At 36.2% G+C, this 452,695-nt stretch overlaps 1 protein-coding gene, 1 long non-coding RNA gene, 1 other non-coding gene and 1 pseudogene across 7 annotated transcripts; 2 read left to right on the top strand and 2 right to left on the bottom strand.

The window, feature by feature from the left end:
- Nucleotides 1-364: 364 nt before the first annotated feature.
- Nucleotides 365-132,152, bottom strand: LOC139362723 (uncharacterized). Its single transcript, XR_011621938.1, has 3 exons — nucleotides 131,915-132,152; nucleotides 15,474-15,664; nucleotides 365-564 (listed from the first exon to the last, which is right to left on the bottom strand). It is a non-coding gene; the product is annotated as an uncharacterized lncRNA (long non-coding RNA).
- Nucleotides 65,005-65,108, bottom strand: LOC112424883 (small nucleolar RNA U13). Its single transcript, XR_003015821.2, has one exon. It is a non-coding gene; the product is annotated as a small nucleolar RNA U13 (small nucleolar RNA).
- On the top strand, nucleotides 91,882-246,825 carry LOC105471325 (cholinergic receptor muscarinic 2). Of its 5 annotated transcripts, none has more exons than XR_011621937.1 (4): nucleotides 91,882-92,627; nucleotides 92,896-93,053; nucleotides 215,959-216,036; nucleotides 233,513-233,994. XR_011621937.1 is itself a non-coding variant. In XM_011723763.3 (4 exons), the coding sequence occupies exon 4, from the start codon at nucleotides 244,852-244,854 to the stop codon at nucleotides 246,250-246,252; it is 1,401 nt and encodes a 466-aa protein (XP_011722065.1). In that variant the 5' UTR covers nucleotides 91,903-92,627; nucleotides 92,896-93,053; nucleotides 215,959-216,036; nucleotides 244,806-244,851; the 3' UTR covers nucleotides 246,253-246,825. The 5 variants fall into 5 exon arrangements, 4 of the variants coding, with proteins under 4 accessions (XP_011722065.1, XP_011722062.1, XP_011722066.1 ...); XM_011723763.3 differs by lacking the exon at nucleotides 233,513-233,994 and adding an exon at nucleotides 244,806-246,825 and having other exon boundaries at nucleotides 91,903-92,627; XM_011723764.3 differs by lacking the exons at nucleotides 91,882-92,627; nucleotides 233,513-233,994 and adding exons at nucleotides 92,712-92,808; nucleotides 244,806-246,825.
- Nucleotides 246,826-402,806: 155,981 nt separating this feature from the next.
- Nucleotides 402,807-403,697, top strand: LOC105471322 (large ribosomal subunit protein eL18 pseudogene; annotated as a pseudogene).
- Nucleotides 403,698-452,695: the final 48,998 nt, after the last annotated feature.

Here is a 452,695-nt window from a genome sequence, read left to right as displayed (position 1 = left end):
GTTTGGGTTGTGGGGATGGATCCTTCATGAATGGGATGGTGTGATTCTAGAAGGAGTGAGTCTTACTCTTAGTTCCTGTGAGAGCTGGTTGTTTAAAAGAGCCTCTTCTTTTTCTCTTGCTCTCTCTCTCACCACATGATCTCTGCACTCACCCACTCCCCTTCACCTTCTACTATGGTTGGAAGCTTAGTTAGGCCCTTATCAGAGACAGGCGCTGGTGCCATGCTTCTTGTACAACTGCAGAACCATGAGCCCCACAAATCTCGTTACTTTTTAAATTATCCAGGCTGAGCATGGTGGCTCATGCCTGTAATCCCAGCACTTTGGGAGACCAAGGCGTGTGGATCACTTGAGGCCAGGAGTTCAAGACCAACCTAGCCAACATGGCAAAACCCTGTCTCTACTAAAAATGGAAGAATTAGCTGGGCATGGTGGCGTGCACCTGTAATCCCAGTTATTCAGAAGGCTGAAGCAGGAGAATCGCTTGAACCCAGGAAGCCAAGGTTGCAGGAAGTTGAGATCGTGTCACGGCACTCCAGCCTGGTAGACAGAGTAGAACTCCATCTGAAAGAAATAATAAATAAATAAATAATCCAGCCTCAGATATTCCTTTATATCCACACAAACGGACAAAGACACATAGTTTGTTCATTTAAAAAAATTAGTCTTGGTAAAAAAAAAAAAAAAAACTTATTGCTAGACAGAGCTCATACACTTGCAAAAAAGATCTAATCACACCAAATTGTAAATAATAGCAAATCCTCTCAGTAATGGGAGCAAAGGCACTATGAAGAGAGGATAGTAAAGAAAAGCAAGGTAATCTTAGTTGCATGAAAGGGCACAAAAGTCAGGTTTAAATAAGACATAAGGAAGATTAAATAAAACTTGAACAACTTCACTATTTTGCCTAAAGCCAACTCTTTTTATTTTCAATTGTGAAGACAAGCTGGCACCCTGAGTAGGAGTATTTTAAGTTATGCATGGCTGTGCACAGTAGCACTTAAGAGGCAACATTGCCAGTCAGGCACTAAGTCATAAAATGTTAGGGCTAGAAGGGAATTCAGAAATCATCTCTTCCAACTTCCTAATTTTACAGATGAGGAAAGTGGGACCAAAAGAGGTTAAGCAACTTGTCCATATCAGCCGTAATGATTCCGTGCATAGAAGCAATCAGTCACATCATTAACCCAATGACTTGAGGGCTAGCTGCTCCATAGCTACAGCTTGGAGAGTTAAAACCATTTTCATTGGATTTCAGAAGCTGAAATACAAGTTTTGTTTGTTTGTTTGTTTTCTGAATATTTCTCTCTTGCCTTGAAAGCGTTTGCTGTCTTTGGACTTCTTGTTCATTCTCTCTGCCTTTTCTCTGCTTAAACACTCAGAATAACTCTTTCAATTTTTGTAGTAATGGAAGCTGATTTAATTGGCTAGAGCTACAAAATATCTTCTAATCAACATTACCAGAGAATAAATGTTTAGCACATATTTTCTGGAAATATGTTTTCTTCCTTTTATTTTATGACTTCATTGTCATTTAACCAATACCTTTAAGTTCATGTTAGCATAAAAAAGAAATATTTATTTCCAAAGCCTATGATGATTTTGCAAAGATGAGGCAGGTCTTAGGGACTTCTGTTCATATTTTTCCCCCACTTCATGATAACTCTTAATCTATAACACGTATTTGTACTTCCCAGGGTTTTTTTTAAGGCTAGCAATATCCACTTCTATGATAGAAACTGCACGAATTGCCCATCCCACTAGTTATCAGGCTGGAGAAGTGGGGTTGAGGATAATAGAGGAATGAAGTACAATTCCCTAAAGAACGTTGCAAAATTACATATTCCCACTCAGATCTCACTTCCACTCCCTGGAAGATTCTGGTAAGTCCTTTTTTTGCTCTCTATCTCTATCAGAAGCTCTGGGAGTGGGTCCAGCAATCTGTGTTTTAACAAGCCCTCCCAATGATTGTGATGCTCACTAAACTTTCAGGAGCACAGCTACAGAGTGTAGTTTCCAAACTAATAATGCTAATTTTCATGTGGAACATCTCGGTTAAAACAACTTTTACTTTCATCAGGTATATCTTCTGGGTCTTTTCACTGGCACGTCTGAAACTTGCTTATTTAAATCCCTAAGCAACTCTATAGGACTGAAGATTACGGCGTTTGTTCCAAAGAGGATCTTTTCTCCTCAGCACCTTCCATGGGCACTAGGCAGTCTCCATTGTAAGTTTCCTGAGGCCAGCCCAAAATGCTCCTGCAATGAGGCCAGAAACTTATTACTCTAGGCTATCCTAAAGCACTTATAAAATCATTGCATATAGCATTAGGAGGGAAGTGCAAAACTAACTTCATTCTGTATAATGTTTATTTTTAACTTTAAAATCCTAAGATATTCTAGTGGTAACTTGGGATCTCTTATACAGCCAGATTTTACAAGTACAAAGAAAAAAACATTCTACTTACAAAGGTCTAAAATATTGTTGTGAGAAAAACAGCTCACTCTCTCTCTCTTTTTTTTTCTAAAACTGAAGAACTAGTTTCAGCTTATATAGATACTGCCTCTGAGTGTGGGTGTCAATGTTTATATCCCTATGTATTTGGATGAATACAAATAAGAGTTTGAATGTGCCTATTTGATTGAACAGATCTCTATGTTTACTCAACACAAACCTATGTTCAGCTGTAAATAGGTATAGAGATGTACTTCTTGTTGAAAGCATTCCTACAAATATATGCAAGACTAAAGAGGTGTTTGCTAAAGGATCTGTATATGGATGCCTTAGGTCTGATTTTAAGCAAGGGTGAAAAAATTAACTTAGCCTCTGCTGTTTTCCCTTCAAGAGCTACTTTGAATTTTGTAAGTACTATTTTCATGCAATGATACACTCTTCTTTGTATAAGTTATGTAGTTTTTTCATAATAAAAATACAATTTTTATAAAAGGCAGAAACCACAAAAATATAAATAATTTGAATTTCAGGTGTTCATTTTTATGCTAGCATTTTCCCTTTTTTCTCTTATAACTTCTAGAGGTATGTTCTTTACATAATTCACGGTCCCCTTCTCTCTCTTCACTGCATTTCCTCCATGCTCTTTCCACACTGCCAGAATAGGCTTCATTTCAAAAATGCTCAGAGAAGGCACAGTAGTCAGGTATTTGGAACAACTCATTGCCTCAGAGATTGACCTCTAGCTTAAAAACTATTTCTAGCTATCGTAAACTAGAAATAAACACATAGCACATTAGGGCAAGATAACGTTATAATGTATCAGGTATCAGGTGGAAACTGCATTTAAGAGGATTGTGCAGGTGGGGTGTAAGATGGCAAAACAGAAGCCTATACTTTTTGTGCCACCTACCGAAGCCCCAAATTTGAATAAGGATCTGCACACAGAAAAGCACCATCACAAGAACCAAAAATAAGGTGAGCAACTAGAGTACCTGATTTTAACTTCGTATTATAGAAAGACGCACTGAGAAGGGCAGGAGAGACAGTCTCAAATCGCAGATGCTACTCCTCCCCTCTCCCCTGGCAGGGGCTGTGCAGCACAGAGAGAGAAACCGCGCCTTTGGGGAGAGAGAGCACAGCAACTGGGGGACTTACATTGAACTCAGTGCTGCCCTGCCATAGCAGAGAATAAAGGTATGTTGAGCTCAGCCAGTCCCTGCTTGTGAGCAGAGCATTTAGACCAGCCCTAGCCAGAGGGGCCTTGTCCATCTGAGTGGTCAGAATTTGAGTTTCTTGGCAAGCTTCACCACCACAGGCTGAAGTGTTCTGTGTTAATAGGTAAACTTGAAAGTCCGTCTAGGACACAGAGATTGCAATTTCTAGGCAACTCTTTAGTGCCAGATTGGGCTTAGAGCCAGTAAACTAGGGTGGCATGTGACCTAGGAAATGGCTAAGGGAGGATTTACACCATCTCTCCCCCAACTCCAGGCAGTGCAGCTCATAGCAAAGAAAGTGACTCCTACTTTCTGCTTTGGGAGGGGAGAGTGAAGAGTAAAGAGGCCTTTATCTTGCATCTTGGATACCAGCTCAGCCACAGTAGGATAGGAAACTGGGCAGAGTTCTGGGGCCCCCATTCCAGGCCCCAGCTCTCAGACAATATTTCCAGACACACCCTGGGCCAAAGGGAAATCTGCTGCCTTGAAGGGAAAGACCAAGTCTGGGCAGGATTCATCACCTGCTGACTAAAGAGCCCTTGGGCCCTGAATAACCACTAGCAATAACCAGGAAGTATTCAATGGGCATTGGGCTCTGAGATGTGCTGGCTTTAAGGGGACCCAGCACATTCCTATTTGTGGTGACTACAGTGAAAGACTCCTGAATAACCACTAGCAATAACCAGGAAGTATTCAATGGGCATTGGGCTCTGAGATGTGCTGGCTTTAAGGGGACCCAGCACATTCCTATTTGTGGTGACTACAGTGAAAGACTCCTTCTGTTTGAGAAATGCAGAGGGAAAAGTAAAAGGGACTTTGTTTTGCACCTTATGTACCAGCTGGGCCAGAGTGGGATAGAGCAACAAGCAGGTTCTTGGGGTCCTCAAGTCCAGGTCTAAGCATTTGGATAGTATTTCTGAACTTGCCCTGGGCCCACTGCACTGAAGATTAAGTATCAAGCCTGACAGCATTCACCATAAGCTGATGAAAGAGCCCTTGGGCTTTAAGCAAACATCAACAGTGGCCTGGCAGAAGCTCTCATGGATTGGCGTCAGTGGTAGCCACAAGGAGAAGTTCCTCTGCCTGTGGTAAGGGGAGGGAAGAGTGGGAATAACTTTGTATTACAGTTTGAGTGCCAGCTTAGCTGCCATAGAATAGCGTGTCAAGTAAATTGCTAATGTTTTAGACTATAATCCCTGGCTTCCAGATAGCATCTCTGGACATGCATGGGACCTGGGGGAACTTGCCACCTTGAAGGGAAGGGCCTTGGTCAAGGCTCAGTGCTCTGCTGACTTCAGGTCTGACTCAGCACAGTTCCAGTGTTGGTGGCCACAGGAGTTCTTGCATCCCCACACCTCCAGTTTCAGGTGGTTCAGCAGAAAGAGGGAATGAGAGAGAGAAAAAGAGAGAGAGGGAGAGAGAGAGAGAGACTGACTGACTTAGTATGTTTGGGAGGAAATAAGGAAACAAGAGTCTCTGCCTGGTAATGCAGAGAATTCCTCTCACTTTTATATAAGACCACCAAGGCAGTACCTCTACAAGTCTGCAAAAACCACAGCATTATTGGACTTGAGACCTAAGTCCCTTTGAATACCTGGAAAGCCTTCCCAAAAACAACAGTCACAAAAAAGCCACAACTCTGAAGACTATAATAAATACCCAACTCTTCAATGTACAGACACCAAAACACGTCTATGAGCATCAACCCCATCCAGAAAAACATGACGTCACCAAATGAACTAAATGAGGCATCAGGGACCAAACCTGGAGAAACAAAGATGTATGACATTTCAGACAGAGACTTCTAAATAGCTGTTTTGAGGAAATGCAAAGAAATTCAAGATAAAACAGAGAAGAAATTTAGAATCCTATCAAATAAATTTAACAAGGAGATTGAAATAATTAAAAAGAAGTGAGCAGAAATTCTGGAGTTAAATAATGCAAGCGACATACTAAAGAATGCGTCACAGTCTCCTAATAGCAGAATAGATGATGCAGAAGAAATAATTAGTCAGCTTGAAGATAGGCTATTTGAAAATACACAGTCAGAGGAGACAGAAAAAAGTATGGAAAAAAATGAAGCATGTCTACAACATTAGAGAACAGACTCAAAAGGGAAAATCCAAGAGCTATTGGATTTCAAGAAGAGATAGAAAAAGAGATAGGAGAAGAAAGTTTATCCAAAGGAATAATATCAGAGAACTTCCCAAACCCAAAGAAAGACATCAACATTCAAGTACAAGAAGGTTATAGAATACCAAGCAGATTTAATCTAAACAAGACCACCTCAAGGCATTTAATAATCGCACTCCCAAAGGTCAAGGATAAAGAAAGGATTCTAAAAGCAACAAAAGAAAAGAAACAAATAACATACAAAGAAGCTCCAATACATCTGTCAGCAGACTTTTCAGTGGAAAATTTATAGGCCAGGAGAGAGTGGCATGTTATATTTAAAGAGCAGAAGGAAAAAAAAACTTTTAACCTAGAACAGTATATCTGGTGAAAATATCCTTTAAGTGTGAGGAATAAAAGACCTTGCCAGACAAAGAAAAGCTGAGTGATTTCATTAACACCAGACCTGTCCTACAAGAAATGCTAAAGGGAGATCTTTAGTCTGAAAGAAAGAGATATTAATGAGCAAGAGAATTCACCTGAAGGTACAAAAGGTGATAATGGTAAGCACAGAGAAAAATGCAATTAGTATAACACTGTAGTTGTGATGTGTAAACTTCTCTTGACTTTAGTAGGAAGACTAAAGGAGGAACCAATCAAAAATAATAACTACAACAACTTTTCAAAGCATAGATAATAGTACAATAAGACATAAATAGAAACAACAAAAAGTTAAAATGTAAGGAGATAAAGTGTAGAGTTTTTATTAGTTTCCTTTATTCATGTTTGTTTAAGCAATCAGTGTCAAGTTGTCATTAGTTTAAAATAATGGGTTATAAAATAGCATCTTCGAGTCTTAACAGTAACCTCAAATTGAAAAATACACAATGGATACACATACACAAAAAGCAACAAATTAAAGCATACTATCAGAGAAAATTACCTTTACCAAAAGGAAGACAAGAAGGAAGGAAGGGAGGAGAAGACGGCAAAGCAATCAGAAAACAAATAACAAAATGGCAAGAGTAAGTTCCAACTGATCAATATTAACATTGAATGTAAATCAACAAAACTGTCCAATCAAAAGACTTAGGTGGCTGAATAGATTTTTAAAAATACCCAGTGATCTGTTGCCTACAAGAAACACACTTCACCTCCACATATACATATAGAGTAAAAATAAAGGGATGGAAAGAGATATACCATGCTAATGTTAACCAAAAAAGAGCAAAAGTAGCTATACTTATATCAGACACAATGGATTTTAAAACAAAAAATATGGAGAGACAAAAAAGGTCATTATATAATGATAAAGTGGTCAGTTCAGCAAGAAGATACAACCATTTTAAATGAACATGTACCCAACACTGGAGCACTGAGATATATAAAGCAAATACTATTAGAGCTAGAAAGAGAGATAGGCCTTAACACCGTAATAGTGGGAGACTTCAACACCACAATTTCAGCAGTGGATTGATTTTCCAGACAGAAAATCAACAAAGAAACACCTGACTTAATCTGCACTATAGAACAAATAGATATAACAGATGTTTATAGAACTTTTTTTCATTTTTGGGGGGATGGGGGGGACAGAGTTTTGTTCTTGTTGCCCAGGCTGGAGTGCAATGATGCAATCTCAGCTCACTGCAACCTCCACCTCTCGGGTTCAAGTGATTCTCCTGCCTCAGCCTCCCAAGTATCTGAGATTACAGGCACACGCCACCACACCCAGCTAATTTTTTGTATTTTTAGTAGAGACGGGGTTTCTCCATGTTGGTCAGGCTGGTCTCAAACTCCTGACATTAGGTGATCCACCGCCTCGGCTTCCCAAAGTGCTGGGATTACAGGCATGAGATATCATGCCCAGCCTAGAAAAAAAAAAATAGGGAGAAGACCAAATAAATAAACAGAAATGGAAAAGGAGACATTACAACTGATACGAGTGAAATTTAAAGGGTTGTTAATGGCTACTCTGAATAACTTTATGCCAATAAATTAGAAAATGTAGATGCAATGGACAAATTCCTAGATGCATACAACCTACCAAGATTGAACCATGAAAAAACCCAACACCTGAATGGATCAATAACAAGTAAGGAGATCAAAGCCATGATAAAGTATATCCCAGTAAAGAAAAGCCTAATGGCCTCACTGTTGAATTCTACCAAACGTTTAAAGAACAACTAATCTACTCAAACTGTTCTGAAACATAGAGGAGGTAGAAATACTTCCATACTCATTCTGTGAGATCAATATTACCCTAATACCACATCTATACAAAGACAAATAAAAAAAAAAGAAGAAGAAGAAGAAAAAGAAGAAGAAGAAGAAGAAGAAGAAGAAGAAGAAGAAGAAGAAGAAGAAGAAGAAGAAGAAGAAGAAGAAGAAGAAGAAGAAGAAAACTAAATGCCAATATCTCTGATGAATATACATGGGAAAATCCTTAACAAAGTATTAGCAGACTGAATTCAACAATACTTTTTTTTTTTTTTTTTTGAGACCATGTCTTGCTCTGTCATGCAGGCTGGAGTGCAGTGGCATGATCTCAGCTCACTGCAGGTGAGCCTCCCAAGTTCAAGTGATTCTCCTGCTTCAGTCTCTCGAGTAGCTGGGATTACAGGTGCATGCCACCATGCCCGGCTAATTTTTGTATTTTTAGTATATACAGGGTTTCACCATTTTGGCCATGCTGGTCTCAAACTCCTGTCCTCTAATGATCCACCTGCCTCAGCCTCCCAAAGTGCTGGGATTACACTCATGAGCCAGCACACCTGGCCTCAGCAACACATTTGAAAGACCATTCTTCATAACCAAGTGGGATTTTTTTCCCAAGGATGCAAGAATGGTTCAACAGACACAAATCATTCAGTGATGCAGCATATCTACAGAATGACTCACAAAAAACATATGATTATTTCAACTGATGATGAAAAAACATTTGAAAAAATTCAACATCCCTTCATGATAAAAAAAAAAACCTCTTAAAAAACGGGTTATGGAAGGAATATACCTCAACACAATAAAAACCATATATGACAGACCCATAGATGATATCATATGGAATGAAAAAAACTGGAAGTCTTTCCACTGAGATCTGGAGCACAACAAGGATGTCCACTTTCACCAGTTATTAGACATGTTACTAGAAGTCTTATTTAGAATAATCAGACTAGAGAAAGAGATGAAATGCATCCAAACTGAAATGGAAGAAGTCAAATTATTCTAGTTTGCAAATAATATAATCTTTTATTTGAAAAAGCATAAAGACTGTACCAAAAAATTTTAGAAATGATAAATTCAGTAAAGTTTCAGGATACAAAAGTCAACATACAAAAACCAGTAGCATTTCTATATGTGAACAGTGACCAATCTGAAAGAGAAATCGAAAAAGTAATCCCATTTACAATAGCCACACATCAAATAAATTACCTAGGAAATATTTTAACCAAAGAAGTGAAAGATCTCTACAATGAAAAGTATAAAATACTGATGAAAGAAATTGAAGAGGACACACACACACAAATGGAAAGATGGTCCATATCAATGGATGGAAGAATCAATATTGTTAAAATATCCATACTACCCAAGGCAATCTTTAGATTCAATGGAATCCATATCAAAATACCAATGACATTCTTCAAATAAATAGAAAAACCCTAAAATAAATGTGAAACCACAAAAGACCCAGAATACCCAAAGCTCTCCTAAGTAGAAAGAACAAAACTGGAAGAATCACATTACCTGACTTCAAATTATACTACAGAACTATAGTAACAAAAACAGCATGATACTGGCATAAAAACAGACACGTAGACCAATGGAATAGAATAGAGAACCCAGGAACAAACTATGGTGAACTCATTTTTGACAAAAGTGCCAAGAACATACACCAGGGTAAAAGCACTCTATTCAATAAAATGATGTTGGAAAAACTAGGTATCTATATATAGAAGGATGACATTTGACCCCTATCTTTTACAATATATGAAAGTCAAGTCAAAATGAATTAAAGACTGAAATCTAAGACTACACACTATGAAACTACTATAAGAGAACATTGGGGAAAATCTCCAGGACATTGGATTGGCAAAGATTTCTAGAGTAATATCCCACGAGCACAGACAACTAAAGCAAAAATGGACAAATAGGGTTACATGAAGTTTAAAAGCTTCTGCACAGCAAAGGAAACAATCAACAAAATGATACAACCTGCAGAATGGGAGAAAATATTGCAAACTACCCATCAGACAAGGGGTAAATAAGGAGAATACATAAGGAGTTCAAACAACTCAATAGAAACAAAAATCTAATAATCTGATTTTAAAATGGGCAAAATATTTGAGTAGATATTTCTCAAAAGAAATCATAAAAATGGCAAACAAGTATATGACAAAGTGCTCAACATCAATGATCATCAGAGAAATGCAAATTAAAACTACAGTGAGATATCATCACACCTCAGTTAAAATGGCTTTTATAAAAAAAAACACAGTCAATAACGAATGCTGGTCAGGATGCTGGCGAGGATGTGGAGAAAAGGGAGCCCTTGTACGCCATTGGTAGGAATGTAAACTAGTACAACTACTGTGAAGAATAGTTTGGACGTTCCTCAAAAACCTAAAAATAGAACTACCATATTACACAGCAATCCCACTGCTGGGTACATACCCAAAAGAAAGGAAATCAGTATACTGAAGAGATATTTGCACTCTCATGTTTACTGTAGCACTATTCACAATAGCCAAGATTTGGAAGCAACCTAAGTGTCCATCAACAGAGGAATGGATAAAGAAAATGAAACACTTATACCCAATGGAGTACTATTCAGCCATAAAAAAATAATGAGATTCTGTAACTTGCAACAACATGGATGGAACTGGAGGTCATTATGTTAAGTGAAATAAGGCAGGCACAGAAAGACAAGCTTTGCATGTTCTTATTTATAGGAGATAGAAAATAAAACAATAGAACTCATGGAGATAGAGAATAGAAAATGGTTACCAGAGGCTGTGAACAGTAGTGGGTCGGGGTAAGGGGGAATTTGGGGATGGTTAATGGGCACAAAAAATAAAAAGAATGAATAAGACAGTATTTGATAGCACAACAGGGGAACTATAGTTAGTAACAATTTAATTGTACATTTTAAAATAACTAAAAGAGTATAATTGGATTGTCTGTAACACAAGAGATTTATAAATGCTTGAGGATATGGACATCTAATTTTCCACGATGTGATTATTATGTATTGCATGCCTGTACCAAAATATCTCATGTACCCCATAAATATATGCATCTAGTATGTCCCACAAAGATTAAAAACAAGAAAAATATTTAAAAAGAGAATTTTAATACCAACTATGTTGAGTAACTTGCTTTATATGAGTGCATTTACTGCAGATCAACAATAATCAATAATCATGTCTATTTATTGAACACATTGTGTGGTTCTGGTGTTTTTTTAAAATATAAAATGTTATTTTATCCTCAAAACAACATCAAGAGGCCATTCTATTTCCTTCTTTTATAGATGAGTTAAATGAGGCTTATAGAGAATTTTCCCAGGTCCCAAATACCTTTCTGATGAATAATAGGATGTGCATTCGCTCTCAGCTATATCAGATTCCAAACCCTATACTCTTCAACCCCATTCTATACTCTATATAAGAAGAATAGTTATTAGGTTCATTGTAGGATAATGAAAAAAGTAACAATTTGGCCAGGTGCGGTGGCTCATGCCTGTAATCCCAACACTTTGGGAGGCCGAGGTGGGTGGATCATGAAGTCGGGAGCTCAAGACCAGACTGGCCAAGATGGTGAAACCCCGTCTCTACTGAAAAATACAAAAATTAGCTGGGTGCAGTGGCGGGTGCCTGTAATTCCAGCTGCTTGGGAGGCTGAGGCAGGAGAATCCCTTGAACCCAGGAGGTGGAGTCTGCAGTTAGCTGAGACCACACCACTGCACTCTAGCCTGGGCGACAGAGCAAGACTCCATCAAAAAAAAAGTAACAATTTTAGAGCAAAGAGGAACTGAAAAACCTTCTAGTTGAATGCCTTTGGTCAGCAAAGTACTGAGGGGTTAGTTTACCCTACATCACACAACTAGTTAATGTATGTCCTTCTCCTAATGGCACCTGACACAGAGTGGGTACTCACTAAATATCTGTAGGATGAAAAAACGAGTTTAAGGTCAAAATGGATCTCTGTAACAGGAGTCACTGTAATTTATTTGTTAACATGTCAGTCTCACCTGACACCTCCTTAGGGGCAACATCATGCTTTATTTATTTTCACAAATTTATTGAGATGTAATTCACATACAATTCACTCATTCAGTGTAAAATTCAGTATGCTTTAATATGCTCACAGAATTGCAAGTGCATTGTCACATTCAATTTTAAACATTTTATTACCCTGAGAAAGAAACTCCACACCCCTTAGCTTTCACCACCACCCCACCCCCAGTCTCCCACCCCTTCTAATATGCCTTTCAACTCCTACTCTAAGTAATATTACATTCTGTTTCTGTAGATTTCCGTATTCTGGACATTTCATATAAATGGAAACATACAATATGTGGTCCTTTGTAACACACTTCTTTCAACTAGCATAAAGTCCTCAAAATTTGTTCATGTTGCAGCATATATCAGTAATTCTTTTTTTGCAACATAATATTCTATGTATGTATGAATTATTTTATTTATCAATTTATCAGTGGATGGGCATTTGATTGTTTCTACTATTGGGCTTTTATAAATCATGTGCTTATTCATGCATAAGATTTTGTGTGGACATAGGTATTTATTTCTTTTGGGTAAATACTTAGGACTCAAATTGCTGAATCACATGATATCTCTATGTTTAATCATTTGGGAAATTGCTAGTCTCTTCCAAAGTGGCTGAATCATTTTACCTTCCCAACAGCAGTTTCTGAGTGGGAAGGTAATTTTCAGTGGTGTTTTATTAAATTTACTTCATTAGTACCTAGTACAGCGCAAAACATCAGGATGCTTGGTAAACACATTGAATTTTATAGTTATTTCATGCTCAGATTTTCTAAGCATTTTCCTCAGTTTCTTGAAAATGAAATTCAAGAAGCTTCAACTAAATAACAAAATAATTAAAATCACTTCAATGGAAGCATTTACTTTCATGTTTTATTTACTAATCCCTATTGACCTACTCTTTGGATAATCTATTAGGGACAGGAGACATGCATGTGAACAAAAGACTGTCTCTGGTATTTTGAAACCTAAATTCATCCGTCCATCACGGAAACCGCCTACACTTCCTTTAGGAGATTATTTCTTGTGTAACATTACTTACTCAAGGGACAGAGGGTAACTTACTTGTTTCATTACCTACCATGTGGTAAGTATTGTTAGACAATAAAAATTCTGTATTCTAGGAGTGATGAAACTGAATTTTAGAGAGGAAACCTAACTTGTTCCTGATCATATGAGAACAAAGAGTTGAAAATGGGATTTGAATCCAGGGCTTCTCATTACAAGTCTGTGAGTGTGGGTGTGGAAGTGTGGGTGTGTGTGTTTTCCTATAGGATATTTTTGCTACATTCTACCTTAAATAATTGGCCTTCAAATAATACTTCCAGCATTTTCTGTTCAAGCATTCTCTACCTAATTTGTATTTTCAGAACGGATGGTAATCTGCTCACAAAGAAGCACAAATATGCATGACAAAACATAGTGTTTGTAAGACTCTAAGAAGGAAAATGACTTTTGGCAAAATATCTCAGATCCTGTCCCAATGTACTTCAGGAGTGGGTTTAGATTGGAAATGAATGTATTGAATATTTGTTCATCTCTTTAGTTCTATTTGGCATTTGCTATATTTAATATGTTAGAGGTCTAAAATACCTCTGTAGAATCAAAGTTCATTATGGAATCATCTATTTGTAGAGCCTATGTAAGCAGAAAAATACCTCCTGGGCCGTGTTTCAGAATGTCTAAATAATTACATTGTTTTCATTGTTTTCCACAAGCTATTATCACATAAATACCACCCACTTTTTTTTTTCAAAGTTGCAATAGGAAATGGAAACACATATGCACACATAAGCAAGTAAAATCTATTTTTGATCCAGCTTTTATTGTTCTGACATGAAGGGATACAAGAGCTGGTAAGCATAATCTTACTCATTAAGGCTGACTGGATGGAGATGCACATAATCGTCACATTTACATTTTAGGATAAAATCTCACAGATGTTGGATAAATAGAACTGAAACTAACACATATTGAACATCAATTCTGTGCCAGTCCCATATAATGAAATTTATACTCATTAGCTCAATTAAACCTCTCAAAGTTCTACAAATTAGATAGCCACTGTTATCTCCACTTAAAAAATATGTTAAAAATTACACCCAGAGAAGTTAATTTTGCCTAAGTTCATATAATTAAAAAATAATAGAGGTAGGTTTCAGATCACAGATTTGCCTAGCACTAAAATGTGTTCTCTTTCCACTACATTGCTACTTTTTGAGGTTAGCTACTCAGTCTGCTAAGAATGGTTGAAATATCTTTAAAATATGACATTAGTGTTTAAAAGGCTCTAAGATACTTGGGGTTATTCTAAAGGACGTATAGTTTCTCCAAATGGTGAATAATTAACATAGCTTCTTCCAATAATTAAATAAGCACCATTTGAAATTAGCACATTATATGCAAATATCTGCTGCAAAATTAGTTTCTAAAAGAGCTTGAAATTACCTTGTCATCCTTTAAAAGCATATTATATTTTATATTCTTATTTATTCTATTATTGCAATTAGCTAAGATCTTTTGTGAAATGTGATATTTAGTAAAATGAAGGTCAATATATATTGTACAAAAATGAAAGGTATTTTTTAAGTATTAAAATTCAATACGACTTTTTAAGACCAGTAGTGCTGCTAGCACCACTTTGCCTACATACACACTTGCATGCCTAATGGTAAGGGTCTGCTTGCAAAGACACATCAAAAAGCTCAGTACTATGATGTGTGTGTGTGCACGTGTATGTGTGTATTTAAATGTGTATATAATGACAATTGACATATTTCAAAATAGTAGAATGAGTTAATAAGGAAATTGCTTTATTCTATATTTGTAATTTATTGCAATAATAGATATGTTTTTTAAAAAACTGTTATAAAATATATGGCCATGCTCAAGGTGAGCATCTCCATGGACCAGAAAGAGAATGGAAACTGTCTGAAGTCATGTACTTACAGGACCTGGAACTCAACAAAGTCAATCACAGCCTGGTGTTCTACTACTACTTAAATTAAAACATCCTTATATAACGTGACCCAAATCCAGGCTTAAGGCTCCCCACACACACACACACAAAATTAGAGCCTTGGCTCATTACCTACCCACAGAAGTTGAAAAACCTGTGACCAAAAATTTAAATACTCTAAAATAAGTATCTGCTTAAATAAACATTATACACTTGACCCTTGGACAACATCATGAAGGTTAGGGACTCTAACCCCATGCACATGCAAATATCTGTGTGTAACTTTCGACTCCCCCAAAATGTAACTACTAATAGGCTACTGTTGACCAGAAGCTGTACTGATAACATAAACAGTTGATTAACATGTATTTTGTATATGTATTATATACTGTATCTTCACAATGAAGTAAGCTAAAGTGTTATAAAGAAAATAATAAGAAATATATCTTTACTATTCCTTAAGTGGAAGTGGATCATTATAAAGGCCTTCATCCTGGTGGTCTTCACATTGAGTACAATGAGGACGAAGTCAAAGAGGAGCTATTGGTCTTCTTGTCTCCGGGGTGGCAGTCAGAAAAAAATGCACGTATGCATATAAGTGGATCCACACAGTTCCAACCTGTGTTGTTTAACGGTCAACTGTCTGTAAAATATTAAACATGATATAAAAGTAAGTATATTAATGTTATATATATATTTTTTAAATTACCAACTATACCTCAGTTCTACAACCTGATTTATTTTGTTGTTGTCGTGGGAGAGTAACAGCAGAAGAGGACACAGATAAAGAGTAACTGAGAACATTAAAAAGGTTGAAGTTTGACATGGAGAATGAGTTCACAGCATTACATTCCCATGGAAAATAGCCGCAAGCCACCATGATAAGCTGTGGTTCAGACTGGGGTCTCCAGGGTGGATATATTTTATGAGGAAAGATGAGCAAGAATAAAACAGAATAGCACAGGATAAGATACAATGGCTAAATCAAGCTCATTAATATATCCATTACCTCATATATTTATCATTGTTTTGTGCTGAGAAACACAAAATGTATTCTCTTAGCAAATTTCAAGTATAATACATTGTTATTAACTATAGTCATTTATCATACAATAAATATCTTGAACTTATTCCTCCTCTCTAATTAAAATTTTGTATCCTTGAACTAGCAGCTCCCTAATACATTTCCCTCACACTCCTCCTCCTACCAGCCTCTAAATACTGGTAACCTCCCCTCTATACTCTGCTCCTGTGGTTTTAACTTTTTTAGATTCCACCTATGAGTGTCATCATGCTATGAATATTTGTCTTTCTGTGCCTGGCTTATTTCATTTAACATAATGTCTTCCAGGTTTATCCATGTTGTTGCAAATGACAGGATTTCCTTCTTTTTACATGGCTGAATGGTATTCCACTTTGTATACATATGGCACTTTTTTTTCATTTATGTTCACGAATAGATTTATTCCATATCTTAAGCGATTGTGAATAATGTTGCACTGATTATGAGAGTACAGATATCTCTTCAATGTGCTAATTTCATTCTTTGTGTGTGTGTATATATATACACACGTGTATACTGCATACTATATATACACATATATACACACATATATACATATATACACATATATTATATGTATATATACACATGTATACACACATATATGTGCATATTATTTTCTTTACATATATGTGCAACAATGGAATTGCAGGATCATATGGTAATCCTAGCTTTAATTTTCTAAGGAACCACCATAGTGTTTCCCATAATGGCTGTACAAATTTATGTTCTCATCAGCAGTTTTCATGTATGGAAATAGTACAAGGGTTTCTGTTTCACCACATCTTCACCAACACTTCTTATCTTTTGACTTTTTGATGATAGCCATGCTAACAGGTGTGAGTTGATATCTCATTGTGGTAATAATTTGCATTTCCTAATGATTAGTGATGTTTAGCCTTTTATCATATACCTCATGGCAATTTATATTGTCATTTTTTGATAAATATCTATTTAGGTCCTTTGCCATAATTATTGCTTTTGAGTTGTTTGAGTTCCTTGTATATTTGAATACTAACCGCTATCACATGCATGGCTTGCACATATTTTCTCTCATTATGTAGGTCGTTTCTTGAGCCTATTGATTTTTTTTTTAGTTTGATTCAACATCACTTGTCTATTTTTGCTTTTCTGGCCTGTGTTTTGAGGACATGTCCAAAAAAATCATTGCCCAGACCAACGACATGAGCATTTTCCATATGTTTTCTTCTAGTAATTTTATAGTTTTATGTTTAATTCTTTAATCCATTTTGAGTTGATTTTTGTAAAAAACATGACTCCATAAGGGTCCAATTTTATTTTTCTGCACAAGGATATCCAGATCCCCCAACATTATATATAGAAGAGACTGTTCTTTCCCCATTATGTATTCTTGGCAGCTTTGTCAAACATCAGTTACCCATAAATGCATGGATTTATTTCTGAGCTCTATATTCTATTCCATTGGTCTATATATCTGTTCTCTTTTTATGCCAATACCACGCTGTTTAAATAACTATGGTTTTGTAGCATACTTTGAAGTCAGGTAATGTGATACCTCCAGCTTTGTTCTTTTTGTTCAGGATTGCTTTAGCTATTCAAGGTCTCTTTTTGTTCTATATGAATTTTATGATTGTTTTTTCTGTTTCTGTGAAGAGTCTCATTGGTATTTTGATAAGGATTGCATTGAATCTGTAGATTGTCTTGGGTAGTATGGGCATTTTAACATTAATCCTTTCAATCCATGAACATGGGGTATTTTTTCTTTTACAGTCATGTGCTACCTACCATTTTGGTCAAGGAGGAATGAACCACATATACTACAGTGGTCCCATAAGATTATAACGGAGGTGAAAATTTTCTATCACCTAGTGGTATCATAGCTTTCATTACGTGGTAGCGCAATGTATTACTCACATATTTGTCATGATTCTGGTGTAAAAAAAATCACTGCACTTGCTAACAATCATATACAGGTATAGCATATACAATTATGCACAGTATATAATATTTGCTAATGATAAATGACTATGTTACTAGTATATATATTTACTATACTATAGTTTTTATTCTTATTTAGCATATACTCCTACTTATAAAGAAGTATTACCTGTAAAACAACCCCAGGCAGGTCCTTCAAGAGGCCTTTCAGAAGAAGTCTTTGCTATCATAGGAAATTACATCTCCATATATGTTATTGTCCCTGAAGATCTTTTAGCGGGACAAGATGTGAAAGTGGAAGACAGTGATAATGATGATGCTTACCCTGTGTAGGCCTACACTAATGTGTGTGTTTGTGTCTTAGTTTATAATTAAAAAGTATAAAAGTAAAGAAAAATAAAAATGTATAGGCTGGGCACAGTAACTCATGCCTGTAATCCCAGCACTTTGGGAGACTTAGGTGGGTAGATCACTTGAGCCCAGGAGTTCAAGACCAGCCTGGGCAACATAGTGAGACCCCATTTCTACAAAAAATAAGTAGCAGCTGGGCATCATGGTACCTACCTGTAGTCCTAGCTGCTTGGGAAGCTGAAGTGGGAAAATCACTTGAGCCTGGAGGTTGAGGCTCCAGTGAGCCAAGATTGTGCCACTGTACTCCAGCCTGGGTGACAGAGCAAGACTCAGATACTTTCTCTCTCCCTCTCTGTGTGTGTGTACATACATATATATACTTTTTAAATTTTAAAGTATATACTTTATATACGTATACACATATATATATACTTCTTAAATTTTTTCCTTTTTCCTTTTTTGAAAAATATTTCTAGAGATGGGGTCTCGCTATGCTGGTTAAGTGACTGAACTTCTGGCCTCAAGTGATCCTACCACGTTGGCTTTCCAAAGTGCTGGGATTACAGGCATGAGCCACCATGCCTGGCCCTTATATATCTATATATATTTTCTAAAAAATTAGGAAAAAGCTTATGTAATGAGAATATGAAGAAAAAATATTTTTTGTACAGCTGTACAATATGTGCTTTAGGCTGTGAGGCTGTGTTATTTTAACTGTCAAAAAGATTTAAAAAATTAAAAGAGTTTATAAAATAAAGTTACAGTAAGCTAAGGTCAATTTATCATTGAAGAAATAGTTTATATAAGTTTATATAAATTTAGCATGCCGTAAGTGTATGGTGTCTACAGTAGTGTACAGTAATGTTCTAGGATTTCACATTCACTGACCACTCACTCACGAACTCACTCAGGGTGACTTCTAGTCCCACAGGCTCCATTCATGTTAAGTGTCCTATTCGGGTATAGCACTTTTATCTTTTATACCATAATTTTACTGTATCTTTTTATGTTTAGATATGTTCACGTAAGAATATACTTACCATTGTGTTACAATTGCTTACAGCATTCAGTACCATAACATGCTGTACATGTTTGTAGCCTAAGAGCAATAGGCTATACGAAATAGCTAGGTGTAGAGTAGGCTGCCCCATCTAGGTTTGTGCAAGTTCACTCTATGATGTTCACAAAATGACAAAATCACTGAATGATGTATTTCTCAGAGTTTATCCCCATTGTTTATGACATATAATTGTATTTGTGTCTTCAGTTTCTTTTATTGATATTCTATAGTTTTCAGATATTGGTCAAAGTATACAAAATTTTAGTTAAAGGAATAAGTTCAAGATATCTATTTTATAACATGGGGAATTAGTTAATAATTATGTATTGTACACTTTATAATTGCCAAAGGAGTGGGTTTTAAATGTTCTTACCACAAATAAATGGTAAATACGTGAGATAAACAAGAGACAGAGAGAGAGTAGAATAGAAGAGAATAGATGACCCTATTCATTTTGTGAATAAAATCTGAAAGCATCTAGAATAAAGAAATATGAAATAACGTCAGTCCAGTCAGTAAATTAGATAATTCACTTCTATGAAAATAAAAAATGATAAACTTACAGGCTCCATTCACGTTAAGTGTCCTATTCAAGTATAGCACTGAATTCTAAAATACCTGATTAATGCTCATCAGGAAAAAAAAAATGCTTGGAATAGCAGAAATAATGAAAACTGAGATCTTATTGAGAGGTACCTATAAAAATTAGTAATTTGGGAAATGAAGAATATAGTACTATGTACTATATCAAATTATGATCCAAATTTTCTTCTCTGTAGAACTATATAATATTCAGAATGTTCCATGACTTTATGATGTAGAGAGTGTACTACCCTGTTCCTTGATTTGGGCTTGGCCAAGTGACTTATTTTGGCCAGTGGGACATTAACTGGCATGAAATAGGTAGAGATTTTAAATGTGCTTGTTCAGGTTGAGTTGTCCTCTTGGTGACTATGTTATTTCCATGAGAAGAATATACCTTAGCTATCTATTAGTCCTGCAGCCTGAACCCTAGAATAAAATATGTGGAACAGAGGGTTCCCAGCCTTCTGCAGATCTGCAACCTCAAACAGAATCATCACAATCAACTTGCAGAAGCATAATCAAGAAATAACTGGTTGGAGGTACAAAGAAACATGGCCAAATAGAGGGCTCCACTGATTATCCCCCAGCAGGAACACAAAGTTTGACTAACATCTACACAAAGGAATGTAAATAGAAACAACAAAAAGTTAAAAAGCAAGGGGACAAAGTTAAAGTGCAGAGTCTTTATCAGTTTTACTTTTCTTGATAGTCTGTTTATGCAATAAATGTTAAATTGTTATCAGAATACTATAGTAATTTGCAAGCCTCATGGTAACCTCCAATCAAAAGCCATACAATGGATATACAACAAACGAAAAGCAAGAAAGTAAAGCATACCACCAGAGAAAATCACCTTCACTAAAAAGAAGACAGAAATGAAGAAAAGAAAGGAGGAAGAGAAGACCACACAACTTCCAGAAAACACATAACAAAATGGCAGAAGTAAGTCGTTACTTATCAATAATAACATTGAATATAAATGGACTAAACTTTCCAATCCAAATATATAAAGTAGCTGAATGGATAGAAAAACAAGACCCAGTGATCTTTTGCCTACTAGAAACAAAATTCACCTATAAAGACACACACACATAGACTGAAAATAAAGGGATGGAAAAATAAATTTCATGTCAATGAAAACCAAAATAGAAGAGTAGCTTTACTAATGTCAGAAAAAATTAGTTTTAAGACAAAAACTATAAAAAGAGACAAAGAATGGCATTATATAATGATAAAGGGGTGAATTTGCAAGAGGACATAACAATTATAAACATATAGACATGCAACACTGACGCAGTCAGATATATAAAACAAATATTATTAGAGCAAAAAAGAGAGATATACCCCAAGGCAATAATAGCCAGAGACTTTATCAGACAGTGTCAACACTGAACGGATCTTCCAGACAGGAAATCAATAAAGAAACATCGGACTTAGTCCAACATAGATCAAATGGATCTAATAGATATTTATGAAACATTTTATTAAATGACTCAGAATACATATTTTCTCCTCAGCACATGGATCATTCCCAAGGACAGACCATATGTCAAGTCATAAACAAGTCTTAAAATATTCAAAATAATTAAAATAATATCTAGCATGTTCTCTGACCACAATAGAATAAAACTGCAAATCAATAACAAGAGGAATGTTGGAAATTATACAAACACAGATAAATTAAACTCTATGCTTCTGAATGACCAGTGAGTCAGTGAAGAAATTAAGGAGAAAATTGAAAAATTTCTGGAAACAAATGATAATGGAAACATAACGTACCAAAATCTATGGGAATCACTGAAAGCAATACTGAGGGAAATTTATAGCCATAACTGCCTACATAAAAAAAGAAAAATTTCAAATAAATAATATAAATATGTATCTTAAAGAACCAGAAAAGCAAGAGTGAATCAAACTCAAAATTAGTAGAAGAAAAGAAATAATAAAGATCAGAGCAGAAATAAAATACTTTGAAATGAAGGAAACAATACAAAAGATCAATGAAACAAAAAGTTGTTTTTTTGAAAAGATAAGTAAAATTGACAAACTTTTAGCTGGACTAAACAGGATAAAAGAGAGGAGGCCTAAATAAATAATATCAGGGATGAAAAGAGTGACATTACAACTGATAAAATTTAGAGGATCATTAGTGGCTGCTATGAGAAACTACATGTCAACAAATTGGCAAATCCAGAGGAAATGGATGAATTCCTAGAAACACACAACCTATCAAGATTGAATCATGAAAAAATGTAAAACGTGAACAGACCAATAATAAGCAACGATGTTTAACCCATAATAAAAAGTATCCCAATAAGAAAGGCCCAGGATGCCAAAGCTTCACTGATGAATTCCACCAAACATTTAAAGAATGACTAATACCAATCTTACTCAAACTATTCTGAAAAATAGAGAAGGGAATATTTCTAAACACATTCTATGAGGCTACTATTACCTTAGTACCAAAACCAGAAAAAGACACATCAAAAACATTGAAAATCACAAGCCAATAACTGATGAATTGATGCAAAAATCCTCAACAAAATACCAAGAAACCAAATTCAACAATACATTAAAAGATCATTCATATGCAAATCATTCAGGGTGATACATCATATCAACAGAATTAATCACCACAAACCATATAATTATTTTGATTGGTGCTGAAAACATTTGATAGAATTCAACATCCATTCATGATAAAAACCCTCAGAAACCTGTGGATAGAAGGAACATACGTCAACATAATAAAAGCCATATACAACAAATCCACAGCAAGGATCATACTGCATAGTGAAAAGCTGAAAGCCTTTCCTCTAAGATCTGGAACAGGATGAGGATGCCCACTGTCACCACTGCTATTCAGCATAGTTCTGGAAGTCTTAGCTAGAGCAATCAGACAAGAGAAAGAAATAAGAGACATTCAAATTGGAAAGGCAGAAGTCAAATTATTCTTGTTTAGAGATGATATAAGCTTGTATTTGGAAAAATCTAGACACCACCAAGAACCTTTTGGAACTAATATAAAAATTCAGTAAAGTTTCAGGATACAAAATCATCATACAAAATTTAGTAGCATTTTTATATGTCAAGAGTGAACAATTTGACAAAGAAGTAAAAAAGTAATCCCATATACAATAGCTGCACATCAAATAAAATACCTAGGAATTAAGTTAACCAAAGAAGTGAAAGACATCTACAATGAAAACTATAAAATGCCAATTATTATTTTTTATCTAGTATTATTATACTTTAAGTTCTAGGGTTCTTAAAGTATAATAAAAAGACAAAGAAAGAAAGAAAGGAAAGAAAGAAAGAAAGAAAGAAAGAAAGAAAGAAAGAAAGAAAGAAAGAAAGAAAGAGAGAGAGAGAGAGAGAGAGAGAGAGAGAGAGAGAAAGAAAGAAAGAAAGAAAGAAAGAAAGAAAGAAAGAAAGAAAGAAAGAAAGAAAGAATCACATTACATGACTTCAAATTATACTGTAGAGCCAGAGTAACCCAAACGGCATGATACTCGCTTAAAAACAGACACATAATGGCCGGGCGCGGTGGCTCACGCCTGTAATCCCAGCACTTTGGGAGGCCGAGGCGGGCGGATCACAAGGTCAGGAGATCGAGACCACGGTGAAACCCCGTCTCTACTAAAAATACAAAAAAAATTAGCCGGGCGCGGTGGCGGGCGCCTGTAGTCCCAGCTACTCAGGAGGCTGAGGCAGGAGAATGGCGTGAACCCGGGAGGCGGAGCTTGCAGTGAGCCGAGATCGCCTGGGCGACAGAGCGAGACTCTGTCTCAAAAAAAAAAAAAAAAAAAAAAAAAAACAACAAAAAAAAACCAGACACATAGACCAATGGGACAGAAAAGAGAACCTTGAAGCAAATCCGTACACCTATAGTGAATGTATGTTTGACAATATTGCCAAGAACATGCACTGGAGACTAGAGAGTCCCTTCAAAAAACAGTTGTGGGAAAACTGGATATCCATATGCAGAAGAATGAAGCTAGACTCCTATCTCTCACCATATACAGAAATGAAATCGAAATGAATTAAAGACTTAGACTTCAAACAAGAAACTACCAAAAGAAAACATTGGAGAAACTTTTCAGAACATTGCTCGTGGCAAAGATTTCTTGAGTAGTACCCCACAAGCACAGAAAACCAAAGCAAAAAATGGACAAATAGAATCATATCAAGTTAAAAAGCCTCTACAAGGCCATGGAAACAACAAAATGAGGAGACAACTTACAGAATGGGAGAAAATATTTGCAAACTTCTAATCAAATGAGGGATTAATAACCAGAATATAAAAGGAGCTAAAACAACTCTATAGGAAAAAAATCTAATAATCTGATTTAAGAATGGGTAAAATATTTGAATAGGCATTGCAAAAAGAAGAGATATAAATGGCAAATAGGTATATGAAAACCTGTTCAAAATCATTGATCACCAGAGAAATGCAAATCAAAACTGCAATGAGATATTATCTCATCTCAATTAAAATGGCTTTTATACAAAATCAGGCAATCACAAATGCTGTGAGGATGTGGAGAAAAGAGAACCCTCGTACACTGTTGGTAGAAATGTAAATTAGTACAACCACGATACAGAGTAGCTTAAAGGTTCCTCAAAGAACTAGAAATAGAGCTACCATACGATTCAGCACTTGTAGGTATCTACCCAAAAGAAAGAAAATCAGGATACCAAGTAGATATCTGCACTCCCATGTTTGTTGCAGCACTGTTCACAATACCCAGGATATGGAAACAATCTAAGTGTCTATCAACAGATGAATGGGTACAGAAAATGTGGTACAAATACACAATGGAGTACTATTCAGCCATTAAAAAGAGTGAGATTATTTTATTTGCATAACACAGTTGGCTTGAAGTCATTATGTTAAGTGAAATAAGCCAGGTACAGGAAGACAAACTTTACATCTTCTCACTTATTCATGGGAGCTAAAGATTAAAACAATTGAGCTCATAGAGATACAGAGTAGAAGAATGGTTACCAGAGGCTGGGAAGGGTAGCTGGTGGGGGATTGGGAATGCATAATGGGTACAAAAAATTTAGAAAACATGAATAAGAACTAGTATTTGCTAGCACAATAGGGTGACTATAGTAAAAAATAATTTAATTGTACATTTTAAAATAACGCTTGAGGGGATGGATACCTCATTTACTCTGATGTGATGAGTTTGCATTGCACACATATATCAAAACATTTCATGTACTCCTTAAATATATATGCCTATTATGTACCCAGAAAAATTTAAATTAAAAAATTTAAAAATAAATAGCTATTTATTGTTATATGCCACTTAGTTTTGTGGATGTTTGTTACAATAAACTAGCTGACTGATACAAATTTGGTACTGTAAGTGGGGTAAATTAAAAACCCTAAAATATGTGGCATCATTTCTGGGCACAGGTGGTAGGCTATAAGGAACTATTTTAGGAGGCTCAAAAATGGTGACCTGTGTTATGTAATAGCAAATATTTGGCAGAAATACTAAGCACAAGCTGTTTTCATCTAGTGAATTTAAATAAGTTACTACAAGAAAGAAATGAGCAAAGAAAAAGAACTGGCTCACTTTAAAGTAGAATTCAGCATGTAAAGACTTCAGAAAACATGAAACTGTTTCTTAACCAAATTATGAAGACTTGGCATTGGAAGAAGTACCAAATTAATCATGTGGCTGTAATAACTACTTTAAATGTTTTTGAAATGGCCTCTAAATGTATTTTCAATGGGAAAAAAATGCCCTTAAAAAGTTTAAGAGCCTGATCCCATAGAAGCCTGATAAATCCAAATTGCCCATAATTAAGTGTAAAGAAAGAATCACATCTAGACACTTGTAGGCATAGTTGTGGCCATACATCTGACTGAAACCAATTGCTACATAGAAAATGTACAGAATTTCTGAGCAAGCTTTATTAGCAAAAGTGATGTTAGCCTAACGGCTCTTTGATGTGTAAAAACACATTTAGGTTTTCAAGATTTTACTGACAGAAAAGAAGCTAAGGAAGCCTCAGTTCAGCAGAAGGGCATATTCTTCAGTGTCCTCTTGAGAAAGGGATAAAAGGGAAGATGGAAAGATATGACCCCTTACCCGCAGGCAGTGGAGATGAGTCATGAAGGACAATTGAGTAGGAAGCTGCTTAGAAGAGAAAAATCTGCCAATATTTGCTCAGCAGGGTTTCAGAATTGCTATGAGCCAGTCACCCTATGTGACTCCCATTTTTATGATTTTTAAATGAAATAGTTTATTACAGTTATTGTGTCCATAACTGGAGAACAGTATTAAGGAACTTACACAGAATACTGTTCAGAAAGGTGAAAGGTTTGAATATATTTAAAAATATTTAAAATATGGATAGCCTGATAAATCACAAACAAATCTAACAAGAATTCTAGGATGAGTTAATAGAGGAAATTGAATACAGGCACTATCCGAAGAAATAATGATCAAATAATTTTTCTAATTTTTAATCCATGTAGAGTGGGAGCATAGATAGATAAAACAATTTTTTAAAATGTTTGTGGTATCTGCTAAAACTAGCCATAGGCCTACTCTGTGAGCCAGTGTGACTAGAAAAAACACACAGTGAGTTTTTTCCTCTGCTCTCGCACCACACAGCAATTAACACAGAAGACTTCTGTGACCAAAGTTGGGGGTGAAAGTTCTCCCCACCACAGAGCAAGCAATGGGTTTTGTAGCAGAGACTAAGTGTCCTAGCAGCAAGTTCAGGCCTCTGGAAATTCTGATTGTTTGACTTCAACTTGGGCTTCCCATGACCCCTTCTTTGGATTCAATTGATTTGCCAAAGCAGCTCACAGAATTCAGGGAAACTTACATCTACTGGTGCCCTATACAGAACATTACAAAGGACACAGATGAAGAGATGCATAGGGTGAGGCATGGGGAACGGGGAATGGAGCTTCCAGGCCCTCTCTGGGTGTACTGCCTTCCAGGAACCTCCACATGTTCAGCTATCTGGAAGCTCTCCAGACTCTGTCTTTTGGGTTTTTATGGAGGCTTCATTACATAGGCATGATTGATTAAACTATTGGCTATATGTGATCAATTTAACTTTTATCCCTTTTCTCCTCTCTGCATGTTGGAGGTGGGGCTGAAAGTACCAACCTTCACATCCTGTCTGGGTCTTTGTGGTGACCAGCTTGCATTCTAAAGCTATCTAGGGGCTGCCAGCCATCAGTCAACTCATTTGTATACAAAAAGATATCATTTTGGAGTTTCTAAGGATTTTAGGATTTGTATGCCAGGAAACAAGTAGAAGACCAAATATATATTTCACAATACCACAGCCAGCAATTTCTCTTCCAGATAAATACTTATAAGAGATGTGTACATTTGCTCACAAAAAGACATGTGCAATAATTTTCATAGTAGTTACATTAATAATAGCTAAAAATTGGATACAATCCATGTAAATATCCATCGGCAGTATGTGAAATTAAAGGGAGCTACGTTCATAATGGAACATTACACAGCAATATAAAAGATGTAATTACTGCTCCATGCAACAAGGTAGAAGACTCCTATAGATATAAAAGAGTAAAAGAAGCCATGCATAGACGTTCATAGATCTCATTCATAAATGCAAATATAATTCTATGATAGCAGAAATCAGATTAGTGGTTAATACAGGAGGTAGCTATTGATTGGGCATAAAAGGTCTTTTGAAGGGTGTTGGAAACATTATGTAAGTTAGATCTGGATGGTGTAATGTAGATTTTTTATAGAAAATATATAAACATATAATTTAAAATTGGTGTACTTATGTATGTTATATCCCATTAAGTAGAAGGACACGATTTCTCAGATCAAATATTCACATTCCTGTGTCTCTACTATGTCCCTTGGTCCTCTGGCTTTCTGAATGCATTATTCCAGAGGCTAAACTTCCTGTTTTCCTAAAGATTGTCTAGCAGTATTGGAAGGTGGCAGAGGAGGAGACCTGAGCAGAGGGTACAAACTTTTACTCTAAAGTTTTTCCAAAATCCCTTTGCTTTTAGCCCTGTTTCTTTCTTGTAACTTTTTTTGGCACCAATGCTTCCAACTTCTTTTTTTTTTTTTTTGAGACGGAGTCTCGCTCTGTCGCCCAGGCTGGAGTGCAGTGGCCAGATCTCAGCTCACTGCAAGCTCCGCCTCCCGGGTTCACGCCATTCTCCTGCCTCAGCCTCCCCAGTAGCTGGGACCACAGGCGCCGCCACCTCGCCCGGCTAATTTTTTGTGTTTTTAGTAGAGACGGGGTTTCGCCGTGTTAGCCAGGATGGTCTCGATATCCTGACCTTGTGATCCGCCCGTCTCGGCCTCCCAAAGTGCTGGGATTACAGGCTTGAGCCACCGCGCCCGGCCTCCAACTTCTAAACCTTCTACAGATGAGCAGGGAGAACTAGCTACTCTCTTCTTACAAGGTCACTCATATTCAGGCAAGTTAGTAACCACTCCTTCATCTGCTTTTTGTCCCCCTAAAATGTAAGGAAGCCTTTCATCTGCAGAAGCTATCCTCTTGCTCTTTCACTCTATCCCTACCTGTGTTTATATGTACATACATATGTATACATACACATATGGGTGTGCATATGTATAAATATACACTTTATTTTGTAATTCTGTAATAGTGAAATTTGGCAAGGAAAGAAAATTAATATTTGAGTTCTTAATTCATTGGAATACTTAAAAACCAGGGGCCATGAGAGACGTATGAGTGATTTACATATGGAAGAAACCCCCATCTTTTCACATAGAAGCCAAGGCTGTGCTACTAAGGGTCCCAAACTCAACCAGGACCTGGAAAACCTCTTCTAAGACTGAAACTGCCCAGAAGAATGAATTAAATTAAAGGATTTAATAATTTTTACTTAAAACTTTAAATTGCAAGAGCAAGATTAAATTTTTGACCTCTAATTCTTCCTTGATAATTTAAAAATGGAAAAGGATTCACACTGTGTAATATGGGAATATTTTTATGTTTATGAACGAATTTCTAGTAATTATATGGAGTCATTTGTGTTTGTTGGATAACCTCTAGTGGGCTATGATCAGCAGAATGATAGGGAGATATTTGAAGTGGGAATTAGAATAGTGAGGAAACATCAGCTTTGGAATATAGGACAATTTTTGAGGTAATTAATGTAGCATCCAGACCCATTTCAGAATCCTGGGTGTGAGATGGAGAGGGTCAAAAGATGAACTTCTCACAGAAATATAGACAAAGAAGTAACGTTGAATATTGAAGTAATGGCTCCCAAAGGTGGAAACTGGTCTTCTTCTTTGAGAGACACTGCTGCAACCTCAACTTCCATGTATTAAACTCAACAAATTATGGAGAGAAATACACTAAAGACTGTAGAAGTGTTACAGATTTTGGTCATAGTCTGGGTTGAAATCTCAGCTCAGCCATTTACTAGCAGCAGGACCTTGGATCAGTTACATGCTCCTAGTACGCCTCCATTCACGCACCTGGGAAATAGAGATATCAAGTAGAGTTTTTGTAAAGATTAAATATTTTAACAAAGGTAAATGTTCTTAGAATAGTGCTTGGCACATGGTAAACATAGGTAAATATTACCCACATTACAGTTTTCCTCTCCACATTTTTACCATGGTGTTGTAGGTGATTTTGGCCCTGCAGCCTTGCTCTGAAGCGACCTCTCTGACAGACATCCTAAGAGAAGGCTCTATGAATAGATAACCCCGGCTAGCATTTCCCCTCTCCTTTAGAGCAACCTGGCTTTAAGATGCAAGAATTCCATATCACTTCCTGTGGCAGACAGTAACCTGGATTTGGGGGGAAAATGCAGTCTTGGGAGAGTAAGTTTAATTCCCTGGGAAATAATAGCTGACCACAGAACAAGCCATATTTTCCAATTCTGTTTTACTAATAATAAGTTACACACTTTGATCGTTCCTCTATTTGATATCTGTATGTCTCAACTGATTCTGTTCTTGTTGGTAGAGTGAAATAGAAAATGAACATGATTAGTCAGCACACTTCAGTCTTCAAAAAACATGTTCATTTATTATTCTATTTGTAATCTTTCTATTCCATGAAAGACAGCCTACAGGGAAAAACATATTTAATAGAATCATTAATATATACATAGATTTACATTTAATAGTAAAAGATAATTAAAAGCAATGAAAATCTAGATCAATTCAGTATTAAAATATAACTCTGAGCATTATGACAGCCAAAGCCAAACACTGACTGTGTTAGTTCATTTTCACACTGCTATAAAGAACTGCCTGACAGGTGGGTAGCTTGAGGCCTGGAGTTCGAGACCAGCTTGGCCAACATGACGAAACCCTGTCTCTACTAAAAAACACAAAAGTTATCCAGGCATGGTGGCGTGTGCCTATAATCCAAGCTACTTGGGAGGCTGAGGCACAAGAATCGCTTGCACCCAGGAGGTGGAGGTTTCAGTGAACCAAGGCCTCAGCCTGGGCAACACAGTGAGACTCCAGCTCAAAAAAAAAAAAGAAGAAGAAGAAGTAGAAGAAGGAGAAGAAGAGGAAGAAGAGAAAGAAGAGGAAGAGGAAGGAGAAGGAGAAGGAGAAGGAGAAGAAGAAGAAGAAGAAGAAGAACTGCCTGAGACTGGGAAATTTATAAAGAAAAGAGGTATAATTGATTCCCAGTTCTGTGATGCTGTGAAGGTCTCAGGAAATTTACAATCCTGGTGGAAGGCAAAGGGAAAGCAAGGCGCATCTTACATGGCAGCAGGAGAGACGGTGAGCAAAGGGGGAACTGCCAAACACTTATAAACCATCAGATCTCATGAGAACTCACTATGATGAGAACAGCATGGGGAACTGCCCCCATGATCCAATCACCTCCCATCAGATCACTCCCCTGACACGTGGGATTACAATTTGAGATGAGGTTTGGGTAGGGACACAGAGTCGAACCATATCACTAACTTCTGAGATCAACTTTCTATTGTCACTTTGTAAAGGCAGAGCCAGAAAAAAAGAAAAAAGGATAGTTCATTGATATGATACAATAGAAAGCAGTAGTGAAGATACACACCACTCTTTTATGTAAAATTAGAGAAATACATAACAAACTCTGAGGAACATAGTGGTTAATATGCCTGAATGTATTATATAAAACTGGTAAGTATGGTGGACTTAACCATATGCATTTAATTGTGGATGCAGTAGAAAATTCTGTGTATGAATTTTAAACTAAATATATTAAAAAATAAAATATATCATCCATTAAATTACAATGGTTGCATGGACAAAACAGTGACGCTTCCAGTGCAAATATCAACCAAAAGTTACATAAGACAATGTTCTTAGCAAGTTCATTTATATTGGCAAAATCAGGAAACTGCCCAACTATCCATCAATAGTAGAATGGATCAACAAAGTATTTTCTATACCATCAATAAAATGCTACACAGCAATACAAAAAGAAAGTATTCTTGCATACAATAATAGAGATGAATCTCACATATAATTGATCAAAAGAATCCAGACAATCAATTATTTTATTTAAATAAATTTCAAGTGGTAGAGATCAAAATAGAAGTTATCTAGTGGAGAGGGAAGAGGGGTCCTAGGGCAGGGAAACTTGGGAGGGTTGTGGTTATTGACCAGGAATGGGGAACATGAGGCTTTGCTGGTGGAAGTCGTTTTCATCTTAACCTGGGTGATGGTCATAAGTGTTTTTACACACACACACGTGTTGTACACTTAAAATATACTTAAAGTCTAATGCACTTTAAGATTTGCCTCAAAATATAAAACAGACAATGAAAGAGGAAACAAAATAATGAGAAAATAGAATGAGAAAGAGGTACATGAAGGAGGGCTGTGGAAATGAAGTCTTTAAAATACAAAACCATAATCCAATTGATTACCTCATTGGTTTGAAATTTTGGAAAATTTTTCACAGGCTTTGGAGAAATCCATTGGAACAATGGAAAAAAACTATTATGATGGGATTATCAAAAAGTAAGCAAATTAAAAAGAATGAAGCGATTTTTAACCCAGAACACACAAAAAATTGAAAGAGCACATATATTCAAAAATACACTATTTGACTAAGCAGTAAGCAAAATTCCTGGAGCCATAATACAAACACCAGCTACTGACTGAAACAAAAATTGAATTATAAATATTTTTGAGAGGGTGGTGCAAGGGCAAACAAGGGATAAGATTCGCGATAAAGAAAGCTAAATCCTATCACCGTAAGGAGTCAGTGGATCATTCCTAAAATTAAAATTTGAGAATAGGTAGTCAAAATAAGAAAAGTTACTTCATTAGTCAAGAAAAGGCAATTATTGTGTGTTAATTGCATTAATTAGAAATAGGAAGATTAATACCACAGATACAGAAGAGATAAATATAGATGTCAAAGAAACCAGTACCAAAGGATAAGTAGGGATGGGGAAGCGAATTACAATTTTAAATACAGGCAATTCTCACTTTGCACAGTAGCACGGGACCATAAAAATGACTATGCAAGCCAAAATTGTACAAAATATCTTAATAACTGATGTGAACAATCACAATTGTCATTTATCCTTAAAAAATTATTGTTGAAACATGAAAAACTCTGTCAGTTATAAATGCATAGTAAAATGAGAAATATTAAAACAATAGATTAAATATTTACTTATTAATGCTTTATAAACTTACACAATTTTTCATTTTTATTAAAATGTTAAAACATAATTTACATTCTCAATGATTATTATATTATAGTTAATAATTGTCTTACTATAGAAATATAATTTTAAATATAAAATTATAAAATCTCATAAAATTAATTGATAAATAATAAATTTAAAATAATCATTATTTACTTAAATATTATGATAAAATGTATTTAGGAAATACACCGTGACTTAAAATAGTAGAAACCTTGAAAATTAAAGTGTTTTATTTCTTTGTGAAAACCTTATCAAAAGTAATTTGAAGAGTGCTTGCCTTTTTCCTTCTCATGCTATAGCTTATGATATAGAGTGAGCATCTTTTCGATGCCATGGAAAATTGCCAATCTTCTAAGTTTGGATCAACTTCCAACATTTTATCCTTTATGTTTTCAATGTTAAAAATATGTTTAAGAATTCCTTTAATGTTAAGGTTTTTGCTGATGTCACTTTCCCTGGGATGACTTCATGCTTTTTGTCACAACACTTTCCTCATTGATGTAGCTCAGTTCACCTTCACTAAGTTACTCTACTGCCTATCTTGTGTCTCCTGAATGGTGGGAGCATCCACATTCCCAACATCAGCAATTTCTTCTGTAGCTCCACTTATGTTGGATTTGAGTTTCACTTCTAGCGCAGTCCTTTTTCATTTGTGTGCTGAACTTTCATCTTTGTTGGCAAGTTCTCTCTTTTTGTTACTCATTTTTGTATAATTTTATATGGATTTATCACTGGGAGACAAGGAGACAACACAACTACATGCTTTGCTGTCTGTGCACACACCGACTAACAGATCTGTAGTGACCACACCAACAGACTTTGGGAAGAATGATGTGGCTAGTCAGTGATCATGAGATGCACCTGTTATTTACATTGTGATTTCTAGACTAAGGAGTTAACAGGAAGGTTTGTTCATTATGAAATTACTCACAGTAAATATATTGTAGTAACTGAAATTTGAATCACACTATTAGGAGGCTGGTGTTTAACTTAACCATGAAAACTTAGCTATGTAAATGTCCTGGTTGTCTATCTTCTATACCTCTGTTTAATGTAAATATTAAATAAAATCAATTTGTTTCTGAAATTGTCTTTACTAAGCATTCTATCTGTGGCTTTAAGGAGACATCTCTAAATCAATGACTTTTCTGGGTTCTTTAGGGGATCAATAAATTGGCTTCATCAGTTATTTTCTCTCTTCTGTTAAACATCCATGACCCACAGATACCTTTCCTGAAGTGATAACAAAAAAAAAATCTTCCTTACTTTTATTGTAATTATGGACCTTAGTATGCACATTTTTTGAGTTATATGCTCTTTTTTTCTTCTCATATGGTTTCAGTTTTATCTCCAAGATATCAAATTGCCTCTTCGTTCATTTCACAGGTTTCTCTCTGCTAAGGTAAAATTATTTCCTAAATTACACTCTCTATTAATCTAGGGCATCATGAAAATTCTCTATCTGCAAACCCAGATCTTTGCATTGTTTTTATACCAAGCTGATTTTCAAAACTTGGATGTTCCAGTAGAAGTTTCTTTAGTAATATTTTAGACTTAGTTTTGTAATAATTTAAATTAATAATTTATTATTCTCAATACAATGGGAGGCTATGGTTCCCCTTTCATTTATTTATATACACTTGTTAGTAAATAAAATTAACCCTAAAATTAACAAATTCAATCACACATTTGGATAGAGTTGCAATAGGGGTCCCAAAATTTACATTTATAGTTACACGTGCTACAGGATGACATCTCAGGAATGAAGGTCAGAGGAATGTAAGAGGAACACCATTTCCAACGGATAATTTGATGCCATCCAATGCTTTGTACTTATAATCCAATAGATCAAAAACCTCATGGATTATAGTCCTAACTGTGGAAATTAATTGTCTTTCAACTGATGACTTAATAGTCTATACCCTGAAACTCTAGCATTTTTTCAATTGTCTATAATTGTCTATAATTGAGACCACATCCCCTCTGAGGCCAAGCTAGTCCTATGGTGTACAGAACAATGGCATTGTCAGAGACCTCTGTGGCTATATCACTAATACCCCATTTGTTAGAAAGGCAGCTGGACAAAAATACATGCCAGACATATTAGAATGTCCTGCAAAATACCAGTATTCAGATACTTCAGCTCAATTCTCACCAGAAGGTTTAATTACCCATGTGTGTTAATTATTAATGTTTAACAAACCACCAAAAAACTCAGTGGCATACAAGAAAAGGACCTTTGTTCTCAGGTCATAAATCTATGGACTTACGGATCTTTTGGGTGGGGCTAATATAATTTAGTCTTCACTTAATTTGGTGCCAACCTGTGTAGGTTGAATATAGGTCTTCTCCATGTGTGTCACATTATCTTTGGGCTAGTGGGATAACAAAAACATGTAGATGGTAGAAGCGCCAAACTTTTGTTTGTTTAATCTCCAACTATTTGTGTTTGTGTTATATAATGAAAATGGACTGAATAAAATGAAATTAATATGGCAACTATGGTGCTATTTCCTAATCTAAGTTTGGGAGAATGTAAGAACAGAACAGGTAGACAGCACTATCAACTTCAGCACCTTTTTAATCTCCATATCCAACTTATTGTGTCGTTCAGAATAAGCATATTCAAAGATGGCACAGTCAGAAATGATTGTAGGTGAAAATAAGTGTCATTGTCTCCTTGCTCAATCCTTTCATTTTACTGATACGGAAATTAGACTCTGAAATTTTGATATTTGCTTGAAGGTGGTATATTAGGCAAGACTATAACCTCATTTATTTGATTCCTAAGTCTTTGATCTTTCTGCCACATCATGTTTCTGTAGGTTGGCCACAATAGGAATAGTTCCAAAGACTGTTTTAAAACAGTCTGTAGGTCACAGTGAGTAGAGTATTGAAGAAATTATCCCCAGATAGATTTCCTCTAATGAGGAATAATTCGTGGCAAATAAGACTTGTAATTTTCAATATCTCAAGATAATTGCCTTGTACACCTCCCAGATCTCTCAAACTGTCTATTGAGCTAAAATCCATCAAATTGAAATCCAGTATAACTGGTCTCTGAGATAACTTCAAGGACAGCACGCGTTCAGTCTGCCTTATCAGTTGAGTGAAGATGAATTACCAAAGAGAGCCAGATAATTTGTCTGGAAAATGAGTTCACTTGTAGAGTTGGTCATGACAAAAAGACAAAAGCTTTTAAAATTTTGTTCTACATTCCCAGAAACTTGCTGAAATCAAGACCCACTATTTATTTAGAAGTATCTTGCACATTTCCTCACCCAGTATTCCCCTGTGAACAATTTGAGTTTGGGCGTGGTAAGAGCATCAGGCCAACCTGATGACAGATAATTCTGTATGCTTTTATTTTTGTTTTACAACTAAAATAAAATGGAATCTTAGCAGGTTAGAAATTCCCAACTAAATGCTCTTTCTACTAGATTTTTCAAATTGTTTGTTCTCTTTTATAAATATTCTCATTGATCAGAAAAGAAAGAAATGATGTCTTTAATCTACTGACCTGTCTCAACTTGACATTCGATTTAAAAGAAATGACAGTCTAATATTCAAAAATGATTGAACAGCTATTTAAATTTTAATTGGAGTTTAAATGAAAATCCTCTTCAGAGTTTCATTCATCCTCTCCAGAGTTTCATTTCATTCATACACAGGGCAATACTTCCTAACTTCTCTTTTTACTCATCTATCTCCCCAAAGTTTACCTCATTAGAACTCAATTATTACCTGCCCTAGAAAGCACTTCATCTCTCTCTCAAATGATCCCTCACCCTCAAATCCACCACACAGACTTCGGTTTCCCTCATCACTCCCTTCTCCCTTTAAGGTCATTTTTTCTATAGTTACTGTGCCCTTCCCAATGTAAATCAGTCCAGCCAGTCTACGACTTATTCCAACTGGCACAAGTTCAGAAATGAGTGCATAATAATAGGGCTGTTTTTGCATTGTTTGTATTTCATAAATGAAAAAGACAATGCTCTTCTATTACCTAAAATTCACATCTTATTGATAATTCAAGTTATTTTCTTGTAATGAGAAAGAGTACATATCCATATATAGGTTATATGATTCTACATTTTATTTGATATTTTTGTGTTTCTGTCTCTTCCCTTCTCTTTTTATTGCTCAGTATCCATACTTATACTTAGTAAACACTCGGTGAAGAAAGGCCTGAATGAGTTCTATAAAACAAGGTAAAATATAAATTACTACATAAATAAATACAATTATATATTTGAGTTTCTGTGTCTCACTGTCAATTCTGTTTAACCCTGTGTAGCTATATCTGTCCCCGGAAAATCTGATTGAAGAAAATAACATTGTAGATAAGGACTCTAAAAGTAATCACTTTGTTTATATTTATACAAGTGACAGTACTAGAGCTACTTTGTGATTCTTACAATCTGGCAAACACAAATATAATTAATTCAAATACAAGAATGTTGACAGTCATGGAAAGAGGATTAATAATGTGCCAGAAACTATTGGTTATATTATTCAACCACCACGCATTTACTATTGTACACATCAAAAATTCTACCATTATATAAACTCTTTGGATTTATAATTCACAATGATATCACTATTTCCACATTATGTCAAAGTACATTTATATAAATAACCACCAAAATATTCCATTTTTTGGTGGTTATTTATATCATCTTAAGTAGGACAATGACAATCTTCCCACTAAGAGGTGGAGACTCTGCTCCCTTCCCTTGGATTTGGTTGGAGCCTGTTACTGTTTGACCAATAGAGTGAAGAAATGATGCAATATGACCTCTGAAGCTAGAATATCAAAAGGGTATAGTTTCCTCATAGGTACCTCTCATTATATATAGTTTCCTCGTAGCTATCTCTTATTATTTGCTTTTGGAGCCCTGAGGCTCCAAATAAGTCTGGCTAACCTGAAGCTGCCATGCAGGAGAGATTATTTGGAGAGATTACAAACAGATAAAGATCCCTAGCTACTGTTCTGGCTTTTGCATTTTTTTCAGCTCATGCATCAGGCATATGAGAGAATAATGCTTCAAATAACCTCAGCCCCAGTAACTGTGTGTCAAAATTAAAATGAACAAACAACCAACTAAAAGAAAACCCACTTAAACAAACCAATGGGCTAAGGAAGAAATCATAAGGGAAATAGAAAATACTTTGAGAAAAGGGAAACAACAATTTAAAATACAAAGATTTATGGGATGCAGTGAAGGCAGTTCTCAGAGGGAAATTTATAGCTATAAATGTCTACACTTAAATATATATACACATAGATTTAATAATCTAACTTGAGAAACTAGAAAAAGAAAAGAAAACTATATCTGATATTAGCAAAAGAAAAGAAATAAAGATTAGAGTAGAGGTAAATAAATAGAGAAAATGGAAACAGTAGATAAAATCAACAAAACCGAAAATTTGTTCTTTGAAAATATTAACAAAATTGACATTTAGCTAAACTGACAAAAAAGGAAGAAGATGCAAATCAATTAAATAAAAAATGAAAGTAGCAACATTACTGCTGACCTAAAGAAATTGAAAAAAAAATAATATGAAAAGAATTACATGCCAGAAATTTAGATATCACTGATGAAATGAAAAAAATCATAGAAACACAAAATTCCCTAAAGTGAGTCAATTCAGTAGAGAGAGAAAAAAAAAGTCTTTTCAAGAAACGATACTGATACAATTGGATTTCCACATGTAAAGAAGGAAGTTGGACCCCTGATTCATATGAACAATAAACAAAAACTAACTCAAAATGAAAGAGTATACATGTAAGAACTAAAAGCCATAAAACTCCTAGAAGAGAGGATACGTGTGTCTTCAAAATCCTGGATTTCACAATGAATTCCTAGCATGAGTAATAGCAAAATGCATAAGCAATAACAATCCTTTTTTCTTTCTTTTTTTGACACAGAGTTTCATTCTTTTTTTTTTTTTTTTTTTTTTTTTTTTTTTTTTTGAGATGGAGTCTCACTCTGTCACCCACAGTGCAATGGCGTGGTCTCGGCTCACTGCAACCTCCGCCTCCCGGGTTTAAGCGATTCTCCTGCCTCAGTCTCCCAAGTAGCTGGAATTACAGGCGCATGCCACCATACCCGACTAATTTTTGTATTTTTAGTAGAGACTGAGTTTAACTATGTTGGCCAGGCTGGTCTCAAACTCCTGACCTCGTGATCCACCCACCTCAGCCTCCCAAAGTGCTGGGATTACAAGTGTGAGCCAACTCGCCTGTCCTACCACTTTACATCTTTGAGGATAGTTAGAATTTAAAACACAGAAAATAACTAATGCTAGAAAGGATATGGAAAAATTGGAACCCTGTTCATTGCTGGTGGGAATGTAAAATGGTAGAGCTACTATGAACAACAGTTTGGCAGTTCCTCAGAAAGCTAAACTTACAATTACAATATGACACAGTAAGATTGTGCTCCTCAATATATACCCAAAAGAATTGAAAAGGGAAGCCCAAGCAAGATAAATACTTTCTAAAGATTTGTTGTACAACATTGTGCCTGTAGTTAACAATACTGTATTGTGCACTTAAAATTCCATTGAGGATAGAGTTCGTGTTAAGTGTTCTTGCCATAATAAATAAATAGATAAATAAATAAATAGAGGATTTGAACACATATTTGTACAACAATGTATATGGAAGCATTATTCACAATAGACAAAACATGCAAATGGTCTAAGTGAACAGATGAATGGATAAACAAAATGATGGTCGGCAAGTGCGATCAAAGAGTATTCAGCTATAAAAGGGAATAAAGTTGTTGTTTTTTTTGTTTTTGAAATGGAGTCTCACTGTGTTGCCCAGGCTGGAGTGCAGTGGTGCGATCTCGGCTCACTGCAACCTCTGCCTCCCGGGTTTAAGCGATAAAGCAAATGAAGTTCTAATATATGTTACAATATGGATGAACCTTGAAAATATTATGCTAAGTGTAAAAAGCACAAAAAAGCAAATACTGTATGGTTCCACTTACATGAATGACCTAGAATAGGCAGATACTTTTATATTATAAATGTATATTTTTTATAATACAATAAAATGTTAAAAATTTGTGTGGAATACAGTTACTGTAACCCCCTTTTTCAAAAAGGTAGCAACAATGAATTCCTCTTATCAATTGATCAAGACAGATGTGAGCACATTTTATAATAAATAAATAAGCATATTTAGATAAAAATCAAGGTGCTTTGAAAAATAACAGAAATATATTAATTTAATAATATATAATTATAATATAATAGAAATATAGTATTTGAAAATAATACAATCATTACCAAAGTAAGAAAAGAAAAGTTGACTGGAATTCCATCATATACTAAGAAAAGTACAAACCAAAGTCTTCTAAGAACGAAGGTGTGAGTTGGTGATTGAACTGTGTGGAAATGTTTGAAACAATAGGAAGTTAACAAATGATATACAGAATGAAAAGAAGCATCAAGAGTTCAGTTAAAGTTAAATAATATGACTTTTGCTCCAAATCTAATTGATAAATTAATTTTTAAAAATGCTTTGATGCAGCTGGAAACCATCATTCTTAGCAAACTATCACAAGAACAGAAAACCAAACACCGCATGTTCTCACTCATAGGTGGGAACTGAACAATGAGATCACTTGGACTCAGGAAGGGGAACATGACACACAGGGGCCTATCATGGGGAGGGGGGATGGGGGAGGGATTGCATTGGGAGTTATACCTGATGTAAATGACGAGTTGATGGGTGCAGCACACCAACATGGCACAAGTATACATATGTAACAAACCTGCACGTTATGCACATGTACCCTACAACTTAAAGTATAATAATAATAAATAAATTAAAAAAAAATGCTCTGAAACCTGCTGTTTACCAAGAAGTTAGGTGCTTGATATTCAATGTTGTATAATATAGTCTTCACTTTCCAGATGAAGGGAGGTGAGTGAATATCCTCAGGGATTTCTCTACACCAATGATTATCACAATGTAATGAGTACTAGGAAATTACTTCACAGCGTTGTTAAAGCACAGATAGCTGGGCCTCACCCTGAGTTTCTGATTCAGTTGGTCTAGGGTAGAGCCCCAAGAATTTGCATTTCTAACATGTTCTCCAGGGCTGGTGCTGCTGCTGTTTGTAGGAATCAAATTTTGAAAGCCACTGCTCTACTAAAACTGCAAGAAGTTGCTCCTGCTGTGATACTCCTTCTTTTCTTTTCTCCACATTATCTGCCATGTTCTTGTGCTATTTCTTACTTTCACTCTACCACACCTTACCTTATTTGCTTGAAATGCAACACCAAACACTCTTCACCAGTGATGGCTATGGGCACTACATCACACTCATTTGAAGCAGAAACAGTAAATGTTTTTCTCATTTAAGAAATAAGAAAAAAAGTTGGTAGCTGTAAAGTTGAAGTGTTTTGTCCAAGATTACATACCCTAATTATTGATATGGCTGTAATTTATGTGTTTTTACTCCCAGCTTCAAGATCTTTCAAGTACAATACAAATACATTTTGCACAAGACACATGTCTTATTCAGCTAAAGTTGTGAGAATGAGCAGACATCACAGAAAAGCAATGACTCAAGGGTAGAAATAAGACTTTTGAGATTTTCCTCTGACTTTTCTTCTTTTTGGCAAATAATGAATAAATTATGACATATGGGTGCAGATGTTGTGTATCATATAAAATCTGGAGGCCAACTTGTAGAATAGGATGGTATCTGATTAGCATTCCATGACTTGGTCTCCCTGAGCTTTCAATAAAATACCTATGAGAACTGAAAATAAAAAGGAAACATATATCATAAAAAACTGAAATAAAAAATATGTCACTGATAGAGTCTGATATGTATTTCCACTAACTTAAGACCTACAAATACCAATGAGAAAATGTTAGTCCACAGTTGACATTTAAGAGCAATGCTGCTCATGAGAAAACCTTCTGACTATCATGAAGGACTGCATGGAGATGCCTTTTCCCATCTTTGAGGCCTTCCATGTACATTTGAAGTTTCAGAAACTATATGAACCAGAAATCCAAGCGGACCGAAACCTGCTGCCTCAGTAGCTTACAGGTTTCTTTTGTCCACCACCTTACATCCTCCCATCATCCTCTCTCTCTGTCTTTCTCAATATATATTACGCTTTAACAGAAAGCAGCTCTTATTTCAAGGACAACTAATAGATAACTATAAGAATATCTGCAGCATAAGAGGAAAATAGTATCAGAATTAACATACTTTTGAGAAAATATTGCAAAAAACAGACATAAAATTCACAGTGCATTCGGTTTTGTGTTATCAAAACAATTTAAGAAAACATGTTCTGTAAGAAATGAGAAATGAACAATGAATTGATAAAGCCACAGTTTGAGACGAGAAAGAGCAATATGACAGGCAGAAATAAAAAGTTGATGAAAATGATACAGCCAAGTTGTAATCAATCTGAAAATAAAAGGGAAGAAGTAAAATATGTACGAGAATAAATAAGGACAAAAGAGGCACTACAGAAAATTAAAGTGTTGAGCAAGATTAATTTGAGATACTTCTCAAGGAAAGTCAGAGGAAATGGAGAAGTTTAAACACACAGGAAATTTGCAAGACTTCCATGTTTGCTAGTATGACCAAATAGGTGCTCTGAGAACCTTCCCTCACTCCCCACTCAACCCACACACAATATATAATGTGTGTGTACATATATATATGATATATTTTAAAATTTTATTAATTTGTATCTGGGTTCACAATTCTATTCGACCCTTCCAAGAGTAGGGGGATTTTGTCAGAAATGGTGAGAAAATATCAAGCAGGAATTCTGGAGCTGAAAAATGCATTTAACAAACTGAAGAATGCATCAGAGTGTCTTAGTAACAGAATTGATCAAGCAAAAGAAAGAATTAACTTGAAGAGAGGCTTTTAAAAATACTGTCAGACAAGACAAAGAAAAAAGAATAAAGCACGCCTACAAGATCTAGAAAATAGCCTCAAGAGGCAAATCTAAGATGTTTACCCTTAAAGAGAAGGTAGAGAGAGAGATAGGGGTAGAAAGTTTATTCAAAGAGATAATACCAGGGAACTTCCCAAACCTAGAGAAAGATGTCATTACTTGAGTACAAGAAGGCTATAAAACACAGAGCAGATTTAACCCAAATAAGACTGCCTCAAGACATTTAATAATAGAACTTACAGTGGTCAAGGATAAAGAGAGGATCCTGAGAGCAGCAAGGGAGAAAAAAACAAATGACATAAATGGAGCTCCAGTACATCTGGCAGCAGACTTTTCAGTGGTTGCCTTACAGGCCAGGAGACTGTGGTATGACATATTTAAAATGCTAAAAGAAAAAATAATTCTCCTCAAATAGCATATCCAGGAAAAATATCCTTCAAACCTGAAGGAGAAAGAAAGTTTCCCAGAAAAAAGAAAAGTTGTCCTGCAAAGCAATGCTAAAATGAAGTCTTCAATATGAAAGAAAAGGATGCTAATGAGCAATAGGAAATAATGTGAAGGCACAAAACTCACTGGTAATAGTAAATATAAAGAAAAACACATTACATTATAACATTGTAATTGTGGTATGCAAACTACTCGTATATTGAATAGAAAGACTAAAAGATAAATTCATCAAAAATAATAACTACAACAAGTTTTCAAAACACAAACAGCACATATACTATATGCCAATAAATAGAAAACTCTAGAAGAAATGGATAAATTCCTAAACACATGCAACCTACCAAGATTGAAACATGAAAAAAACCCCAAAGCTGAACAGATCAATAACAAGTAACGTGATTGAAGCTGTAATAAAAAAATCTCCCAGCAAAGAAAAGTGAGGGACCTGATGGCATCACTGCTGAATTTTACCAAATATTTAAGAACTAATACCAATTCTACTCAAACTGTTCTGAAAAATAGATGAAGAGGAAATACTTCCAAATTCACCATATGAAGCAAGTATTACCCTGATACTAACACCAGAAAAAGGCACATAAAAAAAAAAAAAGAAAACTACAGGCCAATATCTCTGGTGAATATTGATGCAAAAATCCTTAATGAGATACTAGTAAGCTGAATTCAACAACACATTGAAAAAGTCATTCATTGTGACCAACTAGGATTTAGCCCAGGAATACAAGTCTAGTTCAACATATGCAAATCAATCACAATGATACATTATATCAACAGAATGAAAGACAAAAACCATATGATCACTTTTTTCTTTTCATTCAGCACTTTATTTTTTTATTATACTTTAAGTTCTGGGGTACGTTGCAGAATGGGCAGGTTTGTCAGATAGGTATGTACCTGCCATGGTGGTTTGCTGCATACATCAACCCGTCATCTACATTAGGTATTTCTCCTAATGCTATCCCTCCCCACAACCTCCACCCCCTGACAGGCCCAGGTGTGTGATGTTCCCTTCGCTGTGTCCATGTGTTCTCATTATTCAGCTCCCACTTATGAGTGATAATATGCGGTGTTTGGTTTTCTGTTCTTGTGTTAGTTTGCTGAGAATGATGGTTTCCAGCTTCATCCATGTGCCTGCCAAGGACATGAACTCATTGTTTTTTATGGCTGCGTAGTATTCCATGGTGTATATGTGCCACATTTTCTTTATCCAGTCTATTATTGATGGGCATTTGGGTTGGTTCCAACTCTTTGCTATTGTGAATAGTGCCTATGTTGCTATTGTGAATAATGTCTGTTTTGACTTTTGTTGCCACTGCTTTCGGTGTTTTAGTCATAAAGTCTTTGCCATGCCTATGTCCTGAATGATATTGCCTAGGTTTTCTTCTAGAGTTTTCATGGTTGTAGGTCTTACATTTAAGTCTTTAATCCATCTTGAGTTAATTTTTATATAAAGTGTACGGAAGGGGTCCAGTTTCAGCTTTCTGCATATGGCTAGCCAGTTTTCCCAACACCGTTTATTAAATAGGGAACCCTTTCCTCATTGCTTGTTTTTGTCAGGTTTATCAAAGATCAGATGGCTGTAGTTGTGTGGTGTTATTTCTGAGGCCTCTGTTCTGTTCCATTGGTCTATATATCTGTTTTTGGTACCAGTACCATGCTGTTTGGTTACTGTGTCCTTGTAGTATAGTTTGAAGTCAGGTAGTGTGATGCCTCCAGCTTTGTTCTTTTTGCTAAGGATTGTCTTGGCAACACAGGATCTTTTTTGGTTCCATATGAAATTTAAAGTAGTTTTTTTCCAATTTGCTAAAGAAATTTGATCGTAGCTTGATTGGGATAGCATTGAATCTATAAATTACTTTGGGCAGTATGGCTATTTTGATGATATTGATTCTTCCTATCCATGAGCACGGAATGTTTTTCCATTTGTTTGTGTTCTCTCTTATTTCCCTGAGCAGTGGTTTGTAGTTCTCCTTGAAGAGGTCCTTCACTTCCCTTGTAAGTTGTATTCCCAGGTATTTTATTTACTTTCTAGCAATTTTGAATGGAAGCTCACTCATGATTTGGCTTTCTGTTTGTCTATTATTGGTGTATAGGAATGCTTGTGATTTTTACACATTGATTTTGTATCCTGAAACTTTGCTGAAGTTGCTTATCAGTTTAAGGAGATTTTGGGCTGAGACAGTGGGGTTTCTAAATATACAATCACGTCATCTGGAAACAGAGACAATTTGACTTCCTCTTTTCCTACTGGAATACCCTTTATTTCTTTCTCTTGCCTGATTTCCCTGGCCAGAACTTCCAATACAATGTTGAATAGGAGTGGTGAAAGAGGGCATCATTGTCTTGTGCTGGTTTTCAGAGGGAATGCTTCCAGTTTTTGCCCATTCAGTATGATATTGGCTGTGGGTTTGTCATAAATAGTTCTTACTATACTGAGATACGTTCCATCAATGCCTAGTTTATTGAGAGTTTTTAGCATGAAGGGCTGTTGAATTTTGTCAAAGACCTTTTCTGCATCTATTGAGATAATCATGTGGTTTTTGTCATTGCTTCTGCTTATGTGACGGATTACATTTACCAATTTGCATATGTTGAAGCAGCCTTGCATTCCAGGGATGATGCCAACTTGATCGTGGTGGATGAGCTTTTTGATGTGCTGCTGGATTCGGTTTGCCAGTATTTTATTGAGGATTTTCATATCGATGTTCATCAGGGATATTGGCCTGAAATTTTCTCCTTTTGTTGTGTCTCTGCCAGGTTTTGGTATCAAGATGATGCTGGCCTCAAAAAATGAGTTAGGGAGGATCCCCTCTTTTTCTATTGTTTGGAATCGTTTCAGAAGGAATGGTAACAGCTCCTCTTTGTAACTCTGGTAGAATTCAGCTGTGAGTCCATCTGGTTCCGGACTTTTTTTGATTGGTAGGCTATTAATTACTGCCTCAAATTCAGAACTTGTTATTGATCTATTCAGGGACTCGACTTCTTCCCGGTTTAGTCTTGGGAGGGTGTATGTGTCCAGGAATTTATCTCTTTCTTCTATGTTTTTTAGTTTATTTGTGTAAAGGTGTTTATTGTATTCTCTGATGGTAGTTTATATCTCTGTGGGATTGATGTGATATCCTCTTTATCATTTTTATTGCATCTATTTGATTCTTCTCTTTTCTTCTTTATTAGTCTGGCTGGTGGTCTATCTATTTTGTTGATCTTTTCAAAAAACCAGCTCCTGGATTCATTGATTTTTGAAAGGTTTTTCATGTCTCTATCTCCATCAGTTCTGCTCTGATCTTAGTTATTTCTTGTCTTCTGCCAGCCTTTGAATTTGTTTTCTCTTGTTTCTCTAGTTCTTTTAATTTTGATATTAGGGTGTCAATTTTAGATTTTTCCTGCTTTCTCTTGTGGGCACTTAGTGCTTTAAATTTCCCTCTACACACTGCTTTAAATGTGTCCCAGAGATTCTGGTACATTGTGTTTTTGTTCTCATTGGTTTCAAAGAATATCTTTATTTCTACCTTCATTTCCTTATTTACCCAGTAGTCATTCAGGAGCAGGTTGTTCAGTTTCCATGTAGTTGTGTGGTTTTGAGTGAGTTTCTTAATCCTGAGTTCTAATTTGATTGCACTGTGGTCTGAGAGACTTTTTGTTATGATTTCCATTCTTTTGCATTTGCTGAGTAGTGTTTTGCTTCCAATTACATGGTCAATTTTAGAATAAGTGCGATATGGTGCTGAGAAGAATGTATATTCTGTTGTTTTGTGGTGGAGAGTTCTATAGATGTCTATTAGATCCACTTAGTCCAGAGCTGAGTTCAAGTCCTGGATATCCTTATTAATTTTCTGTCTCATTGATTTGATCAACTGGTACTGAAAAAGCATTTGAGACTATTCAACATCCTTTCATGATAAAAACCGTTAAGAATAAAAACAAACAAAAAAAACTGGGTCTAGAAGGAACCTACCAAAACACAATAAAAGTCATTTATCACAGACCCACAGCAAGTATCATAGTGAATGGGAAAAACTGAAAGTCTTTCCTACAACCCATGGAAAACAATAAGGATACCCACTTTCACCACTGTTATTCAGCATAGTCCTGGAGTCCTAGATAGATAAATCAGACAAGAGAAAGAAATAAAGGCATCAACACAAGAAAGGTAAAAGTCAAATTATACTTGTTTGCAGATGATATGATCTTATATTTGGGAAAATAAATTCTAAAATTTGACCAGGCACAGTGGCTCACGCCAGTAATCCCAGCACTTTGGGAGGCCAAGGCGGGGGGATCACCTGAGGTCAGGAGTTTGAGACCAGCCTGGCTAACATGGTGAAACCCCATTTCTACTGAAAATACAAAAAATTAGCCAGGCGTGGTGGCGCGTGCCTGTAACGCCTGTAATTCCATCTACTCTAGAGGCTGAGGCAGGAGAATGGCATGAACCCGGGAGGGAGAGGTTGCAGTGAGCAGAGATGGCTGCATTGCACTCTAGCTTGGGCAACAACAGTGAAAATCCATCTCCAAAAAATAAAATAAAATAAAATAAAATAATAAAATTTACATGGAACCACAAAAGACCCAGAATAGCCACAGCTGTCTTGAACAAGAAGAAAAAAAAACTGGAAAAATCACATTAACTTATATCAAATTATACTACAGGGCTATAGTAATGAAAGCAACATGTTAGTAGCATAAAAACAGACACATGGATAAATGGAAAAGAGCAAAGAACCCAGAAACAAATCTATACATTTACAGTGAACTGACTGTTGACAAAGATTCCAAGAACATATACTTAATAACAGACAGTCTCTCCAATAAATTCTGGGAAACTGGATATCCATATGCAGAATAATGAAGCCAGACTTCTCTCTCTCACCATACACAAAAATCAAATCAAAATCAATTAAAGACCTAAATCTGAGACCTCAAACTATGAAACTACTACAAGAAAACATTGGAGAAGCTCTCCAGGACATTGGACTTGTCACAGATTTCTTGAGTAATATCCCACGAGCACAGGAAACCAAAGCAAAAATGGACAAACAAAATCACCTCACCTTGAAAAGCTTCTGCACAACAAAGGAACCCATCAATGAAGTGAAGAGACAACCCACAGAATAGGAAAAAGTATTTGAAAACTACCCATCTGACAATAGATTAATAACCAGGGTATATAAGGAGCTCAAACAACTCTATTGCAAAAATATCTAAAATTCTGATTTAAAAAGGGGCAAAAGATCTGAATAGGCATTTCTTAAAAGAAGACACACAAATGGCAAGCAGGTATATATGAAAAAGTGCTCAACATCATTGATCATAAGAGAAATGCAAATGAAAACAGTTGAGAGAAATTAAGGGAAAGCATTCACAAAAAATAAGATATGTCTCACCCCAGTTAAAATGGCTTTTATTCAAATATTAGGCAATAAAAAAATGCTGGTGAGGATGTGGAGAAAGGGAACTCTCATATACTGTTTTTGGGAAAGTAAATTACCTCAACCACTCTGGAAAAGAGTTTGGAGGTTCTTCAAAAAACTAAAAATAGTGCTGTCATACAATTCAGCAATCCCACTCCTAGGTATATACCCAAGATAAAGGAAATCAGGGTATTAGAGATTTATCTACACTCCTATGTATATTGCAGCACTATTTACAATAACCAAGATGTGGAAGCAACCAAAGTGTCCATCAACAGAGGAAGGGATAAATAAAGTGTGGTATGTGAACATAATTGAGTGCTATTTAATATTCAACCATTAAAAAGGAATGAGATAATAAAACACTGTCATTTGTAACAACATGGATGGAACTGGAGGACATTATGTTAAGTGAAATAAGCCAGGCACAGAAAGACAAACTTTGCATGTTCTCATTTATTTATAGTAACTAAAAACTTTAAAACAATTGAACTCATGGAGACAGAGTGGAATGATTATCACCAGAGACTGGGAAAGATCATGGGGTCAGGGGAAAAGGAAAATGGTTAATGGGTACAAGAATATAATTAGAATGAAAAAGATCTTGCATTTGATAGCACAACAGGGTGACTAAAGTCAACAATAATTTGTTTTACATTTCAAAATCACTAGAAGAATATAATTGGATATTTTGTAACACAAAGAAATCATAAGTGTTTCAGGTGATGAATACCCCATTTACACTGATGTGATTATTATGCAGTGTATGTCTGTGTCAAAAGATCTCATATACCCCATAGATAGGAACACAGGAACACCTACTACGTGGCCACAAATCTTAAAAATTAAAAATTAAAAAATTAAAAAACAATAATTTCAGGAGTAAGCATAAAAATTTAAAGTTTTTGCAAGACTCATGGGAACCTCAAATTAAAAAACAAAATAAAACATGCCACAGGTATACAAAAAAGAAAAGGCAAGGAAGTAAAGCATACTACCAGAAAAAAATCACAAGTTTCAAAACATGGTGAAAAGATCAAATATAAAAAGAACAATTGACAAATTCGTTTCATATTGGATATAAATTATTGATAGTTTGACTCCCTGAAAAAATAGTTAGAGAAAATAACAAATGAAAGTGAAGCAGGAACCACATGGTGAAGAGGAGAAAAATCCTAAAGATGAAGAAAATGCAAGTAAGTTGAATTATTGAAAATATAGTATTTTTTCTTAAAATCTAAGTAAAAATCACAGTAAACAATTACAGAAATAACATGACAAAAAATGTAAATAGCTAGCTATTTACAAAGCAAGAAGAACTAGATTCTGGAAAGAACCTGATTTTTACTTATTGCTGTATTCATGTACAGTGAAGGAGAGGGAGTAAATATGTCTAGCCTCACACCCCAAGGCAGAATGATGAACAAGTGAGGAGTCCAACAGCTTAATTAGAAGTAAAGAAAGAGCAATCTGATTTCAGATTCATCCTCTGCAGTAATACACCTAGGAAGACAATGAAACAACTTTTTAAAAAATTGAATTTATTTTTAGTAGATAAAAAGTAGAAACGATCCGAATGGCCATAATAAGAGAATTGGTAAATTTGATATTCTATTAAATTCAAAACACGATTATTATTTAGCTCTTAAAAATAAGATTGCAACCTGAAAAATACTCCTCAAAACTGTTAAGGTCATCAAAACCAGGAAAATCTGAAAAATTATTACAGCCAAGAGGAAACTTAATCCCAAGCAATAATTTTTTTTAAAAAAAAGTCAAACACAATTCTTTTAATACTATTCATAATAGTGAGAATATGAATCAATCTAAATATTTAACAATAAGAAAATTATCTTTAAAATTCTATGGGAAAAGTGGTGATATCCCCTTTATCATTTTTTATTGTGTCTATCTGATTCTTCTCATTTCGTCTTTATTAGTCTGGCTACCAATCTATCTATTTTGTTAATCTTTTTAAAAATCCAACTCCCGGATTCATTGATTTTTTTGAAAGGTTTTTCATGTCTCTATCTCCTTCAGTTCTGCTCCTATGTTAGTTATTTCTTTTCTTCTGCTGACTTTTGAGTTTGTTTCCTCTTGCTTCTCTAGTTCCTTCAATTTTGATGTTTTAGGCTGTTGACTTTAGATCTTTCCCACTTTCTCCTGTGGGCATTTAGTGCTATAAGTTTCTCCCTAAATACTGCTTTTCCCGTGTTCCAGAAATTCTGGTATGTTGTGTCTTTGTTCTCATTGGTTTCAAATAACTTATTTATTTCTGCCTTAATTTCGTTGTTTACCCAGTAGTCATTCGGGAGCAGGTTGTTCAGTTTCCATGTAGTTGTGCAGTTTTGAATGAGTTTCTTAATCCAGAGTTCTAATTTGATTGCACTGTGGTCTGAAAGACTGCTGTTATTTCTGTTCCTTTGCATTTGCTGAGGAGTGTTTTGCTTCCAATTATGTGTTCAATTTTAGAATAAGTGTGATGTGGTGCTGAGAAGAATGTATATTCTGTTGATTTGGAGTGGAGAGTTCTGCAGATGTCTATTAGGTCCACTTAGTCCAGAGCTGAGTTCAAATTATGAATATCCTTGTTAATTTTCTGTCTTATTGATCTGTCTAATATTGACTGATCCCACAGATGAACTAAAATGACTATTACAAATCTTAACACACAGTATTCAAATACGTATTGAGCGCTTATTATTAATGTATATTTCACACAGTTCCAAGCACAGGAATATAGGAGTGTGAACCGGAAAAACAGCTGCTTTTCTCAAGCATGAATTAAGGTGGGATTCAAACAGTAATTTTTCTTGGAATGTTGGGGTGATGGAAGATTTTTATGGTTTCATAAAATTCCAAGTTTTCTATAATACATATGTATGTTTAACATAAATCAATGTTAGTTTAAAACATAAGAAATATGTCTTGCCTAAAATTTGTTTCTGATTTCTACCTCTCAAGGGAAATACACTAGAGGAAACAAAAGCCAGAGAACTAATGTTTTGCTTTTTCTTGGCTGGAATCAACAGAGTAGCATCCTGTGAATAAAAAGGTTTTATTCCTTGGATGCAAAATGGCAATGGACATAGTTTAAGAATAGCAGCAACGGCCACCGCACTCCAGCCTGGGCAACAGAGCGAGACTCCGTCTCAAAAAAAAAAAAAAAAAAAAAAAAGAATAGCAGCAAAGGCATGGGTGTCTCACCTGTACACTATATGCTGGGCCCTAATATGGTCAACAATAACACCATGCATTTGTAGAAAACTGCTGTTTTTCAAGGCATTTTCTTCTATCATCTTCCCCACAACTCTTGGAAGCAGGAAGGGCAAAAATCATTATTTCTAGTTTGCATAGCCATCATAGGTCAAGAGAGGTTAAGTTGCCTTCTTCCAGTTGTGCACTTAAAAAATGGCACTACCCAGACTAGTCTCCATTTCCTGACTTCCCATAATTCTCTTTCTACCACACCACGTGCACCTTGTAGTGTGACCGGCCTTTGTTATCATTCATCTTCATTATGCAACTTTGCAACACAAATTGCAGGGAAACGTATAGTTACAGTGCTAAGAATTATTTTCCAGTGAGTTTTCAGACCTCAGAAAGGCTCTCAGAATCACTGAGCTTTGGTAGAGTAAAACACTCAGTACATTGAAAGGGGAAGGTTTGGGTAGGGTGCAGCAAAAAATTAATATAACTTTATTCTTTTCTGTCATTGTTCCTCTAAATCCACTATTATTTTTTCAAATGTCACTGCTCTTGAGTGGATCTAATAACTTTTTTACTTTCCCCTGGATATTAAAAAAAAAAAATCCTCAGGTCCCATTAATCACATGCAAAGTTTTCATTTTTGTAATTAAAATGCCCAGTCCAGTTTAAATGTTAACTCTAAACTTGATTTAGGTTAAATATTTGTCCCTCCTGAGCTTTATAATGCTTCAAGCTAGGCAACCTTCAATGAAGACAGAAGATGCGTACCGCAAAATCTGATTGCCTTTTGCTTCTTACCGACCCTCTGTCCCCACATAGGGGACTCTTGATGGCTCCTGTCTGGAAGTATAAGTGGGGAAGTACAGAGTAAAATTGGGGGGAGAAAGGAGTTTATTAAACATCTCTCTGGGTTGAGAAAGTGTTCAAGGTTGACTTCCCTGCTTGGTGCTTTATTGTTACCCCTGAGATTCCTCACTGGAAATATCAGGTTCAACCTCAATGTGAGCAACAGCCCCTCCTCCAGCCAGCCACTGAGGACAATCCCCTCTTCTCTGTATCTGATGGTACCACCTTCAGCTTCCCTCTGCTGAGATAGCTTATCTCTGAAAAGAAGCTCTCTTGGAGGAAGTGTATTCTAAAATGATGGGCAGACCAACTCCTTCCTGCGTAGCACTCACCCTATCTAAAGCAGAGACACCCCATCATCTTGCTGCTGGTGGCAGCTTAGCTGACTTTCCATGCAGACTTCTCTTTTCCCCTCCCATCAAGCAATCTCCTCCAGCCTCAATTTTTGCATATAAACTACTGGGACCTAGGATGAAAATTTATTTCTTGTGCCCCCCAAATTTGCAAGGGACATATCTCAAGCTCTTTGACTGAACCTCAAACCTCTGTCCCTTGTTTGGAAGTGAGAATAAAATACTCTTTTTCCTTTCTTCATGGAGGGGGGTGGGGATGAGGGAAAATATCACAACCATTGTAAACTTTGACCCCTGAAAAACCCTTTCTGAGAAGAATCATAACTTCTTTTCTACAGCCTGGAGGAAGGCAATAGGTGTCACTAAACCGTTTTTTGTAGATCACCCTTTCGAATTTTGCATGGGTGGTCTAACGTTTCTTTGGAATGGTGTAATTAGTTGACCTTCATTGTTTTCTTTTTGACTTTTGGGTCGTTATAAAACTTAGTCCCTCCCAAAAAAGCCCTGTTTTGTTTTTCTTCTTATATTTAGGAATCCACATGAAAACTTGAAGGTATGAAATCTGTGGGTTAGAAATCAGAGTTTTTAGAAACTGTCCCAGGAAAAGCAGTGAATACAAATACAGCTCTAGACAAAAACGAAATATGATTAATCTATGTTATGATGAAAGAGGGTCACTGTCGTTCAAGAAAGACAGCACTAGAGAGGTATGAATGTTGTAGATGCCAGCATGAAATCACTTTTGTCAGACCCAGACAAAAAAGGGCCAGAAAGGAATGAAGAAGAAAGGGTACTCATGCTTGTATGTCTGAGATAAGAACTATTTCCAAGGACTTTCTAAAAACCCCACAAGACTCTTCACGTCCTTCACACATCACCTGCTTTGCATGGCTGGCACACTGCACAAGTGAGAAGGCTTATCACCAGACATTCTTTAGAATTGCAATAATTCAGATAAGATGCTCTCAAAGAAACACTTGCCCAGTAACAGCATCTCTACCAATGAACTGATGATAATTCTGGCTTTGAGCCTCTAGAATCAATAAACTCTGTTTCTGAGGAGCTTATGTGAACTTCTTGTTTTTGCTAATAAAAGCTTTCCTTTACTTTGTCCTCTCTAGGTGCACTTGTGGTGTGCCGCTCTGTGCATACTGAATTACAATCCCCCTTTCCCATTCCCAAATGAATACATATTTTAGAAACAAAAAATGACTTATTTTAACCTGGTTTCTTTTATATCAATTTGTCAAAATATCATCATTTAATATTATTAGGTGTTTCCATATAATAACATAAATATATTTTGAAAACATACATATACACCTTTAACCCTTTACTCTCAAATGCCTCTCCACACATTTGCTTCTGCTCATTGACATCTGTCTAGAAACATAACTATCATTACTTACAAACTGGATGCATTACCTAGGGAGCTGTTAAAGTATACTGATGCCCAGGCCCCACCCCAGCTCAGTGAAATCAGTATCTCTGGAGATTGAAAACGGTCTTGGATATTTTTTAAAGGTTTCCCACCTGATTTCAATATACATCTAAAGTTGAGAGTTGCTGTTATAAGAACTCAATGCTGGGATGCAACTTAAAGCTTATCTACATTCAATCTTTTCGTATGTACATGTTAGAAAGCATAAGCTACATTTTTCTTAAGTGATTCTGGTTCTTGACCTCCTCAACCCGGGTGGAATCATGATTCAGAAAAATTTGAAGCATACAGGGATAAAGAAGGAAGGTGACCAGCTACCTGGCCCCTGGTGCTTGTTCTGCCACTGCACTTGGAGGTTGGCTTTTGACTCATGCGATGGCAGAAGGGAGATGGAAAAATAGATTTATACTTCTGAATATTTGCTAATAGTTTATAAATACCTCTCATATATGAGCTGTAAAAAAGCAGGTGTATGCTGGAGAGAGGTCATAATAGCTCAGGAGGGACAACTGTTAAACTTTCAGGAATTTTGAAAGTCAATTGTTATTGTATCGGTAGCTTGAAATTGACCACATTGGGAGTATTTACACCATAGAAATTAGTAAATGCTACAAATCAGGGCTCCCTTCTCTCTCCCAAGAGAACTAACTGTGAAGCATTTACCAGCAAAGTATTGGATGTAAGTATTGAAAGATAATTATCAGACTGTCCTTAGTTTTAAAGCTTCAGGCAAGCTATAGGAAGCTTTGCAGCTGGCTAGTTCCCTTTCCTTAACAAATCTGATAGAAGTTACCTCCTGGATAAGATTTTTATAGGACTGGAAAAGAGGGAAACATAAACCAATGTCTATTCTAATAAACTATGTGCTCGCGCATGTATATTTGCTAACGTGTATTTATCATAATATAGAAAAGTATTATAGGTGTTTCTCAACTTATTAACATTAATCAGTGCCCTTGCAACAGTTTTGCTTCACTAATTAGTATCCATCTTCTACATTTTCCCAATCTGTGCATGAGAAAGCTGTGTTTTTGTTTGTTTGGTTTGGTGTGGTTTGGTTTGGTTTTGTAAATGCCATGTTTACTCCTTAAATTGCTGGTGTGGGAATATGCTTAGCTAATTTTTAAAATTGTTTTAGTAAATGATGGTTAAACAGCATTTATCCTTCTCTGTAAAGATTTATGTTAAGAGAATATATTATGCAGAATTGTAATACTTTGTAAGAATCTGTCTACTCTCACAAACAAGATGACACTTAATGGGGGCTGGGCGGAAGCATCCTGAGGTAGTTGATTGTTTATCTATCATTTCCTTCAGCATTTTCTCTTCCGTTGAATAAACTAACAACATGAAGCTACAATAGATAATACAAATACTCAACAAGACCAAAGAGCCAGGTAGTGTCAGCTGTTTAACATGCCAGTAATCATAACTGTTATCCATCCTGCTAGCAGATTAAAAATAAATAAATAAGTAAAAATTAAAAATATATTGGCCTTGAGTTTACTAAACTTGAATACTTTATAATTCCTACAGTTCTCCACTTTCAGCAAACATCACAGCTGCTATGCCCATATCCTCCTGCCTATGTGCCTATGCCTTCTCTTCACACTGTACCTGCTCCTCTGGCTCTACAAATCCCACATGTCACTCCTTAAAGGACAACCAAATGATCCCCACTTCACTGGCCCAGTCTTTTCTGTGAGTGTTCCATGATTCATAACTTGGTGGTTTAGTTTGGATATTTGTCCTCACCCAAATCTTATGTTTGATTGTAATCCTCAGTGCCGGAGGTAAGGCCTGGTGGGAGGTGTTTGGATCATGGGGGTGGATCTCTCATGGCTTGGTGCTGTCTTTATGATAGTGGGTGAGTACTCAAAAGATTTACTTGCTTAAAAGTGTGTGGCATCCCCGTCCCCTACTCGCTTTCTCTCTAGTTCCCACTCCCGCCATGTGAGATGCTTGCTCCTCCCCAACCTTTCACCATGATTGTAAACTTCCTGAAGTCCTTACTCAAAACTGAGCAGATGCTGATGCCATGCTTCCTGTACAGCCTGCAGAATCGTGATCCAATTAAACCTTTTTTCTTATAAATTACCTGGCCCCAAGTATTTTAGAACTCTTAAAATAGCAATGCAAGAACAGCCTAATACTTTTGGTTACGAATTGTGCCTCCATATCTTTTTTTTTTAAATTATTATTATTATACTTTAAGTTGTAGGGTACATGTGCATAACGTGCAGGTTTGTTACATATGTATACTTGTGCCATGTTGGTGTGCTGCACCCATCAACTCATCAGCACCCATCAACTCGTCATTTACATCAGGTATAACTCCCAATGCAATCCCTCCCCCCTCCCCCCTCCCCGTGATAGGCCCCAGTGTGTGATGTTCCCCTTCCTGAGTCCAAGTGATCTCATTGTTCAGTTCCCAACTATGAGTGAGAACATGCGGTGTTTGGTTTTCTGTTCTTGTGATAGTTTGCTAAGAATGATGGTTTCCAGCTGCATCCATGTCCCTACAAAGGACACAAACTCATCCTTTTTTATGGCTGAACAACAGGTGCTGGAGAGGATGTGGAGAAATAGGAACACTTTTACACTGTTGGTGGGATTATAAACTAGTTCAACCATTATGGAAAACAGTATGGGGATTCCTCAAGGATCTAGAACTAGATGTGCCATATGACCCAGCCATCCCATTACTGGGTATATACCCAAAGGATTATAAATCATGCTGCTATAAAGACACATGCACACGTATGTTTATTGCGGCACTATTCACAATAGCAAAGTCTTGGAATCAACCCAAATGTCCATCAGTGCCCCCATATCTTTTATCCTACCCTCTGGACTCAATTAAAATTTATCATTCCTGTGATTCCCATTCCTTCAAAGACTTACGTGACAATATGGTCATTAACCAAAACATAAGAAGTCCAATGTTTCATCTGTATACTGTGGTATTAATACTTGCATTTGTAACAGAGGACTTCCTGGAATAGGCAATGATGAATTCAATACACCTATGTAAAGGCTGAGAATTTCAAATAAAATCATACAGAAGAATGTTGGAGCAATCAGGCGGTAGTGATCATTCGGTAGCACTCATTAAAATCAGATCCAAAGTGGAGGAAGTTCCCTTTAAGGAAATCCTTGGTAAACATTCAGATAGAGAATAGGGTCTTTGGTAAGATGAATTCTTACCAGTTAATACATTTGCCGCTTTATTTAAACTGCATCTGTGACCATATATTCATATATTCAGCTTTTGAACCTGGCATATGATAGAATAGAGAAACTGAAGGGTCTTGTTAGGTCACCTTACCCGGTTCCCACCCAGCATTTACATTGGACTATAACTAGAAATCTCTTAGATATTCAAATCTTATTTCTTATATAGAACACCCAGTTGATGTATATTGTACACCCAATCCCATTTTTATTTAGGAAGAATCATTAATGACATGAAGAGATTTTTTAAATATAATAAATAAATAAAAAGAACCGGTGTTCATAATTGTTATTGTGGATCATAACTACTAAAAGAGGGAGGGGCAGGCATTACCTCTTGATGGTGTGATTATAGGTTAGTAATGTTTATTCTACCGTCTTTTTAAACATGAACATGGGATGTGTGCACAAATATCATTTTTATTTTAAGAGAAAAGTTTATTTAAGATAAATTCTCAATCATGGGCTCTTTATAATCCATTTAACTATCATGCCTTACATAAATTAGTCAACTTGACTCATGCATAATGAGCTGAGCTTTATGTATTCGTGGTGTGTTGTTTATGAACTTAGGGGAACACGTGTTGCCTAAAATTTTTCCTATAAACTCATTCATATCTGACATTCTTTTAATGAAGGACTAGTTAGTGTTTTCTGTATTTAGGGCAACTAATGTCCAGTCACAGTACCACAGAGAGGCAAATAATAAATACCATATCCATACTGAAGGTCTGTTCTGAGTGCAAGAAGGAATTGGATTTTCTCTCTTTCTTCCCCAGCTCACTAAAGACAATATTGGATGCTGCAAGAAATTAAATCAACATGGAGGATTCCCATTCTCAGTGAGTTAGGTTCATCATAAGTCATGCTTCATAACCCAGACTAACAAAGAGTTAACATCCTTCTTGCAGTCTCCCCTCTCTCGATTCCCTGGGTACAGGTTTTAGTTCCAAATAACAATTTTTCTAGGGTTTTTTTTTTTCTGCCTGTGAAACTGCAGCCTTGTTATCTCCCTGGAACCCATTTCACTGTCTCTTTTTAAAAATTTTAACTATGAGTTCCATCTGCCGTCACTGAACTGGAAGGTCCTCAAAATGTAAAGCAAGTCCCACTGGCAATTGCCTTAAAGAATCATTTGCCTGATAAACAGCAAATCACAAAATGGGTGTTACCTTCTTTAAATTAACAACCAAAAATAAGTAAGTAAATAAATAAATAAAAAATAAATAAAGAGAGACAAAGTCTTGCTTAGCTCGCACAATAGGCATGTCTGAATTCCCTCTTTCTTTATCCACTGAGTAAAAGTACCTGTTGAGGGAGCCACAAGACTTCACACTGCATGGCATGGTAGCTCGAAATGCTCCTGTGGTGGGGGTTACACAGAGGGGGCACCTAGGGGAACAGTCACATTGCTGCTGCTTATTGTGAGATCTCAGAGTTCCTCCTTTAAAGCGTTTTCCCATAAAGTGTTTATAATTATAATGTTTTGCCCACCAACACATTTGATGGAAAAGGAAGTGTTCCTTCCCCCTTCTGTGAGCAAGTGGTAGGACAATTCAGATGCTTCAGATACGTACGAGACTTATCGTTTCTTGAACAATTATTTATTGAGTGCCTACTCTGCATCAGAGCCTGTGCTGGGCACTGGTTAAGTTAAAGTGTAGTGCCTAACAACAGATCTTACTGTTTGGTAGAAGAGACAGATATTAACAAATAACCATACAAAGAAATACACAACTGCAACTGTGACTAGGGCTATGAAGGAGTGGTCTATGAGATACAAGAGCCTGTAAATGAAGGATTTGTTCTATCAAGAGGTGTGAAAGCAAAAAAGAGATCCTTAATCCAAGATCTGAAGGGTAAGTAGGAGATTATTATTCTAAAATAGAGAAGTAAGATTTAAGCCAGAAGAAAAACCTCTGTACCTTGTGCAAAAACCCTTCCATAGGAGAGAGCATCCCAAGTCCTGGAAATGAGAGGACAACAATGCTGGCCAGAGCACAAAGAGTGATAGTGATGGAGGTTAGTTTTGTCATGTAGACAAATGTTAAAGGGTTTTGTTTTTGTAATTTTTATTTAGAGATAATTTTAGGCTTATAGAAGAGTTTTAACGATACTACAAAGAGTTCCCATATTCCCTTTACTTGGGCTTCCCTAACGTTGACAAATCATATCACTATGGTAGCTTTACCAAAACTAAGAAATTACTATTTGCATAATATCAATAAATAAAGTAGAGAGTTTATTCAGATTTTAACAGTTGTCCTGATCCTGAAACAGGCAGGGGACACCAGTAGAAACAAATTGTTAAAAAAAATTGTTAATCTTGCCATACCCTAATTGAAGAGGACTGGCAAATAACAGTACAAACAAGAGCCAACACCACTGACATCTCAACTGGTTCAGTTTACACTAATTTGACTGAAAAGTTAAAGTTGAGCAAACTTTCCATTCAATGAGTGCCAAAACCATTGTGTCTGAATAAGCTGCAGCCAAAGGCAGTGCTTTTAATAAAAATTTTAAACAAATGGGATGAAGATCCCAAAGCATTTATTCGAATAATTGTAACAGAAGAAAACAAAAACAAAAACAAGAACATGGCTTTACCAATACAATCCTAAAGACAATGCACAATCAAAGTAATAGCAACCAAGAGGTAGAAGTGGTCCAATCACAGCAACAGCAGACTGTTCAAGAGCAAAAGTCACAGCAATAGTTTGGGAGATGCCCAAGGCATTCTGCTTGTTGACTTTCCAAAAGGCCAAAGAAGAATAGCATCTGCTGATTCTAAGAGTATTTTGAGAAAGTTAGCCAAAGCTTTAGCTGAAAAATGCCTGGGAACGCTTCACCAGAGTCTTTCTCTACAATGACAATGTTCCTGCTCATTATTTTCATAAAATAAGGCAATTTTGTGAGAGTTTTGAGGAAAAATCATTAGCTATCACCTTCCAGTCCTGATTTGACTCCTTATAACTGCTTCTTCTTTCCTAATCTTTAAAGAAAATCCATTTTTCTTCAGCTAATAATGTCAAAAAGGTCTGCTTCGACATGGTTAGAGCCCCAGAATCCTCAGCGCTTTAGAAATGAACTAAATTGCTGATATTACCCCTTGCAAAAGTGTCTTGAATTTAATGGAGCTTATGTTGAGAAATAAAGTGTATATTTTTTATTATATTTTATCTTTTATTTCCATGTTTCCAAAAACTGTTTGAAGTCCCCTCAAAACTCTCAAAACTCAACTCTTATAAAAAACATACCGTCCAGTTAGAAAATTATCAAAGTGCATACAGAGACATTTCACCAATGTGGTTGTACAGATAGCAAACAAACTCATGAACGTATGTTCGGCATCATTATACAGGAGGAGTATGCAATGAGAAATCGCTACATACCAATCAGAATGGCTAAAATTTTTTAAAAAGTGAGAACATACTTTTAAATGTTGATGAGGATGGAGAGAAATTAGATCATTAATACATTGTCGGTGGAAATATACAATGGTATAGTCTTTTGGAAACTGCCTGAAAAACACTTTGGCAATTTCTTTAAAAAATAAACATACAGCTCCCATATGACCTGGAAATTGCAATCCTGGGCATTTTATCCCAGCGAAATAGTTATCTTTACATATAAACCTATAAACAAATGTATATAGCAGCTTTATTTGTAATAACCAAAAACTGGAAACAACTCCTATGTCCTTTAATAGGTTAATGGTTAAATAAACCACGGTACATCATATTACGAAATACTATTCAGCAATAAAAGGGTGTGAATTATTCAAACAACCACCTGGATAACTCTCCAGAAAATCACAGAGAGGGGATAAAAGTCCAATTCCAAATGGTCACATGTGTGTTGTATAATTCCATTTATATTGTATAATTCCATTTGTACAACATTATTGAAATGTCAAAATTATAAAAATAGAGAATAGGATTAGTGATTGCCAGGGTTTGAAAAAAATGTCAAGTGTGAGAGGGAAGTGAAAATAGGGAAAAATGAGGTAATAGTAGTGATGAACTGCTCTGTATCTTTACTGTCCTGGTTGTGATATTGCAGTACAGTTTTCAATATATTGCAACTGGGGGGAACCGGGTTTATGTTACACAGAATCTCTCTGTAATGTTTCTTATAAATGTATGTAAATATACATTCATCTTAAAGTAAAAATATTTTTTAAAATATATGACAATTATACAATGTTGGAAGAACAAGAGAAATATTTTGTTGTAGGATCTCTGTATTATACCTGAGGTGGTATGCATTAGTGAGGTACACCGCAAACCTTAAAGGACCTATTAAGAAAATTAAACAATGGGGTATATATATAATAAGTTAGTACAGAATATGAAATGAAGTCACAAAAGATAACCAATGACAAAGCATAAAAGCAAAAGAACAGGAACAAGGAATAGATAGAAAAAATAAAAAATGATTATGTTGGTACAACTAACACTTACAGTAACAATGTATTAATGTAAATGGTCTAAACTCACCAAAGGCTGGATAAATAATCTAGACTTCACCACAATCTATTTATAAAGCTCAACTCAAATATAAATTGGTTAATATTTATGTGTATATATAAACTCACTTTAAACATAAACATAAACTTTATAAGTAAAATTATAAAATAAATTCTATGCTAATATACATTTAAAAAAAGGCAGTATAATTTTGTTAAAATCAGCGTATAACTCAGAACAAGGAATATTACCAGTGGCAAAGGAGGTCATTTCATAATAAAGGCATTAATTCATCAGGAGGAAATAATAATTCAATGTTTATGCACCTAACAATAAACCTTTAAAATTAATAAAATAGATGTAAAAGGAGCTATAGACATGCCAAACTACATTTGGAGATTTCAACAGCTCTCTTTTAACTGACACATCACAAAAACAGACAATTAGTAAAAATAAAAACATAGGGAACAATAGTATATTAAGAAAATTGACTTAATAGAGTTTAGAATATTAAACTCATATTCTTTTTGGAACACTAACTAAAATAGATCATGATGTTGGCCATAAAACAAGTCTCAATATATTTGAGGTGATTGAAATCATGTGAAATGTGTTATCTGACTGGAAAATAATAAATTATAAATCAATAGCAGTAGGATATATAGACTATCCCAGATATATAGAAACTAAACAACATAGTTTTATATAATTTATGGGTAAAAGAAGATATCAAAAGTTAAAAATATGTTGAATGGAATAAAAATGACAACATAACATCAAACAACATGTTGGATGCAGCTAAAGTAATGCTTCTTCTATCCAGTAAAACAGTAAGACAAGTTCACAAGCACACTAATCTTCACATTAAGCACAAAATAACACCAAAGAAATTGAAAGCAGTGGTGCACTGAAAGTATTCATAATGACAATGAAACCTGAAAACAGCTCAACACTTGCCTAGATTAACTTAACTTTCCACACTGAAAGTCTATCAGAAGAAGCAGCATGCACATCTCAGGCATAAATACTCATTATTTTAGTTCTCAGTTCTACTGTATGCTCAATATTCAATGAAAAGTTATGAGACACCCAAAAATGTAGACAGAAAACAATACATAGTCAAGGGGCAAAATAATCAGCACAACCAGACTCAGAGATAATTGAGATGTTGGAATTTCAGAGAGGTATTTAAAAATAACTACGAGTAATGTGTTCAAGTCTCTAGTAGAAGAAACTGACAACATGTAATATTATGTGGGAAATTACAACCAAAATGGAAACCATAAAAAAATTTAAAATGCTGTAAATGAAAAACATGCTAGCAGAGATGAAGACTCACTTTGACAGACTTGGTAGCTAACTCAAAGTAACTCAGGAAAGAATCTGTGAATATGCAGATTCGTTAACAGAAATTACTCAAACTTAAGCCAAGGGGAAAAAAAAGTACAAAACAAAAACAGAGCATCCCGTGTTGTTGGACAATATCAAAAATTTTAACATACATGTTATCCATCCAAAAATAAAATGAAAAAAGAGTGATGTAGAACAATATCTGAAGACATAGTGGTTGACAATTATTTTAAAAATTACAAAATACCTCAAACTACAGATATAAGAGATTTTGGGAACTTCAAGCAGGATAAATAATGAATGAAATAAAACACACATACACACTTAAACATATCATATTCCAGTAGCTCCAAACCAAAAGATAAAGAGAATATGTTGAAGGCACTCAGAGGGTAAAATGGTAGAAGATGTACACAGGAAGAAAAGGGAGAATTCCAGCAGACTTCTTGTCAAAAATTATACAAGTCCTAAGTAAAAGGATCACCATGACTAAAGCACTGAAAGTAAAATACTGCGAGCCCCAAATTTTATGCACAGTGAATATACCTTTAATAAATGCAAAAGAAATTGGGATAACTTTAGACAAACAAAAATTGATAATTCATCGTCAGCAGACCTGCACTACAAGAAACACTTTTAAAAATGGCCTCAGGAAGACCAGAATATATCAGAAAAAATTTAGATCTGTCCGCAAACTAACAGAGGAACAGAAAACCAAACACCACATGTTCTCATTCGTAAGTGGGAGTTGAGCAATGAGAACACATGGACACAGAGAGGGGAACAACACACACCAGGTCCTGGTAGGGGTTGACAGGGTGAGGGGAGGGAACTTAGAGGGGGGGTCAATAGATGCAGCAAACCACCATGGCACATGTATACCTATTTTAAAAACCTGGACGTTCTGTACATGTATCCTGCTTTTCTTTTTTTTAGAAGAAATAAAGAAAAAAAATCAGCATGATAAAAAAAATGTAGATCTGTACAAAGAAATAAAAATTTCTGGAAATGATTAGTTATAAATGTAAATATAAAAGATGTTCTAAAATGCATTAATTGCTGTAAAATATATTTTATCTAATTGTTTATTTTATATATAATATATATTTTAATTGTTTTTAGAGACAGTGTCTCACTCTGGTGCCCAGGCTGAAGTGCAGTGGCATGATCACAGCTCACTGCAGCTTTGAACTCCCAGTCTCAAGCAATCTTCCTGCCTCCCGAGTAGCTGAGTCTACAGGAATGCACCAGAATACCTGACTAATTTTGTTTTTAATTTTTTTCTCTTTTGTAGAGACAGAATCTTGCTTTGTTGCCCAGTCTGGTCTTGAACTCCTGGGCTCAAATGAGCCTCCTGCCTTGGCCTCCAAAAGTGCTGGCATTGCAGGTGTGAGCCCCCACACCTGGCCTATAAAAGAAATTTTACTGCCTAACATGTAAAAAAGTTACTTACATGTATTTTAAGTTTATAAGTATGTAAAAATAGCATAGATGACAAAAATAGCACAAAAATAGGAGAGAGAATTCTACCATGATTTGTAAAATTCTGGGTTTTTTCTTTTCTCTTTTTAAAAATTTTCTCATATCAAATGGGTAATGTACTAATGTCATAATAAGATGTAAGAAAGGCACATCTCACATATGAGTTAAAAAACTCAGTCATCACATGTATAAGCTGCAAAATGATCTGTAACAATCTTATACTACATGCAAAACCATATAATATTCAAATCAATATTAAAATTAATTAAAGATGCATATTGTAAACTTTAGGGTAAAAATTAAATTTTTAAAGAGGCATGAATAATAACCTAGAAACGGAGATTAAATAAACTCTTATGATACAAAATTACTCCAAATGCTATCAGGAAGAAAGAGAAATAAAGCAACAAGAAACAGAACATATAGTATGTTTATGGGAATCTAAAATTGGTTCAACATTTGAAAATTATTCAATGTAATTTACCAAATCAACATAAATAGAAAGAAAAGTTTGATCATCTCAGTAGATGGAAGGAAAACATTTAACAGCTTTCGACATTCATCAAAGTTAAAATGTCAGCAAAGCTGGAAGAGAACTTTCTCAACTTGTGAAATGTATATGCCAACAACAACAACAACAACAAAAGCAAGTAAAATTATATAAACAGTGAAAGACTGAATGCATTTCCCCCAAAATCAAGAACAAAGCATGCGTATGTACTCTCACCACTTTTACTCACTATCATACTAAAAACTCTAGCCAATGCAATTAGAGCAGAAAAATAAATTAAAAACTTGCATATTTAAAATGAAAAACTAAACTTTTACTTGAAGATCAATGATTGTGTAGAAAATCTCTGATATTCTACATTGAAACACTGTTAGAACTAATGAGTTCAAGGCCATGGGATATAAGATCGGTATGCAAGATAATCTGTTATTTTTACACATACTATTATTAGAAATTAAAATTGAAATAAAATTGTTTTAATAGTAAAAAAGAAGAAACAGTTATGAATCAACAAAATCTGTATGATCTGTATATGGAAAGCTAAATATTATTGATTAAAACACTCAAAAGAGACTTAAATAAATGGTGAAAGAAAAAAGTCAAACCAAGACTATTTGTCCATAATTCCACATTTTGTAAATTCTAGAGAGTGAAACTATTTTTCAGTGACAGAAAGCAGACCAATGATCGCCTAGGGATGGAGTTAAAGATTGGGATAGATTAAGGAGGGTGGAAGGAAACTTTAGAGAGTAATGAAAACGTTATTTGATTGTGATGGTGGTGTCACAAGTGTAAACAAATGTCAAAATTAAATAAATTGTATACTTTGATTATGTACAATGTAGTTCATTATACGTCACGTATCCTTCTATAATCTCATGAAAAAAGAAAAGCTGTGTTTCTATATAGGTCAATTTGTAAATAAAAACTATATTGGTTGTTTCTTAGCCAGAAACTCTTGTAAATGGTATGTTTGTTAGTGAACTTTGAAATTCAGCCCAAACATTCAAATTTATGAAAAAATTTTGATCCTACTGTATGTAAAATTCAAAGGTCAAATACCAATGAAAGAAAGATGTAATTAAATGAAAAAAAATGTGATTTGAGAAAAGGTCAGTCCATGGGACATTATTTTGCTGATGTAAAGATGCTATAAGAATAATAGGTCTTCTTCTAGTTTGTGCTTGTAAACTAAATTTGCCGAAAACCTAATACTCAGTTGTAGCTGATTTAGAAATATAGAAAGGCACTTCTCTTTGATTTTCTTTATCTTACAGTGTAGGTCCCTCTGCCTGGAGCAACAGTGTTTAGCCCTGGCTATACCTTAGCACAGACAATGATACCTTTAAAAATAAAAATTTCAAAGGTGCACCCACAGAGGTTCTGAATTAGTAGGACTGGCATCCAGCTCAGCTATCTGGAGGTTTAAAGTACTCTCTTGGAGGTGATAATGCCCCATCATGGTTGACAACCATTGTCCTTGAGAGAGCAAGGATCGAAAGTCAAGTTAGCATGTGATTGTCATCCAAAGACAGCCATCCATATTGGAGTCTTCAAGGCACCCTAGAAAAGTTTTGACTCTACCTGAAGAGATGCAAGCTACTCAAATATGGATGGAGAGCTTGGAATATAAAAATAACGACAAACATTTAAAGACTGGGAAAATCGTGAAGTATTTTACTTTGACATACTTAATGTATTTCAATTTTTATGTAATTATTTCATCGCAATGTTTATGCTTTGATATTTATTAGAGATATTAAAGAGATTTTTGAAATAACCAAGTAGAATGATCTCTATCTGTTTCTCTCTCGCTCTCTCTGACCTTCTCTCTCTCATCACTTCCTTACCCCATTCTCCACACTCCTGTTTCTCACTCAATGAACACATCAACAGGAAGTGTGGTCACACAATCCATGAGGTCAATACAAAAGCATCAGAGTTAACCTGTTGATATTGAATAACGATTTCAGCCAGGTGAATAAGAGGAGACAATGCTGTCTTTTTAAAAGTAGTTTTATCTTTCATTATTATAAATAAGAATATATATATTCACTGGAATAAATGCAGCAAATAATTATTGATTTCTTATAATTGCTGTATACTTTCATTATTATACTTTCCTGAAAGTAAGTATAATAAAAAAAGAAAGAATTCCCCACCATGCCACTACAAAATGATAGGCTCAGTCACCATTTTGGTAGATACATTTTTTCAGATAGTTTTCCATGTAATTTTGAAAACACATATGCAGTAGATTAAAAAAATACTGGCAAGTATACACATTATTTATTTTTCCCTTTTTTGTGCAGTAATATTTCTTTTTAAATATTTTACTGCCATTTTAAATTTGTTTATTTTACTGTGTGCCTTGGTTATCCTGGGTCAATTATTATTTTTCACTTACTTTATGATTATTACTGAGGATACTTTTATTGTGTAGAGCAAGAACATTAAAAATGGCCCACTCCTGATGTTAAATATGTCACTAATATACAATGTATTCTCATTGGGCTACTTCTGCTCAAAATTATATTCATAATATCTTATAATGCTGGTGTTGTATGTGCCATTTCATTCTGTTGTTAAGTAGGAGTTCATTGTTGAATCAACCACGTTTTTATTCTATACTTAACATTTTGATAACTATTTCTGAAGAGGAAGGTGGAAGAAGAGTCTTTACTACCTATTGTGCACTTGTTTGCCAAACATTGTGTTTAGCAGTTTATATGCATTATTCAGTTCTCCCCACAAGGAACCTACGAAAGAGACCCTATTGTTAGCCCATATTTTAAAATAAAGTAACTGAGGCACAGAACACATAAAAGATTCATTGCTAAAAGTGACTTATCCTGGATATAAACATATACTGCACTAGTTCAGTGTCCCAAAGCGTGACAACCATAAAATATTCCCTCTTTAGTAGTCTTCAAAAGTGTGTGAAATTGTTTGCCTCTACATTGACCACCACTGCAGTAATAAATGATTAAATTTCCAACCACCAGGTTTGTAAAATCAAACCTTACATTAATAGCAAAAGTCATAATTCCAATCTGTACAATGAAGCTCCATTTTGAGCATACAATTTCTGTAGTACTTTAGCCTTTTTCCTTTATTCTGTTTTTCTTTTCTGTAGGGTATTAAACAATTTCTACAAGTTTATTCTTCTTTAAAATTCCAGAGGCAGGGGACTCCACAGTTAGTTCAATACTGATATCTAAACTAGGGTTGCCAGATTTAGTAAATAAAAATAGAATGATGTCCAGTTAAATTTGACTTTTAGACAAACAACAAAGAATTTTTTAGGATGTGTATTCCTTATGAAACAGTTGGGAAAACAAATACTAGAAGTATTATTTGCTTTCCATCTTAAATTCAAATGTAATTGAGTGTCCTGTATTTTATCTGGCAAGCCTAATCTAAACTAAAGCAATATAGTTTTAGAGACTCTCCCACTGATGAAAGATAATCTTGTGTGTCCCAAGCAAATAAAAACATAAGACATTATCTCAAATATTGCTTACTGTGTTTGTTTGTATAAAAAGAACATCTAAAATGTACAATTAAAAATGTTTACTTCCATCCTCTAGAAATCGTTCTTATTAATCCCTCTTCCAAATACGCTGAGAAGAGAAAACAAACTAAAAACCAAAACAAAAAAATAAGGCACCAATCATAGAATGCATAAGGTACCCTAAAGTAAACAGGGTCCATATTTCCTCCAAGGAAGGGTGCCTTATGGAAGTAAGGACTCTATAAACATGGGCCAAACTTAAGAATAGTTAAGTAGAACCCCTCTTCTCCCACCTCTGTCCCATCTGCCTTTTTCCACCATATTGCAATCTTGAATTAATACTGGAGACAGTAGCTATGAAAAGCCAATAGAATTACTTGCAAGTGGCTATCATGAACTACCCAGAATAAAGAGTTCTTTTTGTAAGCATAAAACTAGTAAAGATATTAAGAGAAAGCAATTTCAGACTGTCTTCCTTTTCAGCTAAAAGTTAGACAAGGACACGAAGAGTGGTTAGCTCCCTTCTGACACTCACACTGAACCCCTGCCCTTCAGAATGATGAGAATGCTCTGCTGGATGGCAAGTTATTCAGCGTTGGCATGCCACTTGATGCAGTCTATTTAAAACGTTTTTAGGAGCTTGGGTTTTCCCTTCCCTATAATTTAGAAGGCAGAACAGAGAGGCAGTTTGCTCTTAAAACAATGCAATTGTGAACTCCTGAGCCATTGTCAGACTGACTTGTTTTCCATGGAAAGTAACTCCCTTGATGTATGCCGGAGATCTGTACCCCCAGATTAATGAGAGAAGGCTCACATAACTTGTGCTTAGTTCTGGAACTTTAAAAAGAGTGAAGTGATTGTAATGGAAAGAATAAAGGAAGGGACCTAAGTGGCAGCAGAAGACTTGGGTCTGGTTCCCTTTTTTCAATCTTGCTACACACTAGGGTGTGGCCTTTGGTAAATTACCACCTTGGAACTACAGTGTCTTCTTCCTTAAAATACTGAGGTTTGACTACATTATTGTAAAGATCCTTTTGAAACTAGAAGTCTATGGCATTTTACATTAGCTTTTGATTTCCCTCGGGATTCTTGTGTTTTGTTCAATTCTTCCAGCTCTGCCACTGCTTGAGCAATCATCATAAATCACAGGGCTCACTCGCTCTCTAACAACTCTTTTAGAAATCTTTATGAAACAAGTCAGCCTAAGAAATATCAAGGACTGCTGCCTTCAAGGGCTTCTGGGAAGTAAGGTATGGATGTATAATTCTTAAAAGACAAAAATAAAAACAACCATCAAAGTACTGAAGAATAAGGGAAAAAAGAAAGAAAGAGGAAACATATCAGAGGGAAATATTTAGATTTTTTAAAAGGATGAATATGAGAAAAATATAGAGGAGCATTATATCAGGACAGGGTTAGAACAAGACACTGTTTTCAAAGAGGGGTAAAGATGTTTCAGGAAAAGAGTGGAAGAGATTGCACCCACAGGAAGAAATAAGTTCAGGCATTCACTCTTCTAGTGAACAGAAGGGCTATATAGTTTCTCTAAATATTACTTAGCAATAAGTAAAGCAGATACAGTCACATATACAACTACCGATTTCCATCCTTGGGTTGTTGGTCTATATGACAGAAAAGGGTCAGGAAGGCAAGGTAATGAATGGGGAGGAGTGATTGGGCAGTGGTTCATATTATGGAATGGAAGAAATTAGTCATGTGGGAGTTGGGATGCAGAGGAAATGATGGGGAAGAAGAGCAGTGATGTGTGTCTGTATTCCCTGGGAAGACTGAGAAATGGCAACCTAATCAGGAACTCTTGACAGTGTTGGAGAGAGCTCAGGATGTTGAACACCTGAAACAAGGAAATCTTTCTGAGTTATTTTCATACTTTCCATTGAAAGAACAGAAAGAATATCCAATTTGAAAGACACTACTGTTAGATTTCATAGATTTATTTTTCTATTGGACAGCTAATAGGTAGCTGCTTCTTCAAGCTGTATAGAGAAATAGCTTTAGTCTGAGGTGCAGAGACAGCAAACACCATGATACAAAGTCCTTTCCTGAAAGAGATGCAAGCTTCGTCTGGTCATAAGAAGGATACAGATTATGTTTTCCCTCCTCCTCTTGCTACCCAGTAAGTCTATTTGTTTTATTTTTTATTCTCCTGAGAGCAAGAAAACATGTTGTGAATTTAAAATATGTATACACAAAATAGGAGCCCAAGGAAGTGGATGATTTAAGAGTGGAGAATAAAACAGGCAGTGGAATAAAATAATGAAGAAGGTCATTGTTTTCTAAGCAGTTCTGTCTCACAAATCAGTGTATAGGAGATGAATACTCCTAACTCCATGAACTTTTTACAGCTTACCTCCTTCCATAGCCCATCACGTGAACAGACATAGTGTCCACTCCTGCCTTGACAAACACCATGTCAGATTGGAGAAAGACTGTCCCAAGCTAAGCCAGTCCTCTCAACCCCGTAATTCACATGTATCTCCACTTATAATTATCCCTCACTTCTCTTTAACTTTTCAGAATTGACAGCTAGACAGTCTCACAGAAAGTCAAGCTGCATGCACTTATTAAATTCCTACTTTGTGCAAGATCTGTGTAAAAAAATTCTGAGGAAAGGAAGCTGGAAAACATTGGCACTAATCTCTCATTCTAGCTTTAAATAAAGGCAAACATCTACCAAACCTAATTCATAGCAAAATATATAAAGAAAACTCAGAAAGGGAATCAAAGAAGTGTTGAAAATGGAAAAAAGGAAAATGTACAACCTAGAAACAGCCAAGAGGTAAATAAATAAATTCAATTTATGTACATATACAGGAACACATTATAATAATTTAGCATTTGCATCTATCAGATAGGTAAAAATTCAAAACATGTAAACTGGGAGGATAAGGCAAAATAAATCCTTTTATGTACTGTTGGCTTTGAATGCCAGGCTTCATCTGATGGGCAATCACTGACAACTTCAGGATAGCAGACTTACATTGCCTAACTGATGCTTTAAAAATACAATATGGAAGTGATATGAAGGAAGAGGGGACTAAAAGAAGGGAGGGCTTATTTGGAGGTCTTGTCAATAGATAAATGTTAGATAAAAATAACTTTCATTGACTATTGGCCATGGATTTAGAGAAAAAGAGAAATCTAGGACCTGGTGTTAGAATAGAAAATGGAGTCCTGGAATTAAATGATGTAACTTTATTCCTAGTATTTCAGTTTGGGGAATAAAAAGTGTTAAACGGAAATCTGAAATGTTACTCTAGAACTCTGTTGTGGAAAGTTTTAAATTTAAGTTCTGGGTAATGTTTATTAGTGTCTTGGTCGCTGATTTTTAAACTACAGGAAACACATTTAAAACCCTATATTCTTGCTTATACATTGAAATAGAATGATCTGCCCAACATTAGCCAACATAAATACTCTTCATAAAGATGAGAACCATAAAGTATGCATGTACCATATGGGAAGAATTAAAGGAAGCTCTCTCTATTCTCCATGCTTACATTGTACAAGTTTGGTTCTAAAAGTAAAACAATACTAGAGGTTTAAATGTTGCCTATTTTATGATATAGACTTCCTTTGCTAAAAAAAAATGTTTTATTCTGGTATATGCTTTCTAATTTACAAAACCCTTCTAAATACATCGACCCCCTTGAATATAGCTAACAATGTGAGCTAGGAATGCTGAGTATCCAATATTGTTTCCGATAAGGGAACTTTAACTGAGAGAGCCTATGTTGTATTTACCCAAAACCATGAGGCTGGTCAGTGGTGGAGCTGGATTAAGTGCCCAGGTCTCTTTCAATGTCCTTACATGGATAGCAATAGGCCCTGAGATGCAATGATTACCAAAGAGTAGTCCCTCGTAGATCCTTTCATAAACATCAAGATAAATGTAAATGTTTTATGGAAACAAATTCTTTTATTATTGTATTATAAGGTCTATAACGTAACTAGCTATATATCAGTAGCATAGCTGTTACATGTGTCCATCTCTGCAGATTCGGATGATCACCCGGAAGATCTATTTCTCTCTCTAGTGTGCCCAGCAAGGACGGCGTCTAGTAGTTATGACTGCTCTCCTAGTCTGTAATAGCAGGCATAAGTCTCATCGTTCTCCCATGTCTTCTTTCATTTATCTATAGCTCAATATCATTTTTTTTCCTCCAAGGAAGAGTGTTACTTTTCTCTCTTCGGATGTATATCATGTAACAATATCTGGAACTCTCAACCATGGCTGTTTTTCCTATTGTAACTATCTGGAAAAATTAACAATGAAGGCTTGCCACATTAGGAGCATTCTCTTTGCACATCCTGAGGTTTGATGCAGCCTATGTGACAGTTCACATTCCACTGAAGGGTCTCTGGATGTTTCTTGAACACTTCAAGAGGAATTGTCACTTTGAAAATGATCCTGAATCTTGTGTTTGAGTATAGGGAGTGGTGAGGTGTAGGTGGAACATCCTGCAATACATATACTCTTTAGCATTTGCATTAGTTTGGATCTTCTGAGAAGCAAATGCTGATGTAGGTTTAAATGACCATGCTAGATTTACCAGGGGAAGGAGGAGAAGACAAGGAAATCTTTTAGACAGGCATGTGGATGTAACATTTTTGGAAGGTAAGAAGCAAGGGAATTGGGTAAAAAATATCTTGGCTGTATCACAATTCCAAGAAAGGTTTTGCCAGGTTAGTACAAAGCCTTTTAGCCAATGCCACTAGCTGGAGCAGTCCCACATTTCACTAGCATGGGCCTGTCTTGGTACCTCTGCTATTCATCAGGAGCGGTCTTACAGGAAAAAATAGACTTTATGGATGTAGGGGATAGTAGCCAGGGTCACCAATCAACTGTGTGCACCACAGAAAGGAACCTGAGAAGTGCATTTTTATGGCTACTGAAAATTGGTGTTATTCATTTCCCTGAAAAATATTGTTCTAAAAAATATTTGGTGTCTTAATATCATTAGTTATTCTCAGTCTGACTGGATGACATTGAAGTGAACCAAACACTCCCTTTACTGTGCTTTATTGTTAACAATTTAACTAGAATTATTGTGCGGGTCTTGGTTAAACTTACTTTTTGTTTTTTTGTGTGTTTGTACGTGGATACGTAAAGATAGATCTCTAAATAAATATAACACATACCCTTATATTTAAATATTTACTGCATATGCTCTATTAAAATTCAGACTTTGTATAAGAACATTCTACTAACAAGTCATATTGACATCTCTATAGAAGCAGGACTAATTGGTGGCTCATAGAGGGAAGACTTCCTGAGATCAATAGCGTAATGATTACTATTTCCTGTAGTGTTTGTTAAGAACTTTACCAATGAATTTAAAAGCAATCGATTCTTCTTATTTAATTTTCTACTTGTTTCAAAACTGCAAAGAAATTTCTGAGTCATACTCAAAAAGGGATGCCTGGTCACTTACACAAGCAAATCTAGCTTTAAGTAAAGCTTGAGCAAGTGGTATGTGTAAATATTTAAGTGTGTATCTGTAAATATTCATACTTATATTAAAATACAATTTAGTCATTAGTAGCTGGGTTTCTTCTTAATAAAAGAATGCAAATGAACGTGGCACATAAATGCAGAAGAAGACCTGATTTTGATAGTTCTGTCGTAACATATGCCCTTAGGTGTGCCACTTTAACCTTTCCAATCTTCAAATTCTTCGTTTAGAAAATAGAGACAATTGCTCACATATCTTCTTTATATATTTTTCAGAAGGGTCAAATGAGCTGTGAGATCAAATTGGAGTGACTCTGGATGTCTATGTGAAAACATTAAAAACTGAAAATTATGTATGCAAGATAAATTATCCACACAGATTATTCATGGTGTGGCAGTATTCCCTCTTCAGAGAAGTTCAACAAATCTCCTGAAAGCTGTTCTGTATTGTTTTCCAGTGAAAACATATAGAATTCATCCGTGTCCATACTTTCACCTCTGGGAGAAGAGATGCCTGACTTCTTATTCAATTATTTGTTCAACAAATTTTAACTAAGCATCTCTTAGACAATGGCATATGCAACAATGAATGAGACTGGATCAGTTAGATGAAGGACCTGTTCTCATGAAGTTTACATTCCATGTAAGTCTTAGCTCATGTCTTAGATTGTATTCCCAGGAAAACATACTCTGAGATGAAGATTTGTGTACAGGAAGATTTGTTAATCATCAATACATGGAAGGGAGGGAGGGACGGAGCAAGGGAAGCAAGTTTGGGCAGAGGAAAAGATTAAGCTGAGATTTAACTGAAATGAGGGCCTCAGCAAGCCCTAGGGGCAGCCAGGACAGGCCTCCACACTGACCTGATATTCAATGTAGGCTGCAGCTTCCATCAGCCAAGGGCTATTTCAAGTGGAGTGGGTTTATAAGATGTGATCTGTGAGTATGAATGCTCCCATGGCTCAGGGAATGAGTGTCTAGGTCATGAAGGGCTATCTGTGTGGGGCATAATAGTATGACAAATAAACATACGCTGTGCCAGATGGTGACTGGTGCCATGGAGAACCATACCGAGAGGCGACCTGAGATAATTGAAGGATTTGCACACGCAGAGGGAAATGAGAAGGATCCGTGAAGGCCCTGAGGCAGAATGTGGTTCCTTTGTGTGTTTGAAGAACAGCATGGGATCACCAAGACTTCAGTGGTATAAACAGAATGAAGATTTATAAGAGGTGAGGTCAGAGAACTGGTATGGAGGGAGAGGGGCATCAGGTAGAGGCATATACCCACCAAATATTGACCAGCTTCCTAGTATGGCCAGGCCCTGAAGAACAAACTGTTGGTAAGCCAGAGTGACCAGGCTCCTGATCCCTGGAGTTTAATTATAGTAGGGGTGGGGGCATGAGGTGGTTGATAGTAAATAAAAATGTGAAAGATTATTTTCAATGGTGGTCCACACTAAAAAGGGCATTTATTTTAAAATGTGTTAGAAATGAATGAGGTAGAGAGGTATCTTTAGGTTGAATGCTCCAGAAGGAATCTTTGGAAAGGCAATATTAGAACTGAGACCTGAACCCATAAGGGTGATATCAGAGTCTATATGTAAATTAGTGAACAATGTAGAAACAATATACAATTTACATAAATTTACCTTTTTTCTCCCATTTCAGTTAATAACATGTGATATTTTGGAAAATTAATATAGGATAATAAACTTTAATTGTGCCAGCCTCATTAGCAGGATACAAGATGCTATTGGACTGACTCTTGAAGAGAGCTGGACCACTTGGTCCATTTTTGACCAAAGTCCACACCTGTCTCAGCTCCTTAAAATTATGCCAGGAATACAAGGCCAGTGAATGTGCACAGAACAAGATAGATGGAATGAGTCTAATTGAGCCACCATTTGTCAATTTTTCATTAGTTTATTTAATTAGAACTTGGCGAATGAGATGAAAGCAATCTTCTATGTGAGTCAATTAACCTCACACAGCTCCATAGTCAGTGAGCAAATTTATAATCTCAACTAACATTTCAATTACATTCACCTCAAAAAAACGTATTCATGACTGATCATGTACAAAGCACAGTGCTATGCAACAGGTTTACTAAGATGATCAATATATGGTTTATGTCTCCAAGAACATTACAAGAGAATTAGAGGAGGTGATGTTTTAGAAAGAATAGAGCACGAGGCTGACTTTGATAAATATTATGGAAACACAGTGGCTAATCATTGATTATTGAATATTATGGAAGCACAGTGGCTAAGCACTGACTATTAAATAATTGATTATTATGCCTTTGATCATGAAGAAGATAAGGCAAGTGAATTTAAGGCAATCCATCAGCAATACGAAAGTAAATTTTAAAGAGCATACCTTAACCAACATTAGCAGCAGGTGGAAAACATAACATTCATTTAACTACTTTTTACTTTTTGCACAGGTATCAAGTGTTAAGGGTTAAATTTTGCCTCCCCACTAAAATGTATATGTTGAAGTCCTAACCCCTAGTGCCTCAGAATCTGACCTTTTCTAGACATAGGATTTTTACCAAGTTAAAATGAGGTCATTGAAATGGGACCTAAACCAATATGATTGGTGTCCTTACGTAAAGGGCAAATTTGGAGACAGACTCTCATACAGCAAGAACACCACATGAACATCAACATCGCTATCTACCAGCCAAAGAGAGAAGCCTGAACAGATCCTTCTCTCATAGCTCTCAGAAGGAACTAATCCTGGCAACACCTTGATTTTGGGCTTCTGGCCTTCAGAGCTGTGAGATCACATATTTCTGTTGTTTAAGCCACCCAGTTTGTGATTCTCTGTTTCTGTAGCTCTAGCAAACAAACACACTGTTTAAATATGCTCCCAGCTAATATCTAAAGGCAAGAAGGACTATTAACTAATGCAATGATTAATCCTGGCTTATACATCTATCTAGCTCACATGGAAATGAGAGATTCAAAAAGGTTAATTTAAAAGATGACTGAAGTTTATCTCTTCAAGTACTGTCCTTTTCTGAACTAAGGATATTAATATTAAATGTATATGAGCTTTTTTGCCCTGTTAAAGAGTGTACTTAGCATAATCAGCCTTGGGATTATCAGGATGACTCAAAGTATTTTGCCAACTTGCAGTATATACGAACGATTAAAAGGCCACCAGGGCAAGAATGACTGTGTGCTCTGGCTATGGCCCCAGAGAGCTCTGCTTCCTGGGTTGTTGGGATGACTTTTTGTTATTGATATTCTTGTTCTTTTATTTTTTTTTCACTCTTTTCAGGACTCTAATTGTCCATTCTCCTTATTGTCTGTATGTCTGCTTTCAACAGTTCCTTACTCCTTATAATTGGATGCAGTTAATTGTCTACTGGTTGGGAAATCAGATAATAGAGTCTGTAAGAGTTTTATATAAAATAAGAAAAAAAGGATGTGTGTAAGTGTCTGAGGAATTCCCTCACAAAACATATTTTATGGTTTTTTTTTTTTGTTTTTTTTTTTTTTGAGACGGAGTCTCGCTCTGTCGCCCAGGCAGGAGTGCAGTGGCCAGATCTCAGCTCACTGCAAGCTCCGCCTCCCGGGTTCCCGCCATTCTCCTGCCTCAGCCTCCCGAGTAGCTGGGACCACAGGTGACCGCCCCTGCGCCCGGCTAAGTTTTTCTATTTTTAGTAGAGACGGGGTTTCACCATGGTCTCGATCTCCTGACCTTGTGATCCCCCCGTCTCGGCCTCCCAAAGTGCTGGGATTACAGGCTTGAGCCACCGCGCCCGGCCTATGGTATTTTTTAACATCTATTTTTAAAGCTCAGGAGATGTCTGTTTGCTTGTTTGCTTTTCTGGGTTTATAGATACGTTCTGAGTGTTGCATTTGCTGGAAGTCTGTCTTCTGACTAAGCGGGATATTGCTTTATTTTAGTACTGAAACATACGATCAGCTCCTCTCCTGTTCCCACAAGTATGCTAATCATCAGACTGCATGTCTCAGTACACTGAAGGTTTGGGATAATCTTGTTCATAGAATAAAACTCTGACTTATAACCACTCAACTTTGGGACAATTTGTGAGGAAAAGAACAGTGCCAAATTTGAAGAGAGCCATCCTTTATTCTCTAATCAGATCATCTGAAATATTTATTGATTTGAATTCTCTCATGAAGAACTTGTGTCCTGTGGTACAAATTCTTTAAAATCTTATCCCGAGACAATGGTGGGCAGAACCCTGATTTTCTGATATTTGTCTTGATCCAGCTCGAGTACCACCCATGCACCTGCTGCCCCTTCCCTGTTTGCTCTGCTGATCTTCCTTTTGTCTCCCTAGCTTCCTGTCCCTTCTATGATCTCCCCCGAGGCAGTCAGCCTTGCCCACAACTTCAGTTACCACCTAGGAGCAAATGAATCACAAGGTTATGCATCTAGATTAGACCTCTATTTTGAGCTCCAGGTCTGTATTTGCAACTCTCTAGTTGACATCCCTTCTTAACGTTCCCAAAAGTCTTTCAAATTCAATGTGTCCAACATGAAACCTCCTCCTCTGAGAGCTTTGCTCTCTTCCAGTATTCTCAGTGAATGGTATGACCACCTCAGGTTACAGGGTGTTATCCTCAAAATCTCTTCCTCCAACCATAACAAATCTACACCATATTTCATAAAATTTAACTCATAAACTACTTTGGAAGTCACCCCTTTATTCCCACCATTATGCCAGCAAAGTTGCCCTTGTCTGTTAAGAGAACTTACACTGTGGCCATGTGGATCTATTCTTTCTTTAAGTTCCAGGATACAAGTGCAGAACATGCAGGTTTGTTACATAGGTATACGTGTGCCGTGGTGGTTTGCTGCAACTATCAACCAGTCATCTTGGTTTTAAGCCCCACATACATTAGCTATGCATCCTAATGCTCTCCCTCTTCTCACCCCGACCCCCAACAGGCCCTGTTATGTGTTGTTCCCCACCCTGTGTCCATGTATTCTCATTGTTCAACTCCCACTTATGAGAACATACAGTGTTTGGTTTTCTGTTCCTCTGTTAGTTTGCTGAGGATGATGGCTTCCAGCTTCATCCATGTCCATGCAAAGAACATGATCTCACTCCTTTTTATAACTGCATAGTATTCCATAGTGTATATGTACCACATTTTCTTTATCCAGTCTACATGTTGATCTATTTATATTTGTTCTTGCATTCCTCGAACCCATTTTCCCCACTTTAGTCAGAACATTTTATTGAAACTCATTTGATTATAGTTATTCTTTCCTATGCCCATGTAAACCCTCCTATAGGTTCCCACCAATTTCAATAAAAAGATAGTATTCCTAAACATGGCTAGAAATCTTTGCATGGCCTCCCTCTTCCATACTTGCCTGACCCATTCCTTTTCATGAAAAACATCCCACAAATCTTCTTCCTTCATCTTTCTGAGTCCTTCATAGTTTTTATCTACTTTCCATCCTCCTACTGCCACAGAACACTTGGCCTGCTGTTCCCTTTCTTTAGCAAACATTTCTTTCCAATCTTCACCTGATTAATTCCTTCTCATTTTTGAGATGTTAATTTAGGCTTCACTTCCCCAGGCAAGCCTTCTCTTACAGAGGAGACTCAAATCTCCCTACTGTGTACTCAAAACAATATGACTTCATTCCATTATATTTTTATAGTTGTAATTTTCCTTTGAATTTATGTGATTATTGGCTGACTATTTTGTCTCCTCCACTATACTGTAAGTTCTATTTTTGTTTACTATTTTATCCCAAGTGTTTTGTTCAGAATCAAGGATATTATAGTTGCTAAAGGAATAAACGAAAATGCTGAGATTGCAGTGATTCACAGACTACCTGGGCTCCTAAGAATTGTCCCCAGGGTTACAAAGAAAATTATGAGAATAATTTTGATTAGGGTGTAAAATGAGTGGCAAAAATATGAATAGAATAATTTTATGGGTAAGAAATAAGTTAGATCCTTAGCTGTAACTCTAGAGTTGGGTTTATAAAAGTTTTGATACTGGTTCCAATGTCTACCGTGTTTTTCAAAATCAATATTAATATATAAAGAAACAGAAATGATTAGACAAGAAATAGGACTAGGAAAGCACTGGCACTTTTTAGAGCTAGGATTGTTCAGGGTGGTGAATCGCCTTCTTGGGATCTGTATTATACCTATCTGTAATTTTTTACACTATCTCTTTTCTTCTGCCTGAAATATTTTCCCCTAGGAATTTAGCATAACTCACTTATTACCATCATTCAGGCCTCTGCTACAATCTCAGATCCTACCTCCCTTGACTGTCTTTATAAGTCAGAATAGAATACGTTATTCTGTGATGGGAGAAGCAAATACCTGTGACAGAAAACAACAAAGTTTTATTCACATTTCTACTATATTTCCATGGTGGTTGCAGGAATAATTCAGGGATTCAAGTTAGCATCTTAAATATTGCTGTTGCTGTACTGAAGAGAAAAGAGAGCTTGAGAAGCTCTCATACTGGTAATTAGATGCTCAACTTGGAGTCACATCAATGCCACTCACACCTCACATGGAAAACTATTCACATGTCTCTATCTCACCACAACTGCAATCTGCAATCTTACCTTGTACCTGCAAAGAGGGAGAACTATGAATATTTGGAAAAAAAGCATAATATAAAACTTAGAATAGTCTCTTTACTTACTTTTACATTTTATAGTAAATATTATTTTTGACATTATTACATCATATTACATTATATATTTTTGATGCTATTCACCTTCTGCCTCTGCCCACAAGAAGCCCATGAAAGCAAGACTTTGTCTTAGCCTTTATCTCTAGCATGTAGATCATACATGCTATCTGTTAGGCAGTAAATCAATATTGTTTACTAAATGAATGAGTGAATAAATCGTGATGGCCTATTTTGGCTCATACCTTCATGTATCCAACACTTCTAGTAGTGAGCTCAGTTTGCCTTATTCTAAGCCAAGATCCTTACTCAACTGTAAAGATAGATTATAAACAAAGGCAAGGACTGAGATCAGCATATGGGGAGACACAGAAAAGGCAACTCCAACTTGGAAATTTCACAGAAGCTGCATGTGAAGTGCAGCATTGGGTCAAAAATCATCTAACATTTTGGCTCCAACTGGCTTTGGCAAAGTTCAGATGAAGGGACTCGATTTTGAGGCAAGAACTACTTTAAAGTGGAGGCAACTTATATTTTTTTTTCCTCAGGTTACAATCAGCATAATCACTCCCCACATCTCAGTGATCTTGGCAGAAGTTTAGTCCACAGAATAAGTGACCATCTGTGCCTGTTCTGATAATCTATGGAAGAATGTGTCCTGTCCACTCTCCAAGGTACTGACTCAAAACTGGAAATAATGGCTGAACTGTCCCAAGTGCTGAATTTTTAGTATCAATAAACTGCTTCCTCAAAACTTTTGCATTCCTCCTGCCCCATCCTAGGATGGTTATTGTAACAACTATACTTGACTGAGACATTTGGGCAAAATACTTGGCACAATTATCACTAACATAAGGCACCCACGTGGAAATTTGGATAAAGAGCATACAGTACCTAAATTATTTTCTACAATCGCAGGAGAAACTTGGTATATTAGTTTCCTATGGCTGTGGCCACCATAATGCTGTTTGCTTAAAAATCCACATTTATTATCTTAAAGTTCAGAAGTTTCACACAGATCTCACTGGCCAAAATCTGTGTCAGTAGTCTTGTGTTCATTCTGGAGGCTCTAGGAGAAAATCAGTTTTCTGATATTTTCCAGTCTTTAGAAATGGCTCACATTCTTTAGCTCATGGCTCCTTTAATCTGCAAAGTCAGCAATGGCCGGCCAAATTATTTTCATATTCCCTCACTCTGATACAGAGTCTTCTGTCTTGGTCATCCACTTTTATGGTCACTTCTGATTACATTGGGCCTACCTGAATAAGACAAGATAATCTGTCTATCTTAAGTTCTGCTGATTTGCATCCTTACATCTATTTTTCATGTAAATTATTTTCTTGCCATATATAGTAACACATTCATAGTTTCTAAAGCTTTAAATGTGGACATCTTGGGGAAGGGTACATTATTTGCCTATCAAACTCAGTAAATATAAACATTTCAGATTGCAAAAGTTATAAAATTAATCAAAACCTGATGAACAAGTGGTTTACGTGTGTGTGTGTACATATATATACACGCATATATATAAAGATATATATATATATAATGACAATAAATCTTTGGATATTAAAATATTTTAAAATCATCTTGGAATCAGGATGGATGCATTATCTTTTTACAGATAAATAAAGTGAGGCATGGATGGGTTAAATTACTTAGTCAAGGTCATATAATATAGAATAATTGATATGAGGATAAAAGGCAGTTTCTACTTGACTTCACTGTTGCATTCCATTTAGGAAGACAGGCCATATTTTAATACAATTAGAAAAATCTATCACGTGGTTAACTGTTTTTAATTCATACAGCTTGAAGTGATAAATGTATATAACCAGAGTAATTTGAAAATATTAAATAAGTTTATTGCTTGATGTTGGCCAAATGAACATTCCTATAAGTATGTGATGCAAAGGGTATTTTGATGCTCCAGGTGACCTAATTTAAGAAATTGTTTTCAGATGTGACTAGGTGCATATTCACCCAGCTCATTCCCCTGTAATAGGGCAATACTGTGTAATGTGTACAAGTACATTCTTTTTGTGAGAAGCTAAAGTTCACCATTTGCTGGTCTCATTACACAGAACTGTGCACTTAAATGAACAAATATTTCAGGAGTTACTTTTAAATGAGTCAAGATGGTCAATACTTAGGAAAAATATAACCATTTGTGATGATGGTATAGACTTAGGAAAAGGTGAATACAGACTTAAGATTTGCCCCTAAACAACCATTCACCATCAAATCTCTGCAGTTTAAAATTGTATTTTGAAGTTTTATCTGTACTAGAAAGTAGCTTTTATTCTTCAGGGATAACTGAACGCTAAACAAACACTGTGCATGTTTATACACAGTCACATAGAAATGCTTTAAAAATGCTGTCCCCTTGGCACTTCTGTGCTTTGTAAAACAGGCACAGCCAGTGCTATTTATATTTGTAATAAAGCATTTAGATTAATTTGTCTGGTTCGCCACAGATTCATTTTGAGAGACACTGTGGCACGCCAGTTTTGGGTATTAGACTCTGACCCTTATCCTTAGCAACTAGACTGCTATACATTTCAATTCCTTCCACTCCATCACAACACCCCCAGACTATTTTGTGTAAATTCTTTTTGTCTGTGCCATCAGGTTTTTAAAGAGGCTTACAGACAGAACTGTCACCACACAAGGGAGAAAACAAGCAAAAAGAAATAGAAGGCTTTTCAGAACTATTTTTGTTTTCAATACTTAGTTTCCTTAAAAGCTAAACAGACAGGATTATAAGCTGCATATGAGGAGCTGAGAACTTTCAGCTTAGTATGAGAGCCATGCTGTAGTTTCTAGCAGTTTAGTGAAGGAGTTACAAAACAGCAGTGGCTCATTTCCTTTTCCTGACAGCTCTTATCTTGGTTTCCCATGCTTCCATGGATGTACTTTGGGGTGAGCATAGGAATCTCATTCTTAGCCTTTTTTTTAGATCGTGAGTATTGACTCCATTAGGACTTCTAATTTCACTAAGTAAGTGATGCAATCATTCTTTATAATTTACTTTTATTTTACTGTCTTTATTAGTCTTTTAATTCAATGCTTTATGCTTAGTTCCTAAGTTGCTTGCAGGAAAGACAGATCCAGATTAGAAACAAAAATAACAATCAGAAATTCTGTACAGAAGAGAGAATACAATAAGAAAATTTACCTTGGGAGGCTGAGGTGGGTGGATCACCTGAGGTCAGGAGTTCGAGACCAGTCTGGCCAATGTGGTGAAACTCCGTCTCTACTAAAAACACAAAAATTAGCCGGGTGTGGTGGCAGGCGCCTTCAATCCCAGCTACTCGGGAGGCTGAGGCAGGAGAATCACCTGAATCAAAGAGGTGGAGGTTGCAGTGAGCCGAGATCATGGCACTGCACTCCAGCCTGGGCAACAGAGCGAGAGATCATCTAAAAAAAAAAAAAAATTAGCAACTTTCACTTTCCAGAAAAAGTTATCATCACTAAGTAGTCATAGTACAAAATGCTTTTAATGTTGTGGGATTATTTTTAATTATGTATAAACATTGAATTTACATTAATATGTATATTAGTATTCTGGCCAAAAATAAGCCCAGTGACAAAGACAACTCATAATTTAAGTTTGAAAAATCTTCCATGAAAATCATCATTATATTTATATAGTGATATGCTAAGAAATGTTCCCTATAATTGTTATAACAAGTTGTGAGCAATTAACCACATCAAACTAGAGTTGAAATTGAATATATACTTAAAACTGACTCAGCCATCGGGGGAAAGGTCCACTATGCTTGCAGGCCTGCTACACTGGCCACACCCCAATTGATAAGAAGTATTATCAGGTTTAAAAACAATGGGATCACAGTGCAGATTAGAATTATTATTATTATTTTTTAATTTGGGAAGGAGGAGTCTGGGTCTAACCTTACACAGAAACACTAGTACATAGAGTTGAGGTCAAGATTATTTGGTAAATCTCCAGCTGGTAGTTTGGATACATAAGAACAGAGTAGTGATTGAGCCAAAAAGAATATTTAAAGACAAAAAGGCTTAGAAAGAGAAAATGGTTCTGAATTAAGTGGTCAAGAAGAAAAATCAGAGTTTCTTCTTTTTTTTTTTTTTTTTTGAGACGGAGTCTGGCTCTGTCGCCCAGGCTGGAGTGCAGTGGGCGGATCTCAGCTCACTGCAAACTTTGCCTCCCGGGTTTACGCCATTCTCCTGCCTCAGCCTCCCGAGTAGCTGGGACTACAGGCGCCCGCCACCTCGCCCGGCTACAGAGTTTCTTCTATAAATGTGTAGACTTATAGGGAGTCAGTCTATCTCATCTCGTTATCAGAACACGCTCATGGTCTTGAGCTAGAGAAGCTAGTTTTTATAGTTACAGATACCACTGCTCTTGGCTTTGGAAGCCGGAATTAAGCAACTACTGGAGCTCTGCATTTGACTTCAGGCAGAAAAGGAATCTGCTTTAGAGTAGAATTTTCATCTTTCTTCATTGAAAGTTGTATAAGGACAAGGGGTACCTGGATATAATATTTCATACCAGGAGCTGATGAGAGAATTTACTTAGAACAATATAAGGCAATATGTGTCTGGTGATAAGGAAAGTTTAAGGCAAGAGTTAATCTTTTTCCCTCAAATGACACCAGACAATAATATAGGCATATCCTTACCACACAGATGAAGGAATCACTGATGTTTTCTTTTCTTTACTTTGATAGAGGATCCCATCTATCCAAAGTTTTGGCCCTAAAAGCAATTCTATCATTTATACCTAACCATTTGTCCATCTTGTTTACCTCTCCTAGTATTGCATAGGTGACCCTATTTTAGAGATAATAGCATAGAGGCTTTCTATGCAGCACAGCTCTTCTTAGAAACTGGGTGGCTTATTTTTCCACTTTCACCTTGAAAGTTTGCATCCCTGCCCATTTCCCATTCTCTCACTTATCACTATGGACCAGCTCTGGGGCATGATGCAAAGAAACCCGAGAGAACATTCCCAGAGATAAGCCTAGTATTATTCTGCAAGCTGAAGGTATATACAACAGCTCAAAATGGGTTTTTATTCCTTTCAGTCAATTCTGTGAACAGCAACTGCATTCCAGTTCTTAGTTACATTATCCCTATCCCAATGCCATTATGTAATTAGAATAAGCGGTAACAGCCATAGCCAAGAGTTTTCTTCTCAAGAAATTACAGAAATGACCATGTGCCAGAGACACACATTGCTAAGTAAGTTCGCAGTCAGCTTAATTGCTTCCAAAACACAACAGCAAAAAGAATAAATAAATAAATAAATAAATAGCCACAGAGAAATTGGGAGATTGGAAGTATGTCCTAGAACATAGCACTCTGGACAAAGAGTGTGTGGGAGTGTTATTACCTTTCCTAGGTTTCTCCATCAATTAACTTCAGAAACTAGACATAATATTCAATAATTTTTGGATACTTTTTCCTACCCTGGATACTATAAAGCATGGGCCCAACATTTTGCTGGTTGGTCATTAATAGATGTCGTCAGCTTTAGCAGTAATTTCCTGGTGATTGTCTTAAATATTGTATGTATTGCTTCATCATCCAGAGTATTTTATCCACAGATTAAACTTGGCATAGCTTCCAAATTCCAGTGTAACTCAGCTATAATCCACCTCTGGAATTAGTTCCCTGATGAAGAGTCAAGGCTCTTTCCTGAATCTCCCATAGGTTTTGACAGCACAGATTTTATTGGAGATGGTTAATAATAATATATATTTTTTTATGTTTGTTCTCTCCAACTGCATCTTTAGCTTGTAGTGGACAGGAAAGCTTCCTTGTTTTTGTAGACTTAATCCTAATATCTAAGAGAATATTGAATGATATATAAATATTTGCTGAACAAATCCTGATGCTTCAAATCTGGTCTGTGGTAGGCTGCTGAGAAACAGAATTCTCAGAGATGCAATCTAGCATTCTCACAAGGACCCACTGAAACTTACAATACAGAAGAAGGAAGGCAAAGCATGGGCAGTTTGCTTATGTGAGACTTGCTCAAGAAAGAAATTTGTCCAGGATTTGCTATCAAGTGAGAGAAACTGTCTACTCCATATTCTGTCATAATAAAAGGGGAGAACCTTGTGTCACCTCTGGACCTCTCAAGGTAGATTCAGAGTGCTTGTTATTGAAGACATTCAGTGACTGCCAATAACACATGCTTATTGCACATCCTTTCAAAAACCAATTCAATTTCTAGAAAAACATTTGCCAATAAAAGCCTTGTAGGAATGGAACACACACAGTAACTTTGCCTAGGACCTTGCCTCATTCCTTTCTGCAGGGATTTATGAAATACTGCCCATGAGATTTTGTAAATGAGGTCCTTAAGCCTAACACCCCATCACTTTGCTGGTGAAATAATGTAGAAAAGACAGAATTTGTCTTAGGCACAGTAAATCACAGAATGGTTTAGAGTATGCTTCCTTGGACACACTGCTAGGGGAGTGTGTTTTTAAAGTGAAAAGATCTATATGAAGTATCAAACACACTCAGTTAAGTCTTACTTAGCAACATGCTGCTTTTGCATCACAATTATTCCAGTCACTCTGAAGAAACAGAGGTAGGTCAAATTTAATCAGGAAGTTGTCCAATGTTGTGATGGCATCCAGGATTTATTTCTTTAGAATGTGTTAGCATTTCCAGCTTTTCCCTTTAGTTAGCTTAAGAAATTGGTATGTTGTATGATCTGAGAAATTATGTGAATTCCCATGAGTAAGTGCAGGTTTCTCTACAGACTCAAAAGATTTTAAGTATTCCTAGATGACTCTTCCCTGCATGAAAAGTTACTGATTCAAATAATCTGAGACCTCATGCATATAGAAGAGTGTCATAAGACGTTCACTTTGAATTTGCTAGAATCTTATCTTCATCTGAGATTCCAGGATTTAACTTTGCCTGTAAAAAGGGGAAATTTAGGCTGTTTGTTAAAATATACACTGAGGTAGTTGTTGTTGAAACTTTCAAGTTCACCCTGTCTTAGAGGTTCACTTCTGAAGCAGCACTCAGCTTACCTCCTAATAGGAGGTAACACATACACTAAATGCTTCTCTAAGGAAACAAGCATCCCATGTGACCTTTTCCTTCCGTATTCTTAGCACTGATTTATCACAATTGCAGCTGTTTAGCATTTTGCAGGGTGGTTCAGTGCCCCTCCCATCTCTGCTTTTTCTCCCTTCTTCATAGTCCCTGTCTGCAAAAGAGCTCTGTATTTTAAATATTTTATACTCAGCAGCAGTAAATGTTTTCAGGCATTGGGTAACACTATCACTGCTATGAGAGAAAAGAGTTGAAAACATCTGTGATGCCAAACTTCATGAAAAAGAAAAAAAAATAACAAAGCATTGTTTGTCACACTGTCACTAAACATTATCCCTCAGAATCAGTCCTATTTGTATATGAAAATTTCAATTGCAGGGTCTGAAAAAGAAAAGCTCAGGATTTTCTAGAATGAAAAGAGATCATCTTTTTAAGCTAAAGAATAGAAGCTTTTAAATTACTCTCTGGGAAGGTCTATAGGAAAAAATAAATAATTCTAGGAAGAATAATGTGTATATTATGAAACTATTATTAAGATTTCAGAACAGTAAGAGACAACTGAAGAACCCATTGTAAGTAGTGATTGTCGTTTAGTGGAGATCTACTTTTAACCCAGGATTGTTATATTTCAAACTGAGGTCAAGGAAAAGAAAGGTTCCTTTGGCATCCATCAGAAATCAGCCCACCTTTTCCAAAGCTCCTGCTGATAAATACTGTGCTTCTCTTATTCAACTCTTAAACAGTCTGTGTGAGTAGAAGATGAAGGACAAGGCAAGATCTGCTCTTGGCTCATTTTCCCAATACAGGCAAAGCCCTCACCTTCATTTTCTTGGTCCCTTGAAAATAGAAAAAAAAATTTTTAAATGTTATGACTGCCATACCTGGTGGGAAATCACTGGAGTTGAACTTGTCACCCTCTTAATCCACTTATGATGAGAGAGTGCTGATTTATGCATCTAATTACTGAAGCCTAATTATTGCTGCAGTGAAATCAATGTGGCATGATAAATATGCACCACATTCCCAGGAATGAGACCTGTGGTTCCCCTTCTTCTCAGGTTAGTGGTGACCTTATTTATAATCTTATTCAAACACAAGCTTTGTCAAAGATTGAAAGTCACCCTTTACAGGCATTGAGAGCTCTTCAGTGTGTGCCTAAAACTAGCATCATGAAGTTGTAGGTAATGAAGTTTGGCTTAATAAGTAGAAATTATTAATTTACTAGAGTTCTTTGAGGTGGAAAATAGGAATGTAGATTTAAAAAAATCTCATAGATGCATTTTACAAAGTATTTAAAAAGCAGTTTTGAAAATGTTCCACACCAGCTGGTGCGGTGGCTCATGTCTGTAATCCCAGCACTTTAGGAGGCCAAGGAGGGCTGATCACTTGAGGTCAGGAGTTGGAGACCATCCTGGCCAACATGATGAAACCCTGTATCTACAAAAAATACAAAAACAGCCGGGCGCAGTGGCAGGTGCCTGTAATCCCAACTACTTGGGAGGCTGAGGCAGTAGAATTGCTTGAACCTGGGAGGCAGAGGTTGCAGTGAGCCCAAAATCATGCTACTGCACTCCGGCCTGGGCGACGGAGTGAGACTCTGTCTCACGAAAAACAAACAAATGAAAATGTTCCACACCAAGAGTTACTAATCATGTAAATGCTATTCCTTGGGTGGGGGAGTATTCTTTCTTTTTTTCCTCAGAAAATTAACTGGCATAAGAGATGAAAATAAAACACTCAGAATACACTTGATCATTTCTTGTATCAAAACAGAAACTAGAAGAAGAAAAGAATTGAGTTCCCTGGGGTCAGAGTGCTGACGGATTATGTTTACCATGTTAATTATATGATGTTGATGAGTATTATGGTTTGCATTGTCAAGAATCACTCCTTAATACTCTGTTTCAGTAGGTCACGGGTGTGACCCAAGAACCTGTATTTTTCAGTCTTGATCGACAGTGTTATATTTATAGCTAATTTGCTACGTGCCACGTGCTCTTTTAAGAATTTCACATGAATTACTTCTATTATCCCTCCTACCAATCCCCACATGTATATTATACCCATTTTATGGTTTAAGAAGCTGAGGCAAAGAAAAGTTAAGCAATTTCTCCCAAATCACAGTGAATGGCAGAGTTACAAGTCTATATAAAGATGTGTTCTAAGTGATGACCTAGAAAAAGAAAATGGACATAATTGATGACTGTTTGCTAAAAATGATTCTTCCCTGTGCAGCTCCTCTCCAAAAGACCTTAAGTATACTGACTTCTATTAAACATAGCACTTCAGTCACCCACGGATTCTGTTTTATTGAGGTTTAAGAAAAATATTCATTTGCTTTCATTGATTATTTATTTTGTTGCTTAATTTGGAATGTGTAGTTTTATTAGTAAAAGGGGGCTTAGTGTTCTTAATGATGTAAAGGAACAAAAGAGTAACAAATCACTGGGTTTTCCTGTCTGTTGCTCATCAGGGATCTATTTCTCCTCACTATTTTGCTTTCACGGGTGTGTGTCTGTGAGTGTTCCAAAAGACTCAAGCAGCTTCATGGGTTTATGGAGGCTCAGTAGACAGAAATAATGGAGTAAAAAAGGAAAATGTGAATTCATTCTGAAAAGAGTGTCTAAGAGAGGAGAAATGACAAAATCAGATATTTAATGTAGTGGAACAAATGCTGGGAGAGGCTGAGAACAAGACTTAGCAGGGCTGTTTTGATTTTCTCACAGGTATCTTATAATCACCCAGTGATGGTGGGATGTGAGTATGGAGGTTGAAGGCAGAGGTACAGTATTATAATGCTATATTTTAGGATGACTTCAATCAAGCAAAATCAACTTTGTGTCAGGTCCTGCTTGGTGATAGCTATGAGTTAACAAAAAGGGCAGAAACTTTCAGCTACAGCATTTCCATTTATCAATAAATTTACATTGCTATAAAATTAATCATTAGATTGTCAACTGTTACATAGATGTTTCATATGAAGTGTCTTTTCTTGTCAATAGGAATAGAAGCCTATAAAAACACAGGAGCGGTGGATTTTGCTATTCTGGATGCCCTTTAATACCTAGCAAAGCCCTGGACATCAAGAACTTAACAACTTCATTGACTATATTATATTATATCAATGTATCTTTAACTTGCTCTTTGGCTATCCCTGTGACCCAAAAAGTGATATGTCCAATTCTGGGCTATTTAATTTAAAGTTTCCATTTCTTGCTCTTTATTTGATTGAAGTTGGATGAGAGAAAATGTAATATATAATATATCGATGAAATATATAATATATCGATGTTATAGTCACATACACATATGCCTTTACAAAAGCAAGTTTTGGCCTCAGCTACACTTTAGAATCCTATCATTGTACTTTTGTCAAATGAGGTTAGTATCTAAAAACTAATGGATACAATTATTGGAAGAAATTTCTCATTAAAATAAAGGAATAAACATCAGAGGCAGGTCTGAACACAGAAAGTTTGCATCCTAATTTTTTTTCATGGAGATCACAAATTCCCTGAAGCATCAAACATATATATATATATATATATATATATATATATATATATATATATTCTGTGTGTATGTGTGTGTACATATATATATTCTGTATATATATATTTGTGTGTGTGTGTGTGTGTGTGTGTGTGTATTCTGTAGTCTACTGCCCATTAGGTGAAGAAAACATGGTCACTGTCTCATGTTTAAAATAAGAGAAAAAAAATTACTTCTCCTTCGAATACATTTGTCAACGCTCCAAAGAAATAAACAATATGTGAATAGTTCAGTACAATTATATATTTACAAAGCATAGGGGGTTTAGTCTAACATTTTCCCACCTGAATAAACTGAGCTTAAGTATCTCCGACAATCAAAAGGCAATACTGCGTTCTTCCCAATATGCCATGTCACCTTTGTAGCACTCACACACTTGCAGGGAAGGGACTCGGGGTTGGGGGTGGTTCTGATGTAGAAATTGCAGATGGAGAGCTGGGCTCTGGGGATGGAAATGGAGAGGAGCGAAAAAGAGCCTGGAGAAAAGGCTGTCATATTTGCTCAGAAGAACCGCCAAATCAGAGAGCACAGAAGATTTCATTGGGGGAGAGCCTTCAACAGCAACTAATCCTGTCATACTGAAAGAAAATTGTAAATGTTCTCTCCAGAAACTGTCCGTCCATTGCAGCTAATCGAACACACACGCACGAATACAGACACGCTCTCCTGCTGTACTAAAGGCGCCCGGGCGCAAAGACCTACGGAGCGCGCGCGGGCGCACACACACACACACACACACACACTCTCACACGCTCCAGGCTGCCGGTTGGCCAGAGCCTGGCAATCGCAGATTTCACCAGGAAATCGCCGAGATACCGGAATAGGTGTTGCCTCCCCAAAACTAATTCCTACTTCCCCAAGCACTTTGGTGAAGAAATGAATCCAACCCAGCTCGCCGAGGCATCCAGGTCTCCGTTCTATTTTGGTCTCCAGGCTCTTCGTGAAAGCCAGGTTTGAAAGTCTTGTTTGCTTCTCCTTTAGTGGTTTGGCGTGGAGGGCGGGGGCAGCGTCAATTTAACTCCAGTCTAAACCACGAACAGGTCACAGACTAGCCAAGTGGCTGAGACGAGTGTGGGGTGCGTGACTCTGCCTGCAAGCGCGCCAGCCCCGCAGCTCTCGCCAGAGCCTTTGGGTCGGTTCTCTCCCGCCTCTCCCGCCTCTCCCGCCCCACCCCTCCAGTGTCTCGGCATCAACTAATCTTTTCCTTTTCTTTTGCAAGATCAAGGGAGAAAGAGAACCGGCGGCTGGCCTCGGACTCTAAGCGGTGCGCAGCTCCAGCCCGGGCGGATCGGCCCTGAACCCACAAAGGGCTCCTCGCTCCTTCAAGCCTCCACCACCTCGCAGCCGGGGAGGCAACTGGAGCGAAACCAGCGACAGGTAAGGGCCCCGCGCTGTGCAGCTCTCCGCTTACCCACTCCGAGGACCCTGGCACCAGGGGGTCTCTCCCTTCATATCCCCCCAAACCGGACGCTCAGGGGTCGGGGCTTGGGGGAATTGGAGGGAGGTCCTCCCCACGTGCAGATTCTCAAACGGAAACTTTGGATCCTGGGGCTTGGAGGGTTGGGGGCAGTGATGGCGGGTATGGAAGGAAGGGGCAAATGAGGCACAGCGCGGGGCGGGGTACCCCTACGATTCCGAGGGTCACTGAGTCCAGCCGAATGTGGCGAAAACAGCCTCGGAGCCGCGCTGTCCCGGCATCGTTCCCAACAGCCCCCCATTCCCTCTACTGTTGCCGCCCCCCCTCCCGCCACCCACTCCAGATGCGGCCATGGACAAGACAAGGAGAGCTTCGTCCCTCCCGCCCCTCGGGTTCCTTCCTGCTGGGGTCTGACCGCGTCTTCTGTGCGTGTGGGATGGAGGCCCGGCTCGCCCGGGCTCCAGGCTGTCCCCCGGCTCCGCTTTCGAAGCAGCCCTCGGGGGCTGGAGAGGTTTCCCATTGCGGTCTCCGGGTCATGGCCAAGGAGGAGAAGCATTAAGAATGGGGGAAAGGGTCCCAAGACAAAGGAGAGGGAAGCATTCTGCAGTCCTATTCTATTTTAGCCCCTCGCAGGAGCTAGACTGTCCGCCGTGGCTAGGGGACAAGGTCTCAGCCCGAAGCTCATGAGGTACCAGACTGTGCCTGGGCTTTGCCACCTAACTCACAACGGGTCCTGAACCGCCCCGGTAGTCCCCGGGGTCGTAGATTGGGGACCGCTGTACGCCTCCCCCCTCCCCCCAAGAATGTCCCTTGCAGTCCGCACCTGAGGTCCCAGGCAATCGCCGCTAACTTGTAGCTCTCGGACCCGGACAGGTGAGGTCCATGCCTGGTACCGGTAGACGCGCAGAAATTCCACCTATGCGCGCTGCCGGGCGCCCCTGGGGCCCCTCACGGGGTAAGTAGAGACTCCTCCGGGAGAGGTGAAAATTCCCCAGAATTAAGCACACACACGGCGGCACACCCTTTGCCTCCGTCGGCCTCCAGCACCCGCATCCCTTTCTCTATCTTCCTGCTCATCGCCGACCTCGAGGTTGCCCCGAGACACAAAATTGTCCCAGGCAGAGTCCACCGACCCGCCAGTCCCTGGCGATGTTGTCAAGGCTCTTGCATATACGGAAATACCAGCAGGGAGGGTCGCCAGGGGCAGAGAGGCTGGAGGAGAACAGAGAATTGGAGGTAAACGCGTAATGCCAGCAGAACTGTCGGTGGACATTTCACCCAGACCGCCCTCCCGCATCCTTAGGTCAGTTCACCGCCACAGCACGTCTGTGACGGCGGCCACCCAGGGCTCCAAGTCTTCCAGCCCCGGCGCCGCGAGCCAAGAAGAATGCGGCGCCTCCCACTCCTCAAGCTCCGGAATCCCCCACATTGACTTTCTATTTCCCTTTCTTCTTTTCTTTTTTGTTTGTTTTGTTTTTCCTGCTCTTTTCTTAGCGCTGGGTGGCAGTGGGTATGTGGCAGCCGTGTGATTTGCCCTTCCCCTAGTACACGCAGCCAGAGACACAAGCACACAACGACCAGTCCCCACGCTCTGCCACACGCCCTCCAGAGCTCTGGCGCGCAGCCCCTGCTCCACAGCTCGGGGCGCCTGCAGCCACCGCCAGGGTCATGGCCATGGCCCAAGCAGGGCTCAGAGGGTGGAGAGCGGAGTCAACCTAGACTCCAGAGAGAAACCTTGGGACAACCCTAAAGGCCTTCTGAAAACTGGAACTGGGTTAGGCACGAGGGGTGAGAGACTCTGGGGAAAACCGGGCGGGCTTGCGGAGCCCTGAGGGCTCCTGCGGCTGCAGCGCTGCAGACCGCCCCTGTCTCGCCCCGCCCCGCCGCTGGGCGTCCCCGCCAGCAGCCCACCCGCGGGGGGCAGCTTTTCTCCATCCTGCCCAGGGAAGTTCGATGCCTGGTGCTGGGATGCGCCAGCGCTTCTCTTCGCTTCTGACAATCCTGCCGTTTCCGATTGAGGGGGCTCTCAAAATGAAGCTTTTAATAAACTCCAGAGTAATGAACTCGGGATTGCGCGGCAAAGGCCGCGCATTGCAATTTGTGAGCAATCGATAAAAATGTGGAACCATATGATAGGAAATATATGCATTTTCATTGATAAGAAAAAAATAGAGATGATGATATCTTTAAACACAAGCCACAAACAGGCATACCTGTGCCATTATTGGGGAGGTAATAATAAAGGCACTGATGATCACAGAAGTAAAAACAGTTGACTTCGCCAAGAGACAATTTTAAGCTGGGAACTGTAGTCGGCTGCAGTTCAGAAAGTGGACTTTTGAGACTTGTCAAACGAATGGAAGAATTTTGTGCCAACAATGTCCCAGCTTTGCAGGCTTGGCAGCTGAGGACTCAGAAGTAATAAATTAATGCCAGGTGAATTGTTATTGTTATTACTATTATCAATAATGTGTTCTAGGTTGCAGCAATACAATAGATAAGCAACTTCCTATTGACTCTATTTGTTTTCCTGGGCTAGACAATAATGCCAATTAAAACTTAAAAAATTTAAGCTGACCCTAAAAAGAGGTGAGAACTCCAGTCAAATTTGTTTACCATTTTAAAATAAAGTTCTGTGAATGAGGTGGGATGGGAATGGGGGAAAGTTTTGGGACTCCAAATTCCCAGAGCTAGACTGCCTGAAAGATGCTTCGTTTTCCTATAAAATAAAGAGGCATGTTTGTTTGCAGAAGGGTGCTTGAGGGTGCCTGGAGGCGAACTGGAGTGAGCAAATAGGCATATTTGAATACTGTCATAGTTCCAGTAAAAGGGAACCCAAAGGGCATGTTTTTAGCTCTCAACTAACTTCAGAGACAGATGTGGAAAGAACTAGCAGGTCAAATATCAGTAAAAGTCCCTTTGGAGTGAGTTCCCACAGTCCCTCAATTTTGGGAGGCTGAGACTGTTGTCTTCATGTTAAAAAACAAACAAAAAAACTATATTGCTCTAAATTGGCCCTATCCCCTTCATTGCCCAGAAAGTCCATGTAGTCAAGCATCCGGATGTGTCTTTACTGGACAATTTTCCAATTGCAATTCCAATTCCAGAGCGGCCATTCCCAGGGCCAATAGGAATGGGTGGTTTCAGAAGTCCAAAGAAATCAACAGTCCCAGTCTGCTGGCAGGTGGGGAAGGCACAAAAAGCATGAATGACCCGTCTTCAATGGAAGCTAGGCTGGCTAATTAGGAGTCATGTGTCTCTCTGACCTGCAACAATGAGTAAATTTAAAGCAAGGACAAAAGAGGGAGAAGAGGAGAAATTAGAATAAAAAGGAAATGAAGAGGGAATGGAACAGAGACAAATGAGGGCAAGAATCTGTGGGTATATCAATAATTGTGCTGGATTCAAACTCCATCACTGATGTCAGTCTTTGTTTAGACTATGCATATGTGAGCAAACCCCTTCTGTTATCTTCACATGACCACCCAGACACCATTCTCAATCCTGCCTTAAACTTTTCCCACTTTACTCAATAGGATAGAGGCTGACAGAAACATTTTGCCACACAGTTCTCTGGAAGAACTGTTTTCCTTATTTAAACTTATATTTGACTTGCTTGAGATTTTATGACATGGACTCCCTGTGGCATAGTTCTCAATAGACTCCTATGTATCGAATACCACCAATGTCTACCTTGTGACTACTAACAACTGGCTTTTGTTTCCTGTACCCACTATGCCCTGCTTTGGTTCATTGAGCAGGCGTCAGGACTTCTCTCATTTAAGATAAATGGCATAAGTGTACTGATTGCATGTCCCACAGCTCAGCTGGCCTATGTGGTGGAGGTGGTGTGTGGGGAAAGAGATGCAAGTCACCTTTCCTTAGACAGGTATTTTTGCTGAGTATGTTCTAAGTCCCTGGAATTATTCTAAGCATTTTCCCATATGATATTTTCTGTTTTGTCAGTTGCTTTAGACTCTGACTTAAAATACAGCCAGGCATACCTAAGAAACATATTAGATCTTTGTTGAATGAGTTAATACAGCAATCAATTTTCTCATTTTATCACTGCAACAATCCTATGTAGTAGATGTTATTTTCCACAGGAAGAAACCAGCATTCAGAGGGGTCTGATAATGACCCAAGACGATACAGCTAGTAAGTTGCAGCCCCTGGATTCAAACACAAGCTTGTTGGACTCCACAGTCTTAGTTCTTATAGTGTGTCGATTGGCTCTCTATAAATAGCTGTGGCACTTGTTTTCCCTGTGTTTGGGGAAAACAAAAGTGTGGCATTCAGAAGTTCAATGATGTTCTCCCCATCTGTTAATTCAACTTTGCATGTTTTTGTTAGATCCCCTAAACCTCAAGCAAAGAAGATGCAGAGCTGAGTAGGTTCTTAGTTGGCACGTGCTTGTTTTGTTTAGTCAGTGATTGCCTCTGTCAGAAGTAAACAAGGGCACTAAAATTTTGGCAGATGCCATTTTCACCTCTCAGCAATACTAAGACATTACTAAACAGAAGTTCTTTTGTCTGATGCAAAGTGATAAAACATAAGTTTGATACCATTCAGCTGAGCTCATGATAGGAAGCAGATCAAGAGACTTTTTCAAGGTGACACAGCTAACCAAGAACTGCATAAGAACACACACATCCCAGTCCCAATCTAGTTGTCTCTTCATTTTTTCATGCTAAATGAGTTCTCTTTTTCTATAAGATTGTTGGCACTTAGGATTCTGAATTTCAATGGCTCCATTTAATTTTAATTAGTATTTACTATCCACATGTGCTTTGAAAAGTATAATGTTACTTTGTAAACTGCTATTAGCAAAGAATGAGGTAGGTTCCAGTTGGTTTGCCTCTTTCCACTCTTTATATATCTTTGTCTTACTTTATTTATTTCTCTTTTTTTTCTTCACATGTTCTAGCTCCTTCTTTTATACTATGACCTAAATATACAATCATCTTAACTGGTGCTGTTACCATGGTAATGTTTCATGGTAGATAAGGGTACACACTAAAAACTCGGTTTTCTCAGTTTCTTTCATTAGTAATGGAATTCCTCCTGTCTCTCTCTCTCTTTTTTTCTCTCTCTGTCTTCCCCCATGCCCCCTGCCTCTCTCTCTGCCCCCTTCCCTCTCCCCTCTTCCCTCCCAAATCCAAGCTTTCACTGAATGATGCCCTCTGGTGTTCAATAACTGGAAGCACATTGGATTGGATAGGACAAGGACATCCTTTTTAAAGCTTAGGGAGAATTTCAATTTCAATCAAAAATTCAACTGGACCTAAGCAAGAAGGACTTTGAATTAATATGTTTTTAAGCAAAGAGATTAGTAGAATACATTTGTTGTCTGGGCATGTCAAATGCTGTTTACTATGTATACAGTTATGGCAAAGGGGTGGGAAGGATATTTATATCCTTACATGTTTAACATTGTTATGAAAATGTTCTTATGGAAGACAAAGAGATGCCACTGAGATATCCCTGGGAGGATAGTCAGAATATTTTGTACATTTAAGTCTTTAAGACTTCTAAATGGAAGTTTTCTATCTTTAGAATGGAAACATTTTTCTTGCTGGATATATATATATATATGTATACATATGCATATATACATATACATATATACACACATACACACATGCGTAATATATATAGGTATATATATACACACACACACATACACATGAGAAAGAAAAACAGAGTGGAGATATTTGTTACATGAGAAACGCAGAAGTTTTACTCTTACTTACATGATTGTGTGAATAATCATCTCAAGCTGCACATTTTTGTTAATCCCTAAATACATGGAAAACTAGAAGTGAGGTTGATATGATATAAACATATCTTCTTTCTTTCTCACTCCAAATTCCACTGCTGCCCTCTCATCAGTCCCCAGGTTAAATCTGTTCCCTGAGAGGCTTCCCTAGAATCCATCCCCCTCTTTCCATCCAGGCATCTCTTCAGACCTTTCGCACCTCTCACATGAACTATCACCAGAGCCACATGCTTCGAACCGGCCTCCCACTCTCCAGTCTTTCTCTAGTACAAGCTACTCCTCACACTGCCAAAGTGACCTTTCTAAAATGCAAATCTGAACATGTCATTCTCCTGTTAAAAATTCTTCAGTGTTTCTCAACTGTCTAGGATAAACCCTGAAATCAAATCCACATAAGAGCTTCCATAGCTGATCAGAGCTGTTTTGCCAACCATCTTTCTCCCAGGCATTTCTTCATCCTCCCACTGCACAAGGAGAGAATCCATATGCATAGCTGAGTGTACATATACATAGTGTAGTGTAATGACTGGTATGGTGTACATGCTAAATAACTACTGGCCAATGTATTTATTTCCCCTTTATTCTCCTCCTCCTCTGCCTCCTCTTCATGGAATTTATTATTATTACCAACAGGTAATGATAAGCTTCACACTTATAATCTAGCCCTTCCTTAAACTAATAATAATACTCATGAAAAGGTATGATATAATATGATGAATTTAATGAATATTTTACATCCTCTATCTCATTTAATCTTTCACAGCCAGGTGCCTCACCTGGCACCCACTAGGTGCTCAGTATATGCCTGTTATTTTTATATGCCTAATCAATATAATAATAATGACATTTTTGGCCCTTATTATTCATAGCAATGTGTTTTGGAAGGTGAAGTCATGGGTATTTGTATTTTAAAAAACAAATTATTTACAAAAGGAGTTAACTTATAAAAATGCTAGGCAACTTGGATGGTTTTATCTGGTGCTGGTAGTAGAGTAACAGCTAGAACTTGTTAGGGATACATTTGAGGTGAGAATAGAGGCCATATTTTATAAATGATGGCAATATACACTTAAATTTGTATCTTTAATCTTCTCTTTAAAAAGAAACCAAATGCCCTGATGTTTCCAAATAACACAATTAAGTGGAATTTTTAAAATCACTTTCTATTTTCAAAATAATTTTACTATTTTATTGCATAGTGTGCCACCCCATAGATATGAATAGTACCCCTCCATTTTATTGTATCAAAGAAGTTGTAGGCAACTTCATAGGCTAAGTGCTAGTTTAAGTTCAAATTTCCAGCACACGGACAATGAGTAACAGCAACAATAAAACTGAGGATCTACATTTTTAAGATCAGTGCAAACACACAACAAAAACTATGGTAGCAAGGCAGTCTTTTGAAGCTATCTGTATTTATTGAGCTCAGAAAAGCAGGACCTCTCTTTTCTGAGGCTGAGAATCCTAAATACCCTTGAATATTGACCTCGTGGCAGAACTGGGCCCACTTTTTCAAAAGTCAATATTCATAGTCACCACATATATAGTGCTTTAAATAAGATTATGAATTATGTAAATAACTATTATCTTCTAAGAAGTCATTTAAAAGAGATTAATTCACAGGTTGGATTATCTGAGATACTTTATTCCTCTTGTAAAGATGTTGAGTCAGGCTGGGAGTTAGGCCCAGGAATCTAGATTTTTAAGAAGCCCCTTCCATGATACTGAGGTGGGAAATCACAGGACTACATTTTAAATAACAGATTGATGAATTGGAATGTAAAAGGCATCAAAGAGGAAAGAAGATAGGATGTATAACTCAAATGTCACTGCCAATAGTACCATATGTGTTTTCCATTAGGGCTGGGATGGAGAGCTTTGTTGTAGCCAGAGACTTTTTGATTTGTTAGGCAAATTCTAGTGTGAACAATGAATAAGAATTCAGGACAGCTATAGATTAAGAAGCATATCTTTCAATGTAGAGGAAACCTAGATACCTGTGTGTTTACATGGGACACAGTCCCATCTGCATACAATATATCCTTGGAGTTAAATCAGTCTCAGCTATTTAAGAAATAAGTACTTGATTTCTTTTCTATTTCTTGTTTTATTTTTTTCTTCTTAAATTCCTTTCATTAGTTTAATATCTTCACAGATCATATATATCTTCATGATTCCAGAGCTCCTCTCTGCATTCTTCTATCTGGTGTTCTATGTGGATTATTATTATTAATGTAGCTGGATCAAGCACCTGGACTTCTTCCTCTTCTTTCTCAACTCTAGTGGAGGAGTCAGGGAAAGCCAGAGAATTGTCTTAAATGTTAATGCTGATACATTTCACTGTCATTGTTGCAAAATGTTGTTGCACTATGATGATCCCAAGTAACAGGTGGATACAATACCTCCTCTAGGAATAAGAAAGTTATAATGACCTTTCTTGATGTTATTGTTCACTCTTAGTCATGCTGATGATTCTTCTGTTTGAATAAAGCAAATAAGCCATTCCTCACTTCCTCATTCATGCCAAGCCAATGAACAAGACAGAATCACGTTGGAAAACAAGCCCGTTATTTCTTATTTAATTAACTATCAAGGATCTCTTTAGGAGGAATGTGATTGTGAGCTAAATAATTACCTGAAGCCTAAGGTTTCTTCCTTTCTATAAAAGATAAGCACGGAATAATTTGATTGGTAAAGAAAAAAATACATTTCGCACCCTGTTTTACATTGTTGAACAAGATGAAGACTTTCTAATACTCTGCCTTGCTTGGCACTGTTACAAAGGGAAGAGCTTCTACGGTAACCAGCATGAAAATAGAAAGTGATAAGAAAATTCTACTTAATTGTGTTCTTTGGAGAGCATCAGGGCATTTGGTTTCATTTTAGGGAGAAGATAAAGAGCAGCCCCAGGGCCAAAGCATGTTTCCCAGACATGCCTACCGTTTTCTTGCTTTATCCTCAAAATTACTTTTCTATCAGATTTTATCAGTGGAGGGGGCAGTTATGTCTTCACATGTAAGCCTAAATAATAAAGACTTTATTTTTCTTTGTGCTATGCTGGATGGAGGTAGTGAAGGCAGGAGGAGGGGTAGATGATACAGGTTTAATTTCTATTCTCTCTGGCAACTGGGTATCATTCAACAGTAAACAAGCAATCTCAGTTTTGCTTTACTTTAAAATAAGCCTGCCTGGATATTTTCCATGACTAGTTATATCCATATTAGGGGAAATTTCAGAATTTGGGGTGAGATACTCTTCTGTGACAATAATAATGGCAACAAAAACCATGAGATGACAGCTGCTGTTTTTTGAGTGTTTACCAAATTTTAGAACCTATGCCATTTCTTTACATGTATTGTTTCTATACCTCATGCCCAATCTATGTGATAAATTTATTCCTTTTTCTTTCTAAATCTTGAAACCGAGGCTTATTGACACTAAACAATTTATTCTAGGTCTAAGAGTGAGTATGTGGCTTTCGGCATTATTCCCACATCTAAGGTCAAAGATCAGCTTTTAATGTTTTTTTGTTTTGGTTTACTATACCACAAGAAATTCTTTCAGAGGGTATCCCAATATATTATTTGGCATCTAATTCTGATAAGGAAAAAGAGAGAGAGAAGAAAATGAAATAGAAGCAAATCTCACTTCTAGTCAGTGTTCAGAAAATGAAGTCATGAAAACAGACTTCATGGTAAAGGAATCAGTCTTAGGTGAAGTTTTAGAATCTGTCTCCTGGCAACTAACCTCCTGGCTTAGTATAATTTATAGGCTTTGAATTTAAAAGTCCTTGAGCCTTCATAACTATGAAGCTCTTTCTAGGCACAGAGGTGGAAAAAGTCTCAGCAAGGCTTTCAGGTATGAAATTTCCAAGGCATACAATATTTATTGATGCTTATATAACATACATATGTTGCAACATTTCTGTTGATTAGGAAAACATTAAGTATTGGTAAAATGTCATTATTTGATCTCCTTCTATTTCATACTGTAATATCTCTTTCCTTCCTCTGCAAAACAATTGCCATTACTTAACCTTAACTTCTGCATTGCAGATGCACAAACAAAAGGCCAAAGAGGTTAGATGTCCTAAGGGATAAACCTGCTTGGAATAATTCTGTTCCTGTTTACATGTCCATTGTTAACTAATCACTTATTTGTATGCCCCCATACCTTCTGGCAATCATGACTGTCTACTGGTAAACGATAACACCAGCTAATTTCTTTTCCACAATTAATTGAAATTTTACACTCTTACATTTCAATATCAGTCAATATTTTTACATACTGACACTTTTAATCAAGGATTATCTTTCACAAGGGAGCTGTAACAGGGCCCTAATTAATTAAAGTGATAATTACTCCTCTCCCACGCAGTTTGTTAGTTACATAACACATTCTCCAGGAAATTCACATCCGTAGCATTCCTCTTTAAATTTCTCTCATTTATAAGGAGATACCTTGGCTTCTATCTCTGTAAGAATTTACTGAAAACTCAAATAATTTTTATCTTCTAGCATTAAGAAAAAAAGGCGGCCATCTTTATTTTCTAGTAAGTTTTCATATTCGAACCAAATAAAATGAGATTTTCTTATCATTGAAATATTCAATTTGAATCGCAGGGGTCATTTTCATGGGAAAAAACCGAGGTTGTCAAATGACTCCCCTTTGCTATTCACCAGCTTATTCCAGCTTCTTCATCACAATGCAAGTTCCTGTGGTCCATTCCTCTTGGATCTTTTTTTTTTTTTTTTTTTTAATTTTTTTTTTTTTTGCACTTCCATTCCTCAGCTACAATTGCTCTTGCCTCTCTGTAATTTTTCTTAGTGCGTAAGGTTTGTTACATTTTCTGGTATGGTTTAATTCCGTTATTTTAGTAGACATGGAATCTAGAGTATTGGCAATTATTGGCAGCCTTGCTCTCTTCTCCTTTAATAGCTATTGCCCCTGTTTCTATATTTTGGCATCTCTTGGTGTCTGAGATGCACTTTCAGAAATAATTGATGGTGACTCTAAATTCATTCAGTTTATTCCCTAAGACTTGGGAATCCAGATCATTGAAATCCCTGCACCAAATATTGGTCAGATTTGCTAAAGATCATTCCTGTTTGGTTTGCATATTTTAATTAAATTACTGTGACTTACTCATTTCACTTGCAGTAAACATTTGACTACATTTTAAAATTATTATTTCTCCCAAACTCCTGAGTGTTCTTACTTTACTTTTCTAATACATGCGAAAATGAAATTTGATACCAAGATGTCAGTTATCTAAAATTCAATTAGCATTTTTTCTGTTACTATATATAATTATTATATATAGTAATATATAATATTACTATATTACTTATATATTACTTATATTATATATAAGACTCCTTTTTTTTCTTGCTGCAGTAGTTTTTTTAAATAGACTTTATTTATCAGACCAGTTTTAATTTCACAGCAAAATTGAGAAGAATAGTTTTCATATACCTTCTGGCCCCATACACACCTGCTCCTTTCCACTATCGACGTCCCCCACCAGAGTGACACATTTGTTTCTATTGATGAACTACATTGACATATCAGTATCACCAGAGCCCACAGTTTACATTAGGGTTCCTGCTTGTTGTTGGGCATTCCCTGATTTTGGACAAGTGTATAACAGTATGTAGACACCACTGCATGCATGTAGCATCATACAAAGTATTTCCACTGCCCTAAAAATCCTCTGTGCCCCTTCCATCTATTTCTCTCTTTGCCTTAACTCCTGACAACCACTGATTCTTTTATTGTCACTATAGTTTGCCTTTACAGACTGTCATGTAATTGGAATCATACAGTTTTTTTAGAATGAATTCTTTCACTTAGTAATAACTTTCTTTCACTTGGTATGTAAATTCAAGTCATTTAAGGTTCCTCCATGTCTTTTCATGGCTTGATAGTTCCTTTCTTTTTAGCACTGAATGATAGTCCATAGCATTCATTTTTCTTTGTGATTTTCATTAAATCAGTAAATGTTTTGCCATGTTTCTTGAAGATGATTAGAGAGTTTTTTTATTTTTGCCATTATATTATTTTATTCGTTTTGTATTTTCTCTAATCTTACATTTCCATATTCTTAAGCTCTCTAGAACTTTCTAAAAGTGATCACAGAACTCATGCTCTGAATATTTTAATTCTCTTTTTCATTTTCCTTTAACCCACCATATCCCTATTTCAGTACTTAGAAAAGAGTACTTAGCATCTTAAAAGATGCACTTTCTTAGCATCTTGCAGTTTTTATTTAACTGTCTTTATTTTCCCGTGAATATATCTTTTACAGGATTTTAAAAATTCAGACAAAAAAACCTTTAACTTCTCTCTCTTGAAAGATTTAAGTGGTTTGTTTTCCAAGTTTGGACAACTCTTCTATTTCTCTGAGCGTGTAAATTCAAGAAGAGGAGAGGAAAAAGTATTACAGGGCTGTTTACTTTCCACTTCTCTTTCTCACATCATCTACTAACCTTCAGCAGCCATGGCTATGTTGAAGCTAAGTTGAAAAACTGAAAACCTAGTTGAAAGACCATTTTATGCAAGACCATACTGACCCCTAAATAACCTTTAAATGAAACACCATAAATCTTTTTTGTTTTACCAATAGCAGACAGAGTATACTTGTTCCTATTTGAGAAGTAAGGGAAGTCCTAAGAGGTTCTTAGTATTCCTCTGAGGTGTTTTCTCTATCCTCTGCCTTTAGGAAAATCGATACTGTTTGAATATTGGTCTAGTCCCTCCAGCTATTTAGACACCGGCTTTACACATGGAAGCTAATGGAACCCACTTATTTAACTTGACAATCTAACCTCTTCACATACCTACTCTTTATCTTACACTCATACCTTATATTCAACTCCTTTATACAAGATTCTTTTGATGTTCTCCAGTTTCATTAAAAGAAACCTGCTCCATAAGGACGGGACTTGTATTCCCTCCTTTTTCCTCCTCCCCTTTCTTCTCCCCCTTCTGCTCCTCCCCCTCTTCACCCTCCTCCTCCTCTTCCTCTTGTTTCTCTTCTTTTCCCCTCCTCCTCGCCTTCCTTCTTCTCAGCATTGAATTTGATGCCTGCCTCTATTCTTGGCACATAGCAGAGCTCAATAAATATTTATTTAATGATATTTTATGCTAGTAGTCTGCTAAGAGTTCCAAGTTTCCTACTATCCCAATCTGCTTCTTCTGCTGGTTTCAAAATACCAAGTTATTCTTTTCTGAAATAGCTCAAAGAAACTCTTTCTAGGTAAAATTTTTCTTTGAAAATAAAACTTCCTTTCTGATAAATGTTTCCACTTTCGAAACCAATATTTTATCTAAGCCTGAGCAAAATTTACTCTAGGCCATGCTTATAGGTATATGGTAATATTATTTTGTTTAAGCTGAATCTAATTAATCTCAAACACATGCACTTTTAAAGAGACAAGACTTGTTTACGCATACCATACATGTTAAAAGAAATTGTATCCAGCTAAACATTGCATATGATTTAAACAGACTGTTTTTTCTCATATTAGGGATGGATTTAGTAGTTTTCTATTTTTACTTGACCCTATGTAAAAGATAAATGAAAAAAGATGAAGAATAATATACCTCATGAAACTAAGTAACATTCTGGATAATTTGCCAGGCAATATAGTCTTAGCCTTACTCAAAAGGGGAAGGAGAAGTACTACACGTAGGTGCCCACTTTCATCTATTCTCTTACTCTTTCATCTGTTAGGAGGGCTTAGAGTTCCCTCCTAACAGCACCACTTCTGCCTTAACAGTTACAGTGGACCTAAGCTCCTTAGCAGCAGGGATCTTCCACTTATCTTCTCCACCTTCTAGTGAGCTTAGAAGGAGAAGGTTTTGGCATCTTTCCCTGTCTTGAGCCTCTGGTGTCTCCCAAAGGGTACTACAGTTTTGGGCAGTACAAAGTAGTGGATAAGTATATTCAGTTTGGAGACAACTGTGTCATTGTTAGTTTACCTTTAATATCCTCACCTTCATGGATTTAAAGATTTAGTGGGGTGTCCAACATCATCTAGTCTGATGCCTTTATTTTAGAGTAAGGAGACTTACTAAGGGTAAACATAGTCATAGCTTATTATGTGGGTGACAGTGATCAGAAGTGATAGAAACAAGATTTTTAGTCTGAATGTCTTGACAACCCATTGTCAATTTCATCACCCTACAATGATTACTCCTATGGAAGGCTCCACATGATTATTTTCAATCTTAGACTTTTATTCCTTCTAAGAAAGATATGAGGCTATCAATATTCTTTGTTATTCTTTCTGGTTTGTGTGGGACTTTTGATTCTGTTTTTCACCTTTCCTCTCCTGTTTCCCTGATGTTTTTCAAAGGAATCTTACAATTTAGTGGTAAGATTTTGTTGAAAAGGCTGGATTCAAACATAAGTGATTGTCAAAACTTTAATGATAGGTATCAAATGACGCCAACCTATCAGAACATGTGTTGGCCACTGTGTTATTCTTTGGGTCCCTGCTGAGAATCAATCCGGGTTCAATAAGCTACTTTAATCTGAAAGCGTCTACTTTCTTGCTTTCCAGATGTTTTGGAAATATAATCTAGTCATTTTTTCCTGCTGAATTGCCTGTAAATGATTAGGGTTTTCATTAATCATTGCAGTAACTACTTGGAGTAATGTATTTTAAAAAGCATAATCTTGCAACTTTACATGATGGAGAATAATTGAAAACTAATTACACGACGAGTTTGTTCCCTGGAGATGTATGACAACTTCAAAAGCTGAAGAAAGAATGATGGATGAACTCTTTTATAAAAGGACATCAAAATCTGCTTCTATCTTTTGCTTTCCCAGTTCCTAAGGTCATTAGAAAACTCTGTTGTCATGTTGAATGCCAAATTTGCAAAAATTGTCTGTGCAGTGTCTTTAGAGTAAGAAAAAAAGACAAATTAGAAAGCCGTATTTTGATGTCATCTCTCCTAATTCTGTCAAAGTGTTTTTCTTCCAAATAGCAGATTACTTCATCCTAAAGTCTTGATAACCATAAATGTAATCAGCTTTGCCATAAATGTTTTCAAAATGAAATGCCTTTTTTTTTGGTTGTCTTTTTTGCTTTGTTTTTTATCAGGGGAAAGTGGAAGGAGAAGCAATTGGTGGTGGGTTGAGGAACTGGTGTTTTCTGAGACACTGAGCATTTCATAGTCCAGAGAAATTCACAATTAGGTGATAGAATGTGCTCCCAGACCACTGTCACTTACACTGGGAACGTGGTGTCCTCCTGGGAAATGTTGGGAAGGCACTTGCAAAGCTATTTTAAGAGGTGTTTGGAACTGTGAGATGACAGGGAAGTACAGGAGAACATGCCAGAAGCCTTGTTTGTAAATACTGTATTCTCTTTAGGGGCTACTCAGTGGCAAAATCAAAAAGATGTTTTGCCAGACGATAAAATGGCTCATCTTTACTTCCTAAGAGAATTCCACATCCAGTGAAGATCAAAACTTAAAATGAAAACATTTTAACGACTCACAGAAAATCAGTTTTTCTGTTTGTTTGGTTGTTGATTTTGTGTCTTTCCTAGTGTGAGCTCCCTAATCTTATAGATGAGCTGATGCTATTAGTTGCTACCAGTAATCCATCAGAACACAGATGGAACTTCGTCAGAGAAACTGTATTTGATAAGGCTGAAAGATAATTTGCTTCAATCTTTTTAGAAAATGTTTTGTTACTCTTCATAGAGACCCAAAGGAAAAAGAATTTGGATGGGGATGGCAATTCTGTCACAGTTTATCATCCCTCCTTAGCAATGCACCAAAAGAGAAACAAATAGGACCTCAAAAATTTCCCCCTTCCTGGTCTGTGACAACCCCAAAGATTCCAAAAAGAGTTGGAGAATGGCTTGCTTGCAAAAGTGAGCAGGTCTCACATACTCCCTTCAACTCCATCTCCTAAAAATAATTTAAATTTCAGGGGTATGATCTGTATAGCCACATAAAGAGGACATTGTCCATACTTAAAACTGAGAAAGATCCATCATTCATGTCAGTAACATTTTCATCTTATTATTCTGCATTTTAAACTTACATTTCTGTCCCCCTGCAGTATTCAGTCAGTTGGTTATTGTATATAAAGAGCATATAAGTGCTTTATAAGCAACAGACATTAATGCACTAGAAATGGTTATTTATTCTTCACCGTATATTTCTGCAGACTTAGTTACATACAGGTACTCTACTAGACATCTAGAATACAAAGGTGATTCATCATAATTCTAGCCTTTACAGTCTGTCCTGAGAGATCAGATGAGGAAAAAACAATGATACACAATATACAGGTGATAAACCAGAGACATTAGGACTCCTCGAATCACAGGGAAAAATTAGACTAACCCAGCTGAATCTTGGTTTAATAAAGCACTAGAGTCAGTGGGGGTCTTACTGAATTGAGGGGGGAAGAGAAAGGACTTAGCAGAAGAGGGTAGAGCATGTACCAACACATAGGAATGGAACATTCAGAGTCCTGGATGTTATTCTCAGTAGCTACAGCCTAGGGTGGTTTTGGGGAAATGGAAAGGAAGGCTGAAACATAGGTTAGGCCAAACTGTGAAAGAGTCAGTACACATCCAAAGGTCTATACCTATCCTGTTGGCTACCATAAGCAAAATCTGTCATCGAAGGGAAACATTTTATGTTTAAATCATATGCCCTACACCATCCTATTTCACTTGACATTTACCTAAAAAGGTAATTAAAAATCCGGGTAGAATCATGGATAGATTAGTTAGATTGGTCAAATGGCAACATCTAGCTTATGATATCTGCCAAAATTGTAGTACCTTGTGTTAAGGAAATGGGTCCGTGAAAACACCAAGTGACAGTTCTCTAGTTTTATGTGACTTCTCTCCATTCATAACTTCAAACGGTCTGGGCTTTGGGTAAACAGTAGCCTCATTCATATGTGTACAGTAAAGGAAGTGCCCAAAGCACTGAAAGAAGCCAAAAATTTACCCCATTGCTTTCTGACTCCTCTTTGAGAAGAAGACTCACAGATTCTTGCCACTAGTATACTTCAAAGTGTAATTTCTTGTAGATCTGAGGCAAGGTGTGTGAAACACAGTGCCCAGATATCATCTGGTATGGATTTAGGAAACTTGATTTTATGTAGTGGTTCTAATTGAAAAATTCTGAGCCAGGCACAGTGGCTCATGTCTGTAATCACAGCACTTTGGGAGGCCAAGGCAGGTGGATTATTTAAGCCCAAGAGTTTGAGACCAGTCTGGGCAACATAGGAAAACCCTTCTCTACAAAAAATACAAAAAAAAAAAAAAAAAAAAAAATCTAGCCAGGCATGGTGGTGCACACTTGTAGTCCTCGCTACCTGGGTGGCTGAGGGGGTGGATAACTTGAACCCCTGGCAGGTTGAGGCTGCAGTGAGCTATGATTGCACCACTGCACACTAGCCTGGGCAACAGAGTGAGACCCTGTCTCAAAAAGAAAAAAGAAAATAAAAATTCTATAGCCCATCATGCCTCAAACATACCTAGTAGATTGGGTGTCTCGGTTGGGGTTTCAGAACATATATCCACCACTTCATCTTTCTGTAAGATGTAGGCCAAATGATACAAAGTAGCAAATAAGTAGTCAAACAACTCAAAAGATCTAGTGTACAGCATGAGGACTACAGTTATTAACAGTGTATTGTATTCAGGGTTTTTGCTAAATGAGTAGATTATAGCTGCTCTTGGCATGGGGCAGTGAGACTGCTTAACTCTGTGAGATGATGGCTATGTTAATTTATTCTACTATACTAACCATTTTATTATATGCATGTATCTTGTAATATCATGTTGTATATCTTAAATATACACACTAAAATGCATTTTAGAAATGCTTTGCTTAAAAAACCTTTACAATTTGCAATGGATTAATGCATCCATCACCTCATTTGCTTTTCACAAAAAAAATCCCACAGGATAGTAACAATGCATTGAGGACATTTAGAATTATCAGTCTCTGGTGACTTGTCCAAGGTTACACAGCTTGAATGAGAATCCAGATTGCCCAACTCTTATACTCTTGGGTTTTTCATCCTTCCTTACAGTGATAAGGATGAAATCTCACCGTGCCATTGCCAGAAATACCCTGAGTGTGTGACGAAAGTTAACAGGCACCACCTCACCCATAATTAATTCTCCAGAGAAGTGAGTTAAGAGCGATGAGTCCAAACTTGTCTCTTGAATCAACTCACCCTCAAAGAACAGAGAATTCATTGTGAAACTCAAAACCTCACTGACCATGCCTCAGAAGAATTATTCCATTTCCTCCTGAGGAAACCAAGTGTTCTCTCAGAAAAGGAGACAAAGAAATACCTGCTGCTGGATCTCTGTGAAGCAGTTCCCCCTTTTGGGAAACTTAGGGTTTTATATACTTTTTTAAATTTTACTTGAAAATGTCTTGTGATCAAATGTGTCCCCATTTTACATTTGAAGAAACAGATGTGAAGAGAAAAAGTTCTCTCTCCTTTGAGGCACTTTGACGGCTACCTTTAATTACCGAGAAAACCTTAGGTCAGGAGTCTTTGGGAAGGCAGAGTCGGAGTAAAACTCTCTCTAGGATTTTCACATCCTCAGGATTGAACATTAGCTTTCTCCTGAGAGCCCTGAAGGCAGCTCTCTGAGACTTCCTGACAGACTCCACTTTCCTCAGGGCTGAATTAGCAATTCCCATTCTTTTTGCTTCCTTCCCCTGGCTCTGCCAGATGTGTTGCTTTGCCCTGCTATATTAAAACAGGAGAATTTTACCTGGGAGCTGCCATGCCCATCGAGTCATAACTTAGTCCACGGGCCCCTATCATGAAACCTAAGAAAGGCCTTATTGTCTTAAAATAGACAGGAGACAAATTCCCCTCTTCCCTGTGATGTCTGCTAAATGTACCTGTCCCCGCCCATTGCTGCACTGGGGAAAGGAAAGATACCATATATCTAAGCACCTGTCTGATTTAATCCTTGCTTCAGCCTATGGGAAGAAATTGACCTGTTGTTGGAAGCTGTGGGAATTCAGTGAGAAATATTTTAGCAGGTTTTCAGAAAGGAATTACATATGTGAATAGGAGTAACATTTTTCAAGTCACACCAATCATCAGCACTCAACCTGTTGGCCAAAAGGTCTCTGTGGTGGGGAATGAGTTTAAGAAATGAGGGATTAGCATTTTCAGCTCAGGCTGTGTGATGATGAGCCCCTTGCCTCACAATTTCCCTTAATTTAACATGGAGGATGATCTATTTTACGTCTTTCAGTGGGAAATCCTAGGAAGAGTTATTCTTGTTAGTAAAATGAGTCAGGAACTGCACAAAGAATATTGGTGAGCTTGTTCCAATTAAAAGTAATTACCGATTCAATCATGCCTGTAAATCCCATCACTTTGGGAGGCCAAGGCGGGTGGAACACGAGGTCAGGAGCTCGAGACCATCCTGGCTAACACGGTGAAACTCCTTCTCTACTAAAAAATACAAAAAAATTAGCCAGGCATGGTGGCGGGCGCCTGTAGTCCCAGCTACTCAGGAGGCTGAGGCTGGAGAATGGTGTGAACCTGGGAGGCGGAGCTTGCAAGATCACACCACTGCACTCCAGCCTGGGCAACACAGTGAGACTCCATCTCAAAAAAAAAAAAAAAAAAGTAATTACCGATTCAAAAAAGAACTTTTCTATCATACAGCTCAATTTGTACTGTCCCCATTTCTTCCAGAATTATTGTTCTTGAGTGTTGGTGCAGTATTCAGTATTGGTGGATAGGTGATTTCTGAGGGAAGGGCTGGCATTGTGAGGCTGCTTGCTCAGGTTTCACTGGATGGCTGGTGCTTGGTGCGTGGCTCTGCGAGCACTGGGGGAACCACTTCTTATGTAAAGGTCATTTGACTTTGAGCTCCTCTTGAGCCAAGAAAGAGAATAATCCCTTTGTACTGGTTAACATTTACTGCTTTCACATTTTTTTCATCTATTGATCCCTTTACAATCTGGGTGAGGTGGGCATTATTACTGATATCCAAATGAGGAACAAAAGTATTTAAGGGTTTCCCAATATTAACTGAAATGACAAGACAGAACCAGGACATAAATCAACTTTTCCAACTCAGATGTACCACACCTTTCCACAAAGGGTGATTCTCAGGACATAACCCAAGCTTGAGGTTTCTTCATTTCTAAAATGTGTAATACCAATGCCTGTACTTATTTTGAAAAATTACTCAGGAACAAGAAATAAATTTGGAAACATTTTGTAAACACATAAATGCTATACATACGAGGTGTACTAAAATGATAATCACTATTTGCAATGATTTAGATTCAGATAGAACCTCCAACTCTATTCATTTGGTTTGTTTAGCTATTGCGGACTGTTGCAGGAATGATGTTTTTTTCTCTATGTTGAGTATATTTTAAAAATATGTTTAAATTTGTTAGACTTAGTTATTCCTGTTGGACTCAGAGATATTTCACAAATATAAAGCACAGACAGGAGACCTCGGCTGCCTCCTCCGTTGACTAGGATTCTCCAGGGAGGAATAGTCTTCTCCCTGCTATAGCACACCTTACCACATTCAGTTGTTATTATTTTCTATCCATCTCCGGCATGAACTTTACAATTAATTATCCTATATATATATTTTTTTCTAACCTGGGATCCTATGTCAAGGTTATTGCCAAATTATCAAGGCAGCTCCTTCAAAACTGAGATAATACATTTCTAATCTTGGGAAGAGTTAAGAAATGTCTAAGTAGTTTGCACTTAAATATGCTATCTGACAGTTGTGACTTGTATCCTGCTGAGATGGATTGGGAAGGTAACTAAAATGTAATCTAAGGAAAGGCGTGGGCACATGGACTCCGAACTAAAACGTCACCATTAACACTTTTTCATGTCACTAACACAAAGCATTGCACCACTGTGTGTGTACTGCTAAGAATAACTGATGTATTGATCATATATTCTGAGGGAAAAGCCATCTGAACAGAGACGGTTCTGTGACCACTGGCTACCTTTCAAATTAAGTAGTTTTCCTTTGCCAAATTTCAAAAGAATATTTAGTACTCAAAAGAAAATTGCCATGTTCTGCAGTAGTGAACCTTGTGACTCAGAGGCAGAAATATGGGCAGAAACAGTCTATCAGGAGTGTTCTAGGGAGAAGCCCCAAAAGACTGCCTTTATCCTGACAGCCAGAAACCACCCGTTGAGCTCCAGTGAGTACTAAAACCCTATTGCGGAGGCTTCTAGCCTGAAGAGGATGCAGTGTGGTTTGCCCAAGTGAGGGAGGCTATGATTGATTGTTCTATTCAAAGACTGTTGCTAGTGATTAAAACTGACTTTATTAAATACATATTAAAGTCCAAGTGTGTGTATATGTGTATGTGTGAATTTGTGTGTGTGTATGTGTTTATGTGTGTGTGTGTATGTGTGTATATGTGTATGTGTATGTTTGTGTATATGTGTATGTGTGTGTATATGTGTGTGGCGGGAAGGGAATTCTTAAATTTGTTGCTTCCTTCTGCTACATTCATCCTCACTCTGTCTCCTTTCTTTCTCACCTTAGAAAATGGCACAATGATCCACTAATTGCTAAGTTCAGAAACTTAGCATTTATTTCTTTCAAAATACACTTTTAACCTTAACATAGTTTTAGAATTACAGAAATATTGCAAAGATATTTCAGACGATTCTCATATACCCATCACCTCATTTTCTCTGTTACTAAGATCTTACATTCATATGATATATTTGACAGAATAAACCAATGCTGAAACATTGTTATTAACTGAAGTTCACACTTTTATCAGATTTTCTTAGTACCCAGTGTCCTTTTTCTGATTGGTGTCCCATCCAAATGCCACAGTGAATTTAGTTGCCTTGTCTCTTTCATGAGGCTCCTGGATACTATGACAATTTCTCAGACTTTCCTTGTTTTTGGTGACTTTGACTGCTTTGAGGAGTTCTGGCAAGAGGTTTTGAAGAATGTTCTTAAATTTTGGTTTGTCTGATGTTTTACTCTGGTTAGAATGGGGTGATAGGGTTTGGGGGATGAGGACCACAGAAGATCAAGGGTACATGCTATCAACATGACTTATCACTGATGATGTTAAGCTTGATCATCAGCTTATCTGGTCAAGATAGCATTTGCTGTGACTCACATTTGATTTCTTTATCACACCCTTTTAAAGGCCTTCAATGCATAATCTGGAACTTCTCACCTCCCCAGTCTCATCTTGAACTGCTGTCTGCTTCAGTCAGGGTTTAGCTACACTTGTTTGCCTTTATGTTTCTTGGACATAACAGGCCCTTTTCTGCCTTAAGGCTTCTGCTTAGAGTATATACCCTATATTTTTCCTTTTATATTAGCATTTCATCCAGCCACTTCCCCATGCTTAGCATAACCAGCATCTTATTATTATTCAGTCTGATGATCTACCACTCCTCTGAAGTCCTTTCCCTGTGAATCCAGTCTGAAATACTGTCTTTGATTTAGGAGCCATCTCAGCACCTTGTCTGTTTCCTTCCTAGAATTTAATACAGTAATTTATCCAACTTTTACTTTATGTTTTTGATATCTCAGGAGAAGGCAGAAACAACAGCTGTCTAATTTACCCCTGGGGCCTAGAACAGTATCTGTTACATAATAGGTATTAACATTGGTTGAGTGGATGGACCAATCACAGTATCTCAGATAAAAAGCAAGCTCGAATTTGAAAAACAAGGAAAGAGGTGCTTACACTGGATATTTATGATGATAATTTCTATTTAGGGAAATCCTTTTTGCCAAAATTATTGAAGTTGGTGAATTGTGCTTCCTTTATTTAACATCAGTTATTTTTCTTGCTTTGGTTGATACATGAATTGAGAATAAACTTTAAGACGATAGAAAGAACAAAATTTATTTTCTGTGACACACAAAGGAAAGCCATTCTATAATTTTTCAATGAGTTTGCATTGGTCCCAGTTACCTTCTCTGGATTATCATACTTGGTGGTCTCTGGACATATAGATAGTGCAAACCAGTATACAAAGCTCAAAGACAAGAAAAAAATGATGATTCACGGGATGAACAGAATGATGTTGATTCTAAGTCTAAAAACAACCAAAGCAAACAAACAAGTGTTAATGAGTTCATTTGGGCCCAAGTATGACAAAGGCCTAAGTACTAAGAAAAAGAAAGGTTACACATATTGAAAGATGTCTAAAAATGATACCAAGGAAGAAAAAATGATAACGTGCTCTTATTAAAGTTTTTTTTCTTTTTTTTTTGATACAGAGTCTTGCTCTGTTGCCCAGGCTGGAGTGCAGTGGCACAATCTTGGCTCACTGCAGCCTCTGCCCTCTGGGTTCCATCGATTCTCCTGCCTCAGCCTCCTGGGTAGCTGGGATTACAGGCGCATGCCACGACACCCAGCTAATTTTTGTATTTTTAGTAGAGACGGGGTTTCACCATGTTGGCCAGGCTGGTCTCCAACTCCTGACCTCAGGTATCCCAAAGTGCTGGGACTACAGGCATGAGCCACCACATCCAGCCCTACTAAAATTCTTTACAGTGAGGTTAGATTAAGAGTGCAGGTCTCTTCTTTTCTGTATCCTCTCTTCTCTTGTTCTCTCTCTCTTGTTCTCTCTTCTTAAAGAGAAATGTTTCTCTCTCTTGTTCTTCTCACTTCTTAAAGCTGCCATTCCACTAAGGATATGAAGTTGCCAGCAGACTTCTGGGAATAGACTGCTCCTTTGCTCACTACCCGCTTCCTGTCTTAGCTCCATCCTTCCTTACTCTACCAGCCATGGTACCCAAATTTTCCCTAATCCGGTGGTCTTTGTGGGCCTGCTTCCTTTTAGTTTGGGGAGGGGAACAGCAAGATTTATCTGAGGGGGCAGGAAGTAAGTGTCACCCTTCCATGATGCCCCAGCACATCTGGAAAGACTCACTGGAATAGTCAATGGCCTAAATTAAAATAATCTTCGCAGAGGTTGATAATAATGACATAGTCGAGATAAATGGTACAAATTCTTTCTTTCCTTTTACCATTGGCACACCACTGAGGCCTCTGAATCACCCTCTGATGGTTATCTAAGATAACTTCCCCCCAATAGATTGCTCTCTGATAGGATTTTGACTTCATTAAGACGTTGTACCTCATAGCCAAAATCTCCGAGGCCACTGGAGATCATGGTTCCTGGCTTCAACCTTGAAGCCAGGTTGGTGGACCTCTGCCGTCCTTCAGTCTTCCATAGAAGGTGTAGGCATTTCAAGGAAGCCTTTTACCTGATTATGTAACCAGCTCAGCTTAATTTCTAAGTGTTATTATGCTGATATACCACCTTCTTACATGAGCAAAACAGGAGATGTGTAGAGGGGCTGTGAAGACATGGAAGCTCTACCCTCTCTGAATAAAAGATGACAGATAGGGAGCAAAGGAATACATAAAAAGATTATAAATGAATACCGGGCCTGAAACATTCATCTCCTCAAATAATCCTCATATTTTATTTTGCCCTTCGTTCTATGTCTTCAATTTCTTTTTCTAGCTTTATGCTTCCTCTTCTCTTGGCTTTTAGTCAAAACATTATGCATGTTTTCTCACCCTAAAATCCTAGTATTATTCACCAAAATCCTTTCTGATTCTTCTTAATCCTATCATCATCAAACTATCTTCAGCTTGGAGGTGATATCCCTGCATATTAATCAACATATAAAACCATGGGAGATTGTAAAGTACTTTAGGATGATAAAAACAAAAGCGTCTGATCTCGAAATGTCCTCTCAGACCACTCTATGCATAGATTGTTACAAATGATAAATCATCACTATCATAATGGATATATAAAGGGTGACATATGAACAAAACCAATCCAAAATTCCACATAGAAAATGTAATACTGGTTATCATTTTGAAGAAAATATGGCAAATTGTCACTTTATAATTTCTAGAATGCTAGATCTATTTTTCAGTTTTTTTTTTTTTTTGAGATGGGAGTCTTGCTTTGTCACCCAGGCTGGACTGCAGTGGTACGATCTGGGCTCACTGCAACCTCTGCCTCCCAGGTTCCAGCAATTAATTCACCTGCCTCAGCCTCCCGAGTAGGTGAGATTACAGGCACATGCCACCAGGCCTGACTAATTTTTGTATTTTTAGTGGACACGGGGTTTTACCATATTGGTCAGGTTGGTCTCGAACTCCTGACCTCAGTTGATCCACCTTCCTCGGCCTCCCAAAGTGCTGGGATTACAGGTGTGACCTACCATGCCCAGCCTCTATTTTTAAAATTTTTAAAAGCTATGTACATTTATTTTTCAATCAGTAAAAAGAAGTTCGTAATGGTTTTTAAAAATATAAACAATATGTATACTATTAAATTTTGTAAGTGTCCAACACTTAGCTATGGTCATCCATCCATCCTCAGGAATTCACAAAAAGTAGTATTTCTTCAACAGGTCCTGATTGCCATTGTTGTCAGGTAGGGACATAAAATTAACAAACAGAGGCTGTCATTGAATAGGCCTTAGTTTGCACTTCAGTTTGCTTAAGAGGTTTTTTATTTGTTTCTTGTTTCTTTCCCTCCGAGTCAGCATTCTACAACCCAAAGTATTTTGGAGCACCTATGCATAGCTTTGCATGCTGAAGTTAGAAAATTTTTCTAGGGTTAGCAAAGAAAATGTGGCAGAATATTTTATCTGCATGAATTCAAATATTCTTTAAAATAATAAAATATTTTTAATGTTTTATAGTCATACAAAATATTTTCATAATATTAGTCTTTCTTTAATCTGTGTAGAAATACAGAACTGTGTGCTTCAAATAAGTCTCATTTCCAATTTGATAACATTTATGTGTGTCCTATAATGCATAATTTGAGTATGTATAAGGAGAATCTAAATATCTAGAAATACAAAGCTCTGCTTCTAGGTATGTGAAATTTGATGCTTCAGACTATCAGCGAGATCAATGAATTTGATACATTGATCAACTCCTCTGCCAGGGAGCTTGGGATATATTTGGTGTGTGCTGGACTGGGGAGACCTTCTAAGCACATTTCTGTGTTCATGTTCTTGAACATACTATTTACATTAAATATTTTATGCTTCTTATAGTCAAGGACTTTGATAGTGTTATACAGACTTGTTTTTCAATTTTATTTGCATATAATGCAAAAAGGAAATGAAAGCATTTGAACAATGTGAAAAATTGACTTTACTTTTTTTTCTAAAAGATAATAATAATAATAGTAGACTTGTTCAGAGAGAGCATCACATTCATCTGGGCTTCAGTCTCCTCATCTGAAAATGAGGGGGTAGGAGTAGATAATCTTTGAAAAATCTATGAGATGAAATTCATCAGAGGCATTTGTAAAGTCAGTATCAGTTTCCTGTTACAAAGAAAAGCCCTGTCCCACAAAGTTCTAATTTCTCAATGGACTGTGAAAGGTTAGAGTAAATATTGTTTTCCTGAATTCCCAGGGGTCTAGAACAACATTAAATGAAATCTTCCAGTGTATCTAGGGGCAACATTGTTTTCCTTATGCTGAAGGAGTCTTTCCTAGTTGGAATGTAGTAATCTCTGGCTGGATGATCATTGACTAAATCGTAAGGCCATTCAACCCAGAGAGAAGTAAGCCTCCGGTGCTTTTGGATATAGTAATTCTACCTTGCTTTGTGTGTGTGTGTCTGTGTGTGTGTGTTTTTTTTCACATGTGCACTCATATTTGTGTATTCAGAGTGAGTCTAACTAAAAATGAAACATCTTTCATGACCCTAAATAACACCTTTAAGGCCATGCAATCTCAGCCGAGGCTAAAGAATCACAAGAGGGGAGAATATGATATGTTTGCCAAATTAAAATAGTTGATCATGACTCAAGTAAAGAAAGATAGGGGGAGGGTGGTGGAGATGTGGCTGCATACATTGGCAATGACAAATTCTTGAAAGCCTTGGATACTACTTTAATAAAGTTGAGGTTAGGAAAGTGAAACGTCATTAAAGAGCTCATCAAAACAGAGATATGATTTATTTGTTTTTCTCTAAAATGACACTGCTTGAGGCATTTAAAATTATCTGGAAAGAGGGAAGACTGACAAGAAGAAGTCACGATGAGTAACTGAGGTACGACAAGGTGATGGCTTCCAAAGTTAATGTCAGTGTGGTAGGCAAGGAGAGGATGGAGTAGATAAATATTAAAGAGCAGAATGGATTGGTCTGTTTGGTTGAGTATGTGTGGTGGTGGCAGTCCGTTGGCCAAAAAGAAAAAAAAAAAGGAGAAGACATGGAGAGAAGTTAGGTTTCTAGGGTAGGCAATTAGGAAGATGTAAATGGTACAGGTGTCATGAGAGGGATGATTAGTTTTATTGTGAACATTTGTGTTTGAGGAAGCCAATGCATATCGAAGAGGAGAATTAGGGTAAGTTATTGGAGATGCAAGTCTTAATAGAGATCTGCACTAAAAAAAATTCATTTAGAAGTTATCAGTATATTAATCACAAACTGCTATTGCATATGTACATTTAGAAATAAACAGTTTACTTTCTTTTTTAAATTTTTTTCTTTTTTATTTATTATTTTTTAATTATTATTATACTTTAAGTTCTAGGGTACATGTGCATAACGTGCAGGTTTGTTACATATGTATACTTATGCCATGTTGGTGTGCTGCACCCATCAACTCGTCAGCACCCATCAACTCGTCATTTGCATCAGGTATAACTCCCAAAGCAATCCCTCCCCCCTCCCCCCTCCCCCCCTCCCCATGATAGGCCCCGGTGTGTGATGTTCCCCTTCCCAAGTCCAAGTGATCTCATTTTCAGTTCCCACCTATGAGTGAGAACATGCGGTGTTTGGTTTTCTGTTCTTGTGATAGTTTGCTAAGAATGATGGATACTTGTTCCCATCACAATGGTTCTCATGCTTTATCCTTTTGGAAAATAAAAGTTCCTAGTGACAAAGGCAGATTTGCAATATATGAGCTCCTGAAATCAGCATTAATCATTTTTCTTAATTGAAAATAGTTTATCTTTTATTAATTTCCCCACTTCTTGTTTTCTGTCTTTGTTTTTTGAATACCATAGGTGTAACTCAAGAGTATTATTAAAGGGTGGTGGATTGCACCATTATTCAAGCCATTTTTAGCAAGCATTAACAACAGTCATGGGAAAAGAAGACAGATATTTTGTGGTATTTCATAGGGAGAGCTCATATTTGCATATCTGCATATCTTCATTTTCACTTTTGTGTAAGTCTAGCCGTTTCATTTTTGTTCATAATTTATGTCTCTCATTGTGATTTTTTTACATTTCTTTAAAAAAACAAAAATGCTGACAGAAAGAAAATAAAATTCTAAATGTCATCTCTATCCTAATCAACATCTAATCTCTATGCCCATTTCTGTAGTGTAATCACAAAGATCAGCTTACACTGAGATACACATTCCTCTCTTAAACACTTTGAGATTGCTCCTGATACCAGTAATGGCCACACAGTGATGGCAATATGTATATCCCAAGTAATCTTACTTCCGGTTATTAGAAACTTTAGCTGATGAGTGGAAAATGAATTTAACAGAAAAACAGAGGGTTCATTTACAATTAACATTGGAAATTATAAAATAGTTTTATGTATTTCTCATAGTCCATATAAATGGTTTTTGAAATGCTTATCTGATAAGTTCATGTTAGCTTATATACTTTGGGAATTAAAAATAAAAACTTAGTTGTTAAACAATCTTATTGTAGGGTTAAATCTAGAAAATACTCTTAATCTGATCATAGGCTATGCCCAGTGACAAGCCCTAAATACAAGTAGCAGAAGAAATTGTTTAGGCTGTAGCAATAACCCATTTTTTGGTACATGGAATTTATCATTCATACAGTTAATTATTGCACATTGTTAAGTCTCTAAGACTGCGAATTGACTATTCAATGGCATGCCTGTATGTATGTGTGTTTTCGTGTGTGTGTGTGTGTCTGTGTCTGTGTGTGTTTAATAGATTATGCAGAGACCTGACTTGACTCTGTGAGAGAGAATGACACTAATAGTTCTATGATGAATTCACTTTCAAGGTTAGAGAAAGAAGTTGCTGACCAGAAATGATAAGCCATATTCTGGTATATAGAAAGTAGGGTAAAAGATTTGCTCAATGTACACTAAGTGAAGTTGATCATGAAAGTAAACAAATGATGCTGTAATGGCCACACAAAGTAGTGTATCAAAAGAGTAAAACAAACACTGTTTTTTATTTGTTGAAGAAACCAAGCACTATCAAGATGGATGAAATAATGAGAGATTTCAAGGAGTCTTAAATATGGTTTCTAACATAATATCATACATACAACACTGACCGAAGAATAGACTATACTAAGTAATTAATCTGTTAATTTATATAGGAAGCAAATTTTAGGTGCTGTAAATTGAGTTGGTTGATTTATGGTTTATGATGACTTTGTAGTGGTAGACAAATTCAAAGTATTATAGTTGTTCTTATGAAGCTTATCCCAAATAAATATTGCATACTTGTAAATTTCAAAATATTGATTATGTTCCCAGTAATCTCCCATACTTTACAATCTGTGTAATTTTAATACTGAGCTAGTGGGAAAGTCCCTTGCTCTAAAATAAAATGAACACTTTTATTTTGGAAGTGTTCTTGTACATATGTTGCAGTAATTTATTATTCAAAAAGGGCTCTTTCTGTCTGGAAATTTCATCATTTAGCAAACTAAAAATGATCCCACATTGGGTACCCTGAGAGATCTTCCTGTTATAGCAATGACCACAAGTGAATGCTCATCCAAGTAAAAATGTGAATAATTGTTTTTTCTCCAAAGAAGAGTTTGAGTTTTTATATAGGAGCTATCAGGTAATTCTTACCAGTTTGCGTGATCTCCATCTATTAGCCAAATGAGATAAACTATATGAAAATTTGTCTAAGGTATGTCATATCTTTGCACATCTGTTGGTTAAGAAGTGTGATGCTTAAGTGTAATTCATGTCACGTTGAGTCAGAAAATATGTCATTCAATCAAAATTAAGAAAACAAGGAGGCATTAATAAAAGATACAGGAGGAATATTCCACCACTCTCTTTAGAAACAATGTAGCAGAAATATACAGAGAATATTAAATCCTGCATACTCCTTCCTAATGTGTTTATATGTATTATAAAATGTAGGATGTAGTAATCCATGTCTTATTTTACAGTGTTCCTTGAACTCAATGACTTGGTTTTGAGGAAATCAGGATCTTATTCAGAGCTAATATTTGGGAGGAAAGATACAAACAGGAGTTATGGGTTAGGTGACAAACCATAGATATGAGTATGCTTCATAGTTTAAAAAGTTTGTTTCATGCAAATACCTCTAGCAAATTCCTGGGGGAAAAATCAGTACTGAAAATTGTCTGATCTAGAAGAATAATCTTCTCTAAACAAGAGTTCTTAGTTTTTATCATTGCCATTATTTTTCTTTTTAATTTACCCGGAGGCATTGAAGAGTGTATAAATAAGTAAAAACAAACACAGACACCTAGTGAGCCATGATTTTGTTTGCATGAATTAAAAGGAGAAATGCAATTCCATCAGAACAAAAGACAGGCTTATTTCTTATACCATCATCACCACCAACAGTGAGTGATACGTTCCCCGTCCCTTGGCTCTGAGTCAGAGAGCAGGCTAATGAGGACATTGAAGATACTAGTGAAAGGAAACAAAGATCCTTAAACAGGTCCTAGGACTAACCTAAATGTTTTGCAGCCAAGTTAACTATTTCTTTTTTTTTTTTTTTTTTAGTATTCTACCACATTACTAGACTTAGCCATAGGGAGAAGTACAATCAGACTGATTTTGCCCTGTTTGTAATTTTGAGCAAGAGGCTGCGTTGAAAACTAACAGAATGGAGCCTTAGTTTGGAGCAGTGGCATCTGATGGATTTGATCACAGGCTTACTTCAGTTTGGGTTCTCCCAGAAACAAGGCTCACTTCTACTTGTGAAGTGTGGGGTGCCATCTAGAAAGGAGAGGATGTGAAAAGGGAAGAAGAGGCTGCTAGTAAAAAGGTTTCTATTAAGCTGGGCACCTCAGAGGAGACTGGAGCTTACACACATAAGGCATTCTAAGAAATGGTACAGAATTGCTATTCTCATAATTATCTTGCCAACTGCTAAATAATCACTTTTTAAAGAATTGTTATTTAAAGGCTGCTCCTAGGGGCTGTAAATACCTGAGGCATTTTTAGTTTTCCATATGTGCAGGGTGAGCAGAGTGGCCTTCCTAGGTTTCTGAAAAAGCCCCCAGACACAGAGAAGCAGACAATGGCATACAGATGTCAGCAGGGGAACACTGAAAGACCTGAATGATATGGGTGGGGTACCAAGAATGTGAGCTACGCACCTCTATTCATAACAGAATTTTGAGCCCCAATCAAGGCATGCAGATATACTTACTTATAAATTACATAAAGAGATCATTTTTTCCATGATTATGTATGTTATAGTACGTACATAAAAAATTCTTTTAGAGAATGATACAAAAGTAATTGAGAACAGAGTTTCTAATACTTTCCTCCTGCAAGACAGTAGTGTCCTGTACAGCCCCTGGAGCGTGGGCACCCCCAATATGGAAATCAGTGCCCTGGGAAAGCAAGAATTCCATTTCCAAGATCCAGGCATGTAAGAATTATGTGAAATTAAATATGTAGACTTGTGACTTTTGGTTCCTGGAAAAGCAGAAAGGTCCAGTGGGTTGGCTGCAGTTCCAGCTCCATTCCAGCTAGAAACGAATTGAGGCAGTTCAGATTCACAGGCACTTGCGGGGCAAGTTTTCAGTGTCACTGTGGCTTTACCATATAGGCAAATTTGAAAACAGACACACTAAATACTGACTACAAGAGAAGAAAAATGTGTATTTATTCATCCAACACACATTTATTTAGCATCTATAATGTGCTGTGCCCTGACCTATAGTGACCCAAACAGATTAGCAGATCTCACCCGATCTTGTAGTGCAGTGATTTGAATAGCAATGATCTTTGGATCCTAAGCAACTCAGTTTGGCCATTGCCTGCTGTCATTTTTTCCCCATTTACATTGTTATTTTTTGAGAACATGCAGATGATTTTTGACCCATTTGTTGTAAGAACCTAGCCTCATGATCAGTTGCATTTACAAAACAACAATATTGATAATTTCATAAATGTGTAAGATTTACAGCATACAAAGAACTGTACAGCATACTTTGTACAGCATACAAAGCACACACATCTTATGCATAACTCACAAAACCTCGTAATTATTTCCCAATAATACAGGAGAATCATGGACTCGAGGGTTAACCTCCAAGATGCTGTTGGTGGTAAATTGTTAGAGCCCTGAGATGTGACTTAAATTTAGGTTTTCTGACAGAGGTTTGTTGCTCGTCTCTACGCTAATCCATTACGCAGCCAGGCAGGAAGAACTGTCAGTAGATTCTGATCAATTTATCTTTCTATAATAAAATGATAAACTTAGTTAAGCTGGATTAGATAAGTGAAGGGTTGTTTCTAACACTTCAGCCTCCCCTTAGCTTCTTCTTTGGCTTTCATTAGGCTCCATCAAAGCCTACTCTCAAAACAAAATATAAAAATCATTGTTAACTACTAACATTGATTCCGTGATCTTCCTTTTAAACTCATCATCTATCTATCTGTCCATCCATCCATCCATTCATCCATCTATCCACCTAGCTAACCTTCTATTTTTTTGTAGTCAGTTGTCAGTTATTAAGATAATCAGAATTGCTTTCCGAATTAATAATTGGTATAAATTTCAGAAGAGTTTGAATTTAGGTGGCAAATTCATAATAAGTGAGAAGGTAAGCTATAGCATCCTCTGATAATGTGTGCAGTTTACTTTTTATCTGTCTCTCTCTAATTGAAAACTAACAAATATAGCTCCAATTAAATGCATCTAAAAATTGGAAGCAGGTGGGATAGGGTATTAAACACAATCCTCACCGGCTCTTATGAACTCATACCATAAGCAGCCACTTTCTTTCTCGAGCAAACTATAGTGAGAATGAATCATCTTAGATTGAGAAGGGATTAGGATGACCCTGAATGGAATGGGCAAATCATTAACAGCTAGGCCCTTAGAATTTGGTTGCAGTCCCAAACCCAGGTCAGTTTTTAAACATGGCTATTAGCCAAGTATCCTTTCTCCACCATACAATAATAGATAACAACCTTAATAAGATGTGTAGACATTAAACTTTGAAATTCCACAGTAAGATGTAAATATTTGCTCAATCAAGTACAATTTAATATGTTTGTTATACAGCAACTGTAGAGCACAGAAATTTGTACTCTTTGGACGTTAATGATAAGGTACATATTATTTGCAAGTTTTTGTTTGTTTCCGTGTTCAGTTTTTCTTTATCAAAGAAACAAAGTTTCTCAGCCTGGGATTAACCTGGAGTCTGGAAAGCATACATTTATGGCCAGCAACTTTAAACAGTAGGCCAGAAATGGGAAATGAATGAAAGAAATTCTGACAGAGAAGACAAAGAACAGAAACTCATTTGGGCTAGTGTAGGTGTAGGTTTTTTATTCTTCAACCAACGGTGGTGAAGAGGATCTCCCTTCACTTTATGGAGGCCTTGCTGGTTTGGAAAGTTCATTGTTCGACACCATGGATCTCCAGGTGGGTCAAGTTTAGAGATGCACCAACCTGGAGGACTCCATGCTGTTGAGCTGTTCACAAGCAGCGGACACTTCCAACTACATCTTCCCAAGAACAAAATGGGTGTCTTCTATAGTGTATGTGCAAATCTCCTTCAAAATGAAATGTTACTCTTCCTGCTTTCAAAAATGGGAACAAAATTCACACCTCTGCATCCAAATTTTTGTTATTTTTGTGGATATTGTTAGAGCCGGTGTCACAATGTAATCTATTAGGATGAAAATAAGTATTCAAAGACTTCTCTTTTAAAAAGCTGATTAGAAATGATAGAATTATAAGTAAAATATTTGTTTGTGAATTTTAATTATGTACAGAATGAATTTTAGTAATAGGTGAATCTAGCATATAAGACTGCATTTTTTTCTAAAATTTAAATTTATTAGATTTCTAAAGTTGGTATATCAGCATATTATTCTTAAATAATAAGCCTTTTGTTTTACAATATTTCTCATTTTTTATTTACATCTTTAATTGGCTAAATGTTTTATAATGTTAAATAATAATGCTGAAACGGTCATTCTTGTGATGTTTTAATAACTCTACTAGCATTTTAACAGTGACATGGCCTTGGGGTTTGGTTTAAAGTAGGTGTTGAACATGATATTAAGGAGTTGACCTTTATCAAAGTTTTATTTTTAATGTGTTGGAATTATCATATATATGCTTTCTTATTCAGACTGTGTGAAGCGCCATATTATTTGTTTTCCTGATACTAATACATTTCTAAATCCAATGGTTTTAATTGTCATGATATGTTACTCTTTTAATGTACTATTGAATTCCATTTGCTACCATTTTACTAAAGCATTTTGCAGCTATATTCGCAAGTGAAATTGAGTTAAAACTTTGTTTTTTTAATTTGTGAGTTATATTTGGCTGAAATTTGTTTCATAATCACTTGATTATATAAAACAAATTGGTAGCTTCCCCTTTATCCTTATCCTGTTGAAAATTTTACATAGAACAATGATCAAGTCTCTAAATGTTTGAATGACCCTTCCTGGAAAACTTCTGGCAAAAAGCTCAAATCATTTTTTACCAAAGTTTTAAAAATTATTTATAACATTTTTCTAAGTCATTTGCCTATTCACATTTTATACATCTCTACTGATTAATTTTATTAAATTATAGATGGCTATCATTATCTATTTAAGAAAAATGCTTGTAGTATTTATCAAATAATTGTGCATATGATTCTGTTAAAATAATTATTCTTCAAATTTATCTTTCTTTCCTTTTTCCCAATATTACATGTTTTTCTCACGCTTTTTTGCCAGAGTTTTGTGACTTTTAATTTTTTAACTCTATTTTTGATTTTTATAATTTATTACTTATCTTACTCTAGTAGTTACCTCTTTTTAATTCTGCAGAGATTTTTGTTTCCCTTTTGAAAATAATTTCTTGAGTTGAAAGCTTAGTTTCTTCTTCTACATTATAAAATGTTGATACTTCTTCTTTAATATTGGGAACATTTTATGGCTGTGAATTTGTTTCTGACAACTGCTTTAGTTTCATCTAAATGTTTAAAGTATAGCCTGGTTACACTAAGGGAGCACAGGCTTACTGCTTTTCAGTCTTTTGGCAAGACCAGGTGAAAAAGCATGGGTTTAGAATCAAGGAGCTTAGGTTTGAATTCTGACGGTGTCACACATGTTGTGAGAGGGACTTTAACTCACTACACTTCTGTATCTGTAATTTAGAGTGAGTATATTTACATTATAGTGCTTTGTAAGATTAAATGAGATAATGTTTGTAAGTGTATAGTACCATGATAGCAAAATCAAATGTTCAACATAAATAGTAATGTTGGTTGAAAATTATAGTTAGGCTTGTTCTTTTTTGTATAATAATTTTAATTTTTAAAATCTGAAGTGCTAGACATTTGCTGCTTTTGTTATTTCAAATTGTCTTACAAATTTCTAATTTTATTGTATTTTGCCCAAAGAGTATGGTCTCAGAATGTCTATATTTTTGGAATTTTCTCAGCTTTTCAGTTTTTGAGTTGTTTGGATAACTGAAGATCATTTTCTTTGTTGAAAAGGGGCAAGATATACACACACATGCACACAAAATGCACTCGTGTTTTATTTGTATTTATTTCCCATATTCATTATATTATTGATTTATTTTTGTTCTTATTTTTTAAAAGAAATCTACCTGATTTGTAGCTGTATTTGCATTTTTACACCTATTGTGTTTGAATCAAATTCTGTTGGTTTTTAAACATATTTTGAATTTTATACATAACTAAACTATTTTTCTCTGTTCTGTCCAATACACTTTGCTTGTAATTCTAGTTTATCTGAAACTAATATTGCTGCTTCCTATTTCCTCCATTTTAGTTTGCCTAAAAAACATTTGTCATCATTTTATTTTTAAGCTGTGCCATTTTATTCAGATCAATCCCCTTTAAGTATTTTGTAATTAGAATTTATTTTGATCTTCCAGTCTCTGCTTTTAAATTGGTAGTTTAATTCTCTCATATTTTCTCTTCTTTTTTTTCCTGATTTTACTACTTTTACTTCCCTTATGTTTCAATATTTTCTCCATCATATTTTTCAACTTTCTCAAAATATTGATTGGGAGAATATCTACCTACACATATTTTTAAATTTAATTGCTTCTTAGTTTTACTTTGGAAAACTATATTTTATCATTCTATATTTTTTCTGGAAATTATCAAAGCCAAGACCAAAATGTTATTTTTTTTTAAATTAGCATTTGTTTATTTCACACTCAGTTTCAGATCTTTGGTAATATTGTGTAGAGATTTAGTGTCAAATTACTACTATATAAAAATTTTTGTTATATATAAAGTTTTGTATATATGTAACAAAATTTACAATATGTATATATATGTGTATATATATACACAAGTTTTGTGTGTATATACGTGCGTATATACACAGATGTTTTGTGTGTATATACGTGCATATATACACACGTTTTGTGTATGTATATATGTGTGTGTATATATACACACACATATGGTTTGTGTGCATATATATACACACATATATATGGTTTGTATGTATGTACATATTATACATATATGTGTGTGATTAAATAATTAAAAATACTGGAATAAAAACAAATGTGTGTGTGTGCGCACACACATATATATGGTTTGTATATATATGTATATATTATACATATATACACACACACATACACATATACACACACACACATACACATATACACACACACATTTGGTTTTTATTCCAATATTTTAAATCATTTGCCTTATACTGTAGAACCATTTCTTTGCTACCATTTGTTTCAGTGGTTTATATGAGTCCTTATATAGCAGAATATATTTATAATTTTTTTTCTAATTCAGTTTCTTGAACAATTATTTAACACTTAGTTTCGTTTTAATAAACTGAATTTTTCTGAGCCAATGCATATCTATGTATATATTTCTATTGCTTTCACATATGAAGGTCAGTGGTCACTTTAAGGTCAGTGGTCCCCAACATTTTTGGCACCAGAGACCAGTTTCCCAGAAGACAATTTTTCCAGAAACCTGGGTTGGGGACAGAGGGTTTGGGGAAGATTCAAGGGCATTACATTTATTTTGCCCTTTTATTTTATATTACATTGTAATATATAATGAAATAATTATACAATTCACCATAATGTAGAATCAGTGGGAGTCCTGAGCTTGTTTTTCTGCAACTAGATGAACCCATCTGGGGGTGATGGGAGACAATGACAGATCATCAGGCATTAGATTCTCGTAAGGAGCACACAACCTAGATCTCTCACATGTGCAGCTCACAGTAGGGTTTGTGCTTCTATGATAATCTAATGCCATCGCTGATCTAACAGGAGGTGGAGCTCAGGCAGTAATGCAAGTGATGGGCAGTGGCTGTAAATACAGATGAAGCTTCGTTTGCTGTCACTCACCTACTGCTTTGTGGCCTGTTTCCTATCAGGCCATAAACTAGTATTGGTCTGTGGCCCAGGGTTGAAGACCCCTGCTTCAGATGACTATAAAAATCTTGAATTCAAAACTTTCTGTGCTTCAAGACTGTAAGTGAGTCTTGGCCAGTTCATTAAAGTGAAGGCAGGAACAACAGTTGCTTGACCTTCTCTCTGGCCATAAACTGGAATGGTTTGTCTTGATGGAACCTGAGAACTCATCACTCAACTGAATGGATGTTTGTGAGAAATAGTCTAAGCTCTTCACTTTGTTATTCAGATTATCAAGAAGCACCAAATCAGGAATGTTCTAGTTAGTTCAAGTGATGTTTTTTATTTCTAAATTTCACCTTGAATCTCCAAATTTTTCATATCTAGGAACCATGAAATTGAAAGTGCCCCATTATGCTTCTCTCTTGAGCCTAGGGGCAGCTTATGTAATATGCTTCTGTTTTGTACGCTGTCTCAGCCAAATGTACTTACAAAATAGGCATTACCAGGTCAAAGAATACAAAAGAAGTTTCAACAAAAAAAATCCTTATTCCTGTATTTTCTCAAGTTTTGCAAAACTTTCTTTGCAACCCGTAAGTTCTCTCTCCCCAGACTATGAAGCTGCCAACAGAGATTCAAGAAAGGGAGAGCAGAACTCACCACGTTCTCTGACCCAAAGCAGGGGATATTCCATCTCCTACCTCACTTTTCTTGTTTCTATGACCAGTACCATTCTGCCTTTCCAAAGTGATGCTTCTCCATTCCTCCCTAAGGAATAATGACTTGACTTCTTTTGAGATGTCATGAAAGATTGGCAAAGGAATAAATTGAGTTTATGCTTGAAGTATGACTATCAATTTATTGATGGGAAGTGGAGAAAAGGGCCTTCTACACATAGAGAATAATAAAAATCATACCCATTACATGTTTAAGGACTTAGTATGCCTGTAATTCTAAGCCCTTTCTAGTTGCTAGCTTATTTAAATCTCAAAAGAGCTATATGAGATTACAATTTAAGATCATCCTTCTATCTTGTACATCCTGCAGAACAGTTTTACGTCATCCTTCTTAAGCAAAATGAGTCTTAAGTAGTTTGCTCAAGGTTAAACACCTAAGAAATGAAAGGAATACTTACAAAGTTCTTATTCTTAATTACTGTGCGATACCACCTCAATACTTTAGCATTAGCATGTTTGGACTAAAGACTGAGTAAGGCAGGGCATAAATAATTGTGTTTATTCATAAACAAATTTATAGTTAGATTACATTATTGCAATACCTCTGTTAATTGAATTTTTAAATATAGACTGTGGTGAAGATTTTATAAGCCTGTAAAGTAGAAAACTGAAGCCACTGGATGATACAGGGGAGGCCACTTTTCTTTATACATTAGGTAGAATCAAGCATTCTCATACTCACTGAATAATTTTATCTCTTCTCTTCCCTCTGACCATATGTTCACAGCCAGTGACTAAGTTTTGAATGATCAGGTATTACTCCTCATTCAAAATGAACAAGCCCATTCAGATTTTCAAAGCCAAATTTCTGACAGAATTAATTTATCTGTAAATTTTAGTTATTCTGTTGATAAGCATCCTGCAAAAGCAAAAAAATCTATTTTCACAATCTGCAAGTTTCCCCTATGTTAGTGAAAGGAAGAGATGAAATAAATATTAGAGAACAGACTTGTAGACTCAAAGCTAAATCTACATCTCTAAAATACAGGTGATATTGCCTTACTATGCACAGAATTTGAAATGCCTAGTCAATCACTAATATTGGCATTGAACGACAGGGAGATTTTTACATTCCTTGGAATTATGAGTTTTTTGTTGTGTTTTCTCAATGTGTTGACGAGTCTTTGCTGTGATTTTATGCTTTCTTTTTTTGTGTGCTAATTATGTGATAATATGTTTCATATGCCGATCAGTCAGGGACATACATGAATCCCACTGGAATTTCATCTCATTGACGTGGGGATTATTCTGGGCTCAATAATTGCTTCCAACTCTTATTATTATTTTATTCTCATAATGGATATTTGTGATAAACAAAAAGGAGAAAATAATAAATGTACTCTGTACTCACAATCTTGTACTCACAGACAATAGTGTTCTCTGACACATACATGGCACATAGAGTTAAATTTATCAAAGCATGTGCCCTTGCATTTTTGGACAGATGGTAAAAGACGACAATATTTACTGATTACTATATGCCAGGTCTAAGCCTTTTAAAGGGTTACTTTATTTAACCTTCATTACAACTTCATGAGTTAGGTAATAATTTTATGTTCACTTTGTAGATGAGGACACTAAGGCAAAAAGAGTTCTGATAACTGTCTCAGGTTCTCACAGCATATGAATATTGGTCCTAGGATTTTAATGCAAAAATTCAGCTTCAGACATCAGGTTAATAATTATGCTAAACTATATCCCAAGAAGACATGCTGTATGTATATCTGTACATGCATACACATACACACATATATGCATACTCTCATGCGCTTCAAGTATGTTTATATAGAGTCTTATATGCAAACCTACCTAACCATATACCTTTAGGTGCACTTCCTTCTTCAATTTACATGCACATGTATACTTATTTCTTATATAACGAACACAAATTTATATAAATATTCATAAAAATACATTTGTAGCAGACCATTTCTTGTCAGAGAAGGACTGACTTTAAGATACTAAAATCATCTTGTACTAGGTCATTCGCAGAGTATCACCAACAATGGGTAAAAAAGTGGTATCGGTTGGATAAATTTTTCCTCCATGATAAAATTGTACATACACATACACCCACCCCACCCACCCCCACACACACCAAACGCTGTTCATATTTAGTAATTGAGTGAGTAGTAGCAAATGCGATTTTTAGCCAAAGTGAGGGGTTGGGCTGGAGCTAGGGCCAGGGAGGCAGGTAATTAGGGAAGAGAGTAAAGACAACATTGTACTCAGATAATTTAGGCAGTTCAAGCAGACAAAAAGATGACTGTTTAGTCACCTCATCTTTAATAGTTAATGCATTGCCAGGTTCCTGATATACAAAGTGTTATTACTTGATAAACTCTCAGCTGATGTTAATTACCTATTATTTGATTAGCATAGTAAACATACAGTACACATATTAATTCTTTTAGTAACATTCTATGTCTGCATGACCCTAGTGTTTCCTTATTTTCAGGGAGTTTGAATTGAAGCCAAGTCATTATTGTTGCAATAAGATGGGTCCTCTGACAGGATTTTGAATCATCTTTCAGAACTTTAAGGCCCTTATATGAAAGCACCAAATGTTTTATTGGCTCAGCTACTACACCTGTCACCTTTGTAAGACGTGAAGACTGCAGATCTCTTTTCATCACTGAGATTCACAGAATAAAGCCTTCCACATTTATTAAGGGAAGACATAAAAGGGAACATGATTGGAGGTGTGCACACACTTGTGCACAGCTAAACCTGCCATCATTCTTTCCCCTCCCACCTTTCAACAGCATGTTGTCTTTGAAAACAGAAATCTGGCTTTCTAAAATCACTGTAGATACTTTTCTGTTTTGTTAGTGATGAGAAGTTTCTAACTCCTGGCTGTATCATTCTTGGGGTTTGGTGTGGTTAATTAAAATTAAGTGTGTGTGTGTGTGTGTGTGAGAGAGAGAGAGAGACAGAGAGAGAGAGAGAGAGAGAGAGAGAGAGAGAGAGAGAGAAACTTGATGCCAAATGAAATCATTCAAATTATAGTCACTCAGTTGTCATTCCAAATGGTGTATTTTAAATTTCCTTGTTGCTTCATATTTTATATGTCCCAATATACAAATTCTTTTGCTAAGAAGTGGAGCTGACATTTCATGGTTTTTGTCACTTACAGAGCAAACTAGCTATTTCTGATCCCTTCCATTCAAATGGGCTTAGCTTAAGAGAAGAAACAGAATGAACAGCCTTACTGTATAATGATCCTAAGTTATTCATTTAGGGAGTAATTTTTTTTTATTCAGCAAACTAAGAGTTGGGTTTCAGCAATGATATGGATAAAAAATAATGTTTTATTACTTCATACAAATAATACCATAACTGAACATGTATTAATAATATCTAGTAATACATCCAGTAAAATATTATCTTAGATTGATAACATCTTAATCATAGCATCAAAAAGAACAAGAAAAATGCAAAGATAACATTTATATAGTGTTTTCTGTGTACTAAGTGCTTGAATAAGTATTTGACAAATCTAACCACTCTAAATTAAATGCCATTATGTTTTCCAATTTACATTTGAGGAAACTAAGGATCAGAATACATATTTAGTAATTTGCCCAATGTCATACAACTAGTTTCTGACAGGGCTGGGACTCAAAGCCATGCTTCTCACCAGCATGCTGTGCTGACTCTAATGTATTTGGAACCTTGGGCTGTATCTTCACGTACATACTGGGTTGGAAGAAGGAGCCACCAAGTGGCAATGACTGCACTTGGTGACAAGAGCACTTAGCAACTAGTCACAACCGAGGTCATTAAAATGTCCTTTAAATGTCTCCATTTAATCCATTTTTCCTTTTTCAAACCTGTTTACATATTGAATTTTCTTCTCTTTTATGTAGGATTTATAATTCAGGTAAATTTGAGTTTTTTATTTCTTTTCTCCTTCATACAGACTATGATATTTTTATAAATGTGGATTACAACAAGCCTTAAGGCAGCTTATTAGATATTGTGTGCAAAGGAGGATCTGCTTTTTCCATTGATTCCATTGAATTCTCAGGCTATCATCCATAAAATTCTTCCATTTTTTTTTTACATATTACAACCATATTTAAAAAGTTATTTCTATGGATAATGCTTTCAAAAAATAAATTAAGAATAATGGGCTAATGGTGATTTCTCATTTTCTTTATAACAATTTTTATTACAATTTTGTCTTTGCAATAAAAAGGTGATTAAAACACAGGTCTTAATTTTTATATCTTCACATGGTTGTCTTTTTATAGGAATTTTTTAATATGATAAAGATAATTAAAAGTTTCTAACCCCTTCTCTTTCAATAGCATTGCGGCTCTCTTTGAGCAAGACATACTTAAACATTTACTTCTAAATATTGCGTGCTGTCAAATAAAATATAATCATTAGAATTTGACTTTTTTCAGCCTTCTATAATTAGTCAATTTAACAAATACTCATTGAGTACCTATCATGAGTTATCTTAAATTATCTGCTGTGGTTCCAAGAGAATGCCCAAGAGAACGTCCTCTTGCTGACCCATGTATATCATAGCAAGAACAAAAATATTTCTCTGAGAGAGAGAAAGATAAATCCCACTTCCTGTCCTGAGAAAACTCAGACCCTGTGCCCTCTTCCTGTCCTTTCACTGCAGTCTCTTCATCACACTTAACAGTACTGTCACTCGATATGGTGGGAACAAATCGTCAGGACATGTAAAAGGCCTCCTCTTTCTTATCTTATCAATGGGTAGCAGAGCCACCGTTTGAACCCAGAACTTCCAGCTCTTGATATTGCTTCTTAGGTGGTAAAAACCTTACCACCTAAAGTACTATTATTTTTGATGAACAGTAAGACTAGGGCCTAAGACACCCTATAGATATCAATTATAAAAAGATAATTAAAATAGATAAATGTTTACCATTCCTAACATAAAGCTGCTATTTGATTTTAAATAAACAAATACCAACATACACAGCATTAATTTATCTAAGCCTTAGTTTCATCCTCTATGAAATGCGGTAATAATGATACACATCTCATAGGGTTGTTATACCAGCTAAGTGAGATAATCTGGTGAAGAGTTGACTGTGATACTTGACACATAAACCTCAGTAAGTGTTATTATGTTAGTATAATTATTGTTTAATTTAGCTCATCACTATTATGTAGAAAAGACAGAAAGAAAACCTAGAATACAAGTGGAAAACTGATTTTTACATGTTATTTCATAGTAAAGAAATTTATAACTACTGCATTTATAATACATTAAACTCCTGACAAACTAACAATTGAGTATTAAATACCTATCCAAATGCTTTCAAAATATAAAACAGATTATTCCATTAATTTACATAATAAATGCCTCTGAGCATCTTCTTTGTGGCTGGCATTATTCTGATTGAAAGATTTGGAATAAAAATAAAATAAATAATGGATTAGTCTATCTATTATTCAAGGTGGCAAAATACCAGCTTTCTATGTCCACAGGAAGGAGTTATTTAAAAGAATCCATTTTCAGAAACAAAAATTCCTTGGAAATCTAACAGAAGTACTCTGCCAGTTTCTAGAGGAGATCTCTATAGCACATTTCTCTAGGTTTGAGGACATATTTCTTCTCAGCTTACATCCACAGCAAATATGTCTGAACTGTTTCTACTCGCAAAGACTGTAGATGTGTAATAAGGTAACTTTGCCAATACCTTTGACCTAATAACCAATACCTAATAACCAAAATAACCAAAACCTAATAACCTTTTTTTGAGATGAAGTCTCGCTCTGTTGCCCTAATAACTTATGAACTACCATTTCTGAGTGCCTACTAACTGCTTATCACTTCAATGACATTTGCTTTCTGAAACAATGCTGTGAAGTGGGTATTATTTTTAAAAATTATAAAGCTGAAGCCCAGATAAATGATCAAAGGTACAGATGGACATATCTGGGATTCTGACTATAACCATCCTTCTTTTTCCATTAGAGTTTAGTACCCCCACTTCTGACTTATTTCTCAAAACTCATTTTCAAATGCAGCACTATATCTATTGGGATTGACAGTACATTGTGCCAAGGACAGTGCCTTACCCATTTGGTTATTTATTAAATGTCAGTTTAATGTATCAGATGAAAAATCTTGATCTTATTTTAAAAGATTCATAAACACTACATGTGAAACCCAACTGTAACTTCTTTTCTCTCCTGCCTAACTTAATCTCCTATCTTGCATCAGGATTCCAAAAATACACATGCAATTGCTTACCTCCGCTTCCTTTTATTTCATTTTATTATTGTTCCAATTGTTAGTCTCCTTTCCCAGTCTGTGCAATTTTTCTCAATTGATTATGCAATCACTGAAGTGGCAACCTCAAACTCACCTAGTCTCCAGCTGATTGCAAATGGTTCATAAAACAGCATCTAAAGAAAGGTTATCTTTGAAAGAAAAACAATTACAATTTTCATTCTTTATTGCATATGATAGTGGTTAGTAAAATAATAAGCACTGTCAGCCTGCCTATTTCAGAAAAGCAGAGCAGAGCTCTTTGGAAAGTACTATAAGGCATTCACATTTGGGTACCCACCTGGGAATGGCTTCACTTCTCTCATTTCTGAGTAGAATCATGCAGGAGCATCATGACCTGCACCTGGAGCAGCCCATGAATGGAGTTTGAACATGTCCCTTTAAAATAAGGCAGTATTGCATAGGAGAAAATAAGGCAGTATTATATAGGAGAAAAAAATATTTTCTGATTCAAGTGCCACCTTGATGATATGTTGGATAGTTCTAAAAAGCAATACAATTTTTGAGCCTCGGCTTTCTCATTTATGAAATAGGAATATTAATCAAACTTACCTTATCTCCCATATTGAACCATTCAAGGGGAACAGCTGAGATAATGCAAATGACAGTTTTGGGTAAATGGTAAATTACATACAAATGTTTGTTATTATAATGAAGTAGACTTTGCTGAGTGAATGGCAAATTAACTCCTGAATACTTTTAGTCTGATAAGAAGGGCACTGGTTCTTTTAGATTATTGCTGATTTCTAACAAAAAGAATTGTGATCCTACAGTGCTAGTGAAGTAGAGAGATGGGAAGATGCACTCACCAGAGTGTCAGCCGTATATGAAGAGTATGACGTGTAGACCTTTCAGGAGTTAGCATCATTAATGAATTAAAGCCTTCTACTGTAATGCGGACATCACTCTGGTTAAGAAATGTACTTCAGGATTAAAGGGATATATTTAGGAAGAGAAATGTGCAGCTATGATGAATCTCATTTTGACACTTAAGGAAAAGCCAACTATTAGGAGAAATGATTTAGTAAAGTTAAATAATTTTCTTAAAGTTACCAAGTACAGTCATATATTATCAATCTTGGGTTCAACTGAACTAATTAATTAAGGCTGTGCATGCACACCACCAAATTGTTACTGCACAATTTACTCACTGAGAAAAGTCCATTTAATTTTCAATTCCTGAGACTACAATGAATCATTGATGTGACTAATTTACCTTCCTTGAATTGACTGATAGTTTTTAAATTGAAGTGATCAGTAATGTGGGCATATTGATCCCATTTTATGTTTTATAAGTATTATTAAGAAACCAAGAATTTTGAAGTATTGCAACACATTCTAGTTTTTAGGGAGACTGAAAAATCTTACAACCTCTCAACTAGAATTTCTTCTCTAGACTTACATATATCAACTAGTTCCAATGCCTACTCACAATCACTAAATTGAAAGACAGGGTTATGTTGGTAGCAATATACAAAATTCCCAAGAACTGAGAAAGGAAGGCTGACAGAAAAATGTCTACTATTATTGTTTATGACAGAACTCTTGTCCACACTGCCAATGTGCCAACCTCAGTGAATTCAGTACATAATGACTCCAAACAATAAAAAATATGCCAAGCACAAGTTATGTTTTCCAAATCAGGAAGCATTTTGAAAAGAAACTTTTTTTTTTTTTTTTTGGCTACTCGAAATAGTGAAAATGTGAATTGGAGAATCTCACTATCTTACATAAATTAGGAGCTTATATTATCCTATCCATCTTTGTGTAAATTCTGTCAATTTCCAAGCCTGTCCCATTGTGGGTACTTATATATTGTTGTTGAATTCAGAGAGAAAATAATAATCTAACCCCATGGTGCAGGCCCCATTCACAGGAACCATTGCTACATAATTCCCAACATTTCAGCTGGACTATGCACTGCTTATAGGGAGAATATTATTCTAACTTTCCTATATACCATCATTACAATTGCCATTTTGGTTTTCATATGAGAACTCCTATTATTGGGAGTGATGTAAGTGTATCAATTAAATCTGGTCTGATTTCTTTTAGCATCTCAATTTGGGATACAGCAGCAGAAAACAGCAGCATAACTAAAATCAAATCTTGTCTTAGAAATAAGAAAAACTAAAGATAAGGATGAATACATTTAATCCTCATTTTAAAATACTATTCTCTACAGAAAAACATTTATTATAGAATAACAGGTCTGCTTGGACTTCACCGAAGAGGCTATTTTATTCTTCTTACATATTTAAAGAATTTCATTTTATCTATAAGATGCTCTCATAATAAGAATTATGAGGACCATATTACTTAATTTAATTGAAAATTATTTTATGCCTACTCTGTTTCTGTTCTCGCAAGATTTTTTCTGTATTCTAATTATTCCTCTATACCCACATTCCGCTTCAAAGTTTATCTTGTCCTCCTCACATGTTCCCTTTTATTTATCTCTTTTATCCTTGAGTTCATTTACTAACGTTTCCTCATTTTTAATATTACATATACTATATTAATATAAATATGTTAATATTAATATAATTAATATACCTGTGTTTTTATAAACAGCTACTGAAAATGCTATATACTATGTTATATTAGGTTCTTCATATAAAAATACAAAAGCTAAATTCTTATTACAATTTAGCATTGGAAACATTGGCAATTTATTGTATCATTCTGTCTTTCTCTGTCACTATGTGTGTGTGAATGAATATGTGTATACTTTCTTTAGTTATCAAGAAGCTCAGCCTCAGAGCTCAGTGCTATAATTCAGTTTCAGGAAAAATTTGTGTATATATTTTTTATTTATTACTTCTTCCCTATTTTTCATTGACTCCTGCTCTCCTGACCCTTATATTAATGATTCTAATATATGCCTTTAATTCATTTTAAAGCTTTACCAACTCCTTTTTGTAAATAAGCATGTTACAAATTTAAAATGAAAACATGATAGTTTTTACATACAACTCAGTGACATTCACTATTTTCAGCTTTCTCACTTTTCTTGTTTGCTTTCTTTTATTTTTAGGCTTGTCCACTTACTATTAATACCTGCTCGCCGTCCTCTTTCCTTACCTCCCCTTTCTCCTCTCTTCCTTCCTTAGATATTCAAATCTTTTCTCTATTCAGCATTAATTACCATATGGCTTAATTTTCTTATCCTTTCCTATCGTCTGATGTGGGGAAGTGATGTGTGGATCACAGGCTACCTGCTGCATCTCTTTGCCTCCTGTTGGTTCATAACAGTGTGAGAACATATTACTGCTTGATCCATTGAAAGGAGAGGATGGTTGCTGGCTTGTCCACAGGGCCAGAATCACAAAGGGATCCTAGGAAATCAGCGGGCTATGTCTCCCAGGGCTCCACTCTGCATTACTAAACCATTAGAACTATATTGCACACATTTACTACTTTTTGCAAGGACAGAGTGAGGTAAACAAGAATGGATGCCGGATTGCTGCCAGCTTTCACCAGAGCTAATGTACAATCTTAAGCATTTAAATCCAGCTGTAAATCAATATCACCATCTCCCCAGAAAATACAAGACCAGACTGGGAAAAGCTACGATACAGGATTTTAAAAAAATTTCCATCACATCGTCCCATTGAGAAAATTTCTCCCTTCATAACTGAGTTGGCCAATACGATGAGGCTTAATAGGGTAAATGAGTAGTTGGAATCTAGCCTAAAAAGGCAAGTACAGTCAGATAGGATATGAATATTTTGTTTTGTTTTCCTGAGGTCTTACTCATGTGCATAGTTTACCTAATGAACAAACCATCGTGGAGCAGACATGATCAACTCACTAAAAGTAGATACATGACACACAAGACCTTTGTTTTAGCGAATAACTTTGATTTCTCCTGGGAAAGAGAGAAAACTTTTAAGGAATGGGGAAAATGGACGAAGGAACAGAAAACAGAAAGAACCACTATGTCCGTGTAGAATAGAATGCCTTGTCTTCCCAACCAGATCATAAACCACTGAAACTCGGTGCTGTTCACTTTAAAGTTTCAGGTGCCTTGGAAGAGTTTCTCTAGCTAATGAGTTACATAATGAGTCCTTATATCTCATTATTTAAAAGAGATGGAAAGTTGAAATTCACTTCTTCAGTTCATACATAAGGTCCTCTATTTAACATATGGATATTTGATGAAATTTTGACTTAAAATTAGTAGTTAGTAACAACTAGTATTTTGTTTCATCTTTTCATAGTAAAGAGCAGTAAAAAGTTAGGTTATTGAATTTTACCTTAAGACTATGTTTATATTCTAAGATATATAGTATTTTATAATTCATACTCCTGTGTTCACCCATCTCACTGTTGTTACCCTCAGAATTTTATGCTCATAAAGTGGTTCATAACCATTTGCTGAAAATATTTCCCTGAAATAACAGTTAAATTTTTTTTTAATTTTTCTTATGTATTTTATTAGAGACAGTGTCCCTGTGTTTCTCAGGTTGATCTCAAATCCCTGGGCTCAAGTAATCCTCCCCCAATATCTTCCTGCATCGTGGGAGTACAGGCGCATGCCACCATGCCAGGCAGGAAGTGACAGATTTGATATTGTCAGTAAGACTGTTAATTCTCCAGGCTGGTGTTATAGAGAAATTTCCAGCAGCCACTAATATATTTTAGTAGAGACCAGGTTTCATCTGTTCTCTCCTTGGAGAGAAACACAAACTGAGGTCCTCTATGCCATTGCATAAGGAAGTATAAAGATGAGAAAATCTTGCTGAAAGGTTTCTTAACCAAGTGGAAATCTGAGTGTACTGGAGAAATAGCTATCAAAGTATCAATACTTTGTCCAGGCAATAATTATTTGTAACTTTCGTGTAGCTAACTATTTCTAAAGTGTAATGTGGCAGAAAAGATTTGGCCATTTTCTCTATATTATCTTGAATAGACAACCTTTTGAAGGCCCCAAGACATGTTATAATATTTTATCTTTCTTGTTCTTGGTTCAAGACACTGTATGAAGGCAATCATTTGTCTGGCATTACAGGGGAAGAAAAGACGTTGACAGTATATAAGTGAATTTCCAAAAAGTGGTGGTATGCTCTTTCAAATTTAACATTACTTAAATACGATCATACTAAGGTCAAGATGCTTTTATTAAACTTTTCAGTCAGAAGTATTTCTTTAGATGTTAGATATTCTCATACATTCTAAAGCTCTAGTGAATATGGCTTACCTTAATTTGATAATTAAAATAAATATTCACCTATTAATTAGTATTCAAATTACTTGAAATCTCACATTCATAGTTATAAGGAAGCTAATATGCTCTTTCTAACTTGCAAATCTAGTCAAGTTGTTCTCCTGTTTAGAATTCTTCAATAACCTCTATTACCTATAGGATAAGTCCATATTCTAGTAAGTCCTTCAAAATCATGTTTCTACTTACCACTCCAGTTTATTCTCTCTCTCCACCACCCTTAATTCTGTGACCCTATAAACCCATGTATAGTTCTCCCAATGTACTGTGGTGTTGTACAGGTCTATGCCTCGGTTGTTCTACTTTTCCAGAAAGCCCTTTCTCTCCATTTCTAGGGACAATTACCCACTCAACTTTCACGATTCTGTTTGTTTCACATCCTGCACTAAGCTTCTCCTGACTTGTTACCCACCTTAACTTTTATTATTTTGGCCCTTTCAGCTCTATTGTGTTCTTATGTATACTTCAGTCAAAGTGGCCATTGACCTTCAGATTGTTTATTTCCCTAGATATTTATCTCATGGTGACATGGTCTTTTTTTCTGTATTCTTCATTGTTTCTCAGCAACTAGAATTTCATACTGCTTCAAAAATGCTTATAGGACTAGAAAATGCAATGTAGTGAAGCTCCCAGGGGATACAGAAATATGGTGACATTTCAACCTTAATGAAATAACCCCTGCTATTCTGATGGCTGTGCATTTTTATGACTGATTTTTATGTTTTCTCATCTTTTCCTGTTTTTCAGGCTCCTGTCAGTTGTTGCTGTCAACATATGAACTCTGTGTGTCTTCTTAGTTATGATAGTGAAACATTTTGCACCTCATCCCCTTTATTTTATAGTTATTAGTAAAACAAATCAAGGGTGCATAATAAAGTGATTAAGTAGTTGACCACCCATGTTTGCAAGTGACTGAGATTTTGAACTTAAATGAGGTCTCACATCCATTCACATATTTTGAAAACATACTGTATTCATCATCAGTGATGAGCTGAGCTAATCAGCTCTGCATTGTGAATTCATACTGACCACATTTTTGGGGCTCTAGATAGCATTTTGAAACTGCAGCTTAGAACATGTCTGGGGAATCATGAAGGCACTGCCCCCGGGGGCTGTTGCACTTACAGACTGGGCCACACTTCTTTTGCTCTCTACACCCTAAGCATGTGTAAACCATATTTGCCTATTAATTATTTTGGGAAAAGCAATTATAGCCACCTTAAGTTCATCACACCTTAGATTCCTATCATTGTTTCTCAAAGCATAAGCTCAAAAAGCCTCTGGTGACTCAGTTTCCTCTGTGGTCTCAAACTCATGACACTCAGTGTTTCCTCTTCAAATTCTTCATCAACTCACTTCTGCCAAAACTTTCCACCATCGCCTTCACATTTCTCATTACTATCATGAAATATTCTCCTTCCCAAGGAGACGTGTGAGAGGGAGGATATTTAGCTGTTTTCCTAAATATCCCTACTAACTTCTGATCTCACTTTCCCTTAGGGGCACCACTTTCTCTGCAGCCATCTCAAATGGAAGATGCCCAAGAACCTCAGGAATGAGATGTGGATATTGGAGTCCTCCAAGCTTCCCAGAAAATGCTTCCAGACCCTTCTACACAGTGGTGGAAAACACCCTGCTCTCCTGTCGCTCAAACCTTCTCTTCTCACCCCTGTCATTTACTAACTTTCAGGTCATTCTGTCTCCTTCAACACCTGGCACAATCTCCTTAACTCTGTTTTGAGTCTTCCCATCATCCTGGGTGCCTGAAATGTCCACATCTATAGTAATTTAGTTTTTTCAATCCCTTCTCCTCATTGTCTCCAATGAGGTTTGCCTTTACTCCACTTCAATCACCCAAACCCAGAAGACCATCATCATCTGGAAGAGCTTACATGACCTCTTAAAATCCCCCCAAAAATCATTCCATTCTCTGAAGTTCAAGTTGACAACTTCTCATCCTTATAGCTCTCTTATTCCAATTGCACGTGTCCCTCATGCATGAGGACTTTCAGCATGTGGCCTCTTTAATTTACCCGTATTGCTAGTTCCCTTCTTTCTGCAATTCTCCCTCTCACTGGTTTAGATTCTAAGATACATCATGGCAATACTCTTGCATTACTTCACATTATTTCCCCACTGCCTTCTTGTCACCCCCACTCACAAAATCCCCTTTCCTGGATAAAAAGTCAGCCTTCTCTGATGCTACTTTTTGCCCCCAAATTGATGCTATAGAAATATACCATTCATGCAATTTTTTTTTGAGACAGATTCTCACTCTCACACCTGGGCTGAAGTGCAGTGGCATATCTGCTCACTGCAAACTTTGCCTCCCAGGTTCAAGTGCCTCAGTCTCCCGAGTAGCTGGGATTATAGGTGCGCATGCCTGGCTAATTTTTGTATTTCTAGTAGAGACAGGGTTTCGCCACATTGGCCAGACTCATCTCAAACTCCTGACCTCAAGTGATCTGCCTGCCTCATTTTCCCAAAGTACTGGGATTGCAGGCGTAAGCCACTGTGCCCACCCCATTCACGCAAATTAAAACAACTACAAAGTCATGCTCTCCAGCCTCAACTGACCCCTGGGAGATGCTCAGGAGTCAGCATTGATATCTATTCTCCCTCAAAGCTCATTTTCTCAAGCAGCAACTTTGGTGTCATCCTTGACTCTGCTTTCTTTCCTGCAACACATCTCATCTACCAAAAATCCTGTCAATTTTACTGTATGAGCATTTCCCAAATCCCTTTGCTTTTGCTCTGGCACTACCTTAGTTTGGTCCAACATCATATTTCCCCTAGATTCATGTAATAACTTTTTTTAGAGTAAGCTACCTCTCTGGCCCTGCTCTTTTCTACATAAGTAACTAGTGTTATTGCTTGGAAATGCAAATTTGTTCACTGGCTTAAAGCTTCTTGTACTTCTTAGTAAAAAAAAATCCAAAGCTCCTTTATATAACATTCAACATCCTCTGGGATCTTCTGCCATAGCTTACTATTCATTTATATCTTTCCATACTCTATGTCTACACACATTTATCTCTAGTTCCCTCATCTTCCTGCCCTTTCTGAGTTCTACCACACATCATATTCTGGCTTTCCTCTGCATCTTGGCGCCTATCTGTGACTCTCTGAAATTGGCCTAGATAATGGCAACTTATCTTTTAATTGATGAATTGGATGTTATTATTCTGGGAAGCATTGCTGGACTCTTTCCTGAGCAACTAGGAGCAATTAGGAAGTTTTACTGACACTCTGATCTTATTACCAAAGGCTCTGTATGTTGCATTGTTTTTTCTTCTTTCCTTGCATTTTTATGTTGACCTAGACTGAGAGAGATCACTTTGGGTTTTTTCAAAGGAAAGCACACTTTACAAAGGGATCGTAGAAGGTGATTCTCTCATATACTTGCTGAATCCTCTGAGTCTCAACGTACTTATCTATTGAATGGGGATTATAATAGGAATGGTGTAAAAGGGGTGCTGTTATGATTAAATAAACTATCACATGTTAAATGCTTAGCAAATTCAACCCTTAAATAAACCTTAATTACAATGCCATTTGGTAGATTTAATAGGGCAGAGCATTATTAGGTCATTATCATAAGTCTCATGCCAGATTTTACGGAAGATGTTTTCTTTAAGTCATTTAGCCACACATCTGGCAGCCGCAAGGAGAGTACTACTACATCTTATAAAAGCCAAGGTCATAAATGATTAAAAAAAAAATACAACTGATACTGAAACAAGTTAGCTTTTTTTTTTTTTTTTTTTTTTTTTTTTCCTTACTGTGGTCAGTAAAGATGTGAAATTCCCAAGCCACATTTTTGTGTACTGGTGACCACAATAGTCATGTCATGAACTGTGTACATGCCTCACACCCTCCCAGGAATGTGCTCCCTGTTCTGTCTGCACAAACTGATCAGAGGATTCAGGTATGAAATTTCCTGGTTAGCCAAGTGACTGATGAGCTATTTCAATCCAATCAATTTCTTTTTTTACCCTAATTCAACCAATGTTAAGCCCAGAGAGTTGAGTAGCTTCTTAGAAAGAATTGGTCACTTGACACAAAGAGACTTACACTGCATTAAGGAACCCCCAAGGCTACAGAATAGAATCCACACACTAAAATCTCAACTTGCATGTGCATATGCCATGTATTCTAATGATTATTTTCATTAGTGTTGCAAGTGGCTTTTTAATGTTTTTATTTTAAAAAGACTTTCATAATTTAAAAAACAAAGATGATGTTTCATGCTTGTAATCCAAGCAAATTGTGAGGCCTCGGTGGGAGGATTGTTTGAAGTCAGGAGTTCAAATCCAGCCTGGGCAACCAGGCAAGAGCCTTGTCTCTACAAATTTTTTTTTTTTTTTTTTTTAAATTAGCTAGATGTGGTGGTGTGTGCCTACAGTCCTATCTACTCAAGGAGGGTTAAGTGGCAGGATCATTTGAGATCAGGAGTTTGAGACTGCAATGACCTATGATCATGCCACTGTTTTCTAGCCTGGGTGACAGAGTGAAACTCTTTCTCTAAAAATAACAAAAAGTAAATAAAATAAAATTATTCTTAAATGAGATAAACTGCACTTTTAAATTCTCATCTCCTGCAAATAAGCATGTTAAAAATAACTTCCTGTCTGTTCACCCAAATACATATCTTTCCTAAGAAACAACATGTGTGTGCAAGTATGGTATGTACGCACATTATTTCTAATATTCCTATTAAATTCCACCCCGCTGATACTTTGCCCAAAGGTCGTAAGTTTATAGTCACTTTCACATGTTGGGATCAGTAAATGTAAAATCACAGATTTGTCAATGGAAGTGATTCAAACAATGACACAGGCAGACTCCCCATACAACATGGTGGTCCCTTCTGCTGCCAGTGGTCATTGACACACTGCTTAACACCTCCAGCGCAGTTTCACCCTTGCCGACACTCTGCTCCAGGCAGCCCCAATTGTTGCGAAGTTCCTTCTTATGGTGAGCCACATTTTGCTTTTCATAACTTCCATTCGTTTTTCATGGTGCTATCTTCTGGGTGTAACACAGACTATTTCATAAGGAGTATTAATATCTCACTTATTCTTCTTTGAACTCAGCTCTTATACTCACATCTACTCTGCCATAGTTTTATAATCATTTGTTGACTCATCCATTTAGAAAGCACTTATCAAATTTTTACTGAATACAAGGTATTGTGTGCTGCTATAGAAGATAAAATAATATAAGCTATGATCCCTCCCTTTAGGTAGCAAATATGCAGTAGTCTGTTAATGTCCCACTTAAAATGCAACATAATAAATAAATGCAACATAATAAAAACCCTCCAGATGTGCTCTGAGCAGTGCTGACTGTAAAATGACTGCTACTTCTCACAAACCAAACTCCCCATTTCTATTAATGAAGGCTATGTTTATGTTGGCCTTACCATAGCTGTACCAGATATCCAGTTGCTGACCAAGTAGAAACTTGTATCTTTCTTTATCTTATCTAATTAAACTAGGTACTGGTCAAATTTACGTCTAGACCTTTGGGTGTTATCAACCCCATATTTCTTAGAGAAATTTGGGGCTCAATAAAGTTGTATAACATATACTCAATACTACAGAACAATTAAGTGGTAAGTAAAAGGAGGTCTAATTTCTCAAAGGGTATGTTAATTGATTATTCTTTCATTTTGTCCAAAAACAAAGAACAATGTAAAACTATAAACAGCTTTAATTTTTTTTCTGAATGGGAAGTCCACAGTAGAAAACAGGAGTGTTCTGAGACAGCCATTCACGACCCTCCAACATCACGTAAGAAAGACAGGATCCCACCCCATTGACTGGGTAGTGGGAAACTAATCCTTGGCACCTCCTATCTCTGCAGAAATATTCAGGGCTTTTTAGCTAAAACAGCTCTTGACTCACTTTCAAGTCTCCTTATCTTTGGCTTACTGCATCTCCTTTTCCTCTGCTGATTTCATGCCTGACACTCAATATTTCCTGGCATTGACTTCAAGCTTTTACTAAGTGCTTGCCAGATGTGAATACACCTTCTATTTGCCTCCTGGGAGCAAAGTGCCTACAATTATTAGATTCCGGTTTCAGACTTTAATCTAGTGTCCCTAACCTCTACTTATAGTCTAGCTAGCCAGTCATAGTGGCTCATGCCTGTAATCCCAGCACTTTGGGAGGCTGAGGTGGGCAGATTGCTTGAGTCCAGGAGTTTGAGACCAGCCTGGCCAATATGGTGAAATGCCATATCTACTAAAAATACAAAAAATTATCCAGGGACGGTGGTGGACGCCTATAGTCCCAGCTATTTGCGGGCTGAGGCAAGAGATTGCTTGAACCTGGGAGGTCCATCATGTGAGCCCTGATTATACACTCCAGACTGAAAGTAAGAATAAGACCCTGTCTCAAAAATAAAATAAATAAAATTAAAAATAAAAATAAATAAAAATTTAAAATTAAAACATAAGATAAATCTAAGTCAGATTAATTTAGTTCACACGTATTTTTGAGCACCTATAATGTGTCAGACAGGAATAGACTGCTGCCCATAGACAGGTAGAATCATAAACATTTTGGCATCACTGTCTGGGTTGAAGAACTGACCAATCTCTGTCCCAGTGTGGAAATCCATGCATTCTATTCCATCATGTAAATCTGTGTGTATAACTCTCAGATCTAGGACTTTGCACATTTGACTATTTCTAACTAGGTACTCAGGTAAATAAGTTAAATAAGGAGCCCTGTTATTCCATGTCTTATGACTGAGGCAGTGGAGTTCAAATTGCTCATGAAAATGGTAGCATGAAACATTGCAAAGGAGGTGACAGGAATGAATTATATGGAAGAAATTAGCTACTTGTGGAAGAGAATTGAGACCCAGGAGTTTGTTGTATCTGCCTCAGTTCCTCTGCATACTATATACTCTGCTGTGAGCATCCAGAAAAACAGGCAGTCATTGTGCTTGCAATGCCTCCTGATGGTGCTCCTGCTGCAGCTGTCAGATGTATGGAGACATAATTGATGAAATTCTATTTATACCCAAAGATAAACTTAGAAAACCAAGCCATGCTGCCTAAACTAGCATATTCAGTGGATCCCCTTGTTGCAGTCTCTACCATCCAAGTGACAACATCTACAATACACATTTTCTATTTGTCTTAAAGTCACCAATTGCTTCCTACCTTAGAATATGCTAATAGTGTAACAGTTAGGACGTCAGCTCCTGATATCAGATAGCCTGGGTTTACATTTTTACTCTTTTCAGGAATATGATCTTGAGTAAATGTATCAAGTACTTCGTAAGCTATAATATGCAAAGCTCTTAGAAAAGCACCTATATACACAGTAAGCACTCAATATGTACTAGTTGTTACTTTTTGCTCATTATTATTAGTTTATCTGCAGTTTAGACAGAGGAATGGGTGGTCCACCAGAAGGCTCTTGGGCCCAGAAGCCTAAACTTCTGGATTACAGTCTCTGGTGCGCTAGGAGCAAACCAAATGACTACGTGATCTTAGATAAACTATTGAGCTTCTCTGAACCTCATTCCTTGCGTGTAAGTAAAATGGTGGTGGTGGTGGTGGTGGTGGTGGTGGTGGTGGTGGTGGTGTGTGTGTGTGTGAGACAAGGTTTTAAATGCTAACATTTGTTTTGACACCAAAAGTAATCATCATCGCTATTAGTTTGGCACCAAAAGTAATCATCATCCAATACTAGTTGACCGGGCCCTAGATAATGCAACTGAAAAAACAAAGGAAGAGAAATGTTATTAAGTAAATATATTCTTAAAGATCTCTCAAGGAAGCATTAAGGCCCACGGGACATATTCATGCCAGAATACACAAATTAGAAAATGAATAACCTTATAACATGCTACCAGTGGGCAACATTTCCAAAATAATGGTTTTACTCCAATGACAAGTTGTGTGAGGTCAGTTTGGAAACGGGATCAATAGAGTTCTATTTCCTAGAAAAATCAGGTATACCTTCATTGTTTTCATCACCAGGAAAAAAAAATTTAAATAGAGGTAATGAAGGGAATTTTAAAATTCTGTGCAGAAAATTTTACCATTTCATAAGGATATTTAAGTTAGTTACTCCTAGGAAGCAGACTCATGATAGGGACACTGAAAAGAGAATTATGAAATTTGGGGAATTTTTTGATATGCTATAGTGTGTGCAATAAACAAATTCTATTAATCTGAATCAAGATTTGTCTTTACTTTTCATATATCAGCTCTTTTCCCAGAAACAGAACTGTTTCTTGCTCTATGGCATTACTGGAGAGATTGCACAGAGTGGATTGGGAAAGGGAAATTAAATGTGTAAGAACATTAAAATATGGGCAAGAAAAAGCAGCAGCAGAAGGAGGGAGGGGCGTTGGTGGAGAATCACGAGTGAGAACAAGAAGAAAGAGAAAGCTGCTGTAAGTTACTCTAACGGTTAAACCTGGTATCAAATCCAAAAATTCTGGCTGTGTGACCTTGCACAATTTACTTAACTTCTCTGGGCCGAATGATTCCCCTAAGTGGGTTGAGATAATAATAATTTCTTTATTGGTTTCAAAGTAAATGCAATATGTAAACTATCTAGCATAGACACTGGAAAGTAGTAGATGTTCAATAATTTGTAGTGATTATTTTCTGAATGTCAAGGGTGGAGGCTTGCATGTTGTATACTATGTTGATCCTGGAACATGGTCACATGCTTCATGATTCTTCAAAACATCAGAGAAAACAATGTTTTTAATACCCATCCACTTTACTTGTATTCATTGTAAATAATGAAACTGATTGAGTTAGCAATGTGACTATTCCAGCTGCTATATCTTTCTAAATGAGATTATTTAGTAAATATTCTTCAGAGAATAAGTCACTCATGATTTCAAGACTGTAGTGCAAAAGAGCTACAGCTATACCATTCCTGGCAGTGCTGCATACTGGAAAGAGCCCATGATTTGGAATCAGATACCTCATTTGAATACCAATGGAACCACTTATTGACTTCCCTTTCAGGGGTACAGTGTTAGGTTGGTGCAAAAGCAATTGTGGTTTTGGCCACTATTTAACCTCTGAGAATAAGATTATGTAACTTGAGATGGAAATGGAAACAAAAATAGCAGCTATCTCACAGGGTTGCTGTGAGGATGAAATAAGAGGCTGTATATGATGCATTTGATGAGGGTGTAAAGCGCTGAAAACGATGTTGGCTATTGCTGTTCATTCAGGATCACAGGATAAAAGGCTTCCATTCCCCTCCTCTTAGGTTCTATTGTGTGCAGACAATATGGGGTCACATGAAGGATTTTCCAGGATCAATAGATAGATTTCTAGAACTTTTGGTCATTTTATTTTTTATCCTATTGACTTATCTTCTTGAAGCAGTTTCAAATTTACTAAATGAATTAGGCAAACATCTTAACTTCGGATCAAAGTCAAACTCTTGAAATCTTCTCCTTGCCTCTAAAAGCACAGTATTTTTTTTTATGAACAAAGCAAAGAAAGTGTGTGTCTTGCTCCCTTGATTTTTGTGGACCCAGCTATTTATCTGAGAAGTTTATATGTTCTTGACTCTTTGCCCACCCAAATTTTCACTGCCAATTCAGGGGAGCTGAAGGAGATAAAAATACGTACAGTTGCTGCCTCTTACCTCTACCAGGTTCCAGGGATACCTCCTTAGAGAGGTTTAGGGCCCAGGAAGCATAAGAGAGTCCTCCTTTTTACCTCTTTTTCTTTTGCTAGTCCTTTTATTTTCTCTCTCCTTCTTGCCACTCTGAGACTTATCTCTCCCATATAAAAGCTGTCAATCAGATGTCACCATAAAGTGGAAGGAGCTAGTGGATGGGTGACAATAACCTGTTGGTTAAATAAGCAAAAAAACCCTGAATCATACAGAAAAGAAAATAAAAAGAATGTGAACAACTGTGGAACTGAGGAGCACAGGAAAATAGTGGAGGAGTGGAGTATTTGGCATTTTGCTTTCAAATAGTAAAGAAAAATGTGTCTATTTATCCAAGAGGAATAAAGGTTACTAGTTAGAGAGAGGTAATGAAACTCCAAGTTAGCAAAGAGAAAAATATAAAATTAAATAATTCAATAAGTAAAAATAGGAAACAGTTAAAGAAGAAACCACATAGGAAAATAAATAATAACCAAATGAAATGAAATGATTAATATCAAGTCTGTTAGTCATCACACTAAGTATGAATGGATTGAATGTTTCATTAATTGGCAGAGATTGCCAGATTGCACTTAATGCAATCTCTGCCAATTAATGAAACATAAAGAAGAAAGAAGCAGCTCAATAAATGTATGTATGAGAAGCAATTAAAACAAAGAAAGAGGCCAGGTGTGGTGGCTCACACCTGTAATCCCAGCACTTTGGGAGGCCGAGGTGGGCAGATCACCTAAGGTGAGGAGTTCGAGACCAGCCTGGCCTACCAGGCAAAACCCCAACTCTACTTAAATACAAAACAAATTAGCCAGGCATCATGGCACACTTCTGTAATCCCAGCTACTCGGGAGACTGAGGCAGGAGAATCACTTGAACACAGGAGGCGGAGGTTGCAGTGACCCAAGATTGTGCCACTGCACTCCAGCCTGGGCTACAGAGCAAGACTCCATCTCAAATAAAACAAACAAACAACAACAACAAACTAAAAAAACAAAGAAAGCAAGCTTTGTAATGAAGAATGGGCACCCATAACAGTGATAATCCAGGTGAATTTAAACTTCTTAAAAATTAATTCTGTTCATATAACATAGATTGAAAGGATAACAACCATAGGCTATCTGGTCTATAGATTTCCTAAACTATATGTTTTCTATTTGTATTGATTCATTTATCATTTTATTGAACAAATATATAGTGACTCCCACCATCCAGTGGTAAAACTGCATATTGGCAGAGATACTTGTGAGTGACTTTGACTCTCAAATCACTGTGCCTTTCCTCTTTGTCTATTACACTTGCTGACAGATGGAGTCACAATCTATTAACTTGAGCTGATGTAATTTTTATACGGCATTCCTATTGTATGTTCTCTTTTTTAGTAGCCATGCATCAAAATCTTACGTTAAGTATATATTAGGAACCTGAAATACATTTTGAATAGGAAGGGGCATCATTAATTCAGTAAAATAAAATTCCATATTATTTGCTAGTTGTTTTCTTTTAATTATCTGTACCATTAGGGTTATAATTTCCTTTAGATATTTGAAAAGAAAAAAAAATGCTATTGTGTTTTGCTGAATTGCCATATGGGTGTGCCAACAATAAGGGTTTCAAAAAGGATCTTACATGTCTTAACTTCATCTGGGATCTAGGAGGAAATGCAGATGCTCAGGTCCAAGACCTTCTGAATCACAATCTTCAGTGCAATAATATCCTCAGCTGATTTGTTTGCACAATAATTAAATCAAAATTTAAGTTTAAAATTACATTAAAATTTAAGAATCCTTTCTCTGGGAGATATTTATTTTTGCTGAAACCATCACTGCTTACATGATGGGAAAAAAATGGATAGAAAGATCCTTACCTCATATTACCTCTTTGCTTTATCTGTAATAGTTTTGGGGTTTAAGAGGGTTTCAGTCACAGGAACAGGAATTATTCTATCCTAAGTTTTCTGGTACAGTTATCTCCTTATTACTAGGATTATTTTGATTCATTCTAGTTTTCAGTGGCTTAGATATGTGCACACTTATTGTTTATAAACATCTTCAGAATCTTTTTGGAAGTGAGTGTAAATAAGAAATAGAAACATGTTCAAAAATATGCCTTTTTTGATAAGATAATTTAGGTATGTTGGGGAAATAACATATCTCTAGTGTACTATTTGGTTAAACTACTTTGGGCACAAAGACAGATAGAGATTTTTGTTCCAGCAAATGCATAGCAGGAACAGCTGAAACCCAGGGAGAGATAATGCCCTAAGTATAGCAGTTAAGTGATAAAGATTTTGATTCCTAAAGTGGTGAGCCCCAAGCCTCAAAGTGGCAGAAGCAGCTTAAGGTAGCACATAGAAATAAGAAGAACCTCCTGGAGCTATGAAGATACCTTTGGGTACTGAGGAAGTCAAGTAATGCACATTCCAAAGGACAGATACTTACGATTGGTGACAGTTGACTGTAGATCACACAAAGCACAATAATGTACTGAAACAGTTACCAGCACCTCCCCCATCATGAAATCCAAAGATCCTTTCAAAATTGTTAGCATTATCTCTATGACGTTGTCTACTCCTGGACACTCCTGTATATTACTCTCCTTTGGCTTTGCTGACCTGCTATACACTGTCTAGACTTGCCTCCCTGATCTGTTCCTTTGAAGACTGCATTTCTCTTCTTAACTCCTTAATTTATTGCTTCAATTTTTACTTCCAGAGAGGTGACTTAAAAATACACCTTGAATCCAGATATCCAGTTTCCCAAACAAGAATATCCAGAATACACCTAAAATTCAGTAGATTGATCAGAGATAAACAAATGTATAATGCTTTGTGCAACACAAGGAACTTTCAGTTATGTTCTGTGTAGTCGTGGGTTTTAATTAAGGTTGCCTTAGAAACCAGCACAGAGGACAAGGGGGCCAAACCTCTGAGATTTTTGGAAAACTCTTTCTGTACCTATTTTATTTACTAGTGATCCGTGTAGGTTGTATTTGGTAGGATAATGATAAAATAATAAAAACAAAAATAATAATCTGACTCAAAATTTACATTATGAATATTACAGAAATAAAAAGGACTATAAGGGAATACAGTGCACAACTGTTTGTCAACCAGTTAGGTTACATAAGTAAAATGGACAAAATCTTAGAAACACACAAGCTAATGAACTCGACGAAGGAGGAAACAAAATGGAAATAGACATAGTAAAGAGAGTGAATTAGTAATTTAAAAACTTCCCTCAAAAAGCTTAAATGAGGACCAAAATGGTTTCACTGGTGAATTCTACTAAATGCTTAAAAGAAGACTTTATATCAATCCTATATCATATCTTTGAAAAAACAGAAGTGGAAAGTACCCTACCCAACATTTTTAGGCAGACAGAATAAAACCTTACATTTACGGTTAAGTGATTTTGACAAAGACATCATCATAATTCACTGGGGAAAGAATAATCTCAACAAATGTGCCACAAGAGTTGGATATTCACATGCAAAATAATAAATTCATACAACTACCTTACATTATACATTAAAACAAACTAAAATGGATCAGATCATAGATAAAAATATGAGAGTTAAAATTATATTAAAGAAGAGGAAAACAGGGTAGTACATTTTCTGGACCTTGAGTTAGTCTATGATTTATTGGATATGACATTTAAAAAGATTTTTAGGCTGGGCATAGTGACTCACACCCGTAATCCCAGCACTTTGGGAGGCAAAGATAGGTAGATCACTTGAGGTCAGGAGTTCGAGACCAGCCTGGTCAACATGGTGGAACCTGGATTATACTAAAAATACCAAAATTAGCTGGACATGGTGGTGTGTACCTGTAGTCCCAGCTACTCAGGAGGCTGAGGCAGGAGAATCACTTAAACCTGGGAGGCAGAGGTTGCAGTGAGCCCAGATTGTGCCACTGCACTCCAGCCTGGGTGACGGCAAGATTCTGTCTCAAAAACAAATAAATGGATAGATTTTTTTAAATAGATAAATTGGTCTCCTACAAAATTAAAAACAATTTTTACTGCAAAATAAGTTGAACAGTCACTGAATGAACAGAAATATTTGCAAATCATATATCTTTCAAGGAAGCTGTATCTTACAACTTCTAAAGAAACACATACAACTTACTAAAGAAAAGTAATCCAATTAAAAGATGGGCAAATGATCTGAACAGACATTTCTCCAAAGGAGATAAAGAAATGGTTATTAAGCATATTTGAGTAATTATAAGCAACAATGATTATCAGCATCATTTGCCATTAGGAAAATACAAATGAAAATCACATTGAGATATTATTTCATACACACCAGGAGAGCTATAATAAAAAAGATAATATCAAGTGTTGTCAAGGATGTGGAGAAAATTGAACCATTATATATTGTTGATAAGAGTGAATAAAGTTGCAGCCACTTTGGAAAACATTTTTATATTTCTTCAAAAATTTAAATATAGAGTCACCAACATGACTCAACAATTCCCCTTCTAGTAAAATGAAAATATACATCTATAAAATGTTTGTAAATGAATGTTCATAGCAATATTCTTTATAATAGTCAAAAAGTGGAAATAACCCAGATTTTTATTGACTGATGAATAAACAAAATGTGATACTTCCATAATATGGAATATTATTTACCAATAAAAAAGACTATAGCACTGATATATGAGATAATTCTTGACAACAGTATTCTAGGTGAAAGAAGTCCATCACAAAGGAAAACACACCATATAATTCTATTTATACTGAATTCCAGAATAGGCAAATCTACAACGATGGAAAGTAGAGTGGTGGTTGAGTAGGGTTTGTGAGTTTGGGAAAATTGCAAGTAACTGCTAATGAGTATGAGATTTTTGTTCCGTTTTTATTTGGTTTTGTTTTTTCAGAAGATGGTAAAAAATGTTCTGACATCGATCATGGAGACAATTTTATGGTTCTGTGACTAAACTACGAAATCAATGAGCTGTAGATATTTAAGCAAGTGACTAGGATGGTTTTTGATGGTTTGTGAATAGGATGGTCTTAATTTAAAAAAAATTGCAAATAAGTCAGGAAACCAAAGCCCCAGGCAATTTCTCCTATGGATTTTTATATTTCTCTGTCAATACCATTATTTTTCTAGTCACCAAACCTTAACTTTGAATCCTTTTAGATTCTTCCCTCTCTTGTTCTTCCTTCTCTTGAACACTGTGGTAAGTCAGTCTCTTCCTGGATAGTACCTAACATCTGTTTTCTATTTTTTATTCTCATGTCCACAGAGATACTTCATGTCATGCCACTATCACTTATTGCCTTGATGACTAAAATTATTTTCTAGCCAGCCTCTGGTCTTTCTCTCTTTAATTAGCCTTATACTCCAAATAACTCTTCCAGCATATAATCATCTTTCAAAATTCTTTAGTACTTCCTAATTGGAATAAAGTCCAAATTCACTTATTTGCCTTTTAGAACTCCCTCTTGGACGTTTTGCTAGCTATTTTAAACAATATTCCTTTCTGGCCAAATAAGTCCAAATATTTCCTATTCAAAAAAATCTAAATCTACCATTTTCCCAAAGCCCCCAAAAAACATACTGGAAGGATAGGATTTGGAAAAGAGTAAGTTAAACTGTCATTATTTATAAATAATGTAATTTTGTATAATGGAAAACCAAATACAATCTCCAGAAAAAAATTAAAAATAATAGAAGAGTTTTTGCAAGCTGGCTAAGCAAAAGATTAATATATGAACAGAAAATTGCCATTCTATGCCCTACAAATAATCAAAAAAAATTACAAAGAGGACATTATTTGTTATCTTATAAAAGATTATCAATAAACTATAAATAGTAAATATGCAAGACATTAATAGGAAAAATTATAAAAGTGTAAGACGCATTAATGAAGACCTAAATAAATGGAAATTAGGATGCATTCAAGGTTAAGGAAATGGTATTTTAAAGCTATGAATTGTCTTTTAGTTGTACTTTAGATTCAATGCAATTCTGATTGAAATAAAACAGTCTAAAATTTAAATATAAGAATAAAGGACCAGAGAAATTGCAGATTTTTGCTCTACCATATATTAAGACTCATCATGAAGTTATATTAATTAATGCACTGTACTCCTGTGAAGGGGTAAACACATTGGTGAAAAGAATAAAATAGAGGCCTCAGAAACACACCTGTACATATATGGAAAATTATTTTCTTATATAAAGCATGCAGCATCATTTATGAAAGAAGTCAGGTAAGGCAGGGGTCAGATAAGGTACCAGAATTTGGGTGAGTACATAGTACCTCAAGCAAAACAGCAGATTAGACAATCATTTGAAATCTAGCTGGATTTCATTAAAATGGTAGGTACGACTAGAAAACTGAAAATCTAATGATGAAGTTTAAACAAGAGTAAAGAGGAAACGTTCAACAGCAGGAACTGAGATTTACAAATTGTCTTCAACTTGAATTTGTCCTCTCTGGGAGCAGCTGTTTCCACTGGGAGCTGTTTTGGAACATACTGTTTGATTAAGTGGCCCCACTCTGCAATTCTCTTATTTTTATTGAGTTAAATTACATTGGAGGCAGGGAGACTTCTTTAAACTCATAACATCTATTGTTATTTTTATTTAAAAGGATCACTACTCCATTAGGATTGGTACAGGTATTCATAGAAGTGTTCCTATCCTCTGAGAATATGAGAGACTTGTCTAGATTAGAATAGGGAACAACTCATTTCCTTTTCACCTAAACCTTACTCCTCTAGAAACCTTTTCTTTCCTGAGAAAACAGAACAAACTTACACTAAAGTCAGAGCCTCTACCATTAACTCTCAGTGATACTTACATTAAAAATACACTACAGTTCCTCCCATTGTCACTGCCTTACCAATGATACAACCCTCCCTGTACCTTTGGGAAAGTGGTGTTTAATTTAAATGTATATTGCAGCTTCACACTGATTACCTCATTTGGAACTCTTGTCAAAATTTATTTTTAAGATTCAAGTTTATGTTTGGGTGGGGGCGGTATTTTTCATCATCACTCTAGCACAAGATGAAAAATAATTGTCTGAAACACCAACATACATGAAATAATGTAGTTTTCCAATGCCATGTTCTCTTCTAACATCAAGCAAGTGGTTAACTGCTAACGTTAGTGGTTTGGATAAAGCCTTTGCCTCTGATATACTTTAGATTAAAATATATAAATACTCAAATCAAGACACATGGAGCAAAAGGAATATTTTAAATTCCCCTTGATCTCTGAATTTCTCATATTCAGGAACAAAGGGTAAAAATTATAAATGTCACAACACATTGTACTGTAGCTAGATAGAATAGATGACTAATAGATACCTAATTGGTCCGTTAAATGACTACTGTAAAAATTATCTTAAAATGAATGACATAATTCAAACTATAAATCCATCACAGCAGATTACAGATCAGTCATAGATAAATTATTTAAGACCCAACTGCATGTTTGAGTCTGTGTGCATGTACATGTCTGTGTCTGAGTTTTATATATGCTTAGAAATAAAGAGCTAAAGTAATACAGACCTCAAGTGCAAGTATCATTTTCTTTGTTTTGCTTCTCCCAATTTTCTAAATTTTCTACAATTACCTTGTGCTACTTTGTAATCAAAAACAAAATCAATTATAATTTTCAAATATTTTCAACATTTTAATAGGTTCTAATAATATATTTAGAATTTTCTTCCCTACTACCCTTCTATGTTTCTCCTTGCTTTCTTCACAAGTTGAAAAGACTCTAAATTAAGGTGTCTCGATATAGCTGGAGACTTTGTGTTACTGTTTTCCTATAATCTGCTCCATTTCAGACAGACCAAGGTCATCGATGCCTTCAAATCTTAAGATCAAACCATTTTTATCAAACTAGTCGACATGAATAGAGTTTCTTATAAGCAAAGTGATTTAAACTAGGAGTACATTGTACTTCATTACATTCTGAATACTAATATATCTGAGTGTCTCTAGCCCCAAAGACAGAGACTTTGACTGGAACAAAAATAGGTAGTTTTCAATAATTTTTCTGATTTACTCAGGGATCTACAGAAAGAATGACACAGCTTTCAATAGCCACATAAATGAAATTATCCTCCCTGGTGACTTAAACACACAGGTTCAGGACAGTTAGAATAACATCCAAAGTTAGAATTTGGGCTCTGACAAAAATTCCTTTTTTCTCACTCTAATTCTTATATTTAAACAAGAAGTAAAACTAAACATAATAATTAATTTCAGAATTTAATGATCCTAATATAGAAATTATTTTTTCTTCAATTTTTTGAATATTAATTATTTTTCTCAGATCTATATTGCATGTAGATTCAGTATATTATAGCATATTCAATGCTTGATCGCCCTTTTTTAATAAACTAAAAATAAGATATGAAGCAATGACTGTGATCACATTAGAATCCAGCTCCCAGTGTAGAGTCAGAGCAGTTTGAATTGATATTTGTGTCACTGTAAAAAACCAACTACTTGTCACATCTAGTGGTGTTAAACACAACATCTGGTTTAGTATAATTAGGTTTTCAAGTATGTTGATGAGAAAATAAGCCTTGTGCACTTATCCAACTGGAGAAATATAAAGAATTTTCTTGTGATTGACATAAATATATGAGATAGATTTGAAAAAATAGAGAATCAAATCTTGAGATTTCCACACTTCTGACACCGGACGTGACCATTACATATCACTTAGAAAGGGGAAATAGAACTCAAATTTTCTTTCACTACCAAACACACAGTCCATGATGACATTTTTTTGCATGAGTTAGTGGAAGAGGGTCTCCTGTGGTTGGTCCTAATTGAGGGTTTGTATCAGAAAAAAAAGAGCAATGAAACCTGATGGCTTGCTGATAGCAAGCGCAAGCACACTGGCACAGACAGGACTCTGAAAGTAACTGAATTACTGAACTTAATGGTGTATGAGAGAGGGCAGACATTTCTGGAATTGGGAATTGGTCAGCTAGGGGAGATGAAGTTACATGACCTGGCACTTGTCTCCTCTTCTTGTCAGGATCTGAACACTATCTCTGCCCGCTATTCTAGAAGAGTCTGTCACATAGCAGGTTACTTCTCATTCAGGGTACCTGTGTTACTGAATCTTTAGCTAATGACTTTTAAAAGAAGAGTTATTGTGCAACCATTGAACACTTATATAATTCCAATTCTAAGAGGCAGGATAACTAGAGATTCCTTTAGTGTAGGAAACCTTTGCTAGTCTCCTTTCACAACTTCATTCAGAAGTTATCTGCTAATTTCTGTTCCACTGGGCCATGCAGACATCAACCTACTTGTCCCCATGAGGAAGCAGTAGCAAAAGGGAAACTGCCACAGATGCTTCTTCCAAGATAATATCAATCACCTCTTTTCCCTCTAAGAGAAGTAGTTTCGTTTTGTTTGAGAAATAATTACTATTGTATGTCTCTTTTCCTAGGCTTACATAGGTGTGGAGCTATTTAACTTGAAATTTCATTCAAGGCTTTACTGGTTTTAACAACAGTAATATGTACTTGAGATAAATAGACTTGAGCTCAAGTTCTAGTGCCCCTTTCACGATTTGGGAAATTGACCTCTTAAGCGCCAGTGTTTCTTTTTTTGCAAAGTAAGGATAATATTATTTACTCTGCCCAACTAATGGGTTGTTGCAAAGAGTAAATAATTTTTAAAAGATACACAAAAGGACTTTTTATATGTTAGCATTCTATGCAAATGTTACTACATTTTCCTCTTTAAAATAAGATTCTGGGTTGGGATGTCAAGTTAATAATTTTAGATGTTCTTTAATTTGGCTTTAACAAAAAATAAAGTAAGTATAGCAGGACTTACTCTGTTTTTCAAGTAAAGAGACAGAGCTTTATGAAAATTAAACAAATTAAGGAAAAGTCACATAACTAATAGAGTGGAAAGAATAAAGCACATACATCAGTATATAAAAATGGACATTTGATGAAGCTTCACAGGAGAAACTATGCTTGTAGTGAAAATTAAATATTGTGGAATGCAAGAGGATTTATCTATATAAATTCACTGCCAGTTAAACAATTATATCCAGTGAATATTGATTGTATAACAATTTTAGTTTAGGAACAGCTTACTAGTTATGATTTTATTCTGCACTGGGTTCTTTAGCTTTGTAATACATTTCCTAATGATTCTGATGAAATCCTAATAAAAAGTAATATATTTGTGGATGAGAAGACCTGAACAGGATAGTTTAAAAATTTAGAATCATAAATGTAAGCAACATCAGTAGGTTTAAATAATGAGCCAAAACTAAGTGGTATTTAAGTTAATAAGTACATTACCTACTAAGTTTCAAACAACAAATTAAACAAGAAAAGGATATAGCAGCTTGTGTGAAAGAATCACTTCAGGCAACAGTAAAATTGATATATCAGTGATGTGATTCAGATGCTATAAAGCCATGGATACAATCTTTGACAGCTGCCTGTATTCGAAGCAGTACAGTATACTCGCATTGATAGATCAGAGAGGAAGCCTTCTGTAGTGGTTAAAGACATAGACTCTGGAATTTGCTTGCCTGTTAAATACGGGCTTTGTGATTGTCTTACAGTTGTATGACTTTGGAAAGTTACTCAATCATCTCGTACCTTATGTCTTTGACTATAGAATGGAGTTAATAGTAGTACATAACTTACTGAGTTATTGAGACTTAAGAGCATAGCCAAATGCTCAAAATGAGACCTGGCTCAAAGTCAGTTGCCAGTACAATTGTCACTATTAATTCTGAATCACAAACTAAGAAAGAGCACTTTCAATCTGAAATAGTAACAGACAAGGTAAGTAGGATGCATAAAAATAATAACATATTGCTATTTATTGAACATTGATTAAGCTCCAAATCATGAACTAAAGCATTTGTATTTAATCCTTTCAAAACTTCCTGGTGTTAGGTACTATTATTTTCCTTTTGCATATGAAGAAACTGTAAATTAGATAGGTTATATAACACAAGCAATTAAGCATAGGTGTTTTCTTGGCTTTGAAATACCTTTACCCATTAAGTAATACTTATTTGAGGATCAGTTGTTAACAACTGGGACGTTTATCTTGGAAGAGCAGTGACCAAGTAAAAGCATACTGTCTCCTAACATTTGAAGGACTGTCAAGTACAACAGGGGTTTGACCTTGCCCAGCTAATAATATAGTCCTACATAAAGATTCTAGAACAGGGTCCTAGTTCATCCCCTTATCTGCTGAGGCCTGGGTTTACTGCATTAACCTCTTATCTGAACTTCATACCACTAAGCTTTTCTTAGTACAATTCATCCTGCATCCTGTTATGAGATTAATTTTCCAAAAATACTACCGCTGTTGTATCAGCCTCTAGCTTAAAACTCTTCAGTGCTTCTTCCATGGTATGCAGGATAAAGCCCAGATACCTTAACTTGGCATGCAAAATCTTTCATGATCTGGTTGCAACCAAAATCCAGAGTCATTACTTTTAGAACGAAAAGGTGCGTCGGACATAGTACAGTCCCATCCCATCAATACCAAATGAGAAAATAAAGTTCCAAAACGTCACATGATTTATCAAGAACCTACAGCCAGTTAAGAGAAGAACATGGGTGAATAGCTAGATCTCTCCATCATTATTATAAACAAGACATTCAAATCAACAGTAACTGAAGTGAAGCAAAGTGTGTTGTCCTGCACGGTTCGGTGTTCTCCCCACATGGGTTTCTTTCATGCAGCCGAGAGAGAGGCTTGTCTTTTCCCGAACTGTTATTAGTGTGTTGCTGATTTTTTCTTTGAACCTGTAAATATGTCTGGACTGATCTGCTGAAACATACATATGTAACTACAGGCAAAGTCTAGTAAAGTGCCCCTGAGAATATCACTGTCACTGAGCTTGTTTTGTTTTTTCCTTTCTTTTATTATTTGTCATTGTTAACTTTGATACCGTTGTAAGGGAGAAGAGGTATCCTTGTGGTAGTGGATGCTTCTGCTGAATTGTCAGGATATGGTTCATAGGTTAGAGGGACAATTGTAGGGTCTAGAGTTAGACAGTTCAGTTTCAACACCTTGGCTCTGTCCAATTCTAGTTATATGACCTGGGGCTAGTAAGTACACCTCTCTGAGTTTCTGTTTCCTAGGCCTCAACAGGAACTTTCTATCTTTTAGATGCTTCCGAGGTTTTATGAAAATAATGAACTGAAAACACCTGCTCAGCCGTTAGAGTTACAGTCACACCTCAAGAGGAAGTGGGGTACAAGGAGTCCTGCTCTTCTTTGTAGCAGTCTTACTGTCGAACATCCAGTGTAGGCCTTTGCACATTAACAGAATAGAATAAATACATGAAAAATGCAATATTTGAGGTCTGTTGTTTTTCTTTCACTGGGAACCACTGTCATTTCTCTGAAGGTCCCCAACCTTTGCAGCAGCTGTGAAGCTCCAAGAAAAGACCCCCAGTCAAGCAAACCACAGCAAGTGTTTTCTTAACTTCTTTATGTACTGGAGAAAGCAAGATTTTGTGTCCTGGCAGCTTCCAGAAGCTCACCTTCCTCCTTCCCTTAGGAAGTGCTTCTGGCCACCTGTTCCCAAGGACCAGTGTTCATTCTATTACTAAAACCCAATCACAAGCAGGGCACCCCTGTGGGACTCAATTTTTAGAGTGCCTATTTTGAAAGATAAAACACATTTTTGTTAGGAGGCCCAGAGTGCCGTTCTCTCATTCTTTTGAGTGCTCGCATCCTTTCTCTGTGATGTCTGGCATTTTTAGTTTTCCTCTTGTCCCTTTACCCTTTCATTTGACACATCACTCCTTGACAGAGGCTAACCTTCACTGTCAGGGAAGAATAACCCCAGGGCAGGCCGCTTTCTCATCATCTTCTGTGGCGAAGAGGAATGCAGAGAAATAATTTAGTTTTCCCAAATCTCTTTATCCTCTTTGCTTTTTCTCATGCTTTGCTGGTTTCTAGACACTCACTGGGGCGGCCACAGACAATGCACAAGAGAATTTTTTTTTTATTTAGTTCTTTTCTTCTCTCTTTTCTTTTCCCTTCAAAATTTTTCTTTATCCTTCATATTATTTTCTAACCATTTACTGTCAGCGTCTTCACTCTGCTAGGAATTGCGTATGGACTTACATTTCCATTTTAATCATAGCTTCCGAGGGTTGGAAGGGAACTTAGAGGTCAACTAGCCCAGCTCACACTGGGGCTCTGTCTTCAGCTCAAATAACAGTCAGCCATTTAGCCTTTCTTTGGATACCTCCAGTGTCAGGAAGCTCCCTGTTTTGCAGTACAGCCCATCTCATTATGGGAGCACAACCATCATCAGAATTCTTGCTCATTTTTAGCTGTCATCTGCCTCCTGGTGACATCCAATCATTAGAGAGGTTGTCTCAGTAATGTCTCTGGAGCTGAACTGAATAAATCTATCACCTCCTAGACATGTTATCTCTTCTCATGTGCTCTTTTTATTCTGTGCCTTCAACTATTTCTGATATTGTATGGCTTCCCGCTTTGCCTTTAAGCTCCGGTGGATACAACCTAGCTTACAACTGTTGTTTTCCCCAAAAACTTTGGAAACAAACAGGATAATAGGAACATAACTTTCTGCCACAGGAATAGCATTTTTGTTTCTTTTACTAATGCAGTCTAAGACCCTTTGCATTATAATATGAGTTACACAATTATGTTAAATTATGCATCTATGATACATGGTGTTCCTATTATGCTTGTAACAGTCGCCAAGCTAATATTTCATTGATCAAAAGTCTGTTCCAGAATCAGTGATTCTTTAATTTCGTATTATATTCTGAGAACAGTTTAGGAAAAGAGTAAAAGAACTTCTTCCAAAGACCAGAAAATGGGAACAGGAACTCACAAGTCTTTCAAGGCCGGATCATGTTTCAAATTGATATAGTATCAGTGATTATCTCAGAAATTCAACAGGAGAATGTTCTAATGGTCCATAGCTCACCTATGCAGAACACAAAGTATCTCAAAATCAACACCTCAAAAGAAGGGAATGTGCATATTTATAAATACAAGCAAAACACTGGCCAATCGACTTCTTTCAGAGAGTTTAATACATATAGATACCTCCTGCCCATGTATACAACAAGGCATATCTGGACCCATTAAGACACTAATGCAGACACAAATTGAAAGATTGTTCACAACTCTGTGGCAGATAGGACTCTCTGATATGTGAATGTGTACTTATTGACCACAGTTGCACTGATAGGACCAAAATGACCTTCGGAGTTGGCTTTCATTTTTTTATTTCAATAGGTTTTGGGAGAACAGGTCATTTGGGGAACATGTTTGGTTACATGAATAATTTCTTTAGTGGTGATTTCTGAGATTTTGGTGCACCCAACACCCAAGCAGTATACACTGTACCCAATGAGTAGTCTTTTATTCCTCACCCTCTCCCATCCTGTCCCCCAAATGCCCAAAATCCATTGTATTACTCTTATGCCTTTGCATCCTTATAGCTTAGCTCCCACTTATGAGTGAGAACATACAATGTTTGTTTTTTCATTCTTGAGTTATTTCACTTAGAATAATGGTCTCCAATTCTATCCAGGTTGCTGCAAATACCATTATTTTGTTCCAATTGATGGCTGAGTCATATTCCGTGTGTGTGTGTGTATGTGTGTGTATATATATATATATATATATATATATATATATATATATAATCACAGTTTCTTTATCCACTGGTTGATGAGCATTTGGGCTGGTTCCATATTTTTGCGATTGCAAATTGTGCTGCTATAAACATTTCGTGTGCAAGCATCTTTTTGATAAAATGATTTTTTTCCCTCTGGGTTGATACCCAGGTGTGGGATTACTGGATCAAATGGTAGTTCTACTTTTAGTTCTTTAAGGAATCTCCACATTGTTTTCCATAGTGGTTGTACTATTAGGTTGGTGCAAAAGCAACTGAAGTTTTTGCTATCACTTTTAATGGCAAAAACCACAATTGCTTTTGCATCAACCTAATAGTTTACATTCCCACCAGCAGTGTAAAAGTTTTATTTTCACCACATCCATACCAACATCTATTTTTTAAATTTTTTGATTATGGCCATTCTTGCAGGAGTAAGGTGGTATTGCATTATCATTTTGATTTGCATTTCCCTGATAATTAGTGATGTTGAGCATTTTCCCATATGTTTGTTGGTCATTTGTGTATCTTTTCCTTAGCCCACTTTTTGACGGGATTGTTTGTTTGTTTGTTAGTTTTCTTGTTGATTTGAGTTCTTTATGGATTCTGGATATTAGTCCTTTTTCAGATGCATAGATTGCAAAGATTTTCTCCCCCTCTGTGGGTTGTCTGTTTACTCAGCTGATTGTTTCTTTTGCTGTGCAAAAGCTTTTTAGTTTAATTAAGTCCCATCTATTTTTCTTTGTTTCTGTGGCATTTGCTTTTGGGTTCTTGGTCATGAAGTCTTTGCCTAAGCCAATGTCTAGAAGGGCTTTTCCAATGTTATCTTCTATAATTTTTATGATTTCAGATCTTAGATTTAAGTCTTTGATCCATCTTGAGTTGCTTTTAGTATAAGGTGAGAGATGAGGATCCAGTTTCATTCTTCCATGTATGGCTTGCCAGTTATCCCAGCACCATTTATTGAATAGGGTGTCCTTTCCCCACTTTATGTTTTTGTTTGCTTTCTTGAAGATCAGTTGACCGTAAGTATTTGGCTTTATTTCTGGGTTCTCTATTCTGTTCCATTAGCCTGTTTTTATACTAGTACCATGCTGTTTTAGTAACTATAGCCTTGTAGTATAATTTGAAGTTGGGTAATATAATGTGTCTAGATTTGTTCTTTTTGCTAACTCTTACTTTGGCTATGCGGGCTCTTCTTTGGTTCAGTCATATATAGCATGAAAAATCTTCCAGGAGGCATTCTCACCTCAATTTTTAAGACATGTTTCTTTATTTGTGCTAATATTAACATATTACATTTCAACAATCATTTACGGGGCACTTACTGTGTGCCTGGATAAACACTAAGCACTTCCTGTCTTACTTAATCTCAGTTAATCTGCACTACTCGATAAGGCAGACACTCTTATCCTTTGTGAGAGAAGAGGCAAATTCTATATAATATTTTTATGATATGTAGGTTGAAAAATAGCAGTATGTTGAAATGGAAAGAGAACCAGACTAGGAACTGCCAGGCAGAGACTCTTGTCCCAGCTTTGCTCCAAGCTAAATTCACATCATGCAAATCATTCAATTCTTCTTAGATTCAATTGCTGCAGCTGGCAAAAGGGAATAACAATCTATCTCAGGATTATCCTGTAAATTAAGTTATATAATGTATGTAAAAATGCTCTGAAAATTTAAAGTATTGCATGACCCTAAAGTATTTGAATATATTATCCGAAATTCTAACTTCAAGGTGTTTGATGTTGGAAACAGTATCCAAATAGGTTATATGAGCTGATAAAATTATATTAAATTATTTGTGTATCAATTTGCAAGGCATTTATTGAATGCCTACCAATTAGGCACTCTGCCGAGTAGCAGGAGATACAATGATACATAAAACATGCCAGAGCTTTTCCCTCAACATTTTTACAATCTAAAAAGACTTCACTGGTGCTATTGCTATATTTCAGAAAAGAGTAATTTTATTTCCATCATATTCATTTGTATCTCAATATACTGTACCCATTTTCATAGATTTCTTGTGACTGAAAGTCCAGTGGGAAAAATTCATATTTTTGTTTTTGTGGGGGTTTTTTGGTTCTATTTTTAATACACTCCCAATACAGAATATATACTTTAGCTTAATACCTGTATTTTCTGTGCTTCTTTCTATTTAAACTTCCTACAAGTAGAATAATGCTACTCATTTGTAAATACATTTGTAAATCACTTGAATCTACAGAGGCATCATAATTTAAAAATATTCACATAACGATCTGTCTCCAAATTAAAGGCAGGGAGGTATGGAAATACTTATGATGGAGGAATTTTTCTCCAAGAAGGAAGAAAAGGATCTCAAAGGCCACTTTCTGACTCTGTAGGGCCCTTTTGGGTCACTGTCAGCTTCTAGGTCTTCAGTTACAGACCTGGGGAATGGCAATCAGAAGAATTATTGCAGTTACTTTCCCAGGTAGATGGTATGCCCACGGGAGCAAAAGGTTTAGTCACTGGATTCATTCTATTGAAATATTTGTCCAAATAAAATCCTCCATTTTATGTTAGCCAAATAGTTTTCACTTCGCATCTTCAGTGATAACATCAACTAAACCTTCACCATCTCAACAGATTAAGGAAAGATTTGGCAGATGCTATGTCCAAAGCCAGCAAATAGTTTGGAACATTGTGAAAACTGTCATAGTTTGTTTGTTTGTTTTTCTTTTCTTTTTTTTTTTCATTTTATTTTACGTGGGAAAGTAGCAGAGAAAGGAAAAACGTTAAAAGACAGATATTTGATCTAGAAAAATATATATATGCTTTTTTTCATTAAGTTTTCTCATTTTCTTAATATCTAGGGATGGGGAATATTAGAAGGATAGAAAGAATGTTACAAATAAAATGTTAAATTGAAGGAAAACAATACAGTAATTGATAATTGAGGTATTTAGGTTTTTCGACTTTGATGACAAAGGTTAATGGAGACATGTAGTCAAGTAATTATTATGGATTTTTATCAATCTGACTAACAGTACAATCTTTCCTTGGAAAGCTTATTAGAGCTCTTTCAACATTGCTGGTTTGGCCATCTGCCCAGGAGGCTTCTTTATGTTGTGCATCCATTAACCTGCTAGAAATTCTTCCTGTCTTGGATATCTGCAAGAAGCCTGCTTCTTTAAAGACAGTGATTACTCCTAATATTATTATTAATGTTTATAATTTACAGATCAAAAAATAGAGATTAAAGACCTTGGGAAGGCTAGCATTGCTGGAACCTGGTAGTGACATTCAGTGAAGGTAAGTGAGGCTGACTTCCACAGAGTCAGGAGAAAATCTTGGGTACAACTGGAGATAAGTCAATAGTTGGCAAGGATGGGTAACTAGGCCTTTCTCTCTTAATAACCTCAATTCCTAATAATATATAAGACAAGAGACAATTGCGAGAATTGGAGAAATTTGAGAATGGCAGTGAAAGTTTGAAATGGCTATTGAGGAAATTTGGAGGGAGAGATTACTTCTGGTGGGGCTAGGATCTTCTCTTCATTGTGGTTCCAGTCCTCACGGTTGGCGGATTTTATGCAGCAGTAGGCAATAGTTAACTCTGCTGCTGGAGTATCTAGAATGGTTCTATCCACAGGACAGATTCTATACAACAGCAAAGAGCCAGTGGTCCAAATCCACCAATGCGTAAAGTAATGGACTATGGAGTAACTATCATCTAGATAGACATGAAAATGAGAAAATGCAGTTAAGAGAAACATTATTAACTGGAAGATAAATAGGGGGCCTATTATGGGGTCTTTCTACAGTGGTTGATATATTGGAAGAAAGAAAGTTGGTGAGCTGGAAAACTAAACTGAAGTCATAAAGTACAATATTAAAGTTTAAGATTTCAAGGATAGAATAATTCTGATTTATAATAAGTAGACCAAACTTGTGCCAATGGGAGCGGATCACTGAAAATGACTGGAAGCGAGGGCAAATAAAGTTGAAGAGGTTACGAAAATCTTAGTTTAGGGCATTTCATGGGTCAACTGTGTGGACATTTAAGTCAACCAAGCTCTTAGTGGAATCAGAAGTGTGGAAGAGTATCATGAGTCCAGAGCCAAAATGTTGTGAAAGTGATTGGGTGACCACGGATTTGGCTATGTGGCAGAGGAGGCAGGATTAAATAGTCATGAATGTCAAGTTGGTTTTATTTGGTTAAGAGGAAATAGCTTAAATAATAAAAAAGAAATGAGTCCTTTCTTCCACCATAGCTCCCCTGGTGAACAGGGAGTGAGGCAGTGAGCAGTATCCTGTTGATCATCTGAGAGAGAAGGATACTTGGGAATGGGAAGTAGCATCAAGTCAGTTCACAGGGGATCCACAGACATTTCAGAACAAGAAGGGAAGGGAGTGCAGCTATGGAAGGCAATCAAGGTGGAATGAAGGGGGCATGGTAGAAGGACATCAAGAACAAACAGCAAGATGTTATTACCTATCTAGAACAGCAGACCAAAGATGTATCTGTGCTAGTCACACAAAGACACTAGGCGGTGTCCTTGGATAGATGGCCTTTTTTTCTTAGTGGCTCATTGCAAAGAGGCCTGTAATATAGAAGGAAAAGGAATCAGAAACAAATATTTAATACACTACAGATAAATTACTTAATCTTCATTAATAACTCCAAAATATAGAGATAAGTAGCTTCATTTTTTAAAAGATGAAGCACAGAAACTCAGAGAGGTAAAATATTTATTCCGTAATTATTAATGCCAGCAAGTGCTTAATATAAAACTCCACCTGGGCACCATGGTTCACACCTTAATCCCAGTACTTTGGGAAGCTGGGGTGGGAGGATCACTTGAGGTCAGGAGTTCAAGACCAGATTGCACAACATAACAAGACCCTGTCTCTGCAAAACTAAAAAAAAAAAAAAGAAAATCAGCCAGGCATAGTAGTGTGCACTTGTAGTCCTAGCTACTTTGGAGGCTGAGGTGGGAGGATTGCTGGAACCTAGGAGTTCGAGGATGAAATAAGTTATGATTGTGCCACTGCATTCCAGCCTGGGTGACAGAATAAGATATTGTATTGAAAAAAAAAAATCCAAACCCAGGTCTGTCTGAATATCCCTTCTTTATACCAATTGAAAAGAATTCACATCTAGCTCTGGATGTATACTTGCTCTATATGAGTCAAATAATTTCTATTTCTTTATCTTGAAAAAGTAGCAATAACATCAACTTTTTAAAACACTATTTGACTTTTAATATGGTCAAGTGAGATGTTTTTAAACATATTCTGAAATGAAAATATGAAATCCCACATGAATACATTAACCCCGTCATTCATTGAGAGTATTGTTTTTGTACTGCTAAATCCATAAAAATACAGGTAAATACACTTATTAGATTCAAACATAATGTTTTTTCTATAGCATAAGCCTGTGCTCTAAGGAATTAGTGGTTACAAAATTAGAACTATTCACCTTCATGAGATAAGACCAAACTCTTTTCCACAGGGGAAAATTTCTCCAGCAATGTAGACAGGATCACATTTATTCACATTCTTTTCATCACCTGGTATTATAATATTTTGTCGTTATTGCCTCTCTAGTGGGAGTAAAATGATACCTCATGGTGGTCTTCACTTGCATTTTTCTGATTAATAATCTGATTACTAATTAGACTAAACATCTCTTTTTTATTTGTCATAAATGTTTTCTCTCCTGTTTGTGGGGATTTTTGCTCATTTTTCTATTGGGGTGATTGTTCTTTTTATTAAGATCATCTCCTTAAATGTAGAGTTTGCATCAAGAAGATGAAGTGCCCTAATTCCTCATCAGGACAAGTGTGGATTCTGGGAGGCAAAAGGTCCCTGTAGGACAATAGAGATGCAAATCATAATGCAGGTGGAGCCCCCTCCAGGATGCTCCTGTCCCTGCGGGGTGGGGAACAGGGTAGTTGAGGCAACGACAGGCTTCCATGGAAGCTTCCACAATACCCGTCTTCAGTTCAGAGGAGTGGGGGTTATTTGCCAGGAAATGGATGGTGCCTGAGGCTTTCCCACATCTGTGAAGGAATTTAGCATTCTGTGGAAAGTCCTCAATCTCAAAAACATCCACTGTAGGAAATGAAATTGCAATAAAAATTCCAGTGAATAATGTAAATGAATAAATAAAGTTGAATTTCAGTCCTCAAGCTAAAAACAACAACAAAAAAAGAAAAAGAAAATAAAAACAGATGAAGAAGTTGCAAAAAGTAACATAGTAAATTGGTGGAAGATTCTGAATCAGGGCTGAAAAAGTCCAGTGCTTTTACAAGAATAGCATGACCCCCGAACCTTTTTTTCTTTTTTGACAGAGAATCTTGCTCTGTACCTCAGGCTGCAATGTAGTGGCAAAAACATGGCTCACTGCAGCCTGGCCTCAAGTGATCCTCCTGCCTCAGCCTCTGAAGTACCTAGGACTACAGGCACATGCCACCATGTCCGGCTAAATTTTTTTATTTTTTGCATATTGCCTAAGTTGCCCAGGCTGATCTTATACTCCTGGACTCAAGCGATCCTCCTGCCTCTGCCTCAGCCTCCAAAAGCACTGGGAATACATATGTGAGCCAGCCCGACATGGCCTCCATTCCCTGAGACTCCTCATTCTCAAACAGAGGAGGCCCCCTGGGTAAAGCTATTTGAGTAAGACCATGTAGAATATCCAGCTAGAATGGTTCTTGTTACTTCAGCTTTCATTCTTCTAATAGAAATGAGGCAAAAGGTGCCAGGTACATGGATGACAAAAGAAAACCTGTCAATCTTGAAGATACATAGAATTTGTTGTAAAGCAACCACCAGCACAGCACCTCCCAGTCTGGAGAAAGGTGGGGGTGAATGTAGATTTGATGTGAAACCTTGTGTAAGATATATAATAGGCACTAGAGAAATGACACTTGGAGAAGAAAATAATAAAATATGACTTGCTAGACAGACTGGCTTTGCTGACCAGCTGCAGGTTCTATAACTGCAGCTTACTTCCCCTTTGTTTTGCAGTATTTATAACGCACTTGGCAGATCTGCATTCTTCCCTCTCTGATTGCAAATAAGAAAAGAGGGAGTGAGGGGTTGGCATATAAGAAGAGGACGAAAAGGGATGATTTGCTGTCCTATCCTAATGATATCCGGAAAGAATAACTTGGGCTCTGGGATAGAAGAAACTTATACAAATACAATATTTCAGTGAATTTATTCATTCTTTCATTGACTCCTTCCCACCCTCCACATTCATCATTGTAAGCATTGGATCACTTTCCTTGTATGGTATGGTTAATTGACTAGTGAGAAAAGACCTATTTTTCTACTGAAATGGCAACCTTTCATCTATATGCATTCTTTGCCTTTCCTCCTGCTATAGGTTTTCCAGGTCCTGGCACCCATCTTTTCTTCCTGCTCTTTTCTTTCTCTTCTTTCTTCAGTTGTTTTCAGATTGAGGAGAAAATAGTATCTTTGGAGCATCTCTTATTTACAAGCAGGTTTAGATTACTTCCCTGTTAAATGTACAGGATTTGTCGCCATAGACTCTCAAATGCTAAACTGAAATTCCAGATCTTTAAGGTGGGTGGGAGCAGAACAGAGCTTATTGGTCCCACTTGGACAAGGGCAGAAGTAGATTCGAGGGCGTGTGAGGATGTGGAGAGAGAAGAGAGTTGTCTTAACTCATGAGTGAAACTTTGAAGATATCCACAATACCTTTCCAACATTTGGAACAGGACAAATAATTATGCGTTTCTAATATGATGACATAAAATATATTTATAACTATGCCATGTTCTCTCACTACAGAGTGCAAAACTTTCTGTTAAAAGCAGTACTTTAATTTTCCTCTTATTTCCTCATTTTTTCTTCTTTCTTCTTCTGCTATTATTCTTCTAATTGCTTTACTGATTTATAGACTTAATTAAAGCATATCAACGATCTTATTATCTAGTCCTGTCATTTCACAAAAGAAAAATTGAGAATCAGTGGCATTGTTCAAATTGTTTATGTTCTTCAATAGTGAAGTTCTGGTCATCTGACTTCTACACTGCTGTTCTCTACCCATGATGACTGAGTTTCTACTTTAGGAAACTGCTTCTCAGACATCTTTTTTAAAACTTTTTTTTAAGTTCAGGGGTACATGTGCAGGTTTTTTGCACAGATAAACTTGTGTCACAGGGGTTCGTTGTACAGATTGTTTCATCACTCAGGTATTAAGCCTAATACCCATTAGCTATTTCCTGATCTTCTTCTTCCTCTGACCTCTATAGAACCCTCCAATAAGCCCCAGTATATGTTGCTCCCTCTATGTGTTACCATCATTTAGTTCCCACTTATAAGTGATAACATAAGGTATTTGGTTTTCTGTTTCTGTGTTAGTTTGCTAAGGATAATGACCTCCAGTTTCATGTTGGATTCATGTTCCTGCAAAGGACATGATCTCATTCTTTTTTATGGCTGCATAGTATTCTATGGCTTATATATACCACATTTTCTTTATTCATCTATCATTATGGGCATTTAGGTTGATTTCATGTCTTTATTATAGTGAAGAGTGCTGTAATGAGCATACATGTGCATGTATCTTTATAATAGAACTATTTGTATTCCTTTGGGTATATACCCAGCAATGGTATTGTTGGGTTGAATTGTATTTCTGTCTTTAGGTCTTTGAGGAGTCGCTACACTGTCAGACATCTTTTGACAGACTTGTAGACTGGTTCTGTTTTTTGTTTTGCTTTGTATTGTTTGACATCAGTAAAATTAAGATACAGTCTGACTGTTTAGAGACTGAGCATCTAAGTGCCCCACTACCCCTATGTTGCTTGTGAATATTAATACCACTGAATTTCTGGTAGTGACAAATGGACCCTTCAGAGATCTCAGTAGAGTCCTGATCCTTTATAAATTACCAAAACGCTATTAAGTGTATAGATAGATTTTTCTGGTCTGTGTTTTCTGTGACTTTCCAAAATCAAAAATATCTTAAGTTATATGAGTGCTTTCATTTGTTTTGTCTATCCTTAGAAGCCCATAGTTAGTAAAATTTCACAGCCATGGGACATTAAGTTATGCCACATGCCCAATTACTCATTCAGCAAACATTCACTGAATGCCTGTCACGTGCATTCTACTGACAGGCAGTGAAAATGAAAAGGATGGATATGACTTTTTCCTCAGAAAGCTCATAGACAGTGGCTGAAACAGACATGCAAACCAAAAATTGCTTATGCAGAGCAGGCATCCTATGCCTTAAAATTTAATGAAAATATATATATCTATATATATATTTCAGACAGACAAAGCAAAACCGGAGAAGGCAATACAGCATCAGAAAGGCATTATCTGTTGGCTCCTAGTTGTACCCCACTTATCCTCAGAGAAGGTCCATCAACACTGACCGTGAAGACAAGAAGACTAATCCAAGCAGCACAGCACTGCCCCTGACTGGCACATGCATTGGGACATTTTCCCATCCATCCTCTCACCATGGTGAGAGGAAAGCTTGGGCCAGAGCTGGACTTGGTGGACTATGAATCTAGGTAGAGAAATGGCCTGTTTATTATGAGAAGAGCTGACACCTTGACAAGCTACCAAAAGGGAAGAGTAAATAATCCAAGGCCATCTAGATTCTCCTCTCCTCATTCTTTATACACATACATATGCATCATATACATATGCATATACCTATACATATACATTTATATATGTACATATTTTTCCCCTCCACAATGCCATTATTTTAAAAAGCTGGTGGTGTGTTGTCTGAGCAAATAAACTAGGTACACACATGTGTTTAGCTTTGTGTGAAATCTCAAACTTACACCATTCTCTCTTTTACGTGTTATCCTCATCTCATTTTTAGGGTCAAAATAATGTAAGTTATTTTACGATTCTGTCGATTTCTTCCTCCATATTACCTGTCTTTCTCTAAGATCTTACTAAATTGTAGATTATCTTCTAAACTTAATAACACAGTTTATTTTATTTTTGTTGACAAACCTTGCATGTCTCTTCTTCATATTCAACAGATTCTCTACCTGAACTCCCTTTCTGTTTATTTCTCTCCCATGAACAGTGAGTTCATGGAACTACAAACAACATAGAAATATCAGAATACAGAAAAAATATGAAAGACTTTTGAAAAGGTAGGTGCACTGGATGTATTTTATTCTCCACTCTTTCACCGTGATTGGTGCCCAGGAAGCTGACTGATCTTGACTACATCCATGGATTCTTCCATCCTTTAGCTGCTAGTTGGATTCAACAAATGGGAAGCATCAAGAGACAAGAGGTTAGTTGGATTAAGATATTCATGACTTCACTGCCCCTTCTGGGAGATACTATAGATTGTTGCCTCCTTCTGCTAAAGACTACAGATCTTGGTAGACATCCCTCAACACAGACATATATTCCCAGTTCCAGGAATCCTCCCCTCTTCCCACTTCAGGCCTAATGGTATTAATACCCCTACTAGTACTATACCTTAAGTACTGAACTTTCATTTCTTGGTTTCTTAAGGGCATTCTCATAGAGTTGTGTTGTAGATGGTAGTATATATGAGCCTGAAGCTTAGAACAGAAGTTCTAGAATAGAAGTATAGATTTGGTAGTTGAAGTGTTCAGAACAAAAAAAAGAATATGACTGAAGAGAGAAGCCTAGGGAGTACTAATAGGATACTCCAAGGAATCTTTCTCTTGCTTTCTTTGCCATAATATCCTCTTCTCTTCCTTTAACTATGAGTATATCCTTCATTCAAGAATACATAATGATTAAATGATGTCCATGAAAAAAGAGATTAATAGACACAAAATAAACAAATTTCTTTTTGTAAGGTTTTGTATATAACAGAAAGTTATGGCATATTTGAATTTGTATAATAGCAGGATTTATTATAAATTCTTTAAATTGTGCTATGAATGTGCTCTGTAGAAAGGAATGAAGACAGAAACACTTCAGCTAGACTCCCTTTTCACTAATAACATTTTTCAATGGTGGCTTCAATTGTTTTTCTCCCCTTGATGCGTCATTAATTTAAATGGGGCTGATCTTGATCTCTATAATAATTTTCATTCAGTTGGAAGTTAATTATTTTCATAGATAGAGGAACTCCAGGATAAACCATTTTTCACAGTCTCCCTTATTGCTCTGGAAGGTCCAATTTCCATTTAGCCATAAAAGTGTATTAAAAGTTTGTGTTTTCTTTCACATACGGCAACTCCTTTTGAGTAAAACATTCACCTGTCCTCCTTATTTCTTATGACTCTGAAATGCATCCTGACTGCTTCCTTTACTAGCCAAAATATTTTATAGTCCATTCATTTTAGTGCATTAAGTAACTCAATTCTTATGAAGTACACTGCTGATCTGAATAATAATGTTATGAGTGAAAATGGCACCTTTAGTACTATTACTTTGGGGTTTCAACTTAGTATTTGTTTACTTCCTTGGAATACTCTTGTCCTTGGGTTTTCACATTTTACCTGGCCCTTAATTATTTCCCAATGGTGAAGTATCGATTCTAATAGTAGAATAAGATGGGATACATTCAACCTTATGCACTGTCACCATATGATTTGTCAAATTCCAACCATAAGTGGGATGAGCTCTGTATCCATGACCGTGACAGAACATGGTTTAGCTTGGCCTTTCATTTCAAAAGGAATGTCCTGGCCTTTGTCTCTCTGTGCTTAAGGAGGCACTCTTTGCCCTTCCAAGCAGTTGGAGTATGCTAGGAAGTATGGTCACCAGTCTGGGCAGTTGGTTTTGCAGAATTTTGGAATAACTATCTTCACACATTAAAATATGGAGAATTCTCTATGCCCTATTAATTTTTGAAAAATATTATTATAAAATGAAGTTGATAAAAAGTAATAAAGGTCTGTTCTCTTGATTGATACCTGAATTTCAACTTGGCACCTTAAACATACATTATTTATGCCAAGTGTTATAAATCACCATATGCTCATTAACTACTTGTTGTCTGCACATATAATAGTGTTTTTTAATTTCTTTTTTATATATTTTATTCTACTTGAATAAACGGAAGTAATGCTTCTACTGATATTTACTGAGTAACTGCCCTCATCCTTACACTACTCCCAGAGTTAGAAGTAACTCAGAAGGAAAAATATTAGATTCCAGTTCACCCTCATGTATATTTTTAATGGGGGAAAAGAGGGATACTATAATTGTATCACGTTACAACATAGAGAATAGAATTTAAAAATAATTTTGAACAAGACAAAGAAGGTGATCTCATGGAAGGATGTAGTTATTTCAAGACTCTGGAATGGCATGGAATATAAAATATGGACCTTATGAGACAGCAAGAAAGAACTGTTAGTCAGCGGTCTTTTTGTTTTGATTCCTGCTTGGTTTTTATACATTCTTTTTAAAGTACTGTTTATTTTCTGTTTGAACTGTTTTCTAGATGAACCTTAATATAAATGTACTGTTTAAGGGGAAATGTCAACTCTTAGTCATCTAGAAAAAATGCTTCACTCTGACCTAAGATTAATGGGTATAGATAGCAACAGGAAGCCTGGATTGAAAATAGACCTGGTTTTTGAATCCTCCATTACTGAACACCAATATGTAAAACAGATATAAATGGGGCATCAGTTGCAAAAGAAGACGGGAAGCCTCTACCCACATTTCCACTCTTCCTCTACCCACAGGATTCATAAATTACTGCTATACTTTTTTATTGTTAGAGCATTCAAATGTTAACCTTCATTATTAAGTGAATAAATGGTGACGGCTGACACATTAGCCTCAACTCAAATCCCTTTGTCTGTAGCTGTATAGTCAGTTGCCAAGAAGATATTTTAGTGACAACTAAAGCAACAAATCAATGCAGACAGGGAACAGGGAGGGGGAATGGGATTATATAAAGGTTTTTTTTCCTCTCTCTCTTATTATTACACCCATTTTACCAGAGGAAGTGTAAAGCAATAGGGTGAGGACCTCTCCTTCTGCTGACTCCTTAGCAAACACACTCGAAGGCTACATGTGAGGTAATGTGAGGTTAGCCGTGGGACTCGCTGTTCAAGAAAGCTGGCGAGACTCCCCTTACTCCAAGGCCTCTCAGAGATGCCTAATGGAAGAAGTAGGTGTTTTGGCCTGGATTGACAATCCTCTTGGATGACTCTACAGACCAAGTGCCAAAACTCCACTTCACTTTGTGCTGGAGAGGCAGCACAATAAGTCAGGAACTCACCTGGGGCAGGAGGCCAAGGATTTAAATGGCAATTTCTGTGCTTTGTTCAGGACATCTTCTGGGGGCAGCCCACTCCTATCAACACAACAGGTGTCACAGTGGTATATGTGTGTGTGTTTGTGCGTGCACGTGTATGTGTGTGTTTTCTAGAATAGCTCCATTAATGAAGGAACTAGGAACCAACTAAGGGACTATTTAACTATTGGCAAAATATTCAGTGCATTCTGATTTTCAAGTTGTTGACTTACTGGTTTGAAGCTTGTGCAAATAAACTGGAAATGTTAAATAAGCTGACAAACAGACAAACCCACAAAAGATAATGACAGTCTATTTATTTGCTCTGCAATGACATCCATACAATTATAAAAATATCGGCTTATTCTTTTTGACTATTACTCAGTGATATCCGAGAGATGAGTTGGGATCTCTGTCAAATAGAGTATTCATGGGATGACGTGTATCTGAAAAAGCCACAAGGTACATACCAGCACTGTGCGTCTCTATATTGTATAAATATATCTAATGTCTATTCACACCTCAGTAAGTTTAAAAGTTGTTATTTTCCTGAACATGTTAAATGTTTTGTAGAGTTCTGTAAACAAATTTTAAATATTATGACATCTCAGTAACTACTGCATAGAAAATCTTCATGTCTAGAATAAAAGATAAAAATTTTTTTGGAGCTACATCTCTAATTAGTCAAAACATTTTATCAACTGAAAAGTTTTTAAATCAATTCACTAAGAATATCAAACTGAAATGTGATACTTTATAAATTAAGCTAGAAGTTTAAAAACTAAATATTTACCATTTGATCATCTGATTTTGAAAAATAACAATGACTCATAGTGGCTGCTTGATATTATGTAATCTATTCCATTTGGAAACATAGTTTGAAACTGATTATACTGGTGCCATTTTTCAAACTTTTATTTTTCTAATGAGAATTTGGCGAATTATTACCAGCACATTTGTATGCTAATGGAAACAAGCCAGTTGAGAGCGAAGAGAACAGCTGGTAGAAGAGATAAGAAGGCAACATCTTAGAGTTGGTAAGAGAAGAAGGAATCCAGTGAACAAGAAGAGACATTGTCTTTATCTTAGACACAGTGACTTCAGCCATGTTAGCAGCAGGGAGGGCAGAGTGTTTGGGCTCTGGTGCTTGCAGCTCTTTGAATGCCACAATGGGAGCCTGTGGACTTTTTATTTTATTCACTTCTATTTTCTATTGTACTTCTTATATCTATTGTAAAATGAAGAAGCAGTGTCATCATTTTTTTTTTCTGAGATAGGATTTTATTCTGTTGCCCAGGCTGGAGTGCAGTGGGACAATTATGGCTCACTGCCACCTTTACCTCCTAGGGCTAAAGCTATCCTCTCACCTCAGACCCCCAAGAAACCAGGACTAGAGGAGTGTGCTACCATGCCCAGCTAATTTTTGTATTTTTTGTAGAGATGGAGTTTCACCATGTTGCCCAGGCTAGTCTCAAATTCCTGAGCTAAAGCCATCCACCTGCCTCAGCCTCCCACAGTGCTGGGATTACAGGTGTGAGCCGCCATGTCTGGCCAGCATCATCTGTTGAGAGTAAAAATGGGTAAGAAGTGCTGGAGATTGAATGAGACTTCAAATTATACAAAATAGTTTTTAAATGGAGGTAGGAATTAAATGGGTCACCAGCTCTGTCCACAACACAGTGGATTATCTCTTCAGTTGACAGTAATATTACTATTCCAAGTTTCAAAAATTTGAGCATATGCCCCTCAGCATGGTCACTCCAAGGCCCATCAGTTGGTCTCTTCTTTAGCTTTTAGAGATGTCTGAAAAGATGGCTGAGAGGCTATTTTTATGTTTCTGCCCTGGAGACTCTGAACCTCTTCTGGGATAGGCGCTAATATCATGTGAACAATGGTGAGCCAAGTCATCTTCACCTTTCTCTTATCTCCTTCCTCTCCTTAGCTTCTACCCTCTAATAGTGCCCTCTAGATACATCCTTTAGTTAAAAATAGTTCGAGAATTTACCCACCAATAAATCTATATACTTACAAATGAATGTATACCTTCTACGATAGTAATTTTTACATTAAAATGTAACTCAGAGTATGAATTTTAAAGGAGGTTATGCCCTTCTGACCAACATAAGCAAAGTGATTTGAGTGGAGGACTAACAAGAAATGTGTTTGTTGAGATAGGAGTGCCTGAGACACGTGGATACCAACACCTGGTTCTGGTATTGTAGATCCATTAGGCCTATGCTAGGCTCCATTAGAGTATAAATGTAGAGGTTGGTAAAAGAATTATTAGTAGAGTTTAAAAGTAGCCACAGAATGTGTAGGATGCGCTTGAATGTGAAGACAGAAACCAAACACTACATTTTTCCCTTCTGGTGATTTCTGAAGTGGGTGTCAGAAGACCAAAGCATACATTAAGAAGGAAGTGAAGGGGCTGGGCGCAGTGGCTCACGCCTGTAATCCCAACATTTTGGGAGGCCGAGGCGGCAGATCACCTGAGGTCGGGAATTTGAGACCAGCCTGACTAACATAGAGAAGCACCGTCTCTACGAAAAATACAAAATTAGCTGGGCCTGGTGGCACATGCCTGTAATCTCAGCTACTCGGGAGGCTGAGGCAGGAGAATCGCGTGAACCTGGGAGGCAGAGGTTGCAGTGAGCCAAGATCGCGCCATTGCACTCCAGCCTGGGCAACAAGAGTGAAACTCCATCAAAAAAAAAAAAAAAAAAAGAAGAAGAAGAAGAAGAAGAAGGAGGAAAAGTGAAGGGTAGGGGGTTACTCTATCCCTGATTCTAAATAGTACCGCCTCAAATAGTGCAAGTACTATCCCTGTGGTTCCTGGGGCTCTGGGTGAGGGAGAACGTAGAGCGAGGAAGGGAGTAGCTGTGTGGCTCTCCTAGAACTGGGCACCAAGCAAGCTGTGCCCCAACCTAAGAGGGGGCTAAAGGAATTAACTCTTACCAGTGGCCAGTGGTAGACAAATGTATTTCTCTGTACCTGGGTCTTAGGAGATAGGAAATTCTGGAATGCAGCTGCATGCTGCCCTAGAAAACCATCCACATCATCTACACAAAGACCTCCATGTTAACAGAGGCTGCTAGCAGCCAGTGGAATGGGCTTGGACCTAGCACTACCTTCACATAGTATAGACGTGAAAAACTGCAAGAGGATGTTTGGTTTCCCTCTTTCTTCTTCCCATTTCTAACACCAGAGGAGCTAGACAGTGGGGAAAGAGAGAAACAAATGTTGCTAAGCCAGAACATCCTATTCAATCATTCCCAGATTCTCCCGCCAATGGACAAAGAAGGAGTCAAATAGATCACCATCCCTCCCAACTCAGAGACCAGAGGTAAACTGGAGCAGACCAAGTTAACTTAACTATAAGTTTTAGAGTAACTGCTTAACTGTAAGTTGTAGAGTAACTGCTAAAGTGAACAACTTAACTATAAGTTGTAGAGTAACTACTAAAGTGAGATTTGACAAAACATGCTTGAAGGCAATGGTTGATAAAATATTCACACTTTTTTGTCTATTCTACAGTTCATTTTGTTGAGACTCAATAAACCAATCTCATAAATATAGAAATAAACTCTTTCACTTGCAATGGTTCAACTCAATGATGTGTGTGTGTGTGTGTGTGTGATGGATATGAAAGCCACATGCATTCAGCCAGGTGCAGTAGCTCACACCTGTAATCCTAGCACTTTGGGAGGCTGAGGTGGGCAGACTACTTGAGGTCAGGAGTTCTAAACCAGTCTGGCCAACAGGGTAAAAAACCCTGTCTTTACTAAAAATACAAAAAAGTTAGCTGGTGGTGGCAGGTGCCTGTAATCCCAGCTACTTGGTGGCTGAGGCAGAAGAACTGCATGAACCCAGAAGGCAAAGACTGCTGTGAGCCAAGATGGCACCACTGCACTCCAGCCTGGGCGACAGAGTTAGACTTCATAAAAAAATAATAATAATTAATTTTTTTATAAAAAAGCCATATGCATTCAGTAGAAACCATACTTCAAGGACCTATACAACCATTCTGTTTTTCACTATCAGTACAGTATTTAGTAAATTACAGGAGGTATTCAGCACTTTCTTATCAAATATTTATTGTTTTAGATGATTTTGCCACTGGAAGCTAATAATGTAAGTGTTCTGAGCAAGTTTAAGGTAGGCTAGGCTAAGCTATGATGTTCGGTATGTTGACTAAATGCATTCTTGACTTACAATATTTTCAACTTACAATAGGTTTATCTGGAAGTAACATAATCATAAGTTGAGGAGCCTCTGTACTATATTGCAAAATGAAATACTTTTTAAATGATGCATATTCAACTAATTTTCTCCCACTGAAAATGTTTAATTATTTTTAGTGAAAGCAAAAAGTTTCTGTTCAGTTAATAAATAAAATATTTCTATTTTTTTCATTCTTTAAAATGTAGACTTTGGGGTACATTTTAATCTAAAAATTAGGACAATTGTCGGTGTATACATTTATTTATATATGAGTTATATAGGTTTACTGGTAAGTAAATTCTCAAAACATTTTTTAAACTGGAAGATATATCTAGATACACTTTATTAGAGAAAAGAGGTAGGAAAAGGGGTCCAAAAAAGGAAGGTGAGAGATAGGCAAAAGGAAAAGAAAGAGAAGGAAGAAGACAAAAACTCAGAGGAGAAGAGCTGGTCATGGATATGTGGAGAAGAAAGTAGAGGAGAAGGAGACTTGGGGCAGAGAGGGGCGTGGATCCTAGGGAAGAGAGGATGGCTTGGATTGCTTGGTTCACATGACATCAGTGCAGGTTCCAGAAGAGTTCAGTGTTTTGAGGGCACAAACATAAAAATAGCTTCTCGGCAACCTTTCCTAGAATCTGTAAAGGGAAAGGGAATGACTGGAAGGCCTCAGGCAGACTATACTGAGGGGCATATGCCCACATTTTCATAACTCTGCAGTAATAACATTGCTGTCAACTGAATAGGTAACTGGTAATTTTTTTTTTTTTTTTTTGACAGAGTCTCGCTCTTTTGTCTAAATGAGTGCAGTGATGCGATCTTGGCTCATTGCAACCTCTGCCTCCCAGGTTCAAATGAGTCTCATGCCTCAGCCTCCCAAGTAGCTGGGATTACAGGCATGTGCCACCACACTGGGCTAATTTTTTGTATTTTTAGTAGAGACAGGGTTTCATCATGTTGGCCAGGCTGATCTGCCTGCCTCAGCCTCCCAGTGTGCTGGGATTACAGGTGTAAGCCACCATGCCTGGCCACAACTCGTGGTTTTTGAGGTCAGAGAGGATAGTAGACGGTGAGTGGTAGTGGTCGCAGGGGAGAATTAAGTAGACTCTAAATAAGAACATGTGGTCATGCCCTGTTCTCTGAGGGCATTTGTTAAGCTTTCCATATTGAAATATGAAACTGTCCACTTAATTGAAAGTTAGTGGAGAAATGTAATTTTTTGAAGGAGTAAGTTTCATTTACTTGGCATCAGTTTAAAAAACAAAAGCCCAGTACAAACTTGCAAGATAAGTTTCATCTGCCAGAGAATGACATTGTATTGGGAATAAACAACAGCATCCTTGTTAAAAGAGTCAGAAAAGGTCTAATATGCAAAGTACCCTCTGTACTACTGAAAAACCGCCTCAGTGTGACTCAGAGTTCACTCACAGAAAAATAATTAAGGCCCTGAAAGTCAACAAGTATTTATTAAGAGCTTAAAATATGTTCTACACTGTAGTAGGAATTATGGTGGATCCAGTCTTGCTTTCAAGGAACTTACCCACTTGTAGGTAAATTAATAATTGAAATTGCAATAAAGGGTTGATACAGTTAGGATTAAGTACCTACATGAGTTTTTACAAAGAAAGAATACAAATCAAATTTAATGAACTGGATTTGCGATGTTACATGGAAGAGTGAGAAGACAACTGAGAGAGAAAAAAAGAGAGAGAAAATTTGAAACAAAACATTGCCCCAGGGTTCAAGAGAAACAAAACAAAAAGGAAACAGAAGGTAAGACAGCAGGAAGCAGACACTAGAAAAGAAAAATAAATAAAAGATAAGACCAGGGTGCCTGCATACTTGTCCATTCCTTTTCTATTTTCCGTTAATTAATACATTTGTTTGAAAAAGCATTTATCTCATAAGCACGAGACATGGTGCTGAGCAATGGAGAAACAGAGTTAAAGAAGACATGATCTCTGCCCTTGAGGAACTTACAATTCAAGAAAATCAAAGCAGTAAAGCACTGATTGCACTGCAGTGGATCAAGGATGCTTTGCCAGAAAAGATGTTCATAGCAGTTCAGGAAGAAGGTAATTTACTGACAAGATCTAAGGGCTCTAGGGTTTCAGATGATTTGTTTTCAAGGATGAAAACTGAAGGAAGAATATGCTGAAATTAATGTTGGAAATTAATTCTTCTCTATTCAAGGCGTACTTCCCCACAATTTAGTCCAGTACGTTTCAGTTCATCTGCTCCCATCTAGAGACATGGGTTAGCCAGCCAGGGGTCTCTGCCCTGGGTTCACATTAGAATCACTTTTTAAAAAATGATGCCCAGGTCCCACTGTGGAGCAATTAAATTGAAATCACTTAAGTGAAACCTGGGCAATTGCATTAATTAAAAAAATTTCTCTAGGCAATTCTAATGTGCTTCCAGTGTTGAGATCCACTGAATACTGCTCTAGCAAAGCTTTCCGGGTTGGTTACAGATGTTATAACAGAGACACCTTTTCTTTTGGTGACAGTGATGTCCTCTCTTTATACTTCGCATTTGATACTACACTGTTCGGTTGAGTTCTTGTGATATTTAGTGACTGATGAAATCAATTGTATTTATTTGCAGAACATTCCTGTTTTGAAAGTTTGTCTATTTGCTGCTGGTCCATGTAAATTCACCAAAAAGGTTCCAGCCAAACAATTCTTTCCCAGGTGTATCTAGTGAGAGAAAAGTAAATTCTGACAATAGAAAATTTTCATTAGAATACAATTTTCAAAAAAAAAAAGTGGTATTAGTTATTTGCCCTGATAAATGGTTAAATATATCTATATGTTTTTAAAAGAAAATTAGTAACTTTTATATACAACACATCCATATATTATTGCTATTTAGGGGAATACTATTTCAACTTGTTGTCATGCAGATAACTTTTACCCTCCTACATATTTTGTAGGCAATAAAAAATACAGCTCAAATTTTAAAATTCTATGACTTCTGGAAGCCTTTTGAGTGCTGCCTGGAATTTTGTCTTTGGTCCTCAGTTGGCCTTGGCAGTATAAGGGCTGGGAGAAAAACATTTTTCAACTGCCTGCCTGCAAAATATCAAAAAATATTATGAGACCAGTCAGCGTTGCCAAATTCTTTCTTCTTCCTTTGTCCAGTCTCCCAAAGGAAATATTGGATTCCTTCCTTCTTTTTCCTTTGCAGACAGAAAAACTGAAGCTGCAAAGTTTAAGACAAAATTTCCCTGCCTATGTAGCCTGCCTATGTAGTCTGTTCATCAGAGTATTCAATCCATGAAAGTCTGTAAGAGAGGAAGCAAAGTACCCACTGTCTCTTCTGTGTGACATCTGTTCAGTTTTCTTGCATATTCTTTGTGACCAGTCCAACAATTACATCTAATAAAATAATTGCTAGCAGTTTATTTAAAGTGTTCAAAACTAACAACTCTCTACTTGCTTTAAAAGTTAAGCTTCCTTCCCTTCCTTTCTGAACCTTTTTAGTATAATTTGGACAAAGGACCTTCTAGGTATTATAAAGTCTTACAAATATTAGAAATCTTGTTGAGAACTCATGATTGACATAAAGGCATGGACATTATACTTCATTTAAATAAAACAGGTATAAATAGTGAAATTTCTACGTCAAGAATTATATAAAAGTATAGATATCTATGAATTAATGCAGACATGTATATTGTGGTGAGCTTTAAAATTATAATAAAATAACAGAGATTGTGGTGTTTCTGGTAACTTTTACAGCCTTCTTGTCAAAAGACTTTCATAATTCAGGTATACAAGCTGATGCAGAAACAACATATATTAATGGTGAGGGGATTAAAACATCTGCATATTGGTTAGGAGTCCATTTTTTTTCCTAAATAGAGACAATCTAAAATCTGAAAGAAATGTCTTGTTTTACTGTGGCTTCCATAGTTCAGTAGTTGAGGAAGTAGTGAATGGAATTGTTATGGATTTATTTCTCATTGACAAGAGCAAATTAATTGGTGAAATTAAAGCCAATAGAAATGATCAGAGAGAATGAGCAGCCTGTTTTATTTTGCATATTAATTATTACATTTTGCCAAAGGAATTTTGAAACAGAAAAGTCACGCATAAAATTTCAGGTCCAGATACTCTAAAACAGAAAATAACTCAGAATAAATGGAATGGTCTAGAAATAAATGACACTGTAATTAAAAACGATCTTGATGAAGAAAAAGAAGCTCCTACAGACACAAAAATTAATTTGAAAAGAGCTTCATCTGAGCTGATACCACAGTGTAGTCCTCTAAAATCAGCCTCCCAGTGGTTGGCTGCAAAAGCCATTATTATGATGCGTTCATGTATTAAAGAGATACACATAAAAATCAAGATGGGAAGAACACAGACAAAAATAATACAAAGGAATGGAATGTTGGAATAATTAGAATAATATTTGGAAGGGAATACATCTAAACGAGCCATGATGTGTTGACAGAAAATAAAACAAAGCCCCAAGAGTGTGGCAGAAATTACCTGAAGCCTTTATTTGAAGAACGAGTACAAGGAAAACCTAGGGCCCTTCCCTTTAGAATATGCGATAATATTAACCAAGTACCACAGGCAGACAGAACTCAGATAATATTGTTTTTCTTCTACATTTTTCTATGAAGAAGAATACTGTAAACTAGAAAAGGCAGAGTAATAATTGATGCCCAAAAAGAGAAAGTTAGCATAAAAGAATCTTGGTGATTTCAATCACTGGCTCCAAAATGTTTGCCTTCTGCAAAATTTTTTTTTTAATTAGTGCATTTACTTTATGAAACTCTTTTTAATTTAAAAGAATGCCTTTTGTTCTGATATTGTTTTATTCATTTGTTTGTATAGGTTTCACATATTCTTTGTCTTGTTCACTTCATTTTTAATAAAACTGTGGTGATGGCAGATGTAAATTAATTGTAACGTCTTTATATGGTGAACTTAAAAGTCAATGATGTCATGTTAGTTCCCATTTTTAAGTTTTATTGGTTCACAAAATCCAAATCCTGAGGGTCACTAAGGTTTTCTTTTTCAATTTTTAAGATTTCTTTGAATAAGGAGTAGGTGAACATGATACTAAATAGAAAAGTTACATGAAGTCACACAGTATTTTGCCTGTCCTTGTCTTCTAGCCTCTTCTCCTCTCAGTTTCTCTCCAGAAAGGCAACCATTGTAAATAATTCTGTGCAATATTCTACACAAATTCTGAAATTTACTTAAAAATATCTGTGTTTTTAATACAAATGGTAATACATAATTAGTCTATAACTTGCCTTTTTTTTTTTTACATAGTACTACATATATCCCAGGACATGGGGACCATTATTTTAACTTTCTTTGGAGTTGAAATTAAATATAGATATTAAAATAATGTATTGACATGCCTATGGAATCAGTGTCAAAAATTCTTGAGAAACTCTGTAGGATAAAAATGGTGTCATAACACAGGAAAGGTAAAAATGTTGACACTATGTTTATAAGGCAGGAAAAGAATGCTTTAAAACTTACATACTGGTAAGTTTGGTATCATTCCAAGCAAATTCTGTTTACAAGGCAGGAAAAGAATGCTTTAAAACTTACATACTGGTAAGTTTGGTATCATTCCAAGCAAACTCTGTTTACATTGATCCTTTAGGGACATATTGAAAAATAGGATGTGATGATCTAGAAATAATCATGATTCATAAGAAAAAAATCAATGCAAACCTCATCAAGCTCTCTGAACTAAAATAATAGAAGAACGTCATAGATCTTGTACACTTTGATTGTAACTAGCCACCTGATAATGTGCTTCAGGATCCCTGCATGGACAACGCTGTGGAAAGCAGGGAGGATAAAGGGCAGCTCAAACCTGATTGAGCAATTTTATCCAGAGAAGATTAGTTACTTCTCAGAGGAACTTCAAAGGTTGCCATATTCAATTAGAGTGCTGCAACAGCTTATCAATTAGCATTTTATCAATACATTGATGATAAAGTGGGTGTGATTTTCAAATGTGTGAATAATCTAAATAGGGGAGAGAAAATGAATGTTACTGTATTTGAGTCAGAATTCAAAAAGATCTTAATGTTATGGAAAAATAAACAAATTAAAGCAAAATTTAACTTTAAAGAAGTCCAAAATATTGACTAACCAAGTAGAGGAAAATAGATCTGACTTAATAATTCTTAATTCTTCTTATTAATAATTATTAATAATTAAAGAAAAGTTGAGTATTTTGTAAGTTGATTGCAAATACACTCTTCTTAACACATATTAGGCCCTTCCAACTTGAGGACTGTAACTTTATTTGGATCTAGAAATGCTTTCTTTTTTTTCTTTTATTATTTCCTTCCTTATATTATATTTGTTCTCTCTTTCTGTAATTATTGTTAGACTTTTTGCTCTAGCCCTCTACCTTTCTGTCACTTTGCACCTTTTCATTCCTGTGTCCATGATATGAGTTCACAGCGCCACTGAAACTACAATTAGGGTCTGAGTAAACTTCTGTGATATTCTTTATCTTATAATATGATTCCATATATTTCTATCTTTTTAGAATTTCTGTAAAATTATGGAAGTACTGTTAGCTTCTAGTTCTGGTGTTGATTTATTTTAGTCATTCACACTTCATACACAAAACCACACAATTAGGTCAAATCATGGGAATTTGAGAATAAGAAAGTGGACATTGTGTTCACTGCTTTATCTTTTAACATTTACATTTTAATTGAAAACAATGATTATATATATTTATGGCATATACAATGTGTTGTTTTGATGTATGCACACATGGTGAAATGCTTAGCATATTCACCACCTCACATACTTATTTTTTTCTGCAATAGATCTCCAAAACTAATTCCTCCTAACTGGAAATTTGTACCCTTGACCAACATCTCTCTGTTCCCCATCCCACTGTCACAGCCTCTCAAATGGCTAATAAGTATATGAAAAAATGCTCAACATTGTTAGTCAGCAGGGAAATGCAAATTAAAACCCCAATGAGATATCACCTGATACCTGCTGGAATGCCTGTTATAAAATAAAAAAGATAACAAGTATTGATGAGGGTGTAGAACAAAGGGAGCCCTTGTATGCTGTTGGTGGGAATGTAAATAAGTACAGTCACTCAACAAACTGGATGGAGGTTCCTCAAAAAACTAAAAATGCAATTACCATATGATCCAGCAATCCCACTTCTGGGTATATATTCAAAGGAACTAATATCAGTATGTTGAAGAGATATCTGCACTCCAATGTTCATTTTAGTATTATTCACAATAGCCAATATATGGTAACAACCCAAATGTCTATTGGCAAATGAATGGATAAATAAAATGTGATACATATTGTATATATCATATGTATATATTTTATTATATACATATATTTTATTATCATAAATATATATACACACACAATAAATCACTTGTCTTAAAAAAGAAATACATTTTGTCATGTGCTACAATATGGATGAACCTGGAGGACATTATGCGGAGTGAAATAAGTCAGGCACGAAAACACAAACACTGCACTGTCTTGTCCCAATATCCATTAACATAAATCAATTAGCACCAAATGTGTAATGTGATCATATGAGCATTAAAAGAAATAGTGTGCTCAGGGAACGAGCCCAGAGTCATCAGAGTCTTGTGTGAATACTATATTCAGTTCTATGCCTAATAATATAGAAACTAAATCACATGAGGAATCCTTTAAGGAAGTAGAGATATTTTGCTTGGAAAGAGGCAAGGATAGTCATCTTCAATTACTTGAGGGGCATTATAGAGAAGTTAAACATATCTTAAATAGCTGCAGGACACACACCTAGGATTAATGTTTTTAAAAAGACAACATGGTGAAATTCATATTGGAATAAAAAAACTTGTTAATAATTAGGCATATACAAAGATAGAATGCTAATGGTACCAATAAATTTCCAACCCCAAGTTTTCTGTTTCTTTGGGTTCCATATATTCTATCTGGCATTAAAGTTTGCTCTTTTTAAAATTTGAATTCACCCAATTCCTGGTTATCTTCCTGATTTGACCCACTACTTTGCCTTGATCTCTGATTTTTGTGTCTTCAAATTCTTGACTTCTTATTCAAGCTTCACCTGCACCTTGCTTACCTCTGGATCCTGAAAGCATCCCAGGATTTTCCACATTATTCCCAAACTTCACCTCCAAATCTCCTTCCAAGTTCTGTGTTGTTTTGGCTGGGCCTTGCACACATTCTTGTCTTCTGATCAATGTTAGGTTCCAACAAGTGTTTCACTATCACACTCCCTATTCTAAGGGCCTTCTAACTGGGTTCTGCCACCTTTCCAACGTCCTTCTGTTTTAGGCCTCATTTTTCATAGGTTAACATATACCCTCTCAGCATACTAGTCTGCCAAAAATGCTGCTTTCATTATTGCTTATCATTTTAACATCATTGTTTCAAAACCAATATTTCCCACTAGCTATGGGATGAAGTGCAGACTAGTCAGCTGGGACTGCCATAACAAAATACTATAGACTGGGTGGTTTCAATAACATATATTTACTTTCTCACAGTCTGGTAGCTGGGAAGTCCAAGCTCATGGTTTAGGTCAGTTCAGTTGCTGGTGAGGGCTCTTCCTGGCTTGTAGAAGACAGGCTTCTCACTGTATCCTTGCATGGAATAGTTCTTTGGTGTCTCTACTTATAAGGGCACTAATCCCATCATGAAGCTTCCCTCTCCGGATCTCATCTAACCCTAATTACCTTCCAAATGCACCATCTCAAATATCATCTCTTAGGTGTTAGGGCTTCAACATAAAAATTTGGGAGGTGGATGTAAACATTCTGTCCATAAGAAAATGTGCCTGGATGTCGGTCTAGTTCCACCTGTATTTCTAGCTTTATCTCTTGGTCTTTATCTTTTTATCTCTTTTTGTCTTTGTCTCTTTATCTTTTATCTCCCTTACATAATAATTCTTCTTCAACAAAATCTGTTTATTCATACTTTATTCATGATAGTCTTTTTGCTTTCATGACTCCCTTCCAAGATATACCCGTCCAATTTATTCAAATACTACCCATCTTTAGCTTACTACATTTCTTCTATTATTCTTTGAAACTGTTGTAATCCCATATTTCACTTGTTTTCACAAGAGTGCATGAAGCGGTGGTGGCTGTGTTATTTCTTTTACTATTTCATTGTAATTTTTCTTAATGTAGAGACCAACATCTTGGACTTCTTTATATTGAGCACGTAGGTCTATAAAAGATAATTGCGGCCGGGCGCGGTGGCTCAAGCCTGTAATCCCAGCACTTTGGGAGGCCGAGACGGGCGGATCACGAGGTCAGGAGATCGAGACCATCCTGGCTAACACGGTGAAACCCCGTCTCTATTAAGAAATACAAAAAACTAGCCGGGCGAGGTGGCGGGCGCCTGTAGTCCCAGCTACTCGGGAGGCTGAGGCCGGAGAATGGCGTAAACCCGGGAGGCGGAGCTTGCAGTGAGCTGAGATCCGGCCACTGCACTCCAGCCTGGGTGACAGAGCGAGACTCCGTCTCAAAAAAAAAAAAAAAAAAAAAAAAAAAAAAGATAATTGCTTGCTTGAGTCACCTTCAGTTCATTCATGCCACAACATTTAATGAGCAATTACATTGTGCTAGCAGGTTACATATAATACTTGCATAAAAAATTCCATAAATATACTTCGGTTTTTCAAAATTATTTACTCTTCCTAAAACTTCCATGTCAATACCTTAGAGAAAAAAAGGCCATTTCTCTTTTCACCTTTCTTTTTGTAACTTTACACAGTTAAACTCTGTCTCACTCACCTGGCTCACTACTGACTCAGATTTTGCTTGGGCCCCAAATCTAAGATCACCATTTTTCCCTCAGTTCCATTGAGAAACAGTGAGATGGGGCGAATCAATGTCCTTTTTAACTTTTCCAAATTTCAAAACATCTGAAGAAAATAACTGACATGATTGAACAAAATAAATTAATTACTCCTCTTCTCCATCCTCTTAGTCCACTGTCTGGCAATAATAAACACTAAATAAGTAGCTTGAATATTGAATGAAATAATTCTCAAGCCAATTGCTGAAATCTGGCAGCACAGAAACTTGGAAACATTAGAATTAGAACCAGAATTCAGATTTCAGAGATCATCTAGATCAATTTTTTCAATTTCTAGATAATGGAATGAAAGCATATAGAAGCTAAAATAGTTGTCCCCAGGTAACGCAGAAAGCAGTCAGCCTGGACTAGAACTCAGCTTCACTGTACCCCATTTCTGCAGTCTTTTAACTCCATCCTACAATTTAGACCACACTAGTTCAGTGAGTTTAAAGACTTGCTGGCCTGTAATCCCAGGACTTTGGAGGCTGAGGCAGGTGGATCACCTGAGGTCAGGAGTTCGAGACCAGCCTGACCAACATAGTGAAACCCTGTCTCTACTAAAAATACAAAAAAATTATCCAGGTGTGGTGGCTGGCACCTGTGATCGCACCTGTAATCCAAGCTACTTGGGAGACTGAGGCGGGAGAACAGCTTGAACCCGGGAGGCAGAGGTTGCAGTGAGCCGAGATCGCGCCACTGTACTCCAGCCTGGGTGAGAGACTAAGACTCTTGTCTCACAAAAAAAAAAAAAAAAAAAAAGAGAGAGAGAGAGAGAGACTTGCTGGAGGAGTTTAGTGAAGATGTAACAGAAAAATATAGTTATAATAAAAACAGGTGGGGAGAAAAATGTATTAAGGAAAAGATGATAGATTTACTTAAAAAATAATAAAAGCACATGGTGATTCTAATCTTTCTTTCAAGAGTTTGGTAAAAATCTGCATGAGAACTAAAAGACAAATTAAAAAGCATCTTGTGTTCCTTCCAGGTTACAGAATCTTTTGATTTTTATTCTTTCACCTTCAGTACTCTCATCTGTATTTTTGGTGCTAATCTCTAAAGGGAGTAGGCAACAGTAAAATCTCTGAGCTCTCTGTGGTTGAACTGAAATAACTATTTGAAAACTACTGCTTTGTTTACCTGATTCCAAAATGGGCAAAATGGTTTCACTGTCTGACTGTCTTGTTACTGATTGATCTGATTTTTGGACATTACATATACTGAGCCTTGGAGGAATAGAAAAGCAGCTGTTTTGGGGGATGTCAGCATGCCTTTTTTTTTTTCCCCCCTTGATTTTCTCCTAAAGCTCAGTAAAGTCCATCTTTCAGAATAACATAAATCTACCAACAGACAAAATGCTAAAGGATTTATTTTCTTTATGTGAGAGTAAAATCCTTATTTATTTCTTAAAAGTCTCTTTGACCTCCTACCTTGGGGGAAATTTTTGGTATCTCTGTTCATTTTAAGGCTGTTTCATCTGTCCTTCCTTGAATCTCTGTCTTGCTTTGTCCAACCTAGAGGATAGCAGCATATATTACTTTATATATCTTGTTTCCAGAAACAATCGCCTGTGGTGTTTCCATTATTTATTCTCTCCTTCTTTCAGTGACACTTGGTCTGCTGCTTGCCAAGAACTCTACTTTTCAGGCCAGTGATTCCATTCCCACTAGCGTTTTCTCAGATTTAATTTCTTATGAAAGAAAAAAATATGTTTAATAGTTCTGTCAAATGAGAACTCAGGTTCGAATGAATTAAGCTGGATTTTGGAATATGCTTGTGACCAATGTCTGCATTGTTGATGAAGGTGGTAGTGGTGGTCATGGCAGTGGTAAGTAATGATGGTGATGGTGGTAAGGATGGTGGCAGGTAATGTTGGTGATGGTGTTAGGGATGGTGGTAGGTAATGATGGTGATGGTGTTACGGATGGTGGCAGGTAATGATGGTGATGGTGTTACGGATGGTGGTAGGTAATGATGGTGATGGTGTTACGGATGGTGGCAGGTAATGATGGTGATGGTGTCAGGGATGGTGGCAGGTAATGATGGTGATGGTGTCAGGGATGGCGGCAGGTAATGATGGTGATGGTGTCAGGGATGGCGGTAGGTAATGATGGTGATGGTGTCAGGGATGGTGGGGGGTAATGATGGTGATGGTGTCAGGGATGGTGGCGGGTAATGATGGTGATGGTGTCAGGGATGGCGGTAGGTAATGATGGTGATGGTGTCAGGGATGGTGGGAGGTAATGATGGTGATGGTGTCAGGGATGGTGGCAGGTAATGATGGTGATGGTGTCAGGGATGGTGGTAGGTGATGATGATGATGGCAGGGATGATGGTAGCAATTGCTGTCGGTAATGATGGTGATGGTGGTGAAGACGATAACGGAGTTGATGGTGGTGGGGATGGTAGGGGTCCCTATTTGTTGGTCAGAATGCATTTTCTTTTAAAGAGCCAAATGGTTCTTATGGGATGATTTTATCCCACTGCAGAATAATAAAGAAAAATGTAATGATTATTTAATAGTCTAAAATAACAGCAAGTAATTTACAGCCAGAATTATACTATTTGATGTTTTTTAATATACTTTAAATTTTAGAGTACATGTGCACAACGTGCAGGTTTGTTACATATGTATACATGTGCCATGTTGGTGTGCTGCACCCATTAACTTGCCATTTACATTAGGTATATCTCCTAATATTATCCCTCCCCGCTCCCCGCTCCCCACAATAGACCCCAGTGTGTGATGTTCCCCTTCCCAAGTCCAAGTGATCTCATTGTTCAGTTCCCACCTATGAGTGAGAACATGCAGTATTTGGTTTTCTGTTCTTGCGATAGTTTGCTGAGAATGATGGTTTCCAGCTGCATCCACGTCCCTACAAAGGACACGAACTCATCCTTTTTTATGGCTGCATAGTATTCCATGGTGTATATGTGCCACATTTTCTTAATCCAGTCTATCATTGATGGACATTTGGGTTGACTCCAAGCCTTTGCTATTGTGAATAGTTCTGCAATAAACATACGTGTGCATGTGTCTTTAGAGCACCATGATTTATAACCCTTTGGGTATATACCCAGTAATGGGATGGCTGAGTCAAATGGTATTTCTAGTTCTAGATCCTTGAGGAATCGCCACACTGTTTCCCACAATGGTTGACCTAGTTTACAGTCCCACCAACAGTGTAAAAGTGTTCCTATTTCTCCACATCTTCTCCAGCACCTGTTGTTTCCTGACTTTTTAATGATCGCCATTCTAACTGGTGTGAGATGGTATCTCGTTGTGGTTTTGATGTGCATTTCTCTGATGGTGAGTGATGATGAGCATTTTTTCATGTGTCTGTTGGCTGTATAAATGTCTTCTTTTGAGAAGTGTCTGTTCATATCCTTTGCCCACTTTTTGATGGGGTTGTTTGTTTTTTTCTTGTAAATTTGATTGAGTTCTTTACAGGTTCTGGATATTAGCCCTTTGTCAGATGAGGAGACTGCAAAAATTTTCTCCCATTCTGTAGGTTGCCTGTTCACTCTGATGATAGTTTCCTTTGCTGTGCAGAAGCTCTTTAGTTTAATTAGATCCCATTTGTCAATTTTGGCTTTTGTTGCCGTTGCTTTTTGTGTTTTAGACATGAAGTCCTTGCCCATGCCTATGACCTGAATAGTACAATGGATAATAGTGAAATTGCCTTTCTTGAGAATAAAACACTTTGTAATATTGTCACTTATACTTTTTGCCTTGGCTGTGGTCTCATATTTTTTGTGTATTTCTTGTATGTGAGAAGCAATCATAAATAAAAGAAATAAAATTAGAGAGTGTCTTATGATTTATGTCACTTGAATTAATTTATTTATCAGAAAGTACTTATGAAGCTTCTCCCAAGTATTCAATACTGATTTGGGCACAGAGAGGGATACCATGGCCATTGTTTCCAGGTTGATACAATTTAAGTGAGAAGATCTGATATTCATTTATCCTATAAATATTTACTGAATGCCTTCTATGTGCTAGATGCTGTGCTAAGCAGAGGAGACACAGTGCTTGTCCCAAATGCTAATTGAGAACACACAACTGAAAACTCAATTGCACAGAAGAAATTTGTTACAATGGAAATACAAAAATGTATGAAAATTGGACGAAATAGCATCTAAGTTTCAGGGTGATCAGGGGACACTTTACTTGGGAAGAGGGCATTTTAGCAAAGACTTGGAGGGAAAATTTAAGTAGTGAGGCTTTCCAAGTAGAAGAAACAGAATACATAAAAACACAGAGGCTCAAGTGCATATACCTTATTACAATAGCTGCAGCTAATTCAGTGCTGCTGTATTATGTTATTAAAGGAATAGCGTAGTGTGGGAGAATACAGTACTGATCTGAGACAAGGCTTGGCAGCTGGGCAGATCCCATTGCATGAAAGTCCTTGTAGACCATTCTACATTGGGATTTTATTCTCTGTTGAGTAATTTTCAAGAGAAGAATTATATATTTAAATCTGTAAATTACAAACATCACTGAGAGGTCAGAGTACAAGACAAATGTGAGCAAATATGACTAAAGCCAGGAGACCTGTTGGGTGGCCTTTGAAGGTGAGAACTGATGAGACTCATAACTCATATAGTGATGGTAGTAATGCAATGGTGGTGACTAATATAGAGAATATAAAAGAAATAGTATGTTATGGGATAAAAAAGTTTAAAAATTTATAAGAAGATTTAAGAAGGATTTCCAGGCTACTGACTTACCACATGGAATTGAACAGTGCAAGACAGTATGTAATTAGTTGCTAAGTAATAAAATTTCAATAATAAGCAATTTAAAGCTCACAGGAGTGGGCAATAATTGAAGATAACTCTTTGCAGAAAGTATCAGGACGCAAGCTGGGATATCAGAGAAGCAGTATACATCGGTCTACAAGAGAAAGCAATTTTCCTAAGTGTCTTAGAATTCACTTTCTTGTTTCCTATTTGTGTTCTGGAGTCAATTGACACACAGGGAAGACATTTTCCTCCCCCTCATCAACTCTAAAAAAATGGGGTAAATGGGTTTAAACATGGTCCATAGCCTTTCCCAAATAAAGTTATATTTCTAGTTAGAAAAAATACATAAATTTTCTATCACAGGCCCCAGTAGAGAAGGAGAGGGGAAGGGAAAAATAAGAAAAAAAAGGAATTAATTGGTAATTATTTTCACAGAAAATGGGGAAGAATTCATAGAATAAGATGTTACTTTTTAGGTTGGAAATACTAATCTGCAATTTCCCCAATAAAACAAAACAAACCCCAATGATAAAATCATCACATTGCCACTCTTAAATATTCAAACATCATTTTTTTACTGCTTCCAAACAAGGTTTATAATATCAAGGGACAGATATTTGCCACTTTATTAAAGAGTGCTATAATATTTCCATTTATTTTATCTCTTCCTATTGCCTTCACTTTTGCAAGTGGGTGCAGTATTTGGAACAAAGCCAATAAGATTGTGCCCATTATAAAACAGCCAACTGACGTAAACCAAACAAGAAAATAGAGTAGGGCAATTTATCACCTTCTCCACCCATACTGTGGCTACCTCAGGATAATTTCAATACTCTCAAGGATAGTGGTGTTCTTGTTCATATTTTCAAGGAGAATGTATTCAGATATGTCTATGTGAAATATACATCAATGTCAGTGGGTGACACAATGCTACGCTCAGATAAGGGATCATGATTACAGAGACAGGAGAGGGATACTTCCAAAAAAGTTAAATTATAACTAGATCTTGAAGAATGGATAGAAATTGACTAGTTAGGAATAAGAAATGGTATATTATAAAAAATGAGCCATGTGTACAAAGCCTCAAGGTTGGGCTAAGGGCTAAGCATGGGGTATATTTAGGGGATCTCCAGGATGGATTTCAAATTGAATATTAAAGAATTGTGGCATATGAAGTATGGTATGAGCTAGAAGACTTCCAAATTAGAAATTTAGACATGAAAAGATCTTAGGAAATTTTGAGTAGGAGATGGAGTTAGTGCCATTACTGATTTATGGTGATAAAATATTAACATTGTTAATACTAATGAAATTAATATTAGCTAAAAGTTGGTACTTATTGTAAGTGCTGGACACTTCATAACTAATTCAGTCCTGACAATACTCTATGATGCATGTAATATTATTATTATCCCAGTTTTCCAGATTTGCAAACCGAGAAATAAAGTGGCTAAGGTACTTGTACAAGTAACAGAAGTAGAAGATGAAAGAGCAGGTTTCTGAACCAGGCACAGCCTAGGTTCTTAAGTTCTGCATTGAGTTTGTTATTTGTAGGACAAAATAAAGGGAAAAACTGCTGAGAAAACCACATAGGAGCCTATTCTCATGCATCAGGTCTGAGCTTTTGAGGGACTAGACATTAGTGACAACAGAAAAGGTCTATAGGTGACCCTTTGGTTTTACTTTTACTCAGAGCAAGATGTCTATTTGGGTCAAATTTAAACATTTAAAGAGAGAAACTCTTATTCCCTGCTGCAGGGATTAATCTCACCACTAGCCCTTAGTCAACTTGGTCCATGGAACCATGTCACCAGTGTTCTAACTAATTCACTGGTGATATTTGCTTTTCCTGAGGGACAGTCATTTTCTTAATTCTACTCACTGTGTTTTGTTTCTGGAAATGTTGCAGTCTATTGACTATGTAAACATTGTAGTTGCTTTTACATGAAAACATATAACATTCCTTTTGTACTGTGTGTACTACTATTGGCTTTTAGAAGAAAGAAAATATAAGTGGCTTGGCACCACTGTGAAAGAAAGAACATCTGTTTGCTTTGGAATCCAAGACAAGCTATCCACATGGCTTCCCTCTAAAGCAGATTAGTAAGCAACTTGTGGATATATGATCCCGAGTTTCCTTACCCACATGATTAAGATTTTAATGTCCTCTACAATTGATTCCGTCATTTTAAGGGTTTCATGATATCTATTCTCTGTGGGACAGATTTCCAATGGTACAGGAAGCTATGGTTTTCTCTGATTTCCCCTAACTTCTCTTCTTAGGATTTTATGTCCTTTGCTGATCAGCAAAACTTATCTTAGGATATACTTCCCTGAATCTTTTTTTTTCTTTTTTCTTTTCCCACTCATCCATTTACAAGGTCTTATAATAAACAATGGGTTTACAATAGGAACTGTAATTTCTTCAAGTAAAAAGAAATGAATAAGTTGCAAGTGCTGATAGAAAGCTAGTACGCAGTTTTAGAAAAGATCAGAGGAGGGACACTCAATGCAGTCTTGAGGTATCAGAAAAGGTTTCTCACAATGATTACTTTTAAACTGGAACTTGAATGGTCTTATTCAACATAAGGATAAGGCAAGGCCAAGGGTGGGTTGCTAACAGTAGGCTATCATTTCAGGGAGAAGAAATGGCATGCACAAATGCAAGGAGGTAAAATAATCATTGGTTTAATTTGTTCCACTTGGTCAATCTTTTTTCTTGTTGCAATTGCTTTTGGGGACGTAGCCATAAATTCTTTACCAAGGCCAATGTCCAGAATGGTATTTCCTAGGTTTTCTTCCAGAATTTGTATAGCTTGAGGTCTTACATTTAAATATTTAATCCATCTCGAGTTAATTTTCATATATGGTGAAAAGTAGGGGTCCGGTTTCATTCTTCTGCATATGGCTAATCAGTATGGTATTCCAGTACCATTTACTGCCTAGGGAGCCCTTTACCCATTACTTATTTTTGTTGAAACTTAATATAAGATAAACAGACACTGGGGACTACTAGAGAGAGGGCGGAGGAGGGGGAACATGGGCTGAAAAACTACCCATTGGGTACTATAGGGTCACTGCTTGGGTGATGGGATAATCTGTATCCCAAACCATAGAGCCATACAATATACCCACGTAATAAATCTCCCCTTGTAACCCCTGAATCTAAAATCAAACTTACAATTATTTTTAAAAATAATTATTGGAATGTTTAAGAAACTTTATTTCCATTCACATGCCTAATCAATTACTTGACTCATTTAGCATGGCATTCACAAACTGTGTTCCATAGTGTATTTTTTCTACAAGATTTTAATACATACACTTTGAGAGGAAATGTTCTCTGCTCAAATAATTTTGAGAAACATTGAAAAGGCTGAATTTTAAATAGGAGCTTTATTAGAGCATCTTTTTTTTTAAAAAAATTATACTTTAAGTTCTGGGATACACGGGCAGAACATGCAGGTTTGTTACATAGGTATACACGTGCCATGGTGGTTTGTTGCATCCATCAACCCATCATCTCCATGAAGTATTTCTCCTAATGCTATCCCTTCCCTTGACCCATACCCCCTGACCCACACCCCCTGACAGGCCCCAGTATGTGGTAGTCCCCTCCCTGTGTCCATGTGTTCTCATTGTTCAAATCCCACTTATGAGTGAGAACATGCGGTGTTTGGTTTTCTGTTTCTGTATTAGTTTGCTGAGAATGATGGTTACCAGCTTCATCCACATCCCTGCAAAGGACATGAACTTATTATCTTTTATGGCTGCATAGTATTCCATGGTGTGTATGTGTCACATTTTCTTTATCCAGTCTAGCATTGATGGGCATTTGGGTTGGTTTCAAGTCTTTGCTATTGTGAACAGTGCTGCAATAAACATACGTGTTCATGTGTCTTTATAGTAGAATAATGTATAATCCTTTGGGTATATGCCCAATAATGTGATTGCTGGGTCAAATGGTATTTCCAGTTCTAGATACTTGAGGAATTGCCACACTGTCCTCCACAATGGTTGAACTAATTTATACTCCCACAAATTTATACTCCCACAAACAGTGTAAAAGTGTTCCTATTTCTCCACATCCTCTCCAGCATCTGTTGTTTCCTGACTTTTTAATGATCACCATTCTAACTGGCGTGAGAGGATATCTCATTGTGGCTTTGATTTGCATTTCTCTAACGACTTGTGATGATGAGCTTTTTTTTTCATGTTTATTGGCTGCATAAATGTCTTCTTTTGAAAACTGTTCATATCCTTTGCCAACTTTCTGATAGAATTGTTTTTTTTCTTGTAAATTTGTTCAAGTTCCTTGTAGATTCTGGATATTAGTGCTTTGTCAGATGGATAGATTGCAAAATTTTTCTCCCATTCTGTAGGTTGCCTGCTCACTCTGATGATAGTTTCTTTTGCTGTGCAGAAGCTCTTTAGTTTAATTAGATCCCATTTGTCAATTTTGGCTTTTGTTGCCATTGCTTTCAGTGTTTCAGTTATGAAGCCTTTGCCCATGCCTATGTCCGTAATGGTATTGCCTAGGTTTTCTTCTAGGGTTTTCATGGTTTTCTGTCTTACATTTAAATCTTTAATCCATCTTGAGTTAATTTCTGTGTAAGGTGTAAAGAAGGGGTCCAGTTTCAGTTTTCTGCATATGGCTAGCTTATTCTCCCAACACCTTTTTGGTTCCATATAAAATTAAAGTAGTTTTGTTCTAATTCTGTGAAGAAAGTCAATGGTAGCTTGATGGGAATAGCATTGAATCTATAAATTTCTTTGGGCAGTATGGCCATTTTCACGATATTGATTCTTCCTATCCATGAGCACAAAATGCTTTTCCATTTGTTTGTGTCCTCTCTTACCTCCTTGAGCAGTGGTTTGTAGTTCTCCTTGAAGAGGTCCTTCACATCCCTTGGAAGTTGTATTCCTAGGTATTTTATTCTCTTTGTAGCAATTGTGAATGGGAGTTCACTCATGATTTGGCTCTCTGTTTGTCTATTATTTGTGTATAGGAATCCTTGTGATTTTTGCACATTGATTTTGTATCCTGAGACTTTGCTGAAGTTGCTTATCAGCTTAAGGAGATTTGGGTTGAGATGATGGGGTTTTCTAAATATACAATCACATCATCTGCAAAAAAATATAATTTGACTTCCTCTCTTCCTATTTGAATATCCTTTATTTCTCTTTCCTGATTGCCCTAGTCAGAACTTCCAATACTTTGTTAAATAGGAGTGATGACAGAGGGCATCCTTGTCCTGTGCCAGTTTTCAAAGGGAATGCTTCCAGCATTTTACCATTCAGTATGACATTAGCTGTGTGTTTGTCATAAATAGCTCTTATTATTATGAGATACGTTTCATCAATACCTAGTTTATTGAGTGTTTCTAGCAAGAAGGAGTGTTGAATTTTATGGAATGCCTTTTCTGCTTCTATTGAGATAATGATGTGGTTTTGTCTTTGGTTCTGTTTATGTGATGGATTAAGTTTATTGATTTGTGTATATTGAACCAGCCTTGCATCCCAGGGATGAGGCTGACTTGATCATAGTGGATAAGCTTTTTAATGTGCTGCTGGATTCAATTTGCCAGTATTTTATTGAGGATTTTTGCATTGATGTTCATCAGCGATGTTGGCTTGAAATTTTCTTTCTTTTGTTGTGTCTCTGCCAGGTTGTGGTATCAGGATGATGCTGGCCTCATAAAATGAGTTAGGGAGGAGTCCCTCTTTTTCTATTGTTTGGAATAGTTTCAGGAGGAATGGTATCAGGTCCTGTTTGTACCTCTGGTAGAATTCAGGTGTGAATCCCTCTGTTCCTAGGCTTTCTTTGGTTGGTAGGCTACTAATTACTGCCTCAATTTCAGGACTTGTTACTGGTCTATTCAGGAATTCAACTTCTTCCTGGTTTAGTCTTGGGAGGCTGTATGTGTCCAGGAATTTATCCATTTCTTCTAGATTTTCTAATTTATTTGTGCAGAGGTGTTTATAGTATTCTCTGACGGTAGTTTGTATTGCTGTCGGATCAGTGGTAATATACCATTCATCATTTTTCATTGTGTCTATTTGATTCTTCTTTCTTTTCTTCTTTATTAGTCTGGCTAGTGGTTTATCTATTTTGCTAATCTTTTCATAAAACCAGCTCCTGGATTCAATGAATTTTGAGGGACTTTTCATGTCTGTATCTCCTTCACTGAAGGAGACCTGCTCTGATCTTAGTTATTTCTTGTTTTCTGCTAGCTTTTGAATTTGTTTGCTCTTGTTTCTCTACTTCTTTTAATTGTGATATTAGGGTGTCAATTTCAGATCTTTCCTACTTTCTCCGGTGGGCATTTAGTGCTATAAATTTCCCTCTAAACATTGCTTTGGTGTGTCCCAGAGAGTCTGATAGATATGTTGTGTCTTTGTTCTCATTGGTTTCAACTTATTTATTTCTTCCTTAATTTCGCTATTTACCCAGTAGTTTTTCAGGAGCAGGTTGTTCAGTTTCCATGTAGTAGTGTGGTTTTGAGTGAGTTTCTTAATCCTGAGTTCTAATTTGATTGCACTGTGGTCTGAGAGAGTGTTGGTTATGATTTCCATTCTTTTGCATTTGCTGAGGAGTGTTTTACTTCCAGTTATGTGGTCAATTTTAGAATAGGTGTGATATGGTGCAGAGAAGAATGTATATTCTGTTGATTTGGGGTGGAGAGTTCTGTAGATGTCTACTAGGTCGATTTGGTCCAGAGCTGAGTTCAAGTCTTGAATATCCTTGTTAATTTTCTGTCTCATTGATCTGTCTAATATTGACAGTGGGGTGTTAAAGTCTCCCACTTTTATTGTTTGGGAGTCTGTCTCTGTAGGTCTCTAAGAAGTTGCTTTTTGAATCCCGGTGCTCCTGTATTGGGTGTATATGTATTTAGGATAGTTAGCTCTTCTTGTTGCATTGATCCCTTTACCATTATGTAATACACTTCTTTGTCTTTTTTGATCTTTGTTGGCTTAAAGCCTGTTTTATCAGAGACTAGATTGCAACCCCTGCTTATTTCGGTTTTCATTTGCTTGGTAAATCTTCCTCCATCCTTTTATTTTGAGCCTATGTGTGTCTTTGCCCGTGAGATGGGTCTCCTGAATATGGCACATCAATTGGTCTTGACTCTTTATCCAATTTGCCAGTCTGTGCCTTGTAAATGGGGTTTTTATCCCATTTACATTTAAGGTTGATATTGTTATGTGTAAATCTGATCCTGTCATTATGATGCTAGCTGATTATTTTGCCCATTAGTTGGTGCTGTTTCTTCATAGTGTCAATGGTCTTCACATTTTGGGTTGTTTTTGCAGTGGCTGGTACCGGTTTTTCCTTTCCATATTTAATGCTTCCTTCAAGAGCTCTTGTAAGGCAGGCTTGATGGTGACAAAATCCCTTTGCATTTGCTTGTATGTAAAGGATTTTATTTCTCCTTCACTTATGAAGCTTAATTTGGCTGGATATGAAATTCTGGGTTGAAAACTATTTTCTTTAAGGATGTTGAATATTGACCCCCACTCTCTTCTGGCAGAGGGTTTCTGCAGAAAGATCTGTTATTAGTCTGATGGGCTTCCCTTTGTGGGTAATGTGACCTTTCTCTCTGCTGCCCTTAACATTTTTTCCTTTATTTCAACCTTGGTGAATCTGACGATTATGTGTCTTGGGATTGCTCTTCTCAAGGAGTAACTTTGTGGTATTCTCAGTATTTTCTGAATTTGAATGTTGGCCTGTCTTGCTAGGTTGGGGAAGTTCTCTTGGTTAATATCCTGAAGAGTGTTTTCCAACTCTCCCCATCACTTTTAGATACACTAATCAAATGTAGGTTTGGTCTTCTCACATAGTCTCATATTTCTTAGATGATTTATTCATTCCTTTTCATTCTTTATACTCTAATCTTCTCTTCATGCTTTATTTTATTAAGTTGATCTTCAATCTCTGATATTCTTTCTTCCACTTGATCGATTCAGCTATTGATACTTGTGTATGCTTCACGAAATTCTCGTGCTGTGTTTTTCAGCTCCATCAGGTCATTTATGTTCTTCTCTAAACTGGTTATTCCAGTTAGCAATTTTATCAAGTTTCTTAGCTTCCTTGCATTGGGTTAGAACATGCTCCTTTAGCTCAGAGGACTTTGTTATTACCCACCTTCTGAAGCCTACTTCTGTCTATTCATCAAACTCATTCTCTGTCCAGTTTTGTTCCCTTGCTGGTGAGGAGTTGGGATCTTTTGGAGAAGAAGAAGTGCCCTGGTTTTTGGAATTTTCAGCCTTTTTGCACTGATTTTTCCTCATCTTCATGGATTTATCTACCTTTGGTTTTTGCTGTTGGTGACCTTCAGATGGAGGTTTTTGAGTGGACATACTTTTTGTTTATGTTGATGCTATTGCTTTCTGTTTGTTAGTTTTCCTTCTAACAGTCAGATCCCTTTTCTGCAGGTCTGCTGGAGTTTGCTGGGGGTCCACTCCAGACCCTGTTTGCCTGGGTATCACCAGCAGAGGCTGCAGAACAGCAAAGATTGCTGCCTGCTCCTTCCTCTGGAAGCTTCGTCCCAGAGGGGCACCTGCCAGATTCCAGCCAGAGCTCTCCTTTATGAGGCGTCTGTCAACCCCTGCTGGGAGGTGTCTCCCCATCAGGAGGCCTAGGGGTCAGGGACCCACTTGAGGAGGCAGTCTGTCCCTTGGCAGAGCTTGGGCACTGTGCTGGGAGATCCACTGCTCTCTTCAGAGCTGGCAGGCAGAAATGTTTAAGTTTGCTGAAACTGCACCCACAGCTGCCCCTTCCCCCAGGTGCTCTGTCCCAGGGAGATGGGAATTTTATCTATAAGCCCCTGACTGGGGCTGCTGCCTTTCAGGGATGCCCTTCCCAGAGAGGAGGAATCTAGAGAGGCAGTCTGGCTACAGTGGCTTTGCAGCACTGAGGTGGGGCTCTGCCCAGTCCAATCTTCCTGGTGGCTTTGTTTACACTGTGAGGGGAAAACTGCCTACTTAAGCCTCAGTAATGGTGGATGCCCCTCCCTGCACCAAGCTGGAGCATCATAGGTGGACTTCAGACTGCTGTGCTGGCAGTGACAATTTCAAGCCAGTGGATCTTAGCTTGCTGGGCTCCATGGGGGTGGGATTTGCTGAGCAACACCACTTGGCTCCCTGGCTTCAGTCCCCATTCCAGAGAAGTGAACAGTGCTGTCTCACTGGCATTCCAGGCACCACCAGGGTAAGAAAAAAAAAATTTCTGCAACTAGCCCAGTGTCTGCCCAAAGGGCTGCCCGGTTTTGTGCTTGAAACCCAGGGCCCTTGTGGCGTAGACACCCGAGGGAATCTCCCTGGTCTATGGGTTGTGAAGACCATATGAACCTGGTACCTCAGTTGGAAAGGCAGAAATCACCTGCCTTCTTGTGTTGGTCTCGCTGGGAGCTGCAGACCAGAGCCGTTCCTATTTGGCCATCTTGCTCGGGAATCCTAGAGCATCTTTAATACATCAGTGTGCATTATGGCACAACAAATGAAGAATTGAGGGTAAGCGTTCTCCCACACTTACTTGACAGTAGAATGGTTTATTCTACATAAAGATTGTTTAACAATTTGTGGAACTAGTTAAGAGTTCTATAGAATAAACTTTGTCACCGCTGTTCTAGTATCATGGTAAGGTTTTGGAAACCCTAATGCCAATGCTGCAACACAAAGCACTGAGGTAAAAGCTACAGATGTGAGCATATATGCATTCCAGCCATACTATTTTGGACCAGCTACTAGGATTTTAAAGATTGCTCAAGTTAATTTTAAAAACCATCTTGGCTCACGCCTGTAATCCCAGCACTTTGTGAGGCCGAGGCGGGTAGATCATGAGGCCAAGAGTTCGAGACCAGCCTGACCAATATGGTGAAACCCCATCTCTACTTAAAAAAAAAAAAAAAAAAATAGCTGGGTGTGGTGGCATGTGCCTGTAATCTTAGCTACTCAGGAGGCTGCGGTAGGAGAATCGCTTGAATCTGGCAGGCAAAGGTTGCAGTGAGCTGAGATCATGCCACTGCACTCCAGCCTGGGTGACAGAGTGAGACTCAAAAAAAAAAAAAAAACCCTCTAATATATGAAATATCCTGAGTCATGGCATTGAAGAAAGCAACGGAGTTTGTATCAATCTAAGACAGGATTACATTTCAATCCTCCAAGATTGTTGATAGGAAAGGACCTAGATTAGCATCTTACAATCAATTCCAGCATAGCCTAAATCTGTTTGTCTTTTACTTAGAACATAATGTTACGTGAGCATTTCCTTAAGTTCCCTAGGTAGTATTCCACTGCAGAGGACCAGTATTAAGGTATATGTTCTGGGTTATATGGAGTTCACTCACTGGCAAGACCTCTGAATAAACAGAATTTATAATAACATTGGTATTTTCCATATTCATTTGGCAAAGATCAGCTTCCACATTGAGATGATTTTTCAACCCGTGGATGAGGCAAACAAAATCTTCTAATAGCTTTCCATTACTTAAAAGGTTAAAAACAGAGGAGAGGGGGGATCTTACAGATAATGACAACTCTTCCTTGTTCTTTTTTATATAAATGAATGGATTCTCAATAATTACACCAAGTGACCCATCCTATCATCATCCCTCTATCATCCTAGAAATAGATGAGAACCCAATCAGCTGATTTATGACTCATTTGGACAGTGATGGAAATGGAGAGGATCATTCTTTTCAACAGGCCCCAAATCCACCCCATAACTATCTTTAAAGTTGAACCCATGACTGAGGAAGCACCAAAGCATTTCCTTATTTTGGCAGTTTATTTTTTTTTAAATAAGTATTAATCATCTTACTTCCTTTCCTTCTTTAGATACAGAATTTTTCCCTCAAAGAAAAAATTATCTATATTAGTACTTTCCTATACCCTAATTATTTAAAAAATCCAAGAATATGCTTATAGGCCCAGTCTCATTAACAATATATTCTAAGGTACAAGCTCTCATTTCAATATAAGAGCAAAGGAAAGCAGGGTGTATAAACTGAATCTGCAAGGTCCTGATCACAGGTAGTTAAATTTATTGTAGACCACTCAATAGCTTTCCAAACACTGGCCTTCTTATTTCTCATGTCTTGAGTTCATCCATTAAGATATATTTGGGCAATTAGCATCAACCATTTTTGTTCTTCCATAATTTGCCTGATCATAATTTTGACAATATTTATCTTGTTAAAAATTTGGTCTAAACGTCTCTTACAACGAGCTAAGAAACGTCAAATAATGGTTTGTTCAACCCTGGGGCAAGCCCCATTCCTAAGCAGATTCAATCAGGAGCACCTGCATGATATATAAGTTACCCAGGCTTCCTTGTCTATAGGGACCCTTTCTAGTTCCAGATAGAACAGAAGTTTCATGTTTGCTCAAATTCATTCTGATTGTGTATGAAATACACCCGTCTTATAATGGACTCAATTTAGTTATTAGTACATGCATTCATTCATTCACTTATTAACTTATTTTTCTACCTGCATCTGATGCAACACATCTCACCTTTTTGTACCAGGTAAAACAGAAACAAACAGGCAAAACCTGAACAAACCAAATAAAAATTGATTTTGTCTTCCACTTGAGAAAATGCAACTCTAATGTCCTTAACAGTTTCTTACTGCCTCCAGGTATCCTTTCTTTTTTATTTCTCTTTCTTTTTCTCTTCCTCCTTTCTCTATTTTTCCTTTCCTTGAAGTTCAGGTTCAGAGGTCCCCTTCCTCTGTGGCCCTGCTCCAGCACGTAGCAGAGGGACTGTGTTGAAACAGCAGAAGCCCACAGTCAAAACTTTTTTTTTTTTTTTTTTTGGCTGCAGACAGCCATTTAGAGACACCCTCTGTTGCTTCAGATATATCCCAGCCCTATGTCATTGGGCTTCCTTCTCCACATGTGGGGACTGCCCTTGGGGCTCATCCACTGTTTCCTACATTTGCACATTCTGAAACCATGAACATCCTCTCACCATTCAAATCAGAGGTCAAAAGACAGATCTAGAGAAAATTACTGTCAAAGCTATGCCCAGTCTCCCTACTAGTCACTTGATTAACTTAATATCACTTATTGTACACCCAATGTTTACTTAACATGGTCCTCACAGTTGCAGATACAAACCCTCAAAGCCGCTCAAGTGAGTTCATCTGCCACTGTGCTTCACACTGGCCACAGCTGTGCCAATGGATCAGGGTAGGGCAAATGACAAATGGGTAAACTATACAGAGGTAAGGATGCATCAGTCGGAGCTACCAGGGACTATTTCCAAAAGATTAGCCTTTTAAATGTGCATCCCTCCTTATTCAGTCATATTGCCCTCTCTGGGGCCACTTACATATTCTCTTAAATACATTCAGACTTCAATTAAGTCCTTCTCTCTTCAGGGATTGGGTATAATGCTCTTTATTGATCCCAACAGTTCCAAATTTTCTTATTTTATTAAATATGTTTATAAGCAAACAGATAGGGTGCAGATTAGTATAATATTAGTATTTTCCTTTTCTAAAATGAGAAGGAACATTGTTCATGTAAATCATACTTACAAAAATAAATTCACAGGTATCTCATACCTAAAAACAGTAGAATTTTATATAGTATATATCTATATATAAAATATATAAATATATTAAAATGTATATATGTATATTCAGATATATATAAAACAATGTATCATTTTCCAGGAAAGGTTCTTTAATAGACACATATATCCAGAATAATTCAAATACAGATCATAATTAGTCCCAGTGGTTCCTCATTAAAAAGGAAAGGAAAAGAAAGGGAAGACAAGGAAAGAGAAAGGAGGTCAGGGAAGAGAAGAGGAAAAAAGGAGTGAGCAGAGGAGGTGAGGGAAGGAGAGGGAAGGGAAAACATTGCAAGACAGAAAATACAATGTCATCTGTAGAAAATCAAATTTGAGTGAGTAATTACTAATTTGTGTACTAACAGATAACATTATTGAGTGCTCATTATCTGCTGGCCTATGTATTATGTGCTCTACATGCATTATCTCATTTAATACTTACAACAATTTTATAGTTTTTTTTTTTTTCATTGTAGAGAGAAGGTGACTCAGGCTTAGAAAGGTTAAGTAACTTGTCCAAGGTTATGCAGCTCTGCACTGGGATCCAATAGTACTGTCAGCTTCAATCTGTACTCTTTATATCTTCTCTCATGACTGTTAACAAATAGAGTGCACAAATAATAATCTACTGGATAATAAGTTCAACTGTGTCCTGCAGCCAGTGCTTGCCTAAGAAAATCAGCAAAAGTGAGACAATAAAGTCAACCAGTGCATCTAGATGGTGACTTGATTATCTTGTTTTTGTCCTGATTATAGGCTGTTGCCATTTTTGTGAGTCAAAATGGTTGAATATTGGCAATTTTATATAATTAAGTCTAATAAGTATGCCTATATGTATACATATATTTATCTATGCATACACACAAATTTATGAATTCATAATGATATTCAATGTTTATTTAGTATATACTGAATTTGAGAAACTATTTTAAATACTTTTATAATTTTACTGTCTTCCCATCAAACTTATGAGGTTGGTGCCATTATTTTCCTCGTTTTATAAAAGAGGAAATTAAAGCTTGAAAAGTTTTATAACTTGCTAAAAGTCACATCAAAAGTGACAGAACCAGGGTCTGTTCCTTATTAGTCTGATTTTAGTACTAATTCTCTTGATCACAATGATATATCAATCCATATTTAATATATGTATTTCTATACGTTTGGGAAAAATCCATGCTAAGGTAAAGATTTTTGGTTTTTTTGGTTTTAACTTTTTGCATGCTTCCTTCATATATCTCCTTTCATTTAATAGATCTTCCATATTTTTATTTGATATTTAAAGGGATGAAAGTTAAAACAGTTAAGTAACTCAAAGTCACACAGTGATTAATGACTGGAGTAGAACTCAAATTTATCTTAGTATGATGCATGATAAACCCAAACTTATGGAAATTCTGATGCTTAATTGAGAAGTAGTTTACATAAAGAGAATAAAACCTATCTTGTCTTGCAAGCTAATTGCTAAAGATGTGCATCAGTGATACCCACTGTAGACTCATTAATCTTTTGTAGGAAGTTCAAGTCCCTCTGCTTTTCAGAGTTCCCACTAGTGATAGGAATATGTATGTCATTATTGACCTCTTCTTCTCCCTCATTCCCCAAATTCAATTATACATTTTAAAACTTAGCATGTCTTCTCCATCCCTTTCCTTTCTTTCTACCCTAGGTCCTTTCTTTCCCATGGATCATTGCTGTTACTTAGGTACTAATTTTCTGCTCCTGGTTTTGTCCCTTAAAATCCGTCCCCTTCACAACTATTTCAGAAATTTACTTAAAATACAAATTTATTCATAGTACTTCCTTTTTGAGAACCCTCATCAGATCCCCATCCACTATACCATGAAGTCTGAGTTTCCTAAGTAGAGCACATACGTTTTCGACAGTTCAACTTCTTTCTGACTCTCAGCCACCTCCTGTCGCCTCTCCCAGACTCAATTTAGCATTTCCAGCACCACTGAACTTACACGCACTGCAGTTTCTGGCCGTGTTACATTTACTCAGATTATTCTCTACCGCATCATCATAATTATATTTATTTTTAAGACTTTATTTTTTAAGGCAGTTTTAGGTTCATAGCAAAATTACAGAGATTTTTCATATACCTCCTACCCTCACACATGCACAGCCTCTGCCATTTTCAACATCCCCCATCAGTGTTACATTTGTTACAATGAATATACACTGAACACATCATTATCACCCAAAGTCCACAGTTTATATTGGGGTTCACTCTTGGTGTTGTACTTTCTATGAGCTTAGACAAATGTATAATGACATGTACCCATCATTATATTATATGGTGTTTTTTTCACTGCCATAAAAGTCCTCACGGCTCCACCTATTCAGAACTCCATCCCTGGCAATTTCTGCCAACCATTGATCTTTTTACTGTCTTCACAGTTTTTACCTTTTCCAGGGTGTCATATAGTTGGATTTATACAGTATGCAGTCTTTTCATATTGCTGTCTTTGACTTAACAATATGCATTTAATGTTCCTTTATATCTTTTCGTGGCTTGATAACTTACTTGTTTTTAGCACTATGTAATACTCCATTGTCTGGATGTACCACAGTTTATCTATTCATTCACCTGCCAAAGGATATCTTTTTTGCTTCCACATTATGGCAATTATAAATAAAGCTGCTATACATGTCTATGTGCAGGTTTTTGTGTGGACATGTTTTTAACTTATTTGGGTAAATATCAAGAAGTATATAATTATTTGCTGGATCTCATGGTAAAAGTATGTTGAGTTTTGTAAGAAACCACTGAATTATCTTCCAAAGTGACTGTGCCATTTTTCAATTCCACCAGCAGCAGGTGAATGCTCCTCTTGCCCCACATCCTCTGCAGGATTTGGTGTTGTCAGTGATCCAGATTATGGCCATTCTAATAAATGTGTAGTAGTAATCTCATTGCCTTGATTTGCATTTCCCTGATGGCATATGACATAAAGTATCTTTCCATATGCTAATTTACCATCTGTATGTTTTTCGTGAGTTATCCATTAAGATCTTTGGCCCATTTTTGAGTTTACTTATTGTTGATTTTAGGAGTTCTTTGTACATTCTGGATAACTGTCTTTTTTCAGATGTGTCTTTCAGTCTGTGGGTTTGTCTTTTCAATTCTCCCAGTCTGTGGCTTCTTTTCTCATTGTCTTAACATTGTCTTTCAAAGAGAAGTTTACAATATTAATGAAGTTCAGTTTATCAATTATACATTTCATGGATTGCCTTTAGTGTTGTATTTTAAAAGTCATCACCATACCCAAAGTCATGCAGGTTTTTCTCATATGTTACCTTCTAGGATTTTTATAGCTTTCCATTTTACAATTAGGTCTTTGATCCACTTTGAGTTAATTTTTGTGAAGGGACTAAGGTCTGTGCCTAGATTCATTGTTTTTTTGCATGTAGATGTCCAAGTATTTCAGCATAATTTGTTGAAAAGACTATCTTTGCTGCATTGTATTGCTTATGCTCCTTTGTCAAAAATGAGTTGACTATATTCATGTGGGTCTATTTCTGAGCTCTCTATTATGTTCCCTTAATATATTTGTCTATTATTTTGCCATTACCACACTGTTTTGATTACTACAGCTTTACACATATTTATTTTTTACAATACATTGTTGAGATAGGTACCATATTGTTCCACTTGAGAACACTGTCAGGCTTGGGTTAACTTAGCTACTGTTTGGAGGTGAGGAGGGAAATGCACTTTTTCATAGACATTTACAAAGATGTACAATCTTCCCTTGATTTTACTTTCCTTTGATTAAAATCCTTCCTCTGCCATGTCTGTCTCATAAAATTATGTGCATAATCAATTTTCAATGATTCTGTATGACCAAACTTAGCAAACATACTGTTTGTCATGGAGGCAAACCATGGTAGCTGATTACCATTTTTTAATGAGAGTCAGGGTTACAATACTTACCATTATCACACTTATTTTAAGCTGCAGGCCTTTACTCAGACCATGTTTCTCAGAGTCACTTCTCTTTTAGTATATGTGATTCTATTCTCAGTCCTAAGTGAGATGCCAGTCTTCCGTGTTCCTGGAGGAGTAAACCTTTGTCCTGACAGGTGCATGTAGTTCAGATGTTTGTGTCTAACTTGAGTCACAACAGATTTTTCTCTCAAGAATTCCAGTATAGGAGCTGTCCTTATAAAGACTAATACACTCCATTTTTCTGTTTGTTGTAATTATTTTTACTGTTTCCCATAGATGTTTTGTTTCTCTTTTCTACCAGGTTGTTAGCAACATGAGTACAGGGTCTGGATCTTACCCATTCAAGAGTGTATTCCCAGCACCCAATGCCTGGCATATAGTAAGTGCTCAATAAATTTTTAATGAATAAATTAATACATTTATAGACAAAACATTAAGTTGTTGTGAAGTCACAATAATCCTTTGGAAAGGTAATTACGTCAAGTAAAATTAAATATCAGTTACTCTTATGAGATAATATTAGTCTGGGTTGTTGCGTTAGGATATTTCTATTAACTTCCACTTAAACAGAACAACCCACAGACCAGGGACAAACTATTCACTAAGAACTACTTGTTACTCCAAATCAAGTTGATTCAACTTATCAGGAAAAAGGTCCACACCCTACCAAAAGCACATGGCTTAATACGTCAAAATTTGTTGAGTTTTTTTTTTAATTTTCAAAATCTTCTGACCTTAACGATGAATTTCCTCTAGAAGCAATATTTTCAGTGAACACTAAATTTTGCAAATACTTCTTTTAAGGAATTGAATCATGAAACTATGAGAACTGGCAATTCTGAAATCGTTAAGGCAGGCCAGCAGGCTAGAAACTCACACAGGAGTTAGTGCTGCAATCTTGAGGTAGAATTTTTTCTCCAAGAAACCTTAGTTTTTACTCCCAAGGTTTCAACTGATGGATGAGGCCCTGCATTATTAAGAAAAATCTCATTTACTTAAATTCAACTGATTGTACATGTTAACTATATATACAAAATATTTTCATAGCAGCACCTAGATTTTTGTTTGATTAAAGAACTAGGGGGGGGCGGAGCAAGATGGCCGAATAGGAACAGCTCCAGTCTCCAACTCCCAGCGCCAGCGACACAGAAGACCAGTGATTTCTGCATTTTCAAATGAGGTACTGGGTTCATCTCACTGGGGAGTGCCGGACGATCGCTGCTGGTCAGCTGCTGCAGCCCGACCAGCGAGAGCTGAAGCAGGGCGAGGCATTGCCTCACCTGGGAAGCGCAAGGGGGAAGGGAATCCTTTTCCTAGCCAGGGGAACTGAGACACACAACACCTGGAAAATCAGGTAACTCCCACCCCAATACTGCGCTTTAAGCAAACAGGCACACCAGGAGATCATATCCCACACCTGGCCGGGAGGGTCCCACACCCACGGAGCCTCCCTCATTGCTAGCACAGCAGTCTGTGATCTACTGGCAAGGCAGCAGTGAGGCTGGGGGAGGGGCGCCCGCCATTGCTGAGGCTTAAGTAGGTAAACAAAGCTGCTGGGAAGCTCGAGCTGGGTGGAGCTCACAGCAGCTCAAGGAAACCTGCCTGTCTCTGTAGACTCCACCTCTGGGGACAGGGCAATAACAAACACAGCCAAAACCTCTGCAGACGCAAACGACTCTGTCTGACAGCTTTGAAGAGAGCAGTGGATCTCCCAACACGGAGGCTGAGATCTGAGAAGGGACAGACTCCCTGCTCAAGTGGGTCCCTGACCCCTGAGTAGCCTAACTGGGAGACATCCCCCACTAGGGGCAGTCTGACACCCCACACCTCACAGGGTGGAGTACACCCCTGAGAGGAAGCTTCCAAAGCAAGAATCAGACAGGTACACTCGCTGTTCAGAAATATTCTATCTTCTGCAGCCTCTGCTGCTGATACCCAGGCAAACAGGATCTGGAGTGGACCTCAAGCAATCTCCAACAGACCTACAGCTGAGGGTCCTGACTGTTAGAAGGAAAACTATCAAACAGGAAGGACACCTACACCAAAACCCCATCAGTACATCACCATCATCAAAGACCAGAGGCAGATAAAACCACAAAGATGGGGAAAAAGCAGGGCAGAAAAGCTGGAAATTCAAAAAATAAGAGCGCATCTCCCCCGGCAAAGGAGCGCAGCTCATCGCCAGCAACGGATCAAAGCTGGACGGAGAATGACTTTGACGAGATGAGAGAAGAAGGCTTCAGTCCATCAAATTTCTCAGAGCTAAAGGAGGAATTACGTACCCAGCGCAAAGAAACTAAAAATCTTGAAAAAAAAGTGGAAGAATTGATGGCTAGAGTAATTAATGCAGAGAAGGTCATAAACGAAATGAAAGAGATGAAAACCATGACACGAGAAATATGTGACAAATGCACAAGCTTCAGTAATCGACTCGATCAACTGGAAGAAAGAGTATCTGCAATTGAGGATCAAATGAATGAAATGAAGCGAGAAGAGAAACCAAAAGAAAAAAGAAGAAAAAGAAATGAACAAAGCCTGCAAGAAGTATGGGATTATGTAAAAAGACCAAATCTACGTCTGATTGGGGTCCCTGAAAGTGAGGGGGAAAATGGAACCAAGTTGGAAAACACTCTTCAGGATATCATCCAGGAGAACTTCCCCAACCTAGTAGGGCAGGCCAACATTCAAATCCAGGAAATACAGAGAACGCCACAAAGATACTCCTCGAGAAGAGCAACTCCAAGACACATAATTGCCAGATTCACCAAAGTTGAAATGAAGGAAAAAATCTTAAGGGCAGCCAGAGAGAAAGGTCGGGTTACCCACGAAGGGAAGCCCATCAGACTAACAGCAGATCTCTCGGCAGAAACTCTCCAAGCCAGAAGAGAGTGGGGGCCAATATTCAACATTCTTAAAGAAAAGAATTTTAAACCCAGAATTTCATATCCAGCCAAACTAAGTTTCATAAGTGAAGGAGAAATAAAATCGTTTACAGATAACCAAATGCTTAGAGATTTTGTCACCACTAGACCTGCCTTACAAGAGACCCTGAAGGAAGCACTAAACATGGAAAGGAACAACCGGTACCAGCCATTGCAAAAACATGCCAAAATGTAAAGACCATCGAGGATAGGAAGGAACTGTATCAACTAACGAGCAAAATAACCAGTTAATATCATAATGGCAGGATCAAGTTCACACATAACAATCTTAACCTTAAATGTAAATGGACTAAATGCTCCAATTAAAAGACACAGACTGTCAAACTGGATAAAGAGTCAAGACCCATCAGTCTGCTGTATTCAGGAGACCCATCTCACACACAGAGGCATACATAGGCTCAAAATAAAGGGATGGAGGAAGATTTACCAAGCAAATGGAGAACAAAAAAAAGCAGGGGTTGCAATACTAGTCTCTGATAAAACAGACTTTAAACCATCAAAGATCAAAAGAGACAAAGAAGGCCATTACATAATGGTTAAGGGATCAATTCAACAGGAAGAGCTAACTATCCTAAATATATATGCACCCAATACAGGAGCACCCAGATTCATAAAGCAAGTCCTTAGAGACTTACAAAGAGACTTAGACTCCCATACAATAATAATGGGAGACCTCAACACTCCACTGTCACCATTAGACAGATCAACGAGACAGAAAGTTAACAAGGATATCCAGGAATTGAACTCATCTCTGCAGCAAGCAGACCTAATAGACATCTATAGAACTCTCCACCCCAAATCAAGAGAATATACATTCTTCTCAGCACCACATCGTACTTACTCCAAAATCGACCACGTAATTGGAAGTAAAGCACTCCTCAGCAAATGTACAAGAACAGAAATTATAACAAACTGTCTCTCAGACCACAGTGCAATCAAACTAGAACTCAGGACTAAGAAACTCAATCAAAACCACTCAACTACATGGAAACTGAACAACCTGCTCCTGAATGACTACTGGGTACATAACGAAATGAAGGCAGAAATAAAGATGTTCTTTGAAACCAATGAGAACAAAGATACAACATACCAGAATCTCTGGGACACATTTAAAGCAGTGTGTAGAGGGAAATTTATAGCACTAAATGCCCACAAGAGAAAGCAGGAAAGATCTAAAATTGACACTCTAACATCACAATTAAAAGAACTAGAGAAGCAAGAGCAAACACATTCAAAAGCTAGCAGAAGGCTAGAAATAACTAAGATCAGAGCAGAACTGAAGGAGATAGAGACACAAAAAACTCTCCAAAAAATCAATGAATCCAGGAGTTGGTTTTTTGAAAAGATCAACAAAATTGACAGACCCCTAGCAAGACTAATAAAGAAGAAAAGAGAGAAGAATCAAATCGATGCAATTAAAAATGATAAAGGGGATATCACCACCGACCCCACAGAAATACAAACTACCATCAGAGAATACTATAAACACCTCTACGCAAATAAACTGGAAAATCTAGAAGAAATGGATAATTTCCTGGACACTTACACTCTTCCAAGACTAAACCAGGAAGAAGTTGAATCCCTGAATAGACCAATAGCAGGCTCTGAAATTGAGGCAATAATTAATAGCCTACCAACCAAAAAAAGTCCAGGGCCAGATGGATTCACAGCTGAATTCTACCAGAGGTACAAGGAGGAGTTGGTACCATTCCTTCTGAAACTATTCCAATCAATAGAAAAAGAGGGAATCCTCCCTAACTCATTTGATGAGGCCAACATCATTCTGATACCAAAGCCTGGCAGAGACACAACAAAAAAAGAGAATTTTAGACCAATATCCCTGATGAACATCGATGAAAAAATCCTCAATAAAATACTGGCAAACCGGATACAGCAACACATCAAAAAGCTTATCCACCATGATCAAGTGGGCTTCATCCCTGGGATGCAAGGCTGGTTCAACATTCGCAAATCAATAAACATAATCCAGCATATAAACAGAACCAAAGACAACAACCACATGATTATCTCAATAGATGCAGAAAAGGCTTTTGACAAAATTCAACAGCCCTTCATGCTAAAAACGCTCAATAAATTCGGTATTGATGGAACGTACCTCAAAATAATAAGAGCTATTTATGACAAACCCACAGCCAATATCATACTGAATGGGCAAAAACTGGAAAAATTCCCTTTGAAAACTGGCACAAGACAGGGATGCCCTCTCTCACCACTCCTATTCAACATAGTGTTGGAAGTTCTGGCTAGGGCAATTAGGCAAGAGAAAGAAATCAAGGGTATTCAGTTAGGAAAAGAAGAAGTCAAATTGTCCCTCTTTGCAGATGACATGATTGTATATTTAGAAAACCCCATTGTCTCAGCCCAAAATCTCCTTAAGCTGATAAGCAACTTCAGCAAAGTCTCAGGATACAAAATTAATGTGCAAAAATCACAAGCATTCTTATACACCAGTAACAGACAAACAGACAGCCAAATCAGGAATGAACTTCCATTCACAATTGCTTCAAAGAGAATAAAATACCTAGGAATCCAACTTACAAGGGATGTAAGGGAACTCTTCAAGGAGAACTACAAACCACTGTTCAGTGAAATAAAAGAGGACACAAACAAATGGAAGAACATACCATGCTCATGGATAGGAAGAATCAATATCGTGAAAATGGCCATACTGCCCAAGGTAATTTATAGATTCAATGCCATCCCCATCAAGCTACCAATGACTTTCTTCACAGAATTGGAAAAAGCTGCTTTAAAGTTCATATGGAACCAAAAAAGAGCCCGCATCTCCAAGACAATCCTAAGTCAAAAGAACAAAGCTGGAGGCATCACACTACCTGACTTCAAACTATACTACAAGGCTACAGTAACCAAAACAGCATGGTACTGGTACCAAAACAGAGATATAGACCAATGGAACAGAACAGAGTCCTCAGAAATAATACCACACATCTACAGCCATCTGATCTTTGACAAACCTGAGAGAAACAAGAAATGGGGAAAGGATTCCCTATTTAATAAATGGTGCTGGGAAAATTGGCTAGCCATAAGTAGAAAGCTGAAACTGGATCCTTTCCTTACTCCTTATACGAAAATTAATTCAAGATGGATTAGAGACTTAAATGTTAGACCTAATACCATAAAAATCCTAGAGGAAAACCTAGGTAGTACCATTCAGGACATAGGCATGGGCAAAGACTTCATGTCTAAAACACCAAAAGCAACGGCAGCAAAAGCCAAAATTGACAAATGGGATCTCATTAAACTAAAGAGCTTCTGCACAGCAAAAGAAACTACCACCAGAGTGAACAGGCAACCTACAGAATGGGAGAAAATTTTTGCAATCTACTCATCTGACAAAGGGCTAATATCCAGAACCTACAAAGAACTCAAACAAATTTACAAGAAAAAAAAACCAACCCCATCAAAAAGTGGGCAAAGGATATGAACAGACAGTTCTCAAAAGAAGACATTCATACAGCCAACAGACACATGAAAAAATGCTCCTCATCACTGGCCATCAGAGAAATGCAAATCAAAACCACAATGAGATACCATCTCACACCAGTTAGAATGGCGATCATTAAAAAGTCAGGAAACAACAGGTGCTGGAGAGGATGTGGAGAAATAGGAACACTTTTACACTGTTGGTGGGATTGTAAACTAGTTCAACCATTATGGAAAACAGTATGGCGATTCCTCAAGGATCTAGAACTAGATGTACCATATGACCCAGCCATCCCATTACTGGGTATATACCCAAAGGATTATAAATTATGCTGCTATAAAGACACATGCACACATATGTTTATTGCAGCACTATTCACAATAGCAAAGACTTGGAATCAACCCAAATGTCCATCAGTGACAGATTGGATTAAGAAAATGTGGCACATATACACCATGCTATGCAGCCATCAAAAAGGATGAGTTTGTGTTCTTTGTAGGGACATGGATGCAGCTGGAAACCATCATTCTTAGCAAACTATCACAAGAACAGAAAACCAAACACCGCATGTTCTCACTCATAGGTGGGAACCGAACAATGAGATCACTTGGACTCAGGAAGGGGAACATCACACACAGGGGCCTATCATGGGGAGGCGGGAGGGGGGAGGGATTGCATTGGGAGTTATACCTGATGTAAATGACGAGTTGATGGGTGCAGCACAGCAACATGGCACAAGTATACATATGTAACAAACCTGCACGTTATGCACGTGTACCCTACAACTTAAAGTATAATAATAATAAATAAATTTAAAAAATATATATTTAAAAAAAAAAAGAACTAGGAACTGTGTCACAATCAAATTGACACACAAAATTAACTATCACAGTCATACAGTCATGATAGATATTGATGAGCTTATAGTAAGCCTGATTCATCGAGTGGTATTTTTGTTCATAGAAGTGAGTTATGGCAGTATCTTTACACAGACCCATACAGCAAGAGAGACAGAGAGAGAGAAAAAGAGGAAGAGAGCACAGATATAACATGCTCTTGCTTCAGAAAGTGAGACATTTGCATGATCAGGAGCAAAAGCTTAGCTATGAGACTCCTTTGATTTCAAGTCTGAGCACCATCTCTTACTAGCTGGCACTACATAACTTACCCATTTAATGTGGCTTAGTTTTCTTATCTATAAGAGTCAGGATAAAAATAGTACCACCTTTGACATTGGGCCAATCGTTTTTAGATAATCAAAAATTGTTCGTTTTTCTCAGTATTAGCTCCCTGAAGTCAGGGGAGAGAGATGTAATGCAGCGCATGTTCACACATTCCCTTGAAAATGAAGCCACAGCCCCTTGACAGGCACACGGAGAAGTGCCAGAGATGGCCATAGATGGTAAAGCAAACAGCTTTAGCCTAGTGGCTTTCTGCCTGTCACTAAAATAAGCTCAAGCTAGGAATAATATGATAATGGGGATTGGGGCATAGTTTTGACCCTATCTCCTTAGTAAAGAAAAGCTTTTACATACATTAGCCTCAGAAGCCATTTCAAAGTCCTATGATCAAAGAAATCCAACCCCAATGTGAAAAAGTAAAATGAGGAAAAATACAGATCCTAAATGCTTTCCATACCTGATAATTTTTGTTTCAAAAGAAAAAAAGCACTCACAAATTCACCCTGTATAGAGGTCATAGTCATCAACTTAAAAGTCTTAAAAAATCCAGCCAATTACCTCATACATACAATGATAAATAAATAAGAAAATAAATAAACTGATGTGACTATGTTTCCACTGTTTTGTTTAAAGGTTGTTTGCTTGAGCATGATGGTTGCAATGCCACGTAAATGCAGAATACTAATTGTGAAAGGTGAAATCAAGACCTTGCCGCTCCAAATACTCTCTCTAGCTCTCTGATTGTACCTGCTCTCATGCTCCAACCCCTTTCCTGACCTCCACATCACAAACTGACAGACCTTAGGGAAAATAAGGGGACATTTTAAAGCAAAAATAAATCTGTCATTTTTATAGTCAAAAGTGTCACAGCTCAAACATCAATGGTGTTTCGGAAGAGTCAGTAATGTATTCTGTATCCATGCTTACTGAAGATGTCATCAGTAGTAGTTATTCCATATGAAAGTTATTTTTGAGTTGCTCTTGCATTGTAATATAATCATCAATATTATGTCTTTGCCTTAAAAAATAAACTCGCATTTTATTTGCTGGGCCACACTACATAAGCCACATCAATTTCTTATTTGATAGAGAGGTACTTATTTGGTCGGCTCACCACAACCTCTACCTCCTAGGTCCAAGCAATTCTCTCTTTTTCAATAAAGAAAGATGTTTAGCACTATTGTCTTTATTCAAATAATTGTCATAACCATGAGGTTATTTTTCAAGTTACAATAAAATCAAATATATTAAATTTTTTAGATATTTTCTAATTTAAAAGTATCTTAAATTATTTGATAAATACTAAATTATGAGTGAGACTAGATCCTATATGATCTCAGCTTAGTTTAATAGGGAAGAAGGGATAAGCAGATTTATATACTGTATTCACTGTTTTGGAAAACTCTCTGTTCTTATCTATAACTTCACTGCTATAGCCACCAGGTTATTACAACAATCCTTATTCAGAGGTGAGAAGGCTGTGGAATACAATTAACTTTAATAAATACATAAGCATAATTTTGTATAAGCATAATTTCTCATTAACATATCAACTATTTATACAGAGAAAGTGGCCAAAAGTAAAATAATAGCTTTTATTTATTAATATATCCTATGCATGTTGTGTAGTAAAGTACAAAATTAATAATTTTATCTTATTAACATATTCCCTATAGTCTATGTGAATTGTCTACATACACATACATCACAATTAGAAATACAATGGCAAAAAGATTCCATTCACTGTGCAACTAAAAATAAGCAAGGTCGATCTTAGCAGGATATACACAAATATACATACAGAAACACAGGTCTATAAAAATTTTATGTTCAATATTTGTTTACTGAAAAATTACAACACATCAGAAAGGGACAAGAGAAAAAACTTGAATAAGTAAACAATATTTCTTGATATGAATACTCAACACTATAAAAATGTTAATTATTTATAACAGACCGATAACAATTCCACAAAGGGCTGGGTGTGGTCACTCATGCCCATAATTCCAGCACTTCAGGAGGCCAAGGTGGGGAAATCATTTGAGCCCAGGAGTTCAGGACCAGCCTGGACACTACAGGGAGACCCTGTCTCTATAAAAATTAAAAACCATTACCCAGGTATGGTGGTGCACACCTGTGGTCCCAGTTACTCTGGAGGCTGAAGGGGGAGGATTGCATGGTCCTGGAAGGCGGAGGTTGCAATAAGCCAAGATTGCACTGCTGTACACTCCAGCCTTTGCAACAGAGCAAGACCCTGTCTCAAAATAAATACATAAAATTTAAACAAATAATTTCATAAGGATAAAGGGATTCACAGATTTTTCTTAAGTCATATAAAATAGCATGAAAGTATAATAAAGATAATTAAAAATAAAACACTAATAAGTTGTACTTATAATTAGAGCATTTGAATATATTATAAAATTTACAATAAAAAATATTCCTGCGGGTGTAAGAATAGACAGATCCAGCAATGGAATAGAACGGAAAGCCCAGAAATAGAACTCAGTGTATGGAATCATTTAATAAATGGTAGAACCAGCTTTCAAATTTGTGGAGAAAGTGTAAACTGCCTGATAAATGTTTCTGGATTTATTTTTAAACTATTTTTTAAAGTTGATATTAGATCTTTTTATACCTTATTCTAAATATAGTTTATATAAATTACAGTTTAAACTATAAAATATATAAATTAGCTAAAGGAATTATCATTAAATATTAACTTCTTTGGGATGGAGAAAGTCTTTTTAATTGATACCATGAGTATCAATAGATAAAACACAAGTAAAAAATATCTTCTATAAAAGGACAAAGGGTAAATGTAACTGCCAATTGTCAAACACATGAACAGTATAAAACTTCAAAAATCAATAAAATAGCTAAAACTTCAAATAGAATATTTTATTTATCTGATTCACAAAGCTTTTTAGTAATTATTCTTATTTTTGTTACTAGCTATAGGAAAATATCATTATCATGAATCATGATTGGGATTGTGCTATCCAAAATAGCAAATGTATATAACTTTGGCCAATGATCTCATTTATAGATATTTATCCTAAGAAAGCAATCAGAGATCTATTTTAAAAAATAATGTACAAGGAAGTTTGCTACACTATTATTTGCTAGAGTAAAAAATTAGAAATAACTTAAGTGTCACCAATTGAGAATTATTTAATGAAATTGTAGTATGCCACAAAACTAAGTATCATGTACCCATAAAAAATGATGCATTAGAATATTTTCAAATGTCATCTAAAAATGTCTGTGATTATCTTTATTTGAAAATGTTACTGCTCAGTACTAACAGCAAAAGTCATAGAGTGTGAGCCTACAGGCCAAAGCTCTCCACAAACATGTTTTGCTGGCTTCTCAGTATTTTACGACTGTGAGCCAAGATTTAAAAATTGAAAGAGTAAGTATAAAAATCCAGATTTTCAGTGTTTCTTTATAATTCTGAATATGTGACAACTCTGTGTCCACATTCTCACCCAGCTGTATCTCGACAGTGGAGTAGTTGACAGCTTTTCTGATTTTCCCCACTCCAAGGCCTACCAGCTGCACAGTGTGTACATGTTAACTTATGCCAGCTTCCTTCCTTTGCTCTTCAATCCTTTGCCTGGCCCCAGTGAAATAATGCATTGATATACACAATGTAATCTAAAACTTTTAAATAGTACATGTGTATGTGTATGAGTGTATTGCATGCTCATGTACGTGTGTAGGAAGATAAACAAGATTTCAAAAGCAGTAAAAATTCACAGGTGCTTTCAACCATTCTATACAGTCTTTGACAATGGAAGACATATTGATACTGTTCACTGTTTTATCCACTGAAGTCATCTAGAGAAACTCATCTCTTGAATAATCAAGTAAAGTGGATGGCCCTTGTGAGTCAAATATAAATGATCCAGAATATTTTTTCTTTGTTTTACTTCTTGAAATGCTCTAATTTGAAAATCGGAAAAAGAAATAATTTTTACTTTTTAATGTCCAAATGCAGATGAAGGTTTCAAAGCAGAGAAAATATATATGAGAGATCAATCTCATGTGATTTTTAAATTAAAAAGAAAGATATAATATCTTTGAGACTTAATGCACCCGTCATTGGCAATGAATTCTGCTCTGCGATATAAAACATAATGCTCTACAGGAAACAATTTATTCTTGTCTGATCTTTGGAATTTTGTTTAGATTTCAGGCTGCCAATGGAAATTCTCAGAATACTCTTCCTTACCCTTGGCAAATAGTTGCAGCATGTCTTAAAACACGCCCTCTCCAGAAGCCTTTCCTTAATTTCCCTCCCTTCTTGCAGGACTACATAGGCAGCAATTACAGTGATGCTGTAAAATAAGCATGTAAGTCATTGGATCACTATTTAGTTTGTCCACTAAATAAGTCCAGGATGAAATCACTGGCACAGAGGTGTCAGTTAATTGAGGAATCAGACAGCCAGAGGGATACACTGGGTGAGAAAACACCCTTATTTCAAGGACAAACCTCTGCTATGACATTGAAGAGAATACACAAATGAACTTGCCAAGGAAATTGCTTTCCTTCTCTAATATATGATCTCTTGCTCCAGTGCTACAGCTAGCTTTTAGTGAGTTAGTAGGTATATATGGAGCTAGATTGAGAGAATTAGTTCATGCTCGTACGTTTCAATATTGAGAGTGAAATGAAGATACAGATAGCAATTTGAGTCTAATTTTCAAGCCTGCATGGATGAAGGGTCACAGAAGGAAGCTGAGATGTACCAGGATATTGAAGGTGGGAGGATTGAAGATAGTGACAAAGAAAACCACAGCTGACACAAAGCTGAGACCTCTTCCATAAGGCCAACAAAGCCAAACTAGCAAAAATTCAAGAGAGATTGAGCTGTTTTCTTTTTGTAGATACACAGGGTACAGTGTTTAGGAAAATGCAGATCTAAGGGAGAAGTGAGTGACATCATCTCTGACCTCTCAGTCAGCATCATATGGATCCTAAGAGAACTCAAGTAAAATTAGAATCCTAAGACTCTTTTAGAGCTGAAAGAGATGTTAGAGTCAAATGTCCTCATTGCCACAGGGACAAAAATCAAACTCAGAGAAATGAAATAGCATCTCTGGAATGACAATGCACATATTTCAATATCACAGACCCCTTCCCTTTTCATGAGTTTAGATCAACATTGCTATTTAAAAACAAACAGATCAACGTGAGAAATGGAGAGGTGGTTTGGGTGGACAATGTGTCTACTGTCAATCTGCCTGAGTTCCTGAAAAAAGCATCATCTTGCATAATTAAATATTTTATTTTTGAGATGAAATGTATTCTAAAGAAGAACCCCTCTCAGATTACACCCCAAAGTCCTAAATTAAAAAAAAAAAAAAAAAAAACATGTGCACATAGTGACTCAGGAGGAGAAAACAATAGAAGTAGCTACCAGTTAGTTAATCACGCCAAATAGGTAGTTTGCAAGAAAGTAAAGGCAGTATCAAGTTTTAAAATTATAGAAAAAACCCTCACTTAGATACATTGATAATTTGGGATTGGTGCTTATTTCACATAGTAGGTTTATTTAATTTAGTCATGAAATTTGCCCATGAACGCTATTGCTAAATCATGTACTTCTTTCCCCACCCTGTTTATTTGCTGTTCACTATATCACCTAACCATGGAAATCAGTTGAGTCATCATTAACAATGCTTATTATTGTTCATTATCCTTCAAAAGTGTACCATCCGGGAGGGGGAGGGAGAGCATCGGGATAAATAGCTAATGCACATAGGGCTTAATACCTAGGTGATGGGTTGATAGGTGCAGCAAACCACCATGGCACACGTTTACTTATGTAACAGACTTGCACGTCCTCCACATGTGTCCTGGAACTTAAAATAAAATATTTTAAAACTACGAATAGTTAAACAGAAGTCACACATGACACATTCTTGCTCTGGATATCCATAATCTGCTGGGGTTTGTTCTACATACAGGATAAGTAAACAGAACAGATAGTTCTGTTCCCAATTGCTTCCCGATACTACATAAACGCTGCCACGATCTGCACCCAAGGTTCAATTTCTGGAAGTGTTGGTGAACAGGAAACAACTATTAGCAAATTTATGTATTACAAACTTACAGAGTCCAGAAATAAATGGCGACGAATATAAGAGGATGCGACTTCATGAAAATTGTTATTATATGGAATAAGTAGAGCAAAGCTACACAATTCACCTGAGCTTAAGACATTCATGAATATGTTTTCTAAACAACAGAAAGTACTAAAACAAATCTTAGACAGACCTATTGCACAGATGACAATTTTACAAACTGTAAAGGTAAGTATCTTTCTACTACTTCCAACCGAGCCAGAGCCAACTATTGCTCTTAGACCTTTAGACCCTCACTCATCAGTATTTTCTTTTGTTCAGTTGTCTTTCATAATTCTTTTTTTCTTTTTTTTCTTTTTTTTTCTGTTTTTTAGACAGAGTCTCGTTCTGTCACCCAGGCTGGAGTGCAGTGGTGCAATCTCGACTCACTGCAACCTCCGCTTCCTGGGTTCAAGCGATTCTCCTGCCTCAGTCGCCAGAGTAGCTGGGATTATAGGCACCCACCACCACGCTCAGCTAACTTTTGTATTTTTAGTAGAGACGGGGTTTTGCCATGTTGGCCAGGCTGGTCTCAAACTCCTGACCTCAGGTGATCCGCCTGCCTCGGCTTCCCAAAGTGCTGGGATTACAGGTGTGAGCCACCACGCTCGGTCTCATAATTCATTATTATAAATAAATAAATAAATAAATAAATAAACAAACAAACAAACAAAAGCAACGAAACCAAATATTTTAAAAGGCTTTCTCCTTAACCTACCTTTCCTTTAAATCACTTCTTTTTTCTATTTTGCTTTATATTCAGATTACAAAATACGGCTCTGTCTGTCCACCTTTTTGTTTTTTATCCATCCCAACCCAAGCACTACAATGCATGTAACCAAAACTACCTGTCACGATTTCTTACCCTTTGACTTTTATATCCTTGTGTACTTTATTGAAAATGATTCACAATTTTCCAATTCGTTTAATCCCAGCATATGAAAATATTGTTTGAGTTCTATAGCCACATTGAGCCTTTAAAGTAACCACTTAAGGGTTTGTTTTGTTTGAGAAGGAACGTGTGGTTCATACTTAGAATAAAGAAGCCAGCTATAGGGTGTTAAAAACTTGGTTATAAAACTTGGGATCATATCTAAACAGAAATTAAGCTTTATTTAAGAGGCTTCCAATCTTTATTTTAAAGCACAGCTTGGAAATCTGAGGATGTACTGGGCATTGTGCCAAACACAATGAAAACTCTCCCCACCTCACATCTTCATCCCTGTCCCCTGCAATGCTTGCTTTTGGTCTTTCTGTAGTCTAGCTACTTCCTCCTCCCTGCTCAGACAGAGCTGTTCCCTCTGTGACTTACTAGTTTAGCACTTGTTTATGTTATGTCGGCTTTATGCACAGTCATTTGTTATTTTAATAACAATACAAAAAAGAAAAAAAAACAACATTGAGCAAAATGGTCAAGCTGTCACCTTTGAGCTTTACAGTGGGCTTTGAAAGCAACCAAACAAGGAAGAGCCAGAGGCAGAGTGTTCGTAAGTTACATTCCTAAATGCAGACACAGAGCTGAGAATGCTTTTTCATTAAGAACAGGGACTAAGAGGCGGCCTATGAATGAGGATGATTCTGTCCTTGGAACACTTGAGCTAAGTATTTCCTTCCTTGTATACAGCCAAGTATGAACCAGAGAGAACTCTGGTTGGGGGATGCACAGACCTTTCACCTAGGGCTAGGATGAGATTTGGCCATGGCACACTGGAGAGGGCCTTCTCAGCAGGTTGTGGTGGGCCATCTCATCCCCAAAGGACTAGCAATACAATAGGTCTGTATCGCTTCTCTTGCTATGGGAGGTCAGCTCTAGTCTGGTTATGGCCCCTGAATTCTAGGATGACAAGGCTGTGTCTCATCTGTGGAATAATTTTTCCAGATAAACGTTTTGTAGTAGTCACCATATCATAAACAAAGTTAAGTCTTTTATCCTAGCCAGTCCCAGCAGAAGAGTAACATGACATGAGAGCATGGGAAACTGTCCTGTGGGGTTCTTCAGACAACCTACACCATCTCCTACATCCTACACTCGCTGAACATAGAAAAGATGAAGGAAAGAATGGACACATATGTAGAAGAGAAGAATTTCGCTAAAAGGAATGAAGTTGTCAAGATAAATAATTAAGAATAAGAAAGAAAAAATATGAGAAAAGCCCATCAAGAAGACTGGCATTTAGAAGAAAGAATGCTTTTTTTTTTTTTTTTAAATCACAAGGTGTTTTATTTCTATTAGCAAAAGAGTTTAAATGACATTTTTAAAAAATAGTTGTTTATTTGAAAATAGCATTTAGAGTGATATGTTAAATCAAGTTACAAATTAACTTTATGCATATTCATAGATCAAGCTCTTAGCACTCACAATCTGACATAATGAAATTTTGTTATTTTTATATTTTTCAATGATACATCTCTCTCTTAGTTCCATGATTTGTTCAAATTTTGTGGAGGACCAGAAATTTTTCTTTAGTCCCTCAAAAAGATCATCTTTTTCTCCAAAATAAACTGCTTTCAGCAAAAATATAAGTTTAGAATTACTAAATAATCTTTCATAGATCTACAGCAAGAATTTTAAATACAGGTTCACTTGTCTGTGACCTTTTGACCGTTGGGTTAGGAAGAGGATTAGTTGCTAAGTTTTAAATTGACATTTCTTAAAGTTTAGATCAAAGACACCATTTCTGCATAAGAATCAGGATGCCACAGAACAATAGTGAGATTTCTGGAATCCTTAAAATAAGTGAAAGTAAATAATAAAAGTGACATAGAATAGACTCCTATAATATAAAAATTATTTCAGATTATCTACTTTCTTGAGAGAAATAGAGAGTACACGCTTTGTTTCTTATTTTGCTCCTTTTTAAATGCTCTACTTGTTGATTAGAATCAACTGGTAAATTATAATGAACTTAGTAATAGTGACTACTTAACAGTCACTATTATCATGGTGTATTATGTTAAGAGGCTGTTATATTATGTGCCTTTTTAAAAATATTGTGAATGGTAGATTTTATTTTCCACATCTTCTAGATCTTCTAGATGTGGAAAGGGGGTCAACAAATTTAAGCTCACACAATGAGAAAATAACAGAGATAGGCTTCCGTTTCAGCTTTAACTCCAAAGTCTTGTCTACTGTGTTCACAGATGCATCACAGTTATCTGGGTAGAAAGTTACGGAAGGAACAGTTGCATCCCCCATAAAACATGAAGCCAGCATTTCTGCCAGCACATCTCCTAGAAAGATATGCAGCCTGGGGGGGGGCTTGCTGCTCTCTCCCTCAAAAGGAGGAATCTGAGAATCAAATGCCATTCTTCAAGCTTCCATAATTGCTTACAGGAGTCTTGCTTTGTGAATTGCAAGTTCTCCTTGTAGAGCATGTTGTCACATTCCACTGATGCTTTATGAGAAATTTTCCTTAACCTTTAGAAGAACAGAGACATACTTTCTTTTTTTTCTTCTTATGTTATTACCCTTTCCTCTTCAACTAACATACTTTGTGTATGCATATGCATGCATGCATGCATGCACAGTCACACACGTGCATATACACATACACACACACACACACACACACACACACACACACACACACACACACACACACACTAGTTAGGTGAAGGAATCCAGTCCCAGGCCCAAACCTCTCAGCTTCCTATTTCCTTCCATCTTGTGGTATTCTGGGGTTAGTAAATACTCACAGAATCCTACTCTAACATGTTGTCTTAGAAGTTCAGGCGTGTATACTCCTATCCCAGCAGACAACGCATGCTAAACCTACTTTGCTGATGGTAGTATAATTGTTGATATGGTTTGGCTGTGAACCCACCCAAATCTCATTTTGAACTGTAGTTCCCATAATCCCCACATGTCGTGGGAGGGACCCAATGGGAGGTAACTGAATCATGGGGTGGTTACCCTCATGCTGTTCTTGTGATAGCCAGTGAGTTCTCATGAGATCTGATGATTTGATCAGGGGTTTTTCCCCTTTTGCTCGGCATTTCTCTCCCCCGCCGCCTTTGCTTCCCCTTCTGCCATGCTTGTAAGTTTCCTGAGGCCTTTCCAACCCTGTGGAACTGTGGGTCAATTAAACCTCATTCCTTTATAAATTACCTGTTCTTGGGTATTTCTCCACAGCAGTGTAAGAATGCACTAATTGTGCTTCAAGGAAAAACCACCCTGCCGAGAAGATTTATGAAGCAAGTCCCAATCCATTTGCTGTCTACTGGAAGATCTTCCATTCTCAGGCATTATTTAGGAACGGAAATTGTATTTAAATACTTCTGTATGTGAACTACTCACAATTTAGCTACTTTTTATCAGATGACACGGTAGAGATGGGGGCAGAAAAAATGTACTGGGGACATTTCCAAGTCAAGATGGTTTATTTCAAGAAGGGAAATGCCACTATTTTAACATAGCTTTCACACTAGGCATAGTCCACATGGAACCTACTCCCTGATAGAGGTAAAGACTACAGTTTGGTAATTATATCTCAGTCTAAATGGGAGACAGGTATTTGGAGAGTCTGAAGATAAAGAGGAGTCAGGGCATTTAAATATTTATATAGTCTCAAACTAAGGGTGTTAGAAGAGGGAAGAGGGTGAGGTCTTTGGAAGAGAGGGTGGGTGCAGCATGTGATGACTTATCTTACATATATTCAGTTATGTTGTGATTCCCCTGAGGTCATAAACCAAAAGGTAGTTTCATTTCTAGCAGTCTGGAGAGTTGACTTCCCTGATTTACCACATAAACCTCTTCATTCTCTCTGACCAACTGGCTTTATTTTAATTCTAAATTAGGGCTTTAGATACAAGAATCTTTGCTGAGTTGATGCAGCTTTTTATGTTTCTTCATCTCAATTGCCATTAGATCATTTAGTAAAGACTTTAATCTTCTCCCTGCTCTCATTTTTTCAAGTTTTCATGGGATAACACTGCGGTCATTTGGCTCAGTTCTAGAAATAGTCTGCAATCAAACTCTGGGGAAACAATCATTTTGTCTTTCGAATGGAAACAATAAAAATAGTTGCTTCCCATTACTCTCTACACTTCATTACTATTTTATTTTTGCAGCTTCATTGAATCTGGTATGAATCTTAATTATATGAGGCCTGTGTCATTTCTGTCATTGAAAAGTTAGAAGAACCAAGATTTAGCTATATGGGGGCGAATTAGTTTCTCTGTACCCTATACCTACATTCTAGGATGGCTACTAGAAGAGTGATGGTGTCTATTAAGCTTATAATTAACAGTGCATGTGTTTTAAGAGGCAATGACCAATAACAGCATGTCTATAAAACACAACCCATTTGCTTTACTTTTCATATAAATAGGCATTTTAATGACAAAAGCAACTTTCTGTTTCTCTCCATAAGCAATGCAGCCTTAAGCAGAGACATGCTTAAAATAAAAATATATTCCTATGTATAACTAAGTGTCCTTGTCTCTACTTAACTGTTATACGATATGCTATCTGAATATTTGTTTTCTATATACTCAGAAAAATGTTTCACTTCTATGTGTACCTCCTAATATTTTCACAACTTCTAATCTCATTTATCCTTATCTCAACTATCCTGGTTTGTTCTTCAGAGGAAAAGTACTAACTTCCTCTTTATCTTCTCTCTTCTCCTAAACTGACTTTCGTTCCTCTCTTTAAAGTTGTCCTTGACCTACTATCCAACACATTGCTATGTGCTCTGTCTCAGCTTCCAATGGGCACATGAACCATTGAAAAGGATCCCTAAAAGGATGTTTTGTTTGGAGCTGCTCAGCTTCTCTAAAACAACTGCTTTTATTCTAGAATTTTCTATCATAGTCCTAAAAAGCCTCAATTCTCTGCAAATTTGATTCACATTTTTAATTCAAAGCAATGAATTAACTAATTTAGAGTTATTAAACCAGCAGCCTGCCGACTTTAGGAAAAAACAAAACAAAATTCTAAAAGCCGACTATACAAATTTCCAGTTTCTCAAGACGGTAAGAGAGACGGATTGATTCAAATACAGCTGCCTAATCATAGACAGTCTGTAGCTCTCCAAGAATTGCTTCCATTTTCCTTTCACTCTTCTTCCTTGTGGGAACAAAACAACCTTTAGACAGTGGACTTTCTCCACTTTTGCTGCTGTTTGCTTTAGAGCACATTGTTTAGTCAGCACTATTTACTAGATTACGTTCATCATCAATATTTGAGTTCTGTCAAATCCTTGGTACAGAAAAAGGTGGATGCTGAAGTGCTCTCTTAGATGGAATTTCATTTTTAAAAGTCTAAGGGTTGGGTATTTTCAGGTTTCATTCTGTTTACAATTGTCCAGACCTCTTCCTTTTTGGCAGGAGGTGTATATTGTGTGAACAAATTAATGAAAACGTGCCACGGATGTAGTGACTAGGACAAGGGTCCCAGTTAAGTCACTTTTACAGCCGTTTCCCCCTCAGTCATGACATTTTTTTTCGGGTAAGTGGTGTTTAGGGTGTGTTTTGAAGAGGAGAAAAGATAGCTTGGCTGACATGGAGTGGAAGTTTGTCCCAGCGTCACTAAGAATAGTATTATGTTTGACAGGCAGCCAAAACGGCAAGCATGTTTACACTGTCATAAGGCCTTGCATAATCCTGATCTTTTTTACTTTGGGAAAAGTCATGAATTCTCTTCTATTTGTAATGATGTGAGGATCAGTTTGCTTTATCAGCTACTTTCATTCTGTTCCATAATTTTCTTTTACATTTTTTTTTCTTTTTTATAAAAGTGCAACTCATATCTACCACTGCACACAAACCTTAAGGGTACAGCTTGATAAAATTAAGTATGTGTTTGGTGTGGCTTTTTTTCCCCAAACATTGTACATAATGCATATCTGGTAAAATCTGCCATCCTATGCTGTAATTTTCTAAAGAAGGACAACTAGAATATTTTCAACACATCTTTTCCGATAAAATATAAAAACTCAGTATTGGTGAGGGCATGGCTGTCTCATTCTGTGTTTTTTTTTTTTTTTTAGTTTTTTTTTTTATTATACTTTAAGTTCTAGGGTACATGTGCACAACATGCAGGTTTGTTACATATGTATACATGTGCCATGTTGGTGTGCTGCACCCATTAACTAGTGTTATTGAAGCTACAGGTTGTCAGCCTCAATGTACTGAAGCAGAAACTCACCATCAGTGTTTTGTACTTTCTTTACAAGAAGCTATAATGCAGAACCTTAAGAATAGTAAAAAATCAATCAAACAAACAAAAACCAAAAATGTCAGATACAAGCCAGTGGTACGGGAAAGGAGAAAAAGAGAAAGGGAAAGAGAGATACAGATTGAGGAAAGGTTTCCAGGGAGCTATCTGTATTTATTTCACCACATCTGACCAGTCTTGCTCCATGACTTCTCAGCCTTGTTGCTTAGCATGATATTGGCCCATTGTTGTTTTAGAAAATTGGAAATTTCACCAGCAATTTGTATCTCCCCTAGACTGCAAATTCCTTGTTGACAAGAATGTGTTCTGTTTTGTTGGTCACCCATTCCTACTTCACTTCTATCCCCCACAGCCCTTGAGGGCATGTGTGGATCTCCTCAGAAGAGTAATTCAGTAAGATATTTTGAAATAAAGAAAGCAAGCGAGCCATGATTTCTTAGCAGGGCCCCCACTACTCCTTGCGGCCACCACCCCCACCACAACTGCTGTTGTAGTGAGATTCAGGAGCTCATAAAAAAGCTCTAAATATGTACAATGACTCATAATGTGTTGCATGGCTCAAAGGAAAACCAGATTAAAAGAAAAAACAAAAAGTGGAAATTTACTTCATTTTTGTGTGATGTTGTCAAAGCACTCAGACTGTGGAATGTCAATATTGCTAGCTAGCAGGCCTGGACTGTCTCTTAAGCCCCAGGCCAGGATTCTCTTCCATCTGTAAGCAAAATTTAAGGACATTCAAGATTGGTAAGAGTCATTACAATGTAAGCAAACTATGTTATCATCACCTGCATCAATATCAAAACCATGTACCATCAAACCTTTCTTTAGAGAAAGCGGACTTTGCTCCCCAAGACATCCTTAAATAAGTCTCTCCCCAATTTTCTCTCTTTTTCTTTTTCTTGTCTTTCTCTCTGGCATCATTAATGGATCCCTAAAAGGATGATTGATTATTGATAACATAATCTCAAGGTGTATTTAACACATTCGCCAATGCAGTTTATAAATTAGTGGGATTAATTGAATGTTAAAAGACCTACAATAGGATATGGATTATATACCTGAATGGTCATCTCTCCTACGTCAAATAGAAATCATAGCTGGAATGTCATTCATTGAATTATTATACAACATGTTTATTTGCAAATATATAAAATTAAAAATGAATAAGCTTCATTTGCTTTCTCATCAATGATAACCACATCTCATTCTTAAAGTGGGGAAGAGATAATACTTAAGTATCCTTTGCTACCATCCACTGGCTCCTCAGTAGGTGAACCCTTGCTTCCAATGATACTCTGATATTTTCCAGAATTGCTGCCATATTACATGATCATTATATTTTTTATGTTTTCTATAACAATAATTTGTACTGAAAGCTATGTATCTAAACATAATATTATTGAAGTAAACTTGTAATTCTCTTAAAGACATACTATGGTGTTTAGCCCTCATATACAAAATTTGAAGGCTAACATGGGCCTTATCACTACTCTATCAGTTTTGATCATTTGAGCCAACACTGATAAGGCTCATTATCTTATCACTGTTACTTGCTAAGTGAATATGCTACTTTTAAGATTTTCATGGTTGAAAGATGGGCAAGAAATGCCCAAAGAACTCTGCTATTTTTTGATAATGTGTTCAAATAGCAGCAGAATTAAAAAATCTACAAGAAGCATGTATACTCAGATTACATTTTTAAAACAAAAGTTAAAGAAATAGAAACAATTATAAATTAAACGTTACTTGAATTCCTCTTAATTTCCAAACTTCCTTCTTTTTCTGCAATTTTTTTATAAAATTACATGTCTTTTCTGTCACTGGATTTCAGCTGTTATCAACCATGGATTCATTTTTTTTTTTTCCTTGAGTTTTCTATTTCTTCTAGAAAATGTATTTAATGGGGCAGGTTTTATGCCACTGTGTAATGTAGTGGAAATAACATGGTCCCAGGAGTCAGATATACCTAAATTTGAATCACAGCCACTTGCTGAGTCTGTTATAATTATCATCCGTACAACTGGAAAAGATAATAGTCATTTTTTTCAGGGCTATTGTGAGAATTAAATAAAATAACACGTAAAAATCCCAGCACTCAGATTACTTATGTATTGATAATTCATTATTAGCTTAATACATTAAAAATTCACCTACAAAAGCATTCATCATACATCAGGCATCCTGCCTGACCTCAGCAGTGTGTGAAGAAAATTTCATTTGTTTTTTATTTAATTCTCCACTTGTATCTAAATGTATATCAGAGTTTATTTTTTAATTATATTAATTCTCTCTGTAACAATTCAGAAAAATCTGTCATTGTCAATATTTAGAACTTTTTTTTTTGTCCATTGATGTGGATACTTACATGAGAATCTATTCATTAATTCACATGGTGATATGTTTTATGATGATTAATTTTAAGACAATTTTTTGAATCTTAAATGTCACATATTTTCATGTGCAGAACCCTACTTATTAACTCCCTAGCCTATTGTGAACATCTCCTACCCAAAGCCCCAGTATTGTCCTGGACACAATGATTCTCACTCTGTTGTCTAAACCAAGGTCCCAACTTGATGTCGAGGTGTAGGACTTAGTCATGTCAGGTCAGAATGAGAAATGTGTAAGTGAGCAGTAGCAGCCACATGAGACTGTTCCTCTGCCAAAGACTAAGTATTCATAGTAGAGTCTGGAGTTAGGTGCCCTTGGTTTGAATCTCAAGTAGCTTAATTATTTGATATTCAGTTCAACATTTATAAAAGGACTATAATAAACATCCTAATCACTTCAGGAGTTGTTTTGGAGAGTAATTATGCTCAAGACATGCGGATTATCATTACCAGTGGTAGTACTGATAATTTAATGTTTTCGACAATTTAATATCATTGATAATGACAATTTAGTGCTACCTCTAACCCTGCGCCCCACACCTTCCCACTCTTAAGACAGCTGATACACACACATACACATACACATAATTTTCTGTTCACTCTTAAGAAAGGTGATAATTCTATACTCACTTGTCAAATTTTAACATTAACAGCGTTTGTTTAATACTTACTACTAATAGATCATAGTTTAGAGACATTATCTCACTTTCATCCTTACTACAACTCTGAAAGAAAAAGAAGGTTATTATTATTCCTGTTCGAGAAAAAAGAAAATTGAGGTTCATGAAATTTAAACGACATGCTCAGAGTCACACAGCTAATAATTAAGAGCAAAGATTAGCACCCACACCTTTTCAAGGAAGATGTTAAACTGTGGTTCTGTCTTCCCTGACATGTATAGGAAGTCAAGTAGTGAAGAAACTGAGGGCAGAAACATTGTCTTATAAGTTTCCATAGTATTCCAGGCCTTCGTCATAAACAAGACAGTAAAATATCAAATGGGTTATTGCTATACACTTGCCGTCTTAAGATGCTGAGTTCTTGAAGGTCATCTTCATTGTGTAGTCTCATGTGATTATGTTATTTCATCAACTTTTATTGCTTTAACACCACCCTATGATGCCACACCAGAACTAAAAACTTTTACGGAAATTTAAAGAGTAGAATCAATGTGCAGTTTGCAGGAGGAAACTGCTTTCTTTAGAGGAAGAGGAGCAATTCTACACGGCCTGTGCATTATGCTGACAGAAAGAAATGACAGCCTTCCACTGCTTGCGATTGCTTCTAAGAAAAATGCTTTCCACTTTTACATACCGTATTAGTATAATCAAGCAAATATTATAACTCTAAAATTTCAGAGACTGTAATAGCAACTAAGTTTGTTAACATTACATAAATTTATTGTGTTTCACCTAAGAATTCCAGTTTACTGGAAACCAAATGTCCTAAACTAGCAACCTCCGAGTGTAGTTCATCACTGTCCTGCTGCCTAACAATTCTACGCATTACTGGAGAGAGTATAATTCTTCAAAGGGGAAGGGAAACAGAGCAAGTGTGTATAACTGCAAGCTAAGGATGTTGGTTTTAGTCGTAGATTATTTACTCATTAGCTTTGTGATTGTGATCAAGAATAAGTTGCTTTAACCATTTGTGCAACATCAGTTTTCTTTATCACATAAAGGGGATGATAGAACCTGTTCCATACATTTTATATAATTCTTAATGTTAAGTGAGATATATATATTTAAAGCATGATATTCAACTTCTCCAATACCAAATCTGTATTAGTTAGAATATCCAGAGAGACAGAACCAATAGGATATGTGCATGTGTGTGTATATATATAGACACATGCAAATATATATACACATACATATGTGTACATATATGTATATCCATATATGTGTATATATAATATATATATATTTATATATATATTATATATACACATATATACACAATATATACACATATATATATTATATATACACATATATACACATACACATTATGTATATATACATAATACATTATATATACACAATATATATACACATATATACACATACACATTATGTATATATGTGTATATATTGTGTTTATATGTGTATATAAATATATATACATATATAAAAACGTGTATTGTGTATATATGTACACATATATATGTGTGTATATGTACACAATATATACATATATTTATATGTATACATATATTTATATATATATAGAGAGAGACACACACACACACACACACACATATATATATATGAGGGGATTTATTAGGAGAACTGACTCACGTGTTTATGGTGGCTGAGAAGTCCCATGACAAGCCATCCACAAGCCTGAGACCCCAGGATGCATGGTTCAGGCTAAGTTCAAACGCCTCAGAACCAGGGAAGAGGATGGTGTAAGTCCTAGACTGAGGCCGAAAGCCTCAACACCCTAGGGTTGCTGGTGTAAGTCCTGGAGTTCGAAGCCTGGTCTGCCTGGAATTCTGATGTCCAAGACCACAGAAGAAAAGTCTACCACAGTTTCAGAGAGAGATCAAGTCAACTTCTGAAATTGTTCTCACTGGGCTCTGGCCAATTGGATGGTGCACTCCAACACTGAGGGCAACATTCCCCATCTAGTCTACTCACACTCAAATACGAATTGCCTCTGGAAACATCCTCACAGACACATCTGAATTAATATTTCATCAGCTTTCTAGGTATTCCTTAATTCTGCCAAATTGACACCTAAAATTAAGTTCACAAGTCCACCACTTGTCAGCCTAGTGATCATGTACATCTCCTCAAACTATATGTTATTTCCAAATAAAAACAGTAACAAAGTTCCACGTAACACGATGCAAGCAACGTGATGTGACTATCCTGCACACAAGCGAAATGCCAATCCCTCTTCCAGAATTCAGCTTTCAGGATTTCAACATTCAGGATTTTAATCTTTCAGGATTGTAATTTTGGGAATTTTGGACTTTAGCAATTTAGATCCTCATCAAACTAGTTGATTTCAAATCCCTACTTTTCAACGTAAGTGTTATTCATTATTCTCCAGAGGAAATTATCAAAAATCTTTTAAAAACTAGAATATAAGTCCTATGCTTTATTAAAATTATGAATATATAATTAAAATGCAGAGCCAATACATACATTTTCGGTATTTTTCAAACTAAGTGGATTAATATTAACATTTCATGAAACAGATACACATATAGCTCAACTCCAAACTGTCCATGAATTTATCTAACAAACAGAGAAAAAGGTGCTTGTAAGCAAGTCACAATTCTGATCTTATAGTTGACTGAGCTATTAAGAAGTTGTTGCAATAAGAACTGGGATAATAAAATGTTTTTGTTCAAATACATTACCATGAATACACAATTGTATGATTAATTGCAAAAAAGGATTGTCAAAGAGAAACCTGATTAAAATAATTCAACTGATCTAAGTTGCATTCCATTAGCATCATTTCCCTGACTAAGCTCTTCAATATTTCCCAATGAGCTGCAGGCATATAATACATACATATGTAGTATTATATAAAATCACCTTTTTGCTTAAATAAAATTATATTCTATAATAATCTATGTCTCACTATGATTATGTCATCTTCTAACTATATAACTTTCCACAGCAATGCCAGGACACAAATATCTGCCTGTTTTAATAGCTGCATAATATTCCATTGTAAGAGTATTCCACAACATATTTAACCAATCCCTTGTCAATGAATAGTTTTAATATTTCTAGGGATTTTTTGCTATAAAAACATTTCTGAGTGGATATACTTGAGTAGACCTCTTTGTACATTTTTATGACTATATCTGAAAGACACATTCCTAGATGTGGCATTCCTGAGACAAGTGTTTCTTAATAAATTTTTATATAGATTTAAAGTTCTATAGATATAGATAAATTGTCCTTCATGGTGATTATCCCACTAGTCCCACCGAAAGTATTCAATACTACCATTAATACTACGGATGGAAAAATGTTTTTCACAGTTTGGATTTGCATCTTTAAACTGTGGGGTTGAGTATCATTTCATATGTTTAAAAGTCATTAATGTTTAATTTTTCTTTGATTGAACTACTACATCAATGTTTTAGATTACTCATCTTTCATCTTTCTGTTTTTGCCAAAACTGTATTATATTAAAGACAATGGATAATTTTCTATTGTGCAATTTAGAAATATTGTTTCTCAATTGTTATTTTGACTTTTTTGCTCTATGCAAAAAAAGGAATATGCAATAGTTACATATATTTTCCTTTCTGTGTTCTGAATTTTGGGTCTTCTTTTATTAAGGCCTAATCTCATTATTTGGGTTTTGTCAAATAAAGTACTGGAAAACAATTGACTTTCCAAAGTAGAATAAATTATTTGTTTAAATGTTATTTGTGTTATGAAGTTGCTTACCAAATTATTTTCTACATGGATTTCAAGGGCAAACCACTGCCCATTACCTTGTAATTAATAGCATCCAAACTAATCAATATTCTGAAATTGTAATTTCTCAACAATGGTTATTTTCTGACAGCTCACAACAATTTTTTCAAAAAGAGGTGAAACTTGGGCTAGTTTCTCCTTCAGATGCTGTTTCTCCAGAAATGTGTCATATCTCTTTGATGAAGTCTTAACTTTCTTTTCTAAATCCCCAATATTCATTTTCCCTTATGAAAGATCACTCAATTGTCATCAGACTTCAATAATATTATCTCAAAAATGATGATTATGTATTTACCTACACACAACAGGATAGGGAAACAAGAAGTGCACTCAGGTTTAATAATTGCTTCTTTATCAACCCATGTCTGCCACCAGGCAGAGACCTTGTTTTAATCGTCATTGAATGTCCAGAACACCTAATTAAGAGAAGCTGCTCAACAGATATGTGAGCTCAAAGTGAAAGAATGAATGATTGAACAAACAGGGATTTCACCTTTCTGAGCCTTAGTTCCTTCTACAAAATAAAAGTTTGCCAGAAAGAATAGTAAGATAATAGATTTGATAGTAGTTTGAAAAATAAAACATTCAGAAAAGTGGTACTTTCTCCCAAAATTTTGTCTTCTTATTGATGTATTAATTTGTATGTCTATTCCAGAAATTTCTTTATGCTTTGGAAAGTTTTATGCATAATTTTGGCTTATTCAGTTCAATATGCATTTAATAAGCAAATATTCTTTTGTAAGATATGGAATATCGGAAATGCTGACTATGTAATACTGATTACAAGTATAAAATAAAATAGAGGCCAGAGAAAAATAATTCTCATCTAGGGAGAGTATATTGGCTAATAAATTATTATTACATTATCTTTATTTTCACCATCCTCAGTATTATTGTGAAAAAGGCTTAGAGTTTCCATGAGGAAAGGCACTGTTAACTATAAAAGTCACACATTCAATATTATACATTCTATGCTTTCTTCTATAATTGTGTCCTCTCACTAGTTTACTAATTTTTATGTCTATTCCAGGAATCTCTTGATGTTTTAGAAAGTGTTGCTTGTAATTTTGGTTTATTTAATTCAATTTATCAGTATTATGCTAAGTTTCATTGATTGATGAGATATATAGTAGACCGCTAGATAGATAGATACTCATATGTGGATAAGGACATATTCAAAACATTATTGGACTTCAAGTTCATTGCCAGCCTGAAAGGTCCTTTTGAATCCTCCATTTAAAGGTCTTGCTTTTTATATGGGGAACTGAGGCAGGTAGACACAACAATCATGCAGGAGAAAGGGAATTGGGAGAAAATAATGTGGTTTAAAGGGAAACAACATTATGTATTTTAAAGCAATGTTTATATTATGTTTGTTAATTTTATTCTATTTCCTTGCAGGTTTAAATGTTTACTTGCTACTTGGCTACTGATTAGAGAACACAAAATGAATAACTCAACAAACTCCTCTAACAATAGCCTGGCTCTTAACAGTCCTTATAAGACATTTGAAGTGGTGTTTATTGTCCTGGTGGCTGGATCCCTCAGTTTGGTGACCATTATCGGGAACATTCTAGTCATGGTTTCCATTAAAGTCAACCGCCACCTCCAGACCGTCAACAATTACTTTTTGTTCAGCTTGGCCTGTGCTGACCTTATCATAGGTGTTTTCTCCATGAACTTGTACACCCTCTACACTGTGATAGGTTACTGGCCTTTGGGACCTGTGGTGTGTGACCTTTGGCTAGCCCTGGACTATGTGGTCAGCAATGCCTCAGTTATGAATCTGCTCATCATCAGCTTTGACAGGTACTTCTGTGTCACAAAACCTCTGACCTACCCAGTCAAGCGGACCACAAAAATGGCAGGTATGATGATTGCAGCTGCCTGGGTCCTCTCTTTCATCCTCTGGGCTCCAGCCATTCTATTCTGGCAGTTCATTGTAGGGGTGAGAACTGTGAAGGATGGGGAGTGCTACATTCAGTTTTTTTCCAATGCTGCTGTCACCTTTGGTACGGCCATTGCAGCATTCTATTTGCCAGTGATCATCATGACTGTGCTATACTGGCACATATCCCGAGCCAGCAAGAGCAGGATAAAGAAGGAAAAGAAGGAGCCTGTGGCCAACCAAGACCCCGTTTCTCCAAGTCTGGTACAAGGAAGGATAGTGAAGCCAAACAATAACAACATGCCCAGCAGTGACGATGGCCTGGAGCACAACAAAATCCAGAATGGCAAAGCCCCCAGAGATCCTGTGACTGAAAACTGTGTTCAGGGAGAGGAGAAAGAGAGCTCCAATGACTCCACCTCAGTCAGTGCTGTTGCCTCTAATATGAGAGATGACGAAATAACTCAGGATGAAAACACAGTTTCCACTTCCCTGGGCCATTCCAAAGATGAGAACTCTAAGCAAACATGCATCAAAATTGGCACCAAGACTCCCAAAAGTGACTCATGTACCCCAACTAATACCACCGTGGAGGTAGTGGGGTCTTCAGGTCAGAATGGAGATGAAAAGCAGAACATTGTAGCCCGCAAGATTGTGAAGATGACTAAGCAGCCTGCAAAAAAGAAGCCTCCTCCTTCCCGAGAAAAGAAAGTCACCAGGACAATCTTGGCTATTCTGTTGGCTTTCATCATCACTTGGGCCCCATACAATGTCATGGTGCTCATTAACACCTTTTGTGCAACTTGCATCCCCAACACTGTGTGGACAATCGGTTACTGGCTTTGTTACATCAACAGCACTATCAACCCTGCCTGCTATGCACTTTGTAATGCCACCTTCAAGAAGACCTTTAAACACCTTCTCATGTGTCATTATAAGAACATAGGCGCTACAAGGTAAAACATCTTGAACAAAGATAGAAGGTGGGCAAGGGGAGCTTGAGAAGAATAAAAGGGATAACAGAGCTCCTAGTTTTAAAATCTCTGCCACTGCACTTTATAGTCTGATTACAAAACGTGCAATTCAGGAGCCCAGCAGTGACACACTTATCAGGCCTAGGCTCCAGTTTGCAAAAATTGCACCTTATAAACTGCCAGTATTAGGAGCAATGAGACAATGAAAGAAACATGTTGGGATTCTGGATTTACGAAACTATATACTCTTTCTCATACTCTCTTGAAGAAGGGCTTCTGAATCTACAATTTTATCAGTCTCTGCACAAGAGGAATAACCTTGTTCCTTTTTTGTTTCTTTTGTTGTTGTTGTTCTCATGTGTCCTTAAGAGAAGGAAAAGCCACAGTCACAAGGTAAACATGGAGACTTAAACATAAAGAAATAGGCACTATACAATGGGGACATAAAGAAAGAAAATCAAAGAAGGATGCAGAAATTGTCTCCAGAGTGTTAAGCATATTTTATTATTTTACAGTCCTATTTAGACGATTGCAATGTAATAAATGCTTATTTTTTGCCTTTCTTTTTCCCACCATGAAAAGAAAGCAAGCAAACAAAAACTCCAACTAGGTCACACCATTTTTCTTCTTGTTATGCCATTATTTTATACATCCCTGTTCTATATGGTTTACAGGCAAAACCTACAGGACTTTCACTAAATCTAGCCAGAGACAGCCATGAAAATGGACATTTCACCCCTCCTCAGTGTGTCCTTTGCATTCGTTGGGGGATATCAAGGCCTATAAGGATTTAGTGCACTTATGAGCCTATATGCGAAATGTTAAAACCAATCTGATTTTCTCCTAAATAGCCTTTTATTTCAACAGAATATCCTACCTAAAACATAAACCTGTTTAAGAAACCAACGTCATTTTGAAGTTGAGGTTTCATCAAATTAAATAATGGACGATTTAGTTGCAGCAAGTTTATTAAAGTCAGGTGAATTTATTAAAAAATAGAAGTTTAGGACATTCTATTTCAACCCCTGTATGAAATGTTAACTTATAGTAAATGAACTCCTGACTTTGTCAGCAGAAAGGAATGCTGTTTTATTTATTTGGAATCCTAAAGAGGATTAACATACTCACGCAGCACCAATGATTTCTCGGTCAGTCCCTAGAGAATAGGACCTTCTATCCAACGCCTGCTAAAGGATGATATTCAAATTATAATCAAGTGAGGTTGTCAGCAATTATCCTATGACCCCGTGAAAGGGGAAAAAAAGATATTTTAAAAACTATTACTGAAATAATTACATATTCCATATTCCTCAAATTGTCAATTCTCCCTAACATTATTTAACTTCAAAATTCCCTTATCAGTAGAATTATAGTAATCTTTGTGACAGAAATGTAGTGGCTAACTAAATAGAGGCCAAATGAGCTCACAGAATCTGACAGAAGGATGTAGGTGGCTGTTGCCATACCACCTCTCACCATCTAATTCCAGACCATAATAAATTCCAGACCATAATAATCATGTCAGGAACTATTATCTAAGTGGTGGCATTATATAGAATCTTGCCACGTAGAGATTTTTTATTTGGTCATCTAAATAAATATAGAATTAGGATTATACGGATTCACATGTAACTAGTTATTTTTATCCTTTATATTTTTCTTACACTATTTGCTGTAGTTTTCCAATTAGATTTTCTAAAAATGGCTCAATCTATAGAAATCAAATGATAAATGCATCTTCAAATTTCATATTTTGGATTTTAGATTTATGGTATCTTCTCCAGTAATAATAATGTTAATTATATGATAAATTTGTCAATATTAGATCCCAGCATTTAAAAGAGTTATTTTGTATAATTAGCCTCATTGATGCCACCTCAACAATTTGGAGAGTTAAGAAGGAAAAAAAGCATGAGGAAAAAAACCAAAAAAGTTGTAAGTTAGTAAGAAGCAAATTGCCAGCAGTATTTATATTTGACTTACCCTTCATAAAAACAATTTCCTGTCTAATTAACTTCAGTCATTACCCCCCAAATAATCTTCCATATTCAAAGCATTCATTTATATAGATTCCCTTACCTACAGTTACTTCAACATGCACTTTTACATTTTAAATTCGTATTTATTTTCATATTGTTTCTTCAAATAAATGAATCAAATGAATGGAAATACCATCAAGCCAGTGGGCTCCTTGACTTTCTGAAACCCAGAGAATTGACTAGCCAAATATTTCCCTTTTTAATTTATTGTATCATTATGATGGAGATTCGGCTTTAGCTGGGAAGAACCCTTTGGCATCAAGGATTTAGGATTCAGGGTCTGTTTTTGTTTGCTCTGACAATCCAAATCACCATGAGTCAAGCTGTCTTTTAGTCTCTGCTGCCATTGTATCCTTCCTTTTCTTCCCTCTGTTATTGATCCTTGCCACAGCCACTGCAACCTCATTGAAAGAGAAACTGTCACGTTAAAGACAGAAATTGAAGATAGACTGCCACCACGGAAACTTTGTCAAACAGATCAGAAAATGGAAGGGATACTGAAAATGATAGATGATTGGAGAGATATGGAGATTATATTCAAGGATTTTTATTAACCACTGCTGGATTTGTCTATTTCAGTGGCGCTCAAACAGAGACAATTCCCCTCTCCCCGACAGGGGACACGTAGCAATGTGAAAAGACATTTTTGGTTGCCACCCTGGAAGGAATGCCATCGGTATCGAGTGCGTAGAGGCCAGGAATTCTGCTAAATAGCCTATAATGCACAGGATATCTTCCCCCACCCCCTTTAAACAAATATTATTTGGCTCAAAATGTCAACGGTGCCAAGGTTAAGAAACTCTTGTCTACTTTAAGGGATTTCTAAAGCTTGCCTCTTATTAGTGGGAAAATAATCCTGCATTATTTTTAGAATATCAATGCGGGTTGCTCACCAGTTAGAAAAAGGTAATACTCACCAATCATGTATCAGAAACACTTTTCTTTTGAGTCTGGTGTATGTGTCAGTCACAGATTGGGAACTCAGGCCACATCTACGTATCAAAAATCACCAGACTATGCATACAGCACATCTTTTTTCCAGCATCATATTGCTCAATTATGATTGCCACAGATCTAGTCAATTGAGGTAGAAGTAGTTGGCCATCAAAATATTTGCAGTTGATATGGTCAGTTTCTACTGAAGCTGCAATTTTTCCTTTCAAAAAATATTAAGAGCCTCTTTCAGAAACAATATCATTTATCTTCTTTGCATTTACTGGAAAGGTGAATATCTGTAAGGTCTTTGTTTTTTCTCTCTTCATAGCAATAATGTAGCTAGCCCAGAGTGATCTTATAAGAAGAGGAGATTAAGAATATGGAAAAAATCTGTTCATTTCTTGGAAACAAGAAATGAATTTCCCTTTTACCAGTTCATCATTAATTTAATGCCAGCTCCCAAGTATTAGGGCACAGTAATCAATATGAGAAGCCACAAGGGGTACGCCTTCTGGTTTGAAATGTACAAGCTGGATGTCCAACATGCTCCTGCTCTTTGTTCATCCACTGCTTTTTTGATCCTGAAGATCTGACACTGGGAGAGATGGGAATTCAAAATGATGGCAACAATTACTCAGCAATGCAGTCTGTTTTTATTTTCTCCTACTTAGTTCATTGATAGTTTCCTCCCTCTCCCCAATTTGATAATATCCCTTTCAACAACCATAGTACTGGTGTTGCAAATAGTTTAGGAAAGCACCCAAAGCTGGATGAAATTGTGCAAAGTGTATTCTCAGCATGTATATTCAATACCATGCCTCTTAAAAATGCTTCTCTTAAAGGGTGCACGCTGTAGCATGAAATGTGCGCATATTTAATGTATCTTCCTGGAATATGCTATGTGCTAAAAATATATATATATTCTATAAATAAAATAATAAAATGTACAATAGAAATACATATTTCTGTATGCAAATAAATATATTATACACAAACTCTTAATATGCAATATGGTATATGTTGCTTCTGAGTAACAAAAGTTGATTTTATATGCTCAATTTTCAAAGAAAATAGTATTTGCATTTGAAGGAAGAGATTTAAGAACAGCCAAAATCCCATATTAAGATTAAACTGTTTTATGATCTTTAAGAGCAGGGCAGATTTTAAATATCCCTTACAGGAAAAAATTAATAACTTTCTGGCATCACTCCATGTGACAACAATGCTTTATTCGCCTGTGCCCCTGACTTGCTGCTTCTGACTAGAATCTTCCCAGCTGGTACTGTTCCAACAGCTGTGTTGATCTAGTGTCTGATTACTTGATGAGGTTGCAACCAACCCTTTCTCATACAGTTTCACTCTCTTCCAAATTAACTGATTTTAGTGGAATAAAAAATAATCATACTGGGAGAAAAGGATGACCTTCAGAATGTTTTTCATTCTGACAAGGTAAAATTTCTGTAAGCATCATATTTTAATAAACCACTCTTTCCAATTTGGGTCCAATACAATATCCCATACATTAAATTCCAGAAATGTTTAATAAAGTATAGTATAATATTAGAAGTTTCCCCATGAAATTTTAAGTGGGTAGTTTTTTGTTTTTTTTTTCCTAAGTGGCCTATATTTTCTCAATAGCAATCCTCTTCCTTTCCTTGTTTTCCTCTCGACTACCCACATTTCTGAGAACATTTGCATTGATCCATTAGCACAAATCTGTAGTTACCTAATACAGTTATGATATTAGTTGACACTGGACATGCAATTCCAGGAGATGTTTACATTTTAATATAAAAAGTATACATACTGAACATTTAAAGGATTACTATTACAGTTTTTAGATACCAAGTCATGCAGTGGTAGTCATTTTTAAATTAATTTGAGTTCTCTTCCAATTTTAAGGCACAATTCTATGTCTATTTACTTTCTAAATTTTACCTATAACAATTCACCTTGTGAATTGGTGTCTTTGTCTATACCAAAGTCATTTCTAGAAAAATAAAAATATTTGAGTTTTCTATCAACTCCTGTTAGTTTTATATTGTTCCAGTGAAGTGTTCTCATTTCGTTTTTGAGAACTTGAATTGAATTCTATATCGATGAAATGCCAAATGCTATTCCTGACTAGATGATTGCAAATATTGAAACATCAAAAACATCTTGCCATCATTAAGGAAGAATTTTCTACCTCATAACATGTTTCCAATATTTTCTCTCTTGGGAAGCTTTTAGTGCCATGCTTTTAACACCAGGGATTAAAACTAACCATAATGATAAATTTACTTGAAGTACCATTAGAATAATGTCTTACTTTGTTTTCTGTTGATATAACAGAATACTTGAGACTGGGCAATTTGTAAGGAAAAGAAGTTTATTTGGCTTATGGTTCTGGAGGCTGGAAAGTTCAACATAGGGCTGCTGCACCTGGTTAGGGCCTCGTGCTACATTCTAACATGGTGGATGCAATTACATGGTGGAAGCCTGTGCAAAAGAGGCAAAATACAAGGGACAATCTCACTTTATAATGACCTACTTTTGTGGTAATTAACCTAGACCTGCAAGAATGCACTCTCTCTAGCAAAAGGGCATTAATCCCTTCAGAAAGGGGGACCCCTGATGACACAAATATCTCTTACAGGTCCCACCACCTCTCAACACTGCTACACTTGGGACCAAGTCTCAATATGAGTTTTGGTGGGGACAAACCATACTCAAGCCATAGCACATATCAAAGTTTAAAGACAAATACAATAGATGCTTGACTTCTGTCTGTGATATCTCCACTACAGTATATATTTTAAGCATATATTTTTCTATGATGATCTACATCATGTATTTTTCCAGAGACTGCATTTAAACACATTCTTTTTCTTTTCATAGGAGTATTAAGAAAGAATCATTCTGCTACAATGTTGTTTAGAATTACTGGCAAGTAAAAATTATTTGCATTTAAGAAGTAGTCCATCAACCTCTCTCTCCTTAACATACACATACACACACAAGGAAACATACACAACCATACATACTCAGGTACAGAAACACACATATGCCCATACAAATACACACATATACATGCATACAAACACACACAGGTCTCATCCTGTCTATCTTGACAGTTCCCAGAGGCATAACCTTTCTACTACTTCCAAAAGCATTTGGAATATTACTAGAGTAGGCCATGGAACTCTAGAGTTCAGCTGAGTGGTGTTGAAGAAAAAATTCTCTTTGCTCCTCTTTGCTCTATGGTCAATTCACTGCACAGTTTTCTAACTCTGTTAGAATCATATGAGTGAGTTTTAGCTCTCTGTCTGCCACCAACAGCCTTCCAGTTGTCTGCAGGGCATCTCTTCATCGCATACCAGTGATTACATGGGGTAATGGTGAGAAAACATGTTTAAATCAGAGAAATACGTCAGAACACATACCAAACATATCCACAAATTCATATCTTCACAATGGGTGTCCTCAAGCACTGCGCTACTATAAAAGATGGTGCTTTAAATGTCAGCATAATTATCTAGAGTGCTGAGTAAAGGAAAGAGTGATACTTTCTCCGCACATTTCTTTCAAAAATCCCTCTCAGACTTTTTTTAGGCATATAGCTCTTTGTACTTATGGAATTGATAGAAATTTAGAAATGAAGCTTACCATGAATATGCAACACATGATCAAATGGTCAAAATGTCTTGTGTCCTGAGTTAATAAACAAGAAAGTCATGTATGCATCTTCCATCATGCAGGAAAAGTAAGATTAACAATCTGATTATTATTATTTTCTTGGTATCTCACTTTTAAAAATTATTAATAAAGAAGTAAATGAAAGTAATTTAAACATCAGATATTAAGTGGTTGAACAATATAATTTCCTTTTTTTCTCAGTCCTACTGGGTAACTTAACCTGCATGGAAAATATAACCTGAACAAGTTTGTATTTAAGCAGAAAAAAATCCATAAGGAATAAAATTTAGAATGAAACAGGAATGATAAAATATGAAGTCCCAGTGAGAAAAGAAAATAAATTATCCCTCAACTCTCTCAAATGATTAATAAAAGTTTAACAGAATTTCTTTTATTGAACTGCTATTATTATTTATGTTTTCCTATGTCCATTTATTATGATTTTTTCTTATGTCTACTTCATCTCTTTTTAGTATTTTTTTTATCTTTTAAAACGTTTTAAAGGTAATTTTTATAAATCTTTTGAGAGGTAAACACAAAAATTGCTATTTTTCTAAGGATTGCTTTTAATTTGTGTTGTAGTTGACACTGCTACTTCAGAAAGCAAAACCAATTTTTTAAAAAAATACAGTCATGCATATTTTAACAACAGGGATGCATTCTGAGAAATGTTTCTTTAGGCAATTTTGTTGTTGTGTGATCATCCTAGGGTATAAATACACAAATCTATATGATATAGCCTACGTATTAGTCAGTGTTCTCTTAGAGGGACAGAACTAGATAGATAGATACATACATACATACATATATAAAGATATGTATAGGTATTTAAATATATATATATATAAAGGGAGTTTATTATGTCTTAAATTACATGATTATAAGGTCTCACAGTAAGCTGTCTGCAAGCTGAGGAGCAAGGAGAGCCAGTCTAAGTCCCAAAACTGAAGAACTCGGAGTCCGATATTTGAGGGCAGGAAGCATCCAGCAGGGGAAAAGGATGCAGGCTGGGAGGCTAGGCCCATCTCATTTTTCACATTTTTCACATTCACTGGCAACTGATTAGATTGTACTCACCTGATTAAGGGTGGATCTGCCTTCCCCAGTCCACTGACTCAAATGTTAATCTATCCTGGCAACACCCTCACAGACATGCCCAGAATTAATACTTTGATTTCTTCAATCCAGTCAAGTTGACACGCAGGATTAACCATCACAGCCTACTACACACCTAGGCTGTATGGTATAGCCTATTGTATATCGTAGCCTAGACTACAAACCTGTACAGCAAGCAACTGTAATGAATACTGTAGGTAGTTGCAAAACACTGGTATTTCTGTATCTAAATACACAAAAACATACAAAAGTACAGTAAAATTACAGTATTATAATCTTATGGAATGGAATACTCATATGTGGACACCATCTTAGATGCAGTTTGTCCTTGACCAAACATTGTTAAGTGGTACATGGCTCTACAAGAAAACTGCTGATAACGACACATATGCTAAATATCAAAAAAAAAAAAAACAGAAAAATATGGGCAAAGTGCAAAAATATACAATGAAAAAGCAATTCTATGTACTTAATGATTGCCATTTGTAACTATTTGTGAACAATATGCAGCAATTGCCTCTGTGGTCTCATGGGGGCTCTGAAAGTTTGTTCACATAGTGGTGGACACTGTCCCATGGCCACCCTCTGAAGTAACCTAGACTGTGCTGCTTTAATGCAGATCTTGGCATGCACAATCAGCAGCTGGGAACGAGTCATCATTAGTTATTTGTCCTAAATCAAGAAATGAAAGTCTATCGAGCCCTCTGTTGGGTACAGAGTGTATGAGGAACTCTATCCTATCACAAACTTGGGAGAAATGAATGAAAATAAAATTATTAAAAGTTTCAGACATGATGAAAATGGCATCTAAATTTATGTTTCATGTATGCATACCTATTTGGAAGCAAATTCTAACAAACAGTATTTCTTGGCCATGTACAGGTGAAATACTTCATGTAAATGACAAATTAGGATTATACTGTTACATTAGCTATAATGATTTCTAAAAATTTGAATGACAAAGGAACCTGTTATCTTTCTTATTTGTTTCCACTGCTTTACTTTTTTATGAGTAAGGTATATAGCATTCACTTGAGAGAAATACACACATAGTATAGAATCCTACTCTTTAAAACATTCTGGGCCGGGCGCAGTGGCTCACGCCTGTAATCCCAGCACTTTGGGAGGCAGAGGAGGGTGGATCACAAGGTCAGGAGATTGAGACCATCCTGGCTAACATGGGGAAACCCCATCTCTACTAAAAATACAAAAAATTAGGCAGGCGAGGTGGTGGGCGCCTGTAGTCCCAGCCACTTGGGAGGCTGAGGCAGAAGAATGGCGTGAACCCGGGAGGCAGAGCGAAGATCGCGCCACTGCACTCCAACCTGGGTGACAGAGCGAGACTCCATCTCAACAACAACAACAACAAAAAACATTCTGTAATAAAATACAGCTATTTAAATGTATGTGAATTCCAAATCACATAGGTTATTTAAGATTGAAAATTTACATACTAGAAAAATTGAAAAATGTCAGTATTCTTTTAAAAAGATATTTTATATTCTACAAATGGTATAAGGATAATTTTTGACAGGCTCTTTAAAGATAATCCAAATTTATATATAAAAATTGGATTGGAAATTATATGTAACTATACACATATAGTTAGTTTTACTATCAAGTTCATGTATTTATACAAGTGTGTATAATTATATACACATTATATGTTTTATTTATAAAAGAGAAAGAACATGTTTAAAGAAACAGTACTAGGAATTTAATGGAAAATGACTTGCAAATACAGGGAATGAGGTGAGGTATGTACCAATGGAAAATACTCAACATACCAAAGGAGTATTGGCTCAAGTGTTGATGATGCGTATATACAAAGATATTTCAACTTCCAAATTCAGTGCTGAGGAAACAGTGGTGCCAAGTCTCAGAAAGAGTTGAAGAATAATATTTACATGCCGTGTCCTTGGATGTGTTTTTGCCAAACTATATCCCTAAATGAATCCTTGCGCCAGTCAGAAAATACAACAAATACAACAATAAAATATTTTGCTTTTTAAAAAGGACAATGATTCATCATGACCAGGCATCATGGCTCATGCCTGTAATCCCACTACTTAGGGAGGCAGAGGTGAGAAGATAGCTTGAACCCAAGAGATGGAGACCTGCCTGGGCAACATGGTGAGAGCCTGTTCTCCACAAAAAGGAAAAAAAAAAATACAAACAAAAACCACTGTATCTCCCCTTATCAAATGATTTGTCGTGTTTAGAATATCTCTGTGAGTATCTTGGAAATCAGACTCTGCGTACTCCTGACTACTCTTTAAGAAAGAATGTCAATTAGTGCAAGTTCCTCACTTGATTAAGTACTAATTTCAATTCAAATTAGCGGGAGCTCTGCCTCTGCCCTTAAAGACTTTTCATTTTGCTTTCTCTATCTACCAGATGAAAATTGCTCAGGAGTACTCTTTCTACCAACTGTTCTACATTTCTGGCATTCCTGAAGTGTCGGATAGATGGACGCCAGGTTTGCCTGGTTTCTAGATCAGTACTTAGTGAACTGGATGTGCCGGGAAGCATTCCTCTTTTTGTATACTTCCGGCAAAGAATTGATTTTAAGACATCTATCCAATATGGTTTTTCTCTCTCCAAACAAGAAGCAAGTCAACACCCACAAAAACTCATATCAAATGCTCGCAAGTGTACAGAGGTCAAGAAGTACCATGGTGACTTGGCTTGGCACTGACTGTGTTCTTGTCAATGAGGTAGTAGCAATTCCAGCCCTAGGAAGAATTCATTCAGAAGTATTTGTGCACTCAAGTTTATGATAAATTTAGATTCTTTGAGTCTTGAGGTTGGTTACAACTTTATTTATCACTTATTCCCACTTTCAAGAGCAGATGCTCTCTATAGACTCTGTGATGGTCACAAAGACTTTGATTCAGCCTCCCTGGAAATCAGCAGTTCAGCCTCCTTGATGCTTCACGCTGGCCTCTGTCTCATTTCGTTATTCTCTCCTGATGTGATCTTATCTATAGCCTCAGCTTTTATTATCATCTTAAATATGAGAGAACATAAATCTTGCCTCCATCCCTGGCTTCTCCATTGAACACCAGCACTGTATAGACTATTGTCTACCCACCTGAGCACCCCTCATGGATTTCTCACACCTTTCTCAACCTCAACATGTTCAAGGCTATCTTCCTGATTTCACCCACAAAATTGGCCCCATTCTGCTATTTCCCAACCCACCTCCTATTCAGTTGCACAAAATGGAAACCAAAGCACTACCTTTGATTTTCACCTCTAATTATACCTCCAGTTCTCCCAATTTTACCTCATAAATATCAAATCTGTCAAATCTATGAACTTCTCCCATTTCCATTAATACCTCTACACAGCACGGGTAGCTTAACTGATTTTACCACATCAGCTCTGACCCCATCCCATATGTCTTCTATACTGAAACCAGAGCAGTGTTTTCAGAAGGCAAATCTGCTTCAAATCTGCGGGTGATTCCCTCCTTTGCCACAGTCCAGAATCCTTTATCTGGCCTAGGAGCACTTCATGGCATAGCCCCTCCTTCCTCTCCATCCTCACCTCTCACCACATTCCCATGTGATTGCATAGCGCTTGACACATTGGCACAAGCCACACCTGTCCTCATCATGCACCCCCTACCAAAGGACCTTTGCACATGCACTTAATCATACTTTGCCTGGAAAGCTCCTCACCCCTCATTACCTGGATAACTCCTAAGTACCCTTTGCATCTCAGATCCAGGATGAGACTTTCTTGGACATCTTCCTGAGTATTCTAACTGCATCAAATCTCCCACTATAGCTCCCATAGCCATTTTCATAGCTGAAATTTTATTTATGCATGACAGATTATTTGACTAAATTTTTGTCTCCACCTATGGAATATATGCTTTGAAAGTACAAAGACCACATCTACATTTGTTCACCAAAGACAGTGCTTTATACATGATCACTCTTCTCTCACTAACATTTTTTCTTTATTTATACATTATATATATATAAATTATATATATACATATATATTTTATATAAGCACTAATTTGAGGATTGAAAAGCTCCTAGCAGAGTGCCTGACAAAGAGGAGTACTCAAGGTTTTATATGTATAACACTTACTGTCATGGAAAACTGTAATAGAGACTAAAGATTCCAGAGCTTTTAGCCTTCACTTTGCAGAGTCCTAAGTGTCCTGTAAACCGGTGCTTTTCTGAACTAAGTGAGACTTCTGGAAACTTGAGACCATTTCCTCAGTAAAGAGAATTAACTATGAAACACTCCAGATAGAATATAATTATTCTTTTCTTTTGAGACATTGCTCAAATCATTTTAGTGTTTTGCTTGAATAGTCACGTAAATTACAGTAATAAGGTTATTGATATCTGACACTGTTCTAGCTCATTTTACATTCCAGGTATTTTTTTAGACCTGGTGTTAATCATATGAGAAGTTTTTTATTCATTTTATAGATGAGGAACTCGAAGCTCTCTGAGATCAAGTGATTGCCCAAGGTCACAGACGCTTGTGGAACAGCCAAGACTCAAATCTAAAAGTGGTTAATTATACAGGAAGCCCCTGAGAAGCAGCTTGACCTGGTTTCCTCGGTCTAAACCTCTGGGGAATGTGTATATACCTATATATGTATAATATATATGTATATGTAATATATATTTACATATAATATATAATATACTTATATAATGCAATATATATGTACAGTATATATTCCTATATTAACACCTCACTAATACATTTCTTTTCATTGTTATTTCTATTTATGGTTTTATTGTTAATAAAACCATGGTACATTTATGATAAGTGACAATATTATTGTACAGTTGAAGTATCACACAATATTACAGCATTATTTTATTGCTAATATCTTTGTACATCCAGCTCAAGCAGCTACTTGAAATATTTTCCAGGATTGCAACCCCCCCAGGGGCTTTTCAGGGTGACCCGAGTGATGCCTCCTGAAATGCCTGGGACTTTGGCAAACAAATAGTTTCTATGGTGCATCCAGACAGCTGAAGAAGCTGCACCCAGACAGGCTGTGCTTGATGCTCCTCCAGTGTCTGGTCCATAAATATGACAGGTGTCTGAGAAAGCTCGGGGCCTGAAGAATTCCAGGGCAAGGCCGGGATGGGTCACAGAAAAAAGGGTCTCTTCTCCCAGCCCTTCTTTTCCACCAATGCCCTGTCCTTTATCCCCAAGACCTGCAGTCCCCAGTGAGAAGTGTTTGTCCAGTTCTCAATCCTACATTAAAGGAAACTTCCACTTTGGAGACTTGACCAGGGAGCTCTGCTTCTTGGGCACACAGAGGCAACTTAAGTCTGGGCCTGAGTTTCCCCCCTTTTTAAACCCTCCTGAGCCTCTTACAGTTATAGAGCTTTTTGAAATTTCTATTAGATGGTAAGATACTGTGACATTAGTCTTTAAACAGAACTATTCTTACTAATCTCAAGCAAAACCATAGAAACCATTGTTAGTAGAACAAAATTCCCCTTCATAAAGTGCCTACCAATTTATACAGTGAACGTCACACATTTCACCCAAGCTAATCCTTACACCTACCCTATAAGGTGGATGCTATTATCACCTTTTTCAGATAAGGGATATTCGATTTAGAAGTTAAATGACTTGGCCTGTATCATTTTGATTTCCTGCACATAAGGAACAAATTGTTCTCTCATATTTTTTTAATTTTAATTTTAGAGACATTGTCTCACTATGTTGCCCAGACTGGTCTCAAACTCTTGGGCTCAAGTGATCTTCCTGCCTCAGCCTCCCAAATAGCTGTGACTATAGGCACATGGCACTATGCCTGGCTTGTTCTCTCATATTTAAAAGCGCACAATCAGGCAGTAGAAAATTAAGGGACCAAAAATAGAGTTCATATGTGCTTATAGTAGAGGTTGCTGTATCTTCCAATCCTAATGAGGTGGAGTTTATAAGGCAAGTCTTTCAGAAGTTACTCTCAGTTAATTTCAGAATATTGTCCCAAGGTAAACAAATGCTACTTGGGGTCACGTCAGTTCAGACTAGTTGGCTACATTTTTCCCATGGGGTTGGTTGGGGCCAGCCATGAGATACAGTGGTTTTAGTTTTTTTATTTACTTCAAAATAGCATGCCCATTCAAATGGCTACTATACCCACTTTTCAAAATAATTTATGAATCATCAAGATCTGATATGTTAGATAGAATCCAACTTGCTAAAATTAAATTCTTTCCTTCTATTTTGTGTATGTGGTGGAGGGAGGAGGGTGAGCAATCAAAGTCATCTTCAGAAATATTTTAGGATAAATTCTGATGAAGCTGCTTGAGGTTTTCAAATTAAATTACTGAATATGAAAGCTGATGTTTCCTATAGAAAAGCAGTGTTTTCAATTTTCCTTATTCACTCCCAAGAGCTCTAATCATATTTCTTACATGAACTGTCTCAAGAGTCAGTAACAATTTTTTTGATTCAAAGGAAAATCAGACCTGCAAGAAAAAGTCAGATTGAAGAGATAGGCTAGAGCTAAGGACTGTAGCAAATTACAGAGTTCTCATTAATGAATTACATAGAACTAGAACATACAGTTGAAGGGAGCAATAGAGAGATATCTGTTCAGGTAAGTGGTTGGCTTAGTATGGGAAGCACAATAAACTACTTTATCATCAGTCATTAGGCAGAGTCCTTACATATGGACTCCCACATTGTGTAGCAAGGCATGCTGAGTGTCTTTCTCCAGCCCCTCCTGATCCACTACATTCTCCATTCTGCTCCATGGATTCTGGGAGGCTGATCTGTACGCATTGCATTAATATGCTCCTTAGCCATAACTAAAACATATCTTCTAGTTTTTAGTTGGGGTCGCCCACCACAACTTGTCTTTGTCCTCCTACAAGAGGCTAACCACGTGCCCTGCAATCTGAGTCCAGTAACTTCCCCTCCCTTGGCCTTTCAGGCTGAAGGGTGGTAATGGCACTTCTCTGTTATTAGCCCCAGCATCTTGCACTGTTCTCTTCTATATGGATTTCCTAAACACCATCCTCACCTCTGTACATAGTGTCTTTATTAAACTTTCCTCAAAGCATCGATTCTGAATGGATTGTACCTACTTTGTCCCTAGGTAATAAACAAATATTGTTTATGAAAGTAGAAAGCATAAGATCCTTTAATTTCCATGAAATGTTTAAAAGGCAATTTAGGACTCCCGATTCTGAAGTGATGGATTCAAAAGTCAGAATATCAGGGTGAGCACAAGGACTAAGAACTCAGGGGACAACAGAAAATTAGACATCTATTTTAGAGCTATGACTTAATCTGATGGTTTGACCAAACCAACTAGGAGCCAATTACTACAAATTCTTCCATTTGTTCAGAAAATATTTATGGAGTGAAAGTGATTTATCTGACTCTATTCTGGGGTTTTGAGATCCAGTGCTGCACACTGAAGATCCAAAAGTTCTTTCCAACACATAGCCTGTGTAGCTGAAGCCGCGTGGATATACATAAAGATGATTTTAAACAAAGTGTCACAGTGATTATTTAGAATATGGTTTTGAAATATTTTACTCGTTATTATAATCTGAATTCAAGACTAACGTATCTTCCCAAAACAGAAGACAAAGAGCACATTTGCTCTACATAAATAATAAGTAGCAATGAACAAAATGAAAGAAAACATGAATCAACACTCCAATTTTCTAAAATATTTACCACTGTTCTAAAATTGAGCTCTTTTGATTGGAAAGTTAAACATAACTATGAAAATCATTAGAATCACTAAGAAATTCAGATTTTGAGAATTTGAAGTTATTGCATTATATAAGCAACAGAACTAGTTCTTGTACTAGGCAGGGACATATTTATTCTCTTTATCTGAAGGCAAGTAAGATCATCTCACTCTTTTGGAATATTTGGAAATATTTCATAAGTTTGGGGAAGACTCTTACATTATTTAGATGCAAGTTATCTGTGAGACAAACTTAAATATTCTGATATTTTGATTATCCCTACCTCCTGCTTCTTCTGTTCTGGCCTCCTTATCAACAAAAGTGTGAATTATAAGTTTCTTTCTGAATCAAATATAATAATGTGTTTTACTTTGTATTTTATTTCATTTGGTCAGAAATACTCAAAGTTTAGAGGCTTAAAAACACATTAAAATGTCCACTTAAATCAAGAAGAGATAAAGTTCTTTACAGACACTGCCAGTTACAGAATATCTCATCAATTGAGTGACTATTATTTTCTATCTCCCTTTGTAATATCATACATCTGAGAAAATCACTTTAGAAACTTAAGCCTTTTAAATGTAAAATCTAAATGTATAGAAACTCTGGAAGATAATTTTGGAAATACCATTCTGGGCATAGACCATGGCAAAGATTTCATGAAGCCGACCCCAAAAGCCATTGCAACAAAAATTCACAAATGGGACCTAATTAAACTAAAGAGTTTCTGAACAGCAAAATAAACTATCAACAGAGGAAACAGACAACCACCAGAAAGGGAGAAAATATTTGCAAACCATGTATTTGACAGAGGTCTAATACCCAGAATCTATAAGGAACTTAAAAACATTAACAAGCAAAAAACAACTTAATAAAAAGGTGGGCAAAGGACATGAATAGATAGTTTTTAAAGAAGACATGTGTGCAACCAGCAAGCATATGAAAAATGCTCAACATCACTAATCACTAGAGACATGCAAATCAAAACCACAATGAAATACCATCTCACACCAGTCAGAATGGCTAATTAAAAAGTCAAATAAAACAGATGCTCGTGGGGTTGCAGAGAATAAGGAATGTTTATACACTGCTCGTGGGAATGTAAATTAGTTCAGCTACTGTGGAAAACAGTGTGGAGATTTCTCAAAGAATTAGCGGGGCATGTTGGCATGTACCTGTAGTCCCAGCTCCTGGAGGATGAGGTGGGAGGATTGCTTGAGCCCAGGAGGTGGAGGTTGCGGGGAGTCAGGATCTTGCCACTGTACTCCAGTCTGGGCAACTGAGTGACACCGACACCTTGTCAAAAAAAAAAAAAAAAAAAGAACTTAAAATAGAACTACCATTCAACCTAGCAATCCCATTATTGGGTAAGCACACAAAGGAAAGCAAATTGTTCTGCCAAAAATACACATGCACTTGCACATTCACTGAAGCACTATTCACAATAGCACAGACATGGAATCAACTTAGATGCCCATCAATGGTGGAATGGATAAAGAAAATGAGGTACAACGTATACACCATGCAACACTATGTGGTCATAAAAAAGAATGAAATCATATCTTTTGCAGCAACATTAATGCAGCTGGAGGCCATTATCCTAGGCAAACTCATGCAGGAACAGAAAATCAAATACTGAATGTTCTCACTTATAAGTGGGAGACATACATTGAGGAAACATGGACAGAAAGAAGGGAAAAATAGACACTAGGGCCTACCTGAGGGCGGAGGGTGGGTGGAAGGTGAGGATCAGAAAACTACCTGTCAGGTACTATGCTTATTACCTGGGTGAATGAAATATCTGTACACCAAACCCCCGTGACACACAATTTACCTATATAGCAAACCTGCACATGTACCCCTGAACCTAAAATAAAAGTTTAAAAAAAAAAAAGAAAGTTACTCCTTGGGAAAGGGTAAGACACAAATGATAGATCACATAAAAGGGGAATTGCTTTTTAAAGAGATGAAGCTATTTAAAAAAAAAAAAAAGGCCACACGCAGTGGCTCACACCTGTAATTCCAGAGGCAGAGGCAGGAGGATCACAAGGTCAAGAGATCAAGATCATCCTGGCCAACATGGCGAAACCCCGTCTCTACTAAAAATACAAAAATTAGCCAGGTGTGGTGGTGCATGCCTGTGGTCCCAGCTACTTGGGAAGCTGAGGCAGGAGAATCACTTGAACCTGGGAGGCAGAGGCTGCAGTGAGCCAAGATGGTGCCACTGCATCCAGCCTGGGTGACAGAGCAAGACTCTGTCCAAAAAAAAAAAAAAAAAAACAAAAAAGGGAAAAAGAAAAGAAAGGCCTTGATATCCAAAGCAGACATCATAAAGAATAAAGAGATTTTTAAGTTTGTTTTTGAAAACTTTTCAAAAAAGTTTATTACAAAACTTCTTTTAATAATGATAAAGCCAAACTAGAAATTATTTGCAATGTACACAATGAAAAATATTAGTGGCCTTAAGATATAAACAGCTTTTGCAGATCAATAGTGAAGGGATACGCCTCATAAAAAATTGGCAGAATATATGAAAAGGTGGCCCTCCAAAAACAGAAATATAAATTAAAGACCATTTGATATAGAAAGTTTATATTCTTGTAATTTTTTTTTTTTTTTTTTTTTTTTTTTTTTGAGACGGAGTCTCGCTCTGTCACCCAGACTGGAGTGCAGTGGCGGAGATCACCTCATTGCAAGCTCCCCCTCCCGGGTTCACGCCATTCTCCTGCCTCAGCCTCCCAAGTAGCTGGGACTACAGACACCCGTCACCTCGCCCAGCTAGTTTTTTGTAGTTTTTAGTAGAGACGGGGTTTCACCGGGTTATATTCTTATTATTAATAAAATGCAATTTAAGGCAATAAAGATATTCCATATTATAGGGACAATTATTGCATTTTTAAAAGGACAATTTCTAATTTCACTACAAGTATGAGTTATTTCCAGACTGCTGTTGAACTTGTTCGTACTTTTGTTTTCATGAGGAATTTGAAAATTTGCAATAAAACTGTAAAAGTGAAAATTACTCTGAAAAAAAAAAAATGAAACAAAGAGTATGAAAACACCAATAAAATTGTCAAACCTTCAGAAAGATGAACAAAGGACAATAAAGAGTGAAGATACTAATTACTAATCTCAGAAATTAAACAGCGTATATCACTATACATCCTGCAAATAACCCAAAGGATGATTAAAGAATGCTACAAAAATTATACATGTATAAAACGGACAACTTTTATAAAATGGGTCACCTCCTTGAAAACCCAAATAAGTACAACTCATCCAACGTGAAGTAAATAATCTGAATAGCTCCATAACAATTAAGAAAATTGAATTTATAATTTAAAACTAATAGCCCCCCAAAAAGTCTCCAGGCCAGATGGTTTCACTGGAAAATTCTACCAAACATTTAAAAAATAAGGAAAACAGCCTTTTCACTAAATGGTGCTAGAGCAATTAGACATCTACAACAAAATTGTGAACTTCAACCTAAGCCTCATAGCTTATACAAAATATAATTCAAATGTATTATAAAGTTAAAAGTAAGTACAAATTTACAAAACTTGAACACAGGAAAAAATACTTGGTTTCTAACACTAGAAAAAGTGTCTTTCGATTTGACATCGAAAGCATGAGCCATAATAGGAAAAGCTGATAAATGGGATTTCATAAAAATTAAAAACCATTGCTCTCTGCAAGACTGTGGACAAGATAAAAAGACAAGATATGGACAGTGAGAAAACATTTGCAAAAATAGTATACTGAATATCTGAAGAACTTTCAAACCTCCACAATAAAAAAAAGCAAGCAATCTAATTAGAAAATGAGCATAAGACATGAACAGACATTTCACAAGAGAAGATACACTGATGTCAAATTAGTATTAGCCATCAGGGAAATACAAATGAAAACCACAGTGAAATATCACAACACACTAATGAAAATGGCTAATATATACATAAACAATACCAAATGATGGTCGAGATGTGGAGAAATTAGATCACTCATACATTATTAACAAGAATGCAAAATAGTACGGTCACTCTGGAAAACAGATTGGCAGTGTCTTAAAAACCAACCACATATTTACTATCCAACCCAGCAATTTGTACTCCTGAGTTTATCCCAGGGAAATGAAGACTTATATTCACACAAAATCTCATCCATGAATGTTTATACCAGTTTGTTTGTACTAGCCCCAAACTGGAAACAAATCAGATGTTCTTCAACAAGTGAATGCTTGAACAAACTCTGGTATGTCATATTATGGTGTACTACTTAGCAGTAAAAATAATAAACTACTGAAACATACAGCAGCTTAGATGATTCCCTGGGGAATATAGTGAATGAAAAAAATTCAATCCCAAAAGGTTATATTATACATAACATTGTTAAAACTATAGAAATGGAGACAAGATTAGTGATGTCAGGGATTAAGAAGATGAACGAGGGAAAGAAATGACTGCAGCTAAAGGGGGACAACATGAGGGATACTTGTGAACCTGTAAATGTTTCACCATCACTGTATCAATGTCAATAGTGTGGTTGTTACATTGTGCTATAATTTTATATCATCATTGAGGGAAACTAGGTAAAAGATACATGAAGTCTCTGTATTAACTCCTAAAACAGAATAATAATCTAAAATCATTTCAAAATTACAAGGTTAATTTAATCCATATGATATTATACACACAGAGATATACACATACATACAAATATATCTATAATTCCACAAATGTAAGCAGATAAAACTCCAGTTTTCGCTCAGTAACAGGGGAGTCGATAGTAGGTATTTAGACGTTTCCTCCACAGTCCATCATTCTGACCATTGTATTACCAAATATCCATTTTACTTTCCTTTTCTTCCTTAAAATCTGCCAACTTCCAGGACAACCATCCCTTCAATGCAACCAGCTCATTGTCAAAGATCTCAATGTGACAGATAGTCCTTCCTTCTTTGTCTGGAAACCTTTGAAATAAAAAGTAAATTACCTGCATCTACACTAATTTACTTGCCCTGTCTGCCAAATGCACCACATGTGCAATGGAGGAACAGGGACAGGATAACCATAATAAACCTTCCCAGGAAAAATGGAGGAGAATGAAATGCTCACAGTCACTGGTCCAGAGCAATGCTGCAGTCCTCTTGGGCAGCATAAAGTCTTCCTGTTCTGGAGACAGGAAAGTTCCTAGATTCTGCTCTAAGGGAAAATTCCTACATTCCATTCACCCAAAGAAGTTACATGGCCTTGATCTCACTCCGTGAAAACTTGAAAATTTAGTTTTCAGTGTTTCTAGGAACAGGATTCAGATTGATGAGTAGCTGGCCATTCCCTTTCACACCTGCTCTAGCTAATATCAAGGTTTATTATAAAATCAGGGTGGTTATTAAAAGTAAAATCATGTTTACCTTGCATATCAGGACAAACATTTGTATATGCACATGGAGAGGAACATACAATACATGTCATTACTGTGTTGTTTGTAACTGTAAAACCTGTTAAAAACCTACATATCTAATAAGAGGAAACGCCTAATTCACTATGTAAGTAAACAATACTGTGAAAGTATTTTAAAGAAATGAACTTAATAAATATAGGAGGGAAAAGCAAGTTGTAGAATAATATGCACATAAAAAGCATGTTTATAAATAAGTTTGCAGTCACACAGACAAATGACATTTTACAGTTTCATTCATGTATATGTAAATGCATGATAAACATTTTAGAAAGTTATAGAACAAATTAAAAACAGTCTTTTTCCAATGACTGGAAAATTAGAAGTGGGATTGGCTGTCACAGGAGGCTAATATTTTCAGTAATGTTTTAATTTTTAGGCAAAGAAAAATATATTACCTGTGGGGATTTAAACAAATGAAGCAAATATTAACAACAATAACAACTGGAGTGGAAATGCATTACCATATTAATAATGGACACTGGGTGGTTGAATTGTAGCTGCATTTTATTTTATTTGCTCCAAATGGTATTTCTCTTGTGTTTCTCAGCAACCCATTGATATGGTTTGGCTTTGTGTCCTACCCAAATTTCATCTTGCATTTTAATCCCCATGTGTCGAGGGAGGGACCTGGTGGGAGGTGACTAGATCATGGGGGTGGTTTCCCCATGCTGTTCTTGTGATACTGAGGGAGTTCTCATGAGATCTGATGGTTCAAAAGCGACAGTTTCCCCTGATCTCTCTCTTTTTCCTGCCGCTTTGTGAAGAAGGTACTTGCTTTTCCTTCACCTTCGACCAAAATTGTAAGTTTCCTGATGCCTCCCCAGCCATGCAGAACTGTGAGTACATTAAAACTCTTTTCTTTATAAATTACCCAGTCTCAAGCAGTTCTTTATAGCACTGCAGAAATGGATTCCTATATACATTTTCATATTTAAAACTACAAAACTTTTTAATTAAAACAACTCATGGTGCTGCATAAAAAAGGATACTATCCCGTCAAAGTCTATATGGTTTTCTTTGACATGGAAAGATGTTTACATATTATCTTAGTTATAAAGTATTATTTATCTTAGTTATAGAGTATTATAGGTTGCAGAATAGAACATTATCTTAGTTATAGGGTATTATTTATTTTCAAGCACCCCCTCAAGCTAGCTTACGTGACAGAGAATTTATTACAAGAACTCAAATGTTATAGACATAGTCAAGAAGCCAATGTAAGCCTTGTGGGAGACAGAGAAGAGCATCATGAAGCTTAGGAGGGATCAAAGCAGCCATTGTCTTTCTGTCTCTCTTTATTTCATTCACATAAAAAGGATAGAAAAAAGAAATAACACAGAAAGAAATAGGAGAAAAGAAAGAAAGGTAAATGTTTTCCAATTATTCCTTGATTAGTAATTTACATATTATTTATATAGTCATTTATGCAAAAAAATGAACTAGAGAAAGAAAAAGTAAAGGAAAGAAGCAAAGACGGAAGGAACACAGGTTAAATATCATGGTTAATTATTCGTTATTTCTCTTTACAAAATTTAAAAAAATTCCTAAGTTATTACAAGGCCATAAGATCCTGGAATAAAAATATGATGTTGTCATTTTCCCTGCTTCCTTCAGAAAACATGAGCATTGTTCTGTATTAATTGCATTCCTTGGAGGAAGCAAGGGGTTTTATGAGATAGCCTAAGGGTTTGTATCTATTTCTCATGTACTATGGTTTCCCTCAAAGTTATTCACTACATAAGCTACTCCACCGAAATGACACCCTAGAATTTAAGCTCTGAGTTGAGGGATGTACCTAGTTTCCTTATTCTTGGACTTCTTCCTTTTATGACTGTTAAGTCGGGGTTGGTCAAATGTACCAGATCAAAGACATTTAGGAAACACAAAGGGGATGCAAGGTCTACCTGGGGAGTCGCTCAATGGCATTTTCAAGTGCTATCTTTTCCTGTATTTCACTACTTCATGACTTTCAAGGCATGTTGCCTCATAAGTTAATTTTATAACTTCAGCTAGTAAGAACCCACCATTTTCAGTGATACTGCAGCGTTTGAGATGCATCATTCATGCAAAAATCCTCTCTGCCACTTTGGTAAGGAATGCAGAATATAATTTTATTCAAATAATCTCAAACACTCAGTCTTTACCAATAACTCGTAAGCATAATCCTCTGGAAAAAGAATCAAATAATTTAACATGAAAATTTCAATTATATTTGGGTTTAACGATAAATATCCCTCAACAACTTTATTGAGTAGCAAGACACTGTGACTTTAATCAGAAGAAGTTTACTTCAAATAGAAAAGTGAAAGTACAGCCGGGCGCGGTGGCTCAAGCCTGTAATCCCAGCACTTTGGGAGGCCGAGACGGGCGGATCACTAGGTCAGGAGATCGAGACCATCCTGGCTAACACGGTGAAACCCCGTCTCTACTAAAAAATACAAAAAACTAGCCGGGCGAGGTGGCGGGCGCCTGTAGTCCCAGCTACTCAGGAGGCTGAGACAGGAGAATGGCCCGAACCCGGGAGGCGGAGCTTGCAGTGAGCTGAGATCCGGCCACTGCACTCCAGCCTGGACGACAGAGCGAGGCTCCGTCTCAAAAAAAAAAAAAAAAAAAAAAAAAAAAAAAAAAGAAAAGTGAAAGTACAGTTAAATGCCCCTCTCAGAATTTTACCATGAGATGTAGTAATAACCTAAAACATATTAAATTTTCCATGTCCTCCACATTCTAAAAACATAGACAAAATGTAGATCTGAATTTGTACATCTATGAAAGAAAGCTCCTTTCCCTATAGATTTCAGTGTTCTCTGGATGAAAGCTCAGCTCAGGGTTTTCAAATAAATGCCCTCAGAAATAATACGAAAACTCTGCATTTTAAGCATTTTATTTAGAGTATGATGAAACTTCTCAGCTATAGCTAAAAGTTAATTATAAAATTTATAAATGACTTTACTCTTTAAGAAACAAAACCGGATAATAACAATATAATTTAAAATTTGGTTAAATGTCTGCTTCCCTCCACCTCATCACCAAGGGCCAAATACATTGTTTTGTATTTTTAAATTCTGGAAAAAGACAGTCTTCAAATGGTAGCTTCTTATACCACACGACTTTTCATATTTTCTTTCTGAAAGTATATATGAGAATTGTTCATTTCAATGCAGATGACAGAATTTTTAAAATAAAATCTCAGAGAAAAAATAACCACAATATTAAATAAATCAAAATTAAAATTAAAGTTTATTAGACTCATAAGACTATAAATAATTTGTTTTTAAAATTTCCCCTACGGCAATCGAATGATGTTTGCCATTCACAGGACTTGGAACAATTCCCTGGAGGAGAACTTGGAGATACTTCTGCAGAAACATATATATATACATACACACACACACACACACACACACATATATACACACACACATATATATGTGTATATTGGAATTGGCAAGGGGTAATAAAGATAGCCATGGAGAATGTGGCTCAAAAAAAACACAAAAAATATTAGCTAAGACAAAAAGCCCCAACTGCTGATAGAGAGGACTAAGATCCTGCCTTAATACTTACTAATGCTGTATATAGCAAATGTTCAAACTCTTTCTATTTATTTAGCATCTAGTAATATACAGGGGATTGTGCCAGGCACTGGGATGGGAAGAAAAATATAGCACACTCCACACTCTCACAAAACTCTCATTCCTCTGGTAGATGCTCCATAAATATCTGATGAACACAAGTTATACATGAAGGAATGAATGAATAAGTGAATGAGTAAGTTGATGACTAGAAAACGTTTCTTGAAAGTGATGACTGAAACCATCATCTTCAAGAAAAAAATTAGGCATACTTTGAAATTATTGATAACCATTATATGAGTAGACTGTCTCCGTGTCACTTGATTTGGGTTATAAATGTAAATAGCTAGTGGTTATCAGAATCACTGATAATGTCAGAGGTGTGCAAACCAGAGTAACTCCATCTTAAACAGGAGCTGAGTAAAATGAAGCTGAAACCTACTGGACTGCCTGCCCAGATGGTTAAGGCATTCTAAGTCACAGTATGATTTAGGATATCAGCACAAAATGCCATCATAAAGACCTTGCTGATAAAACAGGTTGCAGTAAAGAAGTCAGCCGAAACCCACCAAAACCAAAAATGACAAGAGTGACCTCTGGTCGTCCTCACTGCTACATTCCCACCAGTGCCTTGACAGCTTACAAATGGCATGGCAACGTCAGGAAGTTATCCTATACGGTCTAAAAAGGGGAGGCACAAATAATCTAGCCCTTGTTTAGCATATCATCAAGAAATAAGCATAAAAATGGGCAACCAGCAGCCCTCGGGGCTGCTCTGTCTATGGAGTAGCCATTTTGTTTATTCCTTTACTTTCTTAGTAAACTTGCTTTCACTTTGTACTGTGGACTCGCCCTGAACTCTTTCTTGCACAAGATCCAAGAACCCTCTCTTGGGGTCTGGACCGGGACCCCTTTCCTGTGACAATAACAATTTGTCTATGCAGCACATAGTGGGACTCCTTAAACTCAGAATAAAACTTGCCACATAGCAAATGTTCAATAAATGTGTTTTGATAGTGTCTTAGCCTGTTTGGGCTGATAAAACAAACTACCACAGACTGGAGAGCTTATATACAACAGAAGTGTATTTCTCACAGTTCCAGAGGCTGGGAAATCCCAGACCAAAGGACCAGTAGATTCTGTGTCTGTTGAGGGTCTGCTTCCTGCTTCATAGACTGCCATTTTCTTGCTGCTTCTTCATGTGGCAGAAGGGGTGGAGAGGGAGCTCTCTGGGGTCTTTTCTTATAAGACCACTAATTCCACTTACGAGGAGTCCATTCTCATGATCTAAACATCTACCAAAAGCTCTCCACCTAATGCCATTACATTGGGGATTGGAATTTCAACATAGGAATTTTGCAGGGCACAAACAGTCAATCTATAGCAGATAGTTGTAGAATACATGTGAAAAATTAAACCAAAGTATGTTTTTAAAAAATACCCTAACATCAAGCTCTAAGGTCAAGTCATCAAATCAGTAGTATAAGCCAAGTTACTTTTATTTTTACAAAAATATATAGATTTGTGGGGTACATGTACAGTTTTGTTACATGCATATATTGCACAACGAAGTCTGGACTTTCAGGGTAACCTTCACTTGAATACGTAAACTATACCCAATAGGTAATTTCTCATCCCTCACCCTTTTCCCACCTTCCATCTTTTGAAGTCTCCAATGTCTATTATTCCACTCCATATGTCCATGTGTAGACATTATTAAGCTCCCTTTTATAAAGGAGAACATGTGGTATTTGACTTTCTTTTTCTGAGTTATTTCACTTAAGTAATGGCTTCCAGTTCCAATCATGTTGCTGCAAAAAACATGATTTCATTCTTTTTTCAGGGTACTTTTTGAGCTGTGAGGATTCCTAATCCCTGTTGAAAAAAAAAATGAGTAAATTCTGAACTGTAAAATACAGGGACAGCAAAGCCGTCCTTGTTATTTAAAAAGCCCATTAAGGCTGATTTAGATGTGTGTAGGATTAGGGGTTGTTGGAGATAAGAATTCAGCTCTGCCCCCACCTCCAACCCCCAATTCTCTCTTCCCTCTTCCATCTTCTCTCTCTCATTCCCAATTGCTCTAACTTGTTTTCGCTCTCTCTTTCTCTCTTTTCAGTTCTTGACATTCAGAGGCATCATGAAGTCAGTTGCAAATCAAGTACAAATTTATTCTCACATTAGTACTCTTCCATCATTCTGAATTAGTATGCATAGTAGCTAATATGTCATGAAAGTCATTTACCAATAACAATGCAATCTATGAATACTAAACTGAAGGGATACCAGCCATAAAGAAAAGACTGCCACTCTGATTGGGTAAGGCTAATAAGACAGCCTTGGGCAAAATAAGTGACAGATCCTCATTTTCATGCATTTCTCCCACGCTGCTTTGACTCTCTCTTTCTTTACATTCCATTCAATGTAGAAAAATCAACATTTATTTATGAAGACAATTCTATATTCAATTCTGGTATTCATGACACTTCCCATATCGGTCCTATAATTGTAATATATGAATAATTAGCCTATCACTAGAACAATCATATTTGGCTTTTTCCCCCTTGAAAATTAACTAATGGCTCTATTAGGGATTTATGATAATGTTTAGTTCCTGCCTCTTTTTATTTTTTCATCCTCTTTTTGGAATCTCAGTTCCTATGTGTCTCAACAGATTTAATACAGTAGGTATCAAGCCTAGCTACATAATAGAATCAACTGGGACAATCTTAACATAATACTTGTGTCTTGGCTTTACCTAAGATCAATGAAACCTGAGCCTCGGATGTGGCCCTAGCCTCTGTATTTTATTAAGCACCCTACATGCTTGATGCACAGTGAGAACTGAGAACCACTGGCTCTGGTTACAGGTTCAGTTCTTGTAGACCCATGTATTTTAGTGACCTTTATAAGGATCATAAACATCAATCTTGTCCTTGGAATATGTGTCTTGTAGCACATGGGGAGAGTAGGAATAAAAGTTACTGGATGAAGTAAATGTTTTTCCACTATATAGGGAAAGCACTTACTCTAATGCAGGGATCAAAAGTATAAATTTTGTGTAAAGATCCTATCTTAAGTTTTTAACTTTTTACTTTGAAATAATTTTAGATTAAAAGAAAGATAATGCAGAGAGTTCCCATATGCCCTTCAACCAGCTTTCCCTAATGTTAGCATTTTATTGAACTATAATACATTTGTCAAAACTAAAATCTTAACTTTGTTAACAATACTATTAACTAAACTACAGACTTAATTTAGACTTCTCCAGTTTTTCTACTAGTGTTCTTTTTCTGTTCCAGGATCAAATCCAAGATTACACACCACATTTAGTCATCATGTCTCCTTCATCTCTTTTAGTCTGTGACAATTTCTGTCTTGTTTTTCATGACTTTGACACTTTTGAATATTACTCATAAAGAAGGTTTTTTGTAGAACAGTCCTCAATTTGGGTTCGCTTGATGTTTTCTTGTGATTAGACAAGTGTCTTGGGCTGACATGGCAAAATATCATAAGCTGAGTGCTTTCAAGCCCTATAAGTTTATTTCCTGCAGTGCTACAGGCTGAAAAGTCCAATATTAAGGCACCATCAGATCTGTTGTCTGGTGAGGGCCCCTTAGCTGGTTTCCAGATGGCATCTTTTGCAGAGTCCTTGCATGGTGGAAGAGCTTAAGCAGATCTCTGGGGGACTCTTTTATAAAAGAGCTAATCCCATCCATGAAGGCTCTACTCCCAAAGACCACCTCCTAAAACCATCACCTTAGGGGCTAAGGTTTGAACATATGGATTTGAGGGGGGCACACACATTCAGATTATAGTAACTAGGGTTCTGAGTTTTGGAGAATGATACCACAGAGCTGAGGTCTCCTTTCATTGCATCAAATCAGAGGGTGTATGATATCAACATGACTGATCACTGATGATGTTAACCTTGATCACTTGGTTAAAGTTGTATCTAGCAGGTTTCTCTGCTACAGAGTTACTGTTTTTCCCCCTTTTCATATTCAGTTCCTTATACATGAATCACTAAGTCTAGTCCATACTTAAGGGGAGGAAAATTAACAAGCATTTGGAATTCTTCTCTAACAATGATTTGCTCTTTCTCCACTATTTATTTATTTACTCAATTATTTATTCACATCCATCAGCACTGATGGATATTTGTTTTATTCATTGTGATATAATCCAATACTATCATTATTTTACTGTAAAAATTGTTTTAGCTTTGACAATTGGAAGTTCTTTGAAGTTGGCTCCTGTGTCAATTTGACTTGTCCCATCCTTTGTTTTGTTTGTTTTGTTTTGTTTGAGCATGTTTTTGAGACTACAAGTAGTTCCAGGTTCATCTTGTACTTACACCATCCCAGCCCTAGAATCAGCCATTTCTCCGGAGATCCCTGAGTCGTTTATTGAAGAATGGTAAAGAGAAGCCAAGATCTGGACACTGAGTGTGTTCATCACTATTATGGTGTCACGGAGGTAAGCATTCAAAAATTATTTTCTTTTATACTCAGCATTCATATCCAAATCATGCTTCTTAAAGTAATATAGAAATCATCAGAATCTAAATATTAAGGTAAAAATAAGATCCATTATAATTGGGTGACATAAATTTTGTTTCTTGAGGTGGTATTAGGTCCTTGGGCATTTTGATTGTTTCAGTTACTCAGAGAAAACCAAATTACTACAATATGATGTGAAATGATCTATTAAAATCACTTACACAGATCTTCAAAACTGGGAGTCTGCCTGGAAAACTCACAAAAGACTGTAAGCAACAAACCTGAATTTTAAAGAGCGAAGGAACAATTCAAAGAAAACAAAACAAATTGGAGAGAATGTAAGTGCTTACTTAATTCCCAAAGGGAAATAACTTTATTCTTGGGTATAAACTCTGAAAGTGATAAAACATTTTATTTTCAGAAGGTTTTATTTAATTCGTTTTGTTTTGTTTTGTTTTGTTGTTTTTCCATTGGGAGGCTGAGGCAGGCAGATTACTTGAGGCCAGGTGTTCCAGATTAGCCTGGCCAACATGGTAAAACTCTGTCTCTACCAAAAATACAAAAATTATCAGGGCTGGTGGTGGGTGCCTGTAATCCCATCTACTTGGGAGGCTGAGGCAAGAGAATCACTTGAACCTGGAGGCAGAAGTTGCAGGGACCTGAGATCACGCCACAGCACTGACTCCAGCCTGGGTGACACAGCAAGACTCTGTCTCCAACAACAACAACAACAACAACAGAAAGCTGTTTTATTGTTTTGTTTTTGCTTTCAATTTCAATTCAACTTGGGTCTGGCAGGTCGCCTGGATATACCTGTTCCCTGAATGGTAAACATGAGCACTTTATCATTCTCTAATGGGATTGCTTACAGGGTTTTGTCTATGGTTTAAAGTCTTTACTATGACATGACAACCAGGAACAGTTTGAAAACACACACACACACACACACACACACACACACACACACACATATACATTCCCTGTTATGAAAGCGATTCATCTTCTCATGCTGAGGTGATAATGAGTAACACGAACAATCTTTTAGCCTAGATAAGAATGACCTCATTAAACACAGAAGAAGGAGGAGGGGGGAGGAGGAAGAGAAGAAGAGGAAGAAAAAGGAAGAGAAAGAAAAGAAGAGGAAGAAGAAGACACCTGTAACCTCATTACGCTATTATCAGAGAGAACATTTTCTACTACTTTTCTTTTTCTGTTTATCTCCTTCACATTGCCATGAAAAGAGGAGCTTAGTCTTACAAAAACCTGATAAGTAAAAACACAAAACAATCAAGATAAAACAAAGGAGGCTGTTACTTTTCCCAAGGATTCTCTAGGAGCCTCCTCTATTGAGTTGAATTTCCTGGTGCTCTTGGAATAGAATTTGACGTTCAAATTTAATCAACAGTAACCTTTTCAAGATCATTTCAATTTAAAATATCATTTTCTTGGATCTTAAGCCATTTTAGTCCTTTGGGTCCTATTATGTGATCCTCTTTCTTTTTATGCAATCACTTATGATAGTGAATTAATTACAATGACTCCATGAGTTAGTCAGCATTGCTGTTATTTTTCTATTCTGTGCTATGAAAGACATAGAAGAAATGGAGAGTCATGTTCCATATTCAAGATTACCCCAGATCAATGGGAATACCAAGCCTTTCATACACATTAACACTAAAAACAATGGAGCTCATAAGTTGTAACAGGAAAAATAAAGAGGAAAGATTAAACTTTATTCTGGCAGAGAGACTCACAAAAGACTTCTTTAAGGTGAAGGCTATAATCCAGTAGTGCTGAGTACAGTCATTATCCACTATTTTTTTTTTTTTAGTGAATTGCAAATGAAATCCAAAATGACACCATGAAGTCACAGAACCTCCCAGAAGATACTGCAAGGAAAATTACAGTGAAATCCACAACTATGCAAGTTAGAAGAAAGCACTAGAAGCCACACCTTAGAATCGTACTATTTAAGAAGGTAGGTTTCCAAACACTGAAATGTTTGAACAGAAGGGGACTTCTGAAATGTGATCATGTTACACCAAATCAGTGTTTTCCCTGAGACCCACAGAGCTGTCTCCCAGGAGGTAGAGGTATAGGAATCTCTTTTTCATAAGGTCCTTTAGATGCTGCTGCTGAATCATTACTTTGGGTAAAGCAGATGCTGTCAGGCGATGAGGGAACCTGGTGGCCACTTGATTCTAATCAGTTCAACACAATTTTGATTGGTTTTTAATATTATAATTTGGAGTAAGATTTCTTTTTAAAACAATGGTGCTGCTGCTTAAAAGTAAGTGTGACCATCAGTGGACATGATGATTTTAATTCCATTCCATTGTAGATGCTATCTTCATATTCTAAAACTAGAATTGCTACAATCAATTTTGATAAGAAGTTCTTCAAACTGTCTTTTGAATGTCATTTACTTTACTAGCACACTTAGCATTTTATGCTTTTATCATTTTTAGTCATGTTTTATCCAGATACATGTTTTAACAAAAAGTGTCTATAACCTAAAAAACAACAGAATTTTTAAAAAATTTTTGAGAACAAAACATTTATCTCCTAAATGAAGGTTCATCTGCTCATATTTTTCTCTAAGAAATTGTTTTCTTTTGACAATTCTCAAATATTCCTTAAAAAGTTCCTATCATCATCAGTGATGCATGTAGTAACCTCAGTCATTTAGTGCCTGGGTGCAAAAATCTTTGGCTCAAGCATTTGATAATTGTTTCCCACATGATTTAACTAAAACAGCACAAACTTTGCAAATTTCTCTTTGGCAAAAATGTACTACAATAACTATGCTTTTCATTATCTTTCCATACAATTTTAGTTTCCTAGGACAGAGTATGAGCTTAGATCTGCATTTTCTAAAGTATGCTCTGTTTAGCCTCGAATTCCTAAGATATATTCATGGGTTTTAATGTGAAAATGATGATTAGGGCAAACTATTTGGGAAAAAGTGATACAAGTTTGTTTACTGATGGCTTCGTAGAATGTGTTAGCATGCAGTGTGAGTCCCAAAAGGAAAACTAAGTAAATTGCTTAGGGATTGTAAGGGTTATCTTCTGGGATTACTATTCTACAAAGACTTTAGAGAATCACTTGCCTAGATATTTACTCCATTTTAAAAGTGTTACTATATTAAATGCACATGAATACCCCACAGGAAGTGTTGATGGGATACATTCAGAAAATTTTATTCATTGATTTACTGAAAAATAGAATTATTGTTCAATATTAATAAGCTCTAAATTGTCTAAATACCTCATATTGTTTTAGTTTGGCCATTTAAAAAGGAAACTCTTTTATAGGCAATATCTATTTATCCCCATAGTTCTTCAATTGAGTATCTTTCAAAAGACAATAGATTTTTATCTTCCTAAAACTGTAAAACTATGAATCTGCCTGGAAGTTTTAGGATGATTACAAAATTGTCTCTGATGATCTATTTTAGGCTTCAGAGTCCACGGCCTTTAACACTGCAATCTCTCTGTTATCTGAGTCTAAGAAAAATAATTACCAGCTCTGCTCACCATTTGAGTATAAACTGACTGTTATAATCCTCAGCCTAAAGCCCAGGAAGACCCTTATTGACTTATGTGTCAATAAAGATAGATTAGAGGAATGACGGGGTAGAGTGGAAAGAAGAACATCTTCATTCAAGAGCCCATGCTCAGTGTTTCACTGACTCATTTTTTAACATGAATTGACGATCACGGTAAGTCCGATGCTGGAGTAAAGCCAGAAACATGGAATAGAAAGATTGAGCAACGCAAGTAAAAAACCTCACAAAATTACTCAGAGGAATCAGAGATAATTAGGGAACAAACGAGAACTCAAAAATGCACAATTAATTACTTCCTTCCAAGTAATTAAAAAAGATATTGCTTCCTATGTTAGGAGAAATAATGTCTTTGAATCTGATTTTTCCTTCCAAATGGTGAAAATGACATGCTTGGCCCTGGCCTTGTCTCATTCTGTGAGTGAAAGGAGAAGCGCCTTGCTCAGCTCACCTTAACCCTTCTCTGCAAAAACTAGCTACCTGCAAGTATTATCTGCTATTTCTCCAGGGGAGATTTTCTCACCATCTCTCCATTTGAAGAGCTTTTCTTTCATTGTTTTAAAAAAATATATGTACTTATTTATTTTTAATTGACAAATACTAATTATGTATATTCAGAAGGTACAATGCAATGTGTTTTGACCTATGTCTACATTGTAAAAAATTGAAAGGAATTAAAATGTACATCACCTCACCAATTTATCTTTTTTTTATGGTGAGAATGTTAAAAATTAATTCTTTTAGCAATTTTGAAAAATATAATACCATATGATCCAGCAATCCCACTTATATGTGTATAGCCAAAGGAATCAGTATGTCAAAGAGATGTCGGCACTCCCATGTTTATTTCAGCATTATTCACAATAACCAAAATATGGAAGCAACCTAGGTATACATCAGCAGATGAATGGATTAAGGAATTGTGGTATATAGTACATATGCAGTAAAATACTGTACAGAATTAAAAATAAGGAGATTCCATCATTAGCAACAACATGGATAGAACTGGAAGACATTGTGCTAAGTGAAATAAGCAGGCACAAAGAGACAAACACTATGATCTTAGATATGTGGAATCTAAAAAAGTCAATATCATAAAACAGAGTAGAAAGGTGACTATTAGAGGCTAGGGAGGAAGGAAGAGATGGGGAAAGGGAAGATGTTAATGAAAAAGTATGAAGTCTCAGTTAGATGGGAGGAGCAAGTTTTAGTAATCTATGGCACTGCATGGTGACCACAGTTAATAATAATGTATTGTATATTCCACTGGGCATTTTATTCTGGTGCCTTATGGTCTCAGATTGGTGGGTAAGTCAACCTCTGGTCTCCTGTGTTAGAAAGTGCACTTCCTCACACATACACCATGTCCCCAACTTCACTCCATCATTAGTATACATGATATGTGGACCATCATTTACTTCTGTTTTGTTGTTTTAATTTCCTTTTTCACAGAACCCAGGTAAGAAGAACACTGCTGCTTAATATTTTCCTTAGAATAAATTCCTAAGCCCATAAGAGAAAACAAATGTTATTAAGAAGGAAAAAAGAACAATTGTATGTGGAGGAGAGGGAAGAAGTCTGAAAACCCAAAATATATTTACACTCTTCCAATGAATAAGTACATAGATAAATAACTGGAAGCTAAAAATCAGAAAATGTATTAGGAATTATAACAAAATGGCTGATATTTCACATAAAATATAGATGATTGTATATGTGAGGTTTTATATTTCTAAGAGAAACAAACTCTGCTTGAAGCAGTCAATTAATTTATTATAGAGATACAAGATGGCTCACAGAATTTCTGGGAGGTCTAGACTACAAGAGTTAGGGCTATTGGGCCAGCCAATGTTACCAAGAACCTTCCTAGACCTGATTGGGTGAGAATGATACAAATGACTCCAAACATTCAGAAAAATACTTGACAAAACTCAACACTTGTCACAGTAATAGCTCTCAGCAAACCTGGACAAGAAGGAAACTTCCCCAAAGTGATGAAGGATAGGTAGAAAATCTCTTGGCAAACATCACAGTTAAGATGAAAGAGTAAGTGCTTTTCCTCCTAAGATGTTCAAGGCAAGTATGTCTCCTGTCATCACCTCAATTAACGTTGTGTTGGGGATGCCAGTCAGTGCATTAAAGAACGGGAGAAAGAAAAGGTAAACACTGAAAAGGAAGAAGTAAAACTGTCTTTCTTTACAGATAACACGGTGTTTACATAGAAAATCCTAAATCAGTTATAAAATAGTCACAAGACACAAAATCATTATTCGAAAATTAATTGTATATCTATATACCACAGCAAACTGAAAATGGGCATTTTTTAAAAAAGAAATATCATATGTACAGATATTTAATGAGATATTTTTAATCTGTTAATATGATAAATTACATAGATTGACATTGAAATATTAAGCTAACCTAGTATTCCTTGAATATACTCCAGTTGAACATGATGTGCTATAGTTTTTTCATGTTAATTAACTGCATTTACTGAATTTAAACAAAATTGTTGCATCTATTATGGTCATAAAGGGTATTCCTCTATAGTTTTTTTTTTTTGTGGTATCTTTGTTTGGCTTGTGATATGGTTTGGCTATGTCCCTACCCAAATCTCATCTTGAATTATAGCTCCCATAATCCCCATGTGTTGTGGGAGGGACCTGGTGGGACATAATTGAATCATGGGGTTGGGATTTTTCCATATTGTTCTTGTGACAGTGAATAAGTCTCACAAGATCTGACGGTTTTTTTTTGTTTGTTTGTTTGTTTTTTGAGACGGAGTCTCGCTCTGTCGCCCAGCCCAGGCTGGAGTGCAGTGGCACGATCTCGGCTCACTGCAAGCTCCACCTCCCGGGTTCACGCCATTCTCCTGCCTCAGCCTCCCGAGTAGCTGGGACTACAGGCGCCCACAACCGCGCCCGGCTAATTTTTTGTAATTTTTAGTAGAGACGGGGTTTCACCATGGTCTCGATCTCCTGACCTTGTGATCCGCCCGCCTCGGCCTCCCAAAGTGCTGGGATTACAGGCGTGAGCCACCGCGCCTGGCCTAAGAAAAGGTAAACATTGAAAAGGAAGAAGTAAAACTGTCTTTCTTTACAGATAACACGGTGTTTACGTAGAAAATCCTAAATCAGTTATAAAATAGTCACAAGACACAAAATCATTATTCGAAAATTAATTGTATATCTATATACCACAGCAAACTGAAAAATGGGCATTTTTTAAAAAAGAAATATCATATGTACAGATATTTAATGAGATATTTTTAATCTGTTAATATGATAAATTACATAGATTGACATTGAAATATTAAGCTAACCTAGTATTCCTTGAATATACTCCAGTTGAACATGATGTGCTATAGATCTGACGGTTTTATAAAAGTGCAGTTCCCTTGCACAGGCTCTCTTGCCTGCCACCATGTAAGATGTGACTTTGCTCCTCATTCGCCTTCAGCCATGATTGCAAGGCCTCCCCAGTCACGTGGGATTGTGAGTCAATTAAATGTCTTTCCTTTATAAATTATCCAGTCTTGGATATGTCTTTATGAGCAGTATGAGAACAGACAAATACAGTTTGGATATCAGAGTAAGTGCCTCATAGAATTATTTGGGAACACAGGTTGACTATCTCTTATTCAAAGGCTTGGGACCAGAAGTATTTCAATTTTCAGGTTTGTTCAGATTTTGGACTATTTTCATATACATAGTGATATATCTCAAAGTTGGGACCCAAGCTTAACCACAAAATTCATGATTGTTTTATGAATACCTCATACACAAAGACCAAAGGTAATTTTAGACAGTATTTTAAATAATTAAATAATTATTATTTTAAATATTAAAGGTATTTAAATAATTTTGTCCATAAAACAAAGTTTTGACGGTGATCTGTCATATGTGTTTTCACTTGTGTCATGTTGACACTCAAAAGTTTTGAATTTTGCAGCCTTTTGGATTTCAGATTTTTGGATTAGGGATACTCAACCTGTACTAAATACTGTTGAATTGTCAATTCCTTCCTAATTAATATTATAGATTTAATGCAAGCCAAATCAAAATCCCAATAGGCATTCTTTTTTAGAAATTGTCAAACTGATTCTAAATTTAATATATACAGGCAAATGACCTAGAGTAGCAAAGCAATGTTAAATACAACTAAAACAAAATTGGAGTAAGATAGACATCTGAATTTATGGGAAAGAATAGAGAATCCAGAAATTGGCACCCATGTCTGACCAATAGATTCTGAACAACTTTGATGTGTCATATTTTACATATCATATTTTAAGTGTACAACTCCATGATTTTACTTTATTAAAGATGTAACCACCACCACAAATCAGTTTTAGAACATTTTCATTTCCCATTCCACCAGAGAGACAGAAAAAAAGATAGTTCATTTTCATTTACAGTTAATTTTTGTTCCCACTCCCAGTGCACAGTAAGCCATGAATTTACTTTCTGTCTTTGGTTTTTCGGTTTTTTGTTTTTTGGGGGATGGAGTCTCATTCTGTTACCCAGGCTAGAGTGCAGTGGCAGGATCTCAGCTCACCACAACCTTCACTTCCTGGGTTCAAACAATTCTCCTGCCTCTCCTCCTGAGTAGCTGGAATTACAGGCATGCACCATGATGCCTGGCTTTTTTTTTTTTTTTTTTTTTGTAGTGGAAATGGGGTTTCACCATGTTAGCCAGGCTCGTCTCAAACTCCTGACCTCAAGTGATCTGTCTGCCTTGGCCTCCCAAAGTTCTGGGATTATAGGCATGAGCCACCATGCCTGGCCTACTTTCTCTCTTTATAAATTTAACTTTTCTGGACATTCCCTATAAATGTACTAATATAATATTCAGTCTCTTGTGTCTGACTTCTTTCACTTGACAAATTTTTTTCGTGGTTCATCTATGATAGAGAAGGTATCAATAGTTATTTTCACTTTAACTGCTGGATAATATTTTACTGCATGGAATACCCCATGTTGTCTATCCATTCACAAGTTGATGAACATTTACTTCTAAATTCTAACTATTATAAATATTATTACTATATGCATGTAATAGTCACAATGTGTAGCCTTATATGCAAAGCTTTGTGTATACATAGGGGTTTATTCATCTTAGGTAAGTATCTAGAATTGAATAGTCAGGACTTACAGTAGTTTTATGTTTAATTTTTTAAGAAACTACCAAACTGTCTTCCAAAGTACTGCAGCATTTTATATCACCATCATTAATGTATGAGGGTTTCTATTTTGTCTACATCCTCACCAACATTTATTGTTCTCTTACATTAATTTTAAGTATTCTATTTTGTATAAAATAATGTCTTATTACATACATATGTTTTATAAATACTTTATCCCAGTCTGTGGTTTGTCTTTTCATTCTCTTAATGGTTTCTTTAAAAATACAAAAGTTTTGAATGTTTATGAGATAAAATGTAACAATTTTCTCTTTCATGAACCATCCTTTGATGTCATATATAAGAAATCTTTGCCTAATTCTAGGTCTCAAAGTTTTTTCTTGTTTTCTTCTAAAAGTTTTATTGTTTTCATTCTTATATTTAAGTCTATGATCCATTTTGAGTTCATGTCTGTGTATGGTACAAGTTGAAGTGCATACATTGGCTTTTGGATATACTGTGGTTCCAGAACAATTTATTTAACAAAATATCTAGTGAATTGCCTTGGGACATTTGTCAAAAGTCAATTTGCTACAAATACAAGGATTTATTTCTGAACTTTCAATATTGTTACGTTGATTCATATGAGTATCCTTAGGCCAGTAGCATTCTGTCTTAGTAACTGTAGCTTTAAATAAATTTTGACATAAAGAAGTGAAAGTCTCGAAACTTTGTTATTCTTTTTCACATTTTTTCTAGCTGTTTTATGTGTTGCCTTCTCATATACATTTTAGGACTTCTTTGTCAATTTCTGCAACAACGACAATAAAAATCTGCTAAAATTTAGATAGGGATTGCATTGAATATAGAGGCCCATTTTGCAAAAATTGCCATGTAAAAGTATTGAGTGTTTTAATCTATGTGGATGAAATGTTTCCATTTTTTCAGATCTTCTTTATTTATGTACAATAATTCAAGAGGCTTAAATAAAGTCTTAGCATATAGAATTTAATTGGGTGTCAGAAGAGTAATGCAGTATGATCCAGTAAGGTTTATTCAAGCATTGTAAAAATAATTCATCATCAGGAAGCATTCACCATAATCTTTTATATCAATACACTTAAGTAGAAAAATAAATATGATTACATTAATCAATGCTTTAAAAGCATTTAATAAATGTCAATATTAGTTCTGAATAAACACTCTAAAGAATTAATGACAGAAAATTACTTAAATATTATAAAGTTTATCTATCTGACACCTAAAGTAAATAATACTGTAATACTTTTAAAAATGCTTATTTGAAGCACATTTCAAATAAGATTAGTGACTACACAGGGATCCTTACTGGCATCATTATCACTTTATATTATTTTGCCTGCTTTTGCAAATAAAAGTGCATTAAAGTAAGAAAATTTATAAGTAAGAATAAATGTCAAAAAATACTTCTGAGTGATAAAATTCCTTTTGATTGATGAGATTCAAATTCCAGCCAATTCAAAGGCTCTGATACAACATCTGTTAAAATTAAATGATCTGCTAAGGAGTCCAGTAGCAACACAAATGTAGAAAATTAACATCTTTGTATTACAAAACAGTAAGCACTTAAAATGGACAGGACAACACCAACTTTATTTTCACAAAAAAAATCTGTATATTATGTAGGAATAAAGTGACTATGCATGATGAAGAACCAAATTAAGAAAAGAATAAGCCAAACATGAATACAGAACATAAACTAAAATTTGAATTAATGCCAATGCATAATTTGTTATTAGAAATATTAAAATCTTAAAATGTTAATTTTATTTAAATGTATTGAATGTAATATCAATTAGAATACTAATCAGTTAGTATGTACCTATGGCTTTTATTTAACTAAAAGGGCTGAAAATATCCAATGAAACAATAAAAAGCAGCAAGGACATTTGTTTCACTTCTTACTAGAAAAATAAATAAACAAAATATTAGTGGAACAGGATAGTAGATCTATAATTACATTTTGATGTGTATGAAAAGTTACTACATGTTAAATGTAGTTCAGTAGGGAAAGCACTGATGTTACATAAATTGAGCTAATAAAACAGCTAACCACTTAAAAAAATTAAATAGACCACTATCTTATGCCTATTTAAAGAAAAAAATGCACTAACAAATTTAATTTAAAAATTAAAAATTAATATTTTAGGGAAAATATCAAAAACTAACAGTACTATCAATATGTTAGGAGAATTTTTTAAACATAAACAAGACTAGAAAGACAGACCATAAAAGAAACACAGCATATTGACATAGGTAAAAATTAATGATTTTTAATTTTCCCTTTAGCAAAATAATGCAGAAGCAAAGTTCATAGACAAATGATAAATCTAAACACAAATTTGTAATGGAGATGGCAAATTGTTAATTTCTAAAGTATCTTAAAAGTTTTTAAATATTTTCAAGAAAAAAGCAAGTAGCTCAATAGAAAAAATTATAAGATTATGAAATGATAATTTACAGAACAGCCAGAGGAAGTGACCATAATTATGTAGAGCCATTTAAATCCATAGTAGTGAGGAAAATATAAATGTAAGTGAAGACTTCTAGTAGCTTGACAAAGTTGTATAATTCCTTTCTGCAAATAAAAACCGTGAACCAAACAAAATCATTAAAAACAACTATTAAAGGATACTGGAAATCATTAACTATAGAAAACTCTAGGAGACATGTTTACTCATTTTTAAAAATTAATGAACTTCTGTGTATCTCGTAAAAATGTGATTTTGTGACTTCTTTGCATAGGGATACTCCTTTCACTCTTCCTTGAGCTGAAGTTGTCAGTTTATGGCAGATGTCACTGAAGTTAATAATTCAAGGGAGAGATTTGGAAGCTGGGATAACAGACACTACACGTTTCTGGCTGACTGATAAACTACAGGTACATGCAGTAGATACCATGGAGCCAGAAAAAGAAACTGAGAGTCTAGGGAATCTTACAAACTCTTCATGTATTTGAATATATTCCTTATTCAGACAGGAGGAGATGGAAATTTTACAGGCTTTAGCTGTCTAAGTTACAAAGTCACAGGGAACAAGGGAAAAAGAAAGATTTCAGTTGCATACTGAGCAGTAGACAAATTTCACAGATTGAGTTGTTAGTTAATTGCTCATTATCACAACACAAAAAGTAACCCTCAGAAAACAAAACTATACCTAGAGCCAGTACAATGTATTTTATATATTAACTTGTTTTCAACCAAAGTTTACTAGACATCCAAAGAAACAGAGAATTTGACTCATATGGAAGAAAAGAAAACAGTCAAATAATTTAGGAAAAAAAATACTAATAATGAGAGAATGCTCAGGGATATCTTCACAAATAAATTAACATTATAAAATAGAAACAAATACAAATTCTTTCTAGACCTTAAAAGTATAATAACCAAAATGAACACTGTGCTAAAAGGACTCAACAGCAGATTCAAGACGTTGGAAGAAGGAATAAGTGAATTTAAGGACAAATCAATACAGATGATTCAGTCCTAATAGGAGAGGGAAAATAGTTTGAGGAAAAAAGAACAGAACCTCAGAGATTTGTGGTTCAATATTAGGTGTTTCAATATATGTAGCTGGTATCCCAAAGGGAAACAAGAAAGAATAGAAAAACCTTTTAGAAGTAATAGCTCAAAACTTTCCAAATATGGTGAAAAACATTAATTTACAGAATAAAAATGCACCCCAAACCACAAGTGAGATAAACACAAAGAAAAAAATTCTGTAAATACAACATGAAAATTGCTTCACAAAGAATAAAGAGAAAAATTTGGAAGCAACAAGAGGGAGCAGTAACCAATCACCTCAAATGAAAGAATGATACATTTAATAGATTTAATGGAGACCAGAAAGCACTGAAAGCACAAAGTTCTGAAAGAAAAAAAATACCTGTTAACTTAGAATTATATATCTAGTAAGAGTACCCTTCAAAAATAAAGGCAAAATAAAGACATTTCTACACAAGCAAACAGTATGAGATGCAACTGCTAACAAACCTGCGTTCTATGACTTGTGTGCTGTAAAAAATGTTAAAGGAAGACTGAGGGGAAATGACATTAAATGGTAACTCAGATCCAAAAGAAGAAATGAAGAGCATAGGAGCTGGTGACTATGAGTAAGTATAAAAAAGATTATATAAATTTTATCTTATTGTATTAATTTATTTTAAAGATGTGCCTTGCAAAAACTTAAACAATGTATTTAAAAGACATGCCTTTTTAAAGCAAAAGCATTAACCATGTATTGTTGGGTTAATAATGCCTTTAGATATTAATATATAACAAAACAGGGAAATGGAGCTCTGTTGGTATGAATTTTCTATACTTTAACAGAAGTAAACGACAATAAAATGAAGTAAATTTTTAAAAGTTAAATAATTATATTATAATCACAAAAGCAACCCTTAAAATCACACGAAGATATGTAGCTAAAACATAACAAAGAATTTAAATATATGTATTTGTTTAACACAAAGCAAGGCAAGGAAGGAGCAATAAGAAATATGTTAAATCAAACACAAATAGTAAAATGGCAGGCCGAAATACCAATAGAGCCATCAAACTTCAACTAATATTAATTTAAAGGGTCTAAACAGTCTAATGAAAAGAGAGATTATTCAATTGAATAAAAAAGGCAAAATCAGGAGAAAGCACTTTTAAAGAACAGAGTGGGGGCACGCCCAAGATGGCCAAATAGGAACAGCTCCAGCCTCCAGCTCCCAGTGTGAGCGACACAGAAGATGGGTGATTTCTGCATTTTCAACTGAGGTACTAGGTTCATCTCACTGGGGCGTGTCGGACAGTTGACGCTGGTTGGCGGGTGCAGCCCAACCAGCGAGAGCTAAAGCAGGGTGAGGCATCGCCTCACCTGGGAAGCATAAGGGGGAAGGGAATTCCTTTTCCTAGCCAAAGGAAAGTGAGATACACAATACCTGGAAAATCGGGTAACTCCCACCCTAATACTGTGCTTTACCATGGGTCTTAGCAAACAGCACACCAGGAGATTATATCCCACACCTGGCCCAGAGGGTCCCACGCCCACAGAGCCTCCCTCATTGCTAGCATGGCAATCTGAGATCTAACTGCAAGGCAGCAGTGAGGCTGGGGGAGGGGCGCCTGCCATTGCTGAGGCTTAAGTAGGTAAACAAAGCCCTCGGGAAGCTCGAATTGGGTGGAGCCCACCACAGCTCAAGGAGGCCTGCCTGCCTCTGTAGACTCCATCTCTGGGGACAGGGCATAGCTAAACAAAAAGCAGCAGAAACCTCGGCAGAGGTAAATGTCCTTGTCTGAGAGCTTTGAAGACAGTAGTGGATCTCCCAGCAAGGAGGTTTAGATCTGACAATGGACAGACTGCCTGCTCAAGTAGGTCCCTGACCCCTGAGTAGCCTAACTGGGAGACATCCCCACTAGGTGCAGACTGACACCTCACACCTAACACCCCTGAAACGAAACTTCTAGAGCAAGAATCAGACAGCAATACTCGCTGTTCAGTAATATTCTATTTTCTGCAGACTCGGCTGCTGATACCCAGGCAAACAGGGTCTGGAGTGAACCTCAAGCAAACTCCAACAGACCTGCAACTGAGGGTCCTGACTGTTAGAAGGAAAACTAACTAACAGAAAGGATACCTACACAAAAACCCCATCAGTACATCACCATCATCAAAGACCAAAGGAGAAAACCACAAAGATGAGGAAAAAGCAGTGCAGAAAAGCTGGAAATTCAAAAAATCAGAGCGCATCCCCCCCTCCAAAGGAACGCAGCTCATTGCCAGCAACAGAACAAAGCTGGACAGAGAATGACTTTGACGAGCTGAGAGAAGAAGGCTTCAGTTGATCAAACTTCTCAGAGCTAAAGGAGGAACTATGTAACCCGCGCAAAGAAACTAAAAACCTTGAAAAAAGATTTGACGAATGGCTAACTAAAATAACCAATGTAGAGGAGTCCTTAAAAGAACTGATAGAGATGAAAACCATAACATGAGAACTACATGACAAATGCACAAGCTTCAGTAACCAACTTGATCAACTAGAAGAAAGAGTATCAGAGATTGAAGATCAAATGAATGAAATGAAGTGAGAAGACAAGTGTAGAGAAAAAAGAGTAAAAAGAAATGAACAAAGCCTCCAAGAAATATGGGATTATGTGAAAAGATCAAATCTACGTTTGATTGGGGTGCGTGAAAGTGATGGGGAAAATGGAACCAAGCTGGAAAACACTCTTAAGTATATCATCCAGGAGAAATTCTCCAACCTAGTAAGGCAGGCCACATTCAAATTCAGGAAATACAGAGAACACCACAAAGACACTCCTCGAGAAGAGCAACTCCAAGACACATAATTGTCAGATTCACCAAAGTTGAAATGAAAGAAAAAATCTTAAGGGCAACCAGAGAGAAAGGTCAGGTGACACACAAAGGGAAGCCCATCAGACTAACAGCAGATCTCTCGGCAGAAACTCTACAAGCCAGAAGAGAGTGGGGGCCAATATTCAACATTCTTAAAGAAAAGAATTTTAAACCCAGAATTTCATATCCAGCCAAACTAAGTTTCATGAGTGAAGGGGAAATAAAATCCTTTACAGACAAGCAAATGCATAGAGATTTTGTCACCACCAGGCCGGCCCTACAAGAGACCCTGAAGGAAGCACTAAACATGGAAAGGAAAAACAGGTACTAGCCATTGCAAAAACATGCCAAAATGTAAAGACCATCGATGCTACAAAAAAACTGCATCAACTAACGAGCAAAATAACCAGCTAATATCATAATGACAGGATCAAGTTCACACATAACAATATTAACCTTAAATGTAAATGGACTAAATGGTCCAATTAAAAGACACAGACTGGCAAATTGGATAAAGAGTCAAGACCCATCAGTTTGCTGTATTCAGGAGATCCATCTCACATGCAGAGACACATATAGGCTCAAAATAAAGGGATGGAGTAAGATCTACCAAGCAAATGGAAAACAAAAAAAAGCAGGGGTTGCAATACTAGTCTCTGATAAAACAGATTTTAAACCACCAAAGGTCAAAAGAGACAAAGAAGGCCATTACATAATGGTAAAGGGATCAATTCATCCGGAAGAGCTAACTATCCTAAATATATATGTGCCCAATACAGGAGCACCCAGATTCATAAAGCAAGTCCTTAGAGACTTACAAAGAGACTTAGACTCCCATACAATAATAATGGGAGACTTTAACAACCCACTGTCAACATTAGACAGATCAACGAGACAGAAAGTTAACAAGGATATCCAGGAATGGAACTCAACTCTGCACCAAGTGGACCTAATAGACATCTACAGAACTCTCTACCCCAAAGCAACAGAATATACATTTTTCTCAGCACCACATCACACTTATTCCAAAATTGACCATATAATTGGAAGTAAAGCACTCCTCAGCAAATGTACAAGAACAGAAATTATAACAAACTGACTCTCAGACCAGAGTGCAATCAAACTATAACTCAGGACTAAGAAAATCAATCAAAACCACTCAACTACATGGGAACTGAACAACCTGCTCCTGAATGACTACTGGGTACATAACGAAATGAAGGCAGAAATAAAGATGTTCTTTGAAACCAATGAGAACAAAGATGCAACACACCCGAATCTCTGGGACACATTTAAAGCATGGAGTAGAGAGAAATTTATAGCACTAAAAGCCAACAAGAGAAAGCAAGAAAGATCTCAAATTGACACCCTAACATCACAATTAAAAGAACTAGAGAAACAAGAGCAAACACATTCAAAAGCTAGCAGAAGGCAAGAAATAACTAAGATCAGAGCAGAACTGAAGGAGATAGAGACACAAAAAACCCTCCAAAAAATCAATGAATCCAGGAGCTGGTTTTTTGAAAAGATCAACAAAATTGATAGACTGCTAGCAAGACTAATAAAGAAGAAAAGAGAGAAGAATCAAATAGATGCAATAAAAAAAGATAAAGGGGATATCACCACCAACCGCACAGAAATACAAACTACCATCAGAGAATACTATAAACACCTCTACAGAAATAAACTAGAAAACCTAGAAGAAATGGATAATTTCCTGGACACTTACACTCTCCCATGACTAAATCAGGACAAAATTGGATCCCTGAATGAACCAATAGCAGGCTCTGAAATTTAGGCAATAATTAATAGCCTACCAACCAAAAAAAGTCCAGAACCAGATGGATTCAGAGCTGAATTCTACCAGAGGTACAAGGAGGAGTTGGTACCATTCTTTCTGAAACTATTCCAATCATTAGAAAAAGAGGGAATACTCCCTCATTCATTTTATGAGGCCAACATCAACCTGATACCAGAGCCTGGCAGAGAAACAACAAAAAAAGAGAATTTTAGACCAGTATACCTGATGAACATTGATGCAAAAATCCTCAACAAAATACTGACAAACCAAATCCAGGAGCACAACAAAAAGCTTATTCACCATGATCAAGTGGGCTTCATCCCTGGGATGCAAGGCTGGTTCAACATACGCAAATCAATAAACGTAATCCAGCATATAAACAGAACCAAAGACAAAAACCACATGATTATCTCAATAGATGCAGAAAAGGCTTTTGAAAAAATTCAACAGCACTTCATGCTAAAAACTCTCAATAAATTCGGTATTGATGGAACGTATTATCTCAAGATAATAAGAGCTATTTATGACAAACCCACAGCCAATATCATACTGAATGGGCAAAAACTGGAAGGATTCCCTTTGAAAACTGGCACAAGACAGGGATGCCCTCTCTCACCACTCCTATTCAACATAGTGTTGGAAGTTCTGGCTAGGGCAATTAGGCAAGAGAAAGAAATCAAGGGTATTCAGTTAGGAAAAGAAGAAGTCAAATTGTCCCTCTTTGCAGATGACATGATTGTATATTTAGAAAACCCCATCATCTCAGCCCAAAATCTCCTTAAGCTGATAAGCAACTTCAGCAAAGTCTCAGGATACAAAATCAATGTGCAAAAATCACAAGCATTCTTATACACCAGTAACAGACAAACAGAGTGCCAAATCATGAATGAACTCCCATTCACAATAGCTTCAAAGAGAATAAAATACCTAGGTATCCAACTTATAAGGATGTAAACGACCTCTTCAAGGAGAACTACAAACCACTGTTCAGTGAAGTAAAAGAGGACACAAACAAATGGAAGAACATACCATGCTCATAGATAGGAAGAATCAATACTGTGAAAATGGCCATACTGCCCAAGGTTATTTATAGATTCAATGCCATCCCCATTAAGCTACCAATAAGTTTCTTCACAGAATTGGAAAGAACTGCTTTAAAGTTCATATGGAACCAAAAAAGACCCCACATTGCCAAGACAATCCTAAGCCAAAAGAACAAAGCTGGAGGCAACACGCTACCTGACTTCAAACTATACTACAAGGCTACAGTAACCAAAACAGCATGGTACTGGTACCAAAACAGAGATATAGACCAATGGAACAGAACAGAGCCCTCAGAAATAATACCACACATCTACAGCCATCTGATCTTTGACAAACCTGAGGAAAACAAGAAATAGGGAAAGGATTCCCTATTTAACAAACGGTGCAGGGAAAATTGGCTAGCCATAAGTAGAAAGCTGAAACTGGATCCTTTCCTTACTCCTTATACGAAAATTAATTCAAGATGGATTAGAGACTTAAATGTTAGATCTAAAACCATAAAAACCCTAGAAGAAAACCTAGGTAATACCATTCAGGACATAGTCATGAGCAACGACTTCATGTCTAAAACACCAAAAGCAACGGCAGCAAAAGCCAAAATTGAGAAATGGCATCTAATTAAACTAAAGAGCTTCTGCACAGCAAAAGAAACTACCATCAGAGTGAACAGGCAACCTACAGAATGGGAAAAAATTTTTGCAGTCTACTCATCTGACAAAGGGCTAATATCCAGAACCTACAAAGAACTCAAACAAATTTATAAGAAAAAAACAAACAACCCCATCAAAAATTGGGCAAAGGATATGAACAGACATTTATCAAAAGAAGACATTCATACAGCCAACAGACACATGAAAAAATGCTCATCATCACTCGCTATCAGAGAAATGCAAATCAAAACCACAATGAAATACCATCACACCAGTTAGAATGGCAATCATTAAAAAAATTAGGAAACAACAGGCGCTGGAGAGGTTGTGGAGAAACAGGAACACTTTTACTCTGTTGATGGGACTGTAAACTAGTTCAACCACTGTGGAAAACAATGTGCGATTCCTCAAGGATCTAGAAGTAGAAATACCATTTTACTCAGTCATCCCATTACTGGGGATATACCCAAAGGATTATAAGTCATGCTGCTATAAAGACACATGCACACATATGTTTATTGTGGCACTATTCACAATAGCAAAGACTTGGAATCAACCCAAATGTCCATCAGTGACAGACTGGATTAAGAAAATGTGGCACATATACACCATGGAATACTATGCAGCCATAAAAAAGGATGAGTTTGTGTCCTTTGTAGGGACATGGATGCAGCTGGAACCATCATTCTCAGCAAACTATCGCAAGAACAGAAAACCAAATACTGCATGTTCTCACTCATAGGTGGGAATTGAACAATGAGATCACTTGGACACAGGAAGGGGAACATCTCACACCGGGTCCTATTGTGGGGAGGGGGTATGGGGAGGGATAGCATAGGATATATACCTAATGTAAATGACGAGTTAATGGGTGCAGCACACCAACATGGCACATGTATACATATGTAACAAACCTGCACATTGTGCACATGTACCCCAGAACTTAAAGTATAATAGAAAAAAAAAGGCAAAATCAACTATATGCTGTCTATAAGAGATGTACTTAAAATCAAAGACAATATAGTTTGAAAACAAAAGAATGGAAAAAATATACCACAGGAACAGTAAACATAAGAGACCTGGAGTGACCATATTAATATAGGGAAAAATAGACTTTAACAAAATTCTTATTACTAGGGACAAAGAAGAATATTACTCCATAATGATACAGGAGTCACTATAGCAGGATCATATAACAATTACAAATTTATGTATATTTAACAAATACTTGAAAAAAAACTAACATAATTGAAAAAATAAAAGTGTAAACAGACAAATGTCACTGGATATTGCAATATTTCTCTTCCTGTAGGTAACATATCCCGTAGGCAGAAAAGCAGTAAAGTCATAGATGACTTGAACAGTACAATCAATCAAATTGTTCTAACAGAGATCTAACAAACACTCAATGACAAGAAAATAAATTTATTTTTAAGTGCACACAGAATATTCAGTATAGAAAACATGCTATACCAGAAAAAGAGTCCCAGTAAATTGAAACAGATTTAATTTATACGAAGTATGTTCTGAAAATCAACAGAATTAAATTAGAAATCAAAAACAAAGCCAGGTGTGGTGGCTTATGCCTATAATCCCAGCACTTGGGAGACTGAGGGGGGGAAAATTACTTGAGGTCAGGAGTTTGAGACCAACCTGGCCAACATGGTGAAATCCTGCCTCTACTAAAAATACAAAAATTAGCCAGGGGTGGTGGCATGTACTTGTAGTCCCAGCTACTCAGGAAGCTGAGGCAGAAGAATTGCTTAAACTCGGGGGGTGAAAGTTGCAGCGACCCAAGATGGTGCCTGGGTGACAGAGTGAGACTCCGTCTCAAACAAACAAACAACACATAAATCAGTAACAAAAGAGGCATGGAAAATCTACAAATATTTAGTTTTTTTCTTTGCTTTTTTTTTTTTTAACATGCACATTTTCTAAATAGCCCAGAGGTCAAAGAAGAAATCACAATGGAAATTAGAAAATATTTAGAAATGAGTGAAAATGAAAATATGGCATATCATAATTTATGAAATGCAACTAAAGCAGTGTAAGGACATTTAGAATAATAAATACTTACACTACAAGGCAAGAAAGAAAAAACCAAAGATCTAAGTGTCAACCTTAAGAAGCTATAAAAAATTAAACCTGAAAATAGTTTAGTAGAGTAAGAAGAAGAGAAATAAATATCATAAAGGAAATTTTTGCAAGAGAAAATGAATAAATACCAATGAAAAACAATGAAACTTAAAGCTGCACATAATAGATAATATACTATGTGACTCAATTTTTATGAAATTCTAGAAAAGGCAAAACTTGACAGGACCACATTTAGAGCAATGGCTACCCAATGCAAAAGACTAACTGAAAAGGAATGAGAACTTTTGGGAGCTGATGGAAGCAGGACCAGCTCCATGGGTGTTTGACATGTGTGGTCACACAAGTCCTCAGAACTCTGTGGTGTATTTAATGCTCTGCTGTCACTATTTTTCATTTCTTTTTTATATTGACACATTATAATTTTACATATTTATGTGGTACAATTTGATGTTTCCATACATGTAGACATTGTATAACAATCAAATCAGGGTAGTTAGTGTTGAAATTCTTACCAATATTTGAACAAAGAGACCCACATTCATTTTGCACTGTGCTCTGCATACTAGGTAGTCATTCCCAGACTTCATTTTTGTGGTGATTTCGTGGCTGTTTTAACTTAGCAAACTCATCAAACTGTACTCTTAAACTGAGTGATTTTGTCATTTAACTTATATACAAATAAAACTCTAAAATATAAAAAGAAATGTAAGAAGCAATGCCATTACTTTCCACTTAACCATTCCAGCAAAACATATACATGAAATGCTTTAATACTTATTGTCATGATGAATGATATTTATTCATTAGTGAAAGAATTACCAAGAAGAAATACTCTGCCCATGTAGAAGACTGATATGGTTAGGCTTTGTGTCCCCACCCTAATCTTATCTTGAATTGTAATCCCCAAGTGTTAAGTGAGAAACCTGATGGGAGGTGATTGGATTATGGGGGCGGTTTCCCCCTGCTGTTCTCATGATAGTGAGTTATAAGCATCTGCCATTTCCTCTGCTTGCACTTCTCTCTCCTGCCACCAAGTGAAGAAGGTCCTTGCTTCCACATTCTGTGTGATTGTTAGCTTTCCTGAGACTCCCACCCAGGACAGGCAGAACTGTGAGTCAACTAAACCTCCTTTGCTTATAAATTACCCAGTCTTGGGTAGTATCTTTATAGCAGTGTGAGAACGGCCTAATACAGTAGACCAACTGAAAACTTCAATGAAAGTTAACAACACACAGGTATGTGGGCTTGGAAATTATTTCATTTCTGTGAATCTAGATCATACAAATAAAAGTAATAATTTTTGACTGCATCTATTTAAGAATGATTATAATAGTATTGTTCGTACTACTAGATACAATGTAAATGTCCGTCAACAGAAGAATAGTTGGATATATTTTGGTATAGTATGTATAAAATATTTTATTGCAATTAACAGTATATTATTCTAACATAACTTGCTTTGGAGTGATTTATATAAGATTTTTCGAGTGTGAAAAGCAAGATACATAAAATAGCATGTGATGTCCAAATTGGTTAAATAAGCCTTCACATAACAACAACAACAACAAAACTGTGTACATATAGATACATATGTATAGAATTAAATGAGAGAGAACCATGGGTGAACTCACATACACAGTTCCAAAATAGATAAGATTTAATATGATAAATATGTAGTGATACTCTTAGTATAAGCTCTTTACTAATGTGTCCAGGTTATATTTATGGCATGCTTCAAAACATAGAAAATCTACTTTGAAGATTAGAAGAACTTCAAATATATGTTGAAAGAAACATTAATCTTTGAGTAATACATTAGTAATACATTAACAGTAATACATTAATAATTATCTCTCAGTTAGAGTAATACATTGATAATTATCTCTCAATTAGAATTGTTGATTAACTGAAATCATCCAGACCAGTTTACAAAGACTAATTTTACCTTCTGACTTATTTTAATAATGAACATTTCTCTATTCTTGAACATAGCAAGGATAGTAATACAACAGAGTTGCAATTTAATGATCAAAAAACATTGTCTTTAGATATTTACATGAAGGAATTAAAATAAGGTTGTATAACAAGAGTGGTCAGATAATTTACCATTCAAACCAGGACACTTTTGAGAATAAAAATAGCTGGTGAAGGAAAGAGAGGGGAGTTAGGTGTATGGTTAACCAAATAGAATATTGTGAATATTGATATAAACTCGGTTTGTTGCAGATAAACTAAGACCATGGACCCCTGAGCTACAGCTTCCATAGGATAAGCTGCAGGGATAAGCTCATCTGAAAATTTGATAGAGTTGGAGTCCCAAAGACCTGCAGATAATACTTCTCCAGTAGGTACAGCTAGTGGTTTTCATCCTGCTCCAAATTCGAAAGAGATTAGATGCAGTCTATAAATACCACCAGCTAGAAGCTGAATGATTCAAAACTCCTGATGCCTATAATCAAGTGAAATCCACATACAAGAAGAACTGCTCCAGATTATTTTCACTAAGCAAAGAGACACCAGCTTTATCCCTTCTGAGTTTATACATATAGCATCTTACATGGAAGATACTAAGAGAACTAGGACTCTAGACTTGATTAGAAAGTACTTGGCAGAGATCTACAAATTCCATAATTTCCTACCCAAATTCCAATGACATTTTTTACAGAAATAGAAAAAAAATCCTAAAACTTGTTTGAAATCATGAAAAACCCTGAACAGCAAAAGCCATCTTGGGCAAAAAGAACAAAGCTGGAGGCATCATAATACCTAATTTCAAAACCTACTACAAAGCTATAGTAATTAAAGCAGCATGATATTCACAAAGAAACATACACATAGAGTAATGGGACTGAATAGGGAACCCAGAAATAAACCTATGCATTGGTGGTCAATTATCATTCAACACAGATGCCAAGATCACACAGTGGGAAAAAGACAGTTTCTTTAATAAATTATTTTTCAAAAACTAAAAATCCACATGTAGATGAAATGAGACCCTCATTTCATACCATACACAAAAATCAACACACACACACAAATTAAAGACTCAAATATAAGACCTGAAACTACCATATATAAATACTAGAAGAACACATAGGGGAAAAGTTCTACAACATTGGTTTGGTCAATGATTATTTATATGACTCTGAAAGCATGGATAACAAACATATAAATATAAAAATAGGATTGAATCCAACTAAAAAGCTTCTGCACAGCAAAGGAAACAACCACTAGAGTGAAGAGACAACCTAGAGAATAAGAGAATATATTTGCAAACCATACAACTGACAAGGAGTTAGTATCCAAAATATATAAGGAACTCAACCCAATGGCAAAGAAAACAAATAATCTGGTCAAAAAATGGGCAAAAGACTTGAATAGACATTTCTCAAAAGTAGACATATAAGTAGCCAACAGGCATATGACAAGTTGTTCAATATTATTAGTTATGAAGGAAATGCAAATGAAAGCCACAATAAGCTATTACATCACATATGTTAGGATTGCTACTATCAAATACTGGAGGTGAGGGAACCCTTATACATTGTTGTGACAATGTAAATTTATGCAACCATAAGGAAAGCAGTATGGAGGGTTCTCAAAAAGTTAAAATAGAACAACTATGTGATCCAGCAATCCCACTTGTGGGTGTCTATCCTAAAGAAATGGAATCATTCTATTGTGAAGACACATGTATGTGTATGTTCACTGCAGCACGAATCACAATAACAAAGACATGGAATCAACCTAAATGCTCATCAATGATAGACTGGATAAAGAAAATGTGGTACATATACACCATGAAATACAATGCAGCCGTAAAAAATAATCAGCTGATGTCCCTTGCAGGGACATGAATGGAGCTGGAGCTGGAGGCCATTATTCTTAGCAAACTAATGCAGAAACCAACAAAAAAATACCACTTGTTCTCACTTATAAGTGGGAGCTAAATCATGAGAACACATAGAGGGGAACAACACACACTGGGGCTTTTAGAGGGTGGAGGGTAGGAGGAGAAAGAGGATCAGAAAAAATAATAAATAAGCACTAAGCTTAATACCTGGGTAATGAAATAATCTGAACAACAATCCCCCATGACACAGTTTGCATGCACATAAAACATGCACTTGTACTCCTGAACTTAAAATAAAAGTTAAAAAAATGAAATCAGTCTGTCGAAGAAACAACTGCACTCCAATGTTTACTGCAGATTATTCACAATAGCCAAGATATAGTAAGAACCTAAGTATTCATCAGTAGTTGAATGGATAAAGAAAATGTGGCATATATGCAAGGAAATACTCTTCAACCTTAAAAAAGATGGAAATCCTGTCATTTGTGACAACATGTATGTTACATAAAATAAGCCAGGCACAGGGAGACAAACACCACGTGATCTCATGTACATATAGATTCTCAAAAAGTCAAACTCATAGAAACAGAGAGTAGAATAGTGGTTAACAATGGCCAGAGGGTGGAGGGACTGGGGAGATGTTGGTCAAAGCATACAAAATTAAGTTAGACAGGTAGAATAAGGTCCATAGATCTACTGTCCATAATCATGACTATAATTAATTAAAATATATGTATGTATACTATATACTTGAAAATTGCTAAGAAAGTAAATTTTAAATGTTGTTACTACTAAACCATAAGTATGTGAGGTAGTACATATGTCAATTGGCTTTATTCAGCCATTCTACAATGTATACATATATTCAACCATTACATTGCACACCATAAATATATACAATTTTTACTTGTCAATAATATTTTTAAATAAAAAGAAGTTAAAAAAGAAAGTGGTTGACAGGGAGTGCACTTTTAGCAGTGATTCTGTAAGCAAAGCAACTTTGGGATCATACTTGCAGAAAGCAGCTAGGGGATAGTAGCAGGTAGAAGCAATAGATTTAAATCTGCCAGAGTTCCAGAGTGCAAGGATTTGGTAGGCTGGAATGGGAACCACAGTAGGAGAATGGAAACTAAAAGCAACCTAGAGAAAACAATCTGGCACAAGAATAGGTCAGTGGCTAGTTAGGAGACTTCAGTGGAAAATGCAAGGCATCAATAGGAAATAACGGAAATTGATGCTAAGCTGCAAAGTCTGTGAATTAGAGTTCTCCTCCTGATTCCAAGATCAGATTGTCTAAAGATGGAGATACAGAGAGATATATGGACTTAAATTTTAAGGGCAGCAGAATAGAATTCAAGGAAATTCATGACACTGGTCTATTGATCTATGTTTCCTGGCTATCTGAAAGATCAATTTACTAGCACTATTTCCTCTTAGAAATTTGCAATTCATCAAGTAATGTATCATTCTCCAATTTTGATTTAGACTTGAAATAATAAAATGTGAAAATGAATTCTTGAAAGTGTGTGCCCTATCTAGTTCTGCTCAGCTTACTGGAAAAAGAAGAGGAAAGAAGGCAAACGAACATGACTTCCATGGCATCCTGGGACTGGCTTCTTTGTGAAAGACAATCAGAGAGCAGAACTGGGTGCCATCATTTCCTCTGAAAGCTTTTATATAAAGATCTTATGACTTCTTTCCTTCTTCCCAGTGTGTTACTGAATGCATTATGGATGGATATTTATTCCAAATCAGATTTAGCTAGGCCTGATGGACTTAAGCTGACACTGCTTTCATCTCATCTACCTAGAAACCATAGTGTGGAAGCTCTGGTTTGCATAGGAAAACAAAACAAAACAAACAAACAAAAAAAAAAACCTTATTGGCAGCTAAGGAAAAACAGTAAGTCTACCTTTCTCTTAAGACTAGGCCTTTAAAATATGATCATGAAGCAAGATAGCAAAATCCATTCTTGGAACAATTATGAAAAATGTTTGGTTCTCTATTGCAGTGATACCATATATTGTTTAGCAGAAAGAGACTTGCCACTGAAGAAAAGCATGCTAATAGTTAAAACTGGAAGCATTTTTTGAAATCATATGAATTCCACTTCATATTCCTAGTATTGTTTGAAATTCTGCTATTCTCTTCATATAAAGAAGCCAGACAAAATGTACAGGTTATATGCTTATTTGGGGGGGGGGCAGCTTTTACATGTTTTTCATTTTATGGAATTAACATTTTTTACTATAAAAATTTAGCAATAAACAAGAAAATAAAAAATCACATGAAGTTTTATCCTAGCAATTTTTATAAATGCAATTGGGAGGTACGACATCTCAATATCCTTTCTGTGCATATATAAGTTAACATTATATGATACGGTTTGGCTGTGTCCCCACCCAAATCTCACCTTGAATTTTAATAATCCCCATGTGTCAAGGGCAGGGCCAAGTGGAGATAACTGAATTATAAGGGTAGGTTCCCCCATACTGTTTCTGTGGTGGTAGTGGGTAAGTCTCATGAGATCTGATGGTTTTATAAATGGAAGTTCCCCTGCACAAGCCCTCTTGCCTGCCACCATGTAAGACATGCCTTTGCTCCTCCTTCACCTTCCACCGTGATTGTGAGACCTCCTGAGCCATGTGAACCTGTGAGTACATTAAACTTCTTTCCTTTGTAAATTACCCAGTTTCAGGTATGTTTTTATTAGCAGCATGAGAAAAGACAGACTAATAAAATTATAAAACTAGGATTTTGAATATGAGCTTTAAAAAGAAAAAGATACATTGTGCTTTTTAGCAACATATTTTCAATGTTTTCTTTCTCCACCTATTGTCCTGGGAAAGTTGGTTACATATGACAAGCTATAGACACATATATATCCTTGCTTATCTCTGAAATTCTACTAAGGTAAGAGTGAAGGGATTTTTAAAAAGCAGCAGTCAGAAATCTATAAGAACTAAAATAGCTGAGAAAGAGACAAATACAGCAGCCTTTTGGAAGATGAAAGCAGGTGGATGAGTTGTAACTGATTTAGCAAATACAAGAAAGCTGAATCCTAGGTGGCAGTGGGGAATCCCAAATAGCCACAGGGATTGACAGTGCCAGGTACCTCTGAGTAGAAGTGAGGGTGGAACGAAAGGCAGAGGCTCATATCAAAGTCTGTTATACCCTCTTGATCTTCTTCCTCCATTACCTAACTACTTAACTGTCTCTTTCTTAGTTGAAGTTGATGCTTAAAAGAGGATAAATTACAGAATCTATGCACTAGGGGACTGGAGGAATACATAAGATTGGGGAGAGAGCTAAAGTGAAAATGGAGAACTAAGTGTAGGTTTATAAAATGAATGTTGAAATTCCAAATTCCTGACTTTCTCTTCCTACTAGCACCCAAGCACTCAGCCTTAAACCCTCCAGATAACAACCGAGGTTACCTTGTCATCTGAGGAAATCCTGTAAACATGAAAGTTAAAAAAAAAAAAAAGACATAAAAAAGAGGTAACTTATGAAACAGATTCTTAAGGAAGAGAGCCTCTTTCCTCAACTTTTATTTTGAAAAGTATCAATCCTACAGAAAAGATGAATGAATAGTGCAGAGAACATTTTACCTACCACATTTGTGTGTTCTCTCTCTTTCTCAAATGCTGAATCATGAAACATCACTCCTATATAATTCAGCATTTATCTCCTAAGAATAAGGGATTTTTCTATATAATGTCATTTTCACATCTCATAAAATAATTCTATAATATCATTTCCATTATGTAATTTTCCCACAAGTGATTTTTATTATATAATACAATTGGATTTTATGAATTGCATTTTGTTTCTCTTTTTAGACCCTTTAACATAAAGCAGTCCTTCTGCCTTTTGTTTTCATGACATTCGTATTTTAAGGAGTCCAGTCAAGTTGTCTTGTGGATACAACATCCTACATTCTGGATTTGACCGACTGTTTTATTGCAATGTCATTTAACTTATTCCCATATTTCTCAACACAGATAATCCTCAATAGATGATGCTCTTTTTATTCTTACTATGTCACATTAAAAGGACACATACGTTTCGATTGGCCCACCCTTAAGAATAATTAACGATGCTCAATTTGGTCACTTGGTTAAGGTTTTAAGCATGAGATTTAAGAGGGAAAACACTAAGAAAAGAAGCTATTATTAGCAACAACAAAGAGATAAGAAAAGATTTTGTAACTGTGAAATAGAATATTTTTATAAACATTAAGGATTCTTGAAAAATATTAGATAATTACTCTTGAATGAAAGGCATAATAGTAGATAATAACTCTTGAATGTAAATGCATCATAGTAGTAGAAAGTATGAAAAATAAAGTTAAGGTGATCACCCAGATAGCAGAAGGGAAAACAACTGTGTAGGAAAACAAGAGAGAAAATACAAGAAAGTTAAATAAACAGTCCAAAAGATCTAACACATTACTTAAAGGGCTTCCAAACTCAGTAGAAAAAAATGGAGGAGACAAAATTATTAAGAAAATAATTCAAGAAAATTCCCCTGGGTTGAAAAATGTATTTCTAGATGAAAAGGACCTAGAATAATACACATTAATTTTCCTCTATATTTGCTCCATTAACCTGCCCTCTCTTACATCATGTGATTTTACTTATTCTGCCAACATAACATATGTTAATGCTTAGCAGGGCACGTACCACTTCATTCTTGTTCAGATTTTTCTTGGTTCTTTTTATTTATTTATACATAATCATAATATTTAGTATCATTTTGCAATAGGTACCCTCCCCCAAAGCCCATGTATATTTTGATTAGGATTGCATGTATGTATATATAAATCTGAGTCTAAATTTTATCTTTAGAATACTGAGTTTTCTCATTCACAGTTATTTATTTTATTACATGCAAAGAAGTCATCTTTTATATTCTGTACCATTTTGAGTATTGATATATAAATGAATTCTCAAATTTTTGCCAAGTTAATTTATAGGCATTATATAAATTTTTTTGCTATGACAAGTGGTATGTTTTCCATTACATTTTCTGTATTGATACCTTACCTCACACACAGATTTATGATAAAAACAGAGGAGATCCACAAGGGCAAAGCTGCAATCAACCCTGTTGTTTGGTTGCTTCTTGAGCAAACCAGTGTTAAAGTTGCCCTGCCCAGGTAGTGTGCAGATCTGGTCTAGATTAGTATTGAGGTCCCACGTGGCTCCATCCTGCTGTGCTTCTGGAGGAGCTTCCAGGCAGAGATGATTTAGTAGCCTGGTTGTGACAATGTCAAACATTTCACAATTGGCTTAGAGTTTAGATTGCAAAAGTAGCCACTGAGATAAGACTAGCTTCCCATTAAAGGACAAATGAAAGGTGCTCTGAGCTTTTCTACCAAGTAACTTTCATTTTGCAGATTATTCTCTAGGTGACCTGGCACTGACCTAGGTCTCTCACCTTTGTCTGCTTATAGTTCTCAAGAATAACTGTAGAATGTGCTGGGAATGCAATAACCTGAAATGGGATTGGGAAAGGGGGTTGGCTGAAACAGCCTAGGTCCTGTTACAGTTCCTTCTGGAAACAAGATGTCCTTTGAGGCTTCAGTCCAACATGTCATGTGATGCCGAGATATATAAAACTCAGAATGGGCTGCTTTTGTGGGTCCTCAGCAGGTACCAGGGAGGCATGAGTAGTTGTGACTCCAGCCATCCTGGGCAGTTTTTCTGGGCCTTAGGGGATTAGCTGGCAATTAATCCTAGGCTTCCGTTGTTCCTTGCTGCATATCTGTAAGTAACAAATCCGTTTCATGTAACGTGTTTTAGGCATGGGTGTTCGGTCTCACCAAATTCAGAGAAATTGGTAACTAGTGCACAGTGAACCCGCCTCACACACTTGGCTTGGCATGGAAAATTATAGTTTCACAAACTCACATACTCTGTTTTTTATCCTTCTGTGCAACCCTTTGAAGCAAAGTGGTGTAATGTGTCCAAAGGAAATTACTACTTTAGGGAATACGCAAAATTGTTGAACTTTATTCTTTAATATTTATTAAAACAATTAAATTTAATGTCAGTAGGCTTTATTAAAAAACAGAAAATAATTGAAAAAGCTCTTAGAGGTAATAATACCAAGTAACAACTTCTCACTAGTTCCAAACTGTAAATATTCCTAATTTTCTTTTTCCTTGAAAATTTCAAAAAAGGGAATATTAAGTTTATTTTCTGCTTTATAACTTAAACTGGGGAACTAAAAGTCCCTAAATATTGATTTTCTCAGTTTTTCTCTTTGTTTAAATATCTCTGTGGCTAATGTACACAGAAGGCCACCAGGATTCTGAAGTCCTAGATGTTTCATTACAAAGATCCTCAGTGTACAAAAGCATTGAGTTTTATTGCATCAAGATTCTGTATAAATAATTTCCACTTTCTGGAAGATGGTCCTGGCAGGAAATCTATTTTTCGTGAATATCCTAAATCATAATCTTTTTTCTAATCTCTTGTCTGAAATAGATCTATTTAAGCCTTCTATTTCTACCTGGATCAATTTGGTAAATGATATTTTCTTAGGAAAGTGTTATTTCCTTTCAGTTTTCATAACTGTTGCAACAGAGTTGCATATAGTATTCTTATTAGCAATTAAACATACAACTTCTGTATATAAGGCTATGTATCTTTTCTTATTACTAAGAGCCAATATTTTGGTGCCTTCTATTTTTGGTTAGACTTGTTAGAATCTAAACAGAGAAGGGCTCCCTTACCAGAGGAGAAATACTAGACATCTCTGAGGATCAGACCACTAGGTGTTAACAGAAAAATGAGGCAGTCTACACACTTTTTAGGGTGTATAAGAATTCTCTACACTGCCGAATTGTTATTCATATGGCACAGCCCAAAAAGATGTTCACAGACATGTCCTCCTCCCATATTCTTGTATGTGGGAAATGAGGCAGTCAGAAGCAGGAATGAACCCTGCCAAATACTGAATGAAAACAAATAATGATGCAATGAGGAATTCACTGTATAGAAAGGCCAATATGAACAAGGTTGGACTAGAAAGACTAAATAGGTCTATAACTTTAAGCATGCGTCTAAAGGCCATAAGCATTGAAATCTGATATGCTGAACCCCACGCAGCCCCAGATGCTCCTGTGCCCCATCCCTGTGATTCCCTGATAGACAAGTACTAGAAAGAAGAAAAGCTAATCCCAAGGCACCTTCAGGCCAGGCAGGAAACCAGGAAACTTTCTAAACCACTGTCACTATCCCAACAATGCAGCACATCTAAATAAGGAGGAAAGAAGAGAGGAAGAAGAAAAAGACAGAGAGCGCGCAAAACTATTAAAGACTGGGTATAAGAATGGAGAGCTACATGAAATACAGAAGAAATTTTAAAACTGTAAAAAATACTATATGCAAACTTCTTGGCAAGTAGGCTGTAAACTAAAGGAAATGAAAAATTTCTTAGCTATATATACACACACACACACACACACACACACACACACACACACACATATATATATATATTTCTAAATCTGACTCAAAATGAAGCAAGAGGCTGGGGACAGTGGCTCATGCCTGTAATCTCAGCATTCTGGGAGGCCAAGGCAGGTGAATCACCTGAGGTCACGAGTTCAAGACCAGCCTGGCCAACATGGTGAAATCCTGTCTTTACTAAAAATACAAAACTTAGCCAGGTGTGGTTGTAAGGCCTATAATCCCAGCTACTGCGGAGGCTGAGGCAGGAAAATCACTTCAACCAAGGAAGCAGAGGTTGAAGTGAGCTGAGATCACAGCACTGCACTCCAGCCTGGGCGACAGAGCAAGACTATGTCTCAAAAAAAAAAAAAAAAAAAAAAAAAAAAAAAAAAAAAAAAAAAAAAGCAGCAGCAAGAAAACGAAAAGATATTAATACCATAGAAGGTTTGTAAGACATAGATATCTAACAAGGAAGCATCACAAATAAAGGGCTCTGCAGCTAAGCTATTAGTAATCAGATCATTCTAATAAAATAGATGATAGGAAAAGATTACAATCTTTATTAATTTATGTTATGAGGGCATAACATTTTAAATTAAAACTTGATAAAGATGGTATAAAGTGTTTTTCAGAAAAATCTTATTTGCAAATGCATAGGCATACAATCTACTTATGATATTAGCAGAAAGAATTCAGCACAGATCAAAATTATAATAAGCCACAACCAACAAAGAGTGCCAACTTGAAAAATGATAGTTAATTTCAAAAATTCAAAAAAAAGTGAAAAAAATAAATGATTATATCAGTAGAAGTTAAAGAATTTTATAGGCTTAGCATAAAATTTTTCATATAAATGAAATTCTCAGGTGGGTTGATCATTGTTTTACATATTTTGAAGCTATACTGTTAGATGGATATGTTAACATTAATTTTTAATGAATACGATTATTTTCTGATTGCTCTGTGAACTAATATAGAACATCTTCTTCGGGCCGGGCGCGGTGGCTCACGCCTGTAATCCCAGCACTTTGGGAGGCCGAGGCAGGCGGATCACAAGGTCAGGAGATCGAGACCACGGTGAAACCCCGTCTCTATTAAAAATACAAAAAATTAGCCGGGCACGGTGGCGGGCGCCTGTAGTCCCAGCTACTCAGGAGGCTGAGGCAGGAGAATGGCATAAACCCAGGAGGCGGAGCTTGCAGTGAGCCGAGATCGTGCCACTGCACTCCAGCCTGGGCGACAGAGCGAGACTCCGTCTCAAAAAAAAAAAAAAAAAAAAAAAAAAAAAAAAAAGAACATCTTCCTCGTCACGAGATATTTGCTGAATTAAATCTTTATTTTGTTAGAGATCAATATTGCGACTTCAGATTTCTTCTTGTTTGTATTTCTTTGGTATATCTGTTCTCTTCCTTCTATTATCAACTTTGTGTGTGTTTATGTGTGTGTGTTTATCTGTGTGTGTATCTGTGTGTGTGTGTTTATCTGTGTGTGTATCTGTGTGTGTGTGTTTATGTGCATTGGTGTCTCACAGAAACTTTTTTGGTTGTTTTCATCAATTCTGAGATTCTCAGTCTACTGAGCAAATCCATTTGTAATTATACATTTACTACTATTAGAGTAGGTCTTATTTCTTACTTCATTCAATTGATTTTATTTCCTTATTCTTATTCTCCACTGGATAGATAAGATTTTCTTCTACTGCTTTCATATAATGCAATCTTTATATCTGCTATGGATTGAATTTCATCTGTCCCCCAATATTTATATATGAAGCCCTAACCCTGTATTTGGATAATAAGGTCTTTAGGACTATGATTGGACTACGTGACTGTATTTGGAGAAAGGTTCTTTAGGGGATAATTAAGGTTAAATAAAGTCATAAGGGAGGGTCCCTAATTGATAGGATTGGTGGCTTATAAGGAGAGGAAGATCTCTCTCTCTTGCCATCTGTCTCTCTCCTCACTCCTGCCCCTCGCACCCCCCTGCACTCAAGCTCCCCGCTACACACACACACACACACACACACACACACACATACACACCACACTGGGGAAAGGCCATGTGAGACACAGCAGGAAGGCAGCTATCTGCAAACCAGAAAGAGAGCCCTCGCCAGAGCCTGGCCATGTTGGCACCCTCATCTCAGACCTCCAGCCCCCAGAAGTGTGAGAAAATAAATTTCTGTTGCTCAAGCCACCCACTCTGTGGTATTTTGTTATATTGACTTGAGCTGACTAATACAATGTCTTTCTCCCACTCCTCCCACTTCCTATACTCTCCCACTTCCTATACTTCACTGAGGAAAAAGTGTTGGATTTCAGCTGAAATAAAATGGACAAAAAGACAGGTTCAGGAGGCATTTCTCATGAATCTCTTACCTTCTGGCACTGTTACCATTACAGAGCCCCTCGCCAGGTTGGTTACTTTCTACTGTAGTGATCCTGAAATGGTGTTTTGTATTTTTCTTCTTTCGTATGGCCTCAAACTGACATGTCTTCCCTGACATCAATGTTACTATGCCAGGCTGACTCTGGAGTAGAATTGTGTCTGTGGAAAGCTAGAAGTCAGCACATCATGGAGATTCTCTTTGCCCTAAGCTGGGAGCCAGCTTGAGAAATGAGCTGAGAAAGACTTGAGGACTGGGGACTCATGCAGTCAACTAAGGTTCAATGAAGTAATGCCTCATTCTATCCCAAGACCTATGGGTTTCAGTGAACTCCTCAGTTCAATCTGGGTCCCTCAGGAAATGCCAGACAATACATGTGGGCCTCATTTTCCCAACTTAAAAGGAGAAGAGGACAAATCCATGCAGTGTTATGCTTACTCCCATCTGATACAAGAAGCATTAGGTAAAATAAGCACATGAATATGCAAGGGTGGAAAACGTGTTTTCTTCAAAGGCCTTTCCACTTAACACAATGGCAGTACCTAATCATTTCTGAATGTTTATTAAATGGTACCATTTGTTCACAAAAACACTAATTAGAGAGTTAAACTACACACGTGCAAAATGGCCTATGAGTCATTGATGGGATTTTCTACATAAAACTTCAGTTTTTATCTGCTTACAAATCAACTAAAGCATGAGGTTACAACTACTTTTGACTTTAGCAGGTTTTTTGGGTCAAAAAATAGTTTTTCAGGTAGTGAGTATTGGGCTGCCATCATACAACTTTAGTTGTCTATGACAATGGGCAACTAGAAGCAAACAAGTGAGAAGAGAATACAAAAGATTGCAAAGCTTTTTTTGTTTCCTTTTTCTTCTCTTGTTTGTTTTCTTGATGAAAATTAAGAAATTATAAATCATCATGGTGATTTTTTGCAAATTTGCTATTTGCAGCAGATCTGAACAAGAAATTTTTTTAAAAATTAGAAGTGTTCTATTTACTTCCAAGGTTAAGAGCAATATCTTTCCACTGTGTAGTTTGTATGATCCTAATAAAGAAAGAATTCTTGAGAGATAAACTGTTGCTGGTGGCTCATAGCTTATACGTGTTACAGATTTTGATGTCTGAGTCATTAAAACAAAGTTTACATTATTCATTTTCTCAAATTCGTATTTACTTCATACTAGATAAGATTCTCCAGTAGGAATTCAGCAAAGGTCACAAATGACTCCTCAATTTCTCTTTATTAGACATCAAATGATAAGTAACATGTACATACCCCAGGGCCACCTTTATGCCATCTAAACCCTAGCAAAGAAGGATAGAAAGTCAAAAGAGGGAGAGAGAGTTTCAATAGTACCATGACTAGCTTTCATTCTTTTCCTTCTTGCCAGGGATTACAACATCACAAACCTGGGACAGAATCTTAATCGGAAGTATGAAGCAAAGGATTATAGAAAGTATGTGACATTTGTGCCTTGTACGTTTCTAAAAACATCTTTGGAGCCCCTTGGGGAAATGAGACTGGGAGGTTTTACTTTATTTTTCTAGAATATTTGGTTCTGGAGGGCTACGAAAGACCAAGGCAAAGATACTGGAGTCAGAGTTCAAGCTGCTTACCACTGGTTCTAGACTCAAGGCAATAGGGCATATTGACCCTTCCAATCATCATCCATATTTCCCAGAACAGGTGAACTGAAGAACACTGGAGAGTGTGGCATATCTTATAAGTTCCTCTCAGGAAATCAAGACTGGAATACAAGGTGTTCACACCCTAACAGGCCTGCTAAGTACTCAGGAATAGACGAAATGTGCAAGGTCCAGGAGTCTGGACTCATCAATAAGAATAAGCTGCTTCTCCTACTACTCCTTCTAAAATGACTAAATGCAAAGAGATGATAGGGCAGGGTCCTCATAACAATGGAAGGTGACAGTTGAATTAGAAAGGGCGTTTCTAATTGCACATTTCTGAGAAAGATGGCAGGAGTGGAGAACTATTGTTCAGTCAATTATCCATAGCACCTTAGGCCGTGCTGGCAAATACAGGAATTGCGTTTATTATACAATTAATTAGAAACATCACGTTTTGCCTTTTTAAATGATTATAGATTCAGAAAAGAATAGAGTTGAACTGCCTTTCCCTTCACTTACCAAGGATGGATGGGGAAAATTGAAGTTACTTTGAAGGGACACCATATATTCAATGAAATAAAAAAAATAAAATAAAGAATCCCCATCACATGTGGGATGTTGACCTTTCTTGGATAAAATTTGCTTCAGTTAGACATTGAAATGAATTTTTTGTATGAATGAGCTGATACCCGACATTATTTAGTATTTGTCTGTGTGAACGCGAGCCCCAAGCTAAAGTAACAATCAACTCTCTGACCTTCACTAAATAACACCTTCTCCTAAGCAATAAAATAAACTGATTATTTATTTTAAATATTTGTTAAGTTTAAATTTCCTTATATTTCATGATCAGTACTTTTTAAAAATTAGGAAGCTCTAGCTCCAATGCCAATGTTGTGATTTTATGGTGTTCTGTTTATATATGTTAGGCAGTCTGAACATTACATTCAGCATACATTTTAGTTGTATTTCAACAGGGTCTTGGACTTACCTTAAAACAAAGATAGTTTGGGGCTCAAATTAAAAGTTATTACTTTTTACACTTATTTTCTTATAAGGCAACAAACATAAACTTAATTATACGATACTGTTAGAGCCAAAGCTTTGGATCTAGTAGTATTTTAAAACAAACTAAAAGATCAAAAAGAAGCTCATAAGAACTATGTAATTGAAGAATTATAAAACATTCTACCTAAAGGTCTCAGCAATTTCTGAGTTTCTTCAAGCTAATTTTCCTCAAAGAGTAAATCTGTTTCAAAGTTGTGAGGTTCTGGAGGAAATGATCATTCACTCTAATGGAAATTTACTATCTTCCTGAGAGTTCAGAATTCTTCTTAGAGAGACAGAGGAAAAAAAAAGGCATTATATTCGGCTAGAAGGAAGGTGATAGTTTCCTGGAATGATCAGAATATCAAAAATCAATGCCTAGATTCAAATCAAGGACCCTGGACTCAAGCCAAGACAAGGTAGGACTACTAAATAAATAAATAAATAAATAAATAAATAAATAAATAAATAAATAAATGGAAAGGATAAGAGCAAAGAAGACACTTAGAGGTCAATGTAGAGCACCTCATGTGTACATTGCGGTTACCAGAGGAGACTTCTCTTCCTGAAAGGGAGTGTACTGCTCCCTGGTTCTGGTGGTGAGAGAGTGCAGGTCAAAGAACAGGTTCTGTTCCAGTGGAAGAGAATCAAATAGACAAACTAGCACAGAACATCTAATATAAAAGGAAATTATTTCCCCCATCTGATGGTACAGCCAAGTCTGTTTCTCTCATGCCTACCAGTGGGCATCAGGTAATTCTGCTATCTTTGCCAACAAACATTTCCTTACATCCTGAATCTAAAAGCAAGTGTTTTGAGCCTATTTATTTATTTATTTATAATCTCCATGAACAGTCTCACTTAAATGAATTGCACCCACCATCTGAATCCTTTAGATAATCATATTATAAGAGTGGCTTTCTTTTGTCCAATTATTCCTTGTTATTTCTATTACCTGAAACTTTGGGCACACTACCTGAAGATCCACTTGTAAAAAGATCCACTTGTAAAAAGTCAAACCCTACACAAAGCTTCAGATCTAGTAGTGTTTTAAACAAACAAAAAGGATCAAAAATAAGTTCATGATATGCCAACTATATAATTGAAGAGTTAGGAAAAAAGAGTTCCACCTAAATGTCTCACTTGTTAGCACTACACAAAACAGACCAGATGAAACCAGGAAGTGCCCTTCAAGGTCTTGCTAAATATAGTTACACTCTATAAGACTGTGCATTCCTGGTTCAAAATATAATTTTCTTCCCTGACTTATGTATGTTTCTCTTTGACTTAGTCTTCCCTAAGCCTGATCAGCCAAGTGTTTTGTATGCTGTGACATACTTTGACTTCCCAAAGAATCAGCTTTAAAAGTGATGTATGCAAAGTAGATGACAATAAGTTCATAAGTTTATACTGTCAAACCTGTTTTTACCCTAACACCCCATCCCACTCCTGGTTTCATGCTTGATAAGTCTACTTGATAATTTACAATTAATAAAATTACTCGTTGCCACTCTTATCAAAGCATGTGTCTTCCTGTAAAAAGACTTCAAAGAGAAGAAAAAACTGCTAGTAAAAGCAGGAATAATAAGATTTGGAGTATGGATACATCAATATTAATATTAATATCAATATTATAGATGTCTATTAATTGAATTAGAACAGGAAAACTCTCTTCTATGTGAACGCTCACAATAAGCATCTATTTAATTCTATATATATCTGAGATGTACATATATATGGAGAGAGTGACGGGTCATCATGGTGGAAGAGGTTAGACAGCACTGGGGAAGTTTTCATTATTTACAAATTTTCATTTGTAATACATTTTCATTATCAATACATTTATTAATTTCTTATTGCCATTGTTGCTATTACTGCTCATCTGACTTTAATCTTTCTATTTAGTCTCACTAAAAGAACAAGCAGCTGAAAGGGCTTTCAACATTCACTGCCTTCAAGGTATCTCAACCAATGAAACTAGCCCTTCTCCTCTAGGAGTGCAAGAAGAGAGCTATGAGTGGAACACTAATAGTCCAAGAAAGACTGGGGGGCTTCTAGAGCAAAAAAAAAAATGTATTTGTCTGGATTCTCAGAATATACCAAAGGAGACTGAAGGCAGTAGAGTTGCCCTGCATCTAACAAGAACCCTAAGATGTAGAGTGGAAATGGTTGGTCTTAGGATAGTTTCTCAGATTACCCCACAACCAGTATGATGTTGAGAGTGCAAGCAAGAGTCTGTATACATTCCTGTGACCCACCCAGAACCATGAAATCAGAATCACTGGAAATACATGTTTCTTAACAAAATACAATGAGAGATTCTTATGATCCATCTAAACTGAAAAAGGAAACCAGGCAGATTTGGATGACTTCCGTTTTCCTATTTCTATTCCCCTGAAATTATCAAGGGAACGAACAGATGAAGATCAAGAGGTATTCCCTACAACCTCAACAGAAACTGCTATTATTAAAGAAGACCACTCTACATGTGTGCACGTGCGCTTACACACACACCCCATTAAGAATTAGAAGAACCTCCATTACCCCAATCAATTGCCTTCACTCTACATGTAGACAACATGAGAGAAGCAAAAGAGAGAACCATGAGATCACAGTCCTTAGGGCATGTCCAGTGCTTCTGCTAAGACATTAATTCTCTCCCTTTCAAATAAGGAAATGGAGCGGTCTTTTCCCTTCCCCAAACCAAAGAAAAGAGATTTCAAAAATATCACTTGTCAAGAACACAAGTGAAAGACTACAAGACTCAATTGCCCATTGCTAAGAGGGCCTGGGATATTCTGCCAGTGTTGAGATCTATGAGGAAGAAATGGTGCTATAGGTTCAACCAGATAGAGATCTCCCACAGGACATGAGAGAATTATGCAGTGTGCCATGCAAGATTCAGCATGTTGACACTTGCTTCCTAAGACCATGAAGTGGCACTCAGTGTCAGATAGAGGGATGGGAACTGTGATAAATCAGGCAAGTGGCATCACTTCTCCACTCTTGCCAATCACAACACTCAACACCAGAGGAGTTATACATTGATATAGGAAGATAATCTGGGTCCCCAGCCAGAGCAAACCTCCTTGGGCCCTGCCTTCCTGCCCTTTCCCCTCCCAGGGATTGAAGGAGAGTGAAAGAGCATCCTGCCCACTCCAAGTCTCTCAAGTCAAAGCCTACCTGGAACTAGCTGGAGAAAGGAAGATGACATTTAAGTGGGAGTATGAAAGGTGCTTTAAACTGAGTTTACATTAATTGAAACTGGCAGGAAAAGCTACAAAAGCTGCCAGTGGGTTGTTAAGGATAGAAAAAAAAAGTATTTGTTAAAATAAGTTAAAAAAAGAGGAAAAATATAAAGAATACTTCTTCATATTAGAATCCTTGCTCAATATCCTGGTTATGCACATAATATAGTCAGGCATGACTATTCCTACCATGTGTGAGTAAGGTACCAGTTCCAGATTCTCCAGTTACATAGAAATATTTAGGCCTATAGCTTCATATAGTCAGGAAGCTGAGGCTGGAGGATCACTTGAGCCCGGGAGGTTGAAGCTACAATGAGCTCTGATCCTGTCCCTGCACTCCAGCATAGGTGACAGAGCAACACCCTGTCTTAAAAAGAAAAAGAAAAATATATTTAGGTTACATACAAAGATGATTCAAAATAAGACTTACCTACAAGGAAGTCTGGATAATGTATCTGTAGCACAAAAATCAAGAATTTGGGAGGGACTTGGTTTACATGCAATTCTGATTTTTTGTTTTGAAACAGAGTCTTTCTCTGCTGCCCAGGCCAGAGTGCAGTGGCAAGATTATGACTCACTGCAGCCTCGACTTCCCAGGCTCCAGAATTCATCTCACTTTAGCTTCCAGAGAAACTGGGACTACAGGTGTGTGCCACCACAACAAAATATGTTGTTCTTTTCTTTTCTTCTCGTTTTGTTTTTTTTGTTTTGTTTTGTTTTGTTTTGTTTTGTGACAGGGTCTCACTCTGTGGCCCAGACTGGAGTGCAGTGGCGCCATCGTGGCACACCACAACCTCTGCCTTATAGGCTCAAGCAATTCTCCTGCCTCAGCCTCCCGAGTAGCTGAGATTACAGGTGTAAACCACCACACCCAACCAAGTTTTTCTTCTTTACATTTTTTTTGTAGAGATGAGGGTCTCACTATGTTGACCAGGCTGGTCTCAAACTTCTGGGCTTAAGTGATCCCCCAAACTAGACCTCCCAAAGTACTGGGACTATAGGCGTGAGCCACCACATCCAAATTTGTTAAATTGATAAATTTATCAGAATTCATGAATTCTGATAAATTCATGAATTCTGATATAAATTTATAAATTCTGATAAATTTTATTAGATTTAGCATATAATCTTACCATTAAGTATGTGATTAAAAAAACTTAGCCTATGATCTTACTATTAAGTCTGTGGTTAAAAAAAATCTATTATGGGCTAAAATCATGTTTAATGGAAAAATTTAGATGTTTAGAGAGCTTATGTAACTCTAATCCTTACAAATGCAATTAATGTTGATGCAGTCATTACAAAGCAATGCAATCTTAGGCCAGGCCAATAAAAGTACTTTGTAATCTCAACACAGGAGTCATAGTCCCACTGCAGTCCAAACTAAATGATCCCTTCCTGGGTAATCACATTTTAGGGCAATCATGAACAGGTTGATTCTATTAAGAGCAGAGTGACCAGGCTAGTGGAGATTCTGAAGGCAATGCCACATGTTGAGCAGATGAGGAAAACACATGGGTTTAACTTAGGATCAGAGTAGGACAATCATAAAAGCTCTTTCATTGATTTAAAGGGTTGTCATATAGTAGAAAGGAAGTGCCTGTCTTTTAATGCTCCAAAAAGCAAGAACACAAAAAAAGAAGTTAGCAAGGATGCCTGTAGGGTTGAACAAGTCTTCCTCCCCATAGTGGTGGTGGTAGTGGGCGTGTGCTGAGTTTCTCACGGCTGGGGTTTCCCAGCAAAGGCTCGCTGACCATCTGTCAGAAACGCAGCAGAAAGACTTCCTGCGCCAGGTGGGAGAATCCAGTAAGTGATCCTCAGGTTTCCTGCCAGCTCTAAAAGCCTATGTTTCTAATTGGACCACATACACATGGCCTCCCTTCACCTTTCTGTCCCACAAATATGAAAAGAATTCTTTTAGAACAATATAAAGGTAGAACTTTGTTTCTATGTTAACACAAAAAGGAAAATGAAAATAGATCATGATTCTCAAGGTGATCCAATCTATGATGGCATTGCTCATGTGGTCGTGCTCCTTCACAGATTTTATTTTCCCCTTTTTCTTTCCTTTTCTTTATTCTTTGCTTGCCTTTTTTATGGAGGAGAAGGAGGAGGAGAAGACTGATCTGGAAATTTCAAGCTTCTATAATTACATACATAGAAATCACATTTTAGTACACCACAAAACAGTGTCGTTACTTTCTTTGTATATAAGTATTTCCGTCAAAGTTAGTACAACAGATAGCATGTTTTGATTATTAGTGATTTTATATTTATTTGTATTCGTGTGCCTCCATTGCTATGGACATGTCTAGACCACTTTCAAAGTCTAGAATCTGGAATTCCTCAGTGCAACCTGTTTGGTTAAATTAATTGCAAATCAGCTTTATAAAACATATGTTTTTTTCTTATTAGTATGTAAAAGTCTACAGATGCCTTAAAACATTTCATTCATGCCTAAATTGGCAGGAATTTTTTTCTTCCTTTTGGCAAATATCCTTCTCACTGGGGTTCATGCAGAACTAATGCCAAACTTACTCAATGTGGTTAGCTTGTGTTTGTGCAACAAGCTTATCATCCACAATGAACACATGGCTTTTAGGCACAGAAATTAATCAGTGCTGGAGAGACACAGTGCTGGCATGGATTCCAGGCTGTCTGCTTGCATAAGCCTGCACTTGGGATCTATTATACAAAGCAGGATCCAGGATTACAGAGTACAGAATCCCAATCATAATTCTTTGCCAGCCTCAAACTTTGCAGAAAATGTCTCACTGTTTTTGGGGAAAGGAGTGAGAAATATGGGTGGATAGTTAAAATTGGGTTAGTAATATGCCTTTTATAGAGGGCTCATATGAGATTCAAATAGAACATTACATGCAAAAACACTTTAATAATGTATGCCTTTCTTCATTTAAAAAAAGGACGTGAAGTAGTTTACAGTGACACATAAATATGGCAAGATACCATAAATTCGAAATAGATAAAGAAGAAAAAAGCATAGAGCCATTTAAGGTAGCCAAGAATGAGGCTAATGTAAGTCCTGGGTCCTTGCTCTTGCTTTTTGGCAAAATCAGATTTGATCATTTTATCAGTCAATATATGAAGATTTCAAATCAGTTCTATAGTGCCAATCTCCATATGATTAAATTGCTCAAGAGAAGGACAGGTATTCCCTCGATTATGGTAGGAGGAAGTTTATTTTGTGGGTTTTCCAAAGAGAATACTGTCTGTTATAGCGAAAAACATATCCTTCTCAACAATTTAGTAACATTTTCAGAGCCCAGCTATGCTATATTGTGATACATTCAAAGCCATCCTGGAAGATTCAATAATCCACACAAGGTTTACAGCTCTCTGCTGATTGGTCTTCATCCAGAATGGCAAGTACAAGGAATAATGAATTGGTGGTTGTTAAAGCATTTTATAAATTGCAGAGGAGTATGTAAATGCAAGGCATAATAATTTTCATTATCATCATGTCTTTGAAAGCCAGGTGGTGAACTTGAAACTTAAGGTAATCCCCAATAGGAAACCTAACATACTAACCACAAAGAAGAGGACTATAAGAAATCTTATCTTCCTTCTGTTTCTGTTTTGCTGGTTAACTCTTTTCCTTCCAAATAGGTATGACTATTCCACATTACTATCTAAACTGGGAGAGCAATCCATGATTGCTCAATTTGTGCAAAAGTAATTGAAGATTTTGCCATTACTTTTTTTTGTTTGTTTTTGAGACAGAGTTTTGCACTTATTGCCCAAGCTGGAGTGCAATGGTGTGATCTCGGCTCACTGCAACCTCTACCTCCCAGGTTCGAGGGAGTCTCCTGCCTCAGCCTCCCGAGTAGCTGGGATTACAGGCATGAGCCACCACGCGTAGCTAATTTTTTATTTTTAGTAGAGATGGGGTTTCTTTCATGTTGGTCAGGCTTGTCTTGAACTCCTGACCTCAGATGATCCACCTGCCTTGGCCTCCCAAAGTGCTGGGATTACAGGCATAAGCCACCGTGCCTGGGTGGATTTTGCCATTACTTTTAATGGCAAAACCACGATTATTTTTGCACCAACCGAATGTGAACATCCTCTAAGGTAATGACTCTCAGAACTTACTGGATTTCCTGCCTATCGCAGAGACAGGCAGATTCTCAGAGTAGGGAAAGATGATATATTCATGCAACAAAAACACAACATGAAAAATCTAAAATATCAAATACTTTAAAATGTTATCTGCATATTTGAATGTGGGTATATGTAATATTTTAGAAAGTACCAGCAATTCAAACCAAAGACAGACACTGCATGTAATGACAAAAAAATAGACCTGTGCTATCAAAATCTTTTGTTACAACTTTCTACTGAAAATGGTCTTGGTTGCATTGAGGTTAACCCAAAATACATCTATTGAGCTCCAGTATCTTCCCTCTCTAAAGATATTATCTATTTTACTCTCCCATTTATGAGGGCAGAACAGAAGAGGTTTTTTTTGACACTTTTAGTTTATTAATAGTTTAGTTTTAAATTTAAAATAACCTCCTTAAAAAAATAAATAAAATGACCTCCTTAAGAAAATAAATAAACAAAATAAATAAATAAAATAAATAATGTTTCTTAATCATTGATTAAATATTCTTCAGTCTCTACTATGAACCACAAGTTCTTGTCATCACAGAAAATAATAATATCAAAAATAATGAAAACCATTTTGGACAGTTTACTCAGCCAGGCACCATGCTAAGTTCTTTATATGCATCACCTCATACTATCATCACGGCAGACCTATGAAACTACCTGGGATCATTTCCACTTCACACATAAAAAATTAATGCCCAGAGACATTAAATAACTTTCCCAAAGCTACAAAGCTAGTTAGCCACAAAGCTAGCAGTGCAGGCATATTGTGATTCGGGAGTCCAAGTTTTTAACTACAACAATATAGAGGTTTATTGCTTCCTGGTATAAACCCAGGAACAAATAGGCACAATGCATAAAGTGGTAGGACATGAAGAAACAGAGGGGTAACAGTATTTTGAGGCAGGACAGCAATTCCAGTATTCTTCGATTATAAAAAGACTTTGTGAAGGAAATTTCAGCCAAGTTCCAAAGAATATACAAGACTTACTCTTCTGAAATAGCCGTGAGGAAAGAGGAAAGGGTATCCCAGATAGAGCAAACAGCATATTTCTACCATGCCTATAGACTAGATCTAAATTCAGCATAAAATACAGTAGAGACAGTGGTAATGTGAAAAAGAGAAGCTAAACATTTCACTGTCCGTAAAGAAATGTAATGCATCATCAACATAATCATTGAAAACAAAACATAAGTCCATTTGTGAGAAAAATAAGAGGACATTTGATCATACTGAGATCTGGAGGCATAAATCACTTTTAATTATTGTTCTCTTCTAGGATGTATATTACACATTGCTCTATTCTCCAGAGAGCTTAAAGGGCCTTCAAGGACTTTCTCACCTCCACCAGCTTATCCCCCAGTTTTATTTAGTAGTCTTATCCACTGACACTTGAAATATTGTTCTAATTAAAGCGTTGGCTCTTTAGGGGTGCTATGAAATTTCTCCTGGAAACACGCCCTCTTGTCTTTCTCATCATGAAACCAGGAAAAAGCTTGAGGGACTCATCAAGTTTTGGGTCTTTTTAAAGCCTCTAGCAATTCATACCATAATCTTTCCTATGAATGATTGTCAGGTATGGGGTTACAAATCACCATGCTAGACCTAAAGGTTAGCTTTTTCAGCATTTTTTATGCTTTTCAAAATTTCCGTAAGAAGATAAATGCTGAAGGATCAGCAAGCTAAACAGCTTGGACACCCACTGCTGCCACGCAGGCGTGTGAAATGCCTCCATCTGACTCAGAATTAGAGATGTAAAATTGTCATCCAGCTCTGGAGTTGGAACTTGGCATTAAAAGTATTTATAACGTGTGTGAGTAGAAACTGTGGGCTTGGAAAATCACTGCTGGAAAACTGGAATTCTTAAAAGAAATTCCAACAAGCTAAAAGGGTTCTGGGCAGAATATGTAAATATGGAGGAAACAGTCCATCTGCTGGGATATCTCCCAATTATCTAAATATAGTAATAGCTATATTAGTCAAGAGTAAATAATACCTTGTATGTTTATTTACACAGAGAAAGAATTCTGTTTTATCTCGTGCTATTTTACACTGTTGAAATGCAATTCTTACTTTTCCTCTTATCAGTTGCCTCCCTTTTATATTGACATATACCACAAATTAATTTACTCATTTAAGAAATATTTGTGATTACCATGAAGCAGGCAAGCTGCTCAAAAGGGTGAGTACAATTTTGACAATTGTGAAGACCTCAGAGTGGGACAGATATTGGTATATTCAAGAACACTGAAAAGAATCCCATGTCATTGTTTCTTCTTTAGTATTGGGAAGACTGTCATTAAATAAGGCCAATGAAGAGCAGAGCCAGATCTTAACAGCTGAATTCCTGTGTGGCTATCCTTACCTTTCAGACATGTAACTCATGAGACAAAATATAACCTGTTAATTGAGATAAACGTGTTTAAAGATTTTTTAAGCTAAAAGTGAGAAGTTCTATCAAAATCCTGGTTGTTTTACATATACTTTTTCAATCAATTGCATTTCAGATTTTGACTTACATTTAGAATTAATGTAATTTTGAAAATATATAGTCAGCTTTGCAATGTATACTGAGAGAGATGGCTATTCCTGCCATGGTGAATTAGATCCAATGTCACTAGGATTTTCAATTCAATATTTGAAGAACAATAGATAGTGGCTAATTTATTTTTTTCCTTGGCAGTCAAATTTTTATTTGCCCAAATAAGGTAATTTCAAATAAAACAGCCAATTACCACTTCTATCATTTCATAAAATGAAGGATAATTTTACAACAAAATTGAGAATGGTATTTGTATTAGTCAATTCTCATGCTGCTATATAGAACTGCCTGAGACTGGGTAAATTATAAAGGAAAGAGGTTTAATTGACTCACAGTTCTGCAGGACTGGGGAGGCCTCAGGAAACTTACAATCATGGCAGAGGGGGAAAGCAAACATGTCCTTCTTCATATGGCAGCAGGAAGGTGAAGAATGAGGGCACAGTAAAAGGGGAAGCCCCTTATAAAGCATCAGATCTTGTGAGAACTTACTCACTCTCATGACTAGTTGGGGAAGCCACTCCCATGATTCAATTACTTCCCACTGGGTCCCTTTCACCACATGTGAGAATTATGGGAACTACAATTAAAGATGAGATCTGGGTGGGGACACAGCCAAACCGTATCAGTATTATTTCAGAATTTTTAAAGTATTGAACTTAAATTTATAAGTTTAAAATTATAAACTTAGTTTTATAAAAAATGAATTAAATATCCTTGTTGTTTCAATTTCCCTTGAAACGCTTGATATCTTCTTCATTGACCAACAGACCAGTATTTAGTAGTCATTAACATATATGACAAACTATAAGAATTCTGACATGGAATTGATGAGTTAACATATCCTAAATTCTGACAGGTAACTCTCAGTACCAAGGGGTCACATCAATTCTAATAATGAGTCAAGGGGTCAGTTCCTGAAGTGAACCTGTCCTCACATGCTCTAAGAACTGAGAGAGGCTTCCTTCACTGGCATAGTGGTGGGGCTATAAGGAGCTTGCAGGAGGATACAGATTGGGAAGTTAGCCTGGAAAAATACCACCTACAATGAGTATACTTTAAGAACACTGGAACCAAAACTAGGTGCTTGCTGTGAAATGCATGGAATGTAGCAGGTGGCAGGAATCCTAACAAATGCTGAAGCTAGTGCAGGGCAGTGGTTCATAAGTGGTCCAGAGCAAAGGGTCCTAATGGGTTTACACAAAAGACTCTGCATGTCTGTGGTTTTCTCTATTTCTGAGTTTAATCGCTGCTACCACACGTATCATGACTCCAACATTTTAATTAACTATTATGCTGCCTGCATTCCTGAAGGGAAGTATTCATACTAGATGAGTATATCTTCCAGGTCAAGGAAGAAGCTGACGAAAGTTAGGACTCATAACTTTTATGACGTTATGCTAAATGAGAATATATGCTGCATTTCTATAATTTATCAAACTTCTTATACTCAAATATCCCTGTGTCTGCATAGGAATTAAAGCTTTGAACATCAATGTAGTCAGTATGTACTCAGTGGCTCTTTTCTCTGAAAACCAAAGAATTTCCTTTGTCAATTTTCTTTCTTTTTTCTCTTGAAATTCTATTGTTTGGATATCTTACCTTGATTTTATAAATGTCTTATTTTTGCCCTCATTTTTCTTTACTTTTTCTTTTTGTTGCATTCTGTTGAAGAGTTTTACATCTAAAATATATAAATATTCCATTAAATTATAAAAATCTGCCATAAGATTTTCATTTGTCTAAAATCTTTAACATAAATACTTTTGGTCGGGCGTGGTGGCTCACCCCTGTAATCCCAGCACTTTGGGAGGCTGAGGTAGGTGGATCACGAGGTCAGGAGAGCGAGACCATCCTGGCTAACACGGTGAAACCCTGTCTCTACTAAAAAATACAAAAAAATAGCCACGTGTGGTGGCGGGCGCCTAAGGCAGTCCCAGCTACTGTACTGGAGAGGCTGAGGCAGGAGAATGGCATGAACTCGGGAGGCGGAGCTTGCAGTGAGCCAAGATCGCGCCACTGCACCCCAGCCTGGGCGACAGAGTGAGACTCCATCTCAATACATACATACATACATACATACATACATACATACATACATACATACCTACAGACTTTTGTGGGCTATTATGGTTCCCACTAGCCATATGTGGCTACTGAGCATTGAAATATGATTAGGCCAAATTCAGGTATACTGTTAAGTATAAGTACACAAAAATTTTGAAGCCTTAATATAAAGGTTTATTTCAATATTCTTTCGTTTGCATTGTGTTTTTGTTTCATGAATCTAATGATTTTTGTTTTTTATTGTGTCTCTCTGAATGTCTATGGTAGTTCTGTACTGTCAACTAACCTAAGTTGGAATTATGTTTCCTGGAATTTGCATCCCTCTATTGTTCTAGGCCAGAGTGAGTCAGTATACAGCATCAAGTGCAACTGTAGCTCATATATGTTGCAACTCATCTGCTGTCATGATAATATTATATAATATTTATTTTAAAGGGTCAATATGGCTGAGTGCTGTGGCTTACACCTGTAATTCCAGCAATTTGGGGGGCCAAGGCCAGCAGATCACTTGAAGTCAGGAGTTCAAGACCAGCCTGGGCAACATGGCGAAACTTTGTCTCTACTAAAAATACAAAAAGTAGCCAGCCATGGTGGCACATGCCTGTAATCCCAGCTACTCGGGAGGCTGAGGCATTGCTTGAACGCTGGAGGGGGGGACTGCAGTGAGCCAAGATCACACCACTGCACTCCAGCCTGGGTGATAGTGAGAATTTTTCTCAAAATAATAATAATAATAATAATAATAATAATAGTAATAATACATAAATTAAATAAAGATAAATAAAAGGATCAATATAAAGGACGGTGATGGAGAAATGACCCAGAATGACCCACAGACACTAAAAGTAGGAGGATTACAGAATAAGGACCAAAGAAGGATTTATGAGATGAAGGGATAAAGCCTAAGAGGAAATTGGTACCATGTGAAATAAAACATCCTGAATAGTGAAAATTGCATAATATACATATTCGGAATTTTTTAAAAATGACTTCTGAAATTAACCTAACTTACGGAAAAACAAATTTCATAGTCAAATTAGGAGTTTAAAAAATGTTACTTGGATTGGATTTAAAAAAATACTTTTCTTTTGGAAATGTCTTGAATCCTACCATATTTCTGTAGATAGCATGCTTTTCAGCTTTGCAAGATGATCACTACACGCCTTCCTTTTTCTAACCAAATTTCTTCAAATATCTCAAATATCTTACTATGCTGCACTCATAGCATTCACCTGATAACCCAACATTCAGCTGACAATTCTGTCCTACTTTTCATTAAGTAATTAAAATTTAGTAGAAAAAACGGCTCTCATCTTCCAACCACTCAAGATAGAAATACAAATGCATCTTCACCCATCTTCTTCTATGTATGCCAGATAAACTTTCAAGCCTTTCTGAAGAATTCATGAAGAAACAAAATTGCTTCCTTTTGACCCTCAAGATACCCTACTACAGCTGGCTCTTTTCCTAGCTACAAATTTATAACAACAAAATTCACTCTTCCAAATTTTCTCTCCCCTCTTTCCACTTTCTCTTAGTAGTCTGTTTTTGTCTTTGTTTACTGACAGCAGCTAAATCTTCTTCGTAAATGTAGATAAATTATTAACATGGTACAACTAACTCAGTATTTCTGAACTGCCTTTTGATAATTCATTTCTAGAGTTTTCACTGAATCATTATTGGACTGAGTTCTACAACTGTAGCCAATAAAGTTGTGTACCCTAAAGTCTGAACTCTACACTTCGAGATAATCAATTTATCTTTATTCCTCTGGTAAGTCTCGTTTGCAGTAGGAATTCAATACTTCAACTCTAACATGCTAAATATATACTTGTAGTTATGTTTGTTTCTGGTTATAATGCTGATTCGTGCACAGCTAATTTTTGTTCTTACATATGGGAAAAGTGAAGTAATCTGTTCTTTGATTTTATAGTTTGACCATCTAGAGATTTCTAGCAGACAACAGGGGTTTGGTCTCTGTCAGGTGACAGATATTAGGAATTTGGGTCTGTAAAAATGTAGTCTCTATGTTAGCTTGATGTTTCTGATACTTTTGAAATTTGGGAGTGAGAAGTCATTAGTATTTTGTCCTTCCATTCATAAATAGACTCTGTGTTTGTTTTGGCTGTGTTTGTACCAATGTGGATTCCTCTAATTTTAAAGACCAGAACCCCCTTTTTTCCCTCCTCAAGGTCAAGCTTTTTTTTTGAAAAAAAATTTTTTCATTATGGCCATAATAGTTTTCAATATGTACAAAAATAAAATCTCAAGATCAAAGGTGATACTCATTTTCAATGGCTTTTTTTAGGAACATTTTATTATGGTTATAAATCAAAAGTGTTATATTTAAGTGGAGCCTTAGAGTAGAAATGAAAAATAATTCCCAGAATGGCAAGAAATTACCTTTCCTTGATTGGAACACAGAAGTCTAAAAAACAGAATAATTCCACATTAAAGTTTCTTGATATATTTTACTACAGGTATATGAAGAAAACAGAAATTTATATCATCAAAATTAATTTTTTTAATTAGGGATTTTAATAGACATAATTTTTTGAAAATCAACAACTTTATTGAGGTATAATAGACATATAATAAGCTATACATATTTAAGGTATATAATTTGATGTTTTGGTACAGGTATACATCCATGAAGCCATCACCACAATTAAGATACTGAATCCATCCATCATCTGCACAAGTTTCCTTGTGCCACTTTGTAATTACACTATTCCTCCAAAGTAGATAACCTTTGATCTGCTTTCTGTCATTGTACATTAAGTGGCATTTTCTAAACTTTATATAAATAAAAACCTACAGTATGTATTGATCTTTGTATAGCTTCTTGCACTTTACATAATCACCTTACATTTTTATGTTATAGCGTATATCAATAGTTCATTTTTATTTCTGAGTAGTATTGCACCATATGGACTAGGACAGTCTGTTTATCCATTCACATGTTGATGGGCATTTGCATTATTTCTAGTATTGGCTGATACAAGTAAAGCCACTAGGAACATTCATGTGCAAATCTTTTTCTCTTGGTAAATATCTAGGAAGGGAAATGTTGGATCATATGGTACGTGTATGTTTAACTTTTTTAGAAGCTGACAAATCATTTTGCAAAATGGTTGTATCATTTTATATTCCCACAAGCAGTCTGTGGGAGTTCCAAGTTCACTACTTCCTTGCCAACACTGCGGATGGTCAGTTTTTAATTTCAGACATTTTTAGTTATAACATATCCACTTAGTTTTTAAAAATGTACATTCTAGTTTCTTGCTGAGCCTTTCTCTTTTGTCTTCATCTGTCTCAAATATGTTCATAATTGCTTGTTGAAATATTATTGTGACAGTGCTTTAAAATCCCCATTAGACAAATCTAGCACCTGTCATTTCAGTGTTGGTGCCTGTTGATTATCTTTTCTCATTAGAGATTGTCCTGATTCTTGGAATAACAAACGATTTCAATTAATACCATCATTTTGGGTAGGACATTGTAAGACTCTGGTTTTATTAAATGTTCTGTTTTAGGATGCCTCCTGTAACGTTGCTTCTATGGTTGAAGGAAGAGGTCACAACCTCATTACTTCCAGGTAGGGATGGAAGTCCAGTTCTCTCCTCAGTAACAAGAAGCCTCTCCCCTCTAGGTGCCAATGGAGGCTGGCATATAAGGGGGAGAGGTTCCTTGTTACTGCTGAGTGGGTGCAGGAGTTCAGGCTCCACTCTAGACTTCCACTGACACCAATATGCTTAGGAAGGTACACCTTATTACTATTCCCACCCGGCCTCCTCCTAAACTATGGGGATGTCCTTATTACTACTGAGAAATAGTGAAAGTCTTGATGCTCTACTAGGCCTCCTCTGATAACCCTCCTACAGGGAAGGGGAAAAACTCCTCATTACTCCCAGATGGGGTGAAAGTCCAGCCTCCTTGTGTGGTCTCTGCTGACCCCTCTTGGGGGATGTGGCTTGTTGCTGCTGAGCACAGTATAAGTATTTACTATCCACTAGGTTTCCTCTGACACCCACTAATAAAGAGAATGAGGTGCCTTTTACTGCTGGGTGCAGGTGGAAGTTCAGGCTCCCCATTGCATGGTCTTTACAAACACAGCAGAGAGGCAGAGAAACGGCATTTGTTACTACCAGTCAGGGTTACTGGAGATAAAAATAAAACCTAAGAAATTCCACAGGTTCCAACATCTTTATCGGGTTTGCCTATTTATCTCCAACTTTCAGAGTCATTATGCTTGTTTTATACAAGTGTGTCTATGGTTTTAGCTATACATAATATGAGGAATACGGAAAATTATGCCTACTCCATCTTCCTGAAAGTGGAAGTCTATTTTTGAGTCTTGAGGAGTTTTTCTGTATCTTGAATAAAAGTCCATTATCAATTGTATGATTGCAAATATTTCTTCCAGTCTGTGAATGTACTTCTTACTCTCTTAACAGTGTCCTTTGAAGGGTAGTAGTGTTCATATTGTGTGAAGTTCGCTGAATTTGTTCTTTTACATGGTGTAATTTGGAAGTTATGTCTAATAAAGTGTTTTCTAATTCAAATAAAGGGTTTTTTTCCTGTTCTTTGTTTATACGTTTTATTGTTTTAGACTTTACATGTAGGTCCATGATCCAATTTGAGTTGATTTTCGTATATAGTAAGTGGTATAAATAGGAGTTAATTTTTTATAATATGAGCATCCAATTATTCTAGCAACATTTGTTGAAAAGAATATTCCTTTCTACTGAGTTATCTTGACATCTTTGTGCTTCCGTATATTTCTTAGCTCTCTATTTTGTTCCATTTTTCTGTTTGCACCAATAACACATAGTCTTGTTGACTAAATCTTAAGTCTTTAAATGACATAATGTTAGTTCTCCAATTGGTTCTAATTTTCCGGTTTTTAAAAATTTTCTAGGTCTTTTACATTTCCATGTAATTTTAGAATGTTTGTTAATGTCTACCAAAGAAAAAAAGCCTGCTAATTTTTTGGTTGGTATTGTACTGAATCTATAGATCAATGTGGAGATAATTTATACGTTAATAATAATTGAATCTTCTGACTCATGAAGACAGTATATCTCTCCATGTGGTAAGATCTTCCCTAATATCTCTCAGCAGTATATTGTAGTGTTCTGTACACAGGTCTTTCATATCTTTTGTTTGATTAGCTCTTATGTCATATATTTGCTGTTATTTTGAAAGTTATTTTATATTCAATTTCTAATTTTTTGACATTATGTATAAATGCTATAGATTTTATTGTATTAAATTTAATATCCTATATCCTTGCTAAACTTGTTTATTAGTTGTAGCAGATTTTTTTTGTATATTCCATGAGACTTCTCTGTAAACAATCATGTAAAAAGAGCCACAGTGGTCAACTAGGCACAGCCAAGAAGAGCATCTCCCACTGAGAGACCAGAGCATCAAGAAGACTGGCACTCCAAGTAGATCTTCAGAAGGAAGAGTGGACAGAGAGAGGGATAAAGGGGGAGGAAGCTGAGAACTCTGCACCAGGACTCACTCCTGGAACCCAGCAGCTCCTGAGGAAGTGATGAGTTAAATAGGCAAGGAGTGATCAAGTCTCACTACGGACCTCCAGAATCCTAGCTGCAGGAGACCCAATAACCCCAATGGATGTATGAGCTGACAAGAAGAGCTGCCTTGAGAGGTGGAAGGGATAGGACTCCAGCCTGTGTGGAGCACAGAGTTTGGTGCAGGAACAGCTGCAGTGGAGCACAGCCAGGGACACCCATCCCACAAGGCTTGCCACATTTCTCTAAATGGTTTTAGCGTTTGTTGACTGTCAGACCTGGACAGAGCCAAGCTGTCTTGCCTGTATTCCAGGGCCAGTCTGATTTGAGCTCCCCCATCTGCTAGCCTCTCCCAGAGTCCCTGCCTGGTTGCACTTGCTTGCAGCACAGCTTCTGATGCCCAACTGGAGCATTTCCTTGCAGCCACCGCCATAGCTCCTTTGCCAGCATACCCCGCCAAACTGTTGGAGAACTTCAAAGATGGGCCCTCACTGATGCACACCCGCCCACAGCCTCCCCCCACCACTTTGCTGGTGCCCACTTGCCAACAGCCTCCGCATACTGCTTTGCTTGTGTGCACATACCTCACTACCCTGCAATCACTGGTACACATGTATGACACTGCCATGCCACCACCCCACTGCCACCAGCACATGCACATGTGTGGCTATCACCACCCCACCTTCATTGGTGTGTGTGCGCCCCACTGCCCTGCCACCACCAGCACAAGTGCAGACCCACCATATTGCCATACTGCCACCAAGCACACACATGAAGGCAGGCCCCATTGCCACTGCCCTGACCAAAGTGCTTTTGCTGACACCCCCCACTGGAGTGTTATTGCCAGGAGACCAGGAACACCTCTACTCCTCTAGCACAGCAGGTGCTTAATCATAAAGTGCCAGAGAACAAAGCCATGGGTATGATTCCATCCATCCAGTGTTACAACATGCAGCTCAGGAGTGCTAAGCTGAGTCTTGGCCCCATGAAATTACTCATTAATAAAGCCAGGTGACAAAACCCAAATTACACCACAGTCAAACCCTCAAGAGGATCAAATAATATAAAAGCAAAAGCCCCATCCAAAGGACAGCAATGTCAAGCATTAAAGGAACATTAGCCCACAAAGATGAGAAAGAACCAGTGCAAGTACTCTGGCAACTCAAAAAATCAGTGTCTCCTTACCTCCAAATGACCACACAAGCTCACCTACAATGGTTGTTAACCAGACTTAAATGACTGAAATGACAGACAAAGAATTCAGAATCTGAATAACAATGAAGATCATTGAGATTTGGCAGAAAGTTGAAACCCAATCCAAGGAAGCTAAGGAATCCAATTAAATAATACAAGAGCTGAAAGGCAAAATAGCCACTTAAAGAAAACAAACAAACAAACCTATCTAATAGAGCTGAAAAACTCACAAAACAAGAATTTCATAATACAATTGGAAATACTAACAGCAGAATACACCAAACTGAGTTAAGAACCTCAGAGCTCAAAGACTAGTTCTTTGAATCGACTCAGACAAAAACTAAGAAAAAAGAATGATCAAAACCTCCAAGAAATATGGGATTATATAAAGAGATAAGCCTATGACTTATTGGTGTCTGTGAAAGAGAAGGAGAGAGAATAAGCAACACAGAAAACAGATTTGAAGATACTGTCCATGAAAATTACCCCAACATCAATAGAGAGGTCAACATTCAAATCCAGGAAATTCAGAGAACCCCTATGAGATACTATACAAGATGACCATCCCCAAGACAACATATTTGTCAGATTCTCCAAGGTCAATGTGAAAGAAAAAAAATATTAAAAGCTGCTAAAGAGAGGGGGTAGGTCACCTACAAAGGGACTCTGTCAGGCTAACAGCAGACGTTTCAGCAGAAACCCTACAGGTCAGAAGATATTGGCAATGCATATTCAGCATTCTTAAAGAAAAAAATTCCAGCCAAGAATTTCATATCCAGTCAAACTATGCTTCATAAGTGAAGGAGAAATAAAATTCTTTTCAGACAAGCAGATGCTAAAGGAATTTGTTACCACAAGACCTGCCTTACAGAGGTTCTTAAGGGAGTGTTAAACATGGAAATGAAAGACCATTAGCAGCCACCACAAAAATAAACTTAAATATATAGGCCGTTGATGCTGCAAAGCAATTACACAATCAAGTCTTTATAACAACCAGCTAACAACACAATAACAAGATAAAATCTACACATATCAACATTAACCTTGAACAGAAATGAGCTAAGCGCCTCCACTTAAAAGGCACAGAGTGGCAAGTTGGTAAAGAAGCAAGATCCAACTGTCTTCTGTCTTGAAGAGACCCATCTCACATGGAATGACAGCTGTAGGCTCAAAGTAAAGGAAGGGAGAAATATCTACCAAGCCAATGGAAAATAAAAAAGAGTAGGATTTGCTAGTCTAATTTCAGTCAAAACAGACTTTAAACTGACAACAATCAAAAAAGCAAAAGGAGGGCATGATAAAGGGTTCAATTCAGCAAGAAGACGTAACTGTCATAAATATATATACACTCAACAATGGAGTACCCAGTTTCATAAAACAATTTTTTAAAGACCTACAAAGAGACCTAGATAATCACACAATAATAATGAACTTCATCACCCCTTAACTGTATTAGGCAGGTCATTGAGGCAGAAAGCTAACAAAGATATTAGAGAGCTAAACTTGAAATTTGACCAAACGAACCTAACAGATATCTACAGAACACTCTACCCAACAAAAACAGAATATACATTCTTCTCATCTGCACATAGAACATACTCTAAAATTGACCACATGCTTGGCCATAAAACAATTCTTAACAAATAAAAAAAATCCAAATCAGACCAACCACATTCTAGGACCATAGTTCAATGAAAATCGAAATCAGTACTAAGAAGATCTCTCAAAATCATAGAGTTATCTGGAAATTAAATAAGCTACTTCTGAATGAATTTTGGGTAAACAATGAAATTAAGACAGAAACCAAGAAATTTATGGAAACTAATGAAAACAAAGATAAAACATACCAGAATCTCTGAGAGACAGTTACAGCAGTGTTGAGAGGAGATGTTATAGCACTAAACACACACATCAAAAAGTTACAAAGATCTCAAATTCACAACTTAATATTACATCTATGAAAACTAGAAAAACAAGAGCAAACCACAAAGCTAGCAGAAGAAAGGAATAACCAAAATCAGAGTTTAACTGAAAGAACTAGAGATGCAAAAAGCAGTACAAAAGATCAATGAGATGACAACTGATTCATTAAAAGAATAAATAAGATTGATAGACTGATACCTAAACTAACATAGAAAAAAAGAGAGAAGATCCAAATAAATACAATCATAAATGACAAAGGGAACATTATCACTGACCTCACAAAAACAAACCTCAGAGATTATTATGAAAACCTCTACGCACAAAAACTAGAAAAAAAATGAGTAAATTCCTGGAAACACACCACCTCCCAAAATTGAACTAGGAAGAAATGGAAACCTTAAACAGACCAATGGCAAGTTCCAAAATTGAATCAGTAATAAAAAAGCCATTAGCTAGAAAAACTCTTGCACCAGATGGATTCACAACTATCTAAATAATTGATGGTAACATTCCTACTGAAACTATTCCAAAAAATAAGGAGGAAGGATTCCTCCCTAACTCACTCTATGAGGCCAGCATCATCCTGATATCAAAACCTGGCAAAGACACGACGATGACAACAAATATTCAGGCCAGCATCCTTGATGAACACAGATGCAGAAATCCTTGACAAAATAGTAGCAAACCAAAACCAGCAGCACATCAAAATCTAATCCACCATGATCAAGTAGGCTTTATTCCTGGGATGCAACGTTTGTTCACCATACGCAAATCAATAAATTCAACTTATCACATAAACAGAAGTAAAAACAAAAACTTCATGATTATCTAAATAAGTGGTGAAAGCCTTTTGATAAAATTTAACTTCCTATCAGGATAAAAATCCTCAACAAACTAGTCATTGAAGGAACATGCCTCAAAAATCATAAGAGCCATCTATGACAAAACCACAGCCAATATCATGCTGAGTGAGTTAAATCTGGAAGCATCCCCTTTGATAACCAGAACAAGACAAGAATGCCCACTCTCACCACTCTTACTCAACATTGTACTGGAAGTTGTAGCCAGAGCAATCAGTCAAGAGAAACAAATGAAATGCATCCAAATTTTAGAAAGAGGAAATAAAACCATCTCTCTCTACTGATATGATTTTATATCTAGAAAACGCCATAGTCTCTTCCCAAAGTCTCCTATATCTGATAAACAACTTCAGCTATGTTTCAGGATACAAAATGAATGTACAAAATCAGCAGCATTTCTGTACACCAACAGCATCCAAGCTGAAAGCCAAATCAAGAATGGAATTATATTCACAATAGCCACACCAAAAAAAACAAAATACCTAGAAATACAGCTAAGCAGGTTTGTGAAAGATCTCTGTAATGAGAGAGAAACAAAACAAACAAATGTGAAAACAAATCCATGATAGGAAGAACCAATGTTGTTAAAATGGCCACAATGTTCAAAGCAATTTAAAAATACAATGCTAGTTCTATCTAACTACCAATGGCATTCTTCACAAAATTAGAAAAAACTATTCTAAAATTTTTATGAAACCAAAAAGGAGTCTGACTAGTCAAAGCAATCCTAAGCAAAAAGAACAAAGTTGAAAGCAGCACATTACCTGACTTACACCATACTACAAGGCTCCAGTAACAAAGCAGCATTGTACTGGTACGAAAACAGGTTAGAGAACCCAGAAATAAGTCTACACACTTACGATCTTCTGATCTTCAAAAAATTGAGAAAAAAATGTAATGGGGAAAGGACTCTCTATACAATAAATGGTGCTGGGATAACCAGCTAGCCATAAGTAGAAGATCAAAACTGGATTCCTCCCTTGCACCATATACACAATTAACTCAAGACAGATTAAATAATCATATATAACGGGAAGCTGAGGCAGGAGAATGGCGTGAACCTGGGAGGCAGAGCTTGCAGTGAGCCGAGATCGCGCCACTGCACTCCAGCCTGGGCGACAGAGCGAGACTCCGTCTCAAAAAAAAAAAAAAAAAAAAAAAAATCAGACATAAAACCTAAAACTATACAAACCTTAGAAGAAAACTTGTGAGTAATCATTCACCCATGGGCTTCTGCACAGCAAAAGAAACCATTAAGAGTAAACAGAACCTATAGAATGGGAGAAAATATTTGCAAACTATGCATCTGACAAAGGTCTAATCTCCAGAGATAAGGATCTAAAACAAATTAACAAGCAAAAATTAAGAACTCCATTAAAATATGGGCAAAGAACATGAACAGACACTTCTGAAAAGAAGATATACACAAAACCAACAAGCATATGAAAAATGCTCAACAACACTAATCACTAGAGAAATGCAAATCAAAATAAGATATCATCTCGCACCATTCACAATGGCTATTACTCAAATGTCAAAAAATAACAGACACTGGTGGTGTTGCAGAGAAAAGGGAATACTTATGCACCACTGGTCGGAACGTAAATCAGTTCAGCCACTATGGAAAGTTTTAGTGTAGAGATATCTCAAAGAATTAAAATAAAACTATCATTTGACCCAGCAATACGGTATACTGGGTATATGCCCAAAGGAATACAAGTCATTTTATCATAAAGTCACATGCACTCCTATGTTTATTACAGAACTATTCACAATAGCAAAGACATGGAATCAACCTAAATATTCAATAACAGTGCAGAGGATAAAGACACTGTGGTACCTACACAACATGTAATACTACACAGCAATAACAAAGAATAAAATCATGTCCTTTGCAGAAGCATGGGCGGAGCTGGAGTCTATTATCCTAAGTGAATTAACACAAGAACAGAAAATCAAATACTACACATTGTCGCTTATCAATGAGAGCTAAACATTGAGTACACAGACACAAAAAAGGGAACAAAAACCACTAGGACCTACTTGAGGGTACATGATGGGAGAAGGGTGAGGATTCAAAAACGACCTACCAGGTATTATGTTAATCTCCTGGGTAATGAAATAATCTGCACACCAAACCCCTGTCACTTGCAATTTATTCCTGCGACAAACCTGCACATGTACCGCTGAACCTAAAATAAAAATTGGAAAGAAAAAAAACATGTCAGCTGGGAATAGAGGTATTTTTCACTTTTTCTTTTGCAATATTGATATGGTTTGGCTGTGTCCCCACCCAAATCTCATCTTGAGTTGCAGCTCCCATAATCCCCACTCTTTACAGAAATGTAATGGGTAAAGTGAAATGAAGAAAAGGAATTTAGTCCACCTGTATTTATTATAAATAATCGGTATATTAGAATTTCTTTCTATCACCTTCCTTTCTGTGTGTGTGTGTTTGATTTTTTGTTTTGTTTTCTGTTTATGTTTCTTTCTTGCCTTCAGCATTGGTCTTCTATTAGCACATTCACAGTTTGCTTGACTACAATTTTCTTTTCTTCAGTTAGTACATGATTCCAGGAATAAAGTTATTTTTCTCACTAGAAATATTCATAGGTAATAATTTCATAGATATTTTATCCTACTCTCTTCTGACTTCCACTGTTCTTAAAGTTATCTATTAAACTGATTGCTATTCTTTAAAAAGTTATCTACTTATGACTGTTTTTGAGATTACCAACGATTTTCATTTACTGTACGTTAGAGGTTAAGAATTATTTTTTAATTTATGTGGCTTGAGATTTACTTTGTATCTTAAATATATAGTTTAGTGTCTTTCATAAGTTCCAGAAGATGTTTGATCTTCAAATGTTGCCTCAGCGCATTATTTGTCTTATTTTCCTGAACTCTGATTAAAAGACATATTAGACCTCACTCTATCCCTAATGTCACCTTATTACTTTCAATTCTTATTTTCCATCTCGTTTTCTTTCTGGGCTCCATTATGGTTCATGTCTTTACACCTATCTTCCATTCTACTACTTCTATCTTTAGTTGTATCTGTTATTACTTATGTTTTGGTTTTTGCTTGTTTGCCTGTTTCACTTTTAAAGATTATGCTTTATTTTTAGTTGAAGGAATTTTGTTCTTAACCAGTTTTTTGTTTTCTGTTTTGGTGGGTTTTTGTTGTTTTTTTTTTTTTTTTTTTTTTTTTTTGGGTCAGAGTCTCGCTCTGTCGCCCAGGCTGGAGTGCAGTGGTGTGATCTCGGCTCACTGCGACCTCCGCCTCCCGAGTTCATGCAATTCTTTTGAAACCCTCTACATTTAAATAGTTTAAGCATATGTATGTGATATTTTATGTCTGAATATTCCAGTTCGCGAGCCTGACTTCTCAGTCTATTGTTTCTGCTGGCTTTTGCTTATGCTATGTTTTCCTTAAGTGTTTTGTGATTTTCTTGGCTATCTGAATATACTTTTCAGAATGTATTTTGAGGAATACTTTGAAGTTCAGGTAACTTCATTCAGAGAAAATTTTTATCTAAACTAAACTCCTGACTTCAAGAACCACAATTTTTCAAACACCACAGATAGTGGGAATTCTAGCTGAAAACCTGCATGGTTATGAGTTTTCAGGGATAAAAGATTTTCTACTCCACTGACTGACTAGAATTTTTGCATTCATTTTCACTGCAGTCTCTGCAGTCTCAAGTACTTAAGAGTATTGATCAATTATTTATTGAATTGGTTTTAATGAAAAAATAGATATCATGAATTGTCCATCTTTTCAAAGATTTTTAGTTCATTGGCAGAAAGATGTTCATAAGTTTGCATTTTACTTTTTGTACTTTTGTAATTTCTCAAAGTATGATCCCTTTTCAAAATCAATATGGTTACTTTCTGTCTTCTCTCATATAGTCATTTAGAATGCTTTAATCAACATCATCCTACCAATATTATGTGTATTTTTGTGTGGTATTCTTTCACACTCTGTAGTAGTAATTGCTATTCTTATATGATGGCATATCCCAAATTCAAAGTAATCTCTTCGAAATGTTCCACTTTATTCTTCATAGCTTCTGCCATCCATGAATTTTTGAAAATGTTTTTAGGAATATCTTTTCAGCCTTTTTTCATCTCTTTATACAATAAAGCTCTAAATTTTATAATAACTATTTTCTTCTATATTTCTTAACTCCAACCATTTATAAAATGTGCTATTATAAAATCTGTGCCAGTATGAAATATTTAAGGTTAAGCAAATTATAACCCAAATTACATGATTACCTGTGCTGTACCCACTAAGGTTTTAATGCCCATATCCTATGTTTGGTAGAAGACAAAACAAATACATAGAAAAGCAGCCTGTGAAGGTGGGAGAGGGAAACTTTTCTACACTGCCTGGCAAATTGCTGCCAATGGAGAGTCTGCATGTGTGTATGAGAGAGAGAGATTAATTAATGCTTTTCTAGGACAAACTTTGAAAAGATTTTAGGTAGAATGGAAATGAAAGAAACGATAAGTATTGCTAGATAAACACATGTCACATTTCTCTTGAAGATAATATTGCTGATATTCAATCTTTGAAACACATGCATTTACACTGCATTTACCAACTGAAAGGAGGGGAAGGCCAGTTTGTACTCCAGAGACAATCTCCCCTTCAATCTTGTTTATTTTTCTAGATTTAGACTTACACTACTAATCCTAAATTAAATATTTGACTTAATTAAAATGGATTTAAGTTTAGGCAATACAAAAATAGAGTCAACTCACAGTATCACCTCATTTTTTTTCCAAAAAGAAGGGGAAAGTAAATTATTTCACATCACTTTGTCTTCATATATCTATCTTTTCATTCCTCTTTCCAAACTCAAAGACTTTACACAAGCTGTTCCTTCTGCCTACAAGTGTTTCCTCATGGTGTGTGCTTCATTAAATCCTACATGTAAAGTCTCAGTTTAAATTTTCCAAGCTCCCAAACTAATGTATTGTCTATTATAATATCCTCCATTTTCCCTTCATGGAAACTCTTGTGATTTCCTATTTATTTTAGTGATGTATTCTACAATATCTGTTTTCTCCATTAGAAGTCTAACCTCTGTGCGTTCACTGTTATGTTCCCAGTGCCTGCCCTAAGTGCTGACATTCAATATGGACATGATTAGTCGACACAAAATGAAGGAAAGAAAATGCTATTGAAAACTTTATTTTCCAGGGGACCTGGGCAAGATGGCACGACAGAACAGCTGTGGTTAGCAGCCCCCAGCCAAATCAACATAGAACACAGGCGATCGCTGCATTTCCAACAGAGGTACCTGGCTTATCTCATTAGGACTGGGTAGACAGTGTGTGCAGCCCACAGAGAGCAAGCAGAAGCAGGGTAGGGCATTGTCTTACCCGGGAAGCACAAGGGGTCAGGGAACTCACTCCCCTAGCCAAGGGAAGCCATGAGGGACCGTACCTTGAGAAACGATGCATTCCATCACAGATACTTTTCCCACGGTCTTCATAATCTTCAGACCAGGAGACTCCCTTGGGTATCTACACCATCAGGGCCCTGGATTTCAAGCACAAAACTGGGCAGCCATTTGGGCTGACACCAAGCTAGCTGCTGGAGTTTTTCTTTCATACCCCAGTGACACCTGGAACACCAGCGAGACAGAACGATTCACCCCCCTGGAAAGGGGGCTGAAGCCAGGGAGCCAAGTGGTCTAGCTCTGCAGACCCCACCTCCACGGAGCCCAGCAAGCTAAGATACACTGGTTTGAAATTCTCGCTGCCAGCATAGTAGTTTGAAGTCCATCTGGGATGCTCCAGCTTGGTGGGGGGCGGGGTGTCCACCATTACCGAGGCCTAAGTAGGCGGTTTTCCCCTCACAGTGTAAACAAAGCCGCTGTAGCCAGACTGCCTCTCTAGATTCCTCCTCTCTGGGCAAGGCATCTCTGAAAGAAAGGCAGCCGCCCCAGTCAGGGGCTTATAGATGAAACTCCCATCTCCCTGGGACAGAGTACCTCAGGGAAGTGGCAGCTGTGGGCACAGCTTCAGCAGAATTAAATGTTCCTACCTGCTGGCTCTAAAGAGAGCAGCAGATCTCCCAGCACAGCACTCGAGCTCTGCTAAGGGACAGACTGCCTCCTCAAGTTGACCCATGACACCCATGCCTCCTGATTGGGAGACACCTTCCAGCAGGGGTCAACAGACTTCTCATACAGGACAGCTCTGGCTGGCATCTGGCAAATGCCCTTCTGGGAAGAAGCTCCCAGAGGAAGGAAAAAGTAGCAATCGTCACAGTTCTGCAACCTCCGCTGGTGATATACAGGCAAACAAGGTCTAGAGTGGACCTCCAGCAAACTCCAGCAGACCTGCAGTAGAGGGACCTGACTGTTAGAAGGAAAACTAACAAACAGAAAGGAATAGAATTAACATCAAGGAAAGGACGTCCACACAAAAACCCCATCCGAAGGTCATCAACATCAAAGACCAAAGGTTGATAAATCTGCGAATATGAGGAAAAAACAGCGCAAAAAGGCTGAATATTCCAAAAACCAGAACACCACTTCTCCTCCAAAGGATCACAACTCCTCACCAGCAAGGGAACAAAACTGGATGGAGAATGACTTTGACGAATTGACAGAAGTAGGTTTCAGAAGGCGGGTAATAACAAAGTCCTCCAAGCTAAAGGAGCATATTCTAACCCAAATGCAAGGATGCTAAGATTCTTGATAAAAGGTTAGAGGAACTGATAACTAGAATAACCAGTTTAGAGAAGAACATAAATGATCTGATGGAGCTGAAAAACACAGCACGAGAACTTCGTGAGGCGTACACAAGTATCAGTAGCCGAAGAGATCAAGCAGAAGAAAGGATATCAGTGATTGAAGAGCAACTTAATGAAATAAAGTGTGAAGACAAGATTAGAGAAAAAATAATAAAAAGGAACAAACAAAGCCTCCAAGAAATATGGAACTATATGAAAAGACCAAACCTACAATTGACTGGTGTACCAGAAAGTGACAGAGAATGAAATCAAGTTGAAAACACTCTTCAAGATATTATCCAGGATAACTTACCCAATCTGACAAGACAGGCCAACATTCAAATTCAGGAAATACAAAGAACACCACAAAGATAATCCTCGAGAAGAGCAACCCCAAGACACATAATCGTCAGATACACCAAGGTTGAAATGAAAGAAAACATGTTAATGGCAGCCAGAGAGAAAGGTCAGATTACCTACAAAGGAAAGCCCATCAGACTAACAATGGATCTCTCTGCAGAAACCTTTCAAGCCAGAAGGGAGTGGGGGCCAATATTCAACATTTTTAAAGAATTTTCAACCCAGAATTTCATATCGAGCCAAACTAAGCTTCACCCTAACATCGCAATTAGAAAAACTAGAGAAGCAAGAGCAAACATATTTAAAAACTATCAGAAGAAAATAAATAACTAAGATCAGAGCAGAACTGAAGGAGATAGAGACATGAAAAACCCTTCAAAAAATTAATGAATCTAGGAGCTGGATTTTTGAAAAGATTAACAAAATACATAGACTGGGAAGAAAAGAGAGAAGAATCAAATAGACACAATAAAAATGAGAAAGGGGAGATCACCATTGATCCCACAGAAATAAAAACTAACACCAGAGAATACCGTAAACACCTCTATACAAATAAACCAGAACATCTAGAAGAAATGGATAAATTCCTGGACACATACACCCTCCCAAGACTAAATCAGGAATAAGTCGAATCCCTGAATAGACCAATAACAAGTTCTGAAATTGAGGTAGTAATTAATAGCCTACCAAACAAAAAAAAAGCCCAGGACTAGATGGCTTCACAGACAAATTCTACCAGAGGTACAAAGAGTAGCTGGTACCTTCCTCCTGAAACTATTCCAAACAACAGAAAAAGAGGCACTCCTCCCTAACTCATTTTATAAAGCCAGCGTCATCCTGCTACCAAAACCTGGCAGAGACACAAAAACAAAAAAGAAAATTTCAGGCCAATATCCCTGATGAATATCGATGCGAAAATCCTCAATAAAATACTGGCAAACTGAATCCAGCAGCACATCAAAAAGCTTATCCACCACGACCAAGTCGGCTTCATCTCTGGGATGCAAGGCTGGTTCAATATACACAAATCAATAAACATAATCTATCACATAATCTGAACCAATGACAAAAACCACATGATTATCTCAATAGATGCAGAAAAGGCCTTCAATAAAATTCAACACCCCTTCACACTAAAAACTCTCAATAAATTAGGTATTGATGGAATGTATCTCAAAATATTAAGAGCTATTTATGACACACCCACAGCCAATATCATACTGAATGGGCAAAAGTTAGAAGCATTCCCTTTGAAAACCAGCACAAGACAAGGATGCCCCCTCTCACCACTCCTATTCAACACAGTATTGGAAGTTCTGTCCAGGGCAATCAAGAAAGAGGAACAAATAAAGGTATTCGAATGGAAAGAGAGGAAGTCAAATTGTCTCTATTTGCAGAAGACATGATTGTATATGTAGAAAACGCCATCATCTCAATGCAAAATCTCCTTAAGATGATAAGCAATTTCAGCAAAGTCTAAGGACACAAAGTCAATGTGCAGAAATCACAAGCATTCCTATACACCAATAATAGACAGAGAGCCAAATCATGAGTGAACTCCCATTCACAATTGCTACAAAGAGAATAAAATACCTAGGAATACAACTTCCAAGGGAGGTGAAAGACCTCTTCAAGGAGAACTACAAACCAGTGCTCGAGGAAATAAGAGAGGACACAAACAAATGGAAAATCATTCCATGCTCATGAATAGAAGAATCAGTATCATGAAAATGACCATACTGCCCAAAGTAATTTATAGATTCAATGCTATTCTCATCAAGGTACCATTGATTTTCTTCACAGAATTAGAAAAAACTACTTTAAATTTCATATGGAACCAAAAAGGAGCCCATATAGCCAAGACAATCCTAAGCAAAAAGAACAAAGCTGGAGTCATTACACTATCTGACTTTATACTACAAGGCTACAGTAACCAAAATAGCATGGTATTTGTACCAAAACAGATATATAGACAAATGGAACAGAACAGAGGCTTCAGAAATAATGCCACATATCTGCAACCATCTGATCTTTGACAAATCTGACAAATACAAGCAATGGGGAAAGAATTCCCCATTTAATAAATAGTGTTGGGAAAACTGGCTAGCCATATGCAGAAAACTGAAACTGGATCCCTTCCTTACAACTTATATAAAAATCAACTCAAGATGGATTAAAGACTTAAACATAAGACCTAAAACCATAAAAACTCTAGAAGAAAACCTAGGCAATACCATTCAGGACATAGGCATGGGCAAAGACTTCATGACTAAAACACCAAAGCAAGGGCAACAAAGGCCAAAATTGACAAATGGGATCTAATTAAACTAAAGAGCTTCTGCACAGCAAAAGAAACTATTATCAGAGTTAACAGGCACCCTACAGAATGGGAGAAAAATTTTGCAATCTACCAATCTGACAAAGGGCTAATATCCAGAATCTACAAGGAACTTAAAGAAATGTACAAGAAAAAAACAAACAACCCCATCAAAAACTGGGCTAAGAATATGAACAGAAACTTCTCAAAAGAAGTCATTTATGTGGTCAACAAACATCTGAACAAAAGCTCATCATCGCTGGTCATTAGAGAAATGCAAATCAAAACCACAATGAGATACCATCTCACGCCAGTTAGAATGCAATCATTAAAAAGTCAGGAAACCACAGATGCTGGAGAGGATGTGGAGAAATAGGAACACTTTTACACTATCGGTGGGAGTGTAAATTAGTTCAACCATTGTGGAAGACAGTATGGTGATTACTCAAGGATCTAGAACCAGAAATACCATTTGACCCAGCAATCCCATTACTGGGTATATATGCCCAAAGGATTATAAATCATTCCACTATAAAGACACGTGAACCCATATGTTTATTGCAGCACTATTCACAATAGCAAAGACTTGGAACCAACCCAAAAGCCCATCAATGACAGACTGGATAAAGAAAATGTGGCACATATACACCATGGAATACTATGCCGTCATAAAAAAGGATGACTTCACGTCCTCTGCAGGGGCATGGATGAAGCTGGAAACCATCATTCTCAGCAAACTAACACAGGAACAGAAAACCAAACACCACATATTCTCACTCATAAGTGGGAGCTGAACAATGAGAACACATGGACACAGCGAAGGGAACATCACACACTGTCACACTGGGGCCTGTCGGGAGGTGGGGAGCTAGGGGAGGAATAGCATTAGGAGAAATACCTAATGTAGATGACGGGTTGATGGGTGCAGCAAACCACCATGGCATGTGTATACCTATGTAACAAATCTGCATGTTCTGTACATGTATCCCAGAAGTTAAAGTATAATAAAAGAAAGACAACTTTATTTTTCCCTCAATACTTTATTAATCATTTTTTGATATTTAGGATGTCCATTTTGAAATAATTCAGAATAATTATTATAAATACTACTTATACTTTATTGTAATGGGATTATGACTTTCAAGACTTTTGAACCATTTAAAGCACTTCTTCCCTAATCTAACATGTCTAGGATAGTATACATTCCTAATTCTTCAGTCAACTTTTATTATACCTCCTGACTTCTCTACTTTTAGCTGCCTGCGTATCTTCTCATTTTCAACATCCTCTCTGCGTGCCATTGGTTTCCTTATTGGATACAATGCCTAAACCAGTGATCCCAAGTGTTCACATCCACCTCAACACAGGGAAAGTGTGGAATTTTCAACAACTGCTTCTTTTTCCCAGGACTTGTTTATTTTTATTTTATTGTTATTTGTACGGATTTAGGGGGTACGAGTACAGTTTTGTTACATATATATTGCATAGTGTTGAAGTCTAGGCTTTTAGTGTGATGGGTACACTATGGGAACAAGTACAAACAGTGTACATTGTTACATTGTACTCTATAGGTAATTTCTCATCCTTCACCCACTCCCACCTTCCCATTTTGGGGGACCCTAATGTCTACTATTCCACTCTGTATGTCCTTGTGTACATTGTTTAGTTTCCAGTTGTAAGTGAGATCATACAGTATTTGACTTTCTGTTTTCTGTTTCTGAGTTATTTCACCTAAGACAATGGCCTCCAGTTCCATCCATGTCACTGTAAAAGACATGATTTCACCCTTTTTTATGGCTGAGTAGCATTCCATGGTGTATACATGTATACCACATTTTCTTTATCCAATCATCTGTTTGTGGACATTTAGGCTGATGCCATGACTTTACCATTGTGAATAAGTGTTGCAATAAACATACGAGTGTAGGTGCTTTTTAAAAATATAGTAATTTATTTTCCTTTAGGTGAACACCCAATGGTGGGATTCCTGCGTCAAATGGTAGCTCTGTTTTCAATTCTTTGAGAAAGGTCCATACTGTTTTCCACACAGATTGTGCTCATTTACCTACCCACAAATAGTGTATAAAAGTTCCCTTTTCTCCGTATCCTTACCAATATCAGAAGTGCCTTTTTTGTGGTGACTAACGGTTTTAGTTTTTTTCTTTTTTTTTTTTTTAATTGTTTGCTTTGCCTTTAAATTATGCTTCTTGGACAAGGTTTTGCATAATTGTGAGTTCTCACTGTATGCCTCACAGGGAGGTGCTATGTTATTATAAATGACCTGCATTATTTTCGGATTGAAGATCCCTATGTTTAAATTCATAAAAGTAAGCCTACAAGGAAACAAGGGGAACACCCAATATGTTGGATGAAAAAGCACTCTATCATTTACTGGTTGTGTGGTCTCTCTGAAAAGTTATTCAATTCTGTGACCTTGAGTTTATTATCTGTAAGTTGTGGGTAACAATACTTAATTCACAGAGAAATGGAAATTAAAATATTATTTAATAGCTTCTCAATCAATATTAATTTGCTTTCCTTCATTTCTAAATTGTACAGACTTTAAGATTTGAGGGAGAAGTGACTGAAAATTTAAATTTAGTTTGGAAATATCTAAATTGGTGGTTTAAACACTATATTCAGTCAGCGGGCTCATTTTATCTTTCCAATCATTCTGCTGAAGAAGTTCTTAATGAGTATGTTTTAGATATCACAAAAGTAAAACTGATTAAGACAATAAGCTCTTAATCTAATGCAGCTCAACAAATATACTTCGCATGCCCATTAAGTCTAAGATGCCAGACTAAGTACTGAAGAGGCTACACATGTGAATAAGCCCTAGTCTCTGCCCTCTAACGCGGCAAGAATGAATCACTGACAAGGACAAGAATGGAAAAGAAATCTGTTACAGAGTAGTGGCAGAGTGCTGTAATCACATGCAAGGACACTAAAGAAATGGATAGAGAGAGTAGCATAAAGAAAAGGGAAATATGGCAAGATGCTGGGAACCTTGCATGGGATTTTAAAGGTTTCCATGGAAACAGACTTGAATGCATGGGTGCATAAGGCAGTCTTACCAGGTGCCTGTTATTGGTTTGGAGGAGGGAAAAATTACATTTCCATGACAGTTACAGATTAGCTGAGCAAGTAGCTTTCCAAAGTAATGTACTTGCAAAAAACAGATAAGTACTGTCCAGAGTGAAAATGTTTGTATTCTCTAGAGCCAGCTGGGTAATTAGATCTCCGTTTAGAAAGGACAAGATTGCAGTTTGTACTTTCTGACCATTTTACCCAAGATAGCAGGATCTTCTACACAGAAGCAATTTTCTGGGCGGGAGATGGGTGGGGAGAAATTCTCATAGTCATAGGTAGACAGTAGAAAGAAAATTGAAAATGGGAGAGAAATTGCCCCAAAGAGAATCATGCGGATACGTTAGAGGTTACTAAATATAAGACAAGGAATAGAAGTATGTATAAACCTAGGAAGTTATGAAATATGTATAACGGCATTGAGACATTGAGGCATTTGACAGTGTAGTTAAACAATATCTTCAGTTGGGATTTGGGATTTAAGGAAGCAAAACTCAGTCATCTATCACTGATGAAGAGATGACCAAGAGAGAAAAGAAAATTAGACAATATACCAGAAGAAATCTATCTAGTTATAGTCTGAGTTTGGCAAAACATACAGTTTAATAGCACACATTTTTAAGGACATACAAGATAAAAAAGTATACTAACCTTTCCAAGAAAGATATATGTGTAGTTTCAAACTATATATATACATACAAATATATATGCAACTGTAGTATATATAAACCTAAATATTACAGAAATTATATGTGTATAAATATCAGAAATAGTATACACATATGTACATATATATTACAGAAATGGTGTGTGTGTGTGTGCGTGTGTATATATATATATACTATTTCTGGTAGATAGAGATATACTATTTTTCAATGATTGAGTAGGTAATTGTTTAATTAGTCCTAATAGTATAGATAATAGTGACAAAAGGCAACACAAGTCCTAGATGTAACATAAAAAAATCAGTAGATATGTTAAAATACTGCAGTGTAAATTAAGGATTATTTCTTAAATCCTGGGTCATGTTGAATAAAGTCTCCAGAAAGGAGAGGTTAATTGAAGAAATCTTTTGAAAGGAGCTGAGTTTCAAGTCAGCTTTCAGAGCTCAATGGTTGGCCATGTATTGGTAATTGTGAAGGCAGAGACCATGTCAATATATGGAAATAATGTGTGCAACAAAAAACAAAGCCATAAACTTTGAGATAACTTTGATGATAAGCACACGGTATATATAAGGACAAACATGCAAGTCAGCAAGAACAAGCTATTGGTACTGTCGGGTTACAACTTACTCGTGAGATCTAGAAAAAAAAGCTGAACTATATCCTGCTTTAATAGTTTTAAAGTTAAACTATTTTAGAATCAAATATATTGATGCTCAAAACATTCCTTCTTGCTCCCTTAAGCTCATCGCCACTCCCATAAACAGCCCGAGGCAACCACTAACCCGCTTTCTATCACTGTAAATGAGTTTTGTATTTCCAATTATTTCATATACACAGAAATAATTTGAACTGTTCTTTGTCTAGCTTCTTTAACAGAGCATAATGTTATGAAATTCATCCAAGTGATTGTTTCAGTAATGTGTTCCATTTTCTTGGTTTAAATATCATCTATTGTTGAATAATATTAAATTACATGGGTACCCTTGAATTTATAATTTATTTGTTATGGGAATTTGGGTTTCTTTTTGTTTCCCCACTTTGGAGTTACTATTACTAAAGCTGCTATGAATGTTTGTGTACAAGTTGTTGTGGGGACACATGATGCATTTCACTTGGAAAAATGGTTAGGTGTAAGATTTCAAGTTCGTATGAAAAGAATAGGTTTAGCTTTATAAGAAATTGCCAAAGAGTTTTCCATAATGGCTGGGCCATCTTGCATTCCCACCAACTGGTTAAAGCTTCAGGAGCTCTAGTTCCTCATTAACACTTGACCTTGTCAGTCTTTTCAATGATAGCCATTTTACTGTGTCATATTACTTTGTCATGATTTTAACCTGTATTTATCTAATGACTAAAGATATTAAACATATTTTGCCTGTTGGCTATTTGTATCTTCTTTAGTGAAGTATCTGTGCATATCTTTGTTGGATTTTTAAATTTTCATTGGTGTACGTATTCTCCTTACTGAGAAGTAAAAATTATTTATTCTGGATACAAATCAGATATACATATTATGAATATTTTCTTTCAGTCTGTGGTTTGCCTTTTCAAATTCTTAACAATGCTTTTGGAAGTTCAGGGCTTTTGATTTTGGATTTAAACATACTTGGTGAGTTTTAATAAATTTAAATTATGTTTTAAAATACTTGGATAATTGCAGTCTAGCCAAAGGAAAGTAATTTATAATAAAACAATTTGTATTTCATGACATGAAATTAGGATAAACTACACAGAAAAACATAATCAAGTAGTCAGAGATATGAAGTTGTATGTCGAGTCACTGAAGTATGTGGTTAGAAATGTTGAGTGATACAGGGGTGTGTATTAGTGAACCAAATATTATAAATGATATTTCTGTAAGTAATATTCTAAAATAGTGAACAATCTTGTAAATTTTTTCTATTTACATGGGGTTGGCTTCTGCTATCAGCAAGTTTTCTTTCTTTTTTTAACCATTTAAATGTCTAACAGTCTAATACTCCTAAGCCCTTCTAAATGCCAGTAGCACCTAAAATATTGTGACAACCATGATTACTCCAACAAAGTATTTTTTAAGAATTGATGTTATCCCCATTGAAAACTGCTGATTTATCTGAAGTCCACATGTTAGCTTCATGTAAATAACTTTCAACTACAGCTGCAATATTGTTTCTGGTGAGAATGCATCATGATTCATAGCATGGATATTAGGCTCACATCTATCTACCTTTTCTTTCAAGGACTTTCAGAAAGAAAGTAATCTAGATACTTCAGGTAACAAATACCTTGTGAAATTTTTAACACTGAGTTTAAAAGGCACTTTTTAAGGTCCTCAGTATTATGGATTAAGAAACAAGGCAAAACTGTTATTTTGAGACTACACAACAGGATGATGGATACAAAACTCTTATTTCTCAATGTGCACATTTTGAAGTTACATCGTATATACTGGAAAATGCCTATATTGCAAGCAATTGCAGATATTCTCTGTCAAGAGAGCAGAAAGGACAAAGGAGCAATATGTTGATAAGAATCAGTGAAAATGCACTGAAAATAACGACAACAAAAAGTGTGCCCTGGTGATTTCTCATTATTACTGCCTTAAATCTTCAATCCTAGACCTGCCTTAAATCTTCAATCTTCTGAAACTGAAAATTCACACTCTGGTTTTGCTAAGTTCTACACTGTTAATTCTTTAAAGGAAATCCCAGTGCTGGACACCACCATTCTGACACCATATATTATTCTTGATTGTTGTTTCACAACTTCCCAGATTGGGGGTCACACATTTTTATAAGCTAAGAAAAAGTAAATAGACATAAAAAAAATACTTCCATATTATCTAGAGATGTAAGGTTAGTTTGTACACAGAACACTTCTAATTTCTGATAGTACCTTAAACATTTTAATGTCACTTTTTTTTGTATATCTAATTTCATTCTCTCCTACCCTATTGCTTTTATGTGTAGATATTTCCTCATTCCATCTATTGATCAAGTCACTCATGTCTAGTTATCATCGCATATCCATATTAATATTTTAATAGTTTTAAAGGCAGACCACTTTTTTTATTTCTGTACCTATGTGTGTGTGTGTTAGCCTGTGATATTTATAAATATATTCAAGCCATATGTAGGATTTAAAATGAGTTTCTGTTCATCTGTCTATAAGTCTGAGTTTAACAATAACTATACATTTATATGTACTATGAAATAATTCTCTTTTCTCCATTGTATTTGACTATCAATGCACATAAAACATGCATATATATGTATATACACACACATACGGATGTGAATGTTTGTGACTAGGAATGGTTCTTTCTTACTCTGTATATGTGTGCATGTATGTGTAAATATAAATATATACATGTGTATTTAAGTTCTTTGTGGTTTCTAAAGCTTCTCTTTACATTATTTGTACCCCTGTATAAGTAATATACAGTGGTACATAAAAAGTAAAGAGATTTTATGATTTATAACATTTACAACATTTAGCTGTTTACACTGTACTTTGTCATGCATTTTTTTCCTGTGTATCCATGGCCAGTTGATTATGTCTGGGTTTATTTGGAGTTTACTTATACCCATAGTTCCATATCTCGTATCCATTTTATATCCATATTTCAAAATGTATACCGTGCACCACTGCCACTTCCTAGTTGATTAATAAATAACTTTTGAAATTTTTGTATGTATTCAAGAAGTAAACTTATGAGCACTATAGGCCTTATGTTGGGTGACAAAGTTTTTCAAAACCATGGGAAAGAGGAACTTCCTGAGAGCTAAAAAATACCTCTACAGGGGACTCCGGCTCTCAAGCCATTGCAAGACATAAGCAAATATTTTAATAAAATAAACCTAAAAATATATGAGACATTAAATGAATTCCCGTTTTCTCCTGCTTTCCCCACACGCTCAAATATTCTGCTTCTTGAGGGAGTTTATAGGACCTTCTAGCATTTATAGCCTTATTTTCAAATAAGCCACATTATTATGTCTGATTTTCCATTTATCTCCTACAATGGAAAATGAGAACTTATTTCTTTTATATCAACCACTAAACCTGCACTCAGAGTAACTCTATTTCAAAAAATATGTTTTTATCAAAATTCTCATTTATAGTCATTCCATATTAATAACATCATAAGCATGCTAACATTTTTCATAGTTATGCCGCGTGGTTTATTATTTCTTTCTTTTTCATTTTATATATTTCTATTTCCCATTTATTTCACATTTGTGTACATATTTTTAATGCAACCTCAAAGTCAACAGAAGTGTAAACCTCGATGTGTCCAAGATAAATTAGATAATCCATCAGTTTTCTTTTTCACCTTATAAAATAAATATTACTTGCTCATTTATGCCATCATTTCTATTTTATTGTATTTATTGATTTATTTAATGATTCTACCTACCTACCTACACACACACACACACACACACACACACACACACACAGAGGATAAGAAATGTCTATGAAGAATATATTCCAAGTTCTCCTAAAGCAGGGACTGGCTTGGAGTCGCCTGAACATGTTTTAGACTTACATGGTTAAAATCACTGAATACAAATAGAAAGTATGTCACCTTCTGAAAATCCCAATAAAAGAATAGTAGAAGGACTTTTTTTTTTTCAGTGTTAGCTCATAGGATAAGGGGAATAGAAGGGGAGGTAAACAACAGAGGAGACTGCAACACAATTTTGAAAGCAGGAAAGAAGATGAATAATGACGAAAAGACTTTTCAGAAAAGAAAACTGTGTATTGCTTTTGGGGAGCTAGGCAGCTGAAAGAAGAGTCAGGAGAGTTGGCCAAGACCTTTCTGTTTTAACCTTTGTAGGAATTGAATATTATGTTGTGTGTTCATGTGTGTGTATATTTGTAATTATTTTTTACATAAATACACAAACAGATGCACATAATTAGGTCAAATATAGTAAATATAGTCCTTGTTTCACATTTATTGTTAATGGTCCATTCATAGATCTCTTGATTTTATTTGGATTTTTAAAATTTTTACTTATTAATAGTGAATACCTATAAATACATTGCCCAAACTAAAAACTAAAGTGTTATAAATTTCATATCTATCTACCTATGTATTCCTCCCATAACACATCTCATACTGTCCTCATCCTAAATTTTAAGTTTATTATATTTTGGCCTTTTTTAAACATCATAATTTACATATATATCTTGTTTTATTGCTAGTCTTGGAACTTTACATAAACAACATGTTATATGTTCTTAATGCTTGCTTTTATTCACTTAGCATTATAAAACTAAAATTTCTCTGTTGTTATATGTAATTGGAGTTCATTCATTTCAAATACGGTATGACATTCCATTTGGTGACTATACGAATTTATATTCATTTATCTCAATGAACACTTCTTTTACCAGAGTTTTATTATTATGAACATGGAAATTATGAATTCTTATACACACATCGTGGACCATATATCCTCAAATTCTCTTGGCAATACAGAGGAGTAGAAGTTCTGGATCACAGAATATATGAATGTTCAACTTCCAAAGGTAATGCAAACTAGTCCTTCAAACCAGGTCATAGCAATTGACACTCTCACCCTAATATCTAAGAAGATTTCATTCATTCATGTCCTTTTGAATACATGGGATTTTCAGATTTCTTGATTTTTGACAAAAAATGGTCGTAAAATATTATTGTATTGAGATTGTGATTTGTATTTCTAGATTACTGGATTTCCAGAGATGGTAAACTTCTCAATTTATTAATTATACAAGTTTTTCTTTGTATTATATTTACTCATAGCCATTTGTCACTATTTCTAGGGTTACTCATTTTCTGATTTTTATTCTGAATATCTCTTATTGTTATTATCAGTAATAACAATACTAATGTTGTATCAACTTTATATGTAACAATTGCTTTTCTTAACATATAGCTTACATTTCCACCTTTCTTTAAGATGCCTTTTCATAAAGATAATCCCTTAATTTTAATACAGTCTAAATTATCAATTTTGTTTCACTTAAAGCTAATACTTCTTATATTTTATTTAACATACTTTTCTATTCTTACTTCATGCATTTTCTTTTAGATTGTTATGGTTTTGATATTAAATGATTTTGTCATTTTGGTGTTGATGTTTCAGTATGCCATACTGCAGTATCTATTTTCACTTTTTTCCATGTGTATAGACACCACACCCATTAAGCCTACATTTCTCCTTTGGCTGACAATGTATCTCTGACATATACCTCATTTCCAATTGTGGTTGGGTCTGTTACGGCTTTTTCACTTATATTCATCAACATTCCTATCCATGTCCTAATACTTCAACCTCCTGTTCCCTATTGTTTTATGTCTTTATATCTGTTAGGGCAAGTTTTCCTCTCTTCACACTTTTTCAGATTATCTTAACTACTGAGATCCTCTGTGCACCATAAACACTTTATAATCACATGGTCAATTTTCATGAAACATCTTTGTTGGGATTTTCATTGAAGATGTATTTAATCTACAGATCACATTGAGGGAGCTACCATCACTACAATACTAGATTTTGTTATTCATTAACATATAATATCATTCCTTCCATTTAAGTAATTTTAATGCTCTTCCATCAAGTTATATCATTTTAGTGTGCACATCATGAACATCATTTGGTGGATTTGTTCTTGCAGTTTTTAATTGTTGTTATAAATGGTGGTACCTTTTTTATTTGTTGCTATGCTTTCTAATTATTTGTTCCTGGTGACTAGATATGAATTGATATTTGTGTGTATGTCACAAATATCAATCTTGCTTAAATTTAGCAATCTTGCTTAAATTATATTGACTCATCTCTAGGTATTTTAAATTTTCTATGAAAACAAGTATATATGCAAATAACACTTTTATTTCTTCCTTTCTTCTTATGCCCTTATTTTAGGCTAAATAGTTTAGATAAATATTTTGGATAAATATCTCTCTTCAAATTCTAGGATTTTTAATATAGGATTAAATAGAAGTAGTAAAAATGGGAATGCCTGTCTTATTTCTAAATCTAAATAAAATAATTTGTTTCCCATTTATAATTGTGCCTGTTGTAGAATTTTTTGTGTTCTTGTATCAGATTAAGTTAATTTCCTTCCATTTCTAGTTTATTGAGAGTTTTACTGTGAATGGCTCTTAAATTGTATCACTTATATTCTGTGTCTATTGAGATGAGGAGATGGCTATTTCCTGTTATCTATTAATTCAGTGGACTAAATTTACAAATTTTCTTATATTAAAACATCATTGCATTTCTGAGATGCATCTAACTTTCTTATAGTGCATTTTTGGTAAATACTGAGTTTCCTTTGCTAATATTTTGTTTAGGAGTCCCAAAATCTTGAGGAAAATATGCTACAATATTTCTTTTATTTGATTCTATCTAGTCTGAAGTTAGAAGATTCAGGCTGTATTATGTTGTGCCACAGTAAAAACACTTCCAAAATTCAAGTGGCTAAAACGTTGCTTGTTTTACTTATTGATCATGCAACACACTCATCTCACCTCAGTCACACAGGAACTCAAGATGGTGGAGCTTCCATCATCTGGGACTTTGCCAGACACCAGTGAGAGAGAAACATAACAAAACATGTACTTGCTATTAAATACTTTTTTTTCTGGAAGTCACACAAATTATGTCTACTCATAATTCATTAACCAAAGCCAAGCTTAATGGCCATGGCTATCATCAAAGACAGAAGGATTCCAATCCTCTCAGGTTTGCAGAAGGGGGAGAACTAAAAGATCTGTAAATAGTTCTAACGACTACCACAGTCTACACTTCTGGTAAGAAAACATTTATCTCTCTATTTTCCTCATATATAAAATATGTCCTCCACCTCTGCCTCCACCAAGGGAAGCAATCAAATGTCTTTCCAGTCATGGCATCAATTTTACAACCCAGGATAAAAGAATGAGGATAGATTTGTACAATATCTTGATATTAGTTCTGGATGTGAATCTTCTTGATTTTAAGACCTATGGACTCTTCCAAATCCAAAATATAATAAAGAAACCATGAAAGACAATTGCAGTAAATATTCTAGAAGAATGGGAGCCACATAGCATACACTGGTCCCACATAACAGAGACTTATCTACAGAAATCCTGAAAAGCTTCTGAAAAGACATGTTGAGGATTACCCCTATAAGTTGGTAGGATATGATTTTTGAATAGTCCTTGATTCTCCTCTTTGGGAATCATTAACCTGTTGAATTTTCTCCCTGGATCCACATGCTGTGTGATTCTTCTCTTTTTACATAAGCCTCCTTGGCTATATGTGAATCGGACATCAGCAAGATGTTCTTCTTGGAACCTGAGCAATTCCCTCAGCTCACTTCTTGTCTGTAGATAGTTGGGAGCCCCAGGATCTTTTTAGGTCTCAGTCATGGTCTATTTTAGTTTCTAATGTTGATTCTTTTGACAGCACAATTCTCTCAAACATATTTTTGGCTTCTCTATTTTACTGCAGTTGGCTCTATGAGCAATGACCACACCCGTTTCTTTTGAGTCACAATTCTCACTTTGAATATTTTTTGCCTTCTCTTCCCCTTGCCTCTCTTTCTCAACTTAACTATGGGTCTAGAGCATATATGAATGTCTCATACTGTCTGCTAAGTTTCTGTAGTTGCCCCTTTTACCAAGTATTTAGCCATTCCACAACAAGGACTCCTACCCTTGTAGTTTGTAATAAATTGTCCTTGCTATCTACCATTTAACCCATTAAGTCAATACCACATATTGAAGATTGTTTCATAGCACTCCCTGTATCAGGGTACTAGGAGCTCTATCAGTCGGCATGAACCAGATTTTGCCATAGCAAAACAGTCTCCAAACGTTAGTGATTTAAAAATACAAAGTTTTATATTTTGCTTGTAATTTTGGGTTGATGGTGGCTCTTCTCCTGCTCATCCTCACTGAGAGAAACAGGTTAATGGAATCTTCACTAATCGCTTTGGCAAGATAAAGAGAATGTTACAAACCACATGCTGGCTCTTAATGGCTTCCACTCTCAACGAACCAGCTAAAGCAAATCACATGGTAATATTTAATTTCTACAAGAAGAGGATATGCAATCATGCCACATGCCTGGAGGAAGGAAAACAAAGCATATGAGAAATTATAATGATGCCTACTAGATGAACCAAATTAAAACAGTTTTTGTTCTTTTTCCTACTGAAGAAGCATGGGGAAAAAGAATTGGATGCAATTGTTGGCTAAGATTGTTTCAGCTCTGACAGTGATGGAAGATTCAGGATATTATAGGCACTGTCTTCCTGGTCGATGCTGTCCTATGATAGAGATGGAAGCACCAAGGCATTAGGTCTGACACCACTAAACATTCTTGACATCATACTAAATAATTTTATTCTGATTCATGCTCACCAAATTATCTTCTAATAAGTTATCTTTATATGTAGCCTGCTCACAAGAAAAAAAAATGCACCAACTAGGGAGATATAAACATTCTGTCTCTTTATAGCCATAATTTCCAGTGAAATTTAGTAAATCAGCATTCAACTTTTGTATTTTGTGTGAAATTTGTGAGCATGAGTCAGCATCACCAAATCTGACCAGCTCTGCTACACTGACACGATGAAACTCAGAAATGTGATAAATTCCAAAGTAAATTACTGCTAGAAAATCTAGAGGCAGGAGATCAACTTGACGTTTTACCCTTTCTCGGGAACTACATGAAAAAGTTTTTTTTGGGAAAACAAAAACAAACAACAACAATGAAATCTTGTATTTCTTCTTTTCTTCAAAAGATGTAGAGTGAAAAAGGAATCGTGGAAGAAAGAAACTTCATATTGTGTTTGGATCAGAATCAGGTAGCAGCACCTGCTTGTGGGGAAAAAGCTGGGCACCAGATCAGAGCCTACAGCTTTTAACAGAAAAGGAAGTCAGAAAACAGATGCTAGTATAAAACCACAGTGCAGAGTTGCTGAGGACAGTGAAAATCAGACCTGGTTGTTGGAAGAAACCAAGACAGGACACAGAGCAGGCCTCAGCCAATTTCAACTAGTGTAGAATACACTCAATTATCCCTGCTTTGTTGGACTTTTTGCTGATTTTTATACACAACAAGCTCAGTCTCATAGATTTTGAATTGATTATGACATCTGCCTGGAGTGCATTCTCACCAAATCCTTCAGCATAATTACAAAGCTGTGCAGGAGGTGGGCATTTGGGGGTCCAGAGTGAGAAAGTTCTGACTGTGCCAGCAAGTCTCTGTGCCATTTTTGTACCATAAAAGTGACATTCTATGATTAATGAATATTTATTGAATTAATGTTATGGGAATAAATGCTAAGTCATTTATTCCTTTATTAAAAGAGCAGGCCGGTTCTTGATTCCACGCTGGCAGAAGCCACAGAGAAACAAACACTAAACCTGCAGACATCATATCTTTATAAAAAGTAGGCTAATAACTGTGACAAAATGTAGGACAATAAGTGAGAGTCAGGAAGTTCTGAGGTTTCCAATCTTGGTCAGTTAACAACAAATCAATGCTATATAACCACACAAAATACTTGTTATATGAAAGGCTTCACTGCAGTGACTTCTTTCTAGCCTGGGGCAGGACTTGCATCTGCAACAACATGAATGGAGGTATGTTCAAAGGCAATCAAGGAAGATTTAAGATGCCTATGTCTTTCTGTTCTCCACCATTGAATTACCGTATCTATTCTCCATCAAGAACAGTCTCCATCGAGAGATGAGCAAAAACCAAAAATAGATGATCATGGGCCTGTCACACTCCAGGTAAAAAGAAAAAAAGAAATATATCCCCCAAATGAAGTACACTTCTAGTTGTCAGAAAAGTACCATTGGTTTTTTTGTAAATTGAAAAAAAATTGTTTAAAATAATGACATTGTTTTAAAAAAGTTAAAATTAAGTAACGAAAGAACCCATTGCGAAGGGAAAAAAGGACCCAAGTCACTCATGCAGGCTCTTAAGAGATGCAAAAAGGATTAAATATTTAGTTTCCAAAGCTCTGGGGGCTTGGGAAATAGAAGAGATAAATTGTACTTGTTATAGAAATGGAATCACATTAGGAGGGGAAAAAAAGAGACATTACTGAAACCATAGTCAAGAACATATAGAAAACAACATGAAGAAAATAATGGGAAAATAAAAAGGAAAGGAGATTAAATTAAAAAGCAGGAACATAAGAGAAGTACAAGAAGAAGGGACAACATAAAATATATCTAGTGTCCATGAAGATAACAGAACTAATATAAAGAAAAAAACAGTATAATTAATGATTAATTTCTTGAAATAAAATAAAGCTTGCTCTACCAACAAATGATCCCAGGAGGTGCCAGGAAAACTTTAATAGAGAAAGATCCTTAAGAAGACAGACTGGAAATAATATTTGGTTCCTAAAAGATGGAAAGATATTAATAAGTTTTCTGGCAAAATTTCCAGTAATTTCTAAAGACAGAAAATTCAGGGCGACACGTGCCTCTCAACATCAAAACACTGATCCAAGTGTTTGATCTCCATCCAAACTATCCTTAAAGTAGAAAAGCATTAAGCAGACTGTCTAAAAAATACAGGGACTAAATAAATTCAATACCTCAGTGTGTTTTCTGTTGTCAATAACAGAGTAGTTCAAACTGGGTAACATGTAAAAAAAAGAATTTATTTCTTACAGTGATGGAGTCTGAGAAAGCCAAAATTGAAGGACCTCATCTAGTGAAAGCCTTCTTACTGGTGGAGACTGCAGAGTCTTAAGGTGGTGCAGAGCACCACACGGAAAGGGGGCTGAGTGTGCTAGCTCAGGTCTGTCATCTTCTTCCCCAGTTCCACTTCCATAACCCATGAATCCATTAATTCATTAATCCATGAGTGTATTAATGTTCAAGCAATTCTCTGCCTCAGCCTCGCAAGTAGGTGGGATTAGAGGCACCCACCACCATACCTGGCTAATTTTTTTTCTTTTTCTTTTTTTTTTTTTTTTGGTAGAGACGGGGTTTCACCATCGTATCCTGGCTGGTCTTGAACTCCTGACCTCGTGATCCACCCGCCTTGGCCTCCCAAAGTGCTGGGATTACAGCCATGAGCCACCACAGCTGGCCTCATTTTTAGAGGTTTTTATTGGCATTATTATAGATACATACTACCTGTATTATTTATGGGGTACATGTGATAGTTTGACAAAAGAACACAATGCATAATGATCAAGTCACAGTAATTGGGGTATGCATCACCTCAAGCATTTATCATTTCTTTGTGTTAGGAACATTCCAATTCTCCTGCTAGTTATTTTGAAATATACAATATATTTTTGTTAAGATCTTTTTAAAGTCCTCATAAACTTTATAACAGTTGCATTAAAATCCTTGTCTGCTATTCTATTACCTGTGTTGTCTCATCTTTGATTACTACCAATTATATTTTCTTTGTAATACAGGTTAAATTTTTTCTTCTGTTTCTTTAAATATTTAGTAATTTTTCTTTTCTTTTATTATTATTATTATACTTTAAGTTCTAGGGTACATGTGCATAACGTGCAGGTTTGTTACATATGTATACTTGTGCCATGTTGGTGTGCTGCATCCATCAACTCGTCAGCACCCATCAACTCATCATTTACATCAGGAATAACTCCCAATGCAATCCCTCCCCCCTCCCCCCTCCCCATGATAGGCCCCGGTGTGTGATGTTCCCCTTCCCGAGTCCAAGTGATCTCATTGTTCAGTTCCCACCTATGAGTGAGAACATGCGGTGTTTGGTTTTCTGTTCTTGTGATAGTTTGCTAAGAATGATGGTTTCCAGCTGCATCCATGTCCCTACAAAGGACACAAACTCATCCTTTTTTGTGGCTGCATAATATTCCATGGTGCATATGTGCCACATTTTCTTAATCCAGTCTGTCATTGATGGACATTTGGGTTGATTCCAAGTCTTTGCTATTGTGAACAGTGCTGCAATAAACATACGTGTGCATGTGTCTTTATAGCAGCATGATTTATAATCCTTTGGGTATATACCCAGTAATGGGATGGCTGGGTCATATGGTACATCTAGTTCTAGATCCTTGAGGAATCGTCATACTGTTTTCCATAACGGTTGAACTAGTTTACAATCCCACCAACAGTGTAAAAGTGTTCCTATTTCTCCACATCCTCTCCAGCACCTGTTGTTTCCTGACTTTTTAATGATCGCCATTCTAACTGGTGTGAGATGGTATCTCATTGTGGTTTTGATTTGCATTTCTCTGATGGCCAGTGATGATGAGCATTTTTTCATGTGTCTGTTGGCTGTATGAATGTCTTCTTTTGAGAAATATCTGTTCATATCCTTTGCCCACTTTTTGATGGGGTTGTTTGTTTTTTTCTTGTAAGTTTGTTTGAGTTCTTTGTAGGTTCTGAATATAAGCCCTTTGTCAGATGAGTAGATTGCAAAAATTTTCTCCCATTCTGTAGATTGCCTGTTCACTCTGATGGTAGTTTCTTTTGCTGTGCAGAAACTCTTTAGTTTAATTAGATCCCATTTGTCAATTTTGGCTTTTGCTGCCATTGCTTTTGGTGTTTTAGACATGAAGTCTTTGCCCATTCCTATGTCCTGAATGGTACTACCTAGGTTTTCCTCTAGGGTTTTTATGGTATTCAGTCTAACATTTAAGTCTCTAATCCATCTTGAATTAATTTTCGTATAAGGAGTAAGGAAAGGATCCAGTTTCAGCTTTCTACTTATGGCTAGCCAATTTTCCCAGCACCATTTATTAAATAGGGAATCCTTTCCCCATTTCTTGTTTCTCTCAGGTTTGTCAAAGATCAGATGGCTGTAGATGTGTGGTATTATTTCTAAGGACTCTGTTCTGTTCCATTGGTCTATATCTCTGTTTTGGTACCAGTACCATGCTGTTTTGGTTACTGTAGCCTTGTAGTATAGTTTGAAGTCAGGTAGCGTGATGCCTCCAGCTTTGTTCTTTTGACTTAGGATTGTCTTGGCAATGCAGGCTCTTTTTGGTTCCATATGAACTTTAAAGCAGTTTTTTCCAATTCTGTGAAGAAACTCATTGGTAGCTTGATGGGGGTGGCATTGAATCTATAAATAACATTGGGCAGTATGGCCATTTTCACGATATTGATTCTTCTTATCCATGAGCATGTTATGTTCTTCCATTTGTTTGTGTCCTCTTTTATTTCACTGAGCAGTGGTTTGTAGTTCTCCTTGAAGAGGTCCCACACCTCACAGGGTGGAGTACACCCCTGAGAGGAAGCTTCCAAAGCAAGAATCAGACAGGTACACTCGCTGTTCAGCAATATTCTATCTTCTTCAGCCTTTGCTGCCGATACCCAGGCAAACAGGGTCTGGAGTGGACCTCAAGCAATCTCCAACAGACCTACAGCTGAGGGTCCTGACTGTTAGAAGGAAAACTATCAAACAGGAAGGACACCTACACCAAAACCCCATCAGTACCTCACCACCATCAAAGACTAGAGGCAGATAAAACCACAAAGATGGGGAAAAAGCAGGGCAGAAAAGCTGGAAATTCCAAAAATAAGAGCGCATCTCCCCCGTCAAAGGAGCGCAGCTCATCGCCAGCAACGGATCAAAGCTGGACGGAGAATGACTTTGACAAGATGAGAGAAGAAGGCTTCAGTCCATCAAACTTCTCAGAGCTAAAGGAGGAATTACGTACCCAGCGCAAAGAAACTAAAAATCTTGAAAAAAAAGTGGAAGAATTGTTAGCTAGAGTAATTAATGCAGAGAAGCTCATAAATGAAATGAAAGAGATGAAAACCATGACACGAGAAATACGTGACAAATGCACAAGCTTCAGTAATCGACTCGATCAACTGGAAGAAAGAGTATCAGCGTTTGAGGATCAAATGAATGAAATGAAGCAAGAAGAGAAACCAAAAGAAAAAAGAAAAAGAAATGAACAAAGCCTGCAAGAAGTATGGGATTATGTAAAAAGACCAAATCTACGTCTGATTGGGGTGCCTGAAAGTGAGGGGGAAAATGGAACCAAGTTGGAAAACACTCTTCAGGATATCATCCAGGAGAATTTCCCCAACCTCGTAGGGCAGGCCAACATTCAAATTCAGGAAATACAGAGAACGCCACAAAGATACTCCTCGAGAAGAGCAACTCCAAGACACATAATTGCCAGATTCACCAAAGTTGAAATGAAGGAAAAAATCTTAAGGGCAACCAGAGAGAAAGGTCGGGTTATCCACAAAGGGAAGCCCATCAGACTAACAGCAGATGTCTTGGCAGAAACTCTACAAGCCAGAAGAGAGTGGGGGCCAATATTCAACATTCTTAAAGAAAAGAATTATAAACCCAGAATTTCATATCCAGCCAAACTAAGTTTCATAAGTGAAGGAGAAATAAAATCATTTACAGATAAGCAAATGCTTAGAGATTTTGTCACCACTAGGCCTGCCTTACAAGAGACCCTGAAGGAAGCACTAAACATGGAAAGGAACAACCGGTACTAGCCATTGCAAAAACATGCCAAAATGTAAAGACCATCGAGGATAGGAAGAAACTGCATCAACTAACGAGCAAAATAACCAGTTAATATCATAATGGCAGGATCAAGTTCACACATAACAGTATTAACCTTAAATGTAAATGGACTAAATGCTCCAATTAAAAGACACAGACTGGCAAACTGGATAAAGAGTCAAGACCCATCAGTCTGCTGTATTCAGGAGACCCATCTCACATGCAGAGACATACATAGGCTCAAAATAAAGGGATGGAGGAAGATTTACCAAGCAAATGGAGAACAAAAAAAAGCAGGGGTTGCAATACTAGTCTCTGATAAAACAGACTTTAAACCATCAAAGATCAAAAGAGACAAAGAAGGCCATTACATAATGGTAAAGGGATCAATTCAACAGGAAGAGCTAACTATCCTAAATATATATGCACCCAATACAGGAGCACCCAGATTCATAAAGCAAGTCCTTAGAGACTTACAAAGAGACTTAGACTCCCATACAATAATAATGGGAGACTTCAACACTTCACTGTCAACATTAGACAGATCAACGAGACAGAAAGTTAACAAGGATATCCAGGAATTGAACTCATCTCTGCAGCAAGCAGACCTAATAGACATCTATAGAACTCTCCACCACAAATCAACAGAATATACATTCTTCTCAGCACCACATCGCACTTACTCCAAAATTGACCACATAATTGGAAGTAAAGCACTCTTCAGCAAATGTACAAGAACAGAAATTATAACAAACTGTCTCCCAGACCACAGTGCAATCAAACTAGAACTCAGGACTAAGAAACTCAATCAAAACCACTCAACTACATGGAAACTGAACAACCTGCTCCTGAATGACTACTGGGTACATAACGAAATGAAGGCAGAAATAAAGATGTTCTTTGAAACCAATGAGAACAAAGATACAACATACCAGAATCTCTGGGACACATTTAAAGCAGTGTGTAGAGGGAAATTTATAGCACTAAATGCCCACAAGAGAAAGCAGGAAAGATCTAAAATTGACACCCCAACATCACAATTAAAAGAACTAGAGAAGCAAGAGCAAACATATTCGAAAGCTAGCGGAAGGCAAGAAATAACTAAGATCAGAGCAGAACTGAAGGAGATAGAGACACAAAAAACCCTCCAAAAAATCAATGAATCCAGGAGTTGGTTTTTTGAAAAGATCAACAAAATTGACAGACCCCTAGCAAGGCTAATAAAGAAGAAAAGAGAGAAGAATCAAATAGATGCAATAAAAAATGATAAAGGGGATATCACCACCGATTCCACAGAAATACAAACTACCATCAGAGAATACTACAAATACCTCTACGCAAATAAACTGGAAAATCTAGAAGAAATGGATAATTTCCTGGACACTTACACTCTTCCAAGACTAAACCAGGAAGAAGTTGAATCCCTGAATAGACCAATAGCAGGCTCTGAAATTGAGGCAATAATTAATAGCCTACCAACCAAAAAAAGTCCAGGGCCAGATGGATTCACAGCTGAATTCTACCAGAGGTACAAGGAGGAGCTGGTACCATTCCTTTTGAAACTATTCCACTCAATAGAAAAAGAGGGAATCCTCCCTAACTCATTTTATGAGGCCAACATCATCCTGATACCAAAGCCTGGCAGAGACACAACAAAAAAAGAGAATTTTAGACCAATATCCCTGATGAACATCGATGCAAAAATCCTCAACAAAATACTGGCAAACCGGATTCAGCAGCACATCAAAAAGCTTATCCACCATGATCAAGTGGGCTTCATCCCTGGGATGTAAGGCTGGTTCAACATTCGCAAATCAATAAACATAATCCAGCATATAAACAGAACCAAAGACAAAAACCACATGATTATCTCAATAGATGTAGAAAAGGCTTTTGACAAAATTCAACAGCCCTTCATGCTAAAAACGCTCAATAAATTCGGTATTGATGGAACGTACCTCAAAATAATACGAGCTATTTATGACAAACCCACAGCCAATATCATACTGAATGGGCAAAAACTGGAAAAATTCCCTTTGAAAACTGGCACAAGACAGGGATGCCCTCTCTCACCACTCCTATTCAACATAGTGTTGGAAGTTCTGGCTAGGGCAATCAGGCAAGAGAAAGAAATCAAGGATATTCAGTTAGGAAAAGAAGTCGTCAAATTGTCCCTGTTTGCAGATGACATGATTGTATATTTAGAAAACCCCACTGTCTCAGCCCAAAATCTCCTTAAGCTGATAAGCAACTTCAGCAAAGTCTCAGGATACAAAATTAATGTGCAAAAATCACAAGCATTCGTATACACCAATAACAGACAGAGAGCCAAATCATGAATGAACTTCCATTCACAATTGCTTCAAGGAGAATAAAATACCTAGGAATCCAACTTACAAGGGATATTTAGTAATTTTTTATGGGCTACGGCACATTATGGATAATACATTGTAGAAACTCTGGATTTGAGTTTGTTTTCTTTGGAAAGTGTTGATTTTTGTTTTAGTTTAGCAGCCGGTTAACTTAGCTAAACTCAGACCCCTTGGTGTGTTTCCTCCATGGTAAGTGGTGGCTGAAATCTCTATTCAGTTCTTCAGACTTCTAGCTGTTGCTGTTTACTGGTGTGTCCCCCCAGTGCATGCACACACACACACACACACACACAAAGCGTGGAATATTTACACAGATTTAATGTGATACTCTCCTTTTCCAGATTTTCCTCCTAATTTTCCAGTGGTTGTGGAAGCCACAAACTATGCCTCCCAAATCTTCAATCCAGTAAGGCTATGGTTTACTCTGAGTTCTTGTTACCACCTTCTAAGGCAGCTGGAATTGCCCTCAGACAAAAAGCCATTTACCTGTGAATATCACTCGATGTAGCACTTTTTATTTTCACAGTTGACTCCTCTCTTGTTCCTGCCTGCTTTTATGCTATGCTTGCCTTTTAATAGTTAAATAAAATATTTTGTCAAGAATTTATACTTGTTTCCTGCACATGTATGATTATGATTTAAGCTACTTCCTCACTATTGGAAATAGAATATCTAATACATATTAAAATTTACATTTAAAAAACAAATATCATGTTACTATCAAAGCTACAACAATTAAATGATTTATCACTGCATCGGCTCTCAACATATGATCCCTAAAAAAGATATGTAAAGGAATGTTAAATTAAAACAAACAAAAAAGTCTTTAACTAAATTGTTTAAAAAGTATCCTATGACACAAAATTAAACAGCTGTTTTAATACAATTACTTTCCTTACAGTCATTTCTTTGACATAAAAATTGTTATATAAACTCAAACAAGTGCTATAAAATAGCAATCATTTTTGACCTTGGTAACTTGGTATTTTACCTTTTGGGATTATTATTCTATGGAAATCTTTTTGTGGAATTAATAGTCTGTAGAATAATATTTTTAAAAATGTTTTCTATTTCCATCCCCTAAGAGAACCATACTCTAACATTTTATATAGTTTATAAATATGCATATCCTATGGGTGATGCTATTTTTGTGTATAGTTTATGTATATTTTTGTATGTTAAAATGAACATATGTTAAAATTGTATTTAACTCATTAATCATTTAATGAGGAAATTAGGAGGATGACAAACCTGACTCAAAGAAATATAATAAACAGAATATATATTATATACATTCAGAGAAAGCAAAAATAAATAACACTGAAATAAGATTACTCAACTAAATCCCAAACGAGTTCATCTTACAGACAGAAAACATAAAACCTTTAGATTTATCATCTTTTATGGAAAAAATTATTGCCATGTTATTAGCTTCCTACAAATTAACATCTAACTCTAAAGAGTTGTAATTTGTTTGCTGATAATCAGTGGTAAGTCCAACAAAAGCATATGTCCTTAGAGCAAGTAGATTCTTAAGCAAGTTTATTAGCATAGCATGACAATGAAGGTCATGCTGTCATCCTTTTCCTTATTTCTAAGTTTACAATAATTTTTCTTGACAGTCCTTCCTAATGATTAAAAAGCAATCTCTAAGTGGTGTTTAATTTATATAAATGGTATTAGGATATAAATGTTCGAAATCATTTATTTTTTCCTTTCAACATTATCTTTCTTTTGCATTAGATGGATAGATAGATAATAGATCGATCTTGTTTTATACTACTGCATGTATCACATAGTGTGCTTTCACCAGGTGGAGAGCTATAATCATGGAGCGGGTAAGAGTTTGATGTGACTGAAAAATAAGGTCAAGGGAGAGAAATCCAGAAGACAAGGCTGGTAAGGTCAACTAGGGACATTTTGTAAAGGTCACACGTATAATGAAAAGTAATATTGTTGTCAAGGTTATAGTACGTTACTGGACAAAGGACAGGAAGTGCACTAAACTAATCTCAAGGAAATAATTAAATGACATCAAGATGCTCACATAATGTTACTCATAATGTTTTATGCAGCAGTGAAAAGCTGAAAAATAAGTCAATGCTAAATACAGGCAGATGATCATGTAACTAAGAGTAGTATTTCAACTAGTTGCTATATTATTCATCAAAAATTACATTACAAAGAGTTGCCACAGTACACAACAATATAGGAAACAAAACAATATATAACCTTACAATATATTGATCAATTATAATGGTACATTTTAAAAAGCTTAAACACATTATATTCTCAAGAATTTTACTTACATAAAAATGTATAAATGGACTTGACACTACATGCAATAGTCAAATCAAGTGCTGATAAGCTTAAAAATATTTAATTTTTTTTGCTATGTTATATAATACTGTGAACTATACATGTTTAAGAATTTAATCCAAATAATCTTCAGTTACCTAAGAAATAGAAGATAATAATAAAATTTTAAAGTACAACTTATTATTTAAAATGTATCATACTTTAACTGGGCATTTAAATGCAAGTTTCTGTTTTGCAAAAATTGAAGTTAGGCTCCTAATAGCCATGATCTTTAGACCTGAGTCAACAATAATTCTGATTAAAGACAAAGCGAGCATGGTTACTTTGGACCCTGGGATGTATAATAGCAGCGAATTGTCATAGTAGGGCATTTCTATAATCAGGAGGATTTTCCAGGTTTAGCTTCTCCTTTACATATTTACATAGACTCGAAACTAAAATATGAAGAGTAAAAGGCCCATCAAAATGCTTACACAAGCTCACAGGTGGCTTAGTTCCAACTCTGCTGATTATGTCAATTAGGGCTCCAATAAAACTATTTTAGCCATTACAACTCATAATCAACCAGTGAAAATATTTAAAAATCTGTACACTATTGGCATAATTAATAAAAATAGTTATTTTCAATCTCACTGTATATGAAGTGTACCTTATCTTAGAGTTATAGAAAACTGAGATATACAGGCTACTTGATAATCAGTCAAGTTCATCCCTTCCACCCACTCTGTCTTAAATTTACAGCTGGATAAAGTAAGTGCCCTACTCCATGAAGAGCTTTTCAAAAGACTGGAATCTCAGAAATCAAGTATTTCAGTTTCTTATTTTGTACTATCTCCACCTTGGAAATACCTTGGTGCCTTTTCTCATCACTTATCCAATAAATTATTTTCCAGATTCAAATTACAAATCACATTTGTGATTCCTTCTGTCTGGAAAACAATGCTGTCAAGTGCTAAATTAAATTATGTACACATCAGCAAAATACCTCGAGTTCTGTTGATCTGTGATATTATACCATGTATCTCTACTTCTTATGTTCTATTTTTCTACTTTAAATGTATAGAATTCTTGACCCTCTCCTGTCCTTTTTCTCACTTCAACTTCATATTCTGGCTTATCTAGGAAATCTTACCAATCTGAGCCAGAAGGACTACCCAGTCAGAGATTCCACGAAGTTTAGCATATGCGTACCTGGTCAAAATGTAGTAAAAAGCTTGGATTCCAATCCCCCACTGGCAGCAAGCAAAAAAAAAAAAAAAAAAAAAAAAAAAAGGATAAAATACACAAAATGATGTTTTGAAGAAAACTAGACATCAGGGAGCAAAGGACAGTTTCTAGAGAAATTGAACAAATATTGTGAACCCAGTGATTGCACATATTACTACCTTGAAAGAATTCCCAGGCTTTGGCACAGAGAGGAGGAACACAGAAAAATCCTAACAGACTTGCTGAGTTGAGAAAGCAGAACTCAGAATCTAGGAAGATTTTTCAGGACAGAGTAACAGAGAAAAGAGAGTGGTACAGAGATAACACTGGAAATCTACAGAGGGTCCCCCTGGACTATTCAACTGAATACTGATCAACACATGAATGTGATAAAATAAAGGAGACCAAGGAAAGAACCACTGTAAAGCACTTAAAAGCATAAGAGGTGAGAGTGTTCAGGGTTCATACGGGGCAGCTCCTTCCAGACACACTGAAAAATTATTATTTATAAGCCATTGTGTAGCATACATGAAGGTACTTTTCTCATTAAGGAAAAGTAGTTTGAGCATTGCTCTGGTCTTATTTAAAAAATTGTAAAGGTTGGCTAGGCGTGGTGGCTTACGCCTGTAATCCCAGCACTTTGGGAGGCTGAGGCAGGTAGATCACAAGGTCAAGAGATCAAGACCATCCTGGCCAACATGGGGAAACCCGTCTCTACTAAAACTACAAAAATTAGTTGGGCATGGCAGCATGTGCCTGTAGTCCCAGCTACTCGAGAGGCTGAGGCAGGAGAATCGCTTGAACCTGGGAGGTGGAGGTTGCAGTGAGCCAAGATTGTGCCACTACACTCCAGCCTGGGTGACAGAGCAAGTCTCTGTCAAAAAAAAAAAAAAAAAAAGTAAAAGTTATAACCAAAAGGATCAAACTATCTCCAAGTAACTTAACTGCATTCCAGAAAAAAGTTAAACATTAATAATATTTATGAAAACACCAAAATACCTAGCACCCAACAAGGTAAAATTCTCAATGTTTTCCTCCAACCAAAAAATACCAGGCATGCAAAAAAAAAACAAAACAAAACAAAACAAAAAAACCTAGGAAATATGACATAGAGCAAGGATATAAATCAATTAATTGAAACAAAAACAAAGGTCAAGTAGATGTTATAATTAACAGACCAGTACAAGAGTTATTATCACTACTACTAGCATTATTATTAAATGACTTATTAGAGATAAAAACTACAATGTGTTCACAAAATTTCAGACATATAAGATAGCAAAAACCCCAAATCAAACTCTTAAGATGAAAACGACAATGTATGAGTGAAAAATACACCGGCTAAGATTAAAAGGTTAGACATGGGGATGGGCCAAAATGGCTGACTACAAGCAGCTGGTATGCACCATTCTCACAGAGAGAAATAGAAGGGGTGAGTAAATATAGTACTTTCAACTGAAACATCCAGGTACATGCATTGGAATGCATCAAGCAAACAACTCTACCCACGGAGAACACAGAAAAGCAAGGCAGAATGACCACCTACCCCCGAGTAACATGAAGCCAGGAGAGCCTCCCTGCCCAGGGAGGTGGTGACTGAGTGAACAATCCCAGGGACACACACTTCTCCCATGTATTTTTGTAACCCTTGGGTCAGGAGATCCCCTCATGCACCCACTCCACCAGGACCTACAATCTGACACACAGAGCTACGTGGAGTTTTGGCTGAGCAGCTAATCATGTGCTGGGGCACGTGCAGAGCCCCAGAAGCTATGTATATTCAGGCTTCCCAACAAAAGTGGATGCAACTCCAGCAAAGCAGGGTTAGACCCCTGTGCTTACCCTTAGGAAAGGGGTTGAATCCAGGGTGTTGCGTAGCGAGGGTCTACAGGTCCTGCTTCCACAACATTTCACAGGATAAGACCCACTGGCATGCAACTCCAGTCAGCTACTAGGGGCAGCATTACACTTCCCTGAGATGGAGCTCCCATCCATAGTATTGTTGCCTCTGGTGCAGCTACCCCATAAAAGTGGCCAGACTGCTTTGTTATACAGGTCCCCTATCTATTTCTCCACACTGAGTGGGAATTCCCAACTAGGGTATCCAGCCACCAACACCAGTGTTTTCCAGCTGGCAGCAGTTTCAGACTTCCCTGGGATGATGCTCCAGAGGGAGGGGCAGGACACCATCTTTGCTTTTTGCAGCCTTCATTGTTGATATCTTCAGGTATTGAAAAATCCAAGGTGAATACAAACTGGAATGGACCCCCAGCATAGTGTAGCACCCCTAGGAAAGTGACCAGACTGTTATGTGGGATACCCATCCAGTACCTTCTCACTGGGCAGCAAAATGGAAAGGAAAGATAGTTATTAACCAACACAAAAACACACTTAAGTACACAGACCATTGACACTATAAAGCAACCACACAAACAACACAATGACAGGATCAAATCGATATATATCAATACTAACCTTCAAAGTAAACATGCTAAATGGCCCATTTAAAAGGCACAGAGTGGCAAGCTAGAAAAGAAAGAAAAAAAAAAAAACAAGACCCAATGGCATTCTGTCTTCAAGAGACCCATCTCACATTCAATGACACTCATAAGCTCAAAATAAAGGGATGGAGGAAAATCTACCACGCAAATGGAAATCAGCAAAAGCAGGAGTTGCAATCCTAATTTCAGACAAAACAGACTTTAAACCAGCAAAGATTAAAAAAAAAGACAAAGAAGCACATTACATAATGGTAAATGATTCAATTCAATGAGAAGATCTAACTATCCTAAATATACATGCACCCAACAAAGGAGCAACCAGGTTCATAGAGCAAGCTCTTAGAGACCTACAAAGATAATTAGATGTCCACATGGTAACAGTGGGAGACTTCAACACTCCAATGCCAGTATTAAACAGATCAGAGGCAGAAAATTAACAAAGATATTCAGTACCTGAACTCAACATTGGACCAAATGGATCTGATAGACTACTACAGAACCCTCTACCAAAAAAAAAAAAAAGAACCCACATGGCACATACTTTGAAATCGACCACACAATCAGACATAAGGCAATCCTGAGCCAATGCAAAATAACTGAAATCATACCAAACACACTCTTGGACCACAGCACAATAAAAATAGAAATCAAGACTTAAAAATTGCTCAAAACCATGCAACTACATGGAAATTAAACAACCTGCTCCTGAATGACTTTTGTGTAAATAATAAAGTTGAGCCCTAAATCAACAAGTTCTTAGAAACTAATGAGAACAAAGATATAACACACCAGAATCTCTGGGACACAGATAAGGCAGTGTTAAGAGAAAAAAATTATAGCACTAAATGCTCACATCAAAGTTAGAAAGATCTCAAATTAACAACCTAACATCACAGCTAGAGCAAATCAACTCCAAAGCTAGCAGAAGACAAGAAATAACCAAAATCCAAGCTGAATTGAAGGAGCTCGAGATATGAAAAACCATTCAAATGAATCCAAGAGTTGTTTTTTTAAAAATATTAATCAGATAGATAGGGTGCTAGCTAGACTAATAAATAAGAAAAGAGATAAGATCCAAATAAATGACAAAGGGGATGTTACCACTGATACTACAGAGATGCAACCAACCATCAGATAATGCTATGAACACATCTATACACACAAACTAGAAAACTATAGAAGAGACAGTTAAATTCCTAGACACATACAACCTCTCAAGACTGAACCAAGAATAAATTGACTCCCTGGAGATACCAATAATGAGTTCTGAAATTAAATCAGTAATACATACCTGACAATGAAAAAAGGCCAGTAAAGGATGTATTCACAGCTGAATTCTACCAGATATAAAAAGAAGAACTGGTACCATTCCTACTGAAACTATTCCAAAAATTGAGGAAGAGGGACTCCTCTCCAACTCATTCTATGAGGCCAGCCTCATCCTGAAACCAAAACCTGACAGAGACACCACAAAAAGAAAATTTCAGGCCAATATTTTTTAGGAATATTGATGCAAAAAGACTCAACAAAATGCTGGCAAACTGAATCCAGTAGCATATCAAAAAGCTAATCCACCACAATCAAGTAGGCTTTATCCCTGTGATAGAAGGTTGGTTCAACATATGAAAATCAATAAATGGGATCTATTACATAAACAGAACTAAAGACAAAGACCACATGATTATCTCAAGAGATGCAAAAAAAGGCTTTCAATAAAATTCAACATCCCTTCATTTTAAAAACTCTTAATAATCAGGGTATCGAATGAACATACCTAAAAATAATAAGAGCCATCTGTGACAAATCCACAGCCAACATCATGCTGAATGGGCAAAAGCTGGAAACATTCCCCTTAAAAACTGGCACAAGAGAAGGATACCCTCTCTCACTACTTCTATTCCATATAGTAAGTCCTGGCCAGAACAATCAGGCAAGAGAAAAAAATAAAAGACATCCAAATAGAAAGAGAGAAACTCAAACTATCCCTGTTTGCAGATGACATGATTCCATATTTAGAAAATCTCAGTGTTAGCCCAAAAGCTCCTTCAGCTGATAAACACCTTCAGCAAAGTTTCAGGATACAAAATCAACATTTGCAAATCAGTAGCACCCCTATACACTAACAATAGCCAAACCAAGAGCCTAATCAGGAACACAATCCTATTCAGAATTGCCACAAAAAGAATAAAATTTCTAGAAATATGGGTAATCAGGGAGGTAAAAGATCTCTACAATGAGAATTCCAGAGCACTACTCAAAATAATCAGAGATGACACAAACAAACAGAAAAACATTCCATTCTTATGGATCAGAAGAATCAGTATCATTAAAATGGCTATACTGACCAAAGCAATTTACAGATTCAATGCTATTCCTCTCAAACTACCAATGATATTCTTCACAGAACTAGAAAAAACTATTTTAAAATTCATATGGAACCAAAAAAAAAAAAAGAGCCTGAATAGTCAAAGCAATTCTAAGCAAAAAGAACAAATCTGGAGTCACCATGTTACCCAACTTCAAACTATGCTACGAGACTACAGTCACTAAAACAGCATGGTACTGGTACAAAAACAGAGCAGTGTAACAGAATAGAGATACCAAAAATAAGTCCGCGTACCTACAACCATCTGATCTTCCACAAAGCTCACAAAAACAAGCAATGGGGAAAGGACTTTATTCAATAAATGTTTCAAGGATAACTGACAAGCCATATACAGAAGATTGAAACTAGACACCTTCCTTTCACCATATACAAAAATTAACTCAAGATGGATTAAAGACTTAGATGTAAAACCTAAAACTGTAAAAACCCTATTAAAAAGTCTAGGAAATACCATTCTGAACATTAGCCTTGGGAAAGAATTTATGACTAAATCCTCAAAAGCAATTGTAACAAAAACAAAAATTGACAAATGAAATCTAAACTAAAGAGCTGCTTCTACAGCAAAAGAAGCTAGCACAGATTAAACAAACAACCTACAGAATGGGAGAAAATATTCACAACCTATGCATTTGGTAAAGGTCTAATATCTAGAAACTACAGGGAACTTAAATAATTCAACAAGAAAAACAATATTTTTAAAATGGGCAAAGTACATGAAGAGACATGTCCCAAAAGAAGGCATACATGTAGCCAACAAGTATGAAAAAAATGCTCAACATCACTAATCATTGGAGAAAGGGAAATCAAAACCACAGTGAGATACCATCTGACACATAAGTCAGAATGGCTACTATAAAAAAGTAAAAAAATAGCAGATGCTGGTGGGGTTGTGGAGAAAAGGGAATACTTATATACTGCTGATTATGTAAATCATGTAAATTAGTTCAGCCACTGTGGAAAGCAGTATGGAGATTTCTCAAAGAACTTAAAACAGAACTACCATTTGACCCAGCAATACCACCACTGAGTTATATACTCAAAGGAAAATAAATTGTTCTACCAAAAAGACATATGCACTCTTATGTTCCTTGCAACACTGTTCACAATAGCAAAGACATAGAATCCACCTAGATACCCATCGAGAGTGAACTGGATAAATAAAATCTGGTACATACACCATGCAATACTACACAGCCATTAAAAAAAAAAAAATCACCTCCTTTGCAGCAACATGGCTGAAGCTGGAAGCTATTGTCCACAGTAAACTAGTGCCAGAATGAAAACCAAATACCACATATTTTCACTTACCAGCAGGAGCTAAACATTGAGTACACAATGGACATAAAGATGGGTACGAGAGACACTGGAAATGACTTGAGGAGGGGGTAGGAGAGGGGCAGGGGTTGAAAAACTACCTATTAAGTACTGTACTCACTACCTTAGTGATAGGATAATTTGTAATAGCATCAAGCAATTTACCCACGTAACAAACCTGAACATGTATCTCCTAAGCCTAAAATAACAGTCAAAAAATGGGGAAAAAAAAGAATGACAATGGAGTGTTTGGTTTAGCTAATAACTAGAAGAGCACAAATATCAGGAAGGGAGAAATTGGAATGTATTACTATAATATTCTTACATAACACATTAATATTATTTGAAGATAGATCATGTTAAATCATAGATATAAACTATGGACACTAAAAAAGCAAAATAAATTATAGCTAACAAATCAATTAAAGAGATAAAATGGAATAATACAAATATTCATATAATCCACTCAAAGTCAAGAAAAAATGAAAAGTAAACAAAGATCAGATGGAATAGAAAACAAATAGTAAGATAACAGACTTTAAAAATCAAATTTTATAAATAATTACATTAAATACAAATGGTGTAACTTTGCCAATTCAAAGGCAGTAATCTTCAAATGGAACAAAAAGCAAGACCCAATTCTATTCTTTCTGGGGGGGAAAAAAAAAAACGCACTTCAAATTAAAGACAAAAATAAATTATAAGTAAATGCATGTAAAGACTATGCCATGCTAACTCTAATAAAATTAAAGTTACAATGGTTATATAAATATCATAGAAAGTGTATTTCAGATCAAAGAATATTACCAGGGAAGAAGAGAAAAATAAGGTTTTACATAATGTTAAAGGTATAATTTTATGAATTGAATCTCACAATCCCAAATATTCATATACCTAATAACACAGCTTTAAAGTATATAATATAAAAACTGATCAAACAGGAAGAAATTGACAAATCTAGAAGTATTGTCAGATATTTCAGTATCCCCCATAACTGACATTAAGGGCACACAGAAAATTATTAAGGATCTACAGAACTTGAACAGTGCTACCAACCGACTTAACCCAATTGAGTTATAAAACACACTACCAGAAACAGAAGAATACACATTCTTTCTGAAAGCACAGAGAACATTTACAAAGATGGACTATATTCTATCCATAAAGTTTAAAGGATTAATTTATACAATGATATCTGATAACAAGAAAATTAGATTAGAAATCAACGACAATCAGATATTTGAAAAATCCTCAAATTTTTGAAACTAATTCATAGATAAAAGAAGAAATTGAGAGGTCAAAAATATTTAACAAAATAAAAATTAAAATACAATGTACCAAAATTTATAAGATGCCACTAAAGCAGTACTTATTAGTGAGAGGATAATTTAGGGCATTAAATACCTGAATTAGATTATATAAAGGTACCAAATTAATGACATCACCTTTATTTTAAGAAACTAGAAAAAGGAGAAAATTAAACTTGAATTTGCAGTAGAAAGGAAAGAATAAATACTGGAGTGACAATCAATAAAATAGAAAAGACAAAAGCAAAAAATAAATGAAACCAAAAACCCTCTCTTAGAATGAGTAACAAATGTGACAAACATTCAGTCATACTTATTAGGGAAAAAAATGAGAGAAACCGTAACTTAGAAATATCATGAATTAGAAGTAACATCATTGAAGAGTCTACAGACATTAAAAGAATGATAAGAAAATATATTTTTACAACCTTAACACCGTACATTCAGTTACTAAGATAAAATGAACAAATAAATTTCTTGAAAGTCACAAAGTATAAGAGCTCACTGATAAATGAACACATAAATAAATAATGTTAATTTATTGATATCAATTTATTAAGTTAGATTTGTAGGGGGAAAAAAAAAAAACTTCTCCAAAAAAAAACTCCAGATACAGATAGCTTCACTGGAGAAGAAAACCAAACATATCAAATAAATAATAACCATTACACACCAACTCTTGCAGAAAATTTAAATAAAAGAAATGCTTCCTGCCTTAGTCTACTTTGATTGCCATATCAAAATACCAACACTGCTTGGCTTAAACAACAGAAATTTATTTCTCAGAGTTCTGAAGGCTAGATAGTCTAAGGTTAAGATGTGAGTAATACAGGATTCATTCTGAATTCTGTTCTCTTGAGATATAAGTAGTTGCCATCTCTGTGTGCCCACAAGACCTCTGGACACAGAGAGAAAGGGAAAGAAAGCAAGCAAATTCCTCCATGTGTTTTCTTATAAGGGCACTAATGCTATCATGAGGGTTCTAATCCTTGTGACCTCACTCCAACCTTAATTACCTCCCTACAGTCCCATCTCTAAATACCATCACATTGGGAGTTAGGACTCTAACAAATAAATGTTGAGAGAACACAAAAGTTCATATCACTTTCTAACTCATTCTATAAAAATAACATTACCCTGATTCTAAAACTAGTTTAAGACATTATAGGAAAAGCACAGACCAATATCTCTCACGAGTGTAAATACTAAAAATCTAAAGAAACATAAAGAAAATTGAGCTCAATGACATATTTTTATAAAGACAATACACCATTATCAAGTGGAATTTATCCCAGGAATGCAAGAATGGTTTATCAGAGGATCTCTCAATACAAATCACCATATTAATAAGTCAAAACAAACAAACAAAAAACCAAGTTACATATAATAATTTCAATGCAGAAATACTTTCGACCAAATTCAACTTCTATTCCTTTTTTGTTGTTGTTGTTGTTGTTGTTGTTGTTTATTTTGAGAGAGTGTCTGACTCTGTCACCCAGGCTGGAGTGCAGTAGTGTGAACACGGCTCACTGAAGTCTCAACCCCTGGGGCTCAAGCTATCCTCCTGCCTCAGCCTACCAAATCAACATCCATTTCTTAAGTATTTAATAATTAAGTATTTGATAACACAACTTATTAAATTAAGTAATAATTTAATTGTACATTTAAAAATAACTAAGAGTATAATTGGATTGTTCGTAACACAAAGGATAAATGCTTGAGGGGATGGATAGCCAGTTTTCCAAGATGTGATTATTACACATTGCATGCCTCTACCAAAATATCTCATGTACTCCATAAATACATAAACCTACCAAGGACCCAGAAAAAAAATTAAAAATAAAATTTTAAACTTCCAGCAAACTTGAATTAGAAGAGAGCTTCTGTAACTTAATAAAGGGCATGTGTGAAAAACTTACTAGTTCTTTTTTATTTTTTATTATTATTATATTTTAAGTTCTAGGGTACATGTGCACAACATGCAGGTTTGTTACATATGTATACATGTGTCATGTTGGTGTGCTTTACCCATTAACTCGTCATTTACATTAGGTATATCTACTATATGCCTCCCCTCTCCCTACTCCCCACTATAGGCCCCGGTGTGTGATGTTCCCCTTCCTGTGTCCAAGTGATCTCATTGTTCAATTCCCACCTATGAGTGAGAACATGTGGTGTTCGGTTTTCTGTTCTTGTGATAGTTTGCTGAGATGATGGTTTCCAGCTGCATCCATGTCCCTACAAAGGACACAAACTCATCCTTTTTATGGCTGCATAGTATTCCATGGTGTATATGTGCCACATTTTCTTAATCCAGTCTGTCACTGATGGACATCTGGGTTGATTCCAAGTCTTTGCTATTGTGAATAGTGCAGCAATAATCATACGTATGCATGTGTCCTTATAGCAGCATGATTTATAATCCTTTGGGTATATACCCAGTAATGGGATGGCTGAGTCAAATGGTATTTCTAGTTCTAGATCCTTGAGGAATAGCCTTGAACTAGTTTACAGTCCCAACAACAGTGTAAAAGTGTTCCTATTTCTCCACACCCTCTCCAGCACCTGTTGTTTCCTGATTTTTTAATGATTGCCATTCTAATTGGTGTGAGATGGTATCTCATTGTGGTTTTGATTTGCATTTCTCTGATGGTGAGTGATGATGAGCATTTTTTCATGTGTCTGTTGGGTGTATGCATGTCTTCTTGTAAGAAGTGTCTGTTCATATCCTTTGCCCACTTTTTGATGAGGTCGTTTGTTTTTTTCTTGTAAATTTGTTTGAGTTCTTTGTAGGTTCTGGATATTAGCCCTTTTGTCAGATGAGTAGACTTCAAAAATTTTCTCCCATTCTGTAGGTTGCCTGTTCACTCTGATGGTAATTTCTTTTGCTGTGCAGAAGCTCTTTAATTAGATCCCATTTGTCAATTTTGGCTTTTGTTGTCGTTGCTTTTGGTGTTTTAGACATGAAGTCTTTGCCCATTCCTATGTCCTGAATGGTATTGCCTAGGTTTTCTTCTAGGGTTTTTATGGTTTCAGGTCTAACATTTAAGTCTCTAATCCATTCTGAATTAATTTTCATATAAGGAGTAAGGAAAGGATCCAGTTTCAGCTTTCTACTTATGGCTAGCCAGTTTTCTCAGCAGCGTTTATTAAATAGGGGTTCTTTTCCCCATTTCTTGTTTTTGTCAGGTTTGTCAAAGATCAGATGGCTGTAGATGTGTGGTATTATTTCTGAGGGCTCTGTTCTGTTCCATTGGTCTATATCTCTGTTTTGGTACCAGTACCATGCTGTTTTGGTTACTGTAGCCTTATAGTATAGTTTGAAGTCAGGTAGTGTGATCCTCCAGCTTTGCTCTTTTGGCTTAGGATTGTCTTGGCAATGTGGGGTCTTTTTTGGTTCCATCTGAACTTTAAACCAGATTTTTCCAATTCTGTGAAGAAAGTCATTGGTAGCTTAATGGTATGGCATTGAATCTATAAATTACCTTGGACAGTATGGTCATTTTCACAATATTGATTCTTCCTATCCATGAGCATGGTATGTTCTTCCATTTGTTTGTGTCCTCTTTTATTTCACTGAGCAGTGGTTTGTAGTTCTCCTTGAAGAGGTCCTTTACATCCCTTGTAAGTTGGATTCCTAGGTATTTTATTCTCTTTGAAGCAATTGTGAATGGAAGTTCATTCATGATTTCGCTCTCTGTGCATTACTGGTGTATAAGAATGCTTGTGATTTTTGCACATTAATTTTGTATCCTGAGACTTTGCTGAAGTTGCTTATCAGCTTAAGGAGATTTGGGGCTGAGACAGTGGGGTTTTCTAAATATACAATCATGTCATCTGCAAACAGGGACAATTTGACTTCTTCTTTTCCTAACTGAATACCCTTGATTTCTTTCTCTTGCCTGATTGCCCTAGCCAGAACTTCTAACACTATGTTGAATAGGAGTGGTGAGAGAGGGCATCCCTGTCTTGTGCCAGTTTTCAAAGGGAATGCTTCCAGTTTTTGCCCATTCAGTATGATATTGGCTGTGGGTTTGTCATAAATAGCTCTTATTCTTTTGAGATTCGTTCCATCAATACTGAATTTATGGAGAGTTTTTAGCATGAAGGGCTGCTGAATTTTGTCAAAGGCCTCTTCTGCATCTATTGAGATAATCATGTGGTTTTTGTCTTTGGTTCTGTTTATATGCTGGATTACGTTTATTGATTTGCCTATGTTGAACCACTCTTGCATCCCAGGGATGAAGCCCACTTGATCATGGTGGATAAGGTTTTTGATGTGCTCCTGGATTCGGTTTGCCAGTATTTTATTAAGGATTCTTGCATCAATGTTCATCAGGGATATTGGTCTAAAATTCTCTTTTTTTGTTGTATCTCTGCCAGGCTTTGGTATCAGGATGATGTTGGCCTCGTAATATGAGTTAGGGAGGATTCCCTCTTTTTCTATTGATTGGAATAGTTTCAGAAGCAATGGTACTAACTCCTCCTCGTACCTCTGGTAGAATTTGGCTGTGAATCCGTCTGGCCCTGCACTTTTTTTGGTTGGTAGGCTATTAATTATTGCCTCAATTTCACAGCCTGCTATTGATCTATTCAGGGGATTCAATTTCTTCCTGGTTTAGTCTTGGGAGAGTGTAAGTGTCCAGGAAATTATCCATTTCTTCTAGGTTTTCTAGTTTATTTGCATAGAGGTGTTTACAGTATTCTCTGATGGTAGTTTGTATTTCTGTGGGGTCAGTGGTGATATCCTCTTTATCATTTTTTATTGCATCTATTTGATTCTTCTCTCTTTTATTCTTTATTAGTCTTGCTAGCAGTCTATCAATTTTGTTGATCTTTTGAAAAAACCAACTCCTGGATTCACTGATTTTTTTGAAGGATTTTTTGTGTCTCTATCTCCTTCAGTTCTGCTCTGATCTTAGTTATTTCTTGTCTTCTGCTAGCTTTTGAATGTGTTTGCTCTTGCTTCTCTAATTCTTTTAATTGTGATGTTGCGGTGTCAATTTTAGAACTTTCCTGCTTTCTCTTGTGGGCATTTAGTGCTATAAATTTCCCTCTACACACTGCTTTAAATGTGTCCCAGAGATTCTGGTATGTTGTATCTTTGTTCTCATGGGTTTCAAAGAACATCCCCATTTCTACCTTCATTTCGTTATGTACCCAGTAGTCATTCAGGAGCAGGTTGTTCAGTTTCCATGTAGTTGAGCGGTTTTGATTGAGTTTCTTAGTCCTGAGTTCTAGTTTGATTGCACTGTGGTCTGAGAGACAGTTTGTTATAATTTCTGTTATTTTACATTTGCTGAGGAGAGCTTTACTTCAAACTATGTGGTCAATTTTGGAATAAGGGTGATGTGGTGCTCAGAAGAATGTATATTCTGTTGATTTGGGGTGGGGAGTTCTGTAGATGTCTCTTAGGTCCGCTTGGTGCAGAGTTGAGTTCCATTCCTGGATATCCTTGTTAACTTTGTCTCGTCGATCCATCTAATGTTGACAGTGGGATGTTAACGTCTCCCATTATTATTGTATAGGAGTCTAAGTCTCTTTATAAGTCTCTAAGGACTTGTTTTATGAATCTGGGTGCTTCTATTTTGGCTGCATATGTATCTAGGATAGTTAGCTCTTCCTGATGAATTGATTCCTTTACTATTATGTAATGGCCTTCTTTGTCTCTTTTGATCTTTGATGGTTTAAAGTCTGTTTTATCAGAGACTAGGATTGCAACCTCTGCTTTTTTCTGTTTTCCATTTGCTTGGTAGATCTTACTCCATTCCTTTATTTTGAGCCTATGTGTGTCTCTGCACGTGAGATGGGTCTCCTGAATACAAGAAACTGATATTTCTTGACTCTTTATCCAATTTGCCAGTCTGTGTCTTTTAATTGGACCATTTAGTCCATTTACATTTAAGGCTAATATTGTTATGTGTGAACTTCATCCTGTCATTATGATATTAGCTGATTATTCTGCTCGTTAGTTGATGCACTTTCTTCCTAACATCAATGGACTTTACATTTTGGCATGTTTTTGCAATGGCTGCTACCGGTTGTTCTTTTCCATGTTTAGTGCTTCCTTCAGGATCTCTTGTAGGGCCGGCCTGGTGGTGACAAAATCTCTAAGCATTTGCTTGTCTGTAAAGGATTTTATTTCTCCTTCACTCATGAAACTTAGTTTGTCTGGATATAAAATTCTGGGTTAAAAATTCTTTTCTTTAAGAATGTTGAATATTGGCCCCCACTCTCTTCTAGCTTGTAGAGTTTCTGCCAAGACATCTGCTGTTAGTCTGATGGGCTTCCCTTTGTGGATAACCCGACCTTTCTCTCTGGCTGCCCTTAACATTTTTTCCTTCATTTCAACTTCGGTGAATACAACAATTATATGTCTTGGAGTTGCTCTTCTCGAGGAGTATCTTTGTGGCGTTCTCTGTACTTCCTGAATTTGAATGTTGGCCTGCCTTACTAGGTTGGGGAAGTTCTCCTGGATGATATCCTGCAGAGTGTTTTCCAACTTGGTTCCATTTTCCCTGTCACTTTCAGGCACACCAATCAGATGTAGATTTGATCTTTTCCCATAATCCCATATTTCTTGGTGGCCCTGTTCATTTCTTTTCACTCTTTTTTCTCTACACTTGTTTTCTCACTTCATTTCATTCATTTGATCTTCAATCTCTGACACTCTTTCTTCCAGTTGATCAAGTTGGTTACTGAAGCTTGTGCATTTGTCACATAGTTCTCATTTCATGGTTTTCATCTCTATCAGTTCTTTTATGGTCTTCTCTGCATTGATTATTCTAGTTATCCATTCATCCATTCTTTTTTGAAGGTTTTTAGTTTCTTTGCACTGGTTACGTAGTTCCTCCTTTAGCTCTGAGAAGTTTGATTGACTGAAGCCTTCTTCTCTCAACTCATCAAAGTCATTCTCCAGCCAGCTTTGATCCATTGCTGGCAATGAGCTGCATTCCTTTGGAGGGGGAGATGTGCTCTGATTTTTTGAATTTCCAGCTTTTCTGCACTGTTTTTTCCTCATCTTTGTGGTTTTATCTGCCTCTAGTCTTTGATGATGGTGACATACTGATGTGGTTTTGGTGTGGGTGTCCTTTCTGTTTGTTAGTTTTCCTTCTAACAGTCAGGACCCTCAGTTGCAGGTCTGTTGGAGTTTGCTTGAGGTCCACTCCAGACCCAGTTTGCCTGGGTATCAGCAGCGAAGGCTGCAGAAGATAGAATATTGCTGAACAGTGAGTGTTGCTGTCTGATTCTTGCTCTGGAAGCTTCGTCTCAGGGGTGTACCCAGCCATGTGAGGTGTGAGGTGTCAGTCTGCACCTCAGTTGAAAATGCAGAAATCACCCATCTTCTGTGTCACTCACACTGGGAGCTGGAGGCTGGAGCTCTTCCTATTCGACCATCTTGGGTGCCCCCACTAAAAGTAATGGTTCTATGTTATGACTCTGGATCTGATTACAGGACTGTGTTCCATTACAAAATCCATCTAATTGCATGCTTAAAATCAGTAAACGTTGTTTTATATAAATGATATTTCAGCGAATCTGGTGAAAAGTTGTATTATAAAATCTCTCATGTAGAATGTTATTTTACCTTGCACGCCACTAATCATTATCAGGACATCACCTATAAATTTTTATTGAAAGTGGCTTCTTATCCCTTCCTCCACACATAAACTACTCCATTTTAAAACACAAATCATGACAAATTATTCCTTTCATCAAGAAAAATGGTGTCTGTGTAACTTATTCCCAAGTTTTGTAATCTATTTTCTCAGTGATATCTTCTGCCAACAATTCATCATATTTTGTTTTCAGACCTTTCACAATATAAATTTTATGCATCAAAAATATTATAACAACCCATTTCTATATATGTGTCAAATCTTTCCTCCTAATTATTTTATTTCTTCCATTTAATAAACAAATGCCCCTGGTTATTACAGTTTGCTGTTCCCGTGGAGAGTTTTATACACTTTATTTACACTGCCTCACCAAAATGATCAACAAGAGTATCTTATCATTATTACTTTAGTGTCCCCAGGCAAAACCTGAAGTCTTCCTGTAACTAAAAGCTGGCAGAAGCTATTGATATTTTTATACAGTTCCAGGTAAGACAATAGAGAGAGGTTAGAATAAATAGCTGAAGCTATTTAGGCTTCTTAATGTAACATAGATGAAAGGAGTCAAGAATGTAGTCCCAGGGTACCAAAAAAATAAAAACGAGAAAATTAGAGCAAGTGATAGAAAAGCCAGGGTCAGAACAAAATTGACAATTAAGGGTTGTAGATAACTGCAAATCAAGAATCAGAGACTTGAGAGCAACATCAGCAAAGGTAGAAGAATTTGGGACTAATACATCAGCGAATTACTGGGATCTTCAGAATCAAAACAAAAATGGAATAGGAAGCATTCACAAGGTTTAAGCTTGAAAAAGTATGCCTGGATCAAAGCACCTATTTGCAGATAATCACCCCAAAGTTTCCATCTACTATCACTAACTTTAATCAAATGCTCCTCCGATATGCCCGCACTCACCTAGGCCTTGCTCTTCTGGCCCTGGAATACTTTGGAACCGAAAACAGATTGATGTAATGAAGGGAGGAGAGTCAGGACAAACAGTTTAATTAAAATAATATGTTTAGATGAATTCTCAAGGCATTTATATCTAAATCAAATATCTTTCTCTTTTTTTTCTTTCTTTCTTTCCTTTCTTTTTTCTTTTTTTTTTGTTTTTTTTTTTTTTGTTTTAAACAGAGTCTCCCTCTGTCACCTAGGCTGGAGGACAGTGGCACGATTTCAGCTCATGGCAGCCTCTGCCTTCCCAGTTCAAGTGATTCTCGCAGCCTCCCAAGTACCTGGGATTATAGGCACGTGCCACCAAGGCCAACTAATTTTTTTTTTTTTTTTTTTTTGTATTTTTAGTAGAGACAGGGTTTCACCATGTTGGCCAAGATGGTCTTGAACTCCTGGCCTCAAATGATCCACTCTCCTTGGCCTCCCAAAGTGCTGGGATTACAGGCGTGAGCCACCACACCCAGCCCCAGATAGCTTTCTTACTTGAAATTTTTGTTTCTATCTTTGCTTTGGCTTTTCTTACCATTTTGATGTGTTCTTGGTATCACCTTGAAAAGCCCTGTTACTGCTTTCTCCTTTCTCATCACCTGATTCAGCTCCATGGATAGCAGACTAGAATGGTAGCCTACATAAGAATGTGGCTATAATTTTGCATATCCTTGGCTTCTCGCTCTACCCATTCTTTATTTCCCAGTAGCAGCAATCACATATTGACAAAGACATATTGTTCAGAAAACTTTTCTAATACAGAAAGTGCTTGCTAGAAGTATGTCTTGGATTATAATATTATTATTAATACAGCAATAGTGTTTAAAGAGTAATCCAGGATTCCAATGAATGTATTTTAGGCCACAGAGTTAAGAGCTCTTGTACAACTGGGCTTGTTGAACTGTATCTCTAGTTATCATTGTCCCATTTGTTCTTAACAGACTTATCACTTGAATAAAATGAAATTCTCAGCAAAATAAAATAGTTTGAGTTACGGCAGGAAGAGAAGTTCTGATTTGAGAAAGATACATAGAGCTCAGAAAAGCTCAGAGAATCTAGAGAATCTCTGGGTTCTTTGTTCTTCCCCCTTCACCACACAATATACACAGAAATTTACCCTTAAAATTTCATCTCTCACTTTTTTCTTATCATTAATATTTTTTCCTATTTCACAATTTTCCTGAATTCTGTTTATATTTAGTCTTACTACAGAATTTATTGGCTACTAGGTTGTAATTTAGAAGGACATTTCCTTGCAGATATATTCTGGAAGATGTCACTATTAACAGCAGAAATTCAACTGACCTGACCAATAAGAAACATTCCATTAGTCTTTGCACAAGAATGTGCCCCCTCGGACTGTTTAATGAATTGTAGAGCTCACAAATTGCAGCCACTGTGTCTAAGGAATGTGCTTTCTCATTAAACAAAATACATTATTTCTTGGCCTCCCCCACACTCAAAACATATTCAATTTTCTTAATGACTCTGTAAGACAAGGTTTAGATAATACAGAAGGCATGGATATAGTATGATACTGAGGTCATAACAAATATTCAAAGTGATTCATGGAGTGTTAGCCACAGGGATTTGCCTCCTCTCTGAGGGATTTTGTTTTTGTAGGTTCACTCATAAAGATAAAAAAAAATAGGCAATGGGATAGTGAACTGGAAAATATATTTGAATAGATAATTCGATTTCTATCCAGTGGCCAAAAAAAAACCAAACAGCTAAGAGGTCATAATATTGTCTCTGCCTTTTAATTCTCTAAGTGAAATAAGACTATAATATAATAAATCTACTTTAAAGTGATTCTTTTAAAGGTAAAATGTCAAAGGTAAACACAGAGAAGAAAGTATTTTAACCTTATGAGTAATAATCTAAAATGGTTTTGGTATTTAGGTCTAAAATAAATGCATTGCCGGAGCAATCTGACCACACAAATTCCTGTTACCAACAGGCAGTGTTGGGATTCCTGTTGTAAGCCTGATGTGGATGTCTTCCTCTCCCTGTTACATTTCTAGAAGTTGTAATGTTAAGATACCACAATGCCTGCTGATGGTACTAGACAGAGTATTGCAGATGTTCTTTGAATACAACAAGTCCTGCCTGCCTCGCATACCCATGAGAATAGCTGCAGAATGGAGGCCATGATTAGAGGATGGAATTCAAAGACCATTATTCTTGCTTATGTTATTAATTAGAAACATTCTACACGTAAACAAGAGTTTCAGAGGAGCCTGTTGTTAATGTAACAAGGAGATCTTTTCAGTGTCTGCCATTTACACACACAAATGGTTCTCAGTGATTCCTAGAAATTGTTAGTAACAGTAAAATCAAGTTGTTTAGAGCTCATGGCCAGATTTTTCTCATTTTTCAACCTCTGTGCAGAGCATGCTGGAATGAGTTATTGAGGGAAACTCTAAGAATAGAAATACTATTAATTCATGCATGTGTAAAGTGCTTAACAGCTTGCAAAACACATGCATACCTGCTACCTCATTAATCTTCACGACCATAAGAGATATGTTACTGATATTATTGCCATTTTACAAATAAGAAAAAAGGAAGTTTAGGAAGCATAAATAATTTTACAGGATCACATGGCTACTAAAAAGTGGAGTTGGAGCTACCATTTATATTTTTGATTGCAAGTGTGGGGGAGTATCTACACTGAACTAAAAAAATGACCAGCTAGCTCCAAAATAGAAAATACCTATAATTAGGCTTGGTCCTCTCAGAACATAGCAAGTTATCTTTGCTGAACGCTAGATGTACATTCCAGTCATAGAAGCAGAGAGGGCATTGGTGGAATTTGGTGCATCTCCGAGCAGTGCTCCTTAGAATGCGATTCACATATTCGGTTGGTCTGCCGTTCATAACTGTTCTCAAAGGAGATAAGTGCCAACATGGAGAGTAAGCATTTGGAACGCTGCATGGCAGCTTCACAGAATAAATCTGTATCCGTTGAATAACAAAAAAAAAGGAGTTTATATTTTGAAAGTCCTTTTTAAAAAGTTTTATGTTTTGTATTCATTTATGTTTATTGTATTTTACAAAAGGAGCAGTCCACAACAAATTGCAGTAAGAAAATGGTTCCTCTCCCAGTTTTGCATGCATGAGAAGGTCCACTTCAGGGAGATTCACCTTGCCAAGCTAGAGAGTACATCTGTGTTCAAATTACTCAGGGCGTCCTTAACAAGCTATGTTCCACTCCACTGAATTGGCTTCCCGTGAATTCTCTCTGAAGGTCCCCAACACATTGTTTTCTGAGGAAACCTGAGTTTACACCAACATATCCTTCAAGGTCTGTAATGACCATTTCTGAAGAGTGATTGCATTAGTTTTTTCTTGCTGTGTAAAAAGTTAGCCCAAATTCACTGGCTTAAAACAACACCCATCTATTATCTTACAGTTTTTGTAGGTCAGAAGGCTGGGCACACATAACTTAGTCCCCTGCTCAAGGCCTCACAAGGCTGAAGTCGACATGTTGGTAGGACTGCGTTTTCATCTGGAGTTCAAGGTGCTCTTCCAACTCAGGTATGTTGCTGGCAGAATTCAATTTCTTGTGGTTGTAGGACGGAAGCCCTGTTTTCTTGCTGTCAACCAAGGAGTGCTCTCAGCTCCTAGAAGCTGCCTCAGGTCTTAGCCACATGGAGCTCACCAGAGGCAGTTCACCACATTTGTTTTCTTCCAAAGGAGCAGGAGAGAGATTCCAGTGTGTGACCTTCTTTTAAAAGGCTTACCTGATCAGGTTAGGCCCACCCAGGACAATCTTCCTTTTGATTCGCTCAAAGTCAACTGATTAATAAACTAATCAATGGCCTGGTATCCTGTTATGTTCACTGGTCCCAACAACAGTCAAGCTGAGAGGATTATACCTGGCATGTATGTTCAGATGAAAATTTAGGGTGCATTTTAGAATTCTCACTACCACAGAGGTCAACACTTGATAAAAAGACACAAGGAAAATACACTGCTCTATGGACTTGTCTTGCTACTGTCTTTAAAAAGTTTGCCTGATAATGCTATTAATTAAAATATGTTACATTTCATTTATGTTGAACTTCACTGATTCCATTCCAGACTCTGGCCTCAATTTCAGAGAAGGAAGTATCATCTCTCTTAAGAGGCATTTTGATCTTAAAATGCCAAAACAACAGAGTCTCTAGAGCCTTCATGCATCAAATTCAGACTCATCAATGTTTTCTACTGTGGCACTGCCAGATTGCTGGAATTATACTCATTACATCCAGTAGTTGTGGGACTATGGAACTGTAAATGGAATAGAGCACATAATCTTAGGATGAGGTCAGGAGAAGTCAGACTTTGAAACTAACAAAATGGACACATAGTACAATGCATGACAGCATCTGTAACACATCTTGGAGTGAAGTTTTTTAGATAATTTACTTTGGAAACTAAGGCACCAAAAATCAAGATAAAATGAAATAAACTACAATCTTAGAAATCATAATAGTTCTGTCACTAGGTAATGTTATAACCGGAGGTTTGAACATGGATAAAAAATGCTGAAGAAGAAGTCATCAAAAATTAGAATTTTGCAGTCTCCAGTACTATTTAAAGACAACGAAACTGAAAATCATTGACTTAAAAAAAGAAAGCAATACCTGTGGTGGTTACAACCAATATAAAGGAGTACCACTGAAGCTTAATAACTTTTCTCTTAATACCATTCAATTCTGTTCATTAGCAATAGGCACTAACATTTATATGGTACTTTCAAAAAAGAATATTTCCTGTTTTTATTGACACAATTCGATTTATTCTAAGCTTAAAGTGTCAAAACCACCTTCTCATGATGGCTTGTTTTGTCAAGTAGATTGTCTTAGTTTAAAAAACAAAAAAACAAAAAAAAAAACAGACAAACGATAAAAGCAAGCAAGAAAGGTACTCTATGCAATAGTTAGAACGCTTTGGTGCTGCAATGGCCTGGACTGGCATGCATTATTGAACTTAAAATATATTTTGTCTCCACTTTAGCTTTTTACATGCTTTCTCTCTCTTGCTGAGTACTTATTTTCTCTCTTTCCAAATCCAAATAGCGGATAATCGTAAGGAACTAATTACTCTCAAGTTTATATGTGATATGGTGAAAAGGCCAGCCAACATTTCTAAGTTCTATGTTACAGTGATGCAATCCAACCCTGAGAGTACAGTTACTCTTAAATGAACAGAACACATTAAAATTTTGACCTGAGCAGCAAAATCTGGACTTCTTTGTGCTCTACCAAAGAATAACTACTTAGTGAGGCCCACATTTCTAATTAAATTAAAGTGGCATTCACTAAAAGGATGACAAAGGACAATTCTTAAAAAGACATATAAACATGACATACAGATGTCAACACATTGAAGATCTTATTAAACTCATTAATTAATAAGAGAAATTGTAGATGCTGTAACTCTTTCAAAAAGGCACTCAAAGTATCACACACTCATAGCCTTATATGAAATGCTGAAACATTTACAATGGATGCAAAAACTAATAAAACTGCTTCATATCTAATATCCACAGATTGATAATCAATTGCATTCCACCAGACACAATTTGGATTTCTATGGACAGGAATCTTTTGCATTGCTATTGGATTTCTACAGGTTAACTTCTTGTCAGCATTGTGAAATAGCCTAGTTAAAAACAGAATAAAATGAAGGCCGACACCTCTACAGGATCAGACAATCCTTGAAGGCTTCAGCATTTCATTGAAATGATATCCAGCAATCTCTTCTGCCCATTTCAAAATCTTGCCCATGTATATAGAAACATTTCCTAGACAACAAGGAAAGGATTCAGCAAGACTACAGCAACAGGCCTGGATAGGCATGCATTATTGAACTTAAAATATATTTGTCTCCACTTTGGCTATTTACATGCTTGCTCTCTCTTGCTGAGTACTTATTTTCTCTCTTTCCAAATACAAATAGTGGATAATGGTAAGGAACTAATTACTCTCAAGTTTACATATGATATGTTGAAAAGGCCAGCCAACATTTCTAAGTTCTATGTTACAGTGATGCAACCCAACCCTGAGGGTACAGTTAGTCTTAAATGAACACAATACATTATATTTTTGACCTGAGCAGCATAATCTGGACTTCTTTGTGCTCTACCAAAGAATAACTACTTAGTGAGGCCCACAGAGAAAGAAGGAGGTGAATCAGTTAACATTAACATCAATGGAGACAATCATCTTATCCTCTGAGCCATGGCAAAGCGCTGGAGATGAGGGGGCTATTATAAAACTAACTTTATTTTTACCAGTTTAGTGATCTTGTATAGATTAAAGGTTGCAATTATCTGCCCTTTTGGGGGGGTATAAATACTAAACTTAGAACTTCTAACTTTCAAATTAATGTATCTTTTTACTCAACCTTTCCTTTCCTAAAGACAGGCTTCCTGCTCCAGATTTGCTAACAGAAGGGGACACTGTGGGAACATCTTGATAATTGAGACATCGTTAGTCTAATTACTTATATCACACCCCTGCTTCACCTTCACCCTCCCCCATTTCTTGAAGAAGCATCTGCTAAATGTCAGTAGTTAAGATGTGTCAGACAGAATCCAGAACCGCATAGCTTAGTTGTTGGGAGGTAGCCAGAGAGAAGAAAAGGAAGAAAAATATTTCTTTCTTTCAAATTCTTTTCTCAGTTGTTATGCTGATTGTTTTACAAAAGAGAAGAGTCCAACAAAAATCTAAAGAGAGGATAATTTTGTGCCTGTGTGAGTATGCTTGAGCATATTGGGGTGTGTGTGTGTGTGTGTGTGTGTGTGTGTGAGAGAGAGAGAGAGAGAGAGACAGAGACAGAGAGAGAGACACACAGAGAGAAAGATTTGCCAGTTAGGCAAGAATAAAGGTATACACACATGCGGGAAAAGGCATGACATCATTGGCATGATTCATTTGGTTGTTAATGATTTAATGGCTCTTTAAATAGGATGGAGAGTGGAACATACATAAAACTTAGCATACCACTTATACCCTGATGGATCAGACCTTAAAATATAGCTATTGAACTAGACGCCAGTCATTTCTAGGACTGACTACTTGGGGATGATATCTATTATTAGCTGTCGATGGTCAAAATTATATATATTGTATATAAAATGCAGAGGTAATAAAAAAGTACTTTTTTTCACACACCATCACCTCATTTTGTAAGTAATGATGTCATCTACAATCACTAAGTATACTTGCTCAATTCCATAGAATGGTGGTTCTCAACTTGGGGTACCCTTAGAAGACACAATTCCATTTCAGACCTACTGCCTCAGAATACTCAGAGGAGAAGCCCATTTTCAAAATCCCATAACATATTCTTATCTATACCAGGGTTTGAGAACCACTTTAGAGAAGGCTCCAGGTTTCTCTGAACAGCCAGATCTATAATATCAGTAGCCACTACTAGGGAACGGACGTGTACAGTACAGGATGGGGATATAAAATGGGAAGAAAACAGTAATAAAATTTTTTGGAAAATAAGTAATCATTAAAGCATAAGTCATTTAATAACTTGTTCATTATAGTATAGAAAGACCAAGGGAAAATATAAATATATACATTTTATCCTCTACCTACTCTCACTTTTAGTTTAGACCACCATTGACGCATTTCTCCTCAACACACTAAACACAGGGAACTCTGTATTCTCAATGAGGGTAGGGACCTTGCTGTGCTCTTTGTTGTATTTTCAGTTTGGGGCATGTAATATGGATTTAAATATTTGTTGAACGAAAGAATTATGTACTCAGAATCAGAAATAATTGTGGGTTGTAACTTCTTTGACTTAGACACAAATTTTTTTTTATTTTTGTTCTGTTCTGTTTGGCTGTGGAAGCTTCACTATTCCAAGAAATGACTATGGTGCAAAAAACCTTCATGTCTTGTCTACTTCGTTCCATCACCAGGGGCACAGAAGAGCTTTTTCTACTCCACAATGCCATTTGCCTCTGAAGTCAAATGTCCCTCTGTGTTCCTTAATGGGGAACAAATTTTTCCATTTGTTCCCCATTAAAATAATATAAAATTTTCCATCAAATTCGTATTCTTTGCTCCAATATCTGAATTTTGTTTTGGGGGCCAATAACAAAAACAAAAACAGTAAAATAAAGTGGACAGACGCACCTTGTTCCTGCTCCTTTCCCCTGAACATATTTCATTAATATATATATGAATATACATATTCCCCTGAGCATATCTCATTCGTGTGTGTGTGTGTCTGTGTGTGTGTGTGTTACTTATTAGAAAGATGTTACTTTTGGCCATGAAGTCACCCACTTCATCCAACTGTAGCAAAATTAACAAAAGTGGAACTTTTGCTCACTTCTCTTGTTTCTATAATTTACTATGTGGCTCAGGTCTTTGGTTGAAACTGCTTTGAATTATTAAAGGGAACAACATGTTTTCCTTTAACTGAACATTTTACAACATTTAATAAACCAAAATTACTCATTCACAGAATTAAATTTATTGGACACCTCCTATGCTTCAGGCACTGGGGATACAAGTTGAATAAGACACAGTCTCCGGACACTTTCTAGGGGAGGAGACATACAATCAATGTGTGTAAATCAAGGATAAGCATGTGAAAACTATCCTGGTATAAATATTGATATGTTCAGATACTGAGAGTACAGAAAAAGGATAACAAAACATGACTAGATTCTAAGGAAAGACTGCTTAGTAGAAGTGATGCTTGTACTGAAGCTTGAAGACACCAACGAGCTACATGATAAGTATGTGTTGGAAGGGAGTAGGACATTCTTAAGACAAATTGAATGACAGTATTAGGTATGAAAGTATGAAATACAGGAAGACATATTTGGGAAATTAGAGTCTGGTACAGCTCGAAAGCATACGGAAGTGTGGAGGGAGATTGACTGCAATAAGAGCATTATAATGAGATGGAGAACATATGGCAATTGAACAGAAGTAAATAAACTGATGGGCAGAGAGTTCAGAAATAGACTCAAATATAACTTAGTATATGACAAAACTTAGTTCAACTATGAGAAAGACAACTGACTTTTCAATAGTGGCTGGGGCAACTGGGTAGTTATTTGGGGCAAAAAAAACAAAACTGTAGCCCTATCTTACTTATAATAGCAAATTATATTTCGAGTGACTCAAAATGAAAAAATCATACCATAAAGTCTTTAGAAGAAAATATACATAATGATTTTCTTACTAGTGGTGTCCTTTATAGGACATGACATCTAAGGTAAGAAAATATAAAGAAAAATGTTGAATATCCTGCCAACTTTTAAAAGAAGAGCAAGAAATTTTGAATGACATAAGTAGCTTAAAAAATTTAAGGTGCTACTGACAAAATGAAAATATATACCTGCAACGTAATTTGATAACAGTGAATTTAGCAGTTACCTTTATTATATTTATTATTATCATTATTTTATGTTTTTATCATTTATAGGCAGCATTTAATTTAATCATTTCAATAACTCTGTATTCCTATTTTAAAAATGAAAGATATGTAAATCTCAGTGAGCTTGTTCAAAGTCCTAGAGCTAGTAATTCTAGCACTACAGTTTGCACTAAGCTTGGATTGATTCCAAAGCCTATGTATTTAAAAATTATAATACTAAATCATAAAAGGATAAATATCCATTTACACAAAAATTCCTACAGATCAATGAAAACCAAAAAGAAAGTATGTTACAAAGAAAAATGGGTGAAGTATAAGAACAGAGGACACCTCTTTGACTCTCTTTTAACCCATTATACATTGCCATATAAATAAAAATCGGCACTAAATAGTAAAAAGAAAAAGAAAATATTTACTAATCAAAAACAAAACACGAAAATTAGAAACAAGATATTACTTTTTACCTATCAATTTGGCAAAGATTAAGAAAACTGATTTATCTACTTTGAAGATAAAGTGAAGGAAATATCCTCCCTGGTACTTTTAACGGGAGTATAAATATGCATAAACTTTTGAAAAGTATTTTGGAAATATTTACCAATGTTTTAGTTGTATATATCCTTTGACTCAGAAGCCACATACAGGAACATTTCCTAAATTGCTGATCAGATAAGCCTGCAAATATGCAGATAATATGCAGACAATTCATCACATTCAAATTGTTTCAAGAACTAGAAACAATTTGAATGTCCAGCATTATGGAATCGGTTAAAGAGTGCAGCCATGTATCCTGGTTTTCCTAGGACAATTCATGGCTCTTGTTTCATCATGATTGTAAGTAGGGTTCCCTTTCACTCTTAAGGTTTTTCATTTTGAAAATTAAAGTATAAAATCAGTTTATTTAAATATTTTAAACAATACATTTCTCTATAGTCACTGAAAATGACAATGTAAACCTATATTATCTGACATTAAATGTCTTATGTAACATAGTTTTGAATTAAAAAGACAGTGTATAAAACAGGTTACAAAATATAACTACTATATTTTAAAAATATCTATAAATGTGTGTGCACACTCATCTAGCTATTAGATATTTATTACTATCATAAATTAATAACTGATTGGTGGGCTTCAGGCAATTTTTTATCATTCACATTTTTATAGTTTGAACTTTTACAATAAATGTATATCATAAATACAATTAAGCTGTTTTCATTTGGGAAGAAAAGCAGGTAATGAACATGCAGATATCTGGTAAATCAGGTAATATTTTAAAAAATAATAAGTTAAACAAATTTCTTTGTGCCCATTAGATATTAAACTTTTCAAGTTAAAATCCATTTAGTTTCAATATAAAATATTATTTTTGTATGAAAAGGCACAAAGGCTTATTAAATCCAATAGCAGTTAATCTTATTACTAATATTTAGTAAAGAGATATATGATGGATGGATAGATAGATAGATAAATAGATAGAGGATAGTTCCAGAATTAAGCTACCAAGTGTTTAGATAGATAAATAGATGGGGGACAGTTCCAGAATTAAAGCTACCAAGTATTTCCTCCAGGAGCAGTTTGGCTTTTCCCCTGTGGCCTCTGCCTAGGCTGGTGTACCTGTGTGAAGCGGCCAGCTGTGGCAGATGCTCCTCCAGGATGACTTAAAAGTAGGGCATCCTTAACCCATCTGAAGAGAGAAAATAGTGGTATGCAACAGTCTGCAAAAGGGTTTTTCAGATATCTTCACCTGAATGAGAAACCTGCCTCTCACAGGTTTCTCATTCAGATAGAGCTGAATAGAGCTACGTGATGCCAAGGTAAGTAATGATGTCAGCAAGGCAGTAGAGTAAGATAGTCTAGTGCTCAGCACTTTACAAAAATACCAATTTGAACAACTGTCAACACAACACAATACCTTCACAAGAGCTAAGAAAACCAAGTGAAAGATTACAGCATCTGGGTGTGACAAATAAATAAGAAAAGACTGATTGAAGAGAATAAAAACAGTTTCTTATTACCCACATTATTCTTTCACTCATCCCAGGCAAGGAAAGGACAATGAAATGAGAACCAGATTTTCCTCTTACTCCAACAAAAGCCCCACCTCAGTAAAACTCAGTAATAGGCAGGTTCCCACAATCTCATACTCCAGGCTGGTATCTGAAGACTTAGAATGCATCCAGGTCAGGCTGAAGCACCTGTAAATCTTCACTGCAGGCTGGCTCTTAACATATAGGCTCTAAGTCCACTGCTACCAATCAGGTGACAGGCTAGCCTGGCCATTGATCATACCATATTGTATGAACAGAATCTCTGAATAAGCTGACTGATGAAGGGTTTTCTCTACTGAAGGCAATCTGTAAAGACTGGAATAAGTATCCACTTTTTCAGATGTACAGACAGTAATGCATGACCATAACAATCATGAATGATCAACAAAATGTAACACCATCAAAGAAACATAACAAAGCATCAGTAGTCAACTCTAAAAACGGAGATATATGGACTGCCTGACAAATAATTCAAAATAATCCTATTGAAAAAGCTCAGTGAGCTGCAAGAGAATACATACAGAGAACTACATTAAATCAGAAAAACAATACGTAAACAAAATGAGAAGTAAAACAAAGAGACAGAAATCATTAAATTCTGGAGCTAGAGAACACAATAGGTAAACTAAGAAATTCCATTAAGAGCTTCAACAGTAGACTCTCAAAAAGAAAGAATCAATTAACTCGAGATAGATCATTTGAAATTACCCAGTAAGAGGAACAAAAACTAAAATAAAAAAATAATAAAGAAATGGGAACTATAAGATACTATCAAGAGAACCTATATACATGTTTTGGGTATTTCAGAAAGAACACAGAAAGAGGAGGAAAGTGTATCTAAAGAAAACTTTCCAAATCTGGAGAAATTAATATCTGATTCTATAAGGCCCAGAGAACCATATATATGTGTGTGTGCGTGTGTGTGTATGTATATGTATCTGTAATATATTCAAAAACTCCTCCATAAACCCTGCTGCCCCTTCCCATGCCACTGTTGGAAGACAAACCATGGTTAACAATTTTCTGCTTTTAACTGGCCTTTAAAAGTAACCCAGTTAAAGGGAATTAAATGTGTACTAGTAAATTTCTGAAGCCACAGCTCTGCTGTAGACAGCATACTATAATGTTGAAAATCTCTACCTTTGTCTCTAGCTGTAAGACCATAAGACCATAGGCAAGCTTCTTAACCTCTTGTGTGAAACAGAAGTAATGGTGCTTTACCCTCAATGATAATTAAAATGCATTATCAGTTGCTTAGCATAGCACACAAATAGTAGTTAACTTTACTAGACTCCTGAACTCCATGAGAGAAGATCCCCCTTTATTTTGTTTACTACTGTGTACTGGCAAGTACCTGGCATATGATAGCAGTGTCTCAAATTTTAGGTGACTGCTGAATGTAGAATTATTGATCTTAAAGTCATGAATTCTATTTTGTAAGCGTTTAAGCCTTTTCCCTTTGTCAAGTGTAATTCTACTATCAAAAGAAACTTTAAGAAAGAGAATGTTATTGATGACATGACTTTCCATATTCACCTAATGTGTTTTAATGGATTTTGTAGTATCAAAATGTATGTCTTCAATATTTTAATGCTATTTTCCTCTACTCAAAACTGGAAAAGGTCCTCAATATCAGCTCAAATCCAGATGCTATTCTGGCATTGAAAGTTTCATCATCAAGCTATACCAAACATGTCACTTAGACCTTTCAAAGTCTCAGCAGAAATTCCTGCTTTGAAGACCTCATTCTTATCACTCCTGGTGCACACCCATTTTCACTCCCAAGTAACCCAAATGTGAATAGAGCTCTTGACCCATCCCTGCTCACAACCAGCTCCGCCTTGAGGTCAGACTCTTTATTAATCTCCATCAGACCATGAGACTCAAGGGCTGGCGATTTGTCTTTTTCTATCATTGTATTCCCAACCTTGTACAGTGTCCTTCATTAAATACACATTTAATGAATGAAATATTGGATTTTTTTTTATTTAGATGGAGTCTTCCTCTGTTGCCCAGGCTGGATTGCAGCCGTGCAATCTCGGCTTATTACAACCTCCACCTCCTGGGCTCAAGTGATTCTCCTGCCTCAGCCTCCCAAGTAGCTGATACTACAGGCATGTACCACCATGCCCAGCTACTTTTTGTATTTTTAGTAAAGACAGGATTTCACCATGTTGGCCAGGCTGGTCTCAAACTCCTGAACTCAAGCAATCCACCTGCCTTGGCCTCTCAAAGTACTGGAAGTAAAGGAGTAAGCCACTGCAACCAACTGAAATCTTGAATTGTTAACTTGGGTATCCTGTGTGTCTTTTTTTCTAACAAGCCTCTAAACACCTGTAATATTTCTTTTGAATCTCCCACAACATCATTAAGATTCACAATAAATAATTATTCAGTTGAAAAACAGAAGGATTTATTTATTTTCTTGGAGCTTTACTTTTGGCTTTTCAAAGACCAGTGTGAGACCAATTGCTAAACACCAACTGCTACTAAATCTTCTAAAACTGCTTTAAACTACCGCTGCCTTCTAACATTTATCTGTATAATAGTTGAGAATTACAGTAGCTTTAATGGGCAAAGATAGTGAAATAACAAGAACTTTTTCTAAAGTGTCTGAGCTACCATAGTTCTTTGTCCTGTACCTACTATCAGTGCTTTGAAAATGAGGACAAGAAGAAATTTAACTGACAGAAGAAGGATGGAGCTGAAGTTTCTTGTAGTATTGGATGCTTGACTTCTGTTTTGTCCACACACCATATTTTTCATTTATTTTATAGAAAATAGATGAAAGTATTAATATGGAAGAATATGCAGAAACAAAGCCAAAATAAAGGTTTGGGGTTTGCCTGCCTTTTATTACATTTTTTTTTTTTTTTACAATTTAAACTTGTTTGCCTGACAACTTTTAAATGGAAAAAGGCTGAAGGACAACTGTAAAAGTCACTAGTTCTACAAATCAGAAATATATTTGTGCTCTGTAAAACATCTGTCTTTTAAAGTTTTATCTTGAAATTTTGATTCTTAGTTCTATTATTTATAATTACAAGAAATAAGATCTTCAAATACTTTGATGGTAAATAGTACATTTTAAAATATAAATCAAGTAAGGTCATAGCTTTAAATAAGCAAAAATTCTCATCATAATGCAAATGTTAAAATGACTTTGCAAACTAAACATAAACAAACTAAAAAGTTCATCTTATAGCAATAAACTTGTATCTGGATTACTTGATATCTAACTTAGCCTAGTTGTAATACCAAACAATCCACTTTTTCTTTTGATGACAGTGTTTAACATTCTTTCACTCATACTGAAATCAAAAACATCACTGATATAGTCATATCCACTCTGCTATATCCATCTTTGCTCTAAAATTTTATGATCACATAGTCCTATTGAACAAATGCCTTTATTGTTACATATGGTTCTTTGTTCAGTGCAAAAAATATATATATAACTTGTATTATAACATTTATACCCTGTAAGTGCCTAGCTGATAAATGGTACATACACAAATGTCTATCCACAGCGTTTCTACTTGCAAGATGAATGAGCAGTGAACATAGATGTCGCATGACTCGCTTAACCAGAATCATCAAAAACTGACAAGCAGAAGGCTGGCATCAACCTCCATAATGAAAAACCATGATTATTTAATCAATCATTGTCAGCTTTTTAATACTTAATTGCTGTGATTCCTTTCTCTTTCCAAACACATATTCACTTTTGTACCTAATTAATACTCATAATTTAGTATTCAAACCTAAAATGATCCTTAAGATTGCAAAAGCTCTAGGCCCCTTAAAACCTGGATTCTTCCTTGTAAGCAGTGATTGCCTTCATTTCCACTAATATGTTTGTGAGATTATGAGAAACAGTATACACACTCACAATACAGTAAAACTGAAACCACAGATTTTTCCCACTGTTCTTGTAGTTAATGAAAAATATGACTTGTTACAAACTGCCACAAAATTACTAGAAGGAATACAAGATTTTCTGAGCAATCTGGGAGAACGTTATTACGCTGCCACCTTCTTTATCCCCCTTGAATGAATAATCCCCAGAAAGTGAGTCAAAAATTTCCTTATCTCATGAGTACTTTGTTTCCAGGCTATTTGACTGTCATTCCCACCTTATCTGGCCAAGATCTCTCTTTCAGCTAGTGGGATACAATTTCCAGAAGACAATTAATCAAGATGTAAGGGGAATATTGATGACATATTTTGAGGAATCTTCAAAAGCATCAGGAACAGCCCCCCGGCATTGGGGTGTTTAGAGTGCACTTGATCCATTACAGCAGAGAATCTAAACCCAGGGGAACCAGAGATCTATTGAATACATGATTGTATAAGACTGTATGCAAAATTTTGAATGCACATTACTGAGTACTTCGTTTGTTTATTCATTGAGATGACTGAGATCCAAAAATGTTATGAACCTCTAATATGGAAAACACACACAAACAAAAACATAAGCTATAGTAGATAAGTTGTAGTAAGATAGTAAGGAAGTAGTAACATACGGAGGTAGAATCTGAGATAAGGAGGTAGATTCTAAGGTAGTAAGATAAGGAGGTAGAGTCTGAGATAAGGAGGTAGATTCTAAGGTAGTAAGATAAGGAGGTAAAGTCTAAGATAAGGAGGTAGAGTCTAAGGAGGTAGTAGGATAATGAGGTAGAGTCTAAGGCCAAAATATCATGGGTTATGATCCTGGCTCTCCCACTTACCAGCCATGTGGTAGCCAAAGGTTACTTGGACTCCTTATTCTTAAATTTTCTTCTCTGTAAAATAGGTAAAATATTAGTATCTACCTAATAGGGCTTTTGGGAGGATCAAATGAATGAAAATATGTAAAGCTCTTGGAACAATGCCTAGAATATGGTGAAAGAGATGTATATGTTAGCTATTATTATTATAAAATTCTGTTAGGCACTTGGAACAGAGTTTGAAACTTCAGGCTTCCAACTATGAAGCAAAAAAAAAAAAAATGCCTTTTGGAGATAGGATAGGGAGAAGGCATTTTGTACATGGAAAAAAATGTGTCTGGAAAATAACTCTTATTTCTAGATGAAGGAATGGAAAATGTAAATATCAACTATTGCATGGAGTCTATAAAAATATTGAGGTTTTTAAAAATGGATTTCAACTTAAAGAAATTTATAGAAAGAGTAACCTCTACAAATTTATGTACATCCTGAAACACACACACACAACTACAAATCAGTCTACTTCTCTGAAATTAAGTAAAAATACTTTTATGAAACAAGTAAGAAAACCAAAAAGAGAGCAAAGGCTAGTTCAAGGATATAACAAGGTACAATGGATGAATGAGAGACAGATGGGATAAGAAATAATTTCATAGAAATTGAAAACAGCTGAAAGGACAAATATCAATCTTTGGAAGCAATAAGAAGCAGAATTGGCATTGTAGAATATTGAGTTGGTGACATATTGGTCAAACTTGACAAGTTTCCCATAAGCTAGAGGGAAAGAGAAAACAATGAAGAACACAATAGATAATGAAAAGAAATAAGAAAGACGCGAACTCAGTGTAACAGTTGTTCCTCAATAAGCAAAAAAGAATGGAATCTAAAACAATAATAAAAAAACACAATTGCTATTTCCTTAGCTAAAAATCAAACAAATAATTAGAAAAACAAAAATCTGGCCGGGTGTGGTGGCTCACACCTGTAATCCTAGCACTTTGGGAGGCAGAGGTGGGTAGATCACCTGAGGTCAGGAGTTTGAGACCAGCCTGGCCAACTGGTGAAACCCCATCTCTACTAAAAATACAAAAATTAGCAGGGCGTGGCGGCAGGCCCCTATAATCCCAGCTACTCTGGAGGCTGAGGCAGGAGAATCGCTTGAACCTGGGGGGCAGAGCTTGCAGTGAGCCGAGATCACACCACTGCACTCCAGCCTGGGTGAAAGAGTGAAACTCTGTTTCAAAACAACAACAACAACAACAAAAACCATATATGTTATCTGTGGAGAACACTATGGAGGTTCCTCAAAACAACTAAAAATAGAACTATCGCGTGATCCAGGATTCTCACTTCTAGGTATATATCCCCCAAAAATAAAATCAATATATTGAAGGGATACCTGCACTCTCATGTTCATTGCAGCACTCTTCACAACAGCCAAGATTTGGAATCAACTTTAGTGTCCATCAACAGATGAATGGATAAACAAAATGTAGTATTTATCCACAATGGAATATTGTTCAGCAATAAAAAGAATAAAATCCTGTTATTTGCAACAACATGGATGAGGCTAGAGGACACTGTGTGAAGTGAAAAAAAACAGGCACAGAAACACAAACTTCACATGTTCTCACTTATTTGTGGGAGCTAAAAACTGAAACAACTGAACTCATGGAGATAGAGAGTAGAATGATAGTTACCAAAGGTTGGAAAGGGTAGTAGTGGGAGAGGACTGGGGGAGTGGGGATGATTATTGAGTCCAAAAATATAGTTAGATAGTATTTGGTAGCACAACTGAGTGACTACAGTCAACAGTAATTTACTATATATTTATAAATACCTAAAGGAGTAGAACTAGAATGTTCCTATCACAAAGAAATGATAAATACTTGAGGTGATGGTTGCCCCAATTATCCTGATGTGATTTTTATACCCTGTATGCCTACATCAAAACATCACATGTACCACATAAATATATATACCTACTATGTCCCCATAATAATTAAAAATAAAACATTAAAAAAAGAATGTAAAAATGAGGTGGGATCATTACATGCCAGATTAACTCAGTGAAAAGAAATCCACACTTAAATCTATGTAACTTTTTTCTTTCAGTTACAGGGCAAAAGAGAAACTCCTATCCGCGCTCAAGGGAAAAAATAACAACACACAAAACAGAAGGCGCCATCATGGGGGTTGACATCCGCCCCAAGGACCGAAAGGTTCGGCACAAGGAGCCCAAGAACCAGGATATTGGTCTACCTGAGGCTGTTGGTCAAGCTGTACAGGTTTCTGGCCAGATGAAACAACTCCACATTCAACCAGGTTGTGCTGAAGAGGTTGTTTATGAATCGCACCAACAGACCACCTCTGTCCTTTCCCAGATGATCCGGAAGATAGAGCTTCCTGGCCGGGAAAACAGAAACGCTGTGGTTGTGGGGTCGGATGACGTACGGGATCTGGAGGTGGCCAAACTGAAGGTGTGTGCACTGCGCATGCCCAGCTGGTCCCTGAGCGGCATCCTCAGGGCCGGGCGCAAGATCCTCAATTTCGACCAGCTGGCCCCGGACTTCCCCAAAGGCTGTGGCACCGTCCTGCTCTCTGGTCCTCGCAAGGGCCCAGAGGTGTACCGGCATTTTGGCAAGGCCCCGGAAACACCACACAGCCGCACCAAACCATACATCCGCTCCAAGAGCCGGAAGTTCGAGCGCGCCAGAGGCCGACTGGCCAGCCGAGGCTACAAGAACTGACTCTAGATCCTATCCTCTTACTAAAGATTTTGGATGCTGAAAAAAGAAAGAAAAAGAAAGAGAGAGAGAGGGAAAGAGAAAAGGTTAAAAATAGAAAATCTAGCTGTGTTTAAAACAACAAAATCTGATTTTACTTGCAGTACTGCTATAGTGTCAGGAAACAACAAAGCAAACTCAATAGCCATTTGATTGCAGTAAAACTGTGTATTCGGAAACTCCAGGTGAATTAACTAGAGAAACAAGGAGAATTCAGAAACTAAAAGGACTGTAGGATTTCTTCCCCAGGTTTATGCTGTTTTAGTTATGTTATTCTGTAAACTGGTTAATACACCTACAGAATCATTCAATTTGGCTATGGTTGTTTTGTTAGCCATGGCTTAAAATTATCCAATTCCTCTTTGCACTACCCATCTCCTTTAGTCATATTAAGTAATGAAAATTAAGGAACACTTATTTAAGAGTCCTTGGTATGTTGGCAAAGACCGATCATACAAAAAAAAATCACACCTCTTATGCAAAAAAAAAAGCCTCGATAAATTGCAAAATGCAGACATTATCATGCAATAAGCTTTGATAACTTAGAAAATAAATCTAGAAATTAAACCAAGATTGAAACAAAAATAACCAAAACATCTGGAAGGTAAATTACTGCTCGGGAACTCTTGTAATACTTCAAGGATTCAAATGTAAACTGATGATATGAACTGTAGAAAGAGAAAAATGTCCCTAACTGTTGCATGCTCAAGGGAATGTTTCTTTCTGGCCAGCCACCAGCTTCCATACATCCTTCTTTCCTCAGGGATCAGATGGCTCTGTTGGGATGCCTTCCCTGTCTTTCTGCCAGCTTAGTGATTGATTATCTATCTTTATTACCAAGTCAATCTGTACACTGAATGTGGAATGGATTCAGCAGTCAAAGGAAGAAGGGAAAAACAAGATATGATATGGCTTAGGTAAAAATCTGTTTTAAGCAGCAGCATCCTAAGTCTGTAGCAATTCCACTTGGTGTACAAACAGGTGAGCTTCTCTTGTTTTGTATCCTAATGCAGGGTGCTCTCAACTGCTAGAAATATGTTTTTTACAGAGAGAGATATCAGCAGCCAAGTCACCCCTCTTCACAAATATCCCCCCAAAACAATAAACTGAATGGTTACATTAAGAGAAACAGATAATTTCCCTCTGTCCCTTCCAAAATGGAATGTTATGGTGCAGCCCCTATGACTGAACACCTAGAGAAGTAGCAGTCTGAGAGACAGGATAGGACTAGATACCCATACAACCTGGGAATAAAGCTAGAAAACTGGTTGTATGTTTTCCAAAGAAGCAAAGCAGCTGTAGAACATTCAAGTCCAGTCAATATGTAAGCTTCGAAATCAGCCAGGAAAATAAAACTATATTAATGTCACATAACTAGAAAAAAAACTGTTGGCAAAAGAGAAGACTTGAGATCTCCATTATAGGTCCAAAATGGCTGTTTCCTACTCCTAAGCAAACAATGACATTTGGTCTATTAAGGAAAAATGAAGGCCTTGAGAGAAAACAGGATGTAGGGAAGAATTTTTGCATTTTTGTTGTCCCTTCTACTTCTTTATGAATATGAGATGGGGAAACTTAAAGAGGAAGAACCCAGGAAGGGTTTGGGGGAGAAAGAAATGTACAGAATACTGGAATAAGATTTGGGAGAAGAGAATGTGTTGCAGGACAATAAATACTTTGAAGGTTTTCTGTTGTTTTCATTCTAAAGGGTGACATTTCAAATAAGAACAAAAATGAGCAATGGAGCTAAGGAAATCCTACCAGACATGTAAACTGTGGCTATCACAGGTGCTCTTCCTTTGTTCTGTTTTAGTGCTCCACGCTTATTCCTTAACACATTTTAATGTAATTGTTTGAAGGTGTGTGTCTATTTTCATTAGACCCAGAGACTCAGAAGCAGGTCACCTGCTTGTCTCTTGGTTGTGCAACTTCCTCATGACAATTACTGGCCATAAATATTGTCATAGGTATCCTCCAACCTACAACTAACAGCAGAAATCCCCTACAAGCTCTTAACTGAGACAGCTTTGAATAGCTTCAGTGGCCAAGAGCTCATTACCTATACAGATAATTTGTGTAATTTAATGGGTTAACTCAACTACTCAATTGGGTAATTGAAATTATTACAATATACTCAACAAAATTCCCTTTCCTCCAGTGGTTTTATCATACAAAGCTAAATGGAATATATCTACTTTGCGGTCTCTCTTCAAAATCTAACTTCTGCTAGCATATATCCTCTTTGTCATCATTACTATAAACAATTTCTATAAACAATTTACAGATGCAGAAACTGAGGCTGAAAAACATTAAACACCTTGCCCAAGGTCAGATTACCAGGGTTAATGGCTCTTCTGGGACTTAAACTGAGATCTCTTTTATTTCATAATTTATGAACATAAACACTATGCTGTCCTGAAAATAACTACATTTTCTTTAAATGCATCTTTTTATAAGTGGCTTCTACAGCACTATAAATCTCAACATTCTTTATCCGTATACCATTTAATTTGTCAGGTTCTCTCTCAAATTGCGGCCCTGAAATTAACACAGTGTTGTCAGTTAAACACAGAGTTCGGGGGATTATCACCAAATTTGGTTTGGACCCCAGAAATCCATCTTAGTAAACTAAAATTGTGTGGGCGTTACCAAACTTGTATTTTGTGATAAATAAAAGTTTCAGATTATTTTTATATAAATTTCTTCAAAGAAAGGTCTTCCCAATCTGGTTATAAAATTTATTGTTTTAACTAAAATGCCAGATCATTTATCTTTGTTAAATGTCATCTTTTTTTTATTAAGCCTGCACAATCATTTTAAAATTTGATTGTGACATCTATCATATTAGCTAGTCTCTGAATTTTATGTCATCTGCAAATTTGATAACCATGTTTTCTAAGCATTAAGTCATGTCATTTTTATAATATTTAAAGGATAAGATAAATCAGAGAGGTTACAAATATTCTGTTAGAAATGCCCCTGAATACAAAAAGAACTAAACTTCTCTGGAAAAATTGCTCAAATATGTAGGACAGTAATCCAGACAATACTTCGCCATATTATTAGCCAAGAAACAAGAGTAACCTTTAGTTAAATGCTGTGTAGAAATCATCATACCCTACATGTTAACCCCTTCAAAACAGGATAATTTGTTCTTACATATTTTAATTAATTAATCCATATTGGCTTCTGCTCACATCATCTTTTCTACAGGCTCAGAAAACATAGGGCTAATAATATACCCTGAAGTTTTCAGGGAGCAAATGTCATGTGTTTGGGGATCTTGTTTCTGGGAAAGGAAGACACGGGTCTTTCAGTGGAAGATATAGTGAAAACACGCTAATATTCTTTGTGGTACTATGTTTTTTTTGTTTTTGTTTTTGTTTTTTGTTTTTTTTTGAGATGGAGTCTCGCTCTGTGGCCCAGGCTGGAGTGCAGTGGTGTGATCTCAGCTCACTGCAAGCTCCACCTCCCGGGTTCACACCATTCTCCTGCCTCAGCCTCCCGAGTAGCTGCGACTACAGGCATCCGCCACCACGCCCGGCTAATTTTCTGTATTTTTAGTAAAGAAGGGGTTTCACTGTATTAGCCAGGATGGTCTCGATCTCCTGACCTCGTGATCCGCCTACCTCGGTCTTCCAAAGTGCTGGGATTATAGGCGTGAGCCACCGCGCCTCGCTGGCACCATGTTTTTTAATATTACATGATTACATGTTGGTCTTTCATTTTCATCAACAGATACATCCTGACCATTTTATCAACTTCACAATAATACGTGCCTATCTTTTATATGTTTGAATATTTTGAAACTTTCTCATTGTGTTACACATGTACGGTGTTATGAAACCAGAAGACAGACTATATAGAACTGTCACAGAAAGAGTCTAAATTCCTTAATATTGCCAAAGCAATTTGCCATCCAAAATACATCTTGTCATTTCAAACCTTCCTAATAATTTACTATACTGGCCCATTCTTCAAAAAGATAAACTCATCATGCTATAGTACTTTATTTTAAAATCTATCTCATCTTACAATAAGGATTTTTAAAAAGTTTTCCAATCAAAATCGTAGATTTAACCCAGTATTATATGTGAACTCTTATTCAGTGAGCCTTGGTTTCAGCAGGCAGATTTGTGTAAGTCCTCATTTTACATTTTATGATTTTATTGATTTTGACCATGCATAATTTAGCTCTTTCAGTCTGTCTTTTGTTTCTTTTGAAGTAGGAATTGGCCTTCTCTGAACCTTCTCTGGATCTCCAAGTTTTTTGCACGTTTCTTTGGTATGTTTATTAGGCATTCTTGAAGTGTTGTCCCCGTGGGGATGCGCTGATGACTTAGGTCATTTGAGTCTTCGCCGTGCAATGGGAACGTGAATCTTACTGCAGTTCCGTCAGGTTCCACATGATGGTGGCCTTGTCTCCGCAAACCGGACTTCAGGTCCTTGTGTGCTAAGTTTATTGGCCTCAATTTCAAGCTCTGGTCATAAAGCAGCTGTCAACTTGCCACAGCCCCTGTGAAACAGCTGGGATTCTCAACTTGGGCTACATCCAACACCTGTGGCTGAGACACAGGGATTGTGAGAGATAGGATGCTTGCCGAAGAGCAATGGGACTGTCTGAACATTCTCAAATTCTAATTTACTCAAGCATGTTTGGTTTTGAGTTTTACTTTTCTGTAGAATATTTTCTTAACACAATTCAAATGTTGAGGATGCAGGATTGAGGTGCATAGTGAAAATTTAAATAATGCTGTATTCTATACTGTGCTTATTAGGCTTTACTTCTAATCATTTACCTGTCTCTAGAGCTGTGCTTTCTGATACAGCTAACAAGCCACATGTTGCTCCTGAATACTTAAGATCTAGTCTGAATTGAGATCAGCAGTAAGTGCCAAATACACATGAAATTTCAAAGATTAAATTTGAAAAAGGTTATGTAAAAATTATACTTTAATATGAAAAAATAATATTCTGGGTACATTGGGTTAAATATATTACTAAAATTTATTTCACCTGTTACTTGTTACGTTTTTTACAGTGGCTACTAGAAATTTTTAAATTGTAGGTTCCTTGCTTTGGTGGCTCACATATTTCTGTTGAACTGAGCTTGTCTAGAAGCCTCGATGATGTTTACTAAACACTGAGGGTTCTTGTATTCCTTTGCAGTATTTTTCTCATGAAATCTCTCAATTCCTCAGTGTAATTATCAGATGTACCCTAGAATCTGAATTTTCAGGAGGTGTTGGAGGCCTTGATGTGGCTCTGGAATGGATACATTTTAGAACGCTCCCAAAGAAAGCTTCATGATTATAACTGATCATCAGAATTATGTGGAGAAAGTATTATAATTCGTTTATGATTCCCTCTACAGATATGTTGATTCAATAAATGTGAGTTGTTGGTATTTTGCTCTATATTTTTCTTTCTCTTTTCCTTCCTCTCTTAGAGCTTTACCAATAAAGTAAGAGTGATATCCATGTAGGGAAATACTCTGTTTCCTGAAGAAACTGATGTGAAAGGAATATGATTATTAGGGGGCTACCAAGACATATGGGTTGAACAAGAGTGGAATGAAGGTTGGCACCTTCAGCCATATTCCAGGGTTGTTCTGGTGTTTCAGAGTAGGGCAGATTTAATTACTTAATCAGAACAAAAACGTAAATGAAAAATGAATCAATTCACCCTATGGTATAAGAGGTTGATATATAACTATGAAAATTACATGGAATTTCTTCTTAATATTTTATTATCCTATAATTACAAAGTTACATATATTGGACACCCTTTAGATTGGAGAGCCATCAAGCCTTTCCCTCCATTACTTAAATACATCTCGTCTACATTTTGAAGCTGATGAATCTTCATTTAACATGTTTTCTTAGGAAAGAAGCCCATGAAGAAGTAAAATGCATGCATTTGAAGTAGCCAACAGACTTGATGGGGTAGTTGGGGCACTTCTAAGTATCACCTGAAGAAGAGGTGCTGGAATTTATTAGAAAAAACAGAGTTTAATAGGAAAGTATAAATATTTAGCAGAACTAAATTGAAATTCTGCTAAATATTTTTACTTTTCTATTAAACCTCTATAAATTGATTTATATTTACTTCAATTGATTTATATTGATTTATATATTGATCCAGTCATTACCTTACCTGGCCATTCACAATATGGGTGCCTACTTCTTATGCGTCTGATGTTAAGGATAAAGCAAAAAAAAAAAAATTTAAATGGTCTCTGCCTCCATAGATGAGTGACATCTCACACACAAAAAAATGCTCTTTAGCCAGAAGATTACCAGATGAAGGACATTTATAATACTGTGTTCACTGTTGAAATACATAGTTTTAAATCCAGAAAACAATATAATAATAAAAAGTCAATAATAACTATGCTAACTCATACTTTTTAAACACCTACTAGCTATCACAAGTAGTGCTAACTGCTTTTCATAGATTATTTCACAGGAATTGCTTAGGAGAGGTAATATTGTTGCCACTGTTTTTGCTTATAGGAAAACTTAGGTTCATTGAGGGTAAGTTCAAAGTCACACAAGAATTACAACAGCTTGAATGTTAATGCAAGTTTTCTTGTGGCACAATTCCCAAATCCACTGAAGACTGTACAAAGAAAGTACATTTGCTTGGCTTTATAAAAAGAAAACATATTAATCATCCAACATGGAGCCAAGGATCAGAGCAAAAGTTTCCTTACCTTGTGAAGTAATGGGATTGACATCACAAAGAATGGAAAAAAAAATATTGTCATTTTTTGCATGTATTTTTCAGGAGTTGAGTTACTTCCAAATTATAGGTCATGGAACCAAATACAACTTTACAATATATATGTGTCCCACAACTTTAAAGACAAAAATGTGAAGTCAACAGCAAAGTTTTTATTATTCCATTCTTCCCTTTCTATACCTCTATTCTAGTGTCAGTATTATTTTCTGTTTCAAGAAGGGAAAATCGTACGATGCAGGCTGGTCCAGGAACCTTGACAAGAAAGGCATACGTATTCAGTATGGAATTCTGGTAAATAGACAACAATAGAACATTCTAGAACAAGTTTAATCATAACAATCTCCAAGCTAAAGTGACTATAATGTCTAAGGCTGTAAGAGTGCACTTGATTGAGAGGACATTGGTTATTCCAGGCATAATTCATTGCATCATGTATATTCTTCAAACTCTGCTTCATAAACTGGGATAGAACAAAGCAATTGCATGGAAGACATGTGTTCCCCAAGGGAATTACATTTTTTATTTTCAGTATACAATAGATATGGACAGGGTGATATTCTTTGACTATAATGCTGGGCTTATATCTGCTTTACTAATTGCAATGTGTGCTTATATAGTTAGATGTTTGCTCACGTTTGCTTACATAGTTAGATGTTTGCTTAATCAGTATGCCCACCCAACATCCCTGAATGACACAAAACCCCATTTGTTCTAAACCAATATTGTAACTAACAAAATTGCATTTACAGCTACTAATTCCTGGCCCAAAGCCACATTGTTCTAATTCAATTGTTCAGATATGTCCTGACATCATTATTTTGTGGTTTGAAATGTTTGCTTGTTTTTGTTCTCTAGGTAATCACAATGTTCTATTATGTTTAAAGACCTCAGGTTAAGACAATAAAGAAGAATATATTTTAAAGTTGTTTAGATAAAAACTAATTTTTTTTTTTTTTTTTTTTTTGAGACGGAGTCTCACTCTGTCGCCCAGGTTAGAGTGCAGTGGTGCAATCTCAGCTCACTGCAAGCTATACCTCCCAGGGTTCATGCCATTCTCCTGCCTCAGCCTCCTGAATAGCTGGGACTATAGGCACCCACAACCACTCCCGGCTAATTTTTTGTATTTTTTAGTGGAAATGGGGTTTCACCGTGTTAGCCAGGATGGTCTCAATCTCCTGACCTCATGATCTGCCCACCTCAGGATAAAAACTAATTTTCTATTGCTTGAGGATCTACTGACTACGTATATGGTCGATCCTCATTCACAAATTCTGTATATGTGAATTTGTCTACTCCCTAAAATTTATTTGTACTCGAAAATAAATAAATGCAACACTTTCACAGTCATTCATAGATGTGCATCAATGCAATGAAAAGTTTGGGTGGCCCAACATAAAATTCCCAACTGTGGTAGAAAAAGTTGACGCTTTGCTTTCCTGTTTTAGCTCTTCTAATAAAACAGGTCCTTTTTCACTACATATTTAGTGCTACATTTTTCACCTGATTGAGTTTTTTCTTGGTGAATTCACTGTTTAAATGGTCCCCTAGTATAGTGCTGAACTGCTGTCTAGTGTTCTTAAGCACAAAAAGTTTTCATGTGCCTTCCGGAGAAAATATGTGTGTTAGATATGCTTTGTTCAAGCATGAGCTGTAGTGATCATTGAATCTGATTTCAATGTTAATGAATCACAATCCATATTGGAGAAGCTGTCTTTAAACAGAAACAAACATAAAACATTTATAGATTGATTGATGAAATATTGTGAACAGAGGCTCACAGTAACATGTCTCTATAATTCTTCTGGGAGCAATGGCTTACTATCCCCTAATTCGGTGTCTGTGCACCTTTACAGCACATAAATACCACAAATAATATGAATTGACTGCATGCATCTCTCTATAGAAATCCAAGGTTTTTTAAATATAATAGATAATTATATTTTTAAAAACACATCTAAGATTATATTGGAGGCTACTTCAGTTTCCTAATATTTAATTGATAAATAATATTTTAAAAGAAAAAAGAAAACTACACAATAGCATTCCTCAGCATAATTTGATCAAGACTATGCTCAAACTTGCAGAGATGGAGTAAAGATAGTGGAACAGAAGGCTCCACCCATTGTCCCACCTAAGAGGACACCAATTTAACAGTTATCTAAATAAGCAAAGCAACTTCGTAAGAATCAAAAATCAAATTGAAAGCAATAGCTGCTTTAACTTTGTATCACTGAAAAAGGCACTAAAGAGGTAGAAGAAACAGCCTTGAATCACTGACATCACTCTACCACAACCCCTGGCCATCGCGAATGGTGCCCGAAGTGTCTCTGGGTGCTGGGGGAGGGAGACACAGCAATATGAGGCATGGAACTCAGTGCTATCCTATTAATATTGGAGCAGAAAGGAAAACTGGATCAAATTCAGCTGATGCCTTCCCCTGGAGGGCACATTTAAATCAGCCTTAGCCAGAGGGAATTGCTGATCCCAGTAGTCCAAATCTGAGTTACCATAAACCTTGCCACCAAGGGCCGAGGGGCTCTGGGTCTCTAGGTAAACTTAAAAGGCAGTACATGCCAAAATTAGAAGAAGAAAATAAATAATAAAGATAAGAGCAGAAATAAATGGCATTAAAGTAAAGAAAACAATACAAAAGATCAAGGAAACAAAAAGCTGTTTTTTGAAAAGTCAAATAAAATTGACAAAACTTTAGCCAGACTAGTTAAGACAAAAGAGAGAGAGAAGATCCAAATAAATAAGATATGAAATGCAAAAAGAGACATTACAACTAGTACTGGAGAAATTCAAAGGATCACTAGTAGCTACTAGGAGCAACAATTTGCCAATAAATTGGAAAACCTAGAAGAAATAGACAAATTACTAAACAAATACAGCCTACCAGGATTGAACCAGGAAGAAATCCAACACCTGAACAGATCGATAATAAGTAAGTGAATTGAAGCCATAATAAAAAGTCTCCCAGTAATGAAAAGCCCAGGACCTGATGGCTTCACTGCTGAATTCTACCAAATATTTAAAGAAGAACTAAAACCAGTCCTACTGAAACTACTCTGAAAAATAGAGAAGGTAATACTTCCAAACTCATTCTGCAAGGTTAGTATGACCTTGATACCAAAACCAAACAAATACACAGCAAAAAAAGAAAAAATCCAGGCCAATATATCTGAAGAATATTGATACAAAAATCCTCAACAAAATATGAGCAACCCAAATTCAGCAATACATTAGAAAGATCATTCATCATGACCAAGTGGAATTTATCCCTGGGATGCAAGGATGGTTCAACATACACAAATCAATCAATATGATACATCATATCAACAGAATGAAGGATAAAAACCATACAATTATTTCAATTAATGCTGAAAAAGCATTTAATGAAATTCAACATTCTTTCATCATAAAAACCCTAAAAAAAAAAGCTATAGAAGGAACATACCTCAACATAGTAAAAGCCATATGTGTCAGAGCCACAGATGGTGTCATACTGAATAGGGAAAAAAATGGAAAGTCTTTCCTTTAAGATCTGCAACACAACAAGGATAACCACTGTCACCACTGTTATTCAACATAGTACTGGAAGTCCCAGCTAGAGCAATAAGGCAAGAGAAATAAAGAAAAAGTATCCAAATTGAAATGGAAGAAGTCAAATTATCCTTGTTTGCAGATTATTAAATCTTATATTTGGAAAAACCTAACGACTTCAAAAAAACTATTTGAACTGATAAACTAGTAAAGTTGAAGAATATAAAATTAACATAGAAAAATCAGTAGCATTTCTATATGCCAACAGTAAACAATATGAAAAAGAATTAAAAAGTAATCTTATTTACAATAGCCTCACATGAGATTAAATATCTAACAAGTAATGTGACCAAAGAAGTAAAAGTTCTCTATAATAAAAACTATAAAACACTAATGAAAGAAACTGAAGAGGACACAAGAAATGGGAAGATATTTCATGTTCATATATTGGAAGAATAAACATTGTTAAAATGTCCATACTACCCAAAGCAATTTACAGATTCAATGCAGTCCCTATCAAAATATGGCATTCTTCACAGAAATAGAAAAAAAAATCTAAAATTTTGTGGAGTGAAAAAGGACTCAGAATAGCCACAACTATCCTAAGCACAAAAGCAAAACTGGAGGAATCACATTTCCTGACTTCAAATTATACTATGGAGCTATAGTAACCCAGACACCATGATACTGGCATATAAATGAACATATAGACCATTGGACAAAATATATAACCCCAAAATAAATCCACACACTTACAGTGAACTCACTTTTGACAAAGGTGTCAAGAACATATACTGAGGAAAAGACAGTCTCTTCAATTAATGCTGCTGGGCATATGTTTATTGCAGCACTATTTACAATAGCAAAGACATGGAACCAACCCAGATGCCCATCACTGATACAGTGGATAAAGAAAATGTGGTGTGCATACATCATGGAATACTATGCAGACATAAAAAGGAATGAGACTATGTTCTTTGCAAGGACATGGATGAAGCTGGAAGCCATCATCCTCAATAAAGTAACAGAAACAGAAAACCAAACAACTCATGTTCTCACTCATAAATGTGAGCTGAACATTGAGAAGACATGGACACAGAGAGGGAACAACACACACCAGGGTCTGTTGAGGGGTAGAGGGTGAGGAGAGGGATCTTAGAGGACAGGTCAATAGTTGCAGCAAACCACCATGGCACACATATCCTCTGTAACAAACCTGCACGTTCTGCATACTTATCCCGGTTTTTTTCTTTTTAAGAAGGAATAAAGAAAAAAAACATAGAGTTACCATATGAAAAAAATATATCAAAAATGATGCTGGGAAAACTGGATATCTATATGCAGAAGAATGAAACTATAAGCCTATCATTCACAATATTTGAAAATGGGTTAAAGACTTATATCTGAAGTGTTAAACTATGAAACTACTACAAGAAAACACTGGGGAGCCAGCTGGGCAAAGGTGGCTCATGCCTGTAATCCCAGCACTTTGGGAGGCTGAGATGGGCGGATCACCTGAGGTCAGGAATTCAACACCAGGCTGGCCAACATGGTGAAAACCCGTCTCTACTAAAAATACAAAAATTAGCCAGGTGTGGTGGTGAGTGCCTGTAATCCCAGCTACTCAGGAGGCTGAGGCAGGAGAATTGCTTGACCTCAGGAGGCGGAGGTTGCAGTGAACCAAGATCACGCCACTGCACTCCAGCCCTCCAGCCTTGGTGACAAAGTGAGACTCAGACTAAAATAAGTACATAAATTAATTAATTAAAAATTAAAAATTAAAAAAGAAAGAAAGAAAACGTTGGGAACACACTCTAAGATACTGGTCTGGGCAAAAAAATCTTGAGTAATACCCCACGAGCACAGGCAATCATAGCACAAATGAACAAATGGGACCACATCAAGTTAAAAAGATTGTACAGCAAAGTATACAATCAACAAAGTGAAGAGACAACACACAGAATAGGAGAAAATATTTGCAAACTACTCCTCTGACAAAGAGTAATAATCAGAATATATAAGGTGCTTAGATAACGTTATAGCAAAAAAAAAAAAATTCTAATAATCCCGTTTTAGAAAATGGGCAAAAGATTTGAATAGACATTTCTCAAAAGAAAATATACAAATGGCAAACAGGCATATGGAAAGATGTTCAAAATTATTGATAATCACACCAATAATTACTGACCGTCATATTATTAATCACTGATTTGCAGATATGCAAATCGAAACTACAATGAGATATCGTCTCACCCCAGTTAAAATGGTTTATATCCAAAACACAGGCAATAACTAATACTGGCAAGGGTGTGGAGAAAAGAGAACCCTTGTACACTGTTGGTGAGAATATAGATTAGTACAACTATGAAGAAGAGTTTGGAGGTTCCTCAAAAAACTAAAAATAGAGGTACCATATGATCCAGCAATCCCACTGCTGGGTACATACCCAAAAGAAAAGAAATCAGTATATCAAAAATATCTGCACTCCCATGTTTGTTGTAGCACTATCCACAATAGCTATGATTTTGAAGCAACCTAAATGTCCATTAGCAGATGAATGGACAAGGAAAATGTGATACATATACACAATGGAGTATTAATCAGCCATAAAAATGAGTGCGATCCTGTCATTTGCAACAACATGGATGGGAACTGGAGGTCATTATATTAAGTGAAATAGGCCAGGCACAGAAAGACAAACATCGCATGTACTCACCTATTTCTGGGATCTAGGAATCAAAACAATTGAACTCATGGATATAACAGTAGAAGGATGGATACCAGAGGCTGCGAAGGGTAGTGAGGGTATGAGGGGGAAGTAAGGATGGCTAATGGTTAAAAAGCAAAAATAGTTCAAAGGAATGAATATGACCCACTATCTGATAGCACTACAGGGTGACTATAGTCAATCATAACTTGTTACATTAGTATATAATTACTTAATTGTACATTTTTAAATAAAAAAGAGTGTTATTGGATTGTTTGTAACACAAAGGATAAATGCTTGAGGGGATAGATGATACCCCATTCTCCATGATGTGATTATTTCACGTTGCATGGGTGAAACAAAACATTTAATGTGCCCCATAAATACATACACCCACTATATACCCACAAAAATTAAAAATAAAAAATCTAAGAAACAAAAATAAGTACAAAAGTTACCACTAGAAAAAAAATGCAAATCTTCCTAGATACCTTATTTTTCTTACAAATTAAAGAGGAAAGAATATATATCTTGTAGAAAAAGGAAGATAGCAAATATAATACAAACAATTACAAAATGTATGGCAGACTGAGTCACATCATATTAATCATTCTAATAAATGTGAATAGCTTAACTCACCTAGTAAAAAATTTTTAAATTTATTGCACAAAGCAAGAAATAACTGTATGCTGTAATTGTTAAACAAAATGATTTAGAAAGACCAAAGATGAATGATATAATAGCAATAGCAATGAGAAAATAAGGGGTGCAATGCTTAAACCAGAAAATGTAGAATTTAATGTACATCAGTTGTGACAGAGAGCGTACTTTTTAATGCTAAACAACATAAGTCACAATGAAGGTATAATGCCTAGAAATCTATAGGCACTAAACAACATAACCGCATTCGTGAAGCAAAAACTATAGGCTGTTCAATATGACATAATTAGAAATAAAATAATGAGATGCTAATGTACCATTCTCAGTACAAAACAGAGCAATTGGTCAATAAACAAAAAAGAAGACAGAAAAACTAAAGAACATAAGCAATCTACATATGGATATGTATCAAAATGTACACCCTACAATACAGAAATTCACAAAAATGATCAAACATAAAGTTAAAAATAAAAGTTCGCAATAAAAAAGGCAGAAAATTTTGTAAAGTAGAGATCGAGATATAGTACTCTCTTATCACAACTCAATAAAATAAAAAATTATTAACAAAAAATTTTAATGTCCTATTAAACAACTCTTTGGTGACAAGGGAAAACAAAAAGTACAGAATTTCTTTAAAAATAAATGACAAGAAAAACACTACCTATCAGAATTTATTGAATATATTTTAAGCAATGACTAGAAGAAAATTAAATGCATAAAACACTTTTATTAGTAGAAAGAATATGTATAAATAAATAGCAGCTCAATAATCTAGTAAAGTTAAATAGCAGCTCAATAATCTAGTAAAGTTAAATAGCAGCTCAATAATCTAGTAAACTATCAACAAATTAAATCAGAAGAAAACACAAGAAAGAAGGTTAAAAAAGTTAAAAGTAAAAATTATTGTGATAGTAAAACAGTAAGCCAAGTCATAGAAGTTATTGCTTTAAAAAACAAATACAAATATAGGCAATTTATTAGCTAACTTGTTCAAGAAGAAATGAGGACAGAGCACAAATGTACAAATTAAGAAATTATAAGGTGGAAATATCCACTGAAACAAGAGAAATTAAAACTTACCACAAAAATCTATTTTAATTTAAGCATTAACATGAGGTAATTTAAAAATTACCACAAGGCAATTAACGTGCTTATCACCTTGTTTACCTATCATTTTTATGGTCAGACATTTAAAGTGTCTTAGTTCTTTTAAAACATATAATACATTATTACTGAGCATGTTAATTAATTTGATTTAATCATCCCACAGTGTGCACATATATCTAAGCATCACATTGTACCTCATGAATGTATATACATATGATTTGTCAATTAAAAATAATATTAATTTAAAAAATTACCACAAGGGCCTATTCTATGCAAATATTTTGAATCTCACATGAAATGGATAATTTCCCAAATAAATATATGTTTACAAAATTGACTTCATTAGAGTATGTGTGAACAAACTGAGCACAAAAATTGACTCCATCAGATAGAGGAAGATTAAACAGACCAAAGTAGATAGAAGAATTCAATAAAATCATTTGAAAACTACTCAACTTTGTAGGCATTTTAGCACCTTGTTCAGATGAATTCACACAGAAATTCTACTGTAGCTTTCAATACTCTATAAATTCTTCCAGACTACTGAAAATGAAGACATTTTCTCAACTTTTTAATGAGGTTATGAAGTCAATCTAGTAAAGACAATAAAAGTAAAATAAAATACAAATTAATGTAATTCATGAATTTCAATGCAAACACATAAAATAAAATATTAACAGATTCAGCACTATATTAAGAAAACCAAATTTGATTTGTTCCAGGATTGCAAGTTTGGCACAACATTAAGAAATCCATTAATATCATGCAACGTAAAACATAGTTCTTGACATTTTCTAGAATATAGAGATGAAATTAGAACTAAAAGATGGAAATATGAGAGAAAAGTGAAAAGATACGGACTATACCACTCAAAAGTTCACAAAATTTAACCATTGGGAATTCCCAGATAAGAACACTGAGACAATTTCAGGAGGAAACAATTCAAAGATTGTTTTGTTTTGGTTTTTAAAATATCCCTGAAATGGAGGAAAAAACCTTAAGAACAGATATCGATAGATGTGAGATTGACTGATAGATAGATAGATAGATAGATAGATAGATAGATAGATGATAGATAGATAATGATAAAACAAATGAGGCAACATTTAAATCATGGGTGAATCTGTACAAAACATGTATGGGAGTTTTTCATATTGTTCTTATCAATTTCTATCAGCCAAAATAAAAAGAAACAAAAAAAAATGTAGTGAAACACTAATACCCACAATATGTGTATTTCTTTTAGAGAATACATAAACAAATGAATAGTTCTGAGATATGATGTTTATGTAATTAAATAATTTATATAAGATTGTTTTTTGCTATTTATTTAGAAATATTTTCTCTTTCAGTATTTTATTGACCTAAATTATTAAATATGTTACAAACACTTGAGTAATAAAAATATGTTCCACTTAAGAGATGCCTGAATTAGGAGAAAGATGAACACATGAACCAATATATGTAGGTTAATACATAAGTCCTATGATAATGATGTTACAAAGTAACATGGGAAAATTTTACTAGAGGGGCAAAAAGGAATTTTAAGAGAAGCATACTAATGCAATTTAATTAGAGTTAGAATGCAGAAATATTCTATGAGATCCCTGTTCTTGGGTCAATCATGAACATTGAGGATAATGGAGGTTTGAGGTTGAAGTGAGAAGCTATTCTTTAATTGTGTCTTGAAATGCTGACTCAAGCGACCTCACTAAGACATTTCATCATGTGTTTTCTTCTGTTTTTGTTTTTGTTTTTTGAGACAAAGTCTCACTCTGTTGCCCAGGCTGGAGTACAGTGGCACGATTTTGGCTCACTGCAACCTCCACCTCCTGGGTTCAAGTGATTCTCCTGCCTCAGCCTCCCGAGTAGCTGGGATTACAGGCGCACACCACCACACCTGGCTTATTTTTGTGTTTTTGGTTAGAGACAGTGTTTCTCCATGTTCACCCGGCTGGTATCAAACTCCTGACCTCAGGTGATCTGCTGGCCTTGGCCTCACAAAGTGCTGGGATTACAGGCATGAGGCACCACACGCGCCCTTCATCATGGTTTTTGATGACCATCTGACTAGAATTGAAATTTTCCTATTCATCCTTTTTTCCCAACTAATTTCTTTTGTTGACTTTTCCAGTTGTGTCAACCATCCAACCATTGAAGAACCCAGACTCTATTGTTCATCACTTTTATGCCAGTTTTTACAGTTGTAAACCACAAATTAAGAAAATTTTACATTTATTATAAGCAGGTTAGTTTACCTTAAGTAAGAAAGCTCCCGAAAACCACATTTTTGATTATGGGAGGCATTGTATATTTTAAATCTTATAAAAATTACATTATTACCAAAAAGTTCATGAAAAATGGGTAACAATGATGAGGGAAAAGGATGAATGATGCCTGGCACTGAAATTAGAGCCTGAATCCCTGGGGTATATTGGTACAACGATCACAGAGATGTATGCTGTTTTGAGAAAAACCACCATTAATGGTTCTCTCCTTATATGCACTAAATTGTATAATGACACACTTTGCTTTATCATTTCTATGAAAACAGGATTTGATGTGTATATTATAACTATAAATTATTCATATCATTCAGTATGTATATATTATACAGAACTTAAGATGGTAGCAAAGACATTAACCAGGAATGTTCCAAGGTTAAAATATCAGTGGCTGGCAAAGCTATTGCCAGAAGAAAGTTATCTAAACTGATAAACAGGACCATTTGTCAAATCAGTTGAGGAAAACAGAAAACAAAAAAGATGAGTAGGACAGCCCATCACGCGTACATGGGAGTTGTGTCTCCCAAAATAGATTGAGAGAACAAGAGCTGGCATGACTGTCTAAGCAAGTGGCTTCCCAAAGTGGATAAAATTGTTCAAGCAAATAACTTCCCTGTGGAGGTACCTGCAGGAATATTTTCATCATGAAAATACGTCAGATGTCTTCCTCACCTGCAAACCTTATCTCAGAGCTTCCTTAACGCATACTGCAATCCCAAGTAAGTTCAATCTCTTGTTAGTACCAATCAGTCTTCTCTTTCTGTCTCCCCATGCTTTGATCTCAGAATGTGAAAGTCATGTTTACAATGCTTGTTAAAAGTCAGGTCATCATTTTCCAATACCCTATATTTCTTTTATAAACTCAAAACTACAGACAAGGTAAAAGCAACAAAAATACTTATTTAAAATGTTCTGGAAGAACATTGTACTTTATTTAGCTTTTTCTCTGATAGAGGTAAAATATAGTGGAATTTTATCATTCTTATACAGACAATGCATTTCTACTAGAATCAACGAACACTCTAGTATTGGATTTTTTAGGAGTCTTTTGATATTCCTGGTTCATATTGAACTTGTTTTAATTTAAAATCCCTACGGTTTTAATTATTTATTTTTATACCAGTAGCTATTCGAGCTAGTTTCTCTCCTATTTTGTACACATGAAATTGATTTTTACAAAGCATAAAAGCTTTTCTGTTTGTTTACAGTGTTCACTCATAATTTCTTGCCTCTGACTACATTGATAGGCAGTTAGCATTCCCGCCTGCATTATTCTCTGACCTGATATCTCTTCCTTTGCATGCCACTGCTAGATTACTATTTCTCAAAGTCCCACTTTGATCATGTCATTCACATGCTTAAAATTATTTAATAACATTCTACTGTTTAGTGCATGATATCCAAGCTCCTCAGTCCACAAGTCAAAACACTGCACTATCTATCAAAATCTTTTCCAATGTTATTTTCCATCTCTTCTCTGCATAATTCTGTGTTCCTGACAATGAACTTGTACATGGAGTTAGTCTTTTTGCTTTATAAACACCTCTTTGCTCTTATTTTGTTTCTTTTATTAGGCTATTTTTAATTTTTATATTGATAAATAATTGTAAAACCTTAGAAAATTTGCAAGAGTACTAAGAGCACTGATATAACACTTAACCCAGATTTAGCTATTGCTAAATTTCTGTATTTACCTCTTCGTTTTGCTCCATATAAATGGCCCACCTTCTATTTTTGAAAAAATAAAAAAAAATGCTTTCTCTTAAATAGAACTTTTATTTTGATATAATTTTAGATTCACGTGAAGTTTTACAAAATTATCCAAGGAGGTCCCATGCAAATAGTAAATAAAGCTGGTAGTAAAAAGCCTATACATATATACATTGGTTTACCCAATGGTAACATGTTGCAAATCCATAGTAGAATAGAACAAACAACATATTGACATTAACAGTCAAGATGGAGAATATTTCTATCACAACAAAGATCCCTCGTGTTGCCCTTCTATAGTCTTGCCCAGTTCCCATATGTTGCTATCCTTTCCATATCCATTCATGCTATAATCTGCTTTCTTTTTCTATATTTTTTTGTCTTTTCTATAATGCTATATAAATACACTTATACAGTGTGTAAACTTTTGCCACTGAACATTTTCCCCCAGCATAACTCTCTGGAGATTCATGCAGATTGTTGCAGGTAAAAATAGTTCATTATTCCTTACTGCTGAACAGTATTTTGTGCTATGTGAGTACTATGATTTGTTTAACCATTCACCTGTTGAAGGACGTCTGGATTGTTTCCAGTTTGAGCTATTACAAATGAAGCACCTATGAGCATCTATATACCTGTTTTTGTGTGAACCTAAATCTTCATTTCTGTATAATAAATACCTAGAAATACAATTGCTGGATTGAATGGTAGCTGCATGCCTAGTTTTTTAAACTGCCGCCTAATTGTTTTCCAGAGTGGCTGTAATATTTAAAATTTTCATCAACAACATATGAGTAACCCAATTTCTCTGCATTCTTACTAGAATTTAGGATTACAACTATTTTTATTTTAGCCATTTTGACTTGTGCAGAATGATATATCATTGTTTTTTAATTCAAATTTCTCTAACGGCTAGTGATGTTGAATATTTTTATGTGCTTATATCCCATCCTCTTAAGTGAAATGTCCATTCACTCATTTTTTTTCTGGTGGGGGGGCGGGTTGGAGTCTCACTCTGTCACCCAGGCTGGAGTGCAGTGGCGCATCTCTGCTCACTGCAAGCTCCACCCCCCGGGTTCACGCCATTCTCCTGCCTCACCCTCCCGAGTAGCTGGGACTACAGGCGCCCGCCACCACACCTCACTAATTTTTCATATTTTTAGTAGAGACAGGGTTTCACCGTGTTAGCCAGGATGATCTCGATCTCCTGACCTCGTGATCCGCCCGTCTCGGCCTCCCAAAGTGCTGGGATTACAGGCGTGAGCCACCGTGCCTGGCCCATTCATTTCTTTTGCCCGTTGTCTAATCAGATAGTTTGCTTTTTGAGTGTTTACTTTTGAAAATTCTTTGTATATTCTAGATATTAGAAATAGGATAAACACAAATAAATTCAGACCAGACATATTATAACAAAATTGTTGAAAGCCAAAGAGAAAATCTTGAAAGCAACAAAAGAAAAATGACTTGTTACATACAAGGAACCCCAATAAAATTAACATCAGAAACAATGGAGAACAAAAGACAGTAGGAAAACAGATTTAAAGTACTAAAGTAAAAAATTTTCAACCAACAGTCTTATAGCTAGCAAAACTATCACAAATGAAAGCAAAATAAAGATAATGCTGGACAAACAACTGACAGAATTGGTTTCTAGCAGACGTATATTTTAATAAATATTAATGGAAATTCTTCAAGCTGAAAGCACATGACACCAGATAGTAATTCAAATCCACAGATAAAAACAGCATGGTAATGATGATTATGTAACTTAAAAGGCAGCATAAATGCAGAGGTCTCTTTTTATTTCTCTTTCCTGATTTAAAAAGCAATTGCACAGAAGTACATATGTATATTTGCATTGTGGAGAATATTACAAATAGAAATGTAATGTGTTTGACAACAGCACAGAATTAGTGTGCAAGAACAAAGCTGTATTGAAGAAAGTAATAAACCCAAATGGTAATTTGCATCCACGAGACCAAATAAATAAAACAACAAATAGTAAATAAGGCTGATAGTAAAAAGCCTATGCATATATACTTGCTCTTCTTCCTTCTTTTACCTTTCTTAGATGATATAAAATTGTACAAGGTAATAGTTAAAGCAATATACTTTGGGGTTTGTAAACTATAAAGGTATGCTACACAACAATATCACAAAAATTGTGAAAAGGGAATAGAGCTGTATAGGAGTAATGTTTATATATCTAATTGGAATTAAGATACTATAAATCTGAGAGTAAATTCTGATAAGCTAAGATGTATATGATAAGCCCCAAAGTAACAATAAAGAAAATAACTTTTAAAATATAGATTAAAGATCATTAAATAAATTTTAAAATTACACAATAAATATTCCCTTAGTGCAAAAGAAAGCAGTAAAGGAGGGATACAGGAACAAAAAGTGAGACACATAGAAAACAAAAAGTAAAATGAGAGACATAAATACAACTTTATCAATAACATTAAATGTGAATAGATTAAACAATCCAATGATAAGGCATATGTCTGATTAAAAAAACAAAACTCAACTATGCATTGTCTGCAGGAAACACACTTTCTATACAAAGATACAAAGACTTGAAAGCAAAAGGATGAAAATGGATATAATAGTATATCCATACAAAGACCAATCATAGCAACCCTGAAGACACTATACCAATATCAGAAAAAACCAGATTTTCAAAAGCAAAATGTTATTAGAGAAAAGAGATACTGTGTATAGAAATAAAAGGATCATCCATCAGGAGGATAAAACAATTATGAACACATACATGCTGACCAACAGAGCTTGCAAATATATGAAGCAAAACTGACAGGACTGGAGGGAAAAATTAATAATTCAACAGTAATAATTGAAAACTTCAATACCATACTTTCAATAATAGATAGAAAAATTAGACAGAAAATGAATATGGAAATAGAAGACCAAATAACACTATGTACCAACTAACCCTAGACAAGATCTATGGAATATTTCATTCGACAACAGCAGAACATCATCTTATGTGCACGTAAGATAGACCTTCTCCAAGATAGACCATCTACTAGGCCATAAAGCGAGCCTCCGTAAATTTAACAGCACTGAAATATACAAAATATGTTCTCCTCACTCAATGGAATTAAATAAGAAGTCAATATCAGAAAGAAATTCAGGGAATTTACAAATATATGAAACTTAAATAACACTCCTGAATAACCAATGAGTCAAATACATCACATGGAAAATTAGAAAATACTCTTGAAAGAATGAAAATGAAAACAAGTCATATCAAAACTTATGGGATAGAGCAAAAGCAGGGCTTGGAGGGAAATTTAAAATATCCACACCTATATCTTTTAAAAATCACATTTTCTATATGTTAATTTCTATATTATAGGATTCCACTTATATAAAATATTCTGAGTAGGCAAATTTACAGATAATAAATTAGATTAGTGATTATTCATGGTGGGGAGGGGAGGGATATTTGGGGTAATTGAGGAATGACTGCTAATAGATATGTGGTTTCGTTATTTTGGAGTGATGAAAATGGGTTTTGTTTTCGTTGTTTGTTTTTTTGAGAAAGAGTCTCACTCAGTCGCCTAGGCTGGAGTGAAGTGGCATGATCTCATCTCACTGCAATCTCTGCCCCTGGGTTCATGTGATTCTCCTGCCTCAACCTCCCGAGTAGCTGGGATTATAGGCGCCCACCACCACACCTGATTAATATTTGTATTTTTAGTAGAAATGGGGTTTCGCTATGTTGACCAGGCTGCTCTCGAAATCCTGACCTCAGGTGATCTACCTGACTCGGCCTCCCAAAGTGCTAGGATTACAGGCATGAGCCACCACTCCTGGCAGATGAAAATGTTCTAAAATGTATTGCATTAGCAATTTCACAACCCTGTGAATATTTAAAAAAAACACACACACATTATTGAATTACACACTTTAAATGAGTAAACTGTACGATTTTACTTATATTTTACTTATATTTTAATGAAGGTCTCATATATATAAAACAAATTGAGTGTGTATTTGTGAGTTTATTTCTGGGTTTTCTGTTCCATTGATCTACATGTCTATCTACCAATAATGTACAGTCTTGATTATTGTAGATAAATAATACATCTTGAAATTGGGTAAAGTGATTCTTCTCATTTTATTATCTTTTCCAGGAAAAAAAAATAGCTATTCTAGTTTATTTGCCTTTCCATATAAGTATGAAGATAATCTTGCATGTATCTACAAGAACTCTTGCAGGGAGTTTGATAGAAATTTCGTTAAACCTGTATATCAATTCAAAAAGAATTAATATGTTAACTTTATTCAGTTCTCTATTCCATGAACTCAGTATGTTTTTCTATTTATTTAGGTCTTTTATTTTTTCATCATTATTTTATAGTTTACAGCATATGTCTTGTTTATTCTTTATTAGATTTATACCTAAGAATGAAATGAATCTAATAAAGGTTTGCTGAATCAATCTAACAAAGATTTGCTTTATTATTTGCATAATAAAGATACCAATCTAATAAAGATTTGCTGAGTCATTGCAAACAATATCATATTTTTAATTTGTGTACATATGTATAGTGTATGTGTATATATACATTATATATGTTTGCTGCTACTATATAGATATAATAAATTTGTGTATATTTATTTTGTATCCTGGGGCATTCCTGGACCCACTTATTGGTTCTAGAACATTTATGGGACAGGTTGAGGTGCTTCGTTATAGCCTTGCAAGCACGCAAGTCTGGACTTCTCAGTCCACATTTGCTGGTGTGGGTCAGGGGTGGGATCAGAGTGTTTTCAGTGGTGTTGGCTGGAGTATATTGTTTAAATGTTTTCTGTTTCATTAGGCTGTCCTGCTCCTGGTCCTTTGGCTATATAAAGCATGCTTTTGCTCTCTTCCTGCCTTCCTTCTTTTTTTTTTTTTTTTTTTTTTTTTTTTGCTCTCTTCTCTTTCCTTTCCTTTCCTTTCTTTTTCTTTGCTTTCCTTTCTTTTTTGTCTGTACCCATTGGTGTTTCCTGGTTGTTGGCTTCTTTAGCTTCAAGTCTGGGATATATGAAAAAAAGAAATATAGAAAACCCACAGAACTCACCACTGTGTTGTTAATTTGGCTTTTCTCCAGTTTTCAGGGTATTTTTACATTCGTTCTGTGTATCATGTTCAGATTTGTTCAGTTTACTTAGCAAGAGGATTAGGGAAAAGTATATCTAATCCAGATTCCCTGAATTGGCTGTAACATATAAGGCTTTTTTAGACTGCTCATTCGTTTATGTATCTCCTATGACTTTTCAGAGTTCACCAAGAGTGACAGAGACCATATGTTCTGAAATGCCAAAATGTTTACCATTTTTTCCTTTATAGAAAGCAAGTATCAATCCTACTTCATGCTATAATTTTCATATGCATTACATATACATATATTACAGACTAAATAGACAATGCTTTTGTTGTTTTAAACAGAACATGCTTTTAAAATATGAAGAATAGTAGTCTTTTATATTCCCTCCAATATTTATCATTTCTAGTGCTTTTTATTTCTTCCTGAAGGTCCAGATTTTGACCCGATATCATTCTACTTCATCCCAGAGTCTTTTCTTTAGCATATCTATGATGAAATTCTGTAGAAGACAAATTCATTGTGTGTTTCTGTCTGTGTGTGTGTGTGTTTTGTGTGTGTGTGTGTGTTTCTATTTCTTTCTCCCTACCTACCGCTTGGAAATGTTTAATTTTAATTATTGAATAATGTTTTTGTTCATTATAATATTCTGGGTCTTTTATTCTGTCAGCATGTTGAAAATATTTTCCACTATCTTTTGGCCTCCATAAAATCAGACGAGAAGCCAGTGGCTATTTGAATAGTTATTCCCTGGATGTAGCATGTTATTTTCCTTTGGCTGGTATCAGGGTGTTCTTTTTGTATTGGGTTTCACTAGTTTTACTGTCATGTACTTAGTGATTTCATTCATCTGTGTCTTGTCTGGGTTTACTAACCTTCTAAAATTAGAACAATAAATCACACAAAAAATTATATTTTATGCTAAACAGCAAAATTTTACAGCAATTAAAACATTTTCCCTTCAGTCTTTTTTCTCTCTTCTCTTTCTAGAACTTCAATTACATATATGTTAGACTTTTGCTGTTATCATACAGGTTTTGAGGTTGTTTTCAACATTTTTTTCTTAAAAATTTCAACTTAGTTAATTGCTATTGATCTGATATACTCTTTGCTCTATCTTCACTTTTTTGTTAATCCCATAGAGCAAAACTTTTATTTTAATAATAGCATTTTAAAATTACATTTTCTAAAGTCTATTTCATTGTTAACCATGTTTTCCTTTATAACCACAAGTTTAGTTATAATTGCTTTCAAATCTTTGTAGTGCTAATTCTAATATTTGAATGTTCTTGTCTGTTGATGATCTTTTGTGAATGAGTAATTTTTTCCTTCTTTGAATATTAAATAATTTAAACAATCTTTTTATGGGCATTATAAGGGTTATGACTGTATTCTGTAATATTCTCCCAATAAGTAGTTTTTTGTTCATAAACTTTAGAAGCCAATTATCTTGATCAGACCCAAACTGCCAAGTCTTGGGTGCCATTTGACATCTTAGTGCAGTTCTTTGACATTTTTGATGGGCTGTTTTGAGTCTACCCAATACATGTGAGCGGCAAGTTTCAGTCAGATACCTGGGGAGAGATTTATACAAATCTTGGGAATCACTCTGGTTCTCTCCTTTCTAGCATTCTACCATCATTATCCATTGGCTGTGGTTTCCCTAAATTTCTTAGTTTTAAAAAACTGCAACTTTTCCAACAGAGATTATGTCCTTCTGCATGATGAAGACTGATACACCATTAAAGCTGAAAAGCATAAGAAATGAAGAACTAGCCTGTGCCTTGTTTTTCTTTCAAATATTGAAGCATTGACTTTCCTCCCAAACCTCTGTGTTGACTCTCAAATGCCTTCAGATAATTCTATTTTGTGGTCTGTTCAGGGCTTGTAGTTGTTATCTCATGTAGGGTTAGTCCTGTACAGGCTTGTTTAGCCATTGACAGAAGTGGATTTCCTCCCCCATGCCATTTCTCATTTTGCAAATTTGTTTTCTCCTTTTTTTAAAGTTAGGTTGTTAGCTAGTGATTTGTCTATTTTGATTATTTTTAACAGAATATTAATTTGATTTAAAGTTTTTCTGTTCTCTACTCTTTTATTCTTTCATTTTTCTTCCTTGTGCTTTTATTTTCTTTTCTTTATTAAATATTGATGATTCATTTATTTTTACTTTTATTGCTATAATTCTACAATGTTATGCATTTTCTTTTGGTTACTGCTTTACAAGTTTCCCATAGCTTCTGACATATAGGATTCTTATTATCATTATTTTTGTAAATAAATTAAATTTATGACATCTGTATTCTTTCACTCAAGAGTTATTTAATAAAAAGTTGAATTTCTTACCTGGGGATACAACATACATTATTTGAGTGATGTTTACACTAAAAGCCCAGAATTCACTGTTATGCAAATTATCCATGTAATAAAACTGCACTTGTATCCCCTAAGTCTATTAAAATAAAATTTAAAAGGAATACTGTAGCTACTTCTCACACTTATTGTTATAAGTGTGATTGTTACAATACAAGTGTTATTGTTGTAAGTTATAAGTGTTAGTGTTATAACAATTATTCAGTTCCAAGTATTAAACATTTCTATTACGAAAAACAGTTGAATTTCCAAGAAGACAAATGTTTTTGATTACTGATTTTATATTTGATTTCTATTTTTATTGCATTGCAATCACACAAAATATTTCTACTTCATGAAAACTAATGATGATTCTTGATACACGGTCAATTTTCAGAAATGTTTCAGGTGTGTTCGAGAAGATATATTCTCTATAGTCAGAATATAATGTTTGTTAAAAGTCTGAAAAATTCTACTTTACTGACTGTGTTATTTAGATCACTTTCTTATCCACATTAATTTTCAGTCTACTTGGCTTCTTTTATACTGACAGTGGTGTGTTAAATCCCATATTATTAATGTGTTTTTAGGAATCCTTTTATCTCATGTTGTGTCAGTTTGATATTGTGGTTGTTCTATTATTTGGCACATAAGTATTCATAACCATTATGTCTGTGGTGTTTTGAAAAGTGACTTTTAGCATTAAATATATATTGTGGAGTGCAGTCTTTAGCATAAAAAATGTGTCTTTTTAATACTTTTTAATGTAAATTCTACTTTGTTATCAAGATTGAAAACACTTATTATTTCTATCAAATCTTTGTTCACTCCTTTAGTACCAACATTTTGGAAATACTATAATTTAAGTATATCTCTTATATAGAACAGAGTTGAGTTTTGATTTGCATGCAAATTCTAGAATTGGCTTATAAAAACCATTTATTTTTATTGAGATTTCTGGTAAATTTGATCTAAATTTTGTCATATTATGTTATGATTGACGGGTGCATTGTGTTATATTTACTGTGCTTCTTTCTGTATTTAATTTGTGCTGTTGGCAAAATAATTGCCCCCCAAAGATGTTCGCATCCTAATCCTCAGAACCTGTATACCTGCTACCTTACATGGCAAAAGGGACTTTGCAAACTGCCAAGGATCTTGAGACAGTGAGGTTATTGTAGATTAATTGGGTGGACTCAGGTTAATGACAAAGGTTCTTATAAGTGAAAGAGGGAGGCAGCAGCATCAGAGTCAGGAGAGGAGATGTGACAATGAAAGCAGAAGCTGGTGATGCAATTGCAGGAAAGTGACCATAAACCAAGGGCTGCAGGCATCACCTCAAAGCCAGAAAAGGCAAGGAACAGATAGTCCTATAGAACCTCCCCTGTATGGTTGAATGCATGTGTCCCTTCAAAATTCGTATGCTGGAACCTAACACCCAATGTCATAGTTTTAAGAGGTAGTTCCCTTAGGAGGTGATTAAGTCATGTGGGCTCCATGACTAGCTAGTTCCCTTGAGTCCTTTTTGCCCTTCTCCCTTCCACCATGTGAAAACGCAGCAAAAGCCATCATCGTGGAAGCAGAGAGCAGCCCTCGCCAGACACTGAATCTGCCGGTGCCTTGTTTTTGGATGCCTCAGCCTCCAGAATTGTGAGAAAATACATTTCTATTTGTGTTTGTTTGTTTGTTTGTTTGTTTGTTTGTTTTGAAACAAGATCTTACTCTGTCACCCAGGTTGGAGTGCAATGCCATGATCTTGGCTCACTGCAACCTCCGTCTCCTGGGTTCAAGCGATTCTCCTGCCTCAGCCTCCCGAGTAGCTGGGATTACAGGCCCCCACTACCATGCCCGGCTAATTTTTGTATTTTTAGTACCGATGGGGTTTCACCATGTGGGCCAGGCTGGTCTCAAACTCCTGACCTCAAGTGATCCCCCTGCGTTGGCCTCCCAAAGTACTGGGATTACAGGCATGAGCCACCACGCCTGGCCAAAATTTCTATTCTTTACAAGCCAACTAAGATACTCCAGAAGGGACACAGCACTGGTGACACTGTGATTTCAAACCAGTAAGACTGATTTGGGACTTGTGGAACTCCAAGTGAATAAATGTGTTGTTTTAAGCCACCAGTTTTGTGGGAATTTGCTGCAGCCATCATGGGAATCTAATACAAGCAAGAAAACCTTTATCAAGAATTATTTCCGAAGCCCACGGTTATGTGGTTCCTTCTGTCTCCAAGTCCTGCCTCTGTATATACTTCGCTGTTCCATAGTGTTAGAATTTAGAATGTAAACTCAGCCACATTTTGTCATCTATATTCATAGTACATACCTATACCCTTACAAATCTATGCATACATGTATCTACCCAGTCAAAGCATTCATAATGGCAGTATAATTTGCTGAATACTGGGCTTTTAAAGTGGAAGCAGGAGAGATTTACACTAGCAGAATAAGCAATAGTGAGGAAATGTTCAGATATCACCTTTCTAGTAAATGCACTTTATTTACTTATCTCCATCCCCTCTACATCATTCTGGTTTAAGATTTCAATTAATCTAATATTTATTTTTTTATTTACTTATCCCCATCCCCTCTACATCATTCTGGTTTAAGATTTCAATTAATCTAATATTTATTTTTTTATTTACTTATCCCCATCCCCTCTACATCATTCTGGTTTAAGATTTCAATTAATCTAATATTTATTTTTTTATTTACTTATCCCCATCCCCTCTACATCATTCTGGTTTAAGATTTCAATTAATCTAATATTTATTATAATTTAAGATATGAGATGGGGATATAATTTTAACAGTCCCTTTTTTTTTTTTCAAAATAGTAAATCAAGTTTCCCAGGACCACTTAATAATTACTCTTTTCCCCTAGCTATTCTGTTCTATACTTCATGGAACTAAATTATTTGTTTAGTTATTTGGGGCTGAAGCATATCAAAAGATGGAAAAGTAGAAAAGTCCTTTTAACACTCTAGTTTCCTCAATTTCATGTTTTGGCAATCATGCAATGAGAGGAGAATAAGAGAAATTAATATTAGGACAAACGGATTGGGGGAAAAATTGAATTTTTAGTAGGAGCTGAAAAGACACAAATATAAACAGTCTTAATTCTGGAGAAAAAAATATTGTGAATAAGACTGATTATAAATGGGATTTCTATAAGCTGCGATCAGCATGGAGAAGAGAACACGAATACATTTTGTTTTGTGAAGTACCTTCTGTTTTGTAACAAAAATCATGTTATGCATTATTTTTTTTTCTTTTAAATAGCCTAAAAATGAAAATGAAGAGAAAGGTCTAAACTTCAATTAAGCGTGATTCTGATTTTGAGGTGTGAAGATTTTTGATGGAAAATGCAGATTTTGCCATTCTAGACTCTGCAAGTATCTTCTATGTAAATGATTGTCTTCTGAATGAATTACTGGGATCTAGATTTCTACTTCAATAACTTAACACTAATTATCACCATTTAAAAGAATCCTTGTGTTACCTGACTGTCACAATCTTTTCTTTCTACCCCAGAAACCACATTACACCCTAAGATCCACTATGTATTAGAATCCCCTAGAATAAATTTTACCTGAGTATTTTATCTGTTTTGTTCAGTGCTTTATCCTCAGGACCTAGAAAAGTGCCTAGTATGTGGCAGGTGTAAACACACGAAAATAACAAATGGGCAAATAAGTTAATCAAATTGATCCTTGAAAACTTGATTCTTTTTAGAATTGGACCTCGCAATTAATACATGTTTGGATCTTGTCAAATCATAAGCCACCTTAGGAGTGTATAAACTACATTAGTGAGAGGAGTCTTGGCATATTGTTGTGGCTATTCTCTATAGGCCAGGTTTGGTGGTGGGAATTATTGCTATCAGACTGGGTAGTCTGATTTCAATGAGGACAATGTGGTTGCTGGGTGTCATGAGCCATATGGAGGCACTAATTTACCCAAAACAAGAAATATATGAATCCTGGGATGAGAAGCAGAGGGAACATCAGTAATAGGAAGAGTTTTGTTGGCAGAAAATTTTGGTACTGGCTAGTTGATCCTGATAAATGTAGAAGTGATATACATGGACATCCTACTAAAGTTTTACTTACTTTGTATAAATAGAAAACCAGGTTTGGTGAAGACGCTGACTACAATGACTACAATTACCAAACGAAGCTGAGAGTTTAACTGAACCACGCTTGCACAGACATCATTCTCAACTACTTCAGGTAAGGGGGTACCTCTTGCAGTAATGATATTATGGGGTTCAAAACAACCTGCAATTAACATTAAAAAGCAATTGCAGAAGAGAGATATTAGTGATATAGCAAAACTCCACCAGAATCTTTATTTTGCACTTTCCTGCCTCCAGAACAGTCAGAAATAAATATTTGTTGTTTAAACCATTCAGTCTATGGTAATTTGTTATAACAGCCTGAGCTGACTAAGACAGCAATATAGGTCATGCTTTGTTCTTTGAGGCAGCCAAATGTGTGTGTGTGTGTGTGTGTGTGTGTGTGTGTGTGTGTGTGTAGACACTCATTTGGCAATATGTTGAAATATTATTTAAATAAATAATAATTTACATAAATAAAATAGGACAGTTTGATTTGTGTTCTTGGATAAGAAAAATATGTGAGAGATTTTTCTGGAAAGCCCAGAGGGCTAATAAATATTGCTGTGGATTTTATCCAACTAGTCAAGCTATTGATAGAAATAACATGTGTCATATTTTTTTTCACATTGCCCAGATATTTTATTCCTTAAGAATACTTACTGTGCTTAGTTTGTATTGGGGATCACTAAAAATGAACCCATTATGCAACAGAATGATAGAAGGAAAATAAATCTTCCTTTGCTACACGTTCCCCAGCTCTCCCCTACTGAATTTGCTTTCTCAAACTGATCGCTTAAGTAGCCAAAACATAGCCTAATACTGTGATGATAATGACACAATCCATTCACACGTTTTCTATGAATCTTTATGCAGTTTATATGAATACTGTGAGAAGTGCCATTTCAGTCTTGAAGAATTTTCTTGATATGTAAGAACTCTTCTCTCCCTAATTATCTTGAAGTCTCTCTTTTCTCTCTACTCCCATAAAATGTGAGAAGAGGCTTCTTTCAGCAGATTATTGAAGTTTGTTTCATAGGCTACTGACTGGGAATGAGATTTCCTTGTGATTTAAATTTTATGTGTTTCCTCACTTCCATGTAATTCTATTCATCTCAACAGATATCAGAATAAAGATGGAAATATTTCTATGAATATGCACTGTATTACCATAAAGTTGATGATATCTTAAATGATTTAATATGGAGCACTTTCTAGTCTGATAATTTTAATCACCTATATCAACTGTAGAAATTTCAAAAACAGTTACCTGACATGTCATTATTACTTGGAAAAAGCAGTCTGCACATTAGAAATCAATCTCAGGGGCAGCATTACATTGGCTCATATTCCATGGCTCAAGAACTGACCCCAGCTAGCTCAAAGATTGAATTATCAGTCTACTCATATTGACCACATATGGCAGTGTGGGCTCACATTAACCATGTTGTAGAGCTGACTTAAGAAAATAATGATCTCCATGTATTAATTATGAAAATAACTGTCTTGGACTGTAATACTAACTTTGACACGGTATTGATTTTCTTTCTATATTCGGTATGGATATTTTCTCCTTGAAATCGGTTCTGGCGTGTCAGTGGGTATGAATGTGGTAGGTAGGTGTTTGACTTAAGGGTCTCCCTCTCCTGTGCTTCCTCATGCTTGCACTGCAATGTGGATTACTGAAATTCACCTTTCCCTGTCCTAGCCATCTTTCTCACCTCCCTCTCACACCCTCCTTGCTCTGGTTCTAATTGGAACATCCCTGTTGGACAACATTGTGACATCAATCTTATGCCACTCAATTCCTTGATCTAACAGCCATTCTTCCTTGTCCGTTGCATTTGCATGTGACTTACTGAGCACTGACTTTGTAGATTAACTTTCAGAAAGTAATCTATTTCTTTTTAAAATATACTTTCCAATTATTGGAAATAATGTCTCTTCAGAATCCAACTACTGATTATAGGAAAGAAACAAATTTACCTAATTGAACAGATATTGAAATAGAAATTTAAATGTGGTAACTTAAAATAAGCCTGAAAAGAGAAACATTTATGAATTATAAAGCAGAGTTCATGAAAGCCAAGAAAGGAGCTGAGTTTAAGGTGGATGTCAAAGAAAACCTCTTTATGACTCTTGTAAATGACATGACTTCCTTTTGAGAACTGTAGACATATTACCAACACTATACAGTAGACAGTAGAGTATAAAAAGTGATAAATACATGTTATGAACAATTTTTCCAAACTAGTGTTATTTTGTAATGAAAAGAATAATGATATTACAAGCAAGAATAATCACCTTGATGTGAAATTAATTTTCTGTCTCATGTAGAGATTACTATCTACTTCCTTAGACTAAACTAACCTTATCCCACACATAGAATCTGTGTGCTCCTTAATTAAAGTCTCATAGCTAACATGGTCCATGAGAGCCTGGGGGAATGTCTATGATTCTGCTTTAGAGAAGAGAGATTCCTACAAGGTGGAAGAATCTCAGCCACAAATAATGGGTGTTCAATATAAAAACAGGCATTAAAAGGAAAGGTAAAGAATATGGTCATTTATCTATTATCTCATTTAATATGTGAATATACTTTTTACTTTTTTCAGATGTTCTAGCATCCTCTAGACTTACATATTTCATAGACATAGCCAAACACTTGGGGCAAGGGATCTAGTAATCCTCAATAGGTCTGAATGTCTTGAATGCCAAACAACTCAGTTACCTAAGTTTGTTTTCTTTCTTTCTTTCTTTTTCTTTCTTTCTTTCTTTCTTTCTTTCTTTCTTTCTTTCTTTCTTTCTTTCTTTCTTTCTTTTCTTTTCTCCTTTCTTTCCTTTCTTTCTTTCCTTCCTTCCTTCTTTCTTTTTCTTTTCTTTCTTTCTTTCCTTTTCCTTCTCTTTCTTTTTTCTCTTCCTTTTTCTTTCTTTTCTCTTTTTCTTTCTTTTCCTTCCTTCCTTTCTTTTTCCTCTCTTTCTTTTCTTTCTTTCTTCTTTCTTTCTTTTTCTTTTTCTTTCTTTCCTCTCTCCTTCCTTCCTTCCTTCCTCTCTCTTTCTTTTCTTTTTCTTCTTTTCTTTTCTTTTCTTTTTTTCCATTTTACTACCTAGCAACTAATCTCAAGAATTGGGATATTGTTTATTTCAAGGAATCTGGGGTAGGAATAATCATACACTATAGGAAAACAAACAATTGTAAAGTATCAATTAGTGTAAAGGTTATAAAAACTTCTGAAGCTTCTTTCCTTCCATATTATAAAAATATTGTTTCCCTCATTAAAACAACTATTATTTTAGTGGAAGGAATCTTGGACCTTAGCTACTTTTCCTCAATCTAATAAAAGACTGCCATCTACAAGAGACAAAGATGTTTGGATAAAAATTTTATTTTCTATTTTTCTATGTGAATGGTATAAAATAATATTTTTAAAGTCAAGTTTATATTCATAACAAGAAATTTAAAAGTTTGACAACACCAACCATTGACAAAATAAAGGAGTAATGGAAACTTCCATACTTTATCAATGAGGGTGCAAATTTTATATGACAAATCTGCAAGAATTTCCTTGCTTCGGAATCTCAAGGGCCTGTCTTGTAATTCTTTCCTTAGAGTTTTCCACAGGTGCTTGCTGCATCTTTTCTCACTATAGACATACATTTGCACTGCCATAGCATCCGCAAGATTATAATGCCCAAGCTTCAGGGCCATGTGCATTACACCCTGGACCTGTTACTAAGCCCTTTTCTAATAAATAAGGCTTAGATATATGGACCAATTAACTGCTAGGTGGAATATGCGTATTTTCCATAACCCAAGAGGCCTACCATGTCTTTCTCTTTCTCTCTCTTTCTCTCTTTTTGTGTGTGTATGTGGTAGCAGATGCAAGATGAAATAATTTGTTTCACTTTAGAATGATGGATATCCTGGTAAGCCCCTTACTATTGGGTCCCTAAAAACTTCACTGAAGTTTCAGTTCCTTGAATTTTCATAGGGTATATCTCCAACTTTCTGGAATATAAGTGTCTTAGCAGGTTTCCCACATCCTAGCCACCTTCTGTTCATCCTGCCTAGTTGCCTCAATATCACTGATATAAAAAATTGGCTTGATATTCTATGGGATGTCCAGGGAGTCCAAATCTCCTTCAGACTATGACAGAGAATGGGAGAATTTATATAGTCCTGCACCAAAACTATAAACGAATAGTGTGTGTTCCACAAATCCAAATTCTTTCTCATTTGTTTCCTAATTGGAATCAAAAAGAACACTTTTTTCAAATCAATGGCTGCCTGCAATGTACATGCAGCCTTGTTCATCTGCTCCACAATGACTTTAGGTCTGGCACCGCAGCTTCAATTTGGACTTCTTGCAGTCTTCTACAATAATTGTTCAAAGTCATTCTATTTTGCAGCAGGGAGTGGGGCAGATTGTCAAAATAAAAAGAGGTAGGAACCACTACCATGTCCTTCAGGATTACAATGGTGGCAATAACCTTTATGATTCTCTTTGAGAATATAACTCTGGTTTTGATCAGCTGTATTGATGGTGGTGGGAGGGCAGTTTCAGAGGTTTCCTATGACAGTGTTTACTTGAGCCCAAGAATTCTATGTAGGGATTACTCCCACTGCTAAGGATATCCATTTTAACTGTCTACTCTGGGACTCAGAAAATGACCACTGGGTCGGTCTGCAGATGGAATGGCCCATCTGTGACCCAGACTTTCTCCAGGGCACCAGATTTTACTTGCTCCTGTAAGCTCCAACTCAAGCAAGGGGCCATGATGATGGTTACCCTTTTAAGTGCCCATAGATCTAATGGAGGAAAAACTAAAGGGATCATCCTGGTCTTTTCTTGCCACAGTGTTGCAAAGTATTTCCTTCAAGTGAGTCAAGTGGCCTGAACATGTTTTCAGTTATTGGGTTTCAAATATAAAAATTAGCTCAGATTTAGGAACTAAACCAGGAATCATAACTATTTTGAGGGACAAGCACCCCCAGCTCTTCTATTCATAACTTTCCCTGGTTGGAAACATTCTGTGTCTCTGATATCACCTGACTTACCTTACAATTTTTCTGCTAAGCACACCAGGTTCCATTAACCATTTCCTAAATTCTCTGAAGGTAGAGTCCAGTTGGCTTCCCCTTGGACTTTCCTCATCATTAGGTAACTGCATCCTCCTGGCTGTTGGCTTTTAAGCATGAGCAGTCACTGAATTTTGCAGTGAAGCTGGTTTCTCTTACCAGTGTATTCATGATGGCCTAGGTGAATGGCACGTCCCATGGGCCCAAAGTGTAACATGATCCTCTGTGGCTTGTCTGGTCTCACATATCATATTGATTTCAGCTTCGTACTTCTCTAAGCTTCTCAATATTTTTCTTTATTATCTGTCTCGAAAACTCTGACATTTTTGCTTCACTCATTGTGAACTGAATCCTTGCTTTCTACAGGGTTCTAAGAGCCACTTTAACAGTGAGTTTGGTTCCTGGCATTCTTGCCAGGATGTTAAATACTTTGTCCCAAGAAAGTTCCCGCAAGTCATTGAAATCTTGCTTATCCATTATTAAATCATGTTCCCCTTAGCAGAGTATCTGAACAGTACATTTTCTCAGCCACCGCAGAGGCACAGCGCCATATAAAGACCATGGTTTCAGTTTATATACTATATCCCATGGTTGCCAGGCAAAATGCAGGATGCACAGTTAAGTTTACATTTTAGGTGATCAATGAATAATTTTTTAGTATAAATAGGTTCCATGCAACAATGAGGACATACTTATACTAAAACATCCATTTGTTATTTATCTGACATTGAAATTCAACTGGGCATCCTGTATTTTATTTGCTAAACCTGGCACCTTACATGTCCTAGAATTCTGTGCTAAAACTCCACAGGTATATTCCATAAGTGTACACCTTAACTAAGGTTTTAAAAATTGATTACAAGCTTCTGTTGGATGAGCAGCTTCAGACAATGGTACATATTTTAGGACCATTGAATCCTGTGGTGATTCACCTATGGTGGTGCCTGTCTTTTTGGGCTGAGTATTGGAATTGTGTCCCTTTTTTGAAGCAATATTATAAGCATTGTTAATCAATCAGGAACTCTACGAGCCCTTGAATAATGAGGGTAGCAAAGAAGATAAATTCGTATTTAAGATGTGAATCAGTGTGAATAGGGATGACTTGGCTGGATCTTGCAGAATGTCCCAGTCCAATCTGAGTTGGCTGCATACTTCAGGGCCACAGAATATATGTGTACATGGGGAATATTTTGGAAGACTATGCCTAAAAATGTTAACATTACCTCAAGAAACTCTTGAGGAGTTATTAGCTTTTTCCTAATATATTTTCATTTTGATAGATCCATTAAAAAGAAGTGAATAAAAAAAAAGAGAAAGAAACACGGGCAGAACTTCCACTAAGAATCTAATTCTCATTTATAATTTATAGGTAGTTTTTCTTTATCTTGTTTCCCTAGTCTACAATCCTTGAATTAACTTAATAAAACTAATAATCGTTGTTATTGTATTGTAAAATAATGCATGATTTTTGCCTTATCATTGAAGACAATTCCTTTATATTTAAAAAATAGAACATAAACATGTTTATAACAAAGTACAAACAAAAAGTACAACAGAACATATAATATGGCAAAATTCGTAGCTGCTATTAATGTATGCATTAAGGCATATTAATGTGGATGTTCCTGCACAGATACAATTGAAGGTCGATATTTGTACATATTACCTTCTTAAGGGCATTGGAAGATTCATTTTCTTATTCTGTGTTTTATAGCTGTTACTCAACCTAATAATTTATTTTTGAATAGCAGAATGGACTCCAGCGGTCTTTATTTAAATATGGCTAATTACTATAGTATATATTTATATAACTTTGAGTTTATATAATTTTTATTTCACATAATGGTGGGTGGAAAAGCAACTAAGACATTATTATTGAAACAATTCCTTTGTTCTTCTGTTGTGAGTGTCTTTGGACATGTTACTTAACCTCTCTGCATGTTAGTTTTCTTAACTATAAAATGAAACTTTTGTTAGCCCTCATCTCTAAGAATTGTTATTCGAATTAAGGAGGTAATCCACAATAAGTACTTATAACAGAATTTGGAACATAGTAGGCACTCAATAAAGTTATTATTATTACTGTTCTCAAAGAATTCTACATTTTTGAAATTTATTATAGAATTTGGTTTATAGGAAAGGAAAAGTATTTTTAAATATTATTATTTACTATTATAATTAATGTCTACCCACCAGAAGTTGTCACGTCTGCAAATGTGCATAATATGTAATTGTAACTAACTTTCTATATATTAAAAATGTTGAACATGATAAATGTTCAACTGAGAATTAAGAATTGAGAGTTAAGAAATTAGATGGTAAAGTGTAAGAATTGTCAGATGGGGCTTGGATTATGAAATCTAGCCTGAACAGAGATTTTAACATGCCTTTTTAGAGCACTAAATTGTTGACAACTAAATCAATATATAACACAGAATAATGAGTATAAAGGAAGGTGGCTAAATAATTGGAACAGCCTGTAATCCCAGCACTTTGGGAGGCCGAGGCAAGTGGATCGCTTGAGGTCAGGAGTTCAAGACTAGCCTGGCCAACATGGCAAAACTCCGTCTCTACTAAAAGTACAAAACTTAGCCAGGTGTAGTGGCACACACCTGTAATCCCAGCTAGTCAGGAGGCTGAGGCAGGATAATCGCTTGAACTCTAGAGGCAGAGGTTGCAGTGAGCTGCGATTGTGCCATTGCACTCCCACCTAGGCAAAAGAGGGAAACTCCATCTCAAAAAAAAAAAAAAAAAAATTATGGTCAGTCTAGTGCAGAGAGGAAAGAAGAACCAACGACACTGTGGAGAAGAGAAAGTGGTATATTTGGGGACTGGAATGGAAGACAGGCTAGTGTTTGGGGAAAAAAGGCAGGTCCCTGTCTGAAAAAGCAGTGAATAGGCCCACTACAGAGTGCAACTGACATAGATGCATTACAGCTCTCTAGTCCTGCCTATGCTTCTGGCCTTCATTAGAATAGGGCTCTTAATTTATGAAGTGAATTTGTGGCACATGACTTAAGAAGGGGGGAAAAACAGGCTTATTTTCACTCATCTCTAACGAAACTGAAATTCAACATTTTCTTCCATTGCAAATGTGGGTAATAAAACACGACAGTATTTTTGATTTTTTTCACACATACAAGTTGCAGATTATCTTGTTACAGTTGTCACAAATATATATATAAGTACCATCTATATGTATCACTACTTTCAGTAATTCTAGACCCTGTCGTTTGATATGTTAATAGTGAAGCAAAATATTTCCTTATCAAAAATTTGTTTTCTCAATATGGTGACAACTCTATTTCGATGTCATTGAAATAATTTATAATCCAATATAATTTATCTCTAGCATTTAAAAACACTATTCTGTGAAGGGACACATAGGTTTCTCCAGACTGTCAAAGTGGGTCATGGAGCAAAAATTGCTCAGAACTCGTACGTTACAACTAGCATTTTGGTTTTAGCAACTGCCACCCCTCTCTCTATCAAATTAGTTCTTCAAATGTCTCCATTGAACTCAAGCTATTAATAAGTATTATGTATCTCTAGGATTCTTAGGTAAATAGTTCCTATTGTTGTATGTGTGGACAAGATTAATAATTTTTTACATCCCCTTTTTCTATTTTTTCTTTACTCTCTCTTTTGTACATTTTCTTTCCATTAAAGTAAATTCCCTATCTCAGCACACAACTGAAGATGAAGGAGATAACTTCAAGTTGTTAGGGAAGATTCAGAACAGCTTGTATCTGGAAGTAGGGAGCTCCACAAACGGATGAAAGTTGCCAAAAGGGAGGAAAAGAAAGGTAGGTTAGGAGGGAGGAGACGGAGTTTCAGACAGTACTGTAGGAGGAAAGATCAGCAGAGCAGAGAGAACCCAGAACCCAGCACCTAGAAGATACTGGAGGAGTGGCCAGAAATTGCCCAGAGGCTGGTATCAAGGAAATCCAACAAGAAGTAAAATGTAACCCAGAGAACATGGCAGCGGGTGCTCTAAGATCAGACAAAAATACAGCAGAGATATACCTTAAAACCTGGAGATACAATTTGCATCACACAAGTCTGTCCAGAGCTGGTAAGGGATTCAGAACAAAGCTGCCCCTGAGTTGGTGATGGTACTTGAGGGGAGGGGAATTAAAAGAAGAAACAGAGTCCAGTCTTCTAAGGATTAGAATACTGGGCTGAGTTTGAACCAGGGAGTAGGAGGTTGCAATGAGCCGAGATCGTGCCTCTGCACTCTACACTGGCAACAGAGCAAAACTCCGTCTCAAAAAAAAAAAAAAAAAAAAAAAAAAAAAAAGAATACTGGGCCGAATATAAGAAAGTTAGTTAATTAAAGACAGTAGAAAAGGGTAATAAGCTGGAAACTCTCTCAGGTATAAGACATGTCCCTAATTCTTATACCTGGGGCACAATGTGAGCATGACAGAAGTAAGACTAGCTTGATGCTGAATTTTCCGTTAAATCAGATCGTTTTGAATAACTGAGGATAGGATGGTTCACAAAGCTTACATTGTGACTGAGTCTTCTGGTCTTGGTGACCTGATGTATGTTAATGGGCGTGGAGGGATATGGAAGCAGGACACCAGGAAGTTTATGACAACTTGTCAGCTCTCGAAATCGGCTTTACTCTCTGAGCAGTAACCACTTTGTATGACATTAGGCCCACAATGCATGAAGCAAAAATGTGTTATTAAGTCAGATCTCCTTGGATCATAAAGAAAATAGTATGGCAACAGTGATGGAAGCAGAGAAAAAGCAATAATCGAGTGAGAAAATAATTGGGTGGCCAGAGGCAAAATCTATGACAGATCCAAGTGGCCTTCATTATTTCTCAGTTGGAAAATTCCAATAACTTCCTAAATTGCCTTCCCATCTTAAGTGCTTCACTATTCAAATTTATATTATAAGCCACTTCCAGGTGACAGACTAAAATTCTTCAAGTGTAAACACTGTCACTCACTTCAGTCTTAGTAGAAATACTAATAACTCTTCATTGGTGTAAACACTGTCACTCACTTCAGTCTTAGTAGAAATACTAGTAACTCTTCATTGCCTAATCAGATCCTCTTCTTTGCATTCACATTTCTGTACAGGACAGACATTGACTCACATTTCTTCCCACTATTTCTTTTTGTTCAATATTTTAATATTGAATATTTAAAATAATTTAAATGTTTAATATGTTAATACTTCATTGTTAATATTTCATTTCTATTTCTACAGGTGTGCCTTTCTTTGAATAATTGCCCTACTAACTTCATTTCTGTCTGATTCTGATGGGCTGCTGATTGGTTTGGCTCTGTGTCCCCACCCAAATATCACCTTTATTATAATAATCTCCATGTATTGTGGGAGGGACCTGGTGGGAGGTAATTGAATCATGGGGGTGGGTTTTCCCGTGCTGTTCTCCTGATAGTGAATAAGTCTCACGAGATCTGATGGTTTCATAAAAGGGAGTTCCCCTGCACATGCTCTCTTGCCTTCCACCTTGTAAGGTGTGCCTTTGCTTCTCCTTTGCCTTCTGCCATGATTGTGAGGACTCCCCAGCCATGTGGTGTGAGTCCATTAAACATCTTTCCTTCATGAATTACACAGTCTTGGGTATGTCTTTATTAGCTGCGTGAGAACAGACTAATACAGCTGGCAATCTGAAGACCATCAAGTTTTGACAACAGGGGTGTCACACAGTCCAAGTTAGGCCAACCAGAGTTGCTTTCTCGGGAGGAATATCCCAATAATGCAAAGATGTGCAGGGACCAAAATTGATTGGAACTGAGTCATGTGAGAAATTCTTGAATTGCTGAGATGCTCAGAGTACATGTGTCATTTATTTTTCTCAGTGTTCCTGATCTTCTATCCCTCCCTCGACTCTCTACTCAATTCTGTGAGCCACCTAATATCCTTTTAGGAAAATTCTTTAAACACACACACACACACACACACACACACACTTCAGTCTGAGAAGAGTAGTTTCTATTGCTTGCAATTAAAAAAATCACTAAATGCAAAAGTATAAGGGTGGAGAATGGAACTAATTATTGAGCTATATGTCATGAAAAAGCCATAGAACTATATTAGTATTTTAAGCTGAGAAATTAAGAGACTGTTGATATATAGTGGAGAGCTGGTAAATAATGTTATTGACTGGACTGCCTGGGATACTAAGGATGAAATTCTTTTGAACTAGTAGTTGTTGCAATAGATGGATAAATTAAACTGAGAAAATGATGAGCTCAATGTTAAATTTTTCAACTTGAGGCATGGACTAAAATCTAGAGCCTTCCTGTCGCCATGCCCTACGCCTCTCTTTTGACAGCTGTCATAGGATGGAGGCTGATGAAAGCCAAATTCAGAAATGAATCACATCACTTGTTAAATTTGATAAGGTGAATTGACACATATCTTACATGAATCTTGAGGATAATAATGGGATATAAGCTGTTTAGGAGTTTTCTTAGTGAGGATTTTAGGAACCAGAAAACCTGAACCACCAAACCTCTCCTCAACATTCCTACTTTGAATCCCTTGCTTGAGGAAGCAGTGTCTCTCACAAGAAAAATAAAATGATTCCTCTAGCATCCAAACCTCAGTGGGGCCTCATTTCTCATTGCTCTGATGATCTCTTCCTCCTTTTTTCCTTTGCTTTCTTTATTTCATTCACCAGCTCCTTGTTATTCCTGGAATTTGCTAGAAACTTCCATCTCACAGCTTTTGCACTCACTGCCCTCATGGCTCTCTCTGCTTGAAATGTTCTTTTTCCCAGGGAACCGCATGAGTTACTCCCTTGCCTCCCCCAGGCTTTTGAACACTGGCATGTTGCCTGCTTCAGGAGGCCTTGCCTGGTTACTGCATTTAAAATTCCAACCCTTGCCCAACACTATGCACTACTCTTCCCTGCTTTCTTTCTATTGAATTTACCATCATCCAACATACATTTTACTTTTTTGTATACTTTGTTTCCAAACTTGTCCTCTGATTAATTATACCTCCCAAGATTCACTTTCTTGTGTAGTCGACTCTCCTAAAATCTAGGCTGGACCTGGGACTTGATTTAATTATTAAAATGTGGCAGAAATAGTGTGGGGTCAGTTCCTGGCCTAAACCTGAAGAAGGTTTGGTGGCTTCCAGTTGTGTGATTTGGAGAGTTCTATGCTGCCACATAAAATGGTTGGTTACCCTGACAGACAGACCATGGAGACAGAGATTGATGCCTTGTGGGAAGAGTGAAGCCTTGAGACTACATGGAGAAAGAAAGAGACCTAGCCATTCAGTATCCCACCTGAGTCCAATTTTCAACTATTTCCACAAAGAAGTTAGACATGTGATGGATACATCCCAGCCCCTCAAGCTGACATTTCATAAAGCAAAAGAACCACCCCAAGAAGTCTGGTCAAACCACTGGGAGAATCAGGGAGTAATAAGATGATTGTTGTTTTAAACCATTAGCTGGTTTGTTATGCAGCAGTAGATAAATAAAGCTCTACTCCCTTCTGTGTCCCCCACAGAAATGTAAACTCCATGAACACGGATTTTTGTCGATTTTGTTCTTTGTTGCATTCCCAGAACCTATGAAGTGTTAAGCATTTAATAAACATGTTAACTAAAGGAAAGCATGGATTAGTTAATGAATTTAAACTAGTAATAGTAGTCTATGGGGTGAAATGCATAATCAGAATTTGGAAAAGGAAATATACCCAAAGAGATTTTTCATGAATTAATCACCATAGTCTATACAATTAATATAGAATTGTATTTGTTCAAGTAGACTTTGGAGAATTAAATTTCTAAGAAGATAGAATATTATTTGGGATATGTTATAATTTCTTGATAAGGATGAATTCACCAGAAAGTCTGAATTCAATTTCCTCTAGTCAAGTTACCTCATTCAGTTAATGAAAACCAAACCCAAATATTGCTAAACAAAAAAATGCCTTGGATGGCCAGAGAGATTTAACCTTATTATAAAGAGAAGGCAGTCAAAGAGTTCAGGCATGCTAGGTAAGAGCAATTATTCACATCTTGCCCATTCTTTCTCTTGAGTACACCTCAGAATCTCTCCCTTCATCTCTGCTATGAGACAATAGAGTGATGATTCTCTAAATGAATCAGAAAGAATTTCCATTATTGGTTATTCTCTTTTGGTCTGGAAAGCTTGAAATCTAGAATGCTAGAAATTCAACTGAAGTTTCCATCAAAATAAGTTATTTTATGCTAGCTGGAAGTGGAGAAACTCTGCTAATCAGGCCAGGAAGGGGCAATTAATTTCTGAGTTGATGTGGGCTTGCTAATCTTAAAAGCACACCACATGAGGAAGGATTTCTTTTGCTTGGTGGGCATGGTACTTCACTTTTACCCTAGACACAGAAAACACCAGTGTTTTGACTCCATGTCACAATCTAATTCATTGGCTTCCTCAATGTACCTCCAGATATTAAAAAGTTTTACAGCATTTACAGCAACATGCTGATATGACTTAAGTTGGAAAGAATAAATATTCTAGATGGACTGGTAAGATAATGTGCAAATGGCAGGAGTTAAATCTTGCAAAAATAAAGAAGCTTGTTACAAATGAAGACTGCTTCACAATAGTCAACAGAACTTCATATTTATTTGGTTGGTGCAAAAGCAATTGCGGGTTTTAACGTTTCTTTTTTTAGTAATGGCAAAAGTAAAATGCCCAAAGTGAAGAGTCATAGTAATTTGCTCTCCAGGACAAGCATTATGATTGTGTTATAGATCTTTGATGTTTTCTTCCCCTAGATGAATACTGAAACCTCTTTACAAATTCTAAATATTTTGCTAGTAGGTATTTTCTCATATACTTATGGCTACCCTTTTCAAAGAGCATATTTGAAGTATGCTAATTTATGATTATGCATCTTCCTCATCTAATCTTCCTCAACTGTCATGAGGATCTTCATCCCCCTGCTAACCAAAAGGTAAATCTAGGAGTATATCTGATATTATACTTAGATGTAATATAAAGTTTGTAGGATTGGGTGTTAAGGAAGTATCTTCCTGCAATTCAGTTCCTTTAAATGGAAAAGTTTCATTTGTACATTCAAAATTCATGTTATCACTCACAATACCAGTCACCATAGTAAATTTTCCTGGGTACAATGAGCAGGGATATGTGAAGATATTCCCTTCAAAATGAAGAACAAATTATGGACTTTACAAACCCTAACAATGGAAAGGAAGTACATTATCTCATAGCCCCCCTTGGATTTTGGAAGGAGCATATGCAGTATTTGGAGTCTTAATTGCCCTATTTACCTGTATCTGAAAAGCTACACATTTGAATGAGTCCCAAATCAGAAGCAGGCACTACAGTTGGTAAAAGCAGATTTTGCACTTGTCTTGTGTGATCTGGCAGATCCAATGATTCTGGAAAGCTTGAAATCTAGAATGCTAGAAGTTCAACTGAAGTTTCCAACAAAATAAGCTCTTTTATCCTAGCAGGAAGTGGAGAAACTCTGCTAATCAGGTCAGGAGGGGGCAATTAATTCTGAGTTGATGTGGACTTACTGATCTTAAAAGCACACCACGTGAGGAAGGATTTCTTTTCCTTGGTAGGCACGGTGCTTCACTTTTACCGGAAAGACCCCCAAAAATATAATTAGCAGAATATTTTAGAGTTTCAAAGTAAATCACACTCCTATGTCAGTCACAGTCCTAGCAGGTAATAGATGGCATGCTCAAATAAAGAGTTTAATCAAAGGGCTATTTGCTTCTTAATAACCAGGAGTGCTATATACTTCTTCTGTGCACAAAGAAGTATAAGGAGAGAGAAGATACCAGAGAACACAATCATGGTGAGAGAGAGGGGGGGGGAAGGGAAAAGAAGGGAAGGGAAGGGAAGCGAAGAGAAGGGAAGGGAAGGGAAGGGAAGGGGAGGAAAGGGGAGGGGAGGGGAGGGGAGAAGAGAGACTGTTACTGATAGGTACCAAGAACTTAATCAAGAGATATAGCTATAGAACCAAAGCTCTCTTCCCTCCTTTCTTCTGTTCCCTTGTGATACTCTTCATTTGCTAGAGCCAACTGGAAGTAGAGGGCAAGGGGGCCCTTGATGAAATTCACCTGGGTCAGGGGACATGGAGCAGAATGTAGATGGTGCAGAGTGGACCTGTATGGGCAGATGGAAGGCATTTAACACCACCTCTCTAATAACTATTCTCTTTTTGATGAATATCTCCAGATTGCTTTTAAGTCTAGAAACTGAATTACTATCCACAGGACATCAGATAACCATGTGATCTGACTTGGCCAGCATGATTTTGGCATATTATGAGCTCTCTGGCCATATTTAGTGTATGTCTAGCAACACTCATCCACTAGAAGAAATAAATAACATATTTATATCTGGTCACAAGCAGACTTAAAAGGTTTAGTAAGAGGAATGATCAATTTGTGTTGGACTGCTGTTCTCCTCTCTCTCACTTCAGTGGCCCCTTTGGGGATTCCTTCTGTCCAATGGACAAGGAAAGAAAAACTCTAGGCTCTTGCCCACAGAACTTGGTCTCATTAGGGATGATTCTGTGAAGGAGTGGAAAAGAAAAGTCCTTCCAATGGGCAGAGGTTGCACCAGTATATTTCTTTCCCTAAAGGAAAGATGTCCTGAAATCAGTATCTACACTAATTCTTGCATGGGAGACAAAGTCTGACTAAGTATCAAGTGTCTGTAGAAAAAACAACTCAAGTATAGGTTTTGATCCGTATGTAGATCATAAATTAAATTTAATGGATTGTAACCAACTTTAAGAAAATGAAATACAAGAGAAGAAAAATGTCAGTGTACATAGAACATAGTATTGAGAAATATTATTTTCCAAAACTTGTATTTCATTATTTCATTACGTGCGTGTGTGTGTGTGTGTGTGTGTGTGCATGTGTCTATGTGTACGCATGTGTAAATGTTGTAGGGATGCTGCCTGTCAATGCTAAATTCAATTTTACATGATGGTAGAAAATGTTGTAAAGAAACTACCTTAAACTTTAAGTAAATCAGCTTAGCTATACTAAATAAATGTTGTATGCTGCTAACATGTATAACTGCACCTTTTTCATATCTTTACTCTTAAAATGCCCCTTTTATCCTCCACCAAATCCAGTCCACCCTTCAAGGGAAATATCAACCCTGAGTTCTTTATGAATTTTCTAATTACTCCAGCCCAGTGTTTCTTTGAAATTCATGGGTCTTGCCCAATCTTAATCATTTCTATTATTTTATATTTCTACTATTTTACATTACAAACTCTTTCTTTTAATTAAAAACAAATCTTTGTATATTCAGGATCTACATATAAATTAGTTTGGGAGCTAGGAATTCTAAATTTTAGTTGTTTTCTTCCCAGAGTGCCTAACATCACATTATGAAGATAATTGTAATTCATTGAATATTTGAGTATATCACTGAAATAATTAAACACAAGGACTAGTCAGGCCCTTTAGTATTTTTAACTTTATCTTACTTTATAATGCTATAATATTATAATGCATCTAGCCTTATATAATGGATCTAGCTTTATTTTCAAAATAGGGTGTATTATTACAAAATAATTTTCTCTTCTTTTTTTTGAGACACAGTCGCGCTCTGTTGCCCAGGCTGGAGTGCAGTGGCACCATCTCAGCTCACTGCAAGCTCTGCCTCCCAGGTTCACGCTGTTCTCCTGCCTCAGTCTCCCGAGTAGCTGGGACTACAGGTGCCCTCCACCATGCCGGGCTAATTTTTCGTATTTTTAGTAGAGACAGGGTTTCACCGAGTTAGCCAGGATGGTCTTGATCTCCTGACCTCATGACCCACCCGCCTCGGCCTCCCAAAGTGCTGGGATTACAGGCGTGAGCCACCACGCCCAGCTTACAAAATAATTTTCGTAGGGAAGTTTCTCCATGTTGTAGGTTGTATATGGACCTTCTATCTCCATGATATTAAAAAAATGTTCATTTTTCAATGGTATGGCATTAAAACAAAAATGCTAATTTATGAACAATGATGGTACATTTTTCTATTAGAGAAGTTTTATTATGATAACTAATCATTTCTATTTGTTCTCAAAATGATCAATGCTTAGTAGTGTTCCTTCATATCCAATCAACATGTGAAATACAAGTGAGATAAAATGTAGGTTGAAAAAGGCAGAGATTGCTCATAATACCAGTGGTTGCTGATGTAGAAATAATAGATAATGCTTGAATATATCTGACAAGTCCAAGGATAAGGACAGCAAGGATTATTTTTTCTAAAAGGCCAGGAAAAAAAAATGTTTGCTTAATCCTGAAATTTTTTTTTTTTTTTTTTTTGAGACGGAGTCTCGCTCTGTCGCCCAGGCTGGAGTGCAGGGGCGCGATCTCGGCTCACTGCAAGCTCCGCCTCCTGGGTTCACGCCATTCTCCTGCCTCAGCCTCCTGAGTAGCTGGGACTACAGGCGCCCGCCACCGCGCCCGGCTAATTTTTTGTATTTTTACTAGAGACGGGGTTTCACCGTTAATCCTGAAATTTAATTGTATATTTCTTTATAAAAGTCACCACGTGATACTATCCAATAGCTCAGAGAGTAGTATATACTTTATTCCATCTTCATTAAGAGACAAAATTTAAAAGAAGATACATTCGTTCTGAAGGGTCTTGTTGCTAGTTTTTTACTCCCTCAAATTGAGTTCAAGGTTACATCCTGGTGGAGTATTCATTCAATCCTATGATCCATGAGGAACACACAAGAAAATATTTACAACTACAACTGCCATGATAACAAAAAATAATAACCTGATACTCATGGTGACAGGAATAAGTCTTCAAAAGCAGTTTAATTTACATTCATGTTCTTTAAAAAATAGTGTGGTACTTTTTTTTTTTGAACAGAAAGATTATCAGGCAAAAATGACTACCTTAAAAGCATGCAACTTTTAGGATTTAGAAGTCTAAAATTCATGTCATTCATTGCAAATATTTCAATCTGTTGATTATTCACAGTAAGGGATGCATTCATGTAATTATCCAAGAATCTCATAAACAAAGATAATTGAAGTTTTGCCCTATGTTTGATGGATCTGACAATCAAACAATCAAAAAAGGGAAAAAATTATTCTCTGTGATTATTTATCTTATGTAACATCTGTATCTCCACTAAAAGCAAGTTGAATGTGTGGATACAATCTCTATGTGTTCTCTAAGTTATCCCAGGAGTTCAGGGATAGGATGATCAAGATTTTTCATGTTTTCATTCTCTAATAAGGTATAATATGGCTTCCATGCACATTTTCAAAGAACAAAAGAAAATATGAAGTGATAATCTACATATAAACCTCTTTAGCCAACCCCATGAGTAACTTAATACAATCATTGTAATAGATACATGTGTAAGAAATACATCAATGTTCTGCCTGTCATGGTTTCACTTTTTTAAAAAAATATGGCTTTACAAAAATTAAACATTGGGAGCTAATTCTTTATTTTTCTTTTTAAATAATAATAGTTTTTAAAGTAGGTCTGCTTTTCTAATAAGTACTGGAATGCTTATGAATTACATTATTTTACCTGTGACCCCAACAGGATGAAGCTTTTTGACTTCCTTCTGTTTCTCTGCTTAGAAGAACAAAGGATTGGGAAGAACAGAAACAGTAGAGGACAAGTGCATTTCTAAGAGTAAGACATGTTTTCCTCTGATTAAAAATGCTCCATATATTTTATTTCTGGTAAAAATAGAGTGCAAATTTTGAAGCAGGCATTCCTTGCTGGATGCTTAGAATAACATTATGCCCTTTTCTTCTTATATTAATGTATTCCAAGACTCTTATCACTGTTTAAAAAGTAGCTTGAATGCGTTGATATTCTACATCCAAGGATATTGATCTGCCTTATTATTTTTTGA

Source organism: Macaca nemestrina, chromosome 4, assembly GCF_043159975.1.
Source record: "Macaca nemestrina isolate mMacNem1 chromosome 4, mMacNem.hap1, whole genome shotgun sequence".
Taxonomy (NCBI): domain Eukaryota; kingdom Metazoa; phylum Chordata; class Mammalia; order Primates; family Cercopithecidae; genus Macaca; species Macaca nemestrina.
This window is presented reverse-complemented; position numbering and strand designations above follow the sequence as displayed.

Coding starts and splice junctions, on each gene's coding strand:
- LOC105471325 (XM_011723760.3), top strand. CDS start 244,852: ATGAATAACTCAACAAACTCCTCTAACAATAGCCTGGCTCTTAACAGT.